This window comes from Diabrotica undecimpunctata, chromosome 9 (genome assembly GCF_040954645.1).
Source record: "Diabrotica undecimpunctata isolate CICGRU chromosome 9, icDiaUnde3, whole genome shotgun sequence".
Taxonomy (NCBI): Eukaryota; Metazoa; Arthropoda; class Insecta; order Coleoptera; family Chrysomelidae; genus Diabrotica; species Diabrotica undecimpunctata.
In genome coordinates, this window is record NC_092811.1 from 104,198,363 (window position 1) to 104,775,078 (window position 576,716).

Genomic DNA, 576,716 nt, shown 5'->3' on the forward strand with positions numbered 1-576,716 from the left:
ATAATCATTCTTTTAATGGCCAATTTCAAATTCCTCATATTAAAAATAAAGGCCTTAAGCTATCTTTAATAGAATTTATGCAAATTAATAAATTAAAAAATACAGATATAATTATAAATGGCCAGATTGAGACAGACGGATTTCCCCTCCTTAACTTATTCAGTTGAAGACTATACCAAAAATAGATCACTTCAATCACTTAAGAAAGGCACTCTGCTGAAATGGCTGTCTTCTTCTTCCTATGCCGTCCCCATTAACGGAGGTTGGCGACCACATTTTTAAATGACTGTAGTGATAATAAATTGTAATTAAATGTGTGGAAACTTGTGTAAAAATTGTAGAAAACAAAGGTTCTCAGAGTTTTATTCTTACATCAATTAAACCAATTTATCAAAAAAGCTTTGCTACAAAAGTAATGTCTCGCAACGAGTATTTGACAATATAGGTATAACTAATAAAGCTCACAGATATGGTGTGAATGTATTGCAGCTATGTTCGATTAATGTATGAAAAAAATATTGCTTTTAAAATGTATGAAAAAATAACTCAAAGTAAAGTTGAACATTTGGGAATTCTTATCTCATATAATGTACCATGGCTGGCAGTAAATGTCGATGGAATTGTTTTAGGAAAATGTGTAGAAATAAAGTGCCTCTGGCAGGCAAAACAAAAACTGTGCAATTAATTTTCAATATTTATGCATAATTGAGGAAAATAATATTAAGTACTTTGAAGAAAAACCATATGTATTATTGACAAGTACAATTGCAAATGTTACTGGACTACAAATATGTCATTTTGTAGTGTTTTGTCCATTCGATAAGTCCACACTTATTATCAAAGTACCATTTGATGTAGAATTGATACAAAACATGTTACAAACAAAACAAAAAGCTTTGGTAGGCATATATTTTTACAATGTATTACCAGTTTTATTCCAATTATATAAATAAAAAACTTTTTTTAAAAGATTGTTTTATTTCTTATAGGTAGTTTTACTTGGAAAAAATATTTACACTTCACTATACTTACATCTGTTAATTTAGATATATACAAATATAAATTAATATTTATCATTACTAAGTATTGGTGCAGAAAGGTTAACAATACCTGAAATAATATTTATAACAGTGTACATATAAGGAACTAGAAATAAATTAACTCTTGCTTTAAAATTTTTAAAAATTTTTACCCGTTGTATCTTGCTGAAGCAATTTCAACAATACAAAGAGCATCTTGCATTGATAATTGTTTTTTTTTCCCAAAAATTATTATTATTGGATTAAGTCTTATTAATTCGATTTTCTTTTCAATGCATTCATGTTCTATCAAAAAGCCCTTAGACACCATTATAGCATCCTCATTTGGTGTCAATTTGTCCAATAATCTTGATTAAATAAAAATTTCTTTGTCTGAGATACGGCCACCATAATCAGGACTTAATGTAATTAAACCAGATGGTGCTATTCCAATCATAACTTTTAAAGTGTGGTCCCCTTTGTAGTGAGAATAAATCATTACACATTTGAGACACTTGCTTTTTTGTAAAGTAATTCTGTGCAGTAAAAAATAATTCTTGTTTTAGGAAATGGTAAATTAAAACTAACGGGTATCCTATTTTCAATATCTTCTTTTCCTGGCCAGGGGATTGCAGGTTTTAATACTTCAGAAAGAACTTCCACCGTTATCTGAAAATAATTTCTATATGACAACATTATATTTATATTTCTACACCAAATATAACAGAAATGCAAAGAAAAGTGAGGTCAGTTTTTAACTTAGCAAAGACTAGAACAATACATTGTTTTAGCTGAAGCAATAATGGTTTCGAATTGTTGTTTTCTAAAAAACTAGCAGCTTCACAAAATTTTTCTAGCAAATTTAGAGTGGGTATTCCAGTGAATGTATTTAAATCGCGATTTGTTTGTATCAAATCATACAAACTAACTCTTTTGCTTTCACTTAATACAGATGGGGTCACTTGGATAGCTTTCTCTTCTGTGCTGATTTTCAGTAAGTGATCCAGCTGTAACTCTGGACTATTTCGGATGGCTTCTAAAACTGCACTAATCGCTGCACCTGTGTTAATTTCGATTTCATCTTCCGTAATTGTTGACGTTGTTTGATCTGAGTCAATCACTACATCTTTTGAAATATACTGTACTAGATAGATGCCTTTGTTTTGCTCGTTTTGATCTTTCTACTTGAGATGATCTTTGTGAAGAGGACAACATTTTGTCCAAAGATCGAATAGGTAGATTCTCAGATGGAATGAAACCATTTTTTAAAAATCGTTCACCAGTCCTCACATCTAAAAAATAAGTAAAACGTTATTTCAATGATTAAGAAAGAACCAGACTGAGACAATATTGCCTAAATCAATTTCCTATCAAATATGATTTATCTGGAAAAAAGTAATCCGATTTTTAAAGTGTCGTACATTTTTGAATTTTGTCACAGGTTTCGCAATACGAAGAGCTTTTTGCCAGTTTTTTTCGTAATTTCTCGTCCTTTGGAAAGTAGTGAATATTTATATCCTTTCGTACATCGAGCAGAATATTGTGGCACTGAACAATATTTATTACTTTTCTTCTTATCGCTCATCATTTTTAAAATGTGATGAAATTTATACCAGTTTTAAACTCTAATGTTTTCAAATTTTTTGGCAGCACGGTCTTTTGAGAACGCGAATACCTCGCCGCCCTTCACAATCTTCATTTGGACAATTTATAGCATATGCCATTTGGTTATAAAAGAGCGCAAGTTTCGAGACTGGAGAAATAAAGAAAATGTCAAAAATAAACATTTATTTAACAATTAATAGAGAACACATTTAAACTTAAATATTCACAGCCCTCATTTTTGATGTAATCATTTCAATATCTGGCGCAAGTCCAAAATAATAAAGAAGTTTGTACGTTTTCTTTGTAAACCATCTTCCAAATTTTCTTATCCTAAAAAAACATACATTTATAAACTTATGAGACGTTATTTTGAGATACGTCAATTTATTTGTAGACTAAGTTCAAAATCTCGTGAACCTGACGTCAATATAGGAACAAAACGATGTAATCATACATTGCTGACGACATTTAATTCTCTTTAGTGCATACTCGTAGAAAGACAGAGTCGAACTAGCTTTTGCATTACAAAAACATTGATACGTGATTTAACAACAAGCACAAATTTTTTCAGAGCAGAAGTGTGCAAAGTGCAGATTGCCATGATGCAACATTCGTGATTGCCATAGGAACTACTAAGTAATCCGGTCAATTTAGACATAAAAATAGTGGTCAAATAACAAACATTTCCGGAAAGCCAAATACTGAAGGAGAGCTGGGGTTTACCATTATAAATAAAGTTCTAAAAATCCCCATCGATCGTGTGTGTACTACAAAAGTTATTCGGGGCCAAAGGTCAAAATTTGAGGTTTTTTGGATTTTTCTCGAAAACGGTAAGCTTTATCAAAAAAACCTCGAACAAAAGCTGTAGATCTTAAAATTCTATATAAAAATAGTCTATGATTTTTCTCTAAGAGTTACCATTCCTGAGATGTCGCGATTCTAAGAGTTACATTATACATGATATAAACATATAAGCCACGTATATACATATCAGGCACTTGAGACAAGTATAAATACTTATTTGTGTCTCTTTTATATATATTATACTATTCTGAAAACATTTATTCAAAAGATAGTCAGTCCCTAACTAAATCCCCTCTACCCACGTGGCCTTAAAAAACATCTGGCTATTCTATTGTCCGTAGGTCTCGTTCATATACATGTCTCTTTTAGTGCTAAAGCTTCAGTTCAAGTGAATATACGTACTTATTACAGCGTCTACCATTTAGGTTATTTGTGCTATTTTATAGCTCTAAAAATGTCTCAGTTTTGCTTTATTTGCAATAAACTTTTAAGTGAAGATAAAACGGTTGTGGTTGATCGTGGAATGCCAAATTTAATCGAGGCTAGTGTCGCGAGAGGTTTTACTGAGTATTTAAGAGTTTTTAGAGTTTGCTAAGTATTTAAGAACTCAAAAATGCGTTACAATGGACGTAGATTGCAAAAAATCATACACCCGGAAAACTTCAGTCGCTGCAGAGAAAAACCAACGTAAGGAGGAACAGGCTAGTACTTCAAAAATAAGTCCACCTCGTACTAGAACGTACTAGACTAGACCAAAATTTAAAGAATCTCTGTTGAAATTAGCTAAAGATCGTTCTGATGATGTAACAAAGGCTGTTTTTGAACGTATTAATTTTGAGTATGATTTAGTTGCTGCTGATGCAAAATACCATGACAGTTTTTATAAATCTTTCTTAAAACCTAATACTGGTGGTAAAATTGGCCGTCCACAAGATGAAACTACAACTGTGCGATAGAAAAAAAATTTCAATTCATAGAAATGAGTCAGAATAAGTCAGAAATTGTCAGTTTTCGTTGGATGAATTAAGGAATGTTTGTCAAGATGTAGCTTTAGATGACAGAACTATAAAAATACGATTGAAATTGAAGTATGATAGTAGAATTATTATTACAGAGAAGCCTGGAAAATTAACATTTATTTGTTTTATAGACAATTACCAAGAAATCTTAAGCCAAGTCTGGTCTGATAAAAAACACTTGGATGAAAAAGACAAGCGGTTAAAAACTTTGAAAGCTGCGGCAGCAATCGTTCGTGAAGATATTCAATCTTGAGTTTTCGATAATACTATGAATATAGACGCTTATAGAGGAATTGTTCACTCTTATTTTTGAAAGTCGGCAAAGGTTAGTCAGGGTGGGACGCACGTGGTACCACTAAGGAGCGGTCATGTCAGCTCTATTATTGCTTCTAAAATATGAAAGAGTGGGTAAATAAATGCAACTTTAGATATTTTTATATGTAGATGCCGCGTGGTCGTAGAATAGGATTAAATTTTTGCGTTTTATAAAATTTTTTAGAGAAAATAATATTATTTTAACTTTTAATAAATTAATCTTTTTAGAAAAATTATTATGATTCAAATTTTTAATTGAAATATGTACAAATCTTAAGTATAAATCAGTTTAAGACTATATTGTAATAATTTCACCAATATTCATTCATTGTGAAAATTATGTTTTAGATACTACTAGTTGTTATTTTAAAATAAGATTAAATAGTACCCATACAGCGTAAAAACTTTCACATATACTATTCATTAAAAGGTACTGTTAAATATTTCAAAAATAAATCAGGAATGCTTTTTGTTGTTATTAAAAAATTATGGATGAAATGGAAGTTTGAAACTTTTGGCGAAATGGAAAATTTCATAATTTAGTAAAAAGTTTCATTGAATACGTTTTTTTTTAATTGAAATTTTTTAAAAATGTTTCGTTAATTTCTAGGCAGAAAAACGGTATAATAAAAAGTTATGTGACGGTTTTTCGTTGTGTTGGAACAAACCTATTTTTAATTCAAAGTTATACAATTAAAAAAATAAATACTTTGAATATTGTAAATATCATATTTTTAAGTTTTAAAATTAAAAATTTAACAATTTAATATATTAAAAATAAAGATTTTATTGTGAAAAAAACAAAAAAAAGACAGTTTGCAAATCAATGGCATCGAAATTTGTTTAGGCGTAGATGCAAAGTTACCCGTTCGTACTCCTTTCCCACTTCCCCCTAACTACATATTTCATTATGAAATTTTCGCCACGGCGCCACGCTTTGAGTTTATGCAGCCAACCTCAGGAGGAGTGTTTTGAAGTATAAACCGTAACCAAATCGCCCATTTGAACTGCTCTTCTATAAGCGTCTATATTCTTTGATACTATGCACCCTCCACCAGGTAGAATGTTCGAGGATATAAATAACGATATTCCCGACTCATTATCATATTTTTCAATAATCAATATCAATAATAAGGAAATATCTAGAACTTGACGGGTATTGTTTCTCTAAATTATCCTGAAAGTTAGTGGAGTAGGCCTACAGGGGAAAACTCGGTAAAAAACGCGCCGAGTACACTACCTCACAGGTGGCGTGGAAATGTATGCATATCATGTACAATGTGACTGTTAGAATCGCGATATCTCAGGAATGGTAACTTTTAGAAAAAAAATCATGAGGACCATTTTTGTAGAGAATTTTAAGATCTACAACTTTGGTTTTAAGGTATTTTTTGATAAAACTTACCGTTTTCGAGAAGAATTCAAAAAATCTCAAATTTTGACCTTTGACCTCGAATAACTTTTATAGCACACATACAATCGATGAGGATTTGTAAAACTTTATCTGTAATGGTAAACCCCATTATACTCTCCACCGATATTTGATTTTCCGGGAATTTTTGTTATTTTAAATGTCTATATTGACCGGAGTAAAGAAGATAATAAAGTGATATAAATATGGCTGAAAGCTCGAATATATGAACTTTACCCAAATAAAAGGCAGATGCAGATATCGAGGACAGTTTTATTAAACCTTGCCCAAGTACTTTCGCTCTCAGAGCATCTTCAGGGGCATTTCATCATTTCGTTTGTCCTTTGTCTAGTGTTAGTTTTGTGTAAATGTATTATTTAATGTATAATATAACATTCATCAACGTGCAGGATAGTTTAAAGTACTTGGGCAAGATTTAATAAAAAACTGTGCTCGATATCTGCCTTTTATTTGAGTAAAGAAGATATTAGTTGAATTACATATGAAATTAAAATAGGTAATGTATTTAGGATTAATTTTTTTCTCGAGCATGCGCATTTTCCAAATTTATTGCGTTATTAAAGTTTTAATAAAATAAAAGAATACTTACTGTAGAACAATTTCGAAATACATACTAGCAGGAACGTTTACTATAGTTTTAACAATACTTGATTGTACTCCATAAACGGATTTTGTAGCTGTTCTCGCTAATGTGGTATATCTATCTATGGGATTGCCATGCTGATCAGCTATGGCACGGATTGTATTTAAGTTTCTAAAAGTTCAATAACAAAGATTAATGACATTTGACAATGACTTAAACATACTTTCGTTATAATGCAAAACAAGCAGTGAATCGGCTACCATCAATACCACTACCTGCTACGGGTCTTTAAAAAATGAACATATCATTTAAATTCAAACAAACTTTGTTTTAAAAAAAGCATAATAAAAGTGATTTATTAGTTTTTTAGTTCTTTAATTATCCCTAACAACCATGCTATTAATTCCTTTAGAGAATCTGTTTATTATATCTGATCGAGTACGGCACCTAGGCCGACTATCGAACCCATGAACCCTATAATTTCTTGTTTTTATTTAAAGAATCATCACCAAATTTAATGGCCACAGATAGAATGTAACAGGCTCTGACTAGAGTTACGGAATGGACTTTAAATGTAGGGATTGATATAAGCCCACAGAAGTCCAAAATCATGAAATTTGTCAAAAGTCATTTAGGGAGATTAGATCCTTTAAAACTGCAATGAGTAAAGTAAAATGCACTGAGGTATGGGTGTTTCTTTGCTACCTGGAAATTGTGCTACGGAAAGTGTAAATTACAAGAACAAAACAAATTAGCTTGTCAGTGTAATGATAAAAAGTGGTTAGCTAATTAACTAACAGATAAAAATGAATTCATTACCTGCTTTTAATCGCTCAAGAACTAATTATAACAAACCAATGTAAACAAACAGTGGACTTACTATACAACCTGTCCCACCTTGCAACACTCAACAAGTATTATATGAAAACAGTCAGCAGACAATACAACCTCAGTGTATTGCAACTCAACCAATTCGCACACAGTATGCAGCATCAACTAGCGATGAAGAATTCGCAGGATTCGACGAGAGCGACCAAAATAAAGAAAATCATTGACAAGAAGTCAAAAAAACCTGAAACAGAAGAAAAGTGAATGTTAACCAATAGACCATTGGAGGCAGTAACGAATAACACTTAATTTTCTAAACTCCCAAACCAAGAGGAAGAAGAAGCCACTAAAACTAACGAAAACGTAAATAAAACCACCTCCAATATACGTCTACGGAGTACTTAAATACGATGAAATGATAAAACAAATAGATCTAATAGCAGAAAACACACAAAACATCACAAAATCCTTAGCAGACAACATGTTAAAGACCAATTGCGATACACCAGACACATAGGAAAATAATAAAATACATGAGGGACAAAAATGTAGTACACCACACCTACCAACCTAAAGAAGAGTGTGCCTATAGAATAGTCATCAAACACCTACATGATACGACGGACATTGGTGAAATAAAAACTGAATTAGCCAAAAATGGATATAGGTCAGAAATGAGATTAATTGCATAAGTAAAACGACGAAACAACCTTTAAATATATTCTTCGTCGATTTAGAACCAGCAGATAACAACAAAGACATTTACAAATTGGCAAATCTTCAAAATAAAGCTATACAAGTGGAAACTCCAAAAATAATAAAAGGCATCACCCAATGCATGAGATACCAGCAATATGGTCACTCAAGAGCATACTGCAACAGACTATTTGTGTGCGTAAAATGTGGTGGGGAGAACATAATACAAAAGCCTGCAAAAAAAGTAAAGATACCCCTACAAGGTGTGCTTTATGTGATGGTGCCCATCCAGCCAACTACAAAGGATGCCGATTCTATCATAATTTATTCAAACCAAACAACGCCAACAATCGTATGAATATTCAACAAAACGCAAACAATACAACAACTAGACTTATAATGTGTACAACGACATCAGTGTACAACCTATTCCTCAGACCACCCAGACAATACAGCCCACGCTGAATCGGCTGTTCTGATGAAAAATACCATTAAACATGCAGAACTACCAAAGTATGCTCAAAATTGCTTGCAAGCTACAGTTATCAAAGTCAGCATTAGGTCTTACGAACTAATAGTCGCAGCAGTCTACTGTCCACCTTGATAAAACTTAAAGAAACAAGAATTCAACAGCAAACATGTATTATTTGGATCTCGTCTCACAACAACTAAAGGCACTGAACTAGTAAGCCTAATACATGAAAACAGTTACCACCCTTGGTCAACAGGCTCTCCTACATACTGACCAACGGATCCAAACAAACCACCTGATTAGCTGGATCTATTTATCACTCAGGACATCTCTCCTGCTTACATGGAAGTCATGCCGAGCTACGACCTTTCATTCAACCACTCGCCAATTATAGCAACCATTAGCAGCTTCATAGTCTACAAAACGGCCACACCAAGGCTGCACACTGGGAGAACTAACTGGGACAAATACCGTCGAAAATTAGAAGAAGAAATCAGTCTACAGTAAGCCTCAAAACAAGAATAGAGATAGATGAAACACTAACAGCCTTAAACAACACTCTTATAGAGGCCGTACAAAATGCCACACCTGCGGACAATACAGGTAGCAAAACCCAATACATCCCAGCTGAAATAAAAAAGTTGGTAGCCCAAAAAAGGACCAAATGGCACCGAACCCATATCCCAGTAGACAAGACTACATTAAACAGGCTAAGCAATCAACTAAAATCCAAACTTAAAGAGGTACAAGAACTGTCATTTACAAACTACATAACAAATCTTAACCGGCAGTACAACTCGATATGGAAACCGATCAAAAACTCCAAAAAACCTAAAACTCCGGTACCTCCAATTAGAAACCATGAGGGACCAACACTACAGTGGGCCAGAAGTGATGAGGAAAAAAACAATGCTATTTGCCAAACACCTAGCTCAAATATTTACTCCCAATAACGAAGCCCCAAACATTGAAATTAAAAGAAACATAAATAACATTCCAGCGAACATACCAGTAATCAGACCACTAATCAAAAACGAAGTTAAACCAGAAATTCAATATTTAAACATTACAAAATCTCCATGGCTGGACAAAATAACACCCAATATGATAAAAGAACTACCAGACGAAGGAATCATACTGTTTACACTTATCTAAAATGCCATTCTACGGTCAAATTACTGGTCAAAGCTCTTTAAAACCGCTGAAATAATACTAATTCCAAAAGCAGAAAAAAATCCAAAAGAAGTTTCATCATATAGGCTAATAAGTCTACTACCAATCGCATCCAAAATACTGGAAAGGTTACTGTTACAAAAAATTAATTCAGGATAATGGATACCCCACCAAAAATTTGGCTTTCGAAAAGAATACTCAACGCTATAGCAGGTTCACAGAATAGTACAATCCATAAATTCTGCAATGGAAAGAAAACAATACTGCACAGCTGCCTTTCTAGACGTTAGTCAAGCCTTTGACAAGGTTTGGCACACAGGCCTGATTTTCAAAATCAAGAAATATCTTCCCATCACCTACCTGAAACTGTTAAAATCCTATCTAAGTGGGAGAGAATTCCGAACAAGAGTGAATGAAAGTAATTCCAATAATTTTCCTATAAAATCTGGTGTCCCAATAATCAAACAATCACTGGTACGTTTGCAGATGAAGCTGTCATCCTTGCAGTCAACGAAAATTCAACTAGAGCATCTAATATTCTACAGATACAAGTGAATGAAATCGAGACGTGATCAAACAAGTGGAGAATTAAAATGACTGAAACAAAATCAGTCCAAGTGACATTTACCTTGAGAAGAGACCAGTGTCCTCCAGTTTCACTTAACAATATCCAAATTCCTCAATCATCTACCACCGATTACCTAGGAATACATCTTGACTCAAAACTCAATTGGAAAGAACATATTCTTAAGAAGCGGAAACAAATTGACCTAAGAATGAAAGACCTATGGCTAGTCGGTAGGAAATCGAAACTGGCCCTAGAAAATAAAATCCTTGTCTATAAAGCTATCATAAAACCTATCTGGACGTATGGAATTCAACTCTGGGGATGTGCGAGCAAGTCAAATACAAGCAAAATTCAAAGAAGCCAATCGGAAATACTGCGAACGATAACTTATGTAATCTGGTATGTGTCAAACCTAACACTTCATGAAGACCTAAGAATCCCGTTCATACAGGATGTGATCACTAAATATAGCACGAATCACCATGAAGGACTGAAATCACACAGTGACCCCTTACTTCAACCTCTAATAGAACATAATGCCATTAGGAGACTCAAAAGGAACTGGCCAGCTGATCTGAGACACAGTTAAAGTTTCTGTTAACTGGAGAAGACCTTAACAAGCCAATAGGAGCCGTTTGCTCTACAGCCCGAAAATTAGCATATAGAACATTATTTGTGTTTTGATTGCTAAACAGTGTAACTAAATAAAAAGAAACCTATAAAATAAAAGAATTAAGATTAATAACTTTACCTTATAACTAATAAAAGTGATCTAGGCATCTCTTTTAGGCACACCATAATAGTGTCGAATCTATTCTTTGCAAATTCAGTCATCCTTTGTAAATCCTCTTCGGAAAGGCGTACCTTTAATTGGAATCCTTGAGCTTTCAGCGGCGCTTGTGTCAAAATTTCGGCAAAAAGTTCGTAATCTGAAAAAGTAATCTTTTAATTAATTTATTTATTTTTATTTGGCGTATGGCTACATCACAGGTAAGTTTTTTGTATAATTAAAGAGGACATACATTACAAACAGTAAATAACAATACTTAATGGTTATAAGAGAAAGAGGTAAAGAAAGCATTAAGGAAATTAAAAAATAGAAAATCACCAGGAGAGGACAGAATACCGAAAGAACTCCTAAAGTATGGAGGACCAGATCTGATCAAACGACTATTAAAACTAATCAAAAAAACAATAGAACAAAACAAAATTCCTCAAGAATGGAGATCAAGAACATAGGAATTAATTTATTAAACACAACACTAAAATTAACAAGCAAAGTGATAACAAATAAACTGAACGAAATTATAAAACTAACAGAATAAAGGTCGCGGCATATTATCGTGCACGTATAGTTTCCGGCACGTAGCGTTTCCACTCCAGCAATTGGGCTGCGCGTTCACATTTTCATACATAGAACGTTTCAGTTTGGTTCGGTGAAGATATGATCTCGCTTTTCTCGACAAAAATTATGTGCAATTGCTCTTCTTTTTAACGATGAAGAATGAAAAACTGTGTTAAAAATAAGGTTTGAAGTACATCCAGTGCTAAGAGAAAGGAAGAAGGAATGTGAATACTGGACTTTATACAGAGAATTAATTGATGACGATGAAAAATATTATAGATATTCTAGAATGAATAGGATTCAGTTTAAATATATGTTAAATTTAATTTCACCTTCAGTTAAAAAAACAAAATACTACATTTAACGAAGCCATACATATCAAACCAAAAAGTATTTTTAAAAAGAAGAGGTACCACTTCCGTACAAAAGTCCTAATTGTTTATCACTTCCGTGATTAATTGTCACAAAGCAATAAAAACACATGCATAAATGACAAAATAGCCTCGAAAATTATTTTTTTAAATACTCTGTATCAAAATCAAACAAATACCTAAATAAACAACAGGGGGAAAACGACGGACATCTTATTCACATTATCCTTACCAACCGGTTACGACTCGTTACGTAGCCGTCGGCATCAGTAAAATATTGTTTTCAAATATACTGAACGGAAACGTTAAGTGTCTGAAACGCTATGTTCCGGACAGTGTGCGTTGTTCATATTTAAAACCATTTAAATTATATTTTTCAGAAACTAAACGCTATGTGCTGGAAACGCAACGTGCACGATAATATGCCACGACCTTAACAACAAGGTTTTACGTCGGGAAGATCATGCACCGAAGCTACATTTATAATGGGGCAAGTGCAAGAGATAGTTAGAATACAACAAACCGGCATATCTACCATCTGTGGACCTTAAGAAGGCATTTGATTGGGTCAAATTAAAGGACGTTCTCCACTTATTGTACGCAAGAGAGATACCTCTAGGAATAATCAAAACGATCGAAAATATCTAGCAAAACAACACAATAAAAGTAAAAGTAGAAGCAGAACTAACCGAACCTATTGAAGCTGGCAATGGGATAAGACAGAGAGATTCCCTGAGTTCTCTATTGTTCAACCTGATTATGGATAAAATAATAAAAAAAGTAAGAACTAAAAAAGGATACCAAATGGGAGAAAAACAACTTAAAATAATCTGCTATGCAGACGACGCAATACTACTCTCTCAAAGTAAAGATGATTTACAACGTATGCTGCACCAATTTAATATAACCGCCAGAAAATTTAACATATTAATTTTGACAAAAAAAGCAAAATGCATGGTTATAACAGCAAATTTACTAAGATATAAATTTGAGGATGGAGGAATTGGAAGATCAGACAATAGAACAAGTGATGGAGTTTTAATTTCTAGGCATCGCATTATCTAGCTACGGAAAGCTTGAAACTGAAGTGGAAGATCAAGTGAATAGAGCAAACAGAGCCGCAGGTTGCTTGAAAGAAACAATATGGACAATATTACACAGAGAGGACAAAAAGGATGTTAGAAACAGCAGAGATAAAAACATTTAGAAAAATTGATGGTAAGACACTATGGGATAGAGATAGAAGTACAGATATACGACGTAGATACAAGGTGGAGAACATCAAGAACTGGGTAAGAAATAAAGTAGAATGGGACGATCATATAAGCCTAATGACAACAAATAGAGCAGTAAAGACGGCAAGAGATGGTTCCCCAATAGAAAGACGATCAGTAGGAAGAACACGAAAACGATGGAACGACAACTTACTGGAGACACATTGAAAAACAGCCAGAGCTGTGTCTACATAAAAAGAAGAAGAATGTTTATAAACAAACATTGAGTTGACAAGTAGCTCTTGTCGAGTTGACGCTATGATCGCAACTAAGAAATCGGACGGATTGCCACTGTAGGATCTGATCGCGCATTCCTCCACCAGCTGTTTAACCGTTTGTTTTGTAGCACCGCAATTGGGGGAGGTATTTTTCCCCACCTGAAAACTAAATCGGAGCGCCTGCCACAGTTCGTTCTTATTCTATTCAGTGTGGTCCAGATTCGCCTTGGTTGGCCGAAACTTCTGGAGAAGAGCGGCTGGAAAATCAAGATTTGACAAGAAAGCAAGGTAGACCGAGAATAAGTTGGAGAGAAGGAATCGATAAAGACTTAAGGGAGAGGGGAGTTGAAGAAAACCTTTGGAACGACCGAGATAAATGGAGACTGGAAATCAGAAGACGGCGTAGAACGTTATAAACTGATTGATTGATTGATTCGTCGAAACCCTTTGGTTACTTTTAATAAGGTAAGATAAGGAAAAAAGATTTTCTGAGGATACTGGGCTCAATCAGTGAAAATAGCAACTGGCGAGTTAGATATGATAGAAAGAAATATACGAACAATATAGAGAACCGACACTATCACAATACACTAGGCTACAACGATTACGAGGGGGGGACATGCGGTCCGGATGCACGAGAAAAGAGATAATAGAACATTACTAAAAGCAAGAATGTAAGGAAAAAGACCTATTGGAAGACCAAGAAGAGCTGCGAGGACGAAGTAGATGACGATGTCAAAAACCTCATAAAAAGACGTTCATGGGAAAGAATAGCAGTAGATCAAGATCTTTGGAGAAGCTTACTGAAGGAGGCCAAGGTCCGACTTGAGATGGATGCACGGATGGACACTGTTTTCAACTGAAAAAAAAGTAAAAGCTCTATAGAGCGTTCCACGTTAAGAAAATAACATTGCGGAGATGGAACCATGTATTTCTTATGGACGATAGAAACGCAGCGATGCCAGGACGAACACAAGCACGATTCAGGGTTGTATTATTTGTATTTTCATTTGAGCAATTGACCAAAAATGCCCATTCGAAAAAAGAGATGAAAAGTAGTGAAAATTATTTTAATTAAATAAATAGTATTTACAAAAGGTAATTTTATTTTATATTATTTTAATTATAGTAACGACAGTTTATTTATTTTTCGGTGAGAATACCATATGCCATTAATAATGGAAATCAGTAGAAAATATTTTTTCTAAATCATGCATTTTTCAGACTATTAAAGATAAGCAACGGGCCGCTTTGCATATATCTAATTACTAATTGCAACTTAAAATAATACGGTGTGTGTATGCCAGCGATTTTATGTCGTTCTCCGACTACATAATGATAATAAGGCTTTGCGGTTCTTTAGTAGTTGTTGTGACTTTACAGTTAAATGTTAATTGAAAATGGAAATTGAAAATTTAAGCCAAGGGAATATCTTGAACATCCGTGCAAAACAAATTGTTTTAAATGTATTTAATTATCATCTAAATTTAAGAAGTGGTGAAAGTGTTAGCAGTTTAACCGATAAAGTAAGTGCTATGACGGGAGTAAGTTTTAGTATAAAAAATACTATTTCTAAAATACGCAAAGAAACTGCGGAAGGAGGACTAAGGCCCATAGAAAACGTACCAAAAGTAGAGTGAACAGCAGAAAGTTCACTAACGATGCAGTAGTTCGTACGCAGCTACGTGTCATCGTGCATAGTTTTTTCTGTAAAAATTTACCGCCGAGATTAAACAAAGTTTTTGCACTGGTTAAAAAAGACATAAGATTTAGCAAACATACCACGCACAACAATGTGGAGAATACTCCATGAAATGAACTTTGTTTTTTGCAAACAAGGAGTAAAGTCAAGCATGATTGAACGGCCCGATATTCTAAAATGGAGGCATTAGTATTTGCGTGAGATAGAAAAATTTCGTTCTCAAAGATACACCTTCGTTTATTTGGACGAAACTTGAGTGAATGTTGGACATAGTGTTTCCAAAGAATGGAATGACCTCTCAGTGACTTCAACAAGGGATGCGTTTGTTAAGGGGTTGTCAACAAGCCTAAAACAGCCGACACAACGAGGCCCCCGATTTGTTATAGTGTATGCGGGTAGCGAATTGGGCTTTGTAGAAGCTGCTTTTTGGTTTTTACCTAAAAAAACTCAGCGGACTATCATGATGAGATGGATGGTCCTATATTTGAACAATGGTTTAAGGAAAACCTGCTCTCTAATCTTCCAGTGAAAACTGTTGTGATGGACAACGCTTCGTACCATTCGAGGAGAGAAGAAGTGATTCCGACACAAGCCTTCAATAAAGATCAAATTAAGACATGGTTGATAGAGAAAGATATCTTTTTTGAAGAAGATTATTTAAAATCAGAGCTCATGGAAGTTGTAAACACATACAAAGAAAAATACATAAAAAGACATATTGCCTCACACAACACAGAGTTTAAGACCGCCGCTATGGAACAATTAATAAAAAATACAAACTATTGTAAACTTTCTATTAAGGAAGCGCAAAAATTTTTTGTTATTGACGGGTTGATGGACGATATTGATCCTGTGGTAATAAATGTGACGGATGACAGTGACAGTAATGAAAGTGAAAGCGATGATAGAGAAGATGAGAATGATGTTAATATGCAGTGAGTAAATTATGTGATAGTGTGCAAATCGGCGGGCACAAAGTGCCAAATCCGAAAAGTCTGTAAATAATAGTCCGGCAAAAGTGAAAATTAGGTAATAGTGAGAAGAATTTCATATATATATATATATATATATATATATATATATATATATATATATATATATATATATATATATATATAGAATTGACACTAAATGGAAAAAAGAATGAAATAACCACATAAGCAGAATGGTCAAAATAGCAAGAAATAAATCAGTAATCGGTAGAAGTATCGGCCGACCACGCAAAAAGATGTAGTGACAACCTTCCATAGAGGTATCAATCCGTCAATGAACAAGCATGATTGCTTATAAAGAGGAAGAAGAATAAGAAGATAAAAAAATATAACTTTGATACGCTGAAATGTATTGGGACACCCTGTATATTTCAAAATAATTTTAAAATATAGCTTTTATCAACTTACAAACTAATAATTTAAAAATTTTTTTACTCTTTCGCTGTAATCTTCCGTTCAGTTAGTGGTGATTCACCTAGTATACAAGGAAACCTTTTTATGTATGTAATTGATGTTATTACTTACATGAAAATAAAATAAAAGCTCCACTTATTTTCTTTTAGTTACATCTTATCTAAAGCGTTTATAAATATGTAATGTTAAAGAATAGTAAAATTTAACTATTTTTATTAGTCCTATAATAATTACATACCTATATCCTTCAATTAAAGAAACAAGTATTTATAATGCATTATTTTGTATTCTACTATACGTATCCTTTTATTAGTGAAATTAATTAACTACAACTAGACAGTACTGAATACGGCTCTGATTAGAATGAATCATATATGGACAATCAGAAACACTTGCCTGAGAGTTTTGGCAACACTGATCTCCATAAGCACAATGTTATTTTCTTAACTTGAAACAAAGTACAGTTGTTTTTTAATAAGCTTAAAAGAAATCTTCATTAGAATTCACAAAACATGAACTAATTACCTTTAACTCCCAATTCATTGGAATACTTCATCATGTTCCGGTGGTCGCGAAACACAATGGCTTTCCAAAAATGGCTTAGTGCTGTTCGATCTTCCGCCGATACTTCTTGATACAGTCCATGGTCTAGTAATACCAACTGTGCGTTTCCATTTACTTTTCTAACTAACACTAAAAACAAACAATGTAGGATATAATTATTGAAGAATTGGATTATTGATAAGAACACAAGCATTGAACATCAACAAAAATAAATACTGAGCGGTGTTGCCAGCTAATTGTTGATTTTCTCACAAAGAAAAATGTAAATAAAGAGAAGCTTATTGCAATATAATTGGAAGCCACAATTTTACAGAATTCTATTTTATTGCATCATGTCTATAAAGAAACCTGTGTACAGAAAAATTATTGGGTGATTATTGCAGCACATGAAAATGGCGTCGACTTCCCGTACACGTGCTGAATTAAGAGCAGTTTTAAGCAAAAACAGCAGTTTAAATTTAACTTTTATTGACGATAGTGATGACAGTGTAGCAGACAGACTATAGGCCCAATAGCGATGATTTTTTGTCAAAATCTAATAAGGTAGGCATTTTTTCTTATTTTTTTGGCTTACCATGTTTTTGTAAAAATATATCTCATTTATATTATATGGAAAAATATGGTATGTCATGTGGCTTATCGAGTTATTGAGATAAAAATTTTGGAATATTCACAAATTCTGGAGTCTAATACAGTAGGTAATGTTTTTGTATTCTAGGATGAATTACAGGAACCGATACTTATGCGGAGTTAAGCTCATTCGTCCTTCAAAGCAGTTATCTCTGTGAATATCAGAGTTAAAAGTAAGAATAGATCGTAAAAGAAAAAACAGAAAAGTAACATTTCTAGAAAATACACTGCTGAATATTTGGTTAATGTAGGAGATGAGGAGATTAAAGTATGTAAGACTGAATTCCTAAGCGTTTATGGTCTTCAAAAGTCTTGTGGAAGAATTGAGAATATGTACTTTTAAAATAAAGTCAAACGGGGCTACGGTTCCTATTCCTAATATGAGAGGTAAGCACAAAAACAGACCCAATAAACTTTCAGAGGAACATATTTAATCAGTAAAAGCTCATATTGAATATATTGCTAAATACCAAAGTCACTACAGCAGAGCCAAAAATTTTGTACTGAATATAACATAGGGTTTAAACTACCTCGATCTCATACTTGCAAGACTTGTGATGACACCATCATTAAAATAAAGGCAGCAAAAGACGCTAATAATACGGAGCAAGAAAAAGAGTTAACTACTTTATTAAACATAGCTCGAGCTGACGAAATGCAACCTTTGATAAAAACTGAAAAAAAAAATGTATTACAAACAAGTTAAAATTAGTAAAATTAGTAATCTCGTTTGACTTACAGCTAAGTATGCCTCTGCCAAAATTAACCACTGGTCCTGCATTTTACTGTAGAAAAATTTGTCTTTATAACTTAGAGATTCACGCCTGTACCAACGATAAGGTATACATGGTTACTTCTGTTGTAATTAAATTTTTAAAGAGCAAGTCATGTTATGAAGAGCTCGTTGTTTTTACCGATTATTGTTTAGGTTACCACAAGAACTGGCAATTAATGGCTGTTTGGTAGCAATTAGTCAAGGTAGAGAAATTTAAACAAACAACACATCACTTTCTGGTTAGTGATCATTATGTTATGACACCAGATCGAGATTTTGCTAAAATTGAAGAACGTCAAAGAAACCGTGCACCCAGTGGCGCACCCAGGGGGGATTTTGGAGGTTAACCCCTGCCCCCCCCCCCCGGCACTATTCCGACACTGTTACTCACAAATTTTAAGGAATTAAAATGGTGGAGGTAGCATAAAAAAATTTCGGTGCCCAACCAAAACCACCTCCACAGGAAAATTCTAGGTTCGCCACTGCGTGCACAAGCTATTTATATGCCGGAAGGTTGGGAACATATTATTGAAAGCAATTAAAAAGCATCCTTTTGTTTTAATGCAGATAACAAAAAGCTTAGCAGAGCTTAGATTTTGCAGGAACATACAGCTTTCGATTTAAAGCACAAAATGTAGGGTCATTTTTTGTCAATCATAGTGTCAATGGAGATTATCAAGAAGTTAATGTCATAATAAAAGTCTAAACTGTAACAATAGAGTTATCAAACATTCCCAAAAAATACAAATAACCTCCGAAAATTACAAAACACAAAATGAAAAATATAAAAAGCTTATTACCTTATATTCCGCCAGTCTACCATACTTTTTATAATCAACTTAAAGAAGCTACTGACAATCGTAATGAAGAAGTTGAAAATGTAGATATTTAATTTTATTATTTTTTTTTCCGATGTAGTGTTACGATTTTTTAAATTGAAGAACATGTTAAGCCACATTTTTTTAAATAAACCCCATTTTTCTTCTAAATATGTGTTTTTTCTGTAAAATAGTAAACGCTTATGAATTTTAATGATTAACACAATCAAATAATAAGAGTTATGGTTTTCTAAAGTTCAATCAATATATTGTTCTAAACTTTAAACCTTAATAGCTCAGCATTCTTATTTTGTGGCTTACCATATGCTGCAATAAGGTCTTCAAATATTTTCAATTTCATTAAACATTTTACTAAAGTTTCATTTTCGGCATCAACCACACTCTTATTCCATACTCTTTGGTATAGTTAACTATGTTTAAAACAAGATGAAAGGTTAAGGCGAGTGAATAGTATAAATTAAGATAAACAAGAATGATTGGTATGGTTTGGTCAAGTTAGAATAGGTAAACTTGACTTTAAAAACGATTACTTTCTCCATTTTTCCTCAGTAAATACAGTAGTTTTATTACGGTTCTGCAACTATTCTCAAAAGGTCTAAATTATGCTATAACATGCCCATCAGTTCCTAAACTGGACATTATTAGTGCAGTTTAAAAAGTCTGTCAAGAACTACCAATACACGAAAAGGAAGAATATAGACTACCGTGCAATAAGAAACTGGAGAAAAGTACAAAATCAAAAGCAAATATTGGTAAAGAGGAACTCAAAGCTATCAAAGATCTAAAAGAAGATGAGCCCACAATAATATTACCAGCTGACAAGGGCAACGCAACTGTAGTTATGGACAAAAGTCAATATCAGGAAAAAATCCAAGAGTTAGTCACAAATGGACTTTACACAAAACAAAAAAAAAAGGATCTAACTAAATCCCTGTAAAACAAAATATATAAAACACTGCACAAATGTAAGGAATACCAGACAGACTAAGAACACTAAGACCCACTACAGTAAAACACCACACCTATACGGAGATCCAAAAATACACAAAGATCTCCACCAATTTTTAATTCTTCTTGGAGCAAACTATCAAAGTTCCTCCAAGACATAATACAGCCTTTAGCACACAATACAACAACATTTATAAAAAACTCACAACAAATCTTGCCAAAACTAGCAGAAATAGATGACAATCTCAACAATATGTTATCAAATTAGAGAGATTAAACGTATAACTAATTTTTACAAATAAGATTTTTGATTAGCCATGAGCTTATTCTTATCTCCATTATTAGCAGATTTTTTCATTAGCAGAATTCGAACAAAACATTGTACATAAATATGACTAATAACCCATAGTATGGTGAAGATATGTAGATGACCCACATTTGACCTCATAAACCAGAAGCGTTGAATAAATTTCTGATTAACATCAACAGTAAACAATAATCAATCAAATTTACCATGGAAAAAGAAAAGAACAACGCAATTCCTTTTCTGGGCGTGTTAATCACAAAAGAGGATACAGGGTAGCAACCATCGTTTACAGAAAACTAACTCACACAAACAGAGATTTAAATTACCACTAAAGTAATGGTAGATAAAAGTGAATTATCTATCATTATATGATAGAGCCCAAAACACCTGCTCCAAAAAAAAGCATTTCTGGAAGAAAAAAACCTGCTAACAAAGCTTTAAACAAAAAATTATTCCCATTGTCATTTATAAACAAGGAATTTCACAATATTGAAGAAAGGAAACAACAAAGCACCATATTCAAACCAGAAATGCCCACAAGAAGGGATTTAACGATGACAACAATACCATATAGTATTTTTCATATAAAAATGCGTGCACGTCACAATTTATATAAAGTGACGTCACTTATATTTAAAATTTCCAGAACGTTCCTAACACAGCTAATAATACGAAACCCATACAGAACTGCTCGATCTTTCATAGGCGTCAACATGGTATAATAATCAGAAAAATGTAATCATCATTATATTGGGAAGTTTAGAATTATATTTATTAAATAACCAAAAACATTTGTTATTATTAATATATATTTTATGAAATAACTCGTTTAAGTCTAATATTCCACAAAATAATAATTTTAATTAAATATTTTAGACAATTGTACGCAACTGATACGGGAATACTTCAAATTTTTTGACAGTTCAGTGTGTGGCAAAATTGTTTAAAGTGTTGCCGCTTTTTTGGAGTAAGAATTTTGTTTATGTTTTGATTTCTTACACAATTTGATCATTATATATTATATATTAATAAATGGTATTTATAAATACATATTAAATTTAGATTAATAGCTTTAAAAACTAATTATTGTTGTGTATTGTGATTGTGCTTTGCCAAAACAACTAAATAGTCTGTAGAAAGCTGATAAGCTTTCATATAAGATAGATTATTTTAAACAAGAAATAATGGCGGGACGTTTTTACTATTAATGCTGTAAAAGAGGTAAGTTTAAAATTTAGAATATATAATTTTGTATTAAAATGTTTTCTTATGTATGTTAGTGTGTTGCAGTAGTCTTAAAACTAAGTGTATTTACTGTTATATAATAGTTTGACAAATAGTTGACATTTTAAAAATTCCTCACTTGCTAACTATTCTGATGTTTTGGCATCGCTGTGGGGTTCTGACGTCGTAAATCTTGAATGACGTGCATGCATTTTTATATGAAAAATACCATATATACACTGAGGTTTTGTCCAAAACAAACCTAATAACACACAAGAGGGATAAAATACCGCATCTATAAAATACTTTGTGAATGCAACAATTTTTATGTGGGAGAAACCGCAAGACTACTAAGTACCAGGATAAACGAGCATGAAACGTACATCAAAAACAGAGACTTCAACAAATCACATATATGTAGATATGAAAAGAGAAAAATCAAAGAAGCAGCTCTCATCTTACTTAACGAAGAAAAATGTATATCAAACTCTGGTTGCCAATACAAAAAGAAGAAGTCAGCACTAAGACCATACCAACATTAGGGGATTAATAGAAGTCAGAGACAAATCAGTCATCTACAATTATACATAATACATATGCAACACACAATACATACCCATATAATACACAAACACATAAACACACAAAACAATCAGAATTTGATATCATCTGGAGTTTGATACCAATTAAAAGCATGGCTATATGCCTACAAGATCGAGCCGAAGTAAGTCAATTTGTAAAACAATAACCGCCAAGCAATTTGGTTATAATATTGCTAATGGATACGCTTATTTCTTTATTTTCGTATTTTTTTTTTTCAATAACAATACTTTCTTTAGTATTGTTTTTTTTTATCTTAATCATGTATTCACATATACTTTAACATGCTTGTTTACAAAAAAAAGGTACGAACAAATGACTGAAACTGACGCATGCACACAAAAAAAATTGTAATGAAAAAATTATAGTGAAAAGTTCTATTTAGTATGAATTTAAAATAGTCAATGTCTTTAGGATTCATTTTTTTTTTATTTTTGTAATCATATTCTATCAGATTGGCCCTGAAACTACATTAGTTTGAGGCATCGGTTTCTTTGTCCATAAAAACCACGCGAACAAGATAATAAACATCCAAAGTATATCATCTAGAGTGGCATATCTTATTCTGAAGCTGAACAGTAGATATCAACTCAAAATTATCCAAGTATACGCTCCAACAACAGACCATACAGACGAAAAAATCGAAATATTTTATGACGATATATCTACTGCGCTTAATGACTTTCGTACTCAATTCACAAATTTTATGTGGTGATTTCAACGCAAAAATAGGTGTAAAAGAAACAGAGCTAGAAACATCCTTGGGAAAATTCGGTTCCCCAGAAAGAAATGACCGAGGAGAAACGCTACTAGGATTCCTACTCTAGAATAATTTATTCTATATGAACTGCTTCTTTTACAAAAAGATGCACAGAAGGTGGACCTGGGAAAGTTCAAACGGTAGAACAAGGAACGAAATCGACTACATCATAAGTGACAAAAAACAAATAATTAAAGATGTAACAGTACTCAACAAGTTCACCACAAGCATTAACCACAGAATGATACAAGCGAAAGTCCAAATAAACATAAAAAGAGAAAGGAACATAATGATTAAAAATAAATCTCATGGTATATCACGACACCCCCATTAAATATCAACTAATATTAGGCACATAATAATAAGCTACTACTGCATGAAAGGTTCATTCAGGTGATTCAGAGGAAATATTTAGTGAAGCCTTGGAAAAATGCGAACATGGAATACTTCTAAATGGAGAACGCCTAAACAACATCCGTTATGCAGACGACACCGTTATTTTTGCAGACAGTTTGAACAGTTTACAGCAACTAATAAACAAAGTAAATGAAGTAAGTGAAAGATTTGGACTTCAAGTAAATATAACAAAAACTAAATTTATGATCATCAGCAAAAATAAAGTTAGAGACGCTCAACTACTTATCAATAATACACCAGTGGATCGAGTAAAACAGTATAACTATCTTGGAACAACAGTAAATGAACAATGGGATCACTCACAGGAAATAAAATGTAGAATAGAGAAGGCTAGGAGTGCATTCAATAACATGGCCAAACTCTTTAAAAGCCACAATCTTAATCTGGAGATAAAAGTAAGGCTCCTACGATGTTATATCTTCTCAATATTGTATTACGGAGTTGAATCCTGGACACTAACTGAAGCAATGGAGAAAAAACTTGAAGCCTTCGAGATGTGGCTATACAGGCGAATTCTAAGGATATCATGGACAGACAAGATAACCAACGAGACCGTATTACGAAGAGTGGGCAAAGAAAGAGAGGTGATGTATACCATTAAAAGGAGAAAGTTGGAATATCTCGGACATATAATGAGAAACAGCACTAAATACAGATTACTGAAGGTAATCCTACAGGGTAAAGTATTCGGAAAGCGAGGAATTGGGAGAAGGAGAATATCATGGTTGAAGAACCTGAGGAAATGGTTCTCCACAACAACAACGAATCTATTTAAAGCATCAGTCAATAAAATAATTATAGCCAGAATGATTGCCAATATTCGGAACGAATAGGCACTGAAAGAAGAAGAACTGCATGAAACCTCCGAGAACGATCTTAACGACTTAAATAATTGCATCATAAATGCCTTACAAGAAAGTCACCGAGTACACTGTTCTAAAAGAAAATCAGATAGTAAAATAAGTCCATATACTGAAACGCTGTTGAATCAAAGAAGACAAATGAGAAGTGATAAGAAATCAGACAGCCACACTCTAAGAGCAATGAATAAAACTGTTTCGAATGCAATCAGGAGAGATTTAAGGTAATTTAAAACCGATAATATTAAACGCACTATAGAGGAAAATAACAGCCTAAAAGTTCTACGTAGAAAGCTAACCAATGGAAAATGCGAAATTCATAAATTAAGAAATATTAAATTAAGTTAAGAAATGTTAAATAAATTAGATTTTGTATGTTCGAAGGTTGGCCCAAGAATGAACTTGACCAAAACTAATTTTATGACAAATATGGTCCCCAATAACCATTTTACTATTCAAGAAGAAGTGGTGGAATTAGAGGCTATATATACGTATTTGGGTCATGAAATAAGAATCAGCAAGGATAACTAAACATGCGAAATACAAAGACGAATTACTTTAGCATGGGCAGCCTTTGGAAAACTGCGTGATACTCTAAGCGTTAACATACCAATTAGCTTCAAAATAAAAGTCTTTGACCAATGCGTATTACCGGTCATGACCTATTGGGCGGAAACTATGACTCTAACCGAGACTACAGCTTCGAAATTGAGAGTGGCACAGAGAGGAATGGAACGATCTATGCTGGGAGTGACGTAGCGGGACCGAATAAAAAACGAAGATCTGCGAAGAAGAACGAATATTGCTGATGTAGTGGAACGCATAGCGGAAATGAAATGGAACTGGGCAGGCCATGTAGCGAGAATGCACGACTCACGATGGACGAGCAAAATTACAAATTGGTGGCCAAGAGCAGACAAACGTAGTAGAGGAAGACCACCTACACGTTGGGCTGACGACATCAGGCGTATCACCAAAAATTGGCAACAAAGAGCACAAAATAATAAAAAATGGAGGAGTTTAAGGGAGGTCTATATCCAGCAGTGGACGTGATAAATGAAGGCTGGATGATGATGATGATGATGATGACGATGATCATAATGATGATGATGATGATGAATCATTTAAACACTATTAGCAATATTATACTAAACAATATTAGTATATCATCGAAACAAAATTACCATTTCCAGGATGTGGATCGCCATGAACAAAACCAGTCTGGAATATTTGGTGACCAAAAGCTTCAAATAACTTGTTGTTTAAATCTGTCAACGAATAATTCTCATTTTTCAGATGTTCCACGTCACTTATTTTGTATCCATCTATAAACTCTGTAACCAGTACCCTCTACAATAAAAAAAAGTATAACATGAGTACAATGTATGTATTTTAAGAACTGGTGTACATTGAATAAAAAGCACAAATTTGAGAATATACACTCAGGTGAATCCATCCACGTCTATTTTATAGAGAAAGAGACACATTTTTTGAGATGGCACTTACAAATTGGGTATATATTTAAGGAGGAACAATTAATTGAAATAAGAAACATAATTTATGCACAAAAATTATTGATTTATAAAAACATGGCATTTTTCGAAAATTGAGAAAATGAAAAGTCTGTGTTGATAAAAAACAGTTATCTCATTTGTTATTAATACTTAGGATTTTTTAATGGGGCTGTTATACCACCCTGCATACGTCTTAGAATTATGGGAATTAAATTTTGAATATGAAGTTGGTTCACTTCGTCCCACAGTGTCTAAAGAGCCGCACTAAGCTCAGGCAAGTTGTCTGGGCAGGATAGCCGAACTTGAATTCATCTTCTCAGGGTGTCCCATAGATGGTCGATTGGATTAAAATACTCATGTGTTACAATTAATGTAACATGCTTTATTTTTCGTCAAATTCCATTTCATTTCTTAAAAATATTTCAAATTTATTTTTAAATAGACATTCCATTTTTATAGGAGCAGTAGTCACGTCCAATTTTCGTCGATATAAATTGACAAATATTCTGATTTTTGAATTTAGTTGTGTTTGAACCGACAAGGCGTTGGTAAGTATTGTATTTAGATTATTTTTGTGGTAATAATGAGTTTTGTTTTTCTCTTGTAGAAAAACGCATTTAAGTCCAAGGCGAATGCCTATGTTTTTCATAGTTGCCTTAATGTTATTTTTTCGCCATATAACAAGTTCTAAGTTTTAAACTTGAACTAAACTAAACACCTGAACGAGTTGTTCGTAACCAAATCGACTTCATATGTATAAATAACAGATACATAAATTCAGTATTAGCAGTAAAAACATATCCAGGCGCAGATGTACCAACAGATCACAATATTTTAGTAGGAAAAATAAGACTAAGATTAAAAAGAGTTGCAAGGACGAATAAGCAAACAGTTACTATTGATAGAGAAAAGATGTTAAATGATACTGTAAAACAAGAAATAACTAGTACATTAGAACAAAAAATGAAGTTTACATCAAGCAAAGAGGAAAGTACTGAGGAAAACTGGACGAGAATTAAAGACATCTTAAAGACTGTTCAAGAAACAAAATTGAGTGCGCTAAAAGCAAGAAAAAACAAGGGTGGATGACAGAAGAAATACTGAGACTTATGGATCAAAGAAGAGAAATCAGAAATAAAGGTAAAAACGAATACAAGAGGATCCACGCAATAATCAGGCAGAAGATAAGACACGCGAAAACACAATTTCATAGTAAATAATGTAATGAAATTGAACAATATGAAAAGAAACACGATACATTTCATCTGCACAAGAAATTAAAAGAGGTCGCTGGAAACAAACGGAAACAAGTATCCCAAAGTTTAGAAGACAGAAACGGACACAGAATATTAGACATCAATGAACAGTTAAAAGAATGGGAAATCTACATTTCTGAATTATTTGAAGATGAGAGAGTAGAACACTATACACCGATTGCTATATCAGGTCCATCTATAACAGAAAGTGAGGTTACACGTTCAATACAAACGGCAAAAAATGGAAAAGCACTTGGTACCGATGAAGTAAGTGCTGAAATACTAAAGTTTTTGGGAGAAAATGGAAATAAAGCTCTGTGTAATCTCTTTAACAGAATTTATGACACTGGGATATTACCAACAGATTGGTTAAAGTCGACATTTGTCACAATACCTAAGAAACATCGTCCAAAGACATGCGGTGATTATCGGACAATAAGTCTGATGAGTCACGTTTTGAAGATCTTCCTGCGAGTAATACACAGCAGAATTTACACGCTGTTAGAGGACAGAATTAGCAATACTCAATTTGGGTTTAAGAGTGGCTTGGGTACAAGAGAAGCCTTGTTTAGTATACCGGTGCTAGTACAGAGATGCAGAGGTATAAATCAAAATGTGTACATTTGTGCAATCGATTTTGAAAAGGCTTTTGACAAAGTCCGACATAACAAAATGCTAGAAATATTGGAAACAGCTGGATTGGACGGTAAAGATCTACGAATAATTACAAATCTATACTGGCATCAAGTGGCAAGAATAAAGGCTGAACAAAAACTGTCGGATGAAATAAATATAAAAAGAGGAGTGAGACAAGGCTGTATATTGTCGTCTTTACTTTTTAACTTATATTCGGATTAAATATTTAATGGAGACAACCGAAGGTATTATTGTGAATGGAGTAACCGTCAACAATATTAGATGTGTCAAAATCTAATGAACAAAATAAAACAGAGTTGTGATCAGTATGGATTAAAACTCAACGTTAAGAAAACTAAATATATGATAGTTAGCAAACAAAATTATATACAGGATGACGGTATAAAAGTCGGAGATGCCACACTGGACAGAGTAGAGAAACTCTTGTATCTCGGCAGTAATATCAATGAGAGCTGGGATCCAACCGCAGAAATTAAAAGCCGAATAGAACAAGCCCGAGCTGCCTTTGTAAAAATGAGAAACGTACTTTGCAGTCACGATCTTAGCATTGACCTTAGAGTTCGAATGACATCTTGCTACATCTTTCCTGTCCTGCTGTATGGAGTGGAAGAGTGGACTCTAACTGAGGCTATCCTTAGACGCTTGACAGCCTTTGAGATGTGGGTATACAGACGACTACTGAAAATAAGCTGGGTCGACAGAGTTAGAAATGAGGAAGTCCTTAGACGGCTGAACCAAACAAAACAACTGGTCAATATAATAAAGAAACGTAAGCTGGAATACTTCGGTCACATTAAGAGACACCGTGAAAAATATGAGCTTTTACATCTGATCATTCAGGGAAAGATCCAAGGTAATCGTGATCCTGGTAGAAGAAGAACATCATGGCTGAAAAATCTAAGGCAATGGTATGGAAAATCAACTACATCGTTATTTAGAGCTGCTGTCAATAAAGTCACGATAGCGAATATGGTAGCCAACATGATATCCAACGATCGATAACGCTCATGGAACTAGAAGAAGAAGAAGTTTTAAAATTGACAATAAATGGGAAAGCTGGAGTGCCCCAGGGCTCAATTCTTACTCCAATATTATACACAGTCTACAATAGTGACATCCCCGCCCACAGCATAGATTGGAGATCCTACTACTGTATGCTGATGACACTGCTCTCCTCATGTCGGGATCACACAGAGAGCGTGGACAATTGTCTGTATTCGAAAGAGTGCAAAACTATATAGACAGAGTCATTAGTTGGTGCAATAAATGGAGGGTGACCATAAATCCCTCCAAAACACAACTAATTTTATTTAAATCTTCAAATTGTCGCGATGTCCGAGACCAAATAGCTCTGTTAGAAGAGGACCTTATTCTCAGAAACTCGGTTTCCTATTTGGGAGTCCATTTTACAAGGACTCTTAGTATCAAAACAATTTTCTTATGAACCTAAACCCAAGAAAATCCACTAATATATATATATATATATATATATATATATATATATATATATATATATAAGGTTTAATGTTTAACCCTAAGTCTACAATTTACAAACCTAGCCCTAATTCATAAATACATTTCATAATAATAAAATAACTGTTATTATACTGTACCAAACTTGTGTAATCCCAATAAATTTTAGGCACATGAACATATTTTAAATGTTGTAGATCTCTCGCACATCTTTCTCCGTTTAAACCTTCATTGATGAAGTCTAATTCTTGTTTCAACGCATTTTCCATGTCGTTGATTATCCATGAGAAGTCAAATTTTGGATGTAAAATTCCAGCAATTCTTAATAGCATTTTTATGGTTACAACGTCACTAGTGAATCGTTGCTGAAGGTCTATGTACTGGACCTTTACAGCTACCGGATCGCCTTCTTTCGTTACAGCTTTGTACACCTAAAAATATAATAAAGAAAATTAACTGTGAGATAGACATATATTCTTATCTATATATAGTTGAGTATCAAAAATGTAGACACTAAATTCCTGGAAATGGTGATGACCATTCTGAGTAAAAATATTCTTGGACTTCCAGTGGCGTACAAATTTTTTTTAAGTAGTAACGCTACTTGCACTTAAGAATTTTTACAAATTATATGTACTACTATTCTCCCCCTTCTTCTTCTTCGCATGCCATATCAGAACTTCGTTGTGAAGTTTCCCAGCCGCAAATGGACTTCTAATATTCCATGTGCACATTCTAAAATTAGATTTCTTTATTTTTAGGATTTGTTCACGAGGTTTTCGCATGTTTACGACCTGAGAGGTCTCGTGGTATAAATATGTTTCTCGTCTCCTGCTGAATCTTGGCCTCCGCTTTCCATGATTAGTAAAGGTTTGCAATTGCACTGTCAATTCTATGGTGATTTTCCTGGGGGTGCTCTATGAGCAGTTAATGCAGTGGTTCCCCTTTGCCTTCTGCATTCTCCCTCTAGCGCTAAGAAATTTCTAAACAAATATGTGGGATCGGCCATAATGCAACATAATAATAATTTAGACATAGGATTATATGGACTAACAAAAAAGCAAAATATCCACATAGTATGCCCAAATTAAATAAAATAATTATTTGAATAAAGTGTCTACAAGAAGTGTTCGCAGAATTCTAAAACAATTCAAACAACGTGAAGGCAAGTCGCGTTTGGTGAAAAAATTGAAAGTACGCCCAAAAAGTCATTATATGTTCGCGTCTCAAACCAAACACTTCCTCGCCAACACAACAGTGTAATCTCAGTAGTTTTGCAACTTATACTCGTACTACATAAAACTCTTTTGTATAGCAGAAAAATAAAGAATAAAGTTAATTTTAGTTAAATACGATTTCTAACAAAGTATTTTTGTAATTTTGCTACAAAAAATAAACTGCTTTAAACTCATCAAACATTACTTACTACCAATTCGACTTAGAAATTGTTTCGACGAAGGATTCTTCAATCAAAGTCTCATATTCAGCCAGTTCCAACCTCTGGCTCTCTACCTATGTTGTAGAAGAGAGAACTCACAACAACCAGTTTATAAAAAGAAGACAACTCGGCTGGTTAGGACACAATCATAGAATGAACAGTAACATGCCTGTTAAATGTATATGGGAAGCAGGAACTTCAAAAAAGATCGCAAAGAACTTTTAGCCAAGAATCGCATAAGTGCCCAATACTCCACAAGGAGGAATGGAACTAAAGAGAGAGTTAACTTCCGATATAACCGGAAGTGGTAGGAAGCTGTAAATATTTTGGAATAATTGGGCATATCCAAAAACCCCATATCCTAAATTTTCAGATATTTAATAATATGTCAAGTTTCTCTAAAACGTCTAATTAGGATCACCACTGTATATATGTAAAGATTGAATCTAATTTTGCTGTTAAAAAATTATTTGTTTGTGTTTGTATTGAACCATTTTGACAATACTACGAGTAGTATTGCTTTGCTACAATCTCTATCATACTAAGCAATGTGTCTCATTTGTTTTTTTATTGGTACCACCAATTGAGCCATGTCCTGTTTTACATATTTTATTTGCATCTATCTGTCTTCCATATCGTCCATTGGTCTTTGGCTTGCTCGCCCTTCTACTTTTGACTTCTAAATGTATTTCTTATTTCTTCCTTTACAGCTCTCATTGCAGTTTTTACAAGTATGTGATCAATTTGATTTATTTTATGACTCACCGGGGACATCCAACATATCTTTATGGAAATCTTGACTATGTAAGGTTCTTAGATAGACTATGTCTCAGGGCCAGCAACCCCAGTTTATGAGTTTTAATTTTCCATGAAGTAAATATGTTTAAAATTTTAACATCCTGTAAAATTATCAGCAACAATGTAATATAAAACCAATTTAATAACATTTAAAGGGTTTTTACATAGATATTTAGTGGATTCACAAATGTATACCTAGTAGCAGCACTGATGATGGAATAGTCATTCCGAAAACGTTCTGTGATGAAGCCCAAAACGGTTTTTTTAAAATAAATATACCTTTTTATAATCATAATTAAAATTTTTGTAATTTAAAGCCTCAAATAAAGAATTGATCATGCTATCTGATTTATTTAAAAAATATATATATTCGAAAAATTATATTGAATAATTTTTAATTATTTTAGTGTTGAATGGTGAGACATACCTGGGCAATGCTAGCAGCAGCAATAGGTTCCTTATCAATACTTTCAAACAACTCTTCAGGATCCTTTCCAAAATCCTTTTGAAAGATCTTTTGTAATTCCCCTTCTTCTCTCTTTAAACATTTATCTTGAAGACACCTTAATGTTTCTATGTATTCTTCAGGAAGTATATGACCCATTGAACATAACCCTTGTCCTAGTTTTATATAAGATCCGCCATTGACTAGACAACCACGTAGAATTCTCTCAGCAGACCGCTGATGAATTCGGCTCATCATAAATTTGTAATTTGTGCATGATTCATCCAATCCCATCGAGGAAAAGTAGTAGTCTAGTGATATCCATAATCCGATTTTTATAGATCTATAAGGAGAAATCAAAATAAGCAAATTTCATTATGAGGAAGCAAATAGTGGAAAAATATTATTACTGCAGAAACATAATAATAATTAATTTTGAATGTTTTATTTTAAATTTGAAATTAATGGCTTTTACAAGAAACCACATCGATCAGATGCTAAAAACTGTGGAAACTTTCTCTAATATCAGTATGCACTTTGGACTAGACAAGTGCAAAGTTCTACATATACTCAGAGGAACTGTTCAATCTGGAGATTATGATCACAGTATAAATAACAACTATAAATAACATCTATACTGTGTTATGATATATAAAATGGACAAACATGAGGTTATGGGCGAACAAATATGTACAAATATCTTGCAATTGACTATAAACAAATGAAAACTGATTTAATGCCAGAATTCATATGAAGATCAAGACATCCTTCATATCTTAATAGTAAAAATTTGTATCTACTTTGGATCAACTTTGCATTGCCTCCTAATGTTTTCATTTATTTTCGTATTTGCAAGAAATATTATAACTATCATAAGTTATCTCATAAATATATTATGAGATGTAGTGAGATCATATACCAGAAAGGAATAACTTTGTGAAATAATTTACTTCAAAGATCAGTTGTTAAGTCAACACACATGGAAAACTAATTTAAAATAATAGTTATAAAAGAGTTTTATTTCACTAAAAGTTTTTCAGCAGCATGCACAGTTTTATATACATATTCATAGTAAATTCCTACACAAGAAAGTAATGAAAAAGGAACAATCTGTTTAATATAGTCTGGGCAAAAATAAAATAAATGTGACAATGTGGGAAAAAACAAAAGATCTAATTATTATTACCTTAAAAATCTTAATGCTCCATTAGCTTTATTAATAACAGTGTTGTCTTCAGAACAATTTGATAAAACTGGGGTTGAAGCCAATGTAGCTATACCACCAACTACACCTACACCAGTATATTTAATTGCTTTATATGTCTTCTTTTGACTAAGACCTCGAAAGAGGAATCTTCTTAGAGCTTTTGACATTGTGCAAGATGTTATAGCACAGTCTGCAACAAAAACATATCTGATATAGAGGAAAACAAAACATATACAACGCAATGAAAGTCATTGAATGTAAATAAAATTAAGAAATAAAAAAATTACAACAAACATACCAAATACCAAGTTCAACCGTGCAGTTACTTGTTGCACATGTTACTTGTTAAATGACAATCAATCAGCTGTTATCATGACATTTTGTTGTAATGTTGGTTGTCTGCTTCTAAATATGTATATTTGTTTAACATTCTAATTAAATATACAAATAAATCATTAAATACAATTTAATCATTAAATAGAGTAGGTATAATACGATCGACTGATTACAAATATAATTATATATTCCTTCAATTTATAAACTGTTTGCGAAATCTTACCAATTTTGCAGTATTTTGCAGATTTTTAGAATAATTTGTAGTTTAATGTAAACAAATGTTCATAGATGCCGCAACTACCTTGAATAAGGAATATTATTATAAGGAATTATGAAAACAAAATTTTTTTTATCTTTGATTATTATTAAAGTTTTAAAAGAAATTATTCTAAAATTTTAAAATATATGTACTTTGTAGGTGAAAAATACCTAATTTAAAACGCACAATGAACAATTTAGCGATTGGTTATTCTAAATTTCGTTACGATTAATTTCACTTTATAGTAAGTACATACTCTCTAACTCGAAGTTAGAAAGATTAATTACCTAATATTAATTTAGTTATTCTATCTGCTATTCCTTGAACATTTTTTTTTATTTTTTTTTTATTGTTCACTAAATTTCTACTTATTTATTAAATTTTCTGGGCAAGCACATCCGCGTAACTTACGTTATGTTTTGGTTCTTTGCTTTAGTTTTTTTTTTTAACCAGTGTAAGTACTTAACCCACAAGTATTGTCAACATGAACGTCACCTCGACATGAAAACTTTAATCCCACGTGAAAAATTTGACGTTATCAATGCAGTTAAGAATGGCATGAAAAATGATGTGGAAGAATCTGGATTACCAGTAAGCAGTTTATTGACAATAAATATTATTAATCAAACAGTCATTTTTATTGCAAAAGACAACGAAAAGCTAAGTTCGCTGATTTATTAAAATGCTTGTTGACTTGGTTTTGCACGTAATTGGGATAGTAAACAAGGCTTGAAGAAATGTATCTGGATGTGTCGCTAATTATAGTGTATAAGTGTTGTTGAAGGCAATGCGAAGAAAATGTTGGTGAAATGCAATTTGGATTCCGCAATTCCATGGATACACGTGAAGCACTTTTCACCTTACAAGTCCTACTTCAGAGATGCCGTGATGTCTAAAATTTGTTTTATTGACTACGCCAAGGCATCTGACCGTTGCCAGCACTAGAAGATGTTCGCCGCCCTACGAAGAGTAAGATTGGATGATAAGGACATTCGGATCATCATGAATTTATACTGGAACATATATACAAGGTCGAAGACCAGCTGACCGACTAAGTGAAGATCATGTGAGGAGTAAGGCAAGGCTGTGTACTCTCGTTGACTCTTTTCAATATATACTCTAAGGAAATTTTTACTGAAGCCCTCACAAAACTATCACATTGTGAATACATCAATAATATCCGCTACGCCAATGACACTGTGTTACTAGCAACCAGCCTAAATGATCTACAAGCCTTACTAGTAAGAACTGTAAGCGTAACATACGGACTAGACCTTAATATTAAGAAAACTAAATTCATGGTTGTCAGCGGTGCAAATTTAGATGAGTCCAGAGTCCCAGAGTCCATAATCCAGAGAGTCGACAGATTACCTCGGAACTACTCTTAACTCACAATGGGACTACGTTCAAGAGATTAGATCCAGAATTGAAATGGCACGGTCTACATTTATCAAGTTAAGATCCCAGCTGTGCTGCAGTGATCTCAGTTTGGGAACTAAGATGCAGATAGTGAGGTTCTAAATTCTTCCAGTGTTACTATATGGAGTTGAAGCCTGGACACTCACGCAAGCCACAGAAAAGCGGATTGAAGCCTTCGTGATGTGAATCTACAGGAGGATACTAAAAATATCGTATGTGGACCATGTCACCAACGTTGAGGTACAGCGCATGAGAAAAGAAAAAGAAGTGCTTAATTTAGTGAAACAACGTAAGCTTGAGTATCTCGGGCACGTGATGCGGAACGAAGAAAAATATCGAATTCTTTAACTCGTTATGTAGGGTAAAGTATTTGCAGGAGAGGACCGGGACGCCGTCGTATCTCGTGGTTGAAAAATCTCCGACAATGGTTTGGGATGACATCCGCGGAGCTGTTTCGGAGAGCAGTCAACAAAACCATGATAGCCTTGATGATCGCCAACATCCGGACCGGATAAGGCACAGAAGAAGAAGAAGAAGAAGAAGTGTTTTTAAAGCATGTGATAAACTTCAAATTTGTAGATGATCAATTTGAAGATTATGTTATTTGTGATGATACACTAGCAACTACTGATACACTCCAGGTGCTGAAATGAATAACTTGACGCAGAGGACGAAGATCTATCATATTGTCAGCCAGTAGTATCAAAAAACAGAGGATTTATGAAGTTACTGCGAAACTATATTAGAAGCTTAAAGAGGAAGCTTAGAAGATTAAAATATGAAGCATTTGATTTATTGTACAAAGCTGAAATTGTACAATAGGTCTACTAGTTTCCGCTTCCTCCTGCGATTCTATTATTTTTAAGTTCTTTTATTAATTACTTCTTCTGCCCCATCTACTGACGAGTCTCGTCTTTTTGTTCTTGGTCATTTTGTTGTATTCATTATTATTATTTCTATTGTTGGTATTTATTACTCGTCGTTTTAAATCTTCAAAATGTTTTTTCTTCTGTTTGGTTTATCCGTTATTTCTCCCAAATGTAACTCTTCTTTATATCTAAAAAAAAATGGGTAACTCTTTGGTGTTTCCCTTGGTTTTTTAACTAGTTTGAACTTCTTCGTTTCTAACTACTTTTCAGTTGCTTTCTCTTTTTTGTCTACATATTCCTTTTGCTTCTTTGTTTTTAGCATCACAATCTGTTTTATTTTTGTTTGATTTATTTTTTGATTTTTTGTATTTTTACTTTATTTCTCTTTGCCCACAGTCTTCATGAATCCAATCTTCCTTCTTCTTAATTTCAACTCAAAACTGCTACAAAAACAAATTAAATAACATAAGCATATTTACCGGTAGCATAAGCATATATTGACAATGCTACTTTTATCGGAGAACCTGTTGATCATTTCCAAGATTTCTTCGACATTGACTTTTGAATTTGATTACCCATCAATAAAATTTATTATGTATTTAACTAAACCCAAATTTCTGGGGTTAACTGCAAAAGAACTGGATTTATCTATAGGTTCGGCGTTTTTATGTCTCTAACGAAATTACCAAAATCTAGTTTGTATACTGGAATTACCAATTTGCTGTTAACTTTAATTCGTGAGTCAAGATAGAGGGGAAACAATAAAAATTATATACACTTTTCTGATAACACTAAAATTGTAAATGGAGATATAAAATATATATATTGGCTAGTTCCAATGATAACCTACAATTTTGAGATATATACCACAGTATAGACAACAATAGTTGTTGTTATTTATACTGTGTTGTTATTTATACTGTGTATATACTAACAGTTTCCCTTACTCCTAGAGATGTGCTCACACCAAATAGGTAGACATGGCTCTCAATGAGACCTGCAAGAGAGTGACGGGATGCATGAAACCAATACCACTTACAAATCTCAACAAAGCAGCAGGTTTTGCAGATCCCACACCTCGCAGAAGAGCAGCAGAACATGTAGAGAAGTTTAAATAAATCGCAAATGAGCTGGTATGGATGGGCAAAGAATGGCTGAAAATAGATGACCAACAAATACAGAAACATAGACTCCGCCCACTAGAAGAAAACTAGGTAGATCAATACGGTCATGGAGAGAAGATGTCGAAGATGCAATGACCACCAGAGATTTAAAAACTGAAGATTGCTTCGACAGAAAACGCTGGAAATTAGGATGACTCGCCTATTATATTATATAGAAAAGAATTTAAACCAAAACCTAACATACTCAACGATAAGGATAGCAAGTTGCTTACCAGCAATGAGGATACCAACACAACTAGAAGTCGTAAACGAGAAATTTATAAAGCCCCCACAGCAGATAAGTAAAATGGCTAGATAAAAAATTCGTTAATAACCCGGCTAAAACTTAACCATGGCCTCTTTCCAGAGCATCTACATAGGATTGGAATCTATGAAACTCCTTTCTGTCCTTGTGATGGTAAATCTGTCGGAGATTTGAACCACTTATTTTTCGATTGTCCTAATCATAGGGAACAGACTCGAAGCCTATATTTAGGTTTACTTGATCTCAATATTAGCCTACCAGTTAACATCAGCAATCTTTTATCTTATTCTGACAAATCTATATATAATATTCTAATCAAGTTTATAAACGATTCTAAAATAAAAATTTAAACATCCTTATAACAATTTTCTGTGGTAAAAAGATTTTTTGTCTAATGCCATCTCTCTCTCTCTCACACACACACACAAAAATTTAAAAACAACAAATGTCTAGGCAGTAATGGAATTCCAATAGTTGTTTAAACACTGGCGACAACAGATGACTGACACGATAATATCTGACCAGAAGAAGAAGTGCCAGAAGACTGGAGCATTGTTTGATATTATGTCCATTACACAAAAAAGGAGCCCAACTGGAATGCGATAACTACCGACTGAGAAGTAACCCTTCTGAACTTCACCTGTCAAATATTTTCAAACATCTTGTATGACAGATTGAAGCCCTAAATCGAAGCCTGTCTGGGAAAATATTAGGCATATTTCTGGCCGTGCCGCTAGACCATTAACCAGATTTTCACTTTCCACCAGGTTCTTAAAGAAGCTCAAGAGTTCAAAATTGATTTCTCCTTCTTCCTCTTAATATGTAGACATGATGTCTGTTTTTCAATGTACCTCCAGTAACTTGCTCCATCGTTTCCCTGGTCTTCCTACTGATCGTCTTCCTATTGGAGAACCGTCTCTTGCCGTCTTTACTACTCTATTTGTTGTCATTCGGCTTATATGATCATTCCATTTTACTCTTCTATTTCTTACCCAGTCCTTGATGTTCTCCACCTTGCATCTACGTCGTATATCTGTATTTGTGTCCCATAGTATTTTACCATACATTTAAGGGATCTTAAAACCATGAACATCAGGCAGTGGCGAAGGGAAGTATCCGACAGGGCAGAATGGAAGAACATTGTTAAGCAGGCCAAGACTCACAAAGGGTTGTAGCGCCATTAGAAGAAGAAGAAGAAGAAGTATTTTACCATAAATTTTTCCTGGTTTCTGACTGTGTCTAATATTCTTCTTGTCCTCTCTGTGTCAGATCATGTTTATGCCACGCATGTCATTATAGGTCTGATGACTGTTTTGTAAATTCTGCATTTTATTTCTTTGCCAATATTTTTATTTCTCCATATTGTTTCATTCAGGCAACCTGCGACTCTATTTGCTTCATTCACTTGATCTTCCACTTCTGTTTCGAGCTTTACGTAGCTAGATAATGTGATGCATACATATTTAAACTCCAACACTTGTTCTGTTATCTGACCTTTCAGCTCCAATTTACATCTTGGTAAATTTTTTTGGGAAAATAGAAAGACTCATAGAATTCCTAGAGGCTCACTTTATCATTCACAACTTCCAATTTGGATTCAAAGCTGAACACTTCACTCAAAATGCATTGATCGAATCAGCCACTTTCACCTCATAATCCATAACCGAACACAATGGTTTCGCCATAGGCATCTTTCTCGGGTCCAAAAGGCTTTCGATCAAGTCTGGCATGCCTGACTGATTGAAAAACTCCATCGCATTGGACTACCTCTATCATCAAAACCATCCATTCCTATCTCTCCAATCGGATAATCCGAGTAAAGACAGCCAAAAAACTCTCAACACCATTTACTCCACTAGCTGGAGTTCCACAGGGCTCAATTTTAGCTCCTTCATTATACACAATATATAATAGTGGCATCCCCCACCTCATGCACAGGTCAGAAACTATTTTGCTATATGCCGATGACACGGCATTACTTACCGCAGGTACCCTAAGGGCATTACTTACTACGCAGAGACACTCGTCTATGTTCGACAGAGCAGAAATTCAACTAAACAAAATAGTGGGATGGTGCAACAAATGGAGGATCACTGTAAACCACACTAAAACTAAGTAATCCTATTCAGTTCTTCATAAAGTAGAACGAATGAGGTAAACCAGATAACTGTCTTAGGAGAAAGGCTCGAATACAGACTGTCAGTGTCCTATTTGGGAATTCATTATAATAAGTTTCTCAATTGGAACACTTATATCCAGCACACTATAGAGATATCAAGGAAGAGAGCTAATCTCTTGAAATTGTTGTCCGGTAAACGATCTGACACTAGCTCCAAAACTCTCTTACATATCTACAAAACATTTATCAGACCTATCATCGAATACATGGTATCTGTCTATGCATCACTTAACAAACGACACTTCAAAAAAATCTTGGCTACTGAGAGAAATATCCTGCGGAAATGTATGAGAAGCAAGAGATACGTAGGTATTATGCACTATAAAAATAACCATGCTAAACTGACTCTCAAAACTCCTTGCCATCGCCTAGAGCACATGCTCACCACAAATCCCACAAAAAAAACCATTCTCTCAAGCCAAATTTCTACACTTGACTGGTAATGAATTTCCTAATAAGTATCACAACGTCCTAGGAGCAACCCCATTAAATATCACAAATAAAATAAGCTGCAAGCCAACAATGCTGATCCAAGAGTCGTCTCATCGTGTATCTGGTAACAGCGGAGGTGCTTCCTCCTCGAACTTCTTTCTCAAAAAAAAACAAAAACAGGGCGACCATCAGCTTACCCCGCTCCGCTGGCAGCATACTATCATTCCTCCTTTTGCTTACGTTGCTCTACCGTCCAAAACTCCCGCAAAAAAGGGAGAGCCTTCCTTGAAGGGGCACATCGCCTAAACGAGGTAATAATGTTAAAGACGAAAAAAATGTTTATACACAATTTTATCTACGTTCATAAAAAGATCACTTTAAATTATTGCTAGAAATCTAACATGTATTTTTGTATGAATCAAAATTCAAATCGTTTTTACGAATTTCATAACAATTATTTTGTTTCTCTGTTCATATTTCAAATTTCAAGTTCTCTTGTACAAAGAACTAAAAACTAGCTACAATAAATTATTGATCTAAGGTTAATTTATAATTTTTTTCTAAAGAATTCTTAAAATTTTGGAAATTTCTTCTTTAGAAGCTTAATTTAATACCTAAGTCTTTCTGTTTTATAAGAAGCATGCTTTATAAAAATTTATGTTTACTTTTACAATTTTTGTTAATTGAGTATATTGATATGATATTGATATTATGCTATTTTTTGATGAGGTCCAACTGTCTAGGGGGTCTAGAAGGCATGTTAAAAATTGATGAAAACTCTTAAATTAACATAAGTATTCATTATCTCATTTGTTATTTTTTTATAATTTTCATAACTAATAAACAGTAACGCATGCATAAAAAATCATAATAAAAATAAAGTAAAATTTTGTATTAGATTAAAAATTGGAGCGCAGTATCAAAATAAACAAAGAAAAATATAACAGTGTCCAAGTACGTTAGAAAAAGATACAAATAACTCACTCTACCTTTCCCCGCGCAATCCAGCTGGGTCTTCAGCCCTTTAACAAAGATAGATAGCTATTCAGCGCCTGCTTTGGGCTGAATGCTGTTGTGCGTAAAAACAAATTGTGAAAACTGTGATTTTTGACCCCTTTGGCTGTTGCCCCGCTTAGAAGCTTCAATAATAAGGTAATTATAATCAATTAAGATAATTTCAGTAACGTTAAAGCATGCAAACTCTACAGTTTGGTCTTTATTTATTTCAAACAGAGATCAGCTGATTTTGACACTAACACGGAAATAAACTCATTCTAAAATAAACAAGTTCTTTGTTGTTACTACTACCTGTATACACAAAACAAACACTCTACAAGCTCTTTAAACTAAAATACGATGTTATAAAGGAATAAAAACCAGTTGTCTTTGTACTTTGTAATAATTTTTTTTAACAAAATTATATTTGAACGAGGCGCTTAGTCGATCAATGTTTTAATATTGCGGTAGCGATAGAGAGAGAAATAAACTGGAAGTGTATATACTGAAAAGAGATAGAGGATTGTGTGCGCACTTGTTATGAGAATTTTGTACAGTGTAGTCAAATAACAGAAAAGTCGTTAAATTATGGATTTTATTTATTTATTATTCAGGAAATGAATGTTTTCTAAGACCATAATTTCTACCATTGTAGTAAAATATTTTGCATTACAGAAATGAATTATACAACTTTGTTTTGTCCTGGAACGTTTGGCTGAACTTCAATTCAGTAAGGCTTTGGCTAAAGTTCAATATCATTGTCAAGGCCAAGATGCAGCCGTTTCCAATTTAAAAACTATTTGTATCAAGCCAGGATTTTATTTTTATACACAGCTATTAAAGCAATCAATATATTATTTGCAAACACGGTTGATAAGGTTGATGTTTTTGTAATTTCGAACGAAATAATAATAATTTCCGGTATATGAAACTGGATTTCTCAAGTATCAACACAAGGTAAAGATTTGTTTGCCATTGTCTTTATTTTGAATGTTCTTGAAAACTTATGAGGTCATTTTTCTTTTATTAAATCTTTATCAATTAAGATAAGCGATGGAAAAGAGGCTTTTTGTTTTCAAAGGTTCTTATAAATATGTAGATTAATGCAAGTTGAGTATCCCTAGATATTGAATGTTCATTGCCATGTAAGACGGCAGAAATGGACCAAAATGGCCTAGAAGCTATATGACGCACATATAATTTCTTAGATTTTTCCATAATGAGAAACTTTGTCTATATTGAAACATGATCCATATGAAAACATAGTACCTACAAAGAGGGTTGTGGCCTTAAAACAAACTTTATAAATAATAATAATAATAATAAACATTAATAATTAATCGCCATGCAATAAATGAAAATAGACATCTTATCTTATTTAAATGTTATGAAGGGGTTCGGTGTAGAAAATGCGAGAAGAAAAATTTAAACTGCTTTAAAAAAGAGCACAGAGAACAACAATAAATGATATGTAGCGTAAAATGCTGCAACACTTGACATTGTTTCGTGTTGACCTCAAGATTTTACGATCTGCACATTTTTGTCCAATTATTCAGATTTAGTTTGCCGTCAACAGCATATCTATAAACATAAACGTGTCTATTAGCTCTAGAAAAGATTCATTATATCAACCTTGACTACAAGCAATAAAGACTTCTTCAGAACAACGATATAATAGCATTGAACATGACCTACTTACTATTAGATGAGTAATAAATAGATAAAAAACTAAACTAGGCACGTTATTCCACACCTCAACTCTTAACACTACAAAAACTTTAATTAAACAATAAGAAATGACTGAATACGCACAATGTAAACCTAAATATCATATTGTGCAATGAAGGAGAAAGTCAGTTCTTAAGGCAATGAATATGCATTAATGATGTCTAAGAAATTCATTAATAATTGATATTTTATATTATGAAAATGGAAAATTTTAGTGTCGGCTCGCCTAGAAATTTTAAAGAGAGTGTATTTTTTGTTGTTTTTTAACTATAATGTCAGAAAATAACGGAGTATCGAAGAATATAATAAAACTAAAACGAAACGAGCTAATGCCGTTTATTTGTAGCACTTGTTATTTATTTTAATGGTAAATTGTATTTCTAATGAATTGTTTGTCGTAATTCCTAAGTCTCCACATGCAGCGTTCACACTGGTAAACTGTATGCTATTTACCAAGCCTTCAAACTCTGCACAGCACCCAATCAACATATTGCCATCTGTACAGACTCCCTCTTATAAAAAATCCATGACACTTACCAAAACCTTATCATCCACGACATCCATATCACTATCATATGGATTCCTCTCCCACATCTGGATTACGGGTACCGACAACGCCGATCGCTTTGCCAATGAAGCTGCTGTATCCAATTGTACAATACGTTATATATAAATCGCCAGTGACCTAAAAACTAGTATAAAGAAACTAGTACGAAATTACTGGCAGAATCATTGGAACCAATCCACTACACTTTTACATCAAATAGATCAGACGATTGAGCGGTTCGTTATCCCTGGTATACCTAGAAATGAGATGGTTGCTAGAAGATTGCGTATCGGTCACACCAGACTTACACATGGTCACCTAATTTATTCTTCACCTAATGTATTCTTCACCTAAGCCAATCTGTCACTATTGCCAATCTCCACTAAGTGTTCTACACATCCTTGTGGACTGCCCTCATTAACATTTTTTCCAGTTCCTCAAATCCCAGACTCATTTTCTTACCTAAAATATTTTTACAGTTTTCATTGTCCATCATTATAAAAATTCCTAGTGGTTATCCACGCAAATCTCACAAATAAAACTTAACTTTATTTATAATGAGGTGATTACAAATTTTGTAAGCATTATCGAATATTGAAATATATAATAAATTAATCATAATGAAAAATACTTACCAGCCGCTTTTAACTCAAAACATTACAAAAATCACAACCACTAATGAAACAAAATAATGCTGAGACTGTTTGAATCTGTATAAAATTCAAATCAAATATACCGATATGTAAGTTATGCAACACATTAAACAAGTTGGTTACGAACGAAAACTTGTTAAATTTAGTAGGTGGTATAATATGTACAATAGTCCGACAGATACATTATAGCGTTGATTGAATAACCCATTTGGGTTATTCAATCAACGATTATAGGGTTATATAGATACATTAACTATAAATAGAGAGTAATGTACCATGATTTATGGCAATATTAAATAAAGATTTTTTTTACAAATATAAAATCATTTAAATTTCATTTACATTTCATTATAAATATTACACATTACACATATGTGTCGTTCATTGTAAAAGTGGTGTAACTCCATCAAATTGAATTTGTAGATATTTTGACATTTGCAAATTGATGTACAGGAAAAAAAATAAAAGTCGTTATTGAGTTATTTACATTATTTATTGTTCACTACAAGACCAAGTTTCTAATCATAAGTATAAAACGAAAAAAATATATTGAGTTCTGTGATAAAAATAGGAAAAAAAAATTTTTTTGGAGTTACTTCACTGTTATTGTGAGATAATCGTACATAATTTCATCATCAGATGAACGTTCACTAGAATTACCGCCGTTTGACCGCGTTGGTATATCGGTAGGAAGATTTTTATAATACGAGTGATAAATCGGTGGAATATACGGTAAGAGGTCTTTCATATCTTTCTTTTTTGCGCTGGTTATGGGACGTTTTGAGGTATACAGTGGCATTTGTATAATATTGTTTAACTGAACCTCAGGTCCTTGCTTCTTTTTAGTTAAATCTACAACGTAAAATGGGGTGTCAGGATTAAGGGTTTCTTTAAATTTAAACTGTAATGGATGATTTCTTTCAAATCTTATCCATCTAATATTAAGCCAGCTGAACTCATAACCACATGTCGTTTTCTTTCTATTTGTAATGGAATTTTCCAAGGTAACTGTACTAAAAAAATCACAGTTTTTCATTTTCGTCACGCAAAAATGTGGCTGTTTGCGTTTTGCGTTTTTTATGATGTCTATCCATTGATCTGCACTGAAAATTTGTTGTTTATGACGACTAGCGGTTTCAATGACTCCAAATTCCCCATCGTTGGGTAAAAACGAATGTCCTGACACTAAAAATTTATGGTCTATTGTGTTTATAGTGAGAATAGGTTCTTGTACAAGCTTTAAAAGAGAAAGGGCCATCTTGATGTTTCTATTCTGTCCGGTACAAGAATCAGAGTACATTATGACATGGTTTTGTGTAGCTGCATGAGTTTTTAAAAGCTTTACAAGACATGATGAAATGTCTTGAGAGCCCCTTCCGCCTTCAATTTCATCCCAGACAAACATGTAGCCTACATCGTCATTGAAACAATGTATACCGAAGTTATAAACATAAAGATTTCTTTTATAGTATGCTACAGAAGTACTAAGTTTGGGGAAGGGTAAGGCTTTCTGTAGATCAAAAGTTAGAATGTATGCTTCATTAGTTCTTTTTGAATCATTTTTCAGACTTTCTCTTGCTGCTTCTGCCTTTCGTTGGTGAACTTCTCTTTGTATTTCAAATCCCTTCCTAGCATTTTCATTGCCAGCTCCCTGTATTTTTAAATTAAGGTCATCACAAGTTTTGCAAGTGTCTTGGTGTGGCATTTTAAAATGTAAATTAAATTTTGTGTTGAAAACTTTATTATAATATTTTAATTTCTTAGGTTCTGTCATATTAATATCACATTTTTCTTTGTAAAGATCATACATTTTTCGTATTGTTAGTCCTGGATTTAAATACTTTCTACAGGGGTTATTTTTCCTCGTGTAATGGCTTTGATAGGAAGGAAAACTTTCGATGTGAGCTACAATGTCAGAATCATCAAGTTTTCTGGAACTTGTTGTGCCTCGTTTATCAGTACATTGGAACACATCATCCTTTGAAAGGCAACGATACAGTCTGCCATCACTGATTTGAAATGTTTTTAAAAAATATTTCTTACACACAGATCGGGTTTCATTACTTGACTTAACAAAATATTTGAAATGAAAATTTTTTCCTGCTCGTGAACTATTTAGTGGACGTTTTCTTTTGACTGCTGATTTTTGTACCAATGCATACAGATATGAATTTTGAAGATCATAATTTTTTAAATTCCAAAAAGAGTCAAATATTTCTTTTCTTTCATCCTCTGTCAACAGCGTTAAACATTTCTTTGGACATCCACAATCAATATTTTCAAATTTTTTCTGATTTTTTATTATACCTCTTTTAGTTAAATACTCTTTACCGCTATTTCTTAACATTTTTCTTTTGTTGACCGCCCAATTTTCTTTATTGAGTGATCTTTTTCTAGCCTTAGCTGGTACAGGGTCTGCTTGAAGATTTTGCTGGTCATTATTATCATTTATATTTTCGTCATGACTTGAATCTGTACCTAAAACAAGGAGACAACACATTTAAAAGGTTGAGCAAGTATAGTTAGTTATAAAACTCAAAAAATAAACAAAATAGTTCCGTATTAGGCAATCCAGACCACGTGACCTCTGGTTGGCAAACAAAGGTTATTTTTGTGATTTTCCTAATAACTATACGTTATTTATCCTGTATGAATATTATTCGCTTCATTTTTGGAATTTTTATTGTATGTAGTTCAATAATATGCTTAAACCAAATGCTAAGGAAATTATTATTAGAAGCACCAGATGTTGGACAAAAACAAGCAAAATAATATTTGTTTATTGTTGCTTTTCAAACAATGAATAAAACATATCTTTAAAACACTAAAAAACAACAAAAACAAGTAGATAAAGTTACGGACAGTTTTGTTGGTTTTGTGTGCCAACCAAATACAATGTTTAACAGGTCAATGGATTGCCTAATTCTTATTAATAACTTACATTTTAAGGTTATAAAAATAACTAAATGAACAACAACCAAACTTATCGGAAGTACTATTATTTTCTTCATTTGAAGGGTGATATTCGGAATCAGAATTACTAAAATCATCTGTATCCATCATAATATGCTATTATAATTCGTTTTGAAACAGTAAACATAAATTAATCAACGAAATGATACAATATGTAACATAACCTCTTGCAATTTTGCCACAATAAAAGTGAAGTATCTCCGGACTTACTTCATTATTATTGCGACTTGGGATTTACTTCACTTTTATAATGACATATTTACAGTTTAAGCTCTCGAACAAAACTAGTAACCCCATCTACATGTTGAAGGAGTAAGTTTTGGAGATGATTCGCTTTTATATTGAAAGATTATACTAAACGTGGTTGAATGATACAATAAAACAGTAAATAACAAAATATGGGGTTACACCACTTTTACAAGAACGACACATATATGATATGAACGACTACCCAAAAAAAGGAAGACATATTTTATAGCCTATCTTAATTACGAATTTTTTCAATGGCTGTATATTAGTTTTGAAGAAGTAATGATCACTCCCACAGGAAGATGGATATAGGAAGCAACGAAGACACATTTTTAAATATCTTCAAAAAAACTAAGTTTTTTTGTTGATCGGCTGCTAACTTTGTTGATTGTTGATGAGTAAATATTCAATTTCTATTCCTGCTAGTATTGCATCATTATTAATTATTAGACCAATCAAAATAAGTCTTTTTTCGTCACAACTCCATAGACAGGTTTGATAGTTGAAATGTGTAGTATGAGATAATACAAAAAGACTCTCATCTAGGGATTCATCAATTTTTTAGTGGAACTATGTATCGTTTTGCATCGAATCGAATTTATATACGAGAATACGAGCATACTACGTCGAACTTAATTGTATAAAAACATAACAAAGACATATTATTTTTGTAACTAGAAACTGGAAGCGATAAGATAAAATCGTATATTTCTGGTATAATGTTTATAATTGGAATTGTAATAGTTATTGTTATAGTGTTTGTGAACATAAATAAATATACTTGATTGCATGTTTTCATAATGCTAATAATTCAATAACAAATTATCATGACAGGTTATTTATTTAAATCTTTAAGGAGCGGTACTCATTTTTGCTTTTTAAGACGAATATTTTTGAAAATTGTGAAATCAAATAAAAGTTAGTAAGTTACCTGATAGAAAAAACTGAAATTATCTTCAAATTTATTATTTATTTTTTCTTTACATTGTGGTTATAATGAAAGGATCATGAAAATTTACCAAAAGCAATATGCTTCGACGATCAATCCGTTTCAATGAGGCTAGTCGTTTTGAGTCCACTGCTGAATATAGGCTTCCCACCGTAAATATTTCCATTTCATCCGATCTTGGGCACCTTGAATCCAGTTGTGCTGGTTGCGCTTGATGTCGTCGTACCACCTTGTTGGAGGACGTCCTCGATTACGATATGCATCGTGTCTAGCTCTGCATTCTAAAACTTTCTTGGTCCATCTTTCATCTCGGACTCTGACAACATGTTCTGCCCAGTTCCATTTCAGCGTTGTAATTCTTTTAACTGCGTCCATAACACCAGTTTTTCTCCTAACTATTTTATTTGAAACTCTGTCTCTGAGGTATATAGTCAACATTGATCTCTCTATTGCTATCTGTGACACTTGTATCTTATTAATTACTTTTGGGGTAAGGGTCAATGATTCTGCAGCATACGTTAGAGCTGGTATTACAAATTGATCAAAGATGTTCCCTTTCAAGAACATGGGAATATCTGATCTAAACACTTCCCTCAGTTTTCCGTAAGTTGGAGGTAAATATTGCTACCAATGGGCGTTTGAGCATTTACCGTCATCTACCACTCACTGGTAAAGGTTTTTACCGGTACATATGTTCACTAAAACAAAAGTTGTAAAAGAAAAAATCGTTTCTTTCAGATTTCATTTCTGATGAACATTTTTTGCATCATGCTACATCACATTTTTGGCAAATGAGATTGGTCCTCTTTTGTTTCTTATTTAAACTGCAGTTAGCACATCTGCGGTAAGTGCATTTGATTAGTAGAAGACAACCCACACCAACAAGATTTGGACTTTTTGACTTGCTAACTTGGATCAGGATACTTTTTCCACAGTGCTAGGCCACCGTATGGCACCATATGCAGAACAAATAGTAGGAAAATATCAGGCTGGTTTTAGAGGTGGTAAATCGACAATTCCTCAAATTGCAACTCGAGACAAACTCTAGAAAAAACACTGGAATATGACATAGATACTCATCACATATTTATAGACTACAAAGCAGCCTACGATTCTGTAAATAGAAGATAAATGTTCAAAGCAATGAAAGAGCTAGGAACACCAAAACAGTTGGTAAATTGAACAAAAGTAACTCTTGAAAAAAAGTTGAATGTAGAGTACGAATCCAGAGGGAACTATCTGAATTTTTTAAAACCTATAACGGGCTGCGCCAGAAAGACCCTTTCTCCTGTATACTGTTTAATCTGGCTTTGGAAAACATAATACGTATTTGTCAAATTACAACCACCGGTTCAATATATAATAAATCAGTGCAAATCCTTGCCTATGCTGATGATATCAATATTGTTGGGACAACGAAAAACGTTGTACGAGTAGCGTATTATGTAGCAATAAAAGAATCAGCTAGAAAAATGGGTAAACACCAACAAATCTAAGTATGAAAAAGTAACCACGCAACTACAAACCCTATGACCACTTGTTATAAAAAATGACGTCATCGACGCAGTGACCGAGTTTGTATACCTGGGAGCGCTCTTTAACATTGAAAATAATACTACCGCAGAGATAAACCGCTTTTTTTGCTCAATCTCCTAATTTAGATTAGATGTTCTATCAATTCTATTTTTCTGTCTGTAGTTCACTGCTCTATTTATCCTATTCCACTGTTCACTTATTTTTTATTTTATCGGTGTTGAATATTCTTTATTATTATTAATAGGACTTAATCATCTTGAGTTTGTTATGTTCAGCTTTTTTCTGAGCTTTTCCTGTGACGCTGGCACCAACTCTCGTACTATCGTTTTGATGGTCTACCTATTAGTCTCTGAATGTTTGATGTCTAATCTTAGCCCATATTTTATCTCCATTCTGACATTTTGTCAACATGATCTTACCAAAATTGTTTGCGCGCTCTAACGCACCTCACATATTTTTAATAGAATCATTAGCTATACCTCAAGCATTAAAATCTGTCAAAAATTCCTACAACAAAGCACAAAGCACCTTTAATTTTTGAAGTTATACTTCTATACGCACGGTCGGCGTTGGAAATTTGCATGAGAGTGAATCTGTGAAACCATTACATATGTAAGATAATGAGTAAGAGAGACACAGAAGATATATTTTCTCTCTCTTCCTCTCTCGAGAATAAACATATATATATATATATATATATATATATATATATATATATATATATATATATATAATATAATATGTATTAATATTATTATTTGAGTAATATGTTTTGTATTATTTAAAATTAAACGTTTATATTTTTTTTGGCTTTTGTATCTCAAAATAATCACTGTTTTACCGAGGACTGTCAATTTTGAGATCTGTTAGTGTCATGTCTAATTGGCAAATCCTTTACTGTTTGGTTCATATGCTGGTGGTTGTGAGTTCGAATCCCAATTATGAATTTCCTTTTTTATTTTTGAAATATTTAAAAACCTCAGGTTAATCTTATTAAATATATGTAATATACGCAAAAAACATAAATTTTAAAATAAAATGAATATATACAACGTAATCCGAGTTGGTTTTTTATTTTTATATTCGTAAAGTAAGTTATGTATATTGGCAGTTTTAAATACTTATGAATATTACATTTTAATTTATATTGTATTATTTCCACTTGGATGTCTGCATTTGCTGAAAATTTCGTGAAAATTAAAAGTGAATATTTTGTTTGAAATTTAAATTATTTCGATTAAGGGTGACTTGCTGATTAAAAAAAATCTCAACATATGGCTAGAAATTATGCACGAGTTTTGCCGGAAAATCGAAAAAACTGTAGAACATTGGATTTTTATCAAATTTTGTTAATCGGCTGTGTTGGCTTCAATTTTGGTCCGAGAGTCAAGCGAATGGACATTTCTTACTAAAACTTGGCCGCTCGTTCTTCTGTTATACTCATAAATTTCCTACATCTAACGGTTCGTGAGAAAAATTTCCACTTTGATGTTTATATTTGCTGAAAATTTCGTGAAAATTAAAAGTGAATATTTTGTTTGAAATTTAAATTATTTCGATTAAGGGTGACTTGCTGATTAAAAAAAATCTCAACATATGGCTAGAAATTATGCACGAGTTTTGCCGGAAAATCGAAAAAACTGTAGAACATTGGATTTTTATCAAATTTTGTTAATCGGCTGTGTTGGCTTCAATTTTGGTCCGAGAGTCAAGCGAATGGACATTTCTTACTAAAACTTGGCCGCTCGTTCTTCTGTTATACTCATAAATTTCCTACATCTAACGGTTCGTGAGAAAAATTTCCACTTTGATGTTTATATTTGCTGAAAATTTCGTGAAAATTAAAAGTGAATATTTTGTCCAAAATTTACATTATTTCGATTAAGGGTGACTTGCTGATTAAAAAAATCTAAACATGTGGCTAGAAATTATGCACCGTTTGGCCGAAAAATCGAAAAAACTGTAGAGCATTGGATTTTTATCCAATTTCGATAATCGGCTCTCTTGGCGTCAATTTTGGTCCGAGAGTCAAGCGAATGAACATTTCTTACTATAACTTGGCCGCTCGTTCTTCTGCCGTACTCATAATTTTCCTAGATCTAACGGTTCATGAGAAAAATTTCCACTTGGATGTCTGTATTTGCTGAAAATTTCGTGAAAATTAAAAGTGAATATTTTGTTTGAAATTTAAATTATTTCGATTAAGGGTGACTTGCTGATTAAAAAAATCTAAACATGTGGCTAGAAATTATGCACCGTTTTGCCGGAAAATCGAAAAAACTGTAGAGCATTGGATTTTTATCCAATTTCGATAATCGGCTCTCTTGGCGTCAATTTTGGTCCGAGAGTCAAGCGAATGAACATTTCCTACTATAACTTGGCCGCTCGTTCTTGTGCCATACTCATAATTTTCCTAGATCTAACGGTTCGTGAGAAAAATTTCCACTTGGATGTCTGTATTTGCTGAAAATTTCGTGAAAATTAAAAGTGAATATTTTGTTTGAAATTTAAATTATTTCGATTAAGGGTGACTTGCTGATTAAAAAAATCTAAACATGTAGCTAGAAATTATGCACGGTTTTGCCGGAAAATCGAAAAAACTGTAGAGCATTGGATTTTTATCAAATTTTGTTAATCGGCTCTCTTGGCGTCAATTTTGGTCCGAGAGTCAAGCGAATGAACATTTCCTACTATAACTTGGCCGCTCGTTCTTCTGCCATCCTCATAATTTTCCTAGATCTAACGGTTCGTGAGAAAAATTTCCACCTGGATGTCTGTATTTGCTGAAAATTTCGTGAAAATTAAAAGTGAATATTTTGTTTGAAATTTAAATTATTTCGATTAAGGGTGAGCTGCTGATTAAAAAAATCTAAACATGTGGCTAGAAATTATGCACCGTTTTGCCGGAAAATCGAAAAAACTGTAGAGCATTGGATTTTTATCAAATTTCGTTAATCGGCTCTGTTGACGTCAATTTTGGTCCGAGAGTCAAGCGAATGGACATTTCTTACTAAAACTTGGCCGCTCGTTCTTCTGTTATACTCATAAATTTCCTACATCTAACGGTTCGTGAGAAAAATTTCCACTTGGATGTCTATATTTGCTGAAAATTTCGTGAAAATTAAAAGTGAATATTTTGTTTGAAATTTGAATTATTTCGATTGAGGGTGACTAGCTGTTTAAAAAAAATAAACATGTTGCTAGAAATTATGCACTGTTTTGCTGGAGAATCGAAAAAACTGTAGATTTTTTATTTCGATTTTTCCTCTTTTCCGGCAAACTGGGGTTAAAGGATCAGAAAAAAACACATGTTTGGATTAAGCTGGACCAAGTGCATGTACCAAAACATCAAACAAAATTTTTTTTTATTTAAAATTTGGCAAAATTTTTCCAAGGGGGTAACCTTGAATTTTTATCAAATTTCGTTAATCGGCTATATTGGCGTCAATTTTGGTCCGACAGCCAAGCGAATGGACATTTTCTACATAAAATTGGCCTCTCGTTCTTCTGCTATACTCAGAATTTTTCTACATCTAACGGTTCGTGAGAAAAATTTCTACTTGGATGTCTGTATTTGCTGAAAATTTCGATAAACTAAAAGTGAATATTTTGTTTGAAATTTAAAATATTTCGATTAAGGGTGACTTGCTGATTAAAAAAATCTTAACATGTGGCTAGAAATTATGCACTGTTTTGCCGGAAAATCGAAAAAACTGTAGAGCATTGGATTTTTATCAAATTTCGTTAATCGGCTCTGTTGACGTCAATTTTGGTCCGAGAGTCAAGCGAATGGACATTTCTTACTAAAACTTGGCCGCTCGTTCTTCTGTTATACTCATAAATTTCCTACATCTAACGGTTCGTGAGAAAAATTTCCACTTGGATGTCTATATTTGCTGAAAATTTCGTGAAAATTAAAAGTGAATATTTTGTTTGAAATTTGAATTATTTCGATTGAGGGTGACTAGCTGTTTAAAAAAAATAAACATGTTGCTAGAAATTATGCACTGTTTTGCTGGAGAATCGAAAAAACTGTAGATTTTTTATTTCGATTTTTCCTCTTTTCCGGCAAACTGGGGTTAAAGGATCAGAAAAAAACACATGTTTGGATTAAGCTGGACCAAGTGCATGTACCAAAACATCAAACAAATTTTTTTTTTATTTAAAATTTGGCAAAATTTTTCCAAGGGGGTAACCTTGAATTTTTATCAAATTTCGTTAATCGGCTATATTGGCGTCAATTTTGGTCCGACAGCCAAGCGAATGGACATTTTCTACATAAAATTGGCCTCTCGTTCTTCTGCTATACTCATAATTTTCCTACATCTAACGGTTCGTGAGAAAAATTTCCACTTGGATGTCTGTATTTGCTGAAAATTTCGTGAAAATTAAAAGTGAATATTTTGTTTGAAATTTAAATTATTTCGATTAAGGGTGACTTGCTGATTAAAAAAATCTAAACATGTGGCTAGAAATTATGCACGGTTTTGCCGGAAAATCGAAAAAACTGTAGAGCATTGGATTTTTATCAAATTCTGTTAATCGGCTCTCTTGGCGTCAATTTTGGTCCGAGAGTCAAGCGAATGAACATTTCCCACTATAGCTTGGCCGCTCGTTCTTCTGCCATACTCATAATTTTCCTAGATCTAATGGTTCGTGAGAAAAATTTCCACCTGGATGTCTGTATTTGCTGAAAATTTCGTGAAAATTAGAAGTGAATATTTTGTTTGAAATTTAAATTATTTCGATTGAGGGTGACCTGCTGATTAAAAAAATCTAAACATGTGGCTAGAAATTATGCACCGTTTTGCCGGAAAATCGAAAAAACTGTAGAGCATTGGATTTTTATCCAATTTCGATAATCGGCTCTCTTGGCGTCAATTTTGGTCCGAGAGTCAAGCGAATGAACATTTCTTACTATAACTTGGCCGCTCGTTCTTGTGCCATACTCATAATTTTCCTAGATCTAACGGTTCGTGAGAAAAATTTCCACCTGGATGTCTGTATTTGCTGAAAATTTCGTGAAAATTAAAAGTGAATATTTTGTTTGAAATTTAAATTATTTCGATTAAGGGTGACCTGCTGATTAAAAAAATCTAAACATGTGGCTAGAAATTATGCACCGTTTTGCCGGAAAATCGAAAAAACTGTAGAGCATTGGATTTTTATCCAATTTCGATAATCGGCTCTCTTGGCGTAAATTTTGGTCCGAGAGTCAAGCGAATGAACAGTTCCTACTATAACTTGGCCGCTCGTTCTTGTGCCATACTCATAATTTTCCTAGATCTAACGGTTCGTGAGAAAAATTTCCACTTGGATGTCTGTATTTGCTGAAAATTTCGTGAAAATTTAAAGTGAATATTTTGTTTGAAATTTAAATTATTTCGATTAAGGGTAACTTGCTGATTAAAAAAATCTAAACATGTAGCTAGAAATTATGCACCGTTTTGCCGGAAAATCGAAAAAACTGTAGAGCATTGGATTTTTATCCAATTTCGATAATCGGCTCTCTTGGCGTCAATTTTGGTCCGAGAGTCAAGCGAATGAACATTTCCTACTATAACTTGGCCGCTCGTTCTTCTGCCATACTCATAATTTTCCTAGATCTAACGGTTCGTGAGAAAAATTTCCACCTGGATGTCTGTATTTGCTGAAAATTTCGTGAAAATTAAAAGTGAATATTTTGTTTGAAATTTAAATTATTTCGATTAAGGGTGACCTGCTGATTAAAAAAATCTAAACATGTGGCTAGAAATTATGCACCGTTTTGCCGGAAAATCGAAAAAACTGTAGAGCATTGGATTTTTATCAAATTTCGTTAATCGGCTATATTGGCGTCAATTTTGGTCCGAGAGCCAAGCGAATGGACATTTTCTACATAAAATTGGCCTCTCGTTCTTCTGCCATACTCAGAATTTTTCTACATCTAACGGTTCGTGAGAAAAATTTCTACTTGGATGTCTGTATTTGCTGAAAATTTCGATAAATTAAAAGTGAATATTTTGTTTGAAATTTAAAATATTTCGATTAAGGTTGACTTGCTGATTAAAAAAATCTAAACATGTAGCTAGAAATTATGCACTGTTTTGCCGGAAAATCGAAAAAACTGTAGAGCATTGGATTTTTATCAAATTTCGTTAATCGGCTCTGTTGGCGTCAATTTTGGTCCGAGAGTCAAGCGAATGGACATTTCTTACTAAAACTTGGCCGCTCGTTCTTCTGTTATACTCATAAATTTCCTACATCTAACGGTTCGTGAGAAAAATTTCCACTTGGATGTCTGTATTTGCTGAAAATTTCGTGAAAATTAAAAGTGAATATTTTGTTTGAAATTTAAATTATTTCGATTAAGGGTGACCTGCTGATTAAAAAAATCTAAACATGTGGCTAGAAATTATGCACCGTTTTGCCGGAAAATCGAAAAAACTGTAGAGCATTGGATTTTTATCCAATTTCGATAATCGGCTCTCTTGGCGTAAATTTTGGTCCGAGAGTCAAGCGAATGAACAGTTCCTACTATAACTTGGCCGCTCGTTCTTGTGCCATACTCATAATTTTCCTAGATCTAACGGTTCGTGAGAAAAATTTCCACTTGGATGTCTGTATTTGCTGAAAATTTCGTGAAAATTTAAAGTGAATATTTTGTTTGAAATTTGAATTATTTCGATTGAGGGTGACTAGCTGTTTAAAAAAAAATAAACGTGTTGCTAGAAATTATGCACTGTTTTGCTGGAAAATCGAAAAAACTGTAGAGCATTGGATTTTTATCCAATTTCGATAATCGGCTCTCTTGGCGTCAATTTTGGTCCGAGAGTCAAGCGAATGAACATTTCCTACTATAACTTGGCCGCTCGTTCTTCTGCCATACTCATAATTTTCCTAGATCTAACGGTTCGTGAGAAAAATTTCCACCTGGATGTCTGTATTTGCTGAAAATTTCGTGAAAATTAAAAGTGAATATTTTGTTTGAAATTTAAATTATTTCGATTAAGGGTGACCTGCTGATTAAAAAAATCTAAACATGTGGCTAGAAATTATGCACCGTTTTGCCGGAAAATCGAAAAAACTGTAGAGCATTGGATTTTTATCAAATTTCGTTAATCGGCTATATTGGCGTCAATTTTGGTCCGAGAGCCAAGCGAATGGACATTTTCTACATAAAATTGGCCTCTCGTTCTTCTGCCATACTCAGAATTTTTCTACATCTAACGGTTCGTGAGAAAAATTTCTACTTGGATGTCTGTATTTGCTGAAAATTTCGATAAATTAAAAGTGAATATTTTGTTTGAAATTTAAAATATTTCGATTAAGGTTGACTTGCTGATTAAAAAAATCTAAACATGTAGCTAGAAATTATGCACTGTTTTGCCGGAAAATCGAAAAAACTGTAGAGCATTGGATTTTTATCAAATTTCGTTAATCGGCTCTGTTGGCGTCAATTTTGGTCCGAGAGTCAAGCGAATGGACATTTCTTACTAAAACTTGGCCGCTCGTTCTTCTGTTATACTCATAAATTTCCTACATCTAACGGTTCGTGAGAAAAATTTCCACTTGGATGTCTGTATTTGCTGAAAATTTCGTGAAAATTAAAAGTGAATATTTTGTTTGAAATTTAAATTATTTCGATTAAGGGTGACCTGCTGATTAAAAAAATCTAAACATGTGGCTAGAAATTATGCACCGTTTTGCCGGAAAATCGAAAAAACTGTAGAGCATTGGATTTTTATCCAATTTCGATAATCGGCTCTCTTGGCGTAAATTTTGGTCCGAGAGTCAAGCGAATGAACAGTTCCTACTATAACTTGGCCGCTCGTTCTTGTGCCATACTCATAATTTTCCTAGATCTAACGGTTCGTGAGAAAAATTTCCACTTGGATGTCTGTATTTGCTGAAAATTTCGTGAAAATTTAAAGTGAATATTTTGTTTGAAATTTGAATTATTTCGATTGAGGGTGACTAGCTGTTTAAAAAAAAATAAACGTGTTGCTAGAAATTATGCACTGTTTTGCTGGAAAATCGAAAAAACTGTAGAGCATTGGATTTTTATCCAATTTCGATAATCGGCTCTCTTGGCGTCAATTTTGGTCCGAGAGTCAAGCGAATGAACATTTCCTACTATAACTTGGCCGCTCGTTCTTCTGCCATACTCATAATTTTCCTAGATCTAACGGTTCGTGAGAAAAATTTCCACCTGGATGTCTGTATTTGCTGAAAATTTCGTGAAAATTAAAAGTGAATATTTTGTTTGAAATTTAAATTATTTCGATTAAGGGTGACTTGCTGATTAAAAAAATCTAAACATGTGGCTAGAAATTATGCACGGTTTTGCCGGAAAATCGAAAAAACTGTAGAGCATTGGATTTTTATCAAATTCTGTTAATCGGCTCTCTTGGCGTCAATTTTGGTCCGAGAGTCAAGCGAATGAACATTTCCCACTATAGCTTGGCCGCTCGTTCTTCTGCCATACTCATAATTTTCCTAGATCTAATGGTTCGTGAGAAAAATTTCCACCTGGATGTCTGTATTTGCTGAAAATTTCGTGAAAATTAGAAGTGAATATTTTGTTTGAAATTTAAATTATTTCGATTGAGGGTGACCTGCTGATTAAAAAAATCTAAACATGTGGCTAGAAATTATGCACCGTTTTGCCGGAAAATCGAAAAAACTGTAGAGCATTGGATTTTTATCCAATTTCGATAATCGGCTCTCTTGGCGTCAATTTTGGTCCGAGAGTCAAGCGAATGAACATTTCTTACTATAACTTGGCCGCTCGTTCTTGTGCCATACTCATAATTTTCCTAGATCTAACGGTTCGTGAGAAAAATTTCCACCTGGATGTCTGTATTTGCTGAAAATTTCGTGAAAATTAAAAGTGAATATTTTGTTTGAAATTTAAATTATTTCGATTAAGGGTGACCTGCTGATTAAAAAAATCTAAACATGTGGCTAGAAATTATGCACCGTTTTGCCGGAAAATCGAAAAAACTGTAGAGCATTGGATTTTTATCCAATTTCGATAATCGGCTCTCTTGGCGTAAATTTTGGTCCGAGAGTCAAGCGAATGAACAGTTCCTACTATAACTTGGCCGCTCGTTCTTGTGCCATACTCATAATTTTCCTAGATCTAACGGTTCGTGAGAAAAATTTCCACTTGGATGTCTGTATTTGCTGAAAATTTCGTGAAAATTTAAAGTGAATATTTTGTTTGAAATTTAAATTATTTCGATTAAGGGTAACTTGCTGATTAAAAAAATCTAAACATGTAGCTAGAAATTATGCACCGTTTTGCCGGAAAATCGAAAAAACTGTAGAGCATTGGATTTTTATCCAATTTCGATAATCGGCTCTCTTGGCGTCAATTTTGGTCCGAGAGTCAAGCGAATGAACATTTCCTACTATAACTTGGCCGCTCGTTCTTCTGCCATACTCATAATTTTCCTAGATCTAACGGTTCGTGAGAAAAATTTCCACCTGGATGTCTGTATTTGCTGAAAATTTCGTGAAAATTAAAAGTGAATATTTTGTTTGAAATTTAAATTATTTCGATTAAGGGTGACCTGCTGATTAAAAAAATCTAAACATGTGGCTAGAAATTATGCACCGTTTTGCCGGAAAATCGAAAAAACTGTAGAGCATTGGATTTTTATCAAATTTCGTTAATCGGCTATATTGGCGTCAATTTTGGTCCGAGAGCCAAGCGAATGGACATTTTCTACATAAAATTGGCCTCTCGTTCTTCTGCCATACTCAGAATTTTTCTACATCTAACGGTTCGTGAGAAAAATTTCTACTTGGATGTCTGTATTTGCTGAAAATTTCGATAAATTAAAAGTGAATATTTTGTTTGAAATTTAAAATATTTCGATTAAGGTTGACTTGCTGATTAAAAAAATCTAAACATGTAGCTAGAAATTATGCACTGTTTTGCCGGAAAATCGAAAAAACTGTAGAGCATTGGATTTTTATCAAATTTCGTTAATCGGCTCTGTTGGCGTCAATTTTGGTCCGAGAGTCAAGCGAATGGACATTTCTTACTAAAACTTGGCCGCTCGTTCTTCTGTTATACTCATAAATTTCCTACATCTAACGGTTCGTGAGAAAAATTTCCACTTGGATGTCTGTATTTGCTGAAAATTTCGTGAAAATTAAAAGTGAATATTTTGTTTGAAATTTAAATTATTTCGATTAAGGGTGACCTGCTGATTAAAAAAATCTAAACATGTGGCTAGAAATTATGCACCGTTTTGCCGGAAAATCGAAAAAACTGTAGAGCATTGGATTTTTATCCAATTTCGATAATCGGCTCTCTTGGCGTAAATTTTGGTCCGAGAGTCAAGCGAATGAACAGTTCCTACTATAACTTGGCCGCTCGTTCTTGTGCCATACTCATAATTTTCCTAGATCTAACGGTTCGTGAGAAAAATTTCCACTTGGATGTCTGTATTTGCTGAAAATTTCGTGAAAATTTAAAGTGAATATTTTGTTTGAAATTTGAATTATTTCGATTGAGGGTGACTAGCTGTTTAAAAAAAAATAAACGTGTTGCTAGAAATTATGCACTGTTTTGCTGGAAAATCGAAAAAACTGTAGAGCATTGGATTTTTATCCAATTTCGATAATCGGCTCTCTTGGCGTCAATTTTGGTCCGAGAGTCAAGCGAATGAACATTTCCTACTATAACTTGGCCGCTCGTTCTTCTGCCATACTCATAATTTTCCTAGATCTAACGGTTCGTGAGAAAAATTTCCACCTGGATGTCTGTATTTGCTGAAAATTTCGTGAAAATTAAAAGTGAATATTTTGTTTGAAATTTAAATTATTTCGATTAAGGGTGACCTGCTGATTAAAAAAATCTAAACATGTGGCTAGAAATTATGCACCGTTTTGCCGGAAAATCGAAAAAACTGTAGAGCATTGGATTTTTATCAAATTTCGTTAATCGGCTATATTGGCGTCAATTTTGGTCCGAGAGCCAAGCGAATGGACATTTTCTACATAAAATTGGCCTCTCGTTCTTCTGCCATACTCAGAATTTTTCTACATCTAACGGTTCGTGAGAAAAATTTCTACTTGGATGTCTGTATTTGCTGAAAATTTCGATAAATTAAAAGTGAATATTTTGTTTGAAATTTAAAATATTTCGATTAAGGGTGACTTGCTGATTAAAAAAATCTAAACATGTAGCTAGAAATTATGCACTGTTTTGCCGGAAAATCGAAAAAACTGTAGAGCATTGGATTTTTATCAAATTTCGTTAATCGGCTCTGTTGGCGTCAATTTTGGTCCGAGAGTCAAGCGAATGGACATTTCTTACTAAAACTTGGCCGCTCGTTCTTCTGTTATACTCATAAATTTCCTACATCTAACGGTTCGTGAGAAAAATTTCCACTTGGATGTCTGTATTTGCTGAAAATTTCGTGAAAATTAAAAGTGAATATTTTGTTTGAAATTTAAATTATTTCGATTAAGGGTGACCTGCTGATTAAAAAAATCTAAACATGTGGCTAGAAATTATGCACCGTTTTGCCGGAAAATCGAAAAAACTGTAGAGCATTGGATTTTTATCCAATTTCGATAATCGGCTCTCTTGGCGTAAATTTTGGTCCGAGAGTCAAGCGAATGAACAGTTCCTACTATAACTTGGCCGCTCGTTCTTGTGCCATACTCATAATTTTCCTAGATCTAACGGTTCGTGAGAAAAATTTCCACTTGGATGTCTGTATTTGCTGAAAATTTCGTGAAAATTAAAAGTGAATATTTTGTTTGAAATTTGAATTATTTCGATTGAGGGTGACTAGCTGTTTAAAAAAAAATAAACGTGTTGCTAGAAATTATGCACTGTTTTGCTGGAGAATCGAAAAAACTGTAGATTTTTTATTTCGATTTTCCTCTTTTCCGGCAAACTGGGGTTAAAGGATCAGAAAAAAACACATGTTTGAATTAAGCTGGACCAAGTGCATGTACCAAAACATCAAACAATTTTTTTTTATTTAAAATTTGCACTTTCATTTAACAATCACATATACCTTATTCCTATTTCATTTGTTAACATCTCTCTCCTCAAGAAACTTCCCCGCTAATTATCAAACAGTTACAATAAAAACCGAAGATCACCCATCATCAGCAATACAGGATAGTTTGAACTATGTTCCGCGAATCATTAACTAATAATTCTTGTACCGGCATGTAAGTAGTATTTTGTTTGTTACTAATTTATTACTATTCAATAGATTATCTCTTACCAATTTGTGGGTTTTCACTTTGTCTGCTTAATCAATTTTACTCATATTAATAAACACAGACATGTAATATTCGCATAATTACTGTAATTTTTTATCTTTATCTTTATAAGACAGCACCCTAATATGGGCTTTTTATAATTTCAGCATTTAATTTACTTTGTACCGTTTGACCTGAAGATGCTTTGCAAAGTGTAGAAAGCGAAACCAATCGTTTTGGTAGTAAAATTAAATTGATTTCTTTTACCTATTGAATTTAATTGCATTTAAAGGGTTTTTACCCATGTATTTAGTGGCTTAAAACATGTAAATCCACATGGCACGGTGTTCTAAGATGTAGCCCGATAGGGTGTATTTTTTAAAAAGAAATTTTTTTAAATAAAATTTTTTTAATCCAATATCAGTATAATGTTGGTCTGAATAAATCCGTGTCCCAGCCTATCTTATGTTTTGCCATGATTGGCAATCGAGTTTCCCTTCAGTTGAATATGGATCCAACAGTGAATAAAGCAATTATCTGCATAGAAAGTCAACGTTCAGCCGATTCGTTTCCAGCTCAAATATTGTGAGTAATTCCCTTTATATATTATTTCCTACTATTTTTAAGTATCGGCTGGGTCAGCTCTTTCTTACAACCTACCTTAAATATAATGAATACGGTTCTGTGCTAATTTTCTAGCATAAACACGAGGGTTCGGAACAGGTTGAGTATTTAGGTAAAAAAGAGACAAGACGGACGGCTTCGTGATTCATCAGTCACAACTATAATAGACAGACTTACCCAGACTACGGCAAATACGGCACTTACATTATAGAGAAAACTAAAAGACAGTCTACCTGAATGTATTGATCTGGTTGTGACGAACACAGGTGCAAACTGGTACTTTTCCTACCAATTCTATACATAACGCATTGTATTATGCATTGAATTATTTGTAAGAATTTAATTATTAGACCTTATCCTAGATAATAAATTCATCTTGGATAAACTTGAAAAAGAGATGATCGGTAATGCCACAAATGCCATTATTATATACACAAATACACAAACTTGGCATGAAAAATTCGGAATGCCGTATCATCCGCGAAGGTAAAAACGTAATGGCTTTTTTGGTATAAAAGACTTCCTCTATTGATTTTCGCTTCTCTCTGTACTTTTTTAGCCATAAGTTGAAGAGTAATGACGATAATACTCCTTCGTTTATAAATTTGTCCGATGTTTGATTGTTTATTTTGCACTGTTTTCTGTATTCTCTAAAGTAATATTCGTCCATTATGTTTTCAACTTCTTTTTCAGTTTCGTTTATAATTAATGGATTTTACTAGTATTTGTTACATGCTATTTAGTGCGTCTCCTCCTCGTGGTGGCTATATCTCAGCGGCTATGATATTATTGTTTTACCAAGCCGGATAGATAGTCCAGATTCAATTCCCGATGCAGATACCATATATGTTTCAATTTCTAATTTAACTAAGCTGCCACCTTGCGTCGAAGAGCACATGAAGACGCCGGTTACGTAAGTAGCCGTTTAGTTAACACTTAAAACTGAACAAGAAGGTTACACATAGAACATCTACAATACGCCAATTGGCTGAAGTACTCTTTGTCAACCATTTTCCATCCACTCCTGAATTTAGGTCTCTCCCAATTGCTTCTATCTTTGTCTATCTTGTGCCAATCTAATCCAATGTTTGCCTGCCATTGCTCTGATATCATCTACCCATTTTTTTTAGGTCTTCCCATGCTTCTTGTTATCGTCCTTGGTCTCCATTCTAGAATTCTGCGTGTTCACCTGTTGTCATTATATCGGGCTACGTGACCTGCCCAGCGCCATTTCATTTTTGTAATTTCTTCCACCATATCCCTAATTTTCGTTCTACGTCTTATCTCGGTGTTTCTAATCTTGTCTCTCAGTGAAATTCCAAGCATGATTCGTTTCATTGCTCTTTGCGTTGTTTATAATTTTTTAGCAGATTTTTTGGTAAAAGCTACTGTCTCCAAGCCGTAGGTACCAACTGGTAGTATGCATGTGTTATACACCTTTTTCTTTAAGTTTACAGGAATGGAGGTGTTCTTCAAGATATATGCTAGTTTGCCGAAAGCGCCCCATGCCAGTTGTGTTCTTCTTTTAATTTCAGCATATTGATTTGGTTTTTCTAGTTTGATGACATGATTATTATACATGATATATTTGTCTGGTCTCGGCTCAGTATTTTTGTTTTACTGTAGTTCATTTTTAAGCCTACCGCTCCTGAAACTGCATTTAATTTAATTACAGATTACCGAATTAAGATGTTACCGGCTGAAGTACGGCCGATAACAACTAACGGCTTCCAAAAAAAACCAATGTAAATCCTCTATAGTAGCTGCATTTTGTTTTTTCGTCTTTTTTTCTGTAATGTTCAAATAATGGCTTCCTTCCGGGATAAATTAGGAACTATATCTGTTCTACGCTATAGTTTTCATCAACGCTTTCGTTCTAAATGACACCTTATATAGGACGTGGTAAAAATTCAAAATATAGGTTTAATTATCCTAAATAAATGTTGTGAATAAAAAATAAGAATTGACGACTTATAATCGTGAAAATAACGTATATAAGAAAGGAAAAATTAATCTACACATTCAGTAAATCCCTGAATTGTTTCAATTTTCACCATCTTTCACTATTATTTCAATTACACACAGTAATTTCACACGTTGGTAGCACTTTCAATTCCCACGCCTGTAATTCTCCAAGCGCTCTTTTTGTTGATTAAACACGCTTAAACCAACCAGCGTGTATCTTGTGGGCAATTTCTCAATCTACTGTCCCATTTTCCGTTATGTAGGAGTCAAGGTATTTAAATTCTCCTACTCATCTTAGTTTTTGTTCAAGCAATTCTACGTCCCCAACCATTCCTCTTTCCCCCAACCACATATACTCCGTTTTCGACCTGCTAACCTTAAGTCCTCTCTCTTCAAAAGCCCTTTTCCAACTCCAACTTCTCCTCCAATATTTCTTTGCTCCAAAGAGCATTGATCAAGGAGCCCCCTTACTTTCTCTGTAAGTACATCCATAACAAGATTAAACAGGTAAGGACTCAGTGAAGAGCTTTGATGCAAACCAACTGTCACTGGAAAACTTTCTTTCCATTTCCTTTCTTTCATTTCTCTGTTATACATCTCCATAGCTCTTGTCTAGGAACTGGTACGCCTTCTCAAGATCTATAAGTAGCAAATGTTGCTCTCTTTTCTTCTAGCTGTATTTCTCTATCAACTGTATTAACGCAAACAAGGCACCCGTTGTCCTTCTTCCTGCCATAAATCCAAACTGTTCTTCTACTGTCGATGTCTCTATCCTTAACCTTCGCTCTACAGTTCTCGTTCAAATTTTCATTGTGTCCGACATTAACTTTATCCGTCTATAGTTCTTACAGTCTTGAATGTCCCCTTTATCTTTATACAATGGTACCATCATACTCTCTCTTTCTCCATGCATTGGGCATCCTTTCTTCCTCATATATTCTACTCATAATTTACCACAAAATATCAACTATCAACAATTTGTCATTGTTACTTAGTAATTCTGAAAATATTCTTTCCCTCTGTCTCTATTTTTAAAGAATATAGGTCTTTTTGGTGTTCTCGTTTCTCATTTCTAGTGCCTTGGTAAAGGTGTCTTACTTTTTTTTATTTCTGTAGTTCTCTTGTATTTCCTTCAATTTACTTTTTATTGGTTTTATCTCATTTGCTCTTAACAGCTTTTTTACTTTTTTCCTTTGCTCTATATATCTATTCTTTATCAATGTTCTATCTTTCGCGATCTTCTATGTCTTTAATGAACTTCTTTTTTCAATATGTCAAACCACTCTTTCCTCTTTATATTCTTGTTTGTTACGTTCTCTTACTGCTTTATTCATAACTTGCTTTATGGTTTTCCACTTTTTTTTCTATTTGTTCTTCTATTTTTATCTTTTAATAAATTATATAATTCGTTTTCCATCGTTTCTTTGCATGTTCCATGCTCTTCCTTTGTTGCTAATCGGATTGGTTTATTTATATACTTCTTGGCCTTTATTTTGTTTGTATTTTATGTTGTTGCGCATAAAGACAGATTTTTAAAATAAAAAACATGTGTCATTTCATTATTAAACTTTTATTCATGCAAAATCTAGTCAGACTTACAACTAACCTCAATATTTAATTTAAATATTACAGGAACAGATTTTTTTTACACTGCTGAATTCTTTAATTACGTACTCGTAATCTAGCTTGTGTGCTATATAAGCATCGATAGAGAAAATTGCGACCGCAGAAAGTCTTTCCTGTGATATCGTACTCCTTAAAAGATAGTTAAGATTTGATTTCACGTACAGTGCGTCTGTGTATCCGCTTATACGTATTTCGCCCTAAAAGGGCTCTTCAGAACGGCTATTCTCAGTCGCTCTGAACGTGAAAATAAATCTTCTCTGTCTTAGGAAGCAACTCTAACATGGTTTCGTATGTACGCAAATAGCGACATCTGATATTAAAATCCGTAAACTAATTTTCGAAACCAAATTCCGATTTTTGCTTTAATTTGTGCCTTCTAAGAATTGCAAGACAAAACAGACGTTGATAAAGATGTTAATAGAGTCATTGGGAATCTAAAAATTGCATTCCACTACATATCTCCTCAACTAAGCAAAAATCCTTAGCGAATTTGGTTTCTAGTATTCGTACAGAGTATCCTTTTATTCCCATATACTGTGTGAAAAATGCTCTAGGATTTACCCGGTGTGAAAAATGCTCTAGGATTTATATTTAATATTCGAGGTTTGACTCCACTATTTATGATTATCATATTTGCGCCATTTTCGTATCCTTGGCCATGACAGTTTTGAATATCTAAGCCATTATTTTCTAGTACTTAAATACTCTTCTGTTCTTACAGCAAGAAATCTAATAAAGTGTTTTTCTATTGTGCCCGTTGATGTATTACAAAATTTTAAGATCACAGACATTTGTTCTACTTTACTACAGTCTCTAGTGCAGTCAAACAAAAAAGAATAATATTTAGCCTCTTTTAATTTGCAAATCACTTTACCAGTCACCGTTTTTGACATCAGCGTGACCAATTCATTTTGTTTATCGTGATTGAAACAATAATGCGTAAGTTGTTTGTCAGTAATACGTCTCATATGTTCTCGTAAAGTAGGATCAAATGTTGATATCAATTTAAATAAATCAATGAAGTTCCCACTATTCCTAAAGTCACCGTCTTTATAGCTTCTCTGTGATCTCTGAATGCGATAGTATAAGAGGCTAAGAAGTTAATAATATCGATTAATCTCTCAAATTGAACCAATGTTTTTGAGATTCACGAATTAGCCTTTCGTTTTCTGTGTCTATTGTTTTTTTCATGTTTTATGCCTCTCTCTAATGTTATCCATTGCAACATAAATGCCATATGTTCTTTGGTATTCTCATGTTTTGTAAAATACTGCTTAAATTTTTCCAGTTACAGCATCCTCCCTGTATCATCTGAGTTTGTGAATTGCCAACAAGTCTGCATGGAAAACAGAATACTTTATTTTGAAAATTAGAATAAACTTACCAGCGACGATGTTGAATTTCACCATTATTCAGTTTTCTAGAGAAATAAAAATTTAGAAAGTGTCTACGCTCGTTAATTATTGTGGGGGGCCGTTCTGAACTAATCATGACGCTGAACATCTGATATGGGCATCGACCACATACCTGGATCAAAATTATCAAATACTTGTTTAATTGCGTCACTCGCATCGCTACTAGTTGGTGGATAACAAATTTCCATTTTTTTTCAAAATTCGAAATTTCATCGTCCGAATCTGATTGCTTAGATATTGATTTTGTATCAATTTCAGACTGTCGTTCGGTATCAGTATTTAGTGGTTCTCCATCAGTACTTCCCAAATTTATAGCATTCTCAATCGTATCTGAAGGTTTTTTTAGAAATCGACGTTATTGATTCAGATGGTTCTGTACTACCAGAAGCAGTTGGATTAAGAAACTTCATCATAGTAAGTACAGGTACGATATTGCCTGTTTGATATTTCTTTTTCAGCTTTTCTTTTTGTTTTGCTGATCCGGATTCCCATTTTCACCCAGCATCCCTAATTCTCTTAGAGCCCAGCGGTGTCGTACATTACAGCACTGTTTTCGGCGCGTTCGTGGCTTGTCGTTTCCACTTTTTTTGTGGATAGGCGTGTTGGTCTGTCGGATATCGGTTGGAGTCGGTTCGTGTCTGCAAATTTTGAAAACGCGAGAGAGTGTGCGCGTTCTGAATATTAGTAGGCTTGTTACCATTTAAGTACGTTAAGTAGTTGAGTTACTGTGACCAAAGGCCCATCTTGGTAGTTAGTATTCGCCTCTGGTTGCGTTGAGTAACTGAGTTACCGTTGCTAACTACCCATCTTCCTGTCTTTTGCTTTCTTTTTCTTTTTGTTCTCCTGAAGAAGCTACATACAATTGTAGCGAAACGTCGAGATGAACCCACTTTTGGGTCACTCACAAATGACACGGTCCAAACCCGGAAGACGAATAAACTATAATTGTTACCATTGTTTGTTTTTGTTACTTACTCGTTAGTACCTATTAGGTTTAAGTAATACATAAATCTCCATGGCTCTCCAGGGCCCTCGTACCGCGAGGCCGTGGGCTGTGGCCCACGTCGCCCACGCCCTACGCCGCCTCTGTTTCTATTCCTGTACAGATTAATTTTTCGTTTATACCCTTTTTTTATTTGTTTAATAAATTTATATGCATTCCGTGTTTTGTCTTCTCTAAAGTTTAATTTCATTTCCATTAATTGTTTGTTTATGCCTATGCCATTTATAATGCAAGTTGTGTGCCACTGATTTTTTCTTAACAGGTCATTCAAACTCAAAATAGTCTAATAATATTTACCTACCGTGATCATGCACGGAGTGTGCTTTATGCGTATTTAAACAGTGACCCACATTGGGGACGCGATAAAAAGTGGGTAAATTAAACCGCAAGGAATGATTAATGCATTCATTTGGTTGTGATAATGATAAGCTACTGCGAACTAATCTAACGAAACTAGAGGAGAAATTGCTAAATTATGATAGAACTAATTAGGCGGAACGACGATATTTTTAAATGTTATAATTAACAAATTGTGAAGTGATAAGGTTAATGTAATTTAAGTAGTAGCGCAATAATAAAAAAAATTGCTATATATTTATTTATGGAAAAATAATAGCAATAGAAATGGAATTTTTGACAAAAAAAAATCGGTTGCCTGTAAAGTCGGTTTTACGGGCGAAGATTTTACGTGACAACGTCTTTTTTTAATATTTTTAATTTTAAAGAATCAATTTGAAAATCAAAACACTTATTCAGATCGAAGGTTCAAATTTTTGCTAAATAAATTTGAAATTAATTAAAATTTGTAATTGTAAATGGTAAAGTTGAAAATTAAAACATTTACTAAAATTGGAATTTGAAATTCTTGCTAAACACAGTTAAATTCTAACTCCGCGCGTGGTGATTGGTCGGTTTAGTTCGTTTGTTTGGTCGCCCTGTTTTGACAGGTTAGAGGTTATAATTTGTTATTTTAAATGTTTGACTAGCAATACGCGCTGTTTCTTCTCAATCGACTGAATTACGATTGATTGCAGAGTGATTTAAACTAATAATTTACTTAACACTATCAACATTTGTCAATAGTATGACATAACCTATAAACTCAGTTTCTCAACTTTTGTGTCAATCTAACAATTAGTCAATCAATCATAGTTTACGATAATGAAATATTAGTGTACAATTATTTACCTTTATTGTTGTAGTTGTTGTAAATGACGAATCTAAGCACTCCACATTTTCACTACAGACACAGCTGACGATACTTTAACCACACGTGTGAACTTGTATTATGACGCTTTCTCGGTTTTCCAACGCCAAGAACGCTCGAGAAAGACAGAGACACAAGCACGCACCGATTCAACGCGCCCAATTCTCTAGTGCTGCGCGCGCAGCGGACCGATCATGTTTGAGTGGGAGAGAGACGCAAGGCATTCGCCGGTCCGGCGGGCCTCTCTCTCGTTCGGTGACTCATCGTACAGACGTGAGCGGGCGTTACACTTTTTCATGAGTGACTCCGAGCCACAACCTAATTTAAGACGTTGTCACGTCAAAATTGAGAGAGTAACAAAAATGAGCAAAAGCATAGAAAGTTCTTCTTCTTTGTTTGTTTGCTATCCGTTTCGGATGTTGACGACCATCATGGCAATCTGTATTTTGCAAACTGCGGATCTGAAAAGATTTTTTTTTTTGTTGTGACGAACCATGTTCGCAGATTTTTCAGGATAGAAAGTTAATTGGTAAAATAGTAAAATTTTTAGAGTTCTTTTTCTATCTGGAGACCAAACATCTAGATGGAAAAAGAACTTTAACCGTCAGGACGTCTAACCGTTCGAATAGTTGTAGAAGGGAAACCTCATATATTGCTCAATGCAACTTCTTACAATGTAAATTCTTCTAAATGTCTCCACATTGGTCAAGCACGTCTTTAACTCACAACGTTGTTGTTCTTCCTAATTTGGTGTCTCCTAGCTATCTTTCCAATTCGTCAGATCGTCAGTTTTCTACATCCTAGTTCTATCTTCCATCCTGGAACAAGGGCGGATCTATTATCGATTTTCTGGCGTCTGGGGGAAATTTTTTAAAAACTAGGGTTAAAACGGTGAGTCACTTCTCACACACTTTTGGGGACCATAAAGACATTCAAAACTTATCGTTATTAAAGTATTTTTATTTGTCTAGCAAGCAAATTTTAACCTAAAACCCCATAAAGTCCAACAAATGCAAAGAAAGAAATGTAGTTTAGTTTATGAAATTAAAAGAGCATAAATAAAAGACGAATAATATTGGTCGTTTAGTAATGTATGCGGGACGTCCCGTTCCGCTCGTTGTCCAGCATTTTGTCCCGCGAGAAGGGTCGGGACGCGGGACAGGATAGCGATTGTTGCTGCTGCAAAGAAGAGCGATTTTTCTGCGGGTAAATAAATTTAATATTCGACTACCTCCACAAAAAAATGAAATTAATACTGACCAAAACTAGGCGATAGAAGCCTTAAGCCTTAAAAATTTGTCACGCTTTTTTTTAACAATGAAATAATTCGCCAAATGTGCTCTGCTCTTTTTATTTATCATTTGCTAAATAGAAACACTTCATAGCAACAAATAAATCAGCTTCTATTGTCAAATACCCTGCCTACCTTCTAAGAAAAACGGACATGTTGGTTTTCGATGAAATTATAATTCCTGTCGGGAGAGTGGTTAGATTACAAAAACGACCACACTACCTTGCCATTTAAGTATCATTTTCGCGTGGCACTCTTCGACCAATACTTCCACTCTTTTTTTATCCTTAGCTTGCCTAAGATCAGAATTCGAATCAATTTTCGAGTTGGTTCCTGTGGCAAGCGGTTTGTCTCCATCAAACGGCGGTAAGTGTATTTTCAATTCACCTTTATCTATATATCTTCACACAGTGATTCCTATATTAACTATTTTCTCTTTTATCAAACAGACGTCTTCGAATTCGAAGAAACGAAGTCACTTCTGTTTGCCGGTCATTCGTCTCTACTGTTTGTCTCTACCGTTCGTCTCTACTATTCATCTCTACTATTTACTAAGATTTTTGAAACGAAGCGCGTACAGTTCCGATTTCTCAGTCTATCGTCAAACTACCACTGTGCTGACATGAGCGGCATCGCTGCGCGCCGTAAGACCAACACTGCATTCTAAAGGCCGGTTTTCACTCTACGTTTTCTTGTACGTATTGGTGGACATATAAAACGTACGATAAAATTTACGTTTTGTCCAGTGTATACACACTACGTTTTCCCTTCCGTTTTCATTCTCATTTCTAATTCAGAGTATTGAGTTTTGTGAAGTTTGTTTAGTGATTTTTTTTATTATGGAGGAAACACGGCTGCTTTCTTTTATTTTTTTTCAACTATAACGATACTACGACTGAGGAAAAAGGGGATGAAGAGGGAAAAGACAAGATGGTCAGGAGAGTGGGCTTCTAAAAAGAAGCCAGTATTCCCACGTCTCGTTACTAAAAGAACTGAGAGGCGAACCAGATGACTGGCGCAATTATTTGCGAATGGACACTTTAGCCTATTGTCAATTGCTAGATTTGGTAACATCATACATATTGAAACAAGACACCTGCATGAGAAAAGCCATTAGACCGCATAAAAGACACACAGCAACTCTCAGATATCTTGCAACAGGACGCAGCCTCAAGGACTTGGAGTTCACAACCATAATAACCAGCGTTAAGCCAAATAATTCCTGAAACCTGTAATGCAATCTACTTGGTTTTAAAATTGAACTACTTAAAAACTTTTATACAATTCACTAAATTCCCCGAGAAAATCGTGGATGCATTGCCGCAAATCTGACAATATTAGGCTTTTTTTGGGAAAAATGAAGCGCACTGCAGTGGAGCTAGTCCTCAACTGAGTCAATATCGGACGACTTGTCTGAACATGTATTTTCACGTAAAGGTGGGTACACATATGCGAGCCGAACTGTTTGCGAACTGCTCGTGAGCTGTTCGCGAAGAGTTCGTGGAAAATATGTTTATGTTCAGGCTATCCAATACCCTAAGTATCTAATAACAAACCGAGAATTAATTTACTTCGTTATTCTAAACATTTCGGTATTTTGTTTACATTATCTGTTATTAATTTCTCTCGTTACTTTTGAATAAGCCGCGCTCAGTCAGCAATTTTGTTTAACCGAATGATCTCATCGCACACTTAGCAGAAACAATTTATAGTCTCGAACTCCGTCCAAATTTAACTGCAAACATTCTTTGTGTTCGTCCCAAAAACCGACAGGCTGTGGTTCCTGACGAGCAACGAATGAACAGCTCGCAAGCGGTTCGTCCCGTCGTACAAATTAACGAATATAGCGTTCACAAACGGTTCGCGAACAGTTCTGCTCGCATATGTGTACCCGCCTTTACGTTTTATCCTGTCAGTTCTCGCAAAACTATGCTTCTCCCATCATTTCTGCGATCTGACCTTGGATTTCATTTCGATGCGACAAGATGTACGTTTTGCTGTTTACATGCCACGTTTTAATGTATAGGATTTGTCCTATCCAACAAAACGTAGAATAAGATGTAGCGTGAAAACCGGCCTTAACAGTGGCTTCTAATATAGGATAGCAATAAAAAGAAATGCGTTTGTAAAAATGAAAACAATTATTTGTAACAAACACCTTAGATTACGAGTAGAACTGAGAGTAACAGGCTCTGAGCAGTGACTGAGGTAGTGTGAAGGTAAAGAGGATTATATCCAATCCCCTAGTGAAAGACGGCCCTTAGAGAAGAAGATTGATCGTTTCGTAGTTTAACCATTTTATTAAAATATACATTTATATGCGGCATTTAAATTATAGAAGTAGCTAAATCCGTGATCCTGCTTTGTAAACTGTGAATCGATATTTCTAAATAAATAAACTCTTTACGCTCAACTAAAAATAGAAATGATATACCACCGCATTAATTTCCTTTCGATTTCTTTCTTCGATCTGCGAATGCGAACCCTCTGGTTCATAATGTTCATAACCAGCACAAGGGGGACTGCAATGTGCACTCAGCACTCACGCTACAGATGGCTCCCACACACAACGTTATGTAATGTTTAGTAGGGGAGTACCCTATATTTTAAATGTGCAAAAATTGATCTGGCAAACTTGACCTTGCAAAGGGAATTGCTGAAGCAGAGTGCATTTAGTGTTTGAATAAAATAAATGGAATGCTAACATCTATTTCCATTGTTGCCAGATAATGCAATAGTAAATATCCTATCGAGAAAAAGATTACTTATATTTTAGCAATTCAAACTTTCTAGTATTTATTATTGCATCATCTCAGTAGTATTAAAAAAGTAGAATATTAGGACTTCTTTGAAAAGAAGTAAACTAAAAAGTTGTAAAATTAATTATGAAACACAGAAAATTCATAATCATACGAACAAAATATTGTATATAACATACACTATAAGTCAGTTCCATACACAAAATACTTCCATACGCCCATTGTGCTCATGTTGTGCCACAAAGTTTTTTTTCTGTGAACAATGCCTATATCTATACCTCCGTGGAAAAAAGTTATAGGGCAAAAAAAAAAATCGCTTGTTTTTGTGTTTTTTTTTGTTTGGTTTTTTGAATATATTTCTGCAAAAAAAAAAAATATTTTTGACTTTTAAAAGGTGACATTTCGACAGGAAATTTAATTTTGACAACTTTTCTGTAGATGTATACGTACGAAAAATGCATAGAAGTCATCCAAATGAACCCTAGTGTATCGTGACTAAATCACCTCTTTTTTAAAAACGCATCCCTTTTAATGGTAGCACTCCGCGGTCTTTTCATATTTGGAGTTCCATTGACCATATGAAACAATAAAACCCCTTTAACGTTGTAGTTCTTTTCTAAAGTACATAATCAATAGCCTCTCTTTTCCCCATTACTGAGGATCGTGATTTCTTCCAATATTTCTAACATTTTTTCTCCATTGGTCTCTATCTTCAGCTGCTCTGAGAGCTTCGCAAAATGAGTTAATATTACTATATTAATCATTAATGAAATCCTACGTAGATAATCAATAGCCTACGTAGACGATAAGAAAGCTATTCCCCTCTTTGGTCACTCGCGGAGTGCCACATCCCGTTTTTTTTTTTCGATATACTGAATGGAATGCCGATGCTTATGCAGAACTTATGTTACTTTATCTAGCCTTATTGTAAATTATTACTTGTTATTAAAACACTTTTCTTTTCCAAAAAAAAGCAGTCAACAATACTCCAAAATTGAATACAATCAATAGGAAACATTACACTTTTATACGTAAACTAGTGAATTTGCTTATCGCCATGCGACGGAGGATCCAATCAATTGCCATCTATATATATATTTAGGGATTCTACAGTATTCACTGCCTTCCCTCGCTCAACCGTTTCCATCTCTCTCTGTTGTTCCATTCTCCATCGTTTAGTCCTCTCTTACTCATGGCGTCGTCTACTTCGTTCCTCCTCTTTATCCATCTGCTGTCGCTAGTTCTTCTTACATGTCCATACCACTTTACGTCCATACGTCTTTTTTGTTCTATATATGTTAGTATGTCTGTTTCTATTGATGTTCTTTGCTTTATTTCATCATTACTTCTCCTATCCATTCTTGATACTCTGCAGTATCTTCGCAGGCATTCCATCTCTGTTGCTACTATCTTACTGCTGTTTTTCTTGTTTATGATCCGATTTTCAGCCCCATATGTCATAATACTTCGCACTAATGTTTTATAAATCTGCGTTTTTGTCTTCATATTTAGGTGTCTATCCCACCATACTGAGTTAAGCTGTCGGATTGCTGTTCTCGTTTGTCCTAATCTTTGTGTAATTTCTTCCTCTGTTGTTGCCTTTTTCGTGATTATAAACCCCAGGTATTTGAATTTATCCTTTCCTTTGATTGTTACGTTGTCATCAATCTGTAGATCTTCTATGTCTTCTTCACTTGTAGATAGGTACTCTGTTTTCGCGAGGTTAATATCTAGGCCAGCCTTGGTATATTCTTCTTGTAGTTTCTTCATCATGTAGCTGAGGTCGTCTTGGTCTTGTGCAATCACTACTTGATCGTCTGCAAAACTTAACGTATATAGGTATTCGTTCCGTACCGGTACTCTCATGCCTTCGCATTTTCTTTTCCATGTAGTCAAGGCTTTTTCTAAGTATATTTTGAATAGGGATGGAGATGTGGAACAACCCTGCAGGAGCCCTTTTGTTGTGGTTGAAGTCTCCTATGATTCTTGTTCCCATTTTAATGGACACTTTATTTTCTTTATACATAGCTTTTGTAGCTTCTGTGAGTTCCGTCTGTATTTCTAATTTGTACATTGCCTCCCATAGTTCTGACCTTGGTACAGAGTCATACGCCTTTCTCAGGTCCACAAATGCCAAGTGTATATCTCTGTTTTTTGCTTTTTTTCCAACAGTTGTTCCAGTGTGTATATGTGGTCTATGCGTGATCTTCCTGCCGTGAAGCCTGCCTGATCCTCCCCGATTTTGCCTTTTATCGCTTGCTCTATCTTTTCTCGCAGTATCTTCCCATATAATCTTCCTATTGATGATATTACGCTTATTCCTCTGTAGTTTTCGCATCGTTTTCTATCTCCTTTCTTAAATATAGATGTCATATATGCCGCCGTCCATTCCTTTGGGAGCTGTTCTCCATTTATGGCTTTCTGAAATATCCATTGTATCATCCGGTGTAATTTTTTTGATCCGTATTTTATAAGCTCAGGTGAAATGCCTCCAGGTCCCGGTGCTTTCTTATTTTTGATTGCTTTTATGGCCGTCCTCATTTCCCTATCTGTTATTTCTATTTCTTGTTGTGGGAATCTGCTTCGTCTTCGCCTGTTTTCTTTTGCAATGAATTGTGGTCTTTGTTCTGTTAATAGTTCCTTGTAGTAGTCCTTCCATTCTTTGTCCTGTATATTTCCCAATTAATTTTTTTCTTTTGAGTTTTGTTTCAATCCTCTCAGTACTTTCCATGACTCCGAAGTTCTTGTACCTCCTATACATGTTTCAATATTTAAGCAGATTCTTTCCCATTCTTCATTCTTTTGCTGTGTTATTTGTTTTTTCACTTCTCTATCTTTTTCTCTATATTCTTTATAAACTTCATCGTTGTTTGTAGTCAGACATTTTCTGTATAGTTGCTTTTGTTCTTCAATTATTCTTTTCGTTGGTTCATTTATTTCATAATAGTGCTGTTTATTTGTTATATGTTCTTTTTCTCCGAGGACTTCGAATGCTGCTTGCTTTATACTCGCCTTTATATGCTCGTATATTTCTTCGATGTTGCCGTATCTAAATTCTATTAATTTTTTGTCTAGACGTTGTTGGTATAGTGCTCTTATTGATTGTTCTTGGAGTAGTTCTATATTGTATTGTTTTTCTCTTATAGTGTTCAACGGTTCTTCTGTGGAGGGGGTCTTGTTATGTTTCCAATTAATGCCCATTTTTGCTGTCAGTAGTCTATGGTCCGTTCCACATTCTGCTCCTCTTTTGACTCTCACATCTTTGATCTTTATTGTGGTATCTTGTTTGATTATTATGTAGTCTATTATCGATTTCAGCTTTCGTGTTTTTTGCGTCCATGTATATTGCCATCTACAGTCATTAAATTTTTTCTGACTTCCTCCTATTTTATCGTATCTCCCTCCAATTTTTTCTGACTCCCCCAATTTTATCGTGTCTCCTTCTCATTTTTCCTGTCTCCCTCTTATTTTATCTTGTCTTCCTCTAATTTTCCTGACTCCCTCTAATTTTTCTAGTAAACGGACTTAAGTCCTCATATCCTTCCTCAATACTTTCTCAATCCGGGAGTAAACCCAATCACGGGAGTAAACTCATTTACGGGAGTAAACTCACTGACAGGAACAAGTTCGTTGTACTTTGGATGCAAAGTTTGTTTAACAGTAAATGGTTGACTTCAATTAGTATCGACTATAAATATCCTGGATTAACCGATAATAGTATAAAAGGCCCGATTTCAGGCAACAGTGGTTTACCTGAGGTACAAGGTCTTAACAATGGGCCAAGTCAGATAAATTTAATAATATTCGCACTAATTGAAGTCAACCATTTTCTGATAAACAAACTTTAACATGTGTGAAACAATCATGGAAAATAAAAATTAATTCAAATCATTGATTTATTCATTCGTGACAACTCATTTTAATATTTTATAAAATTTTTTTAAAAACTATGTTTTTAGTAAAAACTCTATCGGTTTCTTGAATTAATTTTCCTTGTGACGGTGTATCCACATTTGACACTTACGTAACACTTTACTTTGGAAATTTTAGGATCAAAAAATTAAATTAAATTTTTTTAAATATAATAAACTTCTTGCATCTTAACAAGTAACATAAAGCTCTAAATTATTTTTCTTAATAAAATTACAGTAACCAATAATTTTGGTTATTTGAATCATCAATTTGTAAAATTAATTAGCAATAAAATAATTATTTAAGTAATTTTGCATACAATTTATCGTATTGTTTCAAGAACGAAATATGATTTAAGACTCAACAAGTTGAAATCTCAGTTGGTAGTTCCGATTTCTTTCCTAGGTGGCGCTAGGAGTTATCGTCAACAAAACTTACCTTAACAAAAACTTTTTTTTTCGTCCATAAATATTCTTGCAAGCCATGATACTGTTGAAAAACGAGTGGATAAAGTCAAATTATGTTTTGATAAATTTATTTAATTATTATACAAGACAACTTAATTAAACGAAAAGGAGAAATCACGAGGAATTTGACGTGACCGGTTTAATTTTGCGGGGCAGTGTAGTCTATAGTATAATTTCACTATTTGAGAGAGTGAGTCATCGTTTAAAGGCCCAGAAATGCGGAAAGCTGTTTGGAAATCCAGTGACGTACACTTACTTTTATTTTAACGTTAATTATATTTTATTTTTCAAATATTAATGTTCGAAATAGGCCACAATATATTTATTTACAAGTTTTTACTGACGTTTCGATCTCTATATCCAAAGACCGCTTTCAAAGATATAAATGATAGTTATATTTATTTTATTTGTTTATTATTATATATTTTTATAATCTTATATTGTTTATTTTCTTTTTTTTTTCTATCTTTAAAAACGGAATAGAGATCGAAACGTCAATTAAACATGTAAATAGATATATTGTGGCTTATGTCCAACCTTCTCCCTAAAAATACAGAATGCCACAAACAAGCAGCTATAGAAAAATAAATATATCTGTCATTTGTATGTTTGAAAACGGTCTCTTTATAGAGATCGAAACGTCCGTAAATTAAACATTTGAATAAAGATATTGTGGCTTATTCCCAACATTATTTCTGAAAATACAGAACGACAAACGAAAAGCCATAGAAAATAAATAGTACTATCATTTGTATAATTGAAAACGGTCTCTGGATATAGAGATCGAAACGTCAATAAATAAACATATGAATAAATATTTTGTGGCTCATTCCCTACATTCCCCTAAAAATACAGAATGCCACAAACAAAAAGGCTGTCGCGGAAGTTACGCTAAAACGTCTTTTGACGTGACCCGTCCTTAAAGAGTTACACAATGAAATTTTTTTAAAACAAATTTTAAGACAGTTTCCACACCACCCCAGAGGTATGTCTTGTGGCGCGATACTTTTTTTAAATGGGTGTTCGCCAAGAGCCATATTGTCTCATTAAATAAATTGAACAAAACACTTAAACAGTATAAAACAAAACAAAATAAAATCCTATAAAACAAAATAAAATTCTATAAAAACAAAATAAAAATAATGTTTGATGTGTTTAAACACAAACACTATACACACTTACTATGTTCTTCTCGTTTTTTTTTTGTTTTTGGTTTTTTTATGCTGATGTTCTTATTAAACTATTAGAAAATATTATTCGCTGTCTAAACCTGAAGATGCAGTGCTGCTATCGCTGTCATTATCTTCACCACCTGGTGTAATTATAATTGGCTCTAGTAAAACTTTGATATGAGTGTCAAGTTCCCACATACGATGTTCTTCTTTAATTATGTGGCCTATACATTTAGCCCATTTCTCTGGAGTTACATGGAGGATTGCTTGAATCAAAAGTTTCTTAATTTCGTTTAATTTGAACGTTTTGTTATTGCGTGCTACTTCTCCTTTCACTTGCTCCCAGATAAGTTCAATGGGATTAAGTTCGCAATGATAAGGTGGTAGACGCAGAACTTTGACACCATAATCTTTTGCAGTTTCATCTACAGCATATTTAAGATATTCATTTTTCCTTAACCGTGCAATGTCAAGTAGCTAAATTTTGAGCATTGATTCTTCGTATGCAATCCCTTTTTCTGTAAGCCATTCTTGAATCCTCCCTTTCAATTTCTTTAATAATCACCTGTTTTTTTTCGACTCAAATTGAAGAAAACCATCATCAAGAAACCCTGTATCACTTCCTATATGGGTGACGATTAAACGCCGTCCCTTTCCTGATGGAGCTTTTAATCCTGTATATCAGCCTTCTATGAATGCTTCGCGTTTACTTTTGACATTTAAATTTTGCCAAACTTTTTCAACTGTATGACCTTTTCCAACCTTGGTTAATCCAGGTTTCATCCAAATAACATATTTTGCGTCCAGTGCTGCGAATTTTGCGTATTTTTTCTAAATATTTTCTTCTCCGCACAATAATTTTATTTTTTTCTAATACCATACTTTTTCTGTTGAGTTTTACATATCGAAAGTTCATTTCACGCATTTTACCTTTTTCTTGCTTTTTATTTTCCGATGTATTTTTAAGTACACGATAAATACAGCTAACGGATATTTTTGTTAATCTGCTACAAATGTCGACCGCTTGGCTAACATTTAATTCCATTTTTCTGCCGACAATTCCTTCATAAACGTTTCGTATTATTACCTTCTCTTCGGACGTTAACATTTTCCGTCTCTTTTGCGGTATTTCATTTTTGGAATCAACATCAGAATTTTGCAGTCTTCTCTTGGAACAACTCGGTTTTTCGTCCAACTCCAATAAAACTCAAACCAAATAATTACAGAATATAACTAAAAATTTACTATAAAACGACAAACTATAACACTCGTATTATCAATAACACGTTTTATCAATAACACAAACTTATCGCATAAAATACCCTACCCTCAGAAACGCCAATGTATATAACCTATTGTTGATGGGCACTCGCTCGACAAAAACTAGTTTTACGGCTTTCTGTGGATCTGAATTGAAACGGGGTTCCCTCGCTAATTAAAAAGTTGCCAAACGATTGAAAAATATCGTTTTAAAATATCGATTTTTATTTTATAAATTTAAATATGTAACGAAACGGAACATATAAATAAAATTTATTTCATTACAATTTTGTGCTTAATTTTTACTCTTGAAAAAATCAGGTTTTTTTATATTTTTATGACGGTAATAATCGCTGCGTGGAAGAATACAGGTTTTGTATGACCATAATTACTACTTGTGAACAAGAATTGGCTACACTGTACGACAACTTCTGGTCAAGTCTACTATAGAGAAGCACAAATAAATATACTACTTTATATATTCTGTAATTTCTTATGAGGAAACGCAGCTTGCAATCGAGAAAACAGGCAGTTTTCGAGGGCCGCTGTGTACATTTAAATTTGAGGATATTCGGCGTTTAAACTATGATATCACTCTTCTAAATTGAGGGTTTCTACTTTAGAAATATTCTTTGTTGCGATCTTGGGAAAACAACGGTGTCAACTTGAGGAAAAATGATCAAAAGTATGTTTTTCGTCCAATTATTTTTAATAAATTTCTAAGTAACGAAGAATTATGTAAAATCTACATTTTCAAGTAACAAATGACATTGTTTTTCATTGACGTCACCAAGGGAGAGGAATTCCAAACTTTTCATAATATTTTGTTTTGTTTTTCGGTTTTTTGGCAAGTAAATCCCAATATTATTTCACCTGCTAGCTTAAATATAAGCATCTGTAGACTGCGTGACCCACTGACGTCAATGTACTTATGAATAACTATTATAGATTATATTTATTTTCGTTGTCTCCAAGATTGTTATCAGTTATAGGATTAGTCCAATGTCAATGAAAACTTTGCTGCATCTATAAATTATTCTGTTAATAAATCAAACCAGACGGAATATTTAATGCTAAATAAAGATCTTTACTATAAAGTTGAATAAGAGACAATGTACTGAAACAATGTTTCTTTTGTAATATCTTGTTTTAGCTGTAGCGTAATATTAATGGTAAACACCTATTTAATCTGTTCTTCTGTTAAGAAACACGATTTCCATTTTAAAAACAGAATAATGTCAATGACAATGCCAATAGTAGTTAATGACTTGTTTTTCATAAAGATATACGAAACTAGCGTTTTAATACAGTTAAAATGCTATAAAGATAGTACTAATGGAAAACAAATCATTTCAAAAATTAGGCCAATCTTAATTACATAATTTTCAATATCTTATCCTCAATTTTGAACGCGTAAATGTTTCTATTCACTAGATTGGTCGGTGAGAAGGGAACATTTTAATTTGAATATCAAATATAGTGGTAAATTTATAAAACTGCTATGCATTGTTAATGTATCAATTTTGAATATAAATTGAGACTTAAAATAAAAGCTCCCGCCGTGCATATTAAATACTGTACCTATACGAATTAAACCGTCAAGTTAAAATTTGCAGCACAGGAAGAAGCAACAGATTCCAATGATAATCTTCTTCACAATTGGAAACTTACATGTGTTTAATTTTGTTGAATAAAAAATTGAAAGTTTGTAGAGACCGGATATACGCAACAGAAAACGGAGCAAGTATACGCATATTATTGCACAGAATTGGCGGAAATATACAAAAAAATTTAAAGAATATGTCACTGTTCCGGAAGTATATTGGCACAACTGCAAAAACTGAAATTTTACAGGAGGCAAAATCCTGTTGCTTTGTTTTATAAAATGGGCCAGTTTCAATTCAGTGCTGCTATAAAATTAGTACAGTATACTCCCTCTATAACGAACACGGTTATTACGAGGTTTCGCTTATAACGAGGTACATTAGATGTCCCGTGAAATTTCTATTGAACTATAACCCTCTATAGCGATGCAAATTTGGTTATAACGAGAGAAAATAAGATCTAAAAACGTGTTTTTGACGCGGCTATAAATAGATACCTACCCTTTTTAACTGCCGCCCGCAATAAACTTCTTCGGAAATTTACAATTTATTATTCACAAGTGTCATTTTAGGAGGATGACCATTCGTACCTAATAATAAGAAGTTCCTAATAGACAGGGTGTGGAAAGTGCTTTAAACTTTGTAAAAAACTTTATCCAAAGACAAAACACAAATGAAGAAGCATACAACTTTTTCAAATCTTTAGAAAATATGATAGATAGAATACTGGACAATTTAAAGCAGTCAAAAATGACAGACTTCTTCCAATTGCAGAAGCAATAGTTTATGTTATCCTTAAAAATACGCTTTATACAGATTTACAGAATACAGATTTTTTTTTGACGTATATCATTGACAATAAAAGTAAATAACACTTTGTTGTTTTAATGGATTTCATTGACAATAAAAGTAAACAATTTTTTTCAAAAACGCCATTCAAACAATATTTAGCATCCTATATTTCTCAGAATGGCTTCACTATAGGAAGTTAATGTTTTAGAAAACTACATATTCATATGTATGCACAGTATTATTGTTGTTTGATATAACGAGATCGGCTTATAACGAGGTAATTAGTCTGCCATTTCAGTTCTCGTTATAGAGGGGTCTACTGTATATTGGCATTATCCGATTCTTCTGCAACTTTTAAGGAATTTCATTTGATAAAATTATAACAACCAGCATCAGAGTACCCAATACCATGTAAATACCTATGTCATTGTTTTTCTGAAAATATATTACACTTTTTTACATTTCTGTCAGAATAGGAGTTGGAAATCCAAGTAAAAATGTAAAGATAAGGTTATCAAAATGTTTATTAGAACAAAAATATCATGATACGATTTCAGAAGTAAATACAATGTACAGTACAAACAGAATATTGTAACAATGTGCAGACGTTATTTAAGCTCTTAATTCCTGAGTCATATTACTGATAACAGCCATGAATGGAAATATGTTTAATCTGCTAAACACTTTATCCGAATTGGAAAGTTTGTGAATTCTTTGTTCTTCACATAATGTTGCCAAATTGAATTTTGTTATTTTCGGTTTAAATTATCTAGCCGAACTAAGAGTCTACTATGCCTGAAGAACAAACAAATAACGTAGTGGTGGAAAACTAAACAATGTGGAAGGAATAAAATTCACAACTTAAATTGCACTGAAAGTTATTGAAGACTGTCATAAGAGGATTTGTAGAATGAGGGGATCATGTTTTTCTTTGTGAGACTTATTAGTCAATTTGCTTTCCGGAAGGGAAATTGTGCTGCTATAAGGCTGGGGTTAAAGAAATGGTATTTATACTTCTGGACCTTCTTGTTTTAAATTTTACTTCTTTCCACTCTACTTTCTTATAAGAACTTTTATACTGAAACATATCGCTCCCCTTTTCAAACCCAATTTGTTTTATTTTACTCATTTTAAACAAGTTCCCTCCTTTATCCTTATTCCTCCATATCTTATAAATATATTTCTCACCTTGTTCTTGATAATTTTTAAGGTTTTCTTTAACTTTAATGAGTTTTTTAAGTTGCTTTTTTGCTTTAGCAACCTAAATCTTATTTTTTTTTAATATTCATTCCATCAAAATAATCTTTTAATACAATTTTTAGGGAACGAGCACCATTTTTTTTTTATCTTACCAAATCTAACAGCTTTGACAACTTTAAAATATCCTCTTGAGTAATCTCCTTGAAAATTGAAGCCACAGTAGCTATATCATCTGAAGCTGAATTTCTTTTATTCACAGGTTTCCCTAGATTATAAATAATTAAGTTGTTCATTCTCTTTTGTCTGTCAAACACCTTATTTAGAATATCTTCTTCTTGGTTTTTAGAATTCTCTAATTTCATGTCATTAATCTTATTCTGCAGTTTTTCAACTAATTTGAATAGTTTTGGAACAAGTTTCATGCCAGATTTATATTCTTGGCACAAAAATTGTAGAACACGATTCTATAACTCATAATTCCATAACCCTAATCTCTGATGAATAAAGACCGGAACAATAAGTATCTTTGTGAACAGGTCGCTCACAGCTATCACAATAAAGCATTTTTTCTTCAGTACCCAGTGGCGGATCCAGAAATTTTTGTGGAGGGGGGGCCATGGGTCTTAAGGGTGATTTTGATATAGGATTTAGATTTTTGCACCTTTCAATAGCTGATCTCCAGAAATTTTTGTCGGTGGGGGGGGAGGGTCATGGGTATTGAGCTTTACGATTGATATGATTTGTGCCTCATGTAAGGGAACCATTTGCTCAATAATTATTTTAAGCGGCATATTAAACCAATGAGAAGTTATTAAAAATCAAATACCCTACGGGTGCAAAGAAGGGTACAACATTAAGGGGTCCAAAAAAAAAACAATTTAAATCCACATACTCTATGACAGTTAAATCAAGTGTACAAGACTATTAAAGCAAAGGCAAGTTATTAAAATATAAATACTAAAAAATCAAGGACTGTCAATTTAAACTAGGTATTTTAAAGACAATTAATTTAAACCCACCTATCCTATGGCTACAAAATCAAGAACAAACCAAGGATAAATAAGTATAAACCAAAGTTAAGTAATTTAAATGCAGTAACTCAATGTAAATGTAAACATTAATGAATTTAGTTAACATTTCTAATAAACTCTATCTTATCGTTGGATATCCGATATTAATTTATAAAAACATTCATTTATTCCTTATTGCCATTATCATACAGCCTCAAGAGTCCACTGCTGAACATAGGCCTCTTCCTCATGTTTCCAACCCCGTATATCTTGCGCCGCTCTTATCCAGTTTAGTCAACACCCCGAAGTATGAGCGGGAACACAATGTATCAATACTCATATTCTAATGAAACGCATCTGGAGGATCATAAGAGCCTTCACATTTTACTCTTCTTCAACTTGTCTTGAGTGAAATGTCTTTAATCTTTTCTATCAGCCTCTCTTGGCTAACTCTTGTTTTCTTCCGACCCCGAATGGCGATTAGGTTTCCGAAGGCAGACGGGTCACTATATTTCTTTCTAATATATTCTTCCCATCCACACCTTCTTTCCCTCACCATCCTACCCAACAAAAATATGGAGAAAACCAGATGCAAAAAATCAGTAAGTTAAGGTGGAAGCTATCGTGCTAAAAACTGAATGGTTGCACGTCACGCGGCCGCTAACGATGCTCTTGGGACACCGGCCGAAATCCCATTGAATATTAGCCTTGTTCCTGTACGCGGGGCTCTACAGGAATCGACCAACGTTCCCCAGCTACTCGTGGGAATAAATATGAATACTCACCAACATGTTAGGCAAGCACGGTGTTTAAATGCCAAAAACTCGACCACTGTAAACCTTATTGCCATACGGAGTGAAAACATGGACTCTCGGAATTACAAGTATGAGGCGTTTAGAAGCCTTTGAAATGTGTTTTTCGAATGATGCTGACGATTTCGTGGACAGAGCACGTGACCAACAACAAGATGCTTAGAAGCACGAGGACTGAGAGAGAACTCCTAAATATTGTAAACAACAGAAAAACGAGTTATCTACGACATATTTACAGAGGAGAAAAATATAACTTTCTACAACTCATAATGGAAGGGAAAGTAGAAGGAAAAAGAGGTCCAGGAAGAAGAAAATGCTCCTGGCTAAAGAATGTAAGAGATTGGACAGGAATGGACACGCATTCGATACTAAGAACAACTTAAGATAGAGAGCAATTTGCTGTAGTTATAACCACGCTTCCGAAATGAAAAAGGAACCTTAAAAAGAAGTGTAAACAGTATTTTATTTAAATTAATTTATTCAACAAAAAACATAATATAATTTAAGAATAGTTTAAAAATAAAAATTAATGGGAAAATCCGAGTAGTTGGCTGAATACCATCGTTTAAAAAAACATAAAGAAGTTAAAACACTTCACCATTGTATTTAGGTATATAAAAACATATAGTTCGTCAAAAGTAAGTGTCGTCAAAATTTATACAGTAGCATAACGTTTTCGATCTAGTCAGATCATCTTCAGTGCTTTATGTAGTTGAAGCTAACAATGAATTTGTGGCTATGACATCCATATATGGGTTTACACCTTTCCAAAATTAAATTATATGGTGACTCTAGGTCGATGAGATTGGATAAAATTTAATACTTGAGGAGCTACATGTCTCCCTGCTCGGTTTTTAATACGTGGTTCTTGTCAGTTAAAACGACACAGACCCTAGAGTTGCCATATAATTTAATATTGGAAAGGTGTAAACCCATATATGGATGTCATAGCCACAAATTCATTGTTAGCTTCAACTACATAAGGCACTGAAGATGATCTGATTAGATCGAAAACGTTATGCTACTGTATAAATTTTGACGACATTTGTAAAGTTGTGAAGTGTTTTAACTTCTGTATATTTTTTTAAGAATAGTTATTTCTATAATTAGGCATATTAGACTACAAGTAAGTGAAATATTTTTTTACTCGGTATTGTAATGTTTCTCACGAATTGCCAGCAACAGCCGGCAACGAGTGGTAAATAAAAGTTCAAAGAATAAGATAAGTAAATATTATATAATTTTATAAAATATATTCTTTTCGCCTATCCGATTTAGCAAATCGCTCTATGATTGCATCAACATCTAGAGAATTTTCAGGATGCACATTGATGAGTGCTAAACCAGTTAACCTTTCCTCCGAAGTTCTATTTCTAAGCCAAGTCTTTAGCCGCTTTAGACGTAGAAAAATTACGCTCTGCTGTGGCTGCACTGACTGGCAGTGTAATTAATATTTGCAGAAATATTCTGATATTTGGATACATATGAACATCGCAGTTTTCTAATACTTCTAAAATAGAATCAGGAAATTTTCGATTATTTTCCACGACTCTTTTCCGCTTTTGAATCCACAGTGAAAACTCTTGTTCTAGTGGAATATGCAGTAGATGGTCCAATAATATCCTGGAAAATCTCAATAATATTTTTTAATGCAACTTTATCTTCTGGTGTGTTATTAGTTTTAGGTAAAACAACTCGAATATTAAATAGATTAATAAATTCCAATTCTACAAAAATTCGCACCTTAACTGGAGCCAAATATGGTGATATTGCAATTTGCTGCCCGTACCCCGCAGTAACAATTTTTTTCTGTAGGTTGATACCAAAAAACATGTTTTCAGGTGTGAGCCTCAAAAAAAAAGGCAGTTTTTTCCAACAAAAAACTGATTTGTTCGCTAAAGCTATTTCATTCTTCTAGCAAAACGAGTGCAAGAGACTTCTATACTTGGAGCACACGTACATATCAGGTACCAATCGCTTCGTCTGGTCTCCAAGGAACCAAGCGGTTATTCAGTCACTAAAATCGACGTTTTTTTTTCATTTTTTCGCGATTTTACCCGAAAATAGATTAAAAGATACCTCTATAGTTGTAGCACACATACATATTAAGTACCAATCGCTTCGTCTTGGTCTCCAGAAGGAACTCTGACCCTTTGAAGAGCCAAGAAACAGTTTTTGGATGCAGATCGTTAGAAGAATGAAATAGCTTTAGCGAACAAATCAGTTTTTTGTTGGAAAAAACTTAAATTTGCCTTTTTTTTGAGGCTCGCACCTGAAAACATGTTTTTTGGTATCAACCTACAGAAAAAAATTGTTACTACGGGGTACGGGCAGCAAATTGCAATATCACCATATTTGGCTCCAGTTACGGTGCGAATTTTTGTAGAATTCCTCGTATACACTGGACAAAACGTACATTTTGTCGTACGTTTTATATGACCCACAAAACGTACAAGAAAACGTAGCGTGAAAACCGGCCTTTAAATTCATAATATTTTTATTGATACACTCTATTAAAATGCATATTTTGTTCGAGCCACCAGTGCTGTCAATGTCCTTAAAATTTTGATATATTATTCCGTCTCAATTGCGAAAAGATTATAGTACAGTATGATCAACAGCCATACATGTAAATGCATCTACACGTTTCTCTTTGAGTACGGTACATACTGACAGCGACTTCCCTTCTGTTATTCAAATTCAACCATACCTGTTTCAGTATACAGCCGTCCGATGTCAGCTCACTTTTCTACTCGGCTTGTTTAACAAAACGTTGTTCCTGTCTAAACTCCATTTACGGAAGAAAGAAGAATATAAATTATGTCAACGATATAGTAGGAAACCAGCGAGGCGCAAATGGTTGCAATTGCAAAGTGAAAAAATCGCAGAGGAAATAATTGCAATTTGTTGCCGGATGTTAAACTGTCTCTAGGTTTTTCTATTTGACAATGACCACATCGAGGAAACATTAAACTTGTTAACTACGTTGTGTAAATATTAGCTTGGTATATAAAAACGATATGTAATTGTGAACATCATTTATAAAAACTGCTTCTAACTATTTTTTCCATTTTCTGTAAATATACAGAAACTATTAGGGTAAGGTTTCCTAATTTGACCACTTTTCAAATATCTATTGTATTACACATGGTAATAAATATTTCAAAATATTATCATAATAGTACATTACATAACGAGAGTTGTAAGCTTATTATATGAGAGTAAAAAAGTTGCGCGCGAGCCGCGTAGCGGCGAGCGCAGTAATTTTACAAGCATGTAATAAGCTTACAACTCAAGTTGTGTACTATACTTTTTCTACGATTATTTTCATTTATAAAAATGAAAAGTGTAACAAGTAACTTTTATTTATTTAACAAAATTCGGGAACAATTTAAATTAAACATTTATTTATAATAATTAATTGTAAAATTTTGGCAATTATTTATAACTATACCCTTATCCGATTTTGCCGGTTGTTCAATAATACGTGGTGAATGGTGAGATGAGGTAAACTGTGTTCTGTGTTCTTTTTGAACATTGGTATTTTCAGTGTATGTAAAGGTCTGTAAATTACTTTCAATTGAATTTATAATTCTATTGGCTGTTGACGTCTTATTATTTATTGACTCATCGACATATCCTTTGGCCGTTGTTGAAGATTTTTATCCGCCATGTCGTTAAAGAGCCATTAAATCACCACCGGCATCTACCAAAATAGTGGCAGAAGTTCGTCTTAAACAGTGACCTGTGTACATTTTGGGATTTGGTATTTGTTTAGGAACACCGCCTATTTTGTTTAATCCTACCACCTGTTTCGTACATTTACCTCTTTGATAATTAAGAAAAAATTGATTTATTTGCGGATCGCTAATCTGTAGTCGAATTTCTATATATTGTTTGCAGATTTTATAGAAATTTCCGGAAATAACGAAAGATCTACATATTTGGTTTTCGTATCAGGAATTTTAACCAATAACATGGTACTTAAATCATCAATGTCACAAATTTTAAGATTTTTTAACTATTGTTTCCTACAAGCTCCACATATTCCAATCATTGCAACAACCTTAAAATAAAAGTATTATAAGTAGGCACATTTATGTTAAACTTTTAAATAACATACCTTTATTAACAAGTACTGTACATCAGGAGCTCCATTTAAAAAAAGTTTTATTTCATCAGGATGTAAAATATTAGATTTTTTGTTTTTAAAACCTTCTGATTGCCTTTTTAGATAAGCTTGCAATTCGGGTAATTTTCAATATTAACATTATTTTTTAAAGTTTTCAAATTATAACCCTTCTTAGCATAGAATATATTGCCCATAATGAGGATGGTTTAAATTTCTTAGAGATTTCTCCAAAATAATCTTGGCTTATTTTCGGAAAAATACGTACATAGTACGTTTTCAGAAAATGAATTTACATTATTTGTTGTACGCCAATCCATAAATTGCTGATATACCTTTTCATATCTTCCACTAGATTTTTCTGGTAATAGGTTCTCGGTAGTGTTCGCAGCTAACTGCATAATATTGGATGGCGTGCTACTAAATTCATCTTCACTATTCGATGTATTTATTTATCTGTATTTAAATTACCACTATATTTACACTGACAGATTAATAATTTTTAATCTGTCAAAATAACGTCTGTTAATTCGTTTCCATGGTAACTCGACCAACTGACTTACAAGGCTTATGTGATATTACACATTTTTATAGAACTCAAGCGTAATTTTTTTTCCGTCGACCGTCCATTTATGATTAATTTTAACACCCTCAAAATCGTTGATTAATGACCCCTATTAATGAATGATTTTCTATTAATGAACGATTTTATTATAGGCAACACAACATACATTGCTTGTATAAATTAATTTAACCACATTTAACGCTCTGTGATTGGCAGTGACCTGTGGTGTAGGCAACCAAACATATACCTATTTATATTGCCACTAAAAAATTATTTAAAATGAAGTAGCCGCTGTAAGTAGGCTGTCTGTCATTGTATGTCATTATTTATCGTTAAGTAAATAAAAATTTAAACTAAGATATTTTTATTTGTGAAAAGTACGGTCGACGGAAAAATTTTGTAACGAACTCGTGAATTAAAATGGCGATTAACAATCTCGAACATTAACGCGCTCGCTTCGCTCACGCGTTAAAATATCTCAATTGTTAATCGCCCTTATTAATACATTTGTTGGTTAAATAACTATTATTACGTGCTAGTCATTACGTGTCGGTATCTGTTTTGATGTATTTACTTAGCATCCAAATAGTAGGTAATATACAATTTACTAGTAAGAGAGTAGAAAAAAATTATTTACTAAATACTGTTTATATGCTAAAAAATCACAAATAATAGATAAGTACATAATAGTTTATAATATTTTATTTTTCAAATGAAAAAAATATAAGCAAAAGTCCAATTTGGGATACCGGCATCTTTAATTGAACCATTAGCGCCCTAAATTGGATCGATGTTAAAACCTATATTTAAACATGAGGAACGTGTTAAAAAAAATATTTTAACATGACATAAACTTATATTCTACGTTTTGTAACTGATAAACTTAACCTGAATGTAAAAAATATGTATTGCCATGTAATAATATGAATCTCAATCCTAAGTTATACAATTTGAACAATAAAATATCTTAGTTCTTAGCGATACATTGGCACATTTTGCATGAAACCAAATTTTACAATTAAGACTTTGAATCATTTCCTTGACTGATTCAGACTCGCATATTTCACAATACCAGATGTCAGATTTAGCTACACCTGATTTTGCTACCTTTTTTTCACAACCAATTTTTGACAATTTTAAAGTAGTTTTAACCGATTTTACTTTAGATGCCCCAGCTTGTGTTTCACATTCGTTTTTGTACGGGGAACTATAGTCAATTCAACTGCGTACTGAGTGCAGCAAACTTTTGATGATTTTGATTTCTTTATAGGTAACGGCGAAATATCCTAAACCGATATAGTATTTAGGGAAGTTGATGCTGCTCTCTTCGTTCTTTATGCCGATGGAATATTATCTCCTTTAAAAGAGGATGCTTTCTGTTGGGATTGATGGTTAGAGTTTGATGCACTGTCAAACATCATTGAAGCTGCAAAATCAGTTTCTTTAAAAACATTTTCATCTATAGGCCAAATGCCACTACGACGAGAAGCCTTCTGTACATTTCTCACTGTTGCAGCAAGCTCATAACCCTCTCTAATTATCCCGGAAACCTGAAACGTTGATACAGTTCAACCCACGTTATTCCGCAACCATTTTTGAATGCATTGTCCATAAACATTTTGAAAGGCTCAGAAGAATCCAACATCCAACGGTTGACGTCTGTGTGTGGTGTGACTTGGTAACTGTAATGACCTAATTCCATTATCCCTGGCAATTTGTAGAGGTTTTAGGTTTTTACTGTGGGTGCTGTGGCCGTCCAACAATAACAAAACAGGTGCCTCAGGGCTTGCGATAATATCCAATATCGCTAATAGTGACAATGCTGCTAGGCGGAGTGTGTAATAAAAGTTCCTCTTGAAAACGTTTCATCTTAAAAATTGTCAAATTGTGGGTGGTAGAAACTGCCCTGCTGCACTATCACAACTAACCACAGTTATATTTACCTCTTCCTCTTCACCAGAAATGCTCCCAATTTGACGTTTTCCCTTTTTGGTCAATATTTTCTGACACTGCTGTTGTACGGTTAAGCAGCCTGTCTCATCGATGTTGAATATGCGTGTGGCGGTCAATTTTTTCTCTTCACAAATTCTTTGTAAAAGTTCATAGAATTTATTAACTCGTGCTTTGCTAAATTATGCAGCACTTACCATTGATGTTTTCTCCGGCTGCCGTAACGATATTTCTTTATGTCTTGACATGAAGCCATAATACCACTTCTTGCCTGCCATACGTTTATCTGTGTTGAAATTGTGTTTCAAATTGTTTCTTGTTGCCAATTCAAATGCCAGTTTGCGGATGTCTCGTATACCCATCCCGAAAATTCGCTCTTCGAAAATCTAAATATGCATAGCTACTTCTGCTTCAACTTCTTCATTAAATACAGTAAACCTGCCCATTTTTTAAATTGCGTTATTTGCCCCTTTGTTTTACTCTTCGAGATGTCTTTTTAGTGTAGCTTTAGGTACTTGCACATTCATTAAGCTCATAAGAACCATTAAGAAAAGCGGAAATAGCACTGCTTAAATCTTGTTTATTTTAAGTTAGAAGACGTAAAAGTGTTGGTGGACCAGGAATTTGCTAGAGTAACTGTAGATAACTGGAAGAAAGTGTGTGAACATGTTATCAAGGTTGAAGATAAGTATTTGGAAAGTGAACGTCGCATAGATGTAATTACTGAAGAATTAAGCCTTAAACACACCTACGCGATCACGACGCGATGGCGTTCACGATAGCGACTACGATTTGACTCGTCTGAAACAAACAAGTAAACCAGCACATACTGGTCGCGACCTGCTGGCGATCAAAGGAATTTTTGCAGCGTTCTGACGACAATCGCGGCGATATAATTAGTTTAGCGTGCAGAACGCAGCAGTTTACGTTTATCGCTGGTCGCGTCGATGCAAATTTGCGAATTAAAATGGATATCGAAAAAATTGAAATTGTAAAAAATATGATACATTGTTCGACCTGTCCCACCCAAAATACAAGAACGTACGTATTAAAAATAAAATCATTCTTTAGCATCAACTGTTTCCCTAAAATTTGTTTGTTGTTTGGTGATTTTTTGTCTGATCTAAAATTTCATCAAAACTTTCATAATTCGTTCTAAAATATGTATAGAAACGGTTCTCATCTCTGCAAAGTTCTGGATACAATTTATGAAATTCTTCTTGTTGTTCTTAGGTTAATGTCATATACCCAAACTTCTCTTTTTCTGCAAAATATTCTGCATATATATCGGCATTTGTAAATGCAAAAAATAGAACACCTACGCATACTTTTTATTACATTTTTGCAATGCTTCTTCTTCTTGTAAAACGCACATTTTATAAACTATATTTCCAACTGTATTTGAAATCGCAGGGTCGATATCGGTCCGATGTGTTCGCTTCTACAGAATCCAAGATCGCCATCGCCATCGTGATCGCTTAGAAATGTTCTCAGCTCTAAGGATTGATTTAAATGATTCTATTGACGACGATAGTGCATCTGATTATGAAAGTGAATAATATAATTTAACATTACGATGTACCTATGTAACCTATGTGAATATAAGTTTTCCAAACTGTCCTGTATGTATGTATTATTTTTTTACTTTATTACAATCATTTCGTATATTCTTCTATTTAACTTTGTGACGTTTAAGTGAGTAATAATATAAATAATAAAGGTTTTAAAGTAAAAACAATCTTTTTAATTAATATTTATTAATACTGTAATCTGTAGTACGTATCTATGGTTTCACATACAGACAATATATGTATGTAATATATTATAATAATATGTAGTAAAATGTAGTACAATATTGCCAAAAATATAATCTATTATCATTGTTTAATAAATTGTGTGTACCTATCTTTAACAATTTGATTTAAATCATAAATATTTTTTGGAACGCCACTGCTTTGTTTGGTGATACTTTACTGTTCCTAGAAATTTCCGCAACTACAGTTGAAACATACTCTATTGGCCACGGACCGAATTCAGTAGCTGTTTCAACACATTTTTGTATTGTCACATGTCTCCTCAAAATCATAATATTATCAGTTTATCATAAGTAATACATTACATGTACGTTCTGGCAGAATATTGCCGCCATCATATAATAATCAAAATTTTATGACCTATTTTATATCTTAAAAAATAAGTTCTATTTTTCAATTTTGGTTTATTTCCAAAAGAGTATTAGTTAAAAAAAACTACGATAAAATAAAACAACAATATGAACACTTTTATGGTCCATATAATGATATTGACAAACCAACACCATAAAATCCTCTGTTTCTTTTCTTCAAACGTTTATTTGTTTGTTTTTATCATTTGAGTTCGTCTACTTCTTGTCTTGGTTAGAACAAGTTTGGTATTGTGTTATTTAGAAGGTTAGATGTCAACGATCTCTATCACACAATTAAAAAACAAACAGCCTAAAATCTGAATAATTATAATAAATTATATGTTTAAGAGATCGCGCATTGTCAAAATATTTGTTTAACTAAATATGCTACTTTTTATGTGTATCTGTATTTTTCCTGTAAATTATATACAATACTGATATTGCCACAAAAAACTGTGTAATAATGCCAGAACACATTAGTAGTTATCGGAATCTTGTACACCATGTACACAATAGAATGGGTACTACATATTAAACCGTAACCGGTGAGGTGCAATTTCAGTTACATTGAGCATGATGTGGAGTCCCACGGACTCCTTTTTAAAAAATAAAAAAAAGATTTAGGTATTTGAAAAAATTTCACTGAAATAAGTTGCACCTGGATGAACTATATTCGCCCATAAGTATATAAGTATTATATAAAAAAAGTTCTTAAAATACCTCTATTTTACAATTGTACTGAAATTTCTCCTCTCAACAATTTCATTGATTAAAAAAAGTGTTTTTTGCAAAGTTTAGAATATATACGGTTTAAGGGAATACTAATTAATTTTTATGCAAACAATAAACAAATTTATTCAGTAAAAAAATTCTGACAACAATTATTCTAAACTAATTTTAAACAACATTTTATACTAGATTTTATAGAGACTATATTATTAGAAAAGATTTGTATATCTTAAATAGAGGCACCGAACCTACCTTTATTAATGTTGATAGCCAAACAGTCATAGATATCACGCTGGCTGGTATCGGAGGATACCTCTATGTCTGACCACCGCTGGCTAACCTATAATATTAGTCTGGAAAAAAGCCTTATCAAATCGCGCGACCCTAGGAGGACGGATGTAGAACTCTACAACCGACTCTTAGAAGATGCTCTGCGGAACGAAATGGCAGGAACTAATACAGAATTGGAAAGGTATACGGTATCTATCCAAAACAAAATAAGCTATGCTTATAAAAAATCCTGTCCAATAAGGATGGTCCAAGAAAGTCGCAAAACCAACTCTTGGTGGTGCACTGAATTGGAACGCCTTAGGAAGATAGCAAGAACAGCTTTTAATAGAGCAAAACGCACCAAACTCAAAGAGGATTGGGATTCTTATCAATCAAATCTCAGAGAGTTTAAAAAAGTCTGCAGACAAAGACAAAGAGCTGCTTGGGGAACCTTCTGATGCTGATGAGGACCCACATCGGCATGTCGGCATATTAACGAAGGAAGATGGAAACAAAACTTCCAACCTTTGCTTCCACTAGAACCGGGAAAGTAATGAGGTCCTGATGAAAATACACTTTCCCGGTTCTAGTGTCTCAACAGCTCCAAACTGGATGGAAGAAGCAATCATACCCTCATTAAATGACTGGCATCTCGCCAGAACAATGATTAATGAGGAAAATGTAAAATGGGCCATATTGTGCTTTACCATTTCAAATCACCAGGGCCTGACGGCATATATCCAGCCCTACTACGGTGGGGACTGGATATCCTTCTGCCGCACCTCCTGGAAATATTTAGAGCCTCTTTGGCTCTGAGATATATTCCTAGAAAGTGGAGAAAGGTACGTGTGGTCTTCATACCAAAACCAGGTAGGATGGACTACACCCTACCAAAGGCTTTCCGACCAATTAGCCTAACATCCTTTCTGTTGAAAACGATGGAAAGGCTATGCGAGAGGTACATAAGGGATGAAGTTCTGGTCCATAACCCACTTCACCCAAATCAGCATGCATATACTTCGAGAAGATCTACCGATTCTGCACTGCATCATGTAGTGGGAAGAATTGAAGGATCGAATACAGTGAATAGACATAATTTTTTATATAATACTGTGCGAATTAATGGCATCATAGGCTGTTTTAATGAAAAAACAGTTTACTTAGAAAAAAATTATATTTTGACAAAACTATAAAGGTAAATTTACATTATTTAGTAGGAAATATGTCCCCCCTTTGGCTGCAATTACTGCTTTTACCCTTTTTGGCACAGATTCTACGAGCTTCTGACAGTTCCCAAAAATCCTTTCATCTCGAAACCAAACTTGAATGACCGCTTCTATCATTTTTATTTTTGGCCCAAATGGCCCATAAATTTTTAATGGGGTTGAGGTCCGGGCCAATCTAAAACATTAATCTTTTTATTTTTGAAAAATTCCATCATTTGCTTTGACTTGTGACAGGGAGCAGAGTCCTGTTGAAGAATAACTTCTCCTTGGGGCTTACATTTTTGGAGTTCTGTGTCCAAACGCTGTTCCAACATAGACTTGTATTTTCGGCTGTTCATCATGCCTTTGATTGGTACCAAAGATCCAACCCCCATGTATGAAAAGCATCCCCAAAACATTTTTTTTTTGACTGGATGTTTTACGGTTTGATCAATATGAGATGGTGTAAGGTTTTCATTGTCAGACTTTTCATCTGTAAATAGGACTTTTCTACAGTCGTCTACAGTCCAATAGCCTTTGTTTCTTCATTTGTTCAGTTAGAAGTTGTTTTTCTGTGGACCTTGCCCTTCTACCATTCTCCAAAAGTCTTTTCCGAACAGTTGAGTCATGAATCACTACACCTGATGCTGCTAGATCTTGTTAAAGCTCTTGGCTTGTTTTTCTAGGAACTAATTTGCTTTTTCGAAGTAAAAATCTTTCATCTGCTTGTGTTGTTTTTCTCTTTCTTCCGCATTTTCCTAACCTTTTCTCATCCAGTGATCCCGTTTCTCGTTTACGCTTCAAAATCTTGTTTACTACCCCCTAACTCACTCCATGCGTTCTTGCGATTTCTCTTTGTGACATACAAGTGTGTTCACTTAACGTGATAATCTTTTCACGCTTCCTAGGCCTAATATCCATAATAGAATTAAATGAAACAAACTCACTAATTACCGAAGACAACCCAAAATAGTACAAAACAACACAAACTTTAGGAAATGTCCTAAAAGACCCTTAACTAAAGGCAGAGAAAAGTAAGGTTATGTTTTCAATGCTTGGTTAGTTGTGGACGTGTGGACAGTGTTGACAGCTATGAATATTAAAAATGTAAATGTAAATTCCATTGATTCCATCCAATGATTCCATTAATTTGCACAATACTGTACGTTTTGCCAATGAAGAAACAAATTATATGCAGTAATAGTTTAACTTGGTTATTTCTGGTCTTCAATTAGCACAGGTGCTATTTACAGTTTCCAGAATATTGGGAGGATAAACTCATTTTCATAATTTTTCATCATAATTGAAATTTTAAAATCCACTTATGTAAACACGCAGTAATGAATTTGTCTTTCTCAATATTTTTATGAAGGGAAATGACAGATTCATATCTAAAGTGAATTACTTTGATACGTGTATAATTAATAATGTCTATGGCAACTAGTGGGAAATGAAATATCCGTATACATTGACTAATCAAGACTTGATGGATTTAAGAGACATTTTTAAAATATTCGTAGAAAAAAGTATTTATTATCCAGAAGAGATTACTAAGATATATACAGTAATTGCCACAGCGTTCTTATAGACTACATTTTAAACAGTTTAATTTACTATCTGTAGCTGTACTATATTACCTCTCCGTGGAAACGTTCGCTATAAAGTACCCACACTTGTTTCTTAGAAACTGTGACAATTATTCTAGATCAATGACTATCATTACAAGACATCGAAAACGTTGTCCACATTATTGTGTAATTACGTCTATAATTATTTGCAAATAAGAGAAATATTCAATATAAAAGTTTATAAGAATCTTCATCTCGTTTTTTTTTGCAGTAGTGGATACTTTCATTTTAAATTTGTATTAAATTAGACGAAAGCCGTATTTTGGCGAAAGGGCAAAAGAAGGGGTAGGCTGCCTGATACACTGTAACCTAATAAAGCATATTCAAGATTGGGAATGCATTTCCGAAAGAATTCTAAAGATAAGACTGGTAACTGCGGAACACAAACTAGTCAATATCATCGTTATGTATGGAATAAATGATGACGAAAGAGCAGCTAGCAAAGACCTATTCTGGGATAAGTACTCAGGAATAATGGACAGTTTAGAAGGCAATACTATAGTACTACAGTATAAAGGATCTAAATGGCCGAGTGGGTGTAAGAGATGAACATACCCAAGATGTATTAGGACGATATGGAGAAGAAATAAAAAATGAAAATGGGGAACGTATTATTGATATATGCAGAGAAAATAATTTAATAATAATGAACACATTTTTTAAACACAAAGATGTACATAAATATACAAGAGAAGTCAAAAGTAGAGGGTAAAGATCCATTATAGGCTATGTGTTTGTAAATAGATCATCGAGGCAATGCATTAAAGACGTAAGAGTAAAACGAGGGGCTGAAATATATAGTGACCACTATCTAGATGTAGCCAGGACCAGCTTGGGAGTGCGACAAGAATCAATAACGAAAGAGACCAAGAAAACAAGTAAAGCTCATGATACACCCACTATAGAAATAATCAAGTCACATAGGCTAGCAGACAAGGAGACAGGAAACAAGTTTGAAAACTACGTTAATAACTACCTAACAGAGCACGCTGAACATGACTGTGACTTAGACCAAAATTGGCAAATACTGAAAGAGGCACTCCTAAACGGTGGTAAACAAGTATGCGGAAAAACAAGAAATAAGAGCAGCAAAAGTGTACAAACTGGTAGAACAATAAAATAAAAGCAGAAGTGAAGTCCAAGAAGATAGCTTGAAAAAATTATTTAAGGAACGGAACTGCAGACAACTACCAAATATACAAACTTCAAAGAATCAAAGTCAAAGATAGGGTACTAGCAGCGAAACGGAAAAGTTGGGAAGAATTCAGAAACAAGATGGAAGAAGACTACCACTCTAACGAAAAGTTATTCTTTAAAACCCTGAAGAATTTAAGAACCGAAAAGGCTCCACAAACACCAAAGCAAATAAGGACAAAGAAGGACACTTATTGCATGACAATGACCACATCCTAGATAGATGGAAGCAATATTTCGAGGATCTACTGAATATCCAAAACGATGTAGACATTATCACAGAAGAACCGGAAGAGGTAAAGCAAGAAGATCAAATTCAAGACGAAATAACTATAGCAGAAACAAAAGAACTCATACAAAAGCTTAAGAAAGGTAAAGCGGCTGGATTTGATAAAATCACAGCAGAAATGCTTAAAAACATGGGCGACAAGGGCATTGAACTGCTAACAAAAGTATGTAATAGGACATGGAGTGAGAGCCAAATACCAAAAGATTGGGAAGTGGGAGTTATTCTACCCATTTTCAAAAAGGGCGACAGACTCGAATGTAGTAACTACAGAGGAACAACACTACTGAGCGTACCTTCCAAAGTATATGAAAGAATACTAGAAAAACGTCTTTTACAAGAAGTTGATTCTAAAATGGAACAATCACAGAGTGGATTTAGAAAAGGCAGAAGTATCCAAGATCACATTTTTACTATCAAGAAACATAATACAAAACGCACGGAACTCAAGCACTGAGTTATACCAAGCGTTTATAGACTTAGAAAAGGCATTTGATAGTACTCCAAGGAAGGTGATTGACATATGTTTAAAAAAGAAAGGTGTGAAAATCAAACTCAGGCAAGCCATTATGAGTATATATAGACATACAAAGAACAGAATCAGAACCGAAAATATGGAATCCGAAGAGTTCATAGTAAATGAGGGTCTACGTCAAGGAGGAGTCCTAGGCCCCATACTGTTTAACATTGTCTTGGATGACATGTTTAAAGAAACTAGAGCAGAAACATTGAAATTATATGCCAGACATAGAAATCTAGAAGCAGTGTGGATCTCAGAGTGTGCATAAGCAGACGACCTAGTGATATTTAGGATAAATGAAGAAGTTCTCAATCGAAATTTACAAGTATGGAACGCTGCACTAATTAAACGAAATTTGAGGATCAATAATGAGAAGACGAAAGTAATGGTATGTGGAAAAAATAGAAAACAAACGAAGATAACACTTAACGGAGATACATTTGAACAAGTCGATACTTAAAACTTGGGAGTACAACTAGAGAACAGAGGAACTGAAGAAACTGAAATAAGTTTCAGAATAGAAAGTGCTGCTCGGATGTACCACGCAATTAAAAGTACGTATTTGTCGAAAAAAGAAGTATCCCAAAAAGCCAAAGTGACCATATACAAGACGGTGTTTGTGCCGATTTTAACTTTTGGTAGTGAAAGTTGGACGCTTATTGATAAATTAAGATCGAAAATACAGAGCATAAAAATGAAGTTTTTTAGAAGAATAATGGGTATAACCAGGTTAGACAGGATTAGAAATGAGGCAGTCAGAGAACATCTTAAGGTCCAACCAATTATTAAGAAAATTGAAGAGGCCCAACTGAGATGGTATGGACACATGGTTAGAATGAATCAAGAAAGACCAGTTAAAAAAGTATGGGAAGCCAGAAGACAAACCAAGAGACCAAGGGGCAGGCCAATGAAGACATTGGATGATAATGTAACCTCAATCCTAGAGACACGAGGAATCAGCAAAGAAAAAGCAAGAAACCAAGCAAAGAATAAGAAACAATGGAGAAAAATTGTACATGCAACTAACTAAAGACATTACACCCGACACCTTAGGGTAAATGGGTTTAGGATTATATATATTAAATTAAAATTTATTGAGTGTAAATTGACGACCTGATGATATAAGACTGTGCCACTATCTTCTTCCGTTGGTTTACTTTTAAATCCATACATTCTATGAATTTTTTATCCTTTTTGTCTTCAGGACGGGGGTCGTAACCTCTTGTTTATTTTTTAGATCTCTCTGTCGTTTTTTGTGGTGTTCCCTTTCTTTTTTCACTTCTTTTTCTATATCCATTTTTTTCCTTGTGATCGTTCTAATTGTTTTCATTCTCTTGATACTCAAATCATATCGTTGACTATTACACTTTTACAAGGAAACACTTTTACGAGGAAGTTACGTTTTCTTTTCATAAATATGAGCTTAACAATTTATTTCTTTTTCTGTTAAAAATGATGCATAAATGTTTGTCCTATCAATTCCAAATTAACAAAGTTAGAAGGCAAGTGTTTCAAAATTTCTTCTTTGTTAATGGGGCCTATGCTAGGCTTTTGAAAACCAGACTGTAGTTGTTTCTCCATCCAAAAATTGTTTCAACAATCTTGCAAACATGTAGCAACAGTTTCGCCGCTGTCAGACTGTTTCCACACATTAGGATATGCTTCCACTTAATTTTGACAGGCCTAAAATCTGACTGATTATGTGGTTGTGTTGCGTCGGGTCTGCGTTACACATAGCGCGCGTCGAGTTACACGTGGTGCTGACAACGCGGAAGTGATCTCAACGCGACGCAACTACAGTCACGTATAACTTGGAAATTATGCGTCTTGTTTTCCTTGTTATCAACGCGACGGCATTAGCGTTAGTATAACAGCTCCCTTAAGGTACGTTTTTACTGACGCGTCTGTTGCGATCATCGCTGAGAGATCGTCGCTGAGACCAACTACTGACCAAATTCTTCTCCTCATTCCTTGAGCCCTTTTCAGGGCGTGGTGACACTCTAAATATTGTTTTTTTGACAGCTTCATGTAGGAATTTTCCCACCAGAGTCTTCATTTGGTCTGCTCCTCATATTGGAGATCTTTCTCTTGGTCTTTGAATTTCTACGTTTCCTTCTACTACCAATTGTTCCATGGTTACCGTTCTTCTAGCTATTGTCGTACGGTCGGACCATCTTCCGAGGTATTCGAAGATTCTGGATGACTTCCGACCTTACAGGAGGAGAGAAGGTTTTTCGACTCCATCCTCATGCTCGTGGCTTTTATGTGATCTAGGTTTCCACTTACGAAAACCGTGCCCTTCACTCCGCACCGCCGCATGTCGAGAAATAATCAAATCCCGTAAGGACTTTTACTATTTCTCAATGGTTTCATCAAATGGTTTTTGGCTGAGAAGTCTATTCCAAGCCTACCTGGGGCTTTTATTTACTCCTGACCGTCGGTGGTCTAGTGGAACGTTGTTATCAGTTCGACACAGCGAACAGTCAGTCAACAATCGCTGGCTCCTATACTTCCTGTAGGCCTGAATGACGTCGTAGCCACACGGCTTCGTGTTCATTCAAGCACTAAGGAGCTTTTGGAATCGTCTTCGCTTCGAAGTCTGCTTTAAATCGAAGAAATTTCACTCAGGTAGTAATAAAACGCAGAATCGTAGTAAAGGCACTCGGCCAACAAGGTCTAGCAGGTGCTTGTGGTGTAAGATGACTAGATTCCGATCGGAAGATGTGCTGCCTTTTTATACACTTTGTGTTTGCAATTTAGCAGCGATCTTTCACCCGGAGGCCAATAACAAAGCAGTTAATAAGTCTGTTTGTTATTGGTCGGCTAGAATGACAATCTGCGTCGTGATTGGTCACTTCTGGCGACACTATGTGGCCAAAGGAATTTAGTTATGCTCGGTTTACTTTCCTTAATAGCCTGTCTTTTATATGAAGCCCTTCCAAAATTGACAGGTTGGTTTTATGTTCTGTCCAGGACACGCGTAGAATTCTTCTGTATACCCACATTTCAAAGGCTTCGATCTTACTCCTATCGATTTTTTTGAGAGTTCATATTTCAGCTGCGTATGTTGCAATGAAAAAAATAAGGGCTTTTACCAACCTGAGCTTAGTATTCCTTGTTATTGTTCGGTCTTTCCACATTTTAATTCATTTAACAGTTGTGATTCGGGCCATTGCTAGTCTACTCTAGATTTCTGAAGAGAAATCGCCATTGTTGGTTATTAGGGAACCCAAGTATACAAATCTGTCTACCACGTCGAAATTCGCCACTTGGTATATGTGCGGTAGATTATTATTTTGTCTTTCTACGATCATATTTTTGTTTTTCCATTCATTTGGTGATGGTAATCGCTTCAACTTAATTTGCTGCTAGTATAAGTGTGTCATCTGTGTATCGCAGATTATTGATTTTTCTGCCTCCTATAGTGATTCCTCTATCCCATTCGTTTAATACTTTTTTCATTATATATTTAGAATATGCACGCTTGTTTAGTTGCTTTCTTTGTTTTGAACGCATCTGAATATATTCCCTGTATTTTAACTTTGGCTGAGTTTTTATCATACAAATTTCTTATTGGGTTAACTAGGTGGTTAGGTACTCCCATATTTTCCATTATACTCCAGAGGGTATCCCATTTACCTGAATCAAAAGCCTTTGTGTAATCTAAAACACTTTTTCTATTATATGTCTCTCTTTTCGTGGTATGAATCCCCATTGCTCATTGGCTATATCTGGAATTAGAAAGTTCTCTAGCCGTTAATTGATTATATATAACAGGATTTAGCTTTCATGGGTAATAAATGCAGTGCTTCTGTAGTACTGCGTACGTTTAGTGATCCTTTTTTATGGAAAGGGATAAGGTTGATTCGCACCACTCTTGAGGTCATTCACCCGAGACTCATATCATGTTGTATATATCCAGTATTACATACACGTAAATCTCGCTCATTGCTTGTAGAATCTCCGCTGGTATGCCATCGACCTCTGGGTTTTTTTTATTTCTTAGTTGATTAAGAGCTTTCTCTACTTCTGCTCGTAAAATGATTGGTTCTGCCTCTTTGATTGCATGTTTCTTTAAAAGTCTCATTGTATAATTCTAAGCAGTAAATCAAACATACTACATATATCTATAAACAAAAGGTACATAAATTTAGTAGTAGCAGCAAAATTGAAACGGTAGAAAGTTTCACATATTTAGGAGTTACATTAAACACGGATGGAACAGAAGAACCAGAAATCCAAAGAAGAATAGTAAAGGGAAACAAAGCTTATTTTTCACTCGACCATGTGTTTTGCTCCAAAAACACACACTGGAGATCGAAAATCAGGGTCTACAAAACTATTATCAGACCAATAGTATGTTATGGATGCGGGACATGGGTGATGACAGAAGAGACAAAAAGAAAACTGGAAGTCTTCGAAAGAAAAGTCCTAAGAAAGATATTTGGACCTATTAACGAAAACTGAATATGGAGATCCAGGTATAACCATTAACTCTACCAACTGTTCAAAGAGACACCGATCTCAGAATTCGTTAAACTTCAGAGACTTCGCTGGGCTGGTCATGTAGTAAGAATGGAGACAGAAAGATTGCCGAAAAGAGCCCTTGATAGTAAAATGCATGGCGCAAGACCAAAAGGAAGGCCACGGAAAAGATGGGAGGATGAAGTGGCAGCGGGCGCGCAAAATTTGCTAGACGTGAGAACCTGGAGAAGATCGGCGCGGGACCGACAAGGTTGGAGGCATAGTTTGGAGGAGGCCAAGGCCCGATTTGGGCTGTAGCGCCATTGGAGAGAGAGAGAGAGAGAGAGTAGCAGTAAAAACCTATTCAAGTGCAGATATACCAGCACCAGCAGATCACAATATTTTGGTAGGTAAAATCAAACTGAGCCAAAAAATGTTACAAGAATGAACAACGAAACAGTTATTATTGAGAGAAAATATGATAAAACAATAAAACACCTGAAGAAAAGATTAAGTGGACACTAAGCAAAGAAGAATGTATTGAGGAAAACTTTAATGAAAGAAAATATATATTAAAGGATGTGCAGGAAAGAAGATTGCCAGTACAAATACAAAAGCACTTGGTCCTGATAGGGTGATTGCTGAAATACCAAAGTTGCTGGGAGAAAATGAAATTACAACATTGTAAGATCCCTTTAGCAGAATTTATGACACGGGGATATTACCAGATTGGCTTAAGTCAACTTTTATCATAATACCAATTTAATTTTCCCAAAAATGCTTATTAAAATATAAACCTAACCAAACTTTATATTGACAATGTCAAACTATAAATTTCACGTCATTCACGTGGTGATTATGACTATTTTTCGATGGCTATATTATAAACATTACTGATCGTTTTAACCTGATGTAGATAAATTAACAATTACTATAATGTATATTGGAAGTTTCACCAGAAGCAATTGAAATAAGTTATCCTGCAATTAAAAGTTATGCAATTATTGCTTATAGAAGCTCATGTTAAGTGTTGAAAGATATAAAACATGCATACGCCAACTACATAATTTGATATTATGATGATCATGAATCATACTAATGATAGCAAGTGGAAATGAAATGTGCAAATAAACTGAAACATTACTTTGTTCTTGAAATGATTATGTAGGTTAACACAGTGGCGTATTCTGAAAAGTTATTACAGAGAAAAGATAGAAACACAATTTACTTAAGTTCGCCCAGTAACTAAAGTGAAATATAGGAACACAATGTATAAATGTATGAAGGGTATGTGTGAAATTTATTAATGTAGGAACTAGGCATTAGAAAAAGTCATGTGTGAATACTTATAGATTTAAACGGTTATATTTTTCCTATTTATGTTCGTAGACCTATCTCCAAAATCTCTTCAAATTAAACATCACACTAAATCTTCAATAATTTCCAAAATTCTTAGAGCAACTGGTTTTTCGCTTCTTCGAAATTCAATTCATTCCACCCGACGCATCTTAAATACAACAAATTCCCAACTTTTCAAAATTTACAACGACATCCACTCTTTGAATATCCATCCATTATTATGGGACACTTTCGATCGTCTTTCTCACCAAAAAACCCAACACATATCTGACAACAAAACCCAAACCCAGAAACGCAAACTGGACCAAGTTATCTCTCAACAAAATCCAAAGCCCATTTCGAATCAACAACCTTCTACTGTTGTTCACAATTTCTCAGATATTCACATATCCGATTCAGCTACCAAAGCTGTGTCAAAAGGTTTCAATTTTTCTGTCACTCCTCTTTCAATTCCAACTGAGAAAATTATTTGTCAAACTGAAGAAGCGATTTCTCATCTTCCTTCCGACCAAGCCGAAGTTGCCACACAAGATGTCGCCAGAATTCTCCGTACTTTCAAACCCCCACCGTCAAATATCAGTCTTTCAGAAAGACGCGCCCTCAAAGAACTTTATAACAACCCTGACATCGTCATCCTTTCGGCCGACAAAGGTAATGCCACCGTCATTCTTAATTCTTCTAATTATTTCGACAAAATGTTCGAACTTCTCAATTCCACAGAATACAAACGCGTCTCAAACAATCCCACCACCTATCTGGAAAAAACGACCAAATCTATCATAAATAAGTCTACTCTACCTTCAGACATCAAAAAATTTCTTATATTCAGAGAAAAATCATCCAGAACTCTAAATATATACGATATAACCATTAGCCGAAAAAGCTTCTTCCTTTGTCAAAAACTGTTTTCCTTTTATTGATCTTCTGAAAAACATTTCTATTTCACTCTCAGATACACTAGTTAGTTTTGACACTGTTTCTTTGTTCACCAACATTCCCATCGATGAAACCGTTTCCATCTTGGACTAACATTAAATCCCCCAAGACACAATAACTCTTATAAAACACTGCATGTCTAATACATACTTTTCATTCCAAAATCATTTCTATCGTCAAATCAAAGGTGCTCCAATGGGATCCCTCTCTCTCGTAATAGCTGATATTTTCATGGAACATTTCGAAACAGCAGCCTAGTATTTAATTCACGATAGAAGTTGAGTCTGAAGCATCTTTGCCATTCCTTGATGTTCTTATTCAGAAAAAGCCAACTCAGTTTTTCTTATTTTGTGTACCGGAAACCCACTCATACAAACCGTTATCTTAATGCTCAATCACATCATCATCACCCCGCCTCAATTCAGTTGTCAACACTCTCATTTCTCGTTCCATAAGACTTCTGAAATCAATTCAATAAGGCAAACACTCTTACAAAACGGCTACCACAAAACGCAAATCAATAAGAGCATTCAAAAACATCTAAACCCAATTCCATCCAAAAAAGAAACCTTGCCGCCGGATCAACCCAAAATCTGTCTACATTTTATTAAAGGTGTCACTGACAAGATCAGTAAAACTCTTCTTCATCTAAACATCAAAACCATCTTCACTACTCACTCCAAGTTGTCCAATCTCGTCAGATCCGTAAAAGACCAAATCCCCAATGACGACCATGGTGTCTACGAGATACCTTATTTCAGTTGCCCACGTATATACATAGGACAGAAAAACCGACGACGAATTTATTGAATTGCTTGGCTCATACCTTTAACTTTAACCTTTAAGTAAGAAAACACATATATTCGTTAATGATTTCTCTCATCTGTTTCAATATTCTGAAATATTAAGACTCAACGAAATACCTATTAAAATAGATACCAAAACCTAAATTTCAAGCGTTTCGGAAGCCTTAAGGTGGTCAAGAACCAAAGTTACTGCCGTTCGTTCTTCTTGACCTATAAAATAAAACTTATCTTATGCGGCTTTGTAAATTTTTTTAATCTTTCATCAAAAAGTTGACATTATAACAAAAAAAATAAGACCTTGTGAGTTAAAATTGGTCCACTGAGTTCAGTCATATAGCTCTTGAAAAATAGGGTAAAAGGCTATGTTTCACCCTTTCGAGGGGCTTACCTCATGCCCAGGGGCACATAGACAGTTACAAAAATAGTTATAGGCTACTTTTTTACAATGATATTCTAAAATTTAATAAAAATCCGCGGACACCTCTACAAAAGTGGTCGAAAATTAAAAAAAAAAAGCTCGTATATATAATACAATAATCACTACTCTACTAATCAAATACAGAAAGAACAAACAAGTCAGGAAATGTCCAAAAAATCATAGTAACTTGTTACATTAACAAAAACGGAGAAACGGTATATGTCACTGCTAGAGCAATAATCTCCTCTAACAAAAAATATAAGTGTCGTTTTATAAGTAAGTATAAGTCATTTTAAAAACCACATATATCCACATTTTATCAAAAATAACTTTTCAACCTTATCATGTAGTTTGTACCAGCCTCTATCATTTCGTGAACAAATCACACTAATCCCATCCTTAGTTAGTGATATAAGCATTCCAAAAATATTCACTCCATTTAAAAACCACATATATCCGGGATATATGTTGTTTTTTAAATGACCCGTTAGGAAGCGCGCTCGTTGTAATGTTGACATTACTATTTAAAAGCAACAATAATTCTGTGAAAATGGATACCGACGTACTTGAATCAAAAGAAAGACGTAAAAAGGGTGTAAAAAATGTTACCTTCAAGGGTGAAATAGTTAAAAAAGCTCGGGTGCAAGGTATAGAGTATATAAATTATAAAGGAAATAGGGTTCCCAAAATTGAACAAGGCAAAAGTTGCAAGTAAGTATTTCTTATTTCATAACGTCAAACAGTTGATTATAAAATGTTACTTTTCGATGCAGAAAGAAGTGTATTGATCAACTCTCAGATGAAATAAAGTTAGAAGTGTATGCAAAATTTAGAGGATTTGCCACAAAAGATGAACAAGATACGTATTTACAAAATCTTATTACACCTATAAAACTGTTGTTCGGAGGCGTCCAGTACAGGGAGCAAGTGTAAAAAGAAAACCACACTGCTCCTCATATACATATTCAATATTGTTTTCTTCTGGCAGAAAATATGTGTGTAAAGAAGCTTTTGTGAAATTACACGGGATAACAGACAACAGAGTACGTCGTATTTGTAACTTATTAGTTATTGGTAAATCGCAAAAAGATTTACGTGGCAAAAGAACGCCAGCTATTTCCAAACCTGTTTCTACTATTATAAAAATTCGAGAACACATTAAGTCTTTTCGCAGAAAAAAAGGGCATTATACCAGTGGAGAATATGAATATTTAAATAAAAAATTAAATGTGAAAATCATGCATGAAATATTTGTGGCGCTATATCCTGACTTAACATTTAAATATAAATTTTACTTATAAGTGTTCAAACAAAATTATAATTTTTTATTTGGGCGACCACAAGTGGATACATGCTGTAAATGTGAAGAGTTAGACTTAAAACTCAAATTAAAAACCCTCAATGATACTGCAAAACGTGTAGCTATAGCAGAAAAAATGGTCCATTTGCAAAAAAAATTATAATAAAGTAAAAGAAATCACAGAACTATGTCAAAATGATCTCTGTTGGAGGTATTTTTGTAGATTATATGCAAAATCTGATGCTCCCGTGCATTCCAGTACAGGAAACTTTTTATCTGCAACAATTTACTATCAACATATTTAATATACATGATATGAAAACTGGGAAATCTTTCTTGTACCTATATCATGAAGGGGTAGGAAGGAAATATCCTAATGAGGTTTGTTCTTTTATTGTTGATTTCATTATGAAACAGAAAATTCTATCTGCAGGGGTAAAACATCTTCATATTTTCATGGATGGATGTCCGGGTCAAACAAAAACCACACTACGGTAAGAATGTGTTCTCTGTTTTTGTTCAACTTGGTATATTTCACACCGTGGATCAATACTTTCCTGTTCGTGGAAATTCATATATACCATATGACCGCGATTTTGCTGTTATTAAGCGAAAATTAAAGAAATTTGACCGAATTTATACACCATTTCAGTATGTGGAGCTAGTACTGTCATCGAGTGAGAAAAATAATTTTACCGTATTTTTGATTAAAAATAACAGCCTCATAAAGGATTTTAAATGATGGTGGCCTAAATACTATAAAAGAACGTGATTATCCGTGGAAACTTCTAGCAGAGATGTACCAAAAGATCAAAAGCAAGCATTCACCATTGCATCGTTCAATCACTTTTCTTACTCTAATACAACAAAAGGATATGTGATCGCACGTAACTTCATAGATGGTTTTACACAACATTCGTTTAAACTTTCAATAACAGATACTGTTTCTGGTTTTCCTGTAGAGAAAGCTTACCCTGACCAAAAAATTTGTAGTAAAGACAAGAAAATGATAAATTTACCCAAGTTTACGTAGTAAATATCAGTCATTTTAAAAACCACATATATCCATCGACTTTAATGGTGTTTTATGAAAAAAGTATTATGTTAAAATCTGCAACATTTGATAGAAAGCATTGCATATATTATGTACATTAGTAGCAAGCCACAATAATTGGTCTCTAAAACAATATATTGCGTTAAAACAGTTTTTCTCGTTTTTCTCAAAAGCACTACTACTGGATATATGTGGTTTTTAAAATGACCGATTCAAGTGCATAATAGTTAAAATAGTTTTGTAATCAAGGAAAGATAATAATTATCATTATCTACCACAAAATAACACGCAATTTTATCTTTCTGTACACTGTATTCTTTGTTCAGTTACTTGTTTCCAATAAAATTCATCGACATGATTCACTTTGATAATTAATTCGCATAAAACTCAAAGGTCAAAGATTATGTCTAATTGCAACCTACGAGTACGACTGGTCAGGTTTAGAAAGTAGTTGTAACGTCTTTATGTAAATGTTTGTTTTTAAATAAAACAGTTAAACGAGTTTAAAAGAAATTTATAGGAAGTGAAAATTAGATTTAACAAAAAATATGACTTTTATGTATACAACTAGGTCAAGCTGTTATTAGTCCTAACTATACATAAAAATGAATAACAAATACTATAGAGTAAGAGACATCTTTAAGAGCAACATCCCGATAGCTATGAAACGGAAGACATTTGACCATTGCGTTCTTCCTATTATGATATACAGAGCAGAAATGTCTTCATAAATATTGCAAATATATTAATGTTTGTATTTTGTGATCGATTTCCGAAGTGGAAATTGAAACGTCAATAAATTTATTTTAAACTTCAATTGTGGCTCAGCTAAAATAGTAAATATAAAGGCTGGTGAGTTTGTTACGGCAAATGTTTTTGTTCGATTTTCGGTTGTTAGGTGTCTATTGGTCGAATTGCTGATGAATAACGCCTAAATCTAGTGGTCCAAGATCCCAGAGCGATCAGACATAACTTATTTTCACACAGATGAAACCTTAGAGCCTCAGTAGCGTCTCGCGTGCTTTGAATACCTGCGTATTTATGAAACTTGCTGAGTGACACCTGGGCAGGTATCAGGTGAGAAAGGTAACTAAAAATAAGAGCTATTTAACTTAAATTTACATAACTGATTTTTATACATATTTTGTAGAATATTATTTTGAAAATACTGTAATAAGTGTCAGACACTTGTCATGGACCAGAACTTTTGTCAGACGCTTTAAAGCTCCACTAAAATTAAATGAACTTTACTTACTTTTATATGTCTGATTTTTAAATATGTTATTAATGGAACTATAATAAAGTTATATTTAATCAGTCAGCCAAATTAGAATGACCAAATATCCCTCAAACACAAAAATTAGTTAACCAGAAGTATGAGCGCGAGAGTGCTGTGCTTGCATTTCAGAGTGAGTGAGACATTGCGATAATTATGTTACGATATACGCATAATTTAAAAAATCATGATTCGAATGTATGGTTAAACGCAGGCACCGGAAATAACCAGAGATACATTAATTTGACAAAGGTTTACGAGTATTTGGGACCATCTTTATGTAGAAGTTTGCCAAGGTTTCACGCTCTAACTGGATGTGACTTTAATCCCGCCTTTTTTAAAAAGGGTAAATAAAGACCATTCAATATATTAATGAAGAAACGTGAATATCAGCGAGCTTTCATGCAGTTTGGAGAATCAGAGTTGTTTACCGATGAAGCCACCCAAAAAGATATTTTCAAAATAATCCAAAAATTTATCTGCGAAATTTATAGTTTTCCTGATACGTGCAACATTAATGCTGCCCGGCTTCAATTGTTTTTAAATAATTACAGCGTATCTAATAATAACGAAGAATTCGATCGCAAAAATTTAAAAAATTTTGATGCTAGCAGTTTACCACCATGCTAAAGTGAGTTATTCCAACAATTCCGCCGTGCTAATTACATTTTTAGCATATGGAATAATGCAAATGCAAAACAACCAACCATTTTAACTCCTGAACACAATGACTAGAGATTAGAAGAAAACCAATATCACTTTCATTGGTTTAATGGTGACCAATTACCAGCAAACGTTAGTGAATTCCTTCAAACTTCAGGTATTATACTTTGTTTTCAGGTTTAGAATTTATTATGTTTGTGATTTTCTGCTTTTTAATTCTTTGAACTATTTTTTGCAGAACAACCAGCCAGCAACAACATAACTGATAATGATGAAGATGATGACTCGGATGAGCAGCATCATGATTGGTTGAATGATGAAAATTGTAATAATTGCGACAATGAATATTATGATAATTAAAATATAGAAAAATGTTTGTTTCAATCAATCCCAGTTGAAGATTTTTTACAAAAATTATTTCTTTTTAAATTATCCTAACTAGTATCTTTTTTACAATAAAGTAAATATAATTTCTGATGAAACCAAATTGCTCCGAATTAATTAATTATCCCAAATATATTCAATACAATAATTTACTTTAATATTTATCTTAATGCTAGAGTTCATCATATTAAAAATAGAGATGCAAAAATATTTAATCGGATCGAAAACAGTAAGTATTCTTAATGAATTTTAATTTTTTACTCTGTGGCTCATGCGCACAGCACTCTCGCGCTCATACTTCTAGTTAACTAATTTTTGTGTTTGAGGGATGTTTGGTCATTCTATTTTGTCTGACTGATTAAATATAACTTTATTATAGTTCCATTAATAACATATTTAAAAATCAGACATGTAAAAGTAAGTAAAGTTCATTTAATTTTAGTGGAGCTTTAAAGCGTCTGACAAAAGTTCTGGTCCATGACAAGTGTCTGACACTTATTACAGTATTTTCAAAATAATATTCTACAAAATATGTATAAAAATCAGTTATGTAAATTTAAGTTAAATAGCTCTTATTTTTAGTTACCTTTCTCACCTGGTACCTGCCCAGGTGTCACTCAGCAAGTTTCATAAATACGCAGGTATTCAAAGCACGCGAGACGCTACTGAGACTCTAAGGTTTCATCTGTGTGAAAATAAGTTATGTCTGATCGCTCTGGGATCTTGGACCACTAGATTTAGGCGTTATTCATCAGCAATTCGACCAATAGACACCTAACAACCGAAAATCGAACAAAAACATTTGCCGTAACAAACTCACCAGCCTTTATATTTACTATTTTAGCTGAGCCACAATTGAAGTTTAAAATAAATTTATTGACGTTTCAATTTCCACTTCGGAAATCGATCACAAAATACAAACATTAATAGATTTGCAATATTTATTAAGACATTTCTGCTCTGTATGTCATAATAGGAAGAACGCATTGGTCAAATGTCTTCCGTTTCATAGCTATCGGGATGTTGCTCTTAAAGATGTCTCTTAGTGAACCATACGCCGGCCAAGCAAGTGTTATTCGTCGTTGAAATTCGCACGTCTGGTTGTCCTTGCCTATTCTGATTTCATGACCAAGATATATGTACTTTTCTGTCAATTCTACCACTTGATTTTGCATGATTAGGTGTTCGCTGGGAACTAAAGTTGTCATAAATTTGGTCTTACTGATGTTCATTTTTAGACCTATTGTTGAAGATACGTTTTCTAATTATTGTACCATTTGTTGTGCTTCACCCAGATCTTCGGTACTAAGTACTATGTCGTCGGCAAAACGCAGATGATTGAGCATTTCTTCCATCTATTTTTATTCCTCTATTTTCCCACTTTAGCATTTTAAAGACGTATTCGAGGACCGTTATAAATAATTTAGGTAAAAGAGTGTCGCCCTGTCTCACACCTCGCTTGATATGAATTTCTCTGGTGGTATCATGTAGTTTTACACGCATTGTGGCGTTTTGGTATAATGTTTGTACTAGCTTTGTGAGCCGGTAATCTATTCTACTATTGTTCAGAGCAGTTATAATGCTGTCTAATTCCACAGTGTCGAAGTCTTTGTGAAAGTCTACGAAGATAAGTACCAGTGGTCTGTTATATTCTAGCGACTTTTCTATTAAGGTTTTTACTGTTTGCAGGTGATCGTTTGTTTAGAATTTTGAGCGGAAGCCAGCTTGTTCTCGGGGCTGGTAGAAATCTAACTTTTTCTCTAGTCTTGTCGTAATTATTCGGGTAAACATTTTATATATGTGGTTCAATAGGCTGATTGAAAATAGGTTAATTAAGACATTAAACTGTTTTTATTCACTAGAATTTGCCCTAATTGCTCAATAACTAAGTAATTGGTAGATCCTGAATCAACTATAAACCTAATTATAGTATTCCGGCTGTTATTTGCTTTTTCTTCAGGAAATAGGTAATGAACCTTATGTCGTTGTGACTTTCTTCTTCGGTAATGTTCACCTTTGGACTTTCCCTTTTATTCTTGAAACATTCTGCTGTCTTGTGTCCAATCTTTCCATACAAATGACGAATTTCTTCTTGAATATTTTCTTTGAGTTCTTACCATAATAAGAAATCTATGCTTCCAAAAAGCATCACCACTCCCCTCCAATGATGAATTAGCCTTGGGTCGCTTTTCCTCACCCGATACACTTGACTGTGTGTTTTTAACTGTGATTGTGGTGTTTGATTGAGAGAAAAATGACATCAATGACTGTCAGCACACTCTGATATAGAGGCTAAAAGCTGATTTAGTATTTCCCCATCATCAATTTTACCACCATCATTTTTTAAATCAGTAACAGTTTGCTCTAATTCTACGATATAGCTGCTCAAGGACTCACTTTCCTGATACTTTATGTTCCTTAATTTCCTCTGGAGCTACACCTGGGAGGCTACTTCACTCTTGGCATAAGTCCCATTTAAAGTATCCATTATTTCCTTTACAATGGTCTTACTTCGGATCATCGCAATTATACTGACCGAAATACACTCTACAAGAATTTTCTGGCTTCTAGGTCACTCTTTTTCCAGGCAGTTAATTTGTCAGCATCTGCTGGGGTTCCTCGGTTAATACTCTATGACCTCATTTTGCTCAAGTAGAAGTTTAACTCTAAATTCCCAGTTACCGAATGGCATTACGATTACAGAGGTAATAGAGGTATTTCCTGATATTTTTAGTTTTTTAGCTTTTCTACAAACACTTTTATTGACGAACCTCTAAAGACTTGTTTACACGGGTAGAGTTGTGAGGAGAGTAGAGTAGCGAGTAGAGTCGACTCTACTTGCTACTCTACCAAAAATGGCTTGATACCGTTCACACGAGGAGAGTTACAAGTATAGTACTAATGCTAGTATAGTGTGGGGTGGGTGTTCGTTTAGTGCAAAATGAATTCAAGAAAAAGAAAATTGTTTCAAAATTGTTTAGCTACAGTTGCAAATGCATTTGTAACTGAAGTCGCTGAAGCTATCGATGATGAGGTAAACAAACATAGAACGGAGTGGATGAGAGAGTGGCTTAAAAGAAGGAATACACACGGGGCCTCTGCTCTTCTGCTAAGAGAACTAGCCTTAGAATATTATTTGGAATATAAGATGTGTCTAAGGATGACCCCAGGAAAATTCGAAGAACTTCTGAATATGGTGCATGACAAAATCGAACGACAAGACCCGTTTATGAGGGATGCAATAAAACCAAGAGTGAAGCTTGAGATTACATTGAATTTTTTAGCTACCGGGAACAGCTATCGAAGACTCTCTCATTTTTTTAGGGCTTCAAGACCTGCAATTTCAAAGTTGGTCCCCGAGGTGTGTGATGCAATCTCCGAAGTATTGGGGGAGTCAATAAAGGTAAGTTGCAATAACAGGGTGAATAAATAGGTACACGCATTACAAAAAATAGTTTTAATTGAAAATTCGTAAAATAACAAAACAGTCCTTCAGATAAATGTTGAAAGAGGTACACCACTGAAACTTCGGTGAAACAAGTCCCGTTAAAATAGTAAACCTGTGGTAAACCATTAGTCATTTGCATAGCACGTGTCAGAATATCTGAATCTTCAGGATTCACAGCTGCTTCTTGTAGATGGATACAGTTACCATCTGGATACTGTTGCTGTTGAGTAACTCTCCATGACGATGACGCCATTTGCTGAGCACTGCTACTCGTAGGACTGCCAAGTGGAGAATTGGTGTAAAATGAATGGTGAGAGTTGCATCCTAATGAAACAGAGTATGCAGGGGTGCTGTGAGACATGTGGACTGGTAAACTTGGTAGTGTGTTGAGTTGGAGTACTGAGCAGTTTGCTGAGGTTAAAACGCTTAGTTTGTGCTTCATCAAAATTCCCTGAATCTCATGTTGGGCCACCACAGCTTGTTCCGGTGGTAAATTATTCAAGCTCGCTTAAACAAAATTTCCAAATGCTTCGTTCTCATTGCTGTCCATCCGGTCGTCATGGATATTTTGACTAACCTGTTGAAGGTCCTTCACTGCTTTTTGCCTGCAGGCTGTCGTTTAAATGTTTCCGATGCCGATTGCTTACGAGATGGTGTTTGTTGGCAGCTCGATGTTTGTGGTAGAGTTATATTTTCCACTGATTGATCTGGATCATCGATAGTCCCTTCCTCTTCCTGTGATTCTGTGTTGAGTGGATCCTGCGACTCTGTATTGTGTGAAATGCTTGTTTCCTAAAATAAACAAAAAATAAAACAAAAACTAAATTAGTAAATGTCAAGAGGGAATTTTAAATTTTGGTTTCAGGTTCTTTACAGAGACGAATGGAACACTGTGGCTGAGGGTTTCAAGGAGCATTGGAACTTTCCAAATTGCTGTGGGGCTATAGACGGCAAACACGTTTTAATTAAGGCACCTCCCAATTCTGGCAGTGTTTAGTTATGCAGTGTACACTACCTAAATTCCATAAACACTGGTATTCGACATACATCTCTACAAGTTTTAAAGTTTCATCATCGGTGAACTTCACTTTCACTATTTACACAAAATACAACTCCAGCCGGAATGACAGCGTCCCTATGCACTCTCCTACTTACTCTACTCTACCAGAATTAACCGCGTTCCATGGGTAGAGTGCGCAGGCGAGTGGACATTTTGGCGGTGGTGGTGGTAGTAGAGTAGAGTTACTTTGCCACATGTTGCTAGTCACTGTACTCTACCACCTACTATGCACTCTACTTGCTACTCTACTGCGCTGAGCGTTTTTACGGGTAGAGTTACTCTACTCTACCAAGTACTTGCATCATTACTCTACCCGTGTAAACGGGTCTTAAATCTTTCATGTGTCACAAATTCTGATAAATACACAATTTAGCACCAATCTGGGAACATAACCTAAAGATTTAAGTAGATCCAACGGTATTTATCATTAAGACACAATTGGATATTTATATTACAGAAAACATGAAATGGTCAGCTTTTACAAATGACAAGATAGACGTCATTACTAGCAGAAAAAAGTAACATTAAAGCCGCGGTTACATAATGCGAAATTATGTATAATGTAACAAATATAAGAATTGTATACATCAACAGATTAATAATGACTTTGATCTAATTTAACTGACCTGGCTGTATATTATAAAACCGAACACTTTTTTAACAGTTCAGGATATAGGAGGTACTTCAAAGTACCTATTATAGTTGTTAACAGTGTTCGAACTATTATCATTCCATGAACCTAACAGTATTAAATAAGCCTAAACTTCATTATTTCTTGTTTCAGAACAATAAATTGCTTCTTAATAACTGCAAGCAATAACTACCAGGCTCTTCGGAGATTTATCGTCAAAAGCCAAGATATCAATTTGCTTTTCGTCTAATACTATAAGGTAAGAATCTTTTATTCTACTATATTCTTGATGTACCAAAAAAAGTCTTCCACCGTATCCGATCCAACTGTCGCTGTAGTTATTATTTAGCATACAAGTGAGCATCCCCTTAACAAGCCAGGCAATTTGGTTGTTAAAAACCTATGATACTCATTGCCAGTAACCCTTTTGAAAAATAAGGTCCAGTAATGTATGATCCAACAATGCCTCTCCAAATATTTAACGACCACCTGTTGTGGGACGTAACTCGAAAAAAGTAAAAATTTATTTATATATTTATTTATCGTATGGTAGGTATATAATAAGAACACATAATTAAAAATCAATATGAAACGTTACATGAAGTATTACAAATGAACATCTAATGTATTATTAATATAATGTAAAACATTTTCGGTCGCATTCAGGAACTCATCGAAAACTCCAGGGAATCGCCTTCGGGGGCATTCTTCAACAATGTGACGGACGGTCTGACGTTGCGCACCACAGTCACAGGAGTAAGGGCTTATCCCCATATATATATATATATATATATATATATATATATATATATATATATATATATATATATATATATATATATATAAGCTGTCAGCACATCTACCGCTTCTTGTTCTTATTCTGTTTAGCGTATTCTGATTGAGAGTTGACTCTTAGCAATGGAGGATATCTGGAGCGCAGTCTGTTTATTTCGATATCAAGTTTATCATGGTGGATGGGTAGTTGATGGTTGTTCTTCTTCGCGTGCCATATCAGAATTATCCGACGTTGGCGATCACCATTGCGAAGGCTTTTCGATCTTCTGCAATATGGAATAATTGTCCCGCATTTGATATCCGAGTCCAATGTTCCTCAAACAAGAAACCCGTTTCCTTCCTATACCTCTACGGCCCTCTATATTGCCTTTAAGGATCAGTTGTAATATTTTATATCGACTTCTCCTTACTATATGTCCCAGATAAGACATTTTTCGATGTTTAACAGTCTTTAGCAGTTCTCTATCTTTTTTGACGCTCCTTAGTACTTCGTCATTAGTTTTTCTTGCTGTCCAAGGTATCTTCAGCATTTGTCTATGAACCCACATTTCCAATGCTTTAATTTTGTTCATGATCGATCCTTTTAGCGTCCACACTTCTGCACTATACAAAAGTACGGACCAAACATAACACTTAACCATTCTTTGTCTTAATTTTAAACTGAGATGATTATTGCAAAGAAATGACTTTATTTTCATAAAAGTAGTTTTAGTCATAGATAAGAGGAGGAAGGCGTATAGGAAGAAAAAGAGTGTCATGGTTGAAGAATTTAAGAGACTGGTTTAAATGCAGTCTATAGAACTGTTCAGAGCAGCAGTAGATAGAGTAAAGTTAGTGATGATGATATCCAACCTCCGATCGGGAGACGGCACTTAAAGAAGAAGAAGAAGTTTTAGTCATAGCTATTCTACATTTTATTTCTATGTCTGGATCTAGTTGGTCCATTATCACAGTTCCCAAATATGTCATTTTGTGAACTTTCTCAACTTGGACTCCGTTTAATTAAGGCTTTGCATCGGGATGTGGGTCACGACTAAACATTAAAAATTTGGTTTTGTTCGAGTTTATTTTTATGCCCATTTCCTCTCCTACCTCGTGAATACGATCAAGCAGAATTTGGAGACCTTCAATATTATCTGACAGAATTATTGTATCTTCTGCATATCTAATCACATTAAGTAATTACCCTTCTTCTTCTTCTTCTTCGTGCGACTAGGATTACTCCTGTTTGTCTGCCTCTTGTTCTGTTTCAGTCCTTGTTGACTGTACATTATCTTTCCACCTTTTTGGCGGCCTTTCAACCGGTCTTCTGCTATACGGCTTCTTGTTTTTACAGATGTTCGCTAATCTATCTGGTCCCATTCGGTTCACATGTTCGTTCCAGTTTTTTTTCTTGTTTTTATCCACCTGTTAATATTTTGAATTTTGCATTGTTCGCGTATACTTCTGTTGGTTTGTCTGTCTCTTAATGATATGCCCGCTATTGATCTTAATACTTTCATTTCGATATTGTTGATTTGTTGTTTCGTCTTTTTTGTATCGGTACTTGTCTCCGCTGCATATGTTAGGATTGGTCTTACTGTTGTCTTGTATACTTTCATTTTGCTTTCCGTGGTCAGATATTTGTTTCTCCATATGGTTTCTCGGAGGCAACCACTTACTCTTGCCGCTTTTGATGCTTGTCTTGTGGTCTCTGTTCTTTATATCCCTGTCACTAGTGATCTCTACTCCTAGGTAATTGAATTTCATTACTTGTTCTACAATTTTGCCGTCTATTTCTAGTTTGCATCTACGCGGCTCTTTACTGATCAATATACATTTAGTTTTTTCTACTGATATTCTCATATTAACTGTTTGCTGTGATATTGAAGGTGTTGAGCTGCCTTTGTAGGTCATCTTCGTTATCAGCAATTAGTACTGCATCATCGGCATAGCATAGTATCGTGATTTTATGCGCTCCCATGTGGTATCCGTGTCGTTTTCTTATTTCGTGAATTATTTGATTCATCACCATATTGAATAACGATGGGCTGAGCGAGTCTCCTTGGCGGATTCCTCCTTTTAGTTCTATGCATTCTGTTTCCCCTGTTGGCATTATAACTCTGATCTTGTTGTTCTTCTTAATTTCATTAATTGTCCTTATTATCTGATGGTCTATTTGTTCAGCTTGTAATAAATTTAAGACGTCATTCCGCTTCACCCTGTCAAAAGCACTTTTTAAATCTACAAAGCACATGTATGGTGGTTTTCCATATTCAATAGACTTCTCTATTATTTGTCTGATAATAAAAATTGCGTCTATTTTGTAGTAGTTACCTGTTGACTTTTATTCCATATGGTTGTCTCGCAAGTACCTTTTTAAATAACTGGTTCGAGTAATTATTGAACAATGTTGGCGACAAACTGTAACCTTGTCTGACTCCTCGTAGTATGGAGATTTCATCGGTGTAGTTATCTCCAATTTGTACGATAGCAGTTTGATTCCAATATAAATTTTAAATGACATGAATATCCTTGTCATCTATTCCGATATTTTTCAGTATTTGCATTAATTTTACATGCTGTACTTTATCGAATGCCTTTTCGAAGGCCACGAAACATGCAAATACGTCTTTTCTTTGGTCACGGCGTTTTTGTAATAGGATGTTAAGCGCAAAAAGTGCCTCCCTGGTTCCCATAGCATTTCTAAAACAAAATTGGGTATCTTCGAGATCTTCTTCGCATTTGCGTCTAATTCTGTTGTGAAGTACTCTTAGGAAAATTTTAAGAGTATGGCTCATTAAACTAATTAATCGATAATCTGAGCATTTTCTCGCATTGTGTTTTTTAGGTATTGCGACAAAGATTGATTTGAGCCAATCTGTGGAAATCACTCCGGTGTTATACATTGAATTAAAAAGTCTTACTGCTACTTTTATGTTATCATCCTCTATTAGTTTCAGCAACTCAGTTGCTGTATCATCTGGGCCACAAGCTTTTCTAATTTTAGCATTATTTATAGCGTGTTCTGCCTCGCATTTCATAATTTCTGGGCCGTCAGTACAGTTTTGGTAGAATTCGGCAATATTATTCCTGTCTTCCAGCAACTCTGATATATACAGCTGTCATTCTTTTCTTATTTCGTGCTCATTTACAATAATTTTGTTATTATTGCCGACGAGTACAGAGGGAACTCGTTTTTTAAATATGGTACTCATTTCTTTTAGTTTTTTGTGCACATTAAATAAGTCGTGTTTAGATATTACATCCTCCATTTCGTCGAACCTTTCTCTCATTCATTTTTCTTTGGCTAATTTGATCTCCTTTTTTATTCTTCTCTGCAGGTGTCTATATTCTGTTTCATTAAATTTTATCAGTCGACGTTGTTCCATTAATTTCAAGATGTCGTCTGTCATCCATTTATTTTTCTTGATTAAATTTTTTCTATAATCATTGTTTGTGGAGATTTCGTTAAGTTGGTTTTTAAATTCACTCCATAGTTGATGGTTAGCCTCGATTTTTCAATATTCTGTGAGAAGAGAATGGCTTCTTCGCAGTTTCGGTGACTCAGAATGGGAAGCCAATAGTTCGATGTGGGTCTAATTGTACCTTAGATCATTCACATTGTCTGGTTTAATTGGGTGTCAATAATCTTCGTATGTTTGCTATTGAGCCATACCGGGGAAGCATATTGAGCCACCGAGTATACAAGTCCGAGAGCGGATGATCTGCCGTTCCTTGTAGATGTTTCTCTATTAAATGTACCATAACTCAAAATCCATTTCTATCCCTAAAATCGCTTTTGGTATTAATGATTTTAAATATTGCACTTTGTCCGAAGGAACGAAGTGATTTAAAAGATTTTGTAGAATGTCTCCTGCGCGGATATCTCTGATTATACACGTTTAATTTATAGTAAATGTTTCTAAGGCATTCGCCCAATAGAAAAATGTCATGTCCAGCAATTCTTCAGTTGAAAAATTCAGTTTTAAAATATAAAAATTTGTTTATTTTTATAAATAATTTATAGATATTTATTACCTTTATTAGTATGGTGAATATTATTTTGTAACATGATGAGTTTTGTGAGTGATGAATTTAACTAATTTTTACTAGCATTCGTTTTTTTAATCTATTTTATTTTGATTTATGTTTATAAAATTAGACTATATTTTTATAATCTTTGTTTGTGATATTTCAGTAGGTACACAAAATCTCTATTAATAAAAAATCCACAAAGACATAAAGTCTATAGTTATTCTCTAAATATTTCCAAAACGAAACATGCTAGTTATGTAAAACCTCATATTAAAAGACCAGTTGTGATGTTTTCTACAAAATACAATACTAATATACAGGGTGATCCATTAAAAAATGAGAAAATTTTGTATTTGAAAATAGGGATCGCACTGTGTATTGTATGGCTGGATGTCAAAGATATTAAATTATTTAAAACTAAAACTACACTAGAAAATCTTTAACATATCATTTATATTTTTATTACCTTCGAAACCTAATCCAAAACCCTTTGAATATTAGTTTGTCAGTGTGGTATTAATGAAATGTTAAATAACAAGGAGAATACAGTAATACCCCGAACTTACGCGTTAGGTAGGACCGAGCGATAACCGCGAAGTCGAATTCACGTAAGTCGGGGTATAATTTCGTATATGTATGTATATAAATTATTTTTAATTGCGAAAGGAAGTTTAGAATAGCAATTTACACAAAAAACTTATATAAAAGTTTAGGATATATAAATATAAAATCGTCAATCGAAGTTATTTTGATGTAGAAGGCTTCATAAAATCTAACAAAGCAGTTTGGCGACTCTAATTTTTTTTCTCCCGAAAAATTTCCTCGTAGCAGGCTAATAATTTTTTACTCTTTGTCCCTTTTAATTAAACTGAAGCATTCAGTAAAGTTTTCAACCGTCATTGTCTTGCTTTTGCTCATACATTTCTATGAGGTCATCAATTGTCAGCTCCTGAATGTGGGAATCCAACAGTTTTTGAACGTTATCACTATTCACTTTTACATTTATTTGCATGGAAATATTAATCAACAACTTCTTTAATCGCATTACTAATTTCATCAGGCTCTGGCGTCGTTTCCACCTTAGTGTCAGTGATGAAAAAAAAACGCCACAGTTTTTTCCTGAGGCCCTTTAACATTTTTTGTGAAATTTCATTCCACAAGATTTTCTAATGATTTTCACTGCATCTAAAACGTTAAATTGCTATCAAAAATCTTTAATAGAGACCTCGTTGTTTTTCTTGAAGTAAGCTACATATTTGTATTAAGTAGTACAAATTCAACTGTCACACGTAAGTCAAAGCTAGTTAAAGTTGCATTGTTTAGATTAACAATAACGTTCGATGTCAGGTATGAAATGATAACCAAACCAGTCCTCAAAAAGGGAATCTGTCAACCAATCTTTACATCATAGGCAATCCAGATTTAACTCATGTACCTACATTGAATATGGTTTGGTTGGTGTAGCCACATTCACTTATAATTTTTAATTTCTCTGCACGACCATGGCAATAACAGCGACTTTTAAATCAGCTGAACCTACCGTTACTAGTTTTAAACTCTTTATCTTTAGCGATCTCCCCAGCATCCCTTTTCCATGACTCAAAAATAAGTTTAGCTTGAAGGCACACTGTGTTCTAATCAATAGGACATTTTTTTACATTTTCCTGATTATCACACCATAATTTTAACATTGTTTCCATCTCGGCAATAATAGCGTGACGTTAAGGAAGGATGTTTGGATTTAAAGACAATGCACTTCTTACAGTTTCGAGCATTTTTTTGCCCAATGTAATTGTTATGACGGTCGATTCCGGCAGATCAAACTTCTTTGCTAATTCACAAAATTTCATTTTTATATCAAAACCTTTAATTATGTTAAATCGACGTGATTTGAAAATCGCGTAACTTCGGGTTCGTTTAAGTCGGGGTAGCGTAAGTCGAGGTATTACTGTATTACATATTTCTGGTAAGCATCTCGTTCCATATTGACATCGTTACAATTTCGATAATGATATAATAAATAATAAAAACAAACTTATCTACTGTATTTGATTTAAAATCTGTAGCAATGGTCTATAAAAAAAAAAACACAACTAACCTTGGCCTTCACTGCGTAGGAGTCTTTTACATCATTTCTATCGAGAACGTAGCTAGACGTTCGGTGCCAATGTTATTATTGCTTGAATTCTTGAAACTGTTTTTATTTATTGTGGGTTTAAATGTATTTTAAAATATAATATTAAGTAGGTAAAAATAAGGTAAATATAATTAATAGAGGAAAGAGAAAAAATATAATAGATATATTTGACAAAATACTGAGAAATGTTCTGAAACTGTTTTCTTGTGGCATGCGTAATCTAAATATTATGTTTATATGGGATTAAGCCACAATTGATTGTAATGAATATTACATTTTTAAGTTATTAATGTTTGAAGTTTCGATTTCCACTCAGATCGTTAAAAAAAATTAGTTTAAAAAGTCTGCCATAATGTATAACTAACAAGTTTTGTGTGTTTTTTTATTATATGTGTAATGTGTGTTTAGGCAGATTATATTTATGTTTATGTATTATGTGCATCTGTATTGTGTGTAAATTGTAGATGATATGTCTCCGACTCCCTATTAATCCTATTGTTGGTATATTCTTGTTATTAACTTCTTCTTTTAGTATTGGTAACCAACACTTGCTTCTTTCTGCTGATAGGTTTGTTACACATTTTTCTTCATTACGTAGGATGACAGCTGCTTCTTTGACTGTTCTCTTTTTCATGTTTGTTTCTTTCATGATTATTGATGCACCTTTCCATTGAACTCTGTGCTAGTTGTCCCAGCCATGTGTACATATCTGAGATTTGTTGAAGTCTCTGTTCTTGATGTATGTTTAATAAACGTTTATCCGGACACTTATGGGTCTTGCGGTTTCCTCGACATAGAAATTGTTTCATTCACAGGGTATTTTATAGATTCAATTCTGATCAACAGTCAAGGCTCAAATAACCGATATAAAGCCTCAGAACCAGATGGAACCTAAGATGACGAACCACGCAAAGAAAAGGAAAAATAAGCCCACAATTAGATTAGCAACATTGAACATTAGTTCTTTTAACAAAAAAGACCAAGAGATAATAGACGAACTAATAAATAAAAACATAGACATTTGTGTAATCCAAGAAACCAAGAAGAAAAGTAAAGGCCAAAGAGACTATAACCAATATTTTCTAGCATACAGTGGAGTGAAGAAAGACGAACGAGCACGAGCAGGCGTAGGTTCATAAAAAATTTAAAGGCAACATAAATAACTGCCGTTATATCTCCGAAAGAATAATATATATAAACATCACAATGGACTACGAAAAATTAAATGTCGTATCTATCTATAGCCCCGAGGACTGCAAACCTAAGGAGAAACGAGTGCAATTCTACAAACAATTGCAAACCATCCGATGAAATACCTCACGAAGAACTCTTAATTCTTATGGGTGACTTTAATGCACGAATCGGAAATGAACTAGTTCCAGGAGTAAAACAAAGATTTAATGAAAACTACGATAACGCAAATGGAGAACTCGTGGCTAATATCTGTGCTTTTAACGAACTGAGAATAATTAATAATACATTTTTCAACCATAAGCTCCAGTATAAATATACATTTTAAAACTCCAGAGGGTATAAATCTATGATTGACCATATTCACTAATAGAAAAATCCACCCAAAGTAGATTCTAGATATCCGAACCTTACAGAAGCTCTAGGAAAACACAAAGTCATACTGAACAAAAGAAACAACAATACACCATGGTTCAGAAAAGAAATAAAAGAGATGTAAAGAGAAACGAGAGGCCTAAACGAAGTACAAAACATCAAATACTCCAGAATCCCGAGACACGTATAGAAGAATACGAAATAAAACAAAACAATTGGTAAGAAGAACAAAAAATGAACACAAACACAAAACAAGTATGGAGATTCATAAGAAACCAACGGAAAGAAATGGCAGAATTGAAGGAATACAATAACATACCAGCAAACGAATGGGAAAGATACCTGACGGAACTGTTTAAAGGAAAGGAAAATAATAATTATCACAATAACGTACCTGAATTAAGATACAAAATAGAAATCAGTTTTCATGAAGTAGAGATAGCCATAAATTCACTTAAAAATAGAAAGTCACCAGGACCAGACGAAATAACCAACGAGCCTCTAAAACACGGAGGAGAAAATATAACTCTAGAGATGACAAAACTTATACAAAACTAATATTGCACAGCTAGATACCAGACGCATGGAGAAACAGCATAATGATAACAAGGTTCAAGAAAGGAGATAAAGAAGACCCCAACAATTATAAAGGTATAAATCTACTGAACACCGCACTTAAGCTTACCACAAAAGTCCTAACCAACAAAATCAATAAACTAACAACTTTATCAAGTGAACAACAAGGATTCAGATCCGGAAGATCCTGCGGAGACGCCATATTGGTCAAATCATAGAAAAGGCCATCGAGTACAATAAACCAGCATATCTATGTTTTATAGACCTGACAAAACTTTCGATTTCATCCGTCGAAGACGTCTTACACCTGCTGTATAAAAGATACATACAAATCAATATTATACAAAACATCGAAAACATCTACTTCCATAATGGAATACAGGCAAAGATAAATGGAAAACTAACACAGTGTATACACCAGTACAAGCGGAATCAGACAGGGTGACTCGGTCAGCTCACTTCTCTTTAATATAATAATGGACGAAATAATACAAGCAGTACGTAAAGGCCATGGTTACAGAATGGGAAACCATCTTCAATACAACAACCAAGAAATACAATATATACTATATTAGCATAAAAAACCAAATATATGACAAATCGAAATTGAAGGAAAAATAATAAACCAGGAAGCAAGGTTTAGATATCTGGGAATAGACATAACTAGTTACGGAGATGTTAAAGAAGAAGTACGAGAACAAAGCTTAAAAGCAAGTAAAGCGGCGGGATCTCTTAATGACAGAATCTGGAACAACAAACACAAAAACAAGAATCTATAAAGCAGCAATTAGGCGGAGACAAGACTTGACACATCTAAAACGAGACGACGACTAGAAACAACAGAGATGAAAATACTTTGAAAAATATCAGGGAAAAGTCTGTTGGATAGGGAGAGAAGCGAAAACATAAGAAGAGCGTGCAATATAGAAGACATAAATGGGTGGACAGGATATACAGGAGTGGAACGAACACATTAGTAGAATGTCAGAGGATAGGATAGTACGAATAGCAGATAAGTCACCAAATGGACGAAGAAGTATTGGCAGACCAATTTAGGAGGCTAATATTGAAGAAGAAACAGGTTTTAAAGCCTACATACAAGAAAGAAGAAGAAGATCGGTCTTGTGTGTTGTTGGGTTTAGTTTTGGACATGATAGATCTCAGTGTGTTGGTTGTTTGGAATGTTGTTGTGTCGTACTTATTTTCTATCCTTTTTAATTTTTCTGATAAACCCTTCACATATGGTAAATTATTACCGACGAAGAACATTAACACCACACTATAGCTCGATACTAAACCATAATTTTCATTAATCGAATCGGCCGGTAATTCTCGAAGTCTGTTGGATCGTCCTTTCTGTGTAATAACAATTGTGATGATATTTCCATTTATAATATATAATAGGCGAGTCTTCTACAGCTGGCGCCGTTTCTCGCATCCTAATTTCCAGCGTTTTCTGTCAAAGCAATTTTCAGTTTTTAAATCTCTTTTTATTCATAACCGTCTTGGTCTACCTCGTTTTCTTCTAGTGGGCGGAGTCCATTTTTCTATCTTTTTGGCCATTTATTTTCAGGCATTCTCTGCAGGTGTCTATACCAGTTTAGCCTTCTGGCTTCGATAGTATCTATTATGTCTAGGTCAATTTCCAGTTCTCTCCTAATGTCTACGTTCCTCACCTATCAAGTCTAGTGTGCCCGGCAACATCGTCTCCAATAGTCCATTTCCATGGCCTTAATTTTTTATTTGTTTCTTGGATTGATTTCCAAAATTCGGCGCCTACAACCCAATACTTTCTATTATTGTTTTGTAAATTCTTCTTTTATTTTCTTTTGTTATTTTAATATTCCACAATAGTCCGTGTAGCTAGCTGTCTATACTAAAATTGATTTCTTCGTTACTCCCTGCTTTTGATGTTATGTGGACTCCCAAGTATTTGAAGGTTTCAGTTGATTTTATAGTTCCCATTTCAATTTGTAGGCTTTCTGATTTTTCTCCTATAACTAAATACTCGGTTTTTTCTATATTAATTGTAAGGCCCCACTTGGTGCACTCCTCTTCCAGTTTTCTTAGCATATAGTCTATATCACTCTAGTCTTCAGCTGGAATGGCTTGGTCGTCAGCGACGTGTATCGTGTACAATATCTCGACTTCGATTGGAATACCCATATTGCAGCATTTTCTTCTGCACCCTGAGAGCGCCTCATTGAGATATATTTTGAAGAGTGTAGATGCTATGCAGCAGCATCCTTACTAATAGGAATTTCTCTAGTTAATTTGTTTCCAGTTTTAATGTTTACCGTCATATTTTAATAAAGCTGTGGTAGTGCTTTTATATATTTTTTATTTATTCCTTGTTTTTTCATTGCTACCCAGAGCATTGAAAGTGGTACACTATCATATGCCTTTGTCAGATCTATAAAGACTACATGCGTTGAGAGGTTGTGGGCTAAAATATGTTGTCTATTCAGGATTCGCCTGCACGAACGCCATTTTGTTTTTCTAAATCTGTCATTTCTGTTTTCAATTTTATTTTTTATTATTTTTCCATAGAGTCTTCAGAGTGAATTTACGACATTTAGCCCCTGCAATTTAAACAATTCTTTCTATCTCCTTATTTGTACATGTTGTTAATATGTCCTTTATAGAAAAAGGTGAAAACATGCGCTAGTAATTCCCGCAATACTTGTGTGCTATGTTTTAGTAATTTGTTCGGTATACCTTGTGATCCGCATGCTTTTCGATTTTTAGATTTCGTATTGCATCTTTGACTTCTTCTTCTTCTTCTTCTTATTTCATCGTCTTCATCGTATTCTACTTCATATGTTGTTGTAATGGTGTTCGTAAATTGCGGTCTTGTTTCAGTCAGAACTTCTGAATAATGTTCGATACAAGATCTCTCGTCCATTAAATATATTCTACTCACTTCTTTTCTGTTTGTTCTCAGGTTTTTTACCGTTTTCCATGCTTCTCTTGATCTTGTTAACCCTATATATTTGTTGAGCTCTTCGCATTTGCGTTCCCAGGACACATTTTTTGCTTTAGTTACTAGATTTTTCACATTTTCATATTTATCCTTTAATTTCAATATTTATTTTGTGCCATTTGTCAATTTGTCAATATTTAGAACTTTGAGACTTGTTATTTTCAATCGTTTGGTTTATTTGTTTACTTTTATGCTTTCGGTTGTCCATCCTAATAGTTTTTTGTCTTTTTTTACGTATCTCTCTAAGTTCATGATGTTCTTTGCTTTTGGCAGTATATCTTCTGGCTATCCTCTATAGGGTCTATTATAATGTCATTCGAGGTGTTGACCTTTAGGGCCGTATTCTTACTGTTTTCGAGAGTGCTGTTGATCTGTTCTTCAAATATATTTATATCATCAGACTCTGTACAGGTAGATATATACTTGTTTTTGATCATGCGGTAGGTCTATTTCTATCTATTCTGTGGTCGCTACCTGTTGAAAACTGGGTCAGGACTGTAAAATCTTTAAAGATTTGCTTCTTGTTAGTGATCATAATAATATACTGTCCTAAAATACTTACTCTTAATTTTATCTTTTTTTATCACCCTACTTATCCATCAAAGCATTCTCATTTCCGCCACAGCCATTAGTTATTCCCCTGTCTTTTTAACTGCCCAAAATGAAGTTCCGTACATCATAGCTGGTCTTTACTCTAAAGATATTTGAGTTTTTATTTTAACATAATTTGTAGTTTTTAGTTTGTTTTTTGTTGATTCCTAGTCACTTTTCGTAACATTATTCCTTAAGTTTTATACTACGCCATCTTTTCATGTAGGCCATTGTCTTCGTTAAAAATATCTCTTAGCAAAAAATCGACTCCCAAATGTTTCGTGTTATGACAAATATTTACCAAAAATAACTCAGCGTTTCTACTTGGTTGCGATTCTATTTTAAATCCATAATATTTGGAAAAGTGACTGCTGGGATAAGACACGCGACCATTATATTTTTTCTTTCGGTATTTACCCGTTTATAATAGGATTGTGTTGCCAACGATCCGTTGTGTTATGTATATAGGAAAATACAACCAGTGCGTAAATAGCCGTATGTAATATGTGGCCGTTTTATAAATTACATAAAATTTAGGACAAACATTTTTCGTTCGAAACTATACTAGAAGTATAAGATTTCCACAATCAGATAGATTTAGTAAATCGTCTTTCTTTTTCAATAATACATGACAAAACAAAGCTGAGATTATCAATCGTTCAATCAGTGTATAACGTTCTACGCCGTCTTCTGATTTCCAGTCTCCATTTATCTCGGTCGTTCCAAAGGTTTTCTTCAACTCCCCTCTCCCTTCAGTCTTTATCGATTCGTTCTCTCCCACTTAATCTCGGTCTACCTTGCTTTCTTCTTCCATGCGGTGTCCAGTTCAATACTTTCCTTGGTATTCTGTGTTCATCCATTCTTTGGACGTGTCCATACCATCTTAGTTGATTTATTCTGATGTCCTCTGTTATATTGTGCTTAACACCCATAATTTCTCGTATTCTTTCATTTCTAACTCTGTCTAATTTTGATTTTCCAGCTGCTCTTCTCCAAAAGTCCTTTTGTGTTGCTTCTAATGCTTTTAAGTTTTTTCCTTTCAATGGCCATACCTCACTTCCATACGTAACAATGATGTTATAGGTTTTGTGTTTGTTTTCTTTGGATATTGTTTTGTCCCACAGTACACTGTTTAATTACCTAATGGCTTGTCTTCCCTGGTTATTTCTATGTTTAATTTCTTCGTCTAATTTGCCATTTGCCAATAATACATCTGTTCCATGACGAGAGGGAAAATGAACAAGATATAGGTGAAGAAGAACAATACCTACCTACAAATTTTTTCCTCAGAAGTAAAGAATGCCCCCTACAGAATGCAAACCAAGGAAAAGCACCGGGTCCTGATCAAATTCCAGTTGAACTGTTAAAAGCCTTAGATGACGGTAATATAAAGAGACTCACCCGAATTCTCAACCACATATATGTAGAGGGCAATATCCCGGAGGAATGGCTTAAATCGATATTTTTCCCTCTACCAAAAAACAACAAACCCAAATCATGTAATGACTATAGATTGATAAGCCTAATGTGCCACCCTTTAAAGATTGTCTTGCAAATTGTTCAAAACCGAATTTATAAGAAATGTGAGGAGCAGATAGATCAAACGCAGTTTGGCTTCAGAGGAGGCATGGGTACAAGACATGAAGGTAATAGATGAAATAAAAAACATCAATTTATAGATATATATATATATATATATAAACATCAATATATAGAAACAAATAATATACCGATTGCGAGAGGGGTCAGGCAAGAATGCGTCTTGTCTCCGAGGCTTTTCAACGTGTACTCATACGTCATATTCATAAAAGCCTTATGGGAAAGAAAAGAGGGAATAAGAATTGGTGGAGAAATCGTAAACACCATGAGATTTGCTGATGACACCGTAATTATGGCTGAGAGTATAGAAGAACTGCAAACTTTACTAGATGCAATAAATAGTGAATGCATTCAAATAAAACTTGGCATTAACACAGATATGACCAAATTTATGATAGTATCAAGGAGTCCAATAAATAATGAACAACTAACCCTTGGTGGACAGCAAATAGAGAGAGTGACAAAATATAAATATCTGGGAGCTTACATCAACACAAAATTAGATCCAGACCAAGAGATCAGGGTACGAATAGAAATGGCAAGGGCAGCGTTCTTAAAACTCAATCAATTGTTCTGTGACAAAAATCTGAATACTGCGCTGAGACTGAGGTTTGTTGAATGTTACGTCTGGTCCCAACTATTGTACGGGGTAGAAACATGGACGTTAAAAGCGCAAATAGTTAAGAAGCTTGAAGCCTTTGAACTTTGGATATACCGGAGAATGTTGAGAATTCCATGGACTGCCAGAGTTACCAATGAGGAAGTGCTGAGAAGGATGGGTCGAGACAAAAAATTGTTGAGAACAATAAAAGTACGCAGGACTGCATACCTTGGACATATACTTAGGAATGATAAATATAGTCTTCTGCAGGTCATCATGCAGGGTAGAGTCGATGGCAAAAAGGGAATAGGTAGAAAGAGGAAGTCATGAGGAAACATGACTGTAGACGAATTATTCCACGTTGCAAAAGAGAGAGAAACTTTTAGAAATGTGGTCGCCAACCTCCGTTAATGGGGACGGCATAGGAAGAAGAAGAATTTGTCATCGTTAGTTATTTACATGCCTGCTAGCTGAGATTAATGTGAGATATTCCCGATACATATTCAAATCTTCTACGTAAACTTCTACTTTAAGTGCCATGGCTGTGATCAGACGTTCATCATGTTTATAAGTTCTTGGAATGTTTCTCTATCAGCTACTATGAGAAATAGTCTTTTAAGATAGCCCTATCCAACTTCTGCCTTCCACTTTTCCCTGTATGATAAGGCGAAGTAATTGATATTTGAGTCCTCTAATTGGTCAACAAAAATCAACTTTTTTATGACATGCATAGAACATGGTGATTATTATCTACAATATCATCAGAAAGCTGAAAATAAACTTGAATTTTTTCTATCACTCACACTTTATTTGCTACTAAGAATTGTGCATTGTAGGGAATGTATTAATTTTAGTATGGGCTTCGCGAAGCTCTTTCCTTAAAATATTGTAGCGTATGTTTTACGGCGACACTTGCTCGCTGGAGCATCACAGATTAATGTCTAGCAATAATCTGCCAGCAGACTAGGACTTCATTTATCTTGGTAACGCTTTTTCATGTCTACAACGTCTTTGTGGAGCCATTCTCCATATTCATCACTAACAAACCTAAATTTTCTGGAACGAAATTCAGATGAGCATTTAGGAGGTGAATTTTTAGAGACATGTTATATCATATTTTTCTGTAAGCAATAAGTAATTCATAGACTAGATCTTTGTAATTGTCAGCTTTGACATTGCGAAGAAAATTGGACAAAACTATTTTAAAAGCTCTCTCTTAAATTCCATTCAGTCTGTGAATTTAGATGTGGTTTTGAGGAACATTCTGGTTCTTGAAATAGTGGTTCATTATCTATTTCCTCTTTTAATTGTATATCGCCAGATGGAACCTTAAAACTTTTAAAATCTCCCAATCATGAAAGAATGGCTGGTATGAGCACATATTCATGAATGTTGGAAATAAGTCTTCTATTTACAATCCGTAATAGGTTTTTATTGAAATTGAAAAATTATTGGGCTACCGGTTTCGCTGTTTACAAACTTTTACAGCATCTTCAGGCCCTCAAGAAACTAAGGATATCAGTACAAGTTGTAACATCTTACACCTGATGTATCGATAAAACTTGTATTGCTATCCTTAGTTTCTTGAGGGCCTGAAGATGCTGTAAAAGTTAGAATGATTGTAAATAGGGATACTGGACAGTATTCTTGGACTTTTGTTCTATGCTCTGAATTTTCGTGAGACAAAAGTAATACCTGTAAAAGTAATAGCCCATAACATGGGCTGTCAATTCTCTCCATATCATTGGTACTGCAAAGCGCATACAATGTGTTGTAGTTTTTAACTAATTTGTTAATAATGTTACACAAGTCTTACAAAATATATGAGAGACCCATGACTTATTTTGATATCCTTCTTTAACTAGGAAATAAAGTTTGTAAGCTCTACATACAAGTGGGGTGAGAGTAAGTTTTTTAGATTTGAAAGTTAGTTCCTCAGACATATAACAAAAACTGTTATCCTGATTTCCACACTAACTAGGCATTTTACTTTGTTCGTAATTCATAAACAATCACAGTATACTTATATAGATGAGCAAAACATATGTAAAACAGAAACATTTAACTACGTTTCGCGCCACGACAATAGGAAATGTACTAACTTCATACGCTGATAAATACCTTCTTCTTCTTGATGTGCCTATCGGTTACGAATGTTGGCGATCATCATGGCAATCTTTATCTTATCTGCAGCAGCGCAGAAAAGCTGCACAGATGTTTATTGAACCAGATTCTGAGGTTCTTTAACCAAGATGTTCTTCTTCTTCCTGGATCTCGTTTCCAAATATTTTTCCTTGCAGGATGGCTTGAAGGAGAGCATATCTTGATTCATTTCGCATATGTCCGAAGAATTGTAACTTTCGAGATTTGATGGTAGTCAGTACTCGGTTCTTATTTATTCTTCTGGGGACCTCCTCATTTGTGACTCGGTCAGTCCACGGGATCTTAAGTATTCTCCGATATAGCCACATCTCAAATGCTTCTAGTTTTCTGCACATATCTTCCTACTACTACTATAAATACCTACTATTGTATAAAATTGGATGAACTGTGTACATCTTACATAAAATAAAAAGAAAACAGATTGAACTTGTCTTAAACTGAGATATTTGTCCTGCGAAGACAATATAAACAGTGGCGGCGCGGGCCAATATTGATATATCACGTATCTACCTGTTTTCAAGAAATAATTGCTGGTAACTCAAGGTTTATGGGTGATAAACACATTATGTTTTTACTTTTGATTTTAGAATGCCGAAACATATTGAAAATACGAAAAAATCGTCATGTCACAAAATTTGTATTGACCAGTGTTATGTGTTCGAAATACTCCTTGTCTTTATGCTGTTTAGCAGCTGACGTTCATCATAATTCTTAGAATCCGGAGGTAACACCACTTTTCGAACGATTCTAATTTGTTCAACGTTGTTGCAACTCGCAACCATGCAATAAGATCAAACAAAGATAACACCTGAAAACCGTTTTACGAAGATTCCTATTAAACAGAGCCATGTCATAAATGCCTTACGTGATATTTCAATCCGCCTTATTAAGTCATCAAAATCTGCATTTCAAATTCTATTTTCTCTCCATTTATCCATTTTAGCTGTTAAGCTATATTTATTTTGCCACCTGCCACTTTACTTTCTTAAGACCTTTTTTTGGCTTGCTTCATTTATCAAGTTTAACAGTGTTTGAAGCTCTTCTACACTTTTTGTAAAAATGGCTGTATTATCAGGAAATCTAATATTATTAATTGTTTCTCCATAAATTTTTATTCCTTCTGGTCTGCAATCCAAGCCTTTCCCCCCCAATTGTTTCCCTGCAATATAAATTAAAAAGCCTTGTCGTACTCCACGTTGTATGGGCAGTTTCTTCTAACAACCGTCTTCAGTTTGGATAGATGCTACTTGGTTATAATAGGTATAGATATTTTAGTAGCTTTAAATCATAGTTATCCAATCCTGTTGTACCCATGTATTGAAGAAGTAGGTCATGTTGAACTCGATCAAAGGCGTTTTCGTAGCCAATGAAACAGATATAGATGTTATTGCGAAATTCACAACTTTTTTGGAGGAGTGCCCATTCTTCATTCTCTCTGGTTCCTAAGGCATTTCTAAAGTCAAATTGTTCATCACTAATTTGTTTTTGAATATACGGAATTCGCAAAAAGATCTTAGGTTTGTGACTCATTAGACCAATAGGTCTAAATCCACCGTATTTCCTGGGTTTACTCTTCTTCGGGAATGATATGAAGAGCGACTCAAGCCAATCCTCTGGTATTTTGCCTTCATTGTAAATTGTATTAAAGAGGTGATTAAGCAGGCGATACTCTCCTCGTCAAGAAGTTTAAACATTTCAGGCGGGAATTAGTATGGTCCAGGCGACTTGATAATATGTTTTATTTGTTTTATTGCTCTTTTGACTTATGATTCCAATATACTACGGCCTCTATCTATCTCGTTGTTATAGATAGTGTGTGACAAGTTTTCTCGACTATCATCTTGGAAAAGACCAGTGAAATTTTCTTCCCATTCTTTGAAAGGAGTCTTATTTCCTTTTTAACTCCTTTTGGTTTGGCATTCTTTTCCTTAGGTAGCTGTAGCTTCCTCCGTGGTTATTGTTAGTTGTTGCCTTGGAAACCATCAGGATCTTCTATCAATTTTTTGCCACAAATTGGTTGTATTGCTTCTGTAGGGATCTTTTTCTCAAGTTAATGTTCTCCTATTCTAACTTGGCTGCACCGTACTGATGATGACCAAATAGTCAGAAATACGTATTTACGGTTGCCTTCCATCTTATACATTATTGTTTTCTTTCCTTGTTGCGAGCTATGCTGATATATGTTTTCACTTTTTTTACTTTATATATATATATATATATATATATATATATATATATATATATATATATATATACTCAGGTGCAAAATATACCCTACCCCACAGGTTAATATTTGCCAAAATTTGAGGTGTATTATTTTATTTTTAGTAGAATTTTTATAAATTTTCTGGTTTTCCATTATCTCTATTGGGGATAAAGTAAAATACTCCAATTTTTATTTAATTTTTTAAATTTCAATAAAAATTTTAATTACGATCAAGGCGTCCGTATGGTGATATATGCTTACTGTACTTTTAAATTAGCCTATTAAATTCTTACTATTTCAAATTTATAATGATAATAAATCGATTTTTCTCATGATGTTAGTGTCATTGTTAAAACAACATTTATGTAGTTTTATTCCACATGCAATTCTATCGCCGATTGTTTCATATTTCCTCCCAAAGAACTGCTTTCGATTCTAATAATGTAGCTCTTAGGTAGTTATTAGCAAAACCATGTAGGTCATGGGAAAGAGTATCAACAAATTGGTCTAATAGCCAAAGAGCTGGTGAACAAATTTGAAGTGTTTAATAACGTCTACAATAATTATATAAACTCAAACGCAGTAGATTCTTTCGGCAACTTTAGTAGATCAACAGACACCTCGTTCGAAATATGAGTTTCTTCATTTTTCATATTTTTGGGTAGACATATTATAATTTTTAATTTTTGATATGTTGTCTCTTTCTACTATTATTGTTCGTTCGAGCTGTTCAGCATAAAAACGCTATTCTGTATATTCTTTAAATTTTCTAGGTATTGTCTCTGCTCACTGTTATCTGACCTTTGCAACCTATTAGTATTCTTTTCTTGCCTGCTTCTATAACTTTTTGTATTTATTTAATAGTTTTATGATCTTAAATGGGTCGTATAATTCCTATAATCCTTCAAATTTTAATCTTTAATTTCCGCTTTCTTCAGTATTCTTCATATATCTAATTTAAGATCCATTTGGTTTGTATTATTTTTAAGATCAATACGAGGATAGATTGATATTAAACTAGCCTTTGATAAACGGCGCTACTTGATACCGAATTGGTTTCGGTGTTGACATTTGCCATTCATGAGATCTGTCAAAATTTTAAGTTTTAAAAACAATTTAAAAAAAAACATTTTAACATTTTAAAAAAACATAAAGTTTGATTTTTACAGCCGCCAAAAGCAAGCAAATTTTGTGTTTTCGGAGAAATGGAAAAAGTCGAGTATCGTTCGGTGATTAAGATCCTCCAGAAAAAAGATAAAACGAATGTGCAAATCAAAGCCGACCTGGACGAAGTTTACGGTGAGGTTGCACCTTCGTTAGCAACAGTAAAATTTTGGGAAGCTGAATTTGTTCTTGGTCGTACGAGTGTTTTTGATGATGAGCGTCCCGGGAGACCAAATGAAGTCACCACGCCGGAAATGATCAACAAAGTCCATGACATGATTATGGCAGATCGTCGAATTAAGCTCCGCTAGTTAATAAAGGTCCTGAACATTTCCTACGAACGCGTACACAACATCATTTTCACCATATTTGGACATGAAAAAGCTATCCGCGCGATGGGTGCTGCGTTTGCTGACAATCGATCAAATGCAAAAACGTGTGACCACTTCAGAGACGTTTTTGGCGATGATACGGCGCGATCCGAATGATTTTTTTTCACCGATTTATCACCGTTGCATTGATGAAACCTGGGTGCATTATTACACACCGGAAACCAAAGAACAGTCGAAACAGTGGCGCAAACGCGGCGAAGGACCGCCGAAGAAGGCAAAGAGTGCATATTCGGCCGGCAAAGTGATGGCGACTGTTTTTTGGGATGCGAAGGGCATCATCCACATCGACTACTTGGAAAAAGGAAAAACAATTAATGGTGAGTACTACGCAGCATTATTGGATCGATTCGATGGCCAAATCGTCGCCATGGCAAAATTACACGAATTGGGCTATGAATTGTTTGAACACCCACCGTATTCCCCAGATCTTGCCGCCAGCGATTATTTCCTGTTTCCAAAACTCTAAAACAATGGCTCGGAGGACGCCGTTTCGCAACAAATGATGAAGTCGTCGCTGAAACTTCGGCCTATTTTGAAGAGCTCGAGCAAAAGTACTATTCGGATGGGATAAAAAAATTGGAACGTCGTCTTAGTAAGTGTATCGAGCTAAAAGGGGACTATGTTGAGAAATAAATCGATTTAATTCCAAAAAACTTGTTTTTTCTATCAAAGGATAGTTTTATATCAATCCACCCTCGTATTTACACGACAATGAGAATTTCATTGAATGATATTAAGCTCCGTAAAGAGAAGATATCTGGTTTGAAGGCGATATGGAAACTATAGACAAAACCTTGGAAGTCGAAAATCTGTCACCTGTCACTAGATTATTATATTGTATGCCATAAAACTGTTACTGTTATTTTATTTATCAAATATTTATACAAAAAATGAAGTAGATGAAAATGAAAACTATCACCAGCTCTCGGAATATAACCGCAATATCACCCTCGAAAACGTTGCACTGCAAACTGTAAAATTATCGTAAATGATGTATTGTTATTGATACTTTAAGGACCAAATCGTGTATGCCCCATTTTGGTAATTTATCTAAACGTGGAAACATGATTCCTCGATTGGAATTGACTTGATTTCTAATGATAAAACCAATTTTCCGCCATCGAACGAATGGTAAATCTAACGTATCTATAATAACGGTTATTTATCTGTTTGATAATAAAAAAGCCATAACTGCTTCCTGTCCGAGACAACTTCTTTAATGAAGTATACATCATAAAGAAACTGCTTTATGGGACCAATGGCCTAAATTTAATAAAGCTAATATAAGTTTCAGTACTATATTTAACAATTGATTAATATATTAATTAATAAGGAAATAGTTTTGGAATTAACAGATACGCTCGTTTCACGCCTAAATTCTTTATTGGGTATTGGTAGAAAGCCATAATTTAGCTTTTAAAGGGAACATTCCCAATGGTTGGTAAGTATTACACTTCCTTGTAAGTTTTTTAGTAATAAGTTATTCTCAAGTAGCCATTCCTTGCACAATAATTGCCGAACTTAATAATAAACTGAATATTTCAGTTAAAAGTGCCGCAATACAATATTTAAAAAAAAATAGTCAGAATCTCTGTGACATGACCTACAAATAATTTAAAAGATAGGAAATAGTAATAAACTGATTATCTTCATATGATTGACAAATTGCAAGTCTATCGAATTTACAGCTGGCTGTGGAGTTCCTCTAGGCTCCATCCTATATCCTTTACTCTTTCTGATATTTATAGATGATCTTTCACGACAAATGGTTGAGTACATACGTTTTATTTTTTACCGATGACTTAGGACCCTTTTTTAAAATCTTCCTCTTCAAGTGCCATCTCCGCGGCGGAGGTCGGCAATCATCATAGCTATTCGGACTTTTGAGACGGCTGCTCTGAAAAGTTCATTTGATGTACATTCGTACCACTCTCTCAGGTTGCGCAGCCATGACATTCTACGCCTCCCTATGCTTCTCTTTCCTTGGATCTTTCCCTGCATAATCAGTTGGAGCAAGGTGTATTTCTCTCCACGTGTAATATGTCAGAGATATTCTAATTTTCTTGTTTTAAAATAGTCAGTATCAAAGACTGCGACAAATCACAGGCAATGCTCACTTCGTTAGTCAAATGGTTTACTAAGAACAGAATTGGCTTGACTATTTCTAAATTTAAACTTTCGTTCTGTACGAAACAGGAGGTAATTGAATTCGATTCTTAGTTTCAAATGTTAGTACTGATTAGAATATGCTACTGTAATTTGGTCACCTATTTATCAAAATGCTATTGAAAAAAAATGTAAAAGTTTACCACTGAGTTACACCCCCTTTATTTTTAATGACATCCACAATTCTTCGAGGCATAGTTTTTACCAAGTTTTGACAAAATTCTAATGCAAACGAATCCCATATTTCTTGCAATTTTTCCTTCAATTCGTCGACGGACCTGGCAGGATGTTTTCTAAAAGCTTTTTTCATTTCGCGCCACAAAGTCCCTATCTGGAACAAGTCGGGACTGTTAGAAACCCATTACAGAAGTGGTATGCCATGGTCTTCAGTCCATTTTAAACTCTTTTTTGAGGTATGACAACCTGTGCCGTCCTGTTGGAAGACAAAATCTTCAGCTAATGTTAAACGGTGTTCCATAATCGGTAAAAGACATTCTTCTAAAATATTCAAATATTTGTCCGTGTTCACAATCTCATCGATAAAATGTAACTTTCCCACACCTTTAGACGATATGCTGCCCCAGATTATGACGGATGCAGGAAAGTAGACTTCTCTCTTCACACAGTCGGGATGGAAAGCTTCATTTTTCCTGCGAATGACGCGACTCTTACTGTCTCCAACACACGCTTCAAATCTGGACTCATTACTCCATTTTATTAAATCCCATTGCGACTGAGTCCAATCTTTATACTCTTTTGACCATCTTGGTCTATTTTTCTTTTCTTGTAATGTTAAAAGTGGCTTTTCCTTGCCTAAAATAAAATGAAATTTATTAAAAACAATTTGTATAAATTTTTGACGAACTATAAAACTTACTTTGTAAGTACCAAATCCTAATTTGTGGGCCTCTGGGTGGCATGTTGATCTAGAAACGTGTCTTCCAATAACGTCACTCCATAAAACGCTTAACTCCATATAATATGCTCGATTTTTCACTCTAATGCGTCTTAATGCCCTTCGATCTGCTTCGATTATTTTACTTTTTCGTACATTTCTAGGATTTGTCACTACCGAACCTGTAGTTTTGTATCTTCTGACTATATTTCTTACACTATAGCGTGACAATTGCAACATATTCGCGATTTCCGAATTGGATTTTCCAGAATTAAAAAATCTAATATTGATTGAACAAATTTTCTCATCGATAACTTTACCTCGACTCATTGTACAATCCACAAACGGCAAAAAGCTTTACAATACTACAAAATACATTTGACATTAACTGACAATATTATTGTTTTGATGTCATTTTTCCATAGCTCTGGATTTAACGTAATTATGAAAAAATCAACGTAAGTTCACATAGGTGAATGCGTAGCCAGGGTTTAGTGAATTTCTTTTTATTGTTGAAAATAAATAAAAAAAAACCATAAGGGTAATGTGTTTATTAAATATTAATAAAAATTCTATAATTATTAATATGAGACTTATAAAAACATGCAGAGTATAAATTGTTTATGGTAACCGACTAAAACTGCAAATTCCATTAGTGGGCCAACTGATATGGGAAGGGGCTCGTATCGGAAAAGGAGACGGCCATTGAATTTAATGCTAAGTGTAGTTCACTATGATAGTGGAGGGTTCTCTGTCAAGGTTGGAGAATAAAAGAAAGCATATCAGCTACTTCATCGTTTTATTGAAGACGTTTCGTGTATTAATTTATACACATCATCAGTTCATCTATAAATTAATTAAATAAGCAAACATCCATAGAAACAAAAAAATTGTTGTTTACCTTACAAAAGATATGCAGCTTATTGAGATGAAAGTGAAAGCAATAGCTTAGCTTATGAACCATATAGATAATAATACAAAACATTCAGTTTTAAGTAAGAAAAAACAGAACTAAGTCAGTTTTCTAAAAAGATATAAAATGTTACAAGAACAGTGTTATAAAGAATATATTGGTGTATGTGACAGAAAAACATTTCAAAATGGAGGATAAACAGAATTCCAAAATAGCACTGATATTATTTAATAATAGTGATTACTAGTAGTTAGACACTAGCATTCGTCCATATAGTGGTCTACAAGTAATGATTTTGACCATAATAATATACTTTCTAAGAGAAAAATGGTCACTCTAATCGTTTTTTTTTATAAACCCGGAGAAAATCATAGAACGACACCAACTGCTTAAGTTCTATGACGAAATGGCGTGCTGGGTTTTTACTTGCTAAAAATCCTGGGGCTCATTAATGTAGAGGTGAAGCGGAATCGTCTATCACAACATATGCGTCACACTGATCCCGGGCAATTTGTTGGTAAATATTCCACTTTAATTTCTTGAAGCTATGTCTTCTGCTCTTTTCTCCGTAATTATCTTTGTTATTAATTAGTACTCTTATTGTCCGTTTTTCCAACTATCTAACATGTAATTTATCTGTTCCACATCTCTTTCAATTATAAAATGCTGTCTGTCTTCGAGCCATCTGTCGCATTCAAAAACTGCTTGTCCTGGACTATCTTCAGCTTCACAAAGTTTTTACGATCCTATATAAATATGTTCGAAAATAACCATGGCCACTTAAAAACTGCGTAACCTTATAATTCAGGCCCTTATGTTTGCACTCTAACCATTTTCTGATGTCCGGTATTAACTGCCGTGTTCACCGCTCCTTATCGGTGTTATTCCATAAATTCTGTCATTCTTGAATAGTCGCCTCTCTGGCTTCCCTCCAATTTTCACCACAGTTACGCTGTTTGATATATTTTCTCTCCTGCACAAATAAAACGATTGAGTATTCCGTTAAGACTTGTAGAGCTGCCGTGGATATTGTCCTAAAACTACAGGCTATACTGCACTACTACTTCTTTACTACACTGCTTAAATATTTTCAAAAAGAAAGATTTCGATTCTTAAGTACTTAATAGAGGATTTTGGCACTATAGTTGACTGCTCTATTCCAGACACTATGTACTCTCTGCCTCTCCTACCTGAAAGAATTATGGCTTTCGTTATTTTCGGCTACCACCTTCAGGCCATTCTGCTTTAGTCAGTGATTTATTTCCCACAGTGTTTCATTTACTAAAAACATCAGGCCCTCCTCCTCACAGGCTGTTATTACCAGTCTTAAATCGTCTGCAAACCCTATTGTGTAGACTCCGTCATGGGGAGGTAGCCTTAGAATAAGGTTATACCAAATGTTCATTATTATCTAACCAGTTGAGATCTTCCTATCCTTTAAAATATAGCTAGATTTATTATAAATATGGGGACCTGCCGTTCTTCACGATTCTCAACTATTCTGGACCATGGTGCCGAATATAAGGCATTGCGTATATCTACTGTTATAATTACGAATCATTTTCTTTTTGGGATAAACCTTCTAGCTTCTAGGACCAGATCTACCACCTTCTGAACAGCTTAGATGGTTGAGCGTCCTCTTCGGAATCTATATTGATTGCTTGTTCTTTTCAATGTACTCGTATATTTGCATATAGTATCCAAAAGACATAGGTGACAAACACTAACTGTGAAACTTTCCAAGTTTCTGGGGATTCTTGTTTCTTCAATAAGTTGTTCATTACGTTCCATATATAATTTGGTTCCAACTGGGTGGCTACTTTCATAACTTCAGGTGTTATTTCGTCAGGATCAGGTGCTTTTCCATTTTTTAACGGTTTCACGGCTTCTTCAAGTTCTTAAAGGCTAAAAAGTAGTACGTCTACTATTCGTGTGTCTACACTCCAAATGTCTTGACGTATCTGGAATAGTTTACTTATAATCTCTAGTTATTTGTCTTTGGTCAACTGTATATGTGGAGCAGCACTTTTGAGTCCTTTCATAACCAGTTGATAGCCTTTTCCCCATATGCCTTCTTCTAAGCTATTGCATAATTGATCCCAATGGCTTTTCTTACATTCATATGAGCTTCTTAAGAGCTTTTTTTCTGGGCTTTGTAGTACTCTAACAGTGGACTTTCGTCGTTGCCATACTTCCTGGACCTTGTGTATTTTCTTTTTGCTTGTATGCTTAATTTCCACTACACCTAAATAGCTTCGGACCACCAATGAGAGGTTTTTAAAGGTTTTTATTCTGAACTGCGACTTTTTGTAAGCATGCTTGATTATTTTAGTGCAGGTTTCTGGATCATGTTGTTCAGTTCTGCCAGAGATCGCCTGTGTTATTAGATTACCATATAAATTTTGGTCAATCGTGGATTTTTGTCTATAGCTACAGTTACCTTTGTTCCAATAGCTCTTTCCATCCTCCACTTCAAATAAAATATGCTGGTATTCTGTTAACGTGTCCTTATCCATCACACTCCAATTGATCATCTAACGGACTATCTTCTGGTTACTGAATGTAAGATCAATGAATGATGATAATATCCCTCGTATGAAAGTGGACTTGTTTCCTTTGCTTGCTATTATTAGGTCCCTTGAGATAATCTAAAAGTATTTCGTGTCTTTTGACGGTTATGCGGCGCATTCTGCTACTTTACCATTAAAGTCTCCGAGTATTATTATCTCTCCCATAGTCTCTTCGATTTCGCGTGAAATGATGTCTACTTGCTCCTCAAAGTCTTCGATTTTTATGTTTGGTGAGATATAGTAACCCACTAGAGTAAAAGTTTCTGTTGTTGCTATCAAAAGACCACTTAATTTTTTTATCTTCTTCTTAACTTTCTCTCGTCCATTTTTCAACAAAGGCCTCTCCCAACTCCCAACTCCTTCCATCGATCTCTATCCTGAGCAATATACTTTCAATTTGTTCAGACTATTCGTTTGATGTCGTCCACCCATCTCCTTTGTGATCTTCCTCTTGGTCGTCTACCTTTGTAAGGTCTCCAATGTTGTATTGTGGCGTTCCAACGTTGGTCTTTTTGTCTAGCAGTGTGACCTGTGAAGTTCCGTTTGAGTTTGGCAACTTTTGTTTTGGATCTTACCAAGTCGTTTCTCTTTTTATCTGACAGTCTTATACCTAACATTGCTCTTCCATTGCCCTTTCTGGTGTAGCTAGTTTATTCATATTTGCTTTGGTTAGGGTCCAGGTTTGACATCCATATGTCATGATACGAAGGATGCATTGGTTGAACACTTTGTTCCTCAAGTATTGAGGTATTTTGCGGTTCTTCAGTATCCAACTGAGTTTTTCAAATCCTGCTCATGTCAGTCTTGCTCTTTTAGTGATTTCCGCACTTTGGTTTTCTTTGTCAAGTTTCAGAATTGGCCTAGGTAGATATATTTCTGGACTTGTTCTATCTCACTCCCATTTATAGTTATACGTCTAGAGTCGTCTATGTTGGTCATTGTTTTTTTTTAATCAAATAAAAGGCAGATATCGAGCACAATTTATTAATTAAATCTTGCCTAAGTACTTTTGCTTCAGTTTAAAATTTAAAAAAAAAATAGGCGAATCTACATTATGGTTGGCATCAGGAGAGAGAATGCCAGTTCTTTTTTATCTTACTTAATTTGATATTTCTATTTCTTAGTAGTATTACATCTTTCTTTTGGTCGACGATCTAGTTTGTTGTGATGGTTTTGATGTTTGGTTCGCTTTAGTGGCTACTATGATATCGACAATATAATCGATGTAGGCAGAAAACAAGCCTCTTAGCTAAAAACATCCTAAATTCAAGTGAAATACAAAACGTAGTGCAGGTTTTCATATGATAAAAAACCGTGGGTCCAGGTCGTAGCGAAAGTTCTTTATTATAGGAACTCGATTTTGCGATTTGTTTCTAGATATTCTTACTTTATTTTGTGCCTTTCTATCATTATGTTGGGGCTATATGATGTACGTTGGCCGCAGAAATACAAAAAAGTTAATTATTCATCGTGTGGGACGAAAACGAGGATCACGAAATGCTTATATTTAGAATAAAAATATATTTTATTATCTAGAATTAATATGGTAATTTACGTCAACCCACAGTAACACTTATTCCAAGAATAATAGATTTTCTCATTTCTTTATAGCTGAACAAATAATAAGCGGTTCGCAGCAGAAACCTCTTCTATTTATTATTTCACCTCAATGTTAATTATCTCAGACTGTTTGAAAACAGTAAAAGTAAAAGTAGGTGGACGAATTCAATCGTGCAGACTTTTTGTTGTGTAGCTTTATTACATGTATATCAGTTTCTACTCGATGATCTTGGATCTTGAACTTGTAACCGTGCACTCAGATCCGTGTTGAACACAGGTATAATTGCAAGCAGAACCGGATTGGGTTACACTTTGAACAGATAGTTATTGATTACGAAATCAGTTTGTAGATTGTAGATTGTTTATCCAGTATGTGCGTTAATTCAAAGATTATTGACATAACTGTAATGACATTTGCAACTGTTATTTAATATCTTAATGGGAATTAAGCACAAATTCAGTTTAACTCTTTCATTACTGATTTCTGTTGCAGTTTCGCAACTGTTAATAAACATTTATTAAATCTTAAGACTTTATGGTAGTTTTGATTCTCCCCGTATATCAAGATTTCATGTATAAGGGTGCATCTGGGTTAAAAACTACATGCTACGAGACGGGCAATCTGCAAAATGACACAGATGTGTATTGGAGATAAGCGATGCATCTACACAATCAAAGTCGAGTTTTATCTCTCAAACCACACACATGTGTGTGCGTTTGGGTTAAGAGTACCTTAAGACACTTAGCATCGGTCCTTTGACCGAGGAAGTCGTTTTGATGCAGAAAAGTTACATTAGGAATTTTGTGGTTCCTGTTATTCGTCGGTGAAGACATATTTTTTGCGGTGGCCGGAGTGCCATCTTCTCATTGGGTAAGGAACAATACACCATAATTTTGTTGCTGCATGGGCTAAGTACGTTTATTTGGTGCCCAATTATTACATATTGTGTCGCGATTTTGAACTTTTGAACTTTATTCAGAACATTAAACGTTGTCAATTGGACATTTTGCTTTTGTTTTGTGTAGTATTTACTCTATTCTTATTTTTTGTAATATGTCATTCCCGATTATAATTTGAATTGAGTTTAAATATTTGTATTTGAATATATAATTTGAGTTGAGTTTGATATAATTCATATATGATATTTTTGATTGCATTTTGTGTAACTGTATTAACAAGGTTTATTCATTTTATTACGAATTAAGTATATTATAATATGTGCGTATATTTTTCACTCTTTCACGTTTAATATCAATTTTTTTATATGACATATATATTCATATTTTTATTTCTTTTTTGTATAATATTATTTCTATCTATGGTTTGTTTATGGTTCTCTTTTTGTGTGTCGTTACGTATTGATTAATATTTAAGTTTGTACTACATATATTCTTCTTCTTTTAAGTTTATATCCTTCTTTAGTTATGATTGTATAGTGGGTTATGTATATTTATGATTGCTTTTACTTCTTGTTAAAATAGAGTTTTATACAGTCCACTGGTTTCATTTCTTTTCTTTATTTGAATATACATACCCAATCCGAAAGGGGGAAACCAGCGAGTTCTAGATTGAACAGAATATCTTCTCTCCCCCTTCAGGATGACCAAAATTGTTATATTGAGGTCATCGTATGTGCAGAACGCAACAATTTCATTGTAGCTAAATAAAACTGTTTAAAATGACTTTAATGATATTCGATGATACCTAGAGACCTAACAAAGCGATTGATTTTTTTACATTGTTGCGTGTCATTGTATCCTTAGAAAGGACATGAGACATATATGTCCTATTAGTGTTAAATGGTGGGATACATAAATCCCATCAGTAAAGAAACAAACTTATATTCAAAATAAAAAAAGTGCATTACACAAAAAAAACATTACTTCTTATGAATGATGTGGTAAAAAACAATTTTTGTATAGAGTCACATTGTACGCTGTACAAATAGTCGTAGTTCGAGTGTCTGATTTATTGTGTGAACATCTAAAGCACCTTCTCCTAGTAGGTACTTGTTGTGGCAAATGATCTCCAACGTTGATCATCGGTTTCTGTCGTTTAGATATTCTTTCAGAACTGTCACTTATTCGTCTTTTTATATTTGATTTCGATCTTCATAATTTAGTTAGCTGTTCTGCTAATGGCACTAGAAAATGCAAAAGTGAAAATTATGTATTATCTTGTTCTACACTTCTTCTATGCAAATCCTTGTAAATAATACAAGAATTTACAATAGCGTACATAACTAATATATAAAATCTTTTCTCCACCATTTCGCAGATTTTCGGTCCATATCATATATGTGCTAACGTTTTGATCGGAGAGATCTGCTCCCATAAAATTATCGTAAAAAATAATTGCTTCTGGACAAGTAAACTCAGCTTTTTCTCCAGTTTTCAGCTTTCTGTTGATAATTCCAACAGTTGTACTGTGACAATTGGACATCAGCATCACTTCTTTCGTATCTTCCCATTTAGTCGCTAAAATTCCTTCGGATCAAAATGAAAACTCCATGTCTCCCCTTACTTACTTAATCAGTATACCCATTTGTACCTTTCGGTGTTGGGCCGTTTAAAATACAATTCATTACATTACACTATTTGACAGTCTTCTGAGGTGTCCTAGCTCTTAACGAACTTTCTCCATTCCTTCCTATTGGATGTCATCTGTGTTGCTTCCTGCTAAGTCTTACCCTTACTCTGTAGTAAAGTCTCCCCTTAACAGTTTGTTATTTTCAAATTTGGCCATATAGGTTCCTAAACATGGAAAATTTAGGGTGTTTAGTACGTTGAACAAAGTTAAAAATCTATCAAAGCATAGATACATATCTAGTGACCGTATGGTGTCGGTTAGAGTTTCAACAACTCGTTCTCCTAGAGTTCCAGTAGTTGGTGTGGATTCTTTTCCCGAGTAAATATTGAAATCCTATGTATCTGAAAGAATCACTTCGTTGTCACATTTGTATACTTCTTTTTACTGGCTTCATAGGAAGATACTGCTTTAGGGCAGATCTTCCTTTGAACTTAGTCATTGATTTGTCGATGGACTGATGGGAACTCTCAGTCCTCGTTTTTACAAAAGTTTGTTTCAAACGAGAAACCACTTCATTGATGTAGTATGTTTTTGATGTATTACCATTTCTTTCAGGATTATTATAGTAGGACTTTGATAACAGGAATAAACAGCGATCTCTTGAAATAGATCTCTTTTTATGAGGGTATTCAAAAGGGATTCGTTTTGTAACCAGTAGTGTGAGGTAGGTGGTATTTTTTGTAACACATAACCATAGTACAACCAATCACTGTCATCATTTCGTACATGTCTCTTTTTTTCGTGTTTAATTTTATATTTCTGTTTTTTGGAAGTGCTGCTATTCTTGGTTTGTACAGGAAGCAATATGCATAAATAAACTACGCGGAAATAATTTTAGAAAAATATCAACAGAACGAGAACTTTTATCTATATTTAGTTTTGTTATCCTATTTCCCTGGGTAGGAGTTTCCTTTTTCGGACAAAAGTTTGTATTTGGTATATTCCATTGTGCAGTCAATTCATTCATTTCAGACTCATCTTCAGATATTTTCGCGTTATTAGAACTTTCTTTGTCGAAAGCAGTGGTTACATCTGCACGATCAGGAGTATTCTAAGGTAGGTACTTCATCAGAATCTGAGGCAGAATCGTCACCAGCTACATAATCAGACTCCGGGGTAGCATAAAGTTCTTCCTCGGATTTATTTTCAGAAATATTTGAGGTTTTCTTCTTAAATTTCTTCTTAAAGCTTTTTTGGTGTTTACGAGTTGTTGATAGACGTGCTTAGGCATACTACTAGGTAATGAGCAAGGAATGTCTAAAAGTACTGATGCATTCAAATAACATGGGCTTTGGGGACAAACATATGCCAGCAGATGTTTTGAAATCCGCTGGGGCATATATGTCCCCACAGTAATGAAAGGGTTAAATTACGTTTATTTTGACGTTTCGATTTCCAGTTCGGAAATCGTTCTCAAAATATACATTAAACAATCTTTTTTAGTGTTACTTAATAATACAAAAAATTCTTTAAATAATTTTATTTCAGTGGCATTTATCTACCTCATTCATATTGGCAATTCAGACATTATGATACATTTTAAAGTATATGACTTCAAAATTACATTGTCAATAGTATTAGGGTGCGTTTTTGGGACGGCTTTATTGTAAGATAGTTCATTCGAATGTGGTGGTTGTTGTTTTATAATCAGACATGAGCCACCACCACAATTAAAGCAGATAAAATTAAATGAATGAGTCAACAATTCTAACACCAGAGGTGGTAGCAACAACACATATAGATCAAGTAACAGCAGAAATGATCGTGGCAAGAGGTGAAGGGAGGTAGACATAATCTACATCATCTGCCAAGGCATAAAGCAAACATGCAACTGGCTGGATGACTGGATCACCTCAGTTTATGTACCAATCCACAAAAAAGGATCAATAGAAATATATGACAATTGGCGCATCATTGCTCTTATTCCACACGCTAGGTTAAAAAGACTTTAGTTGTATTTATTCCCTGAAATACCAGAATAGCAGGCTTTATGGCAGGAAGGCATACCAGTGAGCCAATTTTGAACTTCAAGATTATCGAAAAATCAAGGGAATTCAATGTAAGCACCGACATATGTTTTATTGATTACAGTAAAGCATTTGACTGCCAGATGAGGCAAAATGTGGAAATATCTGGAGAAAATGAATGTTCCTAAACCTTAGTCACATTACTGGAGATCCTTTACGTAGAAAACTGAGCAATAAAGAGGGTACCACTGCGTGATAATGCCCATCGTATTTAACATCTACGGAGAATAATCTACAACTTACGGTACGTAGATGATCGCCGTGTCCTTAGAAGAATTGACGGAGATGCTAGAGCGAGTAGAGGAAGTGAGTTTTGAAGCAAGGCTTAATAAATCAAAAACAAAAATTATGATCATAGATATAAGAGATAACAAATAGCCAGAAATTGTCAGAATGAATGACATCGAAGTGGTGAATCAATTTGTATATCTGGGATACCCTCATAACCAACTCTGGAGGATGCACTCAAATAATCAAAGAAAGATCAGCAATGGCCAATGGAGCAGTGACAAAGCTCACCAAAAGATGGAAAAGTCACCAATAACATTATTAACTCTATTTATTTATTTATCGTATGTCATATGGAGTATTTCAAACGAACATCTAATGTATTATTCATATAATGTAAAACATTGTCAGTCGCATTCAGGAACTCATCGAAAACTCCAGGGAATCGCCTTCGGGGGCATTCTTCAATAATGTGACGGACGGTCTGTCGTTGCGCACCAGTCACACCACAGTTACACAGAAGTAAGGGCTTTTTTCCATCTATATAAGCTGTCAGCACATCTACCGCTGCTTGTTCTTATTCTGTTTAGCGTTGTCCATATGTTGCGGGTCAGATCAAAGCCTGGCGGTTTCTGATCGATACAGGCCATTTGGTGTGCTTCCTGTGGTGAGTCGCTCTCCCATTGTCTTCTCCAAGCGTTGGTGAGTTTGAAATGTTGCTGATGTAAGGAGTTGGCTTTTAACAATGGAGAATATCTGAAGTCCAGTCTGTTTATTTCGATATCAAGCTTATGATGGTGGATAAATCGTTGATGGTTAGCCTCGATTTTTCGATATTCTCTGAGAAGAGGATGACTTCTTTGCACTTTCGGCGGTGGAATGTGACTCAGAATGGGAATCCAATAGTTCGGTGTGGGTCTAATTGTATCTGAGATCATTCGCATTATCTGATTTAATTGGGTGTCAATAATCTTCGTGTGTTTACTATTGAGCCATACTGGGGAAGCATATTCAGCCGCCGAGTATACAAGTCCAAGAGTGGATGATCTGAGTACGGAGGCTGAAGACCCCCATGTGGTGCCACATAGCTTTTGGACTATATTATTTCGCGTTTTCAGTTTTGCTACCGTTCTTTGTAGGTGTTCTTTAAGACGTAATGTTCTGTCCAGAGTCACTACTAAAGATATTTTGGTGTTGAGTTATGAGTGAGCAGTCTGTTTTCAAAGTGAACGGAGAGTTTTTTGTTGGCTTGAGCATTATTCAGATGGAAACAGCACACTTCGGTTTTCCTTGCATTGGGCCGTAGCCTCCATTTGCTAAAGTATTCTCCCATAACGGCAAGATCATCCGTTAGTATTGTTTCTGTAATATCTATGTTGTTATGCCTTGATGCAATGACCCAGTCGTCAGCGTAGCCAAATTTCTGCGAAGTTGTCCCAGGTAGGTCCGCGATGTATAAATTAAACAATAAGGGTGTCAAAACAGATCCCTGTGGCAGTTCATTGCTGAGCTTCATTTGGACACTTTTACAGTTGCCCATTGTGACATGAATAGGTCTGTCGGTGAGCATGCTATCAATGAGTTTAGTTACCTTTTGACACGGGATGACACGTATTAGATTGCAGATTAGTCCTTGTCTCCAGACAGTATCGTATGCAGCTGATAGGTCAATGAAAGCAACGGATGTTTTTTGCTTTCTTTGAAAACCTGCTTCAATATGTATTGTCAGGGATAGGATCTGATCTGTGCAGCTGCGGTTAGGTCTGAACCCTGCTTGCTCAATAGGTATCAATTTAAATATGTTTGAACTAATTCTGTTGTAGATTAAGCGTTCCAATAGTTTATAGACACACCTCAGCAGTGCAATCGGTCGGTAGTTTTGGGGCTGATCATTTGCCTTTCCTGGTTTTAATATGGCTATAATAATTGAGGCCTTTTTTAGTGAATCGGGGAATTCTCCTGATTTTAGCATATCTGTATAGAAATCAGCCATCCATTATTAACGTTAGAACTTTATAATGATATCGTCAAAATTTATCAGTCCATCTCTGTTTCAATGATGGGCTGGTCTTTTATTAGAAATAATCATTTATAATCATTTACTTTCCACGTTACACGATACAAATAGAAAATAAACCAAAGAATAGGTTAACAACTTATCAATTTAACTTCGCTGTAAGTGTACATTAGACTGATCTTTTTATATACAATTAAATTAAAAATGTAATAGTCAAAACACCATTAATTTCATATGGTCCTTGTCATATTCTAAGTCGTTGTCATAAGTCATATTCTCACCATCCTTTGTATTATTTTAACATTTTATTTTTATGTTATGTAATGGCATGTCTCGCGAAACAGGAAAACAAAAAATAAAATAGATATATCGATGGAAGGCAACCGCAAATACATATTTCTGACTATTGGTCGTCTTCAGTACGGTGCAACCAAGCTAGAAAAGGAGCATGTTATCTTGGGAAAGGATCACTACAGAAGCAATGCGACCAATTTGTGGTATTACAGTTAGAAGACCCTGAAGGTTTTCGGGGCAATAACTAACAATAACCATGGAGGAAATACAGCTACCTGAGAATTAAATATTAATAACTATTAATATAATATATATATATATATATATATATATATATATATATATATATATATATATATATTGTTATGATTGTTTAGTTTGTTCGTTTGTTTGTTTGTTTGTTTAGTAAAGTTTTGTGTTTTCTTTTTTCAAGTAAAGAAAATTTTAAGTAAAATTGGTTTTTCACGTAATATAAATGTATGTAGCTTTATAATCTTATTATCATAATAATTTGATTTATTTTCTTGTATGCTGATTGATAAGATAACGGCAGAATTTAATAATTGTTTTATTCGTTCATATAAAATAAAGAAACGTAAATCTTTGTAATATAATATATTTGTATTCTTATCCTTTTTCTTCTCTTTACCCGATAAAAGACAACTAGAAAATCTTTTGAATCCATCGAACACAGGTAATATAAGGATTATTTTACTTTTGATAACAGATAAGTTATAATTTTTTTTATTGGCTCAATAAACTAAGTTTGAACTCAAAATAAACAATCATAACAAATGGCCCCCAACGTGTAAGGCGTAGAAAGTATTTCTAGTTAAAATTTAAACGGATAGAGAAAGAAAGCAGATTGATTGAAAATTTATTTGCCGATGGTTAAAGTTTATAATATTTGCTTTTATGACATTACATTTCAAATTTCTCTAGGTACAAATTTTTACATGATATAATTTATGATATTTGATTGATTTTTACAACTGACAAAAGTTTTAAAATTTTATTGCATTTATTTGAATTTATTGCATTTTGGATAAGAGGAAAAGTTTTCGTCTTTGCAACATTGCTCGAATTTCATATTTAGCGGGGATATTATTGCACAAATTTCAAAGCTTCATATTTGGCGGGGATAAATAATCTAACGAACATGTCGACCACAAGGAGTCAAAGCAAAACGCAAGAAAGGAAAGAGGATAAGATAGAAGAGGAAACAATTATTGATGAAGGATCGGATAATGAAGGAAATGCTACAATAATGGAGGAAAGAAAAGAAACAGGGATGCTGGAAAAATTATTAGCAATGATGCAAATACAGACACAAACAATAGAGAAAAACCAAATTGAAACATCAAAGAAAATTGATAGAAATCAACTGGAAACAAAACACATAATACAAGAAACATCACTAAAAATGGAAGAAAACCAACGGGAAACAAAACAAACAATGAGCAATATAGAGCAGCGTCTGGAAAACTATGAACAGGAAATTAAAGGATGTGTTGAGGGGATAAAGAAAGAACTGATACAACAAATAGAAGAGATTAATGAAATTAAAAATGATACGAAAGAACAAGAAATGAGAATTAAAGATAATTTGGAGGAATTAGAAAGCAAACTTGAAAATGTAATGAAAGAAGACAAGAAAGAAATAGAAAAACAAATTGAGGATATCAGAAAACAACGAGAGACGGGAGACAGGAGAGAGGTACTCATCCAAAGTCCGGGTGACATAAAAACACAATTTGGCGGGGACGTAAAAAAATTACACCCGGTAATTTTCATCAACAATTTAAAAAAGAAATTACGACATATCGGTAATTTCGAAACAGCAAAGGAAACGATAAGGAACCATCTTAAAGATGAGGCAAGTTTATGGTTTGATAGCAAAGAAGAAGAATTACAAAATTGGCAAACATTTGAACAAAAATTTCTGAATTATTTCTGGGGGAAAATACAACAGATAGAGATAAACAAGGAATTACAAAATGGGAAATACCAGGATAGTATGGGTATATCAGAAAAAACATATGCCCTACAACTATACAACAATGCAAGACACTTACATTACAACTATTCGTCCGAACAGCTAGTGGAACTAATAGCCAGACATTTTGAAGATACCTTAGAAGATCACATAACTTTACAAAACTACAAAGATATTGACAGTTTATGTCAATTCTTACAAATACGAGAAGCAAAATTAAGAGAAAGAAAAATGAGGAGAACGCAAGAAAATTATAGACAACGAGAAAATCAAGACTATAGAGATAGAGGACAAAACTTTAGGAGAGAGTACACAAGAAGAGAATTTGTCCCGAGGAGGGAAAACGAAAGTAGAGACAACGGAAGAGTAAATTATGAACAAAGAAATCGGAAATGGAACGAAAACAGATATCGAGAGAACCAGAATAGAAACAACACTCGCACATATCAGGAAAACCGAAATAATAATAGAACGAATGAACCGGAAAATCGCGGAAACCGATACGGGTCCGAGAGACCAAGAGAAAATAGAAGAGCGGTCAACAACACACACATAGAGGAATATGAGGATGAGAGACAAAGCGACAGAAGTAGAAGCGAACAAGAACAGCAAGCGTCCTTTTCACGAAGGCGCTCACTAAAGACAAAGAAACAAACAGGAATTTTTTGTCACCCGAAGGAATTTATTAAATTGGCAGAAAATAAGGACAAAATAAGTGGAGCAAATCTGAAATTTGTAGATGGTTTTATCAACGAGACACCGATTAAAATTATGATTGATACTGGATCGGAAATGACACTGATCAACAGAAAACTAATAGAGGAAGTTAATTTACCGAATTTGATCTACAAAATACCACGGGTAAATTTGGTGGGTGCAAATAAACGGACATTGGCAACGATGAATGAGGGAATACGAGTAAAAGTACGATTGGATAAGAAAATTTATGCACTACAATGTGTTGTGATGCCTAACATGTCGCATGATATGATCGTAGGAGTGGATGAATTGGCAGAAAAACATGTGCTGATAGATTTCAAAAATAACACGATGAAAATCACAGAGGAAAAAGAAGAAGAGCAGGACAGTCAGGAAAATGAACATGGGAAAAAGAAAAATGATTTAGACAAAGAACAAACAGTGGAAATGAATTTGGCAACGAAGCGAGGACAAAGAAGAAAAGGAAGAAAACTTAAGAAAAGGAGAAAGGAAGTCACTACCGGAGATTCCTCAAAAGAAGGGATAAGCCCCGAAGAAGAAAAAGAAATAGTGTCAACAAAGGAAAATGAAAAGGATATGATTGAAACAGTGGTATTTAAGGAAGAGATTGATGAAAAAGAGGAGAAAAAAATGTGCGATAAATATGTGTCAAGAATCTGAGGAAAAAGAAAGAAAATTGATATGTGGAGAAGAAAAAGAAAATGAGGTGAGTCTGATGTTAAAAGAACACGAAACTTTAATAAATGAGGAAAACAGAGTGGCAAAAAAGCACCAACATTCCTTTGAGGTTAAAAACTTGGGAAACTTTCAATCGAAGAGGTACCCGATCCCATATAAATATCGACAACAGGTGAAAGAAGAAATTAAAAAAATGTTGGAAGACTATTCTTTATTGTTTTTGCATAGAGAAAAATCCCTAAATAATTCAGTAATTTTTATCATATGCAAAGGCGGGGATTTGTTATGTTTCTTCTTTCCCAACCAAAGAAAAATAAATAAAAAAATCCATCGAAATAAAATTTCAAGATATCAATATAAACAAATTGTATATAGTAATTTAAGATAAGATTTAGTGTAGATAAGAATAGAAATTTGTTTGGCAAACGACCTTTTCCGTTTCAAACAAAATTATCAAAAATCCTTTGTTTAGAATTAGAAGACATTTTACCTGTAAGTTAATCTTTTCATTGTTTGTATAGTCGAGTATTAAATGACCATATTTTAATCTTTTGAAATATGTATAAATGATGTATTGAAAAAAACCAATTTTAAAGTAAGCTATTTAGTTTTCTCTGAAACCGAAATTAGGCTTTTCCAAAATCATGGTAAACACAATTTAAGCTTTTTGATTGGACGGTCGTTTTTAAATGGGAATTTGGTGAGTCGATCATGAGAGAGGAGAAGTTAGTCATATTTTGGTCATCGAAAGGAAACAGTCGTTTGTCTCAAGATAGGGTGTGGTTCGTGAGTTTGGATACCGGCGTAACAAAAAGAAGTGAATAGTTTGAAAAAGTAGATAACAAGTAGATTAAAAGAGGTCCTTGTATCTACCGTGGGCATTTTATAAAGTATATGTGAAAGTATTCTTACGGCATCAAGTTGACAAAAGGAGGTCCTGGTGTCATAAATAAGTAGCGGAGTTTGGAGAAGTGAATCAGGTGTTTTTTGTGTAGTCTGCAGGAGGTTTGCAGAGACGTAAAGAAGGAGCCGAGGCGCCAAAGAGGGGAGATCACATCTTTGAGGAGACTGGACTTTTCTGGGCATTTTCCAACATACAACTCAAGAAGAAAATAAACTGTAAGTGTTTGTACAATTGAATTTTATATCTGTGAAAGATCGTTTCGACATGATGGTCATTAGCATTAAAATTTAAGAACTGAGGTTTTGTTAGGCTAATCAAAAGTTTAAAGTTTTGTGTTTTCTTTTTTCAAGTAAAGAAAATTTTAAGTAAAATTGGTTTTTCACGTAATATAAATGTATGTAGCTTTATAATCTTATTATCATAATAATTTGATTTATTTTCTTGTATGCTGATTGATAAGATAACGGCAGAATTTAATAATTGTTTTATTCGTTCATATAAAATAAAGAAACGTAAATCTTTGTAATATAATATATTTGTATTCTTATCCTTTTTCTTCTCTTGACCCGATAAAAGACAACTAGAAAATCTTTTGAATCCATCGAACACAGGTAATATAAGGATTATTTTACTTTTGATAACAGATAAGTTATAATTTTTTTTTATTGGCTCAATAAACTAAGTTTGAACTCAAAATAAACAATCATAACAATATATATATATATATATATATATATATATATATATATATATATATATATATATATATATATATATATATATATATATATATATATGATTTCATATTAAGCTCACTGCGTCGAGCTTTCGACATTCTCTTTGATGTCTTCTTCAGGGCTTCCGAGTTTTCAGTGTCCCGAGTCCCTAGTCACTACTACACTGATCAATAATCAATGCATTGCCGGTGCTGGGAATAGGGGACGGGTCATTTATACGTCGTTACGTCGTGGCGTGGAGGCCAGGTTTCTGACAGTAGGATTTTGATTGACGGGTGTAGCGGACGGTATTTTCTGTATGAGAGATCTCCAAGTCGAAGGTAACTGTATGTCGTCATTTCTTTTATTGCTTCTCGACGTTATCGTAATGGAACGCATTTTGTAGCTCTGCATTATCGTAGCCAGCTCTGCATGACCAATTTTTGATCAGTTATTCTTGGCATGAGTGCGAAGATGCATTATCCAACACTATGTCAGAGTACCCTGTTTTCTTCGATATAAAACAAGGGCACGGTTTTGCAGAAAACCAGTATCGCTGCCAATACAGGCGCCAATAAGACTCCGATTCTTATCTGACGGTGCTCGCAATCTTGTCGATAAACATTTTAACTATTCGATAAAACTTTTAACCTTTTAATCTATTTAACAGAGCAGACCGAGTATTTGTTACTGTTTTATCTTTCCAAACTTTGCCAACTGTATGTCCGGCGTTAACCCAAGTCTGTTCAAAGTAATAGATTTTTGAAAAACAAACATCGAAGTAAAAACTTCTGTTGTAAGTGGTATAATATTATACTACATCGTTATAAAATTATATTAAATATTATAACACTTACAGAAGTTTTTACTTCGATGTTTGAGTTTTTTAACTAATATGGTAGACTACAGCCAACTCTCGGAAACTATCCTATTTTAAGCTAATGAATGTTTCTTTTTGGCGCTGGTATTTTCTAACCGAACATAAAAACTTCACATCTTGTTAAAACGGAATTGGAATGTGTAATATTTTTTCTAAATTTAAGTTGGTATTATTTCATATCTAAACAAAATCTTAATACCAGATAACAAACTGTCTATCACCTTTTTCTGTGAATGAAAACGTTACACTATTATCTTAAAAAAAGTACAGGAATTTCCTACTTCAATGAGATCTATCTTATCATTTTATCAATAAAACGGACTGTCTACCCATAAACAAAACGAGAAAAATATTTTTCAGCCTTGACACGAGCTTGCAAAAAATCTATTTATCCAAAATTCGCGGAAATGGATGGGTCAACAACTTGTTAAAAATCAGATACAAAGATTTGACGTAAAAGATTTTTCTACGTTTGGCGTAGTAGGGGAAGAACGAAAGGAAATTTGTGTAACTGGATTTGTGTAATTGTATTGTAGCAATATTATTATATTTATTTAATACACGGTGTTTGTTTTACGTAGACTGCTCTAAAAAAAAATAAAATTATATAAAAAAGACACAACTTAATTCTGTAAAGAAGATAAGATGTTCATAATTAATGATTTGATACTCAATAAGAGAGAAATTAGGAGATATCTAACATCAAATTGTAATCAATTCGGGAAAAAGGTAAAAATGTATAAAGATTTAAAAAGTAGTAATGAATAGAGAGGAATAGAGATTGGACAAGGAAAGAACTTTTACAAAGATTGAGATGCAGAAAAACGGGGAGTAACGTAGGAGACCAATAGCATAATAAAAACAGCAATTTATAATGCTAGAGGGAGGGGTAGGGTCGATGGAAGAGAAGAGGGAAAAAAAGAAAACTGATTCGACAAACAATGCAAAACGTTGTTAAAACAAAGAGGAGAGACAAGATTAAAAATGGTATTAAATCCAAGTGAAGATATATAATATATATATATATATATATATATATATATATATATATATATATATATATATATATATATATATATATATATATATATTCTCTCCAACTAAGGCAGGGTTTTCCTCTTTTTTTTCTACCGTGAGGGGTCCACATTAGGACTTGTTTTGGAAGACGTTCTTCAGACATTCCCTGTACATGACCGTACCATTTGAGTTGTTGGGTACCAATATCGTCTATTACTGTATGTTTTACTTTCATAATTTCTCTTATTCTGTTGTTCGTTACTCTTTCTAGTCTAAATTTTCCAGCTGAACGTCTCCAGAAATCCATTTCCGTTGCCTCAAGTTTTCTCTTGTATCTTTCCTTTATTTGCCATACTTCACTACTGTAGGTAATTATACTTTTAATGATTGTATTATATATCTTGTGTATTATATATCCAAGTGAAGATAATAGTGAAAATATATGAGTGTAAGAAGGAAAGGAAAACGAATATGAAGGAAAATAGCAATAACTAGATTCAAGACGCACAATACAGAGACAGATGGAAAGAGCTGAGGGAGACATATGTCCAGCAGTGGACGCATACAGGTTGATCATGATGATGGCATGTGGTTGTCGTTTTACAGAAGAATCATATGTTATGATTTTTCTAACGGATATTCTTAAGTTAAAGTTGATGTCATGTAATCGAATGAACTATCTTACAATGAAGTCGTCCCAGGAATGCAACTCAGCTATATTGGCAATATCATTTTAAAGTCGTCTACTTTAAAATGTATAATATATGTCTAAATTGTCGATATAAATGAGTCAGATAAAATTAAATTTTTAGAATTTTTCACCAAGTAACAAAAAACAAAAATTTGGTTAATTTATTAATGTGTGTATTTTGAGAACAATTTTCAAAGTGGTAATTGAAACGCCAATAAACTTATTTTAAACTTCAATTGTGGCTTATTCCCATTAAAATAGTCATTGCTTTAAGATGTCACAAGAAAATAGCTTCAAAACCTGGTTTTACACTTAACAAAATTCTTATTCCTGAACACGTACAGTGTTTGTTTACTGGATTTTCGCTCTCGGTGATTTGTTTATGTAATATGTTTGAAGACTCCATTATTTTTTTTGTGTTCTATTTTGTGTTCATGTTATCTGCTAGTATGTCCGGAATATCTTCTTTGTTTGAGTACTGTAGCGAGATTAAATAAAACGAGCGGTTCGAATTTATATAAATATATCGATTTATAAGTTTACAGTTCGGTAATATCTTGACAACTAAACTAACTCATAACATCGTTACATATATATACCAAAAGTATTATTCTAGAATAATCCAAAGTAGTCCCACCTCTAATTCGCCTACGAGACCGGTTGTTCTCTCTCGCACTCGATACATCGCAAAGGTTCTCAAAGCGTTTTCGAGATGCAACCGTTACATGGGCCATGCCGAAGCATGTTCGTAACAGTATATTCTGTGTACTCGGAAGTTTTTTGTCTCATTTATTCTGTGGACATTGTTCCATATATGATCTGGGGGGATGGAAGGATTTATTGAAGACACCTACTTTTTCCAACTTTCCCATTTGCCTTTTTTGATCAATTGTCTGCTTTGAGCTCTGAGATTTTTACATATTAAAAGGTTACCGTTGGTTTTATGTATCTTTAAACCATTGAAAGCATGTTTAGATGGAGTGAGTGCTTGTGCAATTCCGTAGTTCCAATAAGGGATTGGCTGCATTGTAGTCAATTTTGTTTTTCCCACTGCGATTGTTGTTGCCGAAATATTTTATGCTTTATTTTGTAATTTTATCTAATATTGTAATTACTATCACAATTTGTAATTTTTTTATTGTGTCGATAACCCTGTGGTCGAGACATGTAATTAAAAAAAAAAGTTTTGTATAATATAATATAAATTTGACAAGCATAGTAAGGAAGTTTTTTGTTTACCAAAATATTTCCTTGAGTTTCACAAGTCACCAATTTTCACAAAGTATCATACTCGACTACTATTGTTAGAAAAGCACCTTAGTTGTTCATTCCAACTAACTATTTTCAATATTCCATTTGAATCTATGGAAATAATACAATATAAATATAAAAATACAGCACATGAAAGACGTTAATACATTAACAATTGGACTTTGGACTACACGAGTTTTTTCCCAAAAAATCAGGTGCCAAATATTTTTGGAAAGTAAAATGTTTAATGAGTCTCCACATGTAGAGTTAATTACTGTGCCAAATATTTAAAATAAAAAATTAAATAATCTCTAAATATATTCATTGCGTAATTAACAAAAAATAGGAATATTTTGAATCACAGATGGGTCAATACCTTTCGAATTTTATTTTTATTTCAAGGTTTAGGAGATAATTCCTAATGACTTGTGAAAAAAGTTATAATATTACAGTCGATACTAAATTATTTTAGACAATTTATGAAATGGTGTTTAGACATCTTCTTTAAATTAAATTGTAAGGCTATTGAAGGGTTGTGCTCTATGCGGAATTGTACAAGTCTACCTCACCGGTTGTTTCTGGTACTGAGACCGTATGCTCCTACTTTGTCTGCTTCAACATCACGACGAATTTTGACGTTAAATTCACCCTTGATGATCATTATTTTACCTCTTTTTATCAGTCGGGTTACTTTATTTTATGTTGTTATAAACTTCTTCGATTTCTTGTTGTGACTTGTCACTTGTTATGGTAAGTAGGTTCTTTGTGAATAATAGATGTATCTTTCTTTTGTTTTTTATTTTTCTCCAGGCACTCTTACCAGAATTAGGCAATCTTACTTCACTCATCGTCAAGATGTCTATTTTCATTCTTCTCACTTCGGCTTAGCGTTTGCAAGTTTCCTGGACATGATTAAGCTGGGTACGTTCCAGGTGGCAATGCGTATTATCCTGTCATCTCTCATATATTTGTATTCTCTTTTCATTTCGTTTATATCCGAACTGATTAATTCTTTCTCGTCACTTTCACTTTCTGATAATCTTGCAGCAACCTCATTAACTTGAATACTTCTATCAAGATTTTCAACTAACAAGGTTCCATAAATCTGTTCCACTGTTCTCCGTCTCTTGGTTTCCATTTCCTGGATTTATTCCATCCACTTCTTTCTAGGTCTATCCTTTCTTATTCTTCCTTGTATTTTGGCCACTGTTATCTTTTTTACTAAGGCGAATATAATCATTGTTGTGGTGACAATTTAAGTTTCAATTATTTAATTTTAGCCATCAAAACGGTGCAGGGATGCATGCATGTAATATCTTGATGAAAGAGGATTTTTCTGGTTCAAATAAGAAGTTTTTCTCAATGGCTTTGCTCATTAACACAACACAACACGTAATAAACTCCGGTTAGTGCTTTTCCTCTTTTCAACTAACTATTGTAAATGATTTGATTCTGCGTGTTCTCAACATATCTTAGTCATTACTTTTCCAGCCCATTTTACCATCTCTTCTTCTTACTCCTCCACTTCATGGTAGATTATTCGACTTTAAAACCTATGGTTTTGATTATTCCTATGTTTCGTTCACGTTTTTATATCGACACAGAAACTCATTAGAACTCACCAAAAAATGCCAAAATAGTCTTTAGAGTTGATCCCACGAGCGCACAGACACCCTTTGCCCGCTCCAAATTTTTGACACCCATTTTTGCCGTCCCAAATTTTTGACACAAAAAGACTTGTGTTGCCACAAAAAGTATCTTGTGGAATCTCTGTGGCCTTAACTATTCCATGCGCATCTTGATTCATCGATCGCTTAAAATTATTTGGTGGATTTTGTTGTTTCGGGAGTGGCCACTTTCACTGGACTGGACATCCAGTGAAACAAAGACAAATATGTTTAGCCTTTATGGATGTACGGCTACGTTTGAACTCAGTTATCCAATTGTAAACAATTGAAAATAGGGGTGAACATGTACCGTGAACTTCATAAAACTCCTTAATCTCTTTAAGTGTTAAGCGTTTTAAATAAAAATATTTAATCATCGTTAGAAACTGATCTTTATCCATTTTTTTTTAAATAAACACACAAGAGTTTTAAACGATTGATAATAAAATTGAAACCATGTGATTAATATCACTGAAACTTTTAAAGAAATAGGTTTAATGAAAAATAAAGCAGTTTATATAATACAATGGCATGTATTGGATTTTCTAAGGACAAATTGACCAACCTAGGTACTAATTATTTAAACCTGATTTTTAATTTACAGTCATTTGACATGGGCACCAACTTTTTACATTCACACAACTAAAGTAGATAAAACAGGCTTGTTCTCTTTCAATTTTCCGTTCTACGTTGAATTGTTTATTTGCTGGATTTCCCTAATATTCTCATATTGAAGAAGTCGTCCTGGATAACTTCTAGGAACTATTTTTCTACATTAGAACGTATATTAAGTTAAACATGGTTTGTCACCGGGCGTGACTAGAACGCCAGTGAAGGAATCAAATTTATCCGTCTTTTTATATCCTTATCCGTTCCAGATGTTGATCCGATGATCATGGGTATCTTAACTTTGTTTGTCAAAACGTGTAATAATAAAAGAAAAATTTAAACTATTAATAAAAGTACCCAGCTGTGAAGATGTTAAAGGAGAGGTAGGTCGGCAAAGCTCAAGGACAAGTTACAACTACGATACAAGCTAGAAGAATACTTTTTTATATAAGATTAAAGAATGATTTGTAAAGCCACAGTTAATTCCACTGTTGAGACGAGAACTGTCCTGTTAGTTCTACTGCTGAGACGAGATCAAGTAAAATAATGTATTATATCTATCTTAACAAATTTAACATATGACGCTCGTACTTAAAATTAAATAGCCATTAGGCACTTAAAAAGTAATAAGCTCTTCGTTTGTCTTTGGTTGATATATTGATATAACATCAACTATTTTGCCATAACAAAATCCTATTTCCTATCTCCCCAATTCAAAAAAGGTTCGAATTCATTTTCTATAAGACCAGTTGATAAATCTGAACTGATCCAAACAATCAGTAGTATCAAAAGCAAATCTTCCCGTTGTACTCATGGACTGTTCATAAAAATGTTCTTAAATCTCCCTAAAAATGTGTTGGAAATCCTGGTTTCACTAATTAATGATTCCTTTGAAAAAGGTATATTTCGAGAGTACATAAAGACAGCCATTATTATTCCTCTTTATAAGAGTGGTGAAAAATCGAATGTTTTCAACTATAGACTTATTGCCTTACTACCAGTCCTATCCAAAATTATTGAGAGACTTATCAAAGCCCGACTTATGTCCTTTCTCGTTAAAAACAAATTTTATCACAAAGTCAGTTCGGCTTTTTATCTAATAAGTGTACCGGTGATGCTATGTTTTCTGTACTACATGAGGTCTATCGAGCACAACAATAATCTTTACACTGACACTGTTTTTGTGACTATGCCAAAGTTTTTGATTGTTTAAATCACGACATTTTAATAAAAAACTAAATTTCTACGGAATTCGTGGTATTTCTTTGAATTGGTTCCAATCTTACTTGAGGAATAGGAAACAACTAGTTAGAGCAAATGATACAGACTCTAGTTACAAAATCATTGTATGTAGAGTACCAAAAGGTTCAGTATGGGGTCATCTACTCTTCCTTATCTTTAAAAAAAATTTCTTTTTGTTGATGATACCAGTATCACCTGGAGGAACTCTAATATTTCAACTCTGCATTCAACTATAACTTCTGATCTATTTAAAATAAAAACCGGGTCCGACTCTAATTTACTCGCTTTTAACGTGGATAAAACAGTAGCATTATCATATAAAGGAGCTCTTTAACCCTTGTATGTAATAAAATTTAATGATGTAATAGAACAAAATAGGGTGCAAAAAGTACTATGTTCAAAAATTGGTTTTTATTTGGAAAAATACACACAGTAAGAGAAACATAGTCATTATACTATTTTAAAATGGTATAAAAAAGTATTACAATATTATACAATTTCTCGTTTGGAAATACTCTTCTTCTTCATGTGCCGAGCTCGATTATCGAGCGTTGGATATCAAATTGGCTATAGTAATTTTGTTGACGGCATCTCGGAAAAGAGATGCAGAGGATCTGTTAAACCAATCTCTCAGGTTTCTAAGCCATGACGTTCTTCTTCGACCTGGCCCGTCTACCTTGTATTATTAAATGGAGTATATTATATCTCTCTGGGTGGCGCATAACATGGCCAAAATATTCAAGTTTGCGATTTTTAACTGTTTTGACGACTTCCGCAACTTTTCCCATCCGATGCAAAACAACTTCGTTACGAACTCTATCTACCCAACTTATTCGTAGGATTCTACGATACACCCAGATTTCAAAGGCTTCCAGTTTCTTGAGAAGTGTATCTGTCAAAGTCCAACCTTCGACATCATACAAAAAAGTAGAGAACACATAACATCTCACTATTCTAATTTTCAGACTTAAAGTAATATTGTTTCCACATAACAGTTTCTTCATCTTAAAGAATGCAGCTCTGGCCTTTCTCTATCCGTATTCTAATTTCTTTGCTCATGTCCCAGTTCTCATTTAGATTACAACCAAGGTAAGTGATACTGTTAGTTCTCTCCAGTTGTTCACCATAAGCTGGTACCACTTCCGCTTGTATTGGCGTTTTACTGACGACCATCACCTTTGTCTTTGCGGGGTTTAGCTTAAGGCCATATTCATCACACGTTGTGGTAATCGTATTAATTAGATGTTAAAGTTCTTCGTAATTGCTTACAATTAACACTGTGTCATCCGCATATCTCAAATTATTAATATTGACGCCATTCATTTTTATACCACATTGAACATTATCCACTGCTTTATTGAAAACGAACTGAGAATAGATGTTAAATAGTAGCGGGGACAAAATACAGCCCTGCCTTACTCCTCTTCGTATTTTGAAGCTCTTCAGAAGTGCCCCGGCCAATCCTGATGTTTGCACATTGATGCCAGTAAAGATTTTTAATAATGCGTAGGTTTTTATCATCAATACCTACCTGCTAAAGAATGGCTATCATTTCAGTATGTTTTACTCTGTCAAAGGCCTTCTCAAAATCAATAAAACACATATAAACTGGATGTCCTACATCTCTGCATCTCTGTACCATAACCTGAATACTAAATAGTGCTTCTCTTGTTCCAAGGTTATTGCGGAATCCAAACTGTGTGTCACCAAGTTGTTGTTCTATTTTTTGGTACATCCTAGAGTGCAAAATTCGTAAAAATATCTTTAAAACATCACTCATCAAGCTGATAGTTCGGTAGTCACTACATCTTTTTGCATTTGCTTTTTTAGGTATCGTCACAAAAGTCGACAGCCGCCAATCCGTATGGCATAAATTTTATTAAACAGATGAAGGAGAGATATTTTACCTGAACTTTAGAAGAGCTTTATTATTTCACTCGATTTTTCATCTGGTCCCGTCGCTTTTCGGGTCTTTGCTAATCGTATTGCTTGTTCAATTTCGTCCATAGTTATGTCAGGTCCTGTAACTACTTCGTTAATTTCAGGCTCGGGCCTTTGATCACTAAACGGTTCCTCAGTATACTCTTTCCATCTGTTTATTTTATGCAAATTAGTGATAATCAGTTTTCCGTCTCTATCAACGATGTTATTTGCCTGTTTTTTGTTCTGACCTGTCAGTTCTTTTATTCTTTTATACATATTGGAAATACTATAAAAGGCATTTACAACAAGATACTTTTCGAAGTTTTCCAGTAAAAATGATTGTCTTCTATCATTAAAAATGTATTTAGACATAGAAAAGGTTCTTTCAATGTCTACTGACGTAATTGGACAATATTGAAATTTTGGCAGTATACTATAAAGCCATGGTACATGTTCGTCACAATACTTATTTTCGTAGATATTTTTGAATATTTCTAAAAATTTAAACCCTTCATTCTGTATTAAAGTCACTTCCTCTTTGCTCCTTCTCCAACTTTACCCGGAACGTTGCCACACTTAGCCATAAAAGTTTCAATGGTACTAATGGACTCTCTTAAACTTAATTGTCCACTCTCTAACGATGTGATCATAGCTGGTATAAGGCTAAAATTAACTTTAATAAAAAGTAAATCTCCAGTTACACTTGCACTTTGTAACAAGTCCTTACTTTGAACTACACTCTGAGCGTCGTCCTCCATGTCCAAAATGAAGTCTTAAACGGCATCAAAATGTTCAGCGTAGAATATAGCCGCGTTAATTCACGTTCCCCATCTGGTAATTACATATTCTGGTGGTAAACTAAACTATTACTAACGGAAATTCTGTTCTGATGGTTTCTGCTACTCGGTTTATCCCGTTCAGAAGACATGTCACTTGCACCAAATTGGGGTAAAATACTTTAAGGTTCTTTCCTACTTTTACCATATAGGGTGCGGCATCAGCTAGATTAAATGGTTCAGATAGATTAAATTTAGCATCTTCCAAAATAACATATTTTTCTTTGTTCGAGTCTCATCTTCGATATGGTCGTCCTTTTTGGGGTTCCAGTACAGCTGCCCAATCTGATGTTATGTTTAAATTACAAAAAAGAGCAATAAGGTATCTTTTTGGCATCAGTAGAATAACACATTGCAGAAGTTACTTCAGAAATCACGGGATTTTAACTCTTCCCTCTTTATATATTTTAGAAACTGTTTGCTTCATTCGTAAACACCTACATGTTTTTCCAGCAAGACCTAATCATGACTACTCCACCAGAAATTCAACCTTTGATGTGTATTTACCGATCCCGTCCACTGAGTTAGTAAAGAAATCTATATTATATTCGGCAAAACATCTACTTCTCTCCTTAAGTTATGTTATGATCATCTGGGATAGAAGTAACTAAATTATTTTTATATAATATATATGTTATATGAGAAAATATTAACCTTGAACTAGCTTAAGTTCGCCGACTTCAGATTTCATCATCCCATTCCCATAGAAACCGCTGAGCACGCATTAGAACTTTGTACGAACCGTTGGCCAATATTCATGGGAACAGCAATTCAGCACTTCATACCAAACATATAAATTACCATTCTCAGATGCCGGAACCACTCTTAGCTGCAACTTCGACCAGTCCAGTTATTGTAGTCATTTTAAATTAATTTAATTTTGTACTATTATTTTTAATATTTAATTTGTAACAAATAAAGTTCCTTTTTTAAAAAGTCAAATACGTGATTAGTGATCTAACAATTGGCGCAAAGTCAGTAGGATCCGGTTAACGTTGCTAGAACACGTGTATACTCACTGGCAGCGGCGGATTCTCATCCCTTAACGGAACAAAGAATCTACGGAAGTCCTCACTCCTGTGACCTACGGAAGGAACACCTAGTGAAGCCCCTGGTAGCCGAGCAGAGAGAACAAGACAACCCTTAAAGAAGAAAGCATCTCCGAACAACCTCACTCCTGTAATCTACGGAAGGAACACCTAGTGAAGCCCCTGGTAGCTGAGCAGAGAGAACAAGGCGTCCCGATGTTCTTCTTTATGTAAGTGGATTTTGAATCATCTCGTTAATAATTTTGTTATAATAATTTACGAAATTGACTATACTGCAAGTCAATTAATCAAGATACATAAAAGAAAATACAAGTTGATTATCTAATATTTGAAATTATTGATATTTCTTTACATACTATTTTATACTGATATTTTATTGACATATTTTTTTTACTTGCTATATTTTGGTATATTTTTCTTGATATATTTTTATTTGGTATATTTGATACATTTTTGTTGATATATTATTTGATATTTTTATATTGATACATTTTTGCCCTTTATATACCACCACATTTTTTTTCTCCCTTATATACTGATACATTTTATATTTCTCCATACTTCTATTTTTCATTTTCGTTTAAAAATATCTCGAAAAATGCCTGAGACACGTTCCCAGACTCAACAAGAAATCGAACCATACAAGCTTTCGGAAATATTTTCTATTATCCCAGAATTTGAAGGCGATCCGATTTCTCTTTCTACATTTTTAGATGCGTGCGACTGTGCTTTTAAAATGGCCACAGGCGATCAGCGCGTTCTATTAACGATTCACGTAAAAAATAAACTCAAAGGTAAAGCTGCACAGCTTATTAATTCTAGAAAACCAATTTCTTATACAGAAATAAAACAATTACTAAATCTACATTTCGGAGACAGTAGAGACCTGACCTCCTTAATACAAGACTTACAAAGACTAAGACAACTATCTAACGAATCTCCTCTAACTTTCTTTAACCGTTTACAAGTTCTGAATGCAAAAATGCACGCCTCGATCCAAGTAGCAAATTTATCTCCAGATCAAAAAACTGCCCAATGTGACTTAATCGATACCATGGCTCTAAACACACTTTTAACCGGTTTAGAACCTCGTCTAGGACAAATTATTAGGGCTAGTAATCCAAAAGACCTCATTGAAGCAAGCAATCGTATTAGACGCGAACTTCAATTGTCATATTTTGAAGAACAAAAATCTAATTCTAGATCAACTATTCCTAAACCCTCTCAACCAATGAGAAGACCCTCATCTCAGTTTACAAAATGTACAAATTGTGGCCGCATTGGTCATCTAAATAGTGAATGCCGCTCTTCACGTTTCGTACAGCCAAACCAGACTTTTTCTAGGCCACACGGTTACCAAAACCAATATAATAATGGACCTAACAACTATCAAAACAATCAGAATCCTAATAGGAATCAATATTCGTCCAACAATCCACATTTCAACCAACAGAGACCTTCCTTTTCATCTCAAAATCAAAATCAAAATCGTCCATCTGTTATTCAAAGAAACCCAAACTTCCAAAGAGCACATGTTTTAAACGAATACCCTGATGAAATGACGACTAACTATTATACAGACGAATACTATACAGATAATTATTATAATACCGATAATTATGAAAACTATGAAACAGATTATTATACAGAAAATAATCCACAAACTGATAACATTTACGAAACCAATAACACACAAAATTATCAGGATTTTCTTTCACTTCAGAATCGAAATCATCCTCCCAATCATACGAACCCCTCAACGGATATTACGAATATCCAAGAACAAATCCAAGCACTCAACTTAGACAACTTTCACCCGAATCTCAATTTTCCCGAACAGACATTCATGTAACCCCATTTCATACAATGAGTTCCAAAAATTTATATTACATTAACGATGCTACCAACACTTTTAAACTTTTAATCGACACAGGTGCTGGAATCACTGTTTTCAAAGAAAACACAGCACGCAATTATCATAATAGATTTCCTGAAAACGTTACTATTCAAGGTATAACCGATCAAAAATTGTTAATAACAGAATCTGTCCTGATTCCCTTCACTGACAATAATCCTCACAAAGTCTTTATTTTCAATTTAGACATTGATTTCGATGGCATAATAGGCCTAGACTTTCTAGATCATTATGAATGCGTAATAGATCTCAAATCCCGACAGTTGCATACAAATTTTAAAACTGTCACCCTTCACAAAGTAGGACACGAGACAAACACACCTCCTAAAGACAAAACACCGACACACCCTACAGAAATAAGACAAAACGAACCTAAAATAAAAATTAAATCAGATTCTAAACAGGAATCAAATTTAAAATATCAAAACCCTATAAATGAAAAATATACTATCGTAAAAAACCGAGATCAAGACAAAAATCTTGAAAGACCAGAGAGAAAACGAATAAAAGGAAAAAACAGAATTACCATTGACAGCCGGACCGAACAAATATGCAGACTAAAATGCAACTTATCAAATACAGATGCCATATTATCAGCTCAAGAAATAGAAAAAGTTAGATTACCTCATGCATTAGTCCATGTAGATGAAAATGGAGAATTCTTAACTTCCGTACTAAATGCTAATGCTATGCCGAAGACAATCGAATTTTCAGACATTTCAATCGAACCTTTCAAAAATTCGGAGACAATCCTATCCTACAACGGAAATGATTTTGAAGAACCCGTAGTAGATAGAACACGAATAATTAAAGAACAACTAAGAATTGATCATCTAAATTGCGAAGAACAAGAACTAATTCTAGATATATGTACTGAATACGCAGATATATTTTATGTCGAAGGCGACAAACTGACCTTCACAAACGAAATCAAGCACAAAATCGAAACAAACAACGCTAAACCTATCTTCACTAAATCCTATAGATATCCTCAAATACATAAGGAAGAGGTAAAGACGCAAATTAATAAAATGTTAGAAGAAGGAATAATCCAGAAAAGTGTCTCGCCCTGGTCGAGTCCAGTCTGGGTCGTACCGAAGAAATTAGATGCGTCAGGAAAACAAAAATGGCGAGTTGTTATTGATTATCGAAAACTCAACGAACTTACAGTACAAGACCGTTATCCTCTACCACAAATATCAGAACTATTGGACCAACTAGGAAGATGCCAATACTTCACAACACTAGATTTAGCGTCTGGATTTCACCAGATTGAAATCGAGCCACAAGACATCCAGAAAACGGCCTTTTCCGTCGAAAATGGACATTACGAATTTGTCCGCATGCCATTCGGACTAATGAATGCTCCATCTACTTTCCAGAGAGTAATGGACAACATCCTCTTAGGAATACAAAACGAAAGATGCTTAGTGTATATGGATGACATAATTATCTACTCACCCACTATTCATGATCACATGTCACGACTAACAGAAGTTTTTAAAAGGTTACGAAAAGCAAATTTAAAAATACAGCCAGACAAGTGCGAATTTTTAAGAAAAGAAGTAGCATATTTGGGCCACCTTGTAACAGAAAATGGTGTAAAAACAAATCCAGTTAAAATATCTTGCATCAAAAACTTCCCGGAACCAAAGAACACCAAAGAAATAAAATCATTCTTAGGCTTAGCCGGTTACTATAGAAGATTTATTCCAAATTTTGCCAAAATTTCTAAACCACTTACGAAACTACTTCAGAAAGACGTACCTTTTATTTTTAATTCTGATTGCAAAGAAGCCTTTAACGAACTCAAAAATATTTTAACTTCGGATCCAATACTTATATATCCCAATTTTGAGGAACCATTTTTACTAACAACTGACGCTAGTGCATTCGCGATTGGAGCTGTTCTATCACAAGGCCCTATTGGAAAAGATTTACCCATAGCTTATGCCTCCAGAACATTATGCGGTGCCGAAACAAAATATTCGACGATAGAGAGAGAACTATTAGCTATCGTATGGGCAGTCAAACATTTTAGACCATATCTTTTTGGCCGAAAATTCACCCTGATTACCGATCATCGACCCCTTACATGGCTTTTCTCGATAAAAGATCCCGGAAGCCGATTAGCGCGTTGGCGCCTAAAACTCGAAGAATACAATTATAAAATAGAACATCGCGCAGGAAAAATAAACAGAAATGCAGATGCCCTCTCAAGGATAAAGATTAACCATTTCAAGGATTGTGCAAACTTTCAATCAAAAATCTCATTACATGCATCGAATGAAGATGATACGGAAACTCAAGAAAACGAAGACGACGATGAAGAAAATATAGAAAAAATGTCCGAAGAACTTGACAAGTTTATCGAACTGTATAGAACAAAGTCAATAATCGATTATTCTAAAATTGAAACATCGAATACGGACTTATTAGACAAATCCAACAAAAATATTGTTACATTTTTTTGGCAAAATAAACTTGAAGAACTTCACGAGAAAATAATGAATGACATATTCGAAGAAAACATGGAATATAGTAACCGAAGAATTAATATTGTACACAGCAAAACTGTAAAAGATCGAAAATATTTTATTATACCATTACCGTTTGATCCCGAACGAGTAATATCACACTTGTTTCTTGTACTTTTTGCAAATAAAGATCAATTCGATGAATCAAAAATATATTGCGTCGAAAATAATCTCGAACTACCTATCCTAGAGATATTTTCTTATATTTTTGCTGACAAAGAATTAAAATTAAGAATCTGTCAAAATATAATTAAAACAGCCAGCGAAGACGAAATCCCTCAAATTTTAGATCATTACCATTGCGGTAAAAACAACTTACATCGAGGAATAAACGAAACTGTCAGAAGAATAAAGCAGAAATACAATTGGAAGAATTTAACAAAAGATGTAGAGAAATTTGTAAAAGCATGTGAAATTTGCCAAAAAGTTAAGATTTGCAGGAAAAACTTAAGTGGACCACTAGTCATAACAGAAACTCCAAAAACACCATTCGAAAGAATAAATATGGATATATTCGAATACCCTACTAGGAACTACGCTTTAACTATTCGTGACGAATTGACAAAATTCACGCAAGCCTATCCTTTGGAAGACAAAAAGGCAGTAACAGTAGTCAAGACACTCCTACTCTTTTTTCAACACTATGGAACACCACTAAGAATTCATTGTGACTGCGGTCGAGAATTCGAGAATGCTATAATCAAAGATCTATGCGAATTATACGACATTAAACTAACATTTTCTAGCGTTAACCATCCACAATCTAATGGATCTATAGAAAGGTTTCATGCCACACTCTCAGAAATGATTAGAGCAAATCAAGCCGAGAACCCAAACGATCATCCCTTTACTATACTTCCTTATGCAATAATATGCTATAACAACACAAAGAATAAGACCCACGGTTTCACACCATATGAACTTATATTTGGGCACACTGCAGGCCGACCACCAGAAACTCTATACAATCAAAAAACACTAATGAGTAAATATATTCGAGACCTGAATAACCGCATGGAATATTTTTACAAAGTAGCCAGAGCAAAAACAGAAAGACAGAAAGAAAAGGCGAAAGTAAGATTTGACGAGAATATTTCAGAACGAAGACCTGATTTTAAAATTGGTGACAAAGTTTACGTAAAAGAATCACAAATTAAATCAAAATCGGATAATCTTTTTAATGGACCTTTCGAAATTCAAGAAGTTTTTACAAATTCCGCAATTATCCTTAACCCCAAAACTAACCAAACCTCTAAAGTAAATTTTGACAGACTCAAACCTTATTTTGAATAATTTTCCTTTACAGATTCTATGGACTCCTTCCTATCGTCCAATCCCAAATTCTCCTCACTCCAATTAATAACACAATTGGAATATTTTTTCATGAAAAAGGAACTATACGAATATCTAATGACAAATGGACTTTACTTGTTTACAAAGAATTATTACCTATCAAAACTACAATATCCAATAATGACAGAATTTTGGAAAACCTGTTAGAAAAATTTATTAACGTGGATACACCGAGAAAACTTGCCTTTCAAGCCGAAGTACAGACACATGTTAGTCTGCTAAAACAAATCTCAAACTCCGTTAATTTAAAATATAAAGAAATAACCTCTGACACAGTACCTTATAATAAACGCCTAAAACGCGGTTTAGTAAATGGTATTGGAACAATCTGGAAATCTATTACTGGAAATTTAGACGCCTCTGATGGCGAATACTTTAATAAATGTATAAATAAGATAAATTCCGATGAAACTCAAATTGAAAATCTCCTAAAAAATCAAATATCTGTTACCACTTCAGTTATAAGAACTTTCAACACTACAATTCAAAAATTGCAAATAGACGAAGAAACTTTTAACAAAGACTTAAAAACTATCGAGACTACACTTCTGGACATTAATAATGACATATCCTTTTACCAAGCACAATTACAAATACTAGATTTATGTGAGTCCTTAATGGAAAGCTACGTATTTTTAGAAAATTATTTAAATGATATACTAAATTCTATAACATTCTCTCGCCTGCAAATTCTACATAGTTCTATTATTTCGCCCATAGACTTAATGGACGCATTAAAAGAAATCTCACAGTCATTACAAAATAACGTATTGCCTCTACCCACTTATATGTCAAATATAGCTCAGTATATTGACATAATAAAACTGCAAGCTTATCAGCTTGATTCAAAAATTGTTTTTGTTCTCGAAATTCCGTTAGTTGATCCCGAAATATTCACCTTGTATCAATTATATTCAATACCAATATTAGATAATCAAACTGGTTTTCATCATATACTTTCAACTGTTCATAAATACATAGCGCGAGATGATGATTCAATTTCATATGTCTTACCCATGGACACCGAAAAATGCAAACAAATCAGTCAAAACCAAAGAATGTGTACAGACATTCTTCCGTATCCCATAGACACAGATGCTATATGTGAAGCCCAGCTTTTGAAACCTCTTAGCAACTTACCAAAAACTTGCCAGATGTCCATGCTCTTGGCACAAGGTTACAATGTACAAGAAATTGACCGAAATTTATGGTTACTAACCATTTCCGATCCATTACCAGTAACAATCAAATGTGCAAGAAAAGACGTCACTACACAAATAATCAAAACAAATTCAATCTTAAGATTAATTCCCGAATGTATTGCATTCATCGGCAGTACCAGAATTCATGCTAGAGACCAAATTGAGAAATATACAAATATCACGTATAGAAGTCACCCAGTTAACGTACCCTACAGATGCTGTGACCATTTTGAGACAAAGAGTCACCTATCAAAATTGAAACCACTTAAACTCAGTAAGATTAACGTAGATGACTTAAATATTGCACAACACAAATTGGACCAATATTCAGAAGAACTGGACCATATTATGAGCCAATCATTCATTGAGGAACATCTACCCTTATTCACTATATCAACCTTATCCCTGATTATTATCCTAGTTATCTTATACCTTTTCTGCAAATACCGAACCAAAATATTCCCAAAAATTGCAATCTCCTTGTCCCAGGATCAGCGTCCAACTTCATTACCACGCAGAAATTCCATTAGACAGAAACTTCAGGGCTTAGCCTCCTTCAGAAGAAGACCCAATGTCCAACAAGAAAGCGAAGCAGAAACACCAATTACTCTGTAAAAGTCAAAGCAATGGCATTGACTTTTCACTAATAAGGGGAGCTGTTATATGAGAAAATATTAACCTTGAACTAGCTTAAGTTCGCCGACTTCAGATTTCATCATCCCATTCCCATAGAAACCGCTGAGCACGCATTAGAACTTTGTACGAACCGTTGGCCAATATTCATGGGAACAGCAATTCAGCACTTCATACCAAACATATAAATTACCATTCTCAGATGCCGGAACCACTCTTAGCTGCAACTTCGACCAGTCCAGTTATTGTAGTCATTTTAAATTAATTTAATTTTGTACTATTATTTTTAATATTTAATTTGTAACAAATAAAGTTCCTTTTTTAAAAAGTCAAATACGTGATTAGTGATCTAACATATATATTTGGGTATCACATGCAGCAACTTAAACTTATTAGTTAGTAAATTGTTATTGTTATTTTTATTTATATAAATAACTAAATTGTTATTGTTATTTTTCTTTTTGGAAGCATTGTCCATAAAATTGTACAATTTTTAGTGACAATAATAGTATATTACTTTATGAGGCTGAGAAGCATTACTTTTCTTGACGCGCCCGATATTACGCGCCGAACGAAGTGAGGCGCGTAATAGAGGGCAAGTCAAGAAAAGTCGCTTCTTTGCCGAATAAAGTATACTATTTTTTCTTCAAACGTAGCAATTTTCAACCATAAATAGTACAATTCATACGCTATTTTTACTCGAAATTAACTGTGACAACTATCAAAGTCGTCTAGATGTTAGAAATTAAAATAATTAAGTCGTCGGTGGGATTTGCGTCTCCGTGGTTACAGTTGTTTGACAGTTGTTTGCAATTATTAAAGACAGCTTATTGTTGTTGCAACCGCAAGCGCAAATTTAGTGCGAAAATGGAAAACCTAAACGAAATTGAGTCCGCGGCTAATGATGCAGTAGCACGTTTGGGGCCCTCCAAGTCCGATAAGAACGATAATGCTCAAAAAATTTTAAACCCTCATGATTCGCCAACATCGGGAATGATTGCTGAAAGTTGTTCTCGACCATCAGTATCATCAACAATTACCAATGCGTATTAAGAGTCGGGAACATTTTTGCACGGTTTCAATTTTGAAAATGCCTCATTAACTAATTGTACTTTTAATATTACTATAAATAAAAATGATGTTTAATTGTTGTTAATGACATTTGTATTGTTGCTTTGTGACATGTTTCATATTATTGCCATGACAACATGTTTCCCTCCGCCGTAAAGAAATGGGAAAAAAAACTGCTGCCGGCGGAGACATCAAACTTTGATAGGATCAAGTTAGATAAGTAATGTCATCATTATTTGACGTTTGAAGAAAAAGCATATTTCTATTCTATTCTATTTGTCTAAAGGCTTCAAATATCGGAACATAATGAATTAATATCTTTTCAATGATGTACAACTTCAAAAGCTCTAGAAATTAAATATCTGTCTTGCGTTCCGTAATATTACTTCTATAACTCTTCTTTTAGTCTTAGAATATTTAGTAGAGTTTTATGTTTTTATTTTACTAATCTCCCGTCACATCAAATATTTTACTCGCTGTAGAGTCACACACCATGACATCAGATACTATCTTACCACGTCTACTATCTCGGTTTAGTACAAACAACATTTTTACTCTTTTATATAGGCATACACTGCGGAAACAATAAAAGAGTGTAAATATCATCAATAAATAAACTTTGTTGGTACTAAAATTTTACATAACGTTAATTAGCGACGACGATAAACTATTACCACAGTGGTATCAAAAACAAAGATTAGACATTTACGTCATTTAGGGTAAATAATAATACTGTCAACTTATGCTTCTTTTTCCAATGCATATCCATTCACGAATATTGGCAATCATCCTAGCAATGATAATTTTATTTGTTGCTGCTTTAAATAGTCCTGTGTGAATGTTGATTTAAGTTCTTTTAGACAGGACATTTTTTTCTATGCATTTTTTTTTTAATTTTAAATTCAAATTATGTGTTTTGAATAAATTGGACATTTACACAACAGCTCTTCTTAGCCCCAATAGATCTCTTAACCCTTAACTAGTCGCGTCACGAAAAAACACATAATTAGTCGCGTGGAGTCAATATGACGAATTTGTGTTAAAAGCAATAGAAATTAGATTATTTGAATGTGAAACGTTTTACTGATAAATTATATGCTAGTCTAACAGATAATGTACGTGAAAAGGTTAAAAAAATATATTACGTAATTTAATCGCTATCAATACAGTCGATGCAGAAAATCTCGATTCACTACATTTAACTGATTTTTAATTATCATTTTTCTTTGGGCACTTTCCACATTTCCCACGGGATGATCAAGATATATTCGGTTGGAGAACTACTTGTTCAGATATATTTTGCTGCCGTCGAAACGCTTTCGTAAATTTTTTGTGGATATATTGAGAAGAACTGCGAGTTACCTGAACATTTTTTACGAGTTCTTGTGAAAATTGCTTCAAAAAAGTTCTTCTTTGAATTGGTATTGTATTGTTTGTACTAGATTTATATATAACTAAAGCATTATTGGCAGCCACATTTAAGAAGTGGAAGAAAACAGCCAAAGCCCATCTTTTTGTTCGTCTTCCTACATTACAGTTAGCACAAAGTTGATCACAAACATCTACTCCTGCTTTTGTACAATTGTAAAAAGTTATCAATTCTGGCTTCAAAAGATCGTTTGTGGTTCCATCTATTTTATCATCGTGATGCATGCTTGAAACCAAAATGACACTTTTCGATATTTTAGGCACATACGAGACCATAGTCATTTCTTCCATAAAACCAAAAATGCTACTCCTAGCTTGTCTTTTTTTATGTGGTATGTATTCCTTGGGAATCTCCTTTTTATTTTTTTATTTTTTGTGAGTGCATCTATCATTGTCAATTTATAATCGGTAAGCAGGGTTCTTACTAAGGATTTTAATACTTGATTGGTTCAACTAATCACTTCACAATAACTGACGGTTAGTTACTAATTCTATATGGACCTTCTGGATGAATTCCTGCATATATCTCAAATGTTTGTAAATAGAAAGTTCTGGCATCAACCATCGCAAATACTTTTTTTGCTATGTTTATTTGGTAAGTACTGCCTGAAAGCTCAACGGCGTCGGAACGAGATAAGCTATTCAACGATTTTTACACAGGCGCCAGTGGCATATGAAGAAATATAAAACTTTCTAACAAAATGTTTACAAACTCTTTGAAGGCAGCAAGTTTATCCGTTTGTCTCCTTTCTTCGCGTGTTGTTAAGTCATCAAATCTTTGGGACGACATGGTGAGAAGAAACATTTCACAACCTGTACCATCTTTTGTCCAGAGTTATTCAAAATTTAAATGAGCGTATTTTAGTACCCCACTCAGAAATAAAAGCCCTATAAATGTACGCAACTCTTCAATCGTTACATACTTCTACTACTGCTTATATTTTGTCTAATGCGGCAAACGGCACGTGGCAAAAATTAAAATAACATTAATGTTCTCACAAATTGTAATTTTTCACATATGACTAATATGACATTGAACTATATATAAAATTTCATAGTGCATTACACAAATAATACTTCTCACTAAATGTGTTAATTCAAATATTTTAAATAGCATTTTAACACCTTCTTTGTTACACTAAGCTTTTGTAATTGTGACAACAAATAAAATAATGTCTGAATATAACAGCAAATAAATTGCTGAATTATAAAGAGTGGGAAAAAATGTAGAATACAATTAAAATAAAGTGAAAATACAAAGATGGAAAATACTACTTTAAACCTCAGAAAATAAACAAACTTTATGAGTGTCTGATCGATTTTTTCCCGAAAATTGACTTTAGGATATGATACGATAGTTTCGATACCAATATTTGTTTTTTTTTTCTATTTGCTATTATATATCCAATAGGTCTTTCTTAAAATTGTGTTGTTGTCTGGTCTTTTATGGGATAACTCTCGAAGGAAAAGTCCTAAAAAGGTCGCCAAAGTTACAAATAACTCCGTATACACACAGTAAATTCCAGCTCCAGTGAACATGAGATACTTGAACAAGGGTGTTCTCATGTCCGAAGATCAAAAAGATCCTCAATCGCAGATATAACATTGGGGAGACTTTACTTGTTTTTAAACATGAATGCCTTGGAAAATGCGGCATCCGAGCTTTTGTAGAGGTTATACGTCTTTCTCCATTGTTTACCTTTCTTTTGGTGAATTCTCTAGTATTGCTTCTTCTCTAAATGTGTACTCGTCCAGCGATCCAGTGACCTTGGTTTTTGGCCTTGGTCACTGTCTATGAGTGCCTATCCGTAGTATATGCCTATGTGCCGGAAGATCAAGTACCGATTTGCCAAACGGTGTTTACTTTCCTCACCAGTCGACCACCCGAAGGGTCTGGCCACCAAGCCTGTGCCTAACGATACACGACCTTAATGCTCAGGAATCGCGGTTGCTTCATCTGGGGTACCTGTGGAAAAAATGTGTATCCTTTTCTCGATGACCTTAAACTCAGAAAGAAATTGATTAAATAGAGTGAAGTATTTTTTTTTTCATATAACTGCCTATCCAATTTTATTAACTAACCTATTTTAACTACTTCACCTGCCAGGTCCAGTGCAATGCTAACCCATAGACTCCCGTTTCTTACTATGTGACTACCTTTTCATGTTTCTCTCTTCACTGTTCGGGTTGATACCTTACTAGTTGGTCTTATGTGCCTTGCCGGTCTGTATTCATCGTAGTTCGACTTAAGTTCCTTAGATTTTACTTGGATGATTTCTTAGTTCATTGAAGATTCCGTACGCTTTTTCATTCATTTTATCTAGGATCCTTGCCTCTTTGGTTTCTCTGTGAAGGAACCTATGTTCCTTATATGTGGGAATGTTCACAGACTCTTTTATAATATTTTTGTGTACTACTTAAATCTTGTTCCTGTTGGTTTTACAGGTTTGGCCCAAGCTACTGATCCATATGTTATGGCAGGTATGCTTAACTTCGTTTTCAGGCTTAACTTGCTGTTTTTTCCAATAAGAGATCTTAGTGTGCTCCTTAGTGTCTTGCTCTTAGCGATAGCGCTGTTAACATTTGGTGTATGTCATTTTTTTGTCCATTTGCACTTCTAAATATTTTACTTGGCTAAACCATTATATCTGCGTGTTGAACATCCTTCCCTTGGCGGTCCGGACATCCGAATCTTTTTTGGAACATGACTGCCTTTTGCTTTTCTATTTCACAATAATCGCCCGTATGCTTGTGCCCAAAATCTATTAGATTTGCGAGAACGAATGTGATTTTTCTTTATAAATAATTAAGTATATAAATATGTAATATAATTGAAGCAGAAAAGTATTTTTTACTTTGTACTGTTTAGGCATATTCATATTAAAAATATTATTTTACGGCTTAGTCGACAGAGATATCGACTTAACTTATCATTACTTAATATAAAAGTGGATGCTAATTTATATATCTATGCTAGACGAACACTATTTGATACAAAAATAACACTGCCAGGGTTTAACACTATGTAATTTGTTTTTGTTAACAATATTCATGGTACAACTTTCTGCTTGAATTTTTTCAAGCCCAGAAGTTGACTAGTATAAACAACTTTTGGATCGGTTCTAACTATTCCTATTTCATCTAACAGATTTATATCAGATACCTACTTTGGACAAACTTTAAGCAGGCATTATTACTAAGGAAACTTTACGAAATATACGTACACATACTCATACATCGCTCCTCTTCCTCTTCTACCGTTAGATGTCGAGGGAGGTGTGTCTACTGTCACTGGTACAATGATTGTATTTGATCATTCTCTAGGCAATACTTTTTCTTTCATATTCGATTAAGAATGTATAATAATCCTTTCTTTGCTTTTTCTCCTATATATTTCAACATTTCTGCACTAACTCCATCGTTTCTACGAGCTTTTCCAGTCTTTGTCTTTCTTATTGCTTCCGCAAGTTCTTCCTGTATAGCTTCTGTTTTCTCCCCTGATCCGGCATTTACGTTGTTTTCATTTCCTTGCTCTTTATTTAACAGTTATTCGAAATGTTCCTTTCCATATTTCTATTATATCCTTGTCATCGGTTAATATTGTCCCGTTTTTAGTCATTATTTGATTTAGTTATATTGATTTATTGGTTCGTAGGTTTTTCAATGTTCTACAAAGCAATTTTACATTTTCTTTGCTGTTTTTTCCATTTTTTCCCAGTATTTTTCCCAGCTTTTTTTCTTATTTTTGACTATTTCTTTAACTTTTATTCTCTGTATTTTATATCTTTCATATTTTTGTTGCTTTTTGTTTTTTTCCACAGTTTCTTCTTTTCTTTCATTCCGCTTTTTACCTCTATTTTTTCCCAATATTCCCAATTTTCTGCCTTCGTTAGTTTAATTGTTTCCAAGTATTTCTTATTCTTGTCCTCTATACTTTTTATTTGTATTCTTTTGCTGTTAAATGTAGTTACCAGTAGGAAATGATTACTGCCTTTATGGCTTCTTCACACCCTTACCTCTCTTATCCAGTTCCTCTCTATTTTTTTGCACTATAGTATATTCAATAATTGATTGTTTCGTTTCGTGATATGACTTCTCTTCTGATCTTATCTATCTTTTTATAGTAATAATATTCCATTTTCCATTATTATTGATTTTACTCGCTCCTTATTTGCCACCGGAAGAACGAAGTAATGAAATTTCGGGTGGATCATGCGCCACAAATTTTATGGAAAGACGATCTCTTGTTATTTACTACCAATTGGCAAACGACAGAAAGGCAAAAGAATTTCCATGTATGTGCAAATACACAACTTTTATGAACAAAAACGCACAGAGTATTAGTAGCTCTCCGTCTATAAGAATTCAGTCAGGAAAAAATATTCAATTTTTGTTAATTTTTGTTATTCGGACTGATATCTTGGTAAATAGTTTTTCCATGGTGTATAAGGAACTATAACCTATTGATTTTGTGGTCAATATGTCTTCTGATCTTCGTACACTTTTTTCTTTAAGGAAAGATCTGGAATCTTGAAATTTAGAACACAGGTGTTTGTTGGTGTTGAGGGTCTTATTGAATTAGGGTATTTTTTTCATATGCTTTTTATTGAAGGAAAAATTCTAGGGTCTTAGTATAAGGGAGAGTTGCTGAATTTGGGGTTAATAGACCATTTTGTCATATTTTTATGTTATGTTCTTAAAAGAAAACTTGATACAAAAGATACTTGGTATATAGAAGAACCATAGGTTTTCTTCTCATATTCTTTTACTTTTATTTTTGAAGAAGAGGTCCCACTTCAATAAAGGAAGTTCCTCGTGTACACTTAATAGCCCAGGAACAAACTTAAATGCTTCAAATAGTAGCTATTTTAGTCCAAATGAACGTACTTATCAAAGATTCTAGGGCTTAATCTTCTTCTTATGAAACCTAGTCGTTTCCAATATTGGCGATTAACATAGCTATTCTGATTTTTAGAAAAGTTACTCAGTCACCAAGTTATACGATGACAAGCGAACCCGCCAACGATTGGTTTTGATCTAATAAATGCGCTCCTTTCGTCTCCGGTTGGAGCTCTATTTGCATGTATTAGCTCTGGAATTACCACACGTATCCAAGTAAATGTGGGTACGATATAAGGAACCATAACTGCGATTTAATGAGCCTTTCGCGGTTTCACTTTAATTTGGCTTGTACTGAGCGATGCTTAGCTTAATCTTTGAGACAAGCATTATGACTACTGTCAGGAACAACCAGGGAGCTGTTGTATTAACTACTCGAAAGAGAACACTCGACCTTTCAGAATAATAGATAATAATTAGTCTCAAAAATTCTACATTCTTTCTCTCAAGCCTTTACTAGATTGAAAGCGACTCGATGTTCTCGAAAGAAGCTATTGGTACGTAAGTTACAAAATACTCCCTTGGAAAGAGGGGAATTACACATTTATTTGTTTTGATAGATAATAAAATCAATTAAATTACTGTTGTTTAGGTCGTGTTTGAACCACTCACTTAAAAAGCTTTCAAAGTTTGCAATCTCAAATAGAGAAGGAAAACGATAATCAACAAGAATCAATACCAATGGATGGAATAGATATTGCAACTTAAAATATGGAGGAGACTACCTGAGAGAAAAAATCTACAAACTAATATGTCATATCTGGGAAGAGGAAATAATACCTAAAGAGTGATGCAAGTCTATAATATACCCAATACATAAGAAGGGAGACCTGTCAAGTTGTGATAATTATATAGGAATAACACTCCTGAACGTCACATACAAAGTACTGACAACCATACTAAAAAAAAATAGAAATGTACAGTCTGTCCCAAACCCTTCTTTCAGTGCGTCACTAATTTTGACGTCATATAGGATTTTAAGAATGTCGAAAATTATTGCATGACATTTTAGTTAAATTTGACAGTCGTAGGATCGTAATCTCTCTTATTTTAATTGAAAATAATTTAATAATTTTAATATTAGTCTTTGTTCTTTCTCGATATATTTCGGTATATTTAAAATATTTTCATGACAATAAATACAAAATTAAATTTTCACTGTAAAATGTCTGATAATACTAACCTGGAATGACAATTATCATTTTATCAGTTGACATTGTGAAAGTACTGTCACGATCGAGACAATCTGCATCAAATTATATTTATGCGCATCGTTGATTGGATATCTATTTAGCGTATTCTAAACTCCAACCAATTATACATCCGTAAGTAGAATTAGCTTTACGATAAATAATTTTCTAAGTTCTATGTATAATAATCACAGACTCACGTTTTTTTCTGTCACTTCTAGCTTAATGTGTTAGAGAGAATTCGATCAACTATGACGCACTGAAAGAAGGGTTTGGGACGAACTATACACAGAAAATTATTGAGAAATTATTATTATAAAAAATATTGGGCAACTACCAAGCTGGTTTTAGAAAAAATCGATCAACTAGTGACCATGTATTTATGCTGAAATAAGTTATCACCGGTGCATTTGAATACGACATACTGACCCACTTCTCTTTGTGGATTTTAAAGGTGCTTATGACAATGTAGGTAGATCAAAACTGATGGAGGCACTACAGGAGTTCAAAATCTCATGTAAGATAATCAGACTGGTACATATGACGCTTCAGAACACTACAAGCGCAGTTAAGATTAATGGAAAGAACAGCCTATACTTTAGAGTTCAGAAAGGTGTAAGACAAGGGGATCCTCTGCTGTTTAATTTGGCCCTTGAAAAGATAATGAGAGACAGCAATATGAATAGAGCGGGAACAATATTTAATAAGAGTCACCAGTGTCTAGCCTATGCTGATGATGTACTTTTGGCTAGTAGTAGAAACGAATTAGAAAAAATAGCTAAGAATCTTCTAGAGGCCGCTGGAAATATGAGATTACAGATAAATATATAAAAAACAAAATACATGGAGCTGAAGAATAAGCAAAAAAAGCAGAAAACTTAATATGGAAGTTGCATTAGGGAGAGAAATTCTGGAAATAGAAGATGTGGAGGATTACATGTATCTGGGAGTTCTTGTGACAAATAAATGCGAAGAAGAAAAGGAAATAGATCTACGAATAGCAAAAGGAAGCAGGTGTTCAGGCAGTTTGCAAAGAATAATAAAATCGAAAGAGATATCGAGAAATACAAAAATAAGGCTGTACCAAACTATTCTGCGACCTATTCTAACGTATGGGTGTGGGACATGGGTGTTAACAAAGAAACTACAACAGAAAACAGAAAATTGAAATATAGGAACGAAGAATATTAAGAAGAATTTTTGGAGGAAAGTTGATAGAAATAGGATGGGGATGAAGGACAAATGCTGAAATTTATTTAATGTTCGGCGAAGGGAGAATAAGCGATTTTGACAAAGCTAGAAGATTTCAGTGGCTAGGTCATCTTGTTAGAATGGAGGACAGCAGAGAGGTAAAGAACATAGCATGGAGAACACCGAAAGATAAGAGAAAAATAGGCAGACCGAGGAGAAGATGGAGGGAAACAGTTGTGGAAGATTTACAAGAAAAGAAGATAGGAAATTGGAGGAAAGAAGCTAAAGACAGAAGGAGATGGAAGAGAATTACTAAGCTATGGGCCTGAAACGGCCTGCTACAAGCTTTTATATATATATATATATATATATATATATATATATATATATATATATATATATATATATATATATATATATGATATGACTTTATAACATTTAAAGACCTTGGGCAAAAATATAACAAAAATTATTAAATAAATTTACACAAAAAATTCCGGGTCTGAAAGTGTTAATAACAGAAAATTTATTGACAAAATTATTTTCCACAAGAAAATAATTTCTGTGTCGCAAACATATCAACCACACCACATTCCACCCTCGCACGCTCGAAATCAACCCCGTCTAAAAATACCCATTCGAAAGTGAAATCAAAGGCGTGACAAAACTTCGGAACTGACGCGTTCTGTCAAGGTCACGCTGCAACGCTGGGGTCGCTTGACTGTAACCCTCGTATGGGGCGAGGGAGGCGAAGGGTGGGAGAAGGGGAAAGAATTCACTCACGTTGAAGAGGCACTGTATGAGATACCCAACGACTCATTAAAATATTATACCAGACGCGGTGGTATTCGATTTCAAAATTTTAACAAGGAAACTTTAAGTGGATGAGATTGTGGGTTTATTAAGAGTTAAGAGGATAAAATCTGAATATTTTGGAATGGATCCATCCATACTTTTTATATGAAAACTACTAATGTATATCTGCCTGCGGTATATCGAATAATTGTATGAAAAAAAAAATTTTTGTTTACACAAAGCAAAAAATCTATGTTTATGCATCATCAATATTTTCGATAAAATGACAATAGATTATATACAGAGTGGCCCAAAAATCTGGGAACGGCCAATTATCTCGTAAATTGCTAATCATAATTGTACAAAATTTGAGGTATACCTATTTTGGGATACGGAAATTCCATATTTGATATTTGCAATGTTGCCAGATTTGCCGTTCCTCTTATATTATTATTAACTTTTATTTTTCAAATTCATCACCCTGTGTATTCAATCATTATTGGAATCTCCTATTCAATACGAGTTCAACCATATGTAACACTTATGATTTTATGTAGTCTGGAAGGTCTTAAATACATAAAACAGAAGTCAGGCACCGCCTAATTGTCTTAATAAATTTTTTAATACTAACTATTTTCAAGTACATTGAAACGTAACAATTGACAAATTACAACATTTTTTAACATAATGGTTACTTTTAAGTGTTCAAAATGTGCTCCATTTGTGGGTTGACAGTGCCATAATCGATGGTAGAATGCGTCTACCACATTTCTCTATAATTGTCTAGAAATTATTCGAGATTAATCTATAATTCGTTGCCTTAGCTCTGCAAGACTTGTTGGTTTAGTTTTGTAAACTGAATTTTTCAAGTATCCCCAATAAAAATAATCTTTAGGATGGAAATCAGGTAAACGTGGAGGCCATTCAATTCTACCTCGCCTACCAATCATTCGTCTAGGAAAAATCTCATCTAAATAACGCCGAACATTTACACCAACATGAGCTAGAGCTCCATCTTGCTGAAACCATATCTGATTAAAATTGGCCCCAAACAAGTTTCTCAGTGTAGGTACAATTTTATTTCTAAGTAACATTTCATAACTATCTGACGTTAAATTTCCTTCGATAAAAAATGGCCCAATTAACTGTAAGTAAACGACGTAGAAAGCAAATGAAAATTACCCACCCAGATGAACTCTATTATCGGTCCCAGTGGGAAATAGGAGTAGAGGCAGACCACGACTGAGATGGAGGGACGGTGTGGACGAGGACGCAAGGAAAATCGGCGCGGCAAATTGGCAACGGTTGGCGATGAACAGAAACGACTGGCGAAATAGACTGGGGAAGGTCAAGGCTCAACTAGAGCTGTAGCACCACTGATGATGATGATGAAACGACGTAGAAGAGAAGATCAAACAATTAGAGACCATTATAACCAATACAAAAGTGCTACTACCAGTTAAGGCTTAGTTTTAGATCATGTAGTAAAAAGAGAATCACCTAGAGACAAATCTACACATCATATGAGATTCAAATTGCCACCATTTGATGGAAAGTCTTCTTGGTCCATATACCTTAGCTTAGACAATTTGAAGCTATTACCACAGCCAATCATTGGACAGAACAAGAAAAGGCTGTTTCCTTGACTGCTGCTTTACGACGTGATGCTGCGGATATCCTAAGATCGATTCCTAAGGGCCAAGAAAAATGTTACCAGACCTTTTTAACTCGACTAGACAATCGTTACGGAGATACCCATCTACGAAAAGTCTACAAAGCACAACTAAGAAGTAGAATTCAAGGAGTAAGTGAAAATTTGCAAGAGTTTGAAGCAGATGTTGCTCGTATAGTGCTGTTGGCTTATCCGGAGGTACCAGACAACATTTTGGAAGATATTGCACTAGATGCCTTCGTCAATGGGTTAAAAGAAAGTGAATTACAGAAAGCTTTACGACTAGCAAAACCGAAAGTTCTAGATGAAGCGCTCGCTATTGGCTTGGAACATGAAACAGCTAGTCAAACTTCACGGGGCAATCGAGTAAGAACCATTGAAGAAGGCGATGAACCAAACGATGAACCAAACGATGAACCAAACTGCTCCTTTTATTTAAACACGCTACAATATATATATATATATATATATATATATATATATATATATATATATATATATATATATATATATATATATATATATATATATATATAATGAACCAAAAGTATTTGCTGACAACGTAAGGAAGTAAACGTTAAATAGTGGGTTTTGCAGCAATAAAAATGAAACGTGTACTCTTTTAAATTTTTATTCCAAGCTTTCGGACATTGGTTATGTCCTTCATCGGGGAGCTACAAATGTGATTAATAAATTGTTGGTGTTGGTATAATTAATTAAAAATTGTTTCTACTTACAATCTTAACGAGGTTGTATCAACGAAGATGTGTTATAATGTTGATAAAATTTATCATAGTCTCTCATCTTTTTTAATATATAAAAACTATTTTTATGTTTAAAAATTACTGTAAATACAAAAACACTTAATTATTCTAAATAAATACGTGACATTATTTTGACAAAATTCTTCAAAATTCAAAATTTCAAAAAACAATAATTTATCAATTGACATTTAAAAGAATTTTGTCAAAATAATGTCACGTATTTATTTAGAATAATTAAGTGTTTTTGTATTTACAGTAATTTTTAAACATAAAAATAGTTTTTATATATTAAAAAAGATGAGAGACTATGATACATTTTATCAACATTATAACACATCTTCGTTGATACAACCTCGTTAAGTTTGTAAGTAGAAACAATTTTTAATTAATTATACCAACACCAACAATTTATTAATCACATTTGTAGCTCCCTGATGAAGGACATAACCAATGTCCGAAAGCTTGGAATAAAAATTTAAAAGAGTACACGTTTCATTTTTATTGCTGCAAACCCACTATTTAACGTTTACTTCTATATATATATATATATATATATATATATATATATATATATATATATATATATATATATATATATATATATGTATATATATAAATAAATTTAAAATATTATTAAATTCGAAAAGGTCCAGGTTGAAGTTAGTCTATTTGCGCTGGGATCGTGGTGTGTTTTTTGTCGCCTCAGTCTCGCATGCGATATATAATTAATTATATTAATTTATTTAAGATAAATCAAATATACGTTTATGTATTTTAAAATACAGCAAAACTATGTCAACTGTTTGTGATTTTATGTCATTTAAAAGAAGATAAAACCAGAGATTAGCTTTCATAATGTGTCTTTCTTTAAAGTAGGTTGGTTACAGACAGTTCAACAAAATCTTACAGACAGAAAAGTTTATACGGAAATTGCAGGTTTTTCTGATATTTAGTTTACTGTAGTAACATGACATCACAGTATAACCTCGATTCCTGATATAAACTACCGGGTCTAAGTGCGTTGCAACGAAACTGCACTTTAATGACGTACTTTGTTTACTAACCAATATTTGTCCCTGGCTTAGTTTAGAACACTTGGGTTTATTTTTGAGATTATGCTAATCGTTTTCTAAATACTTCACTCTCGCTCTTAAATAATTATTCCTAGAGAAATATACCATATTATATGAATATGTAGAGATGGGAAACTAAACTTTTCATATGAATTTGAACCAGCTATTATTATTGATCGGGGTAGACCGTCGAATATTTTTTATATATCTGATAAACAAGTTTGGTAAGAGAATTTATATTGTGTTATGTAAAAATTGACCTCATGGTCTTTAATAAGAATCTCTTATTACAACCGAACGACTTATCTCGGACGAGTACCAATAAGGTAAACATGTGAATTTTTCAATCGTTCATTAAAAAATCTCACGGCCGCGGTCGTCTGGATTTGGAACTCACGATCAGTGAGTTTTCACATTTTAATGATTAAGTTGACCGTCTCAGATTTTAATTTAGAAACTCGTAAAATCAAAAACTTTTCAATATCTACAACTTTTTTATTGATAACAGCATCTACCACTTTGGGTTATTAGCTGTACTAGAGTTGTACATAATGGTTTATTACAAAATCTAAAACAGTATTTTTGATTAATTTACAATTTTACAATTTGTAATTAGGGTTTACAAAACATTAATAGTTACAGTTTGTTTAAAACATTAATATCTTTCAGGTAGTTAAACAGATTTGTAAATTTACAATGTGCTCCTAAGACTGCTTTTATATTGTTAGGTAGTGAGTGTTTTTGTCTTTCACTGGTATATTTAGGACACTCTATTAAGATATGTTCTACATTAATGTCGCCAGTTACATAAGTCACAAATAGGGCGATTTGATTTGGAGATTAGATAGGTGAGTTAGTCTGCTATGACCTATACGTAAACGGGTTAGCTTAACAAACAGCTGACGATTTAAATTTATCTCGCACCAAGATTCGGTTGAGGGCTTTACGATGTGTAGAGTCGATTGTGAAAGATTCCATTGGTTTTTCCATTCATTTGTCACTTTTTCTTTAAAGAACTATTTGTAATCGGAAAAAGACACTAAGTTCACACTGAAGAGGCACTGTGTATTGCTTCCCTGTCATGAAAATCTACTTGTTCGTTTCCTTGAAGTCCAGTGTGTGACGGAACCCATATAAACCGTACTTGCTGTCTCGCGTTGTTTAGCAAATGTAATTGTTCTTTTATTAAAATAACTATGGGCTTACTTGTATATAACTGTTCTATCGTATGTAATGCACTGAGAGAGTTGGTAATTATGACAGAATTTGGAATTTTTTGGGTACGTATATAAATGAGGGCTTGCAGAATTGAGTATAGTTCTCCAGAGTAAATTCTGCAACTGGAAGATAATTTAAACTGTAATACAATATTCGGAATTATAACTGCTGATCCCACACCATCAATAGTTTTGGATGAATCTGTATAGATATGACAATGATCTGGGAAAGAAGCAAGTATGTTGTAAAATGATTGAATAATTGTTGCATGGGGGTTTCAAGCTGTTGTATTTAGAAAGAGTTAGATCACATATTGCAGGAGGAAAGATCCAGGGAGGAGGTGTGACTGTATTTGTCTGATCAAAAAATTTTGGGAATTGAATATTATGGAAAGAGAGATATCTTGTGATTCTCTCGTAAAATGGAGGGTTCGTCCTTTTTTTTATTTATATAAATTTCTTTAAAATGTTCAGCGATAGTATGATAGAAAGTGGAATGCGATTTTATCGCACATATGGATGATGCGTATGTTAATGATAAGTACATTCTTCTAATATTTAAAGGTGGTTCCCCGGTTAAACATTATAGACTTTTAATGGGGCTAGTACAAAATGCTCTTGTAGCTATTCTTAGTGCTGTATTTTGTATGGCTTCGTTGCAGATGAGTATACAACTGATCCATAATCGAGTTTTGATCGTACTAGTGATTTGTAAATATGAATCAGACTTTTAAAATCTGAGCCCCAATTACGATTGCACAGTGTTTTCACATCAAATTAAGACCAGATTGACAAGATTGCTTAATTTGCATACTATGGTATTTCCAAGATAGTTTCTTATCAAAGATCATACCTAAAAATTTTAAGTGTTCCACATAAGTTAAGTTGTTTCCATATAACTGAAGATCCGGATTCGTAGAGTGCCGTTTTTTTGAAAATAAAATACATTTGGTTTTGGTTGTAGAAAATTGCAATCCCACAGCTTTTGACCAGTTTCAAGGTTGCACATTGTAAGTTTTTCTGTATAGAAAGAATATTTTTTCTTCTTAAATATATAACCAAATCATCAGCGTATAATCTCGCCTTAACAAGTTTTCTAAGATTTATATATATATATATATATATATATATATATATATATATATATATATATATATATATATATATATATATATATCAAATATATCACACATATAACACATATATAACAAAACTAAAGCATCTTTGGGATTTAGTGATGCGTTTTTTAGCATGTTGTTTATGCGTGTCTCCATTCAAGCCATATCGGATTAAAAAAAGAATGAAGAAAATCGCTTTATTGGAAGCCAAGAAAATACATTTTTTCACGTATGCCGATTTTGAACATTGAAATTAAATTTTCTTCAACCTAATTTTTTTGGTATTTTTCACGTGCAATACCGGTGGTTTTTAGTATTATAATATATGTTATAAATATCTTGAAGACATAAAAAAGTTTGCCTAGAAAGAGCTCCAAAAGAGAAAGGTACTGATTTAAAGATAATCATCCTATGGTTTAGAAGAACTTCGTCGCAAATGCCGGTTAACTTTGACCGGTTGTATCTCAGGAACCACTGCTTGTAATTAATTTTTTGTTCTTTTAAAATAAGCGTCTTGCTAAGTCTTTTCTAACTCCGTTGTCTGGATTTAATTTAAGCTAATAGTTATCGAGATATTATATTTTTGGTTTATAAGCCAAAAAATTGTTTAAAATTTGAAACATTCTTGAGGTCCGCCCAAATAATCCGGTTTTAATTCCATAAAGTACATTAGATAGGAAAAGAATAAAAAAATTGGCAAACGATTGTATGGTCTAGTTTTTGTTATGCAAGATTTTAAAAAAAATTGAATTTATTAAAAAAATTTAGATTGCAAAATTATTATGCGAAATCTTTTAAATCGATGTTGATGATATTTGGTGGACTATTTTATTATATTATGTATTATGTATATATGTAGATTTTCTAAACGAATTATGAAGGTGCTAAGTGCAATATATGTGGTTAAAAAATATTGAATAAGGAAAGGCTTGTTTTTCCCTTTTTTTGTATTTATTGCTATTACTCCAGTCGTTAGAGACGAAAATGCCACTTAACCTCTAAATTTCATACGAAAAAGCTGAATTTTGTTGAGTATTAATTTTGGAACCCCAAAAAATATGCAACAAAGTTTAGTAAACTTTGTACTACTTTGTTACTACTTTAACCCCTGGGCTTCCACCTAAAACTTCCCTAGTAGAGGGGGTAAAAACGCAAAAAATCGATTTACCAAGAATTTGTACGCCGTAGAAAAAATGTTTCAAATAAAAAATGTAGCTGAGATTTCTAAACAAAAATATCTTCAAGCGGTGTTTCTGAGAGAACGGTTCATTCTACACAAAAAGTGCTAATAAACATTTTTGTTTAAAATTATCTCAGCTGAAATATTTTTTTCTGCGACGTACAGATTCTTGGTTTCTCGATTTTTTTGCGTTTTTACCCCCCTACGACCTACGAGTGGTGTGTTAGGGGGAAGCCCGGGGGTACAAGTGGTAAACTTTTTTTGCATCATTTTTGGGGTCCCAAAATTAATATTCTCGGCAACATTCAGCTTGTTCGTATGATTTTTAGGGGTCAACTCTCTGACGACTGGACTATAAATATTTTGCAGCAAGGATAATAAATTAAAACATTTTTAATCAGCCGTATCTTATAGAAAATTCTATTTTCGCTATTTTATTTAATTACGACTTTGTTCCAAAATGAATTGTTTTAAAGTTTCTAAGCAGGGAAAGTAGAAAAAAATCGATGTTTTTGTAGGTTTTGTTTGTATTTGAGAGGGAGGATAAGTTAATTATTATCACCGAAGTTACCACCCAACTTTGTCTACAAAAATCCAAATGCCACCTCTCACATCCACTTCAAAACAGATCCGCCCTATACTAATCAGTGAGACAAAACTCAGTTTTGAAAAACAGAAAAAATGTTAATAGTGAAGTAGAGGTCTTACAATATACACCTAGACTACACCCTAAGACTAAAGGTCTTCCTGACTATCACGATAACATGAATATGGGAATGTTTGTGAAATGGTTGAAACAAAATTGCATCATCCACAAGCAATTCATCTATATCATAGTGGCTGAAGGTATTAAAACCATCTCCGCCAATTTCATGTGCCAAATTAATTATTTCATCTGATAGTGTTGATATTTTAATGGTTGCATTGCTTGTTACACATGTTAGCCAAACCTTTTTTCCAACAGGCATTCAAAGTTCTTGGTCTTATTTGAGCGGAAGCAGATGCAACGTGAATCAAACAATCAAAAGTAGATAATTACTTCCACACGTCTTTTACTATTAAGGTCTCATTTTCTAGTTTACTCACGATGGATTTATAAGTTACCTTTATGTAATATTTTTTAAACGTTGCAATTGTGACTTGTACTAATGGCTGTATAAGGCTTGTTGTATTGGGCGGAAGAAATACTATTTGAACTTTTGGATGTTTTAAATGTGAATGATCTGCTGCATTGTCAATAATTAGTAAAACAATAAAATCCAGAGAATTTTCCTTCATATAGGCTTCTGCTTCTGGCACGAAGCAAAAACCTGTTGCTGTTGTCACCCAGGCTTTCTTGTTAGCCATCCAATGCACTGGCAGTTGTTTTAAATATTTGTCTTTTAAAGCACGAGATTTATTTATTAAGAGCGGTTTTAACGTCCGATCTCCTGTTGCATTGCTACAAAGCAATAATGTTACTCTATATTTACTTGCTTTATGTCCACTTGTAGTTTTTTCATCCTTTGCGATGTAAGTACGGTTAGGTATTTTTTTTTCAATACAGTCCCGTTTCATCAACGTTAAATACTTGATCGGTACAATAGTCCCCATCTTCAATAATTTTCGCTAGCACCTGTGGAAATAGTTTTGCTGCTGCTTCATTTGCTATAGCACTTTCTCCTGTAATATTGATATTATGAAGTGCATCTCTTTTTATAAACCCGGTTAGCCATCCTTTGCTAGCTAAATATTCTTTACCAACTTGGGAAGTTTGTGGTTCTGACTGTTTCATTATATCATAAAACTGAAGAGCTTTTTCCTGGATTAAATAACCACTTACAGGAACTCTTCTTTGAATTAGTTCCTTAATCCAAATTGCGAAGGCTCTTTCTGTTATTTCTAATAATACATCCCTTGAGTAAGATGAAACTTTGGCGCTTAATTTTTTACCAGAAATTATAGAGTTTCTATAGAGCAACTTCATTCTTCTTAATTGCTCTTACAGTTAATTCGCCTAAATTAAAATGTTTTCCGATTGCCGTAGATCCTTCTCCTTTTCCTAAGCGATCTAAAATTGCAATTTTCGTTTCCAACGAAATTGATTGTAATCATAAATCTTTGAAAATCAATTGAAAAATAAATCTTTACGACACTCACTTGAAACGTTTCAGTCCGAAAACCGTGCTGCTTATTATACTGCAATTTGTAATCAGCAAAATTTTCAACAACTTATTATAAAACGAAGCACCGCTAAAAGAAAAATTATTTTAAAACAATAACCTTTTACTTTTACTTTAAGTTATACCTTTCAATGCGAAACTCACAATGATGTAATAGGGACATCATGTAATAAGGGAATCCTCGAATTGCAAACGTTCACTTTACTGACGACATCTGGATGTGAATAGTTAATATTTAATTATAATAGTTAATCGCATAAAAATAATCCGCATAAAAAGAGACCTTACTGTATTTTTGTGGATCATGAGTTCAGCTATAAGTTTTATAATCTATAATATAAAAATGAATCGCAAAATGTGTTAGTAAGCGCATAACTCAACAACGCGTGGACCAATCTGAACAATTCTTTTTTTAAAATGTTCCTCGAAGTCTAAGAATGGTTTTTACGGCGAGAAAAATTCGAATAATTTCCGGGAAAACCCTAAAACAGCCCTTTTCCTTTTCGCATACAAATATTTTCGGAGCGGTCTGTTCGGTCCGGTGAACACTTTGAAAGAATTAATTCAAACAAATCTTCCACTATTGAATAAAAAACAGAAGTATGTATTTGATACACTTATGAAAGTAACAAATGATAAAACAGGAGGGATTTACTTCTTAGATGCACCTGGTGGTACAGGAAAAACTTTTTTGATTTCATTAATATTAGCAACAATTCGCTCACAAAATAAAATTGCAAAGCAACGAAACTCCAACCTGCAACATTTCGAAGAACTCTGCAATGGCAAAGGTTTTGCAGCAATGTGAATTGATTGTTTGGAATGAATGCACGATGGCACATAAAAAATCTTTGTAGGCTTTAGATAGAACCTTACAAATCTACGGAGCAATCATAACCCATTTGGTGGTGCAATAATTGTATTAGCGGGAGATTTAGTGATTCCACGATCAACGCCAGCTGATAAACTCAATGCATGTTTAAAGTCTTCCAATTTGTGGAAACATGTCAAGGTATTACACTTAGGCAAGAATATGCGTGTCGAGTTGCAAAATGACCAATCTGGAGACATATTCTCCAAACAACTCATTGACATTGGTAATGTGAAATTTCCTATAGACACCTTGACTGGTTGCATTAACTTTCCTCAAAGTTTTTGTCAGTTAACTCGATCAAAAGATGAACTTATTCAAAAGGTGTTTCCAGATGTTGCTCAAAATTACAGAAACCATGATTGGTTTAGCGAACGGGTTATATTGGCTACAAAAACATAGATGTAAATCAATTGAATTTAAAAATTCAAGAACAAATTACAGGCGAATTGAGGATATATAAATCAGTTGATTCGGCTACTAACCAAGATGATGTCGTCAACTATCCGCCTGAATTTTTAAACTCGCTGGATTTACCAGGATTGTCACCTCACAATCTTCAATTAAAGGTTGGATCAGTAGTTATAATGTTGAGAAATATCAACCAACCGCGTCTTTGCAACGGCACATAGTTAGTGATAAAAAAAATTATTGAACAACGTGATAGAAGCAACTATACTGAAAGGAAAGTATAAAGGAGAAGACGTTTTGATACCACGCATCCCAATGATTCCGACTGATGTACCATTTGAATTTAAACGACTACAGTTTCCAGTGCGGCTTGCTTTTGCTATGACCATAAATAAGTCCCAGGGGCAATCATTAGGTGTTTGTGGTATTAATCTAGAAAACCCATGTTTCTCACATGGTCAATTGTATGTTGCCTCTTCCTGTGTTGGAAAACCATCAGATTTGTTTGTATATTCACCAGGTAATCAAACAAAAAAATTGTATATCATAAAGCACTACAATAAAAATAAAACAGATTTTTGTTAATAATTATGATTCACTTGATTTACAATAAAGCGATTACTGAAAATACTTATATACCTTTTATTTCATTATTCTTTATTACATCGGTTATTAACCCTATGTTAATAATAGTAATAATAATAATAAATAATTAATTATGTCTATGTTTTTTCATTGGAGCACCCACTTTATAAATATTTGTCACCTTTAGGTTCCCACTATCCTTTTAGATTATTTTTCAATCAGGTTTGAACCTTAAGTTCCCCTCTTAGTTTGAAGCCCTTTGTCAGACATCCTAGTCGGGGTTTTTAGTGGGTCCAAAAAGGTGGCCAAAGTTCGTGGACGCGAAGATACTTAGGTCACCCCAGCTGACCCTCACACACCGCCCTGTCATCATGGGACGGTTCTGTTCACGAGAATTAAAGAAATAAACTGCCACATTCCAAATCTATCTGACAGAACGAAGTCTGTCGGGTCCACTAGTTATTATTATATAAATGAAATTATTTAGATACATTATTTTTTCGTATTACTCACAGTTTTATGAGCACATATCTGAAGCGGTTCTTGCTTTAATCTGAAAAACCACATGCGGTCTTTATGAGTCAACAGTAGGTACGGAAAACAAAGGTAGTATATTTGTGAGTATTACTCAAGAGTTGGCTTTGTTTGAGTTTAAATATTTAATATAAAAGGTGTACATTCTTATCACTATTTTAATCGCGGTCAAAAGTTGACGTCCTTGGTAAACTTTTATCTACTTAAGTGATGAGCGAATCGGTTCAGTAAGTCGAATCTTTCAAAAATATTTACTGATTTCTATGGAAAGATGGATAATAGATTATATTTATTTACATATTAAGGAAATTATGGTAAATACTTTCGAGTATAACATTTTAGATTTTAAAGTTCGATTTTAGAGTTCGTTTGGTTCCGAAGACCAAAACTTGTTTTAATCCAAAATGTATAGACTTTTAAGAGGGCCTATTATTCATTTTAGAGCTATGTCTGTTATCTTGAAAAGTACTATCCCAGGTACTTATCACGTTGGTGGCAATTACTCTGCAAACAATATGCTTGGCCGTTTCCTCTTAACCCTGAATTTTTCTCTGTCCAGTTATCCCATTTTACAGAGTAATGCCTAAGTGAGTATTGTCCAGTGAAAACACCTGTGGTTACTTTTGGTTAAGTTTTCTGACGCTATAAGATTGTTTTTACGTAGCGGACAGAAGGTTCTAACAAACGTTTTGCTGAAGTTTGATCTGAAATATGTTCTCAGTAGGCCGCACTAAGTTGTTTTTCCCATTTGCGGATATTTTCTTCTCTCTGAATGTCTCTTCAACCGGACTATGATTTCTTTATATATTTTAGGTCGTAGGACACATCTTTCTTCCTAAAACACTGTTTTATTCTAAACAAAAATTCCAAAAACATTCCTTAGTATCATAGAAATACTGTCCTAAAATTTTATTAAGAAATTCGAAATGAAAACTTCTGTGGTCCATGTTTGGACATAGGCCTCTCCCAACTCCTTCCATCGGTCTCTATCCTGAGCAACATATTTCCAATTTGTTCCGGCTATTCTTTTAATGTCATCAACCCATCTCATCTGTGGTCTTCCTCTTGGTCGTTTACTTTCGTAAGGTCTCCAATGTTGTATTGTAGTATTCTAACGTTGGTCTTTTTGTCTAGCAGTGTGGCATGCGAAGCTCCATTTAAGTTTGACAATTTTTGTTGCTATGTCCTCGACTTTGTTTTGGATCTTACCCAGTCGTTCCTCTTTTTATCTGACAGTCGTATACTTAACATTGCTCTTTCCATTGTTCTTTCTGTTGTGGCTAGTTTATTCATATTTGCCTTGGTTAGGGTCCAGGTTTGACATCCATACGTCATGATAGGAAGGATGCATTGGTTGAACACTTTGCTCCTCAAGTATTGGGGTATTTTGCGGTTCTTAAGTATCCAACTAAGTTTTGCTTATCCAACTAGTCTTGCTCTTCTAGTAATTTCCGCACTTTGGTTCACTTTGTCAAGTCTCAGGAATTGGCCTAGGTAGATATATTCCTGGATTTGTTCTATCTCACTGCAATTTATAGTTATACGTCTGGGGTCATCTGTGTTTGTCATTATTTTGTTTTTTTTTTCATATTCATTTTTAGGCCGACGTATTCGGAGCTGGCTGCTAGTTCCCCCATCATAATTTGCAGTTCCTCGAATGTGCTTGCTGTAATCACTATGTCGTCAGCGAATCTTAGGTGGTTTAACTTATTGCCATTAACGTTAATGCCTTAGGTTGACCAATTTGTAGTTTTGAAGACGTCTTCTAGGGCTAGGTTGAAAAGTTTTGGCGATATTACGTCTCCTTGTCTCACTCCTCTCTTAATGGGGATGGGATTTGTATTTTCGTCTGCATTGCAACAGGTGATACATGTAATTGTTTCCTCCATCTCCCAAGAAGTTACTAATGCTACATTTTTAGATCCCTTTTGGGCTACAACAAATGCAGGTTTATTATTCAGGTGGAGTCCTGTTTCGTCCATGTTAAATAAACTCCCGGGCTTCTCCATCAACTCATTTTCTAGAATAACTTGCTCTAACAGATCAAAGTAATCGCTTACATCCTTTTTGTTCATGCCTCGACTTCTTGCTAAGGATACGCCTTCCAATTTTCTTATACTTAAGTTAGGGTTTCTTCTTAAGAATGATTGTAACCAGTCAAAACCTGCAAGTTTTTTATCCTTGTTAAAAGTAGTTTTAATATGTAATTCTTCCGCTAATCTGAATGCCATTTCTCTTGTAGGTGCAAAACCAGCTTTCTGCAACTTTAGGATCTGTTTCTTTATTTTATTTTCATTTTCTTCGCCGAGAACACTACTTGCTCCTAATGCACTTTTTTTTAAATTGTTACCTTTCATTCTTCTTCTTAATGTAGGTGCTGGCACTTCAAAATTCCTGGCGGCAGCATTGGCCTCCATTTGTCCACTTTTTACGGCATGTATGGCTGATTCGAGTTGATTTTCAGTCCATAAACCACGTTGGTAATTTCCTTTTCTGTTATACTTCGTTGGCATGGCTGAAAATAAATTTATCTATTAAAAATATCCTTATATAAGTAACTAAAGAGCTAGGCCATATCTCCCTAACATTTGCGAGCCAACTAACCCGAATTGTAAGGGTGAGATGGTCCACTTAATTTCTGTGTGTTGGTAACGTTTGAAAGGACTGGCAACTATGCCTACATAACCTCAACGATACAAACAACATGCCATCAAAACGTGACTTCGATAAAATACAGACAAAAATAAGTGCACAATAGTTTTGACTTGGCCATCTCTCCCGGACTTACCCTATCCGAGACGAAAATAATAAAATACTAGTTCACTAAAAGGATGTGAAAAAGGGAAGAAATGTACTTTGGTAGTTTATTAAATGAAAAATTTGACATTTTGAAGAATTTGAGTTAACGCCGACAGTAATAGCAATTTTCATCAAAATAACAAACGGGGAAGTGATTCAAGCAGTTCAAAAAGTACAGAAAGGTAAAACAGTTAGACCAGACGATATTCCTGGGGAAATGTTGACAGCATCAAGGAGCGATCTCACAGAATGTGGAGTGGCGTTCTTCATCGACGACGAGAGATAGAAAATTCGTAATAGATAAAACAAAATATAAAGACAGGAACCAACACAATGTGGAATACCGAATTTCTTCTTAGCATTTGTGGTATACGATTCCTGTGATAGGGTAAATCTGTCTATTTATGGCCATCTTAAATTAAGAAACTTCTTAAAATATTTGTAGCTGAGTAGTTGTGATACGTGATACAGTCAGGACCGCCGCTACCATGTGTGCCAAGTGTGCATCGCACACGGGCGGCCAACAATAGGGGCGGCCAAAAGCAGTCCACTGATGATAATACTTTTTAAAACGAAAATAAATTCAAATAAATAAATAGTAATGATTCAGATAATTCTGTGAACTTTAGTATTCCAAACAATAATAATTATTCAGTAATATTAATAATAATTATTCAGTATTCAGTCTACTTCTTTTTTTGATCCTAATCTAAAAAAAATATCAGAAAATATTATTTATTGTATGAACTGCCGCCCTTTTGCAGGTACAGTCATAAAGCAGTTTCGGGAATACTTTTTAATTCAAAGCGACTGGCGGCTTTCGGACTTCAGTTATTTGGAATTTCACACGTAGATACTTTACAAGAATTTAGGCAAGTGGTAAAGTTTCTGTTATAATATTGTTCCTATGTTTATGTTTATAGATGGGTTATTATGTCTTATCTTCAGTCTTAGTTCAGAATTCGATGAATTTAGACACGACTTTGATAAACGATTTTGTTTGTAAAATATAGTAGTGTATCCGTTTATTTTGCACAGTAGGTACTGTATTTCGAAGTAACGTCGAGATCAGAGCAATTTTATTCGTATACGCGTTACGTCTACATAGTATTTGGAGAAACATTATTTGGACAACTTAGTTGAAGTGTTTTTGGATTAATTTTGTTAAATTCGCCCGGCTTCGTTCTTAAGTGATAATTTCAAAATGTTCGAAAGAAAAAGAAATCGACTTTCAGGCTTTCAAAACAGAAAAATAAAAGAGGCCAAAACTGATAAGAAAAAAAAACTTAGCGGTGCACTGGAATCATTTTTGATGAAAAACATACATGAAAATATAGAACACTCGGATATAAATTTAGGACCTTCAACTTCAAGCGAAGTCCAAACCATAGAAAAAAGTACCAAACAATTGAATATTCCTGCGGATAGAGATGGAGAATTTGATGACAATAAAAACTTAGATTATTAAAAACTATTTGCGATCCTTAACGAACAAGATAGACTTTCTGCTTTAGCAATGTTATCTATAAAACATGAAGTGTGTGCGACATTGGATATTAAAGATATTGTCAAAAAGTTTACCGAGACGAAAGCCCGAAAAGTGCGTTTTTGGTTTTTTATGTGTTTATGTTTCTATTCACGGTTTATTTTAATTAAATGGACGTTTAAATTAGGATATACATATTCTGGACGTTGGATCATGGATATTAAATTATGATAAAGGACGTTTAAATTATGATATTAGGATGGGATATTAGAATATACATTAGGATAATATATGGACGTTGGATCATGGAGATTAGTCTAAATGTTCAAGTAAGTATTTATTTATTTACAAATTATTATTGTTATATTATGCATCTTCTGCATATTTTTTTAAATAATAGTATGTATGTCTAAAGTATTGGAAGGGGGGCGGTAAATATTAAGTTGCACACGGGCGGCCAATACCTTAGCGGCGGCCCTGGATACAGTTCCCATTCTCACGCGAAATTAAAATTTTTTGTGCGTTTTTAGAAAAGTATTAATAATTTTTAAAAAATAGACTTTTAAAGCTTTTTGCAATAATTAAGCAAAAAATTAACAAAAATAACTTTACAAACTCTTATTTTAAAGAATTTTCTATGCTTTTTCAGTAAAAGTGTGTCACCTTTCTATACCATTTAGGTACCGGTCTTCAGCTTTAGTATTTAAAATCAAATAGCGATCTTACATTGTTTTTATATTGTTTATAAGTAAAAAATGACGTTTATTCTTTTGCATATTTTGTTTATTACATATTCTTGTCACCAAATTGATCAATAGCAGTTCTTAGATACCTGTATCAAAGAGTGTCTTGGGAAAATCGTTATTTCCCCTTGTCTAATAAGTATGGCAACCTCAATAATGATAATAATTTACGTAGGTTCAATATAGACAACAACCCACAGCAATTATATAGAGGTAATTAACAATTTAAAAGTTGTAAAAATGAGTAACGATAATTATGTATGAAAAGTCTTTGTTAAGGTTATAGTACACTGTGTGATCCAAAAAGACGAATTGACCTGCAACATAATATGTGATTGTCGGTTCTTTCAGCTTGTTCAAGAGTTCAATACTTAAATCTAAATCACTAAGGACTCACTTATCACAGTATTCACTGATCCGAATCTTAGTAATTATCCCAGTCTGGTTATACAAAAATCATCGATTTCACGGCAAAATGTTTCGCAGATATCTGAAGCTTTTAGGACATAGGTGGGGGTTACTAGATGACGAATAGATAAAAAGATACTCCTATTTTTACCTTGCGTTTTTTTTTAAACAATAATTTATGGTCAGAATTTGATTTTTTATCTATAAGTTTTTCCCTTATAATTTAAATAAACAATACCTATTTATACCATTTTTTTATATCAAGAATATCTTTATTTTCCCGTTTTTTCAATTAAAATTGATAAATAATTTACGAAGATATTTGCAAAAAAGCAGTTTTTTTGCACTAATTTATAAATTTAATTAATTTTTTTAATAACAAAATAAAATGTTAGTAATACACTTCAACATTGAGGAATTACCGTCCTTTAAATTTGTGCGAAATTTCCCCCCGATCGGTCAAATAGTTTAAAAGTTATTCAATTTGTTTATCCCTGGGACTAATTATTTAAACCATTGAACTTGCCCTATGAATGATGCTAGACACATTTAACAAATTTCATAGGATTCTTTAAGACTTATACTATCTCAGAAATTAAATGCATATTGCGTTTTCATCGAAACTATTTACAAAATAAACGTTTGAAAAAGGGGTACGTTTTTTACTTAAAATAAGTTAGTCACACCGTAAAATTTGGGATAGAGTAATTATTGTAAGACGGATACGTGAAAATGTTGAAGTTAAATGACGTGAAGTTAAATGAGTATTGAGTTTTCATCGAAATTATTTACAAATTAAACGTTTTTTATTTATAAACAATTGTAATAACTTCTATATTTTTCAAGCTACAGACTTGTACGTACAACCATTAGATATCTGGTAAAAAAACTCACATTTAACAAAAAAAAATAAACCTATGAACAATAGGAACGAAGTTAGCGACAATTTTTTTGTTAATTATATCTCCATTGTTTATAAACATTAAGAAGTAAAATTTGCACAAATTTTAAATGAAAATCTAAACTTTATATTGAATTTTATAGCTATAAAATTCATCCAATTTTTCGAAACTTAAAACCTTTCGAAACGAAGTTACTTTCGAAAGATCGACATAGGAAAGTGGAGGGGAAACTGTTTTAGCTCCTCACTGCAAAATTTAATATTACGGTTACAGATTTATCATTCAAAAGCTTCAACAGTTCTGTAGGAATTTCATCAGGTCCATTTGCTTTTCCATTTTTAGCGTTTCTTATTGCGTATTCTACTTCTTCTTTCAATATATCTGGCCCAGTTGCATTGATTATCTGAGTTAAGTTGTTTCTATCGTCTTCAAATAATTCATTCAGGTATTCTGTCCATCTTTTTATTTTATTCTCTAGATCTACAATAAGATTTCCATCTTTGTCTTTAAGTTTACCTATTTGGCATTTCTTTATGCTTCCTGTTATCTCTTTTACTTTTTTGTGCATATTGAACGCATCGTACTTTTTCTCATATGTTTCCATTTCTTCACATTGTTCTTTAATCCACTCCTCTTTGGCTTCTTTTATTCTCTTTTTTATGTGTTTATTTATTTCTTTGTATTTGTCTGGGTAATTCTTCATCTTTCTTCTTTGTTCCATCAAGTCTAGTATATCTTGTGTCATCGACCCCTTATTCTTTGTTGTTTTTGTAAGATGTTTCTTTCCTGCTGTTTGTATAGCTGTATTTATGTACTTTAATTTTTGGTTAACGTTGTTTGTATCGTTAATTTGTTGCTGCACTGAACGGAGGTTTTCATTTATTTCTTCTCCTGTTTCTTGTCGTATATATTTGTTTCTAAGTTTATTTAAATCTAGTGCCTTTCTGTGTGGTCTTCTAATATTTTTTGGTCTCGCCTCTATCACAGTAACTACCGGGTTATGATCTGAGCCTATATCAGCTCCTGGGTACGTCTCAGTACATTTAACAGCATTATGATACCTCCTTGCTATTATAATGTAGTCTATTTGATTTCTCACTATTTTTTCTTTGGTATGTTGTGGAGATGTCCATGTATATAACCTTCGAGGAGGTAATTTGAAAAAGGTATTTGTTATTACGAAGTCTTCACTTTGGCAAAATTGAATCAATCGATCTCCTCTGTCATTTCTGTTTCCAAGCCCATATTTTCCTACTTGTTCTCCTACCTTACCTTGACCCACCTTGGCATTAAGACCGCCCATTAATATGTTAATGTATGGAAAGACTGACTTAATAAGTGAAGACAAACAACCTGCAACAAAAAGCTTCAGACCTGACAGTGAAGTCGAGTAAATGAACCAAATTTTAACCTTATGTATTTTAATATAATAATTAAACCAATGTATGTAAAGAAAATAAAAAAAGTAAAGTTCAATAAACATTGCAAAATTTAATAAGGCAAGTGAAGAAAAAATCGACTTATTTTATCAAAGCAGTAAGGCAGATTAGATTAATATTGTATATCATATTTGTAAGAAAAATAGAATAAAAATCAATATTGTTAATTATAAAAATACAAACAATTATAATTAATATAAGGAATATAATAATATAATGTGTAAAAAATTACCTGAAATTTTATTTATAAAATATATAAGTATTATTACATCATTGATATAAAATGAAAAAACATATGTTGATTTTTCGGGATTTTCTGAGATTTATGGGGGGTGAACATTATGTCATCATTATTAATACTGCGACAGACTATTCGAGCAAATTAAAAAAAGTAAGTATTTAGGGTGAATTTCAAATGGACTCAATTTTTCCGAGTTTTCCCATATTTTCCGGCCAGTGAAAACTATGTAGTTATTCATATTTCAACAAGCTACCCCAGAATAAAAAAAAGAGGCTTGCAGCTGCAAAGGAAGCCGAGATAATGTAAATTTTTCCTACGTGTTGCAATTTGAAGTTCCGATGCCGAAAAAAAAAACGGAGCTGAAACAGATATCCTCTCCACTTTCCTATGTCGATCTTTCGAAAGTAAAGTCGTTTCGAAAAATTAGATAAATTTTATAGCTATAAGTTTCAATATAAAGTTTAGATTTTCATTCAAAATTTGTGCAAATTTTACTTCTAATGTTTATAAACAATGGAGATATGATTTAAAAAAAAATAGTCGCTAACTTTGTCCCTATTGGTCATAGAAGTTTATTTTTTAATGTGAGTTTGTTTACTAGCTATCCAATAGTTTTACGTACAAGTCTGTAGCTTGAAAAATATAGAAGTTATTACAATTGTTTATAAGTAAAAAACATACCCCTTTTTCAAACGTTTATTTTGTAAATAATTTCGATGAAAACTCAATATGCATTTAACTTTTGAGATAGTCTAAGTCTTAAAGAATCCTATGAAATTTGCTGAATGTGTCTAGCATCATGCATAGGGCAAGCTCAATAGTTTAAATAATTAGCCTCAGGGATAAACAAATTAAATAACTTATAAAATATTTGACTGATCGGGGGGAAATTTCGCACAAATCTAAAAGATGGTAATTCCTTGATGTTTAAATGTATTAATACCATTTTATTTTGTTAATAAAAAAATTAATAAAATTTATAAATTAGTGCAAAAAAACTGCTTTTTTGCAAATATCTATGTAAATTATTTATCAATTTTATTTAAAAAAACGGGAAAATAAAGATATTATTAACATAAAAAAATGACATAAATATTGTTTATTTAAAATATAAGGGAAAACATTTATAGACAAAAAATCAAATTGTGACCATAAATTATTGCTTAAAAAAAACGCAAGGTAAAACTAGGAGTATCTTTTCATCTATTCATCATCTAGTATCCCCCACCTATGTCTTAAAAGCTTCAGATATCTGCGAAACATTTTTCCACCTTTTTTAACCAGACTGGGCTAAATAGACTGAATCAGTTCAACCCTGTGCTAAAACTCGAATTTGCCATTCCTAACAAACAAAGTATTCCATTTTGCGTATTCGTGTTTTAGTGTTTTAATGACCTATTTTAAGTAGTTTTTAGCATCTGTTCACCATACGGTTCATTGCAAATTGCAAAACTAATGACTGGTTTTTGCAATAAAAATTTTTAATAGGCTCGCTATTTATTTAACGAATCGATGTGTGCTTCAATTTTGCTAATTAGTTTTTTCTATTACTATTTTGTTAAATATAATTACTTTTAAACAAAGAAAGGGAAGTTTGTTTACACATATTGTGTTATTGTGTTTACACATATTGTGCTAGTGGAAATTTATTACTTATTAAACTTTTGATTGTTACATGTTTTACTACTTTTCAAATATGACTAAATTACGATGCAAACAAAAACGGAACAAAGAATCGGAACTAAAGATAAGAAAAGCTATTCAAGAAGTATTTTAGACTCATTTTAGCGGTGTTGGTTGAGTGCCTCGTGACAATTACGCAGTAGCAGCCGCAACTCTTACCGGTTTAACAGTTAGTAGAAACTAACCCTTTGCAGACACACTATCCATGAATGAATATCCACCATTCGATCCTTTCGATACAACATTGGAGATCTTACGAAAGTAAACGACCAAGAGGAAGACCACAGATAAGATGGGTTGATGATATTAAAAGAATAGCCGGAACAAATTGGAAATATGTTGCTCAGGATAGAGACCGATGGAAGGAGTTGGGAGAGGCCTATGCCCAAACATGGACGACAGAAGGCAAAGAAGAAGAAGAAGAAAATCCTTTCGACGGTTGTGAGAATTGTGGTAACTAGACGAGAAAATTCCTCATCTTCCTTATGTCTCACATTCTCTTGGAAATTTAACAAATATATTGTAGCTATAATAATCTATTTATTTTTTACTTGTATTAGCGTTTTAAGTTCCAATCGTACAAAATAACATAATATAGTTTTGTTTTTTTATCATAACTTTTTATTGGTAACAGCGCATTCACAACTACATCAATCATCTTTGGTCCTTAAAATTATCGAAACTAACATTTTTAGCAAAAAATCTGTAGGAAAGAGAAAAAAAATATATTTTACTGTGAGCAATCATAATCCATTTTGTCCATATGCTTCGGACAAAATGACATATTGCTCATGAACAAAATGACGTACGTATAGTACTCTTTATCGTCATGAGAAATATTAGGAAAATCTTCTCCATCATTTTCTTCAAATAATTTTTTGGTGGCTATGCATTTTTTCTCTTTTTGGGGGAGTTTTGAGCTCATTTTTAGATTTTATTTCCAACATAATAGAATTATACAAGCCAACACCAACGAGCTCTGTCGAATTTTTAGTTTACGTTTCCCTTTGTCGCTAATAAAATATCTTTTGAGGACCGGAGAAAGCAGCGCAATAGGAACTGCAAGAGCAGAAGACGACAGACGTTCACTGGTAGCAGCTGCAGTTAAAACAACTTCTAAACCGGAGGTCTCTGAACCTGAGATGAGTAAAATTTTTAGCTTGTGGGTCATGCCGCTATGACTGAACGACAGATAACGCAGCAGTCACAGCGACCTGAGACGTACTTGTCACAGGAACTGAATCATCTGCTTGTTGTGAAGGTTGTGTCAAAACCTGTTCAGACTCGACAGAGCTCATTATTGTTGCAGGCGGAGGCGGCTGTTCATTGGAGTTGTCTTCCAGCGGTATGTTTGTGGATTCAGCTAGCTCGTACATATAATCCGGAAATATATCAGGGTTCAGTGTCAGATGTCAGTGTTTTTAAATCCGTAACATGCATTTTGCACTGTAGCTGCCTAACCATATGCTGCGTTGACCAAGCCGGCGATCTGAAGATGCGTAACAACACGTCCAGGATGTGCATTCAGCCATTTAGCAATTTCTTGGTTATAGTAGGTCTTCAAAGGCCCAAAAAAGGAGACATCAAGAGGTTACATACGATAAGTGCAATGTGGAGATAGATAAATAACATGAATACTGTTACGTAAAAATATGAGTCATAGTTTTAACCTGTAAACATGTTTTTATTCACATGTTTATGTTTTAGATTTTACGAGAGGCTTCTATTTACCTGAAGGGACCTTCCAGAAAACGATCGAACCGATGTGAAAATACCCGTTTGCCTTTACCGTTACAATTTCGCCGCTAGTCGAGAAGGCTGTCGATGGTTCTAGCTTAACGGCACTGGCATATATTAACAGGACGTTTTATTTGGAAGGGACAGTTAAATCTGACGACTCGTGCCCGCGATTTTAATTGTGGCGTTCGTATAAAATAAATTATGTATTATGGAGTGGTTGAATAAATTAATATAAGTTATCGTGCTTTTTAATAAATTAAAATAAGAACCTTTTAATAAAGACATTATAAATTGAATAAAGACAACAGTTAAATAAATATCATTTCAATACCGTTTTTTTTTTGCATATTCCAAAGTTTCAATGCTTTTATGACTTGCATTTTCATCGATAATTAGAATTACTTTACCGTCTATGCTTGCTTTTACAAAACTTTGGAAATGCTTTATCCATTTCATAAATATTTCGGTGGTCGTCCAGCCTGATTGTTGAGCTATCCAGTGGTGCACCTAGATTTTGTCTGGGGGATTTAGTTAGGCACCGAATTTTTTTTATGCTACTTTCATTTTAAGTCCTTAGAATTTGTTTAGTTTAATTTAAAGCACTAAAGATAGCAGTGACAAAGATTCAGGTATCTGTTACCTGCCTACCAACCAAATCCACCGTCTTGTGCGCAGTTGACTGTCGCACCCTCCCTTCTCTTATCTAGATCTTATCTCTGTCGTTGGTCTGGTTGGGGTTTCTCTGCTTCTTCTTTCTTTTTAATTACTGTTCGTATATACTTGTGAACACTCCGTCCAATTCCGTCCCTCCTTACTTCCCGTCATCTTCACGATTATGTCTCTCACAGTCACAGGGTTCATACCTATTTCTCTATACATTATGTTTCTCTACACTGTACATCTATTACACTCCAGCATTGTGTGAGTAACAGCGTCGGAAAATTCGCAGTATAGGCATTTATATGTATCTGTATTTCTGAACCTATGAAGATACGCCCTACAGCAGACAATCTACCCATTTCCTTAGGCTCGGGATCAGCATCTTAGCCCACCAGGCAACATCTTCCGTGTTGTTCTACTTTTCTTGCCATCTTTCCATTGATCTTTTCCTTTCTTCTTTTTGATGGCTGTTGTCAAATGCTCTCTTCTCTCATAGAGATGTCTCCTTTCTACTGCTAACGCATGCACAGAAACACAACCCGTGATAGTCCACAAGGCCGCCGCAGATACAGTCCTGTAGGCGCATGCTGCTCGCAACAGACTCGTTCTGTCTACTTTTACCATGAGCCTAATATTAGGTATATATATATATCTAAATATAATGAAAAATATTAATTATTGTGTATTAATAATTGTGTATTTATACAATAATTATTGTATTCTATATTTAAAGCAGTAATTTAATTATTAAAGTTTTGGATTTTTTGTATTGTGTGTGAAAGACAAGTTACATTTTCCTACTATTCTTTATATTTTTTTACTTTATATGCCCTGGGTTCGTTTTTGGTATTTTTCTAGGAAATACCATCATCGGTGGGATGGAAGTTCCAACAGCAACACAGCAGAAAACAGTGGTGTTCTACTCATTGTTATACTCCACACTCCGCACTAGTTATAACTACGACTTGTTTCCTTCTCGTGGCAGCTAAAATATTTTCAAGCTTTTGTACTGTAGATAGTCCAGATTCATCAACATTGTAAATATGGTACAGCAAGCATTCTAGCAAGCTTCCGTAAAACAAACTGTTTGACTTGTAACCGATTAAAAATTTGAGCGCGAGCTGCTGAAGTGGCTTCTGGTTTGCGCAAAATTATATCATTATTCTTCTTCTTCGCGTGCCATATCAGAATTATCCGACGTTGGCGATCATCATTGCGAAGGCTTCTCGATCTTCTGCAATATGGAATAATTGTCCCGTATTTGATATCCGAGTCCATTCTCGAATGTTCCTCAACCAAGAAACCCGTTTCCTTCCTACACCGCTACGGCCCTCTATTTTGCCTTTAAGGATCAGTTCTAATATTTTATATCGACTTCCCCTTACTATATGTTCCAGATAAGACATTTTTCGATGTTTAACAGTCTTTAGCAGTTCTCATTCTTTGTTGACGCTCCTTAGTACTTTTTCATTAGTTTTCCTTGCTGTCAAAGGTATCTTCAACATTCGTCTATGAACACACATTTCCAATGCTTCAATTTTGTTCATGATCGATACTTTTAGCGTCCACACTTCTGCACTATACAAAAGTACGGACCAAACATAACACTTAACCATTCTTTGTCTATATTATACCATTATTACGTCTTAGAAATCCATCCAACCAGTCTTGTCAACCAGTCCTGCCTTTTGCTTTTGGATGTTAAATTTATGAGCAAAACCGTTTTTCCCAGCCATCTGAAAAGTTAATGCTTGTACCGATGCTCGTGTCAATCCTAACAAATGACTTTCAAGGAATTGTATATGCTCAACTAATTGCCTTTCCACATCAGATGAAAAGATGGCTTTCCAAAAACCAAGGCCTTTTGAATTTGAGTTGCTTGAGGAACACCAAATGTTTTTTAGACCAATAACCAACCCATTTTCATATCTCGAACTGTCTCAATGGCTTTCTTCATTGACTCCGTACTCCAAGATTGACGAACAAACATTTGTTTATAATCGGATGGCATTTTGGTATCGGAAAAAAAACATAGGAAATAAACGCAGTAAGAGATACTTCAAACCAAATACAAATAAGCCCAGAACAAATAGCTAGGGTATGGAAAGAATATTATGAGAAAAAATTTGATACCGAAGTGATAAAGGAAGACAATATAATCAATGAAGGCGAAGAAAACACAGAGCCAGAGCAAATAAGTAGAGAAGAAGTAATAGAAGGATTATCAAATATAAAAATAGGCAAGGCAGGTGGAGATGGTGAAATTGAACCGGAAATGGTAAAATACATGGGAGAAGAAGGAATAAACTGGCTATGGAAAATATATAAAGAGGCGTGGGAAAAACAAACAATCCCTAAAGACTGGCAGAACAATATCATCGTGCCAATATACAAAAAAGGAGAACATGTAAACTGCGACAACTATAGGGCAATATGTCTGTCATCGGTGTGCTTTAAAATATATACGAAAATAATAGAGAAGAGACTGAGACAAGAAGTAGAAATGGTATTGGGAGAAGAACAAATGGCATTTAGATTGGGAAGACAGACAAATGACAACATATATATCATTAGAAACCTAATAGAAAGAAGCATAGATACGGGGAAAAAACTAGTATTAGCATTCATAGACCTAAGAGCAGCATTTGACACGATAGAAAGACATATTATAGGGAAATGCTTGAGGAAAATTAACGTACCTAATGCATTGATAAAAATTATAGAAAGTACTTACAAAGAGGTAAAAGGAAGGGTACAAATAACAGGGGAAAGATCGGAAGCATTTAATTGGAAGAGAGGTATTAAACAAGGAGATAGTCTCAGCCCTTTGCTATTCATAATAGTAATGAACGAATTAATAAGAAACACTAGAGTCAGAACTAATCAACTACAGACAATAATAGGTTACCGCAGATTACAACCGGTAACAATAGAGTCCTTAATGTATGCAGACGACATAGTACTAATAGCAGATTCCGAGAATAAAATGCAGAAACTAATGGATATATGGGTAGAACAAATAGAAGAACTTAAAATGGAGATAAACGAGGAAAAAAGTAAGATAATGATAATCAGCGGCAAAGGAGATAATGAAGATAATCAAATAAAGATAAAATGTAAAAACTCAGAATTGGAAATAGTAACAACTTACGAATACCTGGGAAGTATAATAACTAATGATGGAAAAATAGACTGGGAAATAACAAATAGAGCAAAGAAATCAAACAAGTTATATTATGCGTTAGCCCCAATAATGGGAAAAAGAGAACTTGCACGAGAAACAAGAATAAAAATATATAACACAATAGTGATACCGACTCTGCTCTATGCAAGTGAAAACTGGACAATTCTGGAAAAACATAAGAGCAGGATAAACGCAATGGAGATGAGACATCTAAGAAGGATAGTTGGAAAGACAAAATGGGATAGATTAAGCAACGAGACTATTAGGAGAATGGCCAACCAGGAACCGATAATGAACAAAATAGCAAAGAGACAAATGAACTGGTATGGGCATCTGATGAGGATGCAATCCAATAGAATAACAAGAAAAATTTATGAAGCAAAAAACATCGGAAAAAGAAAAAGAGGCAGACCAAGAAAAAAATGGATACAGCAAGTAGTAGAGGCGGGAAAACTTAAACAAAAATCACTCGAGGAATTGAAAATAATGGCAGGAAACAGAAAAGAATGGAAGAGGTGGGTAAATGGAAATTAAAATAGCTAGCCCAAAATCCGACACCCTGTTAGGGTAAAAGGAAGAGGAGAAAGAAAGAAAGAAAGAAAGAAAGAAAGAAAGAAAGAAAGAGAAAAAAATACATGCCTACATTTATAATAGAAAAGCTATAGACAAAAGACATACTCATGCCATTTATCATCATACGAAAAATCATATATCGGATACGGTAAATCCTATAGGCTTTTACTAAACGTCATTTGAAAATGAAGGGTAGAAGTATGTTTTTTTGTGAAGCATTGTTCATCTTCTAGTTGCCCTGGCTGCATTATACGTTCAAGCCATTCTATCTACCACATCTAGTCCACTTAAGGGTTCCTAATTTGTGCTCATTGCTCAAAAACTTAGAAACTAAACATGTAATAACAATTTCACTTTATCAAAATAGACCCTTCACCCCTTACGAAAACAAGAGCGCATGCTCGACGCCTATGTTCGACGATAATTTAAACGTATATATCTGGAAATTTTCTTTGTTCATTTGACATTCTAACGTAAATAAATGAACAATACAACATTGCGTATCAGTCTTTGACGTCCCATATTTCACAAAATTCGTATATCTTGTTGAACAGTAGATTAACTTAGGCAGATAAACACATAGTACAAAACAACTGTATTTAAAAAACAATCTAACTGTTAAACCTCGTCGATAACAATTCGCCAAACACCAACTTCTCGCAATATTTTATATACTTCGTTTTTATTTGTTTACATTAAGAATTTAAATTCGCATAAAACGTGTCCTAGTATAAGTTTCGTAGTAAAAAATAAACGTAGAAAGATTATTTCGCAGTTGGAAATAAACATACGCACTTCGGATCGCAAATAAAAAAGTTTTGTTTACTTCAGTTCATAGTTTCATAGAGTCGGCTTAAACACGCGTATATTCAGTAGCAACAGAACGTGGAAATAACGTTTCAGTTGGTTAAGTTTCTATTCAGTTAGTTTCCTTTGTAGGGCATTGTTTTTAAAAAAAGTTTAAGTGCGGACGTGCTGGTTGAATCAGATAAACAGTTTTTGTTAACAAAGTATGCTAATGAGAAATAAAATATGGTTATTCGATCACTGGATCCGAGTTTATGGCTATAAGTAATTATCCAGGTGATCTGGGGATTCTATTGTGTAGTGAAAATAGGTTTTGTTTATAAAAGTCGAATATGAGTAAAGAGGTAAGAGTATCTTTTTATAATAAATTATAGGAACTCAAAAATTGTAATATTTAAGCCATCAATTATTTATATACAGGGTGTCATAGAAAAATTGGTCATAAATTATAGCAGGGATGAGTCAACTTAACCTAACGTACCTATGAGCAAAAGTACTCCCAGAAAAAGTTACAGGGTGTTAAATTTAAAAATACAACCGAATTTTTTAATATTGCTCCAAAACGGTTTAAAACTTTCTTATGAACATTTATAATATGTATTAGCATGCTATGGCCAATAAATCCGAATTAGCGAAAATATTTTTTCCTCGATTTTTCTAAATGTTTGAGGAGGAATCCAAACCTTTCCCCCACTTACCTTTTTTGACAAGAAATTAAGGAGGGTGACTAATAAATGTAATATACGATATCCGAATTTTACGAGGTGAAAATTAAATCAAATTAGTAATAAGAAAGTCAAAATAATATCGGTTTACATTTTGATAGCTCTCCGCACATTTTAATGGGTAATATGCGGCCGGTTTTCACGCTACATCTTATTGTACGTTTTGTTGGATAGGACAAATCCTATACATTAAAACGTGGCATGTAAACAGCAAAATGTACATCTTGTCGAATCGAAATGAATTCCAAGGTCATATCGCAGAAATGATGAGAGAAGCATAGTTTTGCGAGAACTGACAGGATAAAACGTTACGTGAAAATACATGTTCAGACAAGTCGTCCGATCTTGACTCAGTTGAGGACTAGCTCCACTGCAGTTCGCTTTATTTTTTCCCAAAAAAAGCCTAATAATGTCAGATTTGCGGCAATGCATCCACGATTTTCTCGGGGAATTTATTGAATTGTATAAAACTTTTTAAGTAGTTCTGTTTTAAAACCAAGTAGATTGCATTGCAGGTTTCAGGAATTATTTGGCTTAACGCTGGTTTGGATATTAATGGTTGTGAACTCCAAGTCCTTGAGGCTACGTCTTGTTGCAAGATATCTGAGAGTTGCTGTGTGTCTTTCATCGGTTGTAATGGCTTTTCTCATGCAGGTGTCTTGTTTCAATATGTATAATGTTACCAAATCTAGCAATTGACAATAGGCTGAGATGTCCATTCGCAAATAATTGCGCCAGTCATCTGGTTCGCCTCTCAGTTCTTTTAGTAACGAGACGTGGGAATACTGGCTTTTTTTAGAAGCCCACTCTCCTGACCATCTTGTCTTTTCCCTCTTCATCCCCTTTTTCCTCAGTCGTAGTATCGTTATAGTTGAAAAAATAAAAGAAAGCAGCCGTGTTTCCCCATAATAAAAAAATCACGAATTCACTCAACAAACTTCACACAACTCAAGACTCTGAATTAGAAATGAGAATGAAAACGGAAGGGAAAACGTAGTGTGTATACACTGGACAAAACGTACATTTTGTCGTACGTTTTATTTGACTCACAAAACGTACAAGAAAACGTAGCGTGAAAACCGGCCTTTACAGTGAGTCAGCTGTAACAACAGACGCATTAACAATACGTTTTAGCAAATTAGTATTTTGGTCAGCACAATTTGTCTGATTTCGTAATTATTTACTCTATATCAGTGGCGTTTCATGAAGGCATCTTAAACATATTGTCTTGTATTGAAATTTGAATTTATTTGATACATTTATTTTATAAAATGAAAATAGGTAGACCACTTTTTTTTAAATGATTTGTTCAGATTATTAATTGCCAAATAACAAATATTCTTCTTCTTTTGGTGCCTATTCGTTTCGAATATTGGCGATCATTCTGGCTATATTTATTTTATTAACTGATGCTTTAAATAGATTAGTTGTTGTGGAGAACCATTTCCTCAGGTTTTTTAACCATGATATTCTTCTTCTCCCAATTCCTCGCTTTTCGAATACTTTGCCTTGAAGGATTATTTTCATTAATCTGTATTTAGTGCCGTTTCTCATTATGTGTCCGAGATATTCTAACTTTCTCCTTTTAATCGTATATATCACTTCTCTTTCATTCCCCATTCTTCGTAGTATAGTCTCGTTAGTTATCTTGTACGTCCATGATATTCTTAGGGTTCTTCTGTATAGCCACATCTCGAAAGCTCAGTATAATATCGAGAAGATATAACGTCGTAGGAGCTTTACTTTCATCTCCAGATTAAGGTTGTGGCTTTTAAAGAGTTTGGCCATGTTGTTGAATGCACTCCTAGCCTTCTCTATTCTACATTTTACTTCTTGTGACTGATCCGATTGTTCGTTTACTATTGTTCCAAGATAGGTGTTTTACTCGGTCCACTGGTGTATTCTTGATAAGCAGTTAGACGTCTTTAATTTTATTTTTGCTAACGGCCGTAAATTTAGTTTTTGATATGTTTACTTGTAGTCTAAATCTTTCACTTACTTCATTTACTTTGTTTATTAGTTGCTGTAAACTGTTTAAACTGTCTGCAAAAATAACGGTGTCATCTGCATAGCAGATGTTGTTTAGCCGTTCTCTATTTAAAAGGATTCCATGTTCGTAATTTTCCAAAGCTTCACTAAATTTTTCCTCTGAATATAGGTTGAATAATCTAGGTGAAAGTATACATCCTTGTCTAACGCCTCGCATAATCCGGATCGCTTCCATCACTTCATCTCCATGATTTGTTCTTATTGTGGCTGATTGGTTCCAGTATAAATTTTGTATTATACGCTGGTCTTTATCATCTATTTGGGCTTTTTGTTAGAGCATCCATCATTTTTCGGTGTTGAACTGTGTCAAATGCTTTTTGGTAGTCCACAAAGCAGGTGTAGATATCGCAAGTCATATCTCTGCATCTTTGTACCTCTCTCAAGTTCATTTATCCAAACTGTGTGTCTTTTATTCTCTCTTCGCATAGCTTGTATATTCGCACTTTCTGAAAAATTCTCCTTCAAATTCTGAAACTAACCAATCTTTTGGAATATTGCCTGTGTCATAGACATTATTGAAGACTTTACACAGTATTCTTAAAGATTCATAATCAAGAATTATAAGAAATTCAGACCGTCCGTCTAGTCCTGGAGCTCTCCGTTCTTTTAGTGATATTATGGCTGCTCTTATTTGTGCCACTAGTGTAGGTGGTCCTGTTTCCGTAGATATTGGGGACTGGTTCTCCCTCTCATCAAAAACTAAATTTCCTATGTAATTTTTCCAGGTATTATCAATACTCTCTTTGTCCACGATTACCTCTCCGTTGTCATTAACAAGTTTACTTACTCTTCTGTTTTTACATTTGCCTTTAATTTCTCTTACCTTTTTATGCACGTTGAAGTCGTCGTATTTGCTTTGTAGAATTTCGATTTCTTGGCATGTTTTCTCCAGTTCTTTCTGTTTGGCTTCTCTGATCTTTCTCTGTATATCTCGTTGTAATGTTTTATACATAGAGTTATTGTTCTTGTTTTTGTAATCCATGTCTTATTCTTACCTTCTTCGTTCTTCATAAAATTGTCTTTAATGTCTTCTATCGTTTTATTAAGGGATTCTATCTTCTCTTCTGTGCTTTTCGTTGTATTATCGATTTCAGAAATTTTGTATTTGTTGTTTTGCTGACTATTTTTTTTTCACCATATTTCAGTTTTCTCATGTCATGTTTTTTTACAGTTTTTTTTGTGTGTTTTCCTCCGCGTGTATAGAACTTGGTTCTATACACACCCATAATTTGTCTTAGTGCTCGAGATAAAAAATTATTATATGCATAGTTGGTTCTGTGAAGAGAAACATAAAAAGTTTCATTTAATCGTGTTATACGGAGAGGTACATGCAGACCAGCCTGCTCAAGTAGCTGAGAACACAAGACTGAAAAAGAGATCTGAATAATATAAAACAACAATTCTTGAGAAAGGTGGGAGGCAATCCATCAGGAGTAGGGCCCTTATTCACATCCATTTTTGATAATTTTAAATAAATATTAGATATAGTTATGTTGAAACCAATCAAGTTAGTACGACCAAGTGAAGGTGAATCACTATGTATGTCACATATTTGAGTGGAATAGGCTGTAGAAAAATATTCTATAAAAAGATTCACAATATCTGGTCCGTGACTGGATGCAACACCACCATAACTCAACATAGCGGGCAAGGAAGGCTTCCCCCTCCGTGAATTCACAAACGACCAAAATCCCTTCAAATTATTTCCTAGTGATAATTCTGTTAAATAAATATGATTTCTGCAGCCTTCAGCTTTTAACAATTTACACTGGGCCCTCAGCTGAGAAAAAGTGCGATAATCCAGAAGTGATTTAGATAAAAGATATTTTTTGTGAGCTTTCTTTTTCTCAGCTATCAGGTTCTTCAACTCTGGAGAGAACCAAGAAGGGAATCTACGTTTTGAATACATTTTTAGGGGGATAAATAATTCTATAGCTAAATAAACTATATCACAAAAAATATTAACAATTTGATTCAGTGGTTTTCCTAAAAATAATTATCCCAACAGAACTGTGATAAAAAATCAGTTATTTTCACATAGTCAGCCGACTTAAAGTCGCTATAGAAAAATGTCTATAAAAACTTTTTGGGTCCAAAGAGATATCCATTTCTCCACTGAAACTCAAAATTATTATAAATTCCCCATTTTTTCTTCTATAAAATCATCATCTTCTTTTAGCATGCTCGTGGCGAATAATCCAAGAAGTTGCAGTTGTGCGCGGACATTCTGTAGGCAATTTTGAAAATTTGTTTCGCTGTGCCAACGCCAACGTGCCCACTTTGGGAACAGTGAATGCTGAACGTAATATCTTTATAAATAAGTTACCTAAAGATTTTTTTGTAAATATTTCTTTTATATGATTCATTTACTTACTGTCTATTCAAAAATAAACCACAGTTCAGTACATATCGACTCTCAGCAACAACTATAGCACAAAAAAAAAACAAGCGAAATGAATGTGGACGTTATTTTACGCGGTGTTTAGATGAATTCCATAAGTAAGAAAAAACATCTCAGCTAACAGAAACTAAGAATGGGACATACAGAAAGTATATTTATTACAATATTTGTAAATATTTCAATACTTTCTGAATCCAACATATTTTGGAAAACAACAACAAAATAGGAACGTTGGTATTTAAAAGGTTAAATTGGCATTTTCCAAATTTTATTACTTTCTTTTTCCTGAAAACTGTTCTTACGATCTTGGCCGGACTAATAGTTTCACTATATAGGTACTTTCTTAATTATTCTTAATTTTTTAGACGAAATATTATCTGTTCTAATTTACAACCACGAATAATGTTTTGAATTATTAAAGGTCGAAAGAGGTGCGGAATATGATATGAGATGATATGAGAAATTGAAATTAATTTTTTTCAACTTATATATTCCACATATGAGTGAGACATAACAATAGCGCGTAGTTAATTTGTTTTAGTCGTCATGCAGTCTGTTCATGTTTGCTAATTGTTTCATTTGTTTCATTTGATAGTCATTACACGTGGATGGTGTCGCGAAGTGAATAGCTCGGTTACTTAGATAAGGAACAGTGTTGCCAAGTTGAGTACTTTATTACATAAGTTAAGATTTATCTTTTATGGATTAATTTTTTAATTAAAATGACCAAATAGGTTGATAAATGCGTCAAAGATGCAAGTACAAGTAATAATAATTTAAAGTTTAATAAAAAATACAAAAAGTATCACCAAATTTGAAGTAAAACTTCCCCACTATTCATTAGATCTGTTCTTTTTTTCCAACTATACAGGTTGATTGAAACTTTGCTGTAATCTCCACTAGTCGTTTAGGAAAAGCTTCTTAAATTCCTTTCCTCTGAGGGTACAGTACCAAATATTTTTTAAGGCCATGGAACTGTTAAAAGATATTCCTTCGATATAACTTAGCAGACCTCAAGGCGTTGATTAAGTATGTGTTTGGTTTTGTCAGGATGTACTTAAGAGGAGAAACGTTTCGCTGATGATATAGTCACAATAGCTGAGGACTTAGGAAAGGCAAGAGAGATGGTACAGGAACTCATTGTGGCTTCAGAAAATGTAGGTTTAAATATAATCATCTCGAAAACAAAAATAAAGACAAATTTGCTACCCAACCAGAACATCAGTATTGGTGGGCAATAAGTAGAACTCATCTTCTTCTTCTTGATGTGCCTACACGTTACGAATGTTGGCGAACATCATGACAGTCTTTATCTTATCTGCAGCATATATATATATATATATATATATATATATATATATATATATATATATATATATATATATATATATATATTAGAAGTGATTATTTCGACCAAAAAATAATTTATAAATACGTTCGAATTATAGGGTAAAGTGGTCTGTAATGAAAATCTTTCTTTTTTCTAAGATACTCAATATTTTGCTATTTATTTAATAGCTTCCTCAGGAGTAAACTAAAACAATTTGAACATTACAAAAAATGGCGTACAAATACATTTTAAAACACTCACAGAAATTAAAAGATTTCGCAAATAAAAACTGACATTGAAGTATTTGAAATATTGAATGTCAAGATTAAATTGTCTTAAACACGTTCGTTACAGCTATACGATAAAAAATTAAAATTATTTCTAATATAAAAATAACAATAAAAGAAACATTAGAAGAATGATATTTCTTTGATGAATTGTTAAGGTGAATTGTTATTAAGATGATTGTTGGCTATTTTGAATATTTATAAATTGTGTTCAATATATTACAATATATGTTACTTAACTGTCCAGTGTCCGTTTTATAATTCAAAGTATTTTATTTTTGTTAATGTAATACATCTCAAGAAATAATCTACTTTTGTAGTTATCAGTCTGTGCCAAAATGTGAGCTTTGTTATAGTCTAGCATATGACCAGTGTTTCCATAGTGCTCATCCACTGCGCAAGTATTTTTTCCCAAGCGGCAATCACTTTTATGTTGTGTGATGCGTTGTTTTAGCCATTGTGATGTTTGACCAATGTAGCTATTTTGACATCCTAAACACGGTATTTCATAAACGACATTACTTTTATATAAGGTTGGTACTGGGTCTTTGATTTTTGAAAATAGTATTTTGCTGTTCATGGTATTATATTTAGCTATACTAATATTAGGAACATTTTTGAATATGGATATGACAGAATGAGTTAGACCATTAATAAAGGGGAGATTTTTATATTAGATTGATTTGTTGTTAGAATAATTTATTAATTTCTAATTAATAAATTAGATTAATAATTTAATTTTTGTTTTTGAATGTTAAAACACTAATAAACATTTTTAATTCATTTAATAAACATCTTCAGTTTACAATTGAAACTGAGACAGATTTTAGTATACCATTTTTAGACACAAGAGTAATAAGAACAAATGACAATATTTTGACATTGGATTGGTACCAAAAGCCGACAGCATCAGGCAGGTATATAAATTACTATTCAAACCAGACCACCCGTCAAAAATATAATACCGTACTAAGTATGAAAAACAGGGTAATGTCCATTGTTGATGAAAACTTTTTACAAAAAAAATCTGGACATAATATACAAATTTTTTGTAACAACGGATATCCTAAACAAATTTAAAAAAAACTGATTTACAGCACTAATTTCTATGACGGTCCCGTCCATGATTCTAACAACAAATCAATCAAATCTGCCGGCGAAAGCAATAGTAGAACCTAACAAACTTAATCAACAGCATCCTATAATTAAGATATTTTCCTGACAGATGGAAAGAAGCTCATGGCATAATAATATGAAAACCAGGGAAAACATTCCCACATAATTATATAGGTGTGAGAATATGCACACTAGTGCAAAAACAAAATAACGATAATAGTATATTGCTTTATGAGGCGGAGAAGCATGACTTTTCTTGACGCGCCCGATATTACGCGCCGAACGAAGTGAGGCGCATAATAGAGGGCAAGTCAAGAAAAGTCGCTTCTTTGCCGAATAAAGTATACTATTTTTTCTTCAAACGTAGCAATTTTTAACCATAAATAGTACAATTCATACGCTATTTTTACTCGAAATTAACTGTGACAACTATCAAAGTCGTCTAGATGTTAGAAATTAAAATAGTTAAGTCGTCGGTGGGATTTGCGTCTCCCTGGTTACAGTTGTTTGACAGTTGTTTGCAATTATTAAAGACAGCTTATTGTTGTTGCAACCGCAAGCGCAAATTTAGTGTGAAAATGGAAAACCTAAACGAAATTGAGTCCGCGGCTAATGGTGCAGTAGCACGTTGGAATGATTGCTGAAAGTTGTTCTCGACCATCAGTATCATCAACAATTACCAATGCGTATCAAGAGTCGGGAACATTTTTGCACGGTTTCAATTTTGAAAATGCCTCATTAACTAATTGTACTTTTAATATTACTATAAATAAAAATGATGTTTAATTGTTGTTAATGACATTTGTATTGTTGCTTTGTGACATGTTTCATATCGTTGCCATGACAACATTTTTCCCTGTGCCGTAAAGAAATGGGAAAAAAACTGCTGCCGGCGGAGACATCAAACTTTGACAGGATCAAGTTAGATAAGTAATGTCATCATTATTTGACGTTTGAAGAAAAACCTATATATTATAATACTTATAACCATTTTATTATCCTCGCAAATCATAATTTGTTTATTATTACTGGCCACACTTATTTCACCATTTGATGCTATTATAAAATTAATTATCAGTAAAAAATTCTAGATAGATTATACTTTTCACCTCTTTATACTAATTTCAATTAACTACGACGATACCAGTTGCGCGTGGAGAAAATCATAGCAATTATGACTAATAAAAAAATATTTTATCACTTAAATGCGCATAATTTGCAAATTTCTATTAATCCACGTTCTCTCATTTTTTTTATTTTTATCTGCAACGCGTGTGATAACTACAAATAGTGTATTATTGTGGCGAATTATCATTTAGCAAACATTTAAAAAGTGCAAATGTTATATTTTCACTTTTTGAAACGTGTGTCGTGAAAAGGTGAAATTTTTTTCAAAAAATTTGCTTAGGAGTTTATATGGGTGAGTCTTTAAAGGCGGTTTCTATTTTTTATTTGATAATATTATTTCTAAACTATACCAACTTTTATGCCGATAAACAATATTTTTATTAATAAAGAGCGTGACGCAACAACAATAGTCAAGATAAAAATTAAAACTCCACTTGTGCTTCCTTCATTCACAAAGCGGTTCGCCTGATAAAAAAAACTAAGGGTACAGACACACACAACGGTTTTAACCGAAGCGTTTAACGCGTCGGTAGCTTCGTGCAAAGACAGACACAGCGTTTCTAACCCAAGCGTTTAACGAGTCGGTAGTGATTTTTAACACGATTTGTGTAGAGTTCGATATGGTTTTCGAGATGGACGACGTATTGTATTTTGTCAGTATTGTACATGCATTGAAAATTTTACAAAAAAAAACAACACAAACGTAGAATGTGGATACATCAAATTATCAAAAAAAAAGGGAACAAAAAGAGCATTTTCATACGCTGTTTGCTGAAGTGCAACGAGACAATGAAATATTTTAACTTTACTAGGATGTCGCGAGATACTTTTGATGAGTTGCTCACAATTTGCCAAGAAGGGCTAACAAAGAGAGATACACGTATGAGAAAATCAATAACACCAGAGGAAAAATTGGTAATAACTATCCAGTAAGCAAATAAATTCTTAGCACTCTATCACTATATTCACTCTTCTTCATATCCCAAAGTGCTGGTCGGTTTTCTACTTCGGTAATAAACTTTTCTACATCAAATTTTTCTCCAGCCATTTCTAAAATTCAAAAATCAAGACAAAAACGCGCGTGTATGTGTACAGAGCTATCAAAATACAATAAACACCCAACGCCTCTCGTTTTTAAAACAGATGCGATTCCAGACATCTACCAGCAACCGACTCTGTTTTAAAACCGCTTTGGGAAACGAGGCGGTCAGAACCGCTGTGTATGTTTTACACTATTATAATTCAATACATGAAGCATCGACTTGGACACTGATGCGTTTAACACTTCGGTTAAAACCGATGTGTGTGTTTTTACACTAACAAAACCACTTCTGTTTTTAAAATTTAAGGCTGTTCTTGCGCCTGATCTCTGGGATCTTAAATTATTTAACATTCTAAAAACAAAGAACATTGATACCCCTGACATCAGAATAATGACAAATTTATATTGGAATCAGAAAGTCAAAATAAGAATCGAAGATTAACTGTCAGATGAGATAGATATTCTTAGGTGGAAGACATGAAGACAGGTGGAAGACCATTCTTTAGTGTGAAGATTACTTCATCCAAATAGGCCCTATTGTGAATGTTTTATTGTGAATCTCTTCGTCGAATGTTTTACGTCCGTGATCAGTCAGGGTATATTTGTTCTGATTGAATCCTCTGTGATGTATTCTGTCAACCGCAGCACTTGCAATTCGCATGAACTTTCTGACCTGAATCGGAATTGTACTTACGGTGTACTTCCTATTTTTTAGGGTCTTCCTTCAGCTTTGCTAATATTTTCCTCCCAGCAATCAATCCGGCTTATCGCCAAGAATAGGTTGTTGACTGGCCTAGTTTTGATGAAAGGTTCAGTTTTTTCAGCGTTAACACTGACTGTAAAAATCCAGCATTTAAGAACATGATTACTTAGCTTCATTCTATTCATAGGAGATCGAGGAAGAGTACTGCGCAAGGAAGAGGGAACTGTACAGGAAAATCCGTACAGAAAAAAGAAGGCACTGGAAAGAGTTGTGTGAACAGCTGGATGAGGACATCTGGTGTCAGGGATACAAGATCGTCATGAAGAAGTTCCATGCGTATTCTCCTTATGAAATGCCTATGGATAAGAAGCTTGAGGTAACAAGCGAGCTCTTTCCGGACGGCAAATGTCATGGTGTATGGAGGGATGAAGGAGCTGAGCGAGCTGTACCCTTTACCATGGATGAACTTATCGAGGCATTGGGTTCACTGAAGACTCGTAGGTCCCCAGGACTAGATCAGATACCACCTGTGGCGGTGAAGGGTCTAGGACGGGTGGAACCTGCTTGGCTTCTAGAACACATGAATGCACTGCTGGAAGCACAAACCTTTCCTGAGCCTTGGAGGACATCGAGGTTAATACTGCTTCCCAAAGCTAGGGAAAAGTATCGCCCCATCTGTCTGCTTCCATGCATGATGCACTCACGATTGATGCAATCATGAGTGTACTCGAAGCATTGCGCAACAGAGGGGATAAACATCGCTGGGCGGCTCTGCTGTTGTTTGATGTTAAGAATGCATTCAATACGTTGCAGTGGAACGAGGTAATGAAGGCAATGGAGAAGAGAGAATGTCCTGGTTACCTGATGAATGTGGTGGCGGAGTATCTGTCCGAGAGAAGGATTATGGTGGAAAAGGGCACGATCGTGGAATCTATGGAATCTGGCATATGACGGGGTTATGCACTGTGAATACGGAGAGGGTACAACCCCCTTCGCATTCGCGGATGACCTCGCTGTACTGGTAGTGGCCCGGGATGAGCCAGATCTCAAATACCGGGTTCGAAACGCTGGCGGCGTCGTAAAGAAATGGATGACGCAGCACGGACTAAAACTTGCGACAGAGAAAACCGAAGCCATCATTCTGAAGGGGACAAGGAACAGGCAAAATATTGAATTAAAATGTGCGGGAGCCTGTCTAACACCTAAGAAACAAGTAAAGTATCTAGGAGTGACATTGCACCAGAATGGAAAATGGGGAGAGCACGTGCGGAAGGTGGTCCGGAAGGCTGCGAATAGTACGGCTGCGTTGGGGAGGGTGATGCCGAACATTGGAGGACCCAAATCCGAAAGGAGGAGGGTCTTACACGGTGTTGTACAGTCGATCGTCCTCTACGCGGCACCAGTCTGGAACGAGGCGGTAGAGATAACTGCCTATAGGAGTCTCATGACACGAGTAGACAGAACAAGTCTGTTGCGAGTGGCATGCGCCTACAGGACTGTGTCTGCGGCAGCCTTATGGACCATCACTGGATGTGTTCCGTTGCATGTTTTGGCGGTGGAAAGAAAAGAGCTTTATGAGAGAAGAGGTTCAAACCTTACTGTGGCCGAGAAAAGACAGGAAAGGGAAAGGTCAGTTGAAAGATGGCAAGAAGAATGGAACAACACGGAAGATGTGGCACAGTGGACGAAAATGCTGATCCCGAACATAAGAGATTGGGTGGACTGTGGCCACAGGCGACTGGATTGTTTCCTGACGCAGGTGCTCACAGGACACGGGTGTTTTAGGGCCTACCTGTATAGGATCGGAAAGGCTGATACAGATGAATGCCTATACTGTGGATACTCGGACACTGTGACACATACGATGTTAGATTGCAGCAGATGCATAGTGGAAAGGAACAGAATGGAGAGAGAGACAGGTGTGAATTTTGTTACAGTGAGAGAAATGATTGAGAGAATGATTAAAAATAAATTAGTTTGGACTAACATACACAGCTATATCCGTGCAGTGATCAAGAAAAAGGAAGAGGAAGAAAGACTGCTAAACCAACGCTAAAGGTAAGAGTGAATGATGCTGAAAGGTGAAGCTAGAAAAGTGGGTCACACTGTATGAGTTGGAATGCGTGAGTCAGACTGTGGGGAAGGAGCAAATGCCCATCTGGAAATAATGCCGAACTAGGAGCGATGAGTGTCTTCTACGCGCTACCTGGAATGAGACAGGGAACCTCCTTGCTGATGAATAGAGTGTGGATGTGTATGAATGGAGAACGAATGAATAAAGGTAGTGATTCGAAAGTGATGCCGGCCTTACAGCGGCCATTTCGCTTCCGGATCGCTGGATGACATAAGAGGGTCTGGTTTATAGTCAGGCGGCGTCCTGGACTAAGATGTCTTTTGAAGATTCCACACCCCCCGTCTATAAAGACGAAAAAAAAAGCTTCATTCTATCTCTTTGGGAAACCCTTCTTTGTGGTTTATGATATCGTCTTTTGCTTTAGGTTATAATATTTTGGCTTAAAAGACATTTCTGCATTTGTTGGGTCTCGAGATAGTCGTTGATAATTTAGTCTGAAATCTCTTTTTCATCACTTCAGATTTTTATCAGTTTTGTGTACTATCCCGTTCTCTCCCGCTGGAATGGGTTTCTTCTGATTCTTTAAAGCTTTCAATATTTTACACATTGCTGGTTTATTTAGGTTTAAGTATTGAATGAATTCACAAGAATTGCTTCTGTGGTCTTAGGGGATTTGTTAATCTCTTGACTTCTGGGTTTCTTGTTTTATTTTCCATTCTCCTACGTTTAATAATAACCATACTTATTGTGATACATATAAACTCCTCACAAGAAAGCCGCCTTTAATTACCTTTTATTTTAACAAATCGGAATCTTTGAACTTTTTGTTCTCTTACATTCAGTGCTTTTACTTATTTCTTAATTTTAAATTCGGCTTTACTGAAACGTTTTCTTTTAAAAACGTGAAACGAGTATTAAATTACGAACCGCCAATAAGATTCGATTGGGTTATGAGGGTGTATTATCTTGTCATTCATGATAATTTTTCTTCTTAATAGACCAATCGAATGTGAGGTCTTAGTTTGTTAAATCCTCCAAAGATACAACTTATACGGGACTGGTTTCTTAATAGAATAACGTATCGTATATCGCTCATCCTATATAGAGTTGATGGCCGCACTGTTTTCCACAACAATAAATTTCGATGGTGATTCTTTTTTTTTTAAGGAACTTCGATGTATCTGATGCAACAACATGCAACTTATCATAAAATATATATATAAGGAACAAGTAGCAACTGCTTCTTCAGTTATATTTTAATTAATAATATGTTATTTTGCTTTGTATTTGAACAAAACTGTTACATTTAAGACAAAAATAGTTAAAAAAATAAAAAAAATCTTCATTTTTTAGAAATCGCATATTCTAAAATGCAGAAACCGCTTTAAGACTAGACTGAACTTAATTCCACACTATCCTAAAATGTCACCGGAGTTGCTTGATTTTGGTCAGTTTGGTTTTACATTTTAATGTATTGAATTGTGAACTTGGTACATATAGATTATACAAGATACCTCAAACATCAGTCAAAACATCACAAACCCTGGACTACCAAAGGTATCCGCATATCAGCCGAGAATATGTCCTCACTACTGTACATCAAGAAATTTACTACCAACGTCTTTGTCACTGAATATATCTCCAAGTACAGAGGAACCTATCTAAAACTTATCAAAATATCTAAAAAAATGTACTATCAAAATCGTCTGGGAAGCTCTAAAAATGTTGCAAAAGAAACTTGGTCCATAATAAACGATCTTCGAAATAGAAGTAATACAGCTCAAACATTTTCTCTTATAAACCCTGAAAATCTAAATGAATACTTCTTTAATATGAGTAAAAATATAATATCAACTATTTTACCACAACAAGATCCTATTTCCTATCTCCCCAATTTAAAAAGGTCTCAAATTCATCCTTTATAAGACCAGTTGATAAATCTGAACCGATCCAAACAATCAGTAGTATCAAAAGCAAATCTTCCTGTAGTACTGATGGTTAACCAAAAATTGTTCTTAAATCTCACAAAAAATGTATTGGCAAGTCCTGGTCTCACTAATTAAGGATTCCTTTGAAAAAGGTATATTTCCAGTGCCTAAAGACAGCCATGATTGATTTTTCCTTTTAATAAGGGTGGTGAAAAATCGAATGTCTGCAACTATGGCCTTACTATCGGTCCTATGCAACATTATTGAGAGACTTATCCGACTTATATCCTTTCTCGTTGAAAACAACATTTTATCAAAAAGTCAGTTCGGTTTTTATCTACTAATAAATGTACCAAAGATGTTGTTTTCTGGACTACATGAAGTCTATCAAGTCTTTACATTGCCACTGTTTTTTGTCACTATTCCAAAGCTTTCAATTGTGTAAATCACGACATTTTGATAAAAAAACTAAATTTTTACGGAATTCGAGGAATTTCTTTAAATTGGTTCCAATCTTACTTGAGGAATAGAAAACAACTAGTTAGAGCAACTGATACTGACTGTAGTCACAAAAGCATTGTATGTGGAGTACCACAAGGTGCAGTCTTGGGTCCTCTACTTTTCCTTATCTTTATAAATGACATCACTAACTTAAAAATCGATGGAAAAATTTTTCTTTTTGCTGATTATACCAGTATCACCTGAAGGAACTATAATATTGCAACTCTTCATGCAACTATAACTTCTGATCTACTTAAAGTAAAAACCTGGTCCGACTCTAATTTACTCTCTTTTAACGTGGATAAGACAGTAGCATTATCCTATAAAGGAGCTCTTCAACCCTTGCTTCTTAATAACAGCCAGATTAGTATCGTTGATTCTGTAAAATTTCTTGTTATTTTTATAGACAACTTTAAATGGTCCATTCATATCGAATTGTTAAGTAAAAAAACTAACCTCAACCTGCTATGCAATAAGATCTGTTTCGAAGGAAATCAATTGAGTATCTTCCAAAATAACATAGTTTTCTTTCTTCGAGTCTCATCTTCGATATGGTCTTGATTTTTGGGGTTCTAGTACAGCTGCTCAATCTGATTATTTTTAATCTAATCATGACAACTCTACCAGAAATTCAACCTTTGATGTGTATTTACCGATCCCGTCCACTTAGTAAAGAAATCTATATTAGATTTGGCAAAAAAATTATAAAAGCATCTCCCTTGGCAACTTAAATCTGCAACCTCTTTCCTTAAGTTCCGTAAAATGACAAAAGCCTATCTATCTAAAAGACCATATTATTGAGTAGAAAAGTTTCTTAACGAATAACTAGAAATTCCAGTACCTTTATGTACAAGTAACTAAAGTATTTTTATATATATTTGGGTATCACATGCAGCAACTTACTTATTAGCTTGTAAGGTTTTCTGATCTTAAACTTATTATCTTTTATGTTGTGATATTGACGATTTATCTAATTTCAGTAAATCTTAAATTGTTATTGTTATTTTTCTGTCTTTTTGTAAGCCTTGTCCATAAAATTGTACAATTGTGACAATAAAGCATATTTCTATTCTAACTTGTATATTTACTGGAGAAAACGTCCTAGAGTCTTAACACTTGCTACGGTTCTCTTGGTGTAAACAAAAACCCTATTTTTGGATTATTTTTTACGGTTCTATAGATCTTCTTAGCATATTCTTATATTACTTGTCAAGACTAGGAATGACTTTAGGAATTTTGCTCATCTGCGCAGGGAGCAGACAGAGAACGTATTCGGTGAGAAAGAGATGGATGGACATCGGAACTCGACTACTTGATTGTGATACGTAATTTACTTCGGTCGAGTTTTTCTCTTACAAGATTGGTAATTTTGGTAATTTTGCTGCGTATCAAGTGGGCCTACCGATTGTAGGATTTGTAAAGTCATTTCTAATTTTGACAAACTGTGCCTCTACTTTTTCTTGAAGAAAAATTCCTAGTCTTGAAATTTGGTTCATAGGTTCCTCTTAGTGTAAAAAAGAAGCTTATTGAATTTTGGGTAATGAATCTTCTTCATCTCATATTGTTATGTTTTCTTTTTCTTGAAGGAAAAGTCCTAGAATATTGAAAGTCGGTATAGTTTGTTTCACGAAAAATGGTTGAGTGCTTAATGGTTACCTGAGTTGATCCTATTGTGTATACAAGAGTCTCTCAATAAACTACCAAAGTACACAGGGTCGCACTTCAGAAAGTTTGTTATTTAATATATTTCATTGGTAGCTGTGTAATACACGATTATAAAAATTTATTAAATTATTTCATATGGTATTTTCAGGTTGTTCAAGTGAATATACTTGATAATTGAACAATTTTTAACATTAATTACTATTTAACTGGGAATAAGCCACAATTAAAGGTTAAAATACGTTTATTGACGTTTCAATTTCCACTTCGGAAATCGTTCTCAAAATATAAATATATAAAATATAAAAGGTATTTTGAGAACGATTTCCGAAGTGGAAATTGAAACGTCAATAAACGTATTTTAACCTTTAATTGTGGCTTATTCCCAGTTAAATAGTAATTAATTTAAAATGCCACAAGAAAATAGCTTCAGAACAATTTTTAACATGGAGAAAGTAGTTTAAAAATGTACAGTAATAATAGTTCTATTTACAGTATATACATACAAACGAATACATAATGTACAAAAAATAGATGAATTAAAAAAAAAATATAGAAAAATATATACAAGTTAATATTTACAAAAAAAAATACCCAAAATAACCAAAATATATTTATGAATTCCTAAATACCTAATTATGTTTCGCTGTCGCTATCCTCTTCAAGATTATTAACAATTGGTTTAATTATGTGATTCAAAGTAACATATGAATTTTCTACGTTCGTTACATGGCGTATTGAATTTTTCCAACTTTTTGGGGAGATATCATCAACACATTTCCTTATTAATTCGACTAGACTACCACTTAAAGTCGGAGAAACATTTTGTGACCTAACATTTGACTTTAGTTGGTGCCACATATGCTCTATGGGATTAAATAAACAATAGTAGGGCGGAAGCCGTAACACTGTATGTCCCATGTCCTCGGCCAATGCGTCACAAACATATACTTTTTTAATAGAAAATGATTTTAACACTTCTAACAGTCCATTTTTTAAATAACTTTCTTCAAAATATATATCGTTCTCTAACAGGTAGTTTTGAATTTCAATTTTCGTGTTATTTGCACTTGGAGACTTATGTAATTGACGACTGTGGTAACTTGCATTGTCCATTACTATCACACTATTTTGAGGAAGGTTAGGTATAAGACAATTCTTAAACCATTGCTCAAAAAGCTCTGCCGTTGTATCCTCATGGTAGTCCACGCAGGAGTCTTTAATGTTCTTTGCAGAAAACCATAAGGCATTTGGGACAGAACCATTTTCTGATCCTGCATGTAAAATTGTTATTCTTTTCCCTTTGTTTGATGGAGCTTTTGTTTGACACCTGTTGAAAGAATCGGACCATCCTTTGGATGATGTTTCATAAGTGTCAAACCATGTCTCGTCCAGAAAAATTATTGGTCGATCTTCTGTACGGTACTTTCTTATGGAAGTTATATATTCAGTAGGCCACTTTTGTAAACGATGGGACTCCAGAAGCACTTGCCTTTTGTCAATTGTACGATATCTGAAGCCCATTTTAGACAAAATCCTCCAAGGACTAATGCGGCTACAGTTTATTTGTGTATCATCATTAGTAAGCCGTTGTTTTAAAGCATCTAATGTAGGTATCCGTTGCTCTTCGTACATTGTGTAAATTTTTCGTCTTATTAAGTCCTTATCACTTTCGTCAATACATTTGGTAGAACCGGCATCCTTACGCTTCCTTCTTGACTTAATGGGATTTGATGTAATTCTTTTCACTGTGGTTAGAGGTATTTTCGTTAAATCAGATATTTCACTGGCAGCAGTATTAGCAGTAAGTCCTCTTGTAAGTAAATAACTATATATTGTTTTTACGATTTCTCTAGCGTCAGCAGATAAATGCTTTTTTTGCTGGAACACTGGAAGAAGCACCATCAATGTTTTTCCACGGACCAACCGGCATCCTTACGCTTCCTTCTTGACTTAATGGTATTTGATGTAATTCTTTTCACTGTGGTTAGAGGTATTTTCTCGTTAAATCAGATATTTCACTGGCAGCAGTATTAGCAGTAAGTCCTCTTGTAAGTAAATAACTATATATTGTTTTTACGATTTCTCTAGCGTCAGCAGATAAATGCTTTTTTTGCTGGAACACTGGAAGAAGCACCATCAATGTTTTTCCACGGACGCCACAAAATGCTGTTTTATAGGTATAAATAGGTATAACACTGATAACACTTGTAACACTTTCAACTAAATGAAATAAAATGTATCTTTAAAAATTTCTCATCGGTTTTATATACTTTTACAAATTATACAGAATAGAGGGAACCTGTATAATTATTCCAGGAAATACTTAACGATCAACAAATTTATTGTGGTCATTAAAAGATCAACCATTGATAGTGAAACTCACTGTTAAAATGTTTACAACTTTATGAAATAAAATGTATTCTAATCGTTTTTATAATTTTATACGATTTTTTAATCGTTCTTATATTACCAGGAATTTATTATACAAACAAGATAACGACACTCCACAGTAGCTTCAATTTTACCTGAATACTTACCTGCTCAACTAATGTTGACTAAGCTGGGGTACTTGCGGTCGGGTTTTATTGCAATCATTAAGCACTCAACCATTTTTCGTGAAATAAACTATACCTTAAGTTTCTGTTGATGTAAGGAAAATCCCTATTGACTCTGGGGAAATAGGTCTTTCTCTTCTCATTTACTTAAACGTTTTCTTTTTTTTTGCGTTAGTTTAGGAATTCTGTCAGATTATTGTCCTTACTGTTCCAGTTTTTATTCTAAATCGCTTTCACTACATTCCTAATAGCACTACATCATCATCATACATTAAGCACCAGAGAATGTTACTCTGTAGTTTCGCTGTTATTTGATCCAACATTAATGAGAATAAATAAGGACTATGGACAGAACACTGAATCAATCCTACTTTCACAAGAAATTTATCAGTCTTGTCAACAGCTGTCTTAACAATAGTTATTACTTCCTCACACATTCTGTAATAATCTTCACATACTGACTGCGAACTGCTTTATTGAGCGCAGAACCTACCGAGGAACTAACTCCATTCTTTGCTTATTTATTTCTGCATTTGTTCATCAGCTGCCTTATGATATAGGCCGCTAAAAATTCCATCTATAGTTGATCTGCCTTGCCTAAATTCAAACTGATTTTCGGATATTTTGGTTTTTTCACGTATCTGTCTTACAATAATTACTCTATCCCAAATTTTCACGGTGTGACTAACTTATTTTAAGTAAAAAACATACCCCTTTTTCAAACGTTTATTTTGTAAATAGTTTCGATGAAAACGCAATATGCATTTAACTTCTGAGATAGTTTAAGTCTTAAAGAATCCTATGAAATTTTCTAAATGTGTCTAGCATCATTCATACTAATTTTAAACTATTTGACCGATCGGGGAGAAATTTCGCACAAATTTAAAATACGGTAATTCCTCGATGTTTAAATGTATTAATAACATTTTATTTTGTTAATAAAAAAATTAATAAAATTTAAAAATTAGTGCTAAATCTGCTTTTTTGTGAATATCTCCGTAAATTATTTATCCATTTTAATTGAAAAAACGGGAAAATAAAGATATTCTTGATATAAAAAAATGATGTAAATATTGTTTATTTAAAATATAAGGGAAAAAACTTATAGACAAAAAATCAAATTGTGACCATAAATTATTGTTTAAAAAAACGCAAGGTAAAAATACGAGTAACTTTTCATATATGCGTCATCTAGTAACCCCCATCTACGTCTTAAAAGCTTCAGATATCTGCCAAACATTTTTCGACCTTTTTTTTAACCAGACTGGGTTACTCCCCAATTAGGAGTACTGCTTGATGGATACTCGAGTCTTCACCCTGATAGTTGTAATACTAAATTATGTTGTAGTTTTATTTAATGGCTTGGTTTTAGCATGTTAGCATGACAGTCAACATGAATCAATTAAAGATTTCTCAATTTCAATAAGAAACTTATCAAAATTACTCTGACGTAACACAACATATAATTATTAACTTTGATGTTTGATCAATACGTTCTTTTATTGTTTTCAAAAACTCAATTACCTACACTTAAAAATTGCATCATAAACTTTTACCACCACTTTCTGTGACCTACAATCCTTAAATAAAAGAATAATTCTGTGAAAGCGGTAAAACTCGATACTTATCTCGAGTTACGAAATGACTCATTTAAAGCGTTACAAAAACTTGTTAAACACGGCAAGAAAATTTTCCATGTGAGTCACCACTTTGCTTTTCTACTATAATAAAAACGCAGGTGGTGGATGCTCTTTTATATAAATCCTAGGCAAATAACAAGGTTAAAAATAAACGCATTGTAATGCAACTGTATTATTTAAAAGCAATATTTCTACGATTATGACTAGATAAGACACTTGTTCATATTTAATGTCGTGTAAAATGCACCCAGCCTACTTTTAACGATGAATGCATAAAAATATAGACTGTATTATGCCTTTGTTGAGCTTAAAACTATATTTTTTACCAAAATTTTGCACTATAAATGCAATTATTTTTCCACGAGTATCACACCAATATTCTAATTACGTTAAAAATTTGTAGGGGCATTCCAAAGTAATCTGAATTATTTTGTTAGGTGTTTCATCGTTCAATTTTAATTCTAAAAGTTCCTAGAAGCATTTATGATAAGATTTATCGTTGTTGATAGGTATACAAGGGATAAAAAGTTAAAATCTAAATTCAAAATTTATTATAGTTCAAAACACAAGCGCACACACATACCTGACCCAAACACAAAATACATATACAATATAGTTGACACCATACAGTTGACACCACCTATCTATCGTCCGTCAGCAAATTCAAACAAAAATATAACTTCCACACCATATTTTACCACCTTTCTTCTTCTTCTGGTTCCTATCCGTTTCGGATGTTGGAAATCATATTGGCAATCATGACCTTGCTCGCTGCGGCTCGAAACAGCTCCGTTGAGGTTTTCTTAAACCATGTTCTTAAATTCCGCAGCCATGATATTCTCCTTCTACCGGGTCCTCGCTTACCTTTGACTTTACCTTGCAATATAGACTGCAGCAGGGAGTAACGGTGCTGATTTCTCATAACGTGTCCCAGATATTGCAATTTTATGCGTTTGATCGTAAACACAATCTCTGGTTCCTTCTTCATTTTTTCTAGAACTTCCTTGTTCGTGATCCTTGCTGTCCATGATATTCTCAGCATTCTTCTATAAAGCCACATCTCAAATGCTTCAAGTTTTTTAATAGTGGTGTCTGTAAGCGTCCATGCCTCCGCCCCGTACAACAACACAGAGAAAACATAGCATCTCAAATGTCTCATTTTTTTCATTTTTGAAAAAAAAATGAAAAAATGAAAAATGAAAAAAAAAATGAAAAAAAAATGAGACATTACCACCTTTAGTCCAGACAAATTAATATAATTATGCATTTAATATATCTTTTACCACCAAAAATGAGATGTTTTAACCAAATAATGCTTCAAATATAATGTGCAGAATAATTGGATGGTCTCATGCCAGAGTGAACCAAAAGCCGAAATTGAAAATTTTCAGTACGACAGTTTAAAGTTATGAAGGTGTTATAAAATATACGCAATATGTTATAATCTCTTATAGGATATAAAAGGTTCTAAGACTATTCAAAAGAACATTTCTTTAAGACTTTTAGTAACAGCACATGATTTTGTCTACTTTTAAAGCTGTTTGGTCAGCATTTGCAGTACATGGTTCACTTTGGCAAACTTTTTAGCACTTAGTTCTGTCTGGCACGAGAAGTATAAATAAATTGTTCTTTTTGTTTGTAATCAAGTTTATTAATACATCATTAAAACTAACAATACAAAAGAATGAAATTTTCAAGAATTATGAGTAATTAAATTATACAAATGTGTAAAAAAACTAATAGTAGCAATATTTAGATCGCATTGTTCATCTCATTTTCCTCTTCATTGTTATTGCCATTCTCTTCTTCAATGTCATCTTCCAATACTTCACTTTGTTGAAGTTTATTGTAAAATTGGTGATGGCATGGTGGTACGAATTGCAAAAGTGATCTGATATCATTAAGTTTTGCTTGACTTAATTTTCTTCCTTCGGGGTAAAGAATGCTTAAGTTTAAAGAAGCTAGGTTTACAGGTCGGCCTTTCAATCTCTTATTTAGATTTACTGAATAAAATTGTATTTCTTTGTTATGTGTGTATTTAAATTCCATAACTCCTGGATGGTCTTGAGTAAATTTCATTTGTTTTATTTTTAACCATTCTACTTTTTGTTCATCTGAGTCTTTTTTGCGGTTTACCAGATTTTGTTTTAATGCATCCATACTCTTGAAATCCTCTTTTTCCATGCATACTACTTCAAATTTGTTCTTTTTAACTCTTGAGTTTGAAATTATGTTATGCCATTGTGTAGGCACATAAATTTCAGGATGATATTTCAACTTTTTTTCTATATCACCAAAATCGCTATCGTTTTGTAGATATGAATGTCCTGGCTCAGCAAACTTATGAACTACTTCCTTTATGTTTAAAGTAGGGGACTGCACTATGTACATCCATAACGCAGCAATATTAATGTTGCGGTTTTGGCCGCCACATGAGTCAGACCATGCAATCAATATGTCCTTATGATCATGGGTATTTATGAATTTTAAAATACATGATCCTATTTCCTGGGAACCTCGTGAGGCAGTGCTCTCATCCCAAACATGCATTGTCCCGACATTATTTTCAAAATTATGTATACCAAGATTGTAGCATGAAAGCTGCCTCTTATAGTAAACAACTCCTGTGGTTAGTTTAGGAAGAAGCATTACTTTCTGAAGATCAAAACTAATTACTGTAGCTTTCCCTTCTTTACTAATCTTAACGTCTTCATTTATTTCTGAGCGAGCTAACTGTACTTTTCTGTGGTGTAGTTCCTGGTTTAGTTTCTTAGTCTTTAACATTGCTTCATCTTTGTTTTCCTCAGCTGCATTTATTTCAATGTTCAACCTGTCACATGTTTGACAGGTATCTTTTCGTGGAGATTTAAAACTAAGATTAAAATCACGTCTGAACACTTTTTCATAAAGCGATTGGCTTGGAACTTTGTCAACATTTCTCTCTCTTAAACTATCAACATAGAGTCTGTACATTAATGACAAATTTAAATTACAATCCAAGTATTTTTTTTGGGATTGAGTTCTACAGTAATGACTTACTATGGTAGGGAAACTTTGTATATGATTTTTTATTGACTCCATTGTGGACGGTGAAGATTTGTTATGAGGCACTTTTTTCCCTCTAAGATCACTTAAATTTCCACTTTTTTTCTTAAGCAAAGCACGATGTACTCTACTACTATTGATTTGTAATATTCCCGTAAACATTTTTTTGCATACTTTAATATCTCCGTTTTCAGAAGGGATATAAAATTCACGATTGCCTGTTTTTTTGAAATATCAGTGTTCTTACGACGTCTTATTATCGTTCTACATTTTACAGCACCACTTATTATGCTTGTTTGAGTTTCCCAAGACTTTGACTCGTTATAAAACAAATTAAAAAAACTTTCTTTTTGCTGTGCTGTAAGCTTATTTTGGCAGTTTATTTTGCAATTGCAGGAATAGTCATTAAAAGATTTAGAGTGTATGACAGTACCTGAAGTATTGATATATTCTTTACCAGCTGCCCTTTTTTGCTTGCGAATATTTTTTTTTTCCACTTCTTAGGATCAGATTTTCTCTTCTTGTCTTGAGGTTCTTCCTGCCCTCTGGTATTTTTTTCATCTGTAAAAACACAAAATTATTAATATTTTATATAAGTAAATATTTTACATTACTTTTTTATGTTATAACATAAAAATACTTTGAAACACACATTCACTATGCATAAGACAGACAATTTACGTTCTCTTTTGCCAAAGTGAACTATGTGATTTTAATTTTTTTTTACAATTCCAATATAAATTAATGGAATATATTGCTTCATTCTTATATAGATAGGTAAATACTATGTTCTTAGGTTGGTATAACTGCTCATATTTCACTAGCACTCCCAGTGGACACTGCAAGAAATAAATTTGCACATGGTTCACTTTGGCAAAAGAAACGTTCCAAAACATAACCAAACTTTGATAATGAAGTTTTATGGCAATAAATATTATTATCTTACCTGATTCTGTAATATCCGAATCAGAACTTGGATGGTAATCATCTGAAGACCCATTACTGAAATCAGCGTGTTCATCTTCACTAGAATTTCTATCAACAATGTCATGACGATGTGAACTATGTGCACGGGAAGCCATCTTGGACTGGATGATGGTTCACTGTGTCATATGACTACCAGTACTACCACCCTTTTGCTAAATAGAATTTACTAATTTCCAGCTGATGTTTTCTGTTATTCACATAGTTCGTTTTGGCATAAGTTTAGAACAAAAGTTTGCCTCATAATGGAAATGAAAAAGTTAAAACAAATAAAATGCACATAGTTCACTCTGGCATGAGACCATCCAATTGTGAATTACGTTCCGCTAATGAACTTGCTTTTTGTCCTTAAAAGTATAGTTTGGATCAAAGGGCATTCGGGTATACAAGGAAACGAAATTGCTGATAAGTTTGCAAAATCCGCCTCAGACTTACACAGAGATTCTATTAACCAGTATAGTCCATATACAGATTTGAATTCCACACTTAAAGTTCAACTTAGGACTAAATGGCAAGAACTATATGACAGCAAACAAATAGGATTAAATTATAAATCATGTCAAGTCCAAATCCCAATAATAAGATGGTTCCACAACCAAAACAACAGGAACTTTATTATTACTTTAAACAGAATAAGAGCAAGTCATTCATGCAATGTCACCAAGCTATAAATGTAAAATTGGTTTAATTGATGATTCCTCATGTTTATGTGGTGAACTTAGTGTGTGTGTAGAGAATCCAGTCAAACAGGATATAGAAGAGTGGCAGACCATACAGACCATGACAGCCATGTCGGAAGCAGCGGAAAAGTGTATAGGAAGAGAGCATATAAATAGACGGCAAGACTGGTTCGATTAAGAATGTAGGAATGCTTTGGCAATAAGAAACATAGCAAAACTACAAAAAGATAGGAAAATTACCCAAAATGTGATCGAAAACTATGTGGCAAGAAGAAGAGAAGTGAGAAGAATTTGCAGAAAAAAGAAAAGAGAAGAGCAATTGAAAAATAGAAGAAGCCTACATAAACAAAGAGGTAAATAATAACCAAGAAGTTAAGAAATCCAGAGAAGCTAAAAAGAATAATCCACAGTATTGCAGAAACAAAGAAGGTTTATTTCTAGGAGAAACAACAGAAAAATTAAACAGATGGGCGGAATACTTCGAAGATATATTAAATACAGACCAACAAGAGGAACTCTTGTTGGTCTGTATTTAATTAGAAGTGGTCTATAAAATACTTGCAAAATTTATTAGAAAAAGATTAGTAAAATATGATAACAAAGTGATTGGAGAATACCAGGGAGGTTTTAGACCAGGAAGAACAACTACTGATCAAATAAGTATGTTAAAACTAATACAAAATAATAGCTACGAACAAAACTTAGGATTACGTATGCTATTTATCGATTTTAAACAAGCATATGACTCCATAAATTGAACGATGCTATATGAGGCCATGAGGACATTAGAAATACCAGAAATGCTTATAAGGCTAGTGAGAATGACGCTTAGGAACACGATAAATAGGGTAACAATGGATGGAGGCTTTTCAAGACAGTTCACAGTGAATAGAGGCTTAAAACAAGGGAATCAACCGCTATCAACGAATTTATTCAAACTATTATTAGAACAAATCGTAAGACGATCAAATATGAGCACACACAGGACTATTTTCAATAGCAGGGAACAGACCGAAAAAAATGGAGGGAAATAACCAAGTTTTTGGAAGCCAGGAGCCTGCAGGGCCTTCATCATTATCATCATCCTGTAGCGCTGTTATATATATATATATATATATATATATATATATATATATATATATATATATATATAATCCTGGAAATTAAAATGATGTTTTAAAAGAAGCTATTTATGATGGAAGTAATTTTCAAGATGTAGTAACTACCACAATGAAATGAATTGTAATAATTCTTCTTATCACAAAATAAAAACTATTTCCTTTGCAACAAAATGTGCAATGTAAGATTAGTTGAAAAATTGGATATACAGCAGAAAATATACCATTTTAGAACAACATGCTCCGAAGATGCTTATATATTAATTAATTAAAATTTACAACCCTAAGTTTGTAAAGGAGAAACAGATTTTTTCATTTGACAAAGTGGACACGAATTTGAGATTGATCCTATATTACTCAGATCCAAATCATATTGATTAGATATTATTAGAGAACTAATGCATGTGAAGGTGACCGAATAACGAAATAGAAAAACGAAAATTACTCTGGTATGGACGTATGTGAAATGGAAACCAAACGGAAGGAGGAAAAGAGAAGGGCATAGATTATAGTGGAACCGCTAAATAAAAACTAATGAAAAAGGGAGACCTCACTGAAGCAGATATATACAATAAGAAGAAATGGCGATTTTGGTTTTTTACCATTTTAAACGGTTATAATATTAGTTTAGGTGATCGTTTGCCGACGACATAAACTCTCAAATCCCTTGCTTACTAATGTGTTTTTCACACTTTCTATCCTAGGCACAGGTAGATAATCGCTTGCTTTGTATTTTCTTGTATACCTTTAGTCACGACCTGCTATGGTCGATCGATTGTTTCATTTTGTGAGATTTTAATCTCTTGTGTTATTGTCGCTTGTGTACTTTTTGTAAACTTATTCTCGGCTATAACTAAATATTGGTTTTTATATCTTCATCACTTCCCAATTAATTTGTAGATTTAAAAGATTGAGAATTACATGAATGTATGATATTCTATGTTGTATTTAATTGTTGTTAAAGTCTTTATGCTTATTATTTGTCTGTCATAATATAAATACTTAAGACGAATGGGAGGACACCAGAGGGTTATAGATTGAACATATATATACATACCCCCTTTCTGATGCCCTCACATGTTGTATATAGGTCATTGTATGTGCAGTAAAGAACAGCCGGTAATATCTGAGAACACTTGCAATAGTTATCAATAAAAAACTATTACAAATGTAACAAATTAAGAAAATACAACAAATATTGTTCTGAAGCTATTTTCTTGTGGCATTTTAAATTAATTACTATTTAAATGGGAATAAGCCACAATTAAAGGTTAAAATACGTTTATTGACGTTTCAATTTCCACTTTCGAAGAGCGATTTCCGAAGTGGAAATTGAAACGTCAATAAACGTATTTAACCTTTAATTGTGGCTTATTCCCATTTAAATAGTAATTAAATACAACAAACTTTCAAAACAAATAAATTAATGCTGACCGTTTATTTGCAAACACGTTCTGCTCGGTTGTAGCAGGACACATTCTAATTTCCGCTATTGGATCTTCTTCAGTTTCTTCGAAGTCCAGTGATCTTGGATGCTAAAATTGGAGTCCAACTGGACCAATTTAATTGATGCATTATCTGGTTTAAATTATATGGTTTGTCCAACATTTAATGTTCAGCTACGAACAGAGCACGGATTTTTTTATTCCAAACGTATCCTTTCGGGAATTAACAACCTTTTTTCTTGTAAATTTGGTATATAAGCAATGTAATATTAAAAAATGTCTATTTTCACGATACTGTTGTATATACCACTTTGAAAATTCAATATACGTCTGGAAATATCTGTATCCTTTCACTTTAACACTAACGAATTGGTAAGAAAAGAGGCATTTCTTACTGTTTTAAAAATTTCCAAGTAGTAGATAACCTACTTCTAATAATTTAGTATATTTAAGTGCTTTTTTCTTCTCAGCTAACGATAGCGTTTCCTCCATCCATCGCCTTCCTCCGCCAAGCACTTATTCCCATATTTTTCATGTCTTCATCGATGTTATCAAGGAACCTTGTTCTGGGTCTTCCTCTTCTTCTCTGAGCAATTGGTCTATTAAGGAGCGTTTTTCTAGCTGGGTCAGATTCTTCCATTCGAACTACATGTCCTATTCACCTCAGATGTCCTGTCTTAATATATTTTACGATAACTGGTTCCTGGTATATTCTATAAAGTTCGAAGTTGTATCGTCTTTTCCACACTCCATTGTCATTCACCGCTCCATAGACTTGCCTAGTCTTTCGAAATATCCTAATATATTTTCATTACTTTTTGGTAGAGTCTAGCTCTCTGAATCATTTTTTAGAACTGGACGTATTATAGAGTCAGGCATGAACAAATGATTGAAGTGCTGAAGAGGACATGGATTGACGAATAGCTGACCTGTATTGGAATCAATCAGCGGTACTCCGAATATATGGAGAACATACAGATTAGGTCAAAATCTTAAGGAGAGTGAGACAGGAGTGCATAATTTCACCACTGATATTCAATCTGTACTCGGAGCACATTTTTGAAGAGGCTCTAAAAGATATTGATGAAGGCATCTCAATAAATGGAGTTCAAGCTCAATAACCTGCGGTATGCAGATGATAAAATAGTGTTTTCCAATACCATAGAAGGGCTGCAAAACTTAATGAACAAAATAACGGAAACAAGTAGAAAATATGGACTGGATATAAACACCAGCAAAACCAAGCTAATGATCATGGGCAAGGAAAACATAACTGGAGCAAATCTGTATGTGAACCAAATGATAATTGAACGTGTCTCACAATACAACTACTTGGGAACTATAATTAATGAGTCGTGGGACACAACCCAAGAGATTATGTTGAGCTATGGTCATACAGAAGGATCCTGAAGATACCATGGATACACAAAGTCACCAATGAAGAAGTAACTGCGGAGGATGAACACAACTGCGGATTTGGTCAACATCGTGAAGAGCCGTAAGCTGCAGTACTTGGGACATATAATGAGAAATCAAGGCAGATACAAGCTACTTCAATGCATTTTACAAGGTAAAATTGACGGAAAAAGAGCCCCAGGATGAAGAAGAATATCCTGGCTTGCTAACCTGAGAGCATGGTATAGAAAGACCTCAACACAGCTATTTCGTATAGCAACCAACAAAGTCATCATAGCCAGAATGATCGCCAACGTGAACGGACAGGCACCCTAAGAAGAAGAAGGACGTATTTTTGTTTTGTAAGCGTTGCGAGATTTGAAGCATAAAATAAATAAAAGAAAGGATATTTATATTCCAATCGGTTGTAGAACAGTGATAGAACAACACACATTTAAAGTAAGATAGTTACATCTTTCTTCTTTTTATTAAAAGGAAATTTTGTCAAGAACTAAAAATATTTTTGTATCTCAAAGATATAATAAAAATAGCGTAAGAAACTTCACAATAATCTTTTTATTGGCTAAAAAATCTTATCGAATTCGAGATCTCAAGAAACATGTTATGAAGAACAGTTTGGGCCTGTTTTATTATTTTTGTATTTATTTTCAACGAATCTATGAAGTTAGAAACGAAAGCTTTATCTTTCTTTAAAATATGAAATACCTATGTCTAATTTTTTATAATATTTCATTAAAAAACTTGACTATTTGTCCATCGTTATTTTTCAAGAATAATAAATATGTTAATTTGTAGAAATCGCCGTATCAAAAATTATTACTATCTAATAAAACCCTAATAAGTTTTTTGTTTCCAATTTACATGCCATGCAACCAAAAATAATATATTATATTAAATTTTTTATATATTATCTCTCGGCAGACTCCACCCAGTTGACCGTGACATCTATATTTGGTGTTGCTTATATGATGTATTACGCAATATGTACAGCTACGTATCAGGTGATTGCTACTGATTTGCATAGACACGACTCGCGAATTCTCTTATTTGTATAATTTTGTTTGTAAACAAAATAAAATCGCGAAATTGGTAGCGTCATAACATCATTTCGTTCTCCAACGGAAATTACACACACACTTCTGACCGCAATTAACTAAATAAATAATTTTGAGGTGTTTGATTAATTTGTATTATTTTTTTTTTTCGTCATTTTATAAAAGAAATAAACACGTAGATATTTCTTTAAAGTAATTTTTGATTTTTAAATTTAGCAAATAAAAAATTGGGACAAGTGATAGCTGATCAAATGTACTTTCATATGCATATGGAAAAACCTCACAAACTCATAGAGCCTATAGTTTCCACTTCCACCGATTTCTTCTCGTCAGTCACCATCGTGTAGATTTAATATTTTACTATGAATTTATATTTTATTGGGAATTTTTTTATCGAGGTTTGTCTTGTGGTTTTTCACCACAGATAGCATTTCCGTAGGGACGCACGGTTATGAATCGTCGAAAGATGTAATGCGCATCTATTATATGATAGAATAATAGATAGTCAACAAAAGCAGCTAGATCCTCTCTGCTCTCTTTCTCTTGTTGTACCTTGTCTCGTCACGAAAAGTGTCCGTTTGGTGCCAATAAACACAATTCAAATCGCACAGTCACTTTTTTGATACTGACTCTGTTGTTATTGACTTCGTTGGGACGAGATCCTTTTCCCATTTCTAATGTTTTATGAGCCATTTTTTGTCGAGGTATCTCAGCGAGTGTGCATAGGACATTATAGTCCAGGGTAATTAGGTTTTTGTGGTGACACTCAAAAAACCAGAGTACTGAAAGGTTTTTTGATGTATAATACATACTTATACAAAGATATTCTCACCATTTCCTGCGTGAGATTTATTGATAATTTTTATTTATAAATAAATCAGTGTAAAAAAACGTACTTAGTTTTATTTTATCATTAAAAAAACCTAAAACTGTAAAGCTGTATTGGCATATTGGCAATCTTTTAGAACATGCAAAAAGCTTTAAAATGACAATTTGCAAAAAATGTGCATACCTGTTTGTTGTTTACATAAATGCAAAAAAGAAGCAAAATTTCGAAAAAATTAATATATTTATAAATATTGCATAAGTTTTAAAACTTTCAAATATTCCTTAAAGTTGGGTCTCGTAATTCTTAATATGTGATAAAAATTTACAAGCGATTCATTGAATTGTTAAAATTTTATTCTATTTGTTTATCCCAAAAAGCTGTTTTTCTGCAATAACATAAGTCAGAAAAACATGCAGTTAGAACAATTTTTCGGTTTTCAAATAAAAGAGTGACTCTTTTTCTTTAAAAGTAAAAAAAAATTGAAGAAAAAAGATATTCAAATGAAATCGTAGGCTTCCACGGCCAGAGTCAGAATTATAGTTTATTCGTCTTCCGGGTTTGGACCGTGTCATTTGTGAGTGACCCAAAAGTGGGTTCATCTCGACGTTTCGCTACAATTGTATGTAGCTTCTTCAGGAGAACAAAAAAGAAAAAGAAAAACAAGAGACAGGAAGATGGGTAGTTAGCAACGGTAACTCAGTTACTCAACGCAACCAGAGGCGAATACTAACTACCAAGATGGGCATTTGGTCACAGTAACTCAACTGTCCTGGCCTGCCCTGTCCTGGCATTTGGTTTTCACCTCTGGCTGCGTTGAGTAGTTGAGTTACTGTGACCAAATGCCCATCTTGGTAGTTAGTATTCGCCTCTGGTTGCGTTGAGTAACTGAGTTACCGTTGCTAACTACCCATCTTCCTGTCTCTTGTTTTTCTTTTTCTTTTTTGTTCTCCTGAAGAAGCTACATACAATTGTAGCGAAACGTCGAGATGAACCCACTTTTGGGTCACTCACAAATGACACGGTCCAAACCCGGAAGACGAATAAACTATAAAAAAGATATTTATTATCGAAAATAATGTTACACAAATATGCTGATTTTTTACTTACAAACAAATAAAATAACTTTATGTTAATGTTTTTAAATAAATAATTTTACATATTCCGAAAGCGTATATTTTTTCTCGATTAAAAAAAGTTCAATTTGGGCCAAACTTAGACAAATTTTTGATAAATTCACAGCTTATTTGTTTATAATAATCAAGGGACGCAGTTTATGTCATTTTAATTTTAAATATTTAAAGTTTACTTAAAAAGAATTTTGGTTTAATTTACACTGTAGGAGAGTCGTCGGTAAAGCTTTAAAAATAAAGTACAGCTGACCTCTTTAATGAAGTACAAAAGTTGAAGAAAATTAAATTTCAAAGTTCAAAATCGGTATACGTCAAAAAAATGTATTTTCTCGGCTTCTAACCGAGCAATTTTCTTGATTCTTTTATTAAACCAAAGTAACTCAAGTAGAGACATCTAAAAAACGTATTACCAAATCTCAAAGATGCTCTATTTTTGTTATAAATAAATTTATTTATTTATACTCCAGTCGTCAGAGACGAGAATGCTACTGAACCTCCAAAAAATCATACGAACAACCTACCCCTCCCTTTTAAAGTTATGAACAAAGAAATTACATAAAATTCGATGTTTTTAGTAATTTTTAAATATTTAATTCTTTTAATAATGTTCCCGTCCTATTTAAGAAGGAGGATAAGACAACATCACAAGTAGTATTCCAACTGTAAAAAATGTATCCCTCACAAGTGTCTAATGCACAACATTATAGCTTCGTCTTTTTCTTTAGTTTGATCAACAGCAGACTACTAGTCAATCTGTATACCTAGCTGCCTGCCATGATACTAATACTCGATACCAATACTATATATAAATTACAGGATCAAACTTGTAAATACAATACATTTTGGAGACGGCTATCGCCGTATTCCCATTCTCTGCCGCCAATCCTCCCAGTCCAAGGCATGCTCCTCTTCCAAACCTCTCGATTCCATCGCTCTTTTAATTCCTTTATTCAATGAGCGTCGAGATCTACCTCTTTTTCTTCTTCCAGATTCATAATTCTTTTAATAATGTTCCCGTCCTATTTAAGAAGGAGGATAAGACAACATCACAAGTAGTATTCCAACTGTAAAAAATGTATCCCTCACAAGTGTCTAATGCACAACATTATAGCTTCGTCTTTTTCTTTAGTTTGATCAACAGCAGACTACTAGTCAATCTGTATACCTAGCTGCCTGCCATGATACTAATACTCGATACCAATACTATATATAAATTACAGGATCAAACTTGTAAATACAATACATTTTGGAGACGGCTATCGCCGTATTCCCATTCTCTGCCGCCAATCCTCCCAGTCCAAGGCATGCTCCTCTTCCAAACCTCTCGATTCCATCGCTCTTTTAATTCCTTTATTCAATGAGCGTCGAGATCTACCTCTTTTTCTTCTTCCAGGGGGCTTCTATATGTGAAGTTTTTGGGGCCAACGTTCGTTAGGCATTCTCAATAGGTGTCCAAACCATTTTAAACCTCTTTTTTCTATCCTGTTAATGATACCAATACTGATATTACTTTTATCATGTGCCTTTTAGCCTTTATGATAGGCCTGTTGGGGAATAAAATAAAAAGAGGAAGAATACATGGAGACTTTAACTAGTTATTAGGAAATAGGCAGTGACATATGTATTATTTCTTAATTAAAATAGTCAATTCCCGTTAAAGAATTTTATTTGAATTTCTTTTCTTCTCTTTTTCGATTACCATTTACTTCCTTCATTAACAAAAAACACGATTGTACTTGGTCCACGTTCAAAAAAATGATTAGTTACATAACAAAAATGCGTGCTAATCTAATGATAATGTTCAGATGGTTGTTCAAATACTAGGAAGAAGAGACTAATAATAACAAATTGCAGAAGAGAGGTCAATATCAGAATTGCGTAAACACAACAAACATGACCTTTCGTATTTTAGGTAGAACGGTACAATCGTGCTGATAACGAGCTTGGTAATACGCAAATTTCACGTACACATTTACCGTTTTAATATATTGTTTTTGATTTAATAACAAGTATTGCATAATGCAAATACGATAAGCAGTTTTATGTTAAAATAAAACTTTATCAATTTATCAAAAAAAAAAATAAAATAAAAATTCATTCCCGGACAAAATAACCGCATCTTTTTTTATATCTTTTATTACTATAAATATGTGTGTCATACTATCTACGCCATAGTATAATTATTAACCTATTGACTTAGTTAAACTAATGTTTTTAAAGATATAATATCTTCTAATAAATTGCATTATCGTTAATATAGATGACAACAAGAAATTACAATGTAAAATACAATATAAATATGTCAATAAAAAGTAAAAATGAGATTGAGCAACACTGAAGGTGCAGTCGTGCAGTTAAATTCTAAATTTTAATTCAGTACTCGTAATTAGTCCAGGGTAATAAGGAAAAAAAAACCCTCTTCGTGAGACTCAACAAGCCAGCTTACTGAAAGGTGTTTTTTTTTTTGAAAAGTTTGTCACTCACACCATTTTTGTGTTATTTTTGACAACATTGTTCTATAACTTTTTTCTACGCAGTTTTAAGTATATGCAATGACATATTACCAAGAAAGAAAAAATAATTACCTTTAAAATGATCTACAGTAGAAAGGCTCTAGGACTAATTTTAAGCAAGATACTGTTCTTCAACATTTTCTACTTTTGACGATTTTGCTATTTACGGTAAAATGCAAAAATTGCGTACGAAAGCCGCACTTGTTCACCTTTAAAACCCATTTTAAATTTTTGTCAATATTACACTGTTTAAAATCTATCGAATTTTTACTGTTGAGTTTTTTTTTGGAATCTTATGATTATTGCTATCTGATCATTCACTATGATCAATAAGCAAGTTAGTTCTATAAACAAATTATTACAAAAAGCTTATCTAAGATTACATTCAGCAATATTCCTTAGGCTCTAAAACATTATAGTACTACTAGCTAACGAGTTTGATGGCCTCGACATTCACGTGGTTGGAGAGCCTTTGTCCATGACTCTCGGCAAACTTACTTATTGTCTGGATAACCGTATCCATCTGGAAGTCTCGATGAAGATCACAGTTTCTGAAGTACCATAGAGCGTTAACGATGTTCCTTAATAATTTATTCTGATATCGTTGTATAATTTGGATGTTACTTTCTTTTGTACAGCCCCATAGCTGTATCCCATATGTCTATATCGGTTTAAGGACTTGCTTATACAATAACAATTTGTTATAAGTAGACAGAGTGGATTTTTTCTCATCAACCAGTACATCTTTCTGAACTTAATTTCTAATTCCTCCTTTTTTTTTCTTAATATGTGCTTTCCAACGTAACTTGGAATCTAATGTCATACCGGTCATACCCAAATATTTTACCGTATTTGCATATGGTATTTGGTTTCGATTTATACTAACAGGGATATGTTGTTCTCTTCTGTTAGTAAAATTGACATGAATAGACTTTGTTTCATTCAATTTGATACGCCATCGCCTGGTCCAGATGTTAATTTGCTCAACAGAGTTCTGTAGCATGGTTGTTGCATCCTGGTGGTTTTGTCCGACTGCTAGAATGCACGTGTCGTTTGCAAATGTCGAAATTGTGTTAGGTTCTAATGATGGAATATCGCTGGTATAGAACAGGTATCCACTGTCACCAGGAACACTGGCTCCAGGACACTTCCTTGTGGAACTCCAGCTTTAACTCGTAATTCTGAATATGCTTCCTCATATTCAACTCGAAAGTATCTGTCGGATATATATGATTCTAGTAGTTCAGAATATTGTTTTGGTAAGCAGCATCTCATTTTATGATATAATCCGTCGTGCCACACTTTGTCAAAAGCCTGCGCTACATCGAGGAAAATTGCGGAACAAACTTTTCCTTCATCTAGAGCTTTTTCTACTATATCGGTTATTCTAAGCACCTGATCTATCGTTGAGTGGCTTGCTCTAAACCCAAACTGATGATTAGGAATTAGATTTTTTTCCTCTATAATCGGTTTTAGCCTCTTCAAGAGTAATTTTTCGTATAATTTAGACATGACAGGTAACAGTGAAATAGGCCTATATGAAGAAGCTTCTCGTGGAGGTTTTCCTGGTTTTAGTGTCATTATAATTTCTGCCACCTTCCATATCTTTGGTACGTACCTCATCACCATATCTTGGTTACCATTAGTCCTAGAATATTTCACAATAGACTATTTTAAAGTACAGAAAATAAGCTTTCTTTTATTTGATAATGCATGTACCTAAATGTACTAGAAAAAAAGTTATAATGAGAAGTTTAGTCAAACTTAGCACAAATCGTTAAAAGTAGAAAACTTTGAAGAAACGTATATTGATTCCTTCTTCTTCTTCTTGTGCCACTCCTATCGGAGATTGGAAATCATCAAGGCTATCCTGACCTTGTTTACAGCTGACCTAAAGAGTTCATTAGTGGTACAGCCAAACCACTCTCTCAAAGTAGTCCCAAACTCTTCTACAATAGACCATTAATTAATTAGACCAGGTAATTAATTGTTTTTTTCTATTAAATGTACCAGGTTATATACCTAGAACTGCATAGAAAAAAGTTAAAGAACAATGCAAACAAATAGAGAAAATATCCAAAAATTGGGTGAGTGGCGAACTTTGAAAAATCGTATTTGGAAAACTATAAATCCTAAAGATTTCTACCGGACGTCATTTTAAAGAGAAAGCATAATAGTATATTATCTCTCGTTATGTATTACATAACGAGAGTTGTAAGAAGCTTATTACATGCGAGTAAAAAAGTTGCGCGCGAGCCGCGTAGCGGCGAGCGCAGTAATTTTACAAGCATGTAATAAGCTTACAACACAAGTTGTGTACTACACTTTTTCTACGATTATTTTCATTTATAAAAATAAAAAGTATAACAAGTAATTTCTATTTATTTAACAAAATTCGGGAATAATTTAAATTAAACATTTATTTATAATAATTCATTGTAAAATTTTGGCAATTATTTATAACTATACCCTTATTCGAGTTTGGCAGTTGTTCAATAATACGTGGTGAATGGTGAGATGACGTAAACTGTACGGTGTGTTCTTTTTGAACAATGGTATCTTGAGTGTATATAAAGGTCTGTAAATTACTTTCAATTAAATTTATAATTCTATTGACTGTTGACGTCTTATTATTTATTGACGCATCGACATATCCTTCGGCCGTTGTTGAAGATTTTCATCCGCCATGTCGTTTAAGAGCCATTAAATCATCACCGGCATCTACCAAAATAGTGGCAGAAGTTCGTCTTAAACAGTGACCTGTGTACATTTTGGGATCTGGTAACTTTAATTATTCGGCTATTTGTTTAGGAACACCGCCTATTTTGTTTAATGCTACCACCCGTTTCGTACATTTACCTCTTTGATAATTGATTTATTTGCGGATCGCTAATCTGTAATCGAATTTCTATATATTGTTTGCAGATTTTATAGAAATTTACGGAAATAACGAAAGATCTACATATTTTGGTTTTCGTATCAGGAATTTTAACCAATAACATGGTACTTAAATCATCTGTGGGGTATTAACAAACAAATGTACTATTACAAATTAATAGTACTTAATTAACAGAACTATTCCTTCGATAACTTTGGCGAGAAAATAATGGACCTTTACTCATTGGTGCAAATAATTATTAAAATTAAAAGGGTTGCAATAAACAATCAAAGACAATTTATAGGTTTAGGTAAAACTAGGTAAAAACTTACCGCTGGGTCTAATTACCAGGGTTTGCACTAAAAAACAACGAACGAAATCAGTTCAATATGCGTGCATGGGTTCACGTGCCGGGTTGCGTCTTTTCTTTTCAACGACTGGTGCTCTTCTCTCTTAAAGGGAAACATTCCACGAGCCCGATGGCGGTACTTATAGGGATCGTAGGAATACAGGGAGGACAAATGTTTTGATTAGTTCACACAACCATATTTGAATTTAAACATCATCAATGTCACTAATTTTAAGACTTTTAAGATTTTTTTTAACTCTTGTTTCCTACAAGCTCCACATATTCCAATAATTGCAATAACCTTAAAATAAAAGTAATAAAAGTAGGCACATTTAAGTTATACTTTTAAATAACATACCTTTATTACCAAGTACTGTACATCAGGAGCTCCATTTAAAAAAAGTTGTATTTCATCAGGATGCAAAAATTTTAGATTTTTTATTTTTAAAACCTTCTAATTGCCTTTTTAGATAATCACGCAATTTCGGGTAATTTTCCATATTAACATTATTTTTCAAAGTTATAATACTTCTTAGCATAGAATGTATTGTCCATAATGAGGATGGTTTAAATTTCTTAGCGATTTCTCCAAAATAAGCCAAGAGTAAGTTTTCAGAAAATGAATTTACATTATTTGTTGTACTCCAATCCATAAATTGCTGATATACCTTTTCATATCTTCCTCTAGATTTTTCTGATAATAGGATCTCGGTAGTGTTCGCAGCTAACTGCATAATATTGTGTGGTGTGCTACTAAATTCATCTTCACTATTCGATGAACTCATTTTATTTATCTGTATTTAAATTACCACTATATTTACACTGAAAGATTATTTTAATAATTTTTAATCTGTCAAAATAACGTCTGTTAATTCGTTTCCATGGTAACTCGACCAACTGACAAGGCTTATGTGATATTAAACATTTTTATAGAACTGAAGCGTAATTTTTTTTATTACGTGCAAGTCATTACTTGTCAGTATCTGTTTTGATGTATTTACTTAGCATCCAAAGAGTAGGTAATATACAATTTACTAGTAAGAGAGTAAAAAAATTTTTTTTAATGTCAAGCAACGCCTATACTTATACCCCCGTGGAAAATAGTTATGGGGCAAAAAGAAAAATCGCGTATGCCCCTGTTGTTTTTGCTTGGTTTTTGAATATATTTTTGTCAAAAAAAATTATTTTTGACTTTAGAAGATGACATTTTGATACCAAATTAATTTTTATCAACTTTTCTGTAGATGTAACGTACGAAAAGTAAAATTCACCCAAATACACCCCAGTGCATAAGGACAAATTCGTCCCTTTCTCAAAAATTCATCCCCTTAAATGATAGCACTCGGCGGTTTTTTTTATATATTTGAGAGTTCATTGACCATATGAAATAATAAAACCTTAAACGTTCTAGTTCCTTTTAGCCCCATTTTTTTGAACATAATCAGCAGCCTAAGTAATTATAGTCTAACTCGACAAAACTGATACACGTTAAATCATTAATGATTCTATTTTTTGTTTTGATGGTATTATAAAAAATGATTATATATATTTGCTTAGGATTATAGTATTTTCTTAATAAATTTAAGATCCTTCAAAACACTCCGAATTAATGTCAATGTCAAGTGTCAAAGTACTTTATTGTGCAATATTATTGTCAACATCAAAAACTCTTATTTATATAATAATTTTATAGATAAGACTGTTTTTAATCAAAATTTTGATGATACTGCTAAAACAGACAATAATAACAATATTTATATGTTTGAAAATATTTATATGGAAATTTATACGTAATACAAGGTGTACATTACCGTGAACTTACGAAGCCTTGTTCTTACGCCAGATTATATAATTTGTTATTATTCTCTAAAAACATTGTAATGAGAGCCTTGTTTTTAGTATTTAAATAAATTAAGCACGATGTTATATCCTACTTTGAATAAAATTATATATTATGTGAAAATTATAATATACAGTGTGTTCCAACGAAAATTTGACCACCCTAGAAACTCAGAAACCAAGAGTTTCTTCAATATTTCAAAAAACAGGGCAATTTGTATTGCAAAATTGTCCTCAAATGTCACTCCCTACTGCCCCGCATCAACCCCCAGTTTTTTTTTAATAGCTAGTGTGGTGGAGTGCTACATCATTTGAAAGGTACTTTTTTCTCTACACGACACTCTGAATTTTTTAATTTACGGAATACCTTTGAAGATAATTTTGGATTTAAACAATTTATTGGTTGAACATTAGTAATAACAAAAACATTAGTAATAAGAAAAAAATTCATCAAATTAACCAATTAAATGTTTGAAATGACCTTCTGTGACCTCCATACAATAATACAGGCTATTTTCAAACCCTCTTCGTACATTTGCATATACCTTCGGAATCAATAATCGGCATTCTGTTGCAATTCTTTGTCGCAACTCTGGCAAAAGATCTGCAGGCGGAGTAGCGTATAAATATGGTACATTCGTTCAGCAAATTCCCAACTGTAAACAAACGCACGTGTTGATATTCGCTCTCTCATTCGTCAAGAGGCTATTAAATATAATTTATTGCGTTAAGCCAGACGGATTCTCATTTTACAGGTCCAAACTTGTCAGTCTGTTTAAATTAAAATTGTATTTTTAGCGTGTTGGTTTTTAAATTAATATATTGTGTGTTATATGTTCTAGTTATTGTTAAGTTATTTACTGGTCGTGTTATTTTTTAGAGTTTAGTTTAAGTGTTTAGTATTAGTTTTATAGTGTGTAGTGAATTTTTAGTATCCAAAAACAAAGTATTTGTTAATCAAAAGTAAAAATAGCTTGTGGTAATAACTTTGTGGAATTTAATAAACGTAAGAGAAACCAATATTTTAAGTTATTGATGTTTCGAAAAGTTTTATTTCCTTCTTAGTCCATTTATTCACGGTTTTTGCTGTAAATATTAAAGAACCGCTTGGATTGACATGAAATTTGGCATATACATAGCTAAATTATCCTGCAGGTAAATGTTTATCTGCTTTTTCACTTTAAGTAATTTTTAAAGTAATAAAATTTTCAGGAAAAGGAAAAGACTAATAATCTGTCACATTGGCAGCCGAGATGGGTTTGTTCCAGAAGGGCTGTGGGTGTTTGAATAAAAAAAAAATAAAAAAAGTGGGAACTACCATGAAGAGATGGACGGGAAATCTTTAGAAAATTGGTTTGAAAATATACTGTCTCGATTAGAAGACAACTCCATCATCGTGTTGGATCTTATCTTATCATTCCAGAAAATTCCAACTACTGCTTCCAAAAAAGCTGACATCCAAGCGTGGCTGAAATCAAAAAATATAGGGTTTGAGGACTCCATGTTAAAAGTGTAACTGCTGGCGATCATTAAGGAACATAAGGGACAATATAATAAGTATATCATTGATGAGATGGCAAAAAGCCAAAAAAAAGTTGTGTTAAGGCTGTCCCCATACCATTGTGAGCTCGATACGATTGAGCTCATCTGGGCATAAGTAAAAAATTATGTGGCAGCCAAAAACACAACTTTTAAATTTGCAGATATGAAAAATATTTTTATGATGCAATAAATAATATTAGTCCAACTACGTGGCAGAAATGTGGAAGTTGGACAATATACTAGAGAACCATATCGCACCCATAATAATAAATGGCCAAAATAATAAAAGACAGCAGCACATGTAGCTCGTCAGACTCTGAGTAATTTAAATGGTATGTTTTTATGACTTGGTATGGCATGATTTGATAAACTTATGACATTGCTACTTTATTCAAAATGTTCACTTTGTTTTGTATCTCTCAGTAAATGAATATTTTATTTTAGTGCATTTTTCTTCAATGGAACATTAAATTTTGCTCACAATGATTGAAACATTTACCAAAGCTTAAAACGTTCATTTTGAGTTCTTCTATAAGTTCTATTAGTCAGACTTTCCAAGTTTAGTGCTAAATTGTGTTTAAATCTCTTGTTTACTGCAAGGAAAACCCATGCTGCTGCAAATCGCTCTGAGGGGTACGTTGTCTTTGTATATTTTTGGGTCTCCGTATTTGTGTGTTGTCTTGTTGTACTAGGATATTAATTTTCTTCTTCATTGGCATCCTGTAAGGTACGTAATATTCTGTTCATTTTGTTTTTCAAGGATTTGGATGGGTCCTTTTGTACATGTTGTTCTAATTGGGCGCCTATACCTCTTCTTCCTAGATGCTTGTACAGGAAGAAGGGTTTTTTATACTGAAATTTTAGATTGCTGTTATTATTAATACTTTTAAAAAAAATGTTACAACTACAGTTACGTCTTATAATATATATCTGTTCACTTAAAATGATAAAGTACTTCACTGCCTTCTAGATTCTTTTTCTTTTTATTAGAGTGTTTCGACATACCAATAGATTTAATTTCTTTTCAAATTAATGAGAAGTGCAGCTGTGATTTTGAGGCAATCTACCACAACATTTTCAAAAGTTATGCAATGTTGCAGTTTAAATTCACATTGTGCAATGTTATACGTGCATAAATATCGATTTTCTGAGAATAATATCATCAAGTGAATTATTACTTCAAGAACTTGTTGTCCTTACGCCAATAGTAATTTAGCATTAAAATACGCATATATTAAAGCAGGATAATGATATTAAATATTGGTATTTAGTCACACATACATAATATATGTAGATATGTATAGAGAAAAATATTAGGGACAAAAGAGAGAAAGATATGTATTCATTTGTACAAGATGTAATCTCTGAAAATTTACAGTTCTTTTCATTGGAAAATCCTTTTATATGTTGTAAATCAGAGCCACTGCCTCTTTACTGCTTTTTTCTCAATTTTTTCCGCATCATTTCTCCAACACTGGCTCTAGAAACTAACCTGAAAGAAGACTGCCTACTGCCATTGCTAGAACATATGCCGCCTTACCGCCTCAGTCTTTCAATCCTTTTCTTAAATCCAGTCCATTTTATTAACCAAAAAAGATACCTCTTCTCCGGTGACCCAGCCGGTTCGAATTTTTTTTTCTGTTGCTCTTCTTCTTTAGCTTTTTCCTTTTCAGAGGTCGCTGTTTCTTACTCGTCTTCGCCATTTATTTCTGTCCATCGTATCTTCTTCATTTGAAGGTAAATAGTCCTGCCAGTCATTTCACCTTTTCCTCGGTTTTCCTCTACCCCTCTATTTCCCTCAACTCCTAACAGCTCTATCCTTCGTCCCACATACTTCTCATTTCTATGTCTGGCTTGATCAACCGGTACAAGTTCTAAGGGAATGTAACTTCAAATGTGCCGCTGTATGTGTATGTGTTTTACTACTTCTTTGTCCTCTTAATACATCAATTATCACCAATGTCCTAAACCGTCAAAACGATTGATTAAACAATTACAGATATTAATAAAAACATTAGACCTGGGGCGAGAATTCGCTCCACCCTGTATTAAGAAGGTTAATCATATTTACCGATTAATAATTTATTCATAAAAATACAGAATTCCGAGCAGAATTCCTTAAAAAGTAAAATTACATATTTTTCTTAGGCCTTTTTTCGACGATGTATAAAACAGAAGCGATCAAAAAGTCGGTTTTTTGACACAAGTGCCACGATCCACTGTGTACGAACTAGTGATGTAACGAATATTCGCATATTTTTGCATATTTGCATTCGCATTCGCGAAATTTGTGCGAATGTTTTGCGAATACGAATGCAAGAAAAAAAATAATTTGAGGATTAGGTTAATAAAATAAAAATCCATTCACTTCTCAGTTTTTAGAAGCTTAGAAAACTATATAATTAGAAAACAAAAAATAAATGATGCAATGTAAACAAACAAAAACAAATTATTCTTTGAAACTGTTATTATCCTGAAGTTTTTGATTTTAGACAATTGAGGGGGCCTTGTAACTGGATCCCTACATTCGAGAGTTGGAAATCTTTTGATTCCAAGCCTTACTTCAAAGGACTTGTGAATGGATGTATCTCCATAGGTTTGGTTCTTCAGTGACCGTTGAAGGATAAGGATTGTTAATTTGAGCAAATATAGCTCCAGAGAAATAAAATCACCTTTAGTTTATCGACTTATAATTAACTATTTTTAGAGTAAACAGGTTCAAAACTACCGTAGCTGACAGTACAATATCAAATAATTCTTTCTTTATCACACGTAAAAGAGAAAACCGTATTTATGAGAAAAAATGCCCGATTTCGGCGTAGGGAAATATTTTATATATGAATTGAGAGTGTTTTTAAAATGCACTTGCCTCAAGGGCGTGTGACAACGAACTAACTAATAATATAATACTTGGTGCGTAAAAGTGTAGATTACCCCTCTTGTATTTAGGTGTGAAAACTATTTAAGAGGCTGTGGCGCCATTAAGTCGGCTGTGACTATTTTACTTATTCTACACTAAGAAAAGTGTAAAGAACTATATTTTTATTTTATATTTTAAAATGATATGTTCATTTCTGGAACATAGACTGCCCGCGTTGAAGTATTTACTTCAAAACGAAAGAAAGAGTGATTTGAGAAAGTAAGCAAACTTAACTTAAATGTAATTTAAGAAATAACTATTCCTAAACTAGAGTAATACATATAAATGTGACAAAATTTAAAATTTTAATTTTCTACTTTGTCCACAGGAAGAGGACAGAGTTTTGTAATGGGTCTGTTAAAATATCCATCTCTAGTCTTTATTTTAACACTACGGACCTTATCGTCCTTACCAGTAAACAATTCAACAATTCTTGCCAATGGCCAGTGTAGGGGTGGAACTTTATCTTCCTTTAATAGAACTAAGTCGTTAACTTCAAGATTCTTCTGTGGTGTTAACCACTTGGGGCGATTCTGAAGTTGATTAAGGTAATCAATTTTCCAGCGTTTGGCAAATGATTGCTGAATCTTCATGTAGTTTTGCCAAATTGTTAATTTATTGTCAGGTATTTCCGTCACTATCTCTTCGGGAAATGACGTAATTGGTTTTCCTATTAGGAAATGTCCTGGAGACAATGTGTTAAAGTCATTTGGATCATTTGACATAGCACAAAGAGGGCGTGAGTTTAGTACTGCTTCTATTTGTGCGAGAACTGTGCTAAAGGCTTCAAAAGTTAAAGTGGTATTGCCTAAAAGCCTTAAAATGTGATATTTGGCACTTTTTATGGCTGCCTCCCAAATTCCACCATGATGCGGAGAATGGGCTACAATAAATTTCCATTGGATTTCAGAAGAGGAGAGAAAATTGAATATGGACTCAGAGGTTTCCTTTTGTTTAAGAAATAGTGCAACTTCCCTCAACTGATTTCTAGCTCCTAGAAAATTAGTGGCGTTATCTGAGTAGATAATTTGTGGACAGCCTCTCCTACTGATGAATCTTTTTAAAGCAAGTAAGAAACTTTCGGTGAAGAGACCTGTGACTAATTCGATGTGCACTGCACGAGTAACCATACATACGAACAACGCTATGTATGATTTTATTTTTGGAGCCTTTCTTAAATTGGAGCTTTTTATAAGAAATGGACCACCAAAGTCTAGACCAACATTGGTAAATGGAGGGGAGAAACATGAACGTTCCCGTGGTAAATCAGCCATTAACTGTGTGGCTGTCTTTGCTTTAAATTTAAAACAATCGTGACATTTATTAATTATTCTTTTAGTTTCTTTGAGACCATTTAGACACCAATATCTTAAACGAAAATTGGAAAGAGTATTTTGAGGGCCTGCATGACATAATCTTATATGTTCTCTATGCAGCATTAATTTTACTATGTGATTATGAGAGGGTAGAAGTAATGGGTACTTCTATTCATATGGGACGTCTGAGTACCTTAGACGACCACCTACACGAATCATTTGCTGATTATCTATGAATGGGTTGAGTTTTAAAATTGTTCTATTTGAAATTATCTCCTTATTCTCAAGACAAGAAAATTCTCGAAAAAAGTGTGCCTTTTGCAAAAGTTTTATTATTAAATTTTCAGCATTTTTTAATTCTGAAACAGAGAAGGGTCCAACATATTTTTCATTTGGAAACTTGAAATTGTGAATGTACCTGAGAATAAGTGCGATACTGCGTTGTAGTTTTGAGAAGTTTGAAAATTTGAGAGATAAATTTTCAATGAAATTTATTGGGCTTTCTTGTGCTAGATAAACTATTTTCTTTTCCTCGGGTATTTTACTTACATTTGGTTTTGAATCATAAGAAGTTAAATCTAAGTCATAATTAAGTAGAAATGAGGGACCTTGAAACCAAAATTTTGAGTTTAGAAGTTCAGGAGCAGACATGCCTCTTGACGCAATATCTGCGGGGTTTTGTTTTGACTTTATATATCGCCACTTAAATTGTGGGTTTCCTTGTATTTCAGAAACTCTATTTGCAACAAACTGTGACCATCTCGAGCTATGTGAGCCTAACCAAGCAAGTACGATTTCTGAGTCCGTCCAGCAGTTTATTGAGTCTATTTGAGTTAATTTATTATTTAGAATTTCAACTATTCTTTTGGTGAGTTTGCTGCATAAAACAGCACCCATAAGTTCTAACTTAGGTAAAGTTAATGTTTTTATTGGAGCTACCCTACTTTTAGAGGTGATGAGTGTGGAAGAGACATTTCTTGAGCTATAAGTAACTCTAATATATATGCAGCTGGCGTATGCCTTTTCACTAGCGTCGGAAAATGCGTGTATTTGTATACTACATATATAATTTTCAATAAAAAAAGGTCTGTGAATTTTTAAATGTTTTAGTGCTGACATATGTTTGAGAAAATTTAACCATTCATTTAAGAGTGTAGAGTCTAAACTTTCATTCCACTGAATTTTTGAAAGCCAAATTTTTTGCATTATTATTTTTGCAGTTACTATTACAGGATTAATTAATCCCTTGGGGTCGAAAAAACTTGCGATTATCGAGAGCACTTGTCTCTTAGTGTAGGAATCTTTTATTTCGATTTCTGGTACTGAAATAGAGAAACTATCTAATTTAGAGTCCCAACAAAGACCTAATATTTTATTGGAATGATTTTCTGAAGATATAACATACGTAGAGTCAGTTGAAAATTGTGAAATATTTTCTAAAAATTGTGGTGAATTTGAACACCATTTGTGAAGAGATATGCCTGCCTTTTGTAGCAGTGCAGTGATTTGCTCATGCGCAAGTGTGAGTGTTTCAATACTATTTGTACCATATAGTATGTCATCAATATAGCAAAAATTAATGAGCATATCATGAGAGAGAGGATATTCTTCCTTATGCATGTTTGCGAGTTCAATTAAACATCGTGTGCTAAGGAAGGTAGCTGGTTTCGTTCCATAGGTAACCGTTTCCAATTGTATACATTTTAATGGCTCCGAGGGAGAGTTGCGCCACAAAATATTTAATAAGAAAGTTTGGTTGGGGTTTATTCTGATTTGTCTGAACATCTTTTTTGTATCAGATGTGAATACATACTTGAAGAGTCTAAAGTTGACTAAAGTGTCAAATAGTTCTGGTTGTGTGGTATAACCCTTTAACATAATATCATTAAGGCTAAAACCAGAAGCGGTTTTCATGGATGCGTCAAAAACTACGCGCAAACGAGTTGTGAGAGAAGTGTCTTTTTCTACACTGTGGTGAGGCAAGAAATATTTGTTTTCTGAGTGTACATTCTGCAGAGACAACGGAACATATTTTGCATGTCCTAATTCAACATACTCATCTATAAAAGATTTATATTGTTTGTAAAGAGAATCATTTTTTGAGAATTTGTTCTCCAAATTTAGAAATCGCCTTCGCGCCATTTGGAAAGAGTCGCCCAATTTATTATTTTCATTAGGCGTGCATAGGGGTAAATCTACTTGGAACTGTCCATTCGGTAGGATTTGTGTTGTGGCTTTAAATATTTTTTCAGCCTTTTCATCATCAGGACTTAAATGCTTTATTTCGGGAACTTCTTCAATGTCCCAAAACCTTTGGAGAAGATTATTTATATTTTCTTCTTCAGTGTGAGATTGAACAAATAAAGAAATATGATTCGAGTGTGAATAGTTACAGTTTGAGTGAGAGTGCATCTTTTTCTTAGATGAAACTTGTGGAGATAGGTTACCGAACATGACATATCCTAAATGAGTGTTTTGAAGCACTGGAAGACCTGCTCCAATATGAATTAAACCATCCTTTAATAGATCACAGTAAATTTCTGCACCTAATAAGAGATCGATTCTCCCTGGGGAGGAGTAAGAGGGATCACTGAGCTTTATGCCATCTGGTATTTTTATTTTGCTACGATCTAGAGGTACCTGAGGTATTTTACACGTAATATTATCCAAAACTGCACATGATACTTCAAATTTCATATCATTGTTTTTATATGGGAAAAATTCAATGTTTACCATTTCATTTGAGATGGAACAATTTTGAGAGATTGTGGAAATTTGTAATCTTTTATTAGTGGTAGAGTAATTTAGTTTATTTACTAAATCTTTTGTTGCAAAGCTCGATTGAGATCCATTATCGAGAAGACATCTTGCGTGTACAGGTTGTCCACTTTTAGAGTAAATTGTTACCAGCGCTGTGGCTAGCAAAACTTCGTTTTTTGGATTGAAAGTTGAGAGAGAAGAGATGCAAGATGAATTTTGACTTTGTGTGTCTGAGAGTAGACAATATTCATTTGTCTGAGTGCTTAAGTGAGTAGAAGTGTTTGGTGATTCATTATATGAATGTGGAGAATTAATTCTTTGAGTAACTTGGGCATTATTACTCCTTTGAGGAACATGAAAATGACTTTGAGAGATATGTGGTGCACTATGGCGAGTTTGTGAATCACCCTGTATACTTGCGGAGGATTGAGAGGTTTGTGGTGCATTAAAGCGTGATTGTTGCCTATTGGCGTGACTTTGATTACCATCATGTGAATTTGAAGCACTTTGATTGCTTCGAGTGGGAGAGAATAAATTATTTTGATGAGTGTGAGAAAAATTATTTTCTTCATGCAGAAGTGTATTGTGTTTTTTATTGCAAATTTTACATGTGTATTTAGAGATGCATTTATCAGTAAAATGCTTAGTGCCAAAACAGTTTCTGCAAAGCTGTGCTTGCTTTACAAAATTAAACCTTTCTCGAGAATTTGTGTCTTTAAATAAGTTACACTGATATATTTTATGACCAGTTTGTTTACAAAATATGCAATTTTCATAGCTAGATTTATTATTATTTATAGTGGAGATATGAGCAGTTTTTTGAGTGACTTTATTATTAAACTTTGACTGAGTTTCAGTGTAATTAAGTTTCTCTAAAACATCACATCTTTTTTCTAGAAATTCAAAAAATTGTTTGAGTGTTGGAACATTCTTAGAACCTACTTCATATTCAAAAGCCTTGTGAGAAGCAAAATCTATTTTTTCTAAAAATATTTCTATTAAAAGGAGGTCCCAATGTTCAATTGGAACTTCGAGATTACTAAGAGCTTGAAGCGTTTGCTTTGTGTGTACAAGAAAATCTCTTAGTACCTGAGGAGTGCATTTAACTAGAGATTGAGACTTTAACAGCTTTTTTATAAGAGTACTAATCACTCGTGATTTGTCATCATATCTTTCTTTTAGGGTTTTTATAGCGATAGCAAAATTTGCATCTAATACTTCGATGCTGCTAATTTAGTTTAAAGGTTCTCCTTTGAGGAAGGATTTTAAATATATAAACTTTTGTACATTATTTAAACTTGAATTGTTTGTGATCAGAGTTTCAAATAGTTGAATGAATTCATTGAATTCTGAGAAATTTCCGGTAAAGGTTTTCATGCTAATTTCAGGCAGCCTCGCACTGGAAACAGCATTATTATTTGAGCTAGGTGCTTTATTTTCTGTTAAATTTAATTCTATTATTTTTCTTTGCAAACCTTTGAGTGTGTTGAAGTATTTTTCTTCAACATTTGCCCGATCAGCTGATTGTTGGTCGCTGTCATCAGTCTGTTCGATTTCTAATTGAATTTGTTCATATTGTGTGAAAAAATTAAAAAGTTTTTCTTTCCTATTTTCAAAATCAAGTATTTCGTTTTCTGTGTCTTTATTGGCTATAAACCATTCTGAGATACGTGTAATTGATGCTTTAAGTGATTTACGCTTTTTCTTTAAAGCTTCCATTTTTTATTTAAAGTGAATTTATTTGCAAATATATGCTGAGCGAGAAATAAGAGTGAATGATTTTGTTTAGTGTAAATGTCTTTTTTAACTAAGACGCGATTTTAATTTTAATAGAGTATTTTTACTAGAGTGATAAACAAATATTATTCGTGAGAGCGGGCTGTGAGACAATATGTATAATAAACAATTGTCAGCTATCTTTAGCGATATTGAGAAGAAAGATCTGTTGTCAAATCAAAGCCATTAGTTAATATAAATATTAATAAACAAATAAAAGTCGAGACAAATATCTACCAATATAAATTATGTGCATGCAGTGATTATAGAAAATATAGAAAGAGTTTTAACCTCACCAAATGTTTTTCAAGTATCCAATTTAATTACCGCTGTCGCTTACCAGCACATAACGCACTTTTCACAAAACACACGTGTCTAATCTTGAACGAAGGTCAACTTGTGCAATCTTTCTTCTAGGGACGAGAAACCATTATTCTTTCTTCCTGTTGCTCTCCGGCGTGTGTAATCCTTTTCTTTCTTCAGTCCTGTTTCATCAAATAATCTGTGCTCGATAGGACCACGAAATGAGGGGGCCTTGTAACTGGATCCCTACATTCGAGAGTTGGAAATCTTTTGATTCCAAGCCTTACTTCAAAGGACTTGTGAATGGATGTATCTCCATAGGTTTGGTTCTTCAGTGACCGTTGAAGGATAAGGATTGTTAATTTGAGCAAATATAGCTCCAGAGAAATAAAATCACCTTTAGTTTATCGACTTATAATTAACTATTTTTAGAGTAAACAGGTTCAAAACTACCGTAGCTGACAGTACAATATCAAATAATTCTTTCTTTATCACACGTAAAAGAGAAAACCGTATTTATGAGAAAAAATGCCCGATTTCGGCGTAGGGAAATATTTTATATATGAATTGAGAGTGTTTTTAAAATGCACTTGCCTCAAGGGCGTGTGACAACGAACTAACTAATAATATAATACTTGGTGCGTAAAAGTGTAGATTACCCCTCTTGTATTTAGGTGTGAAAACTATTTAAGAGGCTGTGGCGCCATTAAGTCGGCTGTGACTATTTTACTTATTCTACACTAAGAAAAGTGTAAAGAACTATATTTTTATTTTATATTTTAAAATGATATGTTCATTTCTGGAACAACAATCATCTTGAAAAAGCTAAGAATTATTCAACTACAAACTAAAAATGTAGTCTATGTGTTTTTATGTAAAGAGTTTAAACAAACAAACATAAACAGTTCGACTTTAGTTAGATAAGTTCAGATAAATTTAGTAATTCAGCAATTTTCGGAACAAGATACATATAATGTACACTACACTGTAATGTAATTTAAATCAAGTACATGATTTGTATAATTGTTCTGAAAATTGCTGAATTACTAAATTTATCTGAACTTATCTAACTACACACCTCGCGCAAATGAAACTGCCGGCAGTGCCTGAAACAATTAAAGTTGCCAAATTAAAAAAAAATGAATATTCGCATTCGCGAATGTCGGCGGCATATATTCGCATTCGCGAATGTTCAAAAAATGACATTCGTTACATCACTAGTACGAACTTATAAAAGACGGTCCAGTGTTGCAAAAAAAAAAGGAAGGAATCTGGTGCCCATCGAGTATTACCGAATTTTCATTTATCAGCTATACGGGAAACAATATGTATTCAGTGAGTAACTTACCAACTTTAAATAAACTTTTGAGTGAATTAATAAACAAAGAAATAATCCCCGAGTGTCATAAAACTACTTTTTGGAGGTTTTTAAAATCTAATGGTTTTATGTTTAAAACAGTGAATAAACGGCAGGTAATTATGGAATCCAGCCGTTTAATAAAGTGGAGGTTCGATTATTTGGAGAGTCTAAGGTCTTTTAGGAGTAAAGGGAAGAACTTGTATTATTTGGATTAAACTTGGTTCGACACCCACGATATAGTTAAAAAATGTTTGACCGATGGTAGTAAAAATTGCGTCACCAATGTTCCTCCCTCTAGAGGGAAGAGAATTTGTATTGTACATTGTGCGGGAGAATCAGGATGGGTAGAATATGCTTTATTACTATCTGCTAAGAGTGTAAGTGATTGTCGCTTAGATTATCATCAAGATATGGACAGTACTTTGTTTGAAAAGTGGTTTGAGCATCAATTACTACCTAAATTAAAAAGAAATAGCGTTATTATTTTGGATAATTCTCCGTATTATTGTAGACTAAAGAGTAAAATTCGTAACACTAATTCAAACAAAGCTGAAATTCAAGAATTTTTATCAAAACATGAAATATATTTTATGGATTCTTACACAAAAACATAACTTGTAGAAAGTTTTTTTTTTTTGGCATAGGCATTTGCCATTCAGCCAGTCACAACTTTTTAAGTTCTTCCCAAAGGAAAGAAAAGAAAATAATTATCACAATATATTTATTATTGGTTATTTGGTTATCCATGGAACAAACATGTTTACTCTCTTCTCGTCTAGGGACCCATCAAGACATTAAATTAAAACACAAACTAGACAGGGTCACGGATAGTAGGTTTAAAACAAATGGGATAAAACAAAGGTTACTATTTTTTTTGACTGAACTTACAAATTGAGGTTACTTTTCCAAATAAATTCTGTTAAGTAGTTATATACATTTTTGTTATTTAATGACAAAAGGTAACAAATGTTATAGGGTGGAAGGATTTTATGTTTGATTAAATTTTTTATTAAGTCATCAGTTTGTTGTATATATTTTGTACATTCAAAGAAAATGTGGTTTAAATCTGCTTCTTTTTGACAAACTTCGCATAAATTGGAATTTTAAGTTTTGCCAGATGAGCCGGATAACATGCATGTCCTGATTTCATTCGGATAATAGATGTAATATATCTACGTGGAACAGAGTAATTTTTAAACCAAAATTCACTCGGGATTGAGGGTTGTAGGAGTGCATATTGTGATTAAGAGTGTTGACTGTATTCATGATATTCTTGTTTTCACTGATTGTTTACAATATTCTTGATTGTTACAAATAAATCTGGGATGCAAAGCTTATAATCTGTTTTCGCACCAGAATCAATGGCTTTCTTAGCTAATATATTGTTATGATATGTGAATGTGATGTAAGAAAACTACAAGTTGCTCTTATTTACCGGCTAGCTTTATGAAGATAAAAATAAATTTTTTTTTTTTTTTTTTTAAGTTGATTAATTTGTAATATTGATAAATTTAGAAATGCTTTTAATAAAATTTATTGAACGCCTGAAAATATAAAAAAAATTTGACAAACATTTATTATACTCACCTTGTATTCTCTAAATCTCACAGGATACTGTTTTTTTTTTATGCAAAGTGAATCTTTTCTATTATTGATAAAAGAAAATTTCGTTTGTTTATCTAAAGTATAGAAAGAAACGTGCTGTATTTTGAATTTGAAATTTTACTTATTTTTCTTAGAACATGCAGACTCTTAACTCAAGCGAGTTCTGTGACCTGTAGTGCTTGATAAAGAAATACAAAATTATATAAAGCAAAAATCACCACACAATAAGTTTTATTTTTAATGTACTGTGCAATTATTCACAAGTGATCAATTAAATATTACACAACGATATCTTGTATAATATAAAAAAATTATTTAAGATTCTTCCAATAAATAAGCCAATACTTAACCGTTTAATACTAATATGAATGGATTTAGATTTATGACGTAATACAATATTGAAGTAAGTATATGAAATTAGTGTTTTGTGAAGTTGCAACAAGAAATACTTGATCTAATACGTGTTTGTTTGTCAAAGTATTTATAACCTCACTTACTATCTTTTTAGAGCGAAAACAAAGGTTTATAATCCTTCAATTTTTAGTTTAATATCGATTAACTGTTTTGTTTAATGATTTTAGTAAGCAAAAGAAACGGCGAATTATATTTGGTTAATATTACAAAAGCGATAATAAAATTTTTGTGAACTTGACTTCAAATTATTTTTTTTTTAAAACAAAGATGATTTAGAATGATATAGGCTGTTTAAAAAGGTAAGATTATTTCTAAAGAAATTTCAAAACTTGCGTTTAACTTTATTAAAGTTCACTTTCGTCTTTCAGATAATCCCTTCTCTAAAATTTTATGGAAATCTTCAATAACAAAGATTGCATCTTTCAGTGACGTCTTCTAATGGATTAGGGCCGCAAAATTGTGATATAAAATAATGTTCTCTGTGCAAACTATCAGAATTATCTCTCCAATGGTTGAGAAATATTTTTATAAGTACCCAAAATGAATTTTAAATGATCTTCAGTCAAAAATAAACACCAAACGGTCTCTTTATTCAGCGAGAATTCAAATGAGTGGAAAAACTCACCTTTCTGGTAACTGTTGACCTCTTTATGATGACTGCTAACAATTCCCTTATCGGAAAATATACTGTTAATCTGCAGGCTTTGCTAAAATTTAATCAGAAACGATGGTTTCTTATCGGCAAGGTAATTTGAATATGCTTTGTTATAATTCAGGACTTTTTTAAGGTTTTAAAATACTTTTGAAAAATTGTGACTGCTGAAAAATCAAAAATTTTCTGGACTCTCTTCGTAACTATTGATTTTTTCTCTCTTTTATTTTTCATTGCTTACCAGATCTCCAAGCATTTTGACAATGTTTTTAAAGATCTGACAGGATTTTTGTATATTTTTGACATTTATGATTAAAATAAAAAATATTTTAAATTTTAATAAATTGTTAAATCTTGAGAAATATATTGACTTTTGAAATGAATTGAAACAAATACTAGAGAATTTAAGCTTTCTTTTGACATATAATTTCTACAACAAATGATAATTTAAATATTAAAATTTTTACTAACAAATTGAAACTTCTTACTTTGTGAATAAATGACTTAAATATTTTATCTGGTTTAGGACTGTTGAAGATTCTATTGACTTGTATATATATTAGAATTTGGATTATAATAAAAATGAAATTAATTAATAAATACAAATTTATGGTTTTTATTTCCACTCGATCCGAAGTGGTTTGATATTTGCTTTTTGTATCTTTATGTTGTGGCTATATTGGCTTATTCTGTAAGTATCTCTTACATAAATAATATAATATATATAACGAACAATAACTTAAGTTTAAATCATAATCAATTTCATGATCAACAATTGTTTTTGGTTTAATTTTTTATATATATATTTTTTTTTTAATTGAAAAGTGTTTATCAACCAATTATAACTCAGTGGCTATAATAACTCACGTATTAAAAGAATCTTATTTCTATTATGCTAAATTTATTTATAATAAACCAACTGGTTTTAATTATAATAATAATAAAATTATTTTGAAAACATTAATTAAATCTGGTGATACAATATAGTCGTTATTGGTTTGTTACATGTCTGTGAATTCTGCTTATTTTTGCTTTTAGTTTCTTTCTTATTGTTGAATCTAGTTTCAACTATTAAATTAACAACAATAATACAATTGTTTGAGTTAAATATATATGTGGTATATTCAATATTGTCATTTTGTTTTATGTTCATACTATTCATATAAAAAAAACTGTTTAGGAGCTTTAATTTCATAACAATATCTACATACTCATTATGCTCAAGCATTATGTGAGCTTTAATCCACAAAAATCTGACTGTTCTTTGTTCCTGATGTAATTCAAAAATAATTTTTTTGATTAGAAGGATGTAAATATTTGTGCTTTTGCCAGGAAAAGATATAATCTCAATGGCTATAAGAACCGACAAAGAATCAGATGCAATTATTGCTCAGTTGTCATTGGAATTCTTAAAATACTTTAATTCTTCATAAATTGCTATAGCTTCAGCAGTAAAAATTTAAAAATTATGATCCAGAGTAAACATGTTTTCTATACTTTTTGAAGGAATATAAAAAGCGCATCCAATGCCAAGAGAAGACTTTGATGCGTCTGTATAAATAACTGTTGACCAGTTTTCTAATAAATTCCTTAAAATATTGTAGCTGATTGCAGTATTTACATGGTACCTTGGTTTAATTACCGTAATACACTACTCAACAATTGAAGTGGATAATTTTAAAATTCCTAAAATTAACATATAAAACTATTTTTAAAATAATTGCCTATACTATACTCTATATGCTCTCTTTATTGCCAATATTTTTTGCATGTGGTTTTTTTCTCCCTATTCTTATCGGCCCTTATCTCGTACAAAGAGAGACATGTTGTTCCAATCATGAATATATCATTCGTATAAAAGTGCTTGTATTGGCTTTACCAGTTGTCAATAAGTCAAGAAATCTATTTATCACAAAAACATTATGCCGCAAAGACGTTTAGAACTAGTAGCTCGAGCAATTAGTTCGTTGGATCCAACAAGGCATAACTCAACAAGAGGTTGCTATGAGGCTAAATGTGTCGCAAAGTGTGATAAGTCGTGCATGGAATCGGTATCTAGCAACTGGATCTGCAACATACAGGCATGGAGGAGGAAGAGAACGATCTACAACTCGTCGGCAAGACCGTTTTGTAGTTCTGACGGCAAGAAGAAACCCAACATTCACGGCTTCTAGAATTAACTGTATCTTCAGGCATGCTACTGGACGAGCGATTTCCAGTCAAACTGTCAGAAGACGGTTACATGCATCCAATTTAAGGGCTAGACGGCGCGCTACCCATCCACGACTAACTAGGGAGCAGCGTGCATGCAGATATCGCTGGGTGATGGAACACTATCAGTGGAATTTCGAAAATTGGAGGAATTGTCTTTTTACTGACGAGTCCAGATTTCGTTTGTATACGAATGATGGCCGAATATTGGTGTGGAGGGAAAGAGGACAGCGTTTCAATGAAAATCTGAGAGTCCCAACCACTCTTTTTGGAGGTGGATCCGTTTGCGTGTGAGGAGGCATATGTTTTGACGGTCTCACGGACTTAGTCGTCTTAATTAATGAGACAATGACTGCTACACGATATCGAGACATAGTTATAGTACCAATAGTTGTTCCATTTTTTGGTGCAATAGGCGAACAATTTGTTCTGATTGATGATAATGCTCGCCCTCACCGTGCGAGAATTGTCAACGAGTGTATAGAAGCTGATGGCATTACAAGAATGGAGTGGCCACCGTGTTCATCTGATATGAATTGCATTGAACATGTTTGGGCCGAAATGTCTAGGCAACAAAACAGGCTCCTTCTACTGCTCCAAACCTTAGATCAGTTGGCCAATACATTACGCGCGATTTGGGAACATATACCGCAGCAGTTCATCAATAATTTAATAAGAGGTCTTCCAAATAGAATTAGAGCAATAAGGCGACACAGAGGTGGACCCACACACTATTAATTTTTCTTTTCGGGATATTAGAAATTGGGCAGGAATAGAAATTTTAGGTTGTTAATTTTACAATTTTTGTTTATTTTCTATTTTTTTTCTTAAAGAATTTCTTTCTTTCGGTTCATCGGTATAAAAATACGAAGTAAAAATAAATCTTTATTTATATCACTCCATTTTTTTATTTGACCTTATGAACAAAAAATAAAATACACATTTTCATAATATCCACTTCAATTGTTGAGAAGTGTAGTTAAAATTAGTTAAATGTGAAAAAAATTATGTTATCGACAGGCTAGCTGAGAATTATGGCCATAAAGTTTTAAGATTACCTCCTTACTATTTTGTACTGAATGCAATAGAATTGTTGTGGTCTCAATTAAAAAGTAATGTGAGGAAAAATAATAATTCTCCTAAATAATTTTCGACTGTTGTAGATTTAAATAAGACCGAATGTAATAATATTACAGCAGAGACAGCAGATAATTGGAAAAAATGTATAGAGCATGTCAAAAAACTAGAAGAAAAATACTTACAGTTCCAAAACATTATAAATAGAGTAGTTATAGATTTAAACGATAGCGATGATAGTGATACCGATTTAAATGTAAACGATAGTTAAGTTTAAAATCATTTTTTTTTGTATTTTTTCACTATGTTAAATATATATTTTAATATAAAAGTATTACTTATATGTATTTTTGTTTTACTTTGTGGAACTTCCGTAATTTTGATAAAATGTATCAGTATATAAGTCCTACCCTGTATACAACTATACCTAGAAGATTAAATTCGAAATATCGAATAATACGATACTATACGATAAATGATTTTATTATTTGTTATCAATACATTATATCGTGTAAGTAAATAAATATTGATGGTCGATAATTCGTAAAGTAGTAATTTCCAGCCACTTCTAGTCTTAATCCTTCCTAAAAAGTAACTAAGTTCCAAAAAAATAGACAGTAAGCACTGGGATTAGTGAACCGACTATATCTTCCCGTCTGATGTGTTGAAACTTCATCGTTATTATTTGGAGGTGCAATACCAAATACAGCTATGTCGTTATGTCAATCTATCAATACTGACATTTATTTTGTTAATCATAGCTTCCTTTGTTAATCTAAAATCAGATTAAACAGATTTGAAAATCTGTTATTTACGTCTTTTCATACAATTTGTTAAATACATACATAATAGATAAATACATACATAATAGCAAATAGCACTGATAATATTATAGCAAACACAACAAAAAATAATTATCTAATTTGGTACAGTCTTTCTGAAGTAATGCGCGTACAAACATTTCGGCGATTCATTTTTATTTATATAGATATCTTCTCGTACAAAGGGTTCATGTTTATTTATATCTTCGTATAGCATCTCTTTTATAATAGAAAGTATATTATCAATGTTCATAACGCATCCGTGGACGCTATTCTTAAGGCGATGATAACCTTAATCAGTTAAATAATTTCACTTTATATTTTGCCATCCTGATTATATCTTTCCATACAGAAGCTCCATATAGCAGTGTCGAATGGACGAATTCTAAATACATACATTCTTCTTCTGTAAGAACTTGGTTCTCTTATGTTTGGCATGATTTTTAGTATATCTCCTTTCCTTTTTTAAACTTTCTCTACTTTTTCTTCAGCCCATGTTTGTCCGCTGCTAGGCATAAGCTTTTTCCATTTGTTTCCGTTGATGTCTGTTCTTAACAGTTCTCATCCAATGCTTGTCCATCATATGTTTGATATCATCCGTCCATCTCTTCTGAGGCCTGCCTACTCCTCTCCTATTCTCTGTTGGTCTCCAGTTTGTTATTCTCTGAGTCCATTTTCAGGATTATCTCGAGCAACATGCCTGACCCATTGGCACTTGAGCCTTGCTATACCTTCGACAACATCAGTCAGTAGTCCGATTCCTGTCTCTCAAACTGATCCTGAGCATGGCTCTCTTCATCGCTCTTTGACTTATACTGAGCTGTTCTTTCTCTACTACTTTGTTCTATATTCTAACTAAGGCATTAAGAAGTTCTTACGAAAACCATAATCGATTTATTTTAAAATGATCGAGTAACAGACCAACAAACTCAACAGTTACAAATCCAATGTTGTTCACTCCAGAATTTAGCTTCGTTCATTGGCAATTTTGTTTAAATAACACACTTCAGTTTACTTTACAGACATGTATCCTTTATAAGAAGGTTTGGAAATTGTTATAATGTACTTGTATTACAATTGTAAAATTTTTAAACCTTTTAATATATTTTGTATTTTTTTTTTCAGGTTAGTTGGATTTTAATATTAACACTAGACGTGGTAAGTCACTTTGCTTTATATATTATACCGTATTGCAAATTATAAGAGATGGGATTCCCTACCTTCAAAAGGTAGACAAGAGTGATACAGTTATAATCTATTTCTAATGAGTGTAGAGTAATAAAATCTCATGAAGTATTCAAAAGCGCTACAGGGTAATCCGTCAATAATCCGTCAATAAATTCCGTCCGCATTGCAAAATTCTGTCGTTTCATAAAGAGCAGGTAGGTATCACCCTGTTTTAAGGGATTAGTCCATTGTTATCGACAGATAAACACTGAGCCAGAGGCGCGCTAGTGGGTTAATTGACAAAAGAATATGCATTCTTAAAAATCATATTAAAGGAAATAAAAATGTAATACAGCAGAACAGTGTTATTAAAAAAATATAAAATGTAACAATAAAATATATACGAACCGAAATCGGGAAATACTCACAAACACACACGAATGAACTTTACATATTGAAACACTTGTGGGGAGTTTAAATCAATTTATTCACAAAAACTACAAAAACTTTACTGGATACGTTATTACAATTCTACATCACTATAGTCTTCATCCGAAGAACTGTCATCATCCCCTGGTGTTATAATTATAGGGTCAACCACCTGATCGACCAAGTTGTCCAGTTCCCACATTTTATCTTCCTCTTTTAAAACATGCTGGATTGCTTTTTGCCAGTTTTCTGATGTGATTTCCATAATGGCTTGATCAAACAATACCTTGACATCTTTCATTTTAAATGTGGTATTGTGCCTTGCAACATATCCTTTAACTTGTGCCCATATAAGTTCTATGGGATTTAATTCGCAATGATATGGCGGTAGGCGTAGCACAGTTACTTTATACTTTTCTGCTACATCTTCTACGGCATATTTTATGAAGCGAGATTTATGTTGTTTTACTACGGCTAGTAGTTCCTTCTTTATTGAATTCGTCTCAAACTGAATACCTTTATTTGACAGCCAGTTAATAATTTCTTGCTTTCTCCAAGCTGAAGTTGGTACCTTCTCTATGCGCCTTGAATGGTAGCTTGCATTATCCATAACCACGACCGAATCAGCTGGAAGAAATTTTAACATTTCCCCGAAGTAGTCTTCGAAGACATCCGAATTCATGTCCTCATGATAATCTCCCGTCCGACACGACTCAAAGCTTAACAAACCTTCTTTTAAAAATCCTTCTTCGCTTCCAATGTGAGCAATTATAAGCCTATTCCCTTTTCCCGAAGGCACTTTAATACCCGTCGAAAGGCCTTCTATGAAAGCTTGGCGAGCACTTGTTACATTTTTATCTTGCCACATTTTTTGGACTATATAACCTTCGTTTATCCACGTCTTATCAAGATAAAAAATTTTCTTGTGCTCTCTGCGGTACTGTTTTATAGTTCTCAAATATTTTCGTCTCCAGCAAATGATTTCATCACTTTCCAGTAATAGTGCCTTTCGATTGTGCTTTTCCCAGGAAAAATTCATACTTTTTAAAGTTTTCCATAAAAGTTTTCTGGATATCAAAGGAATATCGTTATCTTGGCTTATCTCCATTAGTATTTTGTCAAGGGTGGGTATTTCCTTTTTAAAATAAAACGAATGAACTTTTCTTCGAATGTCACGTTTGGTGTCTTCACCTAAGATTTTTATTGGTCTTCCTGATTTTCTCTTGCATGGACTTAACTGGCCTGATATCTTTCTTTCTCGCAATAATTTAAAAATCGTGGACTGTCCAATTCCAGTCATTCGGGCACATCGCTCAACACTTTCTTGCACAGACAAACTAGGGTGATCGTGTTTTATGCAATCATATACATTTAAAATTATAACTTTTTCACTAACAGATAGCGGAGAATTTTTTACACCTCTTTTCTTTGGAGTAAATGTCGCCATTTTATAACTTTTTCACTATTTCTATATCACAATATTACTGTACGTTTAATTGGTGTAGTAACAATTACTAACTCGAATGTCGAATGTCGAATGATAATAATAAAATAAAAGAGGGATTATAATGAAAGTGTAAGTAAAACCTCATTACGCGTTATTAGTCTTCATGTTGATTTATTTTAGTTCTTAGTAATATTAGGAGGTGCGTCATACCCTTATCAGTTTCTTCTAATGCTTTTATTCGTTCAGTAAGGAAGTGAATTTGTTTTTATAAATAAAAATGTAATTAGCTTTAATGACCATATAATGGAATACGAGTTTGAAGAATAAGTTAATCGAAAAATTAAATAAAATTGGTTATCACAAAATATCCAAAATATGATATTTTGAGGTACATCAATTTTTGACGACGAAGTTGACATCCGTCCATTTGCCTACGCCCATGACGACACCGAAATTCAGGCAAATTTTATGACACTTCATGATTTATTACTCTACACTCATTTGAAACCAATTATAGAGAATTTTCTCTTGATAATGCAGGTGCACGAGTTTGTATTAAATTTTGTTAATAAAAAAAAATACGAATTTATGCAGATTTAAATATTAACACTTACTGCTCTATTCATCAAACTCTTGCACTTTGTATATTTGGATTCAACAAAAGGGTCAAAATTTTGTTATCACTGAGACCAATCACATGAGACTATTCTCTAACCTTTTGAAAGAAAATTATTTTTTAATCTTATTTGTTAGTATATCTCGAAAGTTTATTGTTCTGTTATTCTGTTGTTTGTAATATAAAGCTAGGGTTATCACAGCAGTTATTAAAATGCTTTAAATATTTTGAATTCATTTTAAGGGAACACAGAATGTCTTTATTAACGTATTTTTTTTTATAAAATATCGATTTGGTTGCTGATTCTAACAACCATTTATTCAGATACTGTATTACTAGGTCGGTAATTGGGACCAAAATAAGAGCTTATTACTATACGTAATAATGGAGTATGAGCGAACTTGTAATAGTTAGTCGTCGTATCAATATTTTATAAAAAAATTCATCGATGATTACATTCTACTCGTTCATACGAAAAGCTTTGAAGGATAGAGAAATCAAATTTAATTCTAGTGTTGAGAATTGTTCAACATACATACAATAAACTGAAACCTTAGGAATCAGAAAAGTTTTAGCTCCTCTGGCCCACAAACAATAAAAAAAATCTTCTTCTTCTTCTTTCTTTTACGTAGGCTTTAAAGCCTGTTTCTTCTTCAATATTAGCCTCCTAAATTGTTTAAATTATCGCACCATCTTTTTCTTGGTCTGCCAATACTTCTTTGTCCATTTGGTGACTTAACTCATGCTATTCGTACTATCCTATCCTCTGCCATTCTACTAATGTGTTCTTGTAATGCTCTTCTTATCTTTTCTCTTCTCTTCCTATCCAACAGACTTTTCCCTAATATTCGTCGGAGTATTTTTATCTCTGTTCTTTCTAGTAGTCGTCTCGTTTTAGATGTTCTTATCTCCGCCGTGTATGTTAATATAGGTATTGCTGCTTTATAGATTCTTGTTTTTGTGTCTTGTCTTAGGTGTTTGTTCTTCCAGATTGTGTCATTAAGAGATCCCGCCGGTTTACTTGCTTTTCAGCTTTGTTGTCGTACTTTTTCAACAACTCCGTAATTAGTTATTCTATTCTATTCTATATTCTTATTCTATTCCCATATACCTGAACCTTGCTTCCTGCTTCATTATTTTCTCATCAATTTCGATTTTACATCGTAGTGGGTATTTAGATGTTGTCATACATTTGGTTTTTCTTGGCTGTTGTATTGAAGATGTGTGTTAATCTTTTTAGCTCGTCTTCTGTCTCGGCGATTAATGCGGCGTCGTCTGCATAACATAATATTTGGAAACAAAAAGAGAAATCAAACGATTTCTACCTGGCGAAACCGAATTCAAATTTTTACGACTGTGCCTTCTAAAACTTGCAAAGCAAACAGCATGATAAATTACTCGGCAAGGGAATCTAAAAATTGCATTCCACATGCCGTTCATCATGGTCAAAATTCGTAGTGAATTCAGTTTCTGGTACTCTAAACGAAGTAAAGTAATAAAACATAATGATGGTATTAAATTTTTGTTTCGATACAGGGCAGCGACAAGCCGCTTATACGTATTTCGACCTCTTTAGCTCTCTTCAGAGCAGTATAGCCACTGCTCTGAATCCAAACAAAAATCTTTCCCGTCCTAGACAATAGTTATCAAAATAACTATATACGGACGTAACTACGCCATATGAAAACAAAAAGAGAAATCAAAATTCCAAAGTTATTTCTAAAATCGTCGCAAGCATCTTGTATCCTTAGCTAGAGTTATGCACGATTTTGTATCGGAACGGAATAAACAAATGCTTTTATGTATCCTCAAATACATTAATCGCAAGGATTCAAATCTGGTGAAGCAACTGAACCGTCTCTTCCAATCCAATAGTCTTCGTAGTTATTATCAAGAAAGTCTCGTACAGTCCTGGAAGTTGGCCGGACAGCCGTCATGTAGAAACCATAAATGCTGATGCTTAAATTCTTGAACAACGTGGGAATTGTCACCAACGTACGAATAATAATTTACATTATATTAATTAAAAATTTAATTTTTTGTGAATGTAGCTTCGTTAAAAAACAAAATGTATCTGAAAAAATCTTCATTTTGATTTTTCTGATTTTGTTACCATATAGCGACTTCTTCACGAGCTGGAAAATCTCCTTGTAGTAGTGCTTGTGGCTTTGTAAACTAAAAAATATGGGATACATGGCAGATAGTCTTCGAACGCTAATATCTAAATTTTCCTTAACTTCCATTAAAATAACATCTTCATATGCTGTTGTTACATCATTATGTCGCCTTGCTTCATTATTTTTTTGGGAACACTGAACTTGTTTCTTTTAATAGGGAAATTTTTCAGCGTATATACGTTGCTGCTCGAGCGTTACACCTCATTTCCCAATAAACTAAATGTATATCAGCGTATTTCAGCGTCATAGTTCAGGAAATGAAGCTCGAAAAAAGTTAAAACCTCGCAATTTTTTCGTCCTGCATGGATTGAGTTGAAATTTTAACAGAAGGTAGGTAATAGCCCAAGGATCAAAATCTATATCGAACCGAAGTGCGCTGATGTGTTTTAGGGGTGAAAACTACCCCTAATTGTCAAAAATTATAAAATAACATATTAAACCTGAATATGGGTAAGATTTGGTTTGAATTAGTTAAATAATGATTATTTTATACTTTTGCATAGAGTTCCATCATATTTCAACCCTTAAAAAGCAACCCTTGTTAGAGATTAATGTAAAAAAATTACTAATTCTAAAAAAATGATTTCGCTTTGGATCGATTTGGATAAAAATTTGGATTTAAGCTCAACTCACCCTCTGCTTTATAGTTTATGTCATGCCGATGAACCCTGATTGTTCTTAGGGGTGAAAACTACCCCTAATTTTCAAAAATTGTAAAATAACATTACAAATCTTAAGATGAGTGAAATTTGGTTTGGATTAGTTAAATAGTGATTTTTTTATACTTTAAAATACAATTTCATAAATTTTCAACCCTTAAAAATCAATTGTTATGAGTGCTATAGGTGAAAACAATTTTTTGCCAAAATTTTGCAACTTTTCAACTTTAAAATCCCCCTTTAAAACATTGCAGTTTTTATAAACTAATTTAATAGATATAAATTGAAAAAAGTAGAATTAAATACAAAAAAATTTATCAACATAAAAAGGCACCATATATTCTTATACATTTACATAAATAGTTGAAAATATTTACATTTATAGGTAAAACAATTATAATATTAATTTTATTCGTCATCAATTACATCTTCATCGTGATCTATGTCATCCTCATCGTCTTCAATTATTGGTGGACTATTATTGCACCCTTCACCTGAGCACCCAGAACAAGTAGAGTTACAGTATAAACCAACTTTTCTGCACCCACATGAAACGCCGCATCCTTTTTTGCATTGGCAAAAAATAATTTTCAAAAGTTCATCGGGTGCAGGTTGTTTGTTCATGCGTACGGGTAATAACAAACCATCTTTGGAATACCATCCCCAATCTGTTGCTCTGATATTTTCATTGCCAAGCCACTGTTGAATTTGGTAATAGCATCTTTTTGAATGCTCATCTAAGGCATCAACAGTGGGCAGAAGGGATGATAGCTTAACCGCACAGTTTTTCGTTGTAGCTTTGATGAACTGTTCGTACCGCATCTGCTCGAGAAAAGCTTCCAAATCTTTTATTTTTTTTTAACTTGGTAAGCTGCGTGTCTTTAACAGTTCCGTACAACATTATTGCACAGTATCTGCCAGCATCTAAAATATCTTCAAGCTTAGCAGTACTACTGTAAAAAATTTCGGCATGTTCCCTCATGTCCGGTCTTTTTTGAAGAATATCAAAAAATTTTTTTTTACCTTTACTGTAAAAAGCAGACACAGTATCACAGCCAGTAAAAGCATGGGGAAAAGCTATTAATTTTGAACTATCTGGGTACCCTATTTCAAAAAATTAATTGGTTTTTTAACGTATTTCCTTCATTTTTAACGACAGAGTGTTTCTTCAAAAACGATTTTGTAGAGGTTTTTAAGAGCTACAAGGATCTGTGAATTAAATATTTTTGGAACCCTTGGTTTTTAAATGGGGTGAGTTTAAAGGGCTCGAAAAAGATGGTGCTTGATCGTAAATCTATGCTTTAAACGGCTATATCTCGCCAAATACTCATTGTACAACAAATCTAAATAAAGGAAAATTTTAGTCATTAAAAAAGCTAGAATTTAGTACATTTTTATTTTTTTTTCATATATTCAGTTATTTCGGGGATATTTAAAAAAAGAAGGGTAAAAAATATGAAATTGTAAATCGTTTCTCGCTTTAAGCTGTACTTTTTCTAAAACTAAGCATTTTAAATGGGTCAAACTTCTTAGACGTATTAACAATACATGTACAAAGAGAATTGCAGAAGGGTGAAGATCGATTTTAATTATGGGGATGGTTAGGGGGTTGTTTTCATCGATTTTTTCGTAAAAAAATGAGGTATTGACCTTATTTTCATCATAACTTACTCAATTTTTGAGCTAGAGTCTTTTTTAGGTCTATTTATGCTCTTTAAAAAAGGTTCTATGAGTTTTCTTCCAAAAATGCATCATTTTCCCGATATTTGACTTTGAATCTTTCAAATTTAGCATTTGAAGAAAACCGCTGAACAATGATAGGCCGTATTTCGGTTCCTATTAAGTCGCAAAAACATTTTAAAAAATGAATTGTATTTGTCTTTTTAAAAGCTACAAATTTGTTCTCTACAATTTTTTTGATAAAATGCACCATTTTCGAGTTATTCGCGAAAAATCGATTAAAAACGTCGATTTTTCCGTCTTAAAGTTGTTACTTTCAATCGCGAATAACTTGAAAAATATCAGTTTTACAAAAAAAAAACTGTATAGAACATTTGTTGTTTAGAATCACTTTTTTAATCGAAACCTGTAGTTAAAACGTAAAAAAAATTTTCACCCCCGAGATGGGGTGGCAACCACCCCCAAGGCTTTGGCGCACTTTGGTTCGATATAGATTTTGATCCTTAGGCTATTACCTACCTTCTGTTAAAATTTCAAGTCAATCCACGCAGGACGAAAAAATTGCGAGGTGAAATGCTTCATTTCCTGGACTATCATTACGAAAAAACGAACAATTTTCCGATCAATTTTTCTCCCAAACGGTGTATCCTATAGACTTAAAATAACAGTACCTTTTAGTACTAGAATACCTGAAAATTTAATAATCTAGTATCACAAATGCTTAAAAGTTAAAAACAAAAAAGTTATGAATTAAAATAACCGTTGACCTACCCAAAACGGACGTCTATGACCGGTACTAGAAATTGACAATTGATGGAATCGATTTATCGCTGAAGAATAAATAATCGTACCAGTTTTAAAGGGTATTTAAAGGTATTTAAAAAAAAACTAATTACAGCAGCCATCTTCAAAGAGCTCTAGCTCCTTTAGGAAGCATTTTCGGACTAGATGAATTGATTTAAATTGTCTTAAAATTATTTGGGGAATCTCTAGTCTTCGTTTGTCAGGAGAGTTTCTGGACACCCTGTATATTTTATAAATCCCCACGAGAGTTTCGGTACAATTCTAAATTCTAATCTAATTTCTTAGGAAATTAATTAGGTCAGTTGTTCTAGTCTAAAATGCGTAAAATATATTCCGTACAGAGAATAACATTAATAATTATCAAAAACCTCTTTATTGAATTAAAGTTGTCCTTCACAAAAGTTTTTATAAATATTTGCGTTTACTCGTTAATAGTTATCTAAATTATATTTACTTGCATATCTGGTGATACTTATGTGTAATTATGATACCAGTCCACAAACAAAAATATGGGAACACAACTTGCTATCAGAAATTTTGAAACAAAGAAATTGAAGTATGTCGCAGTGGCGTATTCTTGAAATAACTTGTGGAAACTAAGTGGAAAAAAGAATATAGCTTCTACAATAATATGTGCTATGATCTGCTATCTATAAAAATGAAAATGAATGTTCAATGGGATTTATCATACAATATTTAAGTGTAATTAGACACCTTTGCCGATACTAGCCCCTACGGCCGATAAACCCATAGAAGAGCTAGAAGCGTGGTATGCTGACGTAGAAAAACTTATAAAGATTATCAAAAAACGAGACCTAACATTTATCTTAGGTGACTTTAATGCTAAGTTAGGTAGAGGAAAAGTTTCTGGATTGATCGGAGACTTCGGACTTGGAGCAAGGAACGACAGGGGAGAGAGAATGACCGAATTCTGCCAACAACACAACATGGTAGCGACAAATACATGGTTTAAATTACACCCTCGCAGATTGTACACTTGGACTTCACCAAAACACAATGAAAACAGAGTAATCCGTAACCAAATAGATTACATATTGGTCAACAAAAGATATCACAATGCAATCATCAGTGCAAAAACATATCCTGGAACTGACATCAATTCCGATCATAATCCTGTTGTTGAAAAAGTTCGCGCAAGATGGAAACTAATAAAGAAACAAAAACCTCAACACCAACTATTAGACATCCAATTATTGAAAAACGACACCATACACCAGACAGTAAATAAAGAATTAAACAAAAATTTAGGAAATATCGACCACAATAGAATTAGCGAGTACGATGACATAAACGTTCTGTGGAAAACTATTAAAGAACAAATGAACAATGTAACGGAAAAACATCTAAAAGTAACACCTAGAAATAACAAACAGGAATGGATGACAGAAGAGATTTTACAATTTATGAACAAACGAAGAGAATCTAAAGGAAAAAATGACAAGGACGGAGAATACAAAAGACTAAATAGAATAATTCGAAAAAAAATAACCGAAGCAAAAGAGAAATGGCTGGAAACAAAATGCGTGGAAATAGAAGAACTACAACAAAGGCACGATTTTTTTAATTTACATAAAAAGGTAAAAGAGTTTACATCGACTACCAAGAGAACGACTTTTCACACCATGCTGAACACAGATGGCAAACTGCTAGAATCAACGGAAGATAAACTGAAAGAATGGGAAAACTACATTAAAATTCTTTTTCACGACATACGAGAAGAACCAAGATTGGAAAATAACAACGAAGGGCCAACAATTCTGAAATCTGAAATCATAAATGCAATTAATCATCTTAAAACAAATAAAAGCCCAGGTCCAGACGGAATATACCCAGAAACGTTAAAATTAATCAGCGAAGAAAATATCGAAATATTTGTCCTTTTATTCAATCGCATTTATGATACAGGTAAAATACCCCAAGATTGGCTGGAGTCAATATTCATCCCACTACCAAAAAAGCCAAACCCACTGCAAACACTGCAATGAGTTCCGTCTGATAAGCCTTATGAGTCATGCAGTAACAGTCCTACTAAAAATCGTACATAATCATATCTATAGAAAGTGCGAAACAATCATCGGAGACGATCAGTTTGGATTCAGAGCCGGCATGGGAACGAGAGAAGCCCTGTTCAGTTTACTAGTTCTCGCCCAAAAATGCTACGACCAACAGAAAGATATATTTATATGCTTTATAGACTTCGAAAAAGCATTTGATAGAGTAAGACACGACCTACTATTAGAACGTTTGCAAGAAGTCGGTTTAGATGGAAAAGACATCAAATTCTTAAAAAACTTGTACTGGAACCAAAACGCCAGAGTTAGGATCGAAGGTTCCACATCCGCAGAAGTAGAAATTAGGAGGGGAGTTAGACAAGGATGTGTTGTGTCGCCTCTGCTGTTTAATCTTTACTCCGAGTTTCTATTTAAAGAAGCATTGGAGGATTCCAAGGATGGAGTCAATGTGAATGGCGTAAATATCAACAGTATCAGATACGCCGATGATACAGTGTTAATTGCGGATTCCGACTTAGGTCTACAACGACTCATCGACAAGACCAACTCGACCTGTGAGCAATTTGGTATCAAAATAAACATTAAAAAAACCAAAGTGATGTCAATCCGAAAAAACCAAAACGTACCTCAACCTTGCACAATAAATGGGCACATTTTAGAACAGGTCAATAGATTTAAGTACCTGGGATGTTGGATCGATAGCAGCCTAAATCCTGATCTAGAAATAAGATCGAGAATAAAACAGGCCAGAAAATCTTTCGAAAAAATAAAAAAACTGCTTTGTGATTCTCGAATAAAACTCGAAATTCGACTACGTTTATCAAAATGCTACGTCTGGTCGACTCTTCTATATGCAGTTGAAACGTGGACCCTTAAAACATCAACCGTAAATAAATTGGAGGCCTTTGAAATGTGGATCTACCGGAGAATACTCAAAATTTCATGGACATCGCATACCTCAAACGAAGAAGTGCTGCATAGAATAGGCAAGGAAAGAGAACTTTTTAACACAGTAAAAGTTAGAAAAACATCATACCTAGGCCACATACTGAGAAATAATAAGTACCAATATGCCCAACTTATAGTGAAAGGAAAAATCGAGGGAAAGAGAGGCCTAGGAAGGAAAAGACTATCGTGGCTCAGAAACATCCGACAATGGGCAGGGCTAAATTTTGAACAGCTAATAAGAACAGCTGAAGATAGAGAAGAGTTTAAAATTGTAGTAGCCAACCTCCATTGAGGAGAGGGCACTTTAAGAAGAAAAAGAAGAAGAGACACCTTTGTTTGGGATAGTTTGCTTTGTTTGAATAGTTTAGGGAGCTTTTGCGTTGTTATTATCTAATAGTTGAAGAAATCTAGGAGCCACTTTCGAGTTTTTGGACCTGTGTGTTTTATGAACTCGGGAAATATTTTGTTAACTCCTGTAGCTTTACGACACTTAATTGTCTAGTGCATTGAAAAGTTCCTCTTTCTCTATTTTCCTCATGATTGGCAGTTTCGATCTTTTTGGGCTGATATCGGACTTCTCTTTTATGAACTGTTTGTATGGCTGTTTTGGAGAGCCGGGCAATGCGTTTCGCTATATCTTCTGGATTTGGTGATGAAGAATCAGTGGTCGGGATGTTAGGGCCTGTTTTCAATTTTCTAAGTAGGTTCCAGGTTGCAGGCAGTGCGACTGCTATGCGTGAAGTTAAGGTTTTCGGGAGTTTCCCTTCACCACTTGGTTCTACAAGTTGTTCATCTACGTCTTTGATTCTGGTTCGCTCGTATTGATCATATAGGTCTTTACATTATTCGGACCAGCATGGAATGTAGGATTTTGTTAGACCATGTGTAATGTGTTTTTTAGCACACAATTTGCCTTACGAAAGTTGCACCTACGGCATGTAAGTAGAGCAATTGAGTTTATAAAGGGAATAGTAATGCCCATAGTTTTTATTACTGACCTATGCTGCGATTTTGGAAAATTATCAAGTACTTTTCTGGTGGTATGGTTATGGCAATCGTCTTTGGTGGATATAAATGTTAGATCTGGGTTGTAGTCTTTTTGCCATCTAGCGGAAAAAAGGTAGGCTTATGTTTTGCATCATGCAAAAGTTTAAGATGCTTGAACTCTGCCCATTCAATTACTTGTTCGCCGTGGAAGTTGCATTGGTTATAGCCCCATGCAGTGTGATGACTATTGAAGTCTCATATGTATATTGATGGATGCGGGAATGAAGGAAGTACTTCTGATGGCCATATTGCGTTTGGTGGTTTGTATATATATTAACTATTGTGATTTTATCTACTACTGTTGCTAGTATGAAGAGTTCTTGAGATGAGTAAGAGTGTATGGTGCTAACATTTTTTATGTCTGATCTACAGTAGGTAGCAATCCCATTTTGAGGGTGATTAAGTGGCGCTACTAATCTATATCTTGGTATTTGACTTCGGTTGTTCAGTTGAAAGCTGTCAGCAGTGTGTGTTTCTTGAACTGTGGCAATGTCAATATTGTTTTCTGTTGTTTACTGATGTATTCGCTCTTGCTTCGAATAATACCTTCAATGCTTATTTGACATACTAGGATTGTTGGTTCGACTGTCAGATGGTTCCGAGAGGAACCGTTTTTTGTTTGTTGCATGGATGTTTGCAATGTGTTTGATGTTGCTGCTCATTTAGTTTGCCCAGACTAGCTAACAAATGAAGGCGTTGGTAAAATTTAAATTCACCGGACAATTGGATAAATGGACTTTAGTGCTTTGTAGTTAGTTGTGTTTTTTGTTAAGATATTTGCTCTATATGTTGAATAACTTTACAGTTTCTTCTTCTTCTTCACGTGCCCTGTCCGTTGCGAACGTTGACTATCAACATGGCAATTCTGATCTTGTTTGCGGCGCTTCTGAATAGGTCGACCGATGTGAGCCCTAACCACTTCCGCAGATTTTGGAGCCACGAGTGTCTTCTCCTGCCTGGCCCTCGCTTACTGTCTATTTTCCCCTGGACAATCAATTGCAGTAGACGGTACTTATCGTGTCTTAATATGTGGCCTAGATATTCAAGCTTTCTTTGTTTGATTGTGCTCACGATTTCTTTCTCCTTTCCGATTCTTTGGAATACCTCTATGTTGGTGACATGTTCGGACCAGGATATACGAAGAATGCGTCCGTACACCCACATTTCGAATGCTTCTAGTTTTCTCGTGAGCGTCTCTGTCAGCGTCCAGCCCTACATACCATATAGTAAGATCGGAAAAATGTAGCATTTAACTAGACGTAGTTTTAGGGGAAGAGACAAATCCTTGCTTATGAGGAGCTTTTTCATATTGTTGAATGCTACTGTAGCTCCTTCTATTCTCGCCTTAATTTCTGTGGCCTGTTCCCATTTTGCATTTACGTTGATGCCAAGGTACACATAAGATTTTACATGGTCAATTAGTATGTTACTTATCCGTAATTGCCGAGCAGGTTGTTGCTTTTTGCTTATCAGCATCCACTTTGTCTTCTTGAAGTTGAGGCCCAGGCCGTATTCCTCACTAACTGAATAAACTTTTTCCATTACCTGTTGTAATTCTTCTATGGTACTGGCAAGGATCACCGTGTCGTCGGCATATCTTATATTGTTCGTTAACTCGCCGTTTATTTTTATGCCCTCATTTGTATTTTCCATACATTTGTTAAATATTTTCTCGGAATAAATATTGAATAGGAGTGGGGATAAGATACACCCCTCCTGACGGACACCTCTTTTGATCTGCACCCTTCTAGTGAGTTCGTTGCCAATTTTTGCTCTTGATGTTTGACCCCAGTATAGGTTTGCGACAATTCGAATATCCTTGTCGTCAATACCTGTCTTTCGCACAATATCCATCAATTGTTCATGATTGACATTGTCAAATGCTTTTCTAAAATCCACAAAGCACAAATACACGTCCTTATTAACGTCTCTACACCGCTGTATAAGCACCTGGAGAGCGAAAACTGCTTCTCTAGTTCCAAGTGCTTTCCGAAAACCAAACTGCGATCTATCAATGTTTGACTCACATTTATCATATATTCTATGAATAATCTTAGTGAATGCTTTAGTGACATGATTGATCAAGCTTATAAGCCGGTAGTCATCACAGATCTGAGCATTTCGCTTCTTCAGGATTGTAATAAATGTTGACTGTAGCCAGTTCTCCGGGATTTTACCGCTATTATATATGTTCTTAAAAAGTACAACTAGATTATCAAGGAACTGTTTGTCTGATTTACATAGGATCTTTAATATTTCGCAGGGTACATTGTCCGGACCTGTTGACTTATTGTTTTTTAGTGCTGCAATGTCATCTTCTATCTCCGATTTAAGGATTGAAGGACCTGTTTCTCCTTCTCCATATAGGTGATTATCAGTCCTGTCAGATGCAAATAATTTTTCTATGTATGATTTCCATGTTTCTAAGATCGTTGATGGCTCCGAGATATGATTTCCATCGCTATCTTTTATGCTGTTGGGTGACTTATTGAATTTCCTCTTGTTTGTCATTGATTTTATTTTTTTGTGCATATTGTAACTGTCGTATTTCCGTTCGTATTGTTCTATTTCCCTGCATTCGTTGGAAAACCATTTTTCTTTGGCTTCTCGAATTTTTGTTCTTATGATTTTGGGGATCTGCTGGTATTTTTCTGCATTTTTATTCTTGAATTTACGTCTTTCATCCATCATATCCATTATCTCATCAGACATCCATTATTTCTTTTTCCGTCTGTCACGCTTTAATAGAGTCGCGCATGTTTTTTCGATTGCTTCCCTCGATTTATCCCATCTCTCTATTATGTCCGACGTGTTCTCGTTATTGTCGTTTATTTTCTTACCTAGTGGTTCTCGTACTTTTATTTCGGTTTCTGGGTTAGTGAGTTTCTTAATATCAATTGTGTTTAAATTAGATCTTTTCTCGAGCCGTTTTACTCTCATGACCATTCTGCATACCAACAGATTGTGGTCCGTAGGAACATCGGCACCAGGGTACGGTTTTGATGATTTTATCATGTTTTTATATCTTGTTGGTACTGCTATATAATCTATCTGATTCATATCAATTAATATCAATTGTGTTTAAATTAGATCTTTTCTCGAGCCGTTTTACTCTCATGACCATTCTGAATACCAACAGATTGTGGTCCGTAGGAACATCGGCACCAGGGTACGGTTTTGATGATTTTATCATGTTTTTATATCTTGTTGATACTGCTATATAATCTATCTGCTTCCTTATGATGTTGTCAGGTGAGTCAGCGGGGGATTTCCATGTGTAAAGTCGACGTTTGGGGAGCTTGAAGAGTGTATTACCTAACAGCAGGTTATATTCCTGGCAGAAGCATATAATTGATGGATTATAGGATGGAGAAGCATATAAGTCTATCACCTCTATCGTTTCTCTCCCCTAGGCCGAAGTTTCCCACGATCTCATTCACATTGCTCCTGCCAACCTTTGCATTGAAATCTCCCATCACTATTGTTACTTCATGTGTTTTTTATCATTTTCATCAGGCTTCCCAGTTGTTCGTAGAATTCTTCGCTGGTTGTACAGTTCGTACAGTTTCCAGAACATCTAAAACACTACAAATTGTTTTGTAAGTATAGTAATCTAATATGGTAGGCGTTTACTTATAAACTTCTTTATTATATTTGTAGGGAACTGAAGAAGCTTTTGAAAAATTTAATAAAAAAAAAGCGAAACGCATTCAATAAACCAATTAAATAGCTTTCACTTTTTTTGCCAACATAAATGACCGAATAAACCTCTGCCTGCATTCACTTGCTGAATACTTTTGAAATATAATCATTATAATATCATAGCTTTATTATAGAAAAAACCAATCAAAACCCTTATTTCTCCGCCAATGTATAGTTAAACAAATTACTCGTCCAATAAACAAGTTTAACATCTTTCATCAGGTTACTGCCTCTTATTGTTATTACATTAACGTATGATATTTATTCGCAATTATTGCGAAGATAAAAAATGTCGACGGCCCAACGATCATAAATTGTATTGTTCGAGAAACTATTATCAAGAGCCATTTAAGGATGCTTTCTATAAGCAGCACGTAGTAACTGATGCAATGTAAGATATTTTCTGAAAATTTTCCTATGATTCCAACCAGCTGGGTACCGAGAAAACGTGAGCGAATCAACGTTGCCGTTACTGTGGGAAAAGCACTCGATCTCGTTGATATTTAAGTTAGAATTTTAATGAAAAGTTATATACATCCTGAAACATCTCCCGCAGATATTTTGTTAATATACAAGAATTTTCTTTGCGGTAGTTGTTGTCAAAGGTTTTAATGGGTTGTATACAACTTAACGTTGAACAAATAATTAGGCCTATTTAACCCTTTCAGCGCCGGTGACGCGTACGCGCGTCCAAATATGACTATAGATTAGTGCCATCGACGCGTAAGCGCGCTTTGTGTATATTATATATTCAAACGAAATTATTTCTGTCGGCAATGGACCTAAAGTTTTTTAATTTTGTGGGCACCTCAGTAAAGGTTAAAATTATATAATTTCGTGCTTGGTTTTAGTTCATGAAGTTTGGCATCTAATATTTACATAGCTATAAAATACTGCTTTTTCAACTTTATCTAACTATTTTTGGGAATGTTAATTTATATTTAAGATGCAAAAACGAAATAAACTAATGATTTCGGGGATTACCCTAATGAACAAAAGAAGTAGGTAATGTGTTTTTCGGGGAATACCCTAATTTTTAGGTATTTACCGAATGGCCGAATGCTGTTATTGGAAATAGTTATCATTTTACGTTCATCGTCTGTGCGTATAAGCAGTGATTATTTGTAAAATTAAATTAAAAAATGTCAGGTAAAGATGAAAATCCCAGTTGCTCGGGCGTAAGAATGAAATGGGAATGGAAAAAAAACCATTGACAGAAGAGGAACTACTTCGTATTTTAGACGAAAATACTGATAATGATGATGATTTTGATGCATCCAGTGATGATAATTATGTAGTAAATGAAAGTGATGACGATGATGTGGTACCAGATATATTGTGTCAAGGGTAAGTATGTTTTAAAAATTTTATTCAACGCTTCTCACTAGAGGTATTGATTTTAGGATATAAATACCTCTGTTGCAAATAATGATGGAACAGATATTTGGGAGGAAATTCCTAATTCGATGAAGTAGTTTCATTTTACAAAAATACAACAACTGCTAGTTACTCTTCCTGGTGAAAGACCTATTGATTATTATAGCATGTTATTGACGAATGAATTTTTACAATATATATGCGACCAAACTAATACGAATGCTGAAAATATATTTTTGAAAACCGGATTTCAGAAACATTCTCGAATAATCCAATGGAAACCTATTACACCCAACGAATTACGTATATTTGTGGGAATATTATGTCATATGGGTGTAGTTAAAATGCCCAGATTTCAAGATTATTGGAAAAAGAACGACCCCTTGTTTACCACACCAATTATCTCCTCCCACATGAGCAGAAACAGATTTCTGCTTATGTTGCGATGTCTACATTTCGTACAAGAACCATCAGATAATGAACCAATACCTGATGACAGGATTTATAAGGTCAGGACTTTAATTAATTTTTTTAATGAAAGAATGAGCACACTGTATTATCCAGGACGGGACTTGAGCTTGGACGAATCAATGATTCTACATCGTGGGCGTTTGAATTTCAGACAATACATTAAGAATAAAAAACATAAATACGGAATTAAACTTTATATGATGACAGAACCTACCGGTCTTGTTTTAAACTTTATGGTATATACAGGAATGTACGACGATGCTGGCGGCAAAGGTCACACCGAAACAGTTGTTTTTACTATTAGAGGGAAAATTAGGCGTTGGTCATTGTGTTTACATGGATAATTATTACAACAGTTTTACTCTGGCCAAAAAGTTGCTCGATGAAAGAACTCATTGTACCGGAACATTGCGAATGAGTAGAAAAGATAATTCAACAGATGTAAAAAATGCTGCACTTCAGAAATCAGAAAGTATTGCAAGATATCGAAGCGGCATTTTAGTAGGTAAATGGAAAGATAAACGAGATATTTACTATATATCAACAGAAGTGCAAGAAGTTGTGACAAGAAGAGGTAAAAAGGTTTTTAAGCCGAACGCAATTGTCAGATACAATGACAATATGGGGGGTATAGATCGACAAGATCAAATGCTTGCCTATTACCCCTTTCAAAAAAAGACGGTTAGATGGCCAAACAAAATTGTTTTCCAGATCATACAAATGATGATGGTGAATTCCCATATTTGGTATAAAAAATATACGGGAAGAAGAGTTGGGCTGTATGAATTTCGTTTGTCTGTTATCAGAGATATGTTGTTTCCAAATGGAGTTTCTAGCGTTGCATCATCTCTTCCAGAAAATCAAAATCATATTGTGGAGAAACGTGAAGTCAAGAACAAAAAAAGTGGTATCATGAGAAAAAAGTGTAGAAAGTGTTACGAGCGTGGTGTACGCAAGGATACAATTTATGAATATAATTCTTGTCCAGACAAAGCAGGCTTTTGTTTAGACTGTTGTACAATAACTCATATTTAAAAATGTTGAAAGATTTTGTAGTTTTCAATATCTTGCCTAAATTTTTATTTTGTTTTTTCTCTAAGTAATAAACACTTTTTGCATTAAACTTTTTTTATTAATTTCCGTCTTTATTCCAAAACTATCACTTTTACTCTTACTACATTTACAGACGCTCTACCGCGTCATGAAGCATGTATGAGTGTATACTATACTGCAGTGCCCACGACGCGCTAGTGCGTCTGATTTTTTCTTAATTTCAACAGTGGAAAATTTTATGTCTCGACGTATAATTAACTATTTTTTTATGTAGTTCAACTGATATAATTGGGTTAAAGAAAATTTTATATACTGGCATAACGTTGCTGCTTGGAAATATTAAAGAGGAGCTGAAAGGGTTAATAAACGCTTGCTGAAATACATGCAGTCATTATTTTAACTAAAACATTTAGATTGATATAGTCCAGAAAAATAGGTAAGATTATCCCGTGCCTTTGACACGGCCAGATATCTGACAAGTTTCTCCAGTTTTATGGACCACGATAACCCATGTTTACTGCAGGGAATTCGATGGACTTGTTAAATTCTGGACAATCAATTTAAGGTCAAAATTGCACCATTTTAAGAACTTGCGTCTACGAGTAAAAAATAAAGCATTTTGAACAAATTTTAAGGTAATTATATGATATAAAGTAGTCTATTGAAATGTTACATTTTTTTATGACTTTTGTGCATTTCTTGAAAAAACCTGACCATATTTACTTCAGTGTCTTTTAATTTTTTCGATACTCCTTATGCTCTTCATAGGCATCGGAGGCATGTTCTTCGTTTCTGTTCTCTTCTATCCATTTCTCTCGGTCTTTGCAAAGTTCTTTTATCTATTTATTTATGTCTATAATGTACACTCGCGATCATAAAATCCGGGTCACCTTGAAAATTTTAAGTTTCTGAAATATTTTTGCCTCTGGTGCAGTATTAACCTTTTTTTTTAGGCTAACGTCTTTTTTAGTTGTCATCAATGTTAGTTTTGAATTTATTGTTTTGATTGTAAAAGCAGAAAACAAACCAAATTGTTGATAAAACAGGCATACGAAAAAAATGGAAAATAAAGAACGTGGTAAAATGTCAGTGAAATTTTAATGACTAATATCGTGTATTGCCTCCAGTTGCTCTAATGACCTCTTGCAGACGACGGGGCATACTCTCAATTTTTCTCCGGATTACATGTTGTGGTATGTTATTAAACTCTCTCACTAACAGATCCTTAAGCTCCTGTGCGTTGTTAGGAGGAGATGTTAGGGCTTGAATACGTTTTTTCAAATCGTCCCAGATATGTTCGATGGGATTCGGGTCCGGAGACCTAGCTGGCCAGGGTAACCTCGTAATTCCAACCTCGTCCAAGTATTGCATACTGATCGTGGCAACGTGCGTTCACGCGTTGTTCTGCATAAAAACGACGTTTTCTCCAAGCCTTGCCATGGTATGCATAACATGTTCTTCCAGAATCTCCGTAATGTCCCTTCGTGCAGTTAAGCACCCATTTTCGATGAAGGGTAATTCTGTGCGGAAGTCCGAAGATACACCTCCCCAAGTCATGACCGAGCCTCCACCAAATGGCATTCTTGGAGCAATGCAAGCTTGTGAAAATCATTCACCGGTTCTCCTCCAAACTCTTACACGTCCATCGGATCCAGTTGGAGAAATGGGATTCATCTGAGAATAACTCTTTGCTCCAATCGTTAATTCCCCAATACGCGTATTGTCGAGCAAAAGCTAGTCGTGCAACTCGATGCGCCAGGCGAAGTGGCGGTCCTGTAGCCATTACCCGAGAAGATAAGTCCAAAAGAACGAAATCTTCTCCTGACTTTTGCAACGCTAACATTGCGATTTCGTACTTCCTGTAGACGATTTCGATGCATAATCGCAGTTGAGGTCCGGTTTCGTAAAGCCTGAACACACAAGAAAACGGTCATCTCGTACCGTGGTCATTCTTCTTCGTCCAGAGCCAGGTCGTCTGGATAGCAAACCCTTCTCCTGAAAGCGTTGAAGCACTCGTTGAAAAGTAGAAAGGCTTACGCCAACAGTTCTTGCGATTTGCCGTTGAGTGTGACCGTCTTTCACAAGCGTAACAAATTGTGCCGTTTCAACAACATTCAAGGGTATTTTTGGCAAAAAATAAACAATAATAAACACTAATAATGGCACTAATAAACACTAATGGTGGCAATAATAAACGTTTGTTCGTTGCGATTGAACAGAAAGTCGAAGCACAAATGAGACATTTAAAATAAGCGGCAGTTACAGGTACCGCTCATTTTGGGAAGTGTGCACTTTTCCGCGAAATCGGCACTATTGAAATTCTTTGTTGCAAAGGAAACCGCTAAGACGACAACAATTCTCAGAAACATGCATTAGTTTGTATTTGTGTTATTATTATTTACGATAAAGCTCGTTAAAAATGAAATATCGGTGATTTTCAAGGTGACCCGGATTTTATGATCGCGAGTGTATCTATTTACGTATGTAATATATATATATATATATATATATATATATGATTCACTGATCAGAAGTGAGTTTTAGTGTCGACCAGGGAGAATCTGATGCAGATACAGTCATGATCTGTTATGCGCTTGTTGCATTCCAAGCCTATGGTTCTGTGACTGCCGTAGCAGAGGACATTGACATTCTTGTCTTGCTCACGGCATTAGGAAGGGAGCAGTCCAATATTGTGTGTCCAAAGTGTCCAATTTTTTTGAACCTTCAAAAGGGTGTAAGTCGTATGAATTATACACATAATTTGCTGTTTTTCCATGCTTTTTTAGCATTCAACACAATATTGGTAGCTTACAATATCGGCAAACTTAAATACATCAAAATTTTACAGAAACATCCTGAGTTAGCTAGCGAAACAGCATTATTTCTCAGTGATAAAGTCGTGCCATCTTTGCCTGTCGTTGTCGAACGTTTTTTCGTCTCTTTATATTGTGGAAATAAAGATGATTCTCTAACAGCATGAGATACTCAGCAAGTTTCCACAGTGTTAGAATTTATCACCAAAAAACACTGCAATCCTGAAGATTGGGACTGCAAAATGCATGGAAAAATTTGGATACCAATCAAAACTTTCAAAACTCCAGCACCCCCCGAACTTTGTTTATATTTATTTGACGCGCAATATGAGGCGGAATCAAGATAAAAGAAATACCAATTTGTGTTATTAGATACTAGACAGAAATGTTTATATTATCAATCCCAGCGATGCAAAAGGATTGAGAATATTTTTCGGTGTTTTAACTTATACGAGGGGAAACAGAAATGCTACACCTGAAATTAATTTTTTGCAGATGCAAGGGAAACCGTGAAAGTATGTGGGGTTGCCGACAAGTAGGCCTCAAATACTCTGCTGAGCGCTGTAAAATCCAGAGAAATTAGTGATATAAAACAAATTTGTAGTGAAAATTACCTTACGAAAAACCCTCTATAATATTGCTCTGATGTCATTTTGACGAAAAAATTATAAGGCCCAAAAAAAAGTTGTTCAAAAATATGTATTTAGTTATTTTTGATTATAACTTTTTTATTTTCAATGTTACGATAATAGAAATAATAGAAATAAAGAGATACAGCGCGAAAATCGTTTGCCCCCCTTATTTCAAGATGGCGGCCAGAGGACAAGGGTAGCGACCCTACAAACTTAAACTTAAGCTTATACTAACCAGATCCACACATAGAAAAATGCGTCCTCTAAAAAATGTAATCTTAATGTAACTTTTCAATGGACTAAAAATACGTTTAAAGCTTCAAAATGGTGATTTTTGAATGTTGAACTTCAAATTATGTTAAACGAATGTTGAATTTTCAAATACTTTGATACCTTATAAAAGAAAATCCGACATAAAAAAACAGAAACTTTGGAGAATTTTAAAAAATGAAGAAACTAAAAGAAGATGATCTATAGGTAACTTCATCAACTTATTAGAATTTTTATTCAAATTTTTGGAATATTTTAAACGACTTATTTTTAATATATATTTAAACTAAATATTTGTACATATAAATATTTATTTATAGAGCATAAAGTCAAAACATATAGTACTCCACTGGCCAAAGAACTAGTGGTCAGATCCTCGGCCCCAGATGTCTAACAAATGTTCGTTTCAAACCAAACCAACCAAGTAACCCGCCCCAAAATTTTGCATAACAATTGATTTTTAGGTACTAAGTTAGTACTCAAGGTCATTTAAATTCTTAGTCGTTACTATTCAAAAACAAGAAGTGTTATCTATATTCCGTGCAAGTTTATTAGAACAAAATATGCCTTGTATTAAACAACAAGCATCGAAAAGCAATTTTAACAAATTAAATCCCAATAAAGGTTAACCTCTAACTGACCTTTAAAATTAGGTAGGTACCTGAAGTAGCCGTAAAGACGGAATCTTTCTAAAAAACTTCGCCAACTTTTTAATTTGTTTCGCTTACTTCCACACAAGCCATCGCAGAAATTAGAATATTTTTTATTCTTTTATATAAATAGTCTTCTACAGGCATTTAAATATTCTTGTAATAATAAATGAGTTAAAATTACAAAGTAAGTTTTAGTCAATTTCAATAAAAGTAACAGATTGTTAATATTAAGTTAACTTCTTAAATTAAGTTATTTCAGCATATAGGAACTTTTTCCGAGGTACCTCTACCAATTAAGCAAGTCAAGGTAAAGCTCGCTCTAACATGCATCACGTCGAAAAAATTGCTGTCAGATTTGCATTATTGCATTGAAGCGCTCGGTTCTGAATATCGGGTTACTAAAAATGATCATCAATAATCATTAGTATCGGGTTACCAAAAATGATCGTTAATAATAAAACAAAACAAAGGAGTATTAAAACAATCGCGAAGATAAAGATTGCCAAATCTAAAACATAAAAACTGAATGTCATTTTCAATTTGTTTAATGTTTATCTTCACCAGATAAAAATGATGATCTCGATATGTGTCGAACTGTAAAAGCCTGAATTATTTTTACGAGTAATTTCTCAATTGCCTGAAGTAGCTTTATTATATTTTCAAATGCGTTTGTCTGTTTTTCTGCAATCAAATTGTAATTATAAAAATATATCACTCAACTCCTATAAATTGCGAAAAAATAAAAGAATGCTAAATGGCACATCTGTCCCATATAACAATATGCAAAATATATTCGTCATAATGATGGTAAAAAGCTAAGCTATGTTAATGCACGTACAGGTGCTAACTATATTATAAGTAAATGTGTATTTCTCTTTCAATAAAGGTGGACAAAAGATGTTATGTATATATAACAGGTGCAATAATTATTGCCTGGTTATTAAATTACAGTAGATCAAAAGGTTTCACTTTTATCTGATAATGCTTTGTTAGTTGCTTAGTTCATTCATGTATGATAAAAAAACTTTAAATTACAAAGAAAGTTAAATAGGACACACTTAACGATGATGAATAATGTGTGACAAAAAGAACTACGAATGTAAGAATAACGATAAAGATGCTTTGAATCGGTAGAATCATCATCAAAGAAGTCGCACTCCCGTCGATTCCTGGCAACTTTCCTCCATCTTCTGGCCCTTAGAATCTTACGGTACTTAGACTGTAAAGTCATTAAACACGAGATATCAATAAATCATTAGAGATCTCTTGTTAATAAACTGCTGTAGGGTGTTTATGGACACTACAATCTGGACACTCATCATCATGCAACCTCTTCTGTCCACTGCTGGACATAGGTCTCTCCCATTTTTCGCCACTCTTCACGGTTCTGTGCGTCTTGGTTGCCATTTCTTGGATATTCGTTTAATGTCGTCCATCCAGCGTGTTGGTGGTCGTCCTCTGCTGGGTTTGTCTCTCTTGAGCGCCAGTCAATTAGTTTTGTGGTCCATCTTGAGTCTTTTAGTCTCGCTATATGACCTGGCCAATTCCATTTCAGCTTGGCTATACGTTCGACGACAACAGTGATTCCTGTTCTTTTCCTTAAGTCTTGGTTCCTTATTTTGTCTTTTTTTTTGTCACGCCGAGAATCGATCTTTCCATGCGCCTTTGTGCCACTCGCATTTTTAGTGCTGTTGTTTTTGTGAGAGTGAGAATTTCTGCTCCGTATGTCATAATACGAAGAACGCATTGGTCAAATGTGTTCCGTTTCATAGCTATCGGGATGTTGCTCTTAAAGATGTCTCTTAGTGAACCATACGCCGCCCAAGCAAGTGTTATTCGTCGTTGAAATTCACAGGTCTGATGATCTTGCTTATTCTGATTTCATGACCAAGATATATGTACTTTTCTGTCAATTCTACCACTTGATTTTGGATGGTTAGGTGTTCGCTTTGAACCAAATTTGTCATAAATTTGGTCTTACTGATGTTAATTTTTAGACCTATTGTTGAAGATACGTTTTCTAATTCTTGTAGCATTTGTCGTGCTTCACGCAGAACTTCGGTAATAAGTACTATATCGTCGGCAAAACGCAGATGATTGAGCATTTCATCGTATATTTTTATTCCTCTATTTTCCCACTTTAACATTTTAAAGGCGTATTCGAGGACCGTTATAAATAATTTAGGTGAGGGAGTGTCGCCCTGTCTCATATCTCGCTTTATATGAATTTCTCTGGTGGTATCATGTAGTTTTACACGCATTGTGACGTTTTGGACACTACAATCTGGACACTACAATTACAAAAAGAGAGCAGGCAATTAAAAAAGAGCTTGTAGAAAAAAATTGTACTACAAGAGACGAAAAAAAAGGAAAGTTTCAAATTATGCTTGATGACTATCTGATGAACTATAGTGGTGTTGCGAAAGAAACCGGAGCCAAACGAGTCTCCCTGTTAGTACACAGAAAATTTTTACACCAAGTACAAGAATGTAAATATACCTCTGAAAGAATAGTAAGTGTAAAAGTTCAACTTGATGTCAACCCTCTGAATGTGATAGCAATCTATGCACCAGAGAACAACAAAGATACCACCACAAGGGAAAACTTCTACGAACACCTTCAGACTGTAATAAACAAGACCCCAAATGATGAATATATAATCATTATGGGTGATTTTAACGCCCGTGTTGGCAATGATATAGTTCCAGGAATAAAACAGCGATATAATGAAAATATCAGAAATGAAATTGGAGACCTTCTGACTGAATTAATAATACATTTTTCCCTCACAAAGAACAATACAAATACACTTTTGAAAACAGTGGGAGACAAAGATCTATGATAGACTATATTCTGTCAAATAGAGAGTTACATCCTTCTCAAATCTTGGATGTAAGAGCACTAACATCAGCAGAAATAGGAAGCGATCATAAATTGGTATTGTGCAAAATCCGACACACCAGAATACACCACAAAGATAAAAGTCGACTGCTTACAGGATGACTTCACAAAATACCTATCCAAAAAAGATTAACCGAAAAAAGCAGAAACACATGTATCACAGAAAGTGATGGAGTCGAAGAAAGCTGGGCGAAAATTAAGTCCAAAATCTCAGCCTCGGCCAAGGAAGTTCTTGGTGAAAGTAATATAAATAAAAAAAAAAAACGTTCCCATACCGTTCGCATTTCTTTTTATATATATTAAACATCTACTGTGTTTATACCATTGGAATCTGGTCAAAGCTGACCAATTATCAATTTTTATCTGTCTTAATTTAGTAAAGGATGCATTCTAGGAGCTTACCCTATGGTGTCCTCTTATTTTATCTAACAGCTATGCACTAATACCTAACATGCAAATTCACAACACAGCACTATGCTCTGCTTTTACACTAATTACACTTTACACTAACTCAAATGGTTTTGTTCGTTTGAGTCTTCTTTCTAACTCAGTATTATCGAGGAGCTGGATGGCTGGATGTTTACGTATTTATTTATGGAGCAGTTGTTCGTGACTACCTGCCATCTTCTTGATAATTTTATTTACATCTTCCATCTCAAGGTCCTTGTGGAGGTCGACATTTCTGATGTACCAAGGAGCATCAACGATGTTCCTTAGTACTTTATTCTGGAATCTCTGGATGATCTGGATATTACTTTTATTAGCACAGTCCCAGAGTTGGCAACCATACATCCATACTGGTCTCAGTATTTACTTGTATATCAGTTGTTTATTATGTGTGGACAAAACTGTTGACAAAATCCGTTACATTTTCTTGTAACGGATACCTAGTTTCTCCCTTTTCTTTTTGATATGGGCTTTCCAGCGAAACTTTTCATCAAGTGTGATACCCAAGTATTTTGCAGTAAATGCGTGCAGTATTTGGGCATCATTTATTCTAATTGGAATGTTTTGGATTTTTTTGTTTGTAAAATTAATGTGAATTGATTTAGACTCGTTTAGTTTGATTTTCCATTTTTTTGTCCACTTACGAATTTTATCTATTGACAACTGTAATTTTTCTGCTGCTTCACTGGTATCACCTACTGCTAGAATGGCAGTATCATCTGCAAAGGTGGCTATAGCATCATTTTCTAGTGCAGGTATGTCGCATGTGTATAACAAGTAGAGGACCGGACCTAATACACTTCCTTGAGGGACTCCTGCTTTAATTTCTTTTAAATCTGTGTAAACGTCTTCTTGTTTGATTCTGAAGTATCTATCAGATATGTATGACTGTAGAATTTCTAAATATTGTCTAGGCATAAAGGATTTCAGTTTATACAGTAAACCTTCATGCCATACTTTATCGAATGCCTTAGCTACGCCTAAAAATATTGTAGATCAGACTTTCTTTTCCTCTAACGATTTCTCAATTATGTTAGTAATTCTATGTACTTGATCAATAGTAGAGTGTTTATTTCTGAAGCCAAATTGGTGGTTTGGAATCAGTTTTTTCTCTTTTAGTTCGCAAATAGATTGGCAGGAAGCCTTAATAACATTATATGGCGAAACAGACACATTGACACCGAGATGATGTCAAGAATTTATAAAGCCAGTGTAAGACCAATAATGACATACGCCTCAGAAACAAGACCCGACATAGCCACAACGCAAAGGCTACTGGAAACGGCAGAGATAAGAGTACTGAGAAGAATTACAGGAAATACGCTGAGAGATCGAAAGAGACGTGAAGATATTAGAAGAAAATGTAGTACAGTGGATAAATGAATGGACACAAAATAGAAAAAAAGGATGGAATAACCACATAAGCAGAATGGAGGGGACCCGTTTCGTCAAAATTGCAAGAAATAAGCCACCAATCGACAGAAGAAGTATCAGACGACCGCGAAAAATATAGAGTGACAACCTTCCATAGAGGTATTAACCCGCCAATGAACAAGCAAAATATGTTGATGAGCTGTTTATTAAAATAAAGTATTTTTCATTTTTATATAATTTTGGTTAATTCCCAGTAGGAAAGTCAATAAAATATTAATTTTATAAAAAAAATCACCTTACTTTTAAAAATAATGAGGACGTTTATGAGTACTCTTAATTTTAAAACTAGTGTCATTCGTAATAGTAGCTGGCTGGCATTTACCCGAAAGAGGAAACCGGTTCTTGGAAACAAAAGAAGAGTGATATGAAAAGAGAAAGCACTTGGTAAATATTAACAGCAAAGTACCTTGTCAAATGCATTTTTAATTACATGGATCCTCTCTTTTTATGATAAAATATTGAGGAATATATTTCTTATATGTATTAAAAAGAGATAACGTTGTCGAGTGAGTCCAGGTATTTACAAGACCGTTTAACTTTCAGTTATTTCAGCAGCTAGCGAAAATTAAAAAAGAAATATTAAAAGTTAGCTGCTTCGGGCTGTTCTAAAGCCTAAAAAACAAAAATTCTTTTTATCCCAATACCAGGTTGTTCAATATACAACGCATATTGATCCAATGTATAATAAAGTTCAAGATTTAGTGGATCGTATAAATTTCTTGAAAAAGAAAAGGCCCAAATGAAGGGCATAAAGTGAAGTATTACATAAAAAAATGGACATTTTGGAATAGTCCTGAACTTCTATTAGGACATAATATGCGTTTTTCGTTCCGTATCTTTCTCACTAGAGTGGGGATATCCCATGCACTAATGCGTTTCTATATTATACTGATAAAATCTCATTACAATATTCAAGGTCCTAAAATTTAAGAAATTAGAAGAAAAACGCGATTATATCACGCGATATGGCGTTATAAGAATGCTAAAGAGAATTGTGTGATAGAAAAACATTTGACATTACTATAACAAATAAAGTAGCTTCAAAGCTTGTTTCTAAGAACTTATAGTTCTCAAATACGACGGTTTTCTTTGTTCTAAATTTCCATTACAAATAAGGTTTGGTCTATTTGTACTTAGACTCATTATGGGAAGTCTTTTGTGGTTACACCGTAAATAAGGACCTATTACTCATTAGCTATGTGTATTCCCGTCTCTTGGAATAATATCGGACATTATAATCAAACCACATAAAGCAAACCCATCACAACAAACCATCAAAACCAGTTAATACAATGTTTACGTATATAGTAGAGGTGGGCGATATCGTGATTTTTAAACATCACCTTCGTTTATGTAACATTTTTGTGACACAACATAAAAAAAATATATTGTTGACTGGAAATACAAAATTTGTTATTATTATATAATTAATTCGATCACAGATCGCAACACTCATATTTCCGTTAAATTACAATGTTACATAATATGCGAAAAACAGAAAATAAATTGTGTGAGTGAAAACATTGACACATGGATTATCTATAAACCCTCTAACATTTATAAACATCTGTAAAGCTATTCCATGTGAAGAATATCCCGATTAAAAATAAATTTTCAGATTGTTGTTAAAAATATTTCCTATTTTAAGCTTAAGAGTGTAGGCGCAAAATTTCGAGTCAATGCTTTTTAAATGCATTCATTTTTTTCGAATCCTGAGAAAACTAATAAGTATTTTTGAAAAGTTTCCAAAAACCGGTTTTCGGTTCTTTTAATCCAATAGGTTACAAAGTTACATTTACAATGCACTTTAGTTTGCAATACTTCTCCAAAATAATACCTATCCTAATCCCAATCACCGTAAAAACCTAATAACCGGTTTTTACTTTAAAAATAAAAAACCGGTTATAACCAGGACAAAGAAACAACCGATAAAACCAGTTATTGCGAAGTAAAAAAACCGGTTTTCATACAAAAGTCTCACAGCCTAACTTCTTCTTCTAGACCGTAGAAGATGCTCCCTTGTGGTCAATATGCTTACCGGCCACTGTAGACTCAGGCGGCACCTTCATCAGAGGAGGAGGACCCCTCCTTACATGTCCTCTGGAAGTGCCTGGCACTGGTCTATCAGAGGTGGCAGATCCTGGGTTCGGCCTTTATGCAACCGAGCCAAATGAGGGAGTTACCCTTAAAGAGACTTGAGCCCACAAGTTACCAAATAATTAGACGTTCGGAACGGTAGGAAGAGTAGGATCGCCGAAGACTAGGTCCTTATGGGCCTATTCTGTTCCCGTCGTAGTAGGTTTAAACGTTCGAAGGGCTCACAAAGATTGGGCTTTTATGATATCCTACGCCTTCCCTAGCTTCTCTTGCCGTGTATCTTACCCCCCTGCATAATGATTTGGAGCAGGCTGTACCGATGTTCGTTACGCATATATTCAAAAGATTGGCCATATTTAGTCTATCTGGGACGAAGATCGTTAAGCAACCAAAAGACATCCTAGTGCAACACCTGGCAACATACAGTTCCGCAATATTTTAGCACAAGACGAATGTACCATTTATACACATAGATCGACTTGTTGAGTGACACTGTGCAAATGTTGTGACACGGTGCTACAATGAGTTGGTCCAAATATCGGCGAGAAAGAGAAACTAAATGTGGAAGGAGCATTTTCAAGAACTATATAATACGCCATAAAACATCTGAAAAATAACAAAGTGCCTGGCACAGATAGAATAACTGCAGAACTAATAAATAATGGTGGACATGTGCTATGGAAGCGTATTCATAAACTAATTTGCCTCATGCGGACACTAGAAGCCATCCCAGAGGATTGGAAAGTAGGAATCATACTTCCTATGTATAAGGGGCGATACAAACGACATCGAGGTGATCTAACATTTTCAAAACAAACTTCTTAAAGTGTCCTCTCCTCAATGGAGGTTGGCTACTACAACTGCAAACTCTTCTTTGTCTTCAGTTGTCCTTATTAGCTGTTCAAAATTTAGCCCTGTCCATTATCAGATGTTTCTTAGCCATGATTGTCTTTTCCTTCTTAGGTGTCTCTTTCCTTTCACTATTAGGTGAGTGTATAAAGAATATACTTTAGTACACGATCTAAACATGGACATAGTAACAGACTTTAGTAGCTAAATTTGAGGAATGTTAATAGAAGAAATTTGAAGAGGAATATTAATAGAAGAAAAAAAAAATAAAAAACATTTGAACTTGTTAGATGATAACAAGGTAACACTAAGTGATACAGTGGAAAACACCTTAGCCTTAAGCTACCGCTTAGTATGTTAAGACAAAGCAAAATTAATCGTCAGTTTTGTAATCTAGTTTTAATTCGCTAGCAAAGAATATCGTGGCTTAAGAACTTGAGGGAATGGTTTGAATGGAATAGTGCAGAACTATTTAGAGCGGCAGCCAACAAGGTCCGTATAGCCATGATGATTTCCAACCTTCGATAGATAGGATAGGAACTTGAAGAAGAAGACAGAGAAGTTATAATCTTGTAATTTCTATAGCAGTTAAAAATTCGCTGTTAATGAAATACTGCTCATCTCTAGTTCAGAACGCAGTTCACACAATTTCGACTTCGTAACCCACCCACAACGTGGCAACGCAGCGCGCTCCGCTCTTCTTCCGACTTTTATCGAGCGCTGTCCCACAGAAACAAAGCAATCGCTAGAGCGCACGCCCGGTCGAGGAGCCCAGCCAGCTGGTTCAGCGAGGAAACAACTATCCAAACAAAACAGCTGACGAGCGAGCGTATCGGCGATCAGCTGAGACGCTCTGGGTTTACTATTTTTTTTATTCGAACGAACGACTTGACAATAATCGCGTCAGAAGCGCGTATAAACTTGTTTTAACTCGACATTGAAGTAAACCTAGAAGACTTAACAATTATAAAGTGATCTGTGATATTAGTGTGTATTGTATTAGTAGAAGTAAGTGGAATTTTATTTGATTTTTGGGGTTTTTTATCGGGTGTAGTGCGTTTTGATTTTAGTTAGATTTAGGTCAAATTAAAGAGCTGGGGGAATATTCTAATATACAATTATTATCTCGATTGATTAGAAATAGGGCGCTCAGGAAATAGTAACCTGTTCATTTGGACGAAGTAAAATTACTTGGTTTAAAAATACTAAAACGATTAAAAAACTTATATTATCGTCAAAATAAACATCCTATTTTTACATATTTATGGAATCGTCGCATACTTGATGAATATTCGTAATTTTCAATAATTATAACAAAACACTGTTTCGCTGAAACATCAGCTTGCTTAGAGGGATGGTAATTTAACCTATTTTTGTTTTCCACCTATAAATATGTGTACCTTCAAAAAGGGGTTTTTTATTATTCTAAATAACCCGTTAGTAAGGGTGGCCTTCTAATTCCTTTTTATAAAAGTGTTACTGAAGCAAGAAGGGTTTCACGGGCAAAGGCAATTATGTTATGTGCTTGAACACTATTGTTCTTATGTGAGTCATGAGTTAAAGTAACTGTACTTATTAGATATTCAAAAGTGAAACAGGTGATGTTTTATCCACCAAAGTTCGCTTTATTTAATATTTCTGCTTTAAATTTAGAAATAAATCAATAAGAACGGTGTATTTTAAACTTGTGGAAATATTTTTTGTTAGAGCTTTATGCCTATGTTTAAATCAATTCTTCAATTCTGAAATATTGAATTTTCAAGGTCACTTATCCTTAAATCGCTATTTTTGACTGTCACTTAGGTTCTCGGATTTAATAAATTAAACGTCTTATCTTCTGTTCTGTTTAATAAACAACGGAAGTAGCTAAATTTGTAGTTTCAACACATTGCCTCTTGCCAGTTAAGGGATGTTTTTCAGCTGATGCTTAATTTAATGTTTTTGTTCAATTCTTAAAGATATTTTACTATTTCTGATTTACTTACACAAAAAATTGAATATATTCCGAAGTGATTGCTATTTCAGTCCCTTCAGGTTGCAGGACAATTCCTGTTTCACCTCTGGATTAAAAGAATTTTTGTATAGAATTGCTATTATTTCGTAAATTTAATTATTCTTGAAAGATCTATTTCGAAAAGTCTTTTTAAAAATATTGCGTAGCATTGTTTTTGTATTTGAAAGTTTATTTATGATGGGATTTATATTTTATTTATGATGGGAGAAAAAGGGTTTGACATGGTAGTATAATTTTGGAGTAAAGTCATACATTAATCCTGTAAAATTCACTCCTAAAGAGTATTTTATCTTTTATTTGTTTTTTAATATTTTTAATAGCAAATTTTCTCTTCATATAAATATCTATTTTAAAACCCTAATAGAGGAATAACAAATCGCCACTAGTAGATTGTGTATATACCTATATATAAATCATTACAATTTTTGCCAAATGTTCAAAAAAATTTGATCACCTATCATGTATGTCATTTAGATGATGCAATCTTAATCATGATTGAAAGATGTCTGGGAATTTACAGAGAGTTTATGAGTGTAGGTACAGTTTCATATAAAATAAGTATATATACTTACTATAAAACATTTTTATAACCTATAGCTAGATAATTTTATTTATTTTAAATCAAAGTATAAACTTTGGATAATTACAACAGGAATTGTACATCTCTCAAAAGGAATGATTGAGGACGTTTTTTATTAGACTGGGTTTTTATTATAGTCTATTAAAACAAGAAAAAGGACTTGCATTCACACTCACAGGTAGGAATTTTGAAGTGAAAACTTCTTCATACAGGCTTGAAAAAGTATACTCTTTTAAATAAAGAAATATTTTAATTTCTATGCATGTAATCATTGTAATTAATCTAAGTCGCATACATTTGGGACATTGCTCAGCTGAGTGATATTTTGATCATAAAAATGAATTGTCTATCTATTAATTAATTTATTATTTTGTGGAATTATTAAGGCCTTTATTGAAATGTATCATTTTTTGTCCCTCCATTCATATGCAAATAACTCATTTAGGTATATAATTTCCTCTTGGTGTAAGGAAAAGCCCTTTTGAATGTGTGATCAATAAGTCTTCTTTTTCTTGTATTCTCAAGCCTTTTCTTTTTCTTAAATGAAAAGCTCTAGAATCATCATGCTCTTGTATTAAGGAACTTTATTGAATTTGGGACAGTATCTGTTCCAATTGTCATATCCTTGGGACTTTTATTTTTCTCGAAAAAAAGTTTCAAGGCTCTTGAACCTTGTTACATCAGTTCCTCTTGGTAGGAAGAACATTACTTAATTTGAGGCAGTAAATCTTCTCATATTCTTGTGCCCTTCATTTTTCTTAAAGGAAAAGTCACATTGGGGTAAATAGGGCTTCTTCTTTTCATATTACTGTGCAGAACAAGTAATGCCATCGAAATTCCTTGTAATCAAGTGAAAAAATGTCCAGGAAGAGTTGAAAGAATGACTAATACAAGCAAACAGAATAGCAGGATATCTCAAATATGGAGAAAAACTATGGAGATAACACAAACATGATAACACTTTTATTCTTAATGTATATATTTTCCAAAATTCTGGAGCCAACTTCACTGTATCAAAGTTTTATTTTCCAACATTACCACTCCAGTTACATATGTACATTTTTTAAAATTTCTTATTAACAGGAAAGTTGATTAGGATTATTAAACATATCAAACTATCAAAACAAATTTGTAAAACTAGTTTTGTACTTAATAAAATGCTCATGTTTGCAGTGGAAAGATTATAACCTTGACATTAGACTAAAAATTTCCTACTAAGAGAACTTAATGTTCCAGCTACTTTGCTTTTGATAACCTGCCAAAATTTAATAGTGTGCAAAACGATTTTAAATGTGTCATTTTCTTTCCTTAGATTTTATTTGATCGATGATTGGAACAATGTACGATTGGAACACCAGTTATAATTATTTTATTTTAACAAAATTTGATATACAGGCTTATCCTGGCAAAAATAATAAACGCATAGAATTTCAGTCATATCAGTTTAGGTTTTCGTTTTTTATTAATTTTTTTTTCTAAATATGACCACTAAAAATTTTAACTTTTAAGTTTAGTACCAATCAGTGTGAGGTTCTTGGTTTTTTGAAAGCCGTTTTACAATGCCCAGAGTATGAAGACATCCAAATTTCCATCAATTGAGTGAGTTGGGGGTGGCCGATAGTTGGTCTAAGAGAAGTCAGCGCCGAAGAATAGGAAGCGTCAAGATCGTCTCTCCGCTACCAGGTCTATTGCAAATCAATAATTTGCAGAACATAGAAGACCAATTTGGATGTAAACAATTTATCGTCGAATTCTTAGTGTTTTCATTTCTTCCACACTGGGTGCTATCTCTTACCCTGAGCATCGACGTAATGTCTTAAATGTTGCAGAGAATTGGCGTTGGACCAGGAATGGAATGGAGTTGTCTTTAGAGTGATGAATCTCTATTCTGTTTAGGTATGCTTAATGGCCGAGCAAGAGTCAGAAGACGACGTGATGAAAGACGAAATCCACAGTTTTTTGTCGAACGGCATATGCACCACACATGTTATAGTTTGGGATGTCATCGTTTATGATTCAAGGTCACTTCTTATCTTCGTCAGAGCGGATATGACAGCTAAGCGATACGTAGAATCAGACGGCTTTACGTTGGCAAAGAGAAACAAAAAATCGATATTAACGATCAGAAAAGAGACAACGGTTGACATCTCTCGTTACTGTGAAATTAGTAAATATTTGACTTTAGATAAATGCACTCGACCTGCCCCAAAATGTAGTCGGACCATTCCGATGGTGAGCATTGAGGGTAAGTCTGTCGTACGCCATCAATGTTGGCGGTAAAAATTTTGTTAAGTTGGGTAATTTATACAACGATAAAAATTCTAACACAACTTCATTAGACCATTCCATAAATTACCACAATACTGACCGTACCTCTCCTATCCACGTCTGGAGAGTTGGACATGCGGTGCATCAGCTCCTGATTCTTTTGAACCGGGTCGATTTACCGACGAACAACGGGATAGCATGCGCCTGCCATAAATAGACAGTTTTGCCCTATCACAGGGATCGTAAACCATAAATATTGAGAAGAAATACGGTATTTCACGTTGTGTTGGTTCTCGTCTTTTTATTTTGTCTTTTTTTATTACCTATTGTCTATTTCTCTTCGCCGATGAACAACGCCACTCCACGTTCTGTCTAATCGCTCCTGAAGAAATTCTCTGTCGAGGCTAGGCACATCCAAGAGTATGTTGCCCACTTTATTATTTATTTATTATTTCTTTTTATAGATTTTAATAAAATAGAAAGTTTACCTGTTTTATAAAGCCCGGGACACTCCCATCATACAGCCTTCTGATCCTACTTCGATCATACACAGTTCGGCGGTTGGGTACCTATCTTCATGTATAGAGAAAGGTACCCAGCCGCCGAACTATATATGATCGGAAGATTGTATGATAGGTGTTTTTCCTAGGCTTAACGGACTCTCCTGACGCGCAAATGAACTCTTCCAACTGTTTACTGTTACTGCGAGCCACGAACCGCTATTTCATTTCGGGGCGCTACTTCCGTGACGCTTGCCTCAGCAAATTACTGTAGAGAAAAATCATATTTTATACAAAAGGTCATAGAAAAGGCCAGTATAGAAGCTTCGCTTCGATATAATAATTTATAGTGAGTGTTAAGATGTCTATGAAACTTGGTTGTAGCTGTTCATGGGGAGAAATAGCTTCACTAATTATATTTTGTATTATAGATGCTACTAAAGACAACAATGCATTGGATGATTTTTCAAACATTCAGACAACACAACAACTACAAATCCTTTCAGAGCTGCAGTTTGCAAAATACAGATTACAAACTCTAGATCGTTTTCACTTATTTTTCATTATATCGCGGTGTACTACTTATAGAAAGATATAACAAAACTACAAACTCAGAGAAAGATATTTATGTTCTTCAATTTTCATTCAAACAGGACTGTTTTATAGTCTATCAGCACCAACGAGCTGCGAGTAACACCTACGTTCTTTAAAATCACGGTATAGACTCGTGCGTCAATCACTAATTTTATGGTTTATTTTTATATTCAAAATTCTAATTTGTATATCCTTTAGGGCAAATTTCTGCCCTCTTACTGATGGCTTCTTCCGTTTTTTATTCGTTAACAAGTATTTAGTATCTTCAGCGGTAGCGATAATATTGTTATTTACCAAACACTTACTAAAGATAAACACAAAGAGATAAAGTTAATTAAGTCGACGAAATATTTATAAACTACTCATTAAGAATGATATTTTTTTTAAATATAGCATCTGTGTTTCCTAGTATTTGGCCAGTTTTCAAAATTAATAACAGTTCAGCCATCTTTTTGATCTTGATTAATTTTTACGTAATCGTTTGTTTTTAATTACTTTGGCATCGCTTATATCCTGAACATGTTTGAAAAAGTCCGACAGTTGGGTGAAGGTGGATTAGTTTTCTAATTATAAATATTTAGTTTAGGATTAAAAGAACGTAATGATATAATGTTATATAATTCAACCGTATGTATCTTTTGAATGATGTTCAAATTTTCGTGGAGAAGATGGCTACTATCATAAATAGAGCTGCCTAAATTGGCGAACGTAAGGTATTGTTTTGCATGACATTGACAATACATTTCCTTTGAATTTTATTAACTTCTCTTGTGATTTAATCAGTAAATGATATTCTTATCTTATTATTCTGATAGTCTAAACATGGAATATTTCTATTCCCTAAAGGTGTATATGTTCCTTTTGTGTGACAGTATAATGTGTTGATATGTGTCTTGAAGAATGTCTCTGCTTGTCCGATGTAAGTGTTTAGAAAATCTCTACTAGGAAAATCGAGCTTTGTGAATGTATCTTACAGTACCTGGCCAAATTATTAGGCCAAGCAAGGAAAAATTTACTACATGAAGTTATTTCTCTCATGATAATGAATATATTTGAAAAAATTACTGTTTTGTTCTTTTTTGTGAATATTAACTCTTGGGTAATTAAACTGTACTAAAAAACAAAAATCTTTTATTTATTAAAAAAGTATAATTTTTACAAAGTACAAAAATACAAAAATTTTTACAAAATTTAATATTTTTTATGTCTGCCTTTGGCTGCTAAAAGAGCTTGAAGACGTCGAGGCATGCTCTCCATACAGGCTTGAATAGTTTCCTGGAGGTGGGGATTATAATTCCACTCATATTATGAGTGTTTCAAGTAACTACCTTTTATTAGTAATGTTTTTTTTCGCAATCTCCCTCTTCAGTAGTTCCCACCCATTGTCAATAGCGTTTATATCAGGCGAGTTGTCTGGCCAGTCAAGAACTTTAATTTTTTTTTGTTTTAAATAAGTTGAAATACTCTTGGCCTTGTGGCAAGGAGCACCATCGTGCATAAATAAGGGTTCCTCTTAGAGTACTTTCCGGTAATGGTCTTATCTCATCGTGTTTTTCACCACGTAGAGACGGGTACCTTTGACGGATACCACAGACCAGACCATGAGTGACGTTGGGTGGTTGATGGTGGCACAATGCGGTCGGGCTTGTATTTCTCGTTGGGACGTCTCCGAACAAACTTCGTTTTTTCTGTCAAAACTTGACAAACGAATTCAACCGAGAAGCAGACCTGAAATCAACAACATTTTTAGAAATGCTGATGTTATTTTAGTTTTTAATATTGATATTCGAGCAAAACTACACAAATATACCTTTTTCCAGTATTCCACTGTCCAGTTTTTGTATTTTTGTGCTCATTCGAAACGTTTCTTTATCATAGCCGGAGTAAGCCTTGGGTTTCCAGCTGGTCCTAGCTACCATATTGTTTTCGACAAGTCTCCGATGAACTTTTCTTTCTCAAACACAAATTCCTTATTCTTATCTCCTGGGTAAGCATTCGCAGTGGTTTTTTTCTGTTTACTAGGCAAATATCTCTTATTTTGCGATCAGTCCTAGGAGTAGTCACACGATGTCTTCCGCTGTGACCCTTGCTTTGGATCCAGACGCAATTTTCTGTTTTATATTCCTTACAGAACTTCTTGATACTTATACCATTGCTGCTATTTCATTTTGAGACATTTGTCCAGCTTTTACGAGTCTAAATACTTGGGCTACTCGTTTTGGTGACAGATCAGCGTTTTTCCCCATCTAAAAATGTATAATATCCATAATTATACCAATAACTTCACTGCATATGTTTATAATCTAAAAAATAATAAAAAAGGATAAATCACTCGCCTCTGCAATAAAATTTCAGGTCAAAACCGTTTAGGATTCAAATGTTTACAGACAGTATTTGAGGTTATAAAATGCACACTAGTTGACAGGACGCAATGCTGTCTAGAAATGGCGAATAGGGCGGTGTTGCCAACGTTAAAATAGTACAATAATGTTACCATACTATATTAAATGTTGCTATGCGAAAAAATAATAACATTCCTGTTGATAAAAATTATTAATTTAAAAAAATGCAAATTTTTAATGCTTGGCCTAATAATTTGGATAGGTACTGTAGTTCTTGGTTAATTTTTTTTTCTCTGTCAAATTTTTTATCATACCCGGTGTCATTCCTTTGTTATTTTTTTTATTTAGATACCTGTGATGGAACACAAAACTTTTTGTAGTACCTCATATTTTATCCATATAGAAAATAAATCAATTTGAAATATTGGGCAAATCCATTAACTAGTTAATCTTGTATATAAATTATACACATTTTACTACACTACCGTCAAGTCGCAGTAGGCAATGTAGCACTTCCATTTAACACATTATAAACAAATTTAAAACCGCGTTTATGTTATGTTAATGTTGCATGGCAACTTTGTGGAATCTTAAGAAATTAACATCTTTAATGATATATCGTAAAACAGTGTGCTATTTACAAATGAGGCATTCAAATTTATAGCGTAGTAGTTCCAGATGTATTAAGGTTAAAGTGGTACTTCCAGATGTATTCAGGTTAAAGCGATTCCAAAAGCTCTCGGATATGATAATTGGTTCCTTTCGTAAAGGAAAATGGAATAATAAACTCCGCTGGTTAATTAAAAAAAACAAATTTCGTTATTTTCGTTAGGTTCATTCCATCAAATCGTCCATCGTATATACTGGCGTTTTGGGCGGGCCTCCCATACTCTAGAAATCTTTTGCTCTTTGTAGATCTTTGTTACTCAGTCATAAAAGTAATTAGGAACGACCAGAAACTATAATAACAATCTAATAAAAGATACAGTACGAGATATCTGCAACATTAATTAGGCGAGCGGTTTACCCCTAAAAAAACGGTTAAAAACGAACTATACCGAACAATTTTCATTTCTACCCTACCAAACATTTTTTTTTCGATTCTATTTATTTTTTTCAAGTTAGAATGTATTTTTTAAAATTTTTCCAAGAAGGCTGGAAATTGTTATTAACAAATAACTTATAACAAAAGAACAATTTTAAAAACGCTTCCTTTTCGAGCTATTTTTAATTTGTTGTTAAAAAAAATACCTTAATTAGTGATTTTTGGGATTTTTTTTCTAAAAAACTACTAAGTGAATTGCAATTCTATAAAAAGCTTTATAATCTTTTAATTTTCAAGTACAAGTAAGAATATTTTGACGAGGATAAATGGTTTCTATCTGGAAGAAGTAATCTTCTAAATAAATCAATATAGATTGCCGCCTATACCGATGACATTAGCATTATGTCTCGCAGAACAGAAGAGGCGGCAGAAATATATTCACAATTAAAAACAGGGGCCCAAGAGACCGGACTAGAAATAAATATTCAAAAGACAAAAAGCTAGCACAGGCAAGAGCTAAGGGAAATAGACGCTCATAAGAGGACGATATTGAAACTGAATGTAGAAAGTTTCATATATCTGGGAATTGCATTAAACACGAATGGAACAGAAGAACCAGAAATACAAAGAATTATAGTAAAGGAATACAAAGCTTACTTTTCGCCCATGTGTTTCGCTCCAAAAACACACACTGGAGATCGAAAATCAGGGTATACAACACTATTGTCAAACCAATAGTATGTTATGGACGTGAGACATGGATGATGACAGAAGAACCAAAACGAAAGCTGGAAGTCTTTGAAAGAAAAGTCATAAGGAAGATATTTGGGTCGTTTAAAGAAAACGGAGTATCCAGGTACAAATATGAACTCTACTTTCATAAACTTCAAAGACTTCGATGAGCTAGTCATGTAGTTAGAATGGAGACGGAAAGATTGTCAAAAAGAGCACTAGTTAAACGCAGGGCACAAGACCAAAAGGAAGGCCACGGAAAAAGTGGGAGGATAAAGTCGCATCGGACGCGCAAAATTTGCTATAGAAGTGAGAACCTGGAGAAGTTCGGCGCGGGACCGGCAAGGTTGGAGGCATAGTTTGGAGGGGGCCATGACTCGATTTGGGCTGTAGCGCCATTGGAGAGAGGGAAATGGCTTCTATCTTGCTGAAAACATGGACCCTAATCATAAGGTAAAGACAGTTTATCTAGAAGAGGCATATCTTGTCTTATTGTGACAGCATTAAAAAGTCGACATCACTGTTTAAACTTGCTTTTCTTAACTGGGAAATACCATTCTTTTTTTCACTACCTCAAATAAAACACAAATTTTTCCAATCAAAAATTGCATCTTTGCAATTTATTTATTTCCCAAAATTTTGACTTTATTAGCAGCTAATTTTCTTTTCTTCTGCACATTTTTATCACAATCCATACTTGAAAGTTAATAATTCACACCATAAAAATGAATTTTTTGCAAAATAAAATTTTTAAATAAAGAATCTTTTACTTGCGAAGGCAACGAAAATCATTTATAATCTCAACCTAATATCCTAATACATATAACTAACGGGTACACGTAAACTCATCACCAATTACCATAAATACCCTCGTACATAGTACAAACTCATCACCGCCATAAAAGTAGGGTTTTCAAAATAGACCCTAAGAGATAGGTAAACTGATCACTGGCGTACCTGCACCCCGGATCAGGTATAGACCATAAAATCCTTGCAAACGGCTAGTTTCTGGTAATTTCACAGAATAATCCAAATACAGATGTCTTAAATGCAACTGCAGTTAATTGGTTTTTATTTTATGATTCCACAAAATTCTATTAATAGCTACCTAAAGTCATGCGAAAAGAAAAATTTCTCTTCATTTGCCCTTGTTTCTTCAACATGGATAGTGAACTGCTAATTGATTACGTTCTGAGCGAACGCGGACAAAAAATGATGGTTATCAATAATTTCAAATTTAAATTGATTTGCGAAATACTCTAAAAAAATCGAATTGCCTTTTGTGGACTTGTGCGACGAAAGGGTGTAAGGCTAAATGTCATACAACTGGTGAGTAGAAATTTTATACCGTTTTTGTTTAGTTGTTTCGCACTGGTTTTCGCGAATTATCCTGATCAAACAGAAAAAAATCAGCGTAATTAAGTTCTTTAAGTTAACTGTAGAAGATGTTTCTTGTAGGTAAGGCATAATATTACTTTGTTGCTGTAAATTACCTTTTCTGATATTTATTACATTTTAAGATTTCTGATTAAATTGTTAAAATCACATTGTTATATATATATATATATATATATATATATATATATATATATATATATATATATATATATATATATATATATATAGGGTATCTAATTAAGTCGGCACCATATGTGAAACCTTTTTATTTTTAGTTTTATGAATTTAAAATAATTATGTTACATAAAAAGTTTTGAATGATCTAAAACCTAGAATACAATGATCAGATATTAATTTTTTTTTAGTTGTATACGCAGTTTGTCAAAAAAAAAAAAGATGAATTGTGGATATTCTCAAGTCTTGTCAATGCATGTTGTTTACCGAACCGCCTAAATGACTGAAGAATACTAATATCTGATTCTGATGATTGAAGTTCTAGATCATTCAGAACTAGAGATTAAATTTTTTTTCATAAAACTAAAAATAAAAATTTTTTACATATGATACCGACTTAATTGGACTCCTTATTTATATATATATATATATATATATATATATATATATATATATATATATATATATATATATATATATATACTGAAAAAGCAATAAACGCTTGTAGTCAACGCTGATCAGTTAGACTACAAAACACGACTATTTGGGTGTGCAGCCGAAGATAGGACAAAGAAGTACTCTTTTTAGTCTACCAAAACTTTATTTGCATTATCAGGGTTCTACAATAAACAAAATTAGTACAAATTACAGAATAAGAATTATTTTGTATCTTGCACTAATTGAGGTTAGTTGTCATGATGTTTATAAAATGAATTGGACAACTCATCTGACTCCTACAAATAATGGCGAAAACTAACCAAAAAATGTAAAAAAAAAATTGCTTTTAAAAGCACTGTAGTTGTGGGATCTTTGTACAAGTCATTAAAAGATAAAGTACAACAAACTGTACTTAAGCATTTTGATGCATTCTGTCACAATAAATGCATTGCTAATTACTTTACATTTAAAAATTTCCGCCAATGATGCCATAAAATGTAAAGCTTGGCACGTGTCAACAATTAAATTTAACTTCGACTTCTATGCACTAATAGCACACTTAAGTTTTCAGCTTTTCCTATTTTTTAGATATTTTATATTTACTAACTGTCCAAAATCGTCTATTATTTTTAAGATAGTCAAATAACGCCAAAAGGGTAAGATTTAGACCGAATGTATGCTTAACAAATTATCTCGAGAATTCAATAAGAAATATAAAAATGCAATGAAAATCAAATAACGAAGTTGGGGACTACCTCCGATATAAACAAAAATAGCACATGTTGACAAATATTTTCATTTTAAAGTTCACTATCGAAATCCTATGCAACTAAATTTTTAGATCTCAAAACCATTTACATTGGCAGATCCGTCTAGTAGGCCACACCGTGAGACATATTAATATCTCAGTTAAATTTTAAAGCAACTTGCTTAAAATAATTTCTGAATTTATTAAATTATCACATAAACGAGAAGTATAACAGGTAAGAGGCAATCTTTCGCATTAGAAACCAGGCAAAAATCCCGGTGATGAGTTTACCTATCTGCGGTGATGAGTTTACCAACCTCCAAAGGATGCCGGTGATCAGTTTACTATATCTCCGAGGGTCTGGGTCTAATAATTTTATGGGGGGCTATATAGTGATGAGTTCGTACACGTCCTAACTAACCTATATAAGTGCGGCACCATATTGTTATAAACCTCACCCAATAACAAGTTAAAACAAGTCTGTAAAAAAGACGAAACGATTCGAGCGTCTGTACCGCCGCAATCGTAAATACACGGTTACCGATAGATTGCTGGAAATGCATCTTCGAAATATTTGGTTCTATTTTTTCAACAAATAATTGCAAATAGTTCGAAAAGGAAGGAAGGTTATAAAGTTGTTTGTTAATAACAATTTCCGGCCCACTTGGAAGAATTAAAAAAAAATACATTTGAACTTAAAAAAATATATGTATAAAATAGAATACAAAAAAGGTTTTTTGCGGTAGAAATGCAAAAAAATAGTCAGTTTATGCTCTGTTTATAGGAGTAAACTGCTTGCCTAAAAGAACTGAAAGCAAAAAGGTCAAGTGGTACAACAAAAGTGACCGAGGAGGGGAAGCGTAGCTTACTTATTTTTTATTTTATTTTATTAACAAATACGCATGGGACTGCGTTCAGTACTCCACGTAGTGTATAGATCACCGAATTTCATTGTGTTTCTGTTTTAAATTTATCATATCTTTGCGCGATCCATTGCACCGATCAGCGCAGTCCGTCCTTAGCCCGCGATAAAAAAGCTATCTTCTTCTTCTTAACGTGCCCCATCCCTAAGGACATTGGCGATCATCATGGCCCATTTGGCTCTATCTGCAGCCGTTCTGAAAAGTTCTATTGACGTTTTGGCATGAGCTATACTTCCAAAAAATTGAGAAAATCGTCGCCGCCCGAGACAGAAAGGAAATAAGCAAGGCCATAGAAAAATTCTACACTAAATTATGTATACTCAAATTAAATCACAACCGCAACAATGTACTGAACCAACTTAACACCGGCTCAGAAGAAATACCGGAAATAACCGACTCTGAGATAAGAAAGGCTCTAAACCAAATAAAAAATAATAAATGTCCGGGAGAGGATAAAATTATGGTATTAAAAGTTTTATTTAATAATGTAATCAATGAAGGAAAGGTTCCTTAAGAATGGAAAATTGGTGACAAAAAAATTGAACAAGTATTAAATATTTTATTTAATAAAGCAATCGGCGAAGGAAAGGTTCCTCAAGAATGGTACAATTCCGAAGTCATTCTCCTATTCAGTAAAGGAGAAAAAGCGGACATCGACATCAATATCCTCACTATCACACCTGTATAAACTAACCTATTACTATTACTAACCAAAATCATACAACAATCGCATAGCGAATAAACTCCACTTCACCGCAATTGCACACCGTAAGAACACCATACACTATAAATACAAAGCACAAAAACAAATCAAATAAAACTACAACGGGAATGACAAGGAGATACCATTTCCCCCAAACTATTCACCCTTGATCTCGAAGACATTTTTAAGAAATTAGAATGAAACAAGGGTATAAACATCGACGGATCATACTTAAACCATTTGAGATTTGTAGATGACATTGTTTTAATAGCAGATAATATCCAAGAACTGAATGAAATGTTAAATGAATGTTTCTGGAGCGGCAGGATTAAAAATGAACTACAGAGAAGCATAAATAATGAGCCATGACAAATATATAACAATACAAAATCATACCATAGAAAATGTTGAACCATTATGTATACTTGCGACATGTCATCTAAACAATGGGAAAACCAAATCAGGATGCTTTCGGTAAACTAGCATATATCATGAAAAACGCCTCCATTCCTATAAACTTAAAAAATGTGTATAACACATAGATACATACTACGGATTGGAGACCGTAGCCCTTACCAGGAAATCTGCTAAAAACTAGAAACAACGCAAAGAGCAATGGAACGAAACATGCTTGGAATATCACTGAGAGACAAAATCAAAAACACCGAGGTAATGCGTAGATCGAAGATCAGGAATATCGTGAAAGAAATAACAATAATTAAATGGCGCTGGGCCGATCACGTAGCCAGATACGCTGATAATAGGTGGACACGCAGAACATTAGAACGTAGAGCAAGGGGGACAACAAGAAGCATCAGAAGAGATGTATAGATCATAAGAGCAGTGACAGGCAAACAGTGAATTAGATAGAGAAAGATGGAAGCCATTGGAAGAGACCTACATTCATGGAGTGCATGGAAAAAAAAATGCGTTGGGTAAAATCATAGTGCAACGACGAGGTTTTGAGAATAGCAACACCAATTGCGATGTTGTTAAGTTTAGGCAATGTCAGTTGAATTGACGGGTACATACTGCAGCGACGAACAGCGACAAAGTTAACGATGCTACTAGGTTTAAAATATTTTTTTAACGACATGCTACATGCAGCGTCAACGGAGTCTTTTAATATGTATCTCAATAATAAAGTCTGTGGTTAAATTCCTTGGTCCTTGGAGCCCTTACAGGGCTACATCTACTATTAGACAATCATTGGATATATGTATTACCAAAAAAATCTTTTCAATACTTTTCTCTATATTTTTGGCACATTGTATAAAATATTCGTTTGTCAAGGAAACTGTTTAAACCACTATATAATAAATAAAACGTTCAACTGTCTAGTGTTTGTTGATAGTTTGGTTCAAGTTCAATGATATTTTTATCACAATCGGCAGAAAAAAACATTTATACGATATTTTTATGACTTACTAAACGATCTATACAAATGTAATGAGGAAGTATGTAATCTTGAGAGTTACTAATTAAAAATAAAAAAGAATTCTAAATAACGTTTTTCGACAAATTTTTTTGAAATTAACGCATGCTCAAATAAATTTATTTTTACAGTAGTTTTATCTGAAGTAGCTGTCAATGCAACCCTGCATTCATCTTCAATATTATATGATGCCCAATATAGCACAACCTAACGCTAACTATTTTAATAACGTTTGGCATACATCTAACAAAGCAACATCCGTTATTCGTAATGCATAAATGTTGTTGCTGGTTTCAATTACAAATGAATTAATTAAAATTCAGTAGTTAAAGAATGGTACTTGCAACTTGTTGAAAAACTTTTTGTTAGACATGTATCAATTATCAAGGAGAACAATTGTTCAACTGTAATTCGATTGGGGTATTCCTTTTTGTTTAGTACAAATTAATTTTGGTTTTTATTATATTAAATGCTTTAGATTGTTCAGAAGGCTATAGACATAACGTACATCCCAAACTGATGCAACAATAATTTGAATCAAAAGCTTATATTTGTAGATACTCTTGATTTAGTCCAGACCATTTTTACAAATATACATCATACTTACCCTTTGTCAAAACTAAGAATGACTTTGAAAATCCTACCTGTAATAATCTGTACCGTTATTACGTACTCTATGACCGGCGTGTTCCAATTTTTTCTCTCCGATTACTTGGTGTGTCTGCTTTCTGCGTCGACGGGGAAAATTTCGAAAATCATTCCTGGTCTTGAAGAATTGTGCTTCTTAATCTAAGTTAGATTGACCACATGGAACCAGATTACCTATTTAAGTCTTCAAATCAAAACGGATAAGTGGTCTTTCACGCTCCTTAGAAGAATAATTTTAAAATATCTTTTTGCCTTTGATCATATATACCTAAAATATTATTTTTCTCTTTCTACTTTCGTGACCATTTTAATTTTTTTAATTGGGGTTTAATAAATACTCTTTTTACCTAAATAAAATCTATTCGAGATCTAAAGAGTACGGTGGGTTAATATATTCGTTGACAAATGAGGAGGTAGTTGGATCAGTAAAGATCCTTATTTCCCATGACTACTTACTTACTTCTTTTTCCCGTGGCACTATAACCCGAGAGGAGGGCCGTGGCTGACTGCACAAGTTGCTATTATTTTACACGGTCGTTCATGATGGTTGGGTCGATGGGTAGCCCCATTGTTATTAAATCTGACTATATCTTATCTCCTCACTGCATACGTGGGCGTCCTAAGTGCCTTTTCCCTGTTGGGCCTCCTCCCAGATTCATCATCACCATTCTGGCCTTACAACCCTGAGTGGGTCCTAGCCTCCTCAAGAATTTCTCTCCAGTCGTCCCTATCCATCGCCTTCCTCTGCCAAGCACGTATTCCCATATTTCTCATGTCTTCATCGATTTCTCATGTCTTCATCCTCTTCTTCTCTGACCAATGGGTCTATCAAGGAGCATTTTTCTAGCTGGATCATTTTGTTCCATCCACATAACATGCCCTATCCACCTCGTCCCAGATTAACTTGATTATTATGGAGCCTGTGGTCATGGATCTTAGGCGTTGGGATTAAATTTCTTGGACGACATCACTAGCGTTATATATGTTTTACATCGGCATTTGTTCTATCTCAATATCCACACTATTGCTTCTTCTGCTATTGGTTCACCGATTCAGATCGAGGACAAGGAAACAAAACAATTCGATAAAATCAAAACCGTAGAGAACACACAGAAAATAACTTCATTTCAGAACTAGATAAATATTATCTGCTTCTCATATTGTTTGCCATTGTTTTGTAATTCTCTTCCTAAAGTATGGACAGAAGTTATTGAGCTGCTTTAGAATCTTCGAGGATAGTAAACATTTGAGAGTGACTGAGAATATTTTAAAGCAGCCTGGTTTACAAACTTTCGTATGTTTCATTGAAATCGTACTTTTGGTGATTCAGCAGCTACTGACTAGTGAGAAACCAAGCTAAGGTGACTACTACTCGTCAAGTTTAGTTTAAGACTTGGCCTTTTTGATATTAAGCTCCAATTCCGATACGCAGTGGACACAATAAAATTCATTATTATTATTATTTTGTGATAGCTGAAATCGAGATGCTTGTAACGTTTGCAACAAAAATATTGTTGTTTCTTTTGCCTGTGTTGGAAGAGCTGTTAGATTGATTTGAGTTTTTAAATTATGAACATGAATCTTCAATCAAGATTATGAGTCGAATGCAAAGTCTTATCTGGAGGGCGAGGGAGGTAATAGCAGATGTAATTGTCTTTATACAGCCAGAAGCGGTACAGAATGTGTCTGTTAAAGATTTTTAAAAAGTACAGAAGTGCTGTCTTAGCGACGTTTGCAGTTTAATAACTGCAAAACGGATTTTAAGTGAAATTAAAAATATAGAAGGATTTTGATGGAGAAAAACGAAGAATATGTAAGTGCTTCGGAGAAATTTTCTTATGAATATTAACAGTATAGGGAAGAAAATCAACCCATAATTTAAATGGATGAAACTTCTATCCATTCCTCTCAAATCCATACCAAAAACTGGGGAGACAATACCACCAAAGGTTTACACAAGCCAGTGTGTGTTCAAAGGCGGATGCTGATTATTGTTCACGCAGGCGGTGATCACATTTCACAATACATTCTACAGACACCTACTTATCTTTTTCTATAACCTATACATAACATAATTTGGAAACTTGTTTTCATTTAAAAAATTTTGTATCAACGAGAGTCTCAAGCTATATTTGACGAGTGGTACTTATCTCCTCTTCTTTACCTGCCAAGTTTGTAAATATTTTTTAAAAAGCCCCTATTTGAAAGTAGATTTCAAGCTAATCTCCATATTTTGTTAATTCGAGAATGAGAAGATCTCATGGTGTTTAGTTAGTATAATATATTCAACTACATATATCATTTTAATTGTTAAAGAAGTGTTCACTTGTCAGCAAAAACACTTGAATTTGTCTATTAACTTCAATTGAATGTATAAATTAAATAAAAAATATTGCGATTAACAAATAAAACTTAAATGTGTTAAATTATGCTAAATTAAGTATTCTTGACGGCTCACTACTGGCTAACATAGAACTGCGTACTGTGTTGTGTTTAGTTTTATGTAATTTGAAATTAAAAAAGTATGTAGGTAGAGCATTAATTATACTCGAGTCAAATTCGAGGTCAATTGTCTATCTGCTATTCACAGTATCATAGTACAGTTAGAAGTCCTTTATTAAATAATATTATGTCCAACACTTCACTTGTAAAGATATTTAATAATATTTTAAAGAAATGATTTTAACCGGACGGACGTTTGGGATGGTATAAGTGATTGAGAAGAAGAAGAAGACGTCATTTGACCTTAATGCTTCGCCGTCATTTGTCACAAACACAAAATAGTACCAATACATTTTATGATAATTCTCACTCATAGTGTAAAATTGGAAGGGCAGGTAGAAAATGGTCAACACTAACAAAACCCAAGTTTAGATAAAGATAGACAATAAGGGTACCTGTCAAGAGTAAACAGGTATTGATGCTTTTAAGACAAGTATGCAGGTATAGGTATATTGTTATTATTTACAAATATTGACTACAATATCTCTTGCCTACAAGGCTAAATTGCAAACTCTTGGTATAAAACTGGAATGACAAGTAGAAAATGGTCAATATACTTAATAGTTCCCAACAAGTTTAGATCCAAAGAAAGAAGAAAGGTACCTGTAAGAATTAATCAATTATTGATGGTTTTAGACTACTACTTTTAATGTTGTTACCACCACCTACTGATTCGTTACCTACAATGCTAAATCAGGAAAGAGGACAATTTACACAAGAAAAAAGATTTTTCAACAAAAAACCAACACTGTATTTAAAGCAGGCCAAGATGGCCAGAAATGTGAAAATATAGACTTCTCTAGAGAATAAATGTTTCTTATTCTAAGACTAATATGACTGGTAATTTTTTCTGTATTCAAGAAATAATAATTGAAGTTATTATTAGATAGTAGAGTATATATTGAATATCAGTGGTTAAATTATGCACCCCTGTCTCACTCCTCTTACGATTTTGACCTGATATGTATATTCTCCATCTATTCGGAGTACCGTTGATTGATTCCAATACAGGTTAGCTATTATTTTTAGGTCTCTTCCGTCAATCCCTGTCCTCTTCAGCACTTCCATCATTTGTTCATGCCTGACTCTATCGAAAGCCTTCTTGTAGTCAATCAGGCATGCAAAAACATCACAGCTGATATCTCTACATTTCTGAAACAATACCTGCACTCTAAATAAAGCTTTTCTCCTACCAACGGCGTTAACAAATCTAAACTGATGCAATTTGTTCCTCGCATTTCCGGTAAATTCTTTTGTGGATGACTTTTAAAAACAGCTTCAGCAGATGGCTCATTAGGCTTATGGTCCTATTGGGCAATGGTACGAACTCCGATTTGAACCACTCTACTGGTATTTTTCCTCCCTTGTATATTTCATTAAATATTTCAGTTATTATTTTTATGTGTTCTGCATCTAATAGCTTCAGCAGTTCTGTAGGAATCTCATCAAATCCCGGTGACTTTCCCTCCTTCATTTGTCTGACGGCTGCCGTTATTTCTTCTGGTAGGATTTCGGGACGTGAATTTTCTTCAATGATGGGCTCTTGTATTGTTCTAAGGTCATGGAAAAGTTTCTCAAAGTATTCTTCCCATACTTTCTTTTTATCTTCTTTGGTTATGGCAAGATTGCCTTTATCATCTGTTATTTTTCCGCTGTTGCGTTTTCGGAACTTTCCAGCTAGTTACTTCACCTTTCGATGGACATTGAAGTTATCATATCGTCTCTGATAGTCCTCTATTTCTTGACATTGTTCTGTTTTTTGGACAAACATGACTGTAGACGAATTATTCCACGTTGCAAAAGACAGAGAAGCTTTTAAAAATGTGGTCGCCAACCTCCGAGCACTGGCAAATGGTTTTCCGAGCACTGGCAAAGTGAAGAAAATTTAAAATTAATTAACATCTCCGGCTTTTCATTGGCTAATTTCTTTTGTAGGGTAAAAAAGAAACAAGGCGGAGTTGCAATTTATGTAAAAGAAAATCTTATGTATTCTTCTCTTAATCTAAATGAATATAATGTAGAGCAAAGTTCTGAGTTTTGTGCAATTTATGTACCTTCAATAAAAACCAATATTTTAACTGTATACAGATCGGGTAAGGGTGACTTTGACTTATTTTTGGTGAATTTTGAAAATGTCATAACATCCTTGCTTAATAAAGCAGATAAACTTATCATACTTGGTGATTTTAATATAAATTTTAAACTTGAATCTGAACCTTTTTTTGATATTCAAAATCTATTAACATCTTTTGGTCTAAAAACAACTATAAACGATTATACTAGAATCACATCCCAGTCCAGTAGTTGCATCGACAACATTATGACAAATTTTTCTGAAACTATCTACAGAGTGGGCGTATTTGAACCTTGTTTTTCCGACCATCGAGCTAAGTTTTTATTTATTGACTCTGAGCATAAAGTTGTTGACACTTACCAAACATTTCAACGGTTTATTACTTCTTCTGGTTTACAGAAGCTTAAACGTGCGCTAGCTAGTACAAATATGGACTTTTTCTATGATATTAATAATGATCCTGATTTTTTAACGGTCTTTCTTACCGAAACGTATAACAATTTAATATTAAAGCATTTTCCACTAAAAAAAGTACGACAAATGGCTGAAAAAACACCTGTGCAATGGTTTAATAATGAATTAAGGTCTTACAGATCTAATCTTTCTCTTGTTAAACACATTGCAGACGCCACTAAGGATCCCGATTTATTCAAAGTATATAAACAACAAAAAGTTGAATATAATCGGCAATTAAAAATTGCAAAAAAGTCAGCTTACTGTAATTTTATTACTAATTCCAATAATAAACCTAGAGACTGCTGGAAAATAGTAAATTTCGAAAGAAACTACACAAGATCCAGTTCGGTACAACCTGATCTACCTCCAGACGAAATGAATCAATTTTTTACTACAATTGCAGAGAATATAATTACATCTCTTCCCAATATTAACGTCGATGCCCTCGTCAATTATAGAAATTATCCTTCTCCGAGCAAGTCCTTTTTTTTTCGTCCCGTTCTGGAAGAAGAGGTCTCTCAAATAATAAAGTCTCTTAGTAATTCTAATTGTAGGGACGTTCACGAAATTAATAGCAAAATTTTAAAAGAAACTTACCAAATAGTTTTAACACCTTTTACTCATCTTATTAATTTAATTCTATCAACTGGAGTATTTCCAGAAATACTAAAATACTCAAAAGTACTACCAATCTACAAAAAAGGTGATTCCTCAAAAACTGACAATTACAGACCCATAAGCATTGTTTCTACTTTTGGGAAAGTGATTGAAAAAGTTATCAAACAACAATTCTATTCCTATTTTGAGTCAAATAATTACTTTAGCAACTCACAATATGGATTCAGAAGTGCTCGTTCTACTACGAACACGGTATTTAATGTTGTGAGCGAGGTGATTGAGGGGCTTGAACGCGGCAATCGCATAGCAATTTCTCTTTGCGACTTGTCGAATGCATTTGATTGCGTTTCACACGACATTTTGCTTCACAAACTAAATTACTATGGAATCAGAGGTATCCCTCTTAAGCTTATAACTTCTTATCTGTGTGGCAGACACCAGGCAGTAGTGTCTAAAGGTCATCTCTCCGATTTTCTATCCGTTAAACATGGAGTCCTACAAGGTTCGGTCTTAGGACCTCTTTTGTTTATTATTTATGTCAACGATCTGCCTAAATTCATATCTCCGTACAAAACCATACAATTCGCAGATGATACGACATACGTTATATCAGGAAAAAATAATGATGATTTAAAAATGTCTCATGAGGAAGTTTCTACAAAATCTAGTTCATGGTTTGCTGCAAACAAACTAAAACTTAACTCTGATAAAACGCAGAATTTGGTTATATCCGCAAGTAATTTACACAATGATCTGGTTAGCAAAGAGACTGTTAAACTATTGGAAATAACCATAGATAATCGACTTAACTGGTCGGCCCATATCTCACAACTTAAGAAAAAACTATCAAGTTCATTATTTGTTATTCGCCAACTAGCAAGGGTTGTCAACTTTGAAACATTAAAAATGACATATTTTTCCTTATTCCACTCTCATCTAAACTATGGTGTAATTATATGGGGCAATTCAACAAATGCACTTCAAATTTTTAGAATGCAAAAGAAAGCTGTCAGGATTTTAGCAGGGGTTAGTTATCTAGAACACTGCCGACCTTTCTTTATCAAATTCAAAATTATGCCGCTACCTAGTCTGTTGATATTTCAAGTTTTAACTGAAATTCACAGAAAACGTGCTCATTTAATAAAGCAGTCTGATGTCCATGTTCACAATACGCGAAACTGTCACTACCTACGAACAAATCGCTGTAGATTAAGTCTTACGGAAAATATAGTCTTAATTATAACTATTACAATATTTTACCAAAAAGTATAAAACAGCTAAGCTGTAATAGTTTCGATAAAGTTATAAAAAAATATCTTCTGAAACATTGTTTTTACTGCTCGGAAGAATATATGACTCATTGCAGAACATCGACTGAACTGCTTACCGTAACTTTGCCATAAATGTTTTTTCTATTTATTATATGTGTTCTTGTTTGTATATATTATTTAAGTTACGTTTTATATTCGTTTTTTTTAATACTATGTATGTTCTTTTTGACTTGCTACAAACAATATTTGTATATGTTATGTAGTTAAATAAATACTCTACTCTACTCTACTCTACTCCGTTAATGGGGAGGGCATAGGAAGAAGAAGAAGTTCTGTTTTTTGTTTCTCTTTGGCTTCTCTTATTTTTTTCTGACGATGGTATGTATCCCCTTATATTCTTGAAGATTTTCTTTTCAAGTATTTCAACGGTATATATTCATATTTCCATTTTTGCAGCTAGGTAGGTTAGACCAAATCGTATCATTTATAACCAATCTTTTTGTGTCACCCTGTATATAGTTAGTTTTATAATTAAATGAAATTGTTACATGTTGTATAACGGATTCCCACTGCCGAGTAAATTGACTCTTCCAAATATTTCGTGTCAGAACGGTCTGCTCTATCGTGTCGTGACGATCTGCTCTTCATTTCACTATAGAGAAAAATTTAATAGTTTTCATTTATAAATCTAAATGTTCTATAAATGAAACCAAACGTCCAATATGTGGTATTTTTACGGTTTTTCGGAAGAAGTTTTTATAACACTACATTTTAAAATAAATTTAAAATAAGAGTAATTATTTTAAGGAATTTGACTGAGTAATTATACTTTAATTCAGCAATGACTACCAACTATGCTTTGAACCATACAATCAAAATAAACGAAACCCATATAGTTATTCCTTTCCATTAAAGCCTTAATGCTCCGATATTTGTATCAACAGAACGCTTCAAGGAGCCAACAAATTACTGGTTTTAGTGGACAATTTTCCTACATCGTTACATGTTCACGCTACCGGACAGGCCTATAATGGTGATTCTTATAATGCACTCATTTCAGATACAGCTAGTAATTTTATAGCCTTACTTTACGTTTAATAATGGAAAATAACGTTAATTTAGGTTGAAGTCGCTTAGAATCTTTTGTTCACAAAGTAGATAATCAAGCAGAAAAAATGCACCAGTTAATAACTGCACCAGTTACTATAAAATGGTTTCATTGTTATTATAAAAATATATTTGATGTGCGTTAATATTAGCGTGCGCGTATCTCTTTTTTTTTCGTCTATATATACATTTTGTTTCTGGTGATGTTTTCAGTCTTATTTAGTTACAGTACAGCGTCTTCGAATGCTTTCCATCTCTGTTGCAACTATCTTAGTGTTGGTTCTTTTATTTATTATCAGATATTCTGCAGCATCTCTTCATGATGCTTCATATTGCTTATTGACTTTTTTTTGCTATTTTAAATATCAGTTACTTTTATTTATCCTTTTCTTTGCTTGATCTGGTTTAGTGTATTATTCGTAACCTTCGTAAGGACCATAAGTCACCTGCTGAAGCTGTTTTTAAAAGTCATCCACAAAAGAATTTACCGAAAATGCGAGGAACAAATTACGCCCAATTAGTTTGGATTTGCTAACGCCATTGGTACGAGGAAAGCTTTATTTAGAGTGCAGGTATTGTTTCAGAAATGTAGAGATATCAGCTGTGATGTTTTTGCATGCCTGATTGACTACAAGAAGGCTTTCGATAGAGTCAAGCATGAACAAACGATGGAAGTGCTGAAGAGAATATGCGGAAGAGATCAAAAAATAATAGCTAACCTGTATTGGAATTGTAAGGGAAGGTCAGAATCGTAAGGGGAGTGAGACAAGGATGCATAATTTCACCACTGATATTAAGTCTGATACATACACAAGTCTGTATGCAGATGATACAATAGTGTTTCCCAATACCATAGAAGGGCTGCAAAACTTAATGAACAAAACAACGGAAACAAGTAGAACATATGGACTGGATCTAAACACCAGCAAAACCAAGCTAATGATCATCAGCAAGGAAAACATAACTGGAGCAAATCTGTATGTGAACCAAATGAGAATTCAACGTGTCTCACAGTACAACTACTTGGGAACTATAATCAATGAGTCGTGGGACAATATCCAAGAGATTAAAAATGTCACATCGGAAAGGCAAAAAGTGCAGTCTTGACTATGAGCTCTGTGTTCAAGAGCCATCACCTCACCCTAGAAACAAAAATAAGGCTCCTTAAATGTTACGTGTACTCAGTGCTTCTGTACGGAGTAGAAACGTGGACATTGAAGGCGGAAACTCTGTCAAAACTTCAGGCTTTTGAGCTATGGTTATACAGAAGGACCCTGAAGATGCCATGGACAAACAAAGTCATCAATGAAGTACTACGGAGGATGAACATAACCGCGGATTTGGTCAACATTTTGAAGGGCACTAAGCGGCAGTACTTGGGACATTAAGGAGAAATCAAGGCAGACAGGAGCTACTCCAATACATTTTGCTAGGTAAAATTGAAGGAAAAAAGACCTGAGAGCATGGTATAGAAAGACCTCAACACAGCTATTCCGTATAGCAACCCAAAGAAGTCATCATAGCCAGAATGATCGCCAACGTTCGGAACGGACATGCACCCTAAGAAGAAGTATTCTTCGTTTAAGGTTCTTCATCCTGTAACTGGGATCTTCAGGATCCTGTACAACCACTACACATTATATTTTCATATCAGACTTATGATTCCATATTTAAACTGCTTAAATTCAAATTAGATATTCTTTCATTATTTCCTCTGCTGCGGTTATTCGTACTCTGTTGTCACTGAATTAGCGTTCCTCTCCATCCCACTCCAGTTATTTTTGATTCGGACTATCCGGCTCGATATTTACATTCTTCTTCCTTTTTCTGCCTCTTAATGCTATGTCCTACATTGATCTTTCCATTTCCCATGTCTCTGGTTCCACTAATGCTAAGTTGGGGATTTCTTTAACTACATATTTGTATCATTTTCATGGTGATAGGTATCTTTTAAAGAACAAAGCACCACGAATCTTTCTCAATTTTTTCTCGCTTTGAATGTAGTTCTATTAATTGCGTCCGATTTCCTCTTAATAATTGTTAATTCATATAGTCCTATGTTATTAGAGATTTAACAACAAAATAATATGTGTAAGTCTAAAATGGTTGGGTCAGGCTCAGAGCTTCTGTACCATTCGCTCTGATGAATCCTTGTAGAATGAAATACGTATAATATACACAGGCACTATACGTGAAACCAAATCTTAGCTGTCTTTTCTCTTATTACTTCTGTTGTGACGTTTCCACATCTACATGGATTCTCCGTTAGGATTGGAATTGCTTGTCGCAGGCTTTGGTTCATTAGTCTCTCCAATCTGTGTAAATTCCTTTCCATCCAACTGCATAAAACTAGCATGGTGGAGCTGGTAATATGTCTTGCAGTGCAGCCAGTCAATTCTATCTCACAGACTCATGTAGTCCTCCAATTACGGCGGGCTTAGAACCTAGGATTTCGCAATTCATATTCTTGGGCTTCCTTATTTGGTAGGTACTCTTTCGACATCCTTTTTGAAAGTAATTTTGATATATTTAGAGTCACACAGTCATTTTGATATATTTAGAGTATAATGATGATAGACCCGAAGAACTGAAGACTTTAGTTGAAGGTGAAGGACCAGAAATACTAAAATCCGAAATACTGCATGCTATAAAGTTAGCAAAGAACAAGAAAGCCGTTGGCCCTGATAACATACCGACAGAGATGTTAAAGCTTATAAATGAGGAAAACATTGGAATACTGGTCAAGCTTTTCAATGATGTTTATTCGACTGGTGATATCCCTGAAGATTGGTTAAAGTCCGAATTCATAACACTACCAAAAAAACAACGTCCGAAAAACTGTAGCGATTATAGAATGATAAGCCTTATGAGCCACACTTTGAAAATATTTCTACGCATCATCCACAGTAGAATTAGAGATAAATGTGAAGAAGACCAGGATGAAACACAATTTGGCTTCAGAAATGGACTGGGAACTCGGGACGCCCTCTTTGCACTAAATGTATTACTGCAGAAATGTCGAGATCAAAGGAAAGACGTCTTTGCTGTGTTTATTGACTATGAAAAGGCCTTTCATAGGATTCATAGAAAAGTTATACTGGCGTCAAACAGCGACAGCTCGCATAAACGGAAAATCAACAGAAATATGTAAAATACAAAGAGGTGTCAGACAGAGTTGTATACTATCCCCACGGTTATTTAATTTATATTCAGATAGAATATTTAAAGAAGCGCTGCATAATTTGGAATGGGGCGTGAAAGTTAATGGAATTCTGATAAATACAATCAGATATGCAGACGATAGTTATTTTAAGTGATGACATGAATGGATTACAATGCCTTTTAAATGCCATTGATACAGTGGGAAGAGAGTTTGGCCGAAACATAAACTGTTCAAAAACAAAACACATGGTGTTTAGCCGTTTAGCACATCAAGATGCACGATTATATGTTGATGGTCATATAATTCAAAGAGTGTCCAGTTTTAATTATCTTGGTTGCCATATTACTGAACAACTAGATCCAGATCAAGGGATAAAACGTAGAATCGAGATAGCCCGCACGACATTTTTAAAAATGAAGTCATTCTTCTGTAATGATAACTTGCAACTTCAACTTCGAAAGCTCATGGTTAAATACTACATTTGGTCAGTCCTCTTATACGGTGTCGAAGCATGGACATTAAAAATATCCACCATTAATCGTCTGGAGGCCTTTGAAATGTGGCTGCACAGACGTATACTAAAAATTCCATGGACGGCCATGCTGGCAAATGTGGCAGTCCTTGAGAGAGCAAATGCTGCTCGCGAGCTGCTTGATAACATCAAATGTAGAAAGATGTCCTATTTTGGACACGTAGTAAGGGGAGACCGATATAATATTCTTCAGCTTATTATGATGGGTAAAATCGAAGGACGCAGAGGAATTGGTAGAAAGCAGGCCTCTTGGTTGAAGAATATCAGGGAGTGGACAGGAATGAGGAAAGCTGAGCAACTCTTTAGAATAGCTCAAGACAGAGACAGTTTCGCCATGTTAATCGCCAACGTCAAGGGGACTTGATAGGGCACGCTAAGAAGAAGAAGAGTCACACATTTTTTTTCTCGATTTGGTCCATTTTAGTCCATTTTTAGAATAATCACAGTCATGTTATTTTTATTACATCAAAAACTATTCATTTGTACCTTTTTAACTTATATTTTAAAGTTATATTAATAAATAGTTTTAGTGATAGGGTTATCACCTGTTTGGTTTTAGAGCAACGAAACAAAACAAACCCGAATCTAAAACCAACAAAATAAAACCAAATTCCGCGGTGTAATTTCAGCAATTTATTTTTGTCAAGATGATGTAATTTCAAAGGTTCCGCCAGAAAAGATAATACGTTTGCCGTCATTAAAATTATTCTGATAAATTTTTTTCAAATTGAATAATACAACAATTTAAATGGGTTAACCGATAATTTGATTAATTTTGGTTTAACTTTTATTATATAATTAAGGGCTTGGCTCACAACTGAATTAATCTGATCGTATAGCAAAAAAAGGCTTTATATTGATTTAAACATGTATATGCAATATACATTTACGGTAACAAGAAAGAAGGTAGGACAAGAAGAGAACATCGTAAATCATTGCTGTATTGTACAAGGCCAATTGTCATTTTCTAGCCATTCTTTTTATTCGCTTTATTGGAAGGATTTTAATGCTAAAATGACTTTTGTTATCGAGTCTTAAGATTTCTGTCAATTGGAAAATTCGTTGACTTTGCAGGTTTTTGTTCACTTTTCTTCTCCATTTCGAATTAGTCTTGTAAAATGAGGTGTTATAATCGTTCGTTGTGGCGATTATTTTATTTCCATGTCTTTGTATTGTAACAAAAAAGCTTATTTTCGACGTATCCCGTATAATGTGTCACAATTTGGCAGAAAGATGACTCATACACGAGAATCTTCCTCGGCGTTCGGAATAGTGACCATGGCTTTACTGAACATACGGGGTTAGTAACGAATAGACACGGGCTGATCGAGATGTTCTAGAATAATGTATTTTGGTATATATAAGGAGCGCTGTTATTGTAGTTTTAGTTGTGGAGATAATATCCTACATCGTACGTTTGAAGTACATAAATAGTTTATATTAATTAGAACCGCTCGTTTTATTTAAAATCGTTACAGTAGTGTCAGGTGTGGGTTAATTTATTAATTTAAAAATAAGTTAAACAGACTTTGAAAAGACTTCTTCTTTTTTGAAAAGCATTGTTCGTCGGAATATCTGCGTAATTCGGTATTGATTTTTGTATAAGAATGAACATTTGGAAAGTACGTGTATGCTTGACCAAAGATGCTGCTCATAGAACTGACAGTAAATCTACAGTATGGGAGGTTTCCATACCACTATTTTATTAAAATCTTTTGTAGTTTGCCAAGAAAAGTTTTTGCAGTTTGCATATTAAACATATTTCGTTGCAGTATCTACTACTTTCTTTATTTAGCCTGAGTTTGAAATAATTATTTCTCTTTTCTGTCCGTAATAATAATGAAAATAAATATGATGAGTGAAGAATAGTTTAGAAACAATAGTTCAAACAATACCATGATTTCAACGTAAAACCCAAAAAAATAAAGCAATGCAAGCAATTCAACTATAATTGGTTTCAAATGAGTGTAGAGTAATAAATCATGAAGTGTCATAAAATTTGCCTGAATTTCGGTGTCGTCATGGGCGTAGGCAAATGGACGGATGTCAACTTTGTCGTCAAAAATTGATGTACCTCAAAATATCATATTTTGGATATTTTGTGATAACCAATTTTATTTAATTTTTCGATTAACTTATTCTTCAAACTCGTATTCCATTATATGGTCATTAAAGCTAATTACATTTTTATTTATAAAAACAAATTCACTTCCTTACTGAACGAATAAAAGCATTAGAAGAAACTGATAAGGGTATGACGCACCTCCTTATATTACTAAGAACTAAAATAAATCAACATGAAGACTAATAACGCGTAATGAGGTTTTACTTACACTTTCATTATAATCCCTCTTTTATTTTATTATTATCATTCGACATTCGAGTTAGTAATTGTTACTACACCAATTAAACGTACAGTAATATTGTGATATAGAAATAGTGAAAAAGTTATAAAATGGCGACATTTACTCCAAAGAAAAGAGGTGTAAAAAATTCTCCGCTATCTGTTAGTGAAAAAGTTATAATTTTAAATGTATATGATTGCATAAAACACGATCACCCTAGTTTGTCTGTGCAAGAAAGTGTTGAGCGATGTGCCCGAATGACTGGAATTGGACAGTCCACGATTTTTAAATTATTGCGAGAAAGAAAGATATCAGGCCAGTTAAGTCCATGCAAGAGAAAATCAGGAAGACCAATAAAAATCTTAGGTGAAGACACCAAACGTGACATTCGAAGAAAAGTTCATTCGTTTTATTTTAAAAAGGAAATACCCACCCTTGACAAAATACTAATGGAGATAAGCCAAGATAACGATATTCCTTTGATATCCAGAAAACTTTTATGGAAAACTTTAAAAAGTATGAATTTTTCCTGGGAAAAGCACAATCGAAAGGCACTATTACTGGAAAGTGATGAAATCATTTGCTGGAGACGAAAATATTTGAGAACTATAAAACAGTACTGCAGAGAGCACAAGAAAATTTTTTATCTTGATGAGACGTGGATAAACGAAGGTTATATAGTCCAAAAAATGTGGCAAGATAAAAATGTAACAAGTGCTCGCCAAGCTTTCATAGAAGGCCTTTCGACGGGTATTAAAGTGCCTTCGGGAAAAGGGAAGAGGCTTATAATTGCTCACATTGGAAGCGAAGAAGGATTTTTAAAAGAAGGTTTGTTAAGCTTTGAGTCGTGTCGGACGGGAGATTATCATGAGGACATGAATTCGGATGTCTTCGAAGACTACTTCGGGGAAATGTTAAAATTTCTTCCAGCTGATTCGGTCGTGGTTATGGATAATGCAAGCTACCATTCAAGGCGCATAGAGAAGGTACCAACTTCAGCTTGGAGAAAGCAAGAAATTATTAACTGGCTGTCAAATAAAGGTATTCAGTTTGAGACGAATTCAATAAAGAAGGAACTACTAGCCGTAGTAAAACAACATAAATCTCGCTTCATAAAATATGCCGTAGAAGATGTAGCAGAAAAGTATAAAGTAACTGTGCTACGCCTACCGCCATATCATTGCGAATTAAATCCCATAGAACTTATATGGGCACAAGTTAAAGGATATGTTGCAAGGCACAATACCACATTTAAAATGAAAGATGTCAAGGTATTGTTTGATCAAGCCATTATGGAAATCACATCAGAAAACTGGCAAAAAGCAATCCAGCATGTTTTAAAAGAGGAAGATAAAATGTGGGAACTGGACAACTTGGTCGATCAGGTGGTTGACCCTATAATTATAACACCAGGGGATGATGACAGTTCTTCGGATAAAGACTATAGTGATGTAGAATTGTAATAACGTATCCAGTAAAGTTTTTGTAGTTTTTGTGAATAAATTGATTTAAACTCCCCACAAGTGTTTCAATATGTAAAGTTCATTTGTGTGTGTTTGTGAGTATTTCCCGATTTCGGTTCGTATATATTTTATTGTTACATTTTATATTTTTTTAATAACACTGTTCTGCTGTATTACATTTTTATTTCCTTTAATATGATTTTTAAGAATGCATATTCTTTTGTCAATTAACCCACTAGCGCGCCTCTGGCTCAGTGTTTATCTGTCGATAACAATGGACTAATCCCTTAAAACAGGGTGATACCTACCTGCTCTTTATGAAACGACAGAATTTTGCAATGCGGACGGAATTTATTGACGGATTATTGACGGATTACCCTGTAGCGCTTTTGAATACTTCATGAGATTTTATTACTCTACACTCATTAGAAATAGATTATAAGTATCATAAATTCACTACTGTAGATATGCATTCTTATCAATTAAATGAGTAACTATAAAATTAATGGACACATCTCAACTCCTAATCAATTTATCTCTACTGTATGCTGCCCATGTTACGTTTTACCAATTTTTTGAATAGCTTCCGAACAATATTAAATAAAACATTACAAAGGGACATTGTACTCGAATCAACTCTTTAACATTAATGTATGATTTATGGTGATGTTATTTGTTCCTCTATCAATACTTTTTCTATGCAATCTAATTGTTACAGCCTTGTAAAATACCATAATCCGGCCCTAACCTATTTTTTTATTAATATGGCTCTGTATGTATTTCTTTAAATTTGAGTTTTGTTAAATGCCTTTTTTAAGTTTTTATTACCTCATAAATCAGTACCTTCTAAGAAAGATTATTTACATAATATCTGAGGGGACTGATAATATCAACCTAGGCGTCAATAAAACCTAACCTAACAATAAAAAATCTCCCTTCGTGTAAAATCTCTTTAAAAAGCTGGTTCTTCGCCCACAAGAATGACAATGATCTCGTTCTCAGTAGAAAAATCGCTCACGCTGGCTACTAATAATGTCTCGCCTTAGTTATAGTATACAATCGCATCTTGCCTCCATTAGTTAAGACAATCATATGACATTCACTCTCTACGTACAGAATATTCTCGCCTTAGTTATCGTACACAAAATATATTTCTCATAAGTTGATCTACCATGTTCTCTACGTATTAAATATACATACTGGACATAGCAAAGTAGTTTTTAAACTTAGTTATTTCATAACTTGTAACAAAACTGTTTATAAAATCAACTGTGCTCATATAAACAATATTTATTCAACATCGAACTATACCTTGTTTCGACGAAAATTAATTAATCAACGTGTTTTGTAATTAAACAATATAGAAGTTTTAATGCTCGTCGTGTGTTGGAGGAAAGGAACATTTAATATATTAATAATTCGTTTTTGTAGCTGTAAACGATCACCATGCTTTTGTGTTACAGTTCCAGCATGTTTCTTAGCGACATTGTGCCGCTCATGCACTCTTGCTGAACTTTTCGTCGGTTGTTGCTGAGCTACGTCGCGATGTTTGTTCATTTATTCCTAGCTTATTATTGTTCTACAAGAAGCTAGAGAATGGATGGATACTCCCAACATAGTGGGCATGCTGCGAGAGCGCCTGGTACCCAGATCAAGCAGTACTTAGCTTGGTCGTATTTACAGAATTATCGACCGCTCCGAGCAGGAAGGTCTCATTCACCTCCAAAAGGTCTTACTCAAGAATAAGCTTATTTCTGTTTAATACGATATTAAGTTAAGACCCTAAATACGGTTGTAAACTGGTTGCATAAAACGTAATAGTGTTGGCTCGCTGAAAATTACTTTTACAGATTGCCGCCTAAGCCGATGACATCAACAATATCTCTCCCAGAACGGAATAGACGGCAGAAATATATTTACAATTAAACAAACTGAACTAGAAATAAATATTCAAAAATAAAAAAAATGCTAACACAGGCAAGAGCTAGGAGAAACAGCCGCATAGTTGAATTGGAGGACGATATTAAAACTGTAGAAACTTTCGCATATCTAGGAGTTGCATTAAGCACGGGTGGAACAGAAGAAGCAGAAATTCAAAGAATAGTAAAAGGAAACAAATATTATTTTTCACTCGCCCATATGTTCCTCTCCAAAAACACATACTGGAGATCGAAAATCGGGGACTACAACACTATTATCAGACCAATAGTATGTTATAGATGCGAAACATGGGCGATGACGGAAAACACAAAAAGAAAGCTGGAAGTCTTTGAAAGAAAAGTCCTAAGGAAGATATTTGGACCTCTACAAACTGTTCAAAAAGGTACAGATGTCAAAATTCGTTAAACTTCTATGGGCTGGTGAGAACGGAGGCCGAAAGATTGCCGAAAGGAGCCTTAAAGGTGGGACGATGAAGTGGCAGCGGACGCGTAAAATTTGCTAGACGTGAGAATCTGGAGAAGACAAGGTTGGAGGCATAGTTTAGACGAGGCCAAAGCTCGATTGGTAGAGAGAGAAAAAGAGTTATTTTACGAAGGACATTGACCTATGACCCGATCTTAAACTGTCCAAGAAAATATATCAGAAAGAAGTATAACAGTGAATGGTTAAAGCAAACAAATCCAAAGACTAAAAATATATAAAACTAAAATAAGATTTTCGATGATTTCACTGCGGAAACCCATAAAGAAGTGAATTTAGAAGTGAATTAAAAACCAGAGAACGAAAATAATCATATTATCATTCTCAGTTTTTAAATATTTCACAGAGTGTCGTAAACGCAAGTGTGACCGACAGGGAATAGGATCTCCAAAGAAATAGTCGTCAATCTAACTGGAAGATAAGCCATTAGTGATATACGCAGTTGCATATTAAAATTATAAGAAGAATAATTTTCAAATAGGTTCAGTTTGTGTAAAACCGGCGCTTTCTTAGAAAACCGTTTTAAATCGATTTGCGGAACACCACAATTGCATGTACACTGATTGATATTAAAAAATAATCAGCATTATGTACTGATATAAAAATCAAATCAACTAGAAACTTTATTACGTTTTGACCTCAAGCGAAGTCTATATCCTTCAAGTATTTCCTTTTTCGGATTCAATCATGGAAAATATTGTGAGTTCATGCAATATAACCTTAGCATTTAGTATTGTGATGTCGAAGTAACATAATAATAAGTAAAGTAGGTAGTCATTGTCGCATTTCTCTGTTATGAGAATAAGTAATATGGTTTAAAGATGTTTACCACACGCAACAACAATGTTTTATCGCCTTGTACACGTATTTAATTATATCTTTATTTATCATTAATCGTTGTTTGGAGGAAGATTCTTAAAGCCGGACTAAAGATCGACCAATTCCACTACAATAATACAGGGCCCTGATTCTATTTCATTTTGATGTCGAAATTTAAAAGCGACTACGCCGTGACAGTCGCAATCGCTAGCGATTCTCATTCATTTCGATTGTAGTTAAAACTGGGGATATTTACTTTATCATTTTGGCACTGCTGAAAATTTGGGTTGGCCCTCTTGTTTATTGGCTGCACGCTGCACTACGCTTGTTGAATGTTTGTTTTGTTTACGTTACGTGAACGTCTTTGTTTTCTTGTATGAGTTGTTAAATCATAAATAGTGGCCATTCTCAATTATATTTTGAATTGAAAGAAAATATGACAAGGAAAGAAAAAAGGCGATGTGGGAGATCCTTAAGTTATAACCACTAAGGTTAATATAACCACTAAGATTTGACTTAGTGGTTATATTCTAATATATTTTTAAATTTACTGGAGCTTAGTAATACTTACCCTAAACATTTTGGGTATCCTAGAGGCATAAACACCCTCCTCCAAATATGGTTTTAATACCCTTATCAAATAATTTGCAGCTTGTTTATTAAGCCGGAATTGCTGGCTAAATTGAGCAACATCTAAGTGAAAAAGGATTTTGAGTATCCCGTAACATTCTTCTTATCCACCGTTGTGAGCGTCGGATATCTATCCTCTCTAATTCCTCCAAAACCAGCAAATGTCCGTAAAACGCAGCCATATTAATACTTTTTGCCTCAGTTTTCCTTGCAAGAATCAAAACACATTACCGCCTATCTAAACTGAACCCAAGTTCACTTCTCCCAGTCCAGCCAGTCATGTCAGATTAATTTCGACTCGAAATGAAATTTCAACCACTTTCTTGAAGTTGAAATTAATTTCGATAAATCGAAAATTAGTGACGTCGTTTGGTTAGTTCAGCTGAAATCCACAAGGCTCGCAAAGTCGCATTTCGACGTCGCCATATTAATTTCGACATGTTTTGAGTCGAAATCTCAATTAGAATCAGGGCCCAGGCCTACATTTTTTTTTTCATGAAAAAGTATTTTAAGTTTAATAGGTGTTTTATAGTAAATGGGATGTGTTGATCTCGAATTTGTAATATGTACTTACTTTTTTCCAGCACGTCAGATTTTCAAGAAAAGTGTGATTTTGAATTGAAACAAAATTACATTGCAAAATTGAGTTGTTCTTAACAAAAAAGAATTCAGTATAACCTACGTTAGACAATATTTGGTTTTTTTGAATAAAATCGTTCCCTTTTTCCATGAAAACTGCGTTTTGTGGTCTTCTTTTTATGGATTTTTGTGATCGAGTCTCTCTTCAAGGTCCAGCAGTAATCAGCCATTCATCAAATCATTCCTATATCCCATCTTCCTTGGTACCGTCTTCTTTATATCTCGATGGAACCTTTCTCCCTGCTCCTAGCTGACAGCTCCAAGATTTTCGGGAAAATAATCTACGTGGGAATCCAGAAAATGAAGTTTCATGCTCATATTGCATCCCAGTTTTTTTTTATTTTCGACCATGTTGGCTGCAATTACTTTATACTTTGGAGACTTGTTGTTTCCAAGGAAACCGTTTATGACTTCTACGAAAGAACTGCATGCTTCAGATTCATCCTGGATCATTGTATTCTGGAACAATCTGTCCGATTTTAAGGTTCGAATTTGAGGGCCTACAAAAATTCCTTCTTTAAGTTCAGCTTCAGAAAGTGCAGGAAATTTGTCGCACAGATATTTAACGCAGTCACCAAAAGAACTAATTTTGGGTCAACTAGTGTATCACGTTGCACATTTTTTGTCCCGGTACTCTTTACCCTGTAAGTGTTACTAAGAGAAAGACTTATCCGGTAAGTCTTTTTCTCTGAGTGACCAATCTTTCTTAACGTAATGTAAATTTCGTGCTCGACTGTCTCGATCGCACAAAAAACATGGATATTCTGTGAATCCAGACTGCTGACCCAAAAGCATGGATATTATTTTGAGATCTCCACAGAGTTGCCAACAATATTCGCTATACTTTATTTTATTTAGCAACAGCTCAAGATTCTCATGCACGGAGTGGGCAACAGGCACCGAGGCATAAGTATTACCATTGTGCAACAAGACACCCTTCAGACTTCTCTTAGAAGCATCAATAAATATCCACCATGATGTGGAATCGTAATTTTCAGCTCCCAGTTTCATGACTACTTCAGGAATATTATGACAATACACCAGTGGGAATATTCACAATATTCCGCGAGCTCTTTTTCACGATGCCTATACCACGAAAATGTGGTACCTGGAGCCAATAGCTTTCAGTCGTGATCCTAAGATTTGTTCAGCATCCTTCGATAGGCAAAAGTCTCTCACTAAGAGTTAATCTTGGATAAACTTTTAAGGTTGGTCTATCTCAAGATTGAATTCATCTTCATCGGTTGATGATTGCTGTTGGAGGGTGTGAAGAAAAGGTGGAGAAATAGGGATTCCTGGTCCATGAGATACAAGTCGTTTAGCAGAAGGTAAATCAGGATATTGAATTTTTTGTTTATTTTTTGAATTGAAACCCTTGATATCGCAGGATCAAAAGTAGCAGTCGTGTCCATGGTTTTTTGGTTCCCTCTATACCATAGGAATGCCTAAGGCTAAAAAGTTACGTGTACCTTTTGTTCATTTTCTCAGTAGTTCGACACACTGAAAGCACACTTTGTGTGGAGCCCAAGGTCATCAAGCTTTACACCGAAGTAAGCGTGATAAGCTTTCTTTATAAGTCTGTTATGTTTCGTTGATGCTTTCCTATTGTTAAATCACCACACACGTAACAAAATGTATCAGGACTGTTCTTACACTTGCTTGATGACATTATGGCGCGATAAACACTCATTAAACAAAATACAACATACAATATCAATAATATATTTATCAATAAGGTACTTGTTGCTCTAGTATATAATATCTCACAAGGTTTTTTCAATTTTGTCAAAATTTTTAAGTGATGGGCAGTGTTGAAGTTCAAATGAAATTAACACAATAATGTATTAAAATATTTTCTATCGATCTATTTAAGTATTTTAAGGTATTTTAAACAAATGATTTTAATGCAATTTAGGAAATATCAATAAAGTATTTGTTTGCGCTATAATAGTACATAATATCTAAACAAGATTTTTTTTTTAATTTTGTGATAAATTTTGACGTGATGTGCTTACCGAATTCATATTCAGAATCAGCGTACCCGTATTAGCTAAGAGCTTATATCTTATATAAAAGAGCTTATAAAAATCATGTCGGCCTGTCATTTTTTTTTAAACAATTGAGAAGTCGGAGACTTAAAATTCATGGCTATCAAAGGTATTAAAATTATTCAGTGGAATATTCGATCACTTAACACTAACAAATATTCTTTACATCAGTTACTTCTTGAAGAACATTTTGATATAGTAGTTTTATCGGAAACTTGGTCCAAACCCTCAGATAATGTTTGTAAGTAATTTTAATATATGTAGTAAGTAAAAGTAGAGGTAACGGACACGGTGGAGTAGCTATACTTATATCAAATAACATCAATTACGAACGAATTTCATTTGTTAATAATTTCAATCAAAACTTGCAAATTTGTGGCGTAAACGTTAGTATTGACAAGAAAACGTATACGATTTTAAGTTTATACCGACCAGTAAAAGCAAAAGTATCAGTGCAAGATTATGTCAACCTTTTTTCACAAATTAAAAATGACTGTATTATTTCTGGGGATTTTAATGCGCACCACAGGTTATGGGGATCAAATGCATGTTCTTCAGAGGGTAATATATTAGTGGAAGCCTTGGATTCTTTTTCTCATTTTATTATCGTAAACGATGGATCGGCTACTAGGGCCACTCTTCCCGGTCATGCCAAATCTGTTGTAGATCTCACCATTTCACGTCTCACGTCAAAAGCTTGAGTCGGCTTGAACTGTTCAGAAGTTCTTCTAGACTATGGGTTATATTGTGGCCAATGCGGGTGGCCTGGTAGTGTTGACATTCTGTGAGAATGTGCTTGACGGTAATAGGAACATCGTTGCAGTGAGAGCATAACAGTTATGCTCTCACTGTTACTGTTGGCCTGTAGAGGACATGAGATGACCGTGTGTCAAACGTGTGTCCTATTATCAATCTTCGTACTGCTATCTTTTCTTTTCTGTTCAGAGATGCTAGGGATAAATAGCTGTAAACATTAGGTTGTATTTCTCTGAGCTTTGTCATTTTGGTGATCCAAAGTTCCTGCCACTTCTCTTTTATATTCCTTTTGAATTTTAATTTTAAATCTTCTTGGAGCTGTATATTGTAAACGGGTAAGTTGGATGTAGATGCTTCTTTTGCAGCGCTCTCAGCCATCTCATTTCCTTGGATGCCGATATGAGAAGGCACCCATATTATTGTTATTGAAGTCCCTCGGGAAGTGTGGAGATGGATCGATTCTAATATTTTTTGCACTAAAGGATGTTGATTGTAAATATTTTTTAACGAATGAATTGCAGATAAGGAATCGGTACACAGAGCTACACTTTGATGATTGTCAAAAGGGAACTCGAGAGCTTTTGAAATACTACTTACAGTGCACCCAGTTATCCATGCACCCATTCCAGCAATCTTTTCTCACAAAAACATCCTAAAATTCTATTGTTTCCTGACCATTTTTACATTTGTTATCAATTCTAAATTTGTAATAGTTACTTGCAATTTTCATTTTTCTCGTCATTTCTTAATAGATAAATTAAGTTGATAACTTTTGAACAGACGCATTTACAATACGTGGGTTTTTGAAACGATTTAAAATGGTAATAACTATAGTAATAATTGATTATTATAAAAAGTGACATAGAATCGATCATTCTTAAAAATAAACAAACTAGACGCCCTTGAATGCAAACTGACCTAAGAAACAGTAATCCAATGTAGAACGGAATATCATTATTTTCATACTAATCCTTGATTTATAAAAAACAAATAAATAAATTAACATATGTTGGTATATATATTTCTTTTTGTATAATCAAATTTAACATAAAATTAAAACACCTACTACAGCAGTTAGCTGATATAAAACCTTATGAAAAATCAATATTTAGTTTATTTTAGTATCTACATAAATTTATAAAAAGTAATAGCAGTGGTTCTAGATGATACACAATATTTGCTTTTCTTCTGCGTTTCTCATTTGACAAACGCTCCTGCAGAAACATTGTTTTTGATCATAAATTAGAAAATAGATGGTATCAATACTTGTGTCTAGATCAAATCATAAAAGTTCTAGCATTTTTCTAGGTAATATAATACAACAAGCCTGAACAAGCTGAATTTTACTGAGGATTTCAATTTTGGGACCGTAAAAAAGATGCAAAAAGTTTACCACTCCTTCCCCCTAAAACAGTTTACATAAAATAGTTTACATAAATAAATAAACGTTGTGCGATTTTGGAATTGCGTTGTATGGAATTTCTGGCGTGTGGCTGGAATGTGAGGCGTTTGAAATATGTCTAAAAAGCTGAATTTAAATTTTCAATGATCTAAAATGTTTAAAACTGCTTCTTTTCGATTACACAAGTACGTTGTTCGAAACCACACAACTTCAGCTACAAATTCCACCCAATACAGTCTTCATAGAGACATTTCCCGTGACGTTCTATCGTTTGTAATGTGAAATTTAAACATCAGGCATTTTTGCTTAGTTGAGGAGATATGTTGTGGAATACAATTTTAGATTCACCATTTCTCTAATTATATCTTTATCAACGTCTGTTTTGCATTGCAATTCTTAGAAGGCACAGATTAAATAAAAAATTTGAATTTGGTGTCGACAATTAGAATTCTTTGGATTTCGAGTTTCGTGATTTATTATCAGATGTCGCTATTGCGTCCATATCGAAGCCATTTTAGCGTTGCTTCTATTACGATAGGAAAGATTGTTTTCTCGTTCAGAGCATCTGTAAATAGCTGCTCCGAAGATTCCTTTTAGGATGAAATACGTATAAGAGGATATACAGAGGCACTATACGTGAAATAAAATCTTAACTGTCTTTCCTTTTTTTGTCTTTCCTGTTAAAAATCAGGGTTTTTAAGCATATTTTAAATGACTTATGTTTGTTGCCAAAACTCAAAATTGAAATGTTTTAGGTTTTAAAGATTAGGCTCTTCTTCTTCTGCCTTCTTGTATGTAGGCTTTTAAGCCGATTTCGTGCGCGTAACTGACATTCATCATCGCCGGTCGCTCCAAGCGTTGTTTGTGAGAGAACGGTTCATTCTACACAAAAAGTGGTAATAAACATTTTTGTTCAAAATTATCTCCCCTACATTTGTTATTTGAAACATTTTTTTCTACGGCGTACAGATTCTTGGTCAATCGATTTTCACCCTTGCGAAGGGTTTTTTTTTTTTTTAGGGAAGCCGAGGGTAGTAGTGGTAAATTCTAATGTTTATAAAAAAATTTTTTTGGTTATTTGTAAGGCGCAGTTACAACCTTATACGGGATAGGAAAACAAATGCTACATGCTCAAGGACTTTTGGTAGGAATTAGCAGGAATATGAGCTAGACAATGATAATTTCTACAGCGAACGGTCACTTTTGGATCTTGTAGCTACAAGCCCATCTTAGATTGTCACTTCTCTAGAGTTTTTGAGAGTCGACATGTAGTTTTAAGGTACGATCTGACAAAACTTAGAGTGGCGTTCGAATAAAGATAGAAAATACATAATGGAAAAAGTTAAAAAAATATAAAAACGTGAACCAACCCAACGTGAAATATCGTTTTTACCTGAATATTTGTAGTTTACGATCTCTGAGATAGGGCAAAACTGTCTATTTATGGCTAGCGCGGCCCGTTCCGCTGTTTGACTGTATTTTAACACAATTCAAAGGAAATTGGAAGCTGATTTAAAGCATATGGGGTGCCATCCGTGGTCTCTCCTTTTCACTGTATATATTTCCTTTTCCTCTTTGCAAACGTGAACCAGCGAAGAGCGCATCTCCACGAGCTGTCTGATGTCGCCTTTACCTTCTCTTAGTAGCGGAAAATGTTCCCTCGTAACCTCCAAATTTTCAATTTGTATGTCCACAGACTAGGAATAACTTCATTTTAGAGAAGCTCTCAGAAAAATCAATTAAGAGCTCAAGATGGTCCGGAGTTTTATTATCTGTACATTCTTTGGGCTAGAGCTGATCTATTTGATCCTTGTCAGTGTCCAAAACCATCAAAAATTGGGATTAATAAGTTTCTTTGTCTTTGGGTGCAGAGTTTATTCAGCAATTTAAAATATTTTTTTGTTTTTCGTCCCCATCTCAGTATCTTGCACATGTGATACACTTCTGTTTGTAGTTCAAGATTTCAATATCTCAGAGTAAAAGGGTCGGTTAAAAACTCCTTAAGAATACCACATTATTAAAATCTTCTGAAGAATTCTCGATCCTCTATGATTTACTTTTTTATCAAAATATTGTTTATGACCACAAGTTTCATTTGGAACCTTTCATATTGTGTTGAAAGAATATATTGTAGGTCATTGACCAATTCTCTTTTTTGTTGACTAAACATTACAACCTTTGGATCCGGTCTCTGTGTTCTGAGTTGATAAGTCAGTGAAATTTTAATATACTAGAGACTGATAACCAATTTCCGTCTAATATGACTTCCTTCTAATATACGAAGTAAGATCTAAGTCAAAGATTGGTATATTCGTTTACTACTAGCTCTCATAAACCTTATGTATTATGGCTTACTGTCATCTCTCTAAAGATCTATTTAAGATTTGCTTTAAAAGTATTAAAGACAAAGTTCTAAAGACATAAGCTTTTCATGTTCTTTCACTTCATATTCACAAAGTCGTGTCCTTACTTATTACTTTTTATTGAATCATACAATGAGTTTCAAAACATTGCATTGAAAATGTTTAATTTATGCTACGAGTAATATTAACGCTCACTGTATGTATATTTTATTCCATTTCACAGAGCTTATTTGATCTGTTTGTAGAAATTTATTGCCTTAATTTATGATAATGAATGATTTAAATTGTATAGATAAAACAATTAATGTGTTAATATATTAAACGAGAGCGAGTGCTGGTAGGGAAAGCTAGGTAGAAATTAAAAAAGTAGTTATGTGAAGAGTCGCTGGTCTTTGTCCCTACAGCCCTTCGAGGTTAAAGAGGAGAGTCTATATATTGTCATGAACAAGTGTATGGGGTTTATCTCGGTTGTTTCTCTTTAAAGGGATTATACTGTAATCAATGTTTCAGGTTTTTCGACGTGTTTTTATACAGGGCGAAGCTAGTTTAAGCCTTTTTTTTTATACAGAGAACGTAATAGATGAAAAATTATAAAATGTTTTTGATAATTACTAATTTTAACTGCAACGATAATCGTTTTTAAATAAACTTATACAGAGTGTTTCCTTAAGAATTGTCCATGTAGTACTGGAGAAACCTTTGCACAAAATACGAAGATTTAACCAAAAACACTTACATAAAATATTCCTCCTTAGCAAGAGTGTTTTATTACAAATATTCTAAAATGATTTTGGCCCATTGTTTTAACACCTTCCAATATTTTTTGTTCAAACTTAACACAGTTTACATATTATGTTAGGATAATTTAACTGTAGGTACTGTAGCTGTAGGGATAGATACTTCCTTTTTCTCCCTCACAATCTACGCCACTGTCGTAATAATTATTTCTACATGTTTTTTTTTTATTCTTCTTCACTTTTTACTTAAATATCATTGTTTGTCTCAATGCGATAGAGTAAGTAGTTTTCAAGTTATTTGCGTTTAAAAGTAATGTTTAAAATAAATAATCTTATTTTTTTTGCTTCTTTCACATGAGTGTCTTTAACAATTCAAAAAAGTTGCTGATAAATTTTTGTAATGTGAGAGTTTAAATTCAGCGTTTTTTAAGTATATTTGAAATGCTTCACATTTGTTGCCAAAAATCAAAACCGAAAATTCATGCCATAGGTTTTGAAAATTGGGCTTTAAAAATGGAAATTCCATAGTGACCGCTTAATGGAAAAGCGATAAATTTTAAGAAACTCATGAGAATCGTAAAAAATGGCAAAAATTGCGCAACGTTTATTTATTGCAACACTTTAATAGAAACTGACTTTAATTTCGAAAAAAATACAATAATTACGTTAGAAAGCTGCTCTCTTCACCTTTAAAACGCTTTCTGAGCGTTGTCAATAGGACACTCTGATCAAAAGATCAGATTTAAACAAAAGCAATTAAAAAAACAATATTGCAAAATCTGTTCAATCGATTTTAATGAAATTTGGTGGACTATTTTATTGTGTTATACAGCTTTGCTTAACATTTTTAACCTGCCGTATCTTATAGAAAATTTAATTTTCGCTATCTTATTTAAGTACAACTTTGCTCCAAAATGAATTTTTTTAATATAAGCAAGTAAGGTAGAAAAAAATCGATGTTTTTAGTAATTTTTAAATATCTTTTTAATTTTTTTTAATAATTAATAGTGATAAAAGTTATCACCTAACTATTTCTGCAAAAATCAGAATGACACTTCTCACATCCACCTCAAAACAGATCCGCCCTGGTCTAAAAGTATATAAATGTAGAATAAAATCAGGGAAAGAATTGAAGGCAGAAAATGGATAACAGTTCCTTGTTTCACTAAGATCTTTATCAATAAGAACTGAGTTCTGTAAACCGTAGAAAAAAAGGTAAAATACACGGAACTTTTAAAATCAGTTCATTAAAAATGTGCAGTCCATGACGTCAGAATTGCCATTAACAAAGATAACTTTCAGGCAATATTCCACAGATTTAACACTTTTCCAAAAATATACAACAAATAACTCGGAAATTTCATATAAAAATTTGAAATAATATAGTGACCGGTCTAGGACAAATACAAACGTTTAATTTACATAATGACGGTGACAACTGATTGACAACCTTAAACAATACACTATGGTAACAATAGGGTTTGTGGCTGCAGTGTTTAAATGAGATTGTGCTGGGGATTTAAAATTAAAGATACAAATTGATAGATATAAAGTGAAAAAAAGTGAATTAAAAATTACAAATCAATTTAGAATAAATGTATTAACATAAATGAAGATTTTATATGTAAACACACAGCTTTTGCGCAAAATTTGGGATTTATTTTTAAAGAAGGTAAAGGTATGCTTTCTGTCAAAATTTTATTTGTCAGGAGATTCAATTGGTTTCTAAATCGGAGAGTTGGTATTTGTAACAATAAGCTATTTTAATCAATTGTTATTAGCGATTCTTGATAAACAATAATTAAATAATACACTACCAATTATTTTTTAATATAATTTTCAATAAACTTACCAACTCACAACAACTGTTTCAGTGGAAACATGCCTTCTCCAAGTGACTGTTTCAAAATGTGCAATACTTTTTTTGGTTTCCGTTTTCCTTTTGTGCCAATTTGTTAATTGCTGCTGTTCTATATTTTATATTCTATTTGTTTAATATTTTTTAAACTGAGGTATTTTATGGGAATCTAATGTTTTCTTTTTTGTTGCAGACAATGTTCCAAAACTTGGCGAACTATTTATTAGGCTCCGTATTAAGTCAAGAACCTGGAGCAACAGCGGAAGGGGTCGAAGAAAACAGGGCGGTGAGGTTGAGGGCTGAAGACGAAGATGATTGGGTCCTCGTAGACAGGGACAGCGAAGGCAACTCAGATACCGATTCGGTGGAAAGTCTCGATGATCTCGACGAAGAAGAAAACGTCATCGAGCGAGTTCTTACCCGAACGAGTTCGACGTCGTCGCTTCCCTGCGGGTCTAACATGGAGGAATCCTGGTTCGTTACACCTCCTCCATGTTTTACCTCGGAAGGACCTATCCATATGGAAACCTCACCGTTGGAAAATCTCCTTATCGAACATCCCAGCATGAGTGTATACCATATACACCCAAGCAGAAGGCATTTCACCGTTACTGTTCCAGTAAGGCCCCCTTCTTCGGCTTCTAGATTAAGCGATGAAGAAGAGGATCTTGAAGTGGAGGAGGAGAACTTAGAAGGAGAAGCCGTAGCAGTGGTTAACAGGGTACCCAGATTGAATCGTCTGCAAGTTATGCAACAACAGGAGAGACAAAGGCACAAGAGCAAACGGGCTCAAAAGGTAACATAATCAATTAGTATAGTTGCGGTAAAACATATAGTAGAACGCTTAGATTTGTAGGTTTTGTTAGTTCTATTTTAACATATAGTGCGGCGGCTGGTTGTTGTATTTAAAATAATTAAATTACACCAAACTACACTCTACTAACGAAATGCTTTCCAACTGGTGTGCTTCGACTCAGGCATCCGGTCGGTTATAAAAATGAATGGATCAAATGTCGCCGTATCTAAAGCGTTCTACAATATGTTACCGCGACTATAATTGTTTATAGCATATATATATACCGCGACTATAATTTCTTTTATTTAAAATTCTGTTTTGAGTGTGTAATCCTCTCCACGTAATCTAAATCATAGGAAATATGTGTATGTGCGTATTGTTATGAGATTTAAGACTGATAATAGACCTATGTATGGTTTAATTTTCCTGAACACCATTTGAGAGCACCTATGAAAAGAGAAGACAAATGACAAATTTCTCTTTTGACCAGCAATCATTTGGAAAAGACGAAGAAAAATTAATAAAGTACAATTTATATTGAGCATATAGCTTGAGCTATATGAGCTACATTGAGCTTGTTCTTTTTCCGTTCATTGTTGTCCATGTCGAATAATCAGATATTACGTTTTCTCTGTTTTGCTGTATGGCTGCGAAAGTTGGACAATGGACTCTGAAATAGAAAAAAGAATAGATGCCTTTGGAATGTATATATACAGACGGATGCTGAGAATTCCATGGACACAAAAAGTTACCAATGGTGAGGTACTTCGGCGCATGAGTAAACAAAAAGAATTACTCAGCATAGTCAAAGACGGAAAAATACAATACTTAAGTCATTTGTTGAGCGGTGAAAGATATGAATTACTCCAAATCATATTGGAAAGTAAAGTGCAGGGCAAAAGATCAGTTGGAAGATGCCAGAACTCGTGACTGAAAGACCTGAGTAGATGGTTTGACCGCTAATCCACAGAAATCTTTCGTCCAGCAGGTTCCAAAGCCACAATTGCCATTTGGATCTCCAACCTTCGAAAGGAGATGGTGCAATAAGAAGAAAAAGTTGTCCATGTATTTCAGGGCAGTTCAAAGTCTGGCGGTTTCTGATCGACAGGCTATTTGGCGTACTTCCTGCGGTGAGTCGCTCTCCCGTTGTCTTCTCTAGGCGTTGGCGATGCGAAATATCTGTAGCACGGTCTATTTCGATATTAAGCTTGTCATGGTGGATGGTTGGCCTGGATTTGTCTATTTTCCCTGGGCAGATAATGACTTCTTCGTAGTTTCGTCGGTGCGAAAGAAAGATCCGTTTCGTATTGTCTGGTCTAATGGGTTGTCAACAATTTTCTTGTGTATGCTATTGAGCCACACCGGAAAAGCATATTCAGCTGCCGAGTATACAAGTTCGAGAGCGAATAATCTGAGTACGGAGGTTGAGAAACCCCATGTGGTGTCACATAGCTTTTGGATTATATTATTTCACGTTTTTAATTGTGATGACGTTCTTTGTGGGTGTTCTTTAAAACTTTGTCTTGAAACACAAGTTTTGTCAGGATTTTGGTGTTGAGTTATTGAGTCAGTAGTCTGTTTTCAAAGTCAAGGAAGAGTTTTTCTGGCATTATTAAGGTGGAAACAGCCCATTCTGCTTTTCGTTGCGTTAGGCTGCAGCCTCTCCATTTGCGGAAATATTCTTCTAAAATGGTAAGGTCATCGGTTGTATTGTTTCTGTACATCTATGCTATTATGTCTTGCTGCAATGAGCCAGTGTGGTCAGCGTAGCCAAATTTCTGTGAAGTTGCCCTAGGCAGGCCGCGATCTATAAATTAAACAGTAAGAAGGGTGCCAAAACATATCCCTGCGTCAGTCCATGGCTGAGCTTCATCTGGTCACCTTTAAAATTGTGATTACACTAAGTAGTGACCATTACACTAAAAATTATAGTAGAAGAAAAGTATAGGAAATTGGACACGAATATGGAATAAGGATATATACTTAAATAATTGAATGTGTTTTAGGGACTGTTGTACAGGCTGGAGAATTATGTGCGTGAAAAATCAAGAAAATCAAGGCCAAATGAAAACTAGGTAACAACTGGAAAAAGAAGAATAAAATAATAAATATGTACATAACTAACAAACGCATTTTATAGTTCACTAGATTGTATATGTAGATGTATGTAGAATGTAGATCATATAGAGGGATAGATTATTAATTAACAAAGGATTATCTTTATTTTCACAGTATTCATTAAATTTTCTTAGAGACTTTATTTATGAGAAAATATTCTTATATTGCTCTTCTCTATTAGTTAATACCAAAGTTCAGTTGTTGTTTAGTATTATTAATGAAGTAATGAATAAAATACCAAGGTTCGTTGCCGAGGTCGGTGCTTAATCTACTAGTTGTCTAATCTGAACATTCATTTTTTTTTCATACATTTTTTTTAACAATTGTTACATAAAAGTATCATAGTTTAATCACTTTATACATTTAAGATAGACGGAAAGTTTTGCAAACCAGTTCTAGTTTTGATACTAGCGACCGCATAATTTAATATATTAGCCATATTATTTGTAAATATAACTGAGAATTTTCTACTAAAAGAAATTGATATTAAATGGTATTTTTTAAATACTTCTTATCGTAGGTTGTTTTAAGTACCTATGTTTTTGCACTTACCAATCTAAATCTGTACTATATAGTACCTTGGGCAATATTTGACTCGAGGCGTACTTAGAATCAACAGATAGAAGGAATAATCAAGAGAGCGGAGACTACGTTAATGGTAAACAGACATACTTATGAAAAAATGTGGGATTTAAAACCAGACATGCTATATTGGATTATAATATGGATTGGTTTGGTATAAATCAAAACAGTGCCATCCTCAAATTAAGCAAGTTACATTAGCTTGCCTTGCAATTACAGGGGATTTGAGAATCATATCAAAGAGCAGCTTTGGAGGTCGTACTGGACCTTAATCCTTTGCACATCGTTATAAAGGAACGGCGAGAATGGGATCTTGTAGATTGCAAGAAAACCAATAACTGTAATGGTAAGATCATAAATGTAATTAGGGATACCATATGGATGATGATTTCTGACCATTATGTTACCCAGATACAGGCCTAAGGTACTTCTTCAGGTGTACATAGCTGCAGACTTTATAACAGAGAACCTGAAACAGTCAACCATATCTTGCATGACTGTGAGGCTCTAGGTGGCAGGTGGAAAACACTTTTTGGAGACCACCAGTGATTCCAAAAACATATGATACCAATCTGCTAAACCTGTACACATTGGTGTAGGGTTATACCTATTTTCTAATAGACGGGTTCCGAGAAAAACTATGTTTTTGTACTAAAAATTTCCACTATACTCACTTATACCTGATATGTTTCCTTACACTATGGTTTCGCCAGATAATTTATAACTAAACTTTAAACTGCGATATATGATTTAGAATAAGATCCACAAGAAAAATTAAATTTCTGTAGATGGCTGTATACCATAAATCAAAATTTTTTTTTTAAATCCTTTATAAAAGGTATAATAATTAAAAAAAAAGGTCCTTTCGGGCTACATCACAGAACTTTGTCGGACTAAAAAACCCATCATCAGTGTATTACCAGGTGTACATGAGCCAAGCCACTAAATATTTGGGTAAAAACCCTTAAAATGGTACAAAATTTACCAATGGTACAATTATTTGTTACAGTTTTGATAAAAAGATGGTGTGATGTTAAAGTTTTTAATACATACCCTGCATGGTAACGTAAGACTCCCAATGGAGGTTGCTGCTGACCCTGAGGCAATGTCTCTGTATGGCAACTACACTTCTATTATGAAAATATGTATTTTATTTTTTGTTCATAAGGTCAAATAGAAAAATGGAGTGATATAAATAAAGATTTATTTTTACTTCGTATTTTCATACAGATAAACCGAAAGAAAGAAATTCTTTAAGAAAAAAAAAAATAGAAAATAAACAAAAATTGTAAAAATAACAACCTAAAATTTCTATTCTACTCAATTTCTAATATCCCGAAAAGAAAAATTAATAATGTATGGGTCCACCTCTGTGTCGCCTTAGTGCTCTAACTCGATTTGGAAGACCTCTTATTAAATTATTGATGAACTGCTGCGGTATATGTTCCCAAATCGCGCGTAATGTATTGGCCAACTGATCTAAGGTTTGGGGCGGTTGAAGGAGCCTGTTTTGTTGCCTAGACATTTCGGCCCAAACATGTTCAATGCAATTCATATCAGGTGAACAGGGTGGCCACTCCATTCTTGTAATGCCATGAGCTTCTATACACTCGTTGACAATTCTCGCAGGGTAAGGGCAGCATTATCATCAATCAGAACAAATTGTTCGCCTATTGCACCAAAAAATGGAACAACTATTGGTACTCTGTCTCGATATCGTGTAGCAGTCATTGTCTCATTAATTAAGATGACTAAGTCCGTGTGACCGTCAAAACATATATGTCTCCCCACACGCAAACGGATCCACCTCCAAAAAGAGTGGTTGGGACTCTCAGATTTTCATTGTAACGCTGTCCTCTTTCTGTTAACTGTTAAATTGAATTTCTGAAAAAATTGGCGTGAATGAAAAATTGATCGTTTGAATAGATATTTCCTTTGTATGTCTACCTATTTGTTGCCCACCTATCTAACCATGGTTTATGTCTTGTATGTTATAATGAAGTCGCCCTGAGCGTGAAAAGTGTCCTTCCTGTATAATCCTGAATGAATGAATACTAATATTTGTATGTAATTACGTGGCTAAAGGTTCTAATCCAAGGTAAAAATAAAAAAAAAAACCCTTAGTGAGGAGTAAAAATAGGACTATAAATCAGGCATGTGTGTAGAAAAGGTTCGGTTGAAATTTTTTTTATACCTATAACCTAGTTGTAATGGCACCTAGAGTTGGCACCTTAGATATTGTGTAAAGGTTTCTTCAAATTTATGAAAGGATCTGATTTATGAGGTAACAAAAATTTACATTTAAGACATTTAACAAAACTCGATTTTTTTGTGATAAACTAAATATAGTACAGGGCTGGATTGTAATTTGTCGATAAACAAATATATACAGAATCGTATTAGTAAAGGAATATGTTTGGGCCGTAACATTTTTATCTGCGTAGGTTTGGTCGCCAGTCTTAGTTGATGTAGAGAATTAATGGAATCATTCCGTAGGGCATAGACTATCTAAATTATACTTGACTCTGTACCTGATTGTCTTAGCTTCTTCGCTTTTTGGTCTTTCGGTGTTTAGTAAATTGGGGAAATATATCCTTGCTGTAAGAAGATGGAGATGTAAACCTCTCTTAATCTTCTTTAATAAAAAATTAATATGCCATAAAAATAGCTTCTAGACAACCTTAAAATAAATGATTCTATTTCAATTTTAAATTGACTGTACATTAATCTGACAAAGCCACAGTATGGTTAAACATATCACGCATATTATGTAGAGTAAAATTTTTTCAAGAATATACTTTGAACACTTTTAAAATATAATAAGAAATTTTCAACAAATAAAAGTCGCTTCCAGGTGCTGACGAGAAGCGAAACATTTTTACGTCCAGACGATCTTCAGTCGAGCCATCCTGAGCTAAATCGGAGCCTTGTGAAATCACATTTGGGATAGAGGGAATAGAACCACTAAGGACGCGCGATGGGGGGGATGCTGATTTTAATAAATAAAAAACCAAAGTATGGATTTCTCAGTTATTAGTATTATTTCAATATAATTGGTACAATAGGATAACTATATAATATAGTGTGTTTCTGTTTTAGGTTCAAGTGCAAAAAGCTTGCCAGGCCATCAAACGGGGTAATCTGGAAAGGAATAACAAGGCTCGTGAAGTAAACAGTCGCAACCGTCGACAAAGGCGTGGGGAGCGTTCCCAGGGTGCTACCCGTTCCTACGCCAACAACAATCGCAAGTGCTAAGCTTGCAATCCATTGATCTCTTTACTTTGCAACATCCAGTCTAAAACCGATTTTTCATCTGTCAGTCTGACATACTAAGAACACAATGCTTAAAATGACTGTTAAACAACAAGCGCTGGTTAGATGCAGCCTTGTTGTACGAAAATATATTATAATGTTCTTAGTATGACAGTGAAATTTTTACAGCAACTTGTAGAAACTGTACTTCCAATGATATTTTAAAGAAATTATGACACTTGTAATTTTTCTTCATAACATACAAAATTTATGTATACATTTCAAAACACTGGGGTACTTTCTACAAGTTAATCTGTAGATGTATTGTATTAACGTTCAGATAACTTCATTCTGGATTTTCATTATATATCCGTTTATGAATAAGGGGAATATTGATTAAAAAATCCCTTTTAATTGTATATATGTTTCTCGTCGAAGGTCTGGAGTGAAATTCTTAGTATTAAAATTCTCAAAGTAAAAAAATAGCACGAGTGATAACAAAACGATTACCAAAGCACCGTGTTGTGTTCAAAACGATTTGAGATGTTTGTTTAATAAATTCGTTTAGACTGGATGTTTCGGTTACGATGTTTTTACGTCTTTCAGTTTAATTTACATATTCTTAACGATTAATCAGACTACCTGACAGGCTCTTAGTACGGACGGTTGAGAGAACCAACCACCAAACGGTGACACAGTTTTGCTATTGGTTAACTTGAAACTTATCAGTACTTCTGGGATCCCCCTCCAGACAATCTTACCATTTGTTGGTTGGTTTTAGTTATTAATATTGGCCAGTTGGGCGCCTGAGTAGTGTGATTAAAAATTCCTGTAGATACAGATATATTTTATTAATAATTATTTTAGTGAGACGATTTTTTTAAAGAATAATTTATTTTTGTTGATTTCTTCCCACAGGCAATTATTTTTTACTTATGTAATAGGGAATCATGATAATCACGAACGTCCCAGTTGACCATGATGCGACAGTCAAATCAGATTGGAAAAAATAGAAAATTGCTTGCTGTTTAAAGTATAGGTTAAGTTTTTGTATTTCACAAAAAGTATATCAAATAATTTTTCTTGCAAAACAGTTATTTTATTAATTCAGCCAAGTGTTTTTCGTATTTTTTCAGTTTGGCGTTCTCATTACGTGATTATTGCGTTAGCATATGTGTCGGACGTTGGTGATCAATTATAGTTACTGACAATACATTATGTGTGATCATATACCAAAATAACACCACTATGTTGGCCAAGTATTCATTCCAATAGTGTTTTTGTCCAAAATTCATAGCACTATTGCCAAAACAAAATCAAACATCTGTATTACTTTATGGTTAAGGTTAAATTCGCATATAAGAGGTGACATATCCCTTAATAAAAGAAGAAAACAAAAAATATAAACATAACTTTAAATTGTAGGTGTATAAATTAATTTTGTATTATCATTGATTAATATAGAAAATAGTTTGTAATAATCATTAGAGCTCTACAAATTAAAACGTTTAATGAGATTACCCAGGCTACAATTGTGGTCACTTTACTTGGAGTTGCTAATTATCCATTTGATGAAGTCCAAAATAGTTGGATGGACCAGAACGGTTTCGAACAAAATTAAAGATAAAATTGTTTCTAGCAAAACTCGACCGAGGAAGTTTTAAATGGAACTGGTACTTCTCCCAGACCGAAGGAAACTTTTTTCTTTTCGAAATATTGTCCTTTAAACTATCTAGCTTCGTTCATTCCAATTAAAGTAACATTTTTACAACACTTCAGTTGTTATCTACAATAACATGCTTTTGTAACAGTTTCTGGCTTGATGTTAAAAAAAAGTAAGTCATGGTATAGTGACTGTTTTAAAGAGCTGTGTAACAAGTGGCACTTCTTGGTAATGAATCATGAAACTATGTCAACAATTGTTGTAGGGGAAAGGCATGTACCTTGGGACTTACTATAATTATTTTTATTTTATTTCAGACTGAAATATATGTGATCCCGGTAAAAGAAGATTGATTTAAGCACTAAACAGATAATAAGAATATCTATTATAACCAACGAGTAAATCAGTACTTACCATGTAAGTGTACAGTGACATTAGTCCCAAGGTTCAACCTGTGGTTTACCCTTGGGACAGTGATTGTACATTTTGACATGTATTTAAATAAATAAAATAAATATTTAAATACCTTCTTTAATGATGGAAAAAACTAATAAAACTATTTCTTTCACTGTGCTTGAAATCTTACGACGGCATTATCTTCAACATCTGGAAAGACAAAATAGACATTCCTTTTTCGGAACTTCACAGTAACTTCTTGTTTTGTTCTTTCTTGAACCAAATCAGCAAGGTAAACATCACTGGATGTTGTTTTTCCAGTGACTTTAATTACAACCCAGCTGTCAATGGTAAAACTGAGTGCAACTTTGTCTGGTAGAAAGAAATCAGGAACATCTTCATCTTCAAAACTTAAAAATCTGCTTCCATCGGAAATGTCATTAAGCTCGAGCTAGTTTTCATCTTCATAAGAAGATACGACTAATGCTCTTTAGACATCCTCTTTTTTCCTCGAGACTGGCTTACATTTTTTTAATTTTCTGCAACTCCCGGGACTCTGTGACAGTCTACATCTTCCTGGCATCATTCCTCCACAAGTGGGAATTGGCACACTGCGTGTTGATGATAAGGCTTCATTCACCTCCATAAGTTCTGTCTCTTCAATTTCAGTTTTTTCTTGGAGGTTCATATGGCCTGTTGGTCACCTCAGCTGGTAGGAACTCATGGTCTCCAAACACGTTTGCATTAAATAGTCATATACCTGCTATTTTGAAACCTGTTGAAATGTTGTTTGGGGTAAACGCCCATGGGAATACTTTTCCCATCAATGCTGACTCGTCGTAAATAGAGACAGGCTTTACCCGATCAAATGAACCAAAAACAGACCTTTCTAACAGCTGCACTTTGTGGCTGATATGCGGAGGAAAAGTTGAAATTACTATTCCATTATGCCTAACTATATGTAAAGCAGACAATGAGAGATGGCTTTCTTGATTGTCGAGGATAAACACTTTATTTCAGGAAATCTCTTCACAACTGAAATAAGATATTCAACGAACAATTCAGCATTGGACCAACCACTAGAAGTTGCAATATCAATAATTCCAGCTGGTGTGTTGTTGATCATGTGCTCTTTGAAGTGAACATGTGGAAAAATAATCCCGGGTGGGATAAACGTTCCTGCAGCGCTAATGCGGGCTATCATAGTAACGCTAATACCTCTCTCGCCAGAAGTAGCTGCTCCGATTTGCTTAGCTCACAAGCATACCAACTGGCTTGTGAATAGTAGGGCAGCCGGTGTCGTCGAGATTCCACACATTCTGAACTTTCTCTCGATTTATCGATTTATCAAAAAATATAACACATTTGGCTTATTGGAAGAGGCCATTCGACTTAAGCTTGTGGCTTTGGGCTTCAAACAAACTACTTTGTTATTATAAGAAGTTCTAAAACATCGGAACCTTTGCCTACCAGCAGTTTTATTATTATCTGATGATTCAGGGCAGTTCACACTGTTGAACATGGCATACTGCTCTGCTAGTTCCTAGCTATGTGCAAATATCTTATTGGCAGCTGCTTCTAATGCTTCTGCATCTGATTTCACTTTTTTTCCTGTAGAACTTCTCCCATCTACAATAATATGACTAACATTAAATGCATTGAAGAAAAATGTCTGGTTGAACCTTGGAACAAGTCCCGTTCGTACAACCATAACAACGTCCCAAGTACAACCAAACACATGGTTTACTAAATCGAGCCTCATCAATTTAAAGTACAGTTTTTCTCATAAGAGTTTAAAGTGAGCATTAAATACATAACAATGAAATACGCCAAAAAAATTTACCTAATATGGAGCTTTTCTTCTTATTTTAAAAAGATGGATAAAATTTACTTGACGGATACCAAAACGTGTTAACCTATCAGTCACATCCATTGGCTGTCCAGAAAAGCGAACGTTTGACGTAAATCTCAGGCAGTGTGGCCATCATATTATATTATACATCTTTACAATGACTGTCCCAAGGTACACACCTTTCCCCTATACAAAGTATTGAATATGAACTACATGGAATATTAGTTCAATACTTTTCGTGATTCCATTGGAGAGCAACTTTAATTATGATTCAAAATCCTCCATTTTCAAAATTTATTTCTTAAAATAATCTGGCAAATATTCAAACAATTTAAGATTAGCAAAAAAGTTTCAGGAATATAGTGAAGGTACCTCCAAGTAATTACATCTAGTGGGGCTAAAACATATTATAATGAAATAAATTGCAACACTAATGATTTTATATCATCAACTATTACAGTGAGAGGAGTGAGGTAGTATCTAACTAAAAATATATGATAATGTTAGCCGGAAACAAGGAAAAACAAACCATGAATAAAATATAGTCCAGTAGTCCTTAAAAAATGATAAGGAATATCGGCAATTAAAGTAAGATATCAGTTATATCTATTTTAATATTAAGACTAAATGTTGTGCATAATGAACAGTTATTCACTTGTGTAAAAAAAAGTTAAATTATGTACAATTGTGTACAACTTTATGTTCCCTAATATGCCCATTCAGTTGCTTATTTTAGTTATTTTGATGTTTACGCAAAAAAAAAACAAAATGAGAATGTATTAACTAAAAATGCGTTTATTAGCATGTAAGTCAAAAAAAAATAATTAAAAAAATACACATTTCAAGGAGTTGCATAAAAACCTTTAGTTGTTTTATAAATGGAAATGTAAAAAAAATATAAAAGTTTTTAAATAATGCAAAAAAGTGTCAATTTTTGTAATAAAGATGTATTTGAACTGTTAATCGCAAAAATTTGGCCCAACATACTGGTGACTTGGACAGAGAGTGATAGTTTGTAAATTAGCGTATGCTCTCTGATGATTAGGTTGTTAATTTCTGATTTGGTTTAAATTAACAAAATTCTGTACCATCCACAATTGTCACTGAAACAGTACAAATATATACGTTATTTCGTTTAGCATTAAATAAGAACATTCTGAAATGTATTTTTATGTGAACTTGTAAATAAAACTGATAGAGGGCACCGCTATCAAAAATATTCTCACCAAGCTAAAAACGATTCACCTAAATTTTCCCAATCACAATCAGAATCAAATTGATCCCAATTTTATTCTGATTATGCTTTTGATGTTTGCTGATTTTGCAACATTGGCGTATTCATCTTTATATCCCCATTACAAGGGAAGATCTTAGTAGGTTTATCAAAATAAAGTGCTATTTTTTGCTTCCTTTTAATATTTGATAGAGTGACTAACTATTCTACTAAGTATGTTCCAAAATGACTGTATTTCTCAGCATTCCGTTCAGCTAAGATTTCACTTTACTAAATGAGTGATCAGCTTTCAAAGAAGAACTTACTAGTGAAGAACACTTAGGTGTTTTGACGAGACGAGACTCTATGAATGTTTGACCATTGATGATAATGAGGATGATCATACAATATCAGTATGATTTTTAAATGTGATTCTAAAATGTGCATGTTTATATCAATTCGCTCTGTATTTATCATCACAAAAGCTTGTCTGCTGAATGCTGTGTGCTCTATTAATTGGTCAAATCTTTCACCATCCATAAAGTCTGCATACTATTTTGACAGTCTCCTTAAAATAACAATTTGGATCCATTCTTCAATGCAGCAGTTCTAATATCTCCAAACACAAACAAAATATAAATTTGGAAGGAATCGTTTTTGTCGTTGAGTTTATATGATGGTTAATCTATTGTGTTTTACAAATTCCAGAGCCAGTTGATGAAAGACGGTTTTACCATGTTGTTCTTTATTCAACTGGACTTAAAAACGTCAAAAGATTAGTTTCAAAATAATAAATTCTCTAAATGTGCCCTTTGTACTTGCAATATAGTCATAATCAATATTCACATATGTGAATTTTATTTCACTATACATGATGCATCCGAAGAAGGAAGTCAGTGTGTGTATTAATACTTTTGAAACTGTTGTTTGTTGGACATTTAATAAAAAATACATATGCTTTTTGTCTTCTCGATTTTTTGAGGATACATAGAAAGTTTGTCTTTTATAATTTAACTTCATCAACAGTTTTCAGTATTAATCGGTCTATACAGGAAAGATTTATATATCTAGACCAAGCGACATTCATTAATGATACAAGGAAAGGTTAATATTTTCTTGTAGAATGGTAATATTTATTTATGTTAATAAAATAATTGTATTATAAAAGATTTCTGTTGAAACACACAATGAAACAGCATAATAAATAATCCCACATCGCTTAGAAAGCATTTTATAAACGCAAATCTCAATATCAGGTAACCGTAACTAATATTTTGCTATACGCCACTGAATTAATGTTATGCTTCCAATCGTTTCGCCCGTGGGAGGGATCTGGTGATTCTAGGCGAAAATACGTCATTCGCACAAGTCATTGGCTGTACGTGCGATAGTTTTTAAGGAACTTACTGAGATCTTGTATAACACAGAGAAGCCTGTATGGCCGATTTTAGACCACCTGACACCTTTTAGGTATTTAAAAGCTTGTTTATCTCATTTAAAAATAATATATCGTTTATATGTATTTATAATTTTTAATAATTAGCTATATCAATGTGTATTTAAAAATTATTAGAAACAAAAAAATTCAAATTCGAAATACTTAGGAATTTTAGCTTTTTCAATTCGATCTTATGATGTTAGAAATATTAATTTTATCTTGTTTCGCAGTTTTTTTATTTATTATTTTTTTAAATACAGCAATGCATGTCTAACGAAAGTAGTAGATTGAATGATGTATGTCTGTATTTTCCTTTCATATGCTTTTTATCTCACTCTGGGCAATATCCATCATTCACAAATGATCAAATGCTCTACGGTAAGTAAAAAATATTGCTGCCCAACTAATTTGGTTATCGCTAGTGTGTCGGTACACATTTATGACAGTTTTTCATACTTCATGGATGCATTTTGTGAGTAATGGTAATTTTAATAAGCTCACAGTGAGAAATTAAGTGTATGAGCGGTTTATAGAAGTAAGTTTACTTATGTATGATTTGTGTTAAGCTTGATTATATGTGAGCAGATAATTCTTTGTAAGTTAACGGATGTAATATGGAGCACGTGTAGTCGATAGTTATTTTAACATGTATGCATAGTGAGTTATATGAATGTATTAGGTATTGACCTACAATTGTGCAGCAATTATGTGAAGAAACACATTTTGATGGTGTTGATTCTTAAAACGAATGAAAAGAAGATATAAAAAGTTGAAAACAATAAAAACTAATTATGTTATATCTGAATTTTATTTTCCTTTCCTTTTTTGAAATTTGAAAAACAATTGAATATAATAGACTGTATTATCAAATAAATAGCTTCGATTATGTACAGCAGCTCTCTGCAAATGCACTAGCCTTTTAACTGCTCTGGACGTATATTTACGGAATGCATAAAACTGCTCTATACGTACATATAGAGTATGTTTCAACTGTAGTCCCGGAAATTTCTAGGAACAGTAAAGCATCACCAAACAAAGCAGTGGCGTTCCAAAAAATATTGATTAATAAATGAGATTATATTTTTGGCAATATTATACTACATTTTAATACATATTATTATAATATATCACATACATATATTGTCTATGTGAAACCATAGATACAGATAACAGTATTAATTACAAAGATTTTTTCAACTTAAAACCTTTATTATTTATATTATTACTTACTCACTTGAAAGGTCACAAAGTTAAATAGAAGAATATACGAAATGATTGTAATAAAGTAAAAAAATAATACATACATACAGGACAGATTGGAAAACTCATATTCACATATAAAGTGTTATGTATGTAGTGTACTATTACACGACGTGGAAGCTTAGACGTTAACAGTCAGCTCGTTACGACGTTTAGAGAGCTTTGAGATGTGGGTATTTCGTCGTATGCTGAAAATTTCATGGACCGATCGCGTTAGAAATGAAGAAGTTTTAAGGCGTATTAATAGAGAACGTGAACTCACAGAAATTGTCAAGAAGCGTAAAACGTCTTATCTTGGACACATATTTAGACACGACAGGTATAACTTCCTTCAGCTTATTATAGAAGGGAAAATAGAAGGCAGACGCGGCCCGGGTAGACGACAAATGACCTGGCTGCGCAACATCAAAGATTGGACAGGATTAGACTTTTAAAGTTTAATAAGGAAAGCCCAAAATAGGGAAGACTTTGCAGAAGTCATCGCCAACCTTCGCTAAGAAGACGGCACCTAAAGAAGAAGAATATTCACATAGGTATATCGTAATGTTAAATTATATGATTCACTTTCATAATCAGATGCACTGTAGAATCATTTAAATCAATTCTTAATTTTTCACTAATTACATCTATGCGACGTTCACTTTCCAAATACTTATCTTCAACCTTGACAACATGCTCACACTTTCACACACACACACTTTCTTCCAGTTATCTACAGTTACTCTAGCAAATTCCTGTTCCACCAACACATTTACGTCTTCTAACTTAAAATAAACGTTTTTTTTTGCAACTTCATTTTTTATTTGCGCCCAAACCATTTCTATAGGGTTCAAGCCTGGATGATATGGCGGAAGTTTTAAAGAAACATATCCACATTCTTGTAGCACTTTGTCAAATTTATATTCAATATGATCTTGTTCTTAACATTGACGTTACAAATGGTAGATTTTTCCTGTCAACCAAGATATCATATCCATTTTTTAGAATTACTGGTGGGTGCTTTATTAATTTGTACATTATGATATGACGCATTATCAGTAACAACAGATCCAACAGGCAAATTGGGGATTAACTGTTCCTTCATCCATTTTTCATAATTTTCTGAATTCATATCATCATGTTAATCTCCTGTCTTAGCTCCTGACTTATAAATCAAAAGGGCATTCTGTCATAGAAAAACCGAACACATAGAAGCGACATAGCGGTCCAAAAGCGTGTACCATTTTTGTATACGCATGCCCGATTCTGGTTGTATTACTGTCAAAAACACGTGCTTATTCTTTAATTCTGGTTGTTTTCGATAGTCCGTAGGCATCTATGGTAAATACTCGACACAACAAGTGCATTTGACCATTTATATAATTTATTTATAGTTATAGTTTATAGTTAAATATATAAGTTTATAGTTATAGTTTATAGTTAAAAGTTTAATTTATATTTAAAATGGCTGGATATATTTGTGCGATTCGCGGATGTTCATCTGTGACAGGAAAAGGAATAAGTTTATTTAGATTTCCTAAGAATAATAACAGGTAATTACTATTGCTTTGTAATTATTATTAGTTATTACTAATTACATAATAGTATTGGTTTGACTTTCGAACAGTAAGCCGACGCCGACGTGTGTGTCCGAGCTATAAAAAAATGAACTTTGGTCTGCCAAGGGATACCTAGTTCAAACTGAAAACATTAAATTTGGTGACAGTGCTATTTCTTTTATTGAAAGACGCAAGTCTCCGAAGGCTCAGGTCATAAAATCAACAGATGGTGGCCAAATGTCGGCGCGCTCGAAGACAACAATACGAATATAGTATTTTTAAGAAATAAAAATATATAGAGGGTTTTATACACGGGAATATTTGATTTAAGAGCGTAGGCGCAAAATTTGGGGCAAATGTTTTTTAAATGTATTCATTTTTTTCGAATCCTGAAAAAACTAATAAGTATTTTTGAAAAATTTAAACGCAGAATGAAAGACCACATTATTACTGAGGGCCAAAAGTCCCCGAAAACTTTTATAATGTTTATTTTAATAAGTTACAGGGGTGAAAAAAAAAGAGAAAATTTAGTGTGATTTTTAATTTCAAATATCTCATTCAAAAAAACTTTTTGTTTATTCTAAGGGACTTTCGGCCCTCGGTAATAATGTAATCTTTCATTCTGTGTTTAAATTTTACAAAAATATTTGTTAGTTTTCTCAGGATTCCAAAAAAATGTTAAAAAGCATTGGCCTGAAATTTTGCGTCTACGCTCTTAAACGAAACAAAGAAATTACTAAAATGCTCAAACTAAAAATTGTTGGAAACATAATTAGACCGATAATTGGGAAAATCTTAAAATTCCAACAGAACAAGACTTCAAAATTGCAAAAACATGGTTGCAAATAAACAAACTTACATTAAATTATGAAAAAACTAAATAGGTACTCATCTACTTTTTGCTATATACAAAAGTTGTCTGCCAATTTTTACCATTAAGAATGTCAACTAAAAACAGGTAACTATTTAGTGCAATATTTCATATTTATTGAAAGTCAACATAAATGCTCAATTTGATTTAAGAGCATCTCCCCCACCACCATGTACGATAACCAACCTACTTCATTTTGAAATGTTTTTGAACGATCCTTTGTTACTATCATCTGTCCCTCTATTTGACATAGTGTGTCCTGCATGTACAATAGGTTTCATCAATATATACAAATGGCTTTCTTCGCTTCTGTAATATTTAATTTTGTCCAAATATTTAATGCGTAGAGCACGAATATCATTCCGTTCAATTAATAAACGTCGATTATATTTCGTTTTCTTCCACTTAAATCCCAAATCTTTCAGAATTCTATAGAGAGAATTCACACTTCCAGTCGACTTTTACACCTCTTCAAGCCTTTTCTGCAAAACCTTCAATGATACCCGACAACGTCCAGTCTCATGAAAACGATGAATGGTATTTCTAATGAACTGTTTGTCATACTCCCTCAAGTCTGTCACGGTTGCTTTCCTTTTAGCAAGTGTTTTAGCTGGAAATTTTAGTGTATTATTTGACTCTGCGTTTGTTAACATACTCACTTGTTGAATGATCCTTTCTACTGTACGTAAAGATACTCCAGTAGCTTCACTCACACGTTGTTTAATACTGGTTCGATTATCTTCAGGAAATAGTATTTGCATATATTTAAATACAATGTAAACCATCTCCATTCTACAAAATAGTTCTAATACGCGTGGTAGCACCTTTCTTGTTTAGACTCGACAATGAGACTAAATTACGAACTCGTTTGAAATCCAGTGACTAGAAATTCTCGGAAATAATTCTTATCAGTTCTTTGTATGTCCTTAACGTGTTGTTAAGGATTCATTAATAATGAACTTTATAATTACGGTTTTATCTTGAAATGGCACGTTTTATAAAAGAAAATTTTTAACGGACAAAAATCTGTTCGAAATTTTGGCTAACAGTGAAAGTGACGAGGGGAGTATTGGAAGTGAATTGGGCGATTTTGCAAGTATGGATGAAGAAGACTTTTACTGGTCCGAGTACATCAGTAGCAGATTTATCAAACGATATCTATTCTGAATCTGAGGATGAAGTTGTAACTGAAATACCTAAAAAAAAGTTAAAATGCGATTACCGTTACAAATCATCTGATCTGAATCCTACAATATACAATTTTGAAGGCAGCAATTCTGGCTGTAAGATTGCACGTTTAAATGAGTCTAGCACAGCCTTGGATTATTTTAATGCATTCTTTGATGAAAACATAGTCCAGTACATTGTCGATCAAACTAATTGACAAGCGAAATTTGTATCTCAAAGTTCTAGAGTAAAGCATTGAAAACACAGATCCTAACGATTTTCTGTTTTATTGCAACTAATTTTCCTATGGCTCAAGTAAAGAAGAATAAAATAAATACATAGTTTCTGGACGAACGATAAACTTTTAGCCACCCCTGTATTTACACAAATTATGTTAAGGGATAGATACCTTGTATTGCTACGAATGCTACACTTTGCGGATAATAATTTGAAACCTGAAAACTATGTATTATGGAAACTTAGACGGATTATTGACTACTTGAGAGATTTATTTCCAAAAAAAAACGTTGTTTGCTTTTCAAAATCTATGCATTGATGAATGTTTACTTTAATTCAAAGGACGAGCATTTTTCAAGCAGTATATACCATCAAAGCGCCACACATTTAGAATAAAATTCTTCCTCGTGTGGACTGTGAAACGGGATATGTCCTAGATTTTATTATTTACGTAGGAGCTTCAACACAGAACTAAAGAAAAATGATAATTTAAGCAAATATATTGGAATATCTGTGAATATTGTCATTACTTTGCTTGAGCGATATTTAGGCAAAGAACATTTGTTATACGTAGATAACTGGTATACTTATAGCCCGACACTATTCACTTATTTGCATGAGAATAATACAAATACATGTGGAACCGTCAAGAAAAATAGGAGAAACCTACCGCCACTCTCAAAATTACGACTGGGGACTGGAGAAGTCGCTTATATGTCAACAGATATACTTTAGCTCTAAAGTGGAAAGACAAAAGGGTAGTTCGGGTGCTGTCAACATTCCATTCTAACAATATGAACTTAATATTAAAGGTAGATAGAACTACCATGGAAGCAATAAAAAAAATAGTGTGTGTATTAAATAGGTAACAATGAAAATATGGAAGCTGTAGACTGAAGTGACATGTTACTTAGTTCAGTAGAATGCGTTCGCAAAACGGTAAAGTGGTATAAAAAATATTTTTTCTTTTAATGGACTTAAGTTTATTAGATTATCTGCTGAGGCAAGGGTATATTATGTGGCATTACTGTTCAATGTATAATATAGTGAATCCATTTTTAGAAGGAACAACAGAACATATGCAGTTCAAAATAATTATGGCAAGCTTTGTTGAACAACTCCAACTACTAATAAACAAGACATGTACCTTCTGTGAAAAATATAGACTTAAAATGAATATACCAAATATAATATTTTAAATATGTACCTATGAAAAGAATTAAAACATACAAATACCTGGGAACCCATTAAAATAACTGGGTCAAAATAGCAAGAAACGCATTTGTTGTAAGGAAGCAACTAGAAATTAGATTCATCTGAATAGTTCCACTATTCAGTCAATTAATCAGGAGAACTAGTTTGTCGATCATACATCTTTGAAATTGTGGAACTTCATCTTTGAAGCCAAATTAGAAATTTTATTTTACCCATACTTAGAACATTAAACTTAGATGTATTTTATTTAACTCGGTATTCGCTCAGTATTAAACATGTACCTAGATTGTAAATGAGTAACACTCAAACTTAATAAAAAATAAAATTTTGAAGTAGTTCAGGGAAAGGTAAGGTGACTAAAATACAAAACTTATGAAATATTTAGTGAAATAAAACATAAGAAAATAAAATATTTAAATATGACGTATTTTATCTCTTCACAATCTGTTTATGAAGAAAATATGTTTATAAAACTTGTTATATTTTCGAAAATTCCAGCACCTGATCATTATGCAACCAGTAATAACGTAGCACCCTGTATCTATACTAGCGACATCTAGTAAGTTTTGCCCCAACTGCAAAATTGGCTTGCGCATTCGCCAAAATTTAGACTGTCAAAAACGCTCTCGCCAAAATTTCTACTGTCATTTTTGTAAATATTATAAATTATGTTTTATCACAAAATTTAAAAATGCAAGATTTCTTACACAAAGAGAAAATAACAATTTACAGACTACACTCTACAGAATATGGGATCATCACCAATATTTGATATGTTTTGACTGTACAGAACAAAGAGCAAAGAATAAAATTAAATTTTTAAAAATATTTACGATTTATTTCCTCGTTGTCTTACTGTCTCACACCTATATCAGTTGGATGAGGATACACCTAAGTTACTAAATTTAAAGTTGTTCTCATCAATTTTGAGAGGATATACGATACACGATATGATACCTATTCCTTTACTAATTTGATTGTGACTGTTAATAGATAGCAATAATACACAACCACAGAATAATAAAGCAATAATTGTTATTTATTCTGTTATACGAAACGACTATTCAACAAAATTTCAACATATTTTGAAACTTATTTGAAACTATTGCCAAAGAATATAGACGCATGTCTCTATTACATTTTTAAACGAGATAAACAGCAAAATTAAAGCTGTGTGTTAGTCATAATGTGTGCATTGTAAGTTGATAAGCATTTAAGCATTGCAGAATTTGTATGGACAATAAAATTCATACGACCTGTGAGTGAAGCTAGAATAAATATCCTTTTTATTTTCTGATCAGGTATTGTAAATCTATTATCTGCTTTTGTTTAATAATTTAAATAAGTCAAAATAAGAAGCACATTATTTGCAAATTGTGAGGTTATGTTTACTTTCAAAAGTTTTTGAAGTATACTTATCAACAATGAATAAATTCAGACAATTATTCGGGAAGAGTTCCTCGGTAATTGGTATGGTTCATGTTAAAGCATTACCAGGTAACGTTGTATTGTTTTATAATAAAAATTATTTTTCGATTTACCGCCTTTACAAAATAACACCTGTTTTAAAAACAAACACACGTTCCAGTTCTTCTGTATTTTTGTTTACAATATGATTATGGATATATACGTCTGCTCCTGTAATGTAGACAGCCAGTATGACACGTAAAAAATACACAATGTAATTTTCAAACTTTAAATATGTTGGTTAAGTTTAGGCATATACAAATGTCTTTTAAATAAAACGATTCCGTACCTTGTCCATGATTTACTCTTTTTTTTGTATATTTTCTTTACTAGCAGCATAAATTTATGTTGTAATATATTATAACTAAGAATAATGTCAGGCAAAACATATTTTAAACAAAAGGATGAACTTAAGTGCCCCTTTTCAGTGTATCTTTTATTCGTTACTGTTTTGTTATTGTGCATGTACCGACACTGCACGATTCGAACAAGATAAATTATTATATAAATATAAAGAGTAATGAGTATGCAATAATGAAAAATGTTTTTTGCTATTTTTAGGAACCCCTCTATTTTCGGGATCGATAAACAGCATTGTTAAGAAAGCTTGTGAAGAAACTGAACTATATTTAAAACATGATGTTGTAAGTACAAAATACATGTATTCCGACATACGTTATTATTTTTTATAGTATTGAAAAAAATTATACTGTACAACATAGTTTAACTCTTCTTTTTGGGATGCTACACGTTAGCTATTCTTCTTCTTCTTGTGCCACTCCTATCGGAGATTGGAAATCATTAAGGCTATCCTAACCTTGTTTACAGCTGACCTAAAGAGTTCATTAGTGGTACAGCCAAACCACTCTCCCAAATTACACAACCATGACATTCTTCTACGGCCTGGATTCTGTTTTCCTTCTATTTTTCCTTGCATTATATTTTGAAGTAATGCGTATTTTTGTCCTCTCATCAGGTGACCCAAATATTCGAGTTTTCTTCGTTTGATCGTTGACAAAATTTCTGGGTCTTTTCCTATCCTTCGCATTACTTCAAAGTTTGTGACTCTTTCAACCCAACTTATCTTCAGCATTCGACGGTAGCACCACATCTCGAAACTTTCAATATTTGTTGTTCTGTTTGAGAGTCCAGGCCTCTACACCGTATAATAGCGTGTTAAATACGTAGCTCCTTAGCATTCTTAATCGTAGAGGGATGCTTATATCTCTGTAGCAGAAGAATTTTCTCATCTTTATGAAGGTGGCTCTGGCAATTTCGATACGTCTTTTTATTTCATTGTTTTGGTCTCCAGTTTCGTTTATTGAAGTCTCCAAGTATTTGTAACTTGATACTTTTTCAATTTGAATGCCGTTTATACTAATACGTGCTGTTTGTGTCATGTTCTTACTGAAGACCATATACGTTAGCTATTAGATTGATGATAATTATCACAATAATTTTGACACGGAAAATAGAATTGAATATTTCTGCATATTGCTGCCTCAGGCCTTTAAGCCACAATAATTTTTTTTCCTGGACGGCTCTTCCGAATATTTTTCATTATCACTAGAAGTAACAAATACCTAACAAGCTCTACTTTTCACGCTTTAAATGTTTATTTTTAAAATTTTATGGTCGTCCAAAGAATAGTATTTACAAATGAACCGTGTTTTTAGATTGAAAACCTTAAAATTTTTCATGTTGCAGGATGGAATTCTTGTTGAAAATATGCATGACATTCCTTATATACAATCCCAACATTTTGGTCCTGAAGTTACAGCAACGATGTCGAGAATTTGTGCAGAATTAAGAAGAATAATTCCCAAAACAAAAGCTTTCGGAGTACAGGTAATTTAGCTAGATATCACTTTTATTTAACAATTAAAAAGAATGATATGTTTTTGTACACACTTATGGCAAATGAAAGAATGGAAAAAAGTATTTTTACACATTTCAAAAATACTTTTCTTTTTATTCTTTCATTTTACTTTTATTTGCCTGTACTGGAATTGTCGTTTTCTATTGAAATTTTGGACTAGATAAAGAGTTCAATTTATGAAATAATTTCCCAATAATAGTATTCACAATAGATTACAACTTTATTATCTTGATTATATTTGGATGGTCTCATGTCTGAGTGAACCAAAAGCCGAAGTTAAAAGTTTTCGGTACGACTGTTTAAAGTTATACAGGTGTTATAAAATATACACAATATATTATAATCTTGTTCTAAGTAAAAGTAAATAAGTATAAAAGGTTCCATTGCCTATTCAAGAGAACATTTCTTTAAATTTTTTAGTAACAGCACATGATTTTGTCTACTTTTAAGGCTCTTTTATCAGTGTTTGCAGTACATGGTTCACTTTGGCAAACTTTTTAGCATTTAGTTCTGATTGGCATGTGAAGTATAAATAAATCGTTCTTTTTGTTTGTAATCAGGTTTAGTAACACATCATTAAGATTGAACTAACAATACATAAGAATAAAATAAAAAAAATTAAAGGAACAATATTTAGATCGCAATGTTCATCTCATTTTCCTCTTCATTGTTATTGTCGTTCTCTTTTTCCATGTCATCTTCCAATACTTCACTTTGTTGAAGTTTATTGTAAAATTGGTGATGACACGGTGGTACGAATTGCAAAAGTGATCTGACATCAATAAGTTTTGCTTGACTTAATTTTCGTCCTTCAGGGTAAAGAATGCTTAAGTTTAAAGAGGCTAGGTTTACAGGTCGGCCTTTCAATCTCTTATTTAGATTTACTGAATAAAATTGTATTTCTTCGTTATGTGTGTATTTAAATTCCATAACTCCTGGATGGTCTTAAGTAAATTTCATTTGTTTTATTTTTAACCATTCTACTTTTTGTTCATCTGAGTCTTTTTTGCGATTTACCAGATTTTGTTTTAATGCATCCATACTCTTGAAATCCTCTTTTTCCATGCATTCCACTTTAAATTTGTTCTTTTTAACTCTTGAGTTTGAAATTATGTTATGCCATTGTGTAGGCACATAAATTTCAGGATGATATTTTAACTTTTTTTCTATATCACCAAAATCGCTATCGTTTTGTAGATTTGAATGTCCTGGCTCAGCAAACTTATGAACTACTTCCTTTAGGTTTAAATTAGAACACTGCACTACGTACATATACAATGCGGCAACATTAGTATTGCGGTTTTGGCCGCCACATGAGTCAGACCAAGCAATCAATATGTCTTCATGATCATGGGTATTTATGAATTTTAAAATACATGATCCTATTTCCTGGGAACCTCGTGAGGCAGTGCTCTCATCCCAAACATGCATTGTCCCGACATCATTTTCAAAATTATGTATACCAAGTTTGTAGCAAGAAAGCTGCCTCTTATAGTAAACAACTCCTGTGGTTAGTTTAGGAAGAAGCATTACTTTCTGAAGAACAAAACTAATTACTGTAGCTTTCCCTACTTTACGTCTTCATTTAATTCTGAGCGAGCTAACTGTACTTTTCTGTGGTGTAGTTCCTAATTTAGTTTCTTAGCCTTTAACATTGTTTCATCTTTGTTTTCCTCAGCTGTCTTTATTTCAATGTTCAACCTGTCACATGTTTGACAGGTATCTTTTCGTGGAGGTTTAAAACTAAGATTAAAATCACTTCTGTATACTTTTTCATAATAAAGCGATTGGCTTAGAATTTTGTCGACATTTTTCTCTCTTAAACTATTAACGTAGAGTCTGAACATTACTGACAAATTTAAATTACAATCCAAGTATTTTTTGGGATTAAGTTTTACAGTAATGACTAACTATGATAGGGAAACTTTGTATGTGATTTTTGATTGAATCCATTGTGGATGGTGAAGTTTTGTTATGAGGCACTTTTTCTCTCTCAGATCACTTAAATTTCCACTTTTTTTTAAGCAAAGCGCGATTTACTCTACTACTATTGATTTGTAATATTTTCATAAACATTTTTTTGTATACTTTAACATCTACGTTTTCAGAAGGGATAGAAAATTTACGATTTCCTGTTTGTTTTAATATCAGTGTTTTTACGACGTCTTATTCTCGTTCTACATTTTAGAGCACCACTTATTATACTTGTTTGAGTTTCCCAAGACTGTGACTCGTTATAAAATAAATTTAAAAAACTTTCTTTTTGCTGTGTTGTAAGCTTATTTTATTTTGCAATTGCAGGAATAGTCATTAAGAGATTAAGAGTGTATGACAGTACCTGAAGTATTGACATATTCTTTATGAACTGCCCTTTTTTGACTGTAACTAATATAAATATTTGTTTCCACTGCATAGGATTAGATTTTGTTTTCTTGTTTTGAGGCTCTTCCTGATCTGTGGTATTTTCTTCTTCTGTAAAACACAAAATTATTAATATTTTATATATGTAAATATTTTACAAGTAACATTACTTTTTTATGTTATAATACATAAAAATACTTTCAAACTCACATTAACTATGCATAAGACAAACAATTTGTATTTTCTTTTGCCAAAGTGAAATGTGATTTTAATTTTTGTTGTATATTCTATGTGATTTTAATTTTTTTTACAATTCCAATACAAAAATGATGGGATATATTGCTTCATTCCAATATAGATAGGTAAAAACCATGTTCGTACGTTGGTACAACTGCTAATATTTCACTAGCGCTCCCAGCGGACACTGAAAGAGATACGTTTTAACATGGCTCACTTTAGCAAAAGAAGGACTCCTAAACATAACCGTACTTTTATAATGAAGTTTTATGTTTATAAATGAAGACTACAGGAAAAAAAACGCTGTAAGTCAATTTTTTAAATTTTTGGAAAACGGTATTTTTAGATTCAAAACTTCATAATTCATAAATAAACATGTTAAAACACTGTTATATTGAGTATTTGACAACTCATATCATACCGAGTATGATATTATAAAACTGAAATTGTCATGTACAGTAGGTAACAAGAGAAATTAAAAAAAACAACAACAAAGGTCTGGAGGAAAAAGGTAAAAACGCTGTAATTGACAAAATATAATATTAATTCAACGAAAGAAAAAACAAACAGAATTAGACTTGTTTAACTTAACTAAAGCTAAAAACATTAATATTATCTGTAAAACGAATCAATAACATTGTAAAATTCTTAAGATAAAAAATAAGTCATGTTTTTTTAGCTGATCAAAATACATTCTTTCTTTTTCTGAACAAAATTTGTTTAAAACTTGGAGATCTTTGTATTTTGCGATTGGAATGGGCAGTAACTCAGTATAGGATCGAGAAGGAAAAACGAATTCTTTTCCAGTATACGGTGGTTCCCTACCAGTCACTTTTTTGTTAATGACAGCAGAAACCATTGTTCCATTGTAGGTGTCCCTGAAATAAATTAGTCTAGGATGTTGCTTTGTGTCCCAGCTACGCACCAAGTAGTTATCAACCACTTCTACTTTATAAGGCGCAGGTTTTTGACGAGCCAATCGTAACACTGCTTCCCAATCTTCTGGGGTTTCTGCTGCACTTTTTTGGTTAACGATACCAAAACCTTTATCTGTCTCCATGTAGGAGTGGCCTCTTATAGGAAAGGTCACTAAAATAGAGTTAAATCTGGATTTGATTATTATATTTTATGGACTAAATAATGTAGAAACCGGAATACCGTCCAATTTTTATTTTGGCCTCCACACGAATCACAGAAAATCACTAAGTTACGAACCTCAGGAGGAAGCTGGATTGTCACATAGTCATACAGAAATGAGCAAACTTCATTGGCACCCTTTCGAGCTACTGTCTCAGGACACGAGTATATAACAACATCATTATCACTAAGTCGATGGACATTAAAGGAGTAGAAAGACAACTGCCATTTATAATACACGTAGTTACTCGTAATATTAGGCATTGGAAGGTTTTTATTGTAGTCCATGGCTGTGACTTCATATTCTCTTAAGGTCCTTCCTCGTAGTTTAGCTTTTGTTTTTCGTTTGTAAAATGTGTGTGCTTTCAGCAAGTGAAGTTTCTGCCCTGTTTTAAGTTTATTAATTAATTTTTCATCTTTACATTCCCTTATTTTTATTTTGGAAGCATCACAAATGCTACAAGTGTCGGTTCTGGGATACCCTTAAAGCGTGTGTTGAATGTTTTTCTATATACTTCATAGCACATTGCTCTATTGAGATGTTTCTCAAGGAACATTTTGTACATCTTTTTAATGTTAAGTTCCTCTGGAAGGTACTTCTTGCTAGATTTTTTTAGGCTGTAGTGACTCATGCGCCCTTTGAATGATTTTATGTGATTTAAAATTAACTGCATAGTTTCTTCAGACATTTTATTGGGTCTTGAGCCATGTTTACTCTATTGTCCTCGGCAATTGTACCATGTTTTAGGGCTTTTTGTACAGTATGTAATCTTCTGGTGGATATGCCATGAAGAGCAATAAAAGCTTTTTGACAAACCTGAACGTCTTTTGCAGGTGATGTATGCCCCTCATCATTAGTTACCGCAAGGCGAATTTTGTAATAAAAAGAGCCATCTCTTACGTATATCCATCTATCTTCGTCTTTTCTTGGCTTTCTCTGAGTTACAAGAAGTATGGATATTAGACCACCCAAATACACACTTTGCTCGTCCCAATTCTGCACAGAATTAAAATTACGAATAATTATATTTCTTTGTTCAACCTTTATATTTTCAAAACACTGATAACGTTTGCAAAGGTAGTTCTCGCCTGCTTTGTGAGTTTGCACTTTTAGCGCCTTAGCTACATCACGTATTCGCCCAAAACTTTTTCGTTTTCTTGTAGTTTTTGACTGTAAAGCCTGTTACTGTCCTCGCTTTTCATATTAATAAACAATAGTTCAAACTTACTAAACCTTAAAAAACAAACTGTGATTATGATAATAATGATACTAACCTAGTAAAATTAACCTAGTAAATAAATTGTCCCTACGGACAGGCGCATTAAGCACTTAAATCTGACTTATAACATTGTTGCCTAATTTAACCTTGACTTGCAGCGCTCTTCCATTGTACAGCATTATTTTATTCGTTTGTAACGTTTGACTTATTGCACTTTTATTTTGTTTGATATTTGTGGATTGTACTACTTGTATCCAAGTATCGAAAAATGTATTCATCGAAAAATCGATAAAAATTGACTTACAGCGTTTTTTCCCTGTAGTCTTCAAATATTATTATTAATATTGATATTATTGATATTAATCTTACCTGATTCTGTAATATCCGAATCAGAACTTGGATGGTAATCATCTGAAGACCCACTATTAAAATCAGCGAGTTCATCTTCACTAGAATTTCTATCAACAATGTTATGACAATGTAAACTATGTGCACGGGAAGCCATCTTGGACTGGATGATGGTTCACTGTGGCAACCAGTACTACCGTCCTTGTGATAAATAGAATTTATTAGTTTTCAGCTAATGTTTTGTTTTATTCACATAGTTCATTTTGGCATAAGTTTAGAACAAAATGTTGCCTCATAATGGTAATAAAAAAGTAAAAACGAAGAAAATGTACATAGTTTACTCTGGCATGAGGCCATTCATTTATAAATTTATAACCATAGCCGGTAAAAACATCTGGAACGAGGGATCTCCAAAGGAGGAGTTGGTAAATTAGGTTGGGTACTTTTGAAAAAGACACTTCTTATTCGGTCGAAGGTGGATATAACTCTGGTTGTTGGTCTATTTTTCATTTATTATAGTGACGAGTAAGTTGTAGTGCTTCACTTTTTCTACTGGGATTAAGTTGATGTAGATTTGACCTTTTGTTATCTTTTTCTTGCTAATTGTCAACAACCGATATACCTTTTATTCGACTCTGGTGTATTTAGGGATCTAGTACAAGGCTAAATTGAACCTTGTCATAGCAACAGAGAGTTCTGACGAAGCTGACTTTCTCTGCTGAAGGTTCGCCTGTCGAAACCTGATTAAGTTCGTTAAGACTTATATGAAGCATAGATAACTCAAATCTATTGTTATTGCTCTAGCTACTGCCTCTATATCATACTCTCAAATTTATCCGTGGGTGTTCATTATTCCTATTATCCTTTATATCCATCTAGCATTCCCTGTTAGCCATCGGGACGCGCTGTATCGTGGATGAGATGCCTCATTCTGTATGAAGCCTACTTACCCAATTCTTTGTGCTGACTTATAAAAAGCTACGTGTGCCTCCGTTTACATTTTCTCTACGGCTTTTTTAATAAGATATGATATAAAATATTTACATATTCTAGGTGTTGGCGTGTGGAAATAAAGAAGCACTTGCAATCGCAAAAGCCTGTTCTATGGATTTCATTAGGGCTGAAGGTTTTGTATTTAGTCATGTAGCGGACGAAGGATTCACGGATGCAAATGCAGGCCATATTTTGCGGTACAGAAAAAGCATAGAAGCTGATAATGTACTTATTTTTACCGATATAAAAAAGAAACATAGGCAAGTATGCAAGTTCATTTGAATATTATATATTATGCATTATTACTATCGTCCTTGGCAAAATAAAAACATGCCTTAGTTAATTCTGGATCATTAACATGCGAAAAACTATTAAAAAGACTTAAATCGAATGGCCAGCCTTATAATTACTTGTATATTTTTGTACGATACATTGATATAACAGATACATTTTATATTGCAGCTCTCACGCAATAACAAACGATATATCACTAGTAGAAACTGCCAAAGCTGCTGATTTCTTTCTCTCCAATGGTGTTATTTTAACAGGAACAGCAACAGGACATCCTGCCGATATCAAGGAATTACAACAGCTAAAATCAAGTATCAGCTTACCAGTCTTAATAGGTTCTGGAGTTACTTACGAAAACTTGGAGAACTATAAGTTAGCTGATGCCCTGATAGTGGGTTCGTACTTTAAAAAAGATGGAAAGTGGGATCAGGAAATGGACGAAAACAGGTTGAGTAAGTTTATGGAAAAAATAAAGAGTTTGTGCTAAATATAATATATGTAAATAATAAAGAATTTTTACAGTACATTTTAGTATTTTTTTCCATTTATCTTTGATTTTCATAAAAGTTACAAAAAAACACTGCGGTAACCAACATAATAATCCAAGTATTGCGCAGCTTGAATTACCTTGTTATTAGCTGCTATTAGATCAAGGAAATAACTTACCTGTTTTAAAACCATGCAAACCAATAAGTTCTTCGGGTTTTTTTGTATTTCATCAAAGTCGCATCTATCATTCTCTGCATATCACCGTCTTTAAGTTTGACTTACATTGCAACGTGCCAAGTCACTATCAAGTGACCTATAAATGGTGTAAAGTAAGTGATAACCTTCAGCTATCTATTTTTTTTATGCACTGCATTTGAAGGCAAAGCCTTGAAAAACAATTTTGCATTGTTATTTTATATTTAGGTTTTCTCCTAGTACACTGGTACATGAGCAACGAATGCTTGAGTTTTATTAGGGTTTGAAATCAGCGAATTATTATTGTAATTTTCTGCTAGAACTTCTAACGCGGACAGCATAAATAAAACATCCTGTTTTAGTGTTTGTATGGTAAATCATTGGTGTAAACATTATAAAGGAGAAGTGTGCGTACACTCCCTTGAAGTAGGCAATTTGTGAGTGTACTTCACAGTATTTTCTTAGATTGCAAGGTAACGTCGAGCTGATGAATTTGAATGCATTTCAATAGACACGTATGTTATATACACTTACTTGAAGTACAAAATTCTTGGCAATATTCTTCTTCTTTTTATATAGACATGACTTTATGTTTTTCGATGTGCCTCCAGTAAGTTGTCATTCCATCGTATTCGTGGTCTTCCTACTTATCGTCTTCCTATTGGGGAACCGTCTCTTGTCGTCTTTACTACTTTATTTGTTGTCATTCGGCTTATATGATCATTCCATTCTACTCTTCTATTTCTTACGCAGTTTGTGATGTTCTCCACCTTGCATCTACGTCGTATATCTGTACTTCTAGCTCTGTCCCATAGTGTCTTACCATCAATTTTTCTAAGTGTTTTCATCTCTGCTGTTTCTAACATCCTTTTTGTCCTCGCTGTGTCAGGTCTTGTTTCTGCCGCGTATGTCATTATTGGTGGTCTGATGACTGTTTTGTAAATTCTGCCTTTCGTTTCTTTCCCGATATTTTTATTTCTCCGTATTGTTTCTTTTGGGCAGCCCGCGGCTCTGTTTGCTCTATTCACTTGATCTTCCACTTCAGTTTCGAGCTTTCATTTAATGTGATGCCTAGATATTTAAACTCCATCACTTGTTCTATTATCTGACCTTCCAGCTCCAATTTACATCGTAGTAAATTTGTTGTTGTAACCATGCATTTTGTCTTTTTTGGGGAAATTAACATGTTAAATTTTCTGGCCGTTATATTAAATTGGTGCAGCATACGTTGTAAATCATCTTCACTTTGAGAGAGTATTATTGCGTCGTCTGCATAGCAGATTATTTTAAGTTGTTTTTCTCACATTTGGTATCCTTTTTTAGTTCTTACTTTTTTTATTATTTCATCCATAATAGGTTGAACTATAGAGGACTCAGGGAATCTTCCTGTCTTACCCCATTGCCAGCTTTAATAGGGTCGGTTAGTTCTTCTATTTTTACTTTCATTGTGTTGTTTTGATAGATATTTTCAATCGTTTTGATTATTCTAGAGGTATCTCAAAGTCAGAATCAAAAAAGCACGTTCCAATTTTATGAAAATGAAAAAGGTCCTATGTGACAAAGATTTAACATTAGCTCTTAAAGTACGCCTAAAAAAATATTACGTATACAGTGTACTATACTATGGAGTGGAATCATGGACGTTAAATCTAGACACAATGAGACGACTTAACGCCTTTGAAATGTGGACCTATAGAAAAATTATGAGGGTTTCCTGGGTAGACAGAGTTACGAACAATGAAGTACTGAGAAGAATAGGTAAAGAGAAGAAAGTTAAACTAACAATTAAAGAAAGAAAGCTACAGTATCTCGGACATGTGATGCGGGGCGAGAAGTATGGCATCCTGCGACTCATAATGCAAGGAAAGATAGATGGCAGAAGAGGCATCGGAAGAAGACGAATTTCATGGCTCAAGAACCTGAGTGAATGGTTTGGATGCAGCTCAAAACAACTTTTTAGAGCTACTGCCTCAAAAATTAAAATAGCTATGATGATTGCCAACCTCCGTAGCGGAGATGGTACCTGAAGAAGAAGAAGAGGTATCTCTGTTGCGTATAGTAAGTGGATAACGTCTTTTAATTTGGTAATATTGTATACCTTTATTTAGGATTTAGGATTTAGCTGCAGTAAAACCCTCCAGCTATGAATGCAGCCTACTTTGATATTAGTTCCTCATCAATAATAGATTCGATTGCGTATCTTTCGTTAAAAAACGGTGAGGAAACGGGTTAAAGTTCTTGGCTTAAAATTTCTTAGTTTTACTTGATCTTATGTAGATATTAGTTTATCTAATGATTATGAACTTAAATATCATGAGAAGTCATTACCGCTTATTGTTTCTTAATAAAATACGAATAAAAATGAAAAGATCCGCAAAGAAATTGTAAATAGACAAAAAAAAAACAGAAAAGAAGCATTATTGAATTTTTTTAACAAATAAGTCTTAAAAAAGACATAAAAATATATAATGTACATAGAAAACCCAATAGGTTTTCGATCCTCCTGACACGTATATACTGAGGAGAAAGGTCCAGCATCAACTCTAACATTGCCTGGAATACAATCGCATTCAGTGGTCTGTGATCGTATTATTTCGTTTAACCAAATCAGTGCAGCATAAGTACTTGAGTCTTACACCCGTAACTATGACAACTACATCATTTTAAGTTTCAGAACCCACGTTCTCACAAAGCCTACGCAAAAAATAAACAAACAAATATTTGGTTGGACAGAAAGAAACCAGAAAAAAATTATATTTTGAACACAAAACTTTTTTAATTATGCACTAATGAACTTTAATTTTAACATAACAATTAATAAATTAAGTTTAACGTAACAATTATTAAAAGTTTTAAGAACTTCTACATTTTAATGTTTATGCACTTTTTACAGCTGTAGATTGGATATTTGCAAAAATGACAGTTAAAATTTTGGCGAGAGCGTTTTCGACAATCTAAATTTTGGCGAATGCGATACCAAAATATTTAGTAGTTTTGACAAAACCTACTAGATGTCACTAGGATAGTTATATATTATAATATTTTTATATTAGTAGTTGCATACCGATCAGGTGCTGGAATTTTTGGAATCCTATAAAGCACAAAAGCCTTTCTGTTATATTTGATGTCCCGGCAAACAATTGTAGAAATTATTTTCAGATAACCGTGGAATCTTCTGAAATATTAAAACTTGAAATCCCCTGGTCAGAAAAAGAAGAGATTCAAAATAGGATACCTGTTAGCAAATCACCATCTAGTTTAATTACATTACAACATTAAGTAAGTCCTGTTTATGGTGGCCTTATCTCAGACAAAGGAATTTTTATTCAATCAAAAATTATTGGACAAATTAACACCAAATGAGGATGTTATAATGGTAGATAAGGGCTTTTGATAGAAAATGAATGCATTGAAAAGAAAATCGAATTAATAAGAGCGCCATTTTTGCGAAAATGAAAACAATTACCAATGCAAGATGCTCTTTGTAGTGCCGATTGTTTCAGCAAGAGTAAACGTTGAAAGAACTATACACGGGCTAAAAATCTTAAAATTCTTAAAGCAAGAGTTAATTTACTCCTAATTCCTTATAATGAAGTGAACTCTGTTATAAATATTACTTCAGGTATTGTTAACCTTTCTGCACCAATACTTTAGTAATGATACATTATATTTGTATATATCTAAGTTAACAGATGTTAGTGTAGTGAAGTGTAATTTTTTTTAAGAAATAGTACCTATAAGAAATAAAAAAATCTTTTAAAACAAGTTTTTTATTTATATAATTGGAGTAAAACTGGTAATACATTGTGAAAATATATATGCCTACCAAAACTTTTAACATATTTTGTATGAATTCTACATCAAATGGTACTTTGATAAGTGTGGACTTATCGAAGGGACAAAACACTACAAAATGACATATATTTGTAGTTCGGTAAGTAACATTTGCAATTGTACTTGTCCATAATATATATGGTTTTTCTTTAAAGCAATATTAATTTCCTCAATTATGAATAAAATTTTAAGGTCACATAAAATTGATTGCACAATTTTGTTTTGCCTGACAGAGGGAACTTTATTTCTACACAACATTTTCCTGAAACAATTCCATAGACATTTACTGCCAGCCATGGTACATCATATGAGATAAGAATTCCCAAATGTTCAACTTTACTTTGAGTTATTTTTTCATACATTTTTAAAGCAACTGATTCATACTTTTTCCCATATAATGTTGCAGTTTTCCTTTAAAATTGATATTACAGAATTGATTGACTTTAAGTGGCCCATTTGGGTTTTTATTTTTACTATATGTAAATAAATGATAACAAGTGGTCCCAGTTACTCTCAGTTGCCTCAGGTTTTTCCATGCTTCTCCAATTTGGTTTAGCTTAACTAAACATATTTCAACAGGATTACTGTATAACATTATTTGTATAAAATATAGCTAAATCATAATCTAGTACAATGTCAGTAGCCCATGTATCAGTAAAGACTGGTAGAACTTTTTGTTGCCAATAATACTGTGACAGAGATATCTGAAGCATTTCTTCCTCATAGAATTTTGTGTCCTCATGTCTAGGAACCACAATTTTTAAAGTCAGACTTCATTCTGAATCTTCTGCTCCGGAGAGTAATATTTTCAATATCTTAGTATCTGCCCGGTTTGCTAGACGCGTATCTAATTCTCTTCTTGCAGAGTTTTTTTTTTCATGTGACAAATGGTTAATTGGCACCATACTTTCCTACACATTATTTTTTTAATTTTCCCCACTGTTGCTTGATGTCTGTGGTGCTTAATTTTTCAATTTTTCCATCGTATGCCTGTAAATAATAAAAATTAATAATTATAAACATGAAGTTATAGCAAAATGGTTCTTTTACTTTTATCAAATCACTATGTAATCACTTACCGACAAGTATTTAGTAATATGCCAATTATATGTTCCTGAATTTCCAGCCTTACAAGTACAATTACACACAACATGTTTAATATTATCAATCACTTCAATTTTCACTTGTATTTGGTGGGGTACTCCTCTCAAATTGCTCGTTTGAAAGCACAATGCTTGTATCACTGTGGTTTTCCCAGTACATGATAATATTCCCATAAGAAATAATATGGTTGGTCTTCAGCTAATACTCTAAAATAAATAAAACAAATATTTCGTTTGATATGCTAAAGAGACCTGAAAAAATGATATTTTGAACACAAAACTTTTTTAATTATGCACTAATGAAATTTAATTTCAACATAATTAATAAATTAAGTTTAATATAACAATTAATAAACGTTAGAACTTCTACATTTTAATGTTATTCACCTTACAAAAATGACAGTTGAAATTTTGGCGAGAGCGTTTTTGACAAACTAAATTTTGCCGAATGCGCAACTAAAATTTTTAGTTTGGACAAAACGTACTACCTGTCTTAAGATAATTATATTACTGGTTGCATAACGATCAGGGGCTAGGATTTTTGGAAGCATATAAAACACAAAAACTATTAAGTTTTTTAAACAAATTTTGTCTATTATCAAATACAACAGTAGTGATGTATTTTAAATAATTTATTTTTAGATGTCTTAATTTAGCGAATATTCATTTCATAAATTCAGTATTTAATATCATTCACAATCCATATATGACTGAACTGTCTCAAAATTGAATTAGCTTTTATTTGTTTAAATAGATAATGTCCTTGGTATCGGTTAATTAAAATTACAAATGTTTTAGAACTGTACGAAAAAAAAAGTTACACTATTCTGTGATCTATCTATCTATCTCTGTAAAAGTCCTATTTATGGAGACCTACAAAACAGGAGAATATTCGAAAAGTTTGTGTACACAATTTTACCTGTTTGCTTGGTTTGTCACTAGGGCTGCGCTGGTGTAGAGAAGGATTACCTTTGAGTAAATTTGAAAATTTCAAAAATAATTATTAATTCTTCGTAGTTAATATAAGATTACTAGTTTGATGGTTAATATTGTTTAAATACGAGTCCCAAGAAAGCTTACACCAGTAGAACTTGCTTCGTAGCGGGATGTATAACGGGTTAAATTTCCGATAAAAAATTGAAAAGAAAATTTAACGAAGTTAATACAAGCCTTTTTAAAAAGATCAAATATCCTGAAAGAAATGTTCATTTATAATTTCATATTAATGTTCATAAGTAATTATATTAATATTACTGCTGCTTTTTGCACTAGAAATAAGTAAAATTGCATGATTCTTCAATTGGAATTATGTTATGGCTTATTTGTGATTTATTTTTTGTTCTCATTTCAGTCTTAGTATGAAACAATAAAAGAATAGAATAGAAGAGAAGAATAAAACAATAAATAATATGAAAGAAAATATTATATTAATAAAATATGTACTATTTCAGCCCTATAAAAGAAAATATTTTGGATTTAACACAGCAATACTACGACTCTTTTATGATTTGTCTTTATGTTATTTATAACAGTCTGATTATTTTTGTTTTTATGTTATTTTCTTCAGTGTAAATAAACTTTGTGTTTTACCTATTATTGATTTTTATTTTAACCTGAATTATTGTTGTGAATTTATTAATTGTTAAGTCTTTAATTTATAATGTCTTGTTCTTATCTTAATTCATTAAAAAGCACAATGACTGATATTTATTTATTTTCACTAAACATACATAATTTATTAAAAAGCGAACGTAACATTTTATCGCGAGCGCGTCGTCCGAATTAACTGCCCTCCATATAAAAATGTTGTATTTATATACGAAATCCTGTTATACTAGAACAGCATCGAAAGATCGAGAAGCTTGGCCGGCTCATTCACCATAATTTTGGTTCTAGACTTCCACCGAAATTTCTACAATAAAACAGAATAATTAGTCATAAAAGTTAGGCCAGTATATTTATCGTAACATTGCCCCCCTCTTAAAAGATGGTTCCTCCTGGAACCTTGTCGGGACTGGAACCGGAACTGTATGCTGGTATCGGCAACTGGACCCTCTTTTACAACTTCCAGTTGTATAAAAATGACAAGGGACGGTTTTCTCTCCGCACCAGTAACTATGCGGATTGCAACAGACTAACACCTGGACTTCGGTGTCTTTAAAGATCTCCTCCACCATATTTCGGATAACCCTCCAATCTAATTGGCGGCACTCCAACTTTGGCATGGCTAACTTTTGCACGTCGGACTCTAGTACGTGCCCTCTCAATTGAAGTAAGGCTTCCCATACATCTCGGTAGGTAGGTTGGTCACGGGCAGTGTCTTTTGTTACCAGGTAGAAAAGGTAACGTGATGCATCTTGGAGTTTCAAGGTTTTACCGGACGCTGGCACTTGGCATTGAAGTTCTGCAACTCGACCAAACTTCCTTCGAAAGACGGATGCCAACCCTGGTGCGTCTTTGATACTGGCCGGGATGGTAAGGGCCAGCGAGTAATCATCGGGGAGCGCGAGTAGATCTTGCTTTTCTTCAGTGGTAACACCATGTCTCGCTTTACCGGTACCTCCATAGGCACCCATGAATTCCTCAAACGTGAGGTCAGACACATCTTGGACTTGGTTTACTTCCACTTCTTCATCTACGTCGTGGTCACCTTCGAAAGATGCCAACCGGTTATGGTGTACTATCATCGGCTTTCCCCTCGGAATCTTGCTTATTCGGTAGATGACATCGTTGATCTTCTCCATGATGAGGTATGGACCTTCCCAAAACTGCTGCAATTTGGGAGAACAACCTTTTCGCTTCTTGGGATTATACAGCCATACTTTGTCGTTCTTCTTAAAGCAACCCTTTTCGGCTTGTGTATCGTACCGTTTCTTCATTCGGTCGCTAGCGATCTGAAGGTGGGAACGGACCAACTCATGTACATCGTCCATTCTTCTTCGTAATTCGATCACATAATCTTCACCTGCTACATCTTCTCCAGGTCGACACCCAAACTCTAGATCACAAGGTAGCCGCATTTCGCGTCCGAATAGGACTTTCGCTGGTGTCTGGCCTGTTGATTCGTTAACAGCAGATCTGTAGGCCATTGTGAAGAACGGAAGGTATTGGTCCCAGTCTCGCTGATGATCGGACACCATCTTTGTCAAATATTTGCCAACTGTCCTATTCATCCGTTCTACCATACCATCAGATTGCGGATGATATGCTGTAGTTCTTGTTTTCTTCATGCCTAGTCTATCACATATTCCTTGGAATAGATCGCTTTCGAAGTTCCTGCCTTGGTCACTATGGATCTCCAAAGGCACTCCAAATCGGCTGATATATTCTTGGATCAACTTATCTGCAACGGTGGCGGCCTTCTGGTCTGGAAGTGCGTAAATCTCGACCCACTTACTGAAGTAATCCATTACTACCAGCATGTACTTGCCTCCATTTTCACTTTCTGGAAATGGCCCAGCGATGTCCAAAGCTATTCTTTCAAACGGGCTTCCAACATTATATTGTCTCATAGGAGCTCTCCTTTTTCGGTAAGGCCCGTTACTCGTGGCACAAATAGTACATTTCTTACACCAGTCTTTTACATCGTCGGAACTGTTCATCCAATAAAACCGTTCCCGAATTCGCTGAAGGGTTTTCCTTACACCAAAATGCCCTCCCGATGGACTGTCGTGTAACTGACGAAGTACTTCGGCTATTCTGCTCTTTGGGATCACCAACTGTCTTCTCTTCTCTGAACCGTCATCATTTTCCAGGACTCGTTTAAGCAAGCCATCTTCGATGATAAATGAGTCCCACTGGGCCCAATACGTCTTAACTACTGAGCATAGGTTTGATATTTCCTGCCAAGGTGGTCGACGGTTTTCCTCTTTCCATTTTCGGATTTTCTGTATAACTGGATCTCTCTCTTGTTCTTCCCTGATCTTAGTAGGCGTCCAGTCGTCGTTGACAATCGTCGTTCTTAGCACTGCTGCTTCCTTGGATTCCGTTTTGTTGCAGTGGGAACACTCTGCTGAGCATGGCCTTCTGGAAAGAGAATCAGCGTTTCTGTGGCTAACTCCGGCCCGGTGCTCAATCTTAAAATCGTATTCTTGGAGTCGTTCGATCCACCTGGCTATCTGACCCTCTGGATTCTTAAACTGCATCAACCACTTAAGGGCGGCATGGTCGGTTCGGATTAGAAACTTTCTTCCATAGAGGTATTGATAGAAGTGCTCTACTGATTTCACTACTGCCAGAAGTTCTCTTCTCGTGACGCAATAATTCCGCTCAGGTTTTGAAAGAACTTTACTAAAATATCCGAGGACTCGTTCCTGTCCTCCTTGAATCTGAGACAGCACTCCTCCAATTCCCACATTACTTGCATCTGTATCTAAGATGAACTCTCCTTCTGGCAGTGGATACCCTAAAATTGGTGCTGTTATTAAATGCTTTTTCAAGGTCTCAAAGGCATTTTGGCAGTCTATATCCCAGCGGTATTCTCTTGCTTCCTCTGTAAGTCGCGTTAATGGCTTAGCGATATCTGCAAACTTCTTAATAAACCTCCGGTAGTAAGTACATAATCCAAGAAAACTTCTCACTTGATGTTTGTCAGTTGGTTTTGGCCATTCCTTAATGGAATCGATTTTTCCCTTATCCACGGCCACTCCTTCTTTACTGACTATATGACCCAGATAATTGACTTTACCTTGAAATAGCTGGCACTTCTTGGGGTTTAGCATCAATTGGGCAGCTTTAAGTCGATTAAAAACGTTTTCTAAATTCCTCAAATGATCTTCGAATGTCTCCCCCAAGACGATTATGTCATCTAAATAAACCAGGCATGTTTTCCAAGATAACCCTCTCAACACATTTTCCATAAGCCTCTCAAATGTCGCAGGAGCATTACAAAGTCCAAATGGCATAACGTTGAATTGCCACAATCCAGATCCTGTGGTGAAGGCTGTCTTTTCTTTATCTACTGGGTCCATTTCTACCTGCCAGTATCCAGACTTCAAATCTAAAGTGGAAAACAATTTACTTCCAGCCAATGTGTCCAATGTGTCATCGATCCGAGGCAGAGGATAACTATCTTTCTTGGTAACGTTGTTCAGCAAACGGTAATCCACACAGAACCTCGTCGTTCCGTCTTTCTTCTTAACCAGGACCACCGGAGAGACCCATGGGCTCGTAGAAGGTTCTATCACCCCGTCTTTCTTCATTTCCTGAACAATCGTTTCAGCTTCCTCTCTTTTCGCCTGTGGTAATCGTCGAGCTGTTTGACGAATTGGCTTAGCATTACCAGTATCAATTTTATGCTTAACAACGGTAGTTCTTCCCGTCTTTCCTCCTTTCGGTACGAAAATATCACGATACTGCCGAAGAAATTCCCTTAATTTCCTTTTCTCCATCTGGTTTAGAGACTGTCCTGCAACTGCAACCATTTGGTCGAATTTGTCGTTGGAATTATCAGATGTTGTCGCCTGACGAATTATGGATGTCACAGGTACACAAGTTCCTACTTTTGTCTCTTTCTTTATGGTCACTGGGTAGTCGTTGACATTGATAAGTCTCACAGGAATTTCTTTAGCCGAAGTCACCAATTCCTTTCCAATTATGATTCCACGGCCAACCTCATCGTCGTGGTTCCAAGGCTCCATCATAACAGGTCTCCCTTCGTCTACAATTCCCTGTAGTCGCGCTACTATGATCGTTTCGCTTCTCGCAGGCACGACTGTATCTTCTGTAATGGCTGCTTGCACAGTGTTGTCATTATGTGGATGGAGAAATACTTCCTCGTTGCCAACTTTGATTACCTTATTCTTAAAATCCAATTGGAATCCATGCATATTCATTACGTCCATTCCTAATATAACATCCTCTTCGATGTCAGCAACTATAACAGTATGGACAAACTTTTCTGCTCCAATCCCCAATTGTACCTGGATTTCTCCATGAATGTTGGCATTTTCACCTGTAGCGGTCCGAAGTCGCAACCTCGTTGGTAACAGTTTCTTTCGGCTGTTTATAACTGTCGGGCGTATAATGGTTCTGGTCGCTCCGGTATCCACCAACAACGTATGCTTTTTACCATTTATGTCTCCATCTACATATACACTATCTTCACGACATTTCAAAGAAGCTATTAGTATAAGAGGGTCTTTGGAAGAGTTCTGGGTCGAAGCTGCCCCCCTAAGGTTGACTCGTTCTGGTTTTCCTGATGGTGAGTTTCTTGATTTTATGGTCTTCTTTTTCTTGCATGTCATGCTTTTCATCAAATTAAAGAGCTGGTCAAGTTTATCTTCATCTCCTTCCTCTTTTACAGTCCTAACTTTACTGTAACCGCCAGAGGCCTGCGTAGCTGACTCATATTCGAGGGCGGCGGATAGGACATCAACCAGCGTCTTGTGACGTGCTAATCGCAGTGTTCTCTGCATTTCATGATCACGAAGACCATCAATAAACGTTTGAACGGCCAATTTTTCCATCATGTCTTCGGGAGCTGTTGGATAAGCATATCGTACTAATCTGGCAATATCTACCTCATATTCTTGAAGAGCCTCATCTTTCTTCTGTCTACGATTTTTAAGCTGCGACTGATATACATGCTCCAAATGTTCGTGGCCATATCGCATATTTAACCTCTTCTTCAGTTGTTCGAAATCATCGGTCTCCTCTACGGCTATGGTCTGAAGCACATCTAAGGCATCTCCTCGAAGAGCGATAGTCAGGTTTACCGCCTTTTCTTTTTCAGACCATCCATTTGCTCTTGCGGCTGATTCGAACTGTTTCATGTAGTTGTTCCATGACGATTTTCCATCGAAAGTTGGGACTTTAACATGAATAGAACCTCCACTTCCTTCAAATTTCGGCCGTGTCTCCAACTTACATTTCGTCTCGTCTTCTTTTATCTCCACTGTAATCGGATTGTTACCTCTCTCTGCTGTCCCTGTTTCCTCCATCTTCCTTTCCATCTCTTTAATCTTTTCTTCGAAGGCCAACATATCGGCAGCAACTTGGTTTTTTAACGAAGACACTCTATCGTCAAGAGCAGATATCTCTGAAGTGACTTTAGAGATGTTAGCAGAAACTTTGCTTTCCAGAGAAGAAATCTCGTTAGAAACTTTGCTTTCTAAAGAAGCGATGTTGCCGGATACTTTGTTCTCCAATGATGCGATGTCGCCGGAAACTTTGTTCTCTAATTTCGAAATCGACGAGATGACAGCATCTTCAAATATATAAGTCTCTGGATCTAGTCCTTCTTCTAGCAAAGCGTTCTTTAGTCGTTGGACTAACTCAGCCTTTTTTCCGGTAGAAGCTAATTCTCTGTCTTCGAGATGTCTTCTTAAATTAGTCACTGTCAGCTCATAAATCGTAGCCATTTTCACAATTTATTTTATATCACACTTGTATTATTATTATAAGTCTAATTTATGTTCGATCTCACTCTGACACCATTTGTTGAGAATTTATTAATTGTTAAGTCTTTAATTTATAATGTCTTGTTCTTATCTTAATTCATTAAAAAGCACAATGACTGATATTTATTTATTTTCACTAAACATACATAATTTATTAAAAAGCGAACGTAACATTTTATCGCGAGCGCGTCGTCCGAATTAACTGCCCTCCATATAAAAATGTTGTATTTATATACGAAATCCTGTTATACTAGAACAGCATCGAAAGATCGAGAAGCTTGGCCGGCTCATTCACCATAATTTTGGTTCTAGACTTCCACCGAAATTTCTACAATAAAACAGAATAATTAGTCATAAAAGTTAGGCCAGTATATTTATCGTAACATTATAATGAAAATAGTAAGAGGATCTAAGAAATTTTTCTGTCCGTCATAAACAATGCATTTTTTTGAGACAAAAGCATTTTACAAAAATTAACATTAATTGTGTAGAAATCAGAGTGTCGTTAATGATAAATTTACATATATTTTTATTAACTAAACTGAAACGTCTTTATAGAAGCCTTCAGAATATAAATTAACTGCTCAACAGAAAAAGCATTTTAAATTTTGATAAGATTAATTCAAAAAAAATTTTGATCAATAAACTTCAAATAATTTAAATAACTTTTTAAAAACAATTATATTTAAGTTCAAACTTTATTAGTTTGGCCTGAGATTTTAAAATGCAGAAATATTCCTACTATTTGTTAGTGTAATTAAAAGTGTGCATGTAAAATTCAGATTTACTTATTAATCTTGGTAGATACTTATGTAAATTTGCTCTAGTCGCAATTGAATGCTTACAGGAAAGTGTTAAAGTATCATTATAATCCGTTGTCAATCAATAATGAAACATGAATTAGATTTCACTGTATAACTAACTATTGCCAAAATCAGACTAATGGAAAAATATTAATTTGGTTCACTAATAATTATTTGAAATTTTCAACTAACAGATCTTTGCAGTTGAAATTCCATTGGTATATAAATGAGACAGTCATATCATAATGTGACAAAATATTTCCGCTTCAAAATAAGCTGTCCCAAATTAGAGTAATGATAAACTTAAATTTGATTTCACATCTCTATCTTTGGTATAGAAATAATACACTTTATGGCATAAAACATATTCGGCACTAATCAACCAATAAATTAATGTGCAATAACGCTAAAGACATCAATAAAATAAATAATAAATAAGTCTTTAAGACACTATTGTATTGTAGCAAATTTGAAATAAAGCAAATAAGAAAAGAACAAATGGAAAATAATAAACAACTACAAGAGATAAAGGAGGAAAACAGAAAATTAAAAAACGACGTGAAACAATTACAAGACAGAATGGAACAACCGAAGAAAACAAGTAAAAAGAAAAGTTTGATTATATCGGGTTTAAAAATAGGTACAAATGATGATAAGAAACTAAAAGAACTGCATATCACAAGAACTGCAGGCGCAAATAAAACTGAGGAACGCAATAAAAATATGAGAAAGAGTCTATGCCATAGAAACAGTAACTTTCACGGATACAATTGAGATACTAAATAGGAAAAGTAAGTTAAAGTATTATAAAAATAGCATCTACATAAATAATATGATCCGACATCAAAAGAAAAAGAAATACGGAAAGAAATAGTTAAAACAGCAAAGGAACAAAAAAGTAAAGGAAAACAGACGAAAATAGGCTATAAGAAGTTGTTCGTGAATGGGAAAGAATGGATATGAGATGAAGAAAAACGACCGGGGAGGTATGATACCGAAACAGCAAGGCAAAGGAATACGATTATGGAAAACGGAAAAATAAACACAAAAGAAAGGTCACAATCCAAGGACATAACAAAAATTAGGACTTGGAATGTGAGAGGTACTTATAAGCAGGGAGCTTTAAGAAACTTAGACCAAATTATGGAAAAATATACAATAGATATCCTTGCCTTGCAAAAAACGGAACAACTGGGAAATAAAATGATAAAAATAGTGTGGGGGGACCAAGAGATATTTTGGACTGGGATTCATGGTATAGGAGAAAGTAAACAAAGCAGTTGTAGATCAACCAATATTAGACAGAATGTTACTTGAGAGTAAGAGAAAAGAAAGTATAGGAAGATAAGTATCATTAACGTACATACGCTCACTGAAGATAAAGATTTAGAAACCAAAACAGAGTTCTACGAAAAGCTAAGCACCCTAATAGGGAATATACAGAAATACGATATAAAGGTAATCATTGGTGACATGAATGCGAAAGTCGGAAAAGAAAATATATAGAAGAATAACAGGGAGACGAAGTTTACATATGGAACCAAACGGGAAAAAGTTAATAGAATTTGCTACAGAGAACAAAATGAAGATAGATAGCACAAGGTTTGATCACAAAGACATTCATAAGGTAACATGGACTTCTCCCGATGAAAAAATAAAAAATCAGATAGATCACGTCCTAATTGAAAGCAAACTTGATAAGGCAATAATCGATTGCAGGAGATAAAGAGGGGCAGATACAAACAGTGACCATATACTAATAATAGCAAAGCTAAAACAAGAACTACAAATAACTCCAAAAAGATAGATTAAATTACCAATTAGAGCGCCTTCAAGAGAAGCAGGTTGTAAACCGACTAGAGGAAGAAATAAAAAACTAGAAAATCCAGTCAAACATGATATAGAAGGAGAGTGGCAGATCATACAGACAGTCATGTCGGAAGCAGCGGAAAAGTGTATAGGAAGAAAGCATATAAAAAGGCGGCAAGACTGGTTCGATGAAGAATATAGGAATGCTTTGGCAAGAAGAACCAGGAAAAAACCACAAAGACAAGGAGAAGGGAAGTGAAAAGAATTTGCAGAAAAAAAAAGAGAACAGCTAGAAAAGCAATTCAAAAACAGAAAAAGCCTACATAAACAAAGAGGTAAAGAATTTCTAGCAAGAAGTTAGGAAATCCAAAGAAACTACAAAGAATAATCCACAGCATTGCAGAAACAAAGAAGGCTTACTTCTGGGTAAAACAACAGAAAAATTAAACAGATGGGCGGAATATTTCGAAGATCTATTACATACAGACCAACTTGAGGGAAATGAGGATCGGCAAGAAGATGAAGAAGGGACGTGCGAGGAACCAACTTTGAATGAAGTCAAAGAAATAATAAGAGACCTAAAAAATAACAAAGTGCAGGAGGAAGTGGTAAGTATATATCTAACACAACTAAAATAAATTAAATAATAAATAAGTCCATAAGACACTATTGTATTTGTAGCACCCTTTGCAACACTTGTGCCTCTAGCGGCGATTGCTGAATTAGATGTTAAAGAGTAGGCATACAAACAATGCATTGCATTTCCACTCCTTCTTACAGCCATCCTTAGTCATAATCTCTCTGTCTCTATCTCTGAAAAACTGAAAATAATTTGCTTTAGGATAGTAATACTTTTTATTTATTAGTAATATAACACCCTTTTGCATTGTCTTTTTTAAATACAGAAAACCTAGATTAATAGACCAAACAGCTGGACTATTGAATATTAATTTAAGCTTAGTAAAAAACGATGTTCAAATATTTGATTTTATTAAGAAACGACATATACATTTTAAAACATATATCTACGGTTTTTCTTAAATGTACAAAGGTTTAAAAAATATAATTTTATACAATCAACTTAAAAACTTAGCTTATTCTATTTATCCTCTCATTTTGAGAAATGTACAATAATGTTTAATTCACATTATAGAAAAGGATTTTAAAAAGAATCATATTTTTATTTACATATTTTATTTATACAACTTATATATTTATATCTAAAAAAGATAATAAAACGTCTTTTGCATTTTTAGATCCCATACACAACTATTTCGAGGTTAAAATTTTCGATTTAATTCTCAAGTTATTCAACTGAACCAGTAGCTGTATAAGAACCGTTAAAACATAGCAAAATATAATTTATTTAATAAACAACAGATTTTTAAAGTATTTTCCATAAACTAATGAATATTTTTAATAATTACAGTGTTAAATATATCTTACAAAATATATTAGTTAATATCGGAATGGATCCTTCTTTTATAACGATATTTTTTATAATTTGACCAAAACTCTGATGGATTTGTAAGCCGAAAGCGCCCAGGCTTGGAATTAAATACTTTACAGTTTTACTTTTCTTTTCAATTTTTTGGAGTACCCGCCCCCGAGGCACCTGGTCTCCTGAAATTTTGTGAAAGTTCGGTACAAAATCAGTGCAAAGCGGTTACTCGGTGGGTTTTTGGGGTCGCTGAATACGAATATCACGTCGGTAATAGTCTTCGAGGCACGTGATGCCAAGGACGAATATTCACAAAATTCCAATAGACGAGGCTTGTCTTCCTTACCAGGTGCCTCGGAGACCATCACCAACATGTATAACAAAAACCTCCGAGTTTGCACTAATTTTGTATCGAATTTCCATAAAACTCCAGACGAAGCCTATCCTAGGCTCCAGGTGCCTCGGAGACTATCACCGGCATGATATTCGCATTTAGCTACCCCAAAAACCTTCCGAGTACAATCAAGTACCACAATTGTAGAAAGTGACTCATGTTTTAATTATTTTTTGTAGGCCAGTAAAATTGGACGTTTAACCTATAGAAAAAATATTTTTATTCCGACGAAAGGAGAAAATTTAATTATTATTTAATCAACCAATTAGAGGATTATTGCAGCATCTGTTTAATCTCTTAAAAATTGACAAAACCTTCTTCTTCTCACCGTTCAAATAATATGCGTTCAGATAGAAGAGATCTCATTTTATATGAAATCAATTTCAATAATTTGACTGGTCTATTTTTCAACTGTTCAAATGTTTTGGCAAAGACTTGTCTTGGCATGTATGATTCAACTTGTTATCTACAATGTTGTTCTAACGCTAGATAATGTCTGCGATCAACAACATCATCGCAAATTATGGTAATGTAACTGCAAACAACATTGTTCGGATAGCAATTTTATTGTCTGTTACCTGTACGTCGGTTTCATAAGCGCACTGAAAAGGGTTTCATAAAGCAAAGAACATAATTGTTTGTAGTATTGTTACTAGGGAAAGAGCTTTTACGTTTAATTTTTGTGAATTGTGACTAATTTAGTTTAATTCAATTTGGTGACAAATAATAAATATGACTGACAGTAGTATAGTAAACCGTGTATCAAAGAGAAATGTCACAATTTAACACGCGAAGAAAAAACTATGATCGGAAATGTATTTAAAGGACTTCGAGCCAGAGAACAAAATATGAATGTAAGCGATGTAAATTACATTATGTAGTATTTTGACAAAAGTTTCCGAAGCTGGTGTGTACAAAGTAATTAAAACAGACGATGGAACAAACGATAATTATACTTTGAAGGTTGAGACAAGAGGAAGGAAACAAATAAAATTGGATAATACAACCAAACAGGCCATTCGTCGTGCAGTACATGAATTTTATTTCAAAAAGGAATTACCCACTATAAAAAAATTTCTTCTTCTCTTCAATCTAAGGAAAATATTCCAAAAATATCAAGACGTGTTTTATTACGTACTTCACGTGAACTGAACTTTAAAGGTATTTCAAGAGAAAGAGGAATAGTACCCCTATTAAAAACAAATAACAGAATTTCGAAGAGAGAGAAAAAACATATACAGATGAAATATGGTTAAATGAAGGACATATTGTGACAAAAATATGGCAGGATTGAAATGTGAAAAGCAAACGACAAGGTTTCCCAACGGGTTTGTCGACAGGTTTAAAAGCCCCATCCGGAAAGGGAAAACGCCTTATTATTAGTCATGTTGGTAGCGACTCAGGATTTGTTGAAGAAGGTTTAAACGCATTTTTCTAAAAAGACTGGAGATTACCATGAGGAAATGGATGCAGATCATTATGAAAAATGGGTTTCAGATATTCTGTTAAAAATCGAACCGGGATCTGTTATTGTTATGGATAACGCTCCATATCACTACCGGCGTGTAGAACAGTTATCAACAACTAAATAAAAAAAAGTCGAGATTGCTGATTGGCTTACTAAAAAACATATTAAATTCGATGAACCAATTTTGAAAATCGAGTTACTAAACTTAACACGGTGTCATTCAGATAAATATATTAAATATTTAGTAGATGAAATGGCGCAAGAACGGGTCGTAATTGTAGTTCGATTGCCGCCATACCATTGTGAGTTAAACACGATAGAACGTATGTGGGCTCAAATCTGCTTAATAGTGCCTTCAGCAATGTCGTGAATAAAATGTTTCGAACATCTAGTGAAAGAAGAGCAGAATATGTGGAACCTTGATAACTTCATTGAAATTACCATGGAACCAGTAGCTGTGAATCTAGGCAGAAGATACTACTGATGAATCCAAAGATGACATAGATAGCTCAGATTAGATTATGTATAATGTTAGTTTTTATTTGAACATATTTTTTATATTTTATGGAAATAAATATTCAGTTAAGGTGACCCATTTATTACTAGTACTGTTTTCTACCAAGAATTTAAGTATTTAAGTTTCAGTTTGACCTATGCTAAAAGTTACTAGAAGACCCTTTTTCTACTCCCATGTCATTAAATCTCATTTGACAATAGGAATTAAATTTAATCCTTGAATCAGTCATAAGTTTATTAATTTGAACGGATGAAGGGCTTTTTCCAAAAAATATATTTAACAAGGACTAGTTTTCTTTATCTAAGTCATCTATAAAATAAGAAAATAATATTTTATGGCAATCAATTCGTTCTAAAATCCTGATTACTTTTTAAATAAAAACGGCACGCCTTTGACTCGTCGATTTCCCCTCAAACCCGTAAAAGTCTACATTAAAAATATTAGTCACTTTCTACAAATATGGTAGGGTAAAACGCCAGTTCTTGGACACGAGACAGTTATTGGACATTACAGTGTTAACTACTTACGATTATAAGATTTCTGCAAGTGCTAACAAGAGTATATTTCACTAGATGGCACTACTCGTTTCTATATTACGTACATTCTTATATCTATGTTCTGCCTTTAACGGGTTCTGTGATTTTGGCAGTAAATATTTTTAGGTTGTGTGAGTAAAGTGACATTTAAGCATTGTGTTAAGCATCTGCTCTGACTTTTTTTTTTTTTCAAAACGACGTGTTATTTTTATTTAAAAGGGTCTAGTAAAGGCACTTATAGGCCCTAAGGTAGATCTCGTACAGTAATAGGAATTTTAACTCGGATTTAATTACGCCTGTCCAATAACTAAACTAGAAAACTTGCTGAATTCTATTATGGGACATCTGTCCCATCACTAGATAACTATACTCACCACACATTTCTACAATTTTCAACGGGTATACGTATAATTAACTGGAGATAACTAGCAGTAAAATTAATTTAGTAATCGATTTGACAGTTATTGGACAGCTGCCCAATCACTAAATTTGACCGTCCAGTCACTAAATTGATTTTTAAGGATTGTAGTAAAATGCCTAAACTTAGAAAATACGATAAGATTAGACTTATAGAAGCCGTTAAGGATGTCCAAAATGGCGTAATCGTATAGAACAGCTAAAAAAAAGGAATTCCGAAGTCCACTATAGAATTTAAATTAAAACATCCGGGATATATACACTTGGACCGTCTCCTATTTTAACTTGCGAGGAGGAGAACACCCTGGTTAGGTACGTTCATTAAATTTATCTTAATCCATAGCATTATTTGATTTTACATTCAATATTCCCGATATTTCACTTTCCCCAAAAAGGCTAACGATTTAAAAAGCAGCGTGCAAAAATTTTTAACCGAAAATCCGCGCCCCAATAACTTTAAAGATAATCGACCTGGAGATGGATGGTTAAAAGTAAGTCACCAAAAAAATGTATTTTAATCTGTATTAACCGTTTGATTTTTTTTAGGGATTTTTGAAGCGACATCCAGAGGTTTCTAAAAGGACAAGTGAAGGTGTGACGGCAGCTAGTGCTTGTGTATCTGAACGAGACATCAAAACTGGTTTAAATATATTGAAAACTATGTTAAAGAAAAACATCTAGAAGTTCTAACTGATCCATTAAGAATTTTCAATGGAGATGACTCAGGATTTTAAATATGTCTATCTACTGGAAAAGTATTTGCTATGAACGGTTCAAAAAATGTTTATAATGTTGAAAAAAGCTGTTCAAAAGAAAACGTCACTGTGACGTTTACGTTTTCAGCAGACGGTAAAATTTGAGTGTCTATGGTTATTTATACTTATCAACGTATTCCAGAAAAAGTTGCTAAAGGCATTAGTCTTAAATGGGTGTGGGCAGAAGCGATAATGGTTGGATGACGGCAGAGACATTCTACCAGTAGGTATATTGCGAATGTTTTTTACCCACACCTAATTGAAAATAATATTAAGCTTCCAGTTATTATTTTTGTAGATGGGCACAAGAGTCACTTAAGTTGCCAATAAAGTCTATTGTGTAATGAACTGCAGATTGAAGTAATTGCACTTTATCCTAACGCCATAAGGATTTTACAACCATCATCAAAAGAAACCCAAGATGGACTATAATACTTTTGTAAATATCTTAGGTCCTTAAAAAGTTCATAGCTTAGAGAATTTAAAAGAAAATCCAAAGAATAATCTACCTAGCGACGATAATTTGAATTTGTTCAAAATTTGGAATTTTTTTTTGGAACGTGATCCAAAACGTTCGGATAACCCAATGGTTCTAAAAAATAGAGACACAAACATTAATATTATTCAAAATATAGCTATCAAATCACCCGTTAAAAATACTGAAATAAAAACATCAGAACAAAGTGGTATTGAAAATGTAAATATTAAATAATATCCATATTCAACAATATAAAACTAATGTTTATGACTTACCCTCTACAAGTAAAATTATTGTTAAACACGAATTGTTGGGTAATTTTTTAACTTCTACTGTACCGGAAAGAAAAAATAAACGTAACACGGAACGACTTCATTTTGCTATTACATCTGCACCATATCAAGAAATGCTATGAAAAAAGGAGAAGTTAAAAGAAGAGCAGGAAAAACAAAATCAAGAAAGGAAACGGAAAAGAGAAGAAAAATTAACCAAAAACCAGTGTAGCAACAAAAGAATTCAAAAAAAGTCAAATGCTCTATTTGTTCAAATGATATTCAATCGAATAAATTAAAATGCGATGACTGTAGTCTTTATTATCACGAATGTTGTATTCCTGTTAAGCATAAACAGCATATACCTAACGATGGTGATCTATTTATATGTCACAACTGCTTCAATCTGCAGAATAGTGATTCCGATGCTAATAACAGTAACCAAGACTGTGAGGATGAAGACATTGACGAACTTTTCACTCAATACAAAAAAGCACGGAAGCGATTATAAAATTTAATTGTGTCAACTGTAGACAGGTACCCCATACCGCACAGAAATCTTTGATTTTTCTTGTAATTTTCATTTGTTTCTAGTTTTTTATTGTGTTAAAGCAGTTGTCCAATAACTAATTTTGAGTGTTCTGTAACTAAATAAACTGTCCAATAACTATAATTTTTGTAACTATTTTTAATAAATATATTTTGACAAAAAAGATTTAACATTTTCTTTAAATCCTTTTAGCCATATTGTAATAAACTATTTACACTACGTTTTGTATAAATTTCAATTCAATCTGCAGAGAACAATGTGAATTACGAATTTTTAAAGTTGAAATTTTCTTAAGTGTCCAATAACTATAGTTTACCTTACTTTTTTTTCTGTGTTTATTGTGCTTTAAGGTAAAGGAACCATTAGTTGACAGTGATCCAGTAGTTGACAATATAAGTTTCATTTTCACAAAATAAGCTAACTTTTATTACTAGAAACCAGAATCTACAGTTTAGAATAGTGGGGCCATCTATCTGTTCATCCCACAAGTTAAAACTTCCTACCTTTAGCAAATTTAATATAGCGGCAAATGGCAGTTGGTCAGTGTTGTGTTGTAGATAAAATTAGTATTTTTTAAAGAAAAGTGTTTAGAAGGTTAGTACTTTTGCACAACATATGGCATGTTTATTTGTTTGTATTAAATTATTGTAAAACCGTATATTGCAAGCTATAAGCAAACTCAAAATATGCTTAAAAAGTAGCTATCTCATTGTTTACAATATTGTATATGGGTGTCATCTACAGGTTCTTATATTCGTATAATGTACCACTAGTTGACATGGATGTCAACTACTAATGAAATGATCGCTAAAGTTATTTGTCCCTAAAAACGCTTTACAAGCCTTCTCAAAGCGTGTTGTTTTTTCTAAAATATTCTCAAGGGAATATTTCGATCTGTACCAGTAGATGACAGCATGTTATTTACTAGATCATATGACTGTCAACTAGTGGTGTTTCTTTATTTCAGATATTTTATGATGCCTCCAACCAAAGGAAATATGTTTCAGTCTTCAGAAGAGCAAATGGAATCTGCATTAGCTGCGATTTCAAATGGTCAATCTGTTGCTTCTGCAGCTAAAAACAATGGAATACCCAGAAGTACGTTAATTAATAGAATTAATAAAAGCGTGTTAAAATTTAGACAAATGGGCCCAGATTCCAATTTGACGAAGGAAGAAGAAAAAAAATATTGTCCTTTGGATTTTCACAATGGCAAAAGTTGGGTTTCCAATTGGTAAAGAAGCTTTACTTCCCAGCGTTTAACACTTAATACAAGAACTGAAAAGAAAGAACCCTTTTAAATCAAATAGACCTGGGCGGAAATGGTACTATAGTTTTTTAAAACGAAATCCAGAAGTATCTACAAGGACTGCTCAAAATTTAACAATAAGCAGAGCTTCAGTAACTAAGAAAAGTATATTAAATTGGTTTCAAGAAATTAAAAACTATGTAACAGAACGTAAGTATGAGGAAGTTTTGAATGATCCCTCATGAGTGTTTAATGGAGATGAGTCTCCATTCTTTCTAAATCCAAAAGGTAGGAAAGTCTTAGCAAAGAAAGACAAAAAAACTGTACATCAGCAGGTCAACAGTGATGACAAAGAATGCCTTACAGTTTTAATAACTGGAAACGCATCTGGAACGATGGCACGTCCAATGATATTGTTCCGTTACGAACGAATTCCAAGAGACTTAGCTGTCAGTGTTCCTGAATGGTGGGGTATTGGGGAGAGCGAAACTGGTTGGATGAAAGGAGAGACATTTTTCGAATACATCACAAATGTCTTCTATCCATGGTTGTTAAATGCCAGTATTACTTTGCCAATAATTCTTTTCATAGATGAACATGCTTCTTAACATTTTACATTACATCTAAGTATTTTCTGTGAAAGTAAGGGAATAATTTTGATTGCCTTATTTCCAAATGCCGCTCATCTCATTCAGCCTATGGATGTAGCTGTGTTTCGTACTCTTAAGGATGGTTGGAAAAATAAAGTTCAGCAATGGAGATTAACCAATTATGATGCTCCTGTGTTAAAAAAGGTTCACTTGCTTGCTGAACTACTGGAAGAAAGAGTGACACCAACTGTACTTCAAAATGCATTTCGAAAATCTGGTCTTGTTAATTGGAATCCAAATGCTGTTAACCTAATAAACACTGAGTTACATGAATCTGATATACCCAACCATTGCAACGCTGCGGCAAGTAAAAAAATCAAAGTGTTAGAAGTTGGTCTAGTTCTTAAAAGATAATATTGATTAGGAGAAAATTGCAATATTTAAAAATAGAGATGAATGGGATAGAGACATACGTGATTATTCTTTATTTTATTTTTTTAAAGAAAAAATGTCTGAATTAAATGTTCTTAAATACCAAATAATAAAAAATGGAGATTTAAAAACAAAAAATCCAAATGGAAATTTGGGGGAGAAACTGAAGTACCTTCTGAATCTAATGTTCCTCTAGAGGAGCCAAATATTGCTAATGAGAGGGAAGAAACTGAAGTAACTTATGAATCTAATGTTGCTCTAGAGGAGCTAAATATTGGTACTGAGTTATTTAATGCACCCTCATCTCCTTGTCCAACTAAAACAATAAAACATTTTACACCACAAAGAAGTCAAACAGAAGCCCTGCAATCGAGACAACCGTCGACATCATCATGTGTGGTTCCATCTCCATTTAAAAGAGCTCTATTTTGGCCTGAGCCCAAACAGTCAAAGTAATTAAAACGCGCTAGGAAAGAAAAAGTACCTTCAGTTATTACTGCAAAACAATGGCAAAAATATCACGAGGAAAAGCAAATGGAAAAAACAGTACAAGAGGAAAATAAAAAACTAAGGGCGGAGGAAAGAAAACGAAAAAAAGAAGAACAAGAAAAAATAAAAATGGAAAAAGAAGAAAATGTGCAACTTCTAGAAGATAAAAGAAAAAATCACAAAAGAAAAGTATTTATTTCTTTATATTCAGAGACTTGTGAAGAATGGCAAGAGTCTGGTGATAACCTTCATGATATCAGTTTTATGTGGAATGGTACAAACCATATTAAACAAAAACATAAAGTGTGTGATACAGAAAAAGATACAAATTTAGATTCTAAAATTGAAGAATGTAATACAGACTCGACGACTGAAAATATACCTAACAATGGACAAAACTCCACACAAGTGTATAAAGAAGGTGACTACATTCTTGTGTAATTTCCAGGTAAAAAGAAGGAATATAAATTTGTGTGTATTATACAAGAAGTGTGCAACAATGATGAGGTTGAAGTTCAGGTATGACCTTGTAATGAAACAAAAACCGTATTTAAGTTGAATGAGAAGGACATAAGTTTCATTAATTTTTCCCAAATCCTTGAGAAGTTAGAATTTCCCAATATAACTTGTGCTGGAGATTGACTAAAATATGAATTTAAGAAAAAGCTTGAAGTTGATGGATAGTTAAAATATCGTCAATTACTGGATCCTGTAGGTGTCAACTACTGAAATTTTGAAAATATTAAATGTCATCTACTGGTTAATTTGCAACCTGTAACTAATTACAAATTTATCACTTTTCATCACTTCGAAATGCACTTTGGAAAATGCAATTTCCTTGTTCAATAATGCAATTTTCATTTCCACATCATCACTTTACTTCACAAAATTTTCTAACGCTTTTATCGAATCGAATGCAAAAAGTTTTATTGAGATTCCTCCAATTGCAAAAATTGAAATAATAGAAAATAAATAAATCTAATAGAAACGGCAGCTGTGAAGAGATTTGGGGCTTGATAAACTGAGATTCCGAAAGTCTCTATGAAGACTCGAGAGTGACAGTCGAATGCTAGACGTAACGAAATTGGCTAATATTTACATTAAGTTTTATTTAAAAATTGACAATGTTCTTACGAAAAAGCAGCCGACTTTACAACAAATATGATATATAAACATAATAAAAACAATTTAGCAATAAACTAAAACGTGTAAACTAGAATCTTTAAAAGTAAATTACATACAAGAACAGATCGAATATTTGTACAAAACTGGGGTCACACACTCATTTTTTAAACATAAACAACTTTTTTAACGAAGTAGTCACAGCACCGAAGAAACCAGTCTTTAGATTATCGTTATTGTGTGGTTTCCCATACACAAGCAACTCCTTGGACATGTGTTGATCGACTTCACTGGGAGTTTCAGATTCTGATTCTAAATTACTTTCAGGAAGTTGAGAATGTAATTCTTCCTTTTCGATATTGAGAGCGGGTCCATTATTAATGTGATTATTGGTAATCATTTCACTTGGTATGGCAGTGGATTCAACAAAGGGTGTTCTGAGGATTGGTTTTCGTCCTGAAATTCTTGCGGTAGCCACTATCTTTAAAGCCTTGGTTTGTGGTTCCTAAAAACATTAAATTATTAAACTCTGCATTTCAAAATCACCAACCATAGTTACTAACAAGCGTTTTTTTAGAGGTATAGATAGCACTTTGAAATGGAATAAAACAAAGACGATTTTTATAAATTGACATGAAATTGACTTTATTCGAAAGTTAATCTTTTGGCATTATAATTTTAATATGATTTCTGGCATATGACCGTCATGGCTCGATCTGACGTAGTCTAGGAGGTCCAATTCCGACCACTTTTTCCAATATTTGTCGCCGTATATCGGCAATAACACATTCCCACATAAAATAGTCTAGCAGTGTTAAATCGCACGATCTTGGAGGTAATTCACGGTCCGAAATGTGAAACTATGCGATTACCAAATGTTTTCTTCAATAAATCAATTATGTCACGAGCTGTGTGACATGTTGAGCGGTCTTATTGAAACGACAGCTCCTGTATATCACGGTTGTTCAATTGGGGAATGAAAATGGCAGTAATCACGGCTCTATAGCGGTCACCATTAACAGTAACGTTCTGGCCAGCATCGTTTTTGAAGAAGTACGATTTCAACAGACCATAAAGCAGACCAAACAGCCAGTTTTTCTGGATGTAATGGTTCCTCAACATACATTTAAGGATTATCTTGACTCCAAATAGGGCAGTTTGCGTGATTGAATAACTTGGATGTTCTAAGCACACAAAGCAAGAACTTTTTCGCAACATCCATAAAGTGGATGGATACGTATCCAACTGCTGTGCACGATGGCAGATAGACTGATTCGGGTCTTCCTATATGCTAGGCTCTACAGCAGCTTCTTCTGTACGCACTGTACGACGTGTCTGTGGATGTATATTATCATTTAGAGTAAACGTGGTGCAAAACCGTTCCATGGTTAATCTGTCTATTCATGCTGAAATGCCAAACCGAACTTAACGTAAATCACTGACAGCTGTCAAAATGGCTGACAGTTAAAAAAGTGTTACCAACATACATTTCTATCATCATCATCATCGAAAGGAGTGCTGCCCGACCGTTCTGTCCCATAAAGAAAAACTAAGACAAAATACCAAAGAGCTAATAGGTAAAAGAAGACAGCTGACGAAATAATACGGCTCCAACTGTCGCCAATAGCAAAATTCGGGCTTTACGATTAGTCAAATTGCAACGTTAATTCCAGCCAATGGTATTGCCCAAAATTGCAGCTCAATTGCGGCTTTACCATTGGTCAAATGGCAACATAATTGCAGCCAATGGTATTGTCCGAAATTGAGCATTGGCTATCGTGCAAGCTCCAATGGCAGAGATCCATGGAGCAGTTGACCTAATTTAATTCGTATAAATATAGGTGCACGATGGTCAACAATTCATTCTGGTTAGGACAGGGTCCGCAGAATCAGCCTTCTTGACAATAGAGACCTTTTGGTTGAGTAAGTTCCTAGAAACTCTGCTTTTATTTACACCTAACCGCTATCCTTTTTATTTCAGGATTTTTCCTAAGTTCTCTAGCGAGACTTAGTGAAATTTGTATTTAAATTGTATTTCTTTCAGCTTTTCGACTTAGGATATTTCTCGTGAAATATTTTATTTCGAATTAAATCGTCTCTTTGACTTAGACGAATTTTTGTATATTTATTTCAGAATTAATAACTTAGGGAAGTTCTTAAATCAACTTAGAATAGGTTCTTATGTGATTTATTTGATATTTCAGGGAATTTTAACTTAGCAAATTATTGTTATTTTTAACTTCTCTTTCAGATAATTTCACCTATTTATTAATTTGGTATTTTTCGACTAGGATAATTTGATAAAGATTATTTCTCTTTCAGATACTCTAAGTTCATGAGCGGAACTTAGAGTATTTTATTATAATAATATAATAATTTATTATAATAAAGTATTATAAAACGAATTTTATAATACACTCGCGATCATAAAATCCGGGTCATCTTGAAAATTTCAAGTTTCTTCAATATTTTTGCCTCTGGTGCAGTAATAACCTTTTTTGGGCTAATGTATTTTTTATTTGTCATCAATGTTTGTTTTGAAAGAAAAAAAATGGTTGTTTATTCTTTTTATTGAAAAAAACAGAAAACAAATCAAATTATTGATAAAACAGACATACGAAAAAATATGGAAAATACAGAACGTGGTAAAAAATCAGTGAAATTTCAATGACCAATATCGTGTATTGCCTCCCCTTGCTCTAATAACCTCTTTTAGACGACGGAATATATTCTCAATTTTTCTCCGGATTTCATGTTGTGGTATGTTATTCCACTCACTCACTAACAGATCCTTAAGCTCCTGTGCGTTGTTAGGAGGAGGTGTATGGGTTTGAATACGTTTTTTCAAATGGTCCCAGAGATGTTCGATGGGATTCAGGTCCGCAGACCTAGCTGGCCAGGCTACCCTCGTAATTTCTACTTCGTCCAAGCATTACATACTGATCCTGGCAACGTGCGATTGCACGTTGTCCTGCATAAAAACGGCGTTTTCTCCAAGCCCTGCCATGTTGGGCATAACATGTTCTTCCGGAATCTCCGTAATGTACCTTCGTGCAGTTAGGGACCCATTTTCGATGAAGGGTAATTCTGTGTGGAAGTCGGAAGATATACCTCCCCAAGCCATGACCGAGCCTCCACCAAATGGCATTCTAGGACCAATGCAAGCTTGTGAAAATCGTTCACCGGTTCTCCTCCAAACTCTTACACGTCTATCGGATCAAGTTAGGCAGAAACGGGATTCATCTGAGAATAACACTTTGCTACAATCGTTAATTCCCCAACGCGCGTATTCTCGAGCAAAAGCTATTCGTGCAACTCGAGGCACCTTTCGAAGTGGCGGTCTTCTAGCCATTACCCGAGAAGATAGTCAAGAAGAACGGAGTCTTCTTCTGACTGTTGCAACACCAAAATTGCGATTTCGTACTTCCTCTAGACGATTTTGATGCATAACCGCTGTTGAGGTCCGGTTTCGTAAAGACTGAAACACAAGGAAACGGTCATCTAGTGCCGTGGTCGTTGTTCTTCGTCCAGAGCCAGGTCGCCTGGTTAGCAAACTTGCCTCCTGAAAGCTTTGAAGCACTCGTTGAACCGTAGAAAGGCTTATGCCAACAGTTCTTGCGACTTGCCGTTGAGTGTGACCGTCTTCCACAAGTGCAACAATTTGTGCCATTTCAACAGTCAAAGGCATTTTTGTCAAAAAATAAACACTAATAATGGAACTAATAAACACTAATGATGGCAATAATAAACGTTTGTCCGTTGCATTTGAACAGAAAGTCGAAGCACAAACGAGACATTTAAAACAAGCGCAGTTACAGGTAGCGTCCATTTTGGAAAGTGTGCACTTTACCGCGACATTGGCACTATTGGAATTCTTTGTTACAAAGGAAACCACAACAATTATAAGAAACATGCATTAGTTTGTATTTGTGTTATTATTATTTACGATAAAGCTCGTTAAAAATGAAATATCGGTGATTTTCAAGGTGACCCGGATTTTATGATCGCGAGTGTACTTTATTTCTTTCAGCGACTTAGGATATTTTTCTAATATTTACTCTCTTTCAGGGACTTTGAAATATTACTAATATTTTTCTCTTTTAAGGACTTTGAAGTATTTTAGGTATAAAATTAACTTAGATTATTTTTCTAACATCTTATTTACCTTTTAGACTTTGTAATAAGTCTCATCGACTTATGAAATTTTCGATAGTCGAAAATTGCCAATAACTCATTTTGTATTGATATTTTGTTACATGTCTTTGTTGATTCATCCCGAATACACTACGACACACACGTCTAACGCATTTTGGACAAAATCTGATATTTAGAAATTACACTTGTTTTCCGAAATTTTTGGGACTTTTCACGTTTTTTTTCAATTTTACTTTTTTGCATTAATTAGTCTTAGGTGTGATAACTAATAACCTTCTCTTACAGATTCTTAGTTCTAAGACTAATTAACACCCTATTTGCAGATTCTTAGTTCTAAGATAATTAACATTTTGGTTACAGATTCTTAGTTCTAAGACTAATTAACACTTTATTTGCAGATTCTTGGTTTTAGTAGCATTTATTAGCATTTCTTTAAAAAGGTATTTTCCTCTAGCTTTGTGGTCATATACGACCTATATGTCCACGGACCGTGACCCTTACATGCTCCGGTCCATTTCAGCTATGGATAGTGCGACTGGACCACCTTCCCTCATTCCCGAGGGTCAGGTCAGCGACACAACTACACAACAATGAAGAAATTAAAAAAAGATATCCACCGGCCAATCCGAAAAGGCGTAAGAGAAAACAATACAAGAGAAATAATTAAAGAAAACAAAAGTTTAAAAGTTTTGAGGCGAAATACGAACAACATAGGCAACAAAAATATGAACAAAATAAAAAACAAAGTTGGAAACATTACTACTGATAGAACCAAAATCCTTGAGGTTGTCGAATCCGTTTGTCGCGAAATGTATGAGAGCACCGACGAAAGGCAAGATCAGCTCCAAGATACGAAATCAAAATCCCCTGGCGATGACGGAGTAGTGATCGAAGCGATCAAACTAGGTGGAAATACAAAGCATGTGGTGTCCGTGTGTATCAAGGTATAAAAAAAATTTTATACCTTGATACACACGAACACCACATGCTTTGTATTCAACAGGTATACTAGCCAATCCTGGATATCTCCACTTCATGGTTTTGTTCCAGTTTCACTTTTGATTTTAGGTGGAAATAAAATTATCCAGACTTTGGCCAAGATTTTCACCGAATGCCTCTACCAAGGAAAAACTCCTTCTCAATGGAATAATGCAGTCATTACATGCTACTCATTACAAACAAGGAGACATAACAGATTTAAAAAACTATCGTCCTAACGTCGATAGACGTTACCTTTTGACAGATTCATAGTCGGAAGCCTACAATACAAAAATTTCTACTTCTCAGTATTAATAGCTCAAATATAGTACTATTGCAGAGTTCTTCCTTTGAAAAAAGAAGAATTATTCTAAATAGTGGAAGTATATACTAAACCCATAAAATTCTCCCTGTATATTTAAAGTATAATAATTGAGTTGTTACAATTTTCCATATTTTAGTAAATATTTGTATTATTCGCGTTGTTTATTTTATTTCATATAGTTTTATTATTTTTGTTTAATTCTTTTGTTAGTTCTATTTCGAATTTTATTATTATGGATAGTCAAAGTTTTCAATTTGTTCCATCGGCTAATGCATTGGTAAGTTTTTCTTTAATACATATGATAAAACATTCTTTAAAAGTTAATATTTTTAGATGAATAAGGATGCTGTTAAATCACAAGGTAATGAAACTGCACAAAGGTTTATTCAAAATGATTAACATTTTTTTAAATTATTTGCAGAATGAAAACCCTGTTGAGGTAAGTTGATCATTAAAATGTATTTATCGAATTATGTAAATGTTACAAATTTTCTTAATAACAAAAACATTTCAGTTAATATCCAAATGTCTGAAAGTCTCGGGAAAAAGTGTGCGTAAATATAGTTAAGTTGCGCCAAATGTAGGCAACCAGCTTTAAGTTTTTTGTAGCATTTAGCTTGAGTTTCTTTAGAATAGTTTCAATAAACGAAAAAAGTTTAATATTATCGTTTTATAATCGTTATATTAAAGTTTTATATTATTAAAAGTGATGATAATAACGCTGAATAAGCTATATTTTAAATGATATATAATCACCAAACGTACTCAATGTTATATAATCCACATAGTAAAGTACGTTAGATAAAAAAGGTAAAATCCCGGGTCATCCAAAACTAGTTTCTGATAGGCATAATAGAATATTAGTATACGTTTGCAAAAAAGGTAGACGAAATAACAAGGAAAAGACAGTTAAGATTTTATTTCACGTATAGGGAGCTTGCGCATCCGTTTATACGTATTTCAGCCCAATAGGCATCATCAGAACGGCTTTCGCAAACGCTCTGAACGTGAAATAAATCTTTTCTGTCTTAGGAAGCAACTCTAACATGGCTTCGTATAGATGCAATGTAGCGACATCTAATAATAAAATCGTAGACTAATTTTCGAAACCAAATTCAAGAATTCCGCTTTAATCTGTGCCTTCTAAGAATTGCAAGGCAAAACAGACGTTGATAAAGATGTTAAGAGAGACATGGGGAATCTAAAAATTGCATTCCACAACATATCTCCTCAACTAAGCAAAATTCTTTAGAAAGAATTTCTAAAAGAAAGAATCTCAGAAAAGATTTATTTTACGTTCAGAGCGTTTGCGAAAGCCGTTCTGATGATGACTATTGGGCTGAAATACGTATAAACGGATGCGCAAGCTCCCTATACGTGAAATAAAATCTTAACTGTCTTTTCCTTGTTATTTCGACATACTCTGTACGAGTACTAGAAACCAATTCGCTAAGAATTTTGCTTAGTTGAGGAGATATGTTGTGGAATGCAATTTTTAGATTCCCCATGTCTCTCTTAACATCTTTATCAACGTCTGTTTTGCCTTGCAATTCTTAGAAGGCACAGATTAAAGCGGAATTCTTGAATTTGGTTTCGAAAATTAGTCTACGATTGTAGACGAAATACTCTAATGAAATACGTTATGAGCACGTATGCTAACGAGTGTCGAGAAATTTATTATCTGGATGAGACTTGGTTTGATTCTCACGAAACGATAGATAAAGCCTGGACGAACAAGAAAATGCCTGGTACAAGAAAATGCCAAATATATGTACCCCATTCTAGAGGCAAGCGAATTTGCATATTACATTGCGGAGGACAACATGGATGGGTGAACGATGCGTTATTGTTGAGTTCGAAAAGTATTAAAGACAGTTCTCTAGACTACCACCAAGACATCGAAGGGACGCTTTTTGAATAGAGATTTGAGAATACATTACTCCCAAATTTAAAAGAAAATAGCGTGTATATTATTGACAATGCATCATATCACTCCAGATGCATTAAAAAAATTCCAACCAAACAGAGTAGGAAGGATGAAATTCAAGAATTTTTAATAGCCGAAACCTATATTTTGAGGATCATTACACCTAATACAGGTTCTTCATACAAAAGTCGTAACTAAAGAACATATTGTAGATAAATTAGCCACTAACAATGGACATATGGTTTTAAGATTATTGTGTGTTGAATCCCATAGAATTGCTATGGGTTCAGTTAAAAAACCATGTCCGGAAGAACAACAATCTCCAAAAGATGCCCAAAGTGTTGTCGAACTTATAAAAACAGAGTTCAAAAATATCAGTGCTCAAAACTGGCAAAATGCAATAGAACATGTAAAGAAGATTGACAGAGATTACATGAAAAATGTCCCAGCCTTGAAGAAAATTATTATTAATTTGGCGGAGAGTGATGAAGAGGACGATAATGACGATGAGTTGGAATAACTGTTAACTCTAACTGGAAGATTCCAAATGAATGTGAATTTCCGAAGGGGCTAGTATACCATTTAATTTATAATAGTAAAAAAAACCAAATTCACAGTATGAAGTACGCGCATATTCACACCATGAAGTTAGTTGCTACATCTAAATCTTTTAAGTTAGGTATTAATGCAAATAAAGTGTGAAAAAAAATATATTGGTGTTTTTGTAAATTCGATTATATTAGAACGGTGATAGATATTTACTGATCATTTGTATATTGTATATGTATATTTTTATGTGTAAAAATCGACCTGGTTGAGTAGTTTTCATCTACTTTATAATTACGTAGAAATTATATTTATCCGTTACTTTAGGACCGAATATAAAATATTAATATTAAGTGTTCATTGACGAAGTTGTATTTCGATCAAATGGTAAAAACATTTAAGTACACAAATTAATAATTCGAAATTCAACACTTTCTCCCATAATTTTATTTGAATGTTGGATACAGATTAGTACAACTCTGTAAATGTCTCTCTGGGGGTCTGTGTTATAGTACATCCACTAATAATTTTCCAACATAAACATGTCTTATTCTGGTATCAAAGAGACCGCCTTTCAAATCAAGGTTGTCAGACATATTTCCTAAAATTCCTAAGGTTATATTTAAAAAATATTCTCTATTCTCTATTCGTTATTATTCAATTGCTAGTCAACGAACGACACTCTTAAAAAATAATATGAACTTATTCTCAAAAATATATATATATAAATTAATTAACTAGGTACTAATATTTACATGGACTCTTCACTAATGAATTAAAGCAACCGTGAACTTTGTATATATTACTTATATTCTAAGTAATTTTCGAATATTGGCAACATTGTAGTCTGGAGAGAATTTGAACGTTCGACGTTGCCCTGTTGGTGAATTTAGCGGTAATACTTTTATAGATATAATGATCGACTTTTAAGAAATCAGACAACTTTTAAGAATCCAAGTTCTCAAAAACGGTTTCAAGAATTGTATTATTTTTTTCCAAATTTCATTGATTTTATACCTTACCTGGAAACATGAAAAATTGCAGATATATTAATAATGGTATTAAGGTTATATTCACTAATTTTAAACTCATGCATTATGGCAACAGCGCGAAGCGCAAAGCCATAAATTCTAATGAACACCTGTTGTCTGGCTATGCGATACACTAAAATATTTCCTATTGCAGAGGCGGAGGCTTATAAGGTATAGGTAATATAAGTTATAAGTAATATTATATTTTTCTAGGATGGCATTTTTTAAGATGCATCAACTTCTGTGTTATCAATAAATAATGACAATTATGTTAATGACAGCTCTGAATTAAAAAATAAAGATTTGCACGTACAATCCCAAAGAATAGTTTTAAATATGTATGAGTGTTTGAAAAAAGAAAATATTGGGATGGCTGATAATGCAATTGTTTCGAGAATTCATGTATTAAAAAAATTGGGTATAAGACGATATATACAATTATTAAATTAGGCACAGTTACAGATCATTCCTTAAAACGAAAGCGACCAAATAAAAAATTGGGTAGGATTGACACTGCTGCAAAAGACGTTATTCAGCGAACAGTTTACAATTTTACAGGCACACTGACGATTCTTTTCAGTCCTTCTAATTAATTTCTTTACAGCTATCGCGATGCATCTTGAACAGTAGTATTCATTATTATACAGTATGTCGCATTTAAGATGAAGACAACTCTATATATCAGCTACTAAAATACATACAGATTTGACATTTTGCACAGTCATACATGTTGTTAGTGCACATTTTTTTAAGATAGTCATCTGAAATTTAAATTTTAAACGCGGCTTACTGCGAATCCACAAACAGGGTAAATTTTCGATATTTTGCTTCGCGTTAGAGAAATCGGAAAAACTTATTTGGAAAAGTTGTTCCACTTATTGTAAACGCACATACCAAATTTCATGACAAAATTCGCAATTTTAGTTTTTCAGTATTATTTGTAATCTCGATCCTAAATCTACAATTGGCTGTCTAAAGATGCATCTCGGGACAGCCAACTGTCCGTTTTAGAATCCTGACTACAATTGAAGAGCTTATTTCCAAAGTGTCTTACATCCATATAATGAAATCCATGAAATTACAGATTTTCATACAAATTTAACATACAAATTATACAATTTTACAATTTTCATATGCACTTTTAAATGGTAAATAAGAAGTTGTTTTGGTACATATAACTTTATTCTAGACTTGAAGAAATCTATAAAGTTTAAAAAAAGAAAATTTAAAAAATCGAAATTTTGGATTTAAGACACTGGAAATAAGCTCTTCAATTAATGAAAAAAGTAAAAGTGCGAATTTTGACATAAAACTTTGTTATGTGGGGTTAAAATAATATTTGGAACATCTTTTCCAAATAACTTTTTCAGATATCTCTAACTCGAAGCAAAATATTGAAGATTCACCCTGTTTGTGCATTAACAGTAGGCCGTGTTTAAAAATTAAATTTCAGTTGACTATCTTAATTGCTGGATAGACAATGTTTTAAAATTTTCTGACAGAATGAGCCATTATTTACAGATAATTGTAAAAAAATATTATGGTTTATGTAAAAACTAAATAATAAGTCCAATATTCTTATAAATCACTAAAATTAACAAGCTTTAATTTGAAAGAATTAATTTGTTATTTATTCGGTGTTGTGAGCCCGCTCCCATTTGAAAAAAAAACTGATTCTGTCCTTTGAAGAGTCCTATTCAAAAATGCCCCGTTTAAACAAATCGAAGGTTGAAGGGTGCCGGACATTTTTGCCGGAAACAATTCAAATTCAAAAGATCACCTTTTTCTGCTACGGAAAATATTGCTCCGATTTCTCACCAAAATCAATGTTGATACTTTAGTTTAGATACTCTTGAATCTCAAAAATACTCATTTACATATTTTTCAAGCCTCGAAAATGCATATTAGGTATCGCATTTTTCGGATTTTAAATCGCTTATATCTCCAAAACTATTAAGTTTTGAGAAAAATGACATAGATCTTATTTAGAGTCACCCAAAAACCTAAAAAATATTTTTTGGAGCACAAAAGGTGATATTTTGAATTTGTTTAAAAAATTGTTTAAACAATTTCTGCCCAAAAATTGAGAAATTTTCCTGAATATAATTATGTAAAAATTAATAAAAATTATATGATTTTTCTTGAAATATGCGTTTGATAACTGATCCCTTTTCTTAATTTCCACGCCAATGGTCGGCATCGACATCAAAGAACCTCAAAAGCCGACGCTTGGCAAATTGACAATGGAAAAAGTATACAATAGGTATCAATATCGGATTACCAGTAGGTCGGTTTTTAAAATTTCGAATAGACCTTGTCCCTCACTATACCTGATATAATTTTTGTAGTCATAATATCACTACAAATCTACGGGAATATGAGTAAAAACGGTAAACATTTTACTAAAAACATACACTTACCATTTTTCTTTTTTTAATTAATGGTCGACCAGGACTTATTCCTACTTCGTGATACTCAAACATATCTTTCCTCTTTACCGGTCTTCGGGAAGAGCTGTCTTTCCTCAAGGTCCTTCGTCCAGACAAATGGCTTTCGATCGCTTCTTTAAGAGTTTCTATCCAAATTTTCGTCTCACTAAACTGATCATGGTAAAGCACAAGCTCATCATTTTGGCATAAAATTTTCATACATCCCTTATCGAGAATTTCCAGAACTTTACACTTTCCTAATGGAAAGATGCTCATACATTTCAAAGAGTTAACCTGTAACTCTTCTTTTTTAGTTTTAGCAAATAAAATAATATCGTTCATTAAAACTGTATACAGCTTTTCACTCGGGCAATTTTTTGTCCCCATTTTTACGAGAATTCCTTCTTTTACTAAGGTCCTGCCTGGTGTTACAATATTCGGTTCTCCACTTTTCAATGATCTCTGTAATTCTAGTAGCCTCTGCATGTTTTCTTGGTCTTCTACTATTTTATTGATATGTTCAGCGGCATCTTCAATTTTTTCTAGGCATTCTAAAAAACATTTTTCATTATATTTTACAATCATTTAAGAATATAAAAAAACAAACCACATACAGTAATAATTACTTCACTATGATATCCTTAGAGTGTAACCGTTTCAAAAGATTTAAAAGAAAATCATTATAATTTCGATTATTTTTTTTTAAATAAAACCACTAACCCCATCTATCTGTCAAGTACTGGTAGCCGACTCAAGGATTCTTCTGCAATTCCCAAATATATCCGGTAGATGAGCCCATTCATCAACTTGTCACTCACGCCCAGATTCAGAGAGCGCAAGAATAGTGTCTCCCTCTTTTCTCTTAAGAACATCCAACAGTTAAGACGTGTTTCCGAAGTGGGTCTCATTTAGAGGTGAGCTAAGAAATCCTTTTCTTGTCCATATTTCAGATAGATATTTATTTTTAGACCCTTATTGGAGAGGCTATAATGCTGATATATTTCTAATACATGTCTCAAGATAATACTGGTATGGAGTTATTCCAGATCCTGGCCCAGTAGCGATATCTTTTTATGGAATACCTAACCCCTCTTATCTAGGATGGTGATGGATTGATATAGGATGGAGCCGAATCAATGGTTTCATTTGGTTGACCGATTAAATAAGAAAAGAAACAGAGCAGATTCAGGTTGTACCAATTTTTATTATATCTTCTATCAAGAAAACGAGAAATAATTATGAACTCAAAGAATGAAAATATAGTGAAGTGTTTTAATTTTATTTAAAGGTTTAATTTCTCTATTATTCCTAGTTGATAAATAACTATATTATTTTCAATGTAAACAAATTTCTATAATAAAATAACTCTCTAAAATAACTAATTCTTAATTTAATACAATACAAAGCTTTTTTGTTTATGGTAATGTAAACATGAAATGGTATTTTGGTATCCTTTTGGGATGACATAACTTTTAATGTTTTCTTTTTGTTCATTACTAAGAAATAATAAAGTATAGTTTTCTTGTAAACCTTCGATAAATCTTAATTTTTTTGCTCGTCCCCTTCGAGGATAAACCAGGGGTGGCGTCCAATAATAAATTATAATTTCATATTATCTAATTGTGCTTGGATTTAAGATACGATATAGTTTCTATATGTTTAAAAAAAACCCCTCCCAACACTCTTCGACGACGAGCGATTCTGGCCTTGAATATATCATTGTAGTACGCAATGCTACAAGAGTTAATAAAAACTTTACGCCTGGAAAATGGATACACACTTATCATCAACACCCAGCCCTTTGCGTCCACTGCTGAACATAGGCCTCCCTCATTTTTGTCCATTGTGCTCTATCTCGAGCACTTTTCATCCAATTTCTTGACATTTTCTTGAGAAAATACTCTGCTTTGTGTTAGCTTGTGTACAGCAATTTGTAGAAGTCTTCAACTATTTTAAGGGTTTCCTTTCTGTTGGTTGTAAGATGACCATTTCTATCTTTAATCTTTATTATCTGCCTTGTCCCCGTTCTTAGTCTTTTTCTCAATACTTTCATACTTCTATTGTTCTCAATGGTATGTTCGATTTGTTCTTGGTTGTATTTTCGAGTGTTTTTTCTAAAAACTTTGAATATTTCTTTATATAATTTTTGTAGTTCGTCGGTTCTTTTTGAGTTCTAGGACAGAATTTGTTTTAACTTTCCAGTAAGGCATTTGTTAATTTATTATTTAAGTCGCTTTATTTTCTGTTTCAGGACTACTAAGTATATCGGAAATACATTGCTGAAAACTATCTACATCTGATGGTTTCATCGATGGTTTTGATTTGTTCTTCTTTTTAATCCTTTCCAGTCAGATGATCCCATTTGGGATCATAGCAATGTTTTCTGCTTTATCGGCAAAGGAAATTACTTATGTCGATTTGGCGAACGGTATTGCGTTGCCTCACCTTCCTACTAGATGACGCTGCATTAATTTATTTCACAATTCTATCAGTAAGCGTTAGTCACATTTCAATGTAAAACTTGGTAGTGAAACAACGATCATCAATTCACTGTAAATTTTAAATCATTCTAAGGTGAGTAGTTGAACCAGTAATTACACGAAAAAATTTATTTGTTTTGTTTTGTATTATAAATTGTTTTTATTTGATAATTTGCATTATAGTTTGCTCATATTTACAAGATTGTTTATGTAAACATTAAAAATATCAATGAATCCAAATAGAATCATTGGGCCATCGTGGATGTCTCCAAATGGCATCATTGGGAAGTCGTGTGAATTTTGTTTCTGTCAATAAAATACAAAAGAACAATATACTTTTTTATTTCAGATGGATCGTGTGTTCAAAACTACCAAAACCAAACTTTCTTTTCGGGAATTGCAAAATCTGTCCCAGGAAGAGGTAGTTGGTCTTCTTGACGGCTCTGATATCGAATTTGATGTGGATAATGAGGAAGAGACTTTGGAAGAAGAACTGATTAAAGAAACTCAAATAGAAGAATTATTGGAAAATATTGTTGAAGATTGAACAACCAAGTTACAGAGAATATGGAAGAAAAATCTGTTGAAGCAATTACAGAAGAGCCACAGACAAGTCATGCCAAGAAAAAAAAGCATAGAAAAACCAACTTGGGCAGACAACCAGCGAATACAGTGGTGATTTTTCGGTTGATGAAAATATTTATATGCCTTTCCAGTATTTTAAAATGTTTTGTGATAATGACAATATTATTCAAAAATTTGCTGAGCAGACAAACTTGTATTCTGTGCAAAAAGACAGTAAAAATATTGAAACAAATGCAGCAGAGATAGAGCAGTTCTTAGGCATACATGTATTGAGTGGAATTGTTCGTGTTCCTTCGTATAGAATGTATTGGGCAGAAGAAACGCGATATAATAAGATAGCTGATATCATGTCACGTAATCGTTTTGATAAACTGCGAGCATATTTTCACGTCAACGATAATTCGAAAGTCTCGTCTAGCAAAAATGACAAATTATATAAAGTAATACCTTTCATTGAAAAAGTTCGGCAAAATATGAATAAGATAGAACCTAAGGAATTCAACAGCATCGATGAGTGTATTATACCATTCAAAGGACATAGTAATCTAAAGCAATATATAAAAAATAAACCTCATAAATGGGGCACTTAAATTTTTTGCAAGAGCAGGATGCAGCGGCATACCATACGATTTTGAGATATATGTGGGGAAAGGAGCAGTCCAAGATGAATCAGGTCTTGGAATTAGTGGGGAAATAGTACTGAAGTTGGTCAGAAATCTGCCAAACCACATGAATTTCAAGATTTTCACGGATAATTGGTTCACATCTGCTTATTAGTCTGAAAGAACGGGGCTTCCTTGCTGCAGGGACTGTAAGAAGTGGGCGGCTAGCAGGTTGTCTTTTTTCAGAAGACAAAGTTCTAATGGCAAAAGGTCATGGATCCTCTAATGTAAAAATAGACAGCAAAAAAAATATTACTGCTTTCAAGTCCGTCATATTAGCATCGAACTATATAGGAAAATATCCTCTTGATAAAGTGAAGAGATGGTGCAACAAGAGCAAAACCTATGTAGAAATCGAACGGCCAGCAATTGTCAAAGAATATAATATTTAGATGGATATAAAAATAAAACCAAAAAGATTCTATTTGAGAATAATATTTAATCTTATTGACACATATATTGTCAACTCCTGGTTGCTGTACCGAAGACACTGCAAACAAAAACAAGTGAAACACATCACCCTTCTCCAATTCAAATCTCAAGTTCAACATGCGTTACTGAAAGCTGGAAAGTCCGACACGAGAAAACGAGGACGTCCTTCTCAAGAGAATACACCAAATAAGAGACAAGTAATGCATCCTGCATCAGTGCAAGATGTTCGATTTGATGGCGTAAGACACTGGCCACTACATGATCAAAATCGCACAAGGTGCAAATTATGTATAAAGTCTTACTCTAGACTAAAATGTTCTAAGTGCAATGTTTTTTTATGTTTAAACAAAAATAAAAATTGTTTTTATAGTTTCCATGTACAAAATTAAATTGTTAATAGTATAAGTGCAATAATATAAACGTATTTCCTATTATAGTCAATTTTTTACCAGACCACTATATCAAGTGTTATAAATGGATAAGTCAGGTACCACCAACGCCAGATGATTCCAAATGAGATCAATTTTTTTTTAGTTTGAAGACTCTAGGATGCAAAGTTTTTACAAAAGTTATCAACAATTATTTTTTCTTGTATCGTTTCCTAAAACATACATTTTTTTCAACAAAATGTATTGAAAAAAAAAAAATTGGGCTGGAAAGGGTTAATCATCTTATACCTCTCCTTCTTTAAGCTTATTTCTATTTTATCTCGAACCATTCTATGATCGCTACTGGTAACAAATCTGTTAAGAACCGTGATGTCTTTAACAGTGTGTTTTTTGTCTGTGATAATAAAATCTATTTCGTTTTGAGTTTTTCCATTAGGACTTTGCTATGTCCATATTCTCTGAGGTTTCTCTTTGAAAAAACTGTTCATTTGGAATAGTTCATGTTGTAGCATGAACCTTAACAGTAATTCGCCACGTCCATTTCTACCATCAAAGCCAAAGTTTCCCAGTGGTGTTTCTGTAGGGTTGGATTTCATTCCTGTTTTGGCGTTAAAATCACCACATATAAAAGTAAAATGTCCTTGATGGTTTTTCATGTTTGTTAAGTCTTTGTTTGACTCACTTATCACTTTTCATGAAATAATATAAAAACAAATTCTACATACCTTTAAGACTCTCATAATCATCTTCAGTCGGTTTTGTTAGGTTTAGTAATTGTGTCAGTAGTAACTTGTACCTTGGAACTCGTTGGATAGGTGTGATTAGAAGGGCAGATAGTTTATTCTGGACTTCTGGTCGCGTCTCTTGATTTTGCACAAATTTTGCAAAGTTAGGGTTAAGTGTCCTTGCATTCTAAAATAAAATTATTCATAATTTAGATTCTTCAAAATCGGAAATTTACATGCAAATATATGCATGTATTATAAGTGTTAGTACCTTCTAGAAAAAAGTTTATACAAATTTAAATAGTTCCTTTTGAACTCAGTGGTGTTATGAAAGTACCCTTATTTAAAGCGACCACTTATGTGGTTATGGCAACAAATCAGTAATTAGTGCTGGAAATGGTAACATTCAAAATTATGCAGATGTCAAAGGTACCGATTCAGTTTTTGGGGAGATACAAGACAGAACCCGGAGGGCCAAAAATATTATTATATATAATATACCTGAAGACCATTCCAGTGAATCTAACATCCGTGCCGAACACAATAGAAATGAGGTCCAAGGAATTCTCAATAAAATAGATGTAATGAACAGAACAGGCCAAGGCTCATTTCGGGCTGTAGTGCCGTAGAAGAAGAAGAAGAATGAACAGCACCTTTAAAGCTTTTCGTCATGGTCGACTAACAGATAAACCAAGACCTCTTAAAATCGCATTTATTGTTTCAGCAATAGGTATAGCATGTTTAAAACATCGTAGAGCTTTAATGGATTCTAATTTGCGCACTGGAGCTGATCTTACTCCTTTACAGCGTGATAAAGTGATCAGCAGTTAGAATTAAGAAAAACAGCGGGTGAGAATGACTTAAAAATCAAGTATTTTAATGGGGTACCTAAAATCATTGTCAGTAAATCCAATAATTCAAAAAACGATCATTGAATTTATATTTTCAGAATGTTGGCGGTATGTGCACCAAATTTCAGAATTTCAGACATGCTGTGAGTCTCTCTAGTTATGATGTTATTATTATTATTGAAACATGGTTTACATCTAGAATCTTATGTGCTGAATTGGGATTGAGTGACTTTAATGTGTATAGACATTAGAGGGACACAAACTAGCAGAGACTCGTGGTGGTGGTGTTCTTATTGCTGTCCATAAGCGTCTTCATTCAATGATGGTTAAGCCTATCGATTCCTCTGTGGAACATATTTTTACACGGGTAATGTATGGCACTAAAAAGTTAGTCATTGGTGCTGTGTACTGTCCTCCACGGTCATCTGGGTCAGTATATGAGGAGCACTCCAGCTGTATGTTGGACTTAGCGAATAGATTCAGTGATTGTGAATTCTGTATTTGTGGTGACTACAACCTACCTGAGGCATCCTGGGATAATCTTAATAATGGTATTACAGTTGAGTGTCTGCATCACTATCCAGCAAATATTATTTGTACTTATGACAATTTTCAAAATATGTCACAAGTAAACGCTTTGCCTAACCTTAATTATAAATTTTTAGATCTAGTTTTGTGTACTCAGAGGGATGCAGTTTTGTCGATTTCAACTGATATTCTATTGAATATTTTTTTATCATTCAGTTTATACTATATTGTTACATGTAGAAAATTTAAATTTGTTTCTTAAATATGATGTCTTCTATCATGATTTTAAAAAAATGTAATTACCAAGTTTTAAATAAATATTTAGCCTCAATTCCTTGGAACAGTATTAGATGAATCAGATATTAATTGCATAAAAAATTTTTACGATATTTTATATAATGCCATCAATATGTTTGTTAACTATTAAAATACTAAATATGGAATTAAGAATTACGTGCAAGGCAGCAAGTTAGCTACAGAGCGGGAGTATTGCAATTGGAAAATATTCTATCGGACCCAAAGATTGCTTTCGCTCGTGTTGTTAATAGTTAGTAGGTAGTTAAAATCATAAAATATCTATTTGCACGCCTTTCCGGCACGTATTCCCATATAAATTTATAATTATTTTTGACTTACATTAAAGAAACTAAAAACAAAACATAAATTATAGCAACGCGGATAAGAAGAATCTGTACGAACTTAAATGTTAAAAAAATATATATTTAGGTGATAAAATAAACGTGATATTCCAATAATTTAGGTGAAGGTGAATACACATATGAAAAACCGTAAGCAATGCTCTCGGTTTTCAGTCGATTCAGCTCAATCAATCGGTTACTCGTTATTTATTTTAAACGGCAACGAAAAATATTGAAACGAACGAACGATTGAAATGATTTGATCGTATTCGGAGTCGGTCACTGATTGATTGGGTCCTCTTAAAATGAACGATTGACACAACACTAATCTATATATTCTTTCGATATAGGAAGCATCACAGTCTATACACACCACTTCAGTTCATGTAGTGTAGTTCAATTGTATCTTTGGTATTGGTATAACAAACCTAATTATTGCTGCATTTAGATTAAGATCTGTCCCAAATTTATGGAAGATAGCTGAAATGAAACCAAAACCACTGAAATTACCTAATGAAGTCTCCTTATGTAGGCCAATATCACTTTTAACAGTGACTTGGAATCTGTTTGAGGAACTACTGCTAAAAATAATGAAACCAATCATAGAAGAGAAAAAAGTGATTCTAAACCACCAATTTGGCTTTAGAAATAAACATTCTGTATTTGATCAGGTACACAAAACTATCGATCGTCCTCTACGCTGCGCCTGTGTGGAGTTCTGCAGTTTTGAGGGTGGCGTGTGCATAAAGAACAGTCTCTGCCGAGGCGTTAGGAGTTATCACCAGGTATATTCCGATGCATGTGCTAGTGAAGGAAAGAGGAAGGATATACGAGAGAAGAAATGAAGACATAGCAACAGAACGTTTAAAAAAAAGAAGAAAGGGAGAGGTCTATAATAGTGTGGCAAGAGGAATGGGATGAGATGAGAAGGGTGGATGAAGTCATTGATTCCTAATCTGAGAAGATGGATGGATTGCGGGCACCGACGTTTGGATTATTTCCTGACGCAGATGCTCACAGGACATGGTTGCTTCAGAGCACACCTTTACATATTTGGAAAGGCAGAAAATGACAAATGCCTGTATTGTGAAATATCGGACACTGTCTCACACACTCTATTGGTATGTGACAGATGGATAAGTGAGAGGAGTCTGCTTGAGAGAGAGCTACGAAGTAGGGTGCAAGTCACGGAACTGGTGAAGGAGATGCTTAGGTCGTCAGATCGGTGGAGAGCAGTTCAGAGATATGTGAGGAGAACATTGGAAAGAAAGGAACAAGAAGAAAGGCGACCCGAAGGTAGGCAGGGTGCCCAGAACCAAGCAAGAAGATAAGGCAGAATGAGAAGGGATGAAATTAAACATGAACAGGGGGGAATAGAGGGAGAAAAGAATTCCGGTAGTGAGAAAGTGCTAGAAGAATGCGTGAGAATTGTTCGTGAATGAAAGATCGGGTGAATGTCGTGCCGATGTTGCGTCCCAATCAGGGCGATCCGGCCGGTAATTCACCGCTGAGGAGGGTGTTTCACCCGCCATCATAAAAGACGAAAAAAAAAAAAATACACAGAACTACTAATTTCATTGAGAAATCATTGGAAGAAAAGAAAGTCTGTTCTACAATCTTTTTAGACATAGCTAAGACCTTCAAGAAAGTATGGTATGAAGGTTTAACCTACAAACTCAAAACCATTGTACCTAAACAATATTCACAAATTTTGCAGTCATACATATCTGAGAGATTTTTCAGGATTACTGTTATACCATTTATTAAATTAAGATATATTCTTACCTGAAGAATTTTCAATATGTTTTTAAAATCACAGGCATAAACAGAATATAGCTTGAAAAATGGAGCAACCTTGTAAAATGCTTTTGCAACATTACTTGAGCTTTTTTCCAATTCTTCCAGTAATTCTTTATTGACATTATATATTGGTAAAATATTACCAAACACAGTTTCAAAATCTTCCACTTTCAGTAACTTTTTGTCTACTGAAGGATTTAAAAAGAAATTTATAATCATCTCCAATTGATGAACGTATTTTGTTTCACTCTCTATAATCTCAAGAAGGGCCTTTTCTCGTTTATATAATCGGTTCTCTTCTTCAGCTAAAAAAAAATCCTGTTAACTTTAGTGTTTTGAAGAAAAGACTTGTAATATATAAAGATTTTACTGCTAACATTGATTAACTTCACTTGTTCAAATAATTTAAGATCCTAGGCTTAATATTTACATATTATATTGTTATAATTATTAGGACATATACTCAAATAAAGTTATTTGGACAAATGTATTCCCTTTGGATCAAATGTGCCTTAATAAAAAGACATAAGCAGCTTGTAAAAGTTGAATTTTTTTTCTTCATTTTTTCTAATAATTGCACTGTACATTTATAAATTGATATCAGCATCAGCACAGCGGCATAACTTATTTATTTATTTATTTATTTAGACATCTTACAAACACTATAGACTAATAGTAATTACATGTAAAGTGTTTAAGACAACAAAAATACAATAAATGAATTAAAGAAATGAACATTAATAATACAATAAGAAAAAAATACAATAAACCCCTTAAACCTAATGCTGATGAGTAAGCAATGTCTTAAGTTCACAGCTTTTTATATTAAATATATCCACATGAGCCAGTCTATTATATACTTCATTACAAATGTTTAACATATTGTTTATTGGTAATATGTTTCTATATTAATTTGTAAAGAATAAATCTAGGTTAGTTATCCTTAACCTATTCTTGGGTACTTAATACTGTTAACAATCAAGTACTTATATGAACATAATCTTAGGATTGAAGGTAGGAGAATCCTGTAGAGGCTGATTCAAATCATTCAATATACTCACTTTCTCAGCCATCTATATATTTTAATGTAATATGTTTGTTTTTAAAATTTTTTCTTTGTTTTGTCACCTGCTTCCCAATTATGAATATAATACAAGCCTTAATTTGAATTTGCCACTTCACAGATTGTCTATGACAGTTAAATTTTATAATAGTCTACCATCTGACATTCAACAGGAAACACACTATAGAGCTTTTAAAAGAAAGGTTTTTCAACACCTAGTTGACATTGAGCCATATACTGTGGCGGAGTACCTGGCCTATCCTTCTCCTTGATCAGCATATTTAATTTGTAATGTTAATATATTTTAAATGTGTGATGTCAATATATATTTTTTTAATCTGTAATTAATAATGTGACATTATTTGCTCAATTATGTTTAAAAATTTATGCAAATAAAAATTTACTCTACTCTACTCGAATGGCCTGACTGTTTATTCTACTGGCAAGTGACTGCAACTGAAATGAGTCTAACATTACCCTGTATGAGACCATATATGGATATTTCTTATTTTTCCTTACATATAGAAATCTTAAAAATTGTTTTTGCACTTTTTCAATCATTTCTGAGCTTGAAAATGTAGTAGGAGACCAAATGATTGAAGCATATTTCTATATGTGGTCTCACCAGGGCATTATAGAGTTTTATAATAATTGTGCTTATTCTGAAATTTCTGCTATTTCTACTGACAAAACCCAAAGCATGATAAGCTCTATTAGTTATTTCATAAAAGTGTACATTGAACTTCATGTTGATTTGGAATTTAACTCCAAGCTCCTTCATAACACTCACTCTCTCAACTAGATCATCACTGATATGATAATTAGTGGTGTGCTTATTAGTTCTTTTAGACGAACTAGTTCAAGAGAACTATTTCACAAAAATGAACTAGTTCAGTGAACTAGTTCGCGAAAGAACTATTTGTAGGACCGAAATTGAAATTCAACCCTAACATAACTGGTTGCCAGATGTTTCGTCTTATCATCACACAAGCTCGCGCCGGCCAGAGAACTACGAACTGCTACGAACTAGTTCTCTGCGCCGGCCGAACGTTTTCTTTGGTTTTCAGTCAGTCTTTCACTACCGTACAAGTAGTTCGGGTTCGGAACCATTTCTTTCGATCTTATGTTCAGGTTTAAATGTTTTAAATTTATTTCTCAAATGTTTTGCAAATAACATTTTTTTTATTTGCAAAAAATTATTAAGATTTGTTTTTTATTAACCGTTTTAAATATAAATATGGTTCACGTATGATTTATTTTTATATTTACGTATATTTAAACTCATTGGTATCTATAATTAGGTTATTTCTAAAAGAACCTTTACAAAAAAAAATCAGTGAATTTTCTAGGAACATTAAATAACACATTTTCATTCTCACTTTTACATAAAATTATATTTGATGTAAATGCATCAATCATTTTAACCACAACTAACAATTTTTATTTCAAAATACAATACGAGAAACAACACAGCATGACAACGTCCAAGCCAATACATGGACATAAGATCCATTATGACATTAAGATAAGACTGTTTATGTTTATGTCACATTCATAAGAATTATTATCTGTTATCTGAGGCTAATCGGCATTTCTTTTTTTAAAACTAGTCAGTCCATCCCATTCACAAAAGAATAAATATATGATCTCATTCATTCATTTAAAAGTTGAGACACAATTTATAATGCAAATCGTTCGCAGTGAACTAGTTCCATGAAAATTAATGAACTAGTTCAATTAGTTCAGTTGAAAGAATCATTCATTTGAACTATTTCGATGGTGAACTACACATCTCTAATGATAATCTTCAATAACACTATTGAGTTTTCGCGTATATGAAACTACTGCACACTTTTTAACATTAAGAGTCATTTTTGAATCTTTAACTGCATCTTTCTTATAGAGATTGTTTTAAAAAGTTTAAAATCATTGGCATACATTTTGCTGTTAAAAGATTTAATACAGTCTGGCAAGTCATTAATAAATAAAATAAAGAGCAATGGTCCTAGTTTGCTCCCCTGTGGGACTCCTGAGGATGACACATATTGGTGAGAAAAGCAATTGCCTACTTGTACTATATTCTTTCTATCTGACAAATAAGATTTTAATAAATTAAAAGCTTTTCTTGAGAAACCAAACTGTACCAGTTTATTTAAAAGAATACTGTGATTTACCTTATCAAATGCTTTTTCACAATCAGTATACAGAACATCCAACTATTCCCCTGCCTCAATAGCCTTAGCAATATGTTCAGAGAGAACACAGAGATTAGTTACTGTTGATTTGTCTCTTACAAAACCATGCTGAAATTTGCTGATTTTTCTCTTAACATGCACATATATATCATCATAAAGAATACTTTCAAAAATCTTAGCAATACTATTTAACAGGCTGATAGGCCTGTAGTTTTGAATGTAATTTTTGCCACTTTTAAAATATCTGGAAAATATTCCTGTTCAATCCACATATTAAACAAAAACGCCAGAGGTTTAACCAAGGGTTCTGCCATTCCCTTATAGATATAGGGTGGTATTTCATCAGGGCCTGTAGATTTTTTGGGTTTAAGTTTTTTAATACTATTTACAACATATAATTCTGTGATATATTTAAAGGTAAAAGAACCCCACTCAGTACTTTGAGAATGACAATGTGTACAGTCAAATGTATCATACACTGATGCAAAATATTTAGCAAAGGCACTAGCAATATCAAAAGGTGTAATAAACTTGGAGTTGTTTAATGTCATTTCTATGGGAATTCCACTATTCTTATATTTTGACTTAAAGAAAGTCCAGAATTTGTTTAGGTCAGCAAGTTTATTTTTGAAGTAAACATTTGTATAAGTTATGCTCATATTTGGTTGGGTTTTTAATATCAGTTCTTATGACAAGCAATATTATTTTATTTATTACTTTATATTTTGTTATAGGCAGCACCTTCTGGGTGATTCCTGATGATAGAATTAAAATTTTTGGTTTCATTGAAACTTTTGAGTGATTATGTTTAAACAAATAATTTTAATCATTTTTGAGAAAAAAGCAATAAATTAGTTCAAAATACTAAGACATTTCACATAAAAAACAATAATCAATTTTGTAACTTAATGAGCTTCTCCCCAAATTTCCGGTTTTTATGCCGTTTCTTATTCTATTTGGACTTGAAATACATGTAACTAGAATAGTAGAACAAGACATTTAAAATGGAAGAGTACTTAATGAAGAAGATAAAAAGAAAAAATTAAATATACCAAGTATATTAAAACTAAAATAAAAACAGATAGAGGAAAAAAAAGGTAATAGGCACAAATTTAAACAGTTACCTTTTTTAGTTTAGTAATCTAGTGGGTAAAAAACTATGAAGAACCAAAATGAATAAAATTATAGATGCAAAAGTAGTGGACAAAAATTGAAAAGAATAAATTATATGAAGCATTTAAGCCTACTACACAGAGCTATGCGGAACAGAACAAACTCAAAAAATACAAAAACACCTAAAAAGGAAGTGAAGATCATCAGCTCAAAACTGTGTCCTAAAATCAGCACATAAGTCTCTGCAATAGACATTGGAAATGTTTAAGAATAGAGGAAAAGTGTAATAAATCCATTGCAACAAGTATGTTTAACGAAGAAACAAAGGAGATGTATTGAACTACAAGGTGATAACTTTTCTTAAAGTCATCTATAAATTATTTACACATTGGACAATTTAAAAACTATTATTTTAAATTACCTTTTATCTTTATTTCATCTAAAGCATCAAATACTGTTTTTCTTGTTTTAGACGTTAAAACATTCCGCTCATTTAATACTTTCTTCAGCTCTTGGCTAAATTCAATGTGAGCCTCAGGTGTTCTTTCAATAGATACAACTAATCTTTTTGAAGGTTTCTCAGGCGTTTTATTTACAGATTGTTTTTTCGGGCTCATTTCTAAATATTTCTTGTTAAAAACACTACTTTTTAATGGTTTTAATTTAACAGAACATGGAGTAGTACACTCTTCAGTTAACGGTTTTGATTTTTTTGGCGTCCGAGGTTGTTGGGTATCTTCAACTGGTTTACTAATGTCTATGTATAATGTGTTAATATGGCTCATTGTGCCAATTTCAAATTAATAAGCAAATAGAAATAATCCGATAAACATTTAGAGCGGGAAAACGTAAACATGCTATCGAAAAGGAAACACAATACATTATTTATACAAGATGCCAGTTGTCATATCACTTGTTGACATTTTCAAAAATACCACAGAATAAGAAACATTATTCTTGTACAGAGGTTCTAAAACTGTATGTGGGATTAAACTATACTTGATTGTCAAATAAACTTACACAGCATAGCAAAAACTAAATTTACTATAAGAATTGCTTGCATAATAATTACTAAATTTACTTATAGATAGTTGAGACTGGATTAGAGAATTAAATCTATGGTTTGATTGACGTATGTTGGGTTGCATAACTCAAAGGTTTACATTTGTAAATTTATTAAAAGACGATTCAAGTTTGTTATTTTGTATATTATTTCAGCAGTTTGAATGTCTTATTATAGTTATTATAAGTGTTTTATTGCTATTTTAATAAAGAGAATATAACAAAATCTCATTTTCTATTTTATATCTCTTGCCTCGTGGTACTTCTCTCGTGGCGTGGCAGTATTTTTGTTATCACATACCTAAGTAGTTACTTAATTTCTTCTTTCTAAAAGCATTTTAATTTATTTTCTCTGAAAGCTATTTTGAAAATATGCAATATTCTGAATATAGAACATCGTAAAAAACGGCAACTAATAAAACAAAGGTTACGCTATCTTCATAATTAGAAATTTATTTACTCAGTCTCAATAAAGTTAAAACTAATATGGAATGTGCATTACTTGGATTTGGCTTATTCATTGCAAGCGATTCAAATATCTCACCAACGTCAGGGATCATTCCAGCTTCATTGTAAATTAATGTATTCTTCATTGAAATGCATTCAAGTTTTGAGTGGAAACATGCTCTTTTACGTCCATGAATTTTATCAAACCTATATCCATAATTTATAACTATTTTTACATATTTTTTAGATAAGCAGCTGTTTCTAACAGTTTTGTACATCCGAAACTCCGGCTTCTGGTTATAAAAGGGCCATTTAATAAGCTTAACAGAAGATTGATTAGTGTGATAATAAATCTAAATCTCAGTAGATCCGCTATAATAATAGATAGCAATAAAAGGTAATGACAAAAATTGTAGGCAACTTTGACATTCATATTACAATAGTTAGAATGTTACAGGGTGTTCGATAACATAGTGGCAGACCAAACTATGATTTTTTTTAAATGGAACACCCTGTATTTTATTTTATATTTGAAATATTCTTCACTTCTCCATCTCCATCACAACAATATAAAGTTTTATTATGCTATATAGGGTATTTACAAAGTTATAAACAATTTTCCATTTAAATCGTAGTAAGTTCAACTCCTTGTAATAATTAAAAAGAAGTAAAATAAGAATGATCTATTGCTGCCACATTTTTTATTGAATGTCAAAATCTTCAAAAATGATGTATTGCTAATTTTCTTTTTATCGAATATAGGATGAGTCAAAACGCAGTATCGCATTTTCGCAAAACGCATTTTCCCAGTAATTTTAAATAGGACAGTGATCAGTCGCCGATCAAGATATATACCCATCAAACATGGATGAAATTTGTCTCTTATATCTTGCAGGTGTAAAAAGGCAAGTCACCTTAATACAACAGACTTGTGGAAAATGGACGGCACTGGTATAGAGGTTTTCTGACTGACAATGAACATCACGAGATTCAGAAATTTACTAAGGTACATGCGAACTGAGGATATCAATACAAGGCATGATAGAGTTAATTTGGATAAATCAGCGCCAATAAGAAATCTTATTGCCAAGTGGAACGAAAATCAGAAAAAATGTTTTTCTCATTCGCAATACGTAACCGTGGACGAAAAGTTGGAGGCTTTTAGAGGATCGTGCTCGTTCCGCCAGTACATACCAAGCAAACCCAATACATACGGTATAAAAATATTTGCACTGTCTGATGCGAAGTTATTTTATACCAGTAACCTGGAAGTATACGTTGGCAAAACCAAGTGGGTGATCCATACTATCTAGACACTAGTACCAAGGCAGTGGCGGAACAGGCCTGTCAACACCTTTACGGATCTAAGAGAAATGTTACCACTCACAATAGGCACACCAGCGTTGATCTTGGTATAGGCTTAATGGAAAATGGTTGAACTCTTTTGGGAGCAATTAAAGTAAATATGTAGCTGAGAAATTTCTGCATATTTCTCTAACAATCAAAGACGGCCTATTGGCTCTAGTACATTTGGGTTTGGTTCAAAAGGAACACTAGTATCATAAAAACAAAAAAAAAACAAAAACGTTCTGTTATATTCCACTATGCACCACGGGAACGACGTTGATATTGTAACGAAATCATATTAGCATGTAACAGCACAAAAAGCGGTGTTGGTACCGTAATAAATTATGCGCACAATATGATGTGGCACGTTGTAGTAGAAGAAGATGGCCTATGGTTGATTTGTACAACCTTTTAAATGTTACAGCAATAAATTTCTTTGTTATTTACAATTGTAACTTTCCAAGCTGTCCTTCTCCAGCTGATTCTCCAAGGGAAAGTAAATGGTAAGAGAGGACCGGGAAGAAGACGCATTTCCTGGCTTTAAAATTTACGAAAGTGGTATAACACGACTACCACTGAACTGTTCCGCGCTGCAATAAACAAAGTAAAGATAGCCGTGATGATCGCCAACATCCGGAACGGATAGGCACTTTAAGAAGAAGAAGAACTTTCCAAATTCCACAAAGATCTGACGAGAAGTTTTGACAAATTAAACATCTAACCTTATGTACAACCAACAGAAGAATCGAAGCCAAAATGTATATATAGCCAAATCAATCAGGATTCGACTAAAAGAGATTTGTCATTTGGATGACGATGTCGTTTCAGTTAAAAGAACTCTGTTATCAACCTCAATTGGGGGGTGTGATAACTGTGGATGGAAAACGAATCGAAAAAAGAAATATTTTTGTTCGATTTGTAAAAAGTATCTTTGTTTGGAAAATGTAAATCAAATTTGCAATGCCTGTAACAATATTCCGGCTTAATTTCATTATGTTTTTTGCCATCTCTTATATTTTTTTTATGTCTTATGTTTAAGTCTTAGTGAAATAATGTTTTATTTTTGTTTAATTAATGTAATTGTAATTTGTTTAGTAAAAAAGAGAATAGATCAAAGTTTTACAAACATTGTGGACTATTTTTTGTGCTACGTAAAATAAACATTTTAAATAAACAAAATATACCAATAATAATAAATAATGATAAAAAAACTACAAAAAATAGATTATTATATTAAAATTTAGACAAAATGCATCCAGAGGACCATTTTTATGACCGGTGTAGTAGACCGTGTGCGACTACTGATACACAAAATTAAACTGCGTCTATTGAAAGATTAAGTTCACTTGGAATTCTTATTAGTCCATTGTTAATTTATACTCGCTTTGGGTGATTTCTTTTTAATCTGGTGTTTAGTGTCCTGGTATAAGTTTTCCACCTCTTCAGGACATGGTTTGTTTTTTTGTGTGGCGGCTGGTTTTTCTTGGTTCGTCGATCCAATCGTGTTTGTTTGACTGGTCGTCGGAGGAGCGCCTGAACAATCAGAGGTGAAAGGTATTGGTAAAACGGTCCTTTTCAGAATTTATTGATCTAAAAGATATGTTAGTGAAATGTGAATTAATGTTTACAAATTGATAATTAGTAAATGTATTAAACGCGATCGCGAGAGGGCAGCTGTGGCTGTATCCTCTGCAATAGACAGGCATCGTTGTGCAATGGGATCGGGAAACCACCGAAAACCTATCCCCCCTGTCTAAACAAGCTCGAAGTGAGGATTTCAAGTTAATAGCGACGACGATAGTATAGGGGAGTTGCCTCCTGTATGTAAATGTATTCATCAGGGAGTTCGTTGCTGGCAAGAACCAGTAAAATTGTGGGAAGGAAGGAGATTTTGGTTTTGGGTCTTTTTCTGAATACATTGCCGATGGATGAGCAGGTAGTTTTAAGGATGCTTTGGGCTCTGAGGTTTTGGCCCCGGATGGTGCTGATAGTGTAACTCCTGCTCAGAGAGGAAAGCTTCTCATTTATGGGCTGCGTGTCGCTTGTTATTTACTCTACGCAGGATTCTCCTCTCCAACGCAAGCAATTTTTGTGTAAGGTGGCCGTGCACCGTAATATATATGTTGGATCTACTGGCCTGATAAATGTTTTATATGTGTGTGAGTGATCGTGGATGTGTTCTTCCGAATTTACCACAAAGAGCATTGAGTAGTCCGAGTCTGCTTCTAGCCTTGTTACAGGCTATGTCCAGATCGACCCTCCAGTTCAGTGTTTGGGTAAACACCATTCCGAAGATATTCGACCCGTCACGGAGCTGTATCCGGTCTCCCCAGAGTCTAATGTCATGTCTTTCGGAAATTATGGGTGTAATGTATTGGCTGCAGTGTGGATGTCTGAAGAGAATCATTTGAGTTTTATTTGGATTGGGTGTTACTCTCCATCTCCGACAGCACTTGTCCACCAGGTTAAGGTGATTTCGAGCAAACTCAAGTACTGAGTCAACGTCTCGTGATGTTGTTACGAGAGCTGTATCGTCTGCGTAGGGCAAAGTAGTTGTGTTTGTGTATCGGAGGTTAGGGAAGTCATTATTGTATATTATGTATAGAATGGGAGCCAATACAGAGCCCTGTGGTACTCCTGCTGTAGGAGTAAAAGAATCAGAGAAGTGATCCCGCTCCTTTACTGTTATTAGACGATGAGAGACATATAAATGGATAAGTCTAACGAATGAAAGAGGCAGGCCGATGTTTAACAGTTTCTTGACCAGTCTAGCATGCCAGACTTGGTGGCTTGGAAGGCTTTTTGAACATCGAGAAAGATGTCTAGTGATACTTTACCGTCATTTAGACTTTGTGCTAGGTGTGTGACGATTTCTGTCAATGCCGTTTTGGTAGAATACCCTTCTCTAAAGCCGAATTGGAATGATGGAATGATGTTCTGTAATAAAGTCAATGAGCCTCTCCTTGAGGATCCTCTCGAAGACTTTAGCTAGGACGTTTATGAGTAATATCGGCCTGTAAGAGTTTGGATCGGTACGGGTTTTGCCCTTTTTCAAGAGCATGATTGTATTGGCTACTTACCACGGAGATGGGAAGTAGCAGAGTTCGAGGATGGCATTTATTATATTCGTCAGGTAAAGAGTGACACTCGGTGGAAGTTGTTTCGCTGGTGAAAGTTGAAGGCGTCGGCCTTCTGTTGATTTGAATTTATAATTTGGTTGTTCACCACAAGGTAAGTAGGGTTATTCGTTTTATGTTTCGTTAGGCATTTGAGTTTGTGCCAGAATGCGCCACCGCCGCGATAATCAAGACTGGAGGTAGCTGAAATCCATTGTCTGGCTTGCAGATTGTTAACCTCCAGTTTGACTACCGCAGACAGGCGGTTATATTCTGTTTTGATCAGGGGGTTGCGGGTGCGTTGAAACTAACGGAGGAGTCGTCTCTTTTATTTGATTTTATTGATGATATATTGAGGTAGAGGTGGTTTACTATGGTTGATAACCCTGTTGGGGACTGATAACTCAATTGCTTGGTTCATCAGTTCGGTAATAACCGTGATACCTTGGTCGATATCATCAGGCTGTATTAAATTGCCTAACTCAAGAGTATTGACAGATAGGTAGTTTCTGAAGAGTTCCCAGTTGGCGTGTTTGTAGTCTCTTATTCTTAAATATTTGTTCTTTAACCAGCAGGGGTAGGTGATCCGACGTGATCGAGTCACCCAGAAAGCATTCGTCATCCAATAAGTCAATCAGATCGTATGTACACACAATGTGGTCTACGGATGACATGCCCTGAGGATCCATAAAAGTCGGCTCACGGTTACGAATTCGGTGTAAGGGGAGTTTAAGAAGCAGATCCGAAAGGTCATTGCCTGCACGGTTCGTAGCCGTGTCGCCAAATTGTGTGTTCCAAAATGTCGCCAAAAGTATGATTGCCTTATTCAGGCTGGTGACATAACCAAGTAATGCTTCGTATAAGGGTTGAGTAGGATGTTTGTAATAAGAGATTAGTGTAAGTGTTGTGTTATTATTGAGGTGAATGTCAACTGTCAGGAAGTCTTCATCATTAAGATTAACATGGGGAGGGATGGTGTGAGGGGAGAAAGAAATACCATATTTAATACCCTGGCAGTTTACAGCACCTAACGAGGGGTCCATTAAAGGGACAGGAAGGAGATGGACGCTCTGTTATTGTGAGCTACAAGAGTGCTCCTGTGACCGAACATCAGAGTTGAGAAGTGGTTTGTGACGTCTAATATAAGCTGTCGCCTATCAGGAAGGAGACTAATAAGGATAAAGGATGTGAATTCCATAACTGTCTTCATGTCTGAGGACAGTTCACAGGGGGAATGCGTTTCTCCGTAGTTATTGGTTGTGTTTCTTGTGGGGTTTTGGGTATTTCCCTTCTGTGGGGGCATTTGGCCGAATAAGCCGCATGGTCACCGCCACAGTTAGGACATTTTAGTGTTTGAGGTGTAGGACAGGAGGTGAATTTATGGTCTTGGCCGCAAGTCGGGCATCGATACTATTTTTGCGGGCACTCCGCAATGGTATGCCCGTTTTGACTGCATCTACAGCAGTACTTGGGCACAGGAGGGACGGGGTTGGAATTCAGGAGGATCTCGACGTGTAATCGGAGCCCCCGTCCATGAATATGCCTCTGGTCAACATCTCAGTGTACTCCAGTTCACTTGATGTGACCAGTTTGACGAAGGTGGTGGGTAGATTGGCCCGAGATATTATTCGCCATACTCTTACTACAGGGATGTCCATCTCGGTGAATGTTTTGGTTAAGTCGGCATCGGAGTAGACTTTGTCTACGCCTTTGACGAACACCATGTACGTAGGGGTGGTGAGACGGGTAGGATTTCTTGGAGCTGGTATGTGCTTGGGTGTGATTTGAACTTTAGGATCGGCCAGTGCGTCACGGAGTCTGCGTTGGAGCTCGACGTGATTTATGGGGTGGGTGGTAGTGAGGTGGGTGATTTGTGTAGGAAGGACTTTTACCGTTGAGATCTGGTTCAGCAGTAGCTCTCTGGTATTAATAACTCTGAAGAAATCTCTTTGAGTGGATTTCTCCAGAGGGATGTGTGTAATTGTGTAATTGAATGTTTTGGGTTGGGTACTTGTGGTAGAGGGGGTGGCAGGAGAGGGGGGGTTGTGGTCTGAAGGTGTGCATGGCAGTCGCATACGCTGGTTGTGTATTTGTGATGGGTGTAGTGTTGTGACTTTGTGGAGGGGGTGGGTTTGTATTTTGAATTGGTGTAGGTTGAATTTGTGTAATGTGTGTGGTTGTGGTGTGTTGTAGGTTGGCTGCTTGAGTGGTAGTGGGAGGGGGGTAGGATTAAGGATGGAAAATGACTGAGACAGCTGCAACTGAGCTATCAACCGATCAATCTGGTCGACTGGAAATATTCTTATTAATAATTATTCCATTAAAAAAGTTACGTTGGTACGAATCATGTAACCAGCGCCATCTATGAGAGTCAGATATAAAAACGTATTCATGGAATATATCAGCTTCCAAAACACATTGTAAACAATGTGTACTTTTTTTTCTTCAACATCCTTTATCTTGAAAGCGGATGGCATTAAAAAATTTTTACTGAGCAAATTCCAATTATTTTTTAGGTATCCTTTTTAAACCTCTTATTTTTTAGGTTACCTATCTTAGAGACTGTATTACCATTTTGTGACACAGTGTATAATATGTAAGGTTAAATTTTAATCAAGAAAATATAAACTATGTTTTAACTTATCTACATTGCAATTTTCAATTTTAGATATACCAGCAACAAGTCATAAATTTGTGTCAATTGAATGTTTTCGTACTATTTTCATATACCTTTTGCTCGCTCTCTCTCTTATATGTTTCTCCATATATATCAAATGCATAGCACTAAAATATAAAGTGGTCCCGTCCTTCTAGCCCAGAGTTGGGTTTGGCTTATAGAGGAATGTTTTGAGTTAAAAAGAAATTTTTAACTAATATAACTTTTTAAAATTTTTAACTTTATAACTAATTAGTTCTCTGAAGAAGCTAAGATGCTGAAATATGCATATTAGCCAATGGTTGTAAGCTGTAATGAAGACAAACCTAAACCTTCTATTTTATTTAGCTTTTTTTTTTCTTTTTGAAGCAAAACTTCTATACTTGCGTTGTATTATTTTTTTCTCCATAGTAAAATGCTAAGGCGAGAGTTACGGAACTAGCGCCACGAAAGGCTTCGGGTAGCGTCACAAAATAGCGGTTTTTCACATCGATTCACTATTCTCGATCAATTCGTTTCTAGTCATCATACATTTATTCTAGGGGTCAGCAACAACCCCTAATAAACATCTAGGTAAAAACTCCTTTTTAAGGGTTTTTACCCAGATGTTTAGTGATTTGACTCATTTATACCTGGTAATAATACACTGATGATGGACTTTCTACTCTGAAAACGTTCTCTAATGTAGCCCTAAAGGGTCTTTCTAACCATATACCTTTTATAAAGGATCTTTAAATAAAACAATAGATATCCTTCTAGAAAAGATTGTCCAGAACTCGTAATATTTTTATCTATCCATACTTTGAAACGGTATGATTTTCGTTTAGACAGGTTTCATCTGAATGTTTCCCAGGGAACTAAAAGAAGCAAATCTGATTTTGCTCCTAAAGCCTGGGAAACCCCCCGATTCAGCATCCTCTCATCGACCAATATGCCTTCTGGACTGCCTTGGCAAGTTCTATGAGAATCTTGTCAAGAAGAGGCTGGAAGGCGCGTTGGCAGATAAGAGAGCTCTATCCAACCAACAATATGGATTCAGAGAAGGTCGATCAGACAAACATGTACTTAAAACATGTAATTAAAGCTACAAAGTGGTTTTAAAAACGAAAAATATCAAAAATTGGACTTATCAATTCCCAGTGGTCTTCATTTGTAAAGAGCTGCCCGTTGCATTTATTTATTTATCGTATGGCACTTGACATATTCACATTTAAATTTACATATATTTTGTATAAAACATTACATATATGTTTACAAACGAACATCTAACTTACTTATATATTCTATCGACTCTGGAGTCGCCATTAGGAAATCCTCTGATCTGCCTTGATAGGATCTTGTGGGACACTGTTCTGTAATAGTTCTGTAATATGACGGATGGTTTGGGCCTAGAATAACAGAGACACATAGAAGCGACATAGCGGTCCAAAAGCGTGTACCATTTTTGTATACGCATGCCCGATTCTGGTTGTATTACTGTCAAAAACACGTGCTTATTCTTTAATTCTGGTTGTTTTCGATAGTCCGTAGGCGTCTATGGTAAATACTCGACACAACAAGTGCATTTGACCATTTATATAATTTATTTATAGTTAAAAGGTTATAGTTATAGTTTATAGTTAAATATATAAGTTTATAGTTTTAGTTTATAGTTAAAAGTTTAATTTATATTTAAAATGGCTGGATATATTTGTGCGATTCGCGGATGTTCATCTGTGACAGGAAAAGGAATAAGTTTATTTAGATTTCCTAAGAATAATAACAGGTAATTACTATTGCTTTGTAATTATTATTAGTTATTACTAATTACATAATAGTATTGGTTTGACTTTCGAACAGTAAGCCGACGCCGACGTGTCTGTCCGAGCTATAAAAAAATAAACTTTGGTCTGCCAAGGGATACCTAGTTCAAAATGAAAACATTAAATTTGGTGTCAGTGCTATTTCTTTTATTGAAAGACGCAAGTCTCCGAAGGCTCAGGTCAAAAAATCAACAGATGGTGGCCAAATGTCGGCGCGCTCGAAGACAACAATACGAATATAGTATTTTTAAGAAATAAAAATATATAGAGGGTTTTATACACGAGAATATTTGATTTAAGAGCGTAGGCGCAAAATTTGGGGCAAATGTTTTTTAAATGTATTCATTTTTTTCGAATCCTGAAAAAACTAATAAGTATTTTTGAAAAATTTAAACGCAGAATGAAAGACCACATTATTACTGAGGGCCAAAAGTCCCCGAAAACTTTTATAATGTTTATTTTAATAAGTTACAGGGGTGAAAAAAAAAAGAGAAAATTTAGTGTGATTTTTAATTTCAAATATCTCATTCAAAAAAACTTTTTGTTTATTCTAAGGGACTTTTGGCCCTCGGTAATAATGTAATCTTTCATTCTGTGTTTAAATTTTACAAAAATATTTGTTAGTTTTCCCAGGATTCCAAAAAAATGTTAAAAAGCATTGGCCCGAAATTTTGCGTCTACGCTCTTAAACGAAACAAAGAAATTACTAAAATGCTCAAACTAAAAATTGTTGGAAACATAATTAGACCGATAATTGGGAAATGCTATATACAAAAGTTGTCTGCCAATTTTTAATTCGTTAAATATAAACAAAAAAGATCAAATATATGGATCGAAATACATAAAATATTTAGGAGTTTTAAATGGGAATTACAAATAAAAAATATTAAAACTTTATTTGTTGTATATCTCAATATTTAGTGACACTTTTGTGACTTCATCAGGAGAAAACTGAAAATTTATTAAGATTAGATATTGACAAAAGTTAAATATTTCATTACTTACAATATACTTAGAATATATTAATACCATAGAATAACAGTGCTAATACTCTTATAATTGTAAGTAATAAAGTATTATTTATAAATACAGAAAAAGTTCTTTGTTTAAAATTTGTTCTGTTAAAAATTTGTAGTGCCAAAGTGTGGATAGAAGCTTGCAGACGAGAAGATTTGTTATTCAAAATGGATTCACTTTATAATAATTATAGGATTTGTGAACTGCATTTTGAAGATAATGTTATTGTAAAAGGAAATAGAAGAAAAACATTGGCGCATGACGCAGTACCTTCAATATTTTCATATAATACGACAAACACAATTGACCACGGTGAAGATATCGAAGAACCACCAAAGAAAATTATCGTTTTAGGTTTGTGTACATTTAAGTTAAAAAATCATATTTTTCGAAAGCAATATTTTATGCTGATATATTTTCACGCTGAGGTTTTTTTAGAGAATGTTATTGTTTCGGGATCGACCCCACAATTAAAAGAAACAGACAAATTAAATTCAAATTCTGAATGTTTACCTGCTGTTGTTCAAGGTAGGTATATAATTTGACCTAATTGGAGTTTAAGTTAGATTGAGTTCAACTTAGTTACAAGAGGTTGTAATACCAGACAATAATTTATTGTTTAATCTTGATAGTAAAAATCATTACAATATTTTACAATTACTTTTTGGTAATAACCTCTCAACTGTAATGGATTTAATAATGCGTATATTTCACAAACGATAAAAAATAAACGGTCGTTAAATTAATGTATGTTTTAGGACCAAGTACGAGTAACTACTTATTGTCACCTACAGCTGCCACACAGACAGAGAGTAATTTAACCAACAGATCACCGCGAAAACAAAAACTAAGATTAAAAATAAGACGTTTGCGAAGAAATTGTAAGAAGCTGTTTGTGAAACAAAAGCAAAATACTCCTCTTCGAGATTTTATTAAAATGTGTGACAAATTTTTGGATAAACCTTTAGCAGAAATTGTAAAATCACATGTAGCTCAAAAAGGAAAAAAGCCAATTCTTTTTAAATGCAATCATTTTTTTTCGAATCCTGAGAAAACTAACAAATATTTTTGAAAAATTTAAATACAGAATGAAAGATTACATTATTACCGAGGGCCGAAAGTCCCTTAGAATAAACAAAAAGTTTTTTGAATGAGATATTTCAAATTAAAAATCACACTAAATTTTCTCTTTTTTTTCACCCCTGTAACTTATTAAAATAAACATTATGGAAGTTTTCAGGAACTTTCGGCCCTCAGTAATAATGTAGTCTTTCACTCTGCGTTTAAATTTTTCAAAAATACTTATTAGTTTTTTCAGGATTCGGAAAAAATGAATGCATTTAAAAAACATTGGCCCGAAATTTTGCGCCTACGCTCTTAAGAATTTATATTGTGTGATATGCCCACTGACTATTAATTTTCTGGTTGTTAGCTGTCATTGGCGGCTTGGCCACGTAACTTCAAAGGACTGTCGCTTCTCTGTGTTGGGTTGTTCTCTGGTTTGGGGTTGTCCGCAGTCACAGAGTGGGGATGGTCGTTTACCCCATTTGTGCATCATGTAACCGCATCTGCCGTGTTGGGTTCTTATTCGGTTCAGCATAGTCCATGTGTTGCGTGGATGGTGGTTTTTGCGTGATGCAGGGTAAGCTGCTATTTTGTTGTTCCATCCATTCTTGAGTCCAAGTGGTCGTTAAGTTGAACTCATTTTCCACAGCAATCTGTGCTGTTTTTATTGGCGGTCGTCTGGAGCGTAAACGGTTACTGTTGGCAGCATCTATATCTTGATGAATTGGCAGGATCTCGTTACTAAGTATCTTTTTGTACTCACTAGTGAGGGAGTATATCCGCCGTAGTTTGGGTGGTGGAATGTGGCTCAGTACTGGAAGCCATTGTGTAGGGGTGGATTTGATAACACCAGCAATCATTCTCATTGTACTGTTCAATTGGGCATCTACTTTTTGTATATGTGGGCTGTTGCCCGTTGCAAATAAACTGATTTGAGACAATGATTTTCGCACTTATATACTTGAACTATTTTAGCGATGTAGACAAAGGAAAAGATAATCCATTCATATAAAATTAACCCAATCTTAGCCTTGCATATATCGTTAATGAATAACTGTGGATAAATAATCCTCTAACTTTAAATGTAGCCGCAAATAAATACTCTTACAGGTGTTGAAATACTTGAGAAGGGTATCTTGGTACCGAAATAGCTTCCATGAATTAATAATAAATTACGGAAAATTTGGTATTTTAATTATTCAATCAAAATCTCATAACTGTCAATCTGTTTAATCATCCAACCCTAAACTCGCCCGCGTTACCTACAATCTAAAGTTGAGGGGAACTTCCCAACTCTGCTATAGACTAAGCCGTATTTCATAAATATGACGCCTAATGATAATAAATTTCAATGACCTTTCTGTCACGGCACGGCGTACGTCTTTTGGCGTCTGGAATGGCCGGGAATAGCCGGGAATAGTCCGAATAGGAATAAAAGCATTCGAGCGACATTTTCTACGTAAATGTTAAAGCTTACTCTGGGACCTTGTTACGTGATCTGTAACTTCATGAATGGTTACCGTTGATCCCATTTGTTTAATATTTTTGAATCATTAATTTTCAGTAACTGCCGCGCTCTGGATTGGATTGGAAGAGTTATTGATTAGATACACACCGGTAATAGAAATGTATAAGAGATTTATGTTGTTTGTATTAAATAGAATAATGTAAACTATATTCAATACTTAACACTTAGCACCAAAGAGAATGCTCGTGGTAAATAATAAAAGCAGGAATATTTTCTTTTTAAATATAAGTGAAATATGCACAAACAAGTAATTTGACACCACTTTTTTTTAATTTGTATGCCTTTTTTGAATTTTTTTACTTTTTTATATATAATCTTATCATTTTTGCATTTGCCATAATTTTTATATGATTGTATTAATAACTTAGTCTATAAAGGCCAGTCAAAAATTATTAATTACATCGACATTTTTTCTAATCTTTATTTGTCAATATTTTCGCTCATATAATATTATTATGCACCTATATTTAAACACTTCCGGGACTTCTCCGCCCGTGTCGTTTCGTCTGTAGGTACAACTCCGTTGAGACTGTTTATGTTTAGGTTGTGTTATGTTGTATTGTTGCTTTTATTATAGCGATATTTGTGTTAAATATTTGGGAATTAAATTAAAATGCCAAAGCCAAAGTAACCGAATGGATAAAGGAATATAAAGAGGTAACATTCGAACATGGTAAACTATTTTGTAGAGTATGTATAAAGACGGTAAGTTTTATTTTACAAATTATCCATATTTATTAGGGCAAAAATGATGTTAATTGCGTTTACAAAAAAACCATAAAAAAGCAAAAACACTAATGGTGAACAACTATGGTATAATTTCACTATTTGAGAGAGTGAGTCATCGTTTAAAGGCCCAGAAATGCGGAAAGCTGTTTGGAAATCCAGTGACGTACACTTACTTTTATTTTAACGTTAATTATATTTTATTTTTCAAATATTAATGTTCGAAATAGGCCACAATATATTTATTTACAAGTTTTTACTGACGTTTCGATCTCTGTATCCAAAGACCGCTTTCAAAGATATAAATGGTAGTTATATTTATTTTATTTGTTTATTATTATATATTTTTATAATCTTATATTGTTTATTTTATTTTTTTTCTATCTTTAAAAACGGAATAGAGATCGAAACGTCAATGTATTAAACATGTAAATAGATATATTGTGGCTTATGTCCAACCTTCTCCCTAAAAATACAGAATGCCACAAACAAGCAGCTATAGAAAAATAAATATATCTGTCATTTGTATGTTTGAAAACGGTCTCTTTATAGAGATCGAAACGTCCGTAAATTAAACATTTGAATAAATATATTGTGGCTTATTCCCAACATCATTTCTAAAAATACAGAACGACAAGCGAAAAGCCATAGAAAATAAATAGTACTATCATTTGTATAATTGAAAACGGTCTCTGGATATAGAGATCGAAACGTCAATAAATAAACATATGAATAAATATTTTGTGGCTCATTCCCTACATTCCCCTAAAAATACAGAATGCCACAAACAAAAATCTATAAAAAAGAAGTAATTTTGCAGAAAGTTTACTGATGCCAACCGGCTGTCGCGGAAGTTACGCTAAAACGTCTTTTGACGTGACCCGTCCTTAAACAGTTACACAATGAAATTTTTTTAAAACAAATTTTAAGACAGTTTCCACACCACCCCAGAGGTATGTCTTGTGGCGCGATACTTTTTTTAAATGGGTGTTCGCCAAGAGCCATATTGTCTTATTAAATAAAATGAACAAAACACTTAAACAGTATAAAACAAAAATAAAATCATATAAAACAAAATAAAATTCTATAAAAACAAAATAAAAATAATGTTTGATGTGTTTAAACACAAACACTATACACACTTACTATGTTCTTCTCGTTTTTTTTTTGTTTTTGGTTTTTTTTATGCTGATGTTCTTATTAAACTATTAGAAAATATTATTCGCTGTCTAAACCTGAAGATGAAGTACTGCTATCACTGTCATTATCTTCACCACCTGGTGTAATTATAATTGGCTCTAGTAAAACTTTGATATGAGTGTCAAGTTCCCACATACGATGTTCTTCTTTTATTATGTGGCCTATACATTCAGCCCATTTCGCTGGAGTTACATGGAGGATTGCTTGAATCAAAAGTTTCTTAATTTCGTTTAATTTGAACGTTTTGTTATTGCGTGCTACATCTCCTTTCACTTGCTCCCAGATAAGTTCAATGGGATTAAGTTCGCAATGATAAGGTGGTAGACGCAGAACTTTGACACCATAATCTTTTGCAGTTTCATCTACAGCATATTTAAGATATTCAATTTTCCTTAACCGTGCAATGTCAAGGAGCTAAATTTTGAGCATTGATTCTTCGTATGCAATCCCCTTTTCTGTAAGCCATTCTTGAATCCTCCCTTTCAATTTCTTTAATAACCACCTGTTTTTTTCAACTCAAATTGAAGAAAACTATCATCAAGAAACCCTGTATAACTTCCTATATGGGTGACGATTAAACGCCGTCCCTTTCCTGATGGAGCTTTTAATCCTGTATATCAGCCTTCTATAAATGCTTCGCGTTTACTTTTGACATTTAAATCTTGCCAAACTTTTCCAACTGTATGACCTTTTCCAACCTTGGTTAATCCAGGTTTCATCCAAATAACATATTTTGCGTCCAGTGCTGCGAATTTTGCGTATTTCTTCTAAATATTATCTTCTCCGCACAATAATTTTATTTTTTTCTAATAGCATACTTTTTCTGTTGAGTTTTACATATCGAAAGTTCATTTCACGCATGGTCCTGGTTAAGACTCTACGAGATATCTTGGGTAAGGAGTCATCGTTTTCGAGCTCTTGAGAAATATTTTTCAGTGTTGGAATTTCATTCCGAAAATAAAATGAATGAATTTTTCGACGTATAATATTCCTTGTCTCGTCATCCAAAACAATGCTTTTCCTACCTCTAGTTTTACCTTTTTCTTGCTTTTTATTTTCCGATGTATTTTTAAGTACACGATAAATACAGCTAACGGATCCTTTTGTTAAACTGCTACAAATGTCGACCGCTTGGCTAATATTTAATTCCATTTTTCTGCCGACAATTGCTTCATAAACGTTTCGTATTATTACCTTGTCTTCGGACGTTAACATTTTTGCGGCATTTCATTTTTGTAATCAACATCAGAATTTTGCAGTCTTTTCTTGGAACAACTCGGTTTTTCGTCCAACTCCAATAAAACTCAAACCAAATAATCACAGAATATAACTAAACATTGACTATAAAACGACAAACTATAACACTCGTATTATCAATAACACGTTTTATCAATAACACAAACTTATCGCATAAAATACCCTACTCTCAGATACGCCAATGTAAATAACCTATTGTTGATGGGCACTCGCTCGACAAAAACTAGTTTGACGGCTTTCTGTGGATCTGAATTGAAACGGAGTTCCGTTGCTAATTCCAAAGTTGCCAAACGATTGAAAAATATTGTTTTAAAATATCGATTTTTATTTTATAAATTTAAATATGTAACGAAACGGAAGATATAAATAAAATTTATTTCATTACAATTTTGTGCTTAATTTTTACTATTGAAAAGATCAGGTTTTTTTGTATTTTTATGACGGTAATAATCGCTGCATGGAAGAATACAGGTTTTGTATGACCATAATTACTACTTGTGAACAAGAATTGGCTACACTGTTCGACAACTTCTGGTCAAGTCTACTATAGAGAAGCACAAATAAATATACTACTTTATATATTCTGTAATTTCTTATGAGGAAACGCAAATTGCAATCGAGAAAACAGGCAGTTTTCGAGGGCCGCTGTGTACATTTAAATTTGAGGATATTCCGCGTTTAAACTATGATATCACTCTTCTAAATTGAGGGTTTCTACTTTACATCGGGTTTGTTCTAGACGAGATTAAAAATATTTGTGGAAGATACGTCGCTAATTTAATCATAGACGTACTTCACGAAGAAATCTTGACTAAGGGTTATTTAGTGTGCTCAAAAAAACTGAAAGCAACAAATAACAATACATTTTCAAGATTCGTAAATGAAGCTTTAACATATTTTTATCTTCCCGAGGCTGTGCCCAGCAATAAAATAGTATTAATGCTTTCCGACGCTGCACCATATATGATCAAAACAGCATTAAATCTTAATATCCAAACCTAATTCAGTGTACGTGTCTAGCACACGGCCTGAATCGCCTTGGTGAGACCATACGGCTGCAATTTCCACTTGTTAATAAGTTAATAAAAAATGGGAAAAAATTTCATTAAAGCTCATTTAAGGATGCAACTTTTTAGGGAAAGATAGTCTAAGGCTCCATTATCACCTAAATCAGTGTTAACTCGGTGGAGTAAATGGTTAGATGCAGCTTTATACTATGGTTATGGTTATGGTACATCGGGGCAAGACCCATTTATGAGCCCTGCAGAAGACTTCCTAAGAAGAGTCCATTGTATCACCCCTATCATAGGGAATAGATCCACAAGGACCTAGCCTTCGGCGTTTTTGATGCCCAGGCTGTTCCAGGCTCCCATATCTGCAGTAATCAGCAGGGGCTCCAAAGCTTGAGCCCTTTCTGCCGGTCTGAACGTCTAATCCTTTAGTAACCTTGTGGCCTCACAGAAAGCCACAAGTTTCTTTAAGTATAACTCCCTAATCTAGCTCGGTTGCATAAATATCAAACCCAGGATCTGCCACCTCTGGTATACCAGTGTCGGGCACTTTCAGAGGTCTTGTGAGGAGGTTTCCTCCTCCTCATTACAAAGACGGCACCGTGGGCTATCCGCCTACAGTGGCCGGTAAGCATACTGACCACCAGAGAGCAGATTCTATGGTCTAGAACTTGGATGGTCCCACTATGTGGAGCCTAGCCTGTATCATACCTCCACAACTGGCCCAGAGGTCCTGGAACCTCCGTAGAAGCTCTATAAGACTATTCCGACCACTACTAAATGGCACTCCAATTACAGGTTCGTGTCCCACTGGCAGAGTGAATGAGCCCCGTCGTGCCAGAGCGTCAGCTCGTTCGTTCCCTTCTACGCATATGTGTCCCGATACCCATACCAAGTTAAACCTATTAGTTCGCGCAACATCAGCAAGTGCTCTTTTGCACTCAAGAACCAGATTAGAGCTGACTTTAGCCTCTTCCACGATCCTGCTGAGGTCCTGTCTGAGTAAGCCCTATCTATTACCTCTTGAGCACATACCCGGATCGTAAAGATCTCAAGCTGAAAGACTAATGCATGGGAGCCGAGATCCCGGCCAGATTTAAATCTGATTTCGCTCCCATATACTCCGGCACCTACCCGCTCGTCTATTCTGGACCCATCCGTGAACCATTTGAGCCCACTTCGACGGACCAGTACAGGCTCTAGTTCCATCCACTCATCTCGGTCAGGAAATTCAACCAAGAAGGAGGATGAGAACTCAAATGGGGGGGCCATGCTGTCCTGTACCATAGAGAGCACAGGACGAGTTAAGACGATAGACTGCCCTCATGACTTCGTGCTCTACAATAAGATGTAGAGAAAGTAAATCCAGCAAAGCCTCCAGCACTGCTGTAGGAGAGGTCCTCATAGCTCCTGAGATGCCAACGCATGCCAACTGCTGGAGGTAAGTCAGCTGGGTCTTAGCTGAAGCCAGTCTAGCCCGGGGCCACAAGGGTCACATACGTCAGGAAAGGCCTTATCATGGATTGATACATCCAATATAAAATTTTCGGCTGCAGACCCCATTTTAGTTCGAAAGCTCTTCTGCACGTCCAGAAAGGGCGTACAGACCTTCTTCGGTAAGAAAAGGATACAGTGCCTCAAACAGGATGCTATTTCTTATCCTCCTCTAGCGCCTATTGATTCGCTCCAAATGTAACAAATGGCATGTTTATTTTTATTTATGCACCTATAGATAGTGAGGTTTAAAGTCCATAATGATCTTTTATAAAATGAAATATTGTTTTGAAGCATGCAACACTTTCAGAATTACAACTTCGGAATTTATCATTTTTTTTTTCTCCTTGTATGCTCGATCTACCATGGCAAGATGTTGGCTACAATTCTCTTTATGAACTGTTTGTTCAATTGTCTTCTCTATTACTCAGATAATTGAAAAGAAAGTTGCTCGTGGCCAAGAAGTTCACCTGACGTTCGTAGACCTTAGGAAAGCATATGATAGTGTCCCGCTTGATAAATTATGGGAGGCACTGGGGAAAACAAATATAAATATAGAATTGATTAAAGCGGTAAAAACGTTGTACTACCAACAAACAACAAGAATTAAAACAGGAAATCTGATAACACCGGGATTCAAAGTGACTAAAAGACTAAGACAAAGATGCTGTATATCCCCAACATTATTCAAAATATACCTCGAAGCAGCACTCAACAAATGGAAGAAAAAATGTACGAATATGGGCATACCACTAATGGATTTAACTTTGTACACTCTGTGCTTTGCGGATGACCACGTCATCATCGCACAGGACTCTGAAGACCTTAGTTACATGATTCGAAAACTATTAGAAGAGTTTACAGAGTGGGGTTTAGAAGTGAATATGGAAAAAACTGAGCACATGAGTATCGAAGGAGATCAACATAACTTTCTGTAGAGGAAAATCAAGAGATCAAACTATGTGACGACTATAAATACCTAGGAGTAAAGATCACTCAGGACGGAAAATTAGATGCAGCCATTAAGGAACGAAATAGACAGGGAAGGAAAGGCATAGCCTTACTGAACAGCGTTCTGTGGAATAAAAACATCTCTAAGGAAAATAAAAGAAGAATATACAACACCATAATAAAAAGTATCACAACATATGGATGTGAAGTATGGCCTCTAAAAGACAGAACAGATAAAATGCTTAGAGCAACAGAAATGGAATTCTGGCGCCGCTCGGCGGGAATCTTCAGATGCGACAGAATAACAAACGAGAGAGTCCGAGAAATCATGGGGGTTACACATAATATTGTTGATGACATCAACACGACACAACTCAGATGGTACGGACACGTAAGGAGAATGCCGGAGAATAGAATACTAAGACAAATTCTTAAATGGCAAGCAAGAGGTAGGCGGAGACCAGGAAGGCCTAGAAGAAGTTGGAGAGAAGGAGTTGATAAAGAAATCAGGGAAAGAGAACTGGAGGACGTTCTATGGAACGATAGAATGAGATGAAGATTGGAAATTGGAAGACGTCAAACAACGTTGTAAACCGACATTATACATATATTGTTCTTGCAAATCAGAAGTTGTATCAATTAATGCATTATACCGATCGCACTTTGCACAAGAATCATTAGAAGGAGGGTGAAATGACAGCTTAAATTTTTTGGTGAATATTTTTCTATAAAATGACTCTAGTTCAGGTGTTACATTGTGGGAACTACAATGATCTTTGTACAGCCGATACATTTTCGAAATAAACTTGAGACAAATATTTTTTTTCAGTATGCGATCTTGAATAATGGCTTACATACAAAGGAAATTTTTTAATATGGTCTTTTATTAGTACCTGCTTCGTCAGTGACTTTCTGTTGGTGTCCATGCCTTCCTCTTTGGTCTTCAGAGCATATACCACTTGTACAGTCTCTTTTTTTCTCAGCTAATACTTTTTTTCTTCTGGTTTTATATCGAGAGTATTTAAAAACATACTACGGCAAACTTTAACTTTTTGTCCCTCATTATTTAGAAAATAAAAAATTGTAAACTGTCTTTTGCTTGGCTGTCAATTGTGTCGAAGTTTTCAACTTCATTAAAATTCTGAGCAATTAACTGATTTTGAGAATTTACGTCTAGTGCATAAAATTTTTGAAAAATTCTTAGTCCAATATTGTTTGGAAGTATCTCTGCACATTTCCGTTCACATGAGCAAGCAGGTTTTAAAAATTTTCCACGAACAACCTTATTTGACGTTGAAAAATAAGGGTTTCCCTTGTTTCTTGCATCCCAGCGCTTATTACGCTGCCAACCAGTTGGATTTTTTTCTCTTCCGTCAATGCATTTCTTCCTTTGCCTTTTTTTTATGCGAGTATTGGAAGGATTCTCAACTAACTCACCACCAGATGACGACTCATAGGATGGTTCATAAACATCCGAACTATCAGACAAATACAAATTATTGTGCACGTCAGGGTCCTCATAATCTTCGTCTGTTTTAGTATCTAATGATGGTGAATGTAATCCAGCTTAGGTAGATCGAGTACTCTCATCATAGGTATTACCTGGTGAAACTTGGTTTGTATGGAACAAAATAAATAAGACTAGAATGAACACGGAGCAGGCTGCTAGCCTAATAATTGTATATTTAATAACAGGCTACTGACTTCTAATCAATGGATAATGAACGGTACTTGATATCAACTTACCATTATCAGAATTCCTTATACACATTTGCACTTAAGTTTTTCCCCGTGAATACATTTTATACACTTCTTGACTATTTAAATTTTTAATACCGAACTTAATTTAGTCACAAAAATAACTTAAAATCAATGCCAAAACTAAAATCACATCGAGCACTTTTTTGTCTTCAAATTTGTCATAGATACTATTCTCCGTTCATAAATTGTTGAGAGCACGAAATGTGCCTCAAACTCATAAAACGGTCGTAAACCATAGGCGTTCCTGAGGTGTTTATTCATTAAATAATAATATAATATTTTTTAATACTGTTATATAAATATATAATATTAATAATATTTTAATAAGTACTAATATATTTAGCAAAAAAACAATTAAAACTTTCACGGCTAATGTTATGTAATTATTTTATATTAATAAAAATAAGAATTTAACCATTAACAATTTTGTAAATAAGAATACCTTATCTCTTTGGATATTTCAATACTAATCTTCGCGTTTAATCACTTTACTAGAAAACCTGGAATTCATATCCGAAGGTACTATTCGTTGCAAGATAATTAGGATGGAATTCCCCAGATTTTTAATAATATAATGGGTACGCTTTGGCCACGTGCCTCATTTGTTCAGTTTATATTCGAAACTTAACTTAAAAGGGTGAAGTTATTAAGAACGAAAACAATTTTTTTGTTTAGTACGTTTTTGATCGCATGTAATTTACGGCTCGTCGGTTGTCCGCGTCTACGGCAGTAATTAGCATCAGTTAGGCAGTAGTATATGCAGTGCGTGAGTGATTTTTTATTCCATATACCTACGAACATATACGTACCTTTCGCTCGTGCTCGTTTTGTTGGATTGTTTGTGATGGCTTCATCATCAACATCATCAAGTTTTACACCACCGGTACTGTTGCGTACAGTCAGTAAGTCTGTCTATTTACCAAGAGAGAAGACTATTGTCCTGAATGTTCACGATGCTCTGGTTTCTCAGAGTCCCACAAACACTGTTCGCAACATAGTCGAAAGTTGTGCCAACATGACTGGCGTAGGAGAGTCAACTATATATAGGTACCTATCAGAAAGAAAAAAACACGGTATAGCTATTCCAAACACAAACGAACACTTAAAGAGAGGGAAAAAGCCTATTGAAATTGATGAATTTGCCAAAAATGGTATTCGAAGGAAAATTCATGGATTTTTTTTCAAAAAAGAAATACCGAACCTAAACAAAATTTTACAAGAAACTAGAGACGACCCGGATTTGCCTCATATCGGACGAACTAAATTGTGGCAAATTTTAAAAGAATTAAATTTCCGGTGGGAGAAATCAGACCGAAAATCACTTTTGATTGACCGAGAGAAGATAATATGTTGGAGAAGAAATTATCTAAGATCCATACGAAAATTCCGGGCTGAAGGAATGCCCATTTTCTACCAGGATGAAACGTGGGTAAACTCAGGTCATACTCTAAAAAAAAATTTGGTCAGATAAAAATATATTAGCTCCAGGCAAGCCTTTATGGAAGGTTGGTCTACTGGTATCTCCCCACCTTCTGGTAAGGGCAGTAGATTAATAATTTCTTACATTGGCAGTGAAAAAGGATTTGTTAAGCATGGTTTGTTGGAATTTCAGTCCAAAAGCACAAAAGACTATCACGAGGAGATGACAGCTGATGTTTTCGAAGAGTATTTTGAGCAGATGATTGAACACATACCACCAAATTCAATTATAGTATTAGATAATGCACCTTATCATTCACGACTAGTAGAAAGACTTCCAACGACTGCGTGGAAGAAACAGGATATTCTTGACTGGCTGCGGAATAAGTATCTGCCTTACGAAGATGGAATGGTAAAAGCAGAACTTCTAAAAATTGCCCGGCAACACAAATCTAAGTTCAAGGAATACGTAGTTGACAAAATGGCGGAAAGGCGAAACATTACAGTCCTTAGACTTCCAAACTACCACTGCGAAATAAATCCAATTGAACTCATTTGGGCACAAATGAAAAGTTATGTGGCTGGAAAAAATACGTTATATAAAATACAAGCTGTACGTGAATTGTTATACGAGTCTTTACAACATATTACAGAACAAAACTGGAAAGATGCAGTAAGGCATGTAATAGAAGAAGAACAAAAAATGTGGGATCTTGATAACATAATTGATGCGACCGTAGAGACACAACCGCTAATTATTAACCCTCAAGATGACTCGGATTCCGAAGTTGATCCTATTTATTTTGAATTTGAATAGTTTTCTAATCGTAATTATATAAGGTAAGTAATAATAGTTGTAAAGTTTCTTTTGAATGCAATATTTTCAATTAAAAATTATACTATATTTTCTCTTTTATTTTCACCCCTGTTACATAACATATTAAAATAAACATTGTAGAAGTTTTCAGGGACTTTCTGCCCTGAGTAATAATGTAATCTTTCATTCTGCGTTTAAATTTTTCAAAAATATTTATTAGTTTTCTCCGGATTCGAAAATAATGGATACATTTAAAACACATTGGAAATTTTGCTAGGCGACATTTGGTGCCTTTTTCTCTAATTAAATAAATGCATCTTTTACAAATGGCAAGCAACTTTTATTTTTGAATAAAATTTTTGAAAAAAGTTTTATTAAAAAATACAATTTACATAAGTACAATTTAAAAAATATATTTCTTTAGTTCAAATAAATGTTTCAATCATATACTCTACGACACTGGTCGTTCATCTTTAACCATTCAAAATACCCCCGTAATAGGATTATAAGGTATTGTATTCCTTCAGATATAAGGTGGGTTAGTCGAAAACGTCTTAAACCGTCAGTTTTGGGTTGGTTTTTACTATTATATCGTATTACCTATCCTCTCTGTATTTCAGTTTTCTAATTAGGGTTAAACTTGTAGTGAGCTATCAACAAATTGTGAACCGACTGTACACAAATCTCGAATATAAAATTACCCTTAAGAAAACGTTGTGATGTTGCCAGGGCAAAAATCATACATTTAAACAAGAAGTAACTGTTACGACATAGGCAGTTCTGAGATTAAAAATTTAAATCTCAATAATGCCAAGTCGACTCATGCATTTCTTATACAAATTTTTAGTTTAACCAGAAAACCTATGTCTAAATAGGTATTTCTAGTACTAATTTTAAACGAGACTGAGAGATAGATATTTTTTGATTTTATGAAAATGTGATTTTTAAGGTTAGATAGACTTAGGCATGTTTTGCACTGAAACCGTTGTGGTTTTTTAAGACACTTAGACCAAAAATGTCAAAAGTGCAAAAAAGTGACTTAGGCACTTCTTGTACCAAGCCACAGATATTTACTTAGGGATAAAAGGAAGCAGCTGTAAAAAATGCCCACTATAACAAAAGATAAATGAAGATAAAAATGCATACTTTATTACATTGCAATTTTTCACACTAAGGTCCTTAAATATTAATTCGTTTATGGATATAAATAATTAATTAAAACTTAATAAACAATTGGAAATTAATGAGAATGATAAAGAACACATCAGATTTCTATATTCTACGTATAACTTGATTGTCATTGTTGACGACGAACTATTGTCCTAATAACAAGTTTGAAATTCTGTCCTTTCGAACTATCGATATTGAATTGATAAAAGAGAAGCTTCAAAGCTTCGTAGTAACTATCGATAAACAAATATTAGTGTTAAATGTCATCGTAGTCGATTCTAATTCACAATTGGTACATAGTTGCTTACCGAACGGTTTGCCTCATCCAACCAACTATCACAATGTCCTTTGAGACTTGCATTTGTTAACAAGAATATACCTGCGGGCTACAAATAAACGATTGTACCTTGTCATTAATTTGGGAAAGCCCTTCTGGCAGTATTTCGAGTGGGTTAATGACTATTACAGAGACATTGACGGTACGGACTCCTTTGTCGAGCAGCTGCCAACGATTTTCTTAGCTCCAAATCCCTATTCAATTAGATGCCTTTGTTATGTCAATTTCTATCCAATATAGGGTCGTGCATTTTTCGTCAATATTGTAATTGGACTAGTTAGAACTTCTAACTAGAAATTTACCCAAAGGCGAAAGTAAACTTACGTGGTAATGTTAGTAGTGTGCATATTATAACGTCTCGTACTTGTTGCTTCTCATTTTTAAGACAAAACAATTAAACTATTAATTACGATTCCCATAATATAAAGAGTAGTTTTTTTTATTTAAAATTAATGTGCTTGGCTACTAAGGCCACTTACACAAGGACTATTATAAAACAAAAAAAAATGTACAATAACTATTATGTTACAAAATACAAAATGGAGTCTTACTCGAACATGTCTTTTAAATATTTTAGGGAGAGTTTATTTAATCTGCATTACTTAAGATATCTTGTATATTAGGTTTGAGGCTATAAAGTTGTCTTTTGGCAGAATATTGATGGCATTCGCTGAGTATGTGATTGATTATCAGTTGTGATTGGCAGCTTTGATAATAGGTCGGTTGCTGGATGACATCAGGTAACCATGTGTTAATTTTGTATGTCCGATTCAAAGTCACCTTGCCACGATAAGATCTCGTCTGGACAGACTTGTAGTGCCAAAAATAGGAGGACTATTGAATGTCTATTGTCTATAGGTCTATTGAATGTTGTATTTTATCTAAAACTGAGCAGTTGGTGTCCCAGTATTGTTCTTGTTCTTCTTTTAATGCGAGATTTTCAGTTCTTACTAATTTGGATGTTAACAGCGGGATCAGAAGATGTTAAAGCAAGTTTTGTGTGGTGGTCGCAAGTTTATTGCCTGTTATACCAATATGAGATGGCAACCAGATTAGAGTAACTGTTATATATATATATATATATATATATATATATATATATATATATATATATATATATTTAGGGATTCTACAGTATTCACTGCCTTCCCTCGCTCAGCCGTTTCCATCTCTCTCTGTTGTTCCATTCTCCTCCTCATGGAGAAAAGTAACTGTTATATTTTGGAAAAAAAAGTTGCTAATGGTCGTGAATCTTTTGGACGATAGGATAATCAGTGAATACATTCTGGATAGATTGGATCAAGACCAGGGAGTCTAAACATATAGCAACTTGCTTATTTGTTGGTGAAATGTATTTGATAGCTTAAAGCATACTGTAGAATTCTCCAGTATGAACGCTGAAAAAATTAGGGGATAAGCCAGACCAGCCTACTTCTATATCATTTTTTGAAGCATCAGTGTATAGTACTATATCGTATCTCTTTGTAAAGATAATTTCTTTAAATTTTTTATGAGTTCCTTGGGAGTTGTAAATTTATCGTATTTTGTAAGTGATGTGTTACATTGAGGAATGCGTATAGACCAAGGAGGATATCGGGATAGGAGAGGTGAAATTGTTTGTAACAAAGATATGTCATCAAGTAACTGTGCCAAAATTAGTGGAATGGGTTTTAATAATGGTAACTTAGAGAGGTCTTGCAGTATATTGGTGGATAATACGAAGAACAGGATATACTGGATTAAAGGGATTAGAAGAAGTAGATACTGCGTAGAAGACTTACTGCGTAGTAGTTGCTCCCGTCTAATACAAAGAGGGGTTCATTTGCTTCGCAATATAGGTTTTTTACAAGGCTAGATCGAAAGACGCCTATAAAAATACGAAGAGTTGTGTTATGTATCGAATTTAAAGGATTAAGGTATGTTTTAGAAGCAGAGACGTATATGTACGAACCATAGTCCAATTTGGAACGAATAAGAGATCTGTATATTTTAAGAAGGGAATTTTTTCATTTGCACCCCAATGATAGTGCGAAGAAGTTTTAAAAATATTTAGTCTTTTGTACGCTTCATCCTTTATTTCTAATATATGTTGCTTCTAGGTGAGTCGAAAATCAAACTTTAAACCGATTACTTTACATTCTCTGACAACGAGAAGATGTGCTTTGTCAATCATTACACTAGGAGAAAGGGAGGGATTTCGTCTACTAAATTTTATTATTTTTGATTTTGTATATGATGACTGTAAGCCTATAGAGATTGCTTTATTAACGATGTAACGATTATTTTGCCTACCCAGATAGGGTATTATTATAGGCGGCTGAAAATTGGGGACAGAAACTACTGGGGTAGAGATAGGATAAACATGGAAACATGTGGTTATCCTCCAAAGTTGTTGTTAATGACACAAAGAAATTTTATTAAATAAAAACATAGACAGTAGAGACATTAGAAACATATGTAACCTCTATTGGAACCAAATAGCAAAAGTGAAAGTTGAAAATGATCTGACCGAGGATATCCAGATTCGCCGTGGGGTCCGCCAAGGGTGTATTTTATCACCCTTGTTATTCAATTTATACAGTGAAGCCATCTCAGAATTAGCGCATGCCGAGGTCAGCGAGGGGCTTATAATAAACGGTGAGCCACTTAATAACATAAGATATGCTGACGACACCGTTCTTCTGGCAGGAACACTAGAAGAACTGCAACACCTTGCTGAACAACTAAATATATATTGCAACGACTATGAACTAAAAATAAATTTGAAGTTCATGGTATTTACAAAAGCACAAAACATCAAAGTTAAGCTAGTACTAGATAATACAGAAATTGAACAAATATCTTCGTACAAATACCTTGGAGCGTGGATCGTAGAAGATACTGATCAGACAAAAGAAATAAGATGTCGCATTGAAATTGCACGGTCAACTTTTAATAGAATGAGAAAACTTTTTTGTAATCGCGATATCAATATATCGCTCCGAATAAGAATGCTTCGATGTTATATTTTCTCTACCCTTTTGTATGTTTGAAGCTTGGACACTTAAAAAATCCAACATTAAAAACCTAGAAGCATTCGAAATGTGGTGTTACCAACGTATTTTGAAAATATCATGGATGGATCGCAAAACAAACGAACAAGTTCTCCAACAACTAGAAAAACAATGCGAAGTTTTAAATTACATAAAAATCAGGAAATTGGAATACTTGGGGCACATCATAAGAGGTGAAAAATACGAACTACTAAGGAATATAATGCAGGGTAAAATCAAAGGCAGAAGAAGCGTAGGAAGACGTAAAATCTCGTGGCTACGCAATCTCCGTGAATGGTTTGGATGCAGTTCAATTGAACTATTCAGGCGCGTAACCAACAAAATTATAATTGCCAGAATGATTTCCAATTTCCGATAGGAACGAAACTTGAAAAAGAAGAGGAAACAGAGCAAAGAAAACAACAGTTTATTTTGAATGCATGTTTTTCCTCACCAAAAGTCTGTCTTTGTTTACACTACTAGATATTTTTGCTTTATTGAGACTCATCACTATTCATTAGTAACAGACCGCGAACAATGATGCGCACTACAAAAAAATGGAAAATTTGTTTTTGAAAAAAGAGGTATATGTGTATGTGATTCAAGGCAACCACAAGATAATGCCGAAGTCAGAATCGCGACCTATTAACAACAATGCAAGATTTATTGAATAGATGGGTGGAATACTTTAACCAGGTGGAATACTTTAATACAGAGGAAGAAGAAGAAAACCTGGAAGACAAAAGAGATGAGGCAAGGGGAATAGACGAGAGGGAAGAGAAATCACCAACGTTTCTTGAAGTTAAAGATGCAGTTAAAAAACTATCCAGAAATAAATCACCTGAAATAGATAATCTCCCAGCTGAACTATATAAAGAAGGTGGGCATGATACCATAATGGCATAAAAGACATATGGACACAGAAATCCCTTCCCAAAGATTGGAATATTGGAATACTTTGTACCATACACAAAAAAGGAGATATCTTTGAATGCTTTAAGCACAGAGGAATTACGCTTCTAAATGCAGCGTATAAAATATTTTCCACAGTACTATGTCACCGTACGACACCATATGCAGAACGAATAGTAGGAAAACACCAGGATGGTTCCAGAGGTGGTAAATCGACCATTCATTAGATTTCAAAACTTAAACAAATATTAGAAAAAACACTGGAATATGGCATTGGTACTCATCATATATTTATAGACTACAAAGCAGCCTACGATTCTGTGAATAGAAGAAAAATATTTAAAGCAATGAAAGAGCTAGGAATACCAAATCAGTGGTAGATTTAATAAAAGTAACTCTTGAAAAAGTAGAATGTAGAGTATGAATTCAGGGGGAACTGTCTGAACCTTTTAAAACAAATAACGGGCTGCGCCAGAGAGAAACTCTCTGCTATATACTGTTCAATCTGGTTCTGGAAAAAGTAATACGTATGTCACAAATCACAACCATTGGTTCAATATATAATAAATCACTGCAAATCCTTGCTTATGCTGATAATATTGTTGGGAGAAAGGAAAACGCTGTACGAGAGGCGTATGTAGCATTAAAAGAATCAGCTACAAAAATGACGTCATCGAAAATGACTCCTTAACACTGAAAATAATACTACTGCAGAGATAAACTACAGAATTTGCTATTTTGGGCTCAATCTCCTCCTTAAATCCACAATTATATCGAGAAATACAAAAATAAAACTCTACAAAACAATAATACGCCCAGTCCTAACGTATGGTTCAGAGAACTGGACTCTAACCAAAAGTGATGAAAACATGTTAGGATGTTTCGAAAGACAAGTACTGAGACGAATCTATGGAGCAGTAAATGACAATGGAGTGTGGAGAAGACCATCCAACTTCGAACTTTACAGAATATACCAGGAAGAAGATATCGTAAAACATATTAATACAGGACGTCTGAGGTGGGACGTCATGTAATGCGGATGGAAGAAAATGACCCAGCTAGAAAAACGCTCCTTGATAGACTCATTGCTCAGAGAAGAAGAAAAAGAACCAGAACAAGGTTAACATCGATAAAGACATGAGAAATATGGGAATACGGCTTGGCCGAGGAAGACGATGGATAGCCTGGAGAGAAATTCTAAGGAAAGCTAGGACCCACGCATAGTTGTAAAGCCAGAATGATGATGATGGTGTGTGTTTGTGTGTGGATATAAATATGACAGAAATAGAAGTATTATTACATATTTTAGCATTCTTATTAGTTTATGTTATGCTCATATTCTCTTATGGATATCTTTTTTCTGAAAGTAGTATCAAACTCATCTATTACTTTCCTAATTGTCTCAATTTATTAAATTTAAGCTGCTTTTTTGTAAACATCTTTATAAATTTAGTGTACTTTGTTTAAATTTACTCAAAATTTATTTGTCGAAGTTATAACGACAATAATGCAAGTAGCTTCCCCTGTGTATTAATAGAGCTATATCAATACACGCGATACCAAATATAACATCGTAAGATAGCGTCCCGACGCTTACGGATCGTAATGGGCAAAGTTGACATCGAATATCGAAAGAAGCTACATCAAACAAACATTTAAGGCTTTCTCCTCATTTTCCAGGTAACACTTTTAGTCGCCTCGCCAAAGATGAGGTCCCATCAATTTTTACGGTAATGGTTTTGTTCTAACCATTTAGATATTTATACTCGTATACAGTTTTGCTATAGTCTTAAATTTATTACACCGTTTAACGGAACCGTATTTATAAAACAATTTAAAAGTGAAGTAAAAAGTTTATATTTGTTTACTGTTGGTTTCAAATTAAATGAAATATTGACAACTTTTATTCAAAAATGATTAAAAAAAGTATTTTTTACCAGAAAAAAAGGTTAATTATCAGTAGTAATATCCCTAGGACATTGATAACAGACGAGATAATTTCATGACAATCGAAAGCTCGTTCCTTGGTAACAGCACGAAGCCGAAGGCTGAGTGCTGTTACCATGCAACGAGCTTGAGAAATTTGTCATGAAATTATGAGGCATTCATCAATGTCCGAGGGATATTCGGCGGATAATTTTTCGAAAAAAAAAATCATAACTCAACATAACGAAACATTTATTTATTAAAAGTACAGTTAGTGAAAGTACAATTATTAAAATTTAAGTTAACATTAGATTCGTTGCTGTTCTCTACTATACAAGATCTATTATATATAAATATTATTTATACTTTGAACATTCTCATTGCCGAAACGTGACATTTTGAAATTTATTTGGATGAAGTTGTCAAACTCGATCGTGTTGTCATAGGGATTGAAAATTGCACTGAATGCAATTATCAGTCTAATGTTGACATGATTGGGTGAAATTGTTCCACATGACACAAAATGACGAAATTTGAATGGTTGTTGGAACAGTCGAAAAATTATCATATTATCATGATTTGAATCTAAGTGGGTTTTCCTTCTCCTTTTATTCTAACCAGCCGACGTATTACTTGTGGCACTTGGTAGTGAAAACTTTGTCCCACAAGCCTCTTTTCTGTTAAAGCCAAATACTGTAGTCTAAATAAGAAATCTGTGAAAGCCGGCAACTTTCTTATAGTACTTTTAAAGATTTTTCTTAGCTGAATACTAGTTTTGCCCATATACAGTACCGACAAAAAAATCTTTACATTACCAAATAAATCACTAAATTCGATAACAAATTGCATGCGTTCTGTCTGCGCTTGTTCAGCATTTGAGGGGAGAGGGGATAACGTACTTGCGACGGCGGCTGTCTGTAGTTGTAGTTTACTAACCACTTAGTTTCTTTAGTTTATTCTGCATGTTTGTGCTGTACACAGTTGGCTTTGTGCTAGTTGTCAGTGTTAAACTTCTTTTTATTTACTCAGTAAAGTTTGGGATCCTTAAATTCTAAATTAAAGTGAAAAATATGGGTCGAAAGAAACTCACACAAAAGGAGAGAGTTCGTGCTTTACCGTTACTTGAGACAGGGACTCTGTAATTACCGTAGCACGTGATATTGGTGTTTCAAGAGAGGCAACTTATCAATTGAAACGGTCGGCTGCGTCGTTACCTTCAGGGACTGTTCCAAAAAGAAAACCTGGTTCTGGAGCTTCTAAAAAAACATCATCTAGAACTGACACCATCATCAGGCGTGAAGAAATGTTGAACTCTTCCATAACTGCCACAGGACTCAAAAATTAACATCCTGATCTCCTTCAGAACGTTTCAACAAGAACGATTCGTCACCGGCTTCAGAAAGATCTAGCATTACCAAGTCCACGTGCTATAAAGAAACCCTTGCTTACAAAAGCAATAAAGAAAAAAGATTAGATTTTTGTAAAAGGTATCAGCATTGGACACCTGAACAATAGATAAATGTCATGTTCAGTGACGAAAGTACGTTCAGGATAGTAAGAGGAAGCTCCAAATTTGTTCGTCGTCCACACAACGTGTCAAGGTACGATCCAAAGTTCACAGTTAAAACCGTCAAACATCCTGAAAGTATTGAACCGAACTTGCTTATTTCGACGTAGCCCATATTACGTTTGCTTCTCGAGACGACGATGATCTGCCTTCGAGAAAGTTCCGGATGTATCAATCGGGATGGAATCGAAGCGACAGTACGAGTGAATAGAGGTGGGCTATTCCAGAATATTCTAGTACATAATAACTTGTATATATAAGCACCGTTTTTATGAGTTAAAGTTAGTTGTTAAGATACTACCGTACTGTAAACTTACAAATAAATATATTTACATAAATTAGAATCGCTCGTTTTATTTAAAAACGGTACAGTATAATTATATGGGGTGCGTTTAGTGAAAATAAAGGAAGGGCAGGGTTGTATTTCTTGCTAAAGAATGTTAAAATGAGGGCAAGCAACTATGTGACTGTTCTAGAACAACATTTATTGGACTTGTGGAAAATTCACGAATGTGACTTATTTATGCACGATGGTGCCCCTGCTTACAAGGCTAAGACAGTGTCAAAGTTCTTAAATGATCACAATATCAACGTATTGGAATGGCGAGGTAATCCCATCGAGAACGGCTTAAATATGATGAAAAATAAGGTTCAGACCCAGCAACATAAATCAGCTGAAAGAGCAGTTAAAGAGGTTGTGGGTGACCATGGAAGATGAATGTTTCTTGAACTTTGCTTAATGCCCAAGAGAATTCAGCTTGTCATCGACTATATGGGTGATATGAGAAAGACAAATTATTAATTTGTAAAATTAAAATAACATTATAATTATCTTGATTTATGTGTTTTATTCACTGTGCAAAGATTTTTGTCGGCACTGTATAATATACCCATCTCATTTTACCAATGGTGGCAGCTGTAGCTCAGTGACTATGTTACTGGCTTAAAAAGCTGGAGGGCCTGGGTTCAAATCCCGGCCCCGACAAAATTTTCATTGAAAACCCTAACACTAGACCTTAGCCAGAAGGTTACACGAACTTTACTTTACTTATTTCACCAATAATTTCACATTACCAAAGAATATATATATATATATATATATATATATATATATAGCAGTTTCCTCCTTAATTTCTTATTCAAACTCCAGGGTTTATTCATATTAACTATGTTGTATAAACGATTCCTTTGTTTACAGTGTTCCTATCTCTGCTACCTACTTCAGTTCTCGTCTGCTAAGATCCATTAAATAAGACGAACTTCCTTCAATGTTAACAATGATTTTTGTTTTTTTGTCCATATCATCATCATAATCAGTAGCATCACAACTCGTTATGAGCCAAAGCCTTTTTTAAAACAATTCTCCATTTACTCCTGTATCTGGAAACTCTTCTCCATGCTCTAACTTAAATAGATTTTAAATCGTCCTCTAGGTGGTCTTGATACCTAAGTCCCAGTATTCCTCTAGCTCGTTGTCCTATCAGCCCTCTTCTGTCAAAATCTTTTCTGTTGTACTTTTCTCTTCCCTGATTAGATACCCTATGTCAGGTTTTATACAACTTCTATATAACTTAAAGTTGCAACGTGTGGGCCACAAACCTCGTTCTTTTATTTCTCTATATAATCTTTCTAGGATTTTTCGAACGAAACGTTTATGCAGTTCTTGGTGCTTCTGTGTAAGTAACCATGTTTCTTCTCCATATATTACCACGGGTCTTATAAGTGCTTTATAGGGGGTCACTTAAATTTTTATGGGTATCTTTAGAGCATCTGTCTTCTTAAGCAATAGTAACACTTCTTGGTAAGTACTATTCTTCTTTTAATTTCTTAGCTAACGTTGTTATCTTTAGTTACCAGCGAGCTTGGGTTTATGAAGGTGTCTACACCTTTCAGTTCTAAATCGATAATTATTATTCATCTAGGGGTTTGGTTGATTAACTACAAGGCATATATTTGTTTTTTTGCCATTTATATTTGGTCCTGTTATCTGTGCCGATGCCCGGACTGCTGAGGTCAGAGACTGTAGAGCTCCCTATGATGTCTTATTTTTAGTTCTTTGTCTACAGCAAGATTTTCTTCGAAAAGATTAGTTACTGCGTGTCGTTTCCATGGTAACCGCACGTATTAATTGCCAGTCATAAAATTAGCGCCGAATATACTGTGAACGCTTAAAGCAAATGTAATTATTGTAAAATTTAGTTCAATTGGGTAAATATACTTTAATGGAATAAAGTTTCAAAAGAAAAGTGAATGAATTTTCCATCGAAAAGTTTCAACATGAAATATGAAATACAATTAATGGTTTGTACATAATTTTTCTAGGGAGGGCGAAGCCACGCTGCCATTGGTGTAGATAAAATTTTTTACATCATCAGCTGGGGATTAAAGTTTGTGTGCCAATAATTATTATGTCTTATTTATTTTACTACATCGATTATGATTTTTGAAAAAAATAAATTTTGGTGTATTTGGGAGAGCGTTAGGTAGCCTTTAATGAACTGCAACACAGACTTTTAAATTCAACCCTTATTTTGAGTTGTGCCACTACTGTGCATCAAAATTTTGTCTTTCAAGACTAATTAAGGCAAAGACAAAATTAGCATTTTTTTGTTATCCTTATCAACTGAAACAAAGGTTCAAAAAAGAATATTACAAGTTACTTAAATGAGAAAATGTGTTTATTAACAAATATAACAAGAGCTAAATAAAAAAGTATATATTGATAATAATAGAAACAATTATGATTAACAATGTTTTAAATGTCGGTAGAAATCAGCATTTGTGTGTTTGCCAAAGAAAGTGAATGCCAAAGAGTGCAGTGACTATCGAACCGTAAGCGTAATGTCACATACCTTGAAAATTCTGTTGAAAATTATCCACGCCAGAATTTACTCTAAACTGGAGCTGGATATTAGTGACACACAATATGGGTTCCGCAATGGTATGGGTACCAGAGAGGCACTATTCTCCTTCAACGTGCTGACGCAGAGATGTTTGGATGTTAACCGTCCTCTTTACGTCTGTTTTATAGACTACAATAAAGCGTTTGATAAAGTAAAACATGACCGACTCATGGAAATTTAAAAAAATAAAAACCTAGATGATAGAGATTTAAGGCTACTAACAAACCTTTATTACAATCAGCGAGCAATAGTACGAATTAAAACAGAGATATTTGAAGAAATGGAAATAAAGAGAGGAGTCAGACAAGGCTGCATACTATCACCTCTATTATTTAACGCTTATTCTGAAGAGGTTATTCGAGAAACTCTGGAAGATGAAACAGTCGGCATAAGAGTAAATGGAATCTTAGTTAACAATATTAGATATGCAGATGATACAGTAATAATAGCCGATAGTTTACAAGACCTGGGAAGACTCATAAGTAAAATAGTAATGTGTAGTAGGGAGTACGGACTCTCGCTCGATATCAAAAAGACGAAGTTTATGAAAATTTGTAAAATCAACCATAATACTAACGAAATATTGATAGTAGAGGGCCAGCAGATCGAAAGACTAAAAAAGTACACTTACCTAGGAACACTTATAACAGAAAATAATGACTACACTGCAGAAATCAAAGTCAGAATCGAAAAAGCACGTTCTAATTTTATGAAAATGAAAAAGGTCCTATGTGGCAAATACTTAACATTAGTTCTTAAAGTACGCCTAACAAAATGTTACGGATACAGTGTACTATACTATGGAGTAGAATCATGGACGTTAAATCTATACACAATGAGACGACTTAACGCCTTTGAAATGTGGACCTATAGAAGAATTATGAGGGTTTCCTGGGTAGATAGAGTTACGAACAATGAAGTACTGAGAAGAATAGGTAAAGAGAAGAAAGTTGAACTTACAATTAAAGAAAGAAAGCTAAAGTATCTCGGACATGTGATGCGGGGCGAGAAGTATGGCATTCTGCGACTCATAATGCAAGGAAAGATAGATGGCAGAAGAAGCATCGGAAGAAGACGAATTTCATGGCTTAAGAACCTGAGAGAATGGTTTGGATGCATCTCAAAACAACTATTTAGAGCTACTGCCTCAAAAATTAAAATAGCTATGATGATTGCCAACCTCCGTAGCGAAGATGGCACCTGAAGAAAAAGAAGAAGAAATCAGCGTGAATTGGAGGAATACTCTTGTCTTTACAAAGGCTAGTAAGATCTTTTTTCTTCTTTTCAGTTATTGGCAGGCTGCCAATGTAAGTCTTTTCTAGTTCTATAGTATCCATGCTTTTCTTGTTTTTTTTCTTGGTGGTATCAACTGATCTGTACTCCTCTTGTGCAAATGAAGATTTAAAATAGTTGTGAGTACCAGAACTTTTTTATATGAATTTCACAAATATGGTTGAAATGAAAAGTACTTCCTTAGACATCTTCATTGAAAATTCGCTATTTTAGTATTTAACTTTTTCAGGTCAAAAAAATCATTATGACATAATTCGTGTACTTCGAATGATTGTTTGCAACGAGCAGTTCGGATTAACATAGCGTAATGAGTCGGTAGATAAATTATAGGCTCACCTTTTAAACCTTTAGTGATATTTCTTTCAAGAATAGCACCCTTATTTTAAGTATGACCGACAACTAAATAGCGATGACTTATAGAAAAATTTTTAAAATGAGTTATAGCGTACTGATACATTAAAATTAATCCTTAACGTTCACTTTGATAACACACGACTCAACCACAATAAACATCCAAAATATCTAGGCGTGGCCTTGGACAGTACGTTAAGTTTTAGAGAACATTTAAGTACATTTGCCGAGAAGCTAAAAACCAGAAATAACATCATTCAGAAGCTCTTCGGCACAACATGGGGGGCATCGGCATCCACACTCAGGTCTTCAGGCTTAGCTCTTGTTTATTCTGTAGCTGAATACTGCGCGCCAATATGGATCAACAATGTTCACGTTAAAAAGATAGATGTCAATGTCAATCAAATCTACACCAACACATTGGCTACCAGTGCTGAGCGACCACCCCATCTTCGCTGACTCAATCTGCTTACCAAAGAATATAACAAGATCCTTAGCAACACGGCGCTGCCGATTCATAACTATAGAGAAGATGCAACAAAAAGTCGACTGCGCTCCAGAAAATCTCCAATACAAACTGCAGAAACAGCCGCAGCCACAGGGTTCAACATGATCACCAAATGGATCCATGAATGGTCGGCAGCTCAACCAAATACAGCCATACCTTGCATCACATAGACACCTCTTGGATTTGACCTACCACGTAAGATCTGGTGCACACTTAACCTCATCAGAACTCAACATGGTCGATGTGCAAATATATTGCATAAATGGGGCAAGCTAGCATCACCCTCATGCAGCTGCGGCGAGGTCCAATCTATCAAGCACATAGCGGAGGAGTGCCACAAGTGAGTCTACGAGGGTAGTTCACAAGACTTCCTGTTTGCCACGATCGAGTCGCGATAAACTGGGCATGATTTAAGTATTTTTATATAAATTTTAAGTCAATTTTAACGTTTATTGTAATGTTTATTGTAATATTGTAGATGTGTCGAAATGCCATACGCTAAATAAATACATTAAAATAATATTGATGTTATTACTTACTTTACTCCTGCTCGAGATATGATTAATTCGCTTCTTTTCTGATAAGCTTTTGGATCTGACAGTTTTAAAACAATAAATTTATTCCTTTTATTTAATGTGACACAACTCCAAAATTCTCACTGATACAGTTTAAAAATAACTAAAATTATCTGCTATAGTGGCACAACTCAAAAGTGCCGTGATTATTGCATAGAAACTTGATATCGACACGTTTTGACTTCCACTGCACAACTAAAAAGGGCCCCTACTGCAAGAAACAATTTATCTCAACCGACATATCATAGCGACACTAGTGACGTCTAGCGGATATTTTTGCTATTATTATTGTGCCAGTTTTGCGGGTCATAAAAAGTCTTTTTAAAATCCTCTGGTGATGTTAACTCAATTTTGTAAATTTTTCAGTTAAGCCACTATTGCATACAGCCGACGACGTAACTAAATCAATAAGTCACTGTCACCTGTAATTATCTAAGTCAAACCCAGAAATATAGTTCAATAGTTTTAATTTCAGTAATGGCAGAAGTGCTGCCCTATATCATTAATAATAAATTAAATACACCATGAAAATCTGTTAAAAAACAAACCGTTTAAGATATCCCGAATATACAGTTTTAAAAATAATACAAAACATTCGACAAACAACTTTTTATAAAATATGTTTAACACTCTTATACACCGTCTGGTAGCGCAGCCATAGAAGATAATAAACACGTTTCATTAGCCTCCAGAAGAAAATTAATTATCGACATTACTTTGATGTTTGTTAAACAAAGAATAAGATATCGACATTGCGAACGGATAATTAAAAGAGCTTTAGGCGATTTCTCCTTTAAAATCATCATTAACAACAGACTAGACAATATCAGGTATTCCAGTACATTTTTCTTTCTTTTTTTGGAGTATTTGTTAACGTGGATGTTCTGTTACAACCGTAAACAATATACCTATATTATCAGGAAAATGAAAAATGAATTTGTGATATGAGCAGTATGATTTCAGTCAGGGTATTGTTATTGTTGTATATACCAGGCATCGGAGATATTGGAGAGACGCAAATATTTTACGTGCACAATTTTTATGTCAAAAAATGACCGTTTAATATAAATCACTGATAGCTCGATCAACAAAAGTAAACAAAAAATTCGTTTCAGGTTGTACTTTTTTTAAATAAAAATTTGAGCGAATAAAAATGATATTGATAACTTACCCACAAATGACTTTTAGTTCAGGCGGTATCTGTTCTAAAACACTGTCACTTGGGTGAATCGTATATAATCCTAGTTTGCTGCCTAAATCGCTTTGAAATATTAGAAATGATAAAATTTAATTACGCGTTAACTTCAAATCAAATACAACACCCTCAGCATACAATCGTAAGTCCAAATTACTCTTCGCAGCAGATATTCAGCGAAAAAGAAATGGAAAGTGATACAAATGAAGATGGAACTGCCTCGTGGTAAAAAGTAACAAAAAAAAAAGAATAAAATCACAAATAAATAATCCTACTAAGCAAAATACACCAACCACAACAAACAACAGGTTCAAGTACCAGAAGAACAAGAAATCGATGGAAACCAAACTGTCAACAACAACACTAAACAAAAAAACTTTAACTACTTAATCAAAAGAACAAAGGTCACCTCCAATCTATGTCTACGGAGTGACCAACTATAAGGCAATGATTAACTTACTGACAGAGATTACTCCCGATGAAACTTATCGATTATACAAAAACACTCCCAGGTAGTGTAGAAGTCCAGAAACGTACAGGAAACTAGTAAGCTATATGAGAGAAAAGAGTATTGTCTTCCACAGCTACCAACTTCAACAGGATAGAGCATATAGAATTGTAGTAAGAGGACTCCATCACACAATTGATATGGATGATATAAAAATTTTTCTCTTTCTATTTTTATATTGTCTCTATTACTTATTATCAACTATAATGTTATTATTCAGTCACGTTTTTTCAGCAATTTTGGAAGTCTATTATGCAATCTTCTACTTTCAGACAATTTATTTGTTTATAAAATCAATTTTAGTGCCTACTTAAAATAATTCTATAAGGATTTTTTTTTTCATAATGTTATATACTTGGCAACACAGGTAGGCAACACCGCAAGGGAATGAAGTTAGTCAGTTATTGGGGAATAAAGGTTAATGATATAAAACCAGGTTGTATTATTAATTATTACCTTATTTAAGTAAGAAATACCAAATACACAACAATTGGCGACGAGGATGGGATACATATGATGGTAATAACAACTACTACAGAGATTATTACGACTACTACCATTGCTACTTCAACTTCAAGTACAGTTATTTACATTATTATTATACTACATCCCCAATTATGTCTACACAAGTATCTACATTTCAATTTTCCGTTGAATCTTTCAACCAGTCTGCCACCAAATGGTCCAGGTGGGTAAAGAGGCTGGAAGGGGCTTACAAGGTATTTAAAATTCCAGACGAAATGAGATTACCTTATCTACTACACTACATGGGTTCTGAGGCCTACGACACCCTATGCGACAAGTTAGCCCCAGAAGTCCCGGAAGACAAGTCATACGACGACATTCTCAATTTAATGGATAATTTTTACAACCCTGCACCCCTGGAAATTGCAGAAATCTTCAGATTCCAATCAAAAAGGCAAGCCGAAGGAGAAACAATACACGAATACCTTCATTCACTACAAAAGTTGTCAATTAACTGCAATTTCTCTGAAAAGGACAGTAACCAATTTTTTCATAATCAAAATTATAATAATTCTAGTGTCAATATATTAAATACAAAAGCAAGGAGTGCAAATAATAATAGGATGCAATTTCAGAATAACTCTGCTGCAAATTCTTCAAACACAAATAGTAATGTATGTTATAGATGTGGAGATCCTTCCCATTTAGCAAATTCTTGTTCAAAAAAACATTTAACTTGTAATTTTTGTAAAAAAGTTGGACACATTCAAAAAGTTAGTTTAAAATCAAAAAATGTTAGGTCTAACCAAGTAACTTCAGTTTGATCAGTTCAAGAAATTTTTAAGATTAGTACTGTAAATTCAAAAGACAAATTTTTTATAAACTTAAGAGTAAACAACAATATTTTAAAATATGAAATTGATTCAGGTGCTGCTGTTACCATTGTAAACAAAAATGTATTTGACACATATTTTTCTACACTACAATTACAGAAATCTGATGTAAAATTAACTACATACTGTAAAAATCATTTAAATGTTTTAGGGTTAACTCCAGTGGAGCTTGAGCACCAGGGAATAAGGCAAATGTTAAAGTTGTACGTGGTGGATGGTGAGGGTCAATCACTAGTTGGAAGAGAATGGATACGTGCCCTTGGAATTAAACTACATGAGGTAAATACAATATCACATGAGAACTCTAAAGTCTCAAGTTTATTAGATAAATACAAACATTTGTTTGAAAAGTCAATTGGTGAAATTATAGGTTTAGAAGCTGAAATTCATTTAAAACCTGGTAGTATAGCAAGGTTTCATTCACAGCATTACGTCCTAAAGTGGAAGCTGAGTTAGAGTCGTTAGTTGATCAGGGTGTTTTACAAAAAGTAGAGTTTTCAGATTGGGCAACCCCAATTGTCCCAGTTGTCAAACACAATGGGGACATACGCATTTGTGGGGATTTTAAAATTACTTTAAATCCCTGTATTGAAGTGGACGAATATCCTTTACCTACCCCTGATGATCTTCTATCTCAGTTAGCAGGGGGCGATAAGTATTCAAAAATAGACATTACAAAAGCTTATTTGCATTTACCTATAAAAAGTGAAATGAAACATTTACTTACACTTAATACTCACAAAGGTCTGTACCGCCCAAACCGTTTAATGTTCGGTATTGCAAATGCTCCTGCCAAATGACAACGTTTAATGGAACAAATGTTACAAGGAATCGATGGTATTTCTGTGTTCCTAGATGATATAAGAATTACTGCCCCAAATACTGATATACATTTACAAAGACTTGAACAAGTGTTACAAAAATTAGCTGAACATAATTTACATATAAATTTAGACAAAAGTGAATTTTTAAACGACGAAATTGAATACTGCGGATACAAAATAAATAAATTTGGTATTACTAGTAGCTCAGATAAAGTAGATGCAATTGTAAATGCTCCAATACCAGAAAATAAAACTCAAGTCCGAAGTTTTTGTGGGTTAGTTAATTATTACAGACGTTTTTTACAACATACCTCTACAATATTAAAACCTTTAACAAATCTACTTAAAAATCATGTTGAATTTGAATGGTCCTGAGATTGTCAAATGGCATTTGATAAAGCCAAAAGGCTTATTTCTTCTAAAAATGTTTTGTGTCACTACGACCCAAATTTGCCATTAGTCCTTGCAACTGATGCATCCCCTTATGGTGTTGGTGCAGTACTGTCCCATATTTTTCCAGACGGTACAGAAAGACCGATACAATTTGCTTCTCAAATGTTAACCCTTACACAGCAAAAGTACTCTCAAATAGATAAAGAGGCATACAGCATTATTTTTGGTGTGAAAAAGTTCTTCAATTACCTATATGCTAGAAATTTTATTTTATACACTGATCATAAACCTTTAGTTCAGATTTTTGCACCAGATAAAAGTCTACCAGTTTTAAGTGCTACAAGAATGCAGCATTATGCAATTTTCTTACAAGGTCTAAAGTATGATATTCGATACAAAAATACAGATTCTCATTTTAATGCAGAGGCTCTTTCACGTTTACCTATTAAAAATGAACAAAATTATACTCATGATGAACCAGACATATTCGAACTTAATCAGATTGAAAATTTACCTACAGATGTTAACAGTTTATCTTTTCATACCAAAAATGATGCTGCTTTACAAAACATACTATTAGGTTTACAAACTAGTGAGGTTGTTGAAAAACAATTCAGATTTAACGTAGATCAATCAGAGTTTTCACTACAGTCTGGAGTCATAAAGAGAGGACAACGAGTTTTAATACCTATGAAATTAAGAAATAAAATTCTGCAGGAATTACACACTGCGCATTTTGGTATGGTGAGAATGAAGTCTTTAGCCCGGAGTTACTGCTGGTGGCCTTTCATAGACAAGGATATTGAATCTTTATGTAAAAATTGTTTTCATTGCAACAAGCACAAAAACAATCCTGTTAAGGACAATTCCCACATCTGGGAAACACCTAAATTTTGCTTTGAAAGAGTACATGCTGACTATGCTGGACCTTTTAACGGAGGCTATTACTTCATTTTAGTCGATTCTTTTAGTAAGTGGCCTGAAATACATTTCACGAAAGACACTACTACAAAAACTACAATCGAAATTTGTAGAAAAATCTTCACTACTTTCGGAATACCCACAGTATTTGTTACTGATAATGGTAGACAATTTGATTCTCATGAATTTAGAGAATTTATGAAGAATAATGGTATCACACATAAATTTACTGCACCCTATCACCCAGCCACGAATGGCCAGGGGGAGAGATATGTCCAAACACTAAAAAATTGTCTGCGAGCCATGCACAGTGAAGAGAAAGACAGAGAACTTGAATTGTGCAAGTTACTAATGCAGTATCGTAGAACACCTCACACAGTAACTGGCAAAAGCCCGCCTGAACGTATGCTAGGAAGGCAGATTAGAAATAGATTAGATTTACTTAAACCTTTTACTCATGACAAAAATGCTTACACAGACCAGAGTCTTAGAAATGTTGCTATAGATACCAGAGTCTCAGTGCGAGATTACTTTAATGCCAAATGGCAATTTAGCAAGGTTATACTAAGGTTAGGATTATTACATTATTTAGTTGAGTTAGATGATGGTAGGACGTGGAGACGTCATATTGACCAAATTAGAGTAATTGGGCAGGATACACCTATAGAATATAACCCAACTTGTTTCATTTCTGATACAGTTACACATAGTATAGTTCCAAGGGAGGTATCTGTCCTTGAACCCAATTCCGTTTCACCACCTACAAATGTACAAGAACTTCTAAATGATACAGTAGAGCCAACAGTACCTGAGGCTCACACTGAAGCTGAACCAGTGTTAAGACGTTCAAGTAGAGTATGTAAACCTGTTCAGAGGATGAATTTGTAAGTACATCTTTATTTCAATCTGTATTTATGAATTTTGGTCAAGAGAGGAGGTGTTATATACTTGGCAACACAGGTAGGCAACACCGCTCACGGACACAAGGGAATGAAGTTAGTCAGTTATTGGGGAATAAAGGTTAATGATATAAAACCACGTTGTATTATTAATTATTACCTTATTTAAGTAAGAAATACCAAATACACAACACATAATTCTTTTATAGTAGAGTTAATATTTTGGTCCGCCTGTGTACGTTTTTTCTTTTATCTATAAAATTCCTGTTAGTATATTGTTTCTATTTTATACGCTCCATTTCCGCTGACTTTAGTATCAGCTTAATAGTATCTACGTCTACCATAATTTAAAATAAACTATGCTAAAATCCCCTGGAAGTTTAGCGAAGAATCGATTTGAGCGTGAACTTTAAGCAGTGAATAAATTCGGTTGATTGCGGATGAGGAAAAGTCCGGTGTGGACAGTGGATACTAGACACTGGACTGTGGGACTGTGGAGAGGGACACTTGACCGCAACACGGCATTCCGCTTTACTCTATCCGCACAACAAAGTGCAGCCTGCAGATATTTAATCAACTACCGAAAAGGCCGCCCAAATTAGAAACTATCCAGATTTTTAAAGGAGTGTATACTAGACCGACGTCACTTTTACTACACTATTGTACAAGAAAACATAACATAATTTTATTGCATGAATACATGTACATGCAATTTTTTTTTAATGGCATAGACTATGTGTCAATCAGCCAGTTACAACATGACTGATACCTCAAACATAAAAATTTAATAACCATAGAGTCCATAACATATTAATAACGAAGAGTTGAATAATATGATTTAAGTACTAAAATTAAAATAAAATACAAGTTAAATATAGCTTTTTTTCAACATCATCAGTGTGTTCAAAAAACGGTATACATAATTCTTCTCTTAATATTCGGTATTTGTAATTCTTTCAAAATTCTTTTTTTGTATTATCCCTTTTGTATCTATATTTATATGCAAACAAGATAATAAGGTTCTCAGAGTTCCACAGCAAACTCTTGAGCAGCTATCCACTCAATCCAAAAGCTGCTTTGCTATGGACTGTCCAAGTTGCTTACCACATTTTTTCATAGTTGACACTACAAGACTATTTTGGTACTTGACAGAAACTTTACTAATTCAATATAAATTCTCTCATTTCCATTAGCTAAGAGACTAAGTATATTACACGATGCCTGTATATTAAGATCACATAATAGTTGAATAAAGTGATCTGTTTCATTCTTATATTTTTGGTATTCGAAAAAAATATAATCTAAATTACCTTTTTTGCCACAATTTTGAAAATGGTCATTTTATGTAGATGTGTGGGATAACAGGCGTGGCCAAATCGAAGACGTGGTACAGTTGTGATATATTTTCTTGGATAATTATTTGGCTTGAACTACGTTCTATTGTTATTTAATTTTGTATACTACAGAAACTAGAAGGGTTGGTAGAAGTATGTTGTGGCCATCATTTGTTCCAAAATTTGAGATATTTTGTTGTAATATAAACGACTGCATCACAAAAACTTAGAGATAGTTTTTATTTATTATTATTTTTCTTGCAGCTAACAGGCTGGTTTCATAACATGCAAAGTTCATCGAGTTCAAGGATAAGCATAATTATGGCCCTTACAAAGAAATTAAAATCAGAGCGCTAAGCACCAGATCAAGTGCGAAATTCAGGTAATCTGATATTGATTAATAAAAAAATAACGTGCCTAAAGTTTTTATTTTAGCTATAATAATGTTTCTTCTTTTTCAAAAATCTCAGAAAGACATCTTTTAGAAGAGGAAAATGCTGCACTTGTTTCTTATGATAATGCAAACTATGTTATAGCTACGGATAACGATAATAATAAGCCTGGTACATCATTATTACGGGTTGACCTTTCACCAGAACGGAAAGACGAACTCCAAATCTCGGACTTCGTAAGCGATAATGATGATGATTCTATAAAATATCCAAGCTATGAATCAGATTCTAGTAGCTCTAGTTCGTCTTCCTCTCTTACATCAAGTGATACTTCTAGCTCAAGCAGTAGTTATAGTCCAGGTTGCAATGGTTTCTTGGCGAATTCACACAATGTAAGCCAAGTAGCTGACACTCCACTTGCGGACTTTTCAGCAGTAAATACTCCAACAGCAAGCATTTAAGTACCAGACGTTGAAGTTGCAGACACTTTAGCAGCAAACTTACAAGGATCAGGACCTGAAGTATCAGATACTCAACTAGCAGACACCCAACCAGCACACACTCATCCAGCAGACACCAAAATTGCCAGTCCTAAAAAAAAGAGGGAAAAAGCGAGTAGCAGTGGCAGAAAACTGGTTAAGTAACAAAGCCAAGAAATTACGAAACTCTTCTTCTTCTTTAAGTGCCTCTCCTATCGGAGATTGGATATCATTAGGGCGATTCTAATTTTATTTACTCTGATTCTTTACGAAACTCTAGCCAAGCATATACCTCAAGATCTAAATCACAAATACCTATTGTTGCCAGGAGTATCAGACCTGCTTGTGGAGATAAATGCCGACTAAAATGCTGTAATAATATAGATAAAAATACCAGGAAAGATATTTTTAGAAAATATTGGGCCCTGGAAAATATAAATAGATAGAGGTATTTCATTCACAAATGCATGAAACTAGTCAAATCAGCGTACAGGTACAGCAGTGCAGAGAGGCTTAGACAACATAATAATGTATATTATTTTGATATAAATAATAATTAGCAAGTTCACGTATGCAAATACTTTTTTTATGACTACGCTAGATATCAACAATCGAATTACAAGAACGGTCGTAGACAAAGCTAAAAAAGGGTTCCTGGAAGTAGACTTAAGAGGTAAAGACAAAAATAGAATACATCGAAGGTGGAAAAAATTTAACTGATATATTTAATGACTATAAACAAAATTGCCAGGAAAACAATCTACCACACGCAAATTTAGTGATGTTCTCAAAAATGCATTATAAATTCTCTCATTTCCATTAGCTAAGAGACTAAGTATATTACACGGGGGCCTGTATATTAAGATTACGTAATTGTTGAATAAAGTGATCTGTTTCATTCTTATATTTTTGGTATTCGAAAAAAATATGATCTAAATCACCTTTTTGCCACAATTTTGACAATGATCATTTTCGAGAACATGAATTTTATGTAGATGTGTGGGATAACAGGCGTGGACAAATCGAAGATGTGTTACAGTTGTGATATATTTGATAATTATTTGGCTGGAACCACGTTCTATTCTTTATTTAATTTTGTATACTACATAATCTAGAAGGGTTGGTATAAGTATGTTGTGACCAACATTTGTTCCAAAATATGAGATATTTTATTTTAATATAAACGACTGAATCACAAAAACTTACAGGTAGTTTATTGGTCAAACCATTTTTAAGACTTTTATTTTTTTTCAGCATACCCACATACTCGTTATGTTCGAGACCGATGTGTACTTTAACCCGTACAAAATTAATGTTATTGTTACCTTTTTGCAGTTCTAAAATCCATTTTTTAATTGCATATATGACATATATAAGTGACATAGAAATCTGAACACCCAGTTTAAATGATTTCATTTTAATAAAATTTGGTATAATTTATTTATCTTACTGAAAAAAAAAACAAGTGATAAAGTTTTTAGCCTTATCAGTTGGAGATTCCGGTTTTTATACTTTTTGTTTTTAAATTCACCAACAATCTAAAAATGAATATTTCAGCCGCAGTAAAGATCCAAATTTGGCGGATTGTGGTTCTTGACATTCTTTACGATTGGTTACAATGCCTAGACTACGGAGACCTGTACGATTTCGTCAACTTAGTGAGTTTGATAGGGGCCGTATAATGGGACTTCAAGAAGCTGGACTTTCTTTTCGGGAAGTTGCAGTTAGAGTGCAAAGAAGTGTAGACACCGTGGTTAGGTGTTGCCACGCATGGCTTTAAGAAGGCCGTACGCAAAGAGCAAGGGGCACTGGACGCCGCCGTAGAACAACAGTGAAGACCGTGAAGATCGCCGCCTAAGATTATTGGCATTAAGAGACCGTTTCTCCACTACCAGCTTCATTGCAAATGAATGGTTTTCAGAACACGGAAGACCTATTGGCATGCGAAGTGTTTACCGACGAATGAGAAGTTTTGGACTGTTTTCATACCGACCACACTGGATCCTCCCTTTAACTCCAGAGCACCGTCGTAATCGCCTTCAGTGGTGCAGAGAACGGTCACTCTGGAATCAGAAATGGAACAGTATTGTCTTTAGTGACGAGTCTCGATTTTGTTTAGGCATGCACGATGGTCGAGCGAGGGTTAGAAGGCGACGTTGTGAAAGGAGGAATCCACAGTTTTTTGTTGAAAGACATGTTCATCACACTGTTATGTTTGGAGTGCTATAGTTATGGTTCCAGGTCACCTTTAATCTTCATCAGAGGTAACATGAACGCGCAGCGTTATATCCAAGAAGTTCTAGAACCCCACATCCTGGCAAATCCAACTTTCCAACAAGATAATGCCCGACCACATGTTGCAAGAGTCACAATAGACTTCTTTCAACATAATGATGTCACATTGTTAGCATGGCCACCAAGATCTGCCGAATTATCTCCAATTGAGCACGTATGGGATATGATGGGTAGGAGATTGCTCAATTTGCAACGTGCTCCTCAGACTCTACAAGCACTTCGAGAGGAGTTGGTGGTTGCCTGGAATGGGATACCACAAGAGGACATTGACCACCTGATCAGAAGCATGCCTAGGTGCGTTGGAGAATGCGTAACACATCGGGATGCATCCGCATATTATTAAAGGTAAAAGGGCTTTAAAGCAATACAATCATTTTGAAATTTTAATCATTTACTTATTATGCTTCATTAAGTACTTTATTAAAATAAAATCATTTAAACTGGGTGTTTAAATGATTTTATATAATGATTTTATAATATAATGATTTTATAACATTTAAACTGGGTGTTCGGATTTCTATTAATTGGAGGAGTAACTTGGGTACTTAGCCAAAACCAAGAACTTTAAAACAGACAGGGAGTCCGATATAATTATTGCAGAATCAATTGTAGACTGTGTTAAAAATGTCAAAGCTTCGTAGATTGCAATAGCTTTAGCACTAAATATAGAAAATATGTTATCCAGTTTGTAGGAATAATTAATATTTTTGGATGTAATATATAAAGCACATCCCACACCATCCTTGGACTTAGAAGCATCGGTATATATTGCCACAGATTCTTCAAAGCTTGCAAGTATTGAATATAATAAGTTAATATTAATGTTAAAATTATCGCTATATAAAGATTTTACAGTCTTTATATTAAGAAACAATGAATTGTAATCATAAACATCTGACAAAGTTGAGCTGGATAATATATATCACTGAGGATATCTTGATTATATTGAAGTGCGATGCACAGCAGTGGAGAATTTTTCTTCGACCAATATTTATTTGTAAGATCTTGGTCATTTTGAAGACATTTGTCTACAAAAACTGTATTTTGTGATTTAAATGAGGCTCAATAGCTTCTACACGAGGAAGTTCGACTGGAGTTGTTTTCATGGCATCAAGACATACACGTAGGACTGAGTTCTGCAAGATATCTATTTTGTTTAAAATCTGTGAACTAGCAGAGCCCTACAAGATACATCCATAATCCAATATGGACCTGATATAGGCAAAACATTTTTATTAGACATATTTTTATTTAAGGGTGAATACCAGTTTTTCCAACTTTCTTTGCGAAATTAGAGTTAGTTGTATATGCTATTAAAGCATCTTTCCTGTCAGAAACAACTTGTTCACATTCGAAATCCCACCAAGGAGGAGGTGGCTGCTTAATAATTTTAAAGGGTTTATATGTCGGAATGGATTGAGAAAATGCATTATTAATACTTTCCATTAAGAAGTAATATTTCTCTACGGTAGACAAGCTGTCCGAATGGTTAAGAAAATTTTGTTCGATCAGATCAGAGTATTGGGTCCAATTAGCTTTATTAACATTCCATTTGGCCTTGGGAAGAATATATTCATTGTGAAAATTAACAGAAGAAAGATTTATTTGAACTACATAATGATTCGATCACAAGTAATTTCTTTTGCTAAATCAGGAGAGCACAACGTAATATCAACACTAGATTGTGTCACATCCGGGCAGGTCAGACAGGTTGCTTTGCCATTATTAAGAACAACTAAATTAAGTGTATCAATGGCATTAAGAAGTTGGTGCCCAATGCCATCATTTTTAAATGAACCCCACAAGCTATTATGCACATTCATATCACCACCTATAATGCAGAAAAATTAAATTGTTCTAATATTTTACACCAATCTGTGGAAGTAGATCTAATATCTGGAAGTCTATAAATTGAAAAAAAAATTAATATCAGACTTATTATATTTTAAAGTGATTCCACAAACAAAAATATCGTCATTAAAATTTTGTGTAATACAAATTTCTTCAAAACGATGAATAGATTTTATCAGTATAGCCACTCCCTCGTAACCGTCATATCGGCCGCGTCGAACAATCGTATAATCTTTAAAAATATATTATTTATCGGGTTTAAATCATGTCTCACTCAACAAGGCAACATCAATATCAGTTTCTTTAAAAAAATGTGTTAAACTGTTTTTGTTGGCGGTTCTATCAGATCTACAATTCCATTACATGATTTTAAATTTATTTAAGACAAAGAATATGTAACCTTTTTTGTACCCTCCAATACAGAAGTAATTTCGTGATGTATTATTTCATTCAGGAAGCGTTCTGGCGTCGTCCTTGTTTAACATCTACACCAACGACCAACCAATGCACCCTCAGACTGAAAGTTTTATCTACGCTGACGACCTTGGTATAGCCGTAAAGGGGAAAACACTCACACAAGTAGAGTCCACAATGGAAGAGGCTTTAAACATGATGTCAACTTACTACAAACAAAACTCATTAAAGCCAAACCCTATTAAAACCCAAGTATGTGCATTTCATTTCAACCAACTGGCGCATGTAAAACTGAACGTTTCTTGGGAGGGACAACGCTTGAAACATACTGATAGGCCCAAATATCTTGGAGTAATACTAGACCGGTCACTAACGTATAAATTCCACTGTCAGAGCACAAGACAAAAGGTTTCTACGAGAAACAACCTTCTCCGGAAACTTGTAGGGAGCAAGTGGGGTGCAAACCCCCAGGTCTTGAAGACAACAGCTGATGCCTTATGTTTCTCAACAGGGGAATATGCTTGTCCCGTCTGTGGTAGATCTAGACACTCCCAACAAGTCACCTCGGCGTTAAATGAAACATGTAGAATAATTACCGGTTGTATGAAGCCTACCCCTCTACCCCTACTGTACCGGGTAGCTGGATTCACATCACCAGATGACCTTAGATGCGCCTCACAATATGTGGAGAAGTTGAGGCAAACTTTCGATGAAAGGCACCAATTATACGGGTTTGACGAACCGCCAGGAATCAGCCGACTTAAATCAAGGAAAAGGTTAATGAGAAATGTCAGCGTCAAACCACCCGAACTGTTCCCCCTACATCCAGAACTACCTAATGGAATGGACCTGGACTGGAAAACCTGGCCGACACTCAATCGCATAAGCACAGGTGTTACCCCTGTAAAACAGAACCTTATTAAATGGAGTATCAAGACAGACAGCGACCCACTTTGTGAATGTGGGGAAATACAGAACGTGGACACGTGGTATGCTGACTTTGCCCATCACAGTGCACCGTCGATGATTTATGGCTCGCAAATACAAAGGGTATAGAAGTATCCCGATATTGGTCAGAAAAACTATAGTCGGATTCAAACACGAAAAAGTTTAAAATAGTGACCTTATTTATGGTTTGTTTATTTTGAATCCAATCGAATAAACTATTAAAGGTATAAAACTAAGGTATAAATACATACGAGTATGAACAGCTTTATTTTATATATATATATATATAAATATATATATATATATAAAATAAATATATATAAATATATATATATATATATATATAAATATATATATATATATATATATATATATATATATATATAGGTTATATTTATAATAAATTTTATACACATATTTGAGGTGATCAAAATCAAACATTTTAGTAACTTTATGCTTACGTATTCTCAAGGCGTGAAAACCACTTATTTGTTTTATTTCAAGGTATCAAATTTTGACGTAGATACAACTATAATATTCCTTGCATTTTTTTTATTCTTGAGGATACTAAATTATTCATAATTATTTTTCAAAAAGATATCTCGTGCCATTTAACTGTTCAGTAAAAATTGTTATAGTGCATTTACTTTAACTATACGTCAATACCTTGTTGATGAACTATTTGCCTTTTATTTTTTTATTATGTATATATACTTATTTCATGTGCATGGTGTATCTCTTTTAGAGATTGTTATTGATTTATATTACTATTTGATTTATCATATAAACAGTGTATCTTTTATTCTCGCGTGATTATCTTAACCGTACCTTACCTTTCTAGTTATCTTATTTTATATGTCATAGGTTTCCCTGTTCCTCTAAAAATAGGGTGCCCAATTATTTCCTTTCTCTTTATCTTCTAACTTCTCTTTTCTTTATCTTTAGTACTCCACTAACTAAGTCTTTGTATTTGAGATGTAATAAGACCTCTACCAGACTGAAGCTCGAGCCTAGTACCGTTCCCTGTGTAGCCTCTACTTTGTCATTAAAGAGGGTACAATCTTGGACGTACCTTAACTATACTTAAGCTTTTATTATTGATCAAATGTTTAGTAGTTATAATCTTTCTATCTTATAGCTTTTTATTTTATAGTTTGTCGGTGATACTTTGAAGTTTATTACGTTTTCCGGAGCCACAGAAAATGAATACTCGACTAAAATATACTATATTTTTTATTACTTTAACATACATTTCGCTCCATGGTTACTGCATCGTTCATTTTACAGAGAAATTCCAATGAAATTTTTTCCAATTTAAGGTTAAATTAATTTAAACTAGCCGCATCCTGTTTTAATAGACACCGCCTGTTCTATGGTTCCGCTGAATGTTGAATGGGAATCGTGTGTGTACATCCAGCGAATATGTTCTTTTAAAAGTTCTCATTTGTTTTTTCTACTTGTTAGCTTTTTGCTTTATATAGTAAAATAAAACCTAAACCTTCGTAATGAATACTAAATTTAAACGCATTTTTGAGAATTTTTTCAGTACTTTATCACCAGATACTACTGAATAACAACTATTCTAGATGGCGTAGTTTGTTCATTAAAAACAGCACAGTATGCAAAGTATAAATAGAAACAGAATTAAATATTTCAGGTAAAAAATAGAAAATACAATAAAATTTTTGTTTTAAAGAAAACAAAAGAAAAAAAAAGAAAGAAAGGAAAGAAAAAAAAGTTTTGTTTATTCCTTCAAAGAGGTATTTTGAAGTGGTATTCATGGTGTCCGAGAAAGCAAACAAAGCGGTTGTAGATTTTCAATCAATATTAGATCGAATATGTTACTTGAGAGTAAGGAAAAAGTATAGAAAGATAAGTATCATTAACATGCGCTCACTGAAGATAAAGATATAAAAGCCAAAACAGATTTCCATGAAAAGCTCAGCACCCTAATAAGGAATACATAGAAATACGATATAAAAATAATAAATAATCATTAAAGACATAAATGCGAATGTTAGAAAAGAGGAAATATATAGAAAAATAACAGGGGAACGAAATTTGCATAAGGAGTCAAATGAAAATGGGAAAAAGACCCTTAACCACTGACATGCGGTATGCCATACCGAGCCGAAAATATATTTTGTTGTAAAACGTGTTTTATAAAAGATTCTTAGAACACCATCTGTGTACCTTCAAGTGGGGTTTAATTGTACCTGCTCTCAACTGCTGCAGTTTTAGTACACGTTTAGTCTTTGAGCTACGTTGACATACAGTTTTCTTGCGGTATCAAGTACGGCATGTCAGTAGTTACGTTTCTATAGTTAAAAGCAGTGTAGTGTATTCTTTTGCTGTTAGTATGGCAGCAAGTTCATCCAGTTGTTCTAAATTTAGCCGCAAAACTGTAAAGCTTTCAGATGATGATTTTGAGGCTGTTTTATCTCAATGGGCTGACGAAGTACCTAGTGATTTAGAATATTTTAGTGATAGTGATGTTGACGATGCAAGCGAAGAAGTATGTATTGAAAGTTCACACGACACCGGAAGTGAGCAGTCGGAAAGTTCTGAAGACGAATATCATTTAAATGATAATGGTAAGTCATATTTTTATGGAAAAAATCGTTTTAAGTGGTCTACTACAGCACCATCGAAAAATGTAAGAACTCCGTCACACAATCTTGTAACAAAAGTACCAGCTGTGCGGTCCAGAGATGTAAGAAACGAAACTTCATCATTTTTTTTTAATTTTCTTATTTCTGAGGATATAATACAAGAAATACGTAAATGGACAAATAATAAATTACGTGCAATTCGTGAAAACTATAAAAGAATGAATAGACCAGAACTAAATGAAATTGATGAAATAGAACTAAAAGCCTTTTTGGGATTGCTTTTATACTCATCAGCTTTCAAATCCAATGACGAAGATATAAATTCTATATTTGCTACAGATGGCACTGGTAGTGCCATCTGTATGTGATAGAGATATATTCAGATGTGTTATGTCAAAGGAAAGATTTGCAATATTTCTAAAATGTTTACGTTTTGATAACCCTCTGGATAGAGAAGAAAGAAAAAAGATAGATCCAACAGCAGCCATTAGTAACATATTTAATATATTCATATCAAATTGTCAAAAACTGTATTCCGTAGGCACATGTGTTTGTATTGATGAAATGTTGGTCGGCTTTAGGGGAAGGTGTAGGTTTAAAATGTATATGCCTAATAAGCCTGTGAAATATGGCATTAAAATAATGTGCCTGACTGATGCACGAACAAGTTACTTATACAATGCCTATATATATGGAGGCAAGGACACTGACGGAACTGGGTTATCTGAGGAAGAAAAGAAGATGAATAAACCAACTCAATCTGTTCTTCGGCTTGCTAAACCTATTTATGGAACTAACCGTAATATCACAGCTGATAATTGGTTTAGTTCTATAGAATTAGTAAAGCAGTTAGAAGTAAAGAAGTTAACGTATGTGGGAACCCTCAAGAAAAATAAACGGGAAATCCCTCTGGAATTCCAGCCATACCGATGTAGGTAAGTAAATTCAACTACTTACGGATTTACGAAAAGTTTATCCATAATTTCCCATGTGCCAAAAAAATCGAGGGATGTTTTACTTATTTCTTCGATGCACCATTCAATAGGCACGGATCAGATTACTGGAAAACCAGAAATTATAGCTCATTATTTCGAAAGGAGGTGTCGATACTTTAGATGCCAAGTGTGCCAAATATTCTGTAAAACGTCGTTCTCGCCGATGGCCACTTACTATTTTTTACCGCATCATTGATATAGCTGCTGTTAATTCGCATGTTGTGTACCAATCACTACAAGAAGATAATATGGACAGGCTAAACTACACAAAGGAGTTGGCGAAACAATTAGTTTTACCTCATCTACAAAGAAGACTCAAAAATCCCAGAATCCCGAGAGAATTATTATGTGGTATTGAACGAATACTAGGACAAAAACGCCAAAAAGAAGCAGATTTTGAAGAAAAGCTTGAGAAAAAGAGGACCAAGTGCAATAAAGCGAAAGACTTTTTATGTGTGCTTTTCTTGTGGAAAACCAGTGTGCTTACAGTGTACAAAGAAAAATTGCGGACCTTGCGCGCAAAATGACTAGTTATTTATTGTAATTTTTGGTTATTAAAAGAATTTTGTATTTTAGTTTCTCATTAAATTTAAATCATTAGTCTGTTTCTTTTAACATTATTTTACCATTTCATAGTCACAAGTAATCAATTTGTCTTGTAATTTAGTTTATAAACGATTTTGTAGTAACGTCCACCATTATTTTAAATATGCATGCATTCATAATATTCTTGAAAAAGTAAAGTTTATTTTACTTGTAGCAGTATATTATGCTACAGCAATGTGAAGAATCATTCCGTAGTTGATATAAAAGACAAATATAGTGATATAAGATAAATTCATATTAAAAACAAAGGAGAATAGGCAACGGTATGACATACCGCATGTCAGAGTCTACGTCCTGAAACATCCACGTCAGTAGTTAAGGGTTACTACTTTGCTCCAGAAAACAAAATAAAAATAGCACAAGTTTTGATCATAAAGAAATTAATTAGATTATGCTCTAATATGAGTCAAATATGAGTCCGAAGAACATCAGAAGCCCCGTTAGCTTGAAAAATCCAATTACTATTTAAAGCAACGACAAAAATGAAGTGGAAAACACAAAAATAGTCACAGACAAACAATCTTTCAAAATTTGCAAATCTAAGAATGTTTTCCATTCTCCTATAATATTACCTTTGTTGAGAAGCATACTTTGAAACCACCGATAAATCTGGATCCTTTGACCCCACCAAGAGTTAGATTTATCAATAACTCGAACAGTTGATATCTTCTAGCAAGATTAAGGGAGCCGGATATCTTGAAAGCCATTAAGCTACATCTTGCTTTTTTACACGACCAACCTGCTCCAGTGATTGCCCAAACATGGACAATCACAAAAAAAAGATTATGAATATACTATATACTTGAGTCACTCAACACGTGATGGAAAGAGCAATGCTAGGTATATCACTTAAGGACAAAAAAACAAACACATGGATAAGACAGAAAACCAAAGTCACCGATGTGGTGCAAAAATCATTAAAGTTGAAATGGGAATACGCTGGACATGTAGCTAGGAGCGATCTAAACAAATGGCACAGATCAATTTTAACCTGGAGACCATACCAACACAAAAAACCCAGAGGCAGACCTCCTATGAAATGGACAGATGATCTGAAAAGGACTGCCGGGAAAAATTGGCTACAAGTAGCGTACAACAAAAAACAATGGAAAGGAAGACTTGAAGAGGCTTATCTTCAGATGTGGACGTGAATGGCTAGACGAAGAAGAAGAAGAACCTGCTTCAGTATGTTACGAAGGATTCATTAACACAAGCGTTAAACTCTTTATGGCTTCCGAACGACTTCCCACTAAGACTGACGATCTACGAAAAATCCTTCTAGAATTTAACGATACCTATAGAATTGGTCCAATTGAGGTGAAAGCTAATCTTTCTGCTTTTAGATCCTTTCTCACTTCGGAAAGAATTATTCACTTACAAAAATCAAGAGAAAGTCACCGAAACTACGATTCTGTTGTCTCTCCAAAACAAAATTTTTAAATAATACGACGTGTTCGGTGGAACCAAAACCCTCAAATTATTTTAGTGATGACAACTTTATCATGGGTCTGATTAATATTAGTTCTATAAGATATAAAACAGATGAATTATTTTTGTTTCTAGAGGAATTAGGATTTCCCCCGATAGTTGCGGTTACCGAGCACTGGTTTAAAGTCAACGAGCCTTTTTTTTGTAGAAAAATATATCACAATTGCTAAGTATGAATAATGATTTTACTTCTATAACAAAGTATGACTTTCTGTTTTCAGTTTTCATGGGTTTATAACAAGAATCTTAATCTATACATTCTTTGCATTTATAGATCACTTGATTTTTCCACAGAACTGTTTTTTCAGAACCTGCTAAATGTTTTATAATAAAAGCTAAAGAATTCTATGCGTTGACTTCAATATTTTTTACGCTGTTGCTTGTGCTATCCAATTATCCTTGGTCAATGTATTCGAGTCGTATGGTTTCACAATTCACCTACAAGAATTACTAAAACAACATCTACCATAATTGATTATATTGTCTCAGATTTCTCACTCCTTGATATACGCTCTACAATTATTACTGCAGGACTATCTGATCATGAAGCAGTACATAATAAGTTTAACACTCTAAATAAACCGTCCCTGAAAACCCAACGTTTAGGTAGGATTTTTTCGTAGAACTTTCGTAAATTCCAAAATTTTGTACTTGACTTCTAAGTGGCACATTCCTTCTGTAGACGTTGACTATCATTTTGGTGATTCTTTAGATAGGCTTGTCTGTATTTTTAATAAGGCACTTCCTTTAATTATAATTAAAGGATGGATGGAAAGATTAAAGGAATTAAAGCCATGGGCCTTAGAGGCCCATGGCTTGAAAAGTTTGTCCTTTCTTCATTTTTGCTTTCCTTTATGTACTGAGATCTTCTCTGGCTCGATATGTGATTTTTCTCCATTCCTTCTTGTTATTCATTTTTCTTTTCTGGCCTTCTAGTCCAATTTCTTTCATATCTTTTTCTACCTCCTGATTCCATCTATTTTTTGGCCTTCCTTTTCTCTTTTTTAAAGTTATAGTGTAGTTTAGTACCCTTTTTGGAGTCCTCGTGTTCGGCATCTTTTCTAGGTGATCTTGCCATTTTAGTCTCTGTGCCTTTATGACTCCTATTATGTTAGGTTGATTATATAAAAGCTTGCTTTTCAACATTCCACTAAGAGCATGTACACTTCTATTGCCTGCCATTATTCTAGCTTGTATTTCTTGTTTAATGTTAGGTTTACGTGATATTATTGCACCTAGGTATGTAAATCTTTCTACCATTTCGAATTCGTATGATGATCTTTCTTCTACTTCTACTTTAAACTTTTGTCCATCCCTGAACTGATCATCTGTCCACTGCATAATTTTGTTTTAATTTCATTTATGTAAAGTCCCATTTTCTTTGCTGCTCTTACTATTCTCTGTACTATCTCCTGTAGCTCTTTTTTTCTTGCCAGCAACACTACATCATCCGCAAATGCCAAAACTTGGTGTCTTTTATGATATAGGAGTCATTCTCTATTGATTTTCGCTTCTCGCATTATTTTTTCTAGGCATAAATTGAAGAGTAATGATGACAAAGGATCGCCCTGCCTTAATCCTTCGTTTACTATAAATTTGTCCGATGCATGATTGTTCACTTTGACTTTCTGTATTCCCTAAAGTAACATGTATCATGTTACGCAACTTACTGCTAACTCCCAGTTCCTCAAGGGTCTCTTTTAATTCCTTCCTCTTTATTCTATCGTATGCTTGCTGGAAGTCGATGAATAGCGCTATCGTTGGTAAGTTGTGTTCATAGCTTTCTACTTGTAATTCTCTAATTATGAATACTTGGTCTGTTGTGCTTCTCCCTCGTCTAAATCCGCACTGATATTCGCCTATTATATTTTCAACTTATTTTTCTGACTTATCTTTTATGAATTTTGATAGGATTTTATATACGGTATTTAGTAACGCTACTCCTCTGTAATTACTGCATTCTGTTTTGTCTCCTTTTTTGTGTAATGGACAAATAATGGCTTCCTTCCAATCTTCTGGTATTCGTTCTTTTATCCATATCTCTTATATCATCTTGTATATCCAATTATTTAGCATTTTTCCACCATATTTCATCATCTCTGCTGTTATGTTATCGCTTCCAGGGGATTTGTTGTTTTTCAGATTTTTTATGATTTCCTCGATTTGTTCTTTGCTGGGTGAATTATCTTCTATGTCTTCTAAGTGTTCGATTCTTGCTTCTGCTTCCATACATTCTCTTTGGTTTGACTTATTATTGCCATTTAGTAATTCATCAAAATACTCTTTCCATCTTTCGACTATTTCTGCTTCCCCGCTTATACTATTTCCTTCTTTGTTTTTAAGGAATATGGGTTTTTGTTGGAAACATTTTTATTTTCATTACTAGCACCTTGATATAGGTTTTTTATTTTTTTATTTCTGTAATTCTCTTTTATTTCTTTTAGCTTATTTTCTATATGTTTTCTCTTCCTTTCTCTCAGCACATTCTTTACTTTTTGTCTTTGCTCCATATATCTATTCTTTGTCTCTGTTGCTTCTTTCGTGATAATTTCCATCCTTAATGATTTTTTTAGTTCTATTTCTTTTTGGCACTCTATGTCGAACCAGTCTTTCCTCTTTTTATTCTCTTGTTTATTACATTCTTTTGCTGCTTTGTTCATTATTTGCTTTATGTTTTCTAATTTCTTCTCAGTTTGCTCTTCTATTTGTATCTTTTTTAGTTCTCTTTCCATTGTTTCCTCGTATATTTCTTGCTCTTTCTTTGTTGCTAATCGAATTGAGATATGTATACATTTCTTTTCTTTTATTTTGTTTTTGTTTTCTGGTATCAGTTGCTTAATTTTGATGCCCACCATGTAATGATCTGAGTCAGCGTCTGGTCCTCTGTATGTTCTTATCTTCTTTATACATTGCTGTTCTTCTTTTTCGATGAGCACGTGGTCTATTTGGTTTTTAGTCTTTCTATCTGGCGATATCCATGTTTCCTAGTGTATTTCTTTTCTTTCGAAATATGTGCTCATTATGATCTTTTTTTTTTCTCTTGCGAAATCCATCAGGAATTGTCCGTTCTCATTAGTTTCATTGTGTTTAGTATATTTTCCTATTGTCGGTCTAAATACTTCTTCCTTCTCTATTTTGGCATTTGCGTCGCATAGAAATAATTTTCATATCATATCTGGGTATATTTTCGATTGTTCTGTTTAATTCATTGTAGAAACATTCTTTCACATCATTATCTTTTTCTTCTGAAGGCGAATATTTATGAGGGTGATTTTTTGGTATTTTCCCTTGAACCTGATACTACATATGCGGTCTGATACTGTTTTAAACTCTACTATTGCTTCTTTTAGCTCTTTTCTTATCATAAAACCTGTGCCTAACGTTCGATTCTTTCCGCCGCTGTTAAAAACACTGTATCTTCTATTTCTAATATATCATTTCCCACCAAACTGATTAAATAACTATGTTTAAATTGATCCGAACAAAACTTAGGATAGAATATCTTATTTATAGATTTTAAAAAGTCATCATTATAATTAGCCGTTTCGAGTCGCTTGCTGAACATAGGCCTCCCGTAAATAATTCCATGGCATCGGATCTTGAGCATCCTGAATCCAGTTGTGCTAGAGGCGCTTAATGTCGTCTGACAACCTTGTTGGAGGACGTCTTCGATTACGATAAGCATCGTGTCTAGGCACAGCAAAAGGTCTAAATTCTAAAATTTTTTTGGTCCATCTTCTATCTCTGTTGTTGTTATTGTTTTTCATAGCACTTTGTAATGAAGGGGTGAAGCAGCTCAAATTGTAAATTAGAAAAAAATATTCAATAAGTTGCACAAGATTAAAAAAAAACAAATTTTGTTTAAAATCAAAATTAAGACTTTTGATACAATTAATTTTTTGCGGAAGTGTCCATAGTATATATTGTGTAAAAATTAAAAATAGAAATATTTAAAACGAGCTGAGATATTGCAAGTTAAATATAAAATTTCATTAAAATTACAAAATTAACATTTTTGCCTTTTTTTTAATTTCCATGTTCTTCCAATCAAAAAAGTTAAAAAAGTGCAGATTTTTATTACAAACATTTTAGTACCAAATTTGTCTGGTTGCCAACGAGTTATAGGCCCTGGTTATCTTTTTGGCGATTTGCTGCTGGGAAGACAAAGATAGACAACTTCAAATAGCAAAATATTGAAGTTTTAATCCGATATAATAGTTGTTAGTAGTATCTTTTACCTTATCACAAATACACATTAAACGGTAACATCGACCGAGATATACCTAGTAAACTGTCAGATCCGTAATTCTTATTCATTATATACGAAAACATGTCGTTTGATTTGCATCAGGGACAATTAATTTTACTTAAGTATATTTGCCGAACATGAAATTTCGGATTTAATTATTATCGGTCACGCGATCGTAACTTATACAAAAAAACTGTTAATTAATGCAGAAAGGATACGCTGTCAGGGGGAATTTTCATAATGACGAATCACTTGTACCGACAAACAGAGACGTGTAGTACATGTTACGGCCAAAACGCGAATTCTAATGAAAAGGGAAATTTAATTTTAATTAACAAGCAATTTTCTGTGTTCATAAATATGTAAACAAATGTACGCCAGAATTACTTCAAATAATCCATAAATTTACGCTAATAATAAAAATATATTGTTCTGAAGAATTATATACAATAAAAATATAGACAGCAATGACAAACATTTTCGTTGCTGTTTTACTTCTAAATTTGTAATCATCATCATGCTCCATACCTATGCCATCCATCGTCGAATCTAAGCCTCCCCTAAGTATGTCCATTCGTTTCTGTTGTTTATTTTCCATTCCATTATTTTAATGCCATTAGTCAATCTAGTTTGAGGTCTGCCTCTGGTTCTTTTTCATCCTCTCCTCCTTATGTGACCTACCTAGTTTTATTTTACCGTAGCAATTTGTTGGATTACCTGAAACCATTGATCTTAGTTCTTCATTAGGTATACGATCACTGAGTTCTTTGAGTTACTTTTTGCAATTCATGAGTTAAGCTCTTGTTAAACGGTTCCATACGTTAGTATAGTCAGTACACACACACACACACATATATATATATATATATATATATATATATATATATATATATATATATATATATATATATATATATATATATATATATATATATATATATAAGTAAAAAGTAATGGCATGTCTCGCAAAACAGAAAACCAAAAATGGTATATCGATGGAAGGCAACCGTATATACGTATTTCTGACTATTGGTCGTCTTCAGTACGGTGCAGCCAAGTTAGAAAAGGAGCATATTAACTTGGGAAAGGATCACTACAGGAGCAATGCAACCAATTTGTGGCATTAGAGTTAGAAGACCCTGATGGCTTCCAGGGCAACAACTAACACCAACCACGGATGAAGCTACAGCTACCTGGGGAAAGGAATGCCAAACGTTGAAACGTTTAAAACAAATGGAAGAGGATAATGCGAGTGAATAATAAAAGTAAAAAGTAATGGCATGTCTCGCAAAACAGAAAACCAAAAATGGTATATCGATGGAAGGAAACCGTATTTCTGACTATTGGTCGTCTTCAGTACGGTGCAGCCAAGTTAGAAAAGGAGCATATTAACTTGGGAAAGGATCACTACAGGAGCAATGCAACCAATATATATATATATATATATATATATATATATATATATATATATATAGATATGATCCGAAAACGTATATAAAGAATAATTAATAGAGAAAAACAAGAAGACACAAAAATTCGTAAAACCATGTTATAGTTATAGCATATTTAGATTTACGGTAAATTTCGGACTTTTCAAATTTGGATAGGTATTTAAGATAAGCCTAAGTATATAACAAAATGTTATATTGAAATATCAAATCTACCTGCATTTTTTTTAAGGATTAACTTCGGTTACCACGAAATAAGTCATTAAGAGAATTAGTACAAACTAGAAAGTCTTTTGTCTGATATTTTTGTACACAAGTATGGGAATTGGAAAGTGTTGGCGTTTGGAGAATTGAGTCGAGGATGTTGATTGGTTAACAGAAAATTATGGAAGGGATTGAGAGACGAGAATGATTTTTGAAGCGGAAAAAGGAATCATCTGCTGTTGGACGGGAAGTGAGAAAAGATATCAAACCGACAAGTGTGTGTGTGTGTGTTTTTTTTAAACTTTGAAAGAAAAGTATAGATTTTGTGAAATAGTAGTGTCAGTAAGTTTTGAAAGCTGATTTGCCGAATGAAAAGGGTGCAGAATTTGTAAGTACCAACAAATGATTATACCCGGAGAGATTCGTAGTAAAGCAGATAGAAGCAATTCCAAAAGGAGATCCAAAAGTGAGTCAGTACGTTCTCTTGATCGACAGGACTGTTTTTATAAGTAGAACCACGGAAGGAGTTTTTAGATAGAGATTTAATTAAAGTGAATCATTTTCATAAAGTGCAGAGATAAATTTATTGAGACGAGACAACAGATTGGACTAATTTTCATATTGTAATTTTACATGGGGAACAGGTATTTCTAAGGGATTTTATTAGTTGTATAAACCGTTTTTTAAAAAGTTTATTTTACTATTATATTTTAATTGTATTTCACAAATTTGAGTTTTTTTTATTCATTCCTTTTACTCCTCTCCTACTTAGGATATTCCATAATGGGGATCTATTCCATATTTGGCACACTTCCTATACTGTAAAAAATAAATGAACGCTAGACAAGAGTGATACAAACACATAGGATAAGAATGAGAACCGTAAATATCATACTCTACACTGGCCCAACTGTCATTTGGGCCACATTTCCATAACTAAATCACATGAAATATTTACGTAACCTAACTGTACAACTAGCGCCATTTCTTGGTATACAGTGAAATGTTAGTTAAGCCACTTTGAAATGAAGGATATGATAAAATGCGACCTATTGTACTACCTATATGAATTATAAAAAAAATCAGTTGGGCCACTCTGTTTCTGAGCGACTCAATTATAAAGTATATAATTATAATTGACTTTTTGCATTTTTTTATAACTTAACCTTGCATTTTTGGCATATGAATATCTATTATTTGTATGTATTTATAAATTAATATTAATTTAGTAATTTTAATTTCGAAAATATATTTTTCTCCGCCATTAGTAATAATTTGACTGACAGTTTCATTTTACTTCAGTGATTTTCATTATCAAATCGTCCAAAAAGCGTGAAAAGGACATTACGTAAATTTTTATTCGATAAGCGCCAACTACATTATTCAACGCTAAAATTAGCTTCTGTACTAAATAAATAGTGTTTTAGCTATTGTCTGTTATTTCTTGCTTTCACATTAACACTAATGTTCGCCTTTCGGTCTAGAGTAGATTGTAAGTTTTGGGTTGCGGAAGTTTATCCAAACTTTTAATTAATCCTTTATATAATTTTATATTGTTCTGTACACCTCCGGTGGTAAATTAAGATTAGTGGCCAAAATATGCATATTGTTGTGGTAAGTTTCGAAGACCGAAGAGTAATTATTATTAAGAAGTTTTAGTAAAGCTTTAAAAGCGTTCTCGAACTAGAACATACGTAAAAGATTATTATTCTATAGTACCAGTAAAAATATGATAAAACTAAAGAATATTGATATGTAAATAATTATTTTACACGAAATAAACAACATTTATTAATTACAGGCAAAGAAAAAAAAATTAAATTGTTTATGTGATGGAACACCTGCACCTGCAACAAGATGCAGCACCTGCCCTTAATGCTGAAATCGTTGGAAATTATTTAAATGAAAAAATTTATAATCGGTAGATTGGAACTTACTGTCCTTGTTCATCAAAACTAAATCCTACTGATTTTTTATTTAAGGATTTTTAAAAAACAATAGTTATAAAACTGACTTTAATACTAAGCAAGAATTATTATTACAAAGCAGTCATCAAGCACTTGTAGCATTTTTCTCTTCTTTGGTATCGCTGGAGTTGATAATAAACACATTTTAAAGTTTGTTTATATATCACAGATGCGTATTTCCTTGGTGTTCTTTTGACCGTTTCCGCTTAATATTGCGCGTTAAATAAATATCTACTTGGGTTGATATGAACGTTATGCGGAGAAGCGAATGATTTTTAAGGATTATGAAGTTACTCTCAGTGAGGCCGCTGTCAAAAGCAGTTGGTTTCAGTGTCAGTCCGAATTTAGCTTCAAATTCGTAAATGATTTTCGTTGTAATTCCAGTTGTAATCGAGTTTTTAAGAAGCTGAGTTTCAAAGTTTGCGTCCCAGTGCCAGCTTCCATCCTCATTTTGTTTGTACCAGGTCATCATTCCAGACTTCTTCTTCTTTAAGTGCCGTCTCCCGATCGGAGATTGGATATCATCATCACTATCTTTACTCTATCTACTGCTGCTCTGAAGAGTTCTATAGAACTGCATTTAAACCAGTCCCTTAAATTCTTCAACCATGACATTCTTCTTCTTCCTATACTCCTTCCTCCCCTTATCTTTCGCTATATTATCAGCCTTAATAGTTCATATCGCTGTCCCCTTATTACGTGTCCCAGATATTGTAACTTTCTTATTTTTATTGTGTTCATTATTTCGCATTCTTTGCCCATTTCTCGCAATACTTCCGTGTTAGTTTTCTTCTGTGTCCATGCTATTCTAAGCATCCTCCTGTAACAGCACATTTAAAAGGACTGTGATTTATCTATGTGTTCTTGCATTAATGTCCAGCTTTCAAGTCCATATTGCAGTATCGAAAACATGTAGCATCTCAGTGCTCTTACGCTCAGTTCTAATCTAAGGTCTTTGTTGCAGAGAATTGTTCTCATTTTTATAAACGTATTTCTTGTTACTTCTATCCTGGCTCTTATTTCGGTTGTTTGATCATTGTTGTCTGAAATCCAGGTTCCTAGGTATTTGTATTTATTAACCCTTTCTATCGGTACATTTCCCAAAGATATGTTTGTTGGTATATTTGTTTTCTTTGTTATTATCATGTATTTGGTTTTTTTTATATTCATTTTTAGTCCATATTTTTCACAGAAACTGTTTGTTTTATTCAGCAGTAATTGGAGTTGTACAGCAAAGCTTGCCATAATCATGGTGTCATCTGCATATCTTCCACCTTTTTTACCACCCAGAAACAAGATTCTTCTAAGCGGCGTCCTTATTTTAAATAGTTTAAGAACTTCTTGTGTTTTGTTTGTTCCAATAGTTTTATGTAAGTACACCTTTTTACTTCATTTTTGTAGTCACCCCAATCCAGTCCCCTTGTCGTTTACTTATCCACGCTCCAGCTCTCCAGAAAAACCCTGAGTAGCCGTTCGCAAATGTTCCGATTTGTTTTGCTTGCCCTATCTCCACCCCAGTAATGTCTGTCTCCAATTTTCAACCCCTTATAGTAATACCCTATGTGGTAGGCAAAATAATCGTTACACATTTAAAAAAATAAAGCCAATGCTTTTACTTAATTGTGTAAGATATATAATAAAAAGGTGTCAATTATTATTTTAACAAAACGAGGGACATCTTAAACATTTATTATAATTTTAAAATTTTTGTAAAATGGATTCTATGTAATTGTTCTGTTGTTTATTATTGTTGTTTTTATGTTTATTATAATGGTAATATTTTTGTAAAATTAATTCTGATTGTTAAGTAGTTTTTATTCTGGATAAATTTGTTATTTCCATTTTTTAAGTTAATTGATCTTATTTCTGGTAAATAAAACTGTCAAGGACTATTATCCACATAATTTAATTTTAGAATGTGTTAACTGAGCGTTTGTTAAGTGTCTATAACGTGATGTCAAATAAACAATGTATTTGCAGAGTAGCTCCAACGACTGAAAATAGATATATAATATGTCATATCAGCTGAAAAAGAATTAAAAATGTATAAATGTATAATTAAAATACACTGAGCGGCAAAAAAAGTGGCCACCCTATAAATTTCCGAAAATAAAAATTCGTTGGAAGTTTTATGCACTGTTTCATATTGCGCCTAAATTTAAATATTTATTGCGATCATATATGCTTGTTTTAGATATATAGTTTTGACGTTTATGTTGTAAATAGCAATTTAGCTTTTCAAATGTAGATTTCAACTAAGTGAATAATTAATATATGGTGTTATCTACAGTAGAAATTGCTCGAAGTATTGCATTGCTACAAGATGGAAGAAGTTAAGTTCATGTATCCGAATTTTTACGTATTCGGAGAACTACAGTACGGAAAGCTTTCCATCGCTTTATAAAGACTGATACAAACTCACGTCGACCTGGTTCCGGTCGTATAAGAGTTACTTCGCAAAGAGATTATCGTTTTGTTGTGATGGAACTTTTAAGAAATCGCCATTCCACTGAAATTGCTGAGAGAACGATTAGAATACGCCTCGATAAAAGAGGACTAGTGGCAAGAAGGCCGGCTATTGTTCCCGACTTACAACCCAGATACTGTAGGAATCGATTAATTTTTGCTCGACAACATCAACACTGGAACATACAGGATTGGAGCCGAATTATCTTAACTGATGAATCGCGGTTCTGTTTGAAGTCTGGCAATGGCGGAGAGAGGGTTTGGAGAAGAAAAAATGAAAGATATACCCTTCTTCTTCTTGTGGTGCCTATCTGTTACGGATGTTGGCTAATAGCATGGCAATTCTAACTTTATTGACCGCAGCTCGAAATAGTCCTGAAGTGGTCAAGGAAAACCATTTTTGTAAGTTCTGGAGTCAAGATTTTCTTCTTATTCCTGGTTCCCTTTTTCCGTAGACCTTTCCCTGTAATATAAGTTGAAGCAGGTTATATCTATGATCGTTTCGCATTATATGTCCAAGATATTCTAGCTTGCGCTGTTTCACTGTGGATATAATTTCACATGTTTTATCCATCCGACGTAGAACCTCAATGTTTGTTATTCGGTCCACCCAGGAGATCCTGAGTATCCGTCCATAACACCACATCTCAAACACCTCGAGTTTTCCCATGGATGCCTCGGTTAGTGTCCATGATTCAACCTCATAGAGCAGTAATGTAAACACGTAGCATCTCAATAAACGGATTTTCGTTTTTAAAGGTAGGTCGTGGTTCTTAAATATCTTGCTCATTCTGACAAATGCTGACCTGACTTTTTCAATTCTTTGTTTTATCTCAACTGAGTGGTCCCATTGGTCGTTTACGTGGTTCTTAAATAGTAGTAACGGGGCACTTGGAGTATTTGTTGCTGATCTACCAGTAATTCACTAGGTGGAATATGCTTCTTACTGATGACCATGTACTTTGTTTTCTTGATGTTAAAATCAAGCCCGCATTCTTGACTAATTCTCCATAATTGCGTTACTAGTGTCTGTAAACCTTCTAAACTGTCTGCAAAGAGGATGGTGTCGTCTGTATATCTGATGTTATTTAGGCGCTCACCATTTATGAGAATATCCTCTTCGATATGTTCTAAGGCCTGGCTCATGACGTGTTCCGAATAGACGTTGAATAATAGGGGAGAGAGTATGCAGCCCTGTCGTACTCCTCTCTTTATTGAAACTTCTTCTGTTAGTTGGTCTTTCACCCCAATGGTTGCTAATTGGTTGTAGTATATGTTCTTGATTACTCGAAGATCTTTGTTATCCAGATCAGTTGCCTTTAGTATATCCATGAGCTTATCGTGCTTGATTCTGTCGAAAGCTTTCTGGTAGTCGATAAAGCATATATAAATGTCGCAGTTGACCTTTGCCGCAATCTCTGCACCTTTGAAATAATACCTGAACCACGAACAAGGCTTCTCTTGTACCTAACGCATCCCTGAATCCAAACTGCGTTCGTGAGATTTGTGACTCACATTTCTGATAAATTCTTCTGTGTATTATCTTTAAGAAGATCTTAAGAATGTGGCTCATTAGACTGATAATACGATGCTCTTCGCATTTTTTGCATTTTTCCCGAGTCATAGATTTTATTGAATGTTGTCGTAAGCCATTTTACTCCGTCTCCCATGATTTTTAGAAATTCTGAATGAAAGTTGTCGGGCCCTGGTGCTTTGCCTGCTTTGGTTGCTTCAATTGCGGCTTTGATTTCATCTTGAGTGATTGGTGGTCCTGTGTCGTATTCCATAATTATCTGATTGTTATCTCTGTCGTCATCGAATGTCTTCTCAACGTATCTCTTGCGTATATTCTTTGTTTGTTCAATGTCTATTACTGGGTCGCCATGATAATCAGTAATATGTCCTGATCTTTTGGGTTTGTATCTGCTTTGATTATCTTCATATATATTTTCCTGTCTCTGGTCATGGAATAATTCCTCTATATATTCTTTCCATCTTCCTAACTTTTGTTCTGTCTCCACTAAAATGTTTCCTTGTTTGTCCAATAGTATGCTTGAGGTTTTTTGTTTTGCTACCCCAGCTAATTCTTTAACTTTCTTATGGAGATTGAAGTTATCATATTTGTTTTGTAAGTCTTCTATTTCTTGGCATTTTCCAGCGAAATAAGTCTCTTTAGCTTCTCTTATTTTCCTTCTCATTTGATTATGCAGCTGTTGATAGTGAGTTATGTTGATATTCTTTTGCCTTCTTCTGTCCTCCATCATTTCCAAGATTTCTTCTGTCATCCAATCTCCTTTCTTGCATCTGGTTGTTGTGAGTTCTCTGCTACTTGGTTCGATAATTGCATTTTAAAAGAATTGCCACTGTTGTTCTACATCACCATCAATTGATTCCGGTATGGATTCTAGGTTTGCATTAATTTCTTGTTTTAGTTTTTCTTTGACGTCTTCTGATTCTAATTTTTGTATGTTCAGTTTATCACTTTTGTAGCTTTTTTGTATCTTTTTTAAATGAAGTTGGAATTTTGCTACAAGAGGATTGTGGTCCGACGCCACGTCTGCACCTGGGTACGCTTTCACCGATTGTATTGCGTTTCGGTATCTGTGATTTATTAAAATATAGTCAATTTGGTTTCTAACTATTTTATCGACCTTGTCAGCTGGCGATTTCCAAGTGTAAAGGCGTCGTTTAGGCAGTTTGAAGAAAGTATTCATTACTGCAAGATTATGTTCTAGGCAGAATTCTATAAGGCGTTCTCCTCTCTCATTTCGAACACGGAGTTCATATGGTCCTACAGTAGACTCACATCTTCCTTCTCCAACTTTGGCGTTAAAATCACCCATTACTACTGGTATATCTCTAGATGTTGTATTTTGTAGGGTGTTTTGAAGGTCATCGTAAAATTTTTCAATTTCTTCCTCTGTTTTATCGGCGGTTGGCGCATAAATCTGAATAAGATTTAATTTCCATTTATTTGATATAAATTGATTAAATTGAGGACTTGTGTTAGCGCTAATAGTTTGTGTTTGATTTGTTTGTATCTCTGCATTAAAGAATGTCAATTCTATATATTTTTAAATAGTACACATCAACTTTACTACCGTACAGTACAAAATTGTTCTACTTCTAACATCACCTACTTTTAAAGTGCCTTCAAGTGTACCTTACACATTTTCCAGAACGCTCATTAAATCTGTTTGCTTTGCCTTCGCTGAAGAATTTAACACTGTACTTCCCTTTTGTGAGTTAAACTTTACTGAGCAAGACAAATATGTTCAGCAACGTATTTTCAATATTTCTGTCCTTAACAGGCACCAACAAAAATATTTGCACAACTCGTTCCAAAACGTGCCCATTGAATTCTCTAATTATTTCTAACTGTAGCAAAGACACTTCACGTCGTCAAACTGAAAACTTGTGTACCTCAGAAAATAATTGTTTGGCGAAATTGTTTACCGACAAATTAATTACTCATTATTTCAATTAAAACAAACCACTCAGGCTTTCATACCGGAATTATTCTTAATCAGCGAGTTTTTGTTACCGACGAATCCAAATTAATAAAATAATCATTTAGGAGCATCCTCGAAAACTTCAAATGGATGGATATTATGACAATATTAGGGACAAAATGCTCGAACACAGGATCGTATCTTATAAAAGTGGCATTATACATTTTAATTTTGGTGATGAAGAAAATAAAAACAATTTATAAAAAAAACGTTACTAACAAAATAAATAAGAAATTAGTTTGGATTTATGCAAAAATTATTATTCAAATATTATTCTTCCAGATTCCAAGACTCTCATCCCTGTAAGAAAAAAAATTATTTATCCAAGGTGTTACGGTATCAAAAGGGTTGATATCGAGGGAATCTCCCTATGTTATCGAGCCCTAGGTGTCATGAATAATTCTCACAAATTTGAGATATATAATTTAATATATGTATATAGTTTAAGCTTAAGTATTTCTCAACCATTTCCTTACCCATTTGGATTTCACAAGCAGTACCGCTTTTTGCATGGTATCATAGAAATTCTCACTAAGGTCTTGAAACTATAAACATATATTTGTTTCTCCATATGATATCTGTCTAGTATCCCAATATTCTGGCTGCCTTGTTGACAAAGATTCGCACTTCTGGCTGCCTTGTTAACAAAGATTCGCACTGAGGCTATCTTCCAGCCTGATTTCTGCCGACATGTTTCATAATTTGAATTACGTCTTTCAAATAAACTCTGTCAAACGTTTTTGTGAGATCCAAAAAAACACAGGAAAAAAGGTTTGTTGAATTCTCTGAACTTCTTTACTAGTTGCCGTAATATGAAGATTGCGTCGGTTGTACATCTATTGGTCCTGAATCCTTGTTGTTCTGATATGCCTACTGTGTCAATTAACTTCTGTGACAAGATGGTTAGAACTCCTAGATGGAGGAACAAGGAAGGAGCCTCGACTTGATCAATAGTGTTACATCAACTACAAAATAAACACTATTGACGGCGTCCCTTGGAAACGTCTACTAGTAGACGGCTAATTCTTCCAACACCGGACCAAACCAAATCAGATGACAAACATCAAGCCACAATTCTTCTCAGAGCCAGCACTGGCAGTAGCCAGCATAAATATCGAGGGCATCACTACAGCCAAACAAGACATCTTATCAGAATTCTGCAAGAACACGAAATGTGAGGTATTGTGCATCCAGGAAACCCACAGAGACCTAACTGCAGCGAGACCGAAAGTCTCCGGTATGAAACTGATTGCAGAGATACCACACAATAAGCATGGGAGCGCGGTATTTGCGAGAACTCTAACCATAGTCTCATCTGTGGGAACAACAAATGTACACGGTTTTCACCCCCAACTAACTTCCAATCACAACCCAATCAGTTCAATTCAATTATTCAAGTCGTTAAGATCGTTCTCGGAGGTCTCATGCAGTAGTAGCTTATTATTAATATGTGCCTGATATTGGCTGATATCTAATAAGGGTATCCAGATACCATGACATTGATTTTTATCACTATGTTCCTTTCTCTTTTTATGTTGATTTGGACTTTAATTATTTGTTTTTTTTTTGTCACTTATAATTTAGTAGATTTAGTTTCTTGTTCTACCGTTTGGACTTTCCCAGGTCCATCTTCTGTGCATCTTTTTGTGAAAGAAGCTGTTTATGTTGGATAAATTATTCTGCATTAGTAATGCCAGTAGCGTTTCTCCTCGGTCATTTCTTCCAGGGGAACCGAATTTTCCCAAGGATGTTTCTAGCTCTGCTTCTTTTACACCAATTTTTGTGTGAAAGTTTCATTATCATCATCATTTTGCCTTTACAACCCTGTGTGCGTCCTAGCCTCCCCAAGAATTTTTTTCCAGTCGTCCCTATGCATCGCCTTTGGTTGTACATCTATTGGTCCTGAATCCTTGTTGTTCTGATATGCCTACTCTGTCAATTAACTTCTGTGACAAGATGGTTAGAACTCCTAGATGGAGGGACAAGGAAGGAGCCTCGACTTGATCAATAGTGTCACATCAACTACAAAATAAACACTATTGACGGCGTCCCTTGGAAACGTCTACTAGTAGACGGCTAATTCTTCCAACACCGGACCAAACCAAATCAGATGGCAAACATCAAGCCACAACAATTCTTCTCAGAGCCAATACTGACAGTAGCGAGCATAAATATCAAGGGTATTACTACAGCCAAACAAGACATCTTATCAGAATTCTGCAAGAATACGAAATGTGAGGTATTGTGCATCCAGGAAACCCACAGAGACCTAACTGCAGCGAGACCGAAAGTCTCCGGTATGAAACTTATTGCGGAGATACCACACAATAAGCATGGGAGCGCGGTATTTGCGAGAACTCAAACCATAGTCTCATCTGTGGGAACAACAAATGTACACGGTATGGAGATAATAACCACTGAGATCGGAAAATTCAAAATAACCTCGGTATACAAGCCCCCAAACCAGCCTTTTATATTTTCACCCCCAAGTAACTTCCAATCACAACTCAATTAGTTTAATTCAATTATTCGTCGTTAAGATTGTTCTCGGAGGTCTCATGCAGTAGTAGCTTATTATTAATATATGACTGATATTGGCTGATATCTAATGAGGGTGTCCAGATACCATGACATTTATTTTTAATCACTATGTTCCTTTTTTTTATGTCGATTTGGACTTTTGCTCGTATTATTCTGTGGTCACTGCTTGTGGTGAACTTGTTGAGTACTGTTACATCTTTAATTATTTGTTTTTTGTCACTTATAATTTAGTCGATTTCGTTCCTTGTTCTACCGTTTTGACTTTCCCAGGTCCATCTTCTATGCATCTTTTTGTGAAAGAAATTTCTTTCTAGAAAGAAGTTTCTAGCTCTACACCAATTTTTGCGTTAAAGTTTTATCATAATCATCATTTTGGCTTCACAACCCTGTGTGCGTCCTAGCCTCCCCAATAATTTTTTTCCAGTCGTCCCTATTCATCGCCTTCCTCGGCCAAGCACGTATTTCCATATTTCTCATATCTTGATTTATGTTATCTAGGAATCTTGTTCTGGGTCTTCCTCTTCTTCTTTGACCAATAGGTGTATCAAGGAGCGTTTTTCTAGCTGGGTCGGTTTGCTCCATCCGCATTACATGGCCTACCCACCTCAGATGTCCTATCTTAATGTGTTTTACGATATCTGGTTCCTGGTATATTCTATATAGTTCAAAGTTGTATCGTCTTCTCCAGACACCATTTTCATTTACCACTCCATAGATTCGCCTTAGTATTTTTCTTTCGAAACATCCTAACATGTTTTCATTGCTTTTTGTTAAAGTCCAGGTTTCTACTAAATTATCTCTAATAGTACTGCTGGGGTATAAAGGAGTCCAATAAGACGGACTATAAACTGATAAATTAAGATTCGTGAATGATCGTGATAATTTCATAGCCAACCTGTAGTATCACAAAATTTTCTGCAGAAAAAAGTATTCATCCGGTAGAAATCATGAAACTTCCCATTACACAATGGGTGGCTTTTATAAAGAGTATGGATAGCTTCTTGGATTTTAATGAATGGACATGCTGGGCACAAAAGGAAGTCTTAGAACCAAGTGCTAAAGGCAAATAGTGTCTCGCGTAATGTAAAAACATAGCAGTGGTTTTAATAATACCTTCCAACCAGTTTTAGTTTTAGGTACGTATTGTTACGATAATAAATATCATGGCCTACAAAACTGTAAATATATTATGACTAATTCTGTTTTTGTTGTAGAAATTTCGGCGAAGGATCTAGACCCAAATTATGATGAATCATCCGACTGGAGGTTTCCGGGTAGGCCGAATAAGACCGGTCTGAGCTTCTGGTTACTTCGATGGGAGATCGTCGCTTCGCCGTTGTTCTCGAATAGCGGGATTTTATATTTATAGAGGAATTTTGTTATGAAGAGGGTCAGTTAATTTTGAAGAAGATTCGCGGTCGCGATTTTAATTGTTACGTTCGTCTATATAAATTATGTAATATTAGTTAAATAAATTAATATGAATTATCGTGCTTTTTAATAAATTAAAATAAGAACAATATAATAAATTAATAAAGACATTATAAATTAAATAAAGACATAGCAGTTAAATTAATTCACAACAGTATTAAAGAAAACACTAAAACACTTAATACACTGGTATATAACCTTTATTTCTATATTATTTAAATTTGTGTAAATTTTTATTCTGTTTTATTATTCCATAAACACACCAAACACAAATATTATTGAATTTTAAAGCATAAAAACATAAATAGCAGAAGCGTTCCAATTGGAATCCCACTAATTTATCATAACACGGCAACGTTGCCGAATATGTGCACCAGGATGTAATCCCCCGCGTAAGAAAGATCCGTGGGGAAGCCACACACGCGCTTCACTAAGAGGATTCCCAGATCCCGAGAGAGAATCCTAGATTTATGTCGAAAGCGTGAAGCGTCCCAATGCAGCTTTATCGCTATATTTTGCTGTTTTCTAGACATGATTATCGGACGCCATTATACTTCATAGATTTTCTCTCGTGTTATTTGGTGAATTTCTCCACTTCAAATCGATGTAGGCCAGCCAAGATTCAGTGGGGAACCATTTTTGAAAACGGTGTATGATATAATAAATCGATAGCAATACTCAATATTACAGATAATTGGTCTGCGAGAGAAAATATTTAGTTGTTAAAAGTAGACCAGATCTTCTACAGGCGCACAGGAAAGTATTATAAACATTGAATTCACTGTATTTTAAAAACGATTTACAAAGTTGAAATTGAAATGCCAAAATAAATGCGCTCTCAACTAAAATTCTGGTTATTCTCCAGTAAAGAAGCTAAATAACATTGAATGAACCTATTAACTAAACCAAACATTAACACTACAGAAATTGTTGCGAAGTATTTGGACATGCGTACAAATTTTAATGGGTAATAAGTGAAACAATTTATAGGGGTTGACTTCTTATTTCTCAGCTTTTCTCTCTTCAGTAACAGGGTAGAAAATTGACAACAGAGCAATAAAGATTCTATGCTACGCAGATGGCGCAGTAATAATATCAAATAATGAAGATGACCTACAACGAATGGTCCACGCTTTATAAGCTAACGCAGAAAAGTTTAACCTGAAAATATCAGCACTAAAAACAAAGTCCTCGTTATTGCTAGGGAGCAAACAAAGAAATAATAAAACAAGTATAGAAATTCAACTATCTGGGAACGCAAATATCGTATTATGGAATCTCCGAATGAGCCCGCATACATGCTAGTTGGACAAATTCGAATGTAATTATAAGTTCAAATTGTTTCTAAATTATCTTTGTCTGATTCTTCTCGATCAACGATGATAAAATAAAATGTTGGTGGAGTAAAATATAGTGTTGTTGACAGCTACTGAATGATTACACTTTAGTTGTTGTTGAAGTACAAATTTTTATTAGACTGTACGACTTCAACATTTTATTTTATCATCGTCGATCGAGAAGAATAGGACAAAGAGAATTTAGAAATAATTAGAACTTATAAATACATTCAAATTTGTCCACTAGCAAAGCAGCGTACGTATCAGGATGCATATGACACGTGATATGGAGAAATCAGAACATGAGGATCAAGAGAGCTGAAAGCACTGAGGGCGATAGCAGGTAAAACTTTAAGAGACAGAATCCCTAATACACAAATCAGAGACATGTGTAAAGTACATACCGTCAGATGGAGACGCCAAAGAAGACGAGAATGGAACCAACATATTAACAGAATGGGAAGAGGGAGATTTGCCCGAATAGTAAGAGATGGAAAACCAGAAGGTAAAAGACCACAAGGCATACCCCCTAAAAGATGAAGAAATAGTCAACATCACAAATACTGCTAAATCAGACCAGAAACAACAGGCCTTAAGGTCTAACATATGAAAGAGAAGAAAAACAAGAAGTAGTCACCCCGGCTCTTTCCCCAATCAAGTCGTTTTTGATCATGCACCTTCTAGTCCTACCTAACATCCACCGTAACATTTTCACATCACACTTCACCGCGGTAGATCACACACTTATAGATAACAAGAAAATAGCTTCAGAACAATATTAAGAAACCGTTATGGGCCCAGCGTTATTAAAAATTTTCGGAGATTGGAAATTTTTTACAAGAAATTGGCACATTGTCAAAATTCCATCAAATTTTTCCGAATATAGAGACCTATATACCTAATAGAACCTAATACCAAAGGGCTTGAAGTTAAGTCCAGCATATTCAAGCAAAAGGTTGGAAAACATTCTACATAGAGCCAGTTTGTCCATGATCCGCGAAAGGTTACAATTTCATAGATCTTATTTATTTTTTGTTGAACAAGATATTGTAAGTATTGAAGATTTGCTTTTCGATATAATATCAAATTCTGATTTTGATCAAATTATTTTTAGTTTACATATAGTATATAAAAATTCATATAAGAAACAAAGAAATATACATTTAAATAAATTTAATATTCTTTTAGAACAAAACAGTATACATACTTTAAATAACCTAAATAGAAATAATGACATATTAGCGACAGTTGTCAATCAATGTTTGTATTTTAAGAACGATTTCCGAAGTGGAAATTGAAACGTCAATAAACGTACTTTAACCTTTAATTGTGGCTTATTCCCATTCAAATAGTAATTATCACTTTCTCTGATATCAGTGTAAAGTTAGTAACGTATTTGGCAACCTTGGATGATATGATTATTTCGACTCCATATTCATGTGATCCATCACTTTTTCCCGAGTAATATACCTTGTGATCTTCTATTTGTATTTCTTCAGAATCTGGCCATCTCATTTCTGCTATTCCCATTATTTCAATATGCATTCTCTTCATCTCCTGTATTCCTTCGTTGTCGATAGCTTATCTATATTTATCAATTTTCAATAGCTTCCATTGTAAACACATTCTTTGGGAAATAAAAGATCATTATAAAGTCATTAGGGAAAGCGAATCAATTTTAATTCCTATTGCTCACGCAAAGCAAACATGTCTCTTTGTCGATTTGGGTACTGACCATTAGACTAAAAACTTGTAGGTAAAACTATGAAAGCTCAGTTCTATTTCATTCATCAAGCTGATGAAAGTACCTACATCATGGAGCCGTTGCCAGTGTCTGTCGTGAATTTTAAACAGGGTATGATTCTTAGTGTGTAAGTAGAACGTGTGTGCGGCGTGAGTGTTCGCAAAAAAAGGCGAACTGAAACCGGTACAAAAAAGGAAGAAAAACAGTTTTCAGTAAAATTCACGTGAGAATACTTACGATGAGGGAGTGAAATCTCGAATAAGGAAAATTGTCCTTATTCAAGAACCGCTGATTACCACAATAAGATAAATGAGGATCAAAATGAAGAATGGTTTGAGAAGACGCTAATTAGCTTAAAAAGATGCAGTCTATAGTCCAACTGCAGACTAAAAATTAATGATAAAATAAAAAGAATTCGTAATTTATTATTAATTATAAATTTTAATAAACCTACATCAAAGACTGATTAAAGTATTTTTCTAGCATTCGCGGACTGGCCTACTCTCTATTTACATGCAGCTTTAGATGTCAGTTATTTGACTTTTGTCTTGGGAGCAAATCTGAATTTGGTTGTCGTGAGTAAAGGCTTTAGTGCTGCTACTTAAAAAGACGAGACGTCACTTTTGTTTGCAAACGCGAGAAAATTTTGGCTTGTTCTTACTAAGAAGGCAGCAATATTACGTCGTTCTATACTAGAAGATTTGTAGATTTTGGAATTGTCGTATCGGGTTTTATGAGCAGTTTTCAATAAAAGGTTATGTAAAATTTGGTAAAGTTGTGGGATTATCGGTCTGGGATTAGTAAAATAATTCAATATTGTCCGACATTTCAGCGATTTGACACTCTTAATGAACATTTTATTTTTGTTTATATGAGAAGGTAACATGCAAACCGGCTTAAGTCACACAAAAATCAAAGTTGCGTTAGATGTGCCAATGCATTGTTATGTTGCAGCCAAAGTGGTTTATTTTATCTGATTCATATAAAAAAATTATTACTTATGGTAAAAGCATGTTAAAAACTACCTTGCAAATTGGTCCATGCTAACAAACTAATTTCCAACCAACCAATAGGAGCTCTGCAACTGCCACTCAGCTGACCAAGTGAGTCTTACAAATTTGAGGATATGTGAGGGTTTATTGTCAAAGTATTTAAAAACAATTAGTAATTACTTTATTATTTAAAGAATAATCGATGGGGCTGATGAAAGTGTAAGTGTTGGTGAAGAAAATGAAGGGACTACCAAGAGGAGAGTTACAGGAGGAAAAAGTAAAAGTGAACAAATTACCAAATATGTAGCTCCTAAAAGAGCCCTAGTTTTTGTAGCGTTTAAGCACAACATCCAAGACAAAACACAACAAAAATATGAAAATTATAAGAGACAAAGAACAAGAGTTAAAGAGATAGTTAAGAAAGAGAAAAAGAAAAGTTGGGAAAAATTCGGGAAAAAAATGGAAGAAAACAGCAAAGAAAACGTAAAATTATTTTACAGAACACTTAAAAACCTAAGAAGCAACAAAGAAACGAAACTGAAACAAATAATGAACAAGGAAGGAACAATAAAAAACATAAGACAATAATGGAAAGATGGAGGGAACATTTTCAGCTGATACTGAATGGAAATTAAGCGAATACAATGGAGAAGGAAAGCCACAACAGGAGAGTATCCATGAGAAACACGGAAAATCCAGAAACTATAGAAAAAGAAGAACTGGAAGAAGCAATAAGAAAGATAAAGATTGGAAAAGCTCCAGGAAGCGATGAAGTAGCACCAGAAATGATGAAATATATAGGAGTAAAAGCAAAAGAAAAATTGTTATACATATATAACCTAATATGGAAGAGAAAAGTAATACCCAGAGAATGGACAAATGCAGTAATTATACCTATATACAAGAAAGGAAACACAAGAGACTGTAGGAACTATAGAGGTATATCACTACTATGTGTAGCTGCAAAAGTATACGAAACCATAATAGAAAGGAAAATTAGAAAAGAAATCGAACATAAATTAGAGAATCTACAAAGTGAATTCAGGAAAGGACACAACACACAAGACCATATATTCACCATGCAACAAGTAATAGAAAAAGCCTTAAAGAAAAATAAAGAAATACATCTGAGCTTTATAGACATGGAAAAAGCATTCGACTCAGTCAAAAGAAAAGATATATGGGAAAGCCTAAAGAAGAAACAAGTAAGTGAAGAACTGATAGAAGCAACAAAGAGTATAAACATGAAAACAACAAATACAGTAAGAATGTTAAATATACAGTCAGAACCATTTGAAACAACCCAAGGAGTTAGACAAGGGGGAAGTCTCAGCCCAGTACTATTCATAAATGTAATAGATGAGATAGTGCAAGAATGTGAGAAAACATTCAAGAAATACTGCATCGGTTGGAACAAAATGCAAATGATAAATGCTGAGATGTGTATATTTGCAGACGACATAGTATTAATTGCGGAAACTGCAGAAAAACTGAAATACAACTTAGAGAAATGGAACCTAGAAGCAAGCAAATACAACTTAAACGTAAACAAAGAGAAGACTCAGATAATGAAAATATCAAGGAAACAAGGGACGAAAGATCAAATAGAAGTAATGATAAACCAACAAAAAATAATACAGACAAATTCATACAAATACTTAGGAACAGTAATCAACAACAAAGGAGACATCGAGGATGATCTTAACAACAGAATGGAAAACGCAGGAAAACTATTCCAAGCACTAAATAGAGGATTCCTTAATAACAAAGAAATATCAACAAAGACCAAGATGACAATATACAAAACAATATATAGACCTACAGTGACATATGGAGCAGAAAATTGGATATTAAACAAAAGACATAAGACAAAGACAAAAGACAAGGTTTTATACCTTTTGTATTACTGATCTAAAACTTGAAACCACATGTTCTACACTTGGACAGATAACTATAAGGCTATAAGGACATCCAATCAATTAATGGACTGAAGAGAATTGAAATATGGTACCGGACACAAGAAGAAATTGAACACCTCCGAAAAAAGGGAAAAGAAAAGTCTTACAAATATATTGTGTTATTAAGAGGCTTGAAAAACTATATGAAAGTATATTTAAAGTTCGTCCTAGAACTAGATTTAATATGTTGAAACTTTCTTGCCATAATAGTAAGCATTCATCGATTTCAATCAATAATGGTCATACCTTGTATAAAGTTAATGAATGAGTTTATATTAAAAACAAACAAACAAAATTATAGCAGAAAGGTAAGATTATGAAAATTCTACATTACTGTACTTATCTAGTATGTAGTAATGATGTTATAAAATTCACCCATGCAAATGATGTGAGAAAAGACAGAGGTGACGATAGAATCCTACATTTTGACGAGACCCAAAAGTCAGAAACTCCTATAGTGTGTGGTAATATGCCAGTGTTACGTGACAGTGTTACAATTGAACCCACAGTGAATTCAAATTCGAGAAACAAATCGGTTCAATTAGAACCAAAGGAACCCATCCCAAGTTCATCACAAGAAGAAACAAACCCATCTCTACCTAGAAATGAAACATCTATGGATTGCAAGATTAGAACGCGCTCAGGAAGATTAGTAAAAGCTCCCATTAGGCTTAATATCTAACGAGGGAGGAGATGTTGTATATTAATCATGCACCGGAACAGTAGACACTTCGAAAAGATTGGACAGGCTTTTGAGGTTATGTCAGGTAGTTGAACAGCTCCGAATGTGCTTCTTCTTCTTTGAGTGCCGTGTCCGTATTCAAACGTTGGCCGTCATCATGTTTACAATTTCCTGAAACCTTTCTCTGTCGGCTGCTGCGCGAAATAATTCTTCTACTGTGGAACCACACCATTGTCTAATATTACGCAGCCATGAAAGTTTCTTTCGACCAATCCATCTCTTTCCTTCCACTTTTCCTTGTATTATAAGGCAAAGTAGATGGTATTTAGGTCCTCTAATTATATAGCCGAAGTATTCTGTTTTTCTCCTCTTTATGGTGTTTATGAGCAGATGTTCTGAAATCATCATTTGAAGAACATCTTCATTGGAAGTGTGCGAAACCCACGATATCTTTGGGATTCGTCTATAGCACCACAATTCGAATGCTTCTAACTTGTTTAGCATTGTGGTTTTTAACGTCCATGTCTCACAATCATACAATTAGTTATTATCTCTTCATCAGAGTCACAATTTACATTTAACCAGCTGCCAAGGTATTTGAAATGATTTACCCTTTCGATCTCCTCTCCATTAAGAGAAATCAGACCTTGATCTATATTGATCTTTCCAACTGCCATCCACTTTGTCTTTGAAATGTTGATTTTTAGGCCTCTCCGATAACTTGCTTCACTGACTAGATTTAGTAATGTGCACGTTGCTATAATTAATGAAATTATGTTAAACCGTTTTATAAGTTAATAAATAGTTATGTTTTGTCAGTCTGTGCTTTATTAAATACACAATTAACACCCTGTGTATTTAACAAATCTGTATTACTCAAATGGATTAAAAACCGACACTTTGAAGCCCTGTAACCCAGAAACAATTGATTTCTGAGTTTTGAAACAATCAGAACTTTTGACCAGCATGACTAAAGCTACCTACCTCTCTGCAAAGTTTTAGCCAATTTAACTGAAAAAACCACTTTTACATAAGAAAAGTGTCGAGGTCCTTCAAGATTTATGGTTTAGAAAGGAATCAGGGACGGAGAATTTTTATACGCACAGTATTTATCAAAGAAATAAACTAGTATATACGATTTAAGTTAATCTTGTAACAAAATGAAGTAATATCTATTCATATTCACCACAAAGAGTGTCTACAATATTTCATTACTTTAAAAAATTGTATTTATACGTCACACTCAATATGTAAATTCAACCGTTTGTGCTCTAATACTATTAACACATGCAAGCAGTACATAACCCGAACCACACTTTAACAAAAAATGCATGAATTTTGTTTCGCACATCAATGTGCTATAAACAAACTAAAAATTTAATCAGAGTCTGCATAATATATAGCTGTTATTTACGTGACTTACGAACAAAAAATTTAAAAATATGTTCGAATTGTTCTGATTTGTTTTTTGGTTTTATTTATCACGCAGAATATAATAAAATTATATTTTAAAAATTCAATTGCTCGTATTAGACCAAATATATTGATCCCGAGTTGATATAGAGGGTAACACTTGATTAAGGAAAATAGAGATAACACTAATATAAATGTATTCGTAACGTAGCGGGACCAAAAGATTTAAAAAACATGTAAGGAAGAAATTGAGATACTTAACATAAAATTGGGAACATTTTGAGAACAACAGGCTTTCATGGCCATCATCTAACTTGTTAAGCTGTTTGCTCGGGCTGTTAGGCCGTTGTCTTCTGAGATTAGTTCTCGACGTTTCGCCAACACTAGGGGTTGGCATCTTCTGGAGATGTTACTGCTTCGCTTGTAAGCTGAAACTGACGCCGCGTTTAAGCAATTTAATAAAACCCAGTCTGTGAGAAATGTTCACCCCCAAGAATTACGTTCGGGTGTAACAATTCATTGGAGGGGGGTGTGTTACCTCGAGTAAACAGGAGTCACCCCACCGCGCTACAATGCTCCAGACCATCCCTTTCCCCCTTATAGCACTCTGATGCGCGATAGGAGCACAACTATCAGCCAAATGCTCTTCATGTGGAGGTCCTAGTTAATAGAACCCCAACACGGTTTCCTAACCGAATTCAGAACTGAGGACAGAATAACAGAATATTGTCGATATATTCCTGTTATCTTAATTGACGCCGCGTTGTACTACTGATGCCATATTTATATTTTCTACTCGCTCCCCTCCACTTGTTTTGGCGTGAGGGGGCTTATCGTCGTTCGTAACTTTTCTTTCTTCGTGTTTTGAGGGAAGGGTGTTTGTTGATTTTAATATTGATATTTATGTTTTGTTAATTTTTAGTCCTTCTTCTATCCGATCAAAATTATTTGGATGCTTATATATTTCCACCGCTTCCCGATATAACCGTGGGTCGTACTGTGATGTTTTATCTAGTATCTGCATTTCTTCAAAGAGTATCAGATGTTCTTTGCTTCCCAAAGCGTGTTCGGCAACGGCAGATGTGTCGATATGTGCTAAACGACATATGTACGTTTATCCTTGTGTTTGTGTGTCTTTTCGTGGTTCCCACATATACCATTCCACATGTGCATGGTATTCGGTATACTCCGGCTGTTGCTAATAGGTCACGTTTGTCCTTCACCGATCTTAAACAGTCCTTGAAAATTGTCTTTACATTGGCTTTTTTTAGTATTCGCCCAATTCTGTCTGTTATCCCCGATATATAGGGCAAAAACGCTTTGCCTATACATGCTGTTTCTTCGTCCTTTCTTCTAGAAACGTTGTTAATCGCTTTATGTATTTCTCTTCTGGTATGACCATTAGAGGTGAGCGCTTTTTCAATATGAAGAAGTTCAATTTGCAGATGCTGTGGTTCACAAGTTCTCTTCGCCCTCTCCGCCAGAGTTTTGATGATACCTTGTTTATAGCCTGGATGATGATTTGAGTTCCTGTTTAGGTAGCTATCCGTATGTGTAGGTTTTCGATACACTTTAGGTACTAAGTAACCTTCCTTTCGATTTACTAATACATCTAAGAAGGCTAGTTGTTGATATTTCTCTGTTTCCATCGTAAATTGAATATTTGGATGTAGTGTGTTTATATTTGACAGGAAATCGTTAAGTTTTTCTACTCCTTCTTCTTCTTCTTCTTCTTCTTCTTCTTCTACTTATTCTTCTACTTTCTAACGTAAATTGTATAAAGATAAAGATTAAGACAGTACCCTAATATGGGCTTTTTATAATTTCAACGTTTAATTTACTTTGTACCAGTTGACCTGAAGATGCTTTGCAAAGTGTAGAAAGCGAAACCAGTCGTTTGGTAGTAAAATTAAATTGATTGTGAGTAAGTCTAATTTTATTTCTTTTACCTATTTGAAATGGACTCACACAAGCAACACATTCATATTAGTTGTGTGTTTATTCGTGAACCAATTTGGAACAAAAAAGCAAAAGCCACCACAATAGTTTGGTTTTATCAAAACTGTGGAAAGAAGTGGCAGAGGAATGGGAAACAACAGGTAAATAAAACAATAAAAATGTATAATAAATTATATTTTAATGACTACAGAAATAAGTTTTAAAGTTTTCTCGTATCCATTTTGCTTCATTATTGAGCCTTCCAGGGGGAACCTGTATAATTTCATTATCATTACCAAATAAATGTGCGGTACACGGTGCGTCAATACGGCCACTAATGTGCAAAGGCTAAGCTAGGTGCGGGGTATGGTGCTGTGCGTTGTACTGTGCAATGTGCGGTGCGTCGTTGTGGCCGCAGCTTTACTCTTACTTATTTTTATCTATTTGAAATAGGACTCACACAAGCAACATATTCCAGATTTATAATAGGAAAAGTTGTAATCGAGAAAAAAAAATAAATGAATAAAAAAATTATTGATCACCTAATTTTATCCGAAATTACAAATTTTTACTACTTTAAAGATCTTTTTTCTATTATCAGGAGTATTGGCAGGGAAAGATGGATGTCAAAATATAAAGAGGTTCAGAAGACTTCAAGAAACCATTACTTTTCTATTCATCCATGCTTACCAAAAAATATTCCCCATTTTAATTTTAACTATAATAAAGTACACTAGCGGACCAACTCGACATCGAGTTTTTTAAATGAAATTTTTATTTTGCGAGAAAAATATACAATATATACGATGACCGGAAGTAAAAATATTTTTATCAATAACTCAAAAACTATAAATGATAATTTCGTGAACTTACATTTTTGAACTCTACGTTGAATTCTTTATTGATTTGACTAATAAAAACGAAACCGGAAGTCGACCTCAAAACCGGAATGCAATTTTTAGTTCATCAAATGTCGACATGGATATCATTTAGCAGTTAATTTTGCATGCTGATCACGAATCCGGTGTCAGATTTGCTCTATCTTGACGTTTTATGCGCGTTTCGGGTCACTTCCGGTGTCGGATCGCAACCGGAAGTACATATTTAGATTCGTCTCGACGAGACCTTTCGATCCATATATACATTGTGGGGTCTAAAACTTAACGTAAATTTTAACTTCCGGTCATCTCAAAACCGGAAGTGAATTTTTGTACCAAAAGTATATCTTGACAGTCTCATACGTAATACTAATAATATTCCGAAAAAATATTTTAATTATCTAATATGGTTTTTGAGTAAAGTGGTGGACAAGAAAATGGCTTAGCGTTTTAGTATATAAGATTCCTTGTTAATAACCCAGTTAAAACTTAACCATGGCCTCTTTCCAGAGCATCTGCATAGGATTGGAATCTATGAAACTCCTTACTGTCCTTGTGATGGTAAATTTGTCGGAGATTTGAACAACTTATTTTTCAATTGTCCTAATCATAGGGAACAGCCTCGAAGCCTATATTTGGGTTTAATTGATCTCAATATTAGCCTACCAGTTAACATCAGCAATCTGTCTATATATAATATTCTAATCAAGTTTATAAACGATTCTAAAATAAAAATTTAAACAATTTTAAAAATAAAACAATTTTCTGTGGCAGAAAGATTTTTTATCTAATGCCATCTCTCTCTCTCTCTCTCTCTCTCTCTCTCTCTCTCTCTCTCTCACACACACACACACACACACACACCCACAATTTTATTGTTATTTTTAAATTTTTTTTGTGTTGTTTTTAATTGGTACGTACATTTGATTTTATTTCCTTCCTTTGAGGTTTCGCGGCTGCATTAATCAACGTCACGAGTTAATTAGCCCATTGCCATTTGAGTGTATTTAGCTGTATTAATAAAACATATCGGAAATATTTTACCTCTGTTACATTAGCAGCTGACTTAACATCACCTGTCAGTAACCTAATCTTCTACCTTTCCAATTTGACATTTTATTTCGAGTAAGTACATCAAATGCACCATCCTTTACATTTCACATTAAACTAATCCCCGTTCCATATTAAATTAGCTACAAGTGGATCTCAAAGCCAAATGAAATATTAATTACCGCATAACACCTCCTAATCGTATTTCATTTCTGAACGTAATGAGGATGCAAGAAGGGAGAGGGTGGGAAGCTGTGCTGGTGGGAATCTTGATTAGACCGGAGAGTGTTGAGGTATCCTTCAGGGTTTGATTGATGAGACTGCATGTCTGCAACACACATATACGTCCATCCTCTCTCCCAAATTGCCCCAGTCACTCCGTTTTAACTTTTAATAACTTATACCCACTGGAAGATCGATCCAAACCAGGACGAACTCGGCTGACGCTAGCCGATGAAAAGAAGGTTCGAAATTGATTTGTACTGTTAAATATTGTTGGCTACTGTTAAAATAGAAAATTAACGAAATGAATTCAATTATTTTTTTAATAAAATACAAATAAATTGGTTTATATCGAAGAGTTAAAAGACTACTTTACACATAAAATATTTAAGATAGTTGTTAACTCTTTCCAACCCAAATCATTTTTTTTTAATTAATTTTGTTGAAAAAAATGTATGTTATAGGAATCGATACAAAAAAAAAAATTGTTGATAACTTTTGTAACAATTTTGCATCCTATAATCGGTTCACAATTTGTCGATAGCTCACTACAAGTTTAACCCTAATTAGAGAACTGAAATACAGAGAGGATAGGTAATACAATAAAATAGTAAAAATCAACCTGAAACTGACAGTTTAAGATGTTTTCGACTAACCCACCTTGTATCTGAAGGAATACAATACCTTATAATCCTATTACAAAGGTATTTTGAATGTTTACAGATGACCGACCAGTGTCGTAGAGTATATGATTGAAACATTTATTTGAACTAAATAAATATATTTTTTAAATTGTACTTATGTAAATTGTATTTTTTAATAAAACTTCTTTATTTTATTCAAAAATAAAAAGTTTCTTGCCATTTGTAAAAGATACATTTATTTAATTAGGGGAAAGGCGCCAAATGTCGCCTGGCAAAATTTCCAATGTGTTTTAAATGTATCCATTATTTTCGAATCCGGAGAAAACTAATAAATATTTTTGAAAAATTTAAACGCAGAATGAAAGATAACATTATTACTGAGAGCAGAAAGTCCCTGAAAACTTCTACAATGTTTACTTTAATATGTTATGTAACAGGGGTGAAAATAAAAGAGAAAATATAGTATAATTTTTAATTGAAAATATTGCATGCAAAAGAAATTTTTTATTTATTCCAATGAATATTTCATTCTGCCTTTAAATTTTTTAAAAATGCTTTTTAGTTTTCTCAGAATTTGAAAAAAAAAAAATGGATACATTTAAAACACATTAAAAATTTTGACAGGCGACATTTTGCGCCTATCCCCTTTAATACCTTACGATTACAACTACTATTACTTACCTTATATAATTATGATTAGAAAACTATTCAAATTCAAAATAAATAGGATCAGCTTCTTAATCCGAGTCGTCTTGAGGGTTAGTAATTAGCGGTTGGGTCTCTACGGTCGCATCAATTATGTTATCAAGATCCCACATTTTTTGTTCTTCTTCTATTACATGTCTTACTGCATCTTTCCAGTTTTGTTCTGTAATGTTGTAAAGACTCGTATAACAATTCATGTACAGCTTGTATTTTATATGACGTATTTTTTCTAGCCACATAACTTTTCATTTGTGCCCAAATGAGTTCAATTGGATTTATTTCGCAGTGGTAGGGTGGAAGTCTAAGGACTGTGATGTTTCGCCTTTCCGCCATTTTGTCAACTACGTATTTCTTGAACTTAGATTTGTGTTGCCGGGCAATTTTTAAAAGTGTTGCACGGTGTTGCAAGGTACACCTTGCTCCAACTGATTATGCAGGGAAAGTTCCAAGGAAAGAGAAGCATAGGGAGGCGTAGAATGTCATGGCTGCGTAACCTGAGAGAGTGGTACGGATGTACATCAAATGAACTTTTCAGAGCAGCCGTCTCAAAAGTCCAAATAGCTATGATAATTGCCGACCTCCGCCGCGGAGATGGCACTTGAAGAAGAAGTTCAATCATCTGCTCAAAATACTCTTCAAAAACATCAGCTGTCATCTCCTCGTGATAGTCTTTTGTGCTTTTGGACTGAAATTCCAACAAACCATGCTTAACAAATCCTTTTTCACTGCCAATGTGAGAAATTATTAATCTACTGCCTTTACCAGAAGGCGGGGAGATACCAGTAGACCAACCTTCCATAAAGGCTTGCCTGGAGCTTAATATATTTTTATCTGACTAAATTTTTTTTAGAGTATGACCTGAGTTTACCCACGTTTCATCCTGGTCGAAGATTGGCCTTCCTTCAGCCCGGAATTTTCGTATGGATCTTAGATAATTTCTTCCCCAACATATTATCTCCTCCCGGTCAATCAAAAATGATTTTCGGTCTGATTTCTCCCACCGAAAATTTAATTCTTTTAAAACTTGCCACAACTTAGTTCGTCCGATATGAGGCAAATCCGGGTCGTCTCTAACTTCTTGTAAAATTTTGTTTAGGTTTGGTATTTCTTTTTTGAAAAAAAAAATCCATGAATTTTCCTTCAAATACCATTTTTGGCAAATTCATCAATTTTAATAGGCTTTTTCCCTCTCTTTAAGTGTTTGTTTGTGTTTGAGTTAGCTATACCGTGTTTTTTTCTTTCTGATAGGAACCTATATATAGTTGACTCTCCTACGCCAGTCATGTTGGTACAACTTTCGACTATGTTGCGAACAGTGTTTGTGGGATTCTGAGAAACCAGAGCATCGTGAACATTCAGGACAATAGTCTTCTCTCTTGGTGAATAGACAGACTTACTGACTGTACGCAACAGTACCGGTGTAAAACTTGATGATGTTGATGATGAAGCCATCACAAACAATCCAACAAAACGAACACGAGCGAAAGGTACGTATATGTTAGGTATATGGAATAAAAAATCACTCAAGCACTGCATATAATTCGCAAAAGAAATATTCGAGACGCTAATTACTGCTGTAGACGTGGAAACACCGACGAGCCGTAAATTACATGCGATCAAAAACGTACTAAACAAAAAAATTGTTTTCGTTCGTAATAACTTCACCCTTTCAAGTTAAGTTTCGAATATAAACTGAACAGACGAGGCACGTGGCCAAAGCCGGCATCTTCACACCCATTATATTATATTAAAAATCTGGGGAATTCCATCCTAATTATCTTGCAACGAATAGTACCTTCGGATATGAATTCCAGGTTTTCTAGTAATGTGATTAAACGCGAAGATTAGTATTAAAATATCCAAAGAGATAAGGTATTCTTATTTACAAAATTGTTAATGGTTAAATTCTTATTTTTATTAATATAATATAATACCCAACATTAGCCGTGAAAGTTTTTATTGTTTTTTTGCTAAATTTATTAGTATTAAAATATTATTAATATTATATATAACAGTACTAAAACATTATATTCTTATTTAATGAATAAACACCTCAGTAACGCCTATGATTTACGACCGTTTTATGAGTTTGAGGCACATTTCGTGCTCTCAACAATTTGTGTACGGAGAATATTGATCCCATTTGGAATCATCTAGCGTTGGTGGTACCTGAATTATCTATTTGTAACACTTGATATAGTGGTCTGATAAAACATTGACTAAAATAGGAATTACGTTTATTATTGCACTTATACTATTAACAATTTAATTTTATACATGGAAGACTTTATACATAATTTACACCTTGTACGATTTTGATCATGTAGTGGCCAGTGTCCTTCGCCATCAAATCGAACGTCTTGCACTGGTGCAGGATGCAATACTTGTCTCTTAATTGGTGTATTCTCTTGAGAAGGACGTCCTCGTTTTCTCGTGTCGAACTTTCCAGCTTTCAGTAACGCATGTTCAACTTGAGATTTAAATTGGAGAAGGGTGATGTGTTTCACTTGTTTTTGTTTGCAGTGTCTTCGGTACAGCAAGATTCTATATAGTTCCACAAGCATGCCATGCAACTCTACAACCCCCATCGAAATATTATATTCTTTGACAATTGCTGGCCGTTCGATTTCTACATAGGTTTTGCTCTTGTTGCACCATCTCTCCACTTTATCAAGATATTTTGAGAGCTTTGAGAGCAGTAATATTTTTTTTGCTGTCTATTTTTACATTAGAGGATCCACGACCTTTTGCCACTAGAACTTTGTCTTCTGAAAAAAGACAACTTGCCAGCCACCCACTTTTTACAGTCCCTGCAGCAAGGAAGCCCCGTTCTTTCAGACTAATAAGTAGATTATAAGATGTGAACCAATTATCTGTGAAAATATTGAAATTCATGTGGTTCGGCAGATTTCTAACCAACTTCAATACTATATCCCCACTAATTCCAAGATATGACTCATCTGGGACTGTTTCTTTTCCCACATATATCTCAAAATCGTATAGAATGCCGCTACGTCCTGCTCTTGCAAAAACTTTTATGCCCCATTTATGAGGTTTATTTTTTATATATTGCTTTAGATTACTATGTCATTTGAACGCTACAATAAACTCATCGATGCTGTTAAATTCCTCAAGTTCTATATTATTCATATTTTGCCGAACTTTTTTAATGAAAGGTTTTACTTTATATAATTTGACATTGTTGCTAGATGACACTTTCAAATTATCGTTGACGTGAAAATATGCTCGCAGTTTATCAAAACGATTATGTGACATGATATCAGCTATCGTATTATATCGCCTTTCTTCTGCCTAATACATTCTATACGAAGGAACGCAAACAATTCCACTCAATACATGTATGCCTAAGAACTGCTCTATCTCTGCCGCATTTGTATCAATATTTTTACAGTCTTTTTGCACAGAATACAAATTTATCTGCTCAGCAAAATTTTGAATATTATCATTGTCACAAAACATTTTAAAATATTGGAAGGGCGTATAAATATTTTCATCAACCGAAAAATCACCACTGTATTCGCTGTTTACATCAATTAAATTGTTGTCTGTGCAAGTTGGTTTTTCTATGCTTTTTTTTTGGCATGACTTGTCTGTGGCTCTTCTTTAATTTCTTCAACAGTTTTTTCTTCCATATTCTCTGTAACTTGGGCGTTCAAGCTATGTTCTACAATATTTTCCAATAATCCTTCTATTTGAGTTTCTTTAATCATTTCTTCTTCCAAAGTCTCTTTCTCATTATCAACATCAAATTCGATATCAGAGTCGTCAAGAAGATTAACTACCTCTTCCTGGGAAAATTCCCGAAAAGAAAGTTTGGTTTTGGTAGTTTTGAACACACGATCCATCTGAAATAAAAAAGCATATTGTACTTTTGTATTTTATTGACAGAAACAAAATTCAAACGACTTCCCAATGATGCCATTTGGAGACCTCCACAATGGCCCAAATATTCCATTTGGATTCATTGATATTTATATCGCAGACAAAAACGCAGATTTATAAAACATTAGTGCGAAGTATTATGACATATGGGGCCGAAAATTGGATCATAAACAAGAAAAACAGCAGTAAGATAATAGCAACAGAGATGGAATGCCTGCGAAGATGCTGCAGAGTAACAAGAATGGATAGGAGAAGTAATGACGAAATAAAGCAAAGAACATCAATAGAAACAGACATACTAACATATATAGAACAAAAAAGACTAAAGTGGTATGGACATGTAAGAAGAGCTAGCGACAGCAGATGGATAAAAAGAATAACCGAATGGAGCCCCATAGGAAGGAGGAAAAGAGGACGACCCCGAAAATCCTGGAGGAACGAAGTAGACGACGCCATGAGTAAGAGAGGACTAAACGATGGAGAATGGAACAACAGAGAGAGATGGAAACGGTTGAGCGAGGGAAGGCAGTGAATACTGTATAATCCCTAAATATATATATGATATTTATAATGTTTACATAAACAATCTTATGTAAGTAAATATTAGCAAACTATAATGCAAATTATCAAATAAAAATAATGTAAGAAGCAAAATAATTTTTTTCGTGCAATTACTGGTTCAATTACTCACCTTAGAATGATCTGAAATTTACAGTGAATTGATGATCGTTGTTTCACTACGAAGTTTTACATTGAAATGTGACTAACGTTTACTGATAGAATTGTCAAATAAATTAATGCAGCGTCATCTAGTAGGAAAGTGAGGCAACGCAATTCCGTTCGCCAAATCGACATAAGTAGTTTCCTTTACCGCTAAAGCAGAAAACATTGCTATGATCCCAAATGGGATCATCTGACTGGAAAGGGTTAAATGCTTTATAATGGGAGCTAAGTATTTTTTTATCGTCTCTACTAATATTTACAATATCTGTTCTTAGCATAGGAACAATAAGTAAAATTTTTTGAAAAATATTGTTAAGGACATGTAGGAATTTTCTCCAGCGAGAAAATATCTTTAACGTTAGTTTCTATACTACTATTGGACAATTTATTATTTAACTAAATATATTTGGTACTCAAGTCGTCAAATCCGTTGGTTTAAATTGTTTTCAGCGACGCACTTCACCTGTGGTTTCGTGTAACTCACGCACTAGTTATCACATTACCATGATCATTTGTCTCTCTTGATTAAATGATTGGGCACGTAAAACAGGACATCTGTTATTATGCGCAGGATCTTATTTAGAAATCTTTCTAGGATTTCAGAGTTTGAGGTACTAGCAGTACACCAGAGTGATATTCCGCATGTTCACACCGGCTGCAGGATTGATTTGTAGATTAGGAGTTCATTTTCTATTTGAAGTCTGGATTTCCTGCCAATCAACTAGTACATTTAATGCAGTTTTACTCCCAATTGTTTACGTTTTGTAAAGATATGTGTTCTCAACGTCATACGTCGTCTAAATGCACACCAAGGTTCTTTACGTCATTGATTTGTTGAAGCTGTATACCATTTATTTTTTTATTATTTATTATTTTATATGTATTGTTATTATTTTTATTGTAGATACGGAGTTCTTTCTAAATTATATCCAAGAATGTGCTAATGTACTGGAAATTAAACCACTTGAAGAGAAACAAAATGTTCCTGTTACTAACACCATCAAAGCGTTTTCTTGGAATGCAGAAACCACAAAATTGTTGATTACAGAATATGGTAAACATATTTCTGAATTTCGTAATCTGAAAATGAAAAAATTGTGGTAAAATAAAAGAAGTTTGTCGTAAGATGAATTATACAGTATCTGAGGAAGACCTCGACAGAAACATGCGAAATTAAAACACCACTATAAGACAATCAAGGATAACAATAAGTCCAACACTGGTAGAGAACGCATCATCTGGGAATATTTTAATATGTTTGAAGATATATTTGCAGAGGATAAAACTATATATCCCGAGAAAATCCACTCTTCACTTAATGGTTTAGCTTTTAGTAGTACTTCAAGCACTTTTCTTAGTACTTCTCCTTGCATTTCAAGTATGATACATATAGAGCCATTAACAGTTGCACCCCACAAACTATTAAGTAGTCCTAGCTCTGCAACTGGAACACATAAAAAACCAGTAAAAGTTGCACTCCATTTAACAGATTGCCCTAGCACAAGTACAATACCTATATCAACTGCTAATCCCAAACAAGCAATTAAATTGAGAACGCTCCAGGAAGGGAGAAGCCTTTATAGATTTAGAAAAGAATATTTAGCACTAGAAAATAGAAGAGTTGTTGCATTAGAAAAATTGGTGGAAGAACTTGCAGAAAATAAAAGAATCCAAAAATCAGAGGAATGAGATATTAAAACAACAAGGAAGTATAAAATGATATTTTAATCTTTTAAATATAAAAATGCATATAATAAATTTTATAAAAGCACTCTTGTTATATTATCTGTTTCCCAGGTTAACCAGTTTACTACGTTTCATGTTTGCCCCTTGAAATTTTGGCTCATTGTGTTCAACTAAATTGTTTTCTTCTTGATATTCTTTAACTTCTGTAAAATGTAATGATCCTATGTGTTCTCCTGCAGCACAATAAAATTGTGTAGTACACATGCAGTCAATATTATTTCACTAGCCATTCCAGGAGCTGCAACATCTAAATATTTTAATCTTCGGAACTTTCCATTTATAAGTTCAAATGTTCTTTCAATAATGAACCATACACTAGACAATCTTGTATTATAATGAATTTGTTCTTTAGTAAGGTAGCCATTATCTTGATACGGTTTCATCAACTGATGAAAAAGTAAAGTGAAGTTGAATTTCCAATTAAATGGTAATTATTAGGTACTAGTTCTTGTAACCTATTAAACAATGGATTTAATCTAAATACGTGGGCATCATGCATTCTTCCTGGCATGCATATGCAAATATCTATAAAAACTTTGTATGCACCTAAAACATGTAATTCCATAAATAATGAATTAATAAATTTCAGAAAGTCTGTACCATTTGAGAAACTTTAATTATTCATTTGTTTACCACTATGTACTGTTAATAAAATTTGAATTTTGACAACTAAAAGTTTTCCGCAGTACACCATGGAAGAATAATATTTGCTAACAAGTGGATACTAAAAGTTTATTATATGGTCCATTTCACTATATATACCTAAAATATTTACCTTACAAGATGATTGAATGTGTACCTTTTCTATTGTAATAGTTAAAGGCATTTGCTTGCTCCTACTATTTGCGAAGAACCGCAAAGTGGGCGACGCCTGGTGGTAGATTTCAAAAGCATCCACTTCGGGAAAACCTTGAAATTGTCATTAATTTTATACATATTAGCGACCGGTTTATATTGTAATTAACAATGACTTCGGCTTCAAAAAACTATTGCAGTGTTTCTCAATGTTCCTCCTATTATAATTCACAAAAAAAATTCCATACATAAAAGTTTGGCAATGCATTTTGCGAATTGGCAAACCTATAACCAAGTACATGACTGTGTGCAGTTTACATTTTACTGAGAACGATTACTTTCCAAATAAGTATTGATTAAAATATTATTTATATTTTAATATATTTATATTTAATTGACTTTATAGTAACACCTGAAACTAAATTGAGAAGACTGAATAAAGATGCTGTTCCATCAGCTAAATTGCCCCAAAGTTCTCATGAAGTGATTAGTAGAAAACGTAAGGCGTAATCTACAATATATAACGTGGCCAGCTCCAAAAACTGCCTCACCCTCAACTAAAGATCTCTGTCGACCTTGCAACCACAAAAATAATTGAGACAATGTAAATTTTACTCTGCGTGTTTCAGACATACTGTAAAATAACAAACATTTAATTTTATTTTTATTCAGGTTTGGGAGTCAATTGCCGTATATATAAACTCGAATCACAAACAAATAAACTTTGAAGAACGTACTCCAACTTTTACTGTGGCAAAACACACGTGTAAATGATTTATATTAAACGTTTTATAGCTTCGAGATCAAATAACAAAATGATTTGTTTTCCCGAAGTTATCGTCCATCTTTGAAATCTTGAGCGCCCCCTGTTGGAATTGGCTATCGCGAATACCTGGAATGCCATGAGAGCGACGCTGAAATACCTGTATCTAAAAGGATGAATATTTTAACAATATTCTATAAATCACTTCATACATTAGCTATGCGCATTTGTGCTTCCAAATTTGGCCAATTAATATATGTCTGACATATTTGACCAAGGACTATAATCATTTCAATAAAAATGCCATGTCCTGAGCTTTTGGAAAAACCAAATCGATCCTCTGCTTCCAGATCCCCTGTTCTGTTTACTAATAGTCCATAAGGTAAATAATATTTTTTTCTTAGAGGTATTCGAGTAACTTCTATTAACTGTTGTACTCGTTGTAACAAAACCTAAAATCGGAACGTGTTATAAATAGTATTAGGTACAGACAAACAGATATCTCGTGAAATTAAAAAGTCACCGCGCAAAAACAAATTTGAAAGTGGGAGTTTAGCAAAGCCATTTGTGCAGTAAACGTTATGCACTGAGGAGCTGGATATTTTAACACTGTTGCATTGTTTCTTTTACTCGCGGTATTTAAATTTAATTTTGTTGTGATTTTATGTTTTGTATTTGTGTATTTTGTTTTACTCATTTTCTGCAAAAGTTCTTTTCAGAACTCTGTTAAAATTAAAAACTCCAAAGATAAGGAAATAATTGTAATATAAAAAAGTAGATATACCTAAATTAGTGTTATTTAATATTATAGCATGGAGGTCACAGTCTCCAGAAACATTTAAAAAATAAAAATATAAAATGTGCAGTAAAGCTAAATATCTACAAGACCTTAATAAGACCGGTTTTGATATATGGGGCTGAAACGTGGACCTTATCTCAAAATGATGAAAGACTTCTTGATATTTTTGAGACACAAATTTTTTAGAAAGATTTTTGGGGCCGTAGATGAAAATGGACCATGGCGTCGAAGATACAACTTTAAACTATATTAGTTATACACCGATCCAGATATTGTGAAATTCGTTAGAGTGCAGAGACTTAGATGGACTGGACACATTGCTACGATGTCAGATCGCGAATAAACGAAAAGAATAACATTTTCAAAACCAGAGGGCACAAGAAGTAGAGAACGACCACGAAGGAGATGGATTGATGATGTGGAAGAAGACCTACATATTCTAAGGGTTAGAAGATGGAGGGAAGTTGCCAGGAATCGACGGGAGTGGTAACTTCCTTCACGGCCAAGATCCACAACGGATTGTCGAGCCGCTTATGATGATAATGTTTAATAATAATACAAAAAATTGTTCTAGTCGTGAACAGATTGTAATAGCACTCCGAAAGAAGCATAATAAATAAATATTTTCGGAAATGAAATAGTAGTATTATCAGCATTTTTTTTTATTAATTTGTTTCCATGATTTTCTAGAGTATTATACCTAAACTTATTGTGCTCCTATACCCTATATTTAAACTAAACTTTTTTCTCTACTAAATACATATAATTAGACTTAGGCAAATATGCAAATAAAAAAGTATGAAATATGCGCATAAATATGCAGTATTTTATGCAAAAATATGCAGTATTTTATGCAAAATATGCATATTTATCTAGAAAATATGTATGTAATAAAAAATATTTACAATATTTTTTTATTTACAAAAATACTTCCAATATTATAAATATATAACATATACAATTCTTTTAACATATAAATATTATTTTGAATTGTGGTAACAATAGATTATCAAATGATGTTCAAAATTTTCTAATAAAAACTTATTGCTTCTATCTGAATACATATTATATTTTGTAAATAGAAAAACTTCTTTCGACATCAACTGATGTAACTGGGGCATTTTTCAAATTTACTATAATAGATCGTTCTATATTAAGTGGTTCGGAAAATGTCCCAGCTAGTACTTGAACCACTTCAGAAAGAACCTGGTAACCACTACTTTTTTCTATGGTTACTTTAAATTTTTGAAAAATTTCCTTTCCAATAGTACCTTTAACGTTTTGACACAATGACTCAAATTCTTTTATTAAAGCTGTGCTCTCTAACAATGATAATTTGGAGGATCATAATTGAGTCATAGTTTTCTGGACAAAACTATAATTTAATTTTATGAATGACAGTTGCTGTTGGAGGATGTTATTTTGGAAGGCTTGCTTAGCTTCCAATAAAGATTGGCAACTATCATCCGTTAAAAAGTTAATTATTTTTTTTAAATCAACAAAATGATCAGCATAGAAATTAGCTGCTTCCAACCATGTTCCCCAACCTGTTAAAATGGGTTGCGGTGACAGTGGAACAGCAGGAAGCATATCTCTGTAACATTGTATTCTTACAGCTGGTTTCAGGAATAACTTTTTGACGCTCGCTATTAAACTGTTAACTAGTGGAAATTTTTTTCTTACTTCCTCCGCAACTCTGTTTAATCCATGCGCTAAACAAGTGACATGTATTAAGTTTGGATAAAATATTTTTAAATTTTGTCCTGCTTTCACCACATATGGTGCGGCATCAGATAAAATAATAAATAATTTATTATTAGGCACAGCAGCAGGAAGAAAAAAGTTTGCTAATGCTTTTTGTGGAAATCGTGATATTTTTAGACCGTTGGGTTTTTCCACTTGCTTACAGGAAATTAAATACTATTTTGGAAAGGTTTAATCGCTAAGTACACCAATTAATAAGTGCACAATGTATCTTCCTGACGAGTCAGTGGTCTCGTCCACACATATGTAAAAGTTCGGCTTTTATGTTGTGGATAACTGAGGAGTATAAAAAAATTGACATTATTTCTCTTTAGAGTTCGTTCACAGGGAATGTTTTGTTTGCAATATTTTTTTAAAAAAGAACTGAAGTTTTCATTAGATAATTTTGAAAGCGGTATATTAGAAGATACTAATGCACGACACAAGTCTCCGTTAAAAGTTTCTTGTTCGGTTTGTTTTTTGGAACTTGACTGAAAGTACTTGGACACTGAAGGTTGATATTTTTCACCGGATGTGGTTTTTACTTTTTTAGCTAAATGTTTCGCGGTTCTGACGTGCTGATCTATTTGAAATTTTTTTTTCAGATGAAATCTAAAAAAGAATATAAATATTTTATAGTTGTACCCATTTTTAAAATCTAAGATTGTAGAAATAAACTAAAAATGAACCGTTTTTGCATAACAATTAAAATATTTAAATTAAATCAAATAAAAATTGGAGTAGTAATCTTGACAAAGTCAAGAAATGACTGTGCAAGAAGGAAGAACCCCCAAATATTTACAAGAGGCTCTTGGTCTTTTCTGTTTAGATTTAAAGAAAAAATACTGTAAGCATAAATTAAAAGCACTTAATTAATTAAGTCCAATATATGATATGTTTTTGTTTTTAGCAAAATTAAAGCAAACTATGCTATTGTTAGAAAAAAAAATGTTAGCGACCTTTCAGTAGACTATTGAATGATTTGAATTTAAATATGTATCCTATTTTTTATCGCAAGGAATTTAAAAAATGCTTGAAAAATAAATACATCGATTTATTGCGAACTAGCCTTGTGTCGGTACTTTCCTTAAACATAATCTCCAATTTTAAAATCTTTGTACCATCGTGTAAATTTTTAAAATAAAATAAAAAATTATACGTATGTACTTACGGTATTGCCACAACATGAGCAATAAACTTTATCCATATCCATAGATAAGCTATTTGTAAGGTTTTATCCAAGTTGAAACATTGCTTATTTTCGGCATTTTCAAAGCACAATAATTATTGACAATTAGAAATACACGTTGTTTACGCCTCCAATTTTACAATAAAAGTTCTGAAACCAAGTGAAACTGACCGTCAAAATAAAAATTTTTACCTAGAGACATAAACTGGCAAACACAAACCCTTAATTCCAGGACAAAACGTAACAAAACTATAAGCCGCTGTCTTTTATTAGTTACTATACCAAGAATTTGAATACCAAGTGATTATAAAACAAAATTAAATATTGGCATTTCATGCGATCTGTAAGTTTGAATATAAAAATATATAGTTAACACAAAATTTTCAAATTATATGCACTTTATGCTCACTTTTATAAAAATATGCAAAATTTTACATTTTTATTTTTTATGCATTATATGCAAAATAAGCAATTTGTATATTTCCCAAGTCTACATATAATCATTCTTTACCAATTTCTGTTACATTAATATATATACTAAAACATTTCCTACTTCAAAATGTTCTTAAAGTTTGTTCGTTTAACGCAAAGCAAATAACTTCCAACTTTTATAGGGTAAATAGAAGCTGTGTGGTGCAAATTTCCTTTCTGTTAATCACATTTACTACATATCAAAGTAAATTGCTCGTCGTCAGTTCATTTTAACTTTTAATAAATTATACCACTACAAGATCGATCTTGGGATGAGCTGCGCTCGGAATAGATGATGAGAATTTGTAAAATATTAAACCGACTAAATCTCATGTGAGGTCATGAGCGTATCCACAGACCGAACGTGCCATGACTGTCCCGTTTTATTGTATTATGGCATTTTCAGCCGTAGGAATACATCATCTAATTTAAAAAAGAAGACGTTTGTTCTATTTTAACTTACCTAGTTATATCATTCGAGATTAAGAGTTTTTTTATTTAAAGAAACAAAGTCGCATCCACCCAAAGGTTATTAGCGACATTCCTGCAATATTTGTAATAATATTAAATTTAATATTTGTAGCAATCAATCATTGTAACAATTAATTACAATTTGTGAACAATTGAACATTTGTAACAATTAATTAAGCTAAATTTTGTGTAACATATTTATACATTTTAAGTAACCTAATAAATTGTTCGGAACTAAACTTTTGTTGAGGAGTGCTTTCAGGTTATTTGACAAATTTTAAGACTGTCTTTGATTTACATATTTAGGACAGTCTATCAAGAAGTGCTTTATACTACTGTATTGCATGTTTCGCATTTTGGAGGTTCACTATTTGAGAAGTGATAGGCATGAGTATACCCACAGTGTCCAAATCGTAGACTTGTAATAATAGTTTGGCATCTTCTATTTCTGGCTGTGGACTTCCATGAAAAAATATCACTTCTGATGGTTCTGAGTTTCGAACTAGAGTGATTCCACTCCCGATTCCACACACTTAACACCTTATTTTTGAAATAAACTTTTAGATCGCCTGCGATACTCCGAGACTCTAGTATCGCGCACTAGTATCTGCTTCTTCATTCCCTTCTATGCCTATATGAGATGGTATCCATAGGAAGTGGACTCTTCTGAAATTTTCTTGAGCTTTCATTTTGCGAAAACAGTCATATTGGTTGGAGTTATATTTTTTTAGGGGATTCAGATTAGTTTCCTGTAGGCATATTACATCAGGAGATTGTTCACCAATTAGATGATGGAGCATAGCAAGGCGATGGAAAAAACCATTAATATTCCACTGAAGTAGAGACTTGAATTTAATGTTTTCTTAACTGAGATGTGTCACTTTCCGCTTCCGATGCCTCACTGTTAAGATAAATATGGATTTTTTTCCTTATGGCCGGAGCTAGTGGTTCGGAGCACTGTGAAGCGATGTGTCCTAGCTTGTTGCATCTAAATCAAACTAAACTGTCTTTAGAAATGGATATTTTATAAGTCGTGTTGTCCAAAACAAGAGTAAATGACTCTGGTAGTGTTAGATTGTGAACACTGATATAGATTTGTCTTCGAAAACTAAGGATGTGATTGTACTCAGGCATAGAAGCACTTATTTTGAGGAAAGTCATGGGGGAGACAGGAACTATGCTGATTTTTTGTAACTCATTGATTAGCAAGTCGTGCGGTATTGAAGGACATACGCCGGAGAGCACAAGTCGTTCCGCTTGTGTAACTAACCTTCTTGCTCTGACAATTTCACCTTGTATTTCTATTTGACCATGATTATTCATAAAATCGTCCACTATCTGTTTATTGGATAAATACATACATATGCGATTATTAGATAATCTAGAAGAGATTATATTTTTCGGTTGAATTATATTTCCAAGTGGGAGAAGATAGTCTTGAAGTTTGGTGTTTTATAAGGCACTAAAGATAATTGCTTGGGACTTTAAAGGAAATTGCACTCTCGACGCTGCCGAAGAGTATGACTGTGATGTGTTTATTTGATTTTGATGGTCTCGTATTGTAGAACTGTTGTGTGATTCCATGTTTGAATGCATTTCGATAAACGTTTGTGAAAAGTAAGTCCGCTAAAATAGGTATATCGGTCTTTACTAAAAGCGGTTATTTGCTGGTAAAACTGGATTTGTTTATTGACAACAATAACAAATAATTGCAATTTGCTGACTTTAATGCTAATTTAACTGGATATTATGTAAAGAGTTTGTACACTTACAGATTATTTCAATATATCACTAAGATTCACAATTTATAACTTACATTAAACTTTGTTAATGTTAAAAATATTCGGAGCCCATATTGAATACAACATTATAGTTATCGATGCAGAACCGAACTCCGAGATTAAGAGTGTTCCGAAATGAAACGCATTCTAAAGTAAAATTTATATTTATTATATAATTCTTGAAGTTTAATAAAGAAATTAGATTGTAACAATATTTTATAAAAATAAATTACACAGGTCAACAAAAAGAAAGACCTATAAAAATTTTCCTACAAATTTATGTGAATCCGATGTATTTTTTGGTCCTAAAAAATCTGGAGTTAGATTTTACGTATTACCCTCAGTTTTACCACAATATATTAATTTATATTTTTATAAATAAATATATACTTTTTTATTCTACATTATAATAATTTGAAAAAGACAAAATACCGTGACACAATAAAATGATACGTTATTAGAATAATACCTTTTATCTAATTCTTATCTTGTAATAGTATATGCTATAATTTCATCATTTGAGAAAGTGATTCATCGTATAAACGCTGAATATCCTCAAATTTAAATATACACAGCAGCTCTCGAAAACTACCCGGTTTCTCAATTGCAATTTGCGTTTTCTCATAAAAAATTACACAATATATAAGTAGTATATTTATTTGTGCTTCTCTATAGAAAAATTGACCAGAAGTTGTACAGTGTAGCCAATTCTTGTTCCCAAGTAGTAATTATGGTCATACAAAACCTGTATTCTTCCACGCAGCGATTATTACCGTCATAAAATACCAAAAAACATGATTTTTTCAATAGTAAAAATTAAGCACAAAATTGTAATTAAATAAATTTTATTTATATATTCCGTTTCGTTACATATTTAAATTTATAAAATAAAAATCGATATTTTAAAACATTATTTTTCAATCGTTTGCCAACTTTGGAATAAGCGACGGAACTCCGTTTCAATTCCGACCCACAGAAAGCTGTAAAACTAGTTTTTGCCGAGCAAGTGCCCATCAACAATCGTTCATTTATATTGGCGTTCCTGAGGATAGTGCATGTGTTGCATTTTGTGAATATATTTTATGCGATAACTTTGTGTTATTGATAATACGAGTGTTATAGTTTGTCGTTTTATAGTAAATTTTTAGTTATATTCTGTGATTATTTGGTTTGAGTTTTATTGGAGTGGGACGAAAAACCGAGTTGTTCCAAGAGAAGACAGCAAAATTAGATGTTGATTCCAAAAATGAAAAGCCGCAAAAGAGACGGAAAATGTTAACGTCCGAAAAAATAGGTGATTATGAAAGAAATTGAAAAGGAGGATTCTAGAATGGCTTACAGAAAAGGGGATTACATACGAAGAATCAATGCTCAAAATTTAGCTACTTGACATTGCACGCTTAAGGAAAAGTGAATATCTTCAATATGCTGTAGATGAAACTGCAAAAGATTATGGTGTCAAAGTTCTGCGTCTATCAGCTTATCATTGCGAACTTAAACCCATTGAACTTATCTGGGCGCAAGTGAAAGAAGAAGTAGCACGCAATAACAAAACGTTCAAATTAAACGAAGTTAAGGAACTTTTGATTCAAGCAATCCTCCATGTCACTCCAGAGAAATGGGCTAAATGTATAGGCCACATAATTAAATAAGAACATCGTATGTGGGAACTTGACACTCATATCGAAGTTTTACTAGAGCCAATTATAATTACACCAGGTGGTGAAGATAATGACAGCGATAGCAGCGCTGTATCTTCAGATTTAGACAGCAAATAATATTTTCTAATAGTTTAATAAGAACATCAGCATAAAAAAAACCAAAAACATAAAAAAAAACGAGAAGAACATAGTAAGTGTGTATAGTGTTTGTATTTAAATAGAATACTACAATGTTTTGTTACATCAAACATTATTTTTATTTTGTTTTTATAGAATTTTATTTTGTTTTATAGGATTTTATTTTGTTTTGTTTTATACTGTTTAAGTATTTTGTTCATTTTCTTTAATAAGACAATATGGCTCTTGGCGGACACCCATTTAAAAAAAGTAACGCGCCACAAGACATACCTCTGGGGTGGACGGTGTGGAAACTGTCTTAAAATTTGTTTTAAAAAAATTTCATTATGTAAGTCTTTAAGGACGGGTCACGTCAAAAGACGTTTTAGCGTAACTTCCGCGACAGCCGGGTGGTATCAGAAAGCTTTATGCAAAATTACTTGTTTTTTATAGCTTTTTGTTTGTGGCATTCTGTATTTTTAGGGGAATGTAGGGAATGAGCCACACAATATTTATTCGTATGTTTATTTACTGACGTTTCGATCTGTATATCCAGAGACCGTTTTCAATTATACAAATGATAGTAATATTTATTTTCTATGGGTTTTTGCTTGTCTTTCTGTATTTTTAGAAATAATGTTGGGAATAAGCCACAATATATTTATTGAAATGTTTAATTTACGGACGTTTCGATCTCTATAAAGAGACCGTTTTCAAACATACAAATGACAGATATATTTATTTTTCTATAGCTTTTTGTTTGTGGCATTCTGTATTTTTAGGGAGAAGGTTGCAAATAAGCCACAATATATCTATTTACATGTTTAATACACTGACGTTTCGATCTTTATTCCGTTTTTAAAGATAGAAAAAAAAAGAAAATAAATAATATAAGATTATAAAAATATATAATGATAAACACATAAAATAAATATAACTATCATTTATATCTTTGAAAGCGGTCTTTGGATATAGAGATCGAAACGTCAGGTAAAACTTGTAAATAAATATATTGTGGCCTATTTCGAACATTAATATTTAAAAAATAAAATATAATTAACGTTAAAATAAAACTGAGTGTACGTCACTAGATTTTCATACGTCTTTCTGCATTGCTGCGCCTTTAAACGATGAATCACTCTCCCAAATAGTGAAATTATAACATAGGTCCGTACAAATATTTCAGGAGTTAATGCTTTTGTCTTTTCATTCTCTTTTTTCTGTAAAACTTCTCAAGAAGCTTTTTCTCCTATCCGAGGTACTTCGTTGTTCCTCATAAAGTAATCAACAGTAATCATCCATCATGTTGGTGTTACAACGTCCCTGGTATCATTTCTCCATCACCTTGATATCCTGGTGGAATCGTTCGCCTTGTTCTTCACTGACATCACCCAGATTTTCAGGGAAAAGTCACGATAATTGTGCAAAAAGTGGTAAACTTATCTAATAAATTACCCACTATAAGCTTGTAGTTAGAGTATTTCACATAACCTAAAAACTTGGTGACAATTGATTTGAATGCAATCCAAACTTCTTTTTCCTTAGTAGTAATTTTTGATATAAGGTTGAATGCTCGCATAAATGAACTTTGATCAACTGAAAGGCAGATATCGAGCACAGTTTATTAATTATATCTTGCCCAAGTACTTTCGCTTCCTCTTATAGGCATTTTATGATAAAAATCCTGCTGGTGGCCTCAAAACTTCAACGTGGACTCACATTATGAAAAATGAAATTTTGCCCAAAATTCGCATTTTAGAGTGTTTAGAGATTTTGATTTGAAAGTTAAAGAAAGTAATAGAAATACTTTAAAAAAAACTGGTCGGCCAATGCAGACATTAAAATTTTTAATATGGTTCAAAATGTTAAATAAAAGTTTTCTGGACTTTTAATTTAAATAATTTGGCTTTTATAAGGACAGCAATAAAGGAAGCAAAACTGCGCACGCATTAGTATTAACTTAAAGTAGCTTTTATTAAAGGATGACTGTATTAAAAGTATTTTTGTTTTGTTTAGTGTTTAGTTCATTAGGCTTGACCGTTTCTTTGATATTGTATGTTCAGTATCTTTACTGTTTTCTCAGTAATAACAATAACAGAAAACAAATCATTAATAATTTTTTAATCAGTTTGACAAACCAAAAACACATTTTATATAATCTTTAAAATGATTTTTGAAATTGTATCCGGTTTATTTGAAATAGTTTCCAAGAACAAAAAGAATGTTATAAATTTATAATGGAAAGAAGCGGTGTTAGCAGGTAATCTTTTAGTTTAAAAGTTTAATCAAGTTAATTACAAAACTGCTTCAAAGCTATATTCTTGTTAAAAGAGCCCGAGAAATCAGTCTACAAAGATTAAATGGTATTTATTCAGTCGTTTGTATCTCCTTTTTTAAAGACGTGTACTCGAATTAGACGACTAAAAAGTTATTACTACAAAAATATAACGTAAAAATAAAAATATAATAAATTGGCAGATAAAATATTTAAATTTTATTAAAATAAGTAAATTGCTTCTGGAAATAAAACGGTTAAGGGACACATTCGTAGTAAAAACTTTATTGACAAAACGTATTTTTAGGTTGTTTTATTTCAAGATTAAAATAGTGGGAAAACAGAAACATCCTCGAAGGTTGATTAAAGCAATGTGGAGTAAAGAAGTATAGCTTTTTACAAGAGGTATATACCTTAAAATGGGGTGAAATTGATCCAAAGGGTAAAACTTGATAATTGCGAATAATTTTGAATCCCGTGTTACCTCGATATACGAGCGCCCTAATATACGAGTGTTTTTAGATACGAGCCGAGGAGCGAGCGATATTTTGCTTTGAAATGACAGCAAGATTTGAGATACAAGGAATCGGTTTTTATTCAAATTCATACCTCTTATTTGACTACTTCTAATTTGCTTTGTAAATAAAAGGTAGTTTTACTGGTAATAGATCTTTACGGCCTCGCCATAAAGATCATTTTACGGGTCTCTACGTGATTATTACTTGGACCGACAAATTAAATGGTCATTGGAAGTTAAATCAGACAAAAATTCAGATTCTAAAGGTCGTGGCATATTATCGTGCACGTTGCGTTTCCAGCACATAGCGTTTCCGAAAAATATAATTTAAATGGTTTTAAATATGAACAACGCACACTCTCCGGAACATAGCGTTTCAGACATTTAACGTTTCCGTTCATTATATTCGAAAACAGTATTTTACTGATACCGACGGCTGCGTAACGAGTCGTAACCGGTTTGTAAGGATAATGTTAATTAGATACCCGTCGTTTTCCCCTTGTTGTTTATTTAGGTCTTTGTTTGATTTTGAAGTATTTAAAAGAAATTTAAAACATTTAAAAAAAAATAATTTTCGAGGCTATTTTGTCATTTATGCATGTGTTTTTATTGCTTTATGACAATTAATCACGGAAGTGATAAACAATTAGGAATTTAATAATAATTAATAGGTTTAACAATTATTTTAGAATGAATAGGATTCAGTTTAAATATGTTTTAAATTTAAATTCAACTTCAGTTAAAAAACAAAATACTACATTTAACGAAGCCATACATATCAAACCAAAAAGTATGTTTAAAAAGAAGAGGTATCACTTCCGTACAAAAGTCGTAATTTTTTATCACTTCCGTGATTAATTGTCACAAAGCAATAAAAACACATGCATAAATGACAAAATAGCCTCGAAAATTATTTTTTTAAATACTCTGTATCAAAATCAAACAAGTTCCTAAATAAACAACAAGGGGAGAACGACGGACATCTAATGCACATTATCCTTACCAACCGGTTACGACCTATGTTCCGTACATTGTGCGTTGTTCATATTTAAAACCATTTAAATTATATTTTTCGGAAACTAAACGCTATGTGCTGGAAACGCAACGTGCACGATAATATGCCACGACCTTAATACTAACCATATTGCACTTTCGATGTCGGTGTAATTTACATTGTGTAAATTTTTTACTATATACCTTAGTCTGTCTGCTTCGCTTGTTTCTCTCATTTTCGAAGTATCGTTAATAAGTTGGGTTCGCGTTTTGTACTTTTTGTACATTACAATATTACATTTATTTTTACAACCATGGGTTTGAAGAAGAAGATGATGTATATTTAACTAAAACGCGAAATCATTGAAAAACATGAGCAAGGTGTACGAGTAACTGACTTGGCGAGGATGAACGGGCGTACCACATCAATGATATGTACTGTACTTAAACGGAAGGAGGTGATAAATATATATGGTATAATGCCAGCTAAAGGTATAATGGTATAATGGTATAATGCCAGACTTCTTTCCATAAAAAGATGGAGAAACTACTAATTGTGTGGGTGACAGAGAAGCAGCTTCAAGGAGAAACCTTAACACAAAGCATCATACGTGAGAAGGCACAAGCGATTTACGAAGATTTGCTGAAGCAGATCCCACACACTTCCACAAATAATGAATCGAAAGACTTATTTAAAGCCAGTCGAGGCTGGTTTGACAACTTAAGAAAAAGGACCGACATTCACTCCGTCGTCAGGCATATATAGGACTTACATAACGGCAGAGGAGAAGACGATGCCAGGTCAAAAACCTATGAAAGAGAGATTAACTCTACTACTTTGCGCCAATGCGAGTGGCAACTGTAAAATAAAACGTCTTCTAGTGTACCAGTCAGAAAATTACAGAGCTTTTAAGTCACATAAGATTTTAAAAGAAAACTGCCAGTTGTGTGGAGGGAAAATCCAAAGGCGTGGGTTACCAAGAAATTCTTTGTGGAGTGGAAAACCTGGTGTTTGCCCCTTCTGTTAAAAAATATCTACAGCAAAACAACATACCCATGCAAATCCTTCTTGTCCTCGATAAAGCTCCTTCTCACCCACCAAATCTCGAAGATGATTTGCTCCAAGTGTTCAAGTTTATAAAGATTGTTTACCTACCAGCCAACACCACTCCTATCTTGCAGCCCATGGATCAGAAAGTGATTTCTAATTTTAAAAAGTTGCATACCAAGCACATTTTTCGGCGCTACTTTGAGGTGACGAAGAACACAAACCTTACCCTTCGAGAGTTCTGGAAGGACAACTTTAACATAGCAATATGCCTAAGAATTATTGAGCAGGCCTGGCTAGGTGTTACAACAAGGCCTTAACCTCTGCATGGAAGAAGCTGTGGCCTGTGGCTGTAGATGAAAGTGCCTGCGAAGGACTGGAACCCGAAGTGTCAGTGGTAGATGAGATTGTTTCTCTTGGAAAATCCATGGGTCTGGAGGTGGATGAAAGAGATGTGAACGAACTTGTCGAGGAACAGTCTCAGGAGCTGACAACTGAGGAGTTAGACGAACTACATTCGCAGCAGAATATGTGGTTCAACGAAAAATTAGTTTTGAAGAGGAGCCAGATTTGGAAGACGTTGTCTCTACAAGAGATATAAGGGAGATCTTGGGAATGTGGTAGAAAGTTGCAGAGTTCGTGGATGAAAATCACCCCGAAAAATTTACAACTAGTCGTGCATCGGTGTTGTTCAACAAAACTTGCCTAAGACATTTCCGCAATATTGTGAAACGGAGGAAGAAACAAACCTCCTTGGACAGTTTTTTTAAACGATCTGCAGATGAAAATCAGCAAAGTACTTCACTTTTTCTAATGTTTTTACAGAATGTGTATGTATTTTTTGTTACTTATAAATAAATGTTTCTTTTTTTAAATACATTTTTCTTGTTTAAAAACACAACAAAAACAACTAACGTGTTTTTTTGGTTGCCTACTTCAAGAATCTGTGTAGAGAATTAGAAAATATTCCATCTAATAACATATATTGAGAAAGAAACGAAAGGTAGAATTTACAAAACAGTCATCAGACCAATAATGACATACGCTGCAGAAGGAAGACATGACACAGAGAGGACAAAAAGGATGTTAGAAAGAGCAGAGATAAAAAAAAATGGATGGTAAGACACTATGGGACAGAGCTAGAAGTACCGATATACGACGTAGATGCAAGGAGAAGAACATCAAGAACTGGGTAAGAAATAGAAGAGTAGAATGGAACGATCATATAACCCAAATGACAACAAATAGAGTAGTAAAGACGACAAGAGACGGTTCCCTAATAGGAAGACGATCAGTAGAAAGACCCCGAAAACGATGGAACGACAACTTACTGGAGGCACATTGAAAAACAGACAGAGTCATGTCTATATAAAAAGAAGAAGAAGAAGAAGAAAAAGAAGAAGAAGAATGGCATATTTAATTACGACGAGACCAATGTACAAAATAACCCTGGAAATAACAAAATGATATTTCAAAGCGGCACCATATATCCCGAACGGGTTTTTAATTTTACTAAAGCAGCAACGATTATAATGATGTATGCTTCGGCTTCAGGATTGCTGTTACTTACATATTTAAAGCAAAAAAAATGTGGTTACAATGAACTGAAATAATCTAAAAGGATCACCTTGCTGTACTGACAGATGCTACTCTCTGGGCTCTCGATATAATCGCACTTGGATGGATAGAGTCAAAGACATTTATGGATTGGTTTACTTTGACCTTTTTACCACATGAAAAATCATCATGGGAGATAACCTTTCCTCACATTTTACTGATGAGGTGATATCTTTATGCGAACAAAACAAGGTGGACTTTATATGTTTGGTCAAAAACTCAACACATTTGACCCAATCACTTGATGTCGGTTTTTTCTGCCCCTTTCAGATGACTTGGAGGAAAACTCTTACTGATTAAAAAAACTGTCACCTCACATTAACCACAACAGATAAGAAAGATTTTCCAAACTTATTAAACACTATCCTGCACAATATGAACAAAAAAATAAAAACAGCGCTATAAAACGAATTATTGTTTCTTCCTTTGCAGCCACGGGAATTTACCCTTTCTCCCCAGAGTAAGTTTTAAATAAATAATCTAGAGAAGATGAAAAAATAAAAAGGCCAAATCGACAAAAGATATTCAGCTGCACCATCTAGGCGAAATGTTAAGCGAACCAAATTAAATGTCGAGCCAAGAAAAAGTGTTGTAGCTCAGCAACCTGATGAAACTGAAAGCGAAAGTGAAGAAGAGCCACCAAGTAGCAACTAAACAGAAATTGAAACGTCTAACTTAGATGAGTCTGACAATAATGATGGGGTTAAATATTTTGCCTTTTACAAGGATGACATCAAAGAAGGAGTTTTTCTGTTAGTAAAGGTATTGGGAAGAAGAAGGAAGAAACACTACAGTATACATTTTTCAGAATGTTTACATTTTTTGAAAAATATTTATAACGTGGGGTGAACGTTATAAATTATCGGCCGGCATTACATATTATGCTATTTTCATTCACTTAAAAAGAGGTTCATCCAGTTGTTTACATTTTTTAGTCAAAATCTTAATCAAAAAAATATTTTTCATGGAGAAATTAATATAAAGTCCATCTAATTTACAAACCGTTGCACGTCATCGGCATCATAGCCCGTGACGTCACATGATACCAACACGAAATATTTAGGCGGTAGGTGTGTTCTTTTTTAGAATCACTTTGCCGAGTACACTGGCATTACATCCACTAGACATATTTTATTATATACGCGCAGAAATAATATTTAAAGATTTCTATTAATGTTAACTTAAAGAAATACACAATAGTATGTTTAATTTAATTTGTATAAATGCATTATAAACCGTTTTTATGAAGAACATTAGTTCGGAACCCACTGTAACTGTAATCGAACGAAGATGATAAGTATTTTGGCATAAATTGGTAACACTTATTTGACAGTTGCGGAGTTGACACTTTAGTTTTGTTTTTATTATTTACTATTAATTAAACTATGTTGTTTTTTAAACAAGCGGCTCAAATTGTTTTTAACAAGATTATTTTTTAACTCTTGTTTTGTTACTATTTATTTACATTAAATATTAATTTATTTTGTTGTATACTGTTGTTGTACACTTTTGCAATAATTATGTGACCTATTTAATTTAAAATGGATTCAGGAATTTTTTATCATGACGTCATATAATAACGTGCAACGGTTTGTAAATTAGATGGACTGTAGATCTTGTTGTATTATAGGTATCAGTAAAAAATAGGACGTGAATTTTATAATTTACTATGATATTTTTAATATAATTTTAAAACGATCAATTTCACCTCATTTTACGGTACAGTAGATCTTAGATGATTTTAAGGCATGCATGCATACTGGGAAACTTAATTATTTACGTCACGGCACTATGTAATGCAGCAGCATCAAAAGGGATATACGTTACTGTATGTAACTGGATCAAAGTAATGCAGGAAAATAGGCTAATTCTAACAGAACTGCAAGGAGAGGAGATTTACATAAGCCAAAACAGCTAGGAAAGTGCTTTCTACCCTCCTGTGTTCATTCCTAGTGGATGACTTGATTTCGCTCCTTGACGCGCAGGCGGTAGAAATGCAGGCTCTAGTAATTACGGTAAGAGGAAAATATGGTAAGTTTCTATCCAGCAGACTTCCAAGAACATTAAATGTCTTTACTAGGTGGTGCGAGCGACAGGGAAAACTCTCTGTCAATTCTAGTTTAACAGTAGTAGGCAGTTTCACAACGAGACGGAACCTAGATAACATCTGGATGCCTGCTCTGTGTAGAGAAACTGTCAAAGAGGCAAATGAGGTTAAATATTTAGAAGTAGATCTAGATAAGCGGCTTTCATTTAACGCCCATTTCAGAGGATTATAAAACCCAAACAGATGTACTGGCTATATATGACTGTAGTCAGACCTATAATTACGTATAACTCACTAATCATCATCATCATCATCATCAATCAGCCCTGAGTTGTTCATTGTTGAACATAGGCCTTCTCTAGACTTTTCCATTTCTGTTCGGCGCCTCTGCTATCCAATTGGTCACGATTCTTTTGAGGTCGTCGGTCCATCGCGTTGGGGGTCTTCCTCGGCTTCGCTTGTCAGCCCGTGGTCTCCACTCAAGCAATTTTTTTGCCCAACTGTCGTCTTTCATTCTTGCAACATGTCCTGCCCATCTCCATTTTTGTTTTATAATATGTTCGATAATGTCTTCCACTCCGGTTCGTCTACGAACTTCCTCGTTTCTTATTCTATTTCTTAAGCTTATTCCAAGCATTGATCTCTCCATCTTTCGTTGTGTCCTTCTCAATTTTTCGGCTGATGTTTTTGTGAGAGTTAAGGTTTCTGCTCCGTATGTGAGGACTGGTAGAACGCACTGGTTAAAAGCTTTTCTTTTTAAATGGATCGGTATATTTGTTTTAAATACGTCTCTTATTTTTCCGAATGCAGCCCAATCCAGACTTATTCTTCTGAGTAGCTCGCATGTTTGGTTATCTCGCGTTAACCTTATTTCGTGACCCAAATACACATATTTTTCCACAAGTTCTATGGGGGAATTTTCGATTTCTATTAGCTCATTGGGGACAAAATTGGTCATCATTTTTGTTTTTCCATAGTTTATTTTTAAACCGACTTTCTGGGTTACTTGCTGTACTTGTTGTAGCATAACTCTGGCTTCTCCTAAGTTGTCTGTTATGAGAACAATATCATCGGCATATCTGAGATGATTGAATATCTTTCCATCGATGCTAATACCCTTTGATTCCCACTCTAGCCGTTTAAATGAGTACTTCATAACTGTTATAAATAGTTTTGACGACAAGGTATCTCCCTGCCGCACCCCTCTGCCAATTTTCATCTTCTCAGTCATGCAATGGAGGTTAACGGTTGTTGTCGCATTTTCGTATATATTTCGAATACTATTTGCATACCTGTGATCTATTCTGCATTCTGATAGTGCTTTTAAGATAGCAACTGTTTCGACTGTGTCAAATGCTTTGTGGAAGTCGACAAAGATAAGAGCAAGGGGTCTGTTATATTCGATAGACTTTTCAACTAGAGTTTTAAGGCATTGCAAATGGTCGTTTGTTCCGTGTCCCGCTCGAAATCCGAAATCGACTCACTAATATGGTAGTCTAAATGCATGCTTAATAATAACAGAAGCGATGTCGACTAACCTAATCCCCTCCATTGAAGTGATACCTGACCTCCCTACTTTACAATATATGGATGGGGAAAGAGGCGATGTTAGTAGCATACAGAACGCAGACAACACGCCAGGAAGGAGGGCAAAAGGATACCGGGATCAGAGAGAAGATACACGACAGAGTTGGAAATGGTACCCGATGAAATACAATCTAAATATCATTTCGAAATGCCGTTTTTTTCGAAAGGGACGAATGAAAATCCAATAAAACAAATCTCATAATGGCAGATTATTGTTGGCTCTAAACGGATGAAGAAGTTGGAGCTGGAGTATACGGTGGGAAACCAAGGCTAAGATTTATAAAAGCCTAGTTAATTACTTCCAAGCGGAAGATTATGCTATAGAGAAGTGACTGCAGGAACCAATAAGGAGAAACTACAGGGATTGATCTATAAAAAATTATATTGACTCTGGGTTAGTTCAGAACTGTCTTTAGAACCTGATTCAGATCGGAAAAAGAAACAAAGTAAGTTTATTCTGGGTGCCTGGATAGACTGGTGTTCAAGAGAACAAAAAAGCGGACCTACTTACTAAGGGAGAAGCAAAATAAACATTCATAGGCCCAGAACCTGTCGTTGGCATTGGTCGTTGGAAAAGTTGAAGTTTTATATTTCTTCAATGGCACAAAGTAAGCAATTCCTATAGAAATAACTTCATAAAATAATTTTGTAGCAACTTCAACATCATTAACCATACATACCTGCCAGTCTATGCGAGCAAGGAAGTTGTTAAGCGCAATGTAATCACCATTTCGAAAATCATAAATCAACTCACTGTAAATTAACTTATTTCTATTTGTTTCTTTAACATCGAGGTTTAAGCAATATTCATAACCCTGATGGATGCTAGGATCTACAAGGGGATTACTTGTTTTTAATATATTAAGCTCCCTAACATTAAGACCAGTGGTCACATATGGATGTGAAACGTGGACCCTCTCAACCACTGATGAAAATCAACTAAGAATATTTGAGCGCAAAATACTAAGGAAGATATTTGGACCAACCCAATGCAGCGATAGTTCGTGGAGAATTAAAATGAACCACGAGCTGAATGAACTAATGCAGAGCGCAAATATTGTCAGATTTGTAAAATCACAAAGACTAAACTGGCTTGGTCACCTAGAAAGAATGCCAGATAATCGAGCTGTAAAAGTAGTCCAGAGATGGAAGCCCCAAGGAAACAGAACAAGAGGAAGGCCCCGTAAAAGATGGATAGACGACGTAGAGAGGGATCTTAAAACCATGAACATCAGGCAGTGGCGAAGGAAAGTATCCGACAGGGCAGAATGGAAGAACATTGTTAAGCAGGCCAAGACTCACAAAGGGTTGTAGCGCCATTAGAAGAAGAAGAAGAAGAAGAAGAAGCTCCCTAACATTAGAAAAAACTAAATCCAAAAATACATTACGATTCTTGAGAATATTATTATGTTAATACAATTTTAAAAAACCAAAGGCTTGAGAAATATTCACAGCTGGATCACGTGCAGGACAATGCACCATTACACCAAACTCATCATTCTCCCATGATGCATAGGGAAAATTGTGATCACCAAAACATAGATATCCTATGCCGAGTATTGCAGAACAACATTTTCCACAGTTTGACAATGCCAGTTGTATACTTCACGAGGTGATTGTGGAGGTATGTAAACACCACCGACCACAAACTTGACTTCGTTAAGTTGACATAAGATATATATTTGCTCAACCCGATCTTCACGAATACTAATGGTTTGTGATTTCAGCTTGTTGTTAACAAACACTAGTACACCACCGCCACTCAACTTTGCACTGGTTCTCTGGGATCTATCACATCAGTAGATACTAAAACCATCACATTTAATTTCACAATCAGTTATGTTATCATTCAAGTTACTCTCCACTAAAATAATTATAATGTACAAGCAGCAGGAAATACTTTTCAGGATCTCAGAAATCTTTCTACGAATGCCTCCAACATTTTGATAAAAACTGTTAATAGGAAGGATACTAGTTTTTTTGTAGTTTAACTTCACAAACTGTGGGAACACCAAATGTCAACAAGTTGTGTAACTGTATCCATTGTAGATATATTTCCCCGAAAGCTTTACGGTTCACTCTTATTTTTAAATCGCGTTTTTGCAACGTTTTAAATAATTTGTTCAAAACTTTACAATGTACAAATTGACCCTTTGTATATTCAAATCAGCGGAATGTGAATATATCAGAACTAAAAGTGTTATGGTAATGACGGGCCAATCTCGGTGATTGATGACCACAACCGATGTTTCACAAAGCCGCACCGTGTTTTGTTTGTAACACTTTATCTAATAAAGATTTATTATTCGTTAATTAGGTACACTATTCTAAAGTATTAGCAGGAGTTACAGGAGTGCTCCGTTATGCACACGCCCTTTTTCTCGATTATAAATGCTAACAGTGGATAATTAGAGTATAATAGGGGAAGATTTATGGTTCTTTAAAAGGTAATTTCAATTTTCCCCCAGAATGCTCGCAAAACAGAAAGTGTAGGTTAGAAAGATATTCATTTCTAGTCGATGTTATAAGAAATACAATAAATCGTATTAATTACATTTCTAGTTGAATATTGAAATTTTTTACATAAACTTTTGTTATATTAAAAACAAAGCTGTTTTTACTGTTAAAAATATTATAGCATGGCTAAAACGTGAGCTAAATTTCGTTAGTATCGGTTTAATAATTTTTGCATAATAATTTTGTATTCCAGGGTCCGTAAAAAAATAATTATTTGCAAAATTATGCTGTACCCATACTAAACTAATAGTACTTATGTGGAGAATAAATTGGTACCAGAAGAGTGGCCAAAGGGAATAATATGTCCGTTGCATAAAAAGGGTGATCAATGGTGAGAGTAAGAACTACAGAGAGCATCTGCATATAAAATCATCGGCAATGTATTATTTGAAAGACTTAAACATTTTACAAAGGATATTGTTGGTCAATATCAATGCGGATTTACTGCTGGAAAGTCAACTACACATCAAATTCAAGCACATAGGCAGATTCTAGAAAAGTCACTAGAATATAACATATATACACACCATCTCTTCGTCGATTTCAATGCAGCCTATGACAGGGTGAAAAGAACTGCATTATATAATGCAATGATAGACTTTGGGATCCCACCTAAGCTAGTTAAGTTGACCCAACTAACAATGCAACACGTAAGCTTATGCGTTAGAATTGAAGGAGGAAACTTTACGTTCTTTTACATTAATAATGGCCTGAGATATAGGGACGCTGCGTGTCTCCTTTTTAAGATTTAAGACAATTAATTATTAGAATGAATGGAACTATTTTTAATAGATCGACGCAAATTCTCTCATTCGCTGACAATATAGTGGGCAGAAGTATGAGACACATGGGGCAGTGTTTGACAAGGCTTGCGGACGTGGCAAGTGAATTAGGACTTGTGGTAAACGAGGAAAAAACCAAATATATGTTGGTTTCTAAAAACCCTCGAAATATCCAAGAAATAATTCAAATTAACAACCATACCTTTGAGCAAGTCAAAGAATTGACATATCTTGGATTGCTAATAAATGCAACAAACACGACAAGCGACGAATAAAAAGACGCATAGCAATAGCAAAGAGAACAGTTCACGGTCTGTTCAATTTTTAGGTATAAAATAAATATATTATGTGTCATTAACCCGTTGTTCATAGTTTTGCATATTTTGTTACATTTTTTTTAATAAATAGTATTCTTGCATAATGTTATTTAACGTAAATTTCTTTCACCTACTTGTTTAATTTTTTTTTTCTGAAACAAATACTACCGTGCTAAGGATAATTTATATTCAAAGTAGATAATAAAAAGTACTAAAATATCACTTTTAGTTTGTTAAAAAATACTTCGGAGTAAACTAGAACAGTTTCTCAATTTAAATAGTGGTGGTTAGATTGACCATATGTCTGCTAGAGTGTACCGTTTTTGAGACGTCTGCAATTACAGGTTAAAGTTAGGGTTTTGGTAAATATATTTAACTTTTTATTTTTAAATGAAAATACTTATACTAAAACTAAAATACTTGTGGGAAACATTTTAATTTGTTTATGTACGGTTTCCAACCGTTTCTAAACTTTTTATCAAACATAATTAAATTACAATCGACATTCCTAATGATCATTAGGCTAATCTGCATAATGTGTTTAGGATCTTTATAAGCGGTTATATTATATTTTACCTCTCAAGCACAGCAGTTAGAAAGTTTCTGTCATATTGATCTAAACTCAGTATATAGTAATTTAAACGTGTAGTTTCAAGTGACCATCATGCCTAGACGTAAGTTGGATATTGATGAATTAATTGCAAATGTGCATAAATACTTTATCACGAAAAGAGACAATGGCGTACCTTTAAAGTCATTATTATGTATAAATCGCGTTTGTGACGCACTCGGGATAAGTGAAAGCAAGCTAAAAACTGTAATGAAGACTATCAGAGATTTTCAAGAAGATCTTACTGTGACTAAGTATCACGAAGACAAGCAAACAACTCGTAAACATTCTAGACTTACCTAATGGAAAAAAAATGAAATTCACGATATTTTGTTTCGAATGCGTGAAAACAATCAACATGTCAGTTTAGATAATTTACTGGCCAAAATAAGAGAAAGACAAGTTTCTGAAATTAAGAGGGCTAGCCTTTGGAAAGTGTTAAGAGATTAAGGATTTAGATTCAAAAAAGAAAATAATAGGTTACTTTTATGCGAAAGGAGTAGTGTGGTTCACAAAAAAATTAAATTTTTGAGAGAATATACTAGACTTATATGAAAATGCAACATTCGTATATTTAGATGAGACATGGATATTTGCAAATGGTGAAATTAAAAGAATTTGGCAAGACGACAGCATAAAATCAATAAAACACACATATAGCGAAGGTAAAAGACAGATCATTCTTCTTGCAGTAGGGAAAGAAGCTTGCAAGCCAACATACAGATATATTTGTTCAATGGCTTGAGTAGAAACTGTTACCTAGTCTCAGTGAACCATCAGTTATAGTTTTAGATAATGCACCCTACCATTCGAAGATTTTGGAGAAATAACCAAAATAGTCGTGAAACGTACCGAGCATAAAAAATTGGTTAGTTAAAAATAATATCAATTTTCCGGAATACGCTTTCAAATCAGAGTAACTGGAAATTTCGAAACGTAATAAAAACGTAACAGTTTATATAGTTGACCAAATTGTATCAAGTTATGGACATCAAGTACTACGGTTACCGCCATATCACTGCTAGTTTAATCCCATCGAACACATCTAGAGTATATGTAAAACGTTTTATGATAATCACTTTGGATGCCGTCTATACAGCGATGATGCAGTTAGGGAAATGTCACAAGAAGCTCTTAAAACTGCAACTCCCGAAATATGAGCAAAAACTGCAAATAAATGTGAAAAATTAATAGAAGGTTCAGGACCAAAAGGAAGGGAGAGAAGCATAGAAATGTGGAGGATCAGTGATCAAGGGAAACAGGCAAGGCCGTCTGGACGAGGGTTCTTATCCCTGATGTAACGACTTGGTACAAATGCAAACACATATGCAATTTCTTGTAAAAATATAAAATTTATGCAAAGTATGACAGATATACAAAAAAATGCATTTTGCACATTATATCCCGGTCCCTGGTCATTAAATAGGATAGTGTAGGTATGACAACTGTATGAGTGCTCCCACTATACATTACCTGCTTTCCCCTACGGTAAATAAAAAAATAAATACTACAAGGAATAATTGTCAAGCAATGTAGCAAAAATAACTGCATTAGCAATTTTATATAAAATACTTCCGTATTTGCTTTGAAAATATATTTTCTAATGTTCGTCGTATTTAAAACTTACAGTACGTCTTCGGCTTTATTCATATAATTAGGATTCTTTTCAAGAAGAGGCTCATTATCTAGGAATCATGTCGTTTGGCTGAGGCTTATATTCGAAGAATTGTATACAATTATATACAATAACTCAACGTTTTATAGTTAATAACACGCAATTATAACGAAACAAAGGAATTTAGAAGGAAGGATATACCTGTTAAAATTCTTTGCACATTTCAACTTTGATTATGAGCCTGAAAAATTGGTGGGTTGGCTGTTGTCATAAAACACAATTAGAGACCCTTGGTGCAAGGCAGTACGAGCTCGGGAGTGGTGATGAATGTTCTGTCAGCGTAAATATAACGGCAGCACGCGACACACTATTCACTACTCATTTTAGTCTCATTTTTGAAGAGATGGGCTCACATTTTATTACCGGTATTTATTTGTAGATTTCAATTATACAAAATAGAAAACGGGGTATCCCAGTCGTGTTATATTGATTACATTTAAGGTTACATATAAGGGAGTTAACTACAATTGACATTCGTATAAATGTAAATGTTACATTCTTTGTCTATGGGTACGGGTGGACCCAGTGGATAAAACTCATACCTGTTGTGAATTAAATTCCATTTTTTTTATTAATTCGTAGAAGCTTTTGTAGTTTCATGTTATCAATGTATCAGAACTAAAAACATTTTTTTGTAATAAAAAATATAATAAAACTTTATATTCAATTAAAATTATATATTTATTCAATGCATCTTTTACAAAAGATATTTAAATGATCAGGACAAATAAACCTCTTACATACTTGACATCTTGTACGAGATTTTCTGTCTTTTTCCCATCCGCAGTCTTTACACCTTCCACGTTTTAGACTTTCATTTGCATTTTCACTTATTCCAGCTACTGCATGTATATTTATTTGGATTTTTTGTGGAACGTTTGTTGTCATTCGGGTAATTCGGCATTTTTCTGTTAAATTATATGCCAATTCTTTTATAAAAAGCCTCCTTTTATGTAGTTTGTTCCTATTGTATTGAGGATTTACATGCATATAACTTTTATTCTCTATAAAATGATATGTGTTCGTTGGAGAATTCAAGAAGGGCTTCTTTTGCAGCTTCGAAGTTTTGTAGTGAAAAGCCTCTCATACTCCGTACAGGGCAGGTAGGTCCACATGGAACAAAAAAACCAACCGGCAATAACTTATTCTACTTTTGTTGTTATGAGAAAGCCGTAGATGAAGTGTACCACAAGGTAATCGAATTATATATTGCAGTTATTATTGATTAAAATTCCTTTATAATATATATTATTAATAATATAAATTAAAGCTCATATCTACTACTTGTCGTGTTACACTTCAACTTCGTTTAGTCAATCGCATCATAAAATGGTTTTACATTATTAAAATGAAATTTTCGAAATGATATACATTTCTGTCATTCTCATCGTATAGATATAAAATATTCTTATTGTTAACGTCTAAGATTTGCTCATTAGAGTAGGAGAAATTATTTAAATTTAAGTTAGTTTTAATATTCTCAAATTCGGTATATTCATTTGGTTTTTGATGGACATGGTTTAATCGAATTCTTGGCAGAGCTTCTAATTTTAGTTTACTTACAATAGTATCGATTTTTTCAGTTACGTCAATAACATTATTACTTCGGACTTGATGTTCGTGTATATTATTTACACTAAGTATATTATGTTCCTGATCAGATTGAAACAATGGGATTTCCTCGCGATTAGCAAATAAAGTATTTGAACCCAAGTCAATAACACATTTATTCTTTTCTAAAAAATCATAACCAAGTATTCCATCAAAAGGAGAATTTATGTCAACTATATAGAATTTTTGAACACCCGAAAATAACTTAAAGTTTACGCTCTTTGTAACTTGAATTGGTTCGTTATTAATACCAAATATTTCAAAATTTTCATGATTAAAGTGATAAGAGTCTAAAATTTTACCTGGTTTCAATATTGATATAGCTGCCCCTGAATCAATTAATAATTTTATATTCAAATTTTTAATATGCGCGTAAAGAAGCGGTTTATTTGCTATTTGGTAAACTGTAACATTGTCAGCGGCACTTGCTCTAAAAAAATCCTGATCAACTTCGATTTCTATTTCTTTTTCTGAACTATCGTTGTCGCAATAGGTATTATGAACAACATTGTGAGATTGTGGTTTACGATAACATTTTTCTGCTTTATGTCCATATTTATGACAAACAGTGCACTGTGGAATCGTTAATTTAATTGGTGGATTTATCGATTGATTTGTTGAACCGGGATCAGAAAATGTTTTTTGGGTACCTGCAGTACTTGAAAAAATTTCATTGTCATTATTTATATTTAATTTAGAAAAATTGTCATTCGTTTGTTTGAAATATTGTTGGTTTTCATAATCGTTTAAAATTTGCTTAATTTGAATTAACGAACTAGGATTTAAAGAGCGAAGCATTTGACACAAAGGTTCTTTTATGCCCGTAATAGCGGTCAGAATTGCAGTTTTACTGTGAAAATTATTTAAACATTTTTTCTCAACATTGTTCAAATTTGAATCGTATTTGATAACTTTATTGATTCTTATTAATTGTTTTTCAATTCTATCAACGAAATTTGTAGGCTTTTCATTAGAACGTTGCTTAAAATGACATAACTCAAAATTTAGACACTGCAAATCCAAATTTTCACCAAACTGAGAAAGGAGAGCATTTTTTATCTCTTGCCATGTCGAAAATTCTTTCGAGCCAATGAAGTCAAGAGCTTTTCCCTCTAACCTGCTTTTTACAATAAAAGGAAAAATTTGCAATTCCGCTGGGTCAAATTTTGCAAAAATGAAATCAACAGAATCTATAAAATAATGTAATTTTGAAGAGGACCCATCAAAAACATTTATAAGCTTGATAGCTTTGTCACAATTAATATAATTATTAGAAGTGGTAGCGGAAATTATTGGCGTAGTTGCTGTTACGTCGTTAGTTGCCATTGTATTATCAAAAATAAATTAAACAATTAAAAAAAATGCAAATACTAGATATGATAGCTTAAAAGTTTGAAAATTGCGAAACAGAGTAAATAAAAAAAAATGAAAACAAATAAAAAATTAATATAATTCGACTAACCTCAAGTATTTCCGTGAGAACGTGGCTTTACACCGGAACTGGTCGAAAACGTTGCAGCGTCTCAGATCAAGTGGATTTACACTGGAACGGGTAGAGAACGGGTGAAGAACGTTGTACCTTCTGGATCAACTGGGTTTACACTGGAACTGGTCGAAATTCTAAACTGTATGTAGTCGGAATGGTAGCCGAGATGTTTTTGCTTCTTCTGTGGAAATGCTTCACCGTTTCCAGGGTCGAGTGGCTTTTCACTGAAGCTGGTTGAGAAGATTTCACGAAGTTGCTAGTTGCGCCTCCCCAGAACTTCCGAATTACTTTGTGGCTTTACACAACAAGTGGCCTTACACTTGGAATTCTTCGAAGTTGCTTACGGGTTCATTCAGTTTTCCTTCCTCGTGGCCTTACACTCGGAACTCAAATACTAAGTCACTAATTCTCCAATTTTCCAATTAACGATAAAAATCGATTAAAAAAAAGGCTTTACTTTTTCTAATTGGAAATCCTACTGACTGCGCTACTTTTATTCTCTATAAAATGATATGTGTTCGTTGGAGAATTAAATAACGTAACTCTGAATGAAATGCACAAATTTATTTAGATGTTAACAGTTTAGGGTATAAGACTATACTAACTTAAGAATTACAAACTATCCTAAAAACCTCTCATAGTTCTTGATAATATCGTAAACACCTCGAGATACTCAGCGTGGATGTTTATCATCTTCTAAGTAGTCTAAATATTGAGATAAAACACACACACACACAGTGGCGTGCTCGCCATAACATATATAACACATATGCGTTAATTACCACCAAATCTAAAATATTATAAAATAAGCAAAGTGGCCATCTACCAGTTACTCTTTTGCAGGTAAAAGCTGACGCTAATTCATCTGTTGTATCTACACCTCCTTTGGTTCTATTTTAATCTAAAATAATGTCTGATTTCTTATGTTCTTGCAATGACACCTGGTCATCTAAATGCATCGAGGACAAAAGAATAACAGGTTTACCCTTTTTAAGACTATATGAAACTAAAGTCATATTCTTCTGAAACCCAAAAATTGATGATAGGGCTTCTTTACTTTTATTTGGTAGAAATTCAACTGCAATAAAAGTTTTGTTCTTTCGTAATGTTTCAATTAGTGTTAGTTTATGTTTTAATAATTCAGTCGCTAAATGGTAGTCAGTAAAAAATTATATATTGGTCGTAAAACCACAACTCTGCCCTGATGTACCTCACGGGGCTGATTTTCTGCTTTTCCCGTATATACTTCTGCACAATACACATACGCAGTTTTGACATCAGTTAAAAGTCATAATTTAATTCCATATTTGTCACGTGGTTTTGTTGAAATATACTGTCTGAAGGGACACTTACCTCTAAATGGTACAAGTTGTTCGTCGACAGTGAGGCTTTTATATGGAACAAACATTTTGGGAAGTTATGCTACAAATAAATCAAAAAAAACTTCTAATTGGAGCTAACTTGTCGTGCCTCCGTCGAATAGGTCTATCCTCTTTATTATCAAATCGCAAAAAGCAGCTGATGTTACAAAATCGTTTCAGAGACATAGTAGCTCTAAAAATGGGCCTACCATCAGAATTGCTCCAAAGTTCTTGCAGAGATTCTCCAGCACCTTTATGAACACCAGCCAGAAGAAGTAAACCTTGAATAAAAATGCAAAATTTCAAGTTAATTTATTTTATAATTGTAATGAAACTATTTACCTAAAAAAGCTTCTAACTCTTCCAGTGATATTTCTTTTACAGTTAACATTTTTTCATTATATTATGTACGTTTTCATTATATTATATATTCTCTATTAGTTTCCACTAAGAGTAAATTGAGCATTTCATCAGTGAAAAACAATCTCATTGAAGATATAGGTTTATCGGTAATTCGTTGAGTGGCATATCTGGTGGGACCTGGCACAGGATTTAGTATATTGATGGATCTAAACAATATACAACGCAATTAGTAAAACCCACAAATTTAATAAGAAAATATGTGTAGCACTTGAGCCACCACTTACCTTACACGTGACTAAGGTGGTGGATATTTGTTCCAAACTGTCCCATCGCGAGCAATATATTGTAAATCTTCTTGTTCAGGAACTTCTATTTCATTTTCCAAATTTTCGCTTTCATCTTTGTCATCATCAGCCGTAGATACATGATCTTCTTCAGAAAATTCTTCATCTACTAACTCTTCTTCACTAGTGACGGTTTCTAAATTGGTAGATTCATCTTCATTTTCTAAGTTTTCTTCAAGAATTTTTCGTAATTCCTCTTCCGTGAGTCCTCTCCTGGAGCTTATTTTTCAGCAAGCGCTTATTATTCTGTTTTTCACAAATTATTGTACACCACACTCTCCAAACTCTAAACTTCAAGCGATCAAGTCTGGTACAAAAACTAAAGATACTCGACAAACGCTTCCGAAAATAGAACCCATAAAATCTAATCACCCTTCTCAGAAAAATAAACAAAACAAACATCACGTACATTTGAAAACACTTCTGGGTACAGGTGGACCTATAAACAACAGATGTGTTTCTTTCATTTCACAGAAAACCAAACTGATATATTAAAACGCAAATACGTTAAATTGTATATAAACGTTATCTTAAGGATATTATGAAACATCATTATGAATTTTACTATTGGGTCCAGGCGTACCCACAGACAATACAAAGGTTAAGAACAATGTTTAAAATACAAGTTTTGAAAAATCTGTTTTATTTTTGTGATAGATTTCTAGAAAAGAACTGCTGGGCATGTAAAATAACAAGCAAAAAAATACTTGAGATAATTGAACATTGAGAAATTGAACACTCAATTGTTGATGAAGTACAAACAGTTGATACTGCATAGTCATGTACAAAGAATTACTGCATGGTCATGTGCAAACAATAGTCTACCAAAATAAATACTGAGATAGATACTACACGGTAAGTAGAAAAAGGATGGACTAAGAAAAATAGTAGGAAATGTCACAGACAATGAAATAAGGAAAAAAGACTTACAAAATATTCTAGGAATTAAAACTCAAAAACTCAAAATACATGACCAACAGGACTTGAAAACAGTCGATAACTAGAAAAAATATATGTGCGTTGCATCTCAGAATCACATTTTACTAGAGAATCTTCTATCAGGTTCCTTAGGTACACAATATATCATACAATACTTCCACATAACTCAGAAAAGATATAAGAGCAGACGAGGACATTTTCGCAATAACAATTATACAGTCTAGTATTCAAGTTAAAAAAATCATCTTCTTTTTGTGGTGCCTATCCGTTTCGAATTTTGGCGACTATCATGGCAATCTGTATTTTACAAACTACTCTAAAAAGATTTGTGTTGTTGTGTTGAACTACAAGTCATGATGATCGCCAATGTCCTTAGGGATGGGGCACGTTAAGAAGAAGAAGTTGAACCACACGTATCATCCTTCTAGTCATCGTATTCCTTCTACTTTTCCTTGTAGAATTAATTACAGCAACCCATATCTTTCGCCGTTCATCATGACGTGACCGAAATATTCGATTTTTTCAAGTAACAACTTTTTCGTTTTGCATTTTTAATAAAACGTGCTGGATAGTAACGTAAACGTTCTACGATAAAGCCACATTTCGAAAGCCTTAATTTTCTTGTAGGTAGCTGAGGGGAGCCTTGTTACTGGCTCCCTATATTCGAGAGTTGGAAATCTTTTGATTCCAAGCCTTACTTCAAAGGACTTGTGAATGGATGTATCTCCATAGGTTTGGTTCTTCAGTGACCGTTGAAGGATAAGGATTGTTAATGTGAGCAAATATTGCTCCAGAGAAATAAAAGCACTTTAAGTTTATCGACTTATAATTAACTATTTTTAGATTAAAGAGGTTCAAAACGACGTAGCTGACTATACAGTATCAAATAATTCTTTCTTTATCACACGTAAAGGAGAAAAACCGTATTTATGAGAAAAAATGCCCGATTTCGGCGTAGAGAAATATTTTATATATGAATTGAGAGTGTTTTTAAAATGCACTTGCCTCAAGGGCGTGTGACAACGAACTAACAAAATAATATTTGGTGCGTAAAGTGTAGATTACCCCTCTTGTATTTAGGTGTGAAAACTATTTAAGAGGCTGTGGCGCCATTAAGTCGGGCTATCCGAGCAAACCAGATATTAGTGAATATTTTACTTATTCTACACTAAGAAAAGTGTAAAGAACTATATTTTTATTTTATATTTTAAAATGATATGTTCATTTCTGGAACATAGACTGCCCGCGTTGAAGTATTTACTTCAAAACGAAAGAAAGAGTGATTTGAGAAAGTAAGCAAACTTAACTTAAATGTAATTTAAGAAATAACTATTCCTAAACTAGAGTAATACATATAAATGTGACAAAATTTAAAATTTTAATTCTCTACTTTGTCCACAGGAAGAGGACAGAGTTTTGTAATGGGTCTGTTAAAATATCCATCTCTAGTCTTTATTTTAACACTACGGACCTTATCGTCCTTACCAGTAAACAATTCAACAATTCTTGCCAATGGCCAGTGTAGGGGTGGAACTTTATCTTCCTTTAATAGAACTAAGTCGTTAACTTCAAGATTCTTCTGTGGTGTTAACCACTTGGGGCGATTCTGAAGTTGATTAAGGTAATCAATTTTCCAGCGTTTGGCAAATGATTGCTGAATCTTCATGTAGTTTTGCCAAATTGTTAATTTATTGTCAGGTATTTCCGTCACTATCTCTTCAGGAAATGACGTAATTGGTTTTCCTATTAGGAAATGTCCTGGAGACAATGTGTTAAAGTCATTTGGATCATTTGACATAGCACAAAGAGGGCGTGAGTTTAGTACTGCTTCTATTTGTGCGAGAACTGTGCTAAAGGCTTCAAAAGTTAAAGTGGTATTGCCTAAAAGCCTTAAAATGTGATATTTGGCACTTTTTATGGCTGCCTCCCAAATTCCACCATGATGCGGAGAATGGGCTACAATAAATTTCCATTGGATTTCAGAAGAGGAGAGAAAATTGAATATGGACTCAGAGGTTTCCTTTTGTTTAAGAAATAGTGCAACTTCCCTCAACTGATTTCTAGCTCCTAGAAAATTAGTGGCGTTATCTGAGTAGATAATTTGTGGACAGCCTCTCCTACTGATGAATCTTTTTAAAGCAAGTAAGAAACTTTCGGTAGAGAGACCTGTGACTAATTCGATGTGCACTGCACGAGTAACCATACATACGAACAACGCTATGTAGGATTTTATTTTTGGAGCCTTTCTTAAATTGGAGCTTTTTATAAGAAATGGACCACCAAAGTCTAGACCAACATTGGTAAATGGAGGGGAGAAACATGAACGTTCCCGTGGTAAATCAGCCATTAACTGTGTGGCTGTCTTTGCTTTAAATTTAAAACAATCGTGACATTTATTAATTATTCTTTTAGTTTCTTTGAGACCATTTAGACACCAATATCTTAAACGAAAATTGGAAAGAGTATTTTGAGGGCCTGCATGACATAATCTTATATGTTCTCTATGCAGCATTAATTTTACTATGTGATTATGAGAGGGTAGAAGTAATGGGTACTTCTGTTCATATGGGACGTCTGAGTACCTTAGACGACCACCTACACGAATCATTTGCTGATTATCTATGAATGGGTTGAGTTTTAAAATTGTTCTATTTGAAATTATCTCCTTATTTTTAAGACAAGAAAATTCTCGAAAAAAGTGTGCCTTTTGCAAAAGTTTTATTATTAAATTTTCAGCATTTTTTAATTCTGAAACAGAGAAGGGTCCAACATATTTTTCATTTGGAAACTTGAAATTGTGAATGTACCTGAGAATAAGTGCGATACTGCGTTGTAGTTTTGAGAAGTTTGAAAATTTGAGAGATAAATTTTCAATGAAACTTATTGGACTTTCTTGTGCTAGATGAACTATTTTCTTTTCCTCGGGTATTTTACTTACATTTGGTTTTAAATCATAAGAAGTTAAATCTAAGTCATAATTAAGTAGAAATGAGGGACCTTGAAACCAAAATTTTGAGTTTAGAAGTTCAGGAGCAGACATGCCTCTTGACGCAATATCTGCGGGGTTTTGTTTTGACTTTATATATCGCCACTTAAATTGTGGGTTTCCTTGTATTTCAGAAACTCTATTTGCAACAAACTGTGACCATCTCGAGCTATGTGAGCCTAACCAAGCAAGTACGATTTCTGAGTCCGTCCAGCAGTTTATTGAGTCTATTTGAGTTAATTTATTATTTAGAATTTCAACTATTCTTTTAGTGAGTTTGCTGCATAAAACAGCACCCATAAGTTCTAACTTAGGTAAAGTTAATGTTTTTATTGGAGCTACCCTACTTTTAGAGGTGATGAGTGTGGAAGAGACATTCCTTGAGCTATAAGTAACTCTAATATATATGCAGCTGGCGTATGCCTTTTCACTAGCGTCGGAAAATGCGTGGATTTGTATACTACATACATAATTTTCAATAAAAAAAGGTCTGTGAATTTTTAAATGTTTTAGTGCTGAAATATGTTTGAGAAAATTTAACCATTCATTTAAGAGTGTAGAGTCTAAACTTTCATTCCACTGAATTTTTGAAAGCCAAATTTTTTGCATTATTATTTTTGCAGTTACTATTACAGGATTAATTAATCCCTTGGGGTCGAAAAAACTTGCGATTATCGAGAGCACTTGTCTCTTAGTGTACGAATCTTTTATTTCGATTTCTGGCACTGAAATAGAGAAACTATCTAATTTAGAGTCCCAACAAAGACCTAATATTTTATTGGAATGATTTTCTGAAGATATAACATACGTAGAGTCAGTTGAAAATTGTGAAATGTTTTCTAAAAATTGTGGTGAATTTGAACACCATTTGTGAAGAGATATGCCTGCCTTTTGTAGCAGTGCAGTGATTTGCTCATGCGCAAGTGTGAGTGTTTCAATACTATTTGTACCATATAATATGTCATCAATATAGCAAAAATTAATGAGCATATCATGAGCGAGAGGATATTCTTCCTTATGCATGTTTGCGAGTTCAATTAAACATCGTGTGCTAAGGAAGGTAGCTGGTTTCGTTCCATAGGTAACCGTTTCCAATTGTATACATTTTAACGGCTCCGAGGGAGAGTTGCGCCACAAAATATTTAATAAGAAAGTTTGGTTGGGGTTTATTCTGATTTGTCTAAACATCTTTTTTATATCAGATGTGAATACATACTTGAAGAGTCTAAAGTTGACTAAAGTGTCAAATAGTTCTGGTTGTGTGGTATAACCCTTTAACATAATATCATTAAGGCTAAAACCAGAAGTGGTTTTCATGGATGCGTCAAAAACTACGCGCAAACGAGTTGTGAGAGAAGTGTCTTTTTCTACACTGTGGTGAGGCAAGAAATATTTGTTTTCTGAGTGTACATTCTGCAGAGACAACGGAACATATTTTGCATGTCCTAATTCAACATACTCATCTATAAAAGATTTATATTGTTTGTAAAGAGAATCATTTTTTGAGAATTTGTTCTCCAAATTTAGAAATCGCCTTCGCGCCATTTGGAAAGAGTCGCCCAATTTATTATTTTCATTAGGCGTGCATAGGGGTAAATCTACTTGGAACTGTCCATTCGGTAGGATTTGTGTTGTGGCTTTAAATATTTTCTCAGCCTTTTCATCATCAGGACTTAAACGCTTTATTTCGGGAACTTCTTCAATGTCCCAAAACCTTTGGAGAAGATTATTTATATTTTCTTCTTCAGTGTGAGATTGAACAAATAAAGAAATATGATTCGAGTGTGAATAGTTACAGTTTGAGTGAGAGTGCATCTTTTTCTTAGATGAAACTTGTGGAGATAAGTTACCAAACATGACATATCCTAAATGAGTGTTTTGAAGCACTGGAAGACCTGCTCCAATATGAATTAAACCATCCTTTAATAGATCACAGTAAATTTCTGCACCTAATAAGAGATCGATTCTCCCTGGGGAGGAGTAAGAGGGATCACTGAGCTTTATGCCAGCGGGTATTTTTATTTTGCTACGATCTAGAGGTACCTGAGGTATTTTACACGTAATATTATCCAAAACTGCACATGATACTTCAAATTTCATATCATTGTTTTTATATGGGAAAAATTCAATGTTTACCATTTCATTTGAGATGGAACAATTTTGAGAGATTGTGGAAATTTGTAATCTTTTATTAGTGGTAGAGTAATTTAGTTTATTTACTAAATCTTTTGTTGCAAAACTCGATTGAGATCCATTATCGAGAAGACATCTTGCGTGTACAGGTTGTCCACTTTTAGAGTAAATTGTTACCAGCGCTGTGGCTAGCAAAACTTCGTTTTTTGGATTGAAAGTGGAGAGAGAAGAGATGCAAGATGAATTTTGACTTTGTGTGTCTGAGAGTAGACAATTTTCATTTGTCTGAGTGCTTAAGTGAGTAGAAGTGTTTGGTGATTCACTATATGAATGTGGAGAATTAATTCTTTGAGTAACTTGGGCATTATTACTTCTTTGAGGAGCATGAAAATGACTTTGAGAGATATGTGGTGCACTATGGCGAGTTTGTGAATCACCTTGTATACTTGCGGAGGATTGAGAGGTTTGTGGTGCATTAAAGCGTGATTGTTGCCTATTGGCGAGACTTTGATTACCATCATGTGAATTTGAAGCACTTTGATTGCTTCGAGTGGGAGAGAATAAATTATTTTCATGAGTGTGAGAAAAATTATTTTCTTCATGCAGAAGTGTATTGTGCTTTTTATTGCAAATTCTACATGTGTATTTAGAGATGCATTTATCAGTAAAATGCTTAGTGCCAAAACAGTTTCTGCAAAGCTGTGCTTGCTTTACAAAATTAAACCTTTCCCGAGAATTTGTGTCTTTAAATAAGTTACACTGATATATTTTATGACCAGTTTGTTTACAAAATATGCAATTTTCATAGCTAGATTTATTATTATTTATAGTGGAGATATGAGCAGTTTTTTGAGTGACTTTATTATTAAACTTTGACTGAGTTTCAGTGTAATTAAGTTTCTCTAAAACATCACATCTTTTTTCTAGAAATTCAAAAAATTGTTTGAGTGTTGGAACATTCTTAGAACCTACTTCATATTCAAAAGCCTTGTGAGAAGCAAAATCTATTTTTTCTAAAAATATTTCTATTAAAAGGAGGTCCCAATGTTCAATTGGAACTTCGAGATTACTAAGAGCTTGAAGCGTTTGCTTCGTGTGTACAAGAAAATCTCTTAGTACCTGAGGAGTGCATTTAACTAGAGATTGAGACTTTAACAGCTTTTTTATAAGAGTACTAATCACTCGTGATTTGTCATCATATCTTTCTTTTAGGGTTTTTATAGCGATAGCAAAATTTGCATCTACTACTTCGATACTGCTAATTAAGTTTAAAGGTTCTCCTTTGAGGAAGGATTTTAAATATATTGTTACGATAATTATCCTGGCCTAAAATAACCGTAAATATTATGACTAATGTGTTCTGTTTTTAGATTTTACGAGAGTATTCTATTAGCCGGCAGAAATTTACCTGAATGGACCTTCCAGAAACGGTCGAGCCGATGTAAAAAATACCCGTTTGCCTTACCGTTATAATTTCGCCGCAAATCGAGAAGGCTGTTCGATGATTCTAGCGTAAAGGCAATGGCATATATAAAGGACATTTGATTTGGAAGGAACAGTTAATTCGGACGACGCGCTCGCGATAAAATGTTACGTTCGCTTTTTAATAAATTATGTATGTTTAGTGAAAATAAATAAATATCAGTCATTGTGCTTTTTAATGAATTAAGATAAGAACAAGACATTATAAATTAAAGACTTAACAATTAATAAATTCACAACAAATGGTGTCAGAGTGAGATCGAACATAAATTAGACTTATAATAATAATACAAGTGAATACGTAAAATAAATTGTGAAAATGGCTACGATTTATGAGCTCACAGTGACGAATTTAAGAAGACATCTCGAAGACAGAGAATTAGCTTCTACCGGAAAAAAGGCTGAGTTAGTCCAACGACTAAAGAACGCTTTGCTAGAAGAAGGACTAGATCCAGAAACTTATATATTTGAAGACAAGCATGATGCTGTCCTCTCGTCGATTTCGAAAGTTTCTTCTGATGTAGCCAAAGTTTCTGGTGATGTAGCCAAAGTTTCTGGTGATGTAGCCAAAGTTTCCGGCGACATCGCATCATTGGAGAACAAAGTATCCGGCGACATCGCTTCTTTAGAAAGCAAAGTTTCTAACGAGATTTCTTCTCTGGAAAGCAAAGTTTCTGCTAACATCTCTAAAGTCACTTCAGAGATATCTGCTCTTGACGATAGAGTGTCTTCGTTAAAAAACCAAGTTGCTGCCGATATGTTGGCCTTCGAAGAAAAGATATGGAAAGAGATGGAAAGGAAGATGGAGGAAACAGGGACAGCAGAGAGAGGTAACAATCCGATTACAGTGGAGATAAAAGAAGACGAGACGAAATTTAAGTTGGAGACACGGCCGAAATTTGAAGGAAGTGGAGGTTCTATTCATGTTAAAGTCCCAACTTTCGACGGAAAATCATCATGGAACAACTACATGAAACAGTTCGAATCAGCCGCAAGAGCAAATGGATGGTCTGAAAAAGAAAAGGCTGTAAACCTGACTATCGCCCTTCGAGGAGATGCCTTAGATGTGCTTCAGACCATAGCCGTAGAGGAGACCGATGATTTCGAACAACTGAAGAAGAGGTTAAATATGCGATATGGCCACGAACATTTGGAGCATGTATATCAGTCACAGCTTAAAAATCGTAGACAGAAGAAAGATGAGGCTCTTCAAGAATATGAGGTAGATATTGCCAGATTAGTACGATATGCTTATCCAACAGCTCCCGAAGACATGATGGAAAAATTGGCCGTTCAAACGTTTATTGATGGTCTTCGTGATCATGAAATGCAGAGAACACTGCGATTAGCTCGTCACAAGACGCTGGTTGATGTCCTATCCGCCGCCCTCGAATACGAGTCAGCTACGCAGGCCTCTGGCGGGTACAGTAAAGTTAGGACTGTAAAAGAGGAAGGAGATGAAGATAAACTTGACCAGCTCGTTAATATGATGAAAAGCATGACATACAAGAAAACGAAGACCATCAGATGCTGGAATTGTGGCGAAATAGGACACGTACGAAGCTCCTGTAAGCACCCTAGGTACGACGCAAATCAAGAAACTCACCATCAGGAAAACTAGAACGGGTCAGCCTTAGGGGGGCAGCTTCGACCCAGAACTTTTCCAAAGACCCTCTCATACTAATAGCTTCTTTGAAATGTCGTGAAGATAGTGTATATGTAGATGGAGACATAAATGGTAAAAAGCATACGTTGTTGGTGGATACCGGAGCGACCAGAACCATTATACGCCCGACAGTTATAAACAGCCGAAAGAAACTGTTACCAACGAGGTTACGACTTCGGACCGCTACAGGCGAAAATGCCAACATTCATGGAGAAATCCAGGTACAATTGGGAATTGGGGCAGAAAAGTTTGTCCATACTGTTATAGTTGCTGACATCGAAAAGGATGTTATATTAGGAATGGACGTAATGAATATGCATGGATTCCAATTGGATTTTAAGAATAAGGTAATCAAAGTTGGCAACGAGGAGGTATTTCTCCATCCACATAATGACAACACTGTGCAAGCAGCCATTACAGAAGATACAGTCGTGCCTGCGAGAAGCGAAACGATCATAGTAGCGCGACTACAGGGAATTGTAGACGAAGGGAGACCTGTTATGATGGAGCCTTGGAACCACGACGATGAGGTTGGCCGTGGAATCATAATTGGAAAGGAATTGGTGACTTCGGCTAAAGAAATTCCTGTGAGACTTATCAATGTCAACGACTACCCAGTGACCATAAAGAAAGAGACAAAAGTAGGAACTTGTGTACCTGTGACATCCATAATTCGTCAGGCGACAACATCTGATAATTCCAACGACAAATTCGACCAAATGGTTGCAGTTGCAGGACAGTCTCTAAATCAGATGGAGAAAAGGAAATTAAGGGAATTTCTTCGGCAGTATCGTGATATTTTCGTACCGAAAGGAGGAAAGACGGGAAGAACTACCGTTGTTAAGCATAAAATTGATACTGGTAATGCTAAGCCAATTCGTCAAACAGCTCGACGATTACCACAGGCGAAGAGAGAGGAAGCTGAAACGATTGTTCAGGAAATGAAGAAAGACGGGGTGATAGAACCTTCTACGAGTCCATGGGTCTCTCCGGTGGTCCTGGTTAAGAAGAAAGACGGAACGACGAGGTTCTGTGTGGATTACCGTTTGCTGAACAACGTTACCAAGAAAGATAGTTATCCTCTGCCTCGGATCGATGACACGTTGGACACATTGGCTGGAAGTAAATTGTTTTCTACTTTAGATTTGAAGTCTGGATACTGGCAGGTAGAAATGGACCCAGTCGATAAAGAAAAGACAGCCTTCACCACAGGATCTGGATTGTGGCAATTCAACGTTATGCCATTTGGACTTTGTAATGCTCCTGCGACATTTGAGAGGCTTATGGAAAATGTGTTGAGAGGGTTATCTTGGAAAACATGCCTGGTTTATTTAGATGACATAATCGTCTTGGGGGAGACATTCGAAGATCATTTGAGGAATTTAGAAAACGTTTTTAATCGACTTAAAGCTGCCCAATTGATGCTAAACCCCAAGAAGTGCCAGCTATTTCAAGGTAAAGTCAATTATCTGGGTCATATAGTCAGTAAAGAAGGAGTGGCCGTGGATAAGGGAAAAATCGATTCCATTAAGGAATGGCCAAAACCAACTGACAAACATCAAGTGAGAAGTTTTCTTGGACTATGTACTTACTACCGGAGGTTTATTAAGAAGTTTGCAGATATCGCTAAGCCATTAACGCGACTTACAGAGGAAGCAAGAGAATACCGCTGGGATATAGACTGCCAAAATGCCTTTGAAACGTTGAAAAAGCATTTAATAACAGCACCAATTTTGGGGTATCCACTGCCAGAAGGAGAGTTCATCTTAGATACGGATGCAAGTAATGTGGGAATTGGAGGAGTGCTGTCTCAGATTCAAGGAGGACAGGAACGAGTCCTCGGATATTTTAGTAAAGTTCTTTCAAAACCTGAGCGGAATTATTGCGTCACGAGAAGAGAACTTCTAGCAGTAGTTAAATCAGTAGAGCACTTCTATCAATACCTCTATGGAAGGAAGTTTTTAATCCGAACCGACCATGCCGCCCTTAAGTGGTTGATGCAGTTTAAGAATCCAGAGGGTCAGATAGCCAGGTGGATCGAACGACTCCAAGAATACGATTTTAAGATTGAGCACCGAGCCGGAGTTAGCCACAGAAATGCTGATTCTCTTTCCAGAAGGCCATGCCCCGCAGAGTGTTCCCACTGCAACAAAACGGAATCCAAGGAAGCAGCAGTGCTAAGAACGACGATTGTCAACGACGACTGGACGCCTACTAAGATAAGGGAAGAACAAGAGAGAGATCCAGTTATACAGAAAATCCGAAAATGGAAAGAGGAAAACCGTCGACCACCTTGGCAGGAAATATCAAACCTATGCTCAGTAGTTAAGACGTATTGGGCCCAGTGGGACTCATTTATCATCGAAGATGGCTTGCTCAAACGAGTCCTGGAAAATGATGACGGTTCAGAGAAAAGAAGACAGTTGGTGATCCCAAAGAGCAGAATAGCCGAAGTACTTCGTCAGTTACACGACAGTCCATCGGGAGGGCATTTTGGTGTAAGGAAAACCCTTCAGCGAATTCGGGAACGGTTTTATTGGATGAACAGTTCCGACGACGTAAAAGACTGGTGTAAGAAATGTACTATTTGTGCTACGAGTAACGGGCCTCACCGGAAAAGGAGAGCTCCTATGAGACAATATAATGTTGGAAGCCCGTTTGAAAGAATAGCTTTGGACATTGCAGGGCCATTTCCAGAAAGTGAAAATGGGGGCAAGTACATGTTGGTAGTAATGGATTACTTCACTAAGTGGGTCGAGATTTATGCACTTCCAGACCAGAAGGCCGCCACCGTTGCAGATAAGTTGATCCAAGAATATATCAGCCGATTTGGAGTGCCTTTGGAGATCCATAGTGACCAAGGCAGGAACTTTGAAAGTGATCTATTCCAAGGAATATGTGATAGACTAGGCATGAAGAAAACAAGAACTACCGCGTATCATCCGCAATCGGATGGTATGGTAGAACGAATGAATAGGACAGTTGGCAAGTATTTGACAAAGATGGTGTCGGATCATCAGCGAGACTGGGACCAATACCTTCCGTTCTTCACAATGGCCTACAGATCTGCTGTTAACGAATCAACGGGCCAGACACCAGCCAGAGTCCTATTCGGACGCGAAATGCGACTACCTTGTGATCTAGAATTTGGGTGTCGACCTGGAGAAGATGTAGCAGGTGAAGATTATGTGATCGAATTACGAAGAAGAATGGACGATGTACATGAGTTGGTCCGTTCCCACCTTCAGATCGCTAGCGACCGAATGAAGAAACGGTACGATACACAAGCCGAAAAGGGTTGCTTTAAGAAGAACGACAAAGTATGGCTGTATAATCCCAAGAAGCGAAAAGGTTGTTCTCCCAAATTGCAGCAGTTTTGGGAAGGTCCATACCTCATCATGGAGAAGATCAACGATGTCATCTACCGAATAAGCAAGATTCCAAGGGGGAAGCCGATGATAGTACACCATAACCGGCTGGCGTCTTTCGAAGGTGACCACAACGTAGATGGAGAAGTGGAAGTAAACCAAGTCCAAGACGTGTCTGACCTCACGTTTGAGGAATTCATGGGTGCCTATGGAGGTACCGGTAAAGCAAGACATGGTGTTACCACTGAAGAAAAGCAAGATCTACTCGCGCTCCCCGATGACTACTCGCTGGCCCTTACCATCCCGGCCAGTATCAAAGACGCACCAGGGTTGGCATCCGTCTTTCGAAGGAAGTTTGGTCGAGTTACAGAACTTCAATGCCAGGTGCCAGCTCCCGGTAAAACCTTGAAACTCCAAGATGCATCACGTTACCTTTTCTACCTGGTAACAAAAGACACTGCCCGTGACCAACCTACCTACCGAGATGTGTGGGAAGCCTTACTTCAATTGAGAGAGCACGTACTAGAGTCCGACGTGCAAAAGTTAGCCATGCCAAAGTTGGAGTGCCGCCAATTAGATTGGAGGGTTATTCGAAATATGGTGGAGGAGATCTTTAAAGACACCGAAGTCCAGGTGTTAGTCTGTTGCAATCCGCATAGTTACTGGTGCGGAGAGAAAACCGTCCCTTGTCATTTTTATACAACTGGAAGTTGTAAAAGAGGGTCCAGTTGCCGATACCAGCATACAGTTCCGGTTTCAGTCCCGACAAGGTTCCAGGAGGAACCATCTTTTAAGAGGGGGGCAATGTTACGATAATTATCCTGGCCTAAAATAACCGTAAATATTATGACTAATGTGTTCTGTTTTTAGATTTTACGAGAGTATTCTATTAGCCGGCAGAAATTTACCTGAATGGACCTTCCAGAAACGGTCGAGCCGATGTAAAAAATACCCGTTTGCCTTACCGTTATAATTTCGCCGCAAATCGAGAAGGCTGTTCGATGATTCTAGCGTAAAGGCAATGGCATATATAAAGGACATTTGATTTGGAAGGAACAGTTAATTCGGACGACGCGCTCGCGATAAAATGTTACGTTCGCTTTTTAATAAATTATGTATGTTTAGTGAAAATAAATAAATATCAGTCATTGTGCTTTTTAATGAATTAAGATAAGAACAAGACATTATAAATTAAAGACTTAACAATTAATAAATTCACAACAATATAAACTTTTGTACATTATTTAAACTTGAATTGTTTGTGATCAGAGTTTCAAATAGTTGAAAAAATTCATTGAATTCTGAGAAATTGCCGGTAAAGGTTTTCATGCTAATTTCAGGCAGCCTCGCACTGGAAACAGCATTATTATTTGAGCTAGGTACTTTATTTTCTGTTAAATTTAATTCTATTATTTTTCTTTGCAAACCTTTGAGTGTGTTGAAGTATTTTTCTTCAACATTTGCTCGATCAGCTGATTGTTGGTCGCTATCATCAGTCTGTTCGATTTCTAATTGAGTTTGTTCATATTGTGTGAAAAAATTAAAAAGTTTTTCTTTCCTATTTTCAAAATCAAGTATTTCGTTTTCTGTGTCTTTATTGGCTATAAACCATTCTGAGATACGTGTAATTGATGCTTTAAGTGATTTGCGCTTTTTCTTTAAAGCTTCCATTTTTTATTTAAAGTGAATTTGTTTGCAAATATATGCTGAGCGAGAAATAAGAGTGAATGATTTTGTTTAGTGTAAATGTCTTTTTTAACT

General features: G+C 33.9%; 6 protein-coding genes across 14 annotated transcripts; 3 read left to right on the plus strand and 3 right to left on the minus strand.

Annotated features, from left to right (window-relative positions):
- Positions 1-2,792: 2,792 nt before the first annotated feature.
- Positions 2,793-43,294, minus strand: Adck5 (aarF domain containing kinase 5). 5 transcript variants are annotated; one of them, XM_072543957.1, is made up of 9 exons: positions 43,160-43,294; positions 33,522-33,732; positions 32,318-32,678; positions 29,795-30,085; positions 25,939-26,104; positions 17,356-17,523; positions 11,266-11,443; positions 6,784-6,948; positions 2,793-2,954 (listed from the first exon to the last, which is right to left on the minus strand). In XM_072543957.1, exons 2-9 carry the CDS (start codon positions 33,707-33,709, stop codon positions 2,840-2,842), a joined length of 1,632 nt encoding a protein of 543 aa, XP_072400058.1. In that variant the 5' UTR covers positions 33,710-33,732; positions 43,160-43,294; the 3' UTR covers positions 2,793-2,839. The 5 variants fall into 5 exon arrangements, with proteins under 5 accessions (XP_072400058.1, XP_072400060.1, XP_072400059.1 ...); XM_072543959.1 differs by lacking the exon at positions 43,160-43,294 and adding an exon at positions 41,773-41,793; XM_072543958.1 differs by lacking the exon at positions 43,160-43,294 and adding an exon at positions 41,454-41,584.
- TP53INP (Tumor protein p53 inducible nuclear protein) lies at positions 41,495-364,349 on the plus strand. Of its 5 annotated transcripts, none has more exons than XM_072543963.1 (4): positions 41,495-41,616; positions 119,026-119,131; positions 354,395-354,997; positions 360,797-364,349. In XM_072543963.1, exons 3-4 carry the CDS (start codon positions 354,398-354,400, stop codon positions 360,950-360,952), a joined length of 756 nt encoding a protein of 251 aa, XP_072400064.1. In that variant the 5' UTR covers positions 41,495-41,616; positions 119,026-119,131; positions 354,395-354,397; the 3' UTR covers positions 360,953-364,349. The 5 variants fall into 5 exon arrangements, 4 of the variants coding, with proteins under 4 accessions (XP_072400064.1, XP_072400062.1, XP_072400065.1 ...); XR_011952011.1 differs by lacking the exons at positions 41,495-41,616; positions 119,026-119,131 and adding exons at positions 217,350-217,911; positions 360,552-360,712 and having other exon boundaries at positions 360,797-360,935; XM_072543961.1 differs by lacking the exons at positions 41,495-41,616; positions 119,026-119,131 and adding an exon at positions 217,376-217,911.
- LOC140451275 (uncharacterized) lies at positions 96,414-101,010 on the plus strand. The gene is made up of 4 exons (XM_072545017.1): positions 96,414-96,442; positions 99,322-99,582; positions 99,818-100,133; positions 100,408-101,010. The coding sequence occupies exons 1-4, from the start codon at positions 96,414-96,416 to the stop codon at positions 101,008-101,010; spliced, it is 1,209 nt and encodes a 402-aa protein (XP_072401118.1).
- A 10,608-nt stretch (positions 364,350-374,957) lies between the features above and the next one.
- Positions 374,958-384,250, plus strand: LOC140449842 (uncharacterized protein F13E9.13, mitochondrial). The gene is made up of 5 exons (XM_072543205.1): positions 374,958-375,296; positions 375,828-375,910; positions 376,974-377,114; positions 383,502-383,701; positions 383,904-384,250. Exons 1-5 carry the CDS (start codon positions 375,224-375,226, stop codon positions 384,217-384,219), a joined length of 813 nt encoding a protein of 270 aa, XP_072399306.1. The 5' UTR covers positions 374,958-375,223; the 3' UTR covers positions 384,220-384,250.
- A 25,797-nt stretch (positions 384,251-410,047) lies between these two features.
- On the minus strand, positions 410,048-435,832 carry RhoGEF4 (Rho guanine nucleotide exchange factor 4). The gene is made up of 5 exons (XM_072543965.1): positions 435,349-435,832; positions 430,542-430,861; positions 426,740-426,926; positions 421,458-422,017; positions 410,048-410,580 (listed from the first exon to the last, which is right to left on the minus strand). The coding sequence occupies exons 1-5, from the start codon at positions 435,710-435,712 to the stop codon at positions 410,236-410,238; spliced, it is 1,776 nt and encodes a 591-aa protein (XP_072400066.1). The 5' UTR covers positions 435,713-435,832; the 3' UTR covers positions 410,048-410,235.
- Positions 435,833-486,025: 50,193 nt separating this feature from the next.
- LOC140451276 (uncharacterized) lies at positions 486,026-508,046 on the minus strand. Its single transcript, XM_072545018.1, has 5 exons — positions 508,011-508,046; positions 506,740-506,970; positions 505,681-505,980; positions 505,046-505,387; positions 486,026-486,331 (listed from the first exon to the last, which is right to left on the minus strand). Exons 1-5 carry the CDS (start codon positions 508,044-508,046, stop codon positions 486,026-486,028), a joined length of 1,215 nt encoding a protein of 404 aa, XP_072401119.1.
- Positions 508,047-576,716: the final 68,670 nt, after the last annotated feature.

What these genes read in the sequence shown, in the direction of transcription:
- Adck5 (XM_072543957.1), bottom strand. Translation starts at nt 33,709, where the DNA reads ATGTCAAAAGCTCTAAGAAGATTCCTCTTTCGAGGTCTTAGTCAAAAG. An exon ending in GGAGCATTAAGATTTTTAAG is followed by an intron (nt 32,679 to 33,521) that starts GTAATAATAATT and finishes TTCTCCTTATAG; the next exon opens with ATCTATAAAAATCGGATTAT. An exon ending in CGATCCACATCCTGGAAATG is followed by an intron (nt 17,524 to 25,938) that starts GTAATTTTGTTT and finishes GTTTGTTTTTAG; the next exon opens with TGTTAGTTAGAAAAGTAAAT.
- LOC140451275 (XM_072545017.1), top strand. Translation starts at nt 96,414, where the DNA reads ATGGCAGGAACTAATACAGAATTGGAAAG. An exon ending in ACTAATACAGAATTGGAAAG is followed by an intron (nt 96,443 to 99,321) that starts GTATACGGTATC and finishes GTATTAAATTAG; the next exon opens with ACGAAAGCCGTATTTTGGCG. An exon ending in TCCTAAACGGTGGTAAACAA is followed by an intron (nt 100,134 to 100,407) that starts GTATGCGGAAAA and finishes GAAGAATTTAAG; the next exon opens with AACCGAAAAGGCTCCACAAA.
- TP53INP (XM_072543961.1), top strand. An exon ending in AGAGCAAACGGGCTCAAAAG is followed by an intron (nt 354,998 to 360,796) that starts GTAACATAATCA and finishes TTTCTGTTTTAG; the next exon opens with GTTCAAGTGCAAAAAGCTTG.
- LOC140449842 (XM_072543205.1), top strand. Translation starts at nt 375,224, where the DNA reads ATGAATAAATTCAGACAATTATTCGGGAAGAGTTCCTCGGTAATTGGT. An exon ending in TCATGTTAAAGCATTACCAG is followed by an intron (nt 375,297 to 375,827) that starts GTAACGTTGTAT and finishes TGCTATTTTTAG; the next exon opens with GAACCCCTCTATTTTCGGGA. An exon ending in GATATAAAAAAGAAACATAG is followed by an intron (nt 383,702 to 383,903) that starts GCAAGTATGCAA and finishes TTTATATTGCAG; the next exon opens with CTCTCACGCAATAACAAACG.
- RhoGEF4 (XM_072543965.1), bottom strand. Translation starts at nt 435,712, where the DNA reads ATGAGCCATATTAACACATTATACATAGACATTAGTAAACCAGTTGAA. An exon ending in AGATGAAATAAAGATAAAAG is followed by an intron (nt 430,862 to 435,348) that starts GTAATTTAAAAT and finishes ATTTTTTTTTAG; the next exon opens with CTGAAGAAGAGAACCGATTA. An exon ending in ACATATTGAAAATTCTTCAG is followed by an intron (nt 426,927 to 430,541) that starts GTAAGAATATAT and finishes ATTTTATTTTAG; the next exon opens with AATGCAAGGACACTTAACCC.
- LOC140451276 (XM_072545018.1), bottom strand. Translation starts at nt 508,046, where the DNA reads ATGCAAAAAGCGGTACTGCTTGTGAAATCCAAATGG. An exon ending in TGCTTGTGAAATCCAAATGG is followed by an intron (nt 506,971 to 508,010) that starts GTAAGGAAATGG and finishes AATCTTATTCAG; the next exon opens with ATTTATGCGCCAACCGCCGA. An exon ending in TAGAAGGTTTACAGACACTA is followed by an intron (nt 486,332 to 505,045) that starts GTAACGCAATTA and finishes ATTCTTCCCAAG; the next exon opens with GCCAAATGGAATGTTAATAA.